Below are 576,716 nucleotides of genomic sequence, written 5' to 3'. Positions count from 1 at the left end.
GCACTGCCTCTTTTACATCACAGAATTGAAAGGGAAGGCTTAGATAGCAGGAGGAAGGGAATACGGAGGAGGAAAAGGTAGTTTAGAAGAAGCTGACCGTGAGGAAGAGGAGCAAACGGTGAAGGTTGGGTGTGTGATAGTTCTTCAATTCTGATTCTTTCTCATCAGTACCCACGGTTCTGGGTTCTTCCCTGCTGGTCTCTCACCATGGCTGTCCAACGTCTCTCCTGGTCTCTGCCTACTTGTATCCATCCTAAACTCTATTGCTCCGTGAATCTTCCTAAATCAACGCTTTTCCTATTTTAGCAATTCACAGGTGCATGTAGAGCCCGTGACAATTTGGCCTCAGCCTCCTGTTGTAGCTTATGTCCCTCTTTTCATTCATTCATTGATTGACCAAACATCCAGTGAAATGCACAACATGAATTTCCTGGTCTCATTAGGCCACTCTGCTCTCTGTACCTTCTGAAATGTTCTCTTAAATATTCTTTGTCTACTGCTTACCTCCATGACTTGCTAATCCATGCCTCTTTTTCTAATCTACCACGTTTACACCTACAATACTTGAGTACATTCTATTTTTTTTTTCTCCACATTTCCTAGAGCAGCTCCTTACACACAACAAACCCTCAATAAGCATGTGTTAATTAAATGACTTGCTAATTAAAGAAATGAGCAATTATACAATAAACTGCTTGGTGAAATACAGGTTCTTGAAGCAGAGGGGAAGGAAACTACTAAGTTTAACATTAAAAAAACTCATTTCTATGAATTATCTGGTGCATGAAATATTCTGCTTTTTACCCGAAGTCTGTATTGACTGTCTCTCTCTCTCTCTCTCTGCATATCAACCATCACAATCGAATGATGGATGTATTAGAAGATTATATGTATTTTTATTCTTTTCACACATTTTGGACATTCAAAAGTAACGTCAGATTAGTTTTTAGGGGAGAAAAGAAGGGCCTATTTATCAAAGGCAGTATTAACCTTAGTCATTAAAATACACTTATCTCGTATGAAGGTCATTTCTTTTCCACGGCATCATTTATTGAATGTCTGCAGTGAGTAGGATTTGTGGAGGTGCTATGGGACACCAAGCCTAAGGTCCAGTGGTCAAAGAGGAACTTAAAGGGTAGATGTGACCAAGACTTTCGTATGCACGTTAAAAGCGCAGTAAGTGATGCAGTAAATCCTCGAGGCCAGAAAGGTCAGGGGAGATGGAGATGAGGCTTGAGCTGGGCCAGGAAAGACGAGCAGGATGCAGATGAGTGAAGGAAAAGGCAAAGACTGAGGGAAGGCAGTCATGTCCTTGTGCTGTGTTTAGAATTTTTTAATAGGATTACCTTACTGCAGAGCGAGAGACTGAAACGTGTGTGTTCCGTGTATTTGTACTTTCGTAAGCCATGATGGTCCCTAGGATAATCATCAGTTAAAATAATCATTGAACTAACCAAGGTGCCCCGTCCCCTAATGCCCCTGAGTACACGGGGCTTTGCCATCATTACCCTGAGGCCACAAGAATAACAATTCTAAAGAGTTGTAATTGTTTTTCAGACATTCGTAAATGAATTCGCCCAAACTCTCAATGAAGCAGGTGGCAAATGGAAGATGTGCTGGCAACACGCTGTCCCTGAGACAGAAAAAGTTACCGTCTTTGGGATCGTTCAGGTCCAGGCAGAACACTCCCTTAACTTGATGGTTAGCATCTCTCCCACTTTACCAAAATCACTGGGTGCCTGAGATCTCCTTGAGGACAATGTCTTAGTGATCTCGGGGTCCCCACTGCCTAGCCCCAGTGTGTGGCAAATACCAGGGGCTCAATCAATGTTTGGAGAATTACCAGGTGAGTGAATGGATGGATGAAAGGAGGAAATAATAGTTTGCTTATTAATGTTTCCAAAATCTGGGGAAAGTTTAACTGCCAGGACAAGTGTTGGAACAGATGAGACTCTGCCTCAGCTTAGGAGGTTGAGTTAAAAGGGACCGGTGTTGATGAGAGTCTCTACATGTGGCCACATGGCCGTTGCTTGAGAGCAGCTTGTCCTTCTTCTCTGGTCTCTGTTTTACCCTCCATTGTGCTGTTGAACAATTAACGTTTGAAAAGGAAAGTTGCAGATTTCAGAGTATTTTTAAGAATTTTCCTTAGATTGGAATAGATTGGGAGTTTGGGATTGACATGTACACACTGCTGTATTCAAAACAGATAATCAACAAGGACTGTATAGCACAGGGAACTCTGTTCAATATTCTGTAATTACCTAAATGGGAAAAGAATTTGAAAAAGAATAGACACATGTATACGTATAACTGGATCACCTTGCTGTATACCTGAAACTAACACAACACTGTTAATCAACTATAACCCAATGTAAAATAAAAATTTTTTTAAATAAAATATTTTGTATTTCTAAAAAAAAGAATTTTCCTTAGAAACTAAATTGGGAGTTATGGGAGCAGAAGAAAATGAGTTTCCATTGTTTGGGAACAGGGAAGAGAGTCATGAAACTGGAGTGAAGCTTGTACACAATGAAGGTTGGGCGTGTGGCCTGGAGGTAGACATCATTTCATCAATGACTTTTGCAGTTTTCTGTCTGATAGTAGAGAAGCAAATGAAAGTAGAGAAAAAAATAGAGATGAGAAAAAATGCTTTTAATGAATCAAATTGTGTTTTCTTCTTCAATAATTGGGTGTTCTTCAACCCTATTTTCTTTTTACTATTATTCTAGCTTTCTATTTTGACTGCTTTGCAAGATTGAGACAAACAAATAAAACATACATGAGAATACGTCTGACTAAAGCAATACCCAAATGCTCTTAGGCACTTGGTTCCAGAACCACAAGATGGGACAACTTTGTACTTCATCAATATGAATGTCGCACTTGTCCATTTTTGTGTCTTGATGTCAGAGTTAGTTTTCGTTACAAATGGACCTCTGACCTATTTGGCTAGTAGAACTTGCAGACATTTGGGGCTTATTTTACTCATGTAAACAGCACTGTACAACTTAGCTAGTCTTTGTTAAATGCAGTGTTACATTGAATAAAGTTAAATTTGAAACCAAGATCATTTTAAAGTGTAAGCCAGTTTCAGTTAGATTTGAGACCATGTGGATTCCAACCCAAAGAAAGCACAGGGAACACTATGGCCAATTAATTTCCCCAAGTGAGAACAAAGCCTCTCAGATTCCAGCAGCAAGTTCCAGTTAACCCTTTATGTCACAAACTGTTGTAATTCCCAGCCCTAAAATCCTCCAGCTCTTATGATTATTTGAAAAATCTGGATTGTGTCTAAATTTGAGACACATAAATGGGGTTGAGTCTTATCAATTGATAGTCATCATCTTTTTTGTTTAAATCCTCTTTTTTGTGTTTTCCGTTTTGTCCAATTAACAAGGGAACTTACAGATTTCCCATTTGTGATCTTATTTGAGCATTCAAAAATCTGTCTGATTTAAATTATTCTGTCCTGATGTGTTTGTCATCCTTAACCCACCTAAGTTACATTATAGCCATCATCATCATCACTGTGTCTGTATATTTATTATGTAACTGTTTTGTGAAATAAAAATCAGTCTCTGCCTGTAGAATTGAAATGTGAACAAGTTTCAACATAGGACCAAAGCAGGATTAATAATGTCATGTCATATAATATTCAACCATGGTAATATCCACTCTGAGAAAAACTTTATTGTCAACATTTCCTTGTGGAACCCAGAAATATGTCAGTCATTTTCTGCTTTCCCTACTGACCTTTTGGGAAATTTTCTTCCGCTGATGGAATTGTCATTCTGTCACAGGGAAAGACAACAGAGTAATGTAAAATGGTGATTGGCAAAAGCAAGGGCTCAGGCTGGCCTTTCTGTGGTGGTTTCAGTACATTCCTCCTCTTGATTTAAAGGGAAGCAAGTGTTACTTAAGATTTTGAATTTTCTTTAGCACATTTCAAAACTGGCTAGACATTCAAAATAACTCAATACAGTAAATGTATTGTTTTAAATATTATAGTTCATCAATTCCTTTTTAAAAGCAGCATGAAAAAGAGTGTACCCTTAAATACTTTTTTTTTGCCATTGCTTTTACTAGCTATACATTTTTTCTTAGTTCCAGTTTAGGTTGTCAAGGGAAGACTGGTCTTCTTTTCAGAACTTTTCAGGACCGTTTTTGTCTGCCCAGGGGCACCCTGAGTGTCACTCCTGGTGATAAAGATGGGGCGGGCAGCCCATTCCATTGGCAGCTGCTCAAATGATGAGAAAGATTTTCCTTACTTGGAATCAATGTTTGCTTTCCTCTAATGCCTACTGCTGTGTCTTTTTTTTTTTGTTTTTAAACATCTTTATTGGAGTATAATTGCTTGGCATTGTTGTGTTAGTTTCTGCTGTATAACAAAGTGAATCAGCTATACGTACACATATATCCCCATATCCCCTCCCTCTTTCGTCTCCCTCTCACCCTCCCTATCCCACCCCTCTAGGTGCTCACAAAGCATGGAGCTGATCTCCCTGTGCTATGTGGCTGCTTCCCACTAGCTATCTATTTTACATTTGGTAGTGTATATATGTCCATGCCACTCTCTCACTTCTTCCCAGCTTACCCTTCCCCCTCCCCGTGTCCTCAAGTCCATTCTCTACGTCTGCATCTTTATTCCTGTCCTGCCCCTAGGTTCTTCAGAACCATTTTTTTTTTTTAGATTCCATATATATGTGTTAGCATAATGAGGTATCACCTCACACCAGTCAGAATGGCCATCATCAAAAAATCTACAAACAATAAATGCTGGAGAGGGTGTGGAGAAAAGGGAACCTTCCTTCACTGTTGGTGGGAATGTAAATTGATACAGCCACTATGGAGAACAGTATGGAGGTTCCTTAAAAAACTAAAAATAGAACTACCATATGGCCCAGCAGTCCCACTACTGGGCATATACCCTGAGAAAACTATAATTCAAAAAGACTCATGTACCACAATGTTCACTGCAGCTCTATTTACAATAGCCAGGACATGGAAGCAACCTAAGTGTCCATTGACAGATGAATGGTTAAAGAAAATGTGGCACATATATACAATGGAATATTACTCAGCCATAAAAAGAAACGAAATTGAGTTATTTGTAGTGAGGTGGATGGACCTAGAGTCTGTCATACAGAGTGAAGTAAGTCAGAAAGAGAAAAACAAATACCTTATGCTAACACATATATACTGCTGTGTCTTTATCTGTCGACTTTTCCAAATCTCTTCTGGCCTCTTCACACCTCTCTTTCCCTTTTGAGCCAGTGGTGCCCTGATCTTCACCTGATCATTCTGAAGCTAACCATTTATAAAATGTATCTCTTCTCAATGTTCCAATAAATGCCATTAGATGAGATGAGACCCGTGATTATAATAACCACAACACCTGACAATTAATAGGCATTCAATAAACATTAGTTACATTTTTGTTTTTAAAATATCAATATGGTGCCCAGGAAAGCACAAAAGCTTTGAAATCAAATAGGCCTAAATTTTATTGCATCAAGTATTAATTTGCTCTAGGATCTTGGGCTGTATTTTTCACCTTTCTCAGTCTCTGTGTTCTCAGCTTTTTTTAAAAAAAAGTCATGATAAAACCCATTTTACAAAGTTATGTTGAAGGTTGTCTGTGCCAGTATCCATAAAGTACCTAGCCCAGTTTCTAGCACACAGTAAGTGCTAAGTTAATATTAGTCTCCACACACAACACATCCTTCCCCTACCCCACCCACCTCTTAACCCAGAACACCCCTGTGAACAGGAAAGATTAAGGAGGCTTGGCTTCCAGCTTTGCTCTTTCTAGTCACATGACTTTGGGTAAATCATTCTAACCCCCTTGCACTGTTTCCCTATCAAATAGTCCCCCGTGTCTACTACAAAAGTTCCTCTTAAGGATCAAATAAAATATCAGATGGGTGATAACGTTCAATAAACATGGCGTGTTCTCTTAATGGAAGGTATTGTTATTGCTGGTAGTGATTGAACAGTGAATGGTTGCTGAATGAATTATTGCTGATCGATCCCCCCAACCCCACCCCTCCCCACCCTGGAGCAGAAAGAAAAAACCCAGCAAATAGTACTGAAAACCGACTCATGCGTGTTTATATTACAGAAACACGCACATAGGGGAACATGGCCCGACAGGTGCAAATCCAGGCAGATATTCTCCCGTGACCATCTGGCAGAAAAACCCATTGAGTCAATGCTGATACAGACGCTACAGAGGCGCGGGATCCCAGGGTTATAGTTACGGCGGACTGACGCTCTTCGTCTGATCTCTTCCAGGAATTTCTATTACATCACCATGTTGCGGGATCCGGTGTCCCGGTACCTGAGCGAGTGGAAACACGTCCAGAGAGGGGCCACGTGGAAAACCTCCCTCCACATGTGCGATGGGAGGAGCCCCACCCCCAACGAGCTGCCTACCTGCTACCCCGGGGACGACTGGTCTGGGGTCAGCCTACGGGAATTCATGGACTGCACCTACAACCTGGCTAACAACCGCCAGGTGCGCATGCTGGCCGACCTCAGCCTGGTGGGCTGCTACAACTTGACTTTCATGAACGAGAGCGAGCGGAACGCCATCCTGCTGCAGAGCGCCAAGGGCAACCTGAAGAACATGGCCTTCTTCGGGCTCACGGAGTTCCAGCGGAAGACGCAGTTTCTCTTCGAGAGGACATTCAACCTCAAGTTCATCTCCCCCTTCACGCAGTTCAACGTCACGCGGGCTTCCAACGTGGAGATCCACGAGGGCGCCCGCCGGCGCATCGAGGAGCTCAACTTCTTGGACGTGCAGCTCTACGCGTACGCGAAGGATCTCTTCCAGCAGCGCTACCACCGTACCAAGCAGCTGGAGCGCCGCAGGGACCGGCAAAAGCGGCGCGAGAAGCGGCGGCTGCAGCGGGAGCGCGGGGGCCACCGTCCTGTCCACAGACAGGACGGGAGCCCAGAGCGGGCAGTCACGGAGGACTACACCAGCCAGGTGGTGAGATGGTGACCCCCTGCCCTCCCCTCCTCTCCGCGGGAGGGGGAGGATGAACGGGCGCCCTGCCCGACCTTGGAGAATGTGGGACCATGCCGAGGACGGCTGGCTGGCTGTAGGCGGCTTGCTTGGGATCCCTGCTTCCGCTTTGTCTTCACCTTTATCCAGCTGGAGATGATCCGTCTTGTTCTTTTTCGATCTGCGATATGAAGTAGGGTAGGAATGCATCCAGTAATAGACCACTTTGGAAGGTCAAGGGGAGAAGCACCGAAAAGGAAGGAGTCCTTGGGATCTTTTATTTGCAGCAGCAGCATAGGTTATCGTTTGGGCAACTGGAACCCACCAGGGCACACATGAAAAGCCAAATCATGGCTTGGATGTTCTGCTGAAACTGATCTGTTCATACTGCCTCTTTAATGGAAATACTGCTGTTTAAAGAGAGAGGAAGAGAAGGCTTTTTCAGCCTTTAGATGAGGTTTAACACCAACTCTCTCTTGGCTGTTGGCTGTCATCTGTGAACTCTATTTGAATGTGGGTTCAATCAGAAGTAGTGTAAACATGTTTTGTTGTTACGGTTGTTTTTCAACAAGATTACCCTGCTACTGACCATCACTGGAGACTCACATCCCCTGCATCTTAGCCCTGAGCCATGCTTCCTTCCCCATCTTTTAAGGAAAGGCTAGTAGATTCAGGACAGGCATGCCTGTGGCCCCAGAGAAATGAACATTGATAGGGGCATTCGGGAGAAAACGTGCTTATTAACGAATGCCTACGGAGATCACCATTTACCAGTTTTTATTTTCAGCGTGAGGAATGAATGATAAATTAAGGCGGGGCGGGGAAAGCAGGAGGATTACTACATGTCTAGCATTTCCAATCTGGCTACAGAACTTTAGTTTTTTAAGGACTCTTTCAGAGTTTTACCTCTGTGGAGCAGTCATCTTCTTTGGTACAGTACCACCAAGTTTGAAACACTGCTGTCACAGAGGAAAAGACGTTTACAAAGAATTTGGCCTGAAGACTAGGAACTCAGCTAGCATGTATACAAAATATGGTCAAGGTCACTAAATTAAAAAATAACTGATTTAGGCCATGAGACATGGAACACAGTGGGGCGGTTATCCCAGGAGTTTAGAAAGACTCTACCTCCCGATATCTCGAATATCTCTGGCCTGATAACACTTCCTCCTCACATGATCTCTATCTGTTGTGACAGCGTGGCTACAACAGGACCGAAAAATGTGCTGCATTGCTAAGTGCTTCTTATTCTCACCTTTTCCCAATCGCAACTACAATAACACAAAATTTTTGAGTAATAAGGGGAGACGTATGGCAGAGGGAATAGAAAATCCTTGCCTAGCATTTAGTAGGAGATCGCAGTGAGCAGAAAGTTTCACAACAGATTGATCTGATCAGTCCCTTCAAGGAGCTGAAGGCAAAATGAGTGAACCCACTAAATCAGATGGAAAAGCCTATTTCATTGATATCCAACATGTTTGATGTTTAAGCCAGCTTTACATAAGCCTTGTCTCAGCCTCCAGAGTACTCTCTCTGGGGTTGAGAGTTAATCAACTCACTACTCGCCTGCACAGAGGGGAACCCAGTGTCTCCATCAAAGAGAGATCTGGAGAAGAGGCTTAGATACTTCTTACACTACCCTTGGCTTCATCCGTCATGGGGGGGGAAGGCATCACTGGGGCCTCCCTTGTGCCAGAAACTTTGGGAGACCCTTTTTATACGTCAGATCTAGTCACAAGAAGGTAGATAGTATTAGTCCCAATTAGATGAGGAAAGTGAGACCACAGACAATAAATAGCTTCCTCAAGAGTTGTGAGCTAGGTCTGGCTGACTGCAAAGGGCAAGCCCTTTTTTTCTCCATCATGTTTTCTATATGGGATAAAAGCTTCCTGCAGTCATGCTAGAAGCCGCCTGTTATTGCCCAGAAGGGTTTGTCTCTAACCCATGTGGGTGTGACAGCACTAAGCCAGCAGGGACCCAGAGCCATGTTGCCTTGGGTGAGTCCAGCCCCTTCCAAATCACTGACCCATCAAGGAGCTGAGACACTGATGACGTTATAGGCAATTGTACTTTTTGAGCCATAGATGGGGTGAGTTAAAGGGACCGAGTAACTATCGCTTGTTAGTTGGTAGAGATTAGGCTCACAAAATATTAGCGTTTCCCTTCCTGATGATTTGTTCCTAAGGTAGCGGGGGAAGGAGGATTGCAGCTGGGATTCGTGAGCAGCTTTTTCTCTGTCTTCCCATTTCGATGCTAGGATCTAATGCTGCTTAGAATGGCAGGGCTGCAAATTATTGTTCTGACTGCCACTGTGAAACAGACACACGAATACACACACGCATACATACATGCACAATAACAATCCAGTGTTTTGTCATGTGGAAAATCAAAACAAGTTAGAAAGCGTTCAGATTGTTTCCTTTAAACTCACTTTACATTTTTGGCAGGGAATTCACGCCTAGCTGAGACTTGGCGGCAGCCTCTGCTAACTTCACGCTGTTCCTTAGGCACCTCGGGATTTATATCAAAAGGCTTTCCTCGGCCTTGCTGCTGAAGGCGTGATGTATGGGGCTCCACTGGAGACCCGCTATCAGGATGTTCAGAGGAGAAACCAGCTCTTTGTATTGGCCCGAGGCCAGTGCTGAGCAAATTAAAAAGACCGACACGAGCTTCCTGCCTCGTATCATTTCATTCTAAAGCAGTGCACTCACCCTCTCCCTGGGGTCCTATGTTGATAGAAATGAAGAGGGGGGGACACAGTTTGTTCTCTGAAAATCAGCTGCATACCTACATGCCAAGTGATGCTCAGCTCGGGGAAGGGATGTCAGTCAGCAGAAGGCCTCTGGGCCTAAGGATCCATGGGAAGCCAGCAGCCTTAAGACCCAAAAGCAAAACAATTCCAGATACGTTAGTGTTAAAACCCAAGAAGAGGCAATAAATAAATAAATAAATAAATAAATAAATAAATAAATAAATCCCTAAGTTCCATGTCCTATCAACTCCTACAATTCCCAGATAGACCTTCCTTTCCTTCTCTGGCAATGGCAACTCCAGTAACCACGCTGGGATAAGATGTCTGTGTGTGTGTGTGTTTAAATGATTAATAAGGACTAAGATACATACTATATATTCTGTCTCCTTTGAACTTTTTGGCAACCTACTTCTGACAAATAGAGAAAACCTGCCCTGAGAATTATTTGAATACTCTTTCTAATAATTGCTAACATTAGCAATCAGTGTTAGGCAACAGTTAAGGTTATCACGTATGTTATTAAAAATTATAAAAATCTGGTCCTTATCCTCTAAAGGAGGTAACTTTGTCAGAGATGGTTTGATCAAGGGTTTGAAATATAAGGACTTGTTCAAAAGTCTGACTAGAGATCATATGAATATGGGGGAGAAGGTCTACCAGATAGACCTAGCAAGGAGGTGAGCAAAGATCATTAAAAAATAAATACAAGTCCATTAAGTAGGATTCCTATTTGGCTGCTTTAACAGAGAAACTCAAAATAATAGTGACTTCAAAAGATTGAAGCAATTGCTTGCTCAGTTAAAAGACAAACTGGTCTGGTGTGTGATCTTACCAGAATCCCAGGCCCTCTCATGGCTCTTTTTTTTTTTTTTTTTTTTAATTTTAATTTTTTTTTTATATTTATTTTTGGCTGTGTTGGGTCTTCGTTTCTGTGCGAGGGCTTTCTCTAGTTGTGGCAAGCGGGGGCCACTCTTCATTGCGGTGCGCAGGCCTCTCACTATCGCGGCCTCTCTCGTTGCGGAGCACAGGCTCCAGATGCGCAGGCTCAGTAGTTGTGGCTCACGGGCCTAGTTGCTCCGCGGCATGTGGGATCTTCCCAGACCAGGGCTCGAACCCGTGTCCCCTGCATTGGCAGGCAGACTCCCAACCACTGCGCCACCAGGGAAGCCCTCATTGCTCTTTCATACTAATGTGCAGCTTCCAACTCAAGGTCCGACATGGCTACTGCAGTTCCTGCCATCTCAATTTTATTTAAGACAGCCGAGAGGAAGTGGAGAGAAGTTGTACCTATCAGTTCCAGTCACATCTCATTGGCTAGGATCTAGCCATTAGATACATCTAGCTACAAAGAAGGCCAGGAAATGTCATCATTATTGGTTGTGATGTGCCTTGATAAATATAAGGGTTCTATTATTAAAGAAACAATGTGAAAATGAATACTGATCAAAACTATCGGTCTCTGACACAAAAGGAAATTGAAAAATATTTCAAGTGCTTTTCAATGTCATCTATTTCGTCATCTATTTTGCAGAGGCTAAGATTGAAATTTGTAACTTTGTATAGTATTTAATGCTTTTCAAAACATTTCTACATCTAGTATCTCATTTGATCTTTACTACATTCTTGCATGTAAAATAAGACCTCTATTCATTAATCCCATTCAGTAGTTTGATGTGGAGATTCAGGGATGTTGAACGATTTCCTAGAGTCTAGCTTATTAACAAGACAGGTGCTCAGAGCCCCAGTCTTTTGACTTCATATTTTCTACTACTTTATGCTGCTCATCATCAGTATTGGGATCGAGAATAGCAAGAATATGAAATCTAAATCTTTATTGATTTATATCTTCTCTTACCTTCTCATGGAACTGCAGTGACTTAGAAAGTGCTACGGAGGTGGGTAGAGTTGGCTCTCAACCCCCTGCCTCCAGGGAGAGACCCTCTTATTAGGAGTGAAATGTCCAAGAGATGGATAGTGTTGCAGGGAGGTCTCGAAGCACGACCACTCAAACACCTCTAGTTGGAGGTCCACCCCATCCAATCCAAAAACTATTCAGGATGAAGCCTAAGGGAATGTGCCCACAACTCCTTAGGGAAGCTCAGTGTAGAAGTATTTAGAATCAGTAGCAGCCTGAATAGAGAAGCTTCATGGGAGATCAATAGAACTCCTGCTCAAAAAATCTCCCTTCTTCTCTACTTCTTCCCCAGGTCCGTGGAACTTTATCAGCAACATACTGTTTTGGTTCTTGATTTTATTTGGCGTTAAATGAGTCCCTTTGCACATTTGCCGGGGAAAGGAAATGCTTTAAGTTGTCATGAGCTAACATCTTCGCACAGAGGTTTCATCTGATTCCTCTCCATCCCTGACCTCTAGCTGAGAAGCAGCGCCTGTAGGATGGGATCATGCAGAGGTGGGGTTTGGGAGAGTAGGGGTAACTGTGGAGGGAAGTAGGGCTTCTAAAAGGGGGCAGGTCTTTCAAAGGTGGAAAGATGAGGAATTAAATAAGTGCCAGGGAATATGGAAACACAGAAAAGTAAATGTAGTTTCTATCCTCAAGGTCAAGGGCAGTCTGGAGCCATGTGGGCTGTGATTCTTTTGGCCACTGGAAAGAGCAGGAAAACGCATGAGGCTCGTGAGACAGGACCAGAGCATTGGGATGGTTTTAGGGACTGAACTGGAGTTGGAGCAAAGAGAAAGCTGGGTCAGACTTAAGCAGAGTACTGTGATCTGATCACAGCTGTGTCTCTAAGGTTTTTCTTTTCCATAGTTACTATACGTCCACTGGTCAGCAGAGCTCCAGCTGAAAGTCTGCAGGTGGGTCCTGGGGTTGGCTGAGTCTGATGACTCTACCCAATAATGCCACCTCTGGGAAGCATGCAACGGTTCTTTCTCCAAAGCACTTCCGGCTTTTCTTCTAACCCCCTCCCTCCATCGCTACTGGACGTAAGCCTGCTTTCCCTCACCACATTCAGCTGGATGCATCAGAACGAACTCCCTAAAACTTTGAATTAGCCCTTCTGGGCAAGTGGGCGGGTTCTGAGACCTGTGTGTTCTGTAGCCAGAATGCGCATGGACCCATCTTCACAACACAGCTACAGAACCAACCTACCCGGGAGAGGTGCTGAGATTTCCTGAGGACTGGCCTGGCTATGAACACCAGCAACATCTGCAAGACAAAAGCCCCTGAACTTCCAAGCCAGGACTCGAGGTCACCTAACAAAACCATGGATCTGAGAACACAGAAGCACAGATGTTTCTTGAGCCTGTGTTCTAAGTCGTTTATGGATGAGACTGCGACTGTCATCCTTTGGCACATTAAGTGGAACCTCTGTGGGTTACCCGTACTGTTGCACTGTGGGAATTCATCAAAGGGCCAGATGTCAGTGCTGAAAAGCTTCAGTTCTTGCTGGGGAAAACTGTCTGAGGGAGCAGAATGTGTATGATTTAGTCATTGTCACATTTGTCTTCCACCAACTTGTCTTTTTTTTTTTTATCATGTGGCCATCTTTTCTTTTCCTTCCTTCTCCCCACCTCCCTCCCTAGAAGTACTTTCTGGGTTTTGCTTGCATTATTTTTCATTTAACATATCCAAAATGAAAAATGTTGGAAAGAAGCATCTGGACTTTTATCTGGTGCCCCATTTTAGATGTAAAGATAGTTATCCAATAGATAGTAAATGATTTCTCCTAAGAGATATTTCTTTTTGTTTTTGTGCCATAATATGTATGAACTTGGGTACTCAGAGATTGTATTGTGAGATTATCAACCTTTATTGCTGTTTAAAAATGATAGTTTGTAGAACTGAAGATTCCCATTGATGTGAAGCACAATTTAATGAATAAGTTAACGTATTAAACTGTTGTGATGTCGAGAACAACTGTTTTCCCCTGTGATTTTGTTAGACATTTTTACAAAAGGAGAAGAGCTGGTTAAATACTTTAAGGGATTTATGGAAATTGCATACAGGGGATCAGCTTTGTCAAATTCTCAAAATCCATGCTTTGGATAAAAATGTGAAACTTTAAAAGCATATTGGATGTGAAACTTTAAAAGCATAAAAGACAGAGAAAATAGAGATTGAAGCAATTTCAAATCTCTGAGGCCAGGGAGGATTTTACAGGCTCTCAAACACATGAACTTCTAAAACCATGGTTCTCAGTGAGTCTCCCTGGTCACTGCCCACCCGGCACAAGGAAATTCACTGTGAAATGCAGAAAACAACCTGGAGATGAGGAGGAGGAAAAGATTTGAGAAAGAGTGATGGAAGAGAACAACAGGAATTAGAGGAAAGGAGTTTGGAATTCAAGGTAAAAGAAATGAGAAAAGAGGAAGGGAGGAAAGGCAGAGAGAGAGAGACAGAGAGGAAGAAAACACAAGCAATAATGAAATCTAATATGGGTCTCTCCACAGTTTCAGTGTGTATGGTTTGCAGATTTTTTTAATGACTAGCTCCTGTAATACAAACAAAGAAACAAAATTAACTTCTAGGAGAGAAGTTCGTTCATTCAAAAATCCCTTGAATGAAACAATTTATCATTTTCTCTTTGTTCTGTAAAAGTGGGAACTGCGGATTCCTTCTAGCTTGTGGGTTAGTGAGATTTGGAGCCTTAGAAAAATGTCATTCTGCCATGTTCCACTATCTAGTGAGAATCATACGCAAAGGGAACTTGACTTTAGAGCAATTGGAGTCATCTTAGGAAAGGCTCCAGAAGACAGCAGAAGTTAAATACACACACACACACCACACACACACACACACACACACACACACACACACACACACACGGAGACATTTGGGGGACTTTTCCAAGAAAATCCTCAGACAAGTTAAGAGTAGGACTGAGGAACACTCAAGATTTACTTCTTTCTCTCATTCACCTTGAAAATAGTGTCGAAAATAAGATTGAAAAAAATGTCAAAAATATTATTGAAAATCTGCTCTCAGTATAGTACTGTTTCACTCTCAGAGATCAATTTTCCTATCAAATATATATTTGCAAATTAATGGAGTCTAATTCAGCATAATTATTTCTTTATTTTATAAACAACTTGTTTTTTATGATTATAAAGTAATATACGATCTTAGATAATTTGGGAAATACAAGGCATTGAAATGTCCATAAATTATAGAGCCGAACTCTGACATTATTTCGATCTATTTTCTTTCCTATTTTGTATGCATTAGCAATTAGAGTAACATTTAAAATAACAAATGTTTTAGAAAATGAGAGTCATACAGTCTGTGCAATGTAAATACATAGGTTAACATCTTAGTACCCGTTCTTTGAAAACACAATTTTAATAGCTGCATATAATTTTATCATTCCCATATTTGGGGGCATTCTGCTCATTTTCAATTTTTCCACTAATGTAAATAACACTGAAGTGAATATATTTGTACATAAGTAGCATCTATTTAAGTGTCATTGTACACCCGTTGGAGAGAGGACAGTGGACCACTTGATTGTATCTTCCCAACAACTCGGAAAGAAAAATTATTCAAGATTGTCAAAATTATATAGATGGAGCTAAGCGAATGGTTAATAAAAGAAATAAAAATTATCCATAGCATCAAAGAAAATTATATGCATGTCTCCAAAACCACCCTCCTGGCCCTGGACTGAAGCTTTCATTCCCCAAGATGCTGGGGGTGCTGGCTACAGGCTGACAGCTCCCAGCTGAGTCTCTCAAGGGCCTGCCCTCCCCCAAGGTCATGCCACCTTTTGGGAACAGGTCATATAGAATGACTCTGCTGTGGAGCTAAAGGTCAGGTCTTTTGACTGGCGACATCTCAGCTCCAAAGCGCCCTGTAGGCTCAGCTGAGGACAGCACTGCAAAGCATCTCAGTTCACGGGCTGCTTCCAACGCATCCTGTGGCCCTTTCTCCCCACAGGTGTGACCCCAGTCAGCTTTTGACACACATCTTACCATGGACTCTGCTCTCCGGGGCCCTAGACTTGCCACGGACCCCCGAGTTTTAGCCTCCACAGCCTTCTGGTGTGTTTCTTCTTTGTTCTACCACCTGCAGACTTCCCTTCCTATCTTTTGAGCTCAGCTATGTTTTGGAAGGTTATTTTGGCATATTTTGTCCAACGTTTCTACTTGTTTGTAGATGTAAGAGGAATCTGTGCTGGCTCAGTCTGTCAAGCTTCTAGAAACGAGTCTGCTTTTAAATGTTGAAATCTCCTTTGAGTCTGTGCTTCTATTGCTTCTCCATTATTCGGCCCTTCATCACATTTTCTATTTTGAGCCTCCAGATTTTCACAATTAGCTTTCACTCGTTTTCTATTCTGAGGGACTTTTCCCTCTGTTTGCTTATCTCTTCCAAAACCTGTTTGTATTCATTCCCTTCAATCATATTTTTATTTTCCGACTTACACATGTATTTTATATATTTTATTTTACCTTTCCACTTTTTAATTTTTGTTTTCAGCTATTAATCTTAATTTATGCTTGAATTTTTCATCTTAATTTTCTGTACTTTTTTTTTAAACATCTTTATTGGCGTATACTTGCTTTACAATGGTGTGTTAGTTTCTGCTTTATAACAAAGTGAATCAGTTATACATATACATATATCCCCATATCTCTTCCCTCTTGCATCTCCCTCCCTCCCACCCTCCCTATCCCACCCCTCTAGGTGGTCACAAAGCAACGAGCTGATCTCCCTGTGCTAGGCGGCTGATTCCCACTAGCTACCTATTTTACGTTTGGTAGTGTATATATGTCCATGCCACTCTCTCACTTTGTCCCAGCTTACCCTTCCCCCTCCCCATATCCTCAAATCCATTCTCTAGTAGGTCTGCATCTTTATTCCCGTCTTGACCCTAGGTTCTTCATGACCTTTTTTTTTTTTTTTTTTAGATTCCATATATATATGTGTTGGCATACGGTATTTGTTTTTCTCTTTCTGACTTACTTCACTCTGTATTATAGACTCTAGGTCCATCCACCTCACTACAAATAACTCAATTTCGTTTCTTTTTATGGCTGAGCAATATTCCATTGTATATATGTGCCACATCTTCTTTATTCATTCATCTGTCAATGGACAGGTTGCTTCCATGTCCTGGCTATTGTAAATAGAGCTGCAATGAACATTGTGGTACATGACTCTTTTTGAATTATGGTTTTCTCAGGGTATATGCCCAGTAGTGGGATTGCTGGCTCGTATGGTAGTTCTATTTTTAGTCTTTTAAGGAACCTCCATACTGTTCTCCATAGTGGCTGTATCAATTTACATTCCTACCAACAGTGCAAGAGGGTTCCCTTTTCTCCACACCCTCTCCAGCATTTATTGTTTGTACATTTTTTGATGATGGCCATTCTGACTGGTGTGAGGTTATACCTCACTGTAGTTTTGATTTGCATTTCTCTAATGATTAGTGATGTTGAGCATCCTTTCATGTGTTTGTTGGCAATCTGTATATCTTCTTTGGAGAAATGTTGATTTAAGTCTCCTGCCCATTTTTGGATTGGGTTGTTCGTGTTTTTGATATTGAGCTGCATGAGCTGCTTGTAAATTTTGGAGATTAATCCTTTGTCACTTGCTTCATTTGCAAATATTTTCTCCCATTCTGAGAGCTGTCTTTTCTTCTTGTTTATGGTTTCCTTTGCTGTACAAAAGCTTTTACGTTTCATTAAGTCCCATTTGTTTATTTTTGCTTTTATTTCCATTTCTATAGGAGGTGGGTCAAAAAGAATCTTGCTGTGATTTATGTCATAGAATGTTCTGCCTATGTTTTCCTCTAAGAGATTTATAGTGTCTGGCCTTACATTTAGGTCTTTAATCCATTTTGAGTTTATTTTTGTGTATGGTGTTACGGAGTGTTCTAATTTCATTCTTTTACATGTAGCTGTCCAGTTTTCCTAGCACCATTTATTGAGGAGGCTGTCTTTTCTCCATTGTATATTCTTGCCTCCTTTATCAAAGATAAGGTGACCATATCTGTGTGGGTTTACCTCTGGGCTTTCTATCCTGTTCCATTGATCTATATTTCTGTTTTTGTACCAGTATCATACTGTCTTGATTACTGTAGCTTTGCAGTATAGCCTGAAGTCAGGGAGCCTGATTCCTCCAGCTACGTTTTTCTTTCCCAACGTTGCTTTGGCTATGCGGGGTCTTTTGTGTTTCCATACAAATTGTGCAATTTTTTGTTCTAGTTCTGTGAAAAATGCCATTGGTAGTTTCATAGGGATTGCATTGAATCTGTAGGTTGCTTTGGGTAGTATAGTCATTTTCACAATGTTGATTCTTCCAATCCAAGAACATGGTATATCTCTCCATCTATTTGTATCATCTTTAATTTCTTTCATCAGGGTATTATAGTTTTCTGCATACAGTTCTTTTGTCTCCTTAAGTAGGTTTATTCCTAGGTATTTTATTCTTTTTGTTGCAGTGGTAAATGGGAGTGTTTCCTTAATTTCTCTTTCAGATTTTTCATCATTAGTGTATAAGAATGCAACAGATTTCTGTACATTAATTTTGTACCCTGCTACTTTACCAAATTCATGGATTAGCTCTATTAGTTTTCTGGTAGCCTCTTTAGGATTCTCTATGTATAGTATCAAGTCATCTGCAAACAGTGGAGTTTTACTTCTTCTTTTCCAATCTGGATTCCTTTTATTTCTTTTCCTACTCTGATTGCTGTGGCTAAAACTTCCTAAACTATGTTGAATAATAGTGGTGAGAGTGGGCAACTTGGTCTTGTTCCTGATCTTAGTGGAAACGGTTTCAGGTTTTCACCATTGAGAATGATGCTGGCTGTTTGTTGGTCAAATATGGCCTTTATTATGTTGAGGCAAGTTCCCTCTATGCTTACTTTCTGGAGGATTTTTATCATACATGGGTGTTGAATTTTGTCAAAAGATTTTTCTGCATCTATTGAGATTATCATATGGTTTTTATCCTTCAGTTTGTTAATATGCTGTATCACATTGATTGATTTGTGTATATTGAAGAATCCTTGCGTTCCTGGGATAAACCCCACTTGAGCAGGGTGTATGATCCTTTTAATGTGCTGTTGGATTCTGTTTGCTAGTATTTTGCTGAGGATTTTTGCATCTATGTTCATCAGTGATATTGGCCTGTAGTTTGCTTTTTGTGACATCTTTGTCTGGTTTCGGAATGAGGGTGATGGTGGCCTTGTAGAATGAGTTTGGGAGTGTTCCTCCCTCTGCTATATTTTGGAAGAGTTTGAGAAAATAGGTGTTAGCTCTTCTCTAAATGTTTGATAGAATTTGCCTGTGAAGCCATCTGGTCCTGGGCTTTCATTTGTTGGAAGATTTTTAATCACAGTTTTAATTTCAGTGCTTGTGATTTGTCTGTTGATATTTTCTATTTCTTCCTGGTTCAGTCTCAGAAGGTTGTGCTTTTCTAAGAATTTGTCCATTTCTTCCACTTCGTCCATTTTATTGGCATACAGTTGCTTATAGTAATCTCTCATGATCCCTTGTATTTCTGCAGTGTCAGTTGTCACTTCTCCTTTTTCATTTCTATTTCTGTTGATTTGAGTCTTCTCCCTTTTTTTCTTGATGAGTCTGGCTAATGGTTTATCAATTTTGTTTATCTTCTCAAAGAACAAACTTTTAGTTTTATTGATCTTTGCTATCGTTTCCTTCATTTCTTTTTCATTTATTTCTGTTCTGATCTTTATGATTCCTTTCCTTCTGCTAACTTTGGGGTTTCTTTAATTCTTCTTTCTCTAATTGCTTTAGGTGTAAGGTTAGGTTGTTTAGTTGAGATTTTTCTTGTTTCTTGAGGTAGGGCTGTATTGCTATAAACTTCCCTCTTAGAACTGCTTTTGTTGCATCCCATAGGTTTTGGGTTGTCGTGTTTCACTGTCATTTGTTTCTAGGTATTTTTTGATTTCCTCTTTGATTTCTTCAGTGATCTCTTGGTTATTTAGTAGTGTATTGTTTAGCTTCCCTGTGTATGTATTTTTTACAGTTTTTTTTCCTGTAATTGGTATCTAGCCTCATAGCGTTGTGGTCGGAAAAGATACTTGATATGATTTCAATTTTCTTAAATTTCCCAAGGCTTGATTTGTGACCCAGGATATGATCTATCCTGGAGAATGTTCCATGAGCACTTGAGAAGAAAGTTTATTCTGTTGTTTTTGGATGGAACATCTTATAAATATCAATTAAGTCCATCTTGTTTAATGTGTCCTTTAAAGCTTGTGTTTCCTTATTTATTTTCATTGTGGATGATCTGTCCATTGGTGAAGGTGGGGTGTTAAAGTCCCATACTATTATTGTGTTACTGTCGATTTCCCCTTTTATGGTTGTTAGCATTTGCCCTATGAATTGAGGTGCTCTTATGTTGGGTGCATAAATATTTACAATTGTTATATATTCTTCTTGGATTGATCCCTTGATCATTATGTAGTGTCCTTCTTTGTCTCTTGTAATAGTCTTTATTTTAAAGTCTTTTTTGTCTGATATGAGAATTGCTACTCCAGCTTCCTTTTGATTTCCATTTGCATGGAATATCTTTTTCCATCCCCTCACTTTTAGTCTGTATGTGTCCCTAGGTCTGAAGTGGGTCTCTTGTAGACAGCATATATATGGGTCATGTTTTTGTATCCATTCAGCCAGTCTATGTCTTTTGGTAGGAGCATTTAATCCATTTACATTTTAGGTAATTATCAATATGTATGTTCCTATTACGATTTTGTTAATTGTTTGGGGTTTGTTTTTGTAGGTGTTTTCCTTCTCTTGTGTTTCCTGCCTAGAGAAGTTCCTTTAGCATTTGTTGTAAAGCTGGTTTGGTGGTGCTGAATTCTCTTAGGTTTTGCTTGTCAGTAAAGGTTTTAATTTCTCTGTCGAATCTGAATGAGATCCTTGCTGGGTAGAGTAATCTTGTTTGTAGGTTTTTCCCTTTCATCATTTTAAGTACGTCCTGCCACTCCCTTCTGTCTTGCAGAGTTTCTGCTGAAAGATCAGCTGTTAACCTTATGGGGATTTCCTTGTATGTTATTTGTTGCTTTTCCCTTGCTGCTTTTTTTTTCTTTGTATTTAATTTTTGATAGTTTGATTAATATGTGTCTTGGCATGTTTCTCTTTGGATTTATCCTGTATGCGACTCTCTGCACTTCTTGGACTTGACTGATTATTTCCTTTCCCATATTAGGGAAGTTTTCAACTATAATCCCTTCAAATATTTTCTCAGTCCCTTTCTTTTTCTCTTCTTCTTCTGGGACCCCTATAATTCAAATGTTGGTACATTTAATGTTGTCCCAGAAGTCTCTGAACCTGTCCTCAATTCTTTTCATTCCTTTTTCTTTATTCTGCTCTGTGGTAGTTATTTCCACTATTTTATGTTCCAGGTCACTTATCTATTCTTCTGCCTCTGTTATTCTGCTATTGATTCCTTCTAGAGAATTTTTAATTTCATTTATTGTGTTGTTCATCATTGTTTGTTTGCTCTTTAGTTCTTTTAGGTCCTTGTTAAATGTTTCTTGTATTTTCTCCATTCTATTTCCGAGATTTTGGGTCATGTCTAGTATCATTACTCTGAATTCTTTTTCAGGTAGACTGCTTATTTCCTCTTCATTTGTTTGGTCTGGTGGGTTTTTACCTTGCTCCTTCATCTGCTGCATATTTCTCTGTCTTCTCATTTTGTTTAACTTACTGTGTTTGGGGTCTCCTTTCCGCAGGCTGCATGTTCATAGTTCCCGTGGTTTTTGGTGTCTGCCCCCAGTGGATAAGGTTGGTTCAGTGGGTTGTGTAGGCTTCCTGATGGAAGGGACTGGTGCCTGTGTTCTGGCGGATGAGGCTGGATCTTGTCTTTCTGATGGGCAGGACCACATCCGGTGGTGTGTTTTGGGGTTTCTGTGAACTTTGTATGATTTTAGGCAGCCTCTCTACTAATGGATGGGGTTGTGTTCCTGTCTTGCTCGTTGTTTGGCATGGGGTGTCCAGCACTGGAGCTTGTTGGTGGTTGAGCAGAGCTGGGTCTTAGCGTTGAGACAGATCTCTGGGAGAGCTCTCACCAATTGATATTACGTGGGGCCGGGAGGTCTCTGGTGGTCCAATGTCCTGATCTTGGCTCTCCCACCTCAGAGGCTCACGCCTGATACCCAGCTGGAGCACTAAGACCCTGTCAACCACGCGGTCGATTTTGGAGGCTGAGAAGTCCCTCTGCAAGCTGGAGTCCCAGGAAAGCTGGTGGTGTAGTTCCAGTCCAAGACCCAAATCTGAAGGCCTGCGAACAGTTCTGGAGGAAAGAAAGGATGGATGTCCTGGAGAAACAGCCCACAAGCGCACTTCCAGGGCAAAGAGGTGGGTACTGGTTCTATTCCTGTTATTTTTAATCAACATGTGGTCAGGTAATTCTGCCTGCACAATTTCTACTTTCTGAACTGTACTGAGGTTCTTTGGGGGCTTTGTATGTACATAATTTTTGTAAAAATACCTGAAAAGAATATGTACTGCATTATGAAACTATATAGCTATATAAATATCTCTCTATATAATATAAAAATATATGTAAGGTATACTGTAGCTATATATTGCATATATATCCTTGTATATAATCATTTAAATTATGATATATGTGTATATACACATATATATAAATATTTAATTTATCGAAGACAGAGTGCCTGCTAAAATCTCCCACTATAACTGTGCTTGTATCCTTTCATAAGTTTTTAGTTTATATATTTTTGTGACTTGCTATTTAGTGTTTACGACTTCCATATTTTTATTGATGGGGCTACCATTTCCCATATAAAATGACCCCTTTGTATCATGTAATACTTTTTGTTTTAAATTTTCCTTTCATTTTAACATTATTTTCAAATTTTTGTAATTTGCAGTTAACGTGTAGCTTCATTTTTCTTCACATGGTCTGAGTCTTTGTCTTTTAGTTTGAGAATTGTTATGACTTTTAGACTGCTATCCTCTGATGTTCTCGTTTTATGATTTCTACTACTTATGCTTCTTTTCTGTTTTATGTTCTATTGTCCTGATAAGCTATGATTTCCTTGGAACCAATATTAAGAATCCAACCATATTTATTTGACTTTCCTTTGTGTGATTTGAAGACGTTTACATTTAAATGCTTCCCTCTTCCTACTTCCAGTTGTTGGCTTTCATTACCTGAAGTGAGAACCCTGGATTAGAGGTAATCTGGGGCTTGAGATTTACATTGTCATTTCTGCTGTTAAACCATTACTACAGTTACCATTATAACTATATCAAAAAGAGATAAGAAAATGTAAATTAGGCACACTGTTATTCTTATCCTAGTCTGGAAATACTGAGCTATTTCAAACTCAAAGTCCTCACACTTCTGGGTGATACTTGCATATCTGATCATTTAAATTATTCAAACAGTTGTTGAATGTGGAAAAAGAAGATATGACGATGAAGAGGAAATCGGGACCTCCCATATTGGTGTTTGAAAGCCATGGGGACATCTAGCTTTCAGTATGTCATCTGTTCCTGTGAATAATATGTTTGTTCAATGAGAAAAAAAAAAAATTAAAGGAGTGAAAATTTTATCAGAACTCTAGAAGTACAATTGTTTTCAAGTTTAATTTATGACTAAACAAACCCATCATAATATACACAAAAGAGGGGAGAGGGAAGAAAATGATCTTCTGTAGTACATAGCAGGAGTATTGAAATTGAAGAATAGAATTTTTAAATATTTCTGAGTAAGAACACTGAATGTTAATATCAAAGTAACAGTTATTGAATAAATATAGCATAAAGAATTCTTTTCTGGAAAGGCAAGACAGTGCCTTCACAAATCCATGGTGCTCACTCTCTCTGGGGACACAGGCATGTACAAATACCCTCCCCTCTTGTCTCTGTACCTTCAGGTATTAAATGACAAGTCATTAAGTTCTTGCAAATCAGGGCATCACTCCCAGAGGCTCTGCCAGGAAGCCTGCCAGTTAAGTCTTAAACATAAGCATATGTATGACTGTTCTTCTAAGAAGCCACTGCTGAAGGTTTGCATTCACACGTGCAGCTGCAGGCCACAGACAGTAACCCCCCAGCCACCGCCTCACTACTCCCCACGTGAAGGTGGAAGCCACTGAGGACGATGTATTAGCTCAGTCACTGCTGAAGAGTCATGATCTTCTGCTAATGTCATTTTCTTTGCTCTCTAGGAGACAAAGCCACCCCTAGGTGAGATTCTGAAATTTAGAAAAGGTACACAATTAACATAGTATTCTGATGTTGCCCATCACAGAGTTACTAATGACCAGTTTTACTCAAAGTCATTGGAGTATGGTTTCATTAATTTTCAGCAGTCCCCAAACTCAGATTATCAAGTTTTTACCCCCGTAATAATTTCTATGACTCGGTATAGTGTCAGTAGAGATTCTACAATATCTTTATTACCTTCTAACTCTATAGCTCATAATTTAACTCTTTCCAATGTTTCCTTCCTTTCTTTCATTTTATTATTCCTTTTTCTTTTCATTCTATAAAACATTCGCTAAGCATGTTCTACCAGGCACAGTGCTAGGTACTTAAAAGAATAAGGTCCTTCTGATCCAAAATACTAATTTCCGGTTGTTTTCAGCAATCACTTTAGCACCTATAGCTAAGTGATGGGTTCCCCGGAAAAGACTGTTGCCTCCCCTCACCGGAAGTGCATCAGGGAATCTCTTCACCCTCAACCATCTCAACCTGCACATTCCACCTTTCTGGTCCTGTGTTGTACCTAGTTTATTTCAGATCCACATTTTGCTCTGTTCTCAGACACTCTTGCCAAGACTGTCTTCCCTCCTCCTTGTGCCATGACTCACAACCACACACAAGCGATACTCCACTCTGTGCCCCACTCAGCATCCTGGCCCAGTCCACACACAGGCTTGGGGTCCTGGCCACCCAGGACTGAAGGGCTGGGGCATCTGTGGCCGTCTCAGATCCTCTACCCTAGGATAGGATAAGTTTCTGAGGGTCAGGGACAACTTCTGCCTGTTCACCATTGTTTAACATCACTGAGCATGGCTTATAAGAGATGCTCAGCGTATGTTTGATGAATTAGTAGGTGAAAGAATCAATGAGAGAATGAATCTAACTTGTTCTCTTGGGCCAGCCAAGCAAATGCCATAGTGACCATAAGGACCTACATTCTGATGAGTCCCGAATAGACAGTGCTCTCTAGATATCCCTGTTTTTAGTGAACTAATCACCACCCGCACCTAAATGTCTTCCACTCACTCTCTCAATTTAACTATCCAAAATGAAACTCATTATCTGCCCTTTTTCCATCTGAAAAAAATCTGTTCTTCTTTTGTCCTTCCTTAACCCCCACTCAGCCATGAGGTGTACAGTTTATTGGGTCACTCAAGATGGAACACCTAGCCACCCTCGATTCCTCTTACCCATCCCGGTGACGCTGTCTCCAAAGCCCATCTGCTCCTCTCCATGCCCACCACCACTGCCCTGGTTTAGACCTGCCTCCTGTCTCATCCTGTTTGCCGGCAGGAGCTCCTTATACCTATTTAATCTTCACAGCAATACTGCGAGGCATTATGACTTTTTCCAATTAGGAAATAGAGGATCAGAGAAAGTGAATAACAAGCACCTAATGGATACATAGTTGATAAATATTGGAAATAGGATTTTTAAAAATAAATTTATTTATTTATTTTGGCTGCATTGGGTCTTCATTGCTGTGCGCGGGCTTTCTCTAGTTGCAGCGAGCGGGGGTGCAGTGCGCGGGCTTCTCATCGCGGTGTCTTCTCTTGTTGCAGAGCACGGGCTCTAGGCACGTGAGCTTCAGTAGTTGTGATGTGCAGGCTCAGTAGTTGTGGCACATGGGCTTAGTTGCTTCACGACATGTGGCATCTTCCCGGACCAGGGCTCGAACCCATGTCCCCTGCTTTGGCAGGCGGATTCTTAACCACTGCACCACCACGGAAGTCCCTGGAAGTAGGATTTGAAGTCAGCTTTACTTCAACACAAAGTCCAAGTTCTGCATGCAAGAATTCTCCCCCCACCTCTAAAACCTTCCCTGTTGGCCTGACTCTGCCTTTTCAAACACCTGGTCATGTCCCTTACTCATTCAATCTTGTGAATAGTGATCTGTTGACCTTAGGATCAAAGTACATGCTCTGTAGCAGGGCATTTAGAGTCCATCATCCCCACCACATACACTCTTTGCTGTCATCTTGCTCTCTATCAAATCTGTCCTATATTCTACAGTCATGTAGATTCCTGGAGAAATCTCTCAAATGGTCTGGGGGAAAAATGCCTAAGGGGATTATCATGTGGATAAGGATGGAGTTAACCAAGAAAATAAAGGAAGAAATTAAATGACAACAGGGATTTGGACATTCTTTAGGCGGAGGACCACATATAGCAAGATGGTCATTTGGGCTAAGTAGGCAACTATTGTTCTTCCCCCAGTGCAGAAGGGAGAGTGGAGAAGACTGAATTCTCTAATTAAAGGGAATTCTCTGGTGAGTGCCACTCTCTCTGATGACAACAGTTGAGACGAGTCCTATCTAATATTGAGGCATCACCACAGCAGTCAAGCCATAAACTTTATACAGGAGGCCATGACTGTAGGGACATTGCTGATTGTCCCTAAGGAAAAGTTCTTGTGGGTCTGTCTTTGGTCATAACAAGGACGGGACAACTGGGACCCTCTTGTTCTACTTCTACTTCCTAGCCAATCTTTGGAGGAGAGACCCTAAATACATATTGGCAATTTTTAAAAAAAGGGAAAAAAGAAAAGAAAGTTGGAGGTATGGTGGGAGGTGGGGAAGGCAATCTGTCAAAATTACTGACTCAGTGACAAAAAGAGGGATGTATTATGTATAATTTTAATGTTGTCCTAGTTAATTCTGTGAGGACAGATAATTCTAACTTAACATTCAGTTAACCAGAATATTTGTATTTTCCCTGATACTGCTATCCTTGGATTCTTTAGCCTGAACAAGTGGGAGTTTATCATGAAGCAATATCTTTTAGTTTGAGTTTGGCTTTTTAGTTCGTTTTCCTGCTTTAGGACTCACTATCTTGTTAGCATGTGGTTCCTGGACTGTCTACGGATTTCTTTGATGAAAGCCTCAAGGTAAATTGGTTTGCTTTACCTCCTGAGATAGTAATTTAGATAGACAAGAAGAATCAGGCTCTTGAACACTTTCACTGGCCGTTCATGATCAAATCTTCCCGTAAACAATCAGAAATAGGTAACAGTCGTGGATTAACCCCTTGCTGGCAGAAAGAAACCCATTCTAGATTTGGGATCTGCTGACATCTAACCTTTGCTCTACCGTCGCCTCCCAGATTGCCCAATCACGAGGCCGTCCCCGCGTTTTCAGGACCAGGACAAGCATTCTAATTGAGGCCCTGCCCTGCTGACCAGCCCACTCCACCTCCCACCCCTTGTTCCATCCCACACTGAGAAGGGGATGGTCTCAAGCCTGTGGACAGCTCAGGCCAAAAGTCCAAGCCGTGGCCATCTCTCCCCCAACGTTCACCCCTTGGATGGATGCATACCAGACCTGGTGGGACTTTGGGGAGGGGCTTGCATAGGCCCCGGATGCTGTTTTGGGTTGTTTGGGCAAGGAATCTGGGGTGCTGGGTCCCCAGAACATGGAGTAGAAGGACGGAAGTTCACGAGCTTCAGCTGGCACATCCCTCCTGGGCCTGCAGAATCCTTCCTCCCAGGGAGGGGCAGGGCTGGAGGAGGAACAGAGTGGGCCCTCTAAGCCTGGGAGCCCTGGTGGCCTGGGCCCGAGGGTTTTCATGCTCAGACCCTCTGTCCTCTTCATCTCTGTACTTCCTGACTCTGATAGCTAGTCAATAAATTGATTTTAGATAAATGTAATGGAACAAAAATCCCTGGATCAAGTCATATCTTAAGGTCTTCTCAGCCAACATCCGAACACAGAGGTGGATCAGACTCTTTTTCTTCCCGAGAAAGGTAGCTGGGAGGGAAGGCAGGGCCAGAGTGGAGAGAGGGCTGTGGACACTGCTGGTGGGTAGGCTGGCACTAAGATTTCACGGCACACCTATCCTAGTCATAAACCAGCCTTGCCTAGGCCTCCAGACAGGGGACCGATAGTCTCATGCAGCAAAGCAGGAGAGGACAGCGCTCAAAGTGGCACTTCACCTGCATAATCACCTGGGCTGTCAGAGGCACGACCCTTCCGAGGAGGCCGATGTGGTCCTTTGGAGCCTCGGCGCCCAGAACTTACGGAGGCGAGTCAGTGCTTGACAGGTCGCTAGCTATTCTGGGATGTGGAAACCTCTACTTGCTCTGCTCCCACCTCGCAGTCTCTGCTCTGGTTTCAGTTCTGGCTGTCCTATTTCACACAAAGTTTAAAGCTGACCCTGCCACAAACCCTCCCGGAAGTAGGTGAAAAAGGAAGTCTCAGTCAGTAAGGAAATGTATTTGATGTTTATCCATACAGAACAGGCTGCATGAACCAGAAGGAGAATCTGTGGGTTCTTATTTTTTGTTTTTTTGCAAACAAGCCATATTTATAGGATGAAGACGAGCTGTGCACTGCAAATACAAGTGGAGAGGCTGTGTGGCCTGTCCTGGGAGAGCTCCAGCCCTGGAGAGCCCAGTCACTGGGTCCTTTGCTTGAGGCCCCTGACCATGTTCTGTGTGGCAATACTGAACATCCCGGAAAGGCTATTTCTACTGTTCTTAGGGGGGAAGTGTGGCCTTTGTCACTAGCAAGTTACTTTGTTCTCTTTCTTTTCAGCAAACAAACAAAAATGTGGGACATTTTAGAGAAAACCGTAAACCTTTGCCTGAGGCTTTGAACCACGCTCACACCTGTTTGACTCCCTGTGGTGAGAGGCCCGAGGTGGGTACACAGGGCATACAGCCTCTCCTTTTGCAATTGCTAAGATATTAACTTTTCGTCCAGGATTTAAACATGTTATTGATGGTCAAGCTTAAACATTACCTTCTAAATTATCTCCTCCAAAGTAAACACTATTGTAGATATCTTTCCCGGGTCTCTGCTTCCAAAAAAGGGCAGGAAGAGGGGTCCACAATCCTCCGTCTAGTATCCAGTGACTATCCAGGCTGAGTAGATCCCCCCAGCCACCCCTCATTCCAACAGCACTCAGGAGTTGAGACAAAGCACAATGGGGTGGATGGGAGACTGTGTTGCCGCTCAGAAGTGTCCAGCCCTCACTCAGCAGCAGTTCCTGCCCTGCTGAACTCAGGCCTGGTCACTGAGACTGAGTGCAGTGAAGGGTGTCACCTCCCAGGCTGATGCTTGAGGAACAAGCATGTGCTTAAGCCCTCCTGACTTTCCCTCTGCCCCCGCCGTCAGCAATGCTCCGAGGCTGCTCCGTCAGCCTGGCCCTCAGAGCGCAGACGATTACAGGGGGTGACTGAGCGAGGAGGACCCCAAGTGACCTGGGATGGACACGTACCCTGGGAGAGAAATAAACCTGGGTTGTCTAAGGCCACTGAGATTTTCCTAACCTATCCTGAGTGATACAGAGTCCAATCAATGTTGGTTATTTCCTGAAGAATGGAAAGTATATTCCAGCTTTTCCTCAGAATATCTGGCTTTTAGTTCTGCTTCTTCCTAAAAGTTAGATTTTTTGCCAAGTCAATTAAACTTTGGGAGTCTCTGCCCAGCCCATCAATTTCACAGGGTCATTGGAAAGAACAAAATCGATATAGCAAGACGATTCTGCTCTACAAATGTAGGTGTTAGCACCAGGGAGGGTTTCCCTCAACCTGAAAAAGCGAGATTTCGGGTTCTTTAGCTCCCTGAGTCCCTCCAAGGTCCCTCCCTTGTTAGGGGCAGTGTGGGGAGGGGGAGATGTCCAACTCATATGCCACCACTGGGGTCTGCTGAGCACTGATGGTGGGAAGATGACAAAGACAGAGAGGGAACAGGGCCTGTTCTTAGAAGGCTGACTTCTGGAAGGAACAACACATAATGCCCAAGAAAGGTCTTTAGGACAACCTTCCAGGTAACACTGAATGGGGCAAAGTGTAGCCCACGATAAACAGGTCCTATCAACCGTGAAGGGCAAAAGAGATGGCAGAGAGGGATGAGGTCCGTCGGGGCAGGTGTGTTGGGCCATGGGAAGGTGGGAAGGGAGGCTGCCAGTTTTCACCTGTGTGATCTGGGTGCTCTGCACCCTTTCCCCGCCTCTCTCCCACACATACACACATAATCTCATACAACACTCGACGGGGAAAACAGGCTTTGAGTGGTGGAGTAACATCCCTAGAACCAGGATTCCAACTCAGGCCTGTGTGACTTCAAAACCCCTGTCTCTCCCTCCTGCCACGCGTCTGCCTTTTCAGGAACTATTTCAAGTGGCAGTCCCAGCAGCTGTGAGCCTGGAAGTGCCAGTGGCATATTCCATTAAAGCCCGTGCCCTCCCTCCTTCCCTCCCAAATTAGGTGGTTCAATTTTCTCTTCACAGGGCCTTTGGCAGCTTCCCCTGCCTGCAGGGCCTAATTGAGCACGAGTCTCCTGGGGGCTCCACTCTGCTATTTCCTGATGAGCAAGGGAGACGGGAGCGGAGAATGCAACCACGCTCATTAATGAGGGACCCCTGTTTGTCATTCTTCTTATCAGCATCATCACTATTTTAATTAACCATCCTTGCCATTGGGCCTGCAGATAATTGTTCTCTGCATTGTTCAAATTGCTAGGATGGATACCTTTAAAGGTGCAGGCTCCCCCCTCCATGGCCATCGCTAATTAGAGCAGGAGATGCTTTAACTTCTGCAGAAGGCCAGCAAGTCAGGTAGGAGGTGACCCTCATTAGCACAGGGAAGATTACAAGCCCTGCTGTTATTATCCAGGCCCCGGTTCCCCTTCTGAAAGTCACTGCTTGCTAAGAGGGAGTGTTGATTGGATGTAGTTTTGCCCGACAGTGAAAAGTTACAAGATAATTTTTTATTCTAACAACAGGAGAAGAGAGCATTTACCTTCCTATGTGGAGGGTAATTTTCTGGTTAAACAGCAGGTAAAAAGGCAAAGCAAAAAGAAGAAAAGAAAAAAAAAAAAACCGTCTCCGAAGTCTGACTGTGAAAAAAGATTTTATTAAAAGGAGTTCAGCAGAGAAAGCTATGCTGTAACTCAGGATCATGGAAGTAAAGACTCTCCGGGGGGGCTGGTTCTAAAAAAAAACCTGGAATGTAAGAGTCTACTTTAATGCTGGCTGTATGGAGGGAAGCGTGACAGAGAGCAAAGCAAACTATATAAAAGACTATAAATCGTACCGTAGAAATGGCTTTGCAAACCTGCTTTCAGATCCAGGTAATGAAAGGAAAAACAGGTGTGGCTTAAACACGGTCACAAGGAACTTGAACTGGACCAGTGACTTGTCATGGGTCCACATTTCTGAAGCATGTTATGGACGAACCTTTCTCTGTGGTGTTCATCATGGATTTATCTATAAGTCTGTGAAAAAACAGCAGGATGCCCCTGATACTTTTCCCTTCTGTGACTAGGGATATCTGAAGTCCATTTCTGGAATCCCCTCAATTTAGTTCAAGCACCCCATTTCTTCATAACTACCCTTCCTTCTGAGAGATTGAATATACAAATGGACAATGGCTAGACCATATATAAAAATAGAGCCCTGAGCCAGTCTGCAGCGACCAGCCCATTATCCAGGCTAAGCAGCCCCAGAGGCCGGCCAGCTCTAAGTCAGACTTGTAGAAAGTCAGGCTACTACCTCTAGCAACAGTCCAGGAAGCTAAACAATAACCCTTCTAGCAATTGGGCAAAAATGGCCGGGACTTGCTTAATAACTGCCAGCTTCCCTAATTTTCATCCTCACTTCCAACTTGGGGCCAATCAGAGAAAGCCAAACATGCCCCCCAACCAATCACATAGGAGCCCCTCTCCTAGTTGGCCCGCCCCCAGCTTCCGCAGGCCAATAGCCTCCAATCAGGGCCCAGGTGGAGCCTTCCCTTTTCTCCTCTCTGAAGCTCTCCCCGTGCCCTGCCTGCCCTTGAGTCTCTGCCAAACACAAGTGACGGTGGCTGACTCCCTGCTACAGCAGGCGCTGAATCAATAGCCTCTGCTGCTCTCATTTGGTTGCTCTTTGTTTATTTCTACCTTTCCCTCTCTCTCTCCTCTCTGCCCCGGTTCTTCCTGGAGCATTTTTTTCCCCTTTTCTTCCATGTCAGGGTCACATGTTTAACAACTTCGCAGGTTCATTATGTCAGACCTTTTGTTTCTCTTCCTCCAGAACCATTCCAGGTAATCCTAGGTTAACTGGTAAATTACTTACCTATCGTGTAAAAAATTATCCCACGTTTTAGCAGCTTAACACAGTACTCACTTATTATCTTACCATTTCTGCAGGTCAGGAATCTGGGCATGGCTGATCTGGGTGCCTCTGCCCCCAGTCTCTCACAAGAGACTCTTGTCTCTGCCATCAACGTCTCTCCTGGGTGGTGGAGTTATCTCCAGGCTCAACTGGGCAGGATCTGCTTCCAAGCTCATTCAACAGTGGTAGGCAGGCTTCAGTTTCTTACGAGCTGTTGGACTCCAGGCCTCAGCTCCTCCTGAGCTGTTGGCCAGAGGCCACCCCAGTTCTTGCTACATGAGCATCTCCGAAGGGCAGCTGGCTTCATCAGCCTAAGCAGGTAGGGTGAGAAAGTGCCGGCAAGATGGAAGTCACAGTGTTTTATAGCCTTTATAGTGACGTCCCATCACTTTGGCCATCTTTTGTCATTAGAAGCAAGTCACCATCCAGTCAACAATCAAGGGCATGAAAACCAGAAGGCAGGGACCATGGGAAGGCATTGTAGATGGCCGCATGTCACATTTAGCCAGGCCTGCCCTTTCTTTGAGTCTATCTGTATTTCCCTCTGGGCACAAAACTTCCCCTATTCTGCAGCTAGTTCCACCCTCCCTTCCCTCCCTAATATTATCAGCAAAATCTTCTTCTTTCCCCCTTTGAGAAAACATCAAAGGATACTATTCCTTTTCAAATGATTTTGGATATGCTTTCTTACCTTGCCCTTCCTCTAATCCTGTGAGTGAGATAGAGTAGCCCTATTGCTTACAGACCCCACTGAGATTATTTTCCTTGAGGCCCCTGGTGACAGAGCCAGGACTGAAGCCCGTGTTCCCTTTTCTTCCTCAGGATCCTCAGGTCACCAGAACACATTGCAGTCCTGCCCACTGTTCTGCTTCAGGATCCTGGAGGGGAATCTCATGGGCCAGTGATGTGAAAGCTTCCAAATGAGTGGAGATGACTGTTTTAGGGCTGCCGAAATTAAGGATGTCTCTCCTTTCCGGGCTAGAGTGGCTTTGATTCTTTTAATTATACTATGACGGAAATTTCACTCTTTAGATATGACGTACAGTTTTCAGCTCTCTAACAAAGGTCAAATTCTTGGCGACTCTGAACTGATCTGGACTCCAGAGCGGGTGTAGCTAAGTGATGGCACGGACACAAAGGGGTTTTATCTCCAACCATCACATCACTGGAACGATGGGGAATTCTTCCCACAAGCCGGGGGCATGTCCTGATCTTTTCTAATAACCTTTCCTGGGGCAAAGATTGCTGCCCACAATGAACTCTGTTAATAACCTCCCCCATGGCTTAATCCTATAAGGCTCATAGCAACTTTCCATTAGATGTTTCTTCTGGTTCATTTGGGAAACAAGGGACAAGTCTGTGTGCAAATTAAGGGGACAAGCTTCCCAAACAAAGTAACTTCAAAGGAAGAATTTGTATATATTATTCATTTATCTCCAGTGTAAACCCACAGATATTTTATAGGAAAAGGGGCACTGACTTTTGGCCTATCTTGACCAAAAAAACATTTATAATATTAATAGCCTCTGATCTTATCAGCACAATGGGAAAAAATAATGCCATATGGCTCATAGGACTTCAAGGCCCATTTGGAGATTTCTCTGAGGATCCCCATTTCATGCTTTAAAAATGCAAAGATAAAGAAATAATACAAATGAACTTATTTACAAAACAGAAACAGACTCACAGACTTAGAACGAACTTACGGTTACCGGGGGGAAAGATGGGGCGAAGGGATAGTTAGGGAGTTCGGGACTGGCACATACACACTGCTATATTTAAGATGGATAACCAACAGGGACCTACTGTATAGCACAGGGAACTCTGCTCAATATTATATAACAACCTAAATGGGAACTAAGGCTTTCAGTAGAATAGATGTGCAATAAACACTTGTTGCATTCTCCATTACATTGAGTAAGGGGAAGAAAGGAGCTTTTAAGGTTGTTTCTTATACTCTGAGTCTATCTGACAGAACCTAACACAGTGCCAGGCATGCAAATTATAGGCTTGCAAAGTACTTACAGGATGGTTAATCCAGCATTTCCCACACTTGCCTGCTTATAAAAAGTTACCTGGAAACTTCTAAAAAATTTAGATTCCTAGGATCCATCCCAGACCGACCAAATCAGAATCTCTAAGAAAGAATCCAGAAAACCTAGATCATTAACAAATACCATGAGAGAATCCTATGACCAAGCATGTTTGCAGAAATCCTGGATAAATCCACTGCAACTAACATAATGGCTTAAAGCACATATGAACTGATTTTCATTCTGTTGCCTCAGTTGCTTTAGATATTTTGATGGATAAATGTGGGTGAAAAGTTTTCCTAACAACATGTAATCTTGATTCCTTCCTTAAAAATTCTGGACCACTGCTCTGGGCTGGTTGGAGCTGAAGCACAGTGGAGCAGAGAACCATGGGGTTTCCTTAATGTTTTCTTACAAATTCCTGAGTTAACTTTCAGAGACTTGTCTTCTGTTGGCCTCAGTTCACCCATCTGTAAAATGAATATGATGCCGCCTCCTCACAAGGGTATTGGAAGGTTTAATTACATTTTGAAATCCTTTGCATCTGTCAAAGAGTAAAGACGCGCCAGGTCTAATTACGAGCAATGTGTTAGTATTCCTGGGTTATCATGCTGTAAATGTCATGTCTGCATTTAAATTCAGAGAATAACGAGCCCTTAATTTTCATTTTAAATAACTCCTTTCTCCTCTTGCTTCCCGTTGTGCATAGAGCCTGACCATGGAGTCCCTTTCAGTTCCAAGGTGCCTCAGTTGTAACATTTCTCCATCATTTCTGGAATCTCTTGTGGGTCAGCTCAAGTACCAGCCCTCAGCCAAGCTGGGCTCGAATCTGCCCTCTGACACTTGGGAAAGCTCTTTCAGCCTCAGTTGCCTCCTTTGCAAAATGGAGCAACATTTACACCAAAGGGCTATAAATGAGGATAAGAGAATAGGAACTGAATCAATGGTGATTATTTTTAAAGAGAAGAAGAATATTAAGAGACCAAAGGTTGAGTAGGGAGAGGAAAAGTTTTACTGCCAAGCAAAGGACCGACTGCAGTATAGGGTCTAGGTTCACAGGGATGAGATCTGGGGGAGGAGAAATTGTTGAGTTGAAAGATTCTGAGCTGCCTTTTCCCACATCAAGAAAGCAAAGTCCTTGGGCGTGGCTGACAGGGTGGGGTTATCCGGCTCCTTGCTCAGGTGAGCAGTGGGGGCCGGAAGGGTCAGGGATGTGGGCCTTCACTTCGCCATTTTCAGGAGTCAATATTATGTCTCTCTTTCCAGGGTCCAATGCCCAGCTAGCTAATCTGAGCAATTTGCCAAGCTAATGGCCTAATGGTAAGGAAAATTCTATGGCCTTCTATAGGTAATGTTGTCCCTCTCGGTGACTTTCCAAAACGAATTTGCAGGCTGACTGGTAGACTTGGGGGTAAAGAGAGGAGGGGGGATGTTTGGGGATGAGCCATCTTATGGCAGCCCTTCAATCACAACTCCTGGGGACCAGCATGTCCCCCTTTTGCTATAAGAGTGAGATGCTGGTATTAGTAAGCGAAGAGTTCTCCCTGCTACCCTGCAGATTTTGGACTTGAAACTGTAACATCAACTCTTATTTATATATCATCTCCTATCAGTTCTGTTTCTCTGGAGAACACTGACTAATACTAGCATCTCACTCTTACAGCAAAAGGGGGACATGCTGGTCCCTAGGAGGTGTGATTTATAGTAAGAAATACATATTTGGTCTTCAACCCCTTCCTGGCACAGAGCTGCTATAAACCTTGGGATTTCTGTAAGTGAGGAGAACAATAAAGGTATCTTTTGTTATGTTGATGAGGTGGCTTTTTGAATGCCACCTAACGGTGGTGGGGGCTTGTCATGGGGGCTTGTCACCCCGGAGGAAGCAACTGTGTGATTAAAGTGTTGGAACTTTCAGTCCCACCCCCTGACCTCTGGTGGAGGGAGAAGGGCTAGAGATTGAGTTCAACCATCAATGGCCAATGGTTTAATCAAGTTTGCCTGTGTAATGAAGCCTCCACAAACACCCAAAAGGGTGTGGTTCTGAGAGTTTCTGGGTTGGTGAACTCGTGGAGATTTGGGTAGAGTGGTGCGCCAGGAGAGGTCACAGAAGCTCCACACCCTTTCCCCTTACCTTTTCCTAAACATCTCTTCCCCATCTGGCTGTTCCTGAATTATATTCTTTTATAATAAACTGGTAATCTAGTAAGTAAAATGTTTCTCTGAGTTCTATGAGCCATTCTAGCAAATGTATTAAAGAAGGGTGTCGTGGGAACTTCCAATCTATAAGTGGGTCGTCAGAAGCACAGGTAACAACCTGAACTTGCAATTGGCATCTGGGGAGGTGCGGGGAGCCATCCTGTGGGACTAAGCCCTTAACCTGTGGGATCTGCTGCTATCTCCTGGTAGATAGTATCAGAATTGAGTTGAGTTGTAGGACACCCAGCTGGTGTTGGAGAATTGCTTGGTGGTGCTGGAAAACCCACACATTGGAACTGGTGTCAGAATTGTATCTACTGATTTAAATGCTAATCACATCTAAAAAAATATCTTCACAGCAACATCCAGGTTGGTTTTAGAACAAACAAATGGCCACCACACCCTAGTCAAGTTGACACAAAATTGCCCATCACAATGCTCAATTCCATTCTTATGCCACCATCCTACAGAGGTGAAAACCAATTGCTTCCTCTTTTTCCTCTTAGTTTTCCAGACACTGCTTCTATTAAGGCAGAATACGGCTGCAAGAGCAAGCATACAAACAGACCAAGGAGGGGATGCAGAGCATTATAGCATTTATGCAAAGCTACTGTGATTTCCAAAGTGTTTCCAAGTCACTTTTTAAAATATAGGCATTTTTTTTTTTTATTCTCAAATTTGGCTAATTCCATGTCTGTTCCCACCCCCACCTCCACTCCTTTACACTTAGAACAAATTGTCTTAGAAGAGCTGGAGAAATTGTGGTTCCTTCCTCCAGGGAAGATCTAAAATAATTTTTAAAACGTGGCAAAGGATAAAAATTGGAATCCAGATGAAACGCGGGCAGACTTTGGCACACGGTGAAAGCACCGCTCCCTAAGCATCTTGCCCAACTCCTTGTTAGGTAATGGCACCACCCAGGCTGGAGAAGAACAGTTCCCTTATCTTCTCGGGCCAGCTGGCTCATGGTGCTCTCTAGGCAATAGATCAGAGAAAATTATTTCCAGCTTTCAGCTTCCAACAAGCAACCCAAGGGCCTTCCTACTTCCCTGCTGCCTGCCTTGCTAAATTTGCTTACTCCACAGCCAGTTTCCAAGATGGGCAGTGCTGAAATGCTTGCTGGGGTGAGTGGAGGTGGGTTCTCATCCCCATTTTGCAGATGAAAATATGAAGCACGGGGATGACTTGCTCTTCAAAAACAGAACCAGAAACAGCCTTTATAATAGCTAGTCTCTCCTACTGAGTAATGTCTCAGGCCAGGCCGCTAAACTAACTCAGCTAGAACGAAGCTAAATTCAAGTTCTCTGCCATCCAGACTGCAACCAGCCGTAACTGCTGGTTCATTGGGTTCACAGGACTTGGCTACTTTCTGGCTGTTTGGATGCAAATGGTGATGATTGATGATGATGATGATGATGATGAAGAAGCTGGTACCACTCACTGAGCTTCTAATCTGTGGGGCACATACACTAACTAATTAAAGCATCAAGCTAGGAAATTTAATCTCTTTTTTACAAATGAGGAAACTGAGGCTCATGGTCACTCCCTAAACAAGAGTAGCAGACATGGGTTCAGACTCTGGCTTGACTCCCCCGCTCTCCTAAGAGGCTAAGACCATTGCGGACCATGTGGCTCCCTCAGGCACTCTGACTCAATCGCTTTAGAATCTACGTGTACAAATTGTACAAGTTGAGCCATTAGGAAAATTGAGGTTGATTTACCTGATTTTGAATTTACCAAATTAGAAATTTCTCTCATACAACCCTTAACTTCAAACTTGAGGGATTTTAAAGCTCGAATGTGACATCATTATTGATACAGGTGAAGCATGCTGTTACAGCCCAGCTTCATTATATATGGAAAATACCCAAACCCAAAGAGGAGATAGAGAAGCCAGAATTTCACAGAAATGTGTTCCCTGATTGGGTATAGAGAATGCTGAGTCTGGGAAACCTATGCAAACAAATAATAAACAAGGTGAAACTGACAGCAGCCAGAAGGTCTACTCTAGTATGTCTTGAAGCTGACTGCCCGCCATCTTGTACCTTTTCGCACTAGAAGACTTTTCTTAACTCTCATTTATTGCAGGACTTTTTCCTGTAAAAACACCTGTCAACTTCTTCTTAGAATTCTGATAGGAAAATGGATTTCCTTTTACCAAAGAAATTGCTTTAGAGTTGTCTTTATTGGAATGTATGTATTCTGTTAAATGATAGATACTGAGATATCTTGGTGGGCTCAGAAATTAATTTCCTTTATGTTTCATGGCCTTGCACACTGGTTCCCACTCTTGATTGTTCCTCATATATCACTCTCTCCAATCATGAACCCTGCTTGAGAAAAAATGGCTGGAGGAAACATAAAAGTAGATCAATCATAATACTTATACCTCCTGGGAAGTAACCCATTCTATTTTCCAGGCCCACAAATACAGTATTAAATGAACTTTCTTTTAATTTATCAGATGCAAGGTATTTTTTTCATTCATGCATTCAACAAATATTTATTGAGTGCCTACTACATATTGGACACTATTGAAGCAGCCAGAGACAGGAGAAGCAAATCATCAGTCAAAAATCCCTGTCTTCATGGAACTTACATTCTAGCAATGCACACACACATATACATGCTCAGTTCAATTTAGAGGTAAACAGCTTATAACCAAATGTTAAGACCTGAAGGGTTAAATTTGTTGTTTAGCACATTTATTTGTTAGAATTCCATAGCCTTAATAATTTCAAGTAAAATTTCTTTAATGAAGTATAACATATGTAAAAGAAGTACACAAAACCTAAGTGTATAGTTCAATGAATTTTCTCAAGAACACATCATTGAAACCATCACTGAATAAATAAATAAAACACTACTAGCCTCTCAGTACTGCCCCACTCTTTGTCTCCTCTGATAACTAACCCTTCTCCCTAAAGATATCCACACTCCTAACTTTTAGCATCATAATTTAGGGGTTTTTTACACTTTATATCAATTGAACCATACAACAAGTGCTACTATTTTGTATGTCTGGCTTATTTCATTCAAGTTTGTTTTTTTGAGATTTCTCCCCATTTTTGTATACAACAATAGTTTGTTCATTTTTGTTGCTATTTTGTATTATTTCATTTTAGGACTATGCCATAATTTATTCATACTTTCTACTGTTGGAATTTGAGTTATTTCTAGTTTGAGGCTATTAATAATAATAATGATATAAACATTTTTATACATACATTTTGGGGCATATACCTGTGACTAAAAATCTAGACGTGAAATTTCTGTGTCATAGGATATACACAGGGTCAGTTTTAGTAGATACTGCTGAAGAGTTTCCCAAAATGGTTGTTCCCATGTACACTCCTACCAGTAGTGTGTAAGAGTCCCAGTTGCTTTACATCCTCACCAGCACTTAGTGTTTTGCATTTTTTTTTTAGCCATTCTGGTTAGGTATATAAAGGATTTTAATGTGGTTAACATTTAAATTTGTCTAGTGACTAGTGATATTGAACATCTTTTTATCTGGGGCATTTGGATATTATGTTTTGTAAGGTGTCTCTTCAAGTCTTTTGTCCAATTTTCTATTGTATTGTCTGATATTTTCTTGTTGAATTGTAGGAGTTCTTTGTATATTCTGGATATGACTCTTTGTAACTGTCTTTGCATCTTTCTTTTCTCACTCTGCAGCTTGTATTTTCCTCTTTCAATATATTTTTTGACCAACAGAAGTTCTTCATTTTAAAGTAGTCTAATTTTCTGGTGTTTTTTTTTTTTATAGTTAGTGTTTTTATGTCCTGCTTAAAATTGTTCTTGCCTTACCACAGTCCTGAAGATTTTATTTTTCAACTTCCTTTAGAAGAGATTTATGTGGAAACTTTAGCATTTATATTTACAATTTACCTGGAATTAATTTTTGTATATAATATTAATATGACTCAAAATTCATTTTTTTCCCACATGGATACTTTGTGTTGATGATTTTTGAGGAAAATTACATAGATAACTAAAAGAGGCGGCAGAAAATATTATTAACACTTAATACCAAAAAGAAAACACTTTATATAGGACTTATTATGTTCAAATATTGCCTTAGGCCACTTACATATGTCAGTCATTTTATGCACTATGACATAGATACTATTAGTATGATTCCCATTTTACAGATGAACAAACTGGGGCTCAGAGAGGTCAAGCAATTTGCCTGAAATCACACAGCTAGGAAGCGGTAAAGCCAACACTCAAACTCAGGCATTCTGGCTTTAGCACCAGCTCCCCTAATCACAAGGCAATGTCACCTCTCAATAAATCTTACATTGTTTGCAGTCAATTACGTAAGTGGGGTTATAATGTCTAAATTTGGATATCCTATTTAGGCAGTGCAAAGTATATGACTTTAGAGAAATCAAATACTAAAGAGTAATGTGGAGTTATAAAATTCAAGCTGTGCTTTTCTTCCCACGACCCTCCCACTTTGCCCTGATTTTAGTGCCTCTTGCTTACATTTCAGGCAGACAGAACTACTCTGGGAGAAGTTTTTAATTTCAAAGAATGCGTCACTGCCTTAGTCTTCAGGACACTGGCCGTGCTAAAAATGAAGCATTTTTGTCCACGTCCTCATTACAGACTTCTCCTCAGCAGTGGCTGCGATTTGACCAAGAGCACAGTTTCCACCTCAACTCTCTTTGTTTCTGTGGCTGGAAGCCAGCTCTTTAAAATCAGTTTCACTTGCCCTTGACTCCCGTGGTTGCATTTCTATTTGATTTCTTTTTCCTATTCTTTCTTTCTTTTATTTAAATCCTGGCTTCCATCCAAAATGGGAGGAGGAATGGGCCTTAACCTTGAAGACTGTTAGCACCAGCAGGCAGTATGGTTATCAGAGCCCGGCGTGGTGACCGGGGACCTTCCCAAAGCCCATCTCGAGTCACTGATGGCTGCTGGCTGGCGTGTGGGAGCTGTCGTCACCAACCTGGATCACAACACACACTTTGACCATTAAGCAAAGAGAAATGGCCTCAGAGTGGTGTGTGGCTTGGGGCTTTTGGAGGAAATGCATCCCAAGATGGAATCAACAGACAAACCCAGAGAGGCAAGTGCAGCCGGCAGTTCACAAGCAATGAATTAACCTGCCTCCTAGGAAAGCGATGCCAACATTTGGGGCCACCAAGCCATGATACACAGCTCTAATTAGGTTCCAAATCCAGTGGCCCATATGACTAAATGGTTTATAAATAGAACCTCAGTTGTAGAAAACAGAAGCACGAAAAGCATGTCACCGCTGACTGAGTTCGGTTTAATTAAAAGTCATTTGAGGTGGTGTTGTGACGGGGCTTGCCTCAGCTCAGGCACCTGGGGAGACAACTGTTAGTACTAACTTTGAAGCAGGAACGTCAAAGTGCAATTGTGCTGCTGGAGAAATCTCCCTATACTAAGTGTTGGGAATGGGAGGACCCGTTGCCAGGTTCCGGGAAATATCTGTATACTAAGGGGGAAAGCAAAACCCAGAACACATTTTTCATTAAGAATATCAAGAGTTTTAAACTTTTTTTGTTGGGTCAAAGTTGGAAGGTGTTTCAAGGCCCTGCCGTTTCTGTGGTTCTACTTTCTCTAAACCCCTCAAAGAAGGAAGGTCATTTGAAAATATCATGATCCTGCTTTGACTCAGCCTTTCAGCATTCAGGTGACCTTGAGAAAGTCATGAACTGCTCTTTCTCTGATGTACAAGCTTCTCAAGGGCAGCGGCAGGTCTTAGTAAACATGATCTCTACCTGTGGACATAATAATGAAAGAAGGTAATGAAAGAAGAATAAAAGAATACCTAAGCTGCCTTTTGGTCTTAATACTCTATGTTTCTACATTCAAAAATATTTTACAGTGAGGAGTTCAGGAACACGCTAAACGTGGTCATACACCCAAGCCAATTGTTTGGTTTGCCCTGGCAGGAAGGAGTATTATCACACTGACATGGTTGAGAATTGCAGCTACATGGTGGTAATAAATAGACTTTGTGTTGATTTTACTATAGTTTTAAAATTGTGTAGCAACAATGTACCCACTTTCTGGCAGCTCCCACCACCCTGTGTTGCCCATGCCCCAGACACCAACTTCTTCTCATCTTTTCTTATCAAAATCACAAACTTGAGTCAAGTTTTTTCATAGTAGCTTTCCTCAGAAGAGTCACCTAGATGAGGTAAGAGGAAGCTACAGAGGGGTGGGATAGGGAGGGTGGGAGGGAGACGCAAGAGGGAGGAGCTATGGGGATGTATGTATATGTATAGCTGATTCACTTTGTTATACAGCAGAAACTAACACACCATTGTAAAGCAATTATACTCCAATAAAGATGTTAAAAAAAAAAAAGAAATGATTTCCAGTGGTCTGAGCTGGTAAGGTCCATCACAAGAATTGAGTGAAAACAATTGCAAATGTATTAGCAAAACACACACACAAAGATAGATGACTCCTCCCCTGAGGGTTTAGTGGAAGAGATAAACTACAAGGTTTTTGGAAGCTGTTAGAGCCAAGGTGTGCTGCGGGCAGTAGCAGCGGCAGTAACGTTCGGTGAAATAGGAATGTATCACATCTGGAATTTTCGGTTAAATAAATTAGCCCTTGCTCTGCCCTGTGGGGCACGGTGTCTGGGTGCGGGAGACGCACGCTCCAATGGCCCAGCTCATTCCCAGACCCTTCCAGTCCCATCACCACCAGCTACCTTCCTCACAAGCTTCTGAATTCACCTTCAGAACAGACATTTTTCAGAGAGAGTTGATATGATGAAAAAATTGAAGTAACTTGGTTGACTCTGGATCTGGGCAGGAAAAGATATTTCTGCTTTAGTGATTGCATTTCCTCTCTTGCATTTCCCCACTCCCTCTCTCTGTTCCCCTTCTCCAAAGGATGCTGCCAGAGACTGATGGCTCCCAAGCCTCCCCCGTAGCCTGTCTGGGGTGACAGAATCACAGCCGGGTGCACAGCGGTAGGTGGATTTCTTTGCCTCCTGGTCACCACAGTCCTCCAGAAACCAGTGACTAGCTGTTTGTCAAGCACCTTTCTCCAGTCCCTCCCCATCTCCATCTCGGAGAGCCAGCCTCAGGTGAGGCAGCTCCCCATTTATTTCAAAGGCAGAATGAGGTTAAATTCATTGGTTTCTGAATGATACATTTACTCTTTGAAGGACAGAAATTCTGTGGCAGCAAGACTGATATGCCCACAGGCATTGACAGGAGGTCCTCTGGTGAGATGACTTGACCCGTGTTCATGAAGAGGCTTCCACAAGCAAATATTGGCTTGGCCAAAAAGTTTGTTCGGGTTTTCCCACAAGATGCTACAAAAAACCCGGACGAACTTTTTGGCCAACCCAATATATTCTGCCCAACACACACCTACACAGACACACATGCACACACACATATGCACACACTCACACTGATGGATATATTACTACAGAACAAGTGCATTTGTACTGAGTTTGAGACCTGTTATTACCTGACAGGGATAGTTCCATCTAAGTGCATTGCATTGATATGCCTTGTATATCAGGCACTTGGCTAGACACTGAGCTTTGACAGGTGGCCTAGAGCAGTGAGACTAATGGCATGAACAAGCTGAGCTAGTTCAGAGAAGGAGGAATTCTGCCCAAGGACACTGGAGAGGCTTCCCAGAAGGGTAACAGAGCCTTGAAGAAAGGGTCTGAATAAACTCCTTGAAGAAGCACATGGCTATAGTGGGAATGCATTTACTGGTTTACTTGATGAGCCCTTTACTATCCGCTGTCACTCCGTGGAATCCCAAGTTAAAAGCAAGGAAGATGCGTGAGATTTCCTGAGGGGACGAAACTGAGGGGAAGACTGTCCTCGAAACCACGCATAGCCTCTGTGGGACGGAACGAAGAGGAAAAAGTCTCAAAAGCTACTTCACATATTTCCTTGGGCCAAGCTTTATGAGAACATGTTTCTTTACATTGCAAGGCTTGAATGCTTCCTGAAAGAGAAAGCCCAAGTCGTTCTGTATAGAATTCATGACTTCAATTTTATGAACCATACCTCTCTATTAAAAAAAATTTTTTGAGGTGAAATACACACAAAATAAAATGAACTATTTAAAGTGAACAACTCAGTGGCATTTAGTACATTCACAACATGGGGCAACCACGACCTCTGTGTAGTTCCAAAGTATTGTCATCACCCAGAAGGAAGCCTCGTACTTAGTAAACAGTTACTCTCCAATCGCCCCTCCTCCAAGCCCCGGGCAACTACTGAACTATTTTCTGCATCTATGGATTCATCTATTCTGAATATTTTATATAAACAGAATCATACAATATGTAACTTTTTGTGCCCAACTTCTTTCATTTAGCATAATGTTTTCAAGGTTCATCCATGTTGTAGCCTGTGTTCATACTTCATTCCTTTTTATGGCTGAATGATATTCCATTATATGTATACACCACAGTTTGTTTATCCACTCATCCGTTGATGGACATTTGGGTTGTTTCCCAAATTTTGGGCTACTTTTGGCTACTGTCAATAGTGCTGCTATGAATGTGCTTGTACATGTATTTGTTTGGGTATCTGTTTTTAATTCTTTGGGATATATATCAATACCTAGGAGTAAAATTGCTGAGTCATATGATAATTCTATGCTTAACTTTTTTTAAAAAATTAATTAATTAATTTATTTATTTTTGGCTGCGTTGGGTCTTCGTTGCTGCGCGCAGGCTTTCTCTAGTTGTGGCCAGCCAGGGCTACTCTTCGTTGCGGTGCGAGGGCTTCTCATTGCAGTGGCTTCTCTTGTTGCGGAGCACGGGCTCTAGGTGCGCGGGCTTCAGTAGCTGTGGCTCGAAGGCTCTAGAGCGCAGGCTCAGTAGTTGTGGCACACGGGCTTAGTTGCTCCGCGGCATGTGGGATCTTCCCAGACCAGGGCTCGAACCCGTGTCCCCTGCATTGGCAGGCGGATTCTTAACCACTGTGCCACCAGAGAAGCCCCTATGCTTAACTTTTTGAGGAGGCACTAAACTGCTTTCCACAGCAGCTGTACCACTTTACATTTCCAGCAGCAATGTACAAGGATTTCTATGTCTCCACATCCTCATCAACAGTTGTTATTTTCTTGTTTCTGATTATAGCCATCCTAGTGAATGAAAAGTGGTATCTCGCTGTGGTTTTGATTTGAATTTACCTGATGTCTAATGTTGTTGAGCAGTTTTTCACATGCTTACTGGCCATTTGGATCGCTTCTTTTGAGAAATATCTATTCAAGTCCTTTGGCCATTTACAAAATTGTGTTGTTTATCTTACTCTTGAGCTGTAAAGTTTCTTTACATACTCTGCATAACTAGACCCTTATCAAATATATGATTTGCAAATATTTTCTCCCATGTGTAAGTTGTCTTTTCACTTTCTTGATAATGTCCTTTGTTGTGAACATTTTCAATTTTGGTGAAGTCCAATCTACCTATTTTTTCTTCTTTTTTTTCTGTGCTTTTAGTATCATATCTAAGAATCCATTACCAAATCCAAGGTTATGAAGATTTACCCCTATGGTTTTTTTGTTTGTTTGTTTTTTAAAAGTTATTTATTTATTTATTTTTGGCTGCATTGGGTCTTCGCTGCTGTGCGTGGGCTTTCTCTAGTTGTGGCAAGCAGGGGCTACTCTTTGTTGCAGTGTGCAGGCTTCTCATTGAAGTGGCTTCTCTTTTGCAGAGCACGGGCTCTAGGCACATAGGCTTCAGTAGTTGTGGCACACGGGCTCAGTAGTTGTGGCTCATGGGCTCTAGAGCGCAGGCTCAGTAGTTGTGGCACATGGGCTTAGTTGCTCCACGGCATGTGGGATCTTCCCGGACCAGGGCTCGAACCCGTGTCCCCTGCATTGGCAGGCGGATTCTTAACCACTGCGCCACCAGGGAAGTACTACCCCTATGGTTTTTTTAAAAGTGTTTTAGCTCTTCTATTTAGGTCATCGATCCATTTGAAGTTAACTTTTGTATATGATGCGAGGTGAGTGTTCAACTTCATTATTTTCCATGTGGGTGTTCAGCTGTCCCAGCACCATTTCTTGAAGAGACGGTTTTTTCTTTATTGAATGGTCTTGGCACCCTTGTTGAAATCAGGTGGCCATGGATGTATGGGTATATTTTTCACTCTCTATTCTCATACCTGTCTATATTTGTAGAACTTTCACGATGGAGATTTCAGCTACAATCAGTTCCAGTTTGTTTATTTCTCTTGGATACTAGAGTTTTGAGGGATTTTCAAGCCACATGATTATGACTTTATTTTTCCTTTCTCATCCACTAAAGCATTTCTTGGCCTGTTTTCTATGGGTGCTACTGAACAATCCAATAAGACTGAAAAAAATTTTTTGAGTAATTTTTAAATAATAAATTTGACCCTTGTGATGATGTAGCACTTATAGTGCAAAGTCCAGGATGAATGGAGGCCCTCACACATTCTTGCATTCATCCTTCTGAGTTCCCTTGAAAACAGTCATTTATTGGATCTTAGATTATTCTACTTCAAAGCTCCTCTTCTGACAAAGTTGTATTCTCATGAAATGTCATTTCTGTAGCTTTCCTGTTACATTTACTCTACCTGTGACATCCCGTGTCTTGCTCCTCATTTGTAGTTTTTTGGCCCAAGCTCTCTGATTGATTATTTACCTATTGAAATATTTACCTTGACTCTTTGAGGCCAGAGCTGCTCCTGGCAGAATTACCTGAGTCCCAATCAGCCAGTCTCTGAACTTTTCCAGTTGAAAAGGTCAGGCAGTTATGAGTACTGACAATTTTTTTTTTTAACATCTTTATTGGAGTATAATTGCTTTACATTGTTGTGTTCGTTTCTGCTGTATAACAAAGTGAATCAGCTATACATATACGTATATCCCCATATCTCCTCCCTCTTGCGTCTCCCTCCCACCCTCCCGATCCCACCCTTCTGGGTGGTCACAAAGCACCGAGAGCTGATCTCCCTGTGCTATGCAGCTGCTTCCCACTAGCTGTCTATTTTACATTTGGTAGTGTATATATGTCCATGCCACTCTCTCACTTCGTACCAGCTTACCCTTCCCCCTCCCCGTGTCCTCAAGTCCATTCTCTACGTCTGCGTCTTTATTCCTGTCCTGGCCCTAGGTTCTTCAGAACCATTTAATTTTGTAGCCTCTGTGGAAAACTGAAGGGGGCAGACTTGAACAAATAAATTAGTGTGAGCTGGCCACAAAACTCACTGAAAACTGCCATGGGAGGAAAGAAGAGGCAATTTGAAGCCAATGAACAAAAAGGGTTGCTGGGTGTTCCTATGACAGCATCAAGCTGTGTCATCCTGTGGACGGGAGGAAGGTTGAGTTATTGATCCCTTAAACCTCCTGCAGGCCTGGTCCAAGTAAGAACTCTCAGCTGAGGTTCACTCACTTTACTATGATCCAAAGAAGATTATTTACTGATTTCTGATGCCTCAGAAATACTGATGTTGAAATGTCCAAGGGCCCCTGTTTTCTGTAGGATGTTCAAGAGCTCTGCAGTCAAAAAGCCTCTAGACGTCTTGACCACAAAGGAGCCTTTATTGGAATATTGTCTTTCATCTGAAGCCACGTCCTTGTACTGCTATGAAAGAGGAAACACATCCATGCCATGTCCTAAGATGCTGGGACCGCAGTTCTCAAATCCTTTCTGTGGACAGTGGGGAAGGGATTCAGGCTCAGCTCAGTGAGAGCAAGCCCTCTCTCAAACATTCCCTGCTGGCCTTGGGAAGAAGTTCGATTCTTTTGCATCCCCTACATTTAGTCTCTTGGGGTTCATGGGGCAAATTATAGAAGAGGAACTTTGCCAAATAAGTGTCACAGAGTAAGTCACAGAACACCTAAAATCTACTCTTTCTAACACACCTAGACTCAAGTTAAGAAATACAGAGATCGTGAATGCCTTATAGTACTTCTTCACCTCCCATTTATTTTGCTCCTTTTATACAATCAGGCATCCCCGCTGCCCCTTTCTCCTCTAACGAAGCTACGTCCTCAGGGCTTCTATCCTGGCTCGACCTTCTCTTGAGCTGCCTTGAGCTCCCTCCTATACTTACCTCTACTCATCCCTTCCTGAAACACTTGCCTCCTCTGAGCTCCAAAGCATCCATCTCTCCTGCTTCTCCTGTTACTTCTTTGATTACTCTTTCTCAGTCCTTCATTAATTTCTTGGTTTTTGATGCTAAAGGTATATTTCCTCCAAAGTTCTGAGTTTCACTTTCTCTTCTTCTCACCCTACATATTCTTTCTGGATGACTCTACTCTAATGGTTTTCATTATCACCTGTATTCTGATGTCTCTCAGCTCTGTAGTTCTCACCTGTCTCCCAAACTCCGGGCACATTTAGGCCACAACAGCCCCACAGTATTCTAACCCATAACCCTTAAACTCTGTGAGGGCAGGAATTTTTGTCCATTTTGTTCCCCATCTATTTCAGCACTTAGCACAGTACCTGGCAGACTGTAGGCAATTTATAAATATTTGTTGAATTACTGAAAACACTATTTTCCTAGATTCTCTCCCCTTTAATTCATTCTACAAAACCATCAGAATTAAGCAAAACAAAGACACAATCATATCATCAGTTGTCCAGAAACTTTTCATGGTCACCTCCCATTTGCTACAGAATGAAAGCCACCGTGTCAAATTGAAATACTCAAGATCTTTCACCAGGTGTCCCTAATGTACTTCTGAGAACTCATTTCCTACCACTATCCGCCAGGACCCCACTCACTGCAGAGACTAGACTATTTCCATGCCTTTAATGTACCGTGTACATTCCCATCTCTTCGTCTTTGCCATGTCTATTCTCTCTGCCAAAAAACCTTTCTCTCCTTTCTATCTGAGCTGGGATGGTCTTTTGTCTGTGGTCCTTTGAGCTGTCAAGTTTGGAAAAAAGTCAAGAACTAATAACAGACAAATAAAGATAACACAACTTGGGGTGTAATTAAAGGTTAGGGAAAGACAAAAAGGGTGCCATTCAGAATCCCTTTCTTTAAAAATGACCCATCTAACTTCCTGCATTCTTAGGACCCAATGTTCCCTCACAACTACCTCCACCAAACCAACAGCAGAAACAAAGGGCAAAGGGAAGAGAGTGACTCACAGCTCACTCTAAGCTTTCTGAGACCAAGGAGGAACAGTGAGGGAGGGCCAGCCCGAGAATGCTGGAGGTCAAGACTGCAAGGGATAAGGGGATTTAAAGGAAGAAGCAAACAAGTTTTAGGGGCGGGGTCATGAAGGGGAAGGAGAGAGGGAGAAAGAGAGAGAGGGGAGGAGAGAGAGAGAGTCTGATAGTTACTCCCTGGAGCCTGTAAGTGAGAGAAAGTCCACATACTGGCCTGTTGGTGCAAGCAGCGGGGTAGTGGGGGGCAGGGAGGCTCTGGGTTAGGACACGCACAGACCTGAGTGTGCATGAGGCTCTCCCTGCTAGCCTCCTACTTTTCTCATGCTCTGTACAATGCCATTCTTCTACTGAGAACTGAGAGCAAAGCACGTCACCTTTTCTGGAGTGTGTGTGTACGTGCGTGTGCACATGCGCGAGTGTATGCCACCCTGGAATGCACCAAGAATGGAGAATAGACCTTCCCCTCTCCCGTCCCTTGTAAATCACCTACAGGCACTTGAGATCATTCAACATAGACAATGAGAACTAAAGAGAGCAAAGCGGGGGTTCACCCAAACAGCTAACCAGAAAAACCGATTTCACTGACTGCTTCTGGGAACCCTCACCCCGAGCCCCAAAGAAACAAAGGCTGGTGACTCAGTTACATGCCTATCAATTTCCTTCTCACACTTCATCAAGTGTTGCCTCCCCAGACAGAATTGATGGTCTGTCCTCTGGCTCCCGGCAGCTTTCATGGGTGTTTCTGTTCTGCTCAACTAGATCCTGTCTTTTCAACTAGATCCTGAGTTCGCCGGGAGCAGAGCTGTTGACGCTGCCTCTGCATCCTTCAGACCTTCACTCGGGGTCTTGAGCCTTGTGGCCACTCAATAAATATTATCGACTTGGCTTTTACAGATGCCGTCGCTGGGGCCCAAAGCGGCTAAATGGCTTTGCCTGTGCTCCACGACTTGTCAGTGACTAAGCCAGGACAGGACAGCAGCTTTTTCATTCAGAGGGGAAGCTCATTGTTTTCAGTCTAAAATTTTCAGTTATTTGCATATATTTGCTTAAAATAAAACTATAGAATGTGCACAGAGCTTATTTTCTTCAACCATATTATAGTCTAAACTAGTTTTCAGATGAGAGGCAGTGTCATGCAGTGATTATCGGCACAAGCTTCCGAATCAGCGGGAACTGGATGCAAGTCCCTTCATCTCCCGAGCTCACTTTCCTCATCAGTGAAAAAGGATACTGGTACCCACGGCCCAAGGATGCTGCAGGATTAAACAAGACGGAGGGAGGTTGAACAGTTAGCTAGTCCTCAAGTATATCATATGGGCAACAACTATATCAGCTACTCATTGGCTCTATCTAGGTTTTTTTTTTAACAATATTAAAATTTATTCAAAATGAGAAATCACAACAAACTACAAAATATAAAAGCTAAAATTTACCTCAAACATCACAAAAACCAGGAAAAAATAACACAATATTGATATCAACTCTGTGACACAACTTCGTAACACCCTTTTCTACATATTTTGTCTACAGACTTAAAAAAAAATTTTGTATTGTCTTAAAATATACATAACACAAAATTTGCCATTTAAACCATTTTGAGTGTGCCATTTAGTGACATTAATTATATTCAAAATGTACAGTCATCACCACTGTCTGTTTCTACAACTTGGCATGCTCATGGATAGTTTGGATAGCACCAAATATCAAGGACCTTTTGGCATGGACCAAATGTCTTATGGATGTTTTGGACAGGACTAAATGTCCTGCAAGGCTTGTCTTGCCGTACTCCCACGACTATTTTCCAAATCATCACCAAACTGAGACCTGAAAAGCTCTAGCTCATTTAGCTTTAAATTGTTCACTAGTGACCCTTGGATCTATTTACTGTAAATTAGAGACTAGCATTTCTTCTTTTGCAAATTATCTGTCTGCATTCTTTGTCCAGCTTCTCTAAACTACTTGTGTTATATAGTTGATTCACAAGAGTTTATATAAATAGTATTTATATTATATTGGTTTCCTTATCTCTGGCATATTGGTGATAATTCTAATACTGGGAAAGATGGCAGTTGTTTGGGGCTTGTCTTCTGTGAGTGCTGAAGAACATTGGATTTTGAGAATACTGCTGGACATCTGCAAGAGTATAGCTGTAAGCAGGGGAGGAGCGTCAGAGAATGCTTTTGCATTGGAGCCACAGAACTCTGCAGGCTGGTTGCCATGTCTCCCCCCCCCCCCCGAAAGACTGACTATCTCCTCTCAGCAGGGAAGCCCAGAGAATTCCCTCTGTTCTGCATCTCAGCTCATTTCTCCATCTTACCTCTGCCTGTGTTTGACGCCCATTAACTACAGAACATAGGAGACTCATTGACTACAGAAGGCCCAGGGCCTCAGAGGTAGAGCTGGGATAATAAGGATTGGATATATTTGACCTTCAGGACAAAGCCTATAGGCAAATGCAATGTTTTCTTAATATCTGTTTTTAATGCGAGTTACAGATCATTCCATTCTATGTAGTTTCCAAATCAGATCTTCTCTACCATAAACCTATTTGTGATTATCAGGTATTTAATAACACAACACCTTGTTCTGTGCTGTGTCCGATCTTGCTGAAAGCCAGTGCATTAACCTCCAGAAAACTATTGAAAATTGGTGGCCGGTGCTCTTGTTTGCACTTAAGGCACATGGACACATGTAAGGCTAATCATAGACTCATGTAACCATCATGTTTCAAAAATCCTACCTGTCTCCTTTTACTTCAGGGACACCTTACCCTTTCTCCTACGAGAGGACGGTAATCATTTAGCCAATACTTGTAGACTAAATGGCTGCAGAATATATATCTCATCTAAGAAGTGCTTGGCACTTAATTTTTCATCAAATCCTCAGCTGGGCAAGTGTCTGCCCAGCCCCAAGCCCTTCTTTCTTGGATACAAAGTGTAGAACCTATACATAAGAACCCCTAGAAACTTTAAAAATGTCAGTGTTTCCCGTTGGGCAATAATTAGTAATCTTCACAACTTGTGTGCATTTTCTTATACGTACCAGAGGGAAGATGTTCACATATCTAGACAGGATAATCATCTATCTGATTTCTATGAACCTGATTCACACTCGTCATGTTCCTCTTATGCCATGGCTTCAAGTTCATGATCTTATGACTTCCCATCCTCATTGATGGGGGGAGGGGGCATTTCTTTAAAAATATTTTTAAATTATAGAGGTATACAAAAGGTACACAACAAAATGCACAGCTTTTAAATGTAGTTTTGTCATCAAACCCAAGCTTGTGTGCCTGATGCATGGTGAGGCCAAGCTGAAATGTCAGAGTTTACAGCAGAGAATGGTTATTGCAAGGGCTAAGCAAGGAGAATGGGAGGCTCATGCTCAAAAGACTTGAACACTCCAATGGGTTTCAGGGAAGAAGTTTTTATAGGCAAAATTTGGGAGGAGGGCTTCAGGGTGTGTAACCCTCCTCTGATTGGTTGAGGAAGTTGCAGGGTGGTATTCCAGTAATCTCAATCATTAGCTTTCAGCCTGAAATAAGCTACTGCCAGAAGCAGAACTGGAGAATCCAAAAGGTAACAAAAGAGAATCTAAAGAATAGGTGTGGTTGGATGTGGTGTGTGGGAAAGAAAAAAGTAAAGAAGAATCCAAGGTTTCTGGCTTAGACACTGGGAAAAATTGCAGGACCATGGATTGAGATATTGGGCTTAGATAGAAAAATAGATCTGAATAATCAGTGATGAATTCAATTTGGAACAACCTGAGTTTGAGCTGGCTGCGGATATCCACCTGAAGATGACCATAGATAATTAGATATGTAGGTCTGGAGCTCAGGAGAGCCATCCAAGCTTGAACTATATTTGAGAGTCACAGCATACAGATGGTCACTGGAGTTTGGAGGAGTTTGAGTCTAGAGTATTGAGGATGGGACTCTGAGAAATGCTGACATTTTAAGGGATTGACAAAGAAAGATGAGGCAGCAAGGAAGACTGTGATGTAGCAGCCCATGATGTAGGAAGAAAACCAAGACAACACGGTCTCAGGAGAATGGGGAGCTGTGGAGGCTGAAATAGGTGACCACTTCCAGGGTCAGTGTAGGTCACTGATATTAAGTCATGATGAAGAGTCAGGTGAGATGAAGCCTGTTGAGGCCATTGTATGGAGCAAAAAGGAAGTCATTCACAGTTCTTAGCAAGAACAGTTTCAGTGAAGGGGTGAGAATGATGGCCAGGTTGGAGTGAGTTGAATAAATAGGAGCTAGCAATGGAGAGAGCTGAAGTAGGCTGCAGGGAGAAGAGTGCAGGGCCAAAGCTGACGTGGGATGCAAGACCATGGGGAGCTTGTGTTGTTGCACTTGTTTCTTGAACTGGGAGAGCAGTGAACTTGTTTGTATGTTGATTGGGAAGAGCTGGTATAGACGGAGCAATTGTAGCTATTGGAAATAGAAATGATACCTCCTTGGGCCATGTTTCTAAAAAGACAAGAATGGTTGGACGTCATAATAGCTGTGGAAGGAGTAGCCACACAGAAGAGGAACAGAACTTCTGAAATGATGAGGCAGGGTACCTGTTATGAGTTAAACTGCATCTCCCTAAAATTCATATATTGAAGTCCTAACACCTAGGTCATTGCAGATGTAATTAGTTAAGATGAGGTCATACTGGAGTATGGTGGGCCCCAATCCAATATGTCTGACGTCCTTATAAAAAAGGGGCATTTGGACACAGACACGCATGTACAAGGAGTACACCATGTGAAGATGAAGGCAGAGATCAAGGTGATGCAGTAGAAGCCATCAAAGATTTCCAGCAAACCACCAGGAGTCAGGAGAGAAGCCTGGAACAGGTCCTTCACTAACAACTTCAGAAGGAAGCAAGCCTTGATCTTGGACTTCTGGCCTCCAGCACTGCGAGGCAATACGTTTCTGCCGCTGAAGCCACTCAGTTTGTGGCGCGTTTTTACAGCAGCCCTAGCTGGCTAATAGGGTACCAGTGGCAGTAAATTTGAATGTGACAGGCAAGAAGTCAAGGGAGTTGTGACATGATGGTTGTTACCTTTTACTATGAACTTGGACCCAATGTCATCTTTGGGGCATCTGTGGAGGAGGTGGCATGGGGTGCTTGGAGATAAGTAGAGAAACCTTGAAATAACCACTCTGAACAATGGAAGACAGCAGTCTAAAAAAACATAGAAGGCTGCTGGGCAGTACTGAGACCCCAGTTGAGTCTGGATCTCAGTATTTTACAAGTTTTAAAAAAATAGTCCCTTCCAGTGTCACGCCAACACCCAGTGCAATTATTTTGGGAATATATTTTCCACCAAGGAAGTCACAGCTATCTCTCTTTCTCTGCCCTACCTGCCTTTTCATAGGCCCCTGTCCTTAGCAAAGGTACAAAGTAATAAAACTCTTTTATTCATAGGAAAGGTCATTAAAATTGCTCATCACTCTGTTTGCCCATGTGCTTCTCACAGTCTTCCAGCACCAAGGACTAATCCCCAGGCTTTAACTTATAAAATCCATGACTAAAAAAATGTTTTTGTCTTTCATCATCAGCTTTCTCATAGATTTGGTGCCTCTGAGCTGTACTCTGGTGCTGAAATGTCTCCCCAAGGTATTTTTCTTCACTCTTAAGTTCAAGGATGTCTTAAGAGGCTTGTTTTCTCTTTCCATGAATATGAGTCAGGCCTCAGCAGGATCTGTAACTCGCTAGTCCTGAGGAAGTGCAGTAACATGGTTGATATAGGAAAAGCTGACATTGAAAACTTTGTGAAAGCACGGTTTTTTTATTCCCCACATGAAGCATCAATTTCTTTGGGTAAAATATGGCAACTCATGTGAATCACATGAAACTCATGTGAAATACAACAGAGAAAATGGGACTTTGATTTTTATGAAATTTGTATTATTCTCACTGCTAAGTAAGCCAGTTTTATTTTAGATCCCATCCTCTGAGTAAGCAGCAAAGTTCAAAGCCTGCCAGAAAAAGGTGATGAATTTCTCAGAGATATTGCAGGAGAATTGCAACTTCTGGACAATACTCATTAGAGACATGGAGGAGAAGGTTGGAGCTGGGAACACCTCCAGGAGGCGAAAGAGCTGGAGTAATGGACAGAGCAGGACAAAAGCAGCAGTGGGCTAACAGTTTGTGCTGACCACAGAATATCCCATCAGATGCCTGTGACAACATCCCCGTGGGTATCACGCCCCCCATTGAAGAAGTCAACATCTCAAGTCCTGATAGTCGGGCCTGGCTGCTAAGCGCCAGTGGATCTTTAGGGAGGAAGCCATCCAATTAGATGGTACTTAATGATAGATTTGGAGTCTAACCCCAGGGAAAGTAGATCCAAGCCTGGGTCAGGATTTACATCCTACTGCCGTATGTAAAATACCTTCTTGTAGGGGCAGAAGGTGAGCTGATATTCTGGATTCATTCTTTATCAGTGACCCTGTGTGCTTATACATACGACTCAAACTCTCGCATCCCATCTTATTCACACCACTTTCTCTAAACTCTAGTTTGACCGTAATAATGAAACCTCAAAGCACACATATCATAGAATCATAGAATCACAGAATAATAAAGCTACAGCATAACTTAGAGCTAATCTAGTCAACTTCTTCCTATCCCACTCTCTCCCTCCAAATATACCATCAGCAACCCTATCACCATCACTACTTTATAGGAAAGAAAATAAAAACTGAAGTCCAGGGTTTAAGTAACTTGATCACATGGTTTATTGCTGGAAAAACAAGTATCAAACCTGAATATTTTGCCTTTGTATTCACAGATCTTCCTTCTGCATCACTCATAGGGGTCCAGAGCGTAGAGATCAGATGGTCAGAAAGAAAGATCCCCTGGAATAGACTCAGTAAACACTGATGTCATGAAAACAGCTCTGATCTGCATGCTAAGAGGGATGAAAGCAATGAATGATAGTCTCTTCTTATCTAATCAGTTCCCATTAACAAGTATTTAATAAGATGGATTTCATTTTATCTATACTTCATAATGTATTTCAAACCCTTTCCTACACTAAATTTCATTTAATTCTTACAACAAATCTGTGAGAGAGGAAGAAAAGTTTAGTAGTATTTGGTATCATTATCTCCACTTTAGAGATGAGGAAAGTGAAGATCAGAGAAAAGTGATAGACCCAAGTTCACAAGGCTAATACTTATTATAACTGAGATTGGATCCCAGCATTTTACTGACTTCTAGCCCAATATTTTCTCCCTATTCAGCAGACAATTATTAAACTCCCATTGTATATCAGGACTATACCAGAGCCTGGGGCATTTGAGATCTAAATAGAAGATGTCTGATTTCAAGGACCTGGGAGCCTGGTAGGAACTTAAATAAATAAATAATTGAATTATGTTCAGTGAAAAGAAAATTATTCACTTGTGTAGACCAAAGAAGTCATTTAACTTCTCTGAGCCTCTCTTTCCTCATCTGCAATAATAATGCCTTTACAGGGTTCTGTGGAATATATGCAATGCTCTTTTAACTTTCATTTATATACATACAATATTATAAAGGAGCTCAGAGAGCAGGAACAAGATGCTAACATTTGGGTGTGGGGAGTGAGCGTTCTGGCACAATTGCTCTGACAAAACAGAAATTTGTTTCACTGAACTTAGGAGAACCAAGTTCCCACTGATTCACACAATGCCCTCTAAGGCCCTGTAATCTTTAGGGGTAGGGACGAAAGCCTGCAGGATGCCCCCTCATAGTATACTAGATCTTGGAGAGATCTATTCTAAATTGAAACTGGTTCACATGCTGAATGAATAAGAATAAATTGCGTACTCTCTCTGATTCTGGGCCCCTGAGGGGTAGAAAAGCATAATTATCCCAATAAATAATATGGCATTATAAGTCAATAATGGGATGGCATCTTCCTGGCAGCTAGACTGTAATCGCCTGAATTCAGACCATGAGTTTGCCAAGGCGCTTGTTACTGCAGGGTTACTATGGGCTTATTATATTCCTTTGGTCTTGAAAATGGCTGTCTCTGCAGCTGAGTTCGTTAGGTAAACAGCTGGGGTAATTGATAGTGTGAGTACCATTTCATTTCCTGCTGCTCTAAAAGAATTTGCTCTGAGGTAGAAGAAAATGACCGGTTCTGCCACTGTGAATTCTGGCCAGTTTTCCTTGAGGAAAATGCTGCCGGCTGAGTGTCTGCAAATTGTCTTCTACCCTGTAAGGCGAAGACCGTAGGAGGGGCCTATTAGTTCTCTGTCTTTCTCATGGCAGGGCTGGAGTTCCAAGTTCAGATCTCATTTGGCTGTGAAGACTTTTCCAGGGAGCCCCCAGTCTCCACTGGAAGGCCTTGGCAATGCCAGAAGGATCATTGGGTCATCCAGGAAGAAGAAAGATGAGCCTTTTCACTACTGTCAGCCCCAGGCATGAGATTTCCAAATGTCAGAGGAAGGGGTGTCCAGGTTTTGTGGGGCTTAAAATGGGGGATGGTGCTCTTGGAGAAAAAAAAAAGGGATATGCAATTCTATTGGATGGGAAGAAATATTTTTCCCCAAGTTAATTCATAAATTTAAAGCAATTTCAATAAAAATCTCAGAAGAACTTGTGGGACAAAAATAACCCACAAAGTATCCCAGAAAATGATAAAATAGTCAAATTTTACATAATCAAAATAATAAGAGGTGACTTGCACTTGCAGAAAATACAATACACTACCAAGTAGTGGTTATTAAACATTGTGTTTCTGGGACTAGAGCAGACGCACATATCATTGGAAACGAATGATCCAAATGAAAAGAAACCCAAATCCATATGGGAAATGCAGTGCAAAATAACATTATTTACATCAGAAATGGTTGTCAACAACTTACCCCTTCACGGGTAAGGAGATTGGGAGAGACAGCAGCAGAGCTGGTATAATTCATACCAGTGGGTAACTAAATATCTCTTTAAAAGCACAGAATACCTGGAAGAGACTTTGGAATTTCCTTTTTTTTCCTTCTGTTTTTTCCCTTTACTGGAGTGAAGGAGACATTTTTAAGAATGGTATTAAAGGCAAGTTATATAAACGGAAAGGTTGTTTGGTCTACAAAAAAAAAAAAAGAAAAATCTGAATTTCAATTAAAAATCATTAAAAAGTACATGTTAAACTGCGAAATATATTTCTAACATATATTATAAAGAAGTAATATCCCTAGGATAGAAAGTGCCCAACAGAACAATCAGGAACATAAATACTCCAGTTTTTACAGCGGGCAAGTGACCTAAAGAGGTAGTTTACCAAAAAAGATATAAAAGCACCAATATTCACATAAAAATGTGTGTTAACTTCATGGAACGGTACCAAGGAAACAATGACCATGTTTTTGCTTATCAAATTGGCAAGCTTAAAATATATTTTTAATAATCATCATTGAGGAAGCAGCAAAATGCATATCTGATAGAAACATAAATTGATACACATTTGTGGATGGCAAAATGGTGGAAATTTGGAAAATGTTCATGTCTTTTAACCCAGCAAGTTCTTTGCTTGGCATTTATCCTGTGGAAATCATTATAGATGGTCACAAAGATTTATAGTAAGTATTTTAAACACAGTGTTCATAATTTAGAAACAATAAAAAGGTCTAACAATATGAGACTTGTTGAATAATGTAAAAATACAATGGAAAACTATGCAACTATTGAAAAGCACAGTGTAGAAGTACATTTAATGATATGGAAAATACTCTTTAGTAAATTACTTGGAAAAAAGTTTACACACTTACATGATTACAATGATTTTCTCTTGGTGGTGAGATTATTGTGATTTTTTTCTCCCTATTTTATGCTTTCCTGCACTTTCTAAAATTTCAACAATGAACACTTAGTGAATTAAAAATTTAGAAACCATGATATCCTATTATATTTGCTTTCTAAAAGCCTAATACAAAAAAATCCAAAGTGTTTTACAGCACAGACCTGAAGTAGCTATCTATTAGTTTCCGTACAGTAGTGGTGGTTATTTGTGCCTGCCTATAGCTATTCCCTATTCTCCCTGCAAAGAACTGCCTTGTGCCATACTGGTACTCAATCCCCAAGACTGTAAGGTACTTCAGGTGGCGATATTCCAACTGCAGCTGCTAGGGTGGCCCGATGCCTATGACCTAGACCTGGACCATCAGAGCATCCCTTCTCCTGGCCAAGTGGATGAGTCATGTGTAAGCAGGGGACACAAGCCCATCCATCTTGTCCCATGTCCCATCAGGCTAATCTCAGAATCGTTGCCCAGGTGACCAGAAAGAAGGCGTTCTCTTTGTTTGTTCCATTGGACTTAGAGCTATGAAGTCTCTCTAGCAGCCACTGAAAGAAATCCTGCCCAAAATGAGGCCAACACAGGAGGATACAGAGCAGACGGATGGAAAGAAACTCAGTCCTCATGACATCACTAAGCCCCTGGATCAAGTCACACCTGAAACCAGATTGATTCCTCCCCTAACCAAAAAAAAAAAAAAAATCAGTTAAGTGAGAAAAAGCAGTATTTTTAACCATCTTAGGCTGGTTTTGAGTCAGTTTCTATGTTTGCAAACGAAAGAGAAGGAGTCAGTACAGAACTCAAAGAACTCACAGCTGATCACTCAGAAATGCACCAGGAAAACTCATAAGAATCAAATAAGGAGGTGTCCAAAGTGGGAACTTCTCACTCCTACCTTCCACCTCTTTTGAGCTAAAACATTCAACCAAGCTGAAGGGACTTCAGTAGGTTCCCCAGGCTGCACTGTCCCCACTTAACTAATTGTAATAATGCAAATAAAGGGCACTCACACACAGTTACCAGAGACTCCAAAAGCTCCCTATATCACTGCTTGAAAAGCACATAATTCGTTCAGATAAACCCTCTAAGGAATAGGGCCAGTGGGCTTGCTTAAAATGGATAACTTGCAGTGTTCCTTGTTAATCATATATGCAACCTAGACCAGGGCTTCCCAAACTTTAATGTATCGTTAATGAGGGTGCCACCAGGGAAGCAGGACCACCATGAATAATACGGAGCAAGGGGTCTAGTCTAGGAATTGAACCTATTATAATCATGAGATGATCTGGGAAGTAAGTCCAGTAAGTGGAATTGAAGAATCAAAGGAAAGTCACTAAGGAAACTTCCTGAAGCTTTGGTCTGTGTGGACAAGTCAGAGCTTTCAGGAAAATCTCAGAAGCCAGCGGGAAGGAGAAGGGCTGCTGGTGAATCTATGGGAGGCTGTTGCCTCCGTGTTGGGATGTGGGCTTGGAGTTCCTTTGGTTAGCAGGGCTGACAGTCAGAAAGGAGAGCTGGGTGTGGAATGGGAGAGAGTGAGGAAAACCTGGACCCAGCGACATGCATTTGTGTGTCTCACGGCGGCTACAGGATTCTCAGAGAGCAAGGGATATGCTTCACTTCCATCTTGTCAAGCTCCTGCAAATTTCTCTCTGGCCAACTCCAAGTGGGGACCCTCCAGGAGCAATGTCTTTCGAGCTTATCCAAATTGACACCGTCGTAAAACCACCACAGATGTGCATACAACCCACCTGTGGATGCTGTTAAAATTAACATATACACACTACCATACATAAAATTGATAATCAACAGGGACCTGCTGTAGAGCACAGGGAACTCTATTCAATACTCTGTAATAACCTATATGGGAAAAGAATCTGAAAAAGAATAGATACATGTATATGTATATCTAAATCACTTTGCTGTACACCTGAAACTAACACAACATTGTAAATCAACTATACTCCAATATAAAATTTAAAAAAAATTTAAATGTAGACCCTGATGCAGTAGCTCTGGGTGGGGCCTGAGATTCTGCATCTTGAATATAGTCTGTGTGATGCCATGGCTGTGGGTCCACAGACTGCGCTTTGAGTAGCAGGCCTTGGTTCCTCTAATGAAAGTGAAAAAAAAATGCACAGTAATGAGGGTTAGAATAAGGGAGACTGCTCTTGCCAGCTTCATTTAATTTTATTTTTAAAGTAATAAATACCACCTCGGCAGCCCTCACGAGAAACTAGAAAACTGGCTCACTTGTGATGAACAAAGGGTAATTTAAAAAATTTTTTCTTAATCTTTTCTTAGTACTACATTAAAGGAGCCTATGGAGACCACTGGTCTCTACTTGAGATTGGATACTTGGGCTTATCTTTCATCCCAACGGCTCTTTACCACCTGGCATCACATCAATCCTCTGTAGGGGGCTGATCGCCATCTTTCCTCCTCTGCTCGAGACCAACAAAGCCAAACGCAGAAACCTCCTGTTAGTGGACAAAGAGATATTTTTGTGCATTTCATCAACTTGCTTCTTTATGAGACGCTGCACCACATTTTGATTTGTGGAGCCCATGACCAAGTGACAAATGAGGGCACAGAGATCGGATTATATAAGAGACGAGTTATGAGCGTAATAAGCATGTGTTAATAGCATTTACATATTTAATGATCATTTTATTCTATGGCAATTTTGCATTAAATATTCAGAAATTACGTTCTCTTTACTCATGTAAAGGCTTTTTGTCAAATGCATTATTATTATTAGTGCTGACTCTGCTGTTTTGGATTTTTCCTAAAAGCAGCCAATACTGCCTCCCTAACGCCCTCATCCTAGTTTAACTTCACTGGTAGGAATACTTCAGGAATTCCTGTAAATCTCTTGTGCCACCCTAGTTCATTTTATTCCAAAATGTTTCACATAAAATAGTTTCAGCAATCTTTAGTTCCACTTCTATTTCTGACAGTCCTGTTGTATTTCCCTCTGCAATGATCTCTCTGATATGAATATACAACAGTGGATTTTTTCTCCTTACTTTTGGTCATAGAGTCAAAGTTTGCATGTACACAACCTATTAATCAAAATTAATGCAACAATGATGAACTTAATACTCAAGTTTTGATTTTATTTAAATTTTATTTTATTTTATTTTTTTTAATGGAAGTATGGTTGATTTACAATGTTTTGCCAATCTCTGCTGTACAGCAAAGTGACTCAGTTATATACATATAGACATTCTTTTTCAAGTTTTAAATAAAGGAAGAATCAGTATTACCGATTTTTCCTTTTGTCTCAAGTTCTGGTATGGTTAAAGTGTTGATTTTTTTTTATCATAGATTATTTTGGTTTTCACTTCAGTTTTTTTTAAAAATATTGCATTAAAATAGTATTTATCTTGATAACTGATTTTTTTTTTTTTTTTTTTGGCCCCTGAGGTGAGTACCACATTCACCTTGCCCTAATCCAAGCTCTGATCTGTCTTCCTTTTGGGTAGTAATTGGAGGGCCAGCCCAGGCCCTGGCCTGTTGAACTGCAGAATATTTGGCAAAAGTAGCCGTTCCTTAAGGTTGAGAGCAACAGTGAGGTATGGGACTGAAGCAAAACAGAAAACTCAATAATCTTGGTAGGCACCAGAGGACTTGTCACTCTTCCTTGTGTCCCACAAGCTGACCTTTCGTGTTCTTTTTCCCCTCATCTTGTGGATGCTTTGGTAGCCATCTTTCCATCACCAAAATGGCAGATGAAGGACTCTAGCTCACTAGGAGGAATTAGACAATCAGTGCTTAAGCAAGCATAACAAACATTTCTTTTTTCTCTCGATGGCATTTAGCAAAAGTCTGTGCCCGCCCACTAATGACAGGCACTAGTAATACAGCAATAAGTAAAACTTGCACGTGGCCTTGAGGAGCTGACGCGCTCTCTCTGGTCACCAAACAGACCTTGCCGAGGTCTCACCCCAGACCCAGTGAAACTGAAACTCTGAGAACAGTATTGTGGGCATCTGTATTGTGTTAAGGTTCCCAGTTGATTCTGAGGCACAAATGAGGACGGAAAGTCACTCTTCTAGCTGAAGAGCGGACACAAAGAATTGTCCAAGAGGACAGTGCCTTCTAACAAAAGGCAACGTGGAAAGGGAACAAAGTAGAAGTAGGATTAGTTGTGCCTGGAGGGGTTGGGAAGGTTTTCACAGAGGATGCGACACTTAAGAGAGACCTCAAAAGATGAAAAGAAATTGCTAGGCTACCACAGTACACTATGAACACTGCAGCAGTGTTTGCTTCGTTCTGTCAAAGCAGAGACAACACAAGTCAGAACCAGAAATTACCCACAGCTTTCTCGACAGGACCCGGGTCATACAGGACACCTCTGCGTGTACATTGTGGAGGGGTGGGGGGAATGTCATCTGTGGCCTGAGGTGTCTTGAAAAAGTTGCATATTTATTTCCCTTCTGCGAGATTCATTCTATATTAGCATATCAAAGGCTCTAAGGAGCCCTATGGTGACAGTTTCGAGAGCAAATAGATTTAACATGCATTTGGTCAAAAACCTTTTTTATTTTGCTTTGTGTTGTTTTCATGGAATGCCTTAACATCCCAGACCGAACTAGTGTACCATGAAACACACCTAGGAAGCACTGTTAGAGGCCAGAGACTCTCAGTTGCTTCTCTATGGAGCAGCTGCTCCAGAATTAGACTACACGGTAAGCACACAGCACAAATAAAAATCAAAGATAAAGGTCAACCAAACATTCAACAACAACTGCTGATAAATAGTTTTGTTTTGGCTTTTTTTTTTCTCATCTTGGTCCATATTAATACATTTTAAAATTTGCAGTTATAATATAGGTGATATTTTGTATTCTTGTTTTCTTACTAAAATTTAACTGTAAATCATTTTCTTACTGTTACATGAGTTTCATAATTATTACTGTCAATGATCCATCAGGGAAGTAGCACAGTTTCCATATCATTTCTCTTGTATGATACTACGGTTGAGCCCAATGGTCCTGCAATTATAAATAATTTTCTATAAAGAACAGGTAACATTATATTTTCTTGCCTAGAATTATTTCCTTAAATTCCAGAAGTGGGATAACACAGTTATGGGATCTGGAGATTATTATCCTGATGGAAATACTTAATCTTGATGGAATTGATAAGTTTGTATCTCTGGGGTAAAGTTAAAGAATGGATGAGAAAGAGTTGTCAAGACACCTCCTACTCGATTTATCTGCTAAAATCAGATTTCCCAGTGGACAGAGTCATGATACATAAAGAGTCCTCCCACTCAGAGAGAATGAGGCCTTTCCAACACTTCTTTTACCATTGCATCTAAGAGGACAGAAAGGTGCATATTTAAAACTCCATAAATCTCAGCCAAACTGCCAATCTCTGTCCTTGATATCTCCTGGTCTCCTTGACCCAAGGAACCCTTTGCTTTCAGCAGGGAGGCACTTACATGCTGCTACCCACTCCCCAACTCTGGAACTGGAGATAAATGCGAATTAGGAATATATCTTTTAATATATCTTTTATATTAGGGAACAGCCTGTGCTAAAAAAAGCTTTAGCATTGTCTTCTCTGTTACTATGGAATTTCAGATCTTCACACCCAACAGGAAAACAAAAACCAGAAAAAAATTTTCCTTGTGAAAATTAATCTCAACAGAGTATAGGTACAGAGATATGGGTACAATTAGACTTTGACCTTGAGTTGCCAGAAAGTTTTCGATAGCAAGGATAATTCTAAATGGCCTTTCTGGTCCTCTGGAGTTGGTGAAAGTGAAGCATCCTGGCTTATAATTCTGGAACTGAGCAGAAGAGTCATGGTGGTATACTTTCCCACTCTGGAATGCTGATTTTCTACAGTCTGAGTCTAGATTTTGAAGGTGCTACTATAAGGCTTTGCTCATTGATTTGGCTACAAGGATTGTGTACTCCTTCTATTTAAGGATTCAGTGACAACTCAGTTCTTTCCTGAAACTTCTGGTTGAATCAGAATCTTAGAGGTAGGATAAAACCTTGAACATGGGCCACTAGAGCCACAAGAATACCTCAACCCATGTGGCCACAGAGGGGGGACTGAAGAAGAAGAGTGTCATCTTTATTTCAACAGTTTTAAGACACTTTTGTAGTCTTGTGGGTTTTGTCTGCTTGGTTAGTTTGTTTATCCTCCTGAAGACTCTTTTGATTGAAATGATGCTACTGAAAAGAAAAATGCAGAGACTAAGGTAGAAAAGTGAGGAGTAAACTCTAAAATGAGGTATTTTGAGGGGAATAAAAACATAACTTAATAAAAATTTTTGAAAACTTACTCTTGACAAAACGCCAAATAGAACAACAAAACAAAGTTGGAAAAATGGAAGAAAAAAAATATAAGCAAATTAGATAATCAAGCTAGGACATAAGCACATCCAACTAAAAATGCCTTTTAGAAAGGGAGGATAGAGAAAATGGAGAAGTTATCAATGAAATATAATAAATTTCCAAGCAATGAAGAAAATGAGTATCCAGCATAATTCAAACAAGAACACCAGCGTATATCTTTGTCAAATTTCAAAACATCAGTGTAATTCAACACCCCTAAATGCTCCAGGGACCAAAAGCAAAGGGTGAGGAGGCAGAACGGCTTTAGACTCTCAACACTACCATTACAAGCCAGCAGATAGTGGCACGTCCCCTTGAAAATTCTAACAGAAAACGATTTTCAATCCAGAATTCTATACCCACTAGGTGATCAATAAAGAGTGAGTAAGGAACATAATAGAAAACTCAGACAGGCAAAGTTTCTCATTTCCCTCCCATACTCCCTTTTTTGGAGAACTGCTGGAAGATGTTCTCAACATAAGCGATAGGCAACCGGCTGGATGATCAGTAAGAAAACAAGACAGCTGCTGCCCTCCCTGGACCGTAAGATTTTCCAGTGACTTGGGCTTCCAAGGCAGTGTCAGCCCATGCTCTCCGAGCAAGATTTGGTAATTGTGTTTGGAATGTTGCACAAGCAGTGGCAGGTCAAGAAAGACGCCATGTCAGCTTCTGTTGGAGGTGCCCAGGTGAGACAGCAAGGCTCCCCCTGAACTGCAGACAAGGGAAGAGGATCTCAACAAAAAATGGCTCTGCACGCATACTGGGTGAGGCCCAACCTGGGTGGGCCTTCCCTTTGAGTTAGCTCATAAAGTGTAGAGAGGGCAGAAGCAACAGCTTCTGGAGGGTTGGGGAAGACTTCCCTTCTGCATAGTGTTCTCTGCTCTAAAACCTAAGGACTCAAGGTCCAAGGTTCATTGGACCTGGACCCGTGAAAGGAGAGGGGACCCCTAATCAATTACATGTGCCTTTGTTATCCCTCCTTTCCTGATTTTTCCTTCTCACTTGCCAAACACCTGTGAATTTTGGATGTCCAGGCTTTGACTAATCACCACTCCTGCTCACACATGCCCTACACACTCCACAGCACACACCCCCTCCCTCATTCCCATCATGAGTTCTGTACCATAGATCAAAATGACCTCTCACTTCTTTTCCTTCTCACCTCTCCTCCCTCTCAGGGAAAAACAATCCACATTCTTGTTCCTGAACTATCAATCATCAGAAAGAAAGCAATTTAATTAAATTCATTCCCACTAAGCTGCGAATATTTGAAATTTCCCACTCTCCTCCAATAATACCATACTGAAGAGGAGGATTGTTTATCTCAATGCAGGTCCAGTTAGCTGAACTTCAAGCAGAAGGGTGAGTCTGCTTGGGATAGAATCACCTTCCTGCTGACTTGCCAGAGAAGTAGGGAAGCCTTCTTGCTTCTGCCCTGTGGGGCTCCCGGAAATGAGAGTCACAGAACTTGAGAACCTTTGAAGTTTTGCTATTCATCTTCCTTATTTTGCAGCTGAGAATAATGAAGTCCAAGAGGAAAATCCAACCACAGATAACTGGTGGCAGAACCAAAGGAAAAATCTGTTCCTCTGACTCCTTCCAGCAATCTTTTTGCTTTGAATGCCATCTCCACTTCAAGGACTCAAAGCTTCTTCTTATTCCATTTTGTAATCACTTGCCTGTTCCCCATATCCCTAGAGAAATTTCCCACAGATCCCTATATTTAGAAAGATATTTACATATTATGTAATTATCCTTCTAGAAAATGATTTCAAACTACATCTTGAATAGGTAAAAAAAAAAAAAAAGGTCATATACAACTCTTTGTGTTTTTGTTTGTTTGTTAGAGAATAGTGGCTACCAAAAATGACTCAGATAGATAAGGAATAGTTACTCACCTCACTACCAGATTCTAAAGAAGTGTGTCATAAATGCTAATCCACATGCAGGATATCCATTAAATCAACATTAGCAAGGAGGCAAAAATGATTGGCACAAAATATTCAGTAAACTCAATGAAGTGCTGACTTTCAGTCTTTTTAAGCCTTCTGGACTTACTTTGCATGAAAGTTTCTCTTGAGCCAAACGCCAGCATTGCAGAGATAGTATTCCGGGCGCTGTAGTCAGACATTCAGAAACCCTCGTAACTAATGGCTAGGCCAAGGGACATTTAGGGACCTCAGGTGCTTTGCCTACACAAGCAGGCTACAGACGTTGCTAGGTTTTATACCCTGGCCTTGTGAGAGGTAGGGAGAGTAGGTGGGGAGGGGTGTCTCTAAAATATTTCTAATATATCTTAGAAACTTTGATTTTACCAATGAGATGCCATTTCTAACAGTCCTCACACTAGTCAACAAATCAATACTTTTCACCAATAAACACCCATTTCTGACATTCAGCATGCAAATGAATACAGGGTAGCCTGATTGAGATTTGGCTGCTAGAAATACATGTAGTAGCTGCTTCCGAAAAGTGTCATTTCCCAAATAAAGCCGGCTGACCTCCTGCAGACTGTGTACTCTGTGGTAAAGCAATCACTTGCACCTGGAGTTAAAGCTATGGTTACTAGTTGACCTTGATGTATGGTTTCTTTTCCCAAGGTCAGAGCATGGGCTTCCCTTTAGAACATAGCCCTAGAGAAACCATCTCCAACTTCCTAGATAGTCTACCCACTTGGGAATGTGCTCCTAGGAACTAGCATAGGTTCTTCAGAGGTGGGATGTTAGAATTTCTGACTTTTTATCAAGCTGCTAATTAAGTTATTTTCATCATGATCCACATTGGTAGCTCTTTGCTCATAATATAGAATCGTAAGCAGGCAATGGAGCCAAAGCAGAATGTAATGGCCACAGTGGAACATATGGTCTAAAAGGAATTTTCTATATTATTAGATCCAAGTGGACCCTAACCTACTATCACATGCAGAGTAAATTGTAGCTCAATACCCTTGGACTTCAACCAGCCATGCTGAAGTAAGTACCTCCACCACAGGCTAACTGATGTAGAATTACACAACCAAGAATGTATTCCTTCAACTTAAACTCTTGTCAAGACTTGAATGCAAATACCCCCAAAGGGAAGCATTTGAAATTAGGGAATAGACCAATGGGGGAGATAGACTTTGTGGAGGCTGGGGAGTTGGACAAAGGCCATTCTCTATGCCTCTCAAATCAAACTCTGTATTTGCCTATTTGCTCTACCTGCTTGTAAGATTTGCACTGATAAGGAAACAGAACCAAATCCTCTTACTCTGACACATCCAAATAACCTCGTGAGAAGGGATCAAAAAGAGTTCAGGTGGGTTTGTACTCCATAGGTACAATATTTGCCTTGTCTGATTTGTGCAAACAGTGCCTATTACTTTTATGGCCAGTGGAAGGGCAGAAGCCAGAGCTCTGGCAGAGAGTAAATGACGTATTCCTCAGTGGCGGAAGAAGACATTAAAAGCTCGTAAGCAAGGAGTCCCTGTATGTGGAGCCCATCCTTGTGATTCACAGCATTAGTACTTGCTGTGCACAGCCCTTCCCTGGAATTAGAAGCTGGTCCTCCTTAAAATAGGAAAATTGTGGTAGTTTTGCAGGCTTTATTGGAATCTATTGTGTGTGAAAGTACACATTTGAGAGAAAGAGGCAAGGGAAAATGGTACTTCCAGTACACTATGTCCGAGAGTGTGTTTATCTGCATTTGGCCCAAGACCTCTGCCTTAGAGGCAGCCCCTTGCAGGGCCCGGGAGATTGCAAGGACCAATTCAGACTCTGCTCCCTGCATGGTCCACAGCTACTACATAACAGACCGACCCCAGGAGCTCTAACTGGGTTTGTCTAACTGTTGCAGGAAGGGGGACGCCTTCCAGGGCCCAGGAGTGGGCTCTTGTCTAACACTCGGAAATGAACTCTCCGAGGAGACACACGTGCTGACAAAGCAAGAGACTTTAAGGGGAAGGGGCGCCCGGGCAGAGAGCAGGAGGGTAAGGGAACCCAGGAAAACTGCTCTGCCACGTGGCTCGCAGTCTCGGGTTTTATGGTCATGGGGTTAGTTTGCGGGTTGTCTCTGGCCAAACATTCTGACTCAGGGTCCTTCCTGGTGGTGTGAGCATCGCTCAGCCAAGATGGATTCCAGCGAGAAGAATTCTGGGAGGTTGGTAGGACTTATGGACTGCTGTCTCCTTTCTCCTTTTGATCTTTCCTGAATTCTTCCCGGCTGGTTGGTGATAGCTCATTAGTTCCGCGTTCCTTACCAGGACCTCCTGTTACAAGATAACTTATGCAAGCGGTTACTATCGGGTCTGGCCAGGGCATGTGGTTTCAGTCAGTGGTTCTCCTAACCTAATCACTAAGTTCAGGTGTGGGATGGGTCCCTCCTCGCCATCCTGCAGGGATCCAAGGAACTATGGATGAACACCAAGTATATATGAGAAATATTTTGGTTATCTGAATGACCAAATATATATATTTCTTATAAATTGCAATATTGCAATCCGTTTCTCCTGGCAAACTTGAGTGACTACCTCTTCTTTATCAGTTAAAACTTTAACCTCACTCCATTCTTTTGCTTCTAGATAAAAGTTATTAAGATTCCCAATCATTGAATTACCCCTGTTTTCTGACAGTGACTTACCCAGAGAGTATCCTTATTTCCTTGAATCTCCCCAAATCACTTCACAGAAGCCCAAATCCTGTAACGGAGTCTTCCTAACACTCTCTTACTGAGATAGCCCATGGTTCCCCATGGTGCGTAGTCCCCCTTGCTACTCCAAGCATCCATAAACAACTTAGAATGCAGATGCATTCCAGATGAAGAGCCTTGAATTAAGAGTTTCAACAGCCACTAAAACTAAACCTCAAGTCATTCTGAATAAAAAAAATACATATGCATATGTGAGAACAAAACACCTAGTTCCCACTTCCTTTGAGGGTTGAGATGGCTCAGTGTTTAGCAATACAATTACAGAGACTCCACTTCCTAGACGGGAGGGAAAAAGTGTTTCAGATTTATCTTTTGCCCTTTGGAATGTCACCACCACCACCCTACAGCCATTCTGCTAAGAAAGGCAAATGAGTCTTAAGTGATTCGTTGGAAAAACCAAAGGAAAGCGATTGTATTTGTTTTCCACCCTGGTATAGTGACTGATTTCCCTATGGATTTTTCAAGTATCTACATTTAGATTTATCATTTGTACCTAATATTTTTAAAAGCATTTGACCAAGTCATTTGCAGGTATAAACCCAAAATGCAATGCAAGGTAATAAGTATCATGGTAAAAGTGAACTCAGACAACTAAGGAGCACAAACGGAGGGAATCTTTGTTGATACCAAGAGGTTAAGGAAGACTTCCCAGATAAGGTGATGCTTTTGCAGAGTTGAGTAATTATTAGACAGGCATGTGACCTGCAAGGTATTCCCTGTAGAGGAAGCCACATTGGTAAAGGAAAAGAGGTCAAGCTCTTTGGGAGAAATTTACATAGATCAATTTGGCTCCCTTGAGAAAACTTCCCAAAGCCCTCAGGCTGAGTTGGTCTGTTCTCACTTTTAGGAAACACATGATATATTTACATACCAGAATAATTATATACAATGTACTGGGATTATTTTCTATGTATTTCTTTCTTGCACTGGAGGGAATGTTCTGGAACATTCCTGATAGCAGTACAGCATATGAGACCGAGAATAGGGCTTTAGTGTCTGATAGAACTAGAACTGCCATTTATTCATCATGCAACTTAGGCAAGCATCCAGCAGGACAAAGCAGGTGCTCAGAAATATTTTTGAATGAACATATAAAGTCATTTCACCCCTTTGAGCTTTAGTTTCCTCATGCATAAAATAAAGATAATACCTACATGGAAGCAGGGAGAACATTAAGGGGCTAATGGAATAATCCAGAGAAGTAATGATGGTGGATTGCATTCAGAGAAGCAGATTGATTCAGGACGTCTTCTGGAGGAAGAGTCCTCAGAACCTTCTAATGGATTGGATATGAGACATAAGGGAAAGAGAGAAAACAAAAAGGACTCCATCCCCTTTTTGACCTTCAGTTCCAAGTGTCACTTACTGATATGGGAAAGACTAGAAGGTATGTTGCAAGACTTTTCATTCTATAAGTGACATTTAAACGGTAGGAACTACCGAGGGAGAGTATAGTTTGGGAGGACAAAGGGTCCCTGGACATATCCCTGGGAACAGTCCAACATTTAAGAGCCGAGCAGAAAAGCAAGAGTTAACAAGAGACTGGGAGTGATGGGTATGAGTGAGTGGCCCCAATGAAGTAAAGGGAAAATCAGGAGAAAGTGATATCACAGAAGCCAAGGAGAAAAAGTGTTTGAAGAAGGAAAGAACGTCCATCTGCCCCAAATACTACCTAGAAATCAAGTAAGGCAACAAGAGAAAGGGAATGTGACAAAGTGAGGGTCACCGGGAACTTTGATGAGCAGTGTTAGCTAGATGTCAAGGTGCAGTGAAGATAGAAACTCAGGACAACTCTTCAAGGATGTTTGCTTGGGGAGGGTAAGGAAGAGTAAGGAATTGGTAGCTATAGGGAAACTGTCAAGAGAGGTCTTTGTGGTTCTGTTTTGTATGGTATTAAAGGCCAGAGCCACTTTTGTTTCACGTTGGTATGATCTGGTACAAAGCAGAAACTAATGATGCAGGAGAGAGAAGGGGCACTTATATGAGTGAAGTTCTTCTCGAGAAAGAAAAAGAGGATGGATGATACCTGATTGATAGAAGCAGGGATAGATTATTCATCCAGCTGAAGGGAAGGTAAAGAATTTAGATTGATATCCTGTAGGTTGGTGAATTTAGTGGAGGAAAGGGGAAGGAGTTCCTATCTCGTTGTACCTAATTTCTCTTAGAACTTTAGGGCAAGGTCATCTGTTGACAGTGAAGGGGGTATAGAGGAAGCAAGGTGTTTGAGCAGAGAGGGCAATGTGTTGAAAAGTCACTTTAGGGAATGGGAAAGGGAACGCTAAGGATCTATAATGAGATTAGCAAGCAGCATTGTATGCCCATTGGAAATGTATGCATTAAAGTGAGACAAACACATGAAATTGTGTGCTTTGCTAAGCCAATATTTGTCTACTCAGCAGCAGGAATGAAATAAGTGGATATTTCGTTTCTCCAGGATTATATTGACCAGGATGGTACAGAGGAGCAAGAGAATTAAAGGTGTCTGTGCAAAACTCGGGCACATGAGGGGGAAGATGACTAGGGCTGAAGAAACGTCTGTAAATGAATGAATGACTTAGGACAGAAAAAACTTCAAAAGTGGAAACATGCATCATTATTGGGTTACTTATCAACTCTACATAAAGTTGCCTTTTCTACTGTGATTGCTATTGAATGTGGGTAGTTTACACCCTCTTGACTGAAGCTTGGAGTTCTCAAGTGCCCCTTCTCTGCACATACTTGTGAAAGAAGCACACGTCATCTGGATGGGTTGAAGTAACCAAGGAGATGGAAATGATTCTTGCAAAACCTTGAGTGACATTTTCAGGGATGCAATCTTAGCTTCTTCTTAAATGGCTTTATAAATTATAAGTTTGCAGGGTCAGAAAGCCCATCACGAAAAGGTCTCAGAGGCAGAGTGTGAGAGTGGGGAACGAGCGACCTAAGAGGACAAAATGTAGAGAAGGATCCGAATGGACCACCTCCCCCACTTCGTTTCTTCTTGCTGCCTGAACCACCAAAGGGAAATTCATCTGCTGCTCTTCCCAAGTTTTCTGTCTCCTTTCCTTGGCCCCATGGCCCAGGCACAGTGGTTTAATGACAGCTCTCTTCTCTGTTTTTTTGTTAAGTTTTTTTTTGCATGTGGACCATTTTTAAAGTCTTTATTGAAGTTGTTACAATATCGCTTCTGTTTTATGTTTTTGGTTTTTTGGCCGTGAGGCGTGTGGGATCTTAGCTCCCCGACCAGGGATCGAACCCACACCTCCTGCATTGGAAGGTGAAGTCTTAACCCACTGGACCGCCAGGGAAGTCCCCAACAATCTCTCTTTTTGATAACACCTTCTTACTTGAAATGAGTGAGACGCTAGATTCCTGTCAATTCTAAAAATCATCAGGAACTTTCATTACTCTCAACTACTAATTTTGTTTTCCTTCCCCAACAGATGTTTGTTTGTTTGTTTATTTTTTATTTTTGCCTTCATTAGAGGGGCCCCAAGGGCTCCTGAGATAGGGATACATTTTATTTTATTTTATTTTTTATAAACTTATTTATTTATTTTTGGCTGCGTCGGGTCTTCGTTGTGGTGCGTGGGCTTCTCATTACGGTGGCTTATCTTGTTGCGGAGCACGGGCTCTAGGCACGTGGGCTTCAGTAGCTGTGGCTCACGGGCTCAGTAGTTGTGGCTCATGGGCTCAGTAGTTGTGGCTCGCTGGCTCTAGAGCGCAGGCTCAGTAGCTGTGGCGCACGGGTTTAGTTGCTCCGCTGCACGTGGGATCTTCCCAAACCAGGGCTCGAACCCGTGTCCCCTGCATTGGCAGGCGGATTCTTAACCACTGCGCTACCAGGGAAGTCCCTGTTTGTTTGTTTGTAAATGCCCTTCTGCAGACAGGACTCTCGCAAATAAATAATAGCAAACACATAGGCATCGGTGTCTCTGTTTAGAAGTATCATGAGTGAGAGGAGGGTGCCGATTGCCTGGGGCCCCTTTTGCTTCCCCTTAGCCTGACTGCTAAACTGGCAAAAGCGCAGGTGACAGTTTCATCTCAGAGCCTTCAAGCACAGTGACTGCGTGATGACAGCTGTGGTTGGAGGGCCCGAAGCTGCTGCACAGATACGTCTGCTGTTCCTGAGGAAATGGTATGTGAATTGGGTTTTTTGAGTCCAAGAAAGAGAAGACTAAAAGGTGCTTGAATTTACAGTCTTCTAGCATCTGAAAGTGTTTTTTTTTTCCCTCCTAAGGAGGAGGATGGCTTTGAATGCTTACAACAAAACATGAAGTAGTAAACTTAGAGCAGGAAATCTTTCCAGTGGGCATGAGAAAGCATCTCCTAACTATTTTTCCTTGTGGAAACACCCAGACGTGCTCCTGAGCAGATCAGCCATGTCTCTGTCCCTGGGTCTATCGTATACAGGTGTTCAGTGAACCTTGCTCTTCACCGTTCTGTGTGCAGGGAGCACGGTCACGTCAGCACCTCCTTCCCAGGGCACTTGACATGTGGGGCAGCATCAAGTCACAACGTGCTTGTTTGTTCCTCCTAGAATTCACGCCCACCTCTGTCCACCCAGCATGACCTAGTTGTCCCCTCCAAGGAGAGGGAGAGGGCTGGGACCTATATGCATTAACTCCTGCCACATACAAGGCCCTACAGATGAGAAAACTGAGATTCAGAGCCAGGAAGTAATTTGCTCAAGACCTCTAGCCAGCCTGACTCCAAACACTCTGCAGCGCATTTCTGAAGCCTTTAAAATTCGCAGCCTCTCCTTTTTCAGAGACTCTTTCTGCCTGGCCCATTTGTTCCAGCTTGATGGCAGCTGTAACCCTGCTGTTTTGTGAGGGGCGAATCCAAGCCCTTATGTGGATACTATTCTTTTAGGTTGAGTGGTTTATCGCTCTGATAATAAGAGGTAGACTATTATTCGGAAAATTCAAAGTCTTCTTTTCATCCTTGCATTAGATAAAGACACTGCATTATCATTTTTAGCCTCAGAGGGAATTCCAAGCTGATATGAGCAGGCCCATCTTCCAAGTCCTTCCTTCACTGTTGGTTGAATTTGTGGAAGTCACCTGCAATTGTTGGCACTGGTTGGTTTTTAGGGGTTACAGGGCGATCAACTATCCCATTATTTTTTCCCTTGGGACTCTCCCAGTTTTAACACTGAAAAGTCCTGCATTCCAGAAAAAAACATCAGTCCTGAGCAAACCAAAAGTTTAGTAACCCTAGTTAAAACCTCAGCTGGAAGAAGTGATAGAAAGACAAAAAGGGCTGGTAACCAGGAACTCAAGCAGAAGTTTGTTAAAAATTAGTTTACTGTCCTTAGGCATTTGAAGCCACTTTTATATTTTTCCTGGTGACAGGATGGGATCTTTGGAAGGCCCAGGAAAATAACCTAGAAGTCCATTAAATGGGGGCTAGTTAAATAAAATTTGGAAACTCTATCGCTAGAATATAAGACAGACTTAAAAACTAAGGTAACAGATGTGTATATATGACTATGTTGAATAATTTCCAAGACTGGAGAAAAAAAGTATAAGTCATTTGCATATGTACACTTTGTGGGAGGGTACTGTATTAATTTTCTGTCACTGTGTAACAATGTTATCACACACTTAGTGGCTAGAACAATGCACATTTATCATCTCACAGCTTTTGTGGGTCAGGAACCAGGGCTTGGCTTTGCTAGGCTCTCTCTAAAGCTACAACCCAGGTGGCAGGCAGGACTGTGTTCTCATCTGAAGGTGTGACTGGAGAAGGATCTGCTTTCAAATTCACATGACTGTTGGCAGAATTCACGTCCTTGTGGTTGTCGGAGTGAGGGCTTTATTTCTCAATGACTATTGGGGGTTGGGGGCCACTCTCAGCTCCTAGAGGCTTCCTGCAGTTTTTTTGCCACATGGGGTTCCCTAGCATGGCTGTTTGCTTCCTCAAAGCCAGCAAGAGAGCAAGAAATTCAAGCAAGATGAGTGCTCCAATCTATATAACATAATCACACAATCAGGTGGAGATTGACTTTTCATTACTGTTCACAGTTTAATTTTTTTTTTTACCAAGTGCACAAATTACTTTTTATCTTGCTTTTCTTTCAGCATTTAAAAAATGATTCTATTGTCTTTTGTTATTGAAGTAAAGTTGACCTGCAACACCACTTTAGTTCCAGGTACATAGCAGTGATTCGATATTTCTAAACATTGCAAAATGATCACCATGATGAGTCTAGTTACCGTCTGTCCCATACAAAGTTATCACAATATTATTGACTATATTCTCCATGCTGTACATTTCATCTCTGTGACTCATTTACAAATTATTTTTTTATTAAAATAAAACACATACACACACACAGAACAACACAATTTCACTAACCAGTGAAGAGAATAAAATATTAGACGAGGGACAAAGCATTTTGTTCACTTGACAATTGTCATCATAACCTCTTACTCCAGCACTGTATGTGCTCAGTGACAGCCCAGTCCCAGTGCCTGGCCAAGGCTTACGTATAATGTACCCATACTTGAAAATCAAGGGGCATCTTGTGGCAACTTTAAGGCTGTAAAGAAACTCTATTGGATCTCTTAAAAATATTGGTTTGGTATATTCTGTGGATTGGAGAGAGTATATTGTGATAAGTGGTCCATTCAGTATTAAAGAGTAAAGGAGGCCAATTCCATTTATGGTGGAGACTACAAACTCACAGATAGACGGGCACTGGGATGTACTAAGAAGCTGCCTGGAAACAGTCCTGTAAATCCCCTAGGTGGTCCACAGACCAGGAACATTGACATCACCTTGGGACTTGCTGGAAATGCAGAATTTCTATTCCAACCCCAGACCTACTGAATCAGAATCTGCATTTGAAAAAGATTCAAGAGCACTTTAAAGGTTGAGAAGGTTTGGGCTAGACTACTCCACACTAGAGTCCAATACACACCCAGAAAAACTCACCCACATTTTCATAGGAACTATCTACACAGGAATGCTTATTGAAGTATTGTTTCTAATAGATTTAAAAATAACTGGAAAATAAAACTAACTGATCATCTGTAGGGAATTGAAAAATAAGCTACAGTGTATTCATCAAAGGAACACTATAAGAAGTTAAAATGAACAAACAACAGCTGTATGTATCATGGATATATAGGTAAACCCTAAAAAGCTAATGGTGAGCCCCCAAAAAACAAAAATAAAACGACCAAGTTCTAGGAAGGAATATACAATATAATATCATTTATATGAAGTCCAAAGACTTGGTGTATGGATACGTACATAAGTAGCAAAATAAGCCTTAGAATGACAAACACCAAATTCAAGGCGGTGGTTTCATCTGGGAAGAGGAGAAAGAGAATGAGGAGAAACATACAGGGTTTTTTCAGTGTGTATGTTTCATGCTAGGTGGTAGATACGTAGATGTTTATTATATTTTCCCTGCTTTTTATACGCTCAAATTATTTCATACTATGAAAGAAAAGGCATTCATCTTTTCTAGATGACACCAAGTTCTCCTTCAAAATACTCATGCTGTTTACTAATCTGACAGACAGTGAGTGGGGATTCCCTTTACTCCACGTCCTCACCCAGTCTCTGCTGGTCAGACTTCTAGTTTTTTGCCAATCTGTTAGGCAGGTATGCGATGGCATCACATTACTGTCTAATCCTCCTTTCTTCCCTTATAAGTGCTTATTGACCATCGGGTTTCCTGTTCTGTGAACTGTAGCTTCACATCCCTTGCACATTTTTTTCTACTTATGTGTTTTTCCTCATTGATTTGTAAGAAACACTAATTAAGAGCACTAAGAATGCAAGTTGATGTCCTTCTTTTGTTTAGGTTGCAAGTAGCTAATTCTCTTAAACCAGAGAGAGCAAAGGTTGATAGGAGATGTGAGGTTTTGGATGCAAACTGGGTCACTTCTGAGGTTTACCACCCAATGTCTTATGGTATCCCCAAGCTGGTGTCACTCTTCCTGCATTTAAAAATATAATAAAAGCAATCAATTAGCCAAACTAAATGCACAGAATTAGCAACTCTGTATATGTTTCTCCATGGTAACTTTTATTTTATCTTGCAGAGCTTCACAATTTTATTTATTTTTGCTGTCATTTTTTAGAGGAAAAAAAGAGAAACAATGGTGTCATAAGTTAGCAAAATTTGAGATTTTACCAGTTAGCTAAAATTTGTATAAGTCTTTTGTGTTTGTTTGTTTTGCCTTTAAGAAAATGACAATCTTTGTAAGTTACTTAATGGAAGAAATGTCTTTTTGTGTTTGACATTTACTTCTGTAGCTGTCACTATTTATATATTTTTTAATTAAAAGACACATTTACTTATTTAAACTTAGAGGAATCAGTTTCTTTAGAATGTGTGTAAACGATTAAGAAATTTCATTTATGTGATGGATGTTCCTGACAAAATTTTTGGTAGCAGCCCAAAGAGAGCTGTAGTTCCATTTGTAATGGGAAAGGTGGTATCACGTTGGTGAGTGAGGCCTATTGCTTTAAGTAATAATGAGCTTTCTCTTGGGCCCATAGTGTAAAAGGGATTTTTAAGCATTGCAAAACAGAAACCACATAGACATGTTATACTGCTTAAATCTGAGGTCTGACCCTGTATCCAGGGACTCACTGTATGTCTCTAAGAGTTTAGATATGGCTAAAACCTTCAAGGAACCTTGGTCACTAGGCCAGTCATTCTCATCCTCTAATACTGACCAATGATGGTTTTGTTTCATTTGTTTGCATATTGGTTTTTTTCTGGTATCATTGTGAATTCATGGATTTAAACATATTTACAGTGTGTTATGGACTGAATGTGTTTCCCCAACATTCATATGTTGAAATCCTACCCCCTAATGTGATAGTATTAAGAGGTGGAGCCTTCGGAAGGTAATTAGGACTAGATAAGGTCATGAGGGTAGAACCCTAACGAGTGAGATCTGTGCCCTTTTACGACTCACAGAAGAGCTTGCTTCCTCTCTCTGTTCTCCACCATGTTAAGGCACAAGGAGAAGTTAGCTGTCTGCAACCCTGAAGAGGCTCTCCAGACCTGCCCATGCTGGCCCCCCAATTTTGGATTTCCAGCCTCCAGGGCGGTGAGAAATTTCTGCTGTTTATAAGCTGCCCAGTCTACAGTATTTCTGCTACAGCAGCCGAGACGTACTAAGGTACCGTGTTTTAATCCTTTGTACTTATTAATGGACAAATTTTCTCACCTTTGGCTGGTAGGAGCCAATTCAGCCAGGCTCTTTTAGTGTGAAAAACATCCCCTGATCCCCTTCAGTATTTACACAACATTCTGGGTATAATTGTATCATGGCAAATGGGTTGGGTGTTGTTTCTAATCTTTTCAGTGGACACAGTAGGAAATAATATCTTTTCCATAAATAAAATATAAATAAATAAATAAATAAATACTATGTTCAGGACAAAAAAAATACAGCATAATACAGTTATAGTTCAAATCCAAGCCTATAAAGTTTTCATTTAACCTCATCAATTTTATATTTGTATATCCTTTCAGCTCTGCTGAAAATCTCACGTAATTACTTATTTGCTATTGTTCACAAAACATACAGAAAAATCTCGGAATAATCATATTAACATTTCTTCTAACAAAACAAACGCTGAAAACAGTGTAAGAATTTTTTTCCACAGCGCTTTTGCCTCCGCATCTATCCCACTAGGGCCAATCATTTTACTGTTTTTTAAAGTCACTTGGAATAACTCTTGTCGGTGTGGTTTTGTCACCAAATAGATATGCAGTTAAGGTGGTCCATTTTATTTTACTTTCAATTCTAAGTGATTACCTTTTAATTTATTTAAATGTTGTTGAAACACACTATTTACATGGCTCCAAAGTAAAAACTACAACGTGAGGTATGTTCAAAGCAGTCTCACTTCTACCCTCCCTCTCCTCTCGTTCCCCTTAAATCAGTCCGGCCCTTGTACTCAGAATGGTCTCTTGAAAATACAAATCCTGTCACCCTGCACCCCTCCCTTCCTGCTTGAGAACATTTGCTCACTGCTCCAGCCACTTCGCAAAGGTCAGCTGGCCTCTGCACGAGTGAACCTTTGCCCATCTCTCCAGTCTCATGCTCCATCCTTCCTCTTGATGCTCCAACTAAAATGGAATTCATTCAGAGTCTTGAAAGTACAAACCTCAGTAGCACTTCTGGGTCTTTGCCAATCTCATTCCCCCTGTCTGAAACACTCACATTGCCCAGAGTCTGTGTGTGGGTCTGTCTAAATCCTACTCACCCTCTGGTATCAGCCTATTCGCTACCATCTCCAGGAATCCTCTACCTGAATCAGGGTCCTCTTGTGTGTGCCCATGGCACTCCATGCACGAAACAACCAACACACTGGTATGTATGTAATTGCCTACTAATGTGTCTGCATTCTCCGCTGAAATGTAAGCTCTGTTAGGAGAGAGACTTTGTCTTTTTGGCTCACCATGTTATCCCCAGAGTTGAAAACCTTTCCGGATTCTAGCCCACATGGTTTCTTTGTGTGTATCCAGGTACTTTTGTGCAGTCTACACACTGCACTAATAGCAGCCCTGCCTGGCATAAAGTATTTGCTCATTAAACAGCTGTTGAATTAATATTAATTATCCCTGGTTTTGGCATTTACTTACTGATAGTTTTACTGCTAATCCTCTTTTTCTCTTTACATTTTCTTTTTAGTGTTTTAAAGCATCCTTTAACAATTAAATTCCCTGAAGATGGTTACACTGCAATTTTCCAAACAACAAATTCAGGCTTGCTGTATAACTTCATTTGGGAAGGCACACGGCTTACTCCACCACACCAAGATGCCCCCAATCTATCAAAAGAGGACATGTGCTTTTTATTTGAAATATGACTCCTGTTCTCAGCTCTTTGAAGGAATAAGTGGGTTGTATAGGAGAGGACACAGCTGGAACCATTACTGTTTGTTGTACCGATAGCAGGCCCTGAACTTCATCTATTCTAAAGTGTGGGGAAATTTGGAAGCATAAAGTTTACAATCACAACTGTGCAGTTTGAGCCCCACTGTTCCTTTTATTAAAGCATGTCCTTGTGGCTGATCTGCCTTGTGGAACTCAGAACTGCCTGGGAGTTGGGAGAAGACCCTCTTCACGTACAGCGAACCTTTAGAATAATTAAAGAAATAAGTCATTTAAGTACAAAGCCTCCTTTTTTCCCACATTGTTGAAAGAAGTGTCAAAATACCACTTTTATCATAATTAAGGCTCTTCAAAACCCCAAGATAATCATTTTGAATGCTTCCTCCCATGTTCCATCGCAACATAGTCTTGCACGACAATGAAAGTCGTGCCACATTGAACAGAAAGGACAGCTATTCTGTCTTCCCTGGGTAGGGTGCATTTTACGCCCTTTCTAGAAGATACTTCAAATCTGGAGATAGTTCGCTGCTGAAGTATTTTTTGGAACAATGTTTAAAGAACAAGAAGAAAGAGTTTAAGTGCCTTACAGGGAGAATCTAGACTGAAATCTATCTCCTCTTCAAGAATTCTTTCCGAGGCTCCTTGTATTGCTTCCTAAAATATTTATGTGAGCAAATATCTTGACTTATCATAAAGTCTGGGATGACATAGTCAAACAAATTCATTTCTAAAAGAAGATAAACTCCCAGTGGATACTGAGGTGGCCAGCTGCCATTCAACATTTAGATCTGTTAACAGTAGTAAGTAAATATTAGTGAAAGCAGTTTTCTCATTGACTTCAAGAACGGGCAAATACATGATCATGGAAATAATTCTCTGAAGAATAGATTTAAAGATTTGTGTTAAGAAAGACTAAAAGTGACTCTTTCACATGGTAACGAAAGCAGGAGCAAAGCTTTGAGATTCCCCAGAAAATTCATTTTTCCTTTTCTGAACTTAGAAGATTTTATTAAAAAAACAAACAAACAATTTTTAACTGTATAACTAGTATACAGTAAACTACATATTTAACGTGTGCAACTTGATGAGTCTGGATATCTGTATATACCCATGAAACCTTCACCACAATCAACGTAATAGATACAACCAACTCCTCCGAAGATTCCTCATGTACCTTTGGGGATTTTTTTGGTAAGAGCACTCACCATAAAATCTATCAACTTAACACATTGTTACATGTATTGTACCGTATTGTACCGTATTGTTGACTATGGGCACTGTGTTGTACAGAAGATCTTTAGAACTATTCATCTTGCATAATTGAAACTTTATACCAACTGAACAACTACTCCCCATTTCCCTTTCTCCCTGGCCCCTGGTAACTGCCATTCTATTCTCTGCTCCTTTGAATTTGACTTATTTAGCTACTTTATAGAAGTGGAATCGTACAGTATGTATCCGTTTGTGACTGCCTTATTTTATTCCAGGTTCATCCATGTTGTCACAACTGGCAAGATTTCCTTATTTTTAAGGCTGAGAAATATTCCATTGTGTGTATATATACCACATTTTTTTGTATCCATTCATATGTTGACGGGAATGTTGGCTATTTCCATAACTTGGCTATTGTGAACAGTACTGCAATGACACAAGAATGCAGATATTGCTTAGAGATCCTGATTTCAATTCTTTTTGGTATATATCCCAAATGGGGATGCTGGATCGTATGGTAGTTCTATTTTTAACTTTTTGAAGATAAAGATGTCCGAGAGGAAGTGAAGCTGGCAAAAAAAAAAAAAAAAAAAAAAACTTCACGTTAAAGGAATACCCAGTGATATTTCATGACACTGAAGGCACAAAGAAGACAATGTTGAAAGGTGATCCAATCTTAGAAAGGAGTATGACAATTCAACAAGGCATGGAAAAGATGCTTTCTCCATGCATGTTGTAACTTCTACAATGAGAAGAAAGTAAGCTCTGTTCAAGTTACTCTTGATACGTTTTTACAAAAAATGAAAAACTTTCATTGTCAATGTGTCTAGTGTTTTCATTTATAGTATACTAAATTCATACTACTTTACTATTCATATTTTCACTATTTCCCTTTATGTTTACAAGTGACATGAAGAGCTTTTAATGTTTCAACAAAAAGTATTAAAGATCAAGAAGCAATTATAATTTTCCCCATTGATTTTTTTTTTAACATCTTTATTGGAGTATACTTCCTTTACAATATTGTGTTAGTTTCTACTGTATAACAAAGTGAATCAGCTATACGTACACATATATCCCCATATCTCCTCCCTCCTGCGTCTCCCTTCCGTGTTCCCTATCCCACCGCTCCAGGTGGTCACAAAGCACCGAGCTGATCTCCCTGTGCTATACGGCTGCTTCCCACTAGCTATCTATTTTACATTTGGTAGTGTATATATGTCCATGCCACTCTCTCACTTCTTCCCAGCTTACCCTTCCCCCTCCCTCTGTCCTCAAGTCTATTCTCTATGTCTGTGTCTTTATTCCTGTCCTGTCCCTAGGTTATTCAAAACCATTTTTTTTTTTTTTTAGATTCCATATATATGTGTTAGCATATGGTATTTTTTTTTCTCTTTCTGGCTTACTTCACTCCGTATTACAGTCTCTAGGTCCATCCACCTCACTACAAATAATTCAATTTCATTTCTTTTTATGGCTGAGTAACATTCCATTGTATATATGTGCCACATCTTCTTTATCCATTCATCGGTCGATGGACACTTAAGTTGCTTCCATGTCCTGGCTACTGTAAATAGTGCTGCAATGAACACTGTGATACATGACTCTTTTTGAATTATGTTTTCTCAGGGTATATGTCCAGTAGTGGGATTGCTGGGTCATATGGTAGTTCTATTTTTAGTTTTTTAAGGAACATCCATACTGTTCTCCATAGTGGCTGTATCAATTTACATTCCCACCAACAGGGCAAGAGGGTTCCCTTTTCTCCACACCCTCTCCAGCATTTATTGTTTCTAGATTTTTTGATGATGGCCATTCTGACCAGTGTGAGGTGATACCTCATGGCAGGTTTGATTTGTATTCCTCTAATGATTAATGATGTTGAGCATCCTTTCATGTGCTTGTTGGCAATCTATATATCTTCTTTGGAGAAATGTCTATTTAGGTCTTCTGCCCATTTTTGGATTGGGTTTTTTGTTTTTTTGATATTGAGCTGCATGAGCTGCTTGTATATTTTGGAGATTAATCTTTTGTCAGTTGCTTCATATGCAAATATATCCTCCCATTCTGAGGGTTGTCTTTTCGTCTTGTTTATGGTTTCCTTTGCTGTGCAAAAGCTTTCAAGTTTCATTAAGTCCCATTTGTTTATTTTTGTTTTTATTTCCACTTCTCTAGGAGGTGGGTCAAAAAGGATCTTGCTGTGATTTATGTCATAGAGTGTTCTCCCTATGTTTTCTTCTAAGAGTTTGACAGTGTCTGGCCTTACATTTAGGTCTTTAATCCATTTTGAGTTTATTTTTGTGTATGGTGTTAAGGAGTGTTCTAATTTCATTCTTTTACATGTAGCTGTCCAGTTTTCCCAGCACCACTTACTGAAGAGGGTATCTTCTCTCCATTGTATATTCTTGCCTCCTTTATCAAAGATAAGGTGACCATATGTGTGTGGGTTTACCTCTGGGCTTTCTATCCTGTTCCATTGATCTATATTTCTGTTTTTGTACCAGTATCATACTGTCTTGATGACTGTAGCTTTGCAGTATAGCCCGAAGTCAGGGAGCCTGATTCCTCCAGCTCCATTTTTCTTTCTCAAGATTGCATTGGCTATTCGGGGTCTTTTGTGTTTCCATACAAATTGTGCAATTTTTTGTTCTAGTTCTGTGAAAAATGCCATTGGTAGTTTGATAGGGATTGCATTGAATCTGTAGATTGCTTTCGGTAGTATAGTCATTTTCACAATGTTGATTCTTCCAATCCAAGAACATGGTATATCTCTCCATATGTTTGTATCATCTTTAATTTCTTTCATAAGTGTCATGTAGTTTTCTGTCTAGAGGTCTTTTGTCTCCTTAGGTAGGTTTATTCCTAGGTATTCTATTCTTTTTGTTGCAGTGGTAAGTGGGAGTGTTCCCTTAATTTCTCTTTCAGAGTTTACATCATAGGTGTATAAGAATGCAAGAGATTTCTGGGCATTAATTTTGTATCCTGCTACTTTACCAAATTCATGGATTAGCTCTAGTAGTTTTCTGGTAGCCTCTTTAGGATTCTCTATGTATAGTGTCATGTCATCTGCAAACAGTGACAGTTTTACTTCTTCTGTTCTGATTTGGATTTCTTTTATTTTTTTTTCTTCTCTGATTGCTGTGACTAAAACATCCAAAACTCTGCTGAATAAGAGTGGTGAGAGTAGAGAACCTTGTCTTGCTCCTGATCTTAGTGGAAACGGTTTCAGTTTTTCACCATTGAGAATGATGTTGGCTATGGGTTTGTCATATATGGCATTTATTATGCTAAAGTAAGTTCCCTCTATGCCTACTTTCTAGAGGGTTTTTATCATAAATGGGTATTGAATTTGTTGAAAGCTTTTTCTGCATCTATTGAGATGATCATACGGTTTTTCTCCTTCAATTTGTTAAGATGGTGTATCACATTGATTGATTTGCATATATTGAAGGATCCTTGCATTCCTGGGATAAAGCCCACTTTATCATGGTGTATGATCCTTTTAACGTGCTGTTGGATTCTGTTTGCTAGTATTTTGTTGAGGATTTTTGCATCTATGTTCATCAGTGATATGGGCCTGTAGTTTTCTTTTCTTGTGACATCTTTCTCTGGTTTTGGTATCAGGGTGATGGTGGCCTCGTAGAATGAGTTTGGGAGTGTTCCTCCCTCTGCTATATTTTGGAAGAGTTTGAGAAGGATAGGTGTTAGCTCTTCTCTAAATGTTTGATAGGATTTGCCTGTGAAGCCATCTGGTCCTGGGCTTTTGTTTGTTGGAAGAGTTTTAAGCACAGTTTCAATTTCAGTGCTTGTCATTGGTCTGTTTATATTTTCTATTTCTTCCTGGTTCAGTCTTGGAAGGTTGTGCTTTTCTATGAATTTGTCCATTTCTTCCAGGTTGTCCATTTTATTCCCATATAGTTGCTTGTAGTAATCTCTCATGATCCTTTGTATTTCTGCAGTGTCAGTTGTTACTTCCCCTTTTTCATTTCTAATTATGTTGATTTGAGTCTTTTCCCTTTTTCTCTTGATGAGTCTGGCTAATGGTTTATCAATTTCGTTTATCTTCTCAAAGAACCAGCTTTTAGTTTTATTGTCCTTTGTTATTGTTTCCTTCATTTCTTTTTCATTTATTTCTGTTCTGATCTTTATGATTTCTTTCCTTCTGCTAACTTTGGGGTTTTTTAATTCTTCTTTCTCTAATTGCTTTAGGTGTAAGGTTAGGTTGTTTAGTTGAGATTTTTCTTGTTTCTTGAGGTAGGATTGATTGCTATAAACTTCCCTCTTAGAACTGCTTTTGCTGCATCCCATAGGTTTTTGGGTTGCCGTGTTTTCATTGTCATCTGTTTCTAGGTAATTTTTGATTTCCTCTTTGATTTCTTCAGTAATCTCTTGGTTATTTAGTAGTGTATTGTTTAGCCTCCATGGGTTTGTATTTTTTCCAGTTTTTTTCCTGTAATTGATATCTAGTGTCATATCGTTGTGTTCGGAAACAATACTTGATATGATTTCAATTTTCTTAAATTTACCAAGGCTTGATTTGTGACCCAAGGATACAATCTATCCTGGAGAATGTTCCATGAGCACTTGAGAAGAAAGTGTATTCTGTTGTTTTTGGATGGAATGTCCTATAAATATCAATTAAGTCCATCTTGTTTAATGTGTCATTTAAAGCTTGTGTTTCCTTATTTATTTCCATTGTGGATGATCTGTCCATTGGTGAAAGTGGGGTGTTAAAGTCCCCTACTATTATTGTGTTACTGTCGATTTCCCTTTTTATGGCTGTTAGCATTTGCCTTATGTATCGAGGTGCTCCTATGTTGGGTGCATAAATATTTACAATTGTTATATCTTCTTCTTGGATTGATCCCTCGATCATTATATAGTGTCCTCATTTGTCTCTTGTAATTGTCTTTATTTTAAAGTCTATTTTGTCTGATATAAGAATTGCTACTCTAGCTTTCTTTCGATTTCCATTTGCATGGAATATCTTTTTCCATCCCCTGACTTTTAGTCTGTATGTGTCCCTAGGTCTGAAGTGGGTCTCTTGTAGACAGCATATATACGGGTCTTGTTTTTGTAACCATTCAGCCAGTCTATGTCTTTTGATTGGAGCACGTAATCCATTTACATTTTAGGTAATTATCAATATGTATGTTCCTATTACAATTTTCTTAATTGTTTGGGGTTTGTTTTTGTAGGTGTTTTCCTTCTCTTGTGTTTCCTGCCTAGAGAAGTTCCTTTAGCATTTGTTGTAAAGCTGGTTTGGTGGTGCTGAATTCTCTTAGGTTTTGCTTGTCAGTAAAGGTTTTAATTTCTCTGTCAAATCTGAATGAGATCCTTGCTGGGTAGAGTAATCTTGGTTGTAGGTTTTTCCCTTTCATCACTTTAAATATGTCCTGCCACTCCCTCATGGCTTGCAGAGTTTCTGCTGAAAGATCAGTTGTTAACCTTATGGGGATTCCCTGTATGTTATTTGTTGCTTTTCCCTTGCTGCTTTTAATATTTTTTCTTTGTATTTAATTTTTGATAGTTTGATTAATATGTGTCTTGTCATGTTTCTCCTTGGATTTATCCTGTATGGGATTCTCTGTGCTTCCTGGACTTGGTTGACTATTTCCTTTCCCATATTAGGGAAGTTTTCAACTATCATCTCTTCAAATATTTCTCTTTTTTCCTTCTTCATCTGGGACCCCTATAATTCGAATGTTGGTGCATTTCATGTTGTCCCAGAGGTCTCTGAGACTGTCCTCCATTCTTTTCATTCTTTTTTCTTTATTCTGCTCTGCGATAGTTATTTCTACTATTTTATCTTCCAGGTCACTTATCCGTTCTTCTGCCTCAGTTATTCTGCTATTGATTCCTTCTAGAGAATTTTTAATTTCATTTATTGTGTTGTTCATCATTGTTTGTTTGCTCTTTAGTTCTTCTAGGTCCTTGTTAAATGTTTCTTGTATTTTCTCCATTCTATTTCCAAGATTTTGGATCATCTTTACTGTCATCACCCTGAACTCTTTTTCAGGTAGACTGCCTATTTCCTCTTCATTTGTTTGGTCTGGTGGGTTTTTACCTTGCTCCTTCATCTGCTGCGTATTTCTCTGCCTTCTCATTTGGCTTAACTTACTGTATTTGGGGTCTTTTTTTTGCAGGCTGCAGGTTCGTAGTTCCTGTTGTTTTTGGTGTCTGCCCCAGTGGGTAAAGTTGTTTCAGTAGGTTGTGTAGGCTTCCTGGTGGAGGGGACTGGTGCCTGTGTTCTGGTGGATGAGGTTGGATCTTGTCTTTCTGGTGGGCAGGACCACGTTCAGTGGTGTGTTTTGGGGTGTCTGTGAACTTATTAAGATTTTAGGCAGCCCTTCTGCTAATGGGTGGTGTTGTGTTCTTGTCTTGCTAGTTGTTTGGCATGGGGTGTCCAGCACTGGAACTTGCTGGTTGTTGAGTGGAGCTGGGTCTTAGTATTGAGACAGTGATCTTGTGAGAGCTCTCGCCAATTGATATTACATGGGGCTGGAAGGTCTCTGGTGGTCCAATGTCCTGAACTCGGCTCTCCCATCTCAGAGGCTCAGGCCTGACACCTGGACGGAGCACCAAGACCCTGCAGCCTCATGGCTTGCTAGGTCCTCTGGTCTGTATATTCTCCTTTTCTCCAAATCCTATCACCAATTGGACCTCTGTAAAAAACGAGTACTGAAACCAAGCAGGACCCTGTGTGTCTCCTGGGAACAGGAGCCTTTCTGTTCACCCCACTGATTATTAAAATCACTTTTCATGGTTTCAGTTTGCATCTGCAAAATGAGGACTACCTGTATTCGTAGGAATTTCAAATGCGAGTGAGTGAGTAGGAAGGGTGCTTCAACCACGAAACTGAAACTTAGATGATTCAAACTATTGGGCATCTTTTTTCAATGTATGTCAAAGAAAAGTCTTTCAGGCTCCAACTACCTTACGAGTCCCACAGGAAAACCTGACGGCATGAGAACAGGAAGGTGCAAGAGGAATGCTAGCTTTGGAGAACCAAAAAGCTGAACTAAGTGTTGGCCCTTTAGCTTATTAATTCTATAGTCCTGAGCACTCATTCAATAGCTGGGGTTATTGAAATTGAATATGAAAAATATTTTGCAGAGTACCTGGCAGAGACTAGGGACCCAAAAAAGTGTTGCTATATTTTAACACAACCACATGAGAATCACAACATAACTTGCAATAGTAAAAATCCAGTAGAGGTAGTAGAGCCCTTTCCCCACCCAATCAAGGGCAGGAAGCTACCACTTATTAGGGGCTTAGTAGATGTCAGGGTCTTTGACAGACTCACTCAATCAGTACGACAGCACAGCAAGGTATGGAGAGAACCCTTCCAAAGACAGCCTGCTGATTTCAGTGACTGTGGACCTTCTTGTATAAGACATGGTCAACTCTGGGTGATGAAGTTTAGGACAATAGTTAGGTTAATCTATGGGCCATCTTGGATTTTCTAATAAAAATTTCAGATATCCTAGAAAGAATTTTCAAACTCTAGGGTTTTTTTTTTTTGCATTTAATTATTTCCCTGATTTTGCATTCATAGAAAATGTACCTTAACATCTCTGCTTCTCATTTTGTTTGAGTACACTACAAAGAGAATCAAATTTTAATAACTACTATTATTATGTGTTTACATGTAATGAGGCTATTTCCATGTTCGCACAGATGGCCTGGAATAACTAAACATTATTACAACCCGTTCTTGTAAACATGGAGCATCTCTACTAGTTTCTTTGATCTCTATCAATACAATATTGTAATTTTGATATTTGTTTTTGTAATGAAATTTATGCTACACTGGAAATTTACTAGAATCTTTATTCATTCGTGTATTTTTCAGAGGGGCATGGGAAAAAGATTTTGGTGGTGGAATGCTCCCTCCTAGAGGTTGAATAGATAGATTTGGGTAGATCATTAGTTAGCTGGGATCTAAAAGAGAGTTGAGTAGATGCAAAGTCGACCTTGGAAATAGTCTTGGTGCCTGTTTATTTCTTCAGCTTATCTCCTATCACTCTTCCACACATTTTTACTCTGTCCTGAGTTTACAATCCATTTTCTTAATGTATCATGTTCTCACTTGTATCTGTACCTCAAAACAGTGTAATAGTCCAAGAAAAAGATAAGGCAGCCTGGACTACGGTGGTACAAGAGTGGTTGGAGAGTAAGTATGTTTAGGAAAGGGGTTAAAGAAGCAGAAGAACAGATCCTGGTACCCATCTAAATACGTTACGATGATATAAAAGACCCTGTGCTATCTGCTCCTACATCATTTTCTCGCACTGTCACAGGAAATGTGAAATCTAGGCACCCTCCATGCCCTACAGTTTTCCACTTGTTCTATATGTATTCACCTCCAGATGGCTCTATTTGCTTGGTATGCTTTCCTCCCCAGTCTTGCTTCCTTCATTTTCCAGGATAAATGTTGCCTTACCCAGCTTTCCCTAGTAGAATTAAGCACTTTCACCTAGTTATTCAAAAGGCCCGTTAAACATATTTCAGTTATGATATAACTGGGTAAAAAAAAAAATTATTATTGCTTTGCTGTTGGCACCAGAGTTTCTGTTTGGGAAAGAAGTGTTTTTATTTAGGAAAATGCACTGAAAAGCTGAAGCTAACAGAAAGTAAGGCCCCAGAGGGGACGGGTTAGCAAAAGCAACACAGAGACAGTGACCCTAAAAAGACATATAGAGCTGGGAGAGAACAGAGGGGAAAGAGGTCAAAGGTGGGCTGAAGAGATAAAGGGAGTATGGTGGGAGGTAGAGATGGACATCGCCAGAATCAGCAGAGAGACTCTTATGAAAGAGGAATCCTAGGTTCAATTTAAATTCATCTACCATGCGGTCAGGAGACGTAATCCCACCATGGCATCCTCCACTTCTCCCCAGTGAAAATCTCCTCCCTCTGGTGGTAGCATCATATGATTGGAACTTTTGGAGTATGAAGGAGACACATCTGTGACCCATGTTTCAGTTGATGCCAAGACTGAGAGAAAGGGATGGAGATCAAAGAAAACAGAAGAAAAAAGAATTCCAGAGAAACTGAGTTACCAGAATTGGCAAGGAAATTTAGAAAAAGAAATAAAAATACCGGCTTTCCCCCATTCCAGATCCTTGCCTCCCTTCCCCACTGTGAACCATATACCAGTAATTTCCCCACCTGTAAAATTAGGGGGATAAGCTAGGTGGTCCCTCAGGGCCTCTCCAGCTTTAATATTTTATGAATCTAAGCTTTTCACCAAGCTTACGGAGACTAATAAAAGTTATGTTCTATTGTGGAAGGATATTGCGTGCTATGAATGAGCTTGATTAGGCTCTGGAGACGACACAAATAATGACAGTCGTTTAACACCTAGGTGAGAAAAAAAAAGCAAATTAAGAGAAGTATGCTCATGGCACCAAACAATGGTTTGTTCCGATTCATCTGGCAGTTGTGTTGCATCTGTTCTAAAAATTATGATGTGTTTTGAAATTACTACTTGGGTGTATATACAATGCGTGCAGACATTTATGTAATTATGTTATTAAAAAAGTTTCCAGTGTCTGTGGGCACAAACACGCCAATATAAGCAAAAAATATCAACATCCCATTCTCTCTATATCTGGCAGTTTAAAGGTGGTCAACATAAGCTATCGAGTAGTAATTGACAATGAAGCCTCAGTCCAATCAATTGATTAAAATGCAATTATTTGGAAGGAAAATATTACATTGTTTCTGTTTAACTGCTAGAGGCAATTATCTGATTGCGTTTAAGAAACTCCAGTCACGAAGAGCTATCTTTTGGAAGAACAGGAGTGGGTTGGTTGTTTCGAGCCTATTTAAATGATGGTAGCTCTGCCTGTTTTGCAGTGGGGAGACTGATGCAAGGTGAGAGAGGGCACAGTTGTAACTTCTAAAATGAGCAAATAGTGATGCCTTTAAGTCAATTTGCCATTAGTCATATATTAACTGGATGCACATAGAACCAGCGGAGTCCTGGACAGAGTTCCTTAGGAGCCATCATAGAATCTTTGGCACCATGTGTAGAAGTTAAGCCCACAGACACTGGGTTCAAGCCCGGACTCCAACATTTATTGGTTGTGTGATCTCAGTTGCTATCTGCACTTCAGTTTATTAATATGAAAAATTATATATATATATATATAATATAATATGTATAGCTATATATTATAATATTATTATAGCTATATATATATATATATATATATATAATATATAACTCCTAACTCTTGGGTTTGTTGTGGGGATTACATGAATTAATACAGATGAAGTATGTAGATCCATGCCTAGCACATAGCAAGCACTACATAAATGTAAGCTATAATTTTTGTTAGAAGATTTTGTCAGGAGGAGAAATTTAGAAAGAGTATTGATTACAAAAGAGATAAGCAAGTGTTCTTTGTTACACAATTGGGAGAAAAGTAAAAGATTTAGCGACAATATGATGTAATGGTAGAATGGACACAAGGCACCTGGGTAAACAGAGAAGCTACTACATATTTCTTGCCTACTATATTCCAGACACCAGGCTAGGCACATTACCTGTGGCAACTCATATAAGCCTTCTAACAATCGGAGAAAGAGTTATTATTATCTGCAACTTACAGGTGAAGTGATGGGGGGCTCCGGGATGTTAAGTCACTTAGCTGAGAGCACAGAGCTCAGAAATGGGTGAGTCATGATGGGACCACCCTGTGGTCTTTGCACCACAGCAGGGCACCTGCCTAAGAGCAGACATGAAGGTTGTGGCCACTAAGGCCAGCTGTCCAAAGCAGAGGTCTTTAAACTCTTTGGTCTCAGGACCATTTTACACTCATAAAAAAAGTACTGAGTACTTAAAGAGCTTTGGTTAATGTGGATAATATCTATCAATATGTAGAAGATTAGAAATTAAAGCTGAAAAAATTTTTATTTATTAATTTAAAATGACAACAATAAACCCATCACATGTTGACACAGATAATGTATATTTCTGAAAAATAACTATGTTTACCAAAGCAGAAAATATTTGTGAGAAGAGTGGCATTGTTTTACAGTTTTTTTCTGGCCTCCTTAATGTCTAAAGTATTACCTGAAAGAAATGATTAAAAAATTTCAGGCTGATGCTCAGATACACTTGGTAAGCAAATGGACTGAATTCATGATTTGACTAAATATAAAACCTACATTTTAAACTATTTCACTTGTGGCAGGACGTACATAAATAGGCAAATTATGCCAGTTCAAGCAGTGCCACATGGGCACACACTCAGTATTTTCCGGTTGAGGAGTTTCTTTAGGCTTGATCAAAGTCATAGAATTCTTCATTAAAATTAATTAAATTAATGAAAACTATTAAATAAAAGTGCTAATAAAAATTCTTAATAGGAGGAAAGCTTCCCTTTAGATAAAGAGTCAACACTGCACGGTATCAGTCCTGTTACGGTTTCTGAACTTCCTGGTGAGAGCAAATTTTATACAATCTTATGTATGAGGAAAGGCCTAGAAAAGGAAGAGGAAAAAGTGGGAATGAGAGAAAGGAGGAGGTCAGCTGTTAAGCTGGGGACACCAGTGGCTGAACTTGCCTTCTTCCTATCGCTCCAAACAACTCCACCCAGGTGACCAGGAACCTGACAAATCGTGGAAGATTTCCTTTTCACATGAAGAACACTGTTCAGATTTGTTTCCTTGAAATGAACTATTTGAAGTACTACAGTATATTTTAAGATATCCAATCTGGATGAGAAGGTGTACAGATAACAAGAGCTAACATGATTGTAGCGCTCACTGTGATATGAGGCGATCTTCTTAACCAGGGATCCAAGTAGCTAGCATGGGACACCTGAATGACAAGCGTGTATAGACCACTACATTTCTACATTTCATTCATACAATAATAAGTGCTAATGGGCAATAAAGTAATATAATTGTAGAATATAATAAAATAAAATAATGGGCAATAAAAATGCTAGCAAAGCATATTTATCCATTAGAGAAGCAGTTCGACCAGTGGTTAACATTGGTAGATTCTGAGATAAATTATTTGAGTTCCACTCCATTTCCACCATTTACTACTTCTATGACCTTGGCTGAGTGTCCTAAACTCTCTGTGCTTCATTTCTATCTATAAAATGGGGACATTGATAATAATTACTAATTCACAGGGTTATTGTAAGGAATAAATGAGTTAATATATGTAAGGTGCTTACAATCAAGCATTATAAAGAATTTACTCTCACCATCACCATCATCATAATCATTGCCATCATCATTATCATATGGTTTAATGGTTTCTCTTAATTCTGATTTGAAATGTCTCCACCATAGCACATGCCAAGCCAAGTATACAGTAAATAAGTGCGAGGACTGCCTCTTAAGGAGATAACTTAATTCTCACAATTTCTGCTCACTTGGGATCCCTCTGACACCTAAGGGAATTTTGGGTGAGAGTCCACTGAATTCTTTGGTCTAGAAACTGTACCTGTTGCTAGAGATGAGAGTCTCACCCAAAAGCTCCCATTTGCCCTTCACCCACATCTCTTTTCCCAAAGACAAAAGAGAACAGCAGTCTCCATGTTGAAACGTTATCAACATATGCTCTATTACAATTAGTTATCTCATTTGGTTCATTTTTCACTCTTCCTTTTCCTTCGAATCTGCCACAAGTTCCATTTAACCAAATAACTCGCAAGATAATTTTTTACTCTTTCTTGACAATTTCTCCCTTGACTTCTTCCTGCAGGTTTAAAACTAATGACGTTCTGTTGGAATAAACAAAATTTCCTTCCGCGTCTCCTTCCAGCCCACGTACTCTTCTGCATCCTTTCCCAGGGAGGTGCGGTCCCCGGGAAGGCTCACGTCTTCCTTGTGCATCAATGTTTATTAAGAGTTAGCTGGTAGTCCCCAGTGGTTTTGGTAATATGGAGATAATTGGTACTTCAGCAGACACAGGAGGAATGTGGTTGGCAAGGGAAGTTGTAGTGTGACCTAATAATTCATTTTTATCGCAAAGCAGGACTGCAAAGCTGATATGCATTTCTTACATTCTGGAGAGAGACACACAGACAAGACAAACATCACCAACAGCCACCATCACCTATTTATCACAACGCAAACCAGGGCCAAAAACCAACCAGTGGAAGGGTTAACCAGACACATGATCATTACCTTATAGCCCAGTGAGCCCAGGGCACAGTCAAATTCCTAAAAGAGAGGATCATACTATTTCCCAAACAAAATCTCCACACACTAGACCCCATCTCTTCTGGTGCAGGACTCCTTTGGAATCTTTTCTAAGCAGAGTAAGTTAGGCAAGTGTTGGTTTTGTAAGCCAAAGATGCTGTAATCTTTAATAGCCACTACGTTACTATTTACAAAGGACCCTTCTCGATGAAATTCTTTTGAAAAAGACACTGATGTCTGCGGGTTAATCTAAATTGTAAGGTAGGTTAGAAATTGCTTCACATCAATGGGAAAATAGGTACATTTACTGATTTTGCTTATTTAATTCATATTCCAAAAGGAGAATCAGATTTTATAGGAAGAGATTGTATCTTTTAAAAAAATATTTATTTATTTATTTTTGGCTGCGCTGGGTCTTCGTTGCTGTGCGTGGGCTTTCTCTAGTTGTGGCCAGCCGGGGCTACTCTTCGTTGCGGTGCGTGGGCTTCTCACTGCGGTGGCTTCTCTTGTTGCAGAGCACGGGCTCTAGGCGCGCTGGCTTCAGTAGTTGTGGCGCACGGGCTCAGTAGTTGTGGCACACGGGCTTAGTTGCTCCACGGCATGTGGGATCTTCCCAGACCAGGGCTCAAACCCGTGTCCCCTGCATTGGCAGGCGGATTCTTAACCACTGCGCCACCAGGGAAGTCCAGAAGAGATTATTTTTTAAAAATGCATCCTCACTTTGCCTTTCCCAGCTGTACCTGGCTAAGAGAACATTTCAAGCATTTCATTTTTTCAGGTACTGATTGTTTTCTCTGAGGCACTTTTATTTCTAGTAAGGTTTTCTATGCCCTCTAGTGGTTGGTGTTTTGATTCTGGCATTGGAAGCAAGGTCATGTGCAATTAGGTAGCAAAATTTCACCTGAGGGGGATTGCTGTGCACTCACTGTAGTAATGGAAGTGGTTTCTGGGGTGTCTCCTCTGAGAGAGGGGGATTCTAGGATGATGTTACCTCCCATTCCACAAAGACAGTTTCAGACTTTGCTTTATTTTTCCAGCCTCTTTTCCTGTGCTTCCCACCATGGAGCTGTTTGAAGTTCTGTCCCATTTACAGTATGCTTGATAGTTTATTATGAGAATTGGTTATTTCTTTTGAAAGTTAACAAAGAAGAGCCTATTTCTGTCCTTAAATTCTGGATCCTAGAGAAGAAGCTTCAAAATTCACTCCTGGAGAAATGGAAAGAGTCGTGTCAGTTTTTAAAGCCACTGGGTATAGAGCCATATGGCATTTGCTGGGACCCTTCTTCCTGTCCAGTGTACACGATAGGAATCAGGCTATTCTCATGGTTGGGCTTTCAGAAAGCCAAGGTGATTTGGAAAATATGTTCTGAGAGGTAACAGCTGCGGCTGCGTGGTTCAAGGAAGATTTATTTTGGTACAGCTGCCAGGCCCTCATCGTGCCTTCTGTAAATTTTGATCCCTAGTAATTATTAGAAATGACACCAACTCTTCTTAATTAACCCCTCTGACATAAACAGAAGGTATGCTTCCTCCGTGAGTTTCCTCCAGAGGATAGCATGTAGGGATGGAAAAGATTTCATAGCTCTACCCTCACACCCCTTTATCTACCAATCCTCAAAAGATTAAAATGATGAGGTGGATTTGTTCAGATTGGCATTTCACGTTAATCTAAGAAGTAATGCTATCCACTGCTTGTACAGTGATGAAACCGAAGACCATTTCTAAATGTGTGCAGGAGGAAGAAGCAGGATAATATGTTACAGAATGTGTCCAATGCAATTAAGGTGGGACCACCAAGACCATCTTTTCCGTAATTCTTACAGTGTAATTTCAAAAGATTATTGTTTTAAATGTTTAATTGTGAAATAGATCTCTCTCTCTTTCTCTCTCTCTCTCACACACACACACACACACACACACAGTTTACTGTTGAATAATGAAAAAGCAAACACCCTTGTACCCACTACCTTTAAGAGGTAATGCCAAACTGTTTTACAAATTAGTGTGTAAATGTCCTTTCCTAACAGTACTTTAAGAGAATTCACTTCACTACATCTCCTTACTGATACTGCTTATTAACCAACTTTTAAACACTTACCCATCTGATAGAAGTAAAATGGCAACTCACTGCGGTTCAATTTTGCATTCCTCTGAGTTCTAGCGAGTTAAACAGCTTTCCGTAAATCTGTTGGCCGTTCATGCTATGTCTTCTGGAAATAGCTATCTATGCATTTTTACTTATTGTTTCTACTGAATTATCTTTTATTCACTTGTAAGAGTTTTTAATATATTTTGGATATGTAGGGTCAGCTGTTTATATAGCCAAAGTCTTTGGCAGACTGCCTTCAAAGACAGTTTGAGACTTGTCTTTTTGCTCTCTTTATGGTGTATTTTGATGAACAGAAGCTCTTAATTTTGTATGTAGTTGAATTTATCAACATTTTATTTATGGTTTGTATTTTTTGTGGCTTATTTAAAAATCCTATTCTTCCCCAAATTTTAAAGATAGGCTCCTAAATCTGCTAAGGTGTTTCTGTATTGTCTTTCATATTTGTGGCAAAGAAAGCTAACTGCCAGCCAAGATTCCATGCCCCTGCCCCTCTCCAGAGGATAGAATTGTTGTTGGGAAACAGCTGCTCAGTCAGCAATCGGTTAATCCATTTCTGCATCTAGATGGAGCCATATGGGACTTCCCTGACAGTCCAGTGGTTAAGACTCCACATTTCCACTGCAGGGGGCCTGGGTTCGATCCCTGGTTGGGGAACTAAGATCCCATGAGCTGAGCAGTATGGCCAAAGGAAAAAAAAAAGAACCAGTGATAGATGGATCCATATGACTAGTTCTTGCCAATGGATTGTGTGTAGAAGTGATGTGGTACTTACATAAGAAGTGTGTGTCTTCTCTCTTTCCTCATCCACAGAGATGCAAGAACTCTGGATTTGGTGAAGCCACAGGTGGAAGGAATATAGATGTTTGAATCACTGCACATAGGTAAATAGCCTGCCAGCCAGGATCCCCTATGTTGGGCAGTCACTTGAGCAAGAAAAGAATTCTATTGCGTGAGCCACTACATTGAGGGGCTATTTTGTTTCATCCGCTACTATTACCCTAACAGATACGGAAATTAGTATCTTGAAGTGGGAAGCTGCCTTAACAGATTCTAAAATGTGCAGCATTGGCACTGTGGATGGGTGGCAGGCAGCAAGGAAAAATAAAGCAAGACAGAAGTACAGAGTTTTTTTTTATGGCAGCATAAAAATTTGCCTGCTGTAATTTTTAAAGCAGATCAAGTGCCTAGCAGATATGTAGCTCTGCAAGAACTATCTGGAAAGAGCTAGAAATGTTAGTGCATGTGTTGGTTTCTACTCACTGCTTATAGCAAGGTGTAAAAAGGAAAAGATGAGTCCCAGCAAGAAGTGGTTGGCTTGGGAGCAGAGATGGAAAAGAATGGAAAGAGTCCAGAACTATAGAGTTTCAAGAATTGGCAAAGCTGACTGTTTCTGCACTTTAAACCAGGATTTAAAAATTAGAATGAAAAGAACTTTGAGCAACAGAAGTCCATTAGGAATTCTCAGTTACATGAAGGGATTTGATCTCGTGCCAAAGAACCGATTAAGGTTACTTTTTTCAACTCAAGGTTGGTTCTTTTATGAGATGGCCCCAAGGTACCTCCCGCTGCAGTGAAAGACACAATCATGGGAGGTGGGGAGCAGAAAGCAAACGTATGAATCAGAGTGAGAATTGTGTCTGGGAAAGCATTAACGTGGTTATCCATACATGGGATTTACTGGAAGCAAATAGATGCGAAGCCTGCTAAGTATCTGTGAGAATTGTCTTGCTAAATAAACGGCAGTCTGGCTTTAAAAAGCCTTTGACTATAAAATAGCCCTCACGTGTCCAAACCTGTCCCAGTGGGAAGCTGGTAGTGAAAATGGTGTGCCCTCAAAGAGGTCATATTCCTCCAGCCCATTTCAGATGGCGACTTAAGGCAGTGGTTCTCCCAAAGTGTGGTCCCCAAACAAGCAGCCTCACCATCACCCAGGAACTTGTTAGAAATACAAATTATGCAGAAATTCTAGGGATGGTGCCCATCAATCTGTGTTGTAACAAGCCCTCCAGGGGATTCTGATGCTTAGTAAACCTGGAAACCACTGCCTTAGAGGAGGATCAAGTAGAATCTCCAGGGCAGTGGGGAAGAGTGGAAAGGAAGTTTCTTCTAAAGAGCAGAATTGAGTTTTAATCAAGAAACGTCCACCACAGTGAAGGCACAGGGCCTTTACAATGCCTCCATGGCAGGATTTCAGAGTTCTTATGACTATTGTCTCTATCTTTTCCTTTTTCTGAAGGAGCTTTTATATTGAAGTTATCTTTAATTTGCTCTGTCTTTATGTATTAAGGTTGGGACAGTTGCCAGATAACTAGCCTTTTCATTCCTAAATAGCCAGATAATGAAGATCTACAACCAGACCATTTGGAAAGAGCTGTGATCAGTTACTGCCAATGGAATGTGAGAAAGGTGGTTAGAAAAGGGGGGTTAAGAAGAAGACCCCAAAGCCCTAGGCAGTGGAGAAGTAATGAGTTGAAAGGCATTTGGGTCCCTGAATCACTGTGTGGGCATTAGCTACTTTCTGACCAGGAACACCTACAATGATTTTTTACATGTAATGAACTTCTATTGTATTGGGACAACTTCTATTGCTTTCATTGTTACAAGTATGTTTCATTTTTTTATTCCTTTGTAAGTTAGTAAGTTGTTTTATATTGTAGATGTGTCTCTTTAAAAGAGCAGAGAGGGACGTCCCTGGTAGTCCAGTGGTTAAGGCTCTGTGCTTCCAATGCAGGGGGCACGGGTTTGATTCTCGGTCAGGGAACTAAGATCCCACATGCTGCATGGCATGGCCAAATAAATTAACTTATTAATTAAAATAAAATAAATAAAAGAGAACAGATTATACTAAAGTGTGGTCTGAAAATCTACACATTAGATTGGAATATGTAGTTTTTTCACATTTATTGTGATTATTGACATATTTGTATTTGTTTTTCCATTTTATTTTATGGCCTTATTTGTCCCACTTTTCTGTTTCTTTTTCCTTCCTCTTTCTTGATTTCATTTGGATTAATTGATATCTATCTATCATCTTTTATAACTCCCAGGTGAACAGAATTGAATTAATCATATCCTTGGTTTAGAACGATTGTCATCACTGTTCTATACAAAGCCTTCCTTTCTATAACCTATTTGTTTGCTTGTCAATTAATACAATAAACATGTGACCTCATTACCCAACTGTTTTTGTTATTTTCCCCAGCCTCCTTTTTATCACCTTCTGAAAATCTGCTCAGATACATATTGGGCCTTCTCACCTTCTCCTCAAGGCCAAACTCTTTCAAATTTTTCATTTCCTTGCTGCTTTGGGTTGCATTCCAGATAGTTTTTTTCTTATTTCATGTCCAATTTATTAATTTTCTTTTTCTGTGTCAGGTCTCCTGTTTTACCTATCCATCAAAATTTTTATTTTAATTGATTATGTTTGTTAGTTCTAGAAGTCTGGGGGGTTTTTGCTTAATAATATTCTAGTCTCACTTCCATCACTCTTCTTCTCAAGACTCAATTTTTTACAGAAAATAAACATTCCATCTTGCAATTAAGGTCTGATATTTCTCACATATGAAATCTTTGACAGTCTGCTTCTTCTGTCCTCTAATTCTGATGTATTTCGCCCATTGTGCCTTTTTGTTGACACTTCCTGTGATTTATTTTTACATGTGCTTCTCATTTTCCTTGGAAATTTTACCAATAGGAATTCTTGGAGACCTAGGTTAAAGTCGTGTTCCCTCAGAGAGTTTTTGCATATGCTTCTGCCAGTTGCCTGCAAGTCCTACCCATCTGGAAATCACTTTAAATTCAATTCTCCACTTGAACTTCAGTTTTAACATGCAGGTAACAACAAATTTACATGAGTGCTTGATGCTGACGATGATTTCTCAGGGGCAAATTCATTTTCCTTCCATCCAGTGTCAAAGTAAATGCAGACTATTTTACATGCTGTTCCTTTCTGCTTTGTAGTCTTATTTAATATTCCCCCTAACACTGATGTGCAGAATTTTGCAAAGATCTCCTATTAGAACCCCTACCTTTTTGAGTTCCATACATTATGTCCTGTCTTTTATACTTAGGATAAGCATGTATCATTCCATACCCTTTTAAGAATAAAAGTGGGTTCAATGAATGATTACACCTGAGCAGCAGACGTTAACTAGTACTGTGCTGGGTAAATCAGGAGGTCTGATCACCCTACTCTTCTCGACACAGATTTCTTAGGCTCAAAAGCTTAGCCTCAATAGCACCAGGATTTTGCAGATACTATTTGGAAAATTGCTGCTTTTGCTGCCTGCCAACTTCTAGTTTTCCATTTTTATATTTAATTTTCCCCTTTGTGGATTCTTTAGTTTCTTACCAGCTCAGTGAGCATTTTATAGGTGTTTATGAAAATATTTTATGTAGCCTTTTTCACCAGTTCCAATTGGAAGGTTGTGCAGTAGAGTTAATCTACTATGTTACCAGAAACAGAAGTCTTTTCCCTTGCCTTCAAAGGCAATCCAAAGGCTCAATTTAAGCATGAATTTCCTATATCCAGAAATTGGTTGAGTAAGAATAGGGATTAAAAAGCAGGTATTTCACATTCGAAAAGAGACTTGTGCTTGCTGTTGTTCTATATTCATGCCTTCTAGCATATTGCTAAGAGCTGGAAACACGATGTGACCTTGCGCTGGAGGAGTTAATAATCTCACTGGGGAGAAAAAGAACACACGGACACGGAAGAGTGATAATCCAAGTCCTATAAGACAAAGTGCCCAAAGGGCTTCATGAATAAGAAAAAGAATTTGTAGGACTGACTATCTTAGACTGAGTGGTTAGAGAAAAATTCACAAAAGCTGAACTTCCGCAGTCCTTTCATGAATGGTTAAAAAAATTTTTTTTTAATTGGAGTATAGTTGCTTTACAATGCTGTGTCAGTTTCTGCTGTACAACGAAACAAATTAACTATATGTATACAGATAACCCCTCCCTCTTGGACCTCCCTCCCACCCCCCCCATCCCACCCATCTAGGTCATCATAGAGCACCGAGCTGAGCTCCCTGTGCTATACAGCACGGTCCCACTAGCTATCTGTTTTACACCTGGTAGTGTATATATGTCAAACCTAATCTCCCAATTCATCCCATCCCCCCTTCCCCTCCTGTGTCCACGCGTCCATTTTCTGTGTCTGCGTCTCTATTCCTGCCCTGCAGATTGGTTCATCTGTACCATTTTTCTAGATTCCACAAATATTTAATATACAATATTTGTTTTTCTCTTTCTGACTTACTTCACTCTGTATGACAGACTCTAGGTCCATCCACATCTCTAAAAATGACCCAATTTCATTCCTTTTTATGGCTGAGTAATATTCTATTGTATATATATACACCAATGTTCATTGCAGCAGTATTTACAATAGCTAGGACATGGAAGCAACCTAAATGTCCATTGACAGATGAATGGATAAAGAAGATGTGGTATATATATACAATGAATGGTTAAAATTTGAATAGAAGCTTTAAGATTGGCCTTGTTTTAATTCTTTAATATGAATAATATTCGAATTTGCCCCGGCGTTTAGAGGAAAAACCAGCACTATTATTCAAACTGTTAGATGGGTTATGTGAATCAGAAAATGTTTTGCAAGATGGAGGTAGCTTATTGGATACCAAGGGCATCATTTGTGGTGCATATGTAGATTTTTTCTTGGCTTTGTGTGTGAGATTCACATATTTAAAATGTTGCCTCCCCCCTCCCAAAAAAATGTTGCCTCCGATAATGGGATAATATTAAGTATTTAATACCAAATACTATGGTGTTGTTCATCTCCTAGGTGGATTTAAACAGATAAATGGGGCATTTAACCATGTACAATTAGCACCCTAGGAAATTTCTGTGGATTTACCAGTTAGAACACACTTTAGGATTATTGGTGAGAGGGATTTAGATAATTATATATGTTCCTGAAATGCTCCCTTTGGGTTGAGCTCCTTAGATATAACTAGAATAATGATAAACTATAATGGTGAAAAGAACTTGATAAACATTTCATTGAGATTTGATTGCAGCACAACATAAATACTCAACCTAAAAGGCACATATGAATAACACAGTTAGTTTGCAAGATTGTAGTATCTTTGAAAGCAGAATTGTTTATTACTAAGGTTTATATCTCCAGGGTATAGCACAGCACTTTGCACATAGTAGGGCTTTAGAAGATGCTGGTGTTAGTTAACCTGAATAGAAATTAAAAATAATCCTAAACATGTAGGCTGTGCATTCCTCTGTTCTTTAAATCCCTGCGTTCAACAAGCAGAGATATAAACTGAATAAAGAATATTTTATGCATCTATATTTAGTTTTCAAATGTTTGTGGAAGGTATTGTGATTGATCCAAAAAGCATAATTTAGGAGCATTAATGTAGTGTTAGCAAGCATTTCCAAAAAGAAAAACAATATGATCAGGCTATGGGCACATTCCCAAATCATGGAGAACAAATTATATGCTATTATGTTATCCTATAACATATACTCCTATACGTATCATATAATATGCAATCATAGAGACAAAATAAGAATAAGGAAACAGAGCAACTCCAAGAAACTCAGTGGTTTAAGTGCACCTTGAAAAATCCCACTTTCCTAGACTCAAATGCACGCAAAATAATAAAAAACAGAGAATGCTTCACCTGCACTGAAATCAGGAAACAACTCTGGCATCATACTACCAGCCTCTAAGACTTTCTTCTAGATATCAAACAGTTAGGATAAATTGAAAGAAGATGCCAGGAATACTCCCAACTCCCCGTTGCAAAGGTGCAAAGGACGTATCAAGCTGTAGGCAGTTAGTGGAGGGCATTTGGAATAACCTCGCTAATCTCCTTCGGCTTAGTATACAAGAGCTCTTTTTTGTTCTTTGAACGATCATTCCTTTAGAACCTCCTGGCTTGTTTCAAGGATGTTTCTGAGAGTATTAATTATGGGTTTTTTGACGTTGTCCTCATGTCAAGAATCTTCCTGGTTCAACCTCAAAAGCTTAGCATTCTCTTGGTGTGGAAAAGGCAGGAAGCGTTCCATGTGGGTCCTGCTCCCTCAGCTGCCGTAGACTATAGTAGAACATAAGGGAGAGGTTCTCCTGCTGTTGACAAAAATACAGCTGGGCAAAGTATGTGTACTCAGTGTTTTCAGGCGTGGGACAACAGACAAAGCAAGACTGTGAGCCCCACAATCACCCCAGCTAGCCGTTTAAGCTTAATTTCCTGACCGTGGCATAGAGATCTGGAGTCTAACCAGAGCACAGTGGTCCCACTGAGCCGAGGAGGCAGAGGGCACAGTCTGACATTGCCAGCGTGTCTAAAATGTTTCAAGCAGAGCACCAGTGATAGAGAGAGAAGGGGCAGAAATATATGGAGATTCCCTGTGACTCCTGGACCAAGGGCCATGCTTGCACGGAGAACCTTCTTGAAATTAACCACAAAGAGGCTGTTATGGCATCAGAGATACTAGTGGTCAACGTTGGTGTTCATGCCCAACGAGAGAGGAAAAACCTCCTAATGCCCCATGAACTCATTTTGCAGAAACAACAGAAAACTGTACCTTAGGAATAAAGACCACACCCTAGAATAAGGTCTACTTTAGACATGCTTTGAAAAAAACTCTAAAACCAAGTCTGGACAAAACCATGGGAAAAACAGAATTTGGCAGCTGGGTCCTGCTTCTTAAAAGGGCTTGGAAAACATCTTGGGCTTTTCACAAATCTGTCCTTAAATTGTAAAACCAAGTCAACACAATTTCAAGGTGCTTAGCAAGTAATTGATGTGTTTGTTAGAGGAAAAGTCAACAGTCTTCAAAGGACAATAATAGAATATAGAGTCTCTGCAATGATTTATTCACAATATCCAGTATTCAGTAAAAAATCGATAGACACACAAAACAGAAAAATGTGTCCCACAGCCAAAGGAAGAAAAAGCAATTAGAAACTGACCTCTAGGTCACTTTATATTGTTATTATTGTTGTTTTAACTCGTTGTCCTTTAAGAAACCACTGTGATAGGCTGCATGATAACCTTTCCAAAATGTCCTCATCCTAATCCCCAGAACCTGTAAACATGTTACATGCCATAGTAAAATGGACTTTGCAGACGTGATACAATTACAAACTTTGAGATAAGGAGATTATCCTGAATTACCTGCATAATTGCAAAAGTTACAATAAAAAAGAAGTCAAGAGAATCAGAGTCAGAGAGAGAAGATATTCAGGTAAAAGCACAGGTCAGAGAGATTTGAAGATGATACGCTGTTGGCTTTGAAGACGAAAGAGGGGCCATGAGCCAAGGAATGCAGGTAGCTTATAGAAGACGGAAAACACAAGGAAATGGTTTCTGCTCTGGAGTTTCCAGAAGTAAGGCAGGACTGCCAGCTCCTTGACGTTAGCCTAGTTAAACTGGTTTCAGACTTCTGACCTCTGAAAGGGAGTAGGTTTGTGTGGCCTGAAGCCACTAAATTTGTGGTAACTGTTACAGCATTCAGAGGAAAGTAATACAAGCCAGACGCTGGACTTAATAGACAAAGATGTTAAAGCAGCTATTTAAATATGTTCAAAGAGTTAAAGGAAAAAATGATTTATTTAGTGAATAAGAGAGTAGCCGAACTTCAGAGAGCAGTGGAGATAAATAGAAATTTGACAATTGACAAGTAAAGCAACTGAAAGAAAAACCTCTCAGGGAAGCCTCTTTGATTCTTTCACATGCAATTTCTGTCATTCAGTCAAAATTAATAGATATGCAAGGAGACAGGATCATGTGACCAATAAATATGAGGAAGATGGCAGTCAATGGAAGCAGACCTGAAGGTTATCCAGATATGGAAAGATGAGGACTTTAAAATAACTATGATTATTCAGTTCTAGAAAATATTGGAAAAGGTAGACAAAATAGATTAAAAGACAAAGAAATTCACTGACATGGTAGAATTAATAAAGAGAACCAAATGTACATCCTATAAATGAAAAAAAATGCAATATCTGATACTAGGAATTCAATGGATAGGCTTAGTAGCAAACTGCATACAGTACAAGGCAGGATCCATAGAAAATTTTCAGATAAAAGCACAGAAAAGAGAATAGAATTAAAAAAAAAAAGATCAGTGCGTATTATGATTTAATTTCTTCCTGGGAACTCAGTAACACAAGGGGCTCTCACCCTTCAGGCATTTTTATGTTGTTATTCTTCTATCACTTGATATCATTTGGGCTAATCTAATATCTAATATCAGGTAGATTATATTGAGTGATGTTGCTGGGTAAAATTTAAGAATAAAATTAGAACAGTAAATGAAGTTTGACCCCAAATGTTATTTGGCCTTGTAGTTATTAATGTCTTGTTCTACTCCTTCTCAGAACCTCTGGGGGAAAACCAAAACGGCCTGCACTGGCCCAAGAGGACACACAAAGGCACTCAGGTGGGTATGGAGGAGAAGCCTGGCAGCAGCAAGCAAGCTCCTCTGAGGACCTCCTTCCCCAAGGGGGCAGCTCCAACCCTGTAGATCACAGGCATGGCTGTCAACCCCAGAGAGTTAAAGAACAAAACTTTGTCTCATATTAAAAGGAAATTCTGTCGAAATTTCTGTCAACACTTACACTCTCATGGAGGAAATAATGGAGAGGCAGCTTTCATATCTCTTTTTATCCCTTCCTTGTGTCTTCCCAAAGGTGGAGGAGTAGCTAAACCTGATCAGTGGCAGCTATGTTCAGAGTGGAAGGGGTAAAGGTAGTTGACGAGTCAAAGGTCTTTACAGAAAAGCCATGACTAACAAAAGCAGAAGAATGTTAGAACTTTCAAAGTCACCATTGTGAAAAGCCTAGTGTATCATGGCAACAATAAGCAACGACTGGAAAACTATGAAAGCAAAAAAGCCTGGAGAATCTGATGACAGAGGGAGGGAGGGAGGAACTAATCCGTATCTAATCTAACCTCTAGCTCTGCCTTCCAAGTTACAGCAAATACAAGGTGTGAAGGATCACGATAAACAACTAAATGGAATTCAAACAGCCACACCCACAATGTGGAAAACTTCACAGGACAAACAGCTTGATTTCTTCAGTAAATAAACAGTGATACATAAAGGGAGGGGTAATTCTAATGGATGAAAAGAAATTTAACAGACATATCAACCAAAGGTAATACATAGGCCTTGTTTGGATCCTGATTTCAGAAAAAAAAAAAAAAAAGCAACTGTAAAAGGCACTTCTGAGGCAACCAGTGGAAAGAAAATATGGATTAGATACTAAATAATGTGAAGGAACCATCTTTTATTTTGTTTTGGTTTCGTATGTTTTGAAAGAGATCAATGTTGAAGCATTTATTGGTGAAACTACTATGTTTTCTAGGATTTGTTTTTCAATATTCTAGAAAAAACTGTGGGAAGGGATAGAGGAAAGAAGACTGGTAAGATGTTGATTATTGATGAAATTAAGCCATGGGTATGTGAGGTCATTTGCTAATTTCTCTAATTTTGTGATTATTTGAAAACTTCCATGATATAAAGTTAAAAACAAAGTGGGGGGATTACTGTCTCCCAAGTTCAGAGCAGGTGTGTCTGGGTTCCCTGCCCGCAGGTTCAGGGAACCTGACTTGCTTCTAGTTCCTAGGCTGTGAGCAGACCAGACAGCTCCCTCTCTGGCAGACAGTCAGAGCTCTGCTCTTTTGTTCTCGTACTTTCTCTGCCTACACCTGGAAGAACTGGGCAAAGGGCATTCAGGTCCCACTCTATTCTCAGAAGTATCATCAATCTCTTTTTTGGCCTCAGTTCCAAACTGCATCCTCCAGCACAATTAGCCCAAAAGTCTTTACTTTGGAAAAGAAAACTGACCCTTTGAATCTAATTTAGCTTGGAGCTTTGTGATTGTATTCTATCAGCAGAACCCAGGAGGGCAGACAGTCACCTGCACCTGACTCATGAGTGCAGGGAACCAGTCAGATAAGAGCATGACAGAACTGCTGAGTCAGGGGAGGGTATTCTGAGGATAAAGGAAAATGATGCATGTTCCCAAGCTAAGGTCAACTATCCAGGGTAATAGAAACGTTAAAAATTTGAGAAAGTGGGATTGCGTGTTGGAGCAAGTCCCTAAGAGAGCATAATAAGGACCTAACACACGGTGGGAAGAATCACAACTCCTGAAGTCCGCGCACCTAGAGCCCGTGCTCCGCAACAAGAGGAGCCACCGCAGTGAGAAGCCCGCGCACCGCAACGAAGAGCAGCCCCCGCTCGCCACAACTAGAGAAAGCCCGTGCACAGCAACGAAGACCCAACGCAGCCAAACATAAAAAAATAAATAAATAATAAAATATATTCTTAAAAAAAAGTAAAGAAAGAGATGATTTATTGGTCTGTAAACTGGAGGGAAGAAGGAAAAGGATAAAAGAATCTATAGCGACAAGTTGAGATTGGGATGAAGGAGATTGAGGTGGCTTTTCTCTGGTGGGTGAAATCTTTGGAATAAGAAAGAGAGAGAGGGAGAGAGAGAAAGGAAAGGGCTAGAATAAAAACAGTGATATTACTATAAAGGCTATTCTGGCCACGGTTTGGTGATGACCCAGGAGCTGAGCTGCGCATCAGGGGTGTGGGTGTGGGGAGGAGAGCTACCCAGCTTCTCGGTTCCAAGTGGAATTTTGAACGCAATTCCACACCGTGCACCTGCGCAGATGGGCAAGTTGGGCCCTCTAGTGAAAGAGCTCATCCCACATGCTATAAAAAAGCCCAGGATGGGACTCTGCGCTTCTACTGTCCAGGGCCTGGGTTCAATCCCTGGTCAGGGAACGAAGATCCCACAAGCCTCGCATTGCGGCCAAAAATAAAAAAGACAAGAAAGCCCAGGAAAAGATGGCTCAGAAGGTAGTGGGTAGAGAGAACACCATCATCCAGAGAAGTTCATGTGCAGAGCCTCTGGCTTTCCTCTTTCTCCTCCACACGCCTGCAGTCTCCTGACAAGCATCCTCACTTAGGTCTAAGTCAGATGTTAAGTCCTAGAAAAGCCTGAAAATCATGGAGAGTTCCTATGGTACCCTTTTCTTTGTTTAAATCATCTATTCTGGCCTTATTCCATAACTGATTCTTAAAATTATTTTTGTTCTGTAAACATGGAGAACATAAGCTTCCAGTAAGTATAATAGCGGTAAAGCCACATTTTCAGAGAAAACTATTACCAGCCTATTCAGTGATTTTAAATTAGTTTATTAATTGTATCAACATATTTACCAGGGTTTTGAATATCCAGAGTAGGCATTTTCTCAAATATTTACATTTAATGATAATTAAATACACGCAATTCAAAAATAGCTCTAGCTGTTATAATAGAGAACATATTTTCAAGAGAGGCACAAAAGAGAAGGTATCTAAAGAGAATTAGTGTTTCCTGGAATATTTTCCCACAGAAATCAAAACAATGTTAGATTTTATTTAATACCCAATAAATACATGAAAAGTACTTCTGTTCCCCTAAAAGTGCTCCTTTCTTCCCCAGGACATGTTGATAATTACTAGTACAACTTGATCATTTTTATAAGTTCAATAACAATTTTTAAAATGATCTACAACAATAAAGACATAATTCCCCTATTTGGGAATTATGTATGGACATCGATTATGTCCATACATAACTATGTATGGACAGCTATTTCTATGGACATCTTTGAATTGTCTCAAGGGTATTGTACTGACTTGCTTTCATCTACACAACTGACTAAAGCCTAGTGAAAAACACAGTTTAATAATCTCAAAGCAAAGTTTGAAAAAAAATTAAAGATATGAAATTTTTAAAAAAGCGAATATTGAAAAATATACAAGTAATGCCTTGAGTAGTGTAGGGCCTCCATACAAATAGACCTGCGTATAAAGAAGCAAGAAACTGTCAATGAAAAGATTGGCTTTCTCTTGTCGTGGCATTAAATACTGAGAGATTTAGGGCAAGTAGGTGAATATCAATTTATATATATATATATATATATACACACTATATATAATTTTATAAATTTATATATATAAAGTTGGTGAGACTAGATTTCCTCCCAGAGGGCCTTGAGTTCCCAGAGTTCCAATTCTGCATCTGAATACTTTACTGATACGCATGTATCCCATTCTTATACCTACCCAAGGGAGGATCTCAATAGACAGGTTGCAAAGACCTCGCAGCAGCCCTGCCCTGGCTCTGGCACATCATTACCTGAGTGCACAATATGTACTAAGAGTTCCACCGACGGAGATAGTCTGGACTTCTTAGAAGTTATAGGTAAAATATCAGCATTTCTTTTTGGCTGAGTATGTGAAACGTTTCAAGGGTTGTTTGAGTGACTGACTTTCTTTCCTTGCTCTAGGTCCCCACCTGCTTTGCATCTCACCATCGAGCAGACGGCCTGCTGGAAGTTGTTGCTGACCACCACATACAGTAACAGGTTGCCAAAGGTGTTCAGGGCAGCCAGTGGTCTAGAAACGATGTACGCCTCATGGATCTGATTCTCAATGGAGCAGCTGATTGAAAGCAGGCGAGATTCAATCCGAATGACCCTCAAGATATGGAAAGGCAAAAAGCATATATAAAACACGAGGAGCAGCAAAATGGTTAGTCTTCGAGCTTTCTGCTTAAGGCAGCTGTGCGTCTGAGGTCCTTGTGTTAGGGTGTAGATGATCATCGTATAGCAAAGCGTCACGATCACCAAGGGGAGGCAGAAAGTGGTCGCGGTCAAAATTAGATTGTACCATTTGATGGTCGTGAGGTCATCTGAACTGGTGAGGTCAAGGCAGGCAGATCTGTTGGTCCTGGTGGTTGATGTGATCAGAAAGGTTATGGGAATGACGGCCACCAGTGAAATGATCCACACCACCCCACAGGCCACCACGGCCCATCGAGTTTTATGGATGGAAAAGCAGCTCATCGGGTGAATAATGACAAAGTAGCGGAAGATGCTGAAACAGGTGAGAAAGAGGATGCTGCTATACAGGTTAAAATGGAAGCCGAAGCGGATAAACTTGCACATGAAATCCCCAAAGATCCAGTTTTCTCCGCTGGCGTAGTAGTGAATGAGGAAAGGCAGGCTGGTGAGGTACAGCAGGTCCGTGCAGGCCAGGTTCAGCATGATGACGGTGCTGCTTCTCCAGGGCCGCATCTTGAAGATGTACGTGGAGATTGCTACTGCGTTCCCAGGAAAGCCCACGAGGAAGATGATGCTATAAATAACAGGGAGGTAGTGCGTCTTGAGTGGGATCTTTTCATCAGTGCAATTTCCAAGAGCAGCTGCATAATTGGAGAAATCAGAAGCATTTGCAAAATCATCTAGTGGCTCATTCATGGTTGTCTCCTTTCATTTTGCAAGAAAACAAGAGAGTGCAGTTTGGCGATACGAATCGAGAGAAAGTAACTCGCTGCTAAAGGAAAAGAGAAAACATTAATGGTAGGGGAATGAAAACAATGATCCACTTTTCAATGAAAATTGCTCTAACAGCTTAAATCTGCCACTTTTTCTCTTTAATCTCCAAAGAGACCCTGCGGAAGAAATTGAATTTCAAAGAAAATGACTGTAAGGCAAGTTACTAAAGACATCTAACGATAATATAGAAGTTAAATACTATGAGAAGTAAAATGAAGGACTGGGGTGGAAAACCCCACGTTGTAGCTGTAGAAGACGACTTGGCCAGGCTGCTGTTGAGGTATGCCCTAGAGTGTCGCCATTAGAGACTTAACGAAAGCAAGATCCACCACTAATCACGCGTGAGGCACTTCACCAATGCGTTACCTCTAAACTTGACAAAACGCTGAGAACATTTCTTATTATCTCTATTTTACAGAAGAGACTAAAACTGCGACCTGTTCCTGGTAACACATCTAGTGGCACAGCTGGGATTTGAACCTGTGTTTGTCTGACTTAGAACCCATTCTCTTTCCAAACGGCCTCGCTGCGCTGCCTCTCAATCTGGATGACCCTAAATGAGGGACGCCATGGGAAGTGCAAAGGCATGACGAGACTGAATACCAGACATTTCTAAAATGTAGATTTCATACATTCCAACATTATATGTCTGGTGGATTTCATTTTCAAATTTCAGCTCTTCCAACCCATTTTAACAGCTAACATAATTTGCTCATGTTGTGAGGGGTGTGTTTGCAGGGGGAGGTGGAACGACAGCTTCATGCAGTGTTAAGAGCTAGGGTGCTGTTGCCAGAGGCCCTGACCTTGACTCTGCTTAGCCAAAGAGTAGTTGTGTGTCCCTAAGCAAGTTGCTTACACTCTCCAGGGCTGAGAGGAGTGGGATTTTAACCTTTCTTCTTCTTGCTTATCAGTGTTTTCTAAAATTTTGACTGTGAATTTCTGCATGAAGATCATTTAAAAGAAGAATTACTTACAATTAGGTTATTATTCGGATGTAAATGCTGTTGGTAAAATGCATCCACTTACATATTTATGGAGCGGCCACTGTGTATTAATTAGGCACTCTGCCAGGTCCTACAGATACCAAATGAATAACATGCACAGATGTACAAGCCACTATCTCAGTCTACTCGGGGAGATGGACAGAGGAATTATTTTAACAAAATACAACCCTACCTCATGGAACTGTCAATATATCAAAAAAAAAAAAAAAAGACACGAAAAACACTTGGAACACTACTGGGCACATAATAAGTGCTCGATAAATGTTAGGTGTTAATCACTAAGTCCTTTGATAGATGAATAGTACAAGGCTACTGATATTACAAAGAAGGGAGGGAACAGCTACCTAGAGAATAGGAGAGGGCACTAAAGGAACATCATTTAGGAGGGAACATTTAATCTGAAACTAGCAAGAAGAGAGGAAAGGCCTTCCAGGCAAAGGGAATAACATGTGCAAAGGCACTGAGGTGTGACAGAGTTCAAGAGGTTTCAAGAGAGATCTCAGAATGCATTTAAACATTTATTACTTTTATTCTGAATGAACTGGGGAAAGAATAGTTCAGGGATAGGAAGCCTGCCAGGCACTGAGGTGTGACAGAGTCCGAGAGGGCAGCTGTCAGGATCCACACCTGAGAGGCCAGTGCTCGCTGGGACCACGTATTACCAATCAATAGCGAATGTTTCTCTCCCGGTTCAGTTAATTTACTCTCACTGGTATTGCTATTTGTAGAACTACCACAGACACCGAACTAGGGGTGACAGGAGTTAGGCACTGCTGACCAGCAAGGGTGCTGTGAAGCCAGGAAACCACAGTGGATAGCTTTTCCCTTGGCCAAAAGCCATAATGGGCTTATGCGTGGATAGAAGGCAGTCATTTAAACCCAGAAGAAAATGGTCAGGGTCAGGGAGTCACTGAAATAGCACTTTCTGAAGTCTGTTCTTAGCAAGTCAAGATCCAAGACTGCTTATCTGTCAGCTCCTTGAAAGCAGAAGCATGAAGTCACCTCGTACCCCAGGGGCTGACACACATATTTATTGTGTGGGCCTCAATAAATATCGTTGAATAAAAGAATCATGACTAACATCAGCAAAATTTATCTTGTGTCGAAAAGCTAGTAAAGCAGCAATGGTTACTTAAAAAAAAAAGTTTGATTCTTTAATGGATTTTAAAATAAGGTGCAAAATTAATTTCTGTCATTGCAAATAAACCCCTGCCATGTTATGGGGCCACGTTAAACCATAATCATACCAGGAAAAGGCAGGCTGTAGGTAGAAACAACCACCTTACTGTTTTGAAAAACAACAGTGCAGCTTGGGATTTATTGAACAATGCCTGACCAATTGTAAGGGTGCAGGGGTTGACTAAGAAGTGTCACCCCTCTCCCCCAAACCTCACTAAAAGAATGGTTTGAGTTTACAAAATACGTGTGAAGTTAAGAACAGGAGACAAAAACTGGTCAGGGCTGTGAGCGAAGTAGAATGAGGCAGTTTCTTTCTTCGACAGTTCCAGAGTCCTGTGCAATTCACTGCTGCCACCAGAGCACCGGATGGCCACAAAGGCACCATTTCCATTCAGAGGACATTGTGGAATGATGTGGTGTATTCCCTACTGTGGATCTCAGTCATAGGGCGGTTACAGACCACCGAGGACTACTGGACTCTGTATAAACTAGAAAGAATGACCTATTAAGCTTCAACATAACCAGATGGATACGTTTGAACTAAGCTAGATGCCACACAAATAAAAGCAAGCACCAAAGATTCGGGAGTTTTTTATGATGGGAAAAAACCTCCATAATTTTAGCCTCTACTTTTTTCTCTGAAATTTGGAAGAGATTGGGAGTGTTTGAGGCTAGCTGCCGGATGTCAGTGTTTTAGCAATGCACAGCTCAGGACCGTCATCCTCAGGCCAGCCTGCATATGAACCCCACAGACTGCAATTGCAAGCTTCTGCGGATAAACAAGGCAGGACAGGTCGTGGTATCTACTCTCGGTGCAGCATATGCTACTTTGTGTCCATAGAGGATTCTTGCCCCCTTGTTGGGAACAAGTCAGGTGGGATTAATGAAGCAATGTGGTTTTTCTAGGGTATCTGATAATTTTGTAATAAACTCCTTATCCAACAGCCCCCGACTCCTCTGCAGCTCCCCCTGCCACACCCTGGGTTCTTCTGGTGCTGAAAACCCAAGGCTAAGTTGACACCCATTCTCTCCTCCTTTTCCCAAATTTCCAGTGGACCAGGGAGGGATAAACTTGGAGCACTGCTCCTCTCACCCTCCCTCAGAGGTCTTGGAAACCCCGCAGCTAGGGTTGTATGTGGTTACCAAAAAGAACCTTGGATAGACCTTTCATTCACAAAGATTCATCTTGGTTTCCTCATCTACATATTTGTAAACTAATTTAATTTCGTACTTGTGGAAAGCAGACCAGTTCTCAGCCCAGACACACTTGTGAAGAGGGTGAATGTTGTCCTCCCTGGACCCTGAAGGACCCCTCTTCCCTCAGACCCAAATTTCAAATAAGAATCGCAACTCAGGTACCCCAACGACCCTTAGGACCTGACACATTGATGGGGACCAAAGGTATGATTTTAGCTATTTGATCTTTGATATTCTCCAATCAAATAAAATCTATGGAAATGCACCCACACACACACAAAAGTTTTACATCCAATTTGGAGGTTTAGAGACAATCCTAAACTTGTTCGCTTAATCTATAGCAAAGAAACAAAACAAGATATAATAAAGGCATTTCAGGGGAAAATGTTTTGTTGGTGTGCTTGCTGCGGGGTTTGTGGGGCGGCGTCTTTGGGCTTTGCTAACACCTTAAAGCCCAGAAGCATACAGTGTGATCTAAGTACGCATCCGGAGGGCGGAATCAATCGATGTCAGAGATGAACTCTCTGCCCCCAAAGTTCCCACGCTTGGTCGTGAAAAAGGTAGGAGAAATCCATAGTCTGGAACTTCTCCAGGCCTCCCTGAGACAAATCTCTGGCCATTCTAGGCTTTTATTTTGCCCACATGCGCCCCTGCCCCCTGCCAGGATGCGGGGTTGCTACTGCTGCCCCGAGATACGAAGTTGGGGGCCTGGGGCTCTGGCCTTCGCCTGGTCCTGCAGCAGAGACGTGCCGGGGGGACTCTGTTCCCGCTGGCTCAGGGCGTCCCGCAACCTGGGTCCCCGCTCCCGGATCAGCGCAGGTACCTCGTACCCGTCTCCCTCCCGCCCGCGGGGCCCGCTCCCCCGGATCGCGGCTCACCTGGCACCCCAGGCGCGGCCGCCGTGCGCCCCGAGTGGCCGTCGGAGCGCGGCTGCGCCCTGGCGGCGGGACAGTCGGAGCAGAGGCCCGCGCGCCGCCCCTGCCCCTCCCACCGCTCGGAGCCCACGCAGCAGGTGCGCCCCGGTCCCGCCCAGCAGGCAGGGGACAGCATCCTCCCTCGCCCACTTTCATGGCCAGCACAGGGACAGCAGCTTCCTCTCTCGGGGATCGCTGGACATCCTCCATGTTTGTTTTGCGCGAAACTGCCCAAAGGGAGTATTCGCAGAGGAGCAAACACAGCCTGGCAGGAGGGCTCTTGCACCAGGGCAGTTGCGGTCCTGGGTCCTGTCGTCTGGGTCCAGAACTATCACCTGCTTGCCCACAGTTCACGGCCTTTCATTTAGTATGGGGTGGAAGCAACTTAAATTCCGGCTCTCTAAATTGAAGACCTCCGCCAGAGGGTCTTTTCACTGTATGCAATTACAGGCCTGCCCTCCACCGCTCAGCAAAATGGTGTAAAAACAGTTTGTAACTGTGTGGAGAGAGCACCCGTTGGAATCTCCAGATCTAGGACGCAGCCCTCTTGCCATAACCTGAGAACAGCATTTTCCCTTCTCTGAAACTTGGCTACACCATCCAAGAGAACCCGTCTCTGAATCATTGGATCCTGAGGTCCCTGACAGCATCAGAGACAAGTTTTCTGTATTGCCTGATGGGGACGCGTGGAGAAAGCCCCCTCTCCGCTCCACCGTGAATGGGCACTGAATGCCCCTTTTGAACTATCATGTTGATGGGCATTAAAGCAACCAGTCCAACCTCTGGGCGTGCCAGCCTGCAGGAGCAAGAATGTTAAACTAGGCATCCCAGAGCCCAAGTGAGAAGATCCTCCCTTGCTGATGGTTGGGACAGCACTATATTAGGTATTTTTATTAGTGCGCTTACCATTATTTGAGTCCCAGCCTCTCCCAGGAAATATTTTGCATCAGAGAAAAATTATTCTCCAATTTTACTATTTTTAATGACTTCCTCAATTCCTCATGTGGAATTATTTGATCCTATTTATTTCCAATCCATCCACACATTCATTCAACAGACATTTGCTGCTCGATTATTCTGTATCAGGCACTGGGGAGCTAAAGAAGAATAAAACTTGATCTCTGCCTTCCAGGAGCGCGTATCCCTGAGAAAAATGAACAGTTAATTTAAAAAGTGATTAGGGTTTGACCCTGGAAAATAAGGGTGCTATGAGGGAATATAAATCAGTTGTGAGAGAGAGAGAGATCACAAGAAGCTTTCAGAGTAAAAGATGTTTGAGCATTTTCCCTTGATGATCAAGATGTCCATATAAAGAGGAAATGGCTTAGAGGGATTATTTAAAAACAGGTATTGGGTCCTAGAATTTTAGATGTGGAAAGGAAAATATCCAGTCCTGGGAATGTAAAATGGTGCAACTACTATGGAAAACAATATGATTGTTCCTCAAAAAATTAAAAATAAAATTGCTATATGATCCAGCAATTCTACTCTGGGTATATTCCCAAAAGAATCAAAATCAGAGATTCAAAGAGATATTTGTACACTCATGTTCATAGCAGCATCATTCACAAGAGCCAAAATGGGGAAGCAACTCAAATGTCCACAGGTGGATGAATGGATAAATAAAATGTAGTACGTACATACAAGGGACTCTTATTCAGGCTTTAGAGAAGAAGGAAATTCTGACACATGCTACAACATGGATGAACCTTGAGGACATTACATTCAGTAAAATAAGCCAGTCTTAAAAGGACAAATACTGTATGATTCTGTTTACATGGGGTGTTGAGAGTAGTCAAATTTATAGAGACAGAAAATAGACTGGTGGTTGTCAGAGGCTGGAAGTAGAAGGAATGGGAAGTGTTTGTTTAATGGGTACAGAGTTCAGTTTTGAAAGATGAAAACAGTTCTGTGTGAAACTCTCTGAAGATGGCATGGGTCTTCACGCCCAGAGGATGACGATAATGATGGTAGCACGACAACGTAAATGTACTTAATGCCACTCAACTGTACGTCTAAAAATGGTTAAGACGGTAACCTTTATGTCATGTGTATTTTACCACAATTTTTAAAATTCTGTTGAAAAACCCATAGTTATGGTCTCACTTTACAAAGGAGGTCACTGAGAATTAGAGACGTCCAGGTGACAAGCCTGAGCACACAGCCAGGGAGGCCTGTGTAAGACCAAGCCATCAGCCCTCTGTTCTGACTGCACCGTGCCGCTGGTAGCTGGACCACTTGATGGAAGCCATTGCTCTATCAGAAAACAATGTGCTTTAACCCAGCACTCTAAAATGGCTCCATCAACAAGGTGATTATGAGCAACTGTCTTTTTTATCTCTTAATATTTATCTATAAATATTGTTTCTTATTACAACTTGAAGTCCTCACCAATAAAGTAGTCGTTTCCAGGAAAATATAAAATAAAATAAAATACTAACTGATAGATCTTAAACGTCTCTGATTAAAGAGAATGATATAGTTTATATGTCTTTAAAACAACTTGCCTTAGAAAAATGATGTCACTAATTTAGACTATGTTTTAAACTTCAAATTTAGGATCTGGAAGTAGTCTTTTACCAACCCTAAGTCAAAGACTCGTATAAGGGTAAAATTCAACTTCCCTTTAAAATTGGTCTCTTGCCCAGATTCAGAAATGCGTTTTCTTCTTTAAAATGAGCACCCAATAGAACAGAATTGCAGCATTTAGATTCATAGCTATTTGAACAGTACAGGTGCCACCTGCAGTGCGTTGCAATTGCTCCTCTGAAGCAGGGGACGGGGTTTAGCTCCACGATCATCTGGCTACTCAGAATTTCTCTAATTAGGAAGCACTGACATCTTAAAGCATCCTGCTCCAAAAGCCCTGTGAGACTCTGCAGAGAAGGCAGATTCAAGTAGCATCCTCCAAAGGCAGGAGGAAGAAGAAGGAGTAACATATTACAGCTATCCTCTTCTTCAGAGTTGAGTGAGAAAGGAGAAAGTCATTGGTGATCATGTGGGCCCTACAATTTCTCTCTCCCCTGGTTATCATCCCCCATCATTCCTGACCGTTTGTATTAACCACCTCTATTCTTTTATTCTGATGCTTTGATATCTGGGGCTTTGCTGATGGGGAGAGACTGCCTCTCCCAGAGTTAGCCAATTCCTGGAGATAGTAAACTCATCAGAGAGTGTAATGTCAAATGCAAACCAACCAATCCAGAGCCCATAGCCCAACCACCTTCTTTATTGGGCTATCACACTCTGGCCCACCATCCACCTGCCCTAATCATCCCAGGACCAGGTACCAGACAACTAGGGTCAGCCTCTATTCCCCAGAACCTGCTGAAATTATTCAAACTAGCCAGTCCTAAGCCTGATTCCCTGCCTTGCCTTGTCCTTCCCACAGAAACCACAGTAAAGGTTCTTGCCATATTTCCCCCCCTCCTTCTGCCTCCTGACCCACACTGGTGCTTCCCTGTGTGACCTCCTGAGGTGTGGTGTGCCCCCTCCTCTTGGGATCTGCGAGTATAACAAACCACCTTTTCAATGGCAATCATCCCCTGGTATGTTGGCCTCACCACACCTGAATGATAATAAAACATATTTTGAAACACCGTTCATGGCCTTGTCAGGTTTTTTCGTAACTTTGGCCACAATATGATACGTCTTGGTAGGATAGCAGTACTCTCATGAGATGAATTGTCTTGATTTAAAAAATAAAAAAGGTTAACTTTTTTTCGAATGCTTTTAAAATGGATTGCTCAGTGAAGATGCGTCGTTTAGATAAAGCAAGGTTTTGATCTATACTAGGCAACAAATTCAGCTATTGCAATGCCTTCCAGATTCCTACACTATTTCTTCAGTGAGGAGGAAGACTTTATGGTACAGCAGAGAGAGTCCCAGAAGTTTGAGACCTGAATTGTAGTGTTTGGAAAGCAACTCAATTAGGTGGGAGAGGAAATTCCCTTTCTAGGTCTCCCTCTAGGAAAAGCAGATGTTGGGCAGGTCAGTTCCAGATTAAAGGGATCTCAGTTTTGAAAACTTAAGAGAAACTCCAAGCTTAGTTGCTTAGAAGAGTATGTATGATATTGCTGTGCTAATGTGAATCCCCTGCCACGCTTCTATGTGAACATCTTTTGATGATTTTTAAATGTTTTCACAATGATATGTTCTTTGAAAAGAGGCTTTTCTGGGGAATTTAGAGAACTATTAGGAAAGAGGTTGACTAGGTTGTCCATCCTTAGATCCAATCCCAGTATAATCTGGAAGATGGCATGGGTCTTCTAGGTGGATAAAGAGCCAGGCAGTCAGTAGAGCTAGAGTGGATGGTCACAGCTAAGCATGGGGCTCCCAGACTGCACAGGAGGAGTTTTAATGTGAAGTATGGTAACCAATGGAAGCAGGCAGAAATGGAGACTGGAGACTAAGGAAAATGTCATATAGAAAAGCCAGGGAATGGAGAAAACCATCAACAAGAAAATGAGCTCTTTGCCCTTGCTGGTGCAGGGTCCTCTGCTTTGACCATCCTTCCCATCTCATCTTTCTGGCTTGAATCTTAACAAAATACACCACTAGTCTATGATTATCTTTGCCCAGAAATATATTTTCTTCTCTGAATACTTACTGTACTTATAGTATGTACCATACAGTCTAGCATGTATTCATTTGAAACTGATTAATAGTATGATAAACTACAATGGTTTTAAAACTTGAGTCTTGCCTAATCAACAAAATTGTCTATATCTCGAGAGAGGAGTTTATATTCTCCTCTTTGGACCTTGCCGCACCATCAATCTGTGTATAGTAGACTATTACAACCGCCTACTGTTGTTAGGCAATTATTACTATAACCATGAATCTGATTCCTCATTTGACCTTGATTAATACTAAAATAGGTTTTAGTTACTAGTTGAGACTAAGCTGTCTCCCACTGGCCTCTGTCCAGTCAGTTGAGCATATGAAAAAGGACGTGGGGAAAGAGTGGCCAAGAATTTAACAGAATGAACACTAAGCTGAAAGACTGAATGGGGCAATTAGGAAATCACTGCTGGCCCGAGAACAGTTCAGTCACGTGGTAGGGGCTGAAGCTATTTTGTGCAGTGGGTAGAGCAGTAAAGTGGGAAGTTACAAGTGAACTAGGAGGGATGGGAAGAAAGAAACAAGGACGAAGCTTGAAGGCTGACATGTTTAAAGGAAAGATTTTATTTATTTATTTATTTTTAGGTTAGAGAAACCCTAAGCATTATTGTAGAGTGAGGGAAATAAAAAAGCCAATAGAGAAGAAAAGATTGAAGTGGTATAATTAATGGGCAAGGAACATGACACGATAATACTAGCTGGGAGGTATGACTCAGCAAATAATAAACATGTGTTTGAATTCTGGCTTCTACCTTTATAAGCTGTATAATTTCTTTCTTTAAACCTCATTTTGTTCATTTGTCAAACTTGTTAACACACCATACAAAGTTGAAAATGATTAGGATAAATTTTGATTCTCAAAGTTGACTATACGTTGTAAATACTTTAAAAAGTTTAAAAAATACTCATGCCAACCATGGCTGAATTTCAAAAGCATTACATTGAGAAAAAAAAAAAAAGCCAGAAACAATGAACCCACTTTGTATGATTCCATCAAGATCAGGCAAAAATAATAATCATCACCATCATCATCATCATCATCATCATCTATGAGGATAAAAATTACAGTAGTAGTTGCTTCTGGAAGGAGAGGAGGGTTGACCCAAATGGGCAAGAGAAAACTTTCCAGGTTGATGTAAATGTCCTATATCTTGATTAGGATGTTGGTTACTGAGATGAATACATTTGTTAAAACTCACTGAACTGTATACTTAAAACCCGTGTAAAAATACTGTATGTATTTATACTTTGATTAAAAAATAATTAACCCCAAAGGAAGATTTGATTTAATTGGTATGGGAAGTGGATTGGAAATTGGGATTTTTATAAGCTGCCCTGGTGATTATAATATAAAGAAAAGTTTGAGAACCACTGGGCTAAATCATCTGCTGAGATTAAGATTGAGATTGTGAAGAAGCGACCTTGAGAAATTTGAGAAAGGTTTGAAATTAGAAAGTGGGTTGAATGGGTACAACCTTTGCTCTCAGGGTATGCTCGTGGATTATCTGCATCAGAGACCCCTATGGTGCTTGAAAAAATGTTCATTCTTGGGGCCCACAACAGATGTACTGATACATACTTTGGGAGTAAGTTCCAGGGTTTTGCATATTAACAAGCTTTCTCCAGGTGATTTTTATACTCTAAAGTTACAGCACTTCCTGAATAAAGGGACCAGGATTTCAATGGAGAGAGGAGGATTGTATGGAGAGCAATTCCTAGCAGGGGAGGGCAGCCTTAACTTGCAGCAGAGAAAGTATTTGGAAAACCAATCACATGACAATCTGGACTGCCAGGCATCCACATAAATTTGAGGAGGTGATGTGCAGCTGTAATGCAAAAACAAAACAAGCCTGGAAAATCAAGAGAAAGAAAAGGAGTAATAAAATATGGATCTGTTCCAGAGTCTGAGGCTCAGCCGTTGGACCAATGATCTTCTTGGGATGTACCTTTTGGACAGCAGTCAGAGCTTCTTAAAGTTGATTCCTCTGAAATGAACCAAAAATACATGTCAGGATTGACAATTTTCATGGGAAGTATTAGCAAAGTGTTAACATTTCAAAAAGGAATACAGCACACATTTGAGAAGGACTTTGGGTAGGATTTAGACCAAGGTAGATGTCAGAGGAGTTTCCTGGTGGTCTAGTGGTAGGATTCGATGCTTTCACTGCCGTGGCCCGGGTTCAATCCCTAGTAGGGGAACTGAGACCCTACAAGCCCTGCAGTGCGGCCAAAAAAGAAGGTAGATGTTTTTAAGGAGGATTTCCAGGAAGAGAGGTCAGTCTATATAAAAATACGGAGGCTGAGGATTGAAGGAAGTGTTCAGGTAATAACACGAGGTCCAGTTCTCCTGGAATATTAAATAAAAACTACATCTAGAAGTGTAGTGGCAGGGATGGGTAAGTCCTAAAAAGTAGAATGGGAACACATTTTGGAGAGACTAAATCCCCTTTCTCCAGCCCTGGCTCTGAAGAAGCAAGCTGCCATGAATCATGAATCCTGCAGCCTCCAAGGAAACCATTTCTGCTAACAGCCCAGGGAGAATGGAAGTGGGTTCTTCCATGCTGAGCCTCTGATAAGAACTCAGCCCTGGGCAACAGCTTGATTGCAGCCTGGTGAGACCCTGAGCAGAGAACCAGCTAAACTGTGCTTGGACTCCTAACCCTGGACTCACAGAAACTATAAGCTAATAAATATGTGTTGTTCTAAGCCACTAAGATGTGGTCATTTGTTATGCAGCAACAGGTAAAGAATGTAGATTTTCGTGAGCTGTCTTTATCTAATTACACAGGCAGTGGGGAGCCATTAGAAGTGTTTGAGTTGGGAAGTGTAATAAAAGCTATCTCAGATGTGCTCAGCACCTTATCATCCACTATTTTTTCTGTTGGGTAGGTGTTCAGTTCAAATTGTTGATCAGCAACTTTCCACCAAGAAAAAAGGAAATCCCAGGAAACTGTGTGAAAAAAAGAAACAACGTTGTGTTTTTTGTCCTTGTTTTTACTTTAAAGAGTTAGTCATTCATATTTCTTATATTATTTATGTATCAAGTTATATTTATTATGTATTATATTTTGTTTATGTTTTTAGGTTTTCATCTTCTGCTGTTTACTCTTGTGGTTAAGGTTTTACTTCCTCGTTTTTTTCTTCGGAAACTTTGAAATTATAAAAAGAATGTTGGACCAGAATCACATGGTTCCTTAAGCTATCTTCTTGTTTTATGAAAGACAAGTAGATTCAGGGGTCAATGCCAAGTCTCTTGCCAGCATAAGGGAAACTTTACTATACCAGCTTGTCACACAAACATTATCTTTGTCTTTACCTCTTAAGACCATGAAGGAATGCACCCCTCCATCCCCATCATGCACACACACTGCCATTCAGCATGTAAAAATACCTCCATACCCTCTCCTTTGCTGAGGTCCCCATAATGCTACTTGTGACATTTGTGAACCCCAGTGACATAACTAAGGACAGAACGGTTACGTCTGAAGCAGATAGGAGGAAACTGTTCCAGGATTGCCCTCGACTTCTGTACCTTACCTTGTTCTATTCACCATGTGAACAGAACATTAATCCCTCTTACACGCTGATGGAAGTTCAGGGATTCAAATTCTTTGGTGCTGAAGTAATGATTGTTTGCATTTTTTGAAATTTGTTTCTCTACCCTGCTAAAGTCTCATGTCACTTTTCCCCTTCAGCAACCACATTGCACAATACTATCTTATTATATTTGTCATGCTTCTGCGTTTGAATTAAAATGCCTCAAAAAAAAAAAAAAAAAAACAGGCTCCGTAATTTCTTTATTATAGCATTTTCAATCTCTTCCTTTTGACCTTTTGGTATTGCTTTCACGATTAATTTTTTTCCAGGGCCCTGTTGACACAACAGACCACTGTACTAACCTATTAACCTTTGAAAAATCAAAGTTGAAATCTGATTTGAGTAAGGGAACCAAAATAGTTTTCAGCTAGCCTGGGCTTTATGAACAATAAGCCAGACAAGTTCATCTCCATGATGGACAGGCTCTGTGTGTGGAGGGGTTGGTATGAAGAAAAGGAGATTGAAATGCAGTGCATTTCATGGAAAGATAGCATTGGGTCTAATCTTAGAGTGGCTGGTCTTAGTGCTCACTTTCAGGGAGAAGATGAAAACATAAGTAATTTAGTTGTAACAGTTGTGTCTTCCTTCTTCCATTTTTCACAGACATTCCTCAAGAGTCCGCCCTTTCTGCTTTGTGCCTGATGTATGATCGTTAGTTAAAATCGTTAAGCTGTTTACTGTTCCTCGCTTCCTAATTATACCAAACTGATACTTCATTAAATTGGAAAATTTTTAATCCTCTTTAATGGTAAATCCTGCTTTAATCCCAATTGTGAGCTTAACTGTACCCAGACTTTCGTGAAATTCTTACGATTGTCCATTGATAACTGAAGAGACAGTGTGAGCTCCATTTGGGTAACCTATACTTGGAGAAAAAGTGACTCACTCACCTCTACCCCATCTTCAAAGGTGGTTTATTCCTGACCTTTGCAAGCTTCCCTTAGCCCTCCTCCCCATGTCAAAATATACTGATCGCTGGTTCTGTGGTTTTAGATGTCCTTTGAGCCCTTATATCTGAGCTTTCTGTTTTATTTTATTTTTAACTAGGGGCAAATAGGTTGTCCAAATCTCAAAGTGATATTCTTTGAAGAAATACATCCGCATTTGGTTATGTTGTTATGCATTTATTTGAAAAAGAAATATTGCCACTTCGTTTCCTCGTAACTGCCTTCCAACCTGATTATCTTTGGTCTCTGTGGTCATAGCACAGTGACGCCCAGGTGGGGGGGAAAGCAGGGGGTGTGAGGGGGTGTGAGAGGGATGTGAGTGCTGGTAGACTTTCCTCCTAAAGGCAACCTTGCAGACCAATCATGGTAAAGGAACAGCTCCAGGGATGCCTAGGCTTTATCACACACGTACCCGGTGATTGCAGTCACTTGCCCTTTAAAGGCTGAGCTCTTGAACAGTGTTCTTGCCTGATATTATTCCCTGGAGTGGACGCTTAATGCAGCCTCTTTTTGTACCATGGACTATGCACTTATTAGGCCTTGAGCATGGCCAGCTCTATAATTTGCAGGGCCATTGCAAAAGGAAAATGTGGGCTCCATGCTTAAAAAACAGGAGAAAAGTGCCTTTAAAGGTCTTAAAATAGAAATCTTTTTCCTTTCTTCCACAGTCTCTCTTGACGTCATGGTGTTTTTCGTTGTTGTTGCTATTTAATGTCATTCTAAGTAAAGAAAAAATTAACATGTTAAATTATTAGCATGAAATGTACCATTCGTCTTTATATGATGCAGTGTTAGTTTTAAATGCAAATATAAGAGCATTCAACTTACATGAAGCACCCTCAAAATTACACAAGCCATATTCCAAAGCTCATATGTGGATGTGTATTTTGGTTTTACCGTAACCGTGGAAGCATGACACAAAACCAACCCAGCTGTTTTACTTTATTCTTTTCCACGCACACACATTCTATGTACTCTATCCGCAGCTATTGATGAGTAAGGGAAGACTGAAAGGAAAGTAATCATGGGCTGTCCTATCTTTTCCTTTCTTCCTATGCCACCGTTTTCAGTATAATTCACTGGCTCACTCAGGGCAGTAACACAAGTAAAAGAATAACATGTTATGGTTCCTTGCTCATTAGTGTTTATTAGAGCACCAGTGCCTTCTTTCTGGGTGCAAAGCAAGTTCTGGCTCAAACAGAAAGCATAGCCTCTAGGGGCTGGCAATGCCCCCTCTTACTTAGTCATAGACGTAACACTGACCTTGCGCTTGCTTTGAATCACTGAACTCCTATGCCCCATAGGTCCCCCAGTGTTCCTTGCTTATTGAGCATCGTGAATGCTATTTCATAGGCTGCAAGGAGTGACAATGGACACGCGTCACATCTAACTCTCCTGCTCAGACATGTACTCCATTGTCTGTCATATTTCACTCACAAAGCATGAATTCAAAGATAACATTGTGGAGATTTTCAAGACAGTAAGAGCGGAACATGAAGCCCAAAGAGGGATTCTTTGGAGCATGGGCCCTGGGCTACCACACGAGTCACATGCCCATGAAGTCAGCCCTGCCGTTGAACTAGGAAATCACTAGTTTGACTAACACAGACTCAACCTTGGAAAAGTTGTTAGAAGTTTTCAGAAGTGTCAGTTGGGAAGAAACATTTAAGTTATTATTCCTCGTGTTTATAAACCATGGGAGACTTCAAAATTTGGTTTCTTTGATTGAGCTAATCAGGATGAACTGTTCCCTGTTCTATGTCACAAAATAATTTCATAAACTATGAATGCGCTGGATTATCTCTAGCTTCTAGTAGAGTTTTATGTCTGAACGACTGCACGCACCTAAGCTTCTCAACTCACTGGGTCTCAGGCTACGGGACCTCCACCTCTGATTTATGCTGGGTCATTCTAGCTCAGAGCCTTGAGTGATGCTGTCATTTGTACATGTGTGACATATCAGAGGTTTTCAGTGATGGCCTTCCATCCACAACGGGGATAATACACAGATAATAATGCCGTGAGAGGCAAAAGGGGAACTGTGGAGAAAGACCTTTACACATTTGCCCAAAAGGAGCCATGCAGCATTGAGTACACACACACACACACACACACACACACACACACGAGGAGGAGGAGGAGGAGAAAGCAGTAACATGGTTTCCCTCCTCAAGGACTGAGATGGCAAGTTGTCTGTTTGTAAGTGACATTTCTTAAGCTGGCTCTGTGCACACTTCAAGCTTTTATCTCATTAAGTTACTGGAGCCAAGGACTTTACCAATAATCTGGACTCCTCAGACATAATAGGAAAGTTGCCAACCACTCCTTATTTCTTTAACTTATTTCAGAGAGTGAACCTGCATATCAACAGCAATAACTCTGGGGCCAAATGCACCTGCTTCTCTAGCAAGCAGCATTGCAGTCGCATTTTTCTCTTTGTGTACTGTGGAGGGCTGAGGAAACAAACCCTCACCCCCCTGCCACTTCTCTAGCAGCAAGGAATGAGAGCGAGGCTGCTGCCCGCAGGGGCACAGTGTGCCGGGTTCTTAAGTGTGATCAGTAGGGACCCTCCCTCCCCTCCTTGTCCTTGGGCGCCGACCTCAGCACCACATGTGTGCCAGGGTAAACAAAGACCAGTTTGGCTCTGCCTCCGCTCTCGCTGTCAGTCCCTCTCTCTGCTGTCTTTCCTCCCTTCGGCTGGAGCAGGTGCCAGAGGCATCGTGCCTGAAGCTGAGTGAGTCCGGTGGGCAGGGTTGAGTCTAGAACATAGTAGAAAGGCACTACACCCTCAGTGTCTCGCAAATCCTCTTTGTGGGACCTCCCCAGGTGCCCAACTTTCACTATGACCCGTGACCCCATCCATCAACCAAACCAGGCCACAGATATTCACAGGGAGCCTCCTAAAAACATCCTGGTGACACGGACAGGGCAGCCACTGAGTCTGAAATAACAACAACCATAGTTCAGCGTTTGACTCTGGATATTTTTAACTGGATGAGATGGGACAAGTTACTTAATTCCGGAGGCTACTGTTTTCTCAATAATAAATTAGAGATGAAAATACCTCCTTGACTACCTCATGGTTCGTGGGGAAACTGAATAAGTTTTAAAACTGCACATATAATAATATGCCATAAAGGAAACTATTAAGGGCTATTGAAAAGTCAGGCATTACCAGCAAGTGCCTAATACCATGCCAGGCAACGTGGAATCACAGTATCTAACATGTCATGCCTATCAGAAATAAGCTCACAGTCTAGTTGGGAGGAAAGACTCTGTACATGGTACAAATATGCTCTTTTAGGTCCCCACATTATACATTGCTAATGACAAACAACACTTCACCCTATAAGGTTGGTTCTATTAATCTTCCCATTTTACGTATGAGGTAACGAAATGCAGTGATCTTGAATAATTCTGTAGGTCATGGAGCTGTAGGAAAATGGGGAAATGGCAGGTCCAAAATACGAAACCCATCTGAACAAAACTATAATTCAAAAACATACATGTACCCCTGTGTGCATAGCAGCACTATTCACAATATCCAAGACATGGAAATAACCTAAATGTCCATTGACAGATGAATGGATAAAGAAGATATGGTACATATATACAATGGAATACTACTCACCCATTAAAAAAGAATGAAATAATGTCATTTGCAGCAACATGGATGGACCTAGAGACTATCATACTAGGTGAAGTTAAGTCAGAAAGAGAAAGACAAATACCATATATCACTTATATGTGAAATATAAAAGATGACACAAATGAACCTATCTATTTAGGTCTTCCACCCATTTTTTAATTGGGTTGTTTGTTTTTTTGATATTGAGCTCCATGAGCTATTTGTATATTTTGGAGATTAATCCTTCGTCCGTTATTTCATTTGCAAATATTTTCTCCCATTCTGAGGGCTGTCTTTTCATCCTCTTTATGGTTTCCTTTGTTGTGCAAAAGCTTTTAAGTTTCATTAGGTCCCATTTGTTTATTTTTGTTTTTATTTCCAACACTCTAGGAGGTGGGTCAAAAAAGAGCTTACTGTGGTTTATGTCATAGAGTGTTTTTCCTATGTTTTCCTCTAAGAGTTTTATAGTGTCTGCTCTTACATTTAGGTCTTTAACCCATTTGGAGTTTATTTTTGTGTATGGTGTTAGGGAGTGTTCTAATTTCATTCTTTTACATGTAGCTGTCCAGTTTTCCCAGCACCACTTATTGAAGAAGACATACAGATGGCCAAGAGGCACATGAAAAGATGCTCAACATCACTAATTATTAGAGAAATGCAAATCAAAACTACAGTGAGATATCACCTCACACGTCAGAATGGCCATTATCAAAAAAACTAGAAATAATAAATGCTGAAGAGGGTGTGGAGAAAAGGGAACCCTCCTGCACTGTTGGTGGGAATGTAAATTGATACAGCCACTATGGAGAACAGTATGGAAGTTCCTTAAAATCTAAAAATAGAATTACCATATGACCCAGCAATCCCACTACTGGGCATATACCCTGAGAAAACCATAATTCAAAAAGAGTCAGGTACCACAATGTTCATTGCAGCACTATTTACAATAGCCAGGACATGGAAGCAACCTAAATGTCCATCAACAGATGAATGGATAAAGAAGCTGTGGCACATATATACAATGGAATATTACTCAGCCATAAAAAGAAATGAAATTGAGTTATTTGTAGTGAGGTGGATGGACCTAGAGTCTGTCATACAGAGTGAAGTAAGTCAGAAAGAGAAAAACAAATACCATATGCTAACACATATATATGGAATCTAAAAAAAAAAAAAATGGTACTGATGAACCTGGTGGCAGGGCAGGAATAAAGACATAGACATAGAGAATGGACTTGAGGATACAGCGGGGGGAGGGGAAGCTGGGGCGAAGTGAGAGTAGCATCGACATATGTACACTACCAAATGTAAAATAGTTAGCTAGTGGGAAGAAGCAGCATAGCACGGGAGATCAGCTCGGTGCTTTGTGACCACCTAGAGGGTGGGAGGGAGGCTCAAGGGGGAGGGGATATGGGGATATATGTATGCATATAGCTGATTCATTTTGTTGTACAACAGAAACTAACACAGTATTGTGAAGCAATTATACTCCAATAAAGATCTATTTTAAAAAATGAACCTATCTATGAAACAGAAACAGACTCACAGACATAGAGAACAGACTTGTGGTTGCCGGCGGGCAGGGGGGATGGAGTGGGAGTTTGGAGTTAGTAGATGCGAACTATTACATATAGAATGGATAAACAACAAGGTCCTACTGTATAGCACAGGGAACTATATTCAACATCCTGTGATAAACCAGAATGGAAAAGAATATAAAAAAGAATGTATACATATGTATAACTGAATCACTTTGCTGTACAGTAGAAATTAACACAACATTGTAAATCAACTATACTTCAATAAAAAAAATACAAAGAAACCCCAAAATATGAAACCCTTGAAGTCTAACTTCAGAGCCCAAACTTCACTTTGACACCATGCCATCTCCTTTTATTGGTACCAAATATTTAGTACAGAAAATAATTATGTAGAATTAGCTATGGAAGAGATCAATATAGTAATCCTTTCAAAGATCCTCTGTGAGTATCTTTCCCTCAGAGCCCTATTTTTAGCTTTATGAAAAGCCATAGTAATAGTCTAAATATAAAAACTAAGCCTTCTTAATGCTCTCCCACCTCTGAAGTTCTCAAAATCTGTCAGTCTATTTAAATTGTAGAGCTCCTTATGAAAGTCTTTATGGAACACTCAGGACAGGAGACTTGGATGCCTAGTGGAGAAGGTGTCTTTCAGGAAATCTCAAAGCATGTCCTACAGATGCCAATAGCTCTGCCCACACACGGGACTGATTCTGCCAAGGACACCATATTTGCTAGTATAGTTTATGTCTCTTTTTCCTCATGGCCCCTTGCTCTAAAGAACCGATCTTTGCATCATTCCTTTGAAACAATGCCGGTCCCATAAATAATGAAATAGAATCTAATAGCATTTCTGGCTCTTGCAGGGCCAAAAGTATATGTCAGATGATAAAGAGCAATTTGAACACACCAAGGGGCAGCACAATTGAAAAATAAAAGATGAGGTCTTAGTGAGAAGGCTGCTCTGGAGGAGAAAATGACAAACTTATTCCTTCTTCGAATCTGATAGAACTCACTGGTTCGTGAATCTTCGCTTATGTCTTTTGACACTTCTATCCAAAAATAATAGAATCTTAACGTGCCTACCCCTAATTCTGCCTCTGGTAATGACTATCTTGTATTCATTTCAGCTGACCTCCCCCCACATGGCCACATGCAACAAAGAGGCCATATTCTAAGAGTTTGAGATAGTAAGGCCGAAACCCTACAGATCTCCACTTGATATCAGAAAATGGGGTATTTGTCTCTGAATGGCTTTTTTCATGAGTTTGCTCATGAGTTTCCATTTGATGTTTAAGTGTTGAAGAGTGAGTGGACAGTTCAACCAGGCTCTCAGCGCTCCTCACTGGACACCAGTCCTGTGCAGCTGAACTTGGTGTGTTTGGGTGGCCACGTGTTGGTGGACGTTCACCAATAGACTTCTAAGAGATCCCTAAGAGATTTTTGCCTTTGGCAGAGTTCTCCTTCAGAACCCCGGGCATCACAGCCGGATGACTCAGAATCAGACGTTTGCAGAACATTTTCTCGGGTAAATTTCTAATAGATTTGGAGCAACTCAACATGTGACATCCAGCCGGGGATTTGGTCACAGAGCCCCTAGAGGCCAGCAGAAGCCAGACACTCTGCAGCATACAGCCATGCTGTGCACGCTGAGTCTTGGATGTCTGTGCTCCACAAGAATAAGTTTGGACTAAGGAAAACACTTAAAGCCTCTAACAAGTAACCAGAGACCAGTCCCAGGATGACCTGAACACAAGTGCTTTCTGGAAGTCCTAAAGAATCATCACATGTCTTCCCCACTAGGCTATAAGTCTGTGTTAACCATTGTTTTCCCTATGCCTGGTACAGGGTCTGGTGCACAGCAGCCACTGAACAAGTCAGAGTTATTATTTTGGGGGCCGGGAGGTGGGGTCTTTAGGGATCAAGCTATGGGACCTGACCAAGTGAGGCATCATCAGGACCCAGCAATTGCCCTGTAATATACATAGTACATTAGTAGACCCTAAATTTTCATGCTGTCGCTCTCCTTGGAGTCAACCCTTGTGAATTCTGAACATGGACATGCTTAAGGAAAACACAGATGAATCTGTATTTCTGTAGCCTCTTTAAAGTTGTTCCCTTGACCAAACTTGCTCCAGTTGTCTCGTAGAATAAGTCCAAATTTGTTTTCAGCTTTTTATTTTTCATTTTAAAACTTAGCTGGTTAACATAAATAGAAGAGAATGAAATGGATTCAGCAATGACCCTTAGCTTTGTAAGAAATGTGCTGTGTGACCAGGGAGCAATAAAAAATTCCAACCCAGACAAGTTAGAGGCAGCAGAAGGCACTTTCTTGAAGAACTAAAGCAGCCCAGTGTTTTTGGTATTGGCATTGTTGATGTTTGCTATATGACATTTTTTTAAAATATATTTATTTCATTTATTTTATTTTTGGTTGCATTGGGCCTTTGTTGCTGTGCGTGGGCTTTCTGTAGTTGCGAGCAGGGACTACTCTTCGTTGCGGTGCGCGGGCTTCTCATTGCGGTGGCTTCTCTTGTTGCAGAGCACAGGTTCTAGGCACGTGGGCTCAGTAGTTGTGGCACGTGGGTTCAGTAGTTGTGGCTCGCGGGCTCTAGGGCACAGGCTCAGTGGTTGTGGTGGCCAGGCTTAGTTGCTCCGTGGCATGTGGGATCTTCCCGGACCAGGGATCGAACCCGTGTCCCCTGCATTGGCAGGCAGATTCTTAACCACTGCACCACCAGGGAAGTCCCAATTCTCTCTTTTTTTAATTGACTGCTCTGTTTTCCTCCTCAGTTTCAGGTTGTTAGTAGGGATGCTGAAAGCATTAAGGATTTATGGTAATTTGGATATTTGGGAAGTTATTTCAAAGGTAGCATCTTTTGGTTGGATAGATTTTTAGGGGTTACAAATGTGTCCTCCGGCATCTCCAAATGCAAGGGTTTTACATTGTCATGAGACTTGAAATTTTATCATGCTGTTATTTCCACAAAAGAAGGGTGGGCATAACATAAACCTCTTCAGGAAATAAAGCACTTTTTCCTTCCGTTTCAACTCATGTTGAAAATGTTCAGTATATTAAGAAGTATCTTATTAAGTGCTTTCTTTTTTGCAGGTACTAAACTAAGTCAGCTATATGCATTTTTGCATTTATTTTCAGGACATCCTTATGAGGTCCCATAGTATTATTCTCCCTAGCTTATATGTGGGGAAACTGAGCATCACAGAAAATTTTCAACTTACCCAAGGTCTCAGAGGCTGTACCAGTTATTATTTTAGTGTTTCTTAGCTCACACTTTTTTTTATCCTACTTTGTGAGCTGGGGTCTCCACAAACCTCATTTCCCCTTTGCCTTCCAACAGGTAGCCCTGGAGGGGAGCAGCAAGGCTGGAAGAGGCAGAAGGGACTTGTATTAGTTACGCAGGACTGTCTTAATAAGTCCCACAAACTGGGTAGCTTAACACAACAGAAAAGTAGTCTCTTGCATAGAAGTCTGAACTCAAGGTGTCGGCAGGGCCCACCCTCAGTGAAGGGTCTAGAAGACAGTCTGTCCCATGCCTTTCTCTTGGCTCCTGGTATTGCCGGCAGTCCTTGGCATGTCTTGGTTTGTACATGCGTCACCCAGTCTCTGTCTCCATCACTGCATGGCCATCTTCACATGGCATTCTCTTTGTGTGCGTCTGACTCTGTGTCCTTTCTCTTCTCTAGGGACACCAGTCCTATTGGAGTAAGGGGCCACCCTACGCCGGTAGGACCTCATCTAATCTCACACCTTAATTAATCTGCAGAAACCCTATTTCCAAATAAGATCACATTCACAGGGCTTCCCTCGTGGCGCAGTGGTTGGGAATCTGCCTGCCAGTGCAGGGGACCCAGGTTCGAGCCCTGGTCTGGGAAGATCCCACATGCCGCGGAGCAACTAAGCCCGTGAGCCACAACTACTGAGCCTGTGCGTCTGGAGCCCGTGCTCCACAACAAGAGAAGCCACGACAATGAGAGGCCCGCACACCGCGATGAGAAGTGGCCCCCACTTGCCACAACTGGAGAAAGCCTGCACACATAAGCGAAGACCCAACACAGCCAAAAATAAATACATAGATAAATGATTTTATTAAAAAAAAAAAAATCACATTCACAGGAACCGGGGGTTATGACTTTAATGCATCTTTTGGGGGGATACAGTTAGTTCTACCCACAACAGGACTAGTCTTTTTCCTCTGCTTTTGTTTTCCTCGTAGGATTCATTTACGAGGCAGGTGGTAGTCCTAGCAGAGCCGCAGAGTTCACTGCAGTGGCCGTGGCTCTAAAGACTCCAAAGCACGTAGTCTCCAGACCCTTCTTTTGTCTCTCAGGATCGGGCAGCATGTTCCTCTACCCGCCACTCCTTCAGCCCTGCCGGGCCCTCCTCAATGCTTCCAAATCCCTTCCTTGGTCACTTTTCCTCAGCCCTCGTGGTCATAACTGCCGTCTTCAGGTGCTAGCCCTGTTAAACCTTAAAGTTCTATTTTACATCTTCTTGTAGTTAATCATCTTGTACCCAGTCAACAATTCTTCCTATTAAATTCTCTCTGTTCAGACATTGGTTTCCTTACTGGACCTTGACATGGGTGATGGACGGGGAACTCACACTTAAGCCAGTGTACTGTTGCATCTGAGTTATGTCTTAGGAGAAAGCACTGGAATCTTTCCCCAATCCTCAATTTTCTACTGTCATTGTGAAATGACATGGATGAAAGTCACCTATCCTAGTTAGTTTTGAAGCCAGTGAAAGGGCAAATCAATCTTAGAACCATCTTTAAAATCTGCTCTGATCTCTAAATGTCCACGAGTGGTGGACACCATCACTACCGAACTACTCCTACTTAGTACCAGCAAGCCACGGCATGGGAATCATTAGGGCTGTTTATAGGTACCCCATTTTCATCTCCTCTGGGCACACGATGACATTGCCTTTGCTTACCTCTTTTGAAGTTAGCCGTGGCCATGTCTTCCTTTGGCCAGTGAAATGTGAAGGGGAGTGGCCTGTGTCATTTCCAAGCCGAGCTTTAAGGGCCAATGTGTGAGCACCATGTCCCTATCCCCTGCCCTGTCAGTCATGGAACCATATCTCAGAACAACTTCTACAAGCCCATGTCCCTGGGTGACCACATGAACAAAGCACCCAGCCAACCTGAGCTGCACATGCAGCATGAGAGAGAAATAAAGGTTTGTTGGACCATTCGCTCCTGCAGCATGCCAGAGCCTGTCCTGTTTAGTCCACACAGATTCCTGTGTCTAGGGGCAATCTCTCAAGCTCATACATTTTTGATAGTTTATTCATTTGTCTCCCGGGACTTTGTGCTTGCCTGGTATTCCTTCACCCCCATTGGTGTCTCCTTTGTTGCAGCTTTGCTGGATCCTTCTGCCATGCTGTTCTGGAAATGCTGAAATGCATCAGAGCTGCATCTTCCGTCCTCTTTTCTCTTCTATTTATACTCTCGCCCTAGAAAATCTCATTCCATCCCATGGAATAAATTTATATCTGCCCAGAAATTGGCCCTAATTACCAAACACATATCATGAACTACCTTGTAATCGTCTCCCTCTTGATGTCTCATGGACCACTTTAAATTTCAGATACCTAACAGGAAGTTCAATTCTGCTCCACACCTGCAGAAAATCTTCTCCACCTCAAATAGTCATACCAGCATTCATCCAATTGCTCCAACTTCAAACCTGGAAGTCATTTCTCATTCTGTTCTCTCTATCAGCTCTCCCAGGTCCCCATGCAATCCACCACTAGGTCCTACTGGCTCCGGTCCCAAAACTTTTACCAAATCTGACTGCTTATCACCACTTCTGCCCCATAGTCAGAGCCACCAATCTGAGAACTAGTAAACTGCAACCTCTTAACTGATCTTTCTGCTTTCACCCTTAGACTGCTCACATCCGTTTTCCACACAGCAGCTATAGTATTCTTGTTAAAGTATGAATTACATCCTATTGCCCTTCTACTTTGGTAACCTCCAAAGGCTTTCTTGTTACCCTTAGAATACAATCAAACTCCTGTAGAAAAGGTAAATTATAAACCCCATAGCTGTTCATTTAGAAAATGTAACTTAAGTTAGAAGCCACAGGCCTCCTTTCAGAGTTTAATAAGAAATCTTGCAAGAATGGGAGACTGTTGATTTGGGCGCTTGAGAAGACAAATTGTTCAACTCTCATTACTTGTTGTCAGGTAAGTAAGAGGAAACTGTAGCTAGTATATATACATATTAGTTACCTACAGACTCATGGGTGAATTTGCATTTGTCTTTTTACTGAGGAGGTCAAAGAACTTTCCTGTAATCTTGAAAGGAGTCTTAAAAGTTCCAAGACTGTTGGCGTGTGTCCTTAAAAGATTAAAAATGTCTACTATAAGATGTTACACTTATAAGATTGTTTTGTCGTTAAAAAAAAAAAAATGTTTGTTCACCTCAGGTTGTTAACTAGTTTTGTCATGGGCAATTGATTTTTACCTACAACCTTGAGATAATCATTTCACTCTGACCTCCCTCATCCATCTCTAATAAAACCAACTCATATAAAAGGACTATTGCAGATTCTTTTCAACCTAGGAAGAAATTTAAGAAGTATTTCTTCCTTGTAATAATTTGTAAGTAATAATAGTTTTCAAATAAATGTTCATTAAAAAGCATTACTTAGTTTCTCTTTCACAGTATTTCTTACCTTGGCTTCCAAGGCCCTATGTGATTGGACCACCATCTACCTCTCTGTCCTTTTTGCCTGTTTCCTCATCCACTATCTCCAGGTACTTTGGCCTTGTTGTTTCTAGAACACTGCAAGCTCATTCCAATCTTAGGCCCTTTAGGCTTGGTGGTTTTTTGGTTTTTGGTTTTTGTTTTCCGGGATATTTTAGCATCTTTTAACAACTGGCTTAAATTTGTTAACTAATCACCACAAACTTATAAGCATCCCTCATAAATATTTGGCCTTTTCAGATTTATTGAATATGTTGATAATTTCGACCTTATTCTTTTTTTAATGTTTGCTAAACTTCTTTTTAAACTTTTTATTTTATATTGGAGTATAGTTGATTTACAACGTTGTGTTAGTTTCAGGTGTACAGCAAAGTGATTCAGTTACACAAATACACATGCATCCATTCTTTTTCAGATTCTTTTCCGGTATAGGTTATTACAGAATATTGAGTAGAGTTCCCTGTCTATATAGTAGGTCTTGTTCTGCCTGAAATGTGTTTTCCCTGATCGTCCCATGACTCAAGTACTACACATTCTTTTTTTGGGGGGGAGGGGCATCTTTTTTTTTTCTTTTTAATTTTTGAATTTTATTTTATTTATTTTTTTATACAGCAGGTTCTTATTAGTTATCCATTTTATACATATTAGTGTATAATGTCAATCCCAATCTCCCAGTTCATCTACATACTCTGTTTGGTTCAAGTGCCTCCTCCAAGAAGTCTTCCCATATCACTCTACTAAACTTCCCCCCAAGCCCAATAAATCTCATTACCCTGCTTCTTTTCTACATTTTATTTGTTATATGAAACTGTGTTATTTGCTACTTGTTTTTCTTCTTCCATTAGAATACAAATTCCATAAAGGCAAGGACCTTGTCTGTCTTGTTCATCAGTTTCTCCCTGGCATCTTGAACTCCATCTAGTCTATAGCTGGTCAAATAAAGGACTGTGGAATGAGTGAGTAAATGTTTATAACTTCAAAAGCATTTTAATGGCTAGTAATAGCACAGTACTATCTTACGTATCTAGATGAATTAGGGCCAAGGGCAGTTCTGCAAAAAGAAAATTGCCTGGTTCAGGCAATATTTTAGCACACATCTTTTGTGGGCCACAGCTGTAAGTGGTTTAGATAATGTGTTTTATATCAAAGACCAGTTGAAAATTGTCTGTATTGATCCACCTATGAATTAGCAAGAACTCAGCCCACAGTTCCAAGGTTTCACAAGTGTATTGTGAAAGTTAGGCTGAGCTGGTATAGTACATAAGTGCAGTTTACTGAAATAATTAGGATTCCACAAAATCCTCCTGCTAAGAAACTTCTCAGCATGTCTGTCTTCAGATCAATAACTGTGCCTGAATAAAACCTGATAGATGCAGAAGGTTGTGGTCTCATCTAATTGGCTTTAGTTGGGTCAGCAGCTCAGTTCAGGGAGTGGCCAAGGACTCAGTCCTTCAAATGGACCAGGGCTGAGTAAAGGAGACATAAGCCCAGGCTGGTGGTCGGCACTCAGATATGGTACATCAGTCAGACATTAAGAGACCAGTTGTCGAGAAAATCGGGATAATCCTTCAATATGTTATAATTTATTTTGTTTGTTATGTCTATTTGAGATTCAAAGATGGCTGCATGGCACAGTGAAAACACCACCGTAGAAGACGGTGACTCTCTGCCTCTTAAAAGCTTGGTGGGATGTACCTGTACAACCTTTTTGGCCTGGTGCTTTTTTTAGTTACTACAGCATCAATATACAACATGGTTTTTAGTCCATTTGTATTTTCTATTTCTTCTTATGCCAATTAAAAAAGAATCATTTTTGCTAGAAATTTATCTTTTTCATCTTGATTTTCAAGATTATAGTGATTTCATCTCTCTTATAGATATGTATATATCTAGAGAGAGATTCTGTAATATTTTAGTTTACTTCACTCTTTGATTCTGCATTTTGTGTAGCTGTATCTTCTATCAATCTCCCATCTCTCTTTTGGCATCTTCAGGGCTGGGCTGAATGTGCAGGAGAACTTACAGCCTTAGTTGAACATCTCATCCAGAGATATTTTTAGTCGCTTTCAAAACGTTTTATGAATTTTTCTGTTTTTACTAGCCATTGAATTTACCAAAAAAAATCAAGAGAGACATTTTCTGATGGAGAAATCAGTGACAGGTAGACTGTTTTGATGCAAGGTAGCCCCATCTGTAAATCGCTCTTACCTTTTTCTCATTTGAAAATGAGTTTAATTAGAAACAGGCAACCAACTCACATATTTTGGTATTTTACCATGAAATTCCCTGCAAATGGATCAAAACTGCTTCATATGTAAAACAAAAATCAGAAGAGCACTTAGTACTTCATTCCCCTGCTTTCATCCAAATATTGTAAAAATTGAATTAACCTCAGTTTAGCAGTCAGATGTTCAAGCATGTCCTTGCAGCACATTAAAATTTAAGTTATTTTATAGGACAAGTTTTTTTTTTTTTTTTTGATAGGCTGCCTCTTTTTGACCTGAAACAGATTTGAAGGCACTTTAGTACAAACTTTCGTCAATGTTTGCTCTATTAGTTTGTCTTTCAAAGTAATTCTGAAACTGACCTGAATTACTCCATTAGACAACGTGTAGATGTGGAATTCTGCTAATTTTACTTGTGCATATGTTTGATAAAAACTTATACACTGATGTGTATAAAATTGATGACTAATAAGAACTTGCTGTATTAAAAAAATGTGATGTATTCTATTGGAAAGAAGCAAAAATAGACCATATTTACTGTCTAAATTATATGATAATTTAATGATAAAAAAAAATACAAAAAAAATTTTCTCCAAATTGTTGATGTCGCTTTGTTTTCCTGTGAGTCTGTGTCCCTCCAACATAGTTCTGGCCCTAGAAGATGTGCAAACCTCTGTTTTATTTTTTTTTATTTTTTAAATTAATTTAATTAATTTATTTATTTTTGGCTGTGTTGGGTCTTCGTTGCTGCGCGCGGGCTTTCTCTAGTTGCGGCGAGCGGGGGCTACTCTTCATTGTGGTGTGCAGGCTTCTCATTGCTGTGGCTTCTCTTGTTGCAGAGTGCACTTCTCTTGTTCTCTCTAGGGCGTGTGGGCTTCAGTAGTTGTGGCGCATGGGATTAGTTGCTTTGCGGCATGCGGGATCTTCCAGGACCAGGGCTCGAACCCCTGTCTCCTGTATTGGCAGGCAGATTCTTAACCATTGTGCCACCAGGGAAGCCCCAAATCTCTGTTTTAAAACAGTAAAAAGGTATAGGCTGAATCTGTACTGACCACAGGGCAACTGTTTGTATTATTATCATTGTTATTTTTTTTATTTTTATTTTTTGCCTCTTAATATAGGGAACAAAATATTCTTAATCAAGAAACACTCTTGTAGTAGTTGTTAGTATTAGGTAAAGTTTCAATTAATGCTATTTAAATAATGCCATGTAATATGCTAGTCTTGGGGATCTGCTCATATTTATTTATGTATTTATTTTTCTGGAGAAGTAGACAATTGTAATTCAGGATCTGCATCCATGTGAGCCACATGTGAGTCCTTGCGCAGGATCTGCTTATATTTAATTTAGGATTTAATATCCATGAATACTTAAAACATAAAGCTATTTTTAACTATAAAATAAAACCATTCATTTGGAATTCTAAAAGAAAGAGAACTCTATCTTAATGCAAAGGTGACTTTCTATTTTTTCTCTTGATTTTTTTTTTCAGTATATTCAATGGCTAGTGAAAATAAAACAATTGGTAAAACTTTTAAAACAGCAAAAAATTTCTTGCTTTAAATTTGCAGGAAGGTTTGTAAATTTTAGGATTACCTGACGGATTCATTTTGCTTTCATGTTGATTATGATGAAATATCTGACATGTTTGAAGTTCTTTGTTTTATTTCTTTCACTCCCGACTCTTCTCCAGATAATCATTCAGGATTAATATGAAGCATTTCATAACACTACTTAAATAGCATAATAATCCTTATAACTCAGAGTGTTTACTAAATTCCAGGGACCATATTTGCTCATATTGGCACATACTAGCTCATGACTACGTCTTATGAGATAGGTTTTATTATCTTTATTCCCACTTTATAGAAAAGAAAACTGAGCCACAGAGAAATTCAGTTACTTGCCCAAGGTTATAGCTGCTAGTGGCAGAGCTGCGATTCGAACCCACGCTCCATAGCTCTAAAGGTCCCATGTCGAATCATGATTCTATATCACCGTGGTTCAGTGTGATACAGGTTTGTTGCCCATTTGTTTATTTTGTGCCTTTGTAGAACTGGAGGTGGAAATTTGCTCTCCAGAGTACCAGAACAGCTGGTAAATTAATATTTCTCCATGTTAAAAAATCCTAGAAATGAGAGGTCTTCTAGACCATTCCCTGACCTGCTCACCCACTTAGGTTAGAATCTCCTAAAGTTACTTAAATAGTAAATATCATATACTCAGCATTGAAAATACACAGATCACGGGACTTGCCTGGCGGTCTAGTGGTTAAGACTTCGCCTACCAGTGCAGGGGGCGTGGGTTTGATCCCTGGTCAGGGAGCTAAGATCCCACAGGCCTCACAGCCAAAAAAGCAAAACATAAAACAGAAGCAATATTGTAACAAATTCAATAAAGACTTTAAAAAGGTCCACATCAAAAACAAATCTTAAAAAAAAAAAGAAAATATACAGAACAACACTTTAAAAATAAAATATTTCTGGCCAATCAGAGATTAGAACTGTTCGTATTTGTCAGGGTTGTCTTGATCAGAGTACAAAGTGTCATAAACGCTGAAAAAGGAAAAAAAAAAAAAAATTAGATGTGGCTGAAAATGTTTCCCTTCACCAGCAGGTGTCACTGTTGCCTCTTAGCACGGAACGTTTACCAACCACTGGCGATAAACTTGATGGAGAGGACGAGAGCTATTTTACCAAAATCTCCGTAAGTCTTTGGATACAAGCCAATATTGCTTTGGCATGAAGACAAAGAATTATACAAAAGATGGAGGGAATGTGTTTCCATGCTTGTAGAGAGAGCCCAGTGGATTTCAGACAACCTGGTCCCCCTCTGCTACCTCAGGCAGCAGCACCTGGAGGGAGGCTGGGGATACGGGGAAGGAATTCCTGTGCAGTCAGCACAGAGCCATTCTCATTCCACGAGACCAGTAGGACTCAAGCGAAGCACGAGTTCTAGGAAACAGAAAGCCAGAGTCACAAGGCGGTGGTAAACAGAACTTGTTGGTGAGCACATGCTAAGGCACTCTCTAGCAATGCCTAGAAATAATTGGCAGAGAATTTGAAGAGGCTGAAGGTACTGTATCGGCGGGGGGCGGGTGTGTGTGTGTGTGTGTGTGTGTGTGTGTGTGTGCAAAATCAGTGGAAATGAGGCTGACAAAGAGGCTCACATAAAGACATTCTGAGCACCTCTGCTGGGTCTGGGGATGCAGAAGTAACCAAAAACTGCTCTGCACCCTGCCTTCACCCTGAAGGTAGCAGGAAAGCACGAACAATCCTGGCAAACCACAAAGTATGGCTGTGACCTTTGTACATTCCCCTGTGCCCCAAAAAATATCCTACTACTCTGAAAAATTGCCAGGATCATTGTTTTCAGTAACATTAGGATAAAATCATTAACCATTTGAATGATTCCATAATCAAGTAATATGATACCTTTTAAATTATAATTGTCTACAGATGTATCAATTATTTGGGGTGCTAAAAATATCTGCTCCTCAAAAAGGTTTACTTATACAGGTGACCCTTGAACAAACTTGGGGGTTAGAGATACCGACCTCCCATGCAGTCCAAAATCCAGGTACTGCCTTCTCTGTGTCAAAAATCCAAGGGCAGGAAGCTAAAACAGTTTGGATACAATCAGGACTCAAACCCTAGTTCTTTTGATTCCACATATTGCAATCTCTAATCAAACACAAACTTTTCCCTATACCTAGTTAATATAAAGATCGTAAAATGAAAATACATGTACCATATTTATTGAAAAATACCCGTGTGTAAGTAGACCTGTGCAATTCAAACCCGTATTGTTCAAGGGTCAGCTGTACTCTAGTAAATTCTCTTGCCTGTGGTAGCCAGGAAATATATTCTAGCTAAATTTTAAGATTTTGTTTTGGAGTTCATTATGTAAAACTTTTCTATGATCAATCAGCACATTTTTCTAACTTGGTCCGATGATTTCGGAAGCTCATTGACAAAAAGGATATGATGTCAGCCTTTGCTTCTGGATGTGGGCTATGCTTTGGTCAATCTGGTTGGTAATGAGAAGAGAGCTAAAGGCTGACCCTCAGTGCTATGAGGGAAGCCAAAGGACCCCTTCAACTCAAGCTGATATTCACAATTATATCTCCTAAGGAACACTAATTCCTAGGTCACAAATAGTTTGAAACGAGATGGTGATGCCTACTTTGTGGAATGATTTTCTAGTAAAATTTTAAAATTCACTGTGACTGCCCTGCCTTGGTCTTTAGAATACAGAATGCCCAGTTAAAATTGGATTTCAGATAACAAAGAAAATTTTTTAGTATAAGCATATATACTTCATAAGTATTCCTTTTTTATACTGTTGGATTCAATTTGCTAACATTATGTTAAGGATTTTCACTTGTATGTTCTTGGGGGATTTTGGCCTGTAATTTCTTTTTCTTGCAAGCTCTTTTTTTTTAAGGTTTTGATATCTAGGTGATGGTGGCCTCATAAAATGAGTTAGGAAGTGTTCCTTCTACTTTCTAAAAGAGCGTGTAAGATTGGCACAATTTCATCTTTAAATGTTTAATAGAATTCACCAGTGAAATTATCTGGACCTGAAGTTTTCTTTGTAAGAAAGTTTTTGATAGCAAATCCAATATCCTTAATAAAATTTTCTATTTCTTTTGTACCAGGTTTGGGAGATTTTATTTTAATTTATATATTAATTTATTAATAATTTATATTATTATTATAATCTGAGTTTTTAAAACTTATTGGCATAAAGTTATTCATATTGTTCCCTTTCTATCCTTTTAATTATTGTAGGATCTGTAGTAACATGCGCTTTCATTCTCGATGTTTACAATTTTTGTTTTCTCTTTTTTTTCCTGAGTATTACGATTTCTCAACTTTGTTAATCTGTTCAGAGAACCATTTTCTGGCTTTAATTTTCTCTATTGTTGCCCTTTTCTTTTTCCTGTGATTTCTGCTCTTATCTTTACTATTTCATTTCTTATGCTTTAGGTTTCAGATGCTATTCTGTTTCTAGTCTTGTAAGATGCATTTACATCACTGGTTTTAAATTTACTTCATTATCTAATATAAGCATTTCCCACTTAACGTTACTATAGTTGCATCCCTCAATTTTTTTATATACTGTACTTTTATCATTATTCAGTTTGAAATATTCTGATTTCCCTTGAGATTTCTTCTTTGACCAATAGGGTCCAAATATTTGGGGCTTTTTAACATATATTATTGTCACTGATTTTTCATTTAGTTGTGCTGTGGTCAGAGAACATACTCTGCAATCTTTTGAAATTTATTAAAATGTATTTAATAAACCAGCATGCAGTCTATTTTGGGGAACATTTTATGTTGTCTTGAAAAGATTGAATATTCTGCCATTGTGAGTATAAGGCAAGGTTAGTAATGTTGTTAAAATCTTCAACATCCTTACCAATTTTTTTTGTCTGGTTTCATCAATTTCTGAGAGAGTGTGTTAAGTCCTGAAATTTGGTTGTATGGTCTCTATTCTGCTTTTAATTCTGTCACTTTTTGTTTCGTGTACTTTGAAGCTCTGTTATTGAGGCATATACGCATATGATTTTTATGTTCTGATGAAATGACTCTTTCATCTTCATGACATTTCCTTGCATACCTCTGACATTACTCCTTGTCTCCAAGTCTTCTTTGTCTGGCATTAACATAGTCACACCAGCTTTCCTATTCTTAGCATTTTTCTTTTTTTTTTGGCCACGCTGCACGGCATGCAAGATCTTAGTTCCCCAACCAGGGATCAAACCCATGTCCCTTGCAGTGGAAGCATACAGTCTTAACCACTGGACCGCCAGGGAAGTCCCTTAGCATTTTCATGGTATAACTTTCCCCATATCTTTTCTTTCAACCTACCTGTGTCCACTCCCATTACACATTTGGGACTGAGGAAATTGTCGCTGTGTGGTCCATGGGCCCACTGAGAGCTGGCCCTGTACCAGGACTCCATTTAAGTCACCCTATCTGTTCTCACTCCAGCAGGGGCTGTGATAATGCTTCCTGTCAGTATCAATATCACCCTGTCCTTTCCCAAAGGAGCCTACTGCCATTTACAAAGGTAACAATACAGCGGGAAAGGGGAATACCTGGACATTGCAGGGACTGTTAGTCACATTGGATTACAAGATCTCGCAAGGCAACTACCTCTCCAGCCTCATGTGGCTGCTCACCCCAACACACTGTCTTCCAACAGTGTCCTCAGTGCCCTGCTGCCTGACTCTTTCACCTCGCTCATGCTATACAGTTGGCCCTTTGTATCTGCAGGTTCCACATCCTTGGATTCAACCAACCATGGATCAAAAATGTTCAGAAGGGCTTCCCTGGTGGCGCAGTGGTTGGGAGTCTGCCTGCCGGTGCGGGGGACACGGGTTCGATCCCTGGTCTGGGGGGATCCCGCATGCCGCGGAGCGGCTAGGCCCGTGGGCCACTGTTACTGAGCCTGTGCGTCTGGAGCCTGTGCTCCGCAACAGGAGAGGCCGCGATGGTGAGAGGCCCGCGAACCGCAATGAAGAGTGGCCTCCGCTTGCCGCAGCTGGGGGGAGCCCTCGCGCAGAAATGAAGACCCAACACAGCCATAAATAAAAATAAATAAATAAATAAATAAAATTAAAAAAAAAAAAAGTTCAGAAAAAAAAAAAATCCAGAAAGTTCCAAAGAGCAAAACTTGAATTTGCTGCTGCATACTGGCAACTATTTACATGATATTTACAATTATCTACATTTACATTGTATTAGATATTATAAGTAATTGAGAGATGATTAAAAGTATGCAGGAGGATGTGCATAGGTTATATGCAAATACTACCACATTTTATATAAGGGACTTGCACATCCTTGAATTTTGGTATGCACAGGGGTCCTAGAACCAACCCCCTGGGGTGTCCTGGGATCTCCACTCTTAGACACTATTTCACTAGTGTGTTTTGCTCTTAAGCATACACGTAAAAATGCATAGCTGTCAGTGTTTTTAATTGAATTGAGTAAAAATATACAGCACAGCTTTCCTTTGTTTATTTATTTTTTATTTTAATAAATTACCAAAGGACCTTCAAGATGGTGGAGGAGTAAGATGTGGAGATCACCTTCCTCACCATAAATACATCAAAAGTACATCTACATGTGGAACAACTCCTACAGAACACCTACTGAACGCTGGCAGAAGACCTCAGACTTCCCAAAAGGCAAGAAAATCCCCACATACCTGGCCGTGTGGTTGACAGGGTCTTGGTGCTCCGTCTGGGTGTCAGGCCTGAGCCTCTAAGGTGGGAGAGCCGAGTTCAGGACATTGGACCACCAGAGACCTCCCGGCCCCACGTAATATCAATCAGTGAGAGCTCTCCCAGCGATCTCCATCTCAACGCTAAGACCCAGCTCCACTCAACGACCAGCAAGCTACAGTGCTGGACGCCCCATGCCAAATGACTAGCAAGACAGTAACACAAACACACGCATTAGCAGAGAGGCTGCCTAAAATCATAATAAGTTCACAGTCACCCCAAAACACACCACCAAACGTGGTCCTGCCCACCAGAAAGACAAGATCCAGCCTCAGCCACCAGAACACAGGCACCAGTCCCCTCCACCAGGAAGTCTACACAACCCACTGAACCAACTTTACCCACTGGGGGCAGACACCAAAAACAACGGAAACTACAAACCTGCAGCCTGAGAAAAAAAGACCCCAAAGACAGTAAGTTAAGCGAAATGAGAAGACAGACAAATACACAGCAGATGAAGGAGCAAGGTAAAAACCTACCAGACCAAACAAATGAAGAGGAAATAGGCAGTCTACCTGAAAAAATAATTCAGAGTAATGATAGTAAAGATGATCCAAAATCTTGGAAATAGAATGGAGAAAATACAAGAAACGTTTAACAAGGACCTAGAAGAACTAAAGAGCAAACAAACAATGATGAACAACACAATAAATGAAAGTAAAAATTCTCTAGAAGGAATCAATAGCAGAATAACTGAGGCAGAAGAACGGATAAGTGACCTGGAAGATAAAATAGTAGAAATAACTACCACAAGCAGAATAAAGAAAAAAGAATGGAAAGAAATGAGGACAGGCTCAGAGACCTCTGGGACAACATTAAATGCACCAACATTCGAATTATAGGGGTCCAGGAGGAAGAAGAAAAGAAGAAAGGGACTGAGAAATATTTGAAGAGATTATAGTTGAAAAATTCCCTAACATGGGAAAGGAAATAGTCAGCCAAGTCCAGGAAGCGCAGAGAATCCCATACAGGATAAATCCAAGGAGAAACATGACAAGACACATATTAATCAAACTATTAAAAATTAAATACAAAAAAAAAATATTAAAAGCAGCAAGGGAAAAACAACAAATAACATACAAGGGAATCCCCGTAAGGTTAACAGCTGATCTTTCAGCAGAAACTCTGCAAGCCAGAAGGGAGTGGCAGGACACATTTAAAGTGATGAAAGGGAAAAACCTACAACCAAGATTACTCTACCCAGCAAGGATCTCATTCAGATTCAGTGGAGAAATTAAAACCTTTACAGACAAGCAAAAGCTAAGTGAATTCAGCACCACCAAACCAGCTTTACAGCAAATGCTACAGGACCTTCTCTAGGCAGGAAACACAAGAGAAGGAAAAGACCTACAATAACAAACCCAATACAATTAAGAAAATGGTAATAGGAACATACATATCGATAATTACCTTAAATGAAAATGGATTAAATGCTCCAACCAAAAGACTTGGACTGAATGAACAGATACAAAAACAAGACCCATATATATGCTGTCTACAAGAGACCCACTTCAGACTTAGGGGCACATACAGACTGAAAGTCAGGGGATGGAAAAAGATATTCCATGCAAACGGAAATCAAAAGAAAGGTGGAGTAGCAATTCTCATATCAGACAAAATAGACTTTAAAATAAAGACTATTACAAGAGATAAAGAAGGACACTATATAATGATCAAGGGATCAACCCAAGAAGAAGATATAACAATTCTAAATATTTATGCACCCAACATAGGAGCACCTCAATACATATGGCAAATGCTAACAGCCATAAGAGGGGAAATTGACACTAACACAATAATAGTAGGGGACTTTAACACCCCACTTTCACCAATGGACAGGTCATCCACAATGAAAATAAACAAGGGAACACAAGCTTTAAAGGGCACATTAAACAAGATGGACTTAATAGATATTTATAGGACATTCCATCCAAAAACAACAGAATACACTTTCTTCTCAAGTGCTCATGGAACATTCTCCAGGATAGATCATATCTTGGGTCACAAATCAAGCATTGGTAAATTTTAAAAAATTGAAATATTATCAAGTATCTTTTCTGACCACAATGCTATGAGACTAGAAATCAATTACAGGAAAAAAACTGTAAAAAATACAAACACATGGAAGCTAAACAAGACACTACTAAATAACCAAAAGATCACTAAAGAAATCAAAGAGGAAATCAAAAAATACCTAGAAACAAATGACAATGAAAACACGACAACCCAAAACCTATGGGATGCAGCAAAAGCAGTTCTAAGACGGAAGTTTACAGCAATACAATCCTAACTCAAGAAACAAGAAACATCTCAAATAAACAACCTAACCTTACACCTAAATCAATTAGAGAAAGAAGAACAAAAAACCCCCAAATTTAGCAGAAGGAAAGAAATCATAAATATCAGATCAGAAAAAAATGAAAAAGAAATGAAGGAAATGATAGCAAAAATCAATAAAACTAAAAGCTGGTTCTTTGAGAAGATAAACAAAATTGATAAACCATTAGCCAGACTCATCAAGAAAAAAGGGAAAAGACTCAAATCAACAGAATTAGAAATGAAAAAGGAGAAGTAACAACTGACACTTCAGAAATACAAAGGATCATGAGAGATTACTACAAGCAACCATATGCCATTAAAATGCACAACCTGGAAGAAATGGACAAATTCTTAGAAAAACACAACCTTCTGAGACTGAACCAGGAAGAAATAGAAAATATGAACAGACCAATCACAAGCACTGAAATTGAAACTGTGATTAAAAATCTTCCAAGAAACAAAAACCCAGGACCAGATGGCTTCACAGGAAAATTCTATCAAACATTTACAGAAGAGCTAACACCTATCCTTCTCAAACTCTTCCAAAATATAGCAGAGGGAGGAACACTCCCAAACTCATTCCACAAGGCCACCATCACCCTGATTCCATAACCAGACAAAGATGTCACAAAAAAAGCAAACTACAGGCCAATATCACTGATGAACATAGATGCAAAAATCCTCAACAAAATACTAGCAAACAGAATCCAACACCACATTAAAAGGATCATACACCCTGATCAAGTGGGGTTATCCCAGGAATGCAAGGATTCTTCAATATACACAAATCAATCAATGTGATACACCATATTAACAAATGGAAGGATAAAAACCGTATGATCATCTCAATAGATGCAGAAAAAGGTTTCAACAACACTCAACACCCATTTATGATAAAATCTCTCCTGAAAGTAGGCACAGGGTACTTACCTCAACATAATAAATGCCATATATGATGAACTCACAGCCAACACTGTTCTCAATGGTGAAAAACTGAAACCATTTCCACTAAGATCAGGAACAAGACAAGGTTGCTCACTCTCACCACTATTATTCAACATCGTTTTGGAAGTTTTAGTCATAGCAATCAGAGAAGAAAAAGAAATAAAAAGAATCCAAGTCGGAAAAGAAGTAAAACTGTCACTGTTTGCAGATGACATGATACTATACATAGAGAAACCTAAAGATGCTGCCAGAAAACTACTAGAGGTAATCCATGAATTTGGTAAAATAGCAGGATACCAAATTAATGCACAGAAATCTCTTGCATTCCTATACGCTAATGATGAAAAATCTAAAAAAGAAATTAAGGAAACACTCCCATTTACCACTGCAACAAAAAGAATAAAATACCTAGGAATAAACCTACCTAAGGAGACAAAAGAACTGTATGCAGAAAACTATAAGACACTGATGAAAGAAATTAAAAATGATACAAACAGAGAGATATACTATGTTCTTGGATTGGAAGAATCAACATTGTGAAAATGACTCTGCTACCCAAAGCAATCTACAGATTCAATGCAATCCCTACCAAACTACCAATGGCATTTTTCACAGAACTAGGACAAAAAATTTCACAATTTGTGTGGAAACACAAAAGACCCTGAATAGCCAAAGCAATCTTGAGAAAGAAAAATGGAGCTGGAGGAATCAGGCTCCCTGACTGCAGACTATACTACAAAGCTACAGTAATCAAGACACTATGGTACTGGCACAAAAACAGAAATATAGATCAATGGAACAGAATAGAAATCCCAGAGATAAACCCACGCACATATGGTCACCTTATCTTTGATAAAGGAGGGAAGAGTATACAATGGAGAAAAGACAGCCTCTTCAATAAGTGGTGCTGGGAAAATTGGACAGCTACATGTAAAAGAATGAAATTAGAACACTCCCTAACACCATACACAAAAATAAACTCAAAATGGATTAAAGACCTAAATGTAAGGCCAGACACTATAAAACTCTTAGAGGAAAACACAGGCAGAACACTCTCTGACATAAATCACAGCAACATCCTTTCTGACCCACCTCCTGGAGAAATGGAAATAAAAACAAAAATAAATAAATGGGACTTAATGAAACTTGAAAGCTTTTGCACTGCAAAGGAAACCATAAACAAGACGAAAAGACAACCCTCAGAATGGGAGGAAATATTTGCAAATGAAGCAAGTGACAAAGGATTAATCTCCAAAATATACAAGCAGCTCATGCAGCTCAATATCAAAAAAACAAACAACCCAATCCAAAAATGGGCAGAGGACCTAAATAGACATTTCTCCAAAGAAGATATACAGATAGCCAACAAACACATGAAAGGATGCTCAACATCACTAACCATTAGAGAAATGCAAATCAAAACTACAATGAAGTATCACCTCACACCAGTCAGAATGGCCATCATCAAAAAATCTACAAACAATAAATGCTGGAGAGGGCGTGGAGAAAAGGGAACCCTCTTTCACTGTTGGTGGGAATCTAAATTGATACAGCCACTATGGAGAACAGTATGGAGGTTCCTTAAAAAACTAAAACTAGAACTACCGAATGACCCAGCATTCCCACTACTGGGCATATACCCTGAGAAAACCATAATTCAAAAAGAGTCATGTACCGCAATGTTCATTGCAGCTCTATTTACAATAGTCAGGACATGGAAGCAACCTAAGTGTCCATCGACAGATGAATGGATAAAGAAGATGTGGCACATATATATACAATGGAATATTACTCAGCCATAAAAAGAAACGAAATTTTGAGTTTTTTGCAGTGAGGTGGATGGACATAGAGTCTGTCATACAGAGTGAAGTAAGTCAGAAAGAGAAAAACAATTACCGTATGCTAACACATATATATGGAATCTAAAAAAAAAAAAAATAGTTCTGAAGAACCTAGGGGCAGTACAGGAATAAAGATGCAGACATAGTGAATGGACTTGGGGACACGGGGAGGGGGAAGGGTAAGCTGGGACGAAGTGAGAGAGTGGCATGGACATATATACACTACCAAATGTAAAATAGATAGCTAGTGGAAAGCAGCTGCATAGCACAGGGAGACCAGCTCGGTGCTTTGTGACCACCTAGAGGGGTGGGATGGGGGGGTGGGAGGGAGACGTAAGAAGGAGGGGATATGGGAATATATGTATATGTATAGCTGATTCAGTTTGTTATATAGCAGAAACTAACACAGCAATGTAAAGCGATTATACTCCAATAAAGATGTTAAAAAAAAAGGGGGTAGGGAGGACTGACTAAACTGACATATTTAACAACTATTGTAAAATATATGTGCTATTTTCCTTGTAGTAAAGTTTTCATACTTAAGAAATATTAAAAAAATTAAAATAAATTAAAAAAATAAATAAATTGACAAGGTCTTTTGGTTTGCTTTTCACATTTTTTTTTTTTCCCTGACTCTCAGTTCTGCAAAAAATTATTTGAAGCCTCAATCCCATTTCTGGAAGACTCAATCACAAAAGTAGTCTTCTCTGCCCCCTAGTGGCAGGCCTTGTGAATATTTGTACACTGGCTTTCTGATGGAGTTGCCACAAAACCGTCCTGTCGGAGTGTGAAACTCCTGGGTGTTTTAATCACCAGGCCCTCAGCCTCATTGCATGGCTCATCTTCACCCTACATAAAGAGGACATTCACTTTCCTCTTTATGAATGTTTGAATTTATTTGTTTATACTAAGTACTTATTACCTTCATTGTGAAAAAATGAAATGGAAAATATTTTTTTAAATAACTTTTTATAACAGCTTTGGTCTTAAGGAGGTCTGTCCCACAAAACCTTTGCCATAGAGGAGTTTTAAGACTTAAAATAAGACATGTCATAACACAGAGGAAGCCATGTAAACATTAAATTATTTCTTGTGCAGTTTGGAAATATGAATAAGAGATCATTTTTAGTGTCCAATAACTCTTTTTGAACCTGGCACCAACCCACTTTCTAATATCTATCCAATCTAATGAAGGTTTTAAATAGGGAACCTAAAGTAAGGAGCGGGTTCCCCATGCTTAGACAAGTGTTTCATTATAGTTTTAATCCTTGGCTCAATTTGATAAACATAAACTTCTCAAAATCTATAGTCCTTCCTAGAGATTCACAGCTGCCATCCAGAAAGAGTTTCCTTTCAAGCTCTGCTTTGACAAAACAATAATTTCCTTTTTCTTTTTTAAATACAAAACTGTACTGATTATTGTCTTACCTACCCCTGACCCTCCCCACTTCCACACAACCCAAAGCATATCACTCAGATTGATTTAAAATTATGGTTTCATTAGCTATAGATCTCTCTGCTCTTGCTGATCTCAGAAGGTGCTATGAACAATTCTAAGCAAAATAATCTGCACATTCTTGGGTATCATGAACGATATGCACCTCCAAATCTCTGACATCTCTCTCAAAGAAACACAGTCTATGCTATGTTTATTTTTATTCAGTATATTGATCAATGGGCTTGGTAGGTACATGACTACAGCCTTTATGATTTGTCTGCCAGATGGTGCCCGACCCTCTGTTTTTTCCATTCCCATCCTGGTGATGGTGGGAGGCTCAGGGATGACAAAGTGAGGGTTTCCCGATTTGCACAGTAGTTGATCAACGCTGAAGAGAGGAGGATTTAAATTTATGTTATCCTGTGATAGCTGCCTATTAAGTCGGAGATTGAACTTTTGAGAAGGTGAAAGTTTCAAACGCTCCAAAACTCAACTGGTTAAATCCTAAGCTTTCAAAAATAGGAGATTGGGGGTGGGGAGAGGGATGGAGAAAAGCTTGTGGAAAAGAGGAGTTTCTTAAGGTAACCTTTTGAATTTTATATTCCAAATTGCAATCTGCTTGAAGTATAAATATTAGCCCACTGAAAATCGGAAAAGCTATAAATAGGTGAGGTCATTAACAAGAATTAAGGCTGTTTGTGTGTGTGTATGAGTGTGGTGTAGTGTATGCCAGATGAGGGGTCTGGTGAAGGGGGATGATTTGGATGACACATTTTAGATTAAGTCAATGGAAAAAATATATATCTCCAACATGGATTTTAGCTCTTTATGCCTCATGGTACATATTATAGCCACAAGGTGGGGATACAACATAATCTTCCTCTCTCATGCTGCTTACAAGTAGAAAACTTGAAAAAGAGCTGGTTTTAACGTGAGGTGACTATCTCCAGGCTCATAAGAGGTTTCCTCCCTGTTTTCCCTTAGAATTTAACGGTAACTTTGACTACATATCCAGTCAGAAAATATGTTTGTCAAAGAAAGCATATATTTTTGAAAATCACTATTTACAATAACCAAGACACAGAAGCAACCTAAATGTCCATCAACAAATAAAAGAAGACTTGATACACACACACACACACACGCGCGCACACACACACACACACACACACACACACACACACACCACACTGGAGTACTATGCAGCCATAAAAAAGAATGAAATAATGACATTTGCAGCAACATGGATGGACTAGAGAATATCATACTAAGTGAACTGAGCCACACAGAAAAACACAAATATGATATTGCTTAGATGTGGAATTTTTAAAAATGACACAAATGAACTTATATACAAAACAGAAATAGACCCACAGACATAGAAAACAAACTTATGGTTACCGAAGGGGTAAGGGGGGTGAATTAGGAGTTTAGGATGAACATACACACACTACAACATTTAAAATAGATAAACAACACAGACCTACTGTATAGCACAGGGAACTGTACTGAATATTTTGTAATAACCTATAAAGGAAAAGGATCTGAAAAAGAATAGATACATATATATGTATAACTGAATCACTTTGCTGTGCACCTGAAATGAACACAACATTGTAAATCAACTACACTTCAACGAAAAAAAACAAACAACATGAGGTAAATTCCTGAAAAAAATGGCTATACGATTTCTAAATGAAGGGGAAAAAATGGACAGAAAAGCTGTTTTCTCTCAATGGAAATTTTAACTTTTAAAAGCATGTGTGTGTTTTATTTTGGTAACAATTAAACTAAAATACATATTTATCCATAAAAAATTGAGGAAAGCATTAAGATAGACCCTCTCTAGCTGCAATAAAGGAATTCTAAAGCAAAAATGACTATTTAGTGAATATTTTTTTCTATTTTCTATTTGCTTGTTTCCATGGTTTCTGAGAAAATATTTCTGTACAGTTTGAAATGAGCCTGTTAAAACCCACTACAAAAACTAGGTGTTTTGAAACATGAGAGAGGTTTCTGACAGGAGAATTTAAGCACCGTAAGAGAAGAATTTGCTGGAAAAACCTTTAAAAAATCTAGCAATCTGTACAGTAAGCTTTCAGTCATCTAATGTACCTTCCTTCTCTGGAATACAAAATTATAACTTCTCAATGAAAGAAAAACTTTCAACTAAGGGATGATCTCCACTCTTGTATAGCTCTTTAATGATTGGACAATAATAATTCTACAAATCTCATGAGCCCTCATAATGAAATACCATTTTTCTGAGGGAAAGGCTCGTCATGGAAATTTATGTATGGTATTGGAATATAATGATCATTTTTTACAATACTATAATATTGAAATTATGAGGTTATGATAGATCTATGGTCATATTTCAAAATAAAATAATATTTTTAAAAAGGGATTGAGTATGTATGTATGAATGTGTGTGTATGTTGGGGTGGTGGTAGATAAGGATGAATATACATGTGAACAAGCAAAATAATTTCTAAAGCTGCTCTTTCAATTTTCGTGAAATGAAAGACCCCCTAGATAAAGATACCAGGGTAAGGTTCTGACATAATGAAAAGTCAGAACTTTTCTTGTAGAAAGTTTTTGTTTTGAATCAATTTATATATACTCCCTCCCTCCCTTCCCCTGCTTCTTCTCTTTTTTCCTCCCTTTTATCCCCATGCAAAGTCAAATGTTAACTCTGAAGAGAGGGTATGTCTGATAATAGGATCATACAGATAGCAACTATATTAATTATCTCAGTTAATCACCTTAATAAAGAGTGTTTGATAATCCTGGTTGTATCTCTCTTGGAGAAGCAATTCCTGGTTCAAAAAAACTCTTATTAGGATACATCCCAATCAACCAGATTCCCCCTAAGCATAGTCCTATTTAAGAACTTTGTATTTTTGCATGACTTGTCTCCTTGTCTGGGACAGTTTTCTTCCTAGTCTAGCAAATCTTAATCATCTTTTAAATTGGGCTGTGGCAGCAACTCAACTGACATTAGATGGTCTCTCTAAACTTCTCCACTCCCTAGCTTTTCATACTAACTAGCATGTCCCTTGCTCTGTGAAATGCCCACAGCACACACAGGGCGGCCTTCTTTCCGGACGCTCTTCGATGCTCCAGCTGGTTTCTCCCATCATCTCAGCGTGTGCTCACCAAGAGTCACTTCAAACCACTTGTACCAGTTGTGCACATTATTGTAATCATGTAATTTAATTAAAGCTTACACAGGCCAAGAAAATGTGTATGGGGAAAGATGTATCTCTCTGAAAAACAATTTGAATGCCCCGTTGAGAAGACTCGTTGAGGGTAAGTCTTCAAAAATACAAAAGGTATGCAAAAACTAATAGATAAAAGAAGTGTGAAAAAGTGTATCTGTGGAAAACAATAAAAAATCTAGAGGGATAGGGAACTTGGATGCTTCATGAGTCATTTCGGGTTCACTGGTCTGTAAATACACTGAAACTTGGAATCATCGAAGATTCATTAGAAACATGGTTTAACACAAGAAGGAAACCTCAGTTTTCTAAACTGTGGGCTTAGGCACGCAAAAAGGCTTGACCCTTTCTCAGAGGATTGACAAAAAAAAAAAAAAAAACCCAAAATGATGTCTTATTTCAAATAAAATGCTTAAGTTTCGTTAGGTATTCTTTTCTTTAAGTACTCACTTTGTCCAAACTTTTTGATTAGCCAACTGTCTTTGATAACATCTGATTAAAAAAAGAGAGCTTTTATCATAATCACTTTCTCTTCTGTAGTACTTTTGCTCATTAATAAATAAGACATTCATTCAGTATATTCAATGCTTTAAGCATTAAGATAAGTTCTGAAAATATAGCTGTGAAAAAGGAAAAGGTGGTCCTTATGGGGCTTAAAAGTCTTCACAGTTATCTTTTAGCATCTCATTGAACTATAACTATATGTTTACATACCTGTTTTCCTTACTATTTGACAACCAGTATAAAGTAGGGAATGTAATTTTCATTTTTGCATTTTCAGTGCCTTACACAGTATCTGAGACTCAGTAAACACTACATAAAAATTGGCTGAACTGAATTAGTAAATCAAGTCCAAAGCTTTATTTTATCTAAAATTTCTAAGATCTATGAGCTCATAGAGAACAATATTGTGACTTATAATTTGTAGATTTGTCTGCCTTAAACCAATGGATGGAATTGGAACATAAGTACCTCGGATATTTTTAATGGAAAAAAATTTCACGATTGAACAAATACTTATTAATTGGGGCATTATTTACCAAAGGAAGTACTTAGCAAGCACCTACTTTCAGAAATCTTCACCGTAGTCAGTACTTAGCAGGTCTCCAGCTCAAAAGTTCAGCAAGGAAATAACCTCACAGTCATGCAAGTGCCTTTGAATGCATTTGTCTGCACAAAGATGAGTCAGAGAAACAATTCATTTCTAGTGGAGGGGGGTTGGTGGGCTTAAGCTGTGATTCTTCAAATGGTGCTGGGTTCCTCCCCACACTTAACACTTTAATCCTGTAATAACAGACTGGAATAGACATAAGGATTCCTTGGAACAGTTTGCACTTTTAACAAGTTTAATTCCACTAAAAAAAAGCTCTTCAGTCCCACCCAGCCGGAAAATTAATGAAAAGTCATAAATGAAACCTTAATCAATATCATTGATAATTTCATCTTGAAGATCTAAATGCTCCTTTCCGGCTCTGTGATGGAATCTGATTTTTGTTTCCAGGATTTGTTGCCCAGATGGTTACAGTTGTCTAAATGTCCTCAATTATATCTGCTCTGTTATCTGGCTTAAACGTCAGCCTTTGACGTTTCCGTGCTTTTCATGGATGTCAAGCTTTCTTTAACAGATGGTGGTGTTTCACACTTCCAGTTTCTCAATATAACTGGAGCAGATATCTGGGTAACATGCAGCCATAATTTACTAAAAGTACAGCCACCTTATTGTGTTGTTTTTCTTGAGAAATTTAAAAATACAGAAAGGTACAAATAACACATATCAAGTATCCATGAACCTACCACCCAATATTGAAACTTGTTAACATTTTTGACACATTTGATTCAAATCTTTTTTTAAAAAAGTAAATATAATAAAGTATTATGGATAAAATTGAAGTCCCTTTGCTCTCTATTCACAGCCTGAATTCTCTCCTTTCCTCTCCAAAGGTAGCTGTTGTCATGAGTTTACTATATATCTGCTCATCCATCAAAAAAATGATTTTAAGCTTCCAGGAGCATAAAAGAGCGTTGATTTGTGTGGGATTTTTTATTAATATAAATGACATTGTATTCTTTTTATATTCAAAATTCCACACTTTGAGACCTATTCATATATAAGTATGTATTAAATTCCTTCAGTAACTATATGGTATTTAATTGAATCAATATTCCACAATTTATTTATTCATTCACTATTGATTATTAGATGGTTTCTAGTTTTTCACTACTATAACTGCTGTAATTGTTTGTAATATTTCTTTGTGCACATGAGCAAGTTTCTCCAGACTGGTGCTGCTTAAAGTGTGTCCACACACTGGCCATTCACCCACAAATTATTATAGTCCTTGGCAAGATAGGGAGTCTGTGACAGAAAAGGTCAACTATGTCACAAAGCACACTTTTTAGTTCATTTGACATTTCACAACAAGACTTTTGAGAGAACGGAAGTGATGCATTGATTTGTATTCTGGTGCAAGCCCTTTATCTAAACACAGATTGAGTAGGGCTGCTCCAGATCACACACATAAAAGTGGAGTTTCTGGGTCATAGAGTATGTGATTTTTCATTTTACTATGTGCTTTCCCATAGTGATTGTCCCAATTTACACATCCATAGCATCTGAAGTGTCTCATTTTTTTCCACATTCTTACCCACTCTTCTTTTGATATTTGTTTATTACATCTTTACTGAGATATAATTCACATACCATACAATTCACCCATTTAAACTGTACAAGTCAGTGGTTTTTACTATGTTCACAGAGTTATGCAACTATCACCGCAATCAATTTTAGAATATTTTCATCACCACCCCCCCAAAAACCCATACCTTTTAGCTACCACGCCCACCCCAACCATCTCATTCCCCCAATCCCTAATCAACCACTAATTTACTTTCTGTCTCTACAGATTTGCCTGTTCTGGACATTTCATATACATAGACTCATACAGTACGTCGTCTTTCATGACTGCTTTCTTTCACTTAGCGTAACATCTACAAGAGTCATCCATGTTGTAGTAAGTGTCATTACTTCACTCCTTTTTATGGTCAAATAATATTCCACTGGGAGCCGAGCTTCCCCTGCCTGCCCACCCCTGGGGTCGCCTTCCCGCTGCACCTGCTGGTCTGGGGGAACCAGCACTGTGGGCTGGAGGCAGCGCTGCCCAGCTGCCAGCGTGACATTTAACTAGAGGGCCCCGGGGGGCCTACCTTCCTGGGCTGGCCGTGTCCTGGGGAGCCTGGAGTCCCTGAGAGTCCTCCTTCCATTACGGAGCCGGGTTGGTCTGCTTGACCCGCAGCAAGCCCAGCGCTGAGACTCCTGAGGTAGAGAAGACATTTGTTCACGAGTCAGCCAAGCGAGGACACTGAATAGCGAAAGGGTATGAGTCTTTAGGGGAGGGGGGCGGTGATGAAAATGGCCCCGTTTGCTGAGGGTGGAGTTTGGGGCCCTCTGATGTCAAAAGGTCACTGGACACTCACACGTGCCCAGTTGGAGGGTGGGTGGTCCTAACCAGTCCTAAGGGGCCCCAGCTCGAACTGGACACAGAAAACTCCAAGTTCCTAGGAAACAACTCAGGCAAACATTGTCTAGGCTGCACGAGGCTTGGAGAACTTGCAAGTCTTTTGTAGCTACAGTTAAAGCGACCTTGATCAGGGAAGGCAGGTTAAAGTCTAATTGTTACCTACCCTGCAGAGTCAGGCCCCAACAAGTGTACTTCTGCCGGTTTCGCTGGCGCCAGTAGAATGAGACCCAGTTCGCTTCAGAAGCAAAGGAAAGCTTTAGTCTTTGATCAAAGAATGGAGGTAGGAGCTCCCGCTCTAGAGCGCACACTCTCCGCCTCAGGCCAGCGCAGGGCTGCGTTACATACGGTTCTCATCAGCCGGGGAGGGGCGGAGATCTTGCGGGCTGGGCGGGGCTGGGCGGAGCTGCGCTGCTCAAGCTTCACATCGCAGCGTCGTGCGCAGCATCTCTGCACACGGTCTGCCGCTGCCACCATCTTGAATTGAGGTGCCATGCTCAGCGCTCTTGTACACGGCCCGCTGGGCCGAGGTGATGCGTGCAGCGGTTCTGTTTTGGGGACTCTAATCTGACAGGTTAGGTGCAAGGCCCCTGCACCCAGCCCCCTAGAAGCAAGTGAAACTAGGCTTAGCACAAAAGAAGAAGTTAGACCTATCTTATTTGTTTACCACCCTCCCTCCCCATCCTTAGTGGGCTTTGGCGGTGACATGATGGATTTAACTGAGAATTACCCTCAGTTTCACCTGGACACGGTGGCAATGTGGCCGGGCGTTCCTGCAGGAGGTGGTCAGCCCTGGGGACCCTGAGATGCTGCATCTGGTGCTCCAGTAATGGGACTCAGAGGACCGCGCAGAGGCTGGCTGGAATTCTAGAATTGCTCAACGGACTCCGCCAGACCCCAGGTTTCTAGGAGGAGATGAAGTGCAATTCACCAGCTGGGTGCCCCTCCTGTCCAAGATGTGCCCGGTGATGTGGACCACGTGTGGATGTGACCATGTACGAACGTGGGGTGAGAGCCCAGCCTCCTGGGCTCCGAGCACGAGACCTGGCAGCTCAGGCTGAGAAGCTTCTTCCTAAAGGACCAGGAGGCAGGAGCCTGGGGGATGGATATGACCACGACCCGCAGGCGGTGCCCACGGAGATGCTTGGGCTGCCCGCCTCCCCCGCAAGTGCTGGAAGCACTGCTCGCTGCCCTGCGGCCCAGAGAGGAGCACGTGGCCAGTAGCCTCACCGTCCATCGTCTCCACCCAACTGGACACTCGCAGTGTGGCCTTCCAGAGGTCAGTTGGGGCCCGGCCACACCGTGGGAGGTGCCCTTGAGGCTCCTGGTTCCGGCTTCTGGGAGGTTGCCCAGTGGGAGAGGGGGGCACCGCAGGCCCAGAATCTCACCCAGGCCGCCTCCTCGGGCACCTCTGAGCCCCCAGTGCCCATCTATACAGGCAGCTGTCGTCCCGGGAAGGAGTCTAGGTCAGGGTGTCCCCAGCTTCTTGACTTCTGACCTCACATGATTTCTCATAAAAACAAGGATTTAGGCTGCAGTTGAGGGTACAATGTTGGCTTCTCAGGGGCGCAGCTGTTTCTTGGCCAGAGTCCTTTGCAGGTGGTGTAGGAACCTGACACTTGCAGGTAGAGTGTTATTTCTCTGACAACACATGCCCCAGTTCCAATAACAGACTTCAGAAAACAGACTTTTAAAAAACAGCTTTACTGAGATATAATTTCATATAACATACAGTTCACCTCTTTGTACAATTCAGTAGTTTTTAGTATATTCACAGATATGCAACCATCGCCACAGTCAGTTTTAGAACATTTTCATCACCTCAGAAAGAAACCCCATACCCTTTAGCTATCACCCCACTAACCCACCATCCCCTCATTCCCTCCCTGAGCCCTAAGCAATGACTAAGCCACCTTCTCTAAAGATTTCCCTGTTCTGGACTTTCATATGAACAGAATCATACGATGTGTTGCCTTTTGTGACTGGCATCATTTTTTCAGGGTTCTTCCAAGTGGTGGCATATAACTACTTAGTTCCTTTTCTTGGCCAAATCCATTGTATGAATATACTACATTTTGTTTATTCATTCATTCATTGATGGATGTTTGGATTGTTTCCAGTTTTTGACTGTTATGAATAAATGCTGCTATAAACATGAGTGTACCCTCCAAAATTCAACTGTATAGGTATACCATATTTGGTTTACCTTATTCATTAGTTGATGGACATTTGGGTGTTTCTGCCTCCTTGGATATTATGAATAATGCTGCTATACAAGATTCCTTGTATACAAATCCTGTATACAAGATTTTTTGTGAACATATGCATTCATTTCTCTTGGGCATATACCTAGAAATGGAACTGCTGGGTCAAATGATAGGCTGTCTTTAACCTTTTGGGGAACTGCCAGACTGTTTTTCAAAGTGTCTGCAGCATTTTACATTCCCACAGCAGGATATAAAGTATAAGTGTATAAGTTTTGTTCTGATTTCTCCACATCCTCACCAACACTTGTTATTATTTAACTTTTTAATTATATCCATCCTAGAGGGTGTGAAGTGGTATCTCAATGTGGTTTTGATTTTCTTTTTCCTAGTGACTAATAATGCTGAACATTTTCCATGTGCTTATTGGTTATTTGCATTTTTTTCTTTGGAGAAATGGCTATTCAGATCCTTTGCTCATTCTTTAGTTGAGTTGTCTTTTTATTATTGAGTCGTTAGTTATTTATGTAAACTAGATACAAATCCCTTAACAGATATAGAATTTGCAATTTTTTCCAATTAATTTGTTCTATTTATATTTTATAATTTTAAATGAGGCATCATATACATCAATATAGCTCAATTAATCTATAAAAATTTAATATATAAAATTGGTGTGTGAGTTATATATATGCATTATATATACATATATGTATATGTGTGTATATATATATAATATAATGCATACATATTCTGCTAATATAATTTATTGCTGGATTTGCTTTTCTATTATTTTCTTAAGGCCTTTGTTACTATTTTCATGAGGAATATCAGTCTGCAGTTTTCTTATAAGCTCTTTTGGGTTTGTGCCAGTATGCCTCATAAAGTGCATCTTTTTTCTGAAGAGTCTATGAAATTTTGGTATTATTTTTTTCCTTAAACGATTGATAGAATTCAACAGTGAAGCCATTTTCTATGGGAAGAATTTAATTACAAAGTACTTTTGTATTGGATGCTGGGCATAGTGGACTCTATGTTGCTGAGTTCTGGGTTTTGCTATCTGCCTGTAAAGAATTTTGCACTTTGCTTAAGTTACTTGTGGACCAACTGATAGTTTTGAGGCGTACTTTTGTGTTTTGATAGGGTGCATTTAAAGCAGTCTTTTCTCTTGGTCCAGCTAAGTCCCACCACTAAGGCTTGACTCTTCTGGTGTCTTTATTGAATGCCCAGGTGTGCAGCTTTCCACCCTAGCTGGTTGACACCGGAAGTTCTCTCACTCTGTGAGCTCTGAGACTTCTTCAGATTAAAGCTCCCTGGTAGTTCTTTGGTCAATTCATAGCATTTTCGACGCATCCAAAACTTCATATTCATCCTCAGACACTGGGGAAAACCTCTGCATGGGCTTTTTTTCTATGTAGCACTTTCCTCTCCGTACTTTCCCCACAAATTCCAGATGCTTCTTCTTTCCCAAACTCCCATCTCTGTTGCCTCACCTCAGAGGGACCCCTGCGCTCTTGTTTAGAACCACCCTCCCAGTCCTCGCTCTCTGCATCGTTATTCGGAAAGTCTTTCCAAGAAGAAAGCTGAGGCTCACATCATTTGTTTCCCTAATTGCAGGAATCACAGTTCTGCATTGCCTGTTGTCTGGTCTCCGAACATAGTTGCCTTACTCATTTTGTCTGGTTTTCTACTTGGTTATAGTGGGAAAGCAAGTTCATTTCTAGTTACTGTATTATGGCTGAAGCAGAAGCCTTCACAGAAAATCCAGTTAACAAGAACACCAGCCTCTATCCAACTAATCAAGAGAAATTCATTCTTTTTTCCCTGGGATCCCCTTCTTATAATAATCTGGGGCTCTTATTCAGTCCAGAGGGCTCAATACTAACTTCTGTCACCTGAGATATGAAGAACAAGAAATGTGCTCCATGCCTTGAAGACTTTTCTTCTCCCCTCTCTTCCCCTGCTGTTGCTGTAATTTCTCCGTCATGTCACCATTGTTAACAGGGGTTTCAGTATCAGGCAAGTGTTTCACACTGAGAGAGATTCCTTTTTATCACCCCATCTCTGTACTAGCAAATTATCTTTAGTAATAATCATGAAGAAAAATGCATTTATTTCAGGTGTGAATTAAAATGTTCACTTACCAAAGATATTACACCTTTCAATGAGTTCTCTGTTTCACACAGTTTTAAATCCAAAACAAAAAGAAGATCCAAGAGATCACATGATTGATAGAATTGAAATAGCATTTTGTTTCTTTGTCTTCATAATCATTGTATATCATTATTTATTTATAATTTGCTGTTTAAACATAGGGATATATATCACTACTGGGGTTGTTGAGACAGCTTATTCCTGAAACAAGCTCAAAATTTCCAGACCATTACAAACTTACTCTGAAAAAGTCCTAGGTAGCTAATTCTGCATGTTTATGGCTGACTTGGAGATCTCTGACTTAAATTCCATGTAAAATGCCATGTTTATTAAATGAAGGATAATTAAAATGTACATATGTATAAAATTAGTTCCGAAAGGAACTGATTTTTTCACAAACGAGCATTTGATCACTGACATTGTGTAGAACTGGAAACACATGGTGATAATAAAAAGCAGACTAACCTGTAGCTGAAGCTGTTTTTATTACAGTTTTTCAAACAGTCTGCAGAAGGCACTCTCTTATTTGCCTGCACTCTGGGTGGGCTACTCCCACCCCCTCTCCTTGATTCACCATCTTCAGGAACGCAGGACAGTAGCCCCTCTCTGAAGAAGCATTGTGATAATTAAGACTCCACAGTTTGAACCCAATCTAGGCTCTGCCCATCTCTGAGGCTTCTTTGTTGCTCATGACTCTCCATGTCCCTCAGTCCAACAGCGGTTCTTCAGTGTGTCCGGGTGGGTGCAGAGAACACCTCCATCACATCACTTCCAGGCAACAGGAGGCTTCGGTCTCAACATCCAACTTAGCGGCATAGCTCTCAGTTACACACAACCACACATGCACACACAGATCAGAAGGGGTCCAGCCTGCTGGAAGTATTTTATTTAGCATTATTATATTCATTTATATTCCAAGCAATCTATATTTATATTCAAAATGATTGCAGTTTTTTGTAATAAATTGTCTTGTTTTGGTGTCAGTGATATACTGTAGAATGAGTTGGAAATTTTCTAGCTCTCTGTGCTTTAAAACAACCTAAATATAGCAACTCTGTTTCTTGAAGTTTTAGACCTTACCAAGAAAATCCTCTGGCCTGGAGATTGTTGGGAGAATATTTGACTAAATTTTTTAAATAAAATAAAAATAAATTTAGCTTTTGTTTACACATGCCACTTACAAAGAATTCAATTATTGCAGAAAAGGCAAAGATGAAAGTTAAATACTCAGATCCCATCATCTATGAATAATCATTAACACTTGGACCTTCATAAAACAGTCATATTTTTCAATAAACAATATTAAATGTAATTTATCTGAATTTAATAGAAGAAAAACAAACTGAATAAAACCAGGGAGATCCCTTAAGCCTTACATAAACGTTTCTTCATTCCATGAGATATTTCCCAACAAAAGATCCCTCTAAAATTAAGAAAAGGTACTAAATAAAACCTTGAGAGTGTGGAGTCATTATGTCTCATTAAATACATAATACAATTTTAGGCAGTATCAGCTGATTACCTGCAGGGCTAGATAAGTGCATTAGCAATTTCCTCCTTCCTCTAATTGTCAAATATTTATATTCTGTAACCATAATTCCCAAAGTTGTTTAGTATTTGTTTTACATAGAGATAAATTCAGTGCTCACCACCAGTGCAGTCTCTTCATTTCTAACTTCTTTGTTTTACTTCACTCTGGAATTTGCTGAAGAGGGTTCACACTGTACTTTGTATGTAGGCCTGAGTGTTTCCTTTATACTGGAAAACAGGACCTGTAAGGGTCCCGCACTGAGAAGGACCCCGTGCTTGGCTTAACGCTGTGCCGTCACAGTCTTGAAGTTCTTAATATTCTTTTAAATAAGGGACCCCACATTTTCACTTTGCTTTGGGACCCCTCAAATTATGTAGCTGTTGGCTTGAAAGACAAGGTATTTGGTGATGCTAGTTCATTTTTTTTTTATTATTAATTTTTGATTGGAGTAGAGTTGATTTACAATGTTGTGTTAGTTTCAGGTGTACAGCAAAGTGAATCAGTTATACATATACATATATCCACTCTTTTTTAGATTCTATTCCCATATAGGTCATTACAGAGTACTGAGTAGAGTTCCCTGTGGTGTACAGTAGGTTCTTATTAGTTATCTATTCTATGTATAGGTAGTAGTTTGTATATGTCAATCCCAATCTCCCAATTTATCCCCCCCCCCACTTTCCCTCTTGGTAACCATAAGTTTGTTTTCCACATCTGTGACTCTATTTCTGTTTTGTAAATAGGTTCATTTGTACCATTTTTTAAGATTCCACGTATAAGAGATATCATACGATATTTGTCTTTCTCTGTCTGACTTACTTCGCTCAGTGTGACAATCTCTAGGTCCATCCATGTTGCGATGCTTGTTCTTAGTTACTCTTTCCTTGAGAACACAGCACCGACGTCTTCTGGCATTCGGCATCATCACGGAGAGCTGGAGGCCAGCCTGACAGCCTTCTCTATTTTGGTGGTATGATACTGTTGTCTGGATGCCTGAAGAAATCCTTCATCTTTGAAGTTCAGCCACTTCACCAGGATGTGCCTCTGTGTTAAGCTTTCTGCGTTACAGTTTTTTTGGAACACGGTATGTTGCTGCTTCAGTCTGCAGATTCGTTTCAGAGAATGATCCTTATATATTTAGGTTTTTGGTTTTTTTTTTAGAAAGTAAAGAAGCAGACTTGGACCACCATGTGCTCTTTATTAAGTTGCTCTCTCCTTGGACCTCAGCCTCCAGCAGCTGTGAAGGGGAGCCTTAAAACCTCTTCCTCCAGGGGCAAGGGGAGAGATCCCTTAAAAAAGCAACAGCAGACCAAACCCTGACCCCAAATCCTTCTCCAGATAATTATGGTAAAGCTGCCTGAGCAAGCTGTGCATTATTACTGATCCCAGCTTTGGCGTGGTGGTGGCTTCCTGCTAGGCTCATCTCTTGGCTCAACTACACGCATCTGTCACTGCAACTCTTCCATCACATATGTTACCAATTTCTTGCACAAAATCCCCTCACCCCTGTTTGAAAGACTTAATGTGGCTTCTCTTTTCTTGATTGGCTCCTGACTGACAGATACGTGGGTGAGTATTTTAGTAATATCACAATATCTGTTAGGTTGCATTTATTCGTTGTGCTGTTTAAATCCTGTGTGTCTTTTCCGATGTTTTGTTTTGCTTTGTTTTTTGGTCTGCGGTCTATCAATTATTTGAGGTGAAAAGTTTTCCATTGTTTTGGCAGGTTTGTCAGTCTCTCCTTATACTTCTGTCACTTTTATTAGTATTTATTTATTTTACTATTATTAGTTCTGTAAATTTTATTAATGTATATTATTCAATGCATACAGGATTAAAATTGTTGCATTTTTCAGGTTGGAACTCAAAGTCAAATTTTGCTCTCTGAATTGCACGAGCCCTTCCAAATTTAAGTGGCCTGAGGGCTTCAAGGGGGGAAAGTGTGGTTTTAGTCTATACATTTCTTTTCCGTGTGTGATATTTTTCTTTCTCTGGTTTCCATGCCCTTCCGATCCAGTCTGCTTTTTCTTCCAGACGTTGTTCAATGTTTCTGGCTCTCTAGTTTCACACTTCTTTCCCAGCAAGGTGATAGATGCATTCTTTTTTATAATGTGTGTGTGTGTTTGACACACACACATATGTATTCCTATTTCAGTGGAATGAATAAAGTAGTTTTATAGGTTTTTCCTTCCCTCGACTGTTTTGATGGTATTGAAATCATGTGTTTAAAAGCATTGGCTGCTAAAATCATCCGAGCCTAGTCCTTTTGGAGAAGTAATTCTTTGATAAGTTTTTCATTTTTTAAGTTATTATTTTTCCAGGTTTTCTATTTTTTCTCAAGTCATTTTGATCATTTATATTTTCTATAAAACCAAACTTTTACCAAGATTTGCAAATCTATTAGCATTATTTTAGTCTAATTCTAATTTAATTTAAACCATTAGAAACCTCTCGTTAGTAGTCACAGATATAATGCCTCCTCAGATTAATTTATGGTTTCTTCTGCCTAACTAAAGAGAGCCAGCGGTTTATTAATTTTATTAACACTCTTATTCTTTATAAACAAATAAATAAATAAATAAATTGGAATTAAATTTTATAAAACACATTTTAATTTATTTTAAACACATTAGTAAAACATGCTTATTTTATGTTTCATGTAAAACATATAAGATGCCTAAAGAAGAAGTTAATACTCTTCTCCCCATTCCCCCCCTTTACCGCCCTAAGATAATGCTAACAGCCTGGTGCTATTATATTTCAACTCTGTTCTGCATGCTTGTGTAAACACAAACACACACATACATACACATTATTTTGTTTGCTTTTTGTTTCTACAAGAAAAGGATGCACTAAACACATTATTCTTTAACTTCCAGTTTTCAGTATTTGGGTATATTGGACACCCCTTCAAGTTAGTAATCTTCGTTCAGGCATGCGTGATAGTGCTATTGGCTAAGTTCAATGTTAATGAATCAGTAATATATATTAAAATAATATGTCTTTAAACAGAAACACACATAAAACACAGTTATATATTAATCAGTTGACAAAAATGTTACCAGAGGCTTAATATAGCTTTCTTTAATAAAATCTGGTTAGTCTTCAGCAATACGTATTAAGCTACCCTGTCTATATGACTTTGGGCTATCTGCTAAAGGCACAAAGGAGACGTACACCTTAGCCCATAAAGCTTAACTTATATATGAAGAGAAAAAATAAAATGGAAACTATTAAAAAAAAAATGTTACCAGAGGCTCAAAGGAACCTAACCCTGAATTTCTCCTAGGAGCAATGATTCAATATTCACTAATTCAGTATTCACAGAGACTTTGTAAATCATAACTACCATGAAACAAGAACTGATTGTGTTTCAGACAGGTGCAGATTTTGAGAACAATTATAATACTTGATGGTCAACCATTTTTAGCTGTATTCATACAAAATAGATAAAATAAGGTCTGGGTAGTTACTTTCTTCAAAATCACACACACACACACACACACACACCTCTCTGCAACTGGTAACCAAATTAGTGCTTTAATATTAGCTAAGAACCCTCTTTGCCTCTTTTCTGGACCAGTTCTGGAAGGAGAGTACTGGGCTATTGGAAACATATTTCCAATTGAAACTGAGGATGTTGTCTTAGAATTTGGATATTATTAAAGATATCTTTTTAAATTCCTTTGCTTTCTGCAAATAGCCAGCCAAAGTAGAATCTATTTCATGAATTATTCTTTCTATGATATTGATGTTGAATGTAAAGCACAAATAATCAAAAAGGATATTTTGAGATCTATTTTCTATTGAGCAGGCAATATATTTTTAAAAAGGCAAATAATCCAGCACATTTTAACACAGAACAAAATGCTTACTTTTGGAGTAGAAAGGGGATTGTTATCTGTGGTATCATGAACGTTGCAGTAATAGTCATAATTAAGAACCCGAACCCAGCTATCCAAAGTCCTGTGCTTTCTTTTGAAAGTATTATCTATGCCTTCCGTTACTTTAGAAGGTATTTAGTGAAATATTGGGGGGGAAAAATGAGAGGGTTTCATTATTTCTTCAGATTGTAAATACAACAATCACTGTATATTAACTCTGAAGTGTCCCCAGATCAGTTCAAGATGTGGGTGCTCTCATCTAAATAATACTGATAACTTAAAAGATGCAATATATAACTTTTCAAACGATAAAACACAAGTTAGGTTTTGTTTTCATCCTCGACTTTTTGTCTCTACTGTTATACGAATGAAATTCTCAGTTTAGATATATCAGATGTATAGTCTACATTTACTATTAGTTACAGAAGATGATAATTTAATGATGACTGCATTGATGGTCCTCAGCAGCCTGGGCCCAGCCTTGACTCTCTTCACCACCCTTCTAATCGCTTACAGTTCCTTGCACCTCTCACCCCCTTTTTCGCTCTGCCTGCCACCCCTACCCATTACCCAAGTGCTCTCTGGGCTTCACCTTGTCATCACCTTACCTGGACTGCCTTCCTCCTATATTGCCCTTCTAAATCCCATCTACTTCCGAAAGCCTTTCAGCAGCCAACTAAAAATATTTCCTCCCTTTCTTGACTACCAGACTGTACCTGTAATGTAGCCTATACATTTTATTTTTAAAAATAATGTTTCACTTTATGTGCATATGTTTAATATACCTATATTTATTTCACCTTTGTAAGTTCTGTCTGCCCAGTAAGATTTTTTGAGAACAGGCTTCTTGTCATATTTTTTTCTTCTGTTTTCCTAAGCATTCAAGCACATAAGTTTTCAACTATCTCCTATGAGTCAAATTGTCTTTCTTAACGGATGTAACTACAAATCAAGCATGGGAAAATTAAACTAAGGTTGCAGGGAGATTTTCCAGGAGGATTTTGAGAATGAGACAAGGAATTAAAGACAAAGAAGAATTTTACTTAAATTATTAAAAAAAAATAATACTCTGATTCCTTTTTATAATCATCTCTCCCAACTTTCCTACTTATCCCCTGCACTACAGCCAAAATGAACATTGCCCCAAACACTGTTTCCTCCCTCTGTGCCTTTTCATGATCTCGGGCATTTACACAGTCAAACTGAGCTGGGTTCAGTTCTTATTGCACTACCAAAGAGCTGCATGATCTTCAACATGTTACTTAATCTCTCCAAATCCCAGTTTCCTCATTAGGGATGATAATGGTACCCAGCATAGGATTTCTGAAAATATCAATTGATATTAATCATGCAAAGTATCCCCCCCTCTATCCATTAAGGCAGTGTTTATCAAATTGTTGACAACAGTTGGGTTGTGAAATAAACTTCATGGGTTCCAATCATGACTTTTGGCTAAACGAAAATAAGTGGAGAACAGTAGAATAGAGGAGAATAGGACATAACAGAGTATACCGACCCACAATAAGAGAAAATATCTCTTTGTGAAATTTTTATTTCAGATAGATATATGACTATGTGTGCTACATTGTGATATGAAATGTATTTCTCACTGAAGGTTCAGGATAAAATAGTTTGAAAACAACTTTTAACATCAGTTTAAATTGCATGTCATTTATGAAGCCTTCCCAGCTTATGTCATCCAGAAATGCACCTCCCCCTTTGATCTTCTTGGATTCCTGTCTTGTAGCCACATTCTATGTAGTATCAGAGTTGCTTTTGAAAGTATCTCATTTCTAAAGCATTTTCAGATTCTCTTTGAGCATCTAGAACATGCCTTGTTTATCTCTACATATTTGGCAGGGCTCTTAGCATATTTGTTTGAATATTATAAATGCTAAATACGTATTTTGTTAATAGATGTCTAAGTTTTACCCATATTTAATTATGAAAGTGACAAATTGACAAGGGAAGCCTGGAAGAGAAACTAAAAACAAATATTCAGGAATTTAACTTCAGAGATTAAAAACTCATATTTACCTATTTGTTTTAATGAGGAATACTCACTCCACCCCCCCCTTAATTAAATATTTTTTAACTTTCTGAAAAGGGGAATTTTGTTCTTAGAGCATTTCCCTCATACTCTATATAAGGCAGAATTTCCTAAACTGGGCTTAATGGGTAAGCTTAGGAGCACAAAAATTCTCTGAAATTGTATGTCACATCTGATGTGTGTATATGTACACATATGCACATACCTTGGAGTGTGAGAGAGTCCAAAACTTTATGTTTTGCAAGGAGGTGTTCCATGATTCAAGAAACCACAAATATAAATCAGTGATGCATCCGTATCAGTAGAAAAGAATTTCCCAACTATCTGAAGTTCCCCATAGCTTCCATCCTCTTTCCTCTTAAAAGTCATCTAACTAGGGAAAAAAAATGTCATCCAGCTAGGGTTAATGATCCAGATTCTCTCCCCGGTCCAAAGGGCATCCCTGCTATTATGTTAGGTACGGAGGAAGGCACTGTCTCAGGTCGTTAGGAAATCATTTAGTCACTGATCTCCCGGGTCCTTCTCCCTTTAGTCATCTCTTCTTGGCTTTCTGCAGGAGTAAATCACCTGCTCACTCAGCATCTGGCCAGTTCTCAGAACATGTGTTCATCATGCCCACTTGCCCTCCTCCAGCACTATAGAAACCTGATGGGTGGTGCATAGCATCACTAATGTTCAGTTTGCTTTTGGCCTTTCACCTTGATAAGGGATGAGCCCAAGGAAAGCCACTACAATCAGTGGTTCTTTGGGACCTTCCACAAAATGAGCTCCCCAGACAAGGGAGCAGGGGTAGCTGTGCCCAGAACAATTTGGAGACTAATGCATCCAGTGTTTAAGTGGAATTTAATATCTGCACTCTTGTGTGCAGCGGTGTCTTCCAATTCCCCCCACCGGTGGGACTATTTCCAGCCCACTCCCCAGAATAAACAGGAATGCCTGGGAAACCATCAGGGGAAGGTAAACATTGTAGATATTTAAACAGCTACTTCCTGTCACCTTGAAGCACATCCTCTCTCCTTCATTCTAATTTCCACCATTAAAACTGACCTTGCTTTCTAGAGATGAGATGCCAGGACCCTGGGGAACCTGACCTATGGTTTAAAAACCAAGTAGACATTTCCAGCCAGCCAAGAAGTATTATAGACAAATTACCCTCTGATTTTTCTGGGGCAAAGTGTGCCTTCCGTGTAAGGCAACACTGTGAATCCATTTCAGGCAGTAATCAGCTTTAAGGAAAGTGGTCCAGGTTGAATGCTAATGCAGGAAGGCTGGACTCTCCCAGCAGCAATTACTTGGAGGCAAGGAAGCATCATTCTGGCAGGTAAAAGAAACAGTTGATTCCTAATTTTTTTCTTTTCTGCATGGGATCTAAAAGCCTGAAACATTAATCTCTTCAAATGCAACTCCCTCTCTGCCTTAATTGACCACTTATCTTATGGGCAAACAATTTAGTGGTGAAATCAAATCACTTAAAAGGTGACTCTGTTTGGAGGAGAGCATCTTAGGACAGTAGTGGTCTCCATTATCCATTATCCACTTAAAGTGCAGTTTTCTATTCTTGGCTGAGTTTCCATTTTTCACCACTTCCCATTATGCTTCAAACTGTTTTACTTTCCATAACAGCAGCCATGGGCACACCTGAATTTGGTGTCCTTTCTTCTTCGCCATCCATAAGAACTCCCTTGCTTCTGGATAAGCAGGATATTTATTCTCCACATGTCTTGTGATGTGTTGAAAACACCACAGTTGGATCCATTTGCCAATGGGCGCCCCTTAACCAATGGTCAGTGTCCAAAGTCCTATTCACCAGTGCCCTGATTTTTCATACAAACAGGACAGGTTTAAAATTCCCATCCCTATTCTCAGCCCCCAGCAGAAAGGAGTCTTGTCTCTTTTATTGCCTGATGGCCATTCTGGTCAGTGACGACATGGGCTTAGTGTGCTGCGAGCTGATTAAACTTCCACCTGATCTAGAAATGTTAGTGACAGTGGTAGAGTTTGGGGCAGATACCTGCTCTTCCTCTTTCTCAGCTCTTAACACTTCTTTCAAAAACTTAGTAGGCCTATTTTTACTTCTCTGTAGAGGAAGGGATAATCAATAATCCATTCCTCTAACTCCACTGCTCCGTTAGCCTGCATCCCTGCCCCGGGCAGAGTGAAGAGGAGCCCAGAGCCTTCTAACTCGATGCCCCCTCTCAAGCCCTCAGCCTCACCAAAGAGGGGCAGAGCCTCAGGACCAATCCCACTGTGTCCTGAGCCCCAAGGTCACATGTCCTTCTTCAACACCTGGACCCCCATTCCTATGGGGCCCCCCTAACCTGACCCTGTCACAGACCCCTGCCCTCCACTATGCCCTCTGAACAGGCGACTCAGTAGCAAAAGCCACTGTGTTCTCAATCTGTCGTTCTAAGGAGATGCGACAGTCTCTCCTGAGGATGGTGTATTGCCCACAGCCCCTCTGGTGGTTTCCTCTTCCTCTGTCCTCTCAGCCCTGGGCCTGGGCTCCTCACTGCTGCTTTCAGACCATCCTCCCCCTTCATCCTGAATGCCCATGTAGCAGAGCCCCCACCAAGTCCTCCACCTGGATGAAGTTTCCTTATACGTTGACCTGGGCCCTCCTCTCTGATAGGAAACTGTAATTTGTGACCCACTACTGGTCCTGCAGTAGCTCCTGATAGGTCAACATAATGACCTTCCCGGCCCCCTGTGGTCGCAGCTCTTTGGCTTCCTCATCTCCAGTGACTGGGTCCTCTGCCCTCTCCTTGCCCTCTCCTCCCAGAGTGTACTCTAGCCCTTTGCTAAGTGCTGTGTCCCTTCCTGACCTCAAGTTCACCACCCTACTTTGAGATCACCCCCTTATCCTGTGCCAGCTCACTCCCTCATATACCCCAACGCAAAAACTTAACCACCCCCTGGGATTTATAATCCATTGACCCTCTGACCTTTCCACCCCCCTCCACCCCTCATAGAGTCACCGTCCTTACCCAGCTTAGCTTCCATGGTCCATCATGTACGCTTTGCACATACCCTCAGCTCCCTTCTCTCTCTCTCCCTTTGCTGTAGTCATTTGGGAAAGGCCAGTCCCTGGGTAAATCCAGCTCCCTGCCTTCTCCTCACCTTCACCGAAGCATCTGGCAGTGGCTGGAGAAAAACACAAAACCACGTTGTTATGTCCCTTCCTATTCAAGACCATAACCTTGAGGGTGCCTTTAGGACTACAGCCATCCTTAGTTCACTCTCCTGCTCTCATAGACTATTTTATACTTTTTCTCTCCCCAAATCCTATGTATCTTTGCCCCATCCTAACTCTTAGCAGATAACCCTTCTTCCTATTTTACTGAAAGTTAGAAGCAAGCAGGAGAGAACTTTGACCTGTCCTCAATCAACCTGCTTGCAGCTGTCTTAAAACTCTGCCTGTCCTGCTATTCCTATTCCAGGACCCGCTCTCTCTTGGCTCTCCTGCTACCTCTCTGGTCCCTTCTTTGTTTCCTTTGCTTCGTTACTCCTCATCATCCAGATGCCTAAACTTTGGACCCCCAAGGTTCACTCCAAAGTCCTTTTCTCTGCCCATATATACCTGCATGATGATCTCATCCAGTCCTTTAAAACTACCTATGTCTGTATCTTCAGGCTGGACCTCTTCCTAAGTTTGAGGCTCGTATATGTACCTGCTTGATCAGTATCACCACAATGGATGTCTAAGGAGCATTTTCAACGTAATGAGTCCAAATGGGAGCTTCAAATTTCTCAACCTATGTCTGATCTTCCCACATTTTTCTACCATCTTGGTAAACTGCAGCACCATTCTTCTAACTTCGTAGGAGAAAACCCCAGGATCACTTGATCCATGTCTCTCCTCCTAGCCAGCTCTTTTCAATCCATTAGAAAATCATCCTCTACCATCAAAATATATCCAAACTGTATCCACTCACTTCTTACGCATTGACTCCTGCCACCCAGCGTTTGAACAGTGCCTGCCACGTTGGAAGAATTCTGTCTGTTGAGTACTGAATGACTTGAGACCACACAGAAAGGGTAACATAATTTTATAAATTAAAAACAATTTGAGTGACATGACATGCTCAGACATTTCACGGAAGTTATTGTGGTTGCAGAGAGGTGAGGGATCTGCGTGGTTTTTACTCTCATCAGCCACTTGTCTCCACAAAAATCTCATAGCCTGCTTAGTTCATGTTTATTTCTCAGCAAAGCAAGGAGTTCACATTTTTCCCTGCCCCCTTATCAAGTACCATTTTTTACTGGTATATCATTCATTCAGATATACAAGCAGATGGCCCAGAAAGAATTGTAGAAAATTTGGAATGTGAATCCGTGTTTACAAAATTTCAACTTTATTTTTGACTACCTATGATAGTTCCAAATATTAAAATATTTATGTCTTCAGTCTTCACTGCCTTTCATACAGTCCTTCAACATGATCAATCAAATGCTTAATAGCACTGATACCCACAAAGGATAGCTCAGGATGCTTTCAGTGTCTTACTGGAGCATATTTCAGTCTGATAGAGCTGATAATCATAAAGGTTAGTTTTATTATCCTGTTGGACATTGAGTGATTTGTCTGTAACTCAGAAAATTATTTCAGCATGTCTTTCCTGGTGGATTTTATAATCCTGTTCTTCTAATTGTTATTTGAGCCAGCTTTACCTTTTAGCTGGTTCCCTCATTAATGAGTTATAGATCTAAGTAATACATTTGTTCTGTATTTATATGAGTCATGCTTTTTAAGTGGTTTGTATTGAGACCAAGCCTATAACATACCTGGGCATATTGCTTGTGTTTGTTTGTTTGTAAATATTGCTTATTGATGTATAATGTAGAATTGAACTTTATATAAATGGAACCATACTGTATTTTTGTGTGTGTTTCGTTTATTTTCTCAACATCTTTGTGAGATTTATCCAGACACTGTGTGTATAGCTGTCATTTATTCATTCATTGCCTTGTAGTATTCCATTATATGAATATGCCACAATTCATCTATCCATTTTACTACTCCTGGACATTTGTATTATTTCCAGTTGATGGTTATTATGAATATTGTTGTTATGGTGATTTTTGTAAGTGTCTTTTTTTGGTATATGTGTCAGCATATATAGGAGTGGAATTGCTGGGTTATAGGGTGTACCGATATTCAGCTTTACTAAGTGTTGCTAAAAAGCACTGTATCAATTTACCTCCCTCACCATGCACAGTGTGCCTGAATTCCTGTTGTTCCACATTCTTACCAACACTTGGTAATGTCAGGTCATCCAATTATTATAGCCAGTCTGCTACATATATGATGCTACCGTGTTTTAGTTTTTAACTTGCATTTTTCTGATGATTAATGATGCTGAATAACTTTTCATGTTTATTGGCCTTTTGGATATCCTTCTTTGTGAGGTATCTGTTCAAATCTTTTGTCCATATTTTGTTCAAGTCATCTATTCATTTCTTATTCATACGTAGAAGTGATTTAAATATGTTGGATAGGAGCTCTCTGTCACTGAAAATAATTGTCTTATCCTTGTTGTGGTTTGCCTTTTCACTCTAAATGATGCCTTTAGATGAGAAATTTTCAATTTATTCATCTTTACCTTCTGATTAGTGCTTTTTTGTGTACTGTTGAGAACTCTTTGCCTATCTCAGGGTCATGAAAATATTCCCCCATATTATCTTTTGGAAGCTTTACTATTTTATCTCTTACAGTTAAGTCAGTCTTCAATCTATCTGAAATTGACTAATTGATTTTTGAGTGGGGTATCTATATGAGTTAAAACTGACCTGGATAATACTTTGGAGCGTAGGCCATCTGAAGGAGAAAGTCCTAAATATTCATGTAGAAAGACTATGCCAGTAGATACCAAAACATGTTCAATTTAGGGCAAACAAATCTCTTAATGTGATGGTTTGGTATCATGTTGACCAACGAAATGAATGATATTTTGACATTTTGACTGAAATGGTTCAGTTGTCAGTTTGGCATTGCAAAAGCATAGCGAGGGACTGAACGTGAAACTCTACTTAGAAGAAGAGAGTAATCTTGAAATGGGCTTCTGGCCCGGACATAATTATTCCCAAGATACACCTGTTAATAAAATTGGGCTTGATTTCCTTAGTCACCTCTTGTTAATGATTATAAATTCATCATTTTCCTGGCAGGGGCCTGAATTGAGGCTATTAAGTTTCCTCTGGCTCTAATATCCAATGACTCCCTGCTTCTCTGCAAGTCCCAGCAAACCAGCTGATTAATATAAAAATTAAAATATAAATAGGTTTAAAATGACCACAGGCCACAACAGATAATTTTAGATTTTGTGAAGGAAGCAGGATTATTTTTTAAGGTCCTTCTAGCTCTAAGACTTGGTATGTATATATGTATGCATATATAAGCACAAATATATCAATATATACACTTGCAGACATACACATACTCACATACATATAACACATTTTTGTGTGTATATGCATATATAAAAATATAATCTTAAGAATTCATTTATTAACAATTATAAAACTTTCTGTGAAAGAACCGGGTTGCTTTCTTATTTATTCAAACTTACCATTACTAAAGTAATCTAACATTTAATAAAATCTGGGGTAACCATCTGTAATTTTATCAGTCAGATATTACCAATTTTATCATGTTAGGGGGTATTTCTTTTTAGTCTTTTCAAAATGTTTAATGGAGAAACATGTTTAATGGGAAAATTCTCTGTAAATACAATTTTCTACCTGATACTAAATTTTATAAAAATTGGGAGATAGCAGTGGGATGATTTAACTTAAAATACAGTCTTGAATATGCTCAAAATTCACATTATTAGAGTTTGGGGGTGGGGTGGAGCATATCAGAGAGATTTGTGGCTGTTCCCCAGAGTGATTGATGTGAGGCCAAAAGCAAGTGATGTGACTACCAACTGGCCAAGTCAGGCCAGGGTAATTAGAGAGGCCATGGATCAGGCAAACAACAGCGTCTTCAGACACAGGCCCCAAATCAAGGTCGCTGGTGGAGGTGACCACACTTGGAACTGAGCAGCTTCTTGTGGGCAACTCATGTAACAGCTCAGAAGCAAAGGGGATTTATTTAGTCAACGGCTATCAAGGCTTCTCCTGAGTGTCTCTAGGTTACACAAGGGACTGCTTTGTGCAGAATCACCAGGTTTATTAAAATATTACCAACAGTCCTTTTTTAAAATATTTGTTTATTTTTGGCTGCGTTGGGTCTTTGTTGCTGCGCATGGGCTTTCTCTAGTTGCGGCGAGCAGGGGCTACTTTTCGTTGCGGTGCACGGGCTTCTCATTGCAGTGGCTTCTCTTGTTGTGAAGCATGGTCTCTAGGCACGCAGGCTTCAGTAGTTGCAGCACGCGGGCTCAGTAGCTGCGGCACGTGGGCCCAAGAGCACGCAGGCTTCGGTAGTTGCGGCGTGTGGGTTCAGTAGTTGTGGCTTGCGGGCTCTAGAGGGCAGGCTCAGTAGTTGTGGCTCACGGGCTTATTGCTCTGCGGTATGTGGGATCTTCCCGGACCAGGGATCGAACCCGTGTCCCCTGAATTGTCAGGCAGATTCTTAACCACGGTGCCAACAGGGAAGTCCCCAATAGTCCATATTTTAATACTTACGAGTTTCCTCTCGTGACTGAATTACCCTGGTAGCACTCTTAATACAGTTATTTATCAAATGAAGGGTCCTAACTATTATGGAATAGACTTGGTATCACTCTCTCCATCCCTGACCCCAACCTTCTATTCTTGCTCCCAAAGTAGCCAACTTTGTCACGGCTTCCTAGGATGGAAGTTACATGGGCCTTCCCTGACTTCTCTTCCTTCGGCTATGGCTAAGCCCCATCTTGTCCATTGTTTGGCTTGAAATTTCTGTGGGGCATCTTTGCAACCATCTCGGGCTGGTAACATCATGGGAATAAACAAGATATGCATAGTTTATTAGGGTTCTTGTGAAACAGAACGAATAGGACATATGTGCGTGTGTTCATGTGTATATAATGAGAATTATTATCAAGTATTGACTCATGCAATCATGGAAGGTGAAAAGTCCCACAGTCTGCCATCTGCAAGCCAGAGACCCAGGAAAACCAGTGGTGTAGTTCAAAGGAAGGCCTACAAGCCAGAGAGCTGAGGGCACAGATTCCAGTCCAAGTCTGAAGATCTGAGAACCAAAAGTACCAAGAGCAAAAGATGACGCCTCAGCTCAGTCAGGTGGAGAGAAGGTGAATTCAATTGCCCTCCACGCTTTTGTTCTCTTCAGGCCCTCAATGAATTGGATGATGCTGACCCACTTTGGGGAGGGCCATCTGCTTCGCTTAGTCCGCAAATTCAATTGCTGATCTCTTCCAGAAACACCTAGAAATCATGTTTAATCAGATATCTGGGTGTCCCTTGGCCCACTCAAGTTGATACATAAATTAATGACCACACTTAGAAAAGCTGAAGCAACCATTTCGTCTCATCAGGGCATGGTGATCTAGCAGTACTTTGCGCCTTAGCCCTATGCCTTTAGCCTCCCTGACCTCTTTAACATCACTTTTGTCAATTAGAAACAGACCTGCTTCACACTGTTCTGTTTTTAGGGACTTACATCTTAAAACATATTTCCTCCTGAGATTGATTTAGAGGAGTGCTTTGTAGGGTCTAATGTAGTGTGGGGCTGAGGACACCAGGATTGACACAAACCACCACATCTGCAATCCTCACTGCCGCTGGGACAGGCTGAGATCATGGGCAAGTGACTGCATCTCTCTGTTCTTCCATCTCCTCTGGAAACTGGAGATAACAGTAGTATCCATCTCACAAGGTGATTGTGAGCATTAAATGATTTAGTAGATGTGCCGGGCTCATAGTAATTGTTAGATAAATATTAGCTATTCTTGATTTTGACTCAACTACTACTTCTTACTTGGGGATATAGTTATCGACTAACAGTCAGTAGCAGTCTGTCCTGCTGATCAATAAGAAGTTACTTCTGATCCACTGAGATTTTTAATGTAAACATACATATTATTTGAACTTTAAGTAGTTAATATGACCTTTACATCTATTTGGTTAGAAAAATCCTAGTACAGCACTGAACACCGGTATTGTTTTTAACCCCAAGTCTGCAAGGGAAGATCACTCAAAGGGTTTTTTTGTTTTAAAATAATAGTAATAGCTAAGGAAAAGAAAAATGAAAATTCACTCAAAATCAATCATAATTAATATTTTAGTGCATAGGAGTACAGGCTTCTTTCTATATATATGGGTATTAGTCATGATAATTAAGGTTTGCTGCTACAACAGACAAACCCTTAAATCTCAGAGGCTTAAAATAGTAATGGTTCATGTCTTAATCCCTCAGTGTTCAATGTGAATTAGGCAGCCCTTTGCCATTTCATACCACCTTCTGGAACATGTGGCCTCCAGTGTAAAACTTGAGAATGAAGAAGTAGGGATGGAGGAGCTTATACTGAAGGGTGTATTTGAAGCTAATTTTCTGAGGTAACCAGTTATCTTGAAAACTAATTTCCTTGGGTATCCAGTTATCTTGAGCTGTGTGTTACATTGCATGTGAAAAATTATTTATAGGAATTATTTGAGGAATACAGTAAAGGGGTGTCCCTCCAGAAAGAAGTAAATTTACTTTTTTTTTTTTTACATCTTTATTGGAGTATAATTGCTTTACAATGGTGTGTTAGTTTCTGCTTTATAACAAAGTGAATCAGTTATACATATACATATGTTCCCATATCTCTTCCCTCTTGCATCTCCCTCCCTCCCACCCTCCCTATCCCACCCCTCTAGGTGGTCACAAAGCACCGAGCTGATCTCCCTGTGCTATTACTTCTTCAAGTTGCCTGGGGTCACTATAATTCCATGACATCCTTAAACGAAATTCAAGACTTTATATTACCCATATAACCAAAGGATTTGAAACCAATGCGAAATTCCCCCATGAACTTTGCCATTTTGATTTGCCATCACCCTTGCATGTATGGCCATTGGGAGTCTTAGGGGTTATTTTGGGGGGAGAGTAGAGGAAGTTGGTTGCAGAGAGTTTCCTATAGCATGCCCCATTTTGTACAGACCCTGGGATGTCTTTTCCATCTCTTCCAACTTAGAATCCCATCAAAAATAAGATTCTAATATATTGGGATTGCCAAATCCTCAAGGCAAGAGACTTCCATGCTTCCTTAACTTTGGAGGTACTTATTAGTTTATTCTTTATTTAGAACTTTCAATAATATACTTTAAAAGTTCATCCAATTTTTTTAGTTCTTTTCAGCAGCCAATACAAGTAGCAGAAAGGGCTAAGAAACATTTCTTTTTCCCCTCATGATGTTACATAAACAAAATTTAATATATTGGGGAATAAAAGTTAAATTTGCAATAATTATAAAGGTAAAGTAAAAAACTTAAAATACATGTTATGCTCACTGTGGATCACGTGATATTCCACCCCTGGTCAGAACCTCTCCTTCCTCATTTTCCACCCACCTGTCTACTCCCCACTACAGATGTGTACAAATATGTTTATTTTCTGGTGCTGTTTCTCTGTGGGAAAATGTATGAAAAGCACTGTCTTATTTTATTTTTATTACATCTCCTGGATCTATTCTCTTTGCCTTTTATATTTTTCTTATGGTCATTACTCGTGGGTTTTGTTTTTTGCTCTAGGAGGATTTTTTGAGCTATTTATCTAATTTCTTGATTTACTATTCATTCTGTCCTTTAGGGCATCTTCTATATTTGTCACTTTTAGTATAACAATTTCCCTCCGAAAGTAGTCTTCCCTGCTCTCAATTTTTTTTTTTTTGTTTTTCATTTATATAATATCTTAGGGAATCATATTAAGAATGTAAATTAGATTTAAAAAACAGTTTTCTCCTGGATTTTGCTTGGTGCATAATCTGTTTCATCATAGACTGTTTCCTCTGATAACTCAGATGCATGCCTTCTTTTGAACTACAGGATTTTTTTTTTTCTGTGTAATATTTTCTTTGTTTTCCTATCCTTTCAGATGCTTATATACATCAAGTATGTGGAGCTTAAATAAGTTGTCTTGAAAATGAATACGTATTGAATATATTGAATATGTATTTATATATTCAAATCTTTTTATCCTTAAAGAAGGGGGAAAATCTGCCTATCTATCTATCTATCTATCTATCTTATCTATCTATCATCTATCATCTATCTTTTTGCCTAGGTAGGGTTTCGTCTGCCTGTGAAGAGAGCTGTTCAGAAGAGAATTCCACTGCTTGTTGAGGAGTTTCTTGTCTGTGTTTGCCACTGCCCTGCTCTCATTAGGGACCCCTGCGACTCAGTGAGGACTTGCTCCATCCTAATCATCTCTGGGGCTATGAAAACCAGTTTTCTCACAGCGAGATCAGCTCGGTGCTTTATGACCACCTAGAGGGGTAGGATAGGGAGGGTGGGAGGGAGACGCAAGAGGGAGGATATATGGGGATATATGAATATATATAGCTGATTCACTTTGTTATAAAGCAGAAACTAACACACCATTGTAAAGCAATTATACTTCAATAAAGATGTTAAAAAAGAAAAAGAAAGAAAGAAAACCAGTCTTCTTCCCTAACTGCCAACCCAGTTTTGCCCACACTAAACATTTCTGATAATGTCTCACAAAGCCCATTGCTAAAGAATATTTCCCCTGTTCAGCTCGCCCATGTTCTCTCTTAAGTACTGCATTTCCTCCAGTTCCCTCTGGGAAGCCCAATATAATCTCTTCTGTGTGTTTAGGTTTTCACGCAGTGCAGGAAGAGCTGAGGGCTTTTGCTTTCAGCTCTTCAAAAATTCCTTAGGCAAGAAAATATTAAGTGCTTTGCTATGTGCTTGAAGTTGGAGAATTAAAATATACAGAGAGCAAAATACAACTCAGCTCAATAAAGATATTTTGCTTTAAGGTATGTGATTATCAAAATATAGCCAATAGAGGTCGTGTTTAAGTACATATTGCTTGAAAGAAAAAAGAAAATAAGAAAAGAATCATAAAGAAAGAAAGTCACTTATGCCTTCCTTTCAGAAAGCTCTTAGACCAATATTGGGCCTGGTAACTGTTTTATTTACCCTGTTAAAAGAAATCAAAGCAAATGAGCACATAGTTATTTTTCAACTATGGGTGCTAAGTATGGTGAAGAAAATACTTTCACCAAATGTATCGAGTTTATCACTATGATGACATAAGCTTGATGTCACCAGCCACTCTTAAATGGTCAAGAATATGAGTTTTGCTCACTGCAGGGTTGTCTAAATTGTGATAAAATAATAAGAACAGATGATTGTATTGGAAGTCCGGGATCACCTCTATATTTTTGGACATTTCAGTGGGAACTTGGGAAGATTCGAAGTGCAATAGTGAATCAAAATTTTAATGTGGCTGTGTCATCACCATTAAGAGCTGTAGGAGATAAAGAGATTATTGGGGAAAGACAATACTGGGCAATACCAGCAAATGCCTACCTGCTCCGTAAGTACTGGGTTAGAACCCTCAAGTGCATATGATGGCATCATGTTTTCCCCATATTGAAGTTAATAAGAGAAATCTTCCTAAAGAATCATTTGAACATTTGTGGAGATAGTTTAGGATGCTCCTATAGAAGTACAAAAGGCAACAGATGCTTCAATCTTAATATCTAGTGTGACCCATTCATGAGACAGAATGGGAAAGGTAAAGCTAATTTGAAGCTGAATGCCTCCACTCAGCTATGGCGAGCCACCTTAGATAGCCTTACCAAGTAGGGACAAATCATTGAGATGGTAAGCCACTACGTTCTTTTCAATGGTAGCATGCCACTTTTGGCTTCTTATATATAGCTGAAAAGCAGAAGAAGCTCAGTTTACCACATGGGTAATTGGTAACTGCCAATTCAACCTTGTAGATCTGAAAAATTGTGAACATTCAGCACAACTGCTGGTACCCAATGCATGATGGATGCATATATGTCTGAAATACAGGGCCCCCCATCCAAATTTTGAACAATTAAAAGTGTGAATAATCATTGGCATTTAAGTAGCTATTGTGATCATCAACTTCATGATTAGAAAACATAAGGGTGTGGGATGAACATTTCAGTATTCATAACACTAATAGCTATCATTTACTGAGTGCTTTGTAAGAGCTGAACACTGGGGTACTTCACATCATTTTTTTCCTCATTTAAGCTGCGTAACAATCTCATGATCAACTTTACAGAATAGGAGAATGAGACTTTAAAATGGTTAGAAATTTTACTTTAGATCACATTGTGAGCACATATCAAAGCAGGGATTTGAACCTACTTTTTTCTGATTCTAATGGTATCCTTTTCAATATAACCATGTTGCCTCATGCATAGACCTTCAGTGTAAGGATCTCTTTTGCTGTAGTGAATTTACATTTGAGTTTTTGATTTCCTCACCTCGAGGTGGATGTATAAAAAGGGTAAAAGGCTGTGCATAAGGATTTTTCTTGCAATGTCATAATCTATCGTATCTACCCTTTTAAGTAAAGATAGGTTCAAGTGACACTGTGTTTAAGGAAAACATTGAGCATGTTTTGGTTTAAAATGTGCAACGAATCTGTAATAATTTTGAAGATGTGAGTAAGAACTGATGGGTGCTTTGAGTTTTAAGTGTTGACAAGGTTATCTTTTGAGCAGGATAACTGTTTCAATAATATTTACTTGCCAACAACTCTAACTGTGCCTCAGGAGAAAATAAATCAGTGGGAGATATGCCCCTACTCTGATCCAGCAACCATGGAGAAGAGAAACTGTTCAGGATCAACTGCTGTGTTGGAAACATTTCATACTGTCTTGTGAGATCTGATTAATAAATATTCAGGAATTTTGTAAGCGAGTTGTTAAATGCAGCCATTATTAAAAATCAAATTACATAGTCTTACAGTTTAATTGCATTAAAAACAAAGGTGATAAATACCCAGTGTCACTTCCTAATTATTTTATTACACTCCAGTATTACTGATGGTCTTGTAGTTATCTCTACCGTAACTGTTTGGTGGAAATATCCCACAGTGTTCTGCTACCGTGCCTCTCTTCACAACTCTGCATTCAGTGACGTCACAGCAGCAGTCTGAAATTGACCATGGTGGGAGTACTTACTCCAAACAAACTGGCAAAGGCTACATATCAAGCCTTGATTTAGTGTTTTGTTGATGACCTGGACAGAGTTTGGCAAACTACAGCCAGTGGGACAAATTCAGCCTATGGTCTGTTTTTGTAAAGTTTTATTGGAAAACAGCCATGCCCTGTTGTTTACGTGTTGTCTACAACTACTTTTGTACAGTGGCAGAGTTGAGTAGTGGTGAGAGTGACCATCTGGCCCACAAATCCTAAAATTTTAACAATCTGGCCCTTTACAGAAAATTTTTGCCAACCCTTAATCTAGATTTAAGAAACTAATGGAGACAATAATACAGGTCAAACATACAGCCATTACATTGTGACTAGCCTAAAAACTTGTAAAAATATTCTCCTTGGAGTCAAAAACTATTAACCAATTCAGCAAAAAAATATTGCTCAGTAATTGACAAATGAGTGAAGTTCCCATCTAGGTAGTGCTGAAGTTGAAAGAAGTTTCATTTTAGTGAATGTAATTTGTTTGAGGCTGAGAAATAGTAGACTATGTATCAGATTTAATAACAATAAATGTATCAGGAAAAGAATTAGCAGATTGGTATGTAACTTTGTCAAATCATGATTGAATTGCAATAATAGGTTGCCATGGATGCAAGAGTTTGGCAAAAATCAATGAAAGCATTCCATGAGAATCAATTGGCTGTATAAAATGTACACTAAAAAGTATTGTACATTTTATTTTTTGTAAATTGCGTGCTACAAATTATTATCAGTAAAATTAATAATAGACTAGTGTATATATATATGGTGTGTGTATATATATAGTTTGTATATATATATATAGTGTGTGTATATATATATATAGTTTGTATATATATATATATATATATATATATATATATAGTGTGTGTATATATATATATATATATATATATATATATATATATATATATATGCCTGTGATTTTTTCCAGAGAGCCAGTTGTTAAACATTGACAGCTCACCACCAATCAGGCTCCAACAAGTGTGTAACTGCTGTTTACCCCGGTGATGTTAGGAGACCCAACTTGCCACTAGTGATTTCCCCTGGAGACCAAACCAAGTAAACAAAATTTGAACAGTAGACAGTAGTAAATTGAACAGTAGTAAAATTGGATAGGGCAGTAGACAAGCCCTGGTCCCCGAAGAGTCATAAACATCATAGCCTTCATAGCTACATCCCAGTGAAGGAGCACCTGGCATGATGAGCCTATCTTGAGACCAGAGGTGAGGGCAGCTGGGAGTCAGGTGTTTGGTAACTGTAGGAAATGAAAGACGCTGTTACAAACAACTCCAGAAGCTCAGTGACTCAGAGTTTTATTTCTTGCCCGTCTCACAGTCCAGTGTGGTTTGAGGACTAGAGGTAGAGGCTCTGCTCAAGCAAAAATCCAGGCTCCTTCCACTGAATGGCTCCACCATCTCCAGGGGCCTCGGAGACTCCATGGATGTCTCGTATCTGGCCGGCCCACAAGGAGAGTGCATGCAGGTTTGGTAGTTGGTTTTCTGGGCTAGGTCTGGATGGGGCATGTGTCACTTGCAGTCCACATGTCCTAGCCAGAATTCAGTTGTCAGGGCAGACTGGGAAAAGGTGGCCTTCCCACATACCCAGGAGGAAAATGAAATGGGAATCTGTGAACACATAGTCTTTCTTCCCTCTGCCACTACTTCCCTCTTTTTCTTCTTTGTCTACAAAGTCCCAGTGACCATAGGACATTCCCCCTTTTTAAGTACATGCCAAAGAGGATACTTGACTTTGCTGAACTGCATGGTAAACCTGAAATGACTTGGATAAACTGATAGCCATCCACTGAACACAAGCAGGCTTTCAGACGGTCCCCACGTTTTCCAGTATAAGCATGTTACTGGAAGATTGTGGAAGGGATGAGATATGAGGTTAAAAGGATTTTTTGGTTCTGATAGAAATGCTTTCCTACTTAAATTTTACAGGATAATTACTCAAAGAACTTAGCCAATTAATGCATATATATTTAGGTCAGTGCCTTCCTTTATGTCATTGCCATCTCTTGATTTTTTTTCAAAACTTTATGTTTATATGAGGAAGGGTGGGTGCAATCTCTTGATTTTTTTTTTTCAAAACTTTATGTGAGGGAGGGTGGGAGATAAAAAGAAGTAATAGGAGAAGTATATAAAATATGGATAATACTAAGGAGCTGTCCAAGAGTAGATACCCTAAGAACCATAATTGCATTGTTACAATTGCAAATTGCAAAGATAAATGTTCAACCATGTGAACTATGGTAATGTGCTTGCATGTGTGTATTGTGTGTCTGTGTGTGTTTGTGGGTGTGTGAGTGGCTTGCAGAACTCAATTTCTGTAGCATGATTCTAAGGACGGCACCGTAGGCATGTGCTCCTGGAACGACATCAAGCCAGCAGGCAACGTTCCCCTTCCCAACCTGGGTGCCAATGGTGACATACATATGAGGGAGGTACTCCCACATGCCTCTTCCCATCTGCTTCCTGGGCTTTGTGAACAGAATGGACTGCTGAGAGGCATGGCAAAGCCAGGACCACTGCTGTCAGTTGGCCCAAGGTTACCTGCTCTCATGGTGTCTGGCACAACCCAGGTCATCTACGCTTTGATGAGAGCAGCAGCCCAGGCCTGTCCACTACAGGAGCTGCACCTGCACTAAAGGGCTATTTTTCATGAGTTTCTCTCCTTAATCAAGCAAAGAGGCCATGGAAAGATGGAGACAGCTGAGAATCCATAAACTGGAGTGTCAGGAATATCTAGCTGGCAATGGGGGTCTCCCCTGACCTGTGGAGGGCTTGCCTGGGTTCCTCTTCTGGGTCTCTCCTGGAGTAATCTGTCATCCGTCATGCAGAGTATTCTGGGAGAGACCTTCCTATTCCAGTAACCTGTAGAGGAATGACAGATGAAGGTGGGGGAAGGGAGCACACATGACCCCCGGTCTGAGTAGGCTCCTGTGACTACAAGTAAAGCAGGGCTTACTGCACTTTGAGCAATGCCCAGGGTAGTGGGGTTCTATCTTCTCTACTGTGTTTCTGTTTCCCCTCTATTTTTTCTTCCATATATACATACATATAGTTGTTGTTGGTAATAAGGGGAAATCTTACTCCTAAAAAAAAAAAAAAGAAAAGAAAAAATTGGAAGTAAAGGTGGGGGAGAAACTGACTACAAAAGAACAGCACAAGGGAATTATTGGGGTAAGAAAACTGTTCTGTATATGACTGTGGGGATGGTCACATGCCTCCACGGGTTTATCAAAATTCACAGAACTCTATGCCAAAAAAGTGACACCTGGTGTTTACAAAGTAAATTTATAAAAATTTTCAGATACATCACTAGCCCTTGTAGCTTCCTCTATGAAAAGGATAATAATGTAAATTAAAGGGACAAATAAACATTTATTTAAATTGACTGAATTGTCCTGATCCATCCAATGTGGTAGCCCGTAGTCACATGTGGCCATAGAGCACTTGAAATAGACAATCAAATTGTGTGCTGTAAGTGTAAAGTACACACCACATCTCAAAGACTTCATACAAAAAAATGCAAAGTAGCTCATTAATAGTTTTTACATATTGATTACATGTTGACGTAGTAATATTCTGGACATACATAAATAAATGAAATTACTAATTATTAAAATTAATTTCATCGGTTTATTTTTCACTTTTTAAAATAGAACTACTAAGCAATTTAAAATTACATTTGTGGCTCACGTATTTCTATTGGACAGTGCTGGCTGACACTGAGTACAAGGTATAGGTAGATGTATCATGGAATTAGCAATTTGTTTGGAAACCCCCTTACAAGCCCCCAACCCTAATTTCATACTCATTACAAAGCTTTGTTCTTAGCCACCAGCCATTTCTTCTCAATGTTCCATTTCTTACTGGAACCAAGACTCAAAGCATAATCTTTAATCAAATGACTCCTAAATTGATATATGTAATCCAGCATCTATCTCAACCAGTGGTTCTCCAACCAGGGCCAATGTCACCCCCCAGGGGACAACATTTATCAATGTCTGGATACATTTTTAATTGTCAGAGCCTGGGGAGTGAGGCTATGATTGGCATCTAGAGGACAGGAGCTAGAGATGGTGCTAAACGACCTACAATACACAGGTCAGCACCACAACAAAGAACTAACCAGCCCAAAATGTTAGTACAGCTGAGGTCAAGAAACCCTGATAAACATTTGTCAATCTACTCATTCATAGAACTAATGTTTATTGATAATCTATCATGTACAATTCACTATGCTAAGTATTTTGAGGAAGATAAAGTAGTACTTTATTTACAAAGGTAAACTAGATATGGATCCTGCATTCACCATATTTACAGAGATAAAACGTTTGTTTGAAACAGAATAGGTAATCAATAATGTCATAATAGGATGATGTCATAAGAAGAGACAGTGATAAGTAAAAATATAGATGATTTCTCACTTATATTCTTTGTTTCCAAAAGCTGACGTGATATTTCTACATATCATATTTCTACACATATCAACACAGCTAAAACATAACTCATCAACTTTCCCTACAACAAACCATTTTCTAAGTATATCATTGTTATTTTAATCTCCTAGGTTAGAAAATTGGGAGATAACCTTTGACCATCTCCCCTGACTTATCTTTTATTAAGATTTTAAAAAATTCTTCTGATTTAGTCAACATAAATGATTTTTGATTTTCTTCTTTACCAACTGTGGGTAAACCATTTTAGGGGAATATCAGTGCATTAAAAAGTATAAATATATAATACGGTCCCCATATGTAATCTAGCAGAAGAGGCATGTGATCTCTTGAAATGCCAAAAGAGATGACTATCACACAGGTAGTACATAAGGCGCACATAAATAGTAGGGATAAATGTGATAGAAATTCTGAGGAAAATAGGATAAATATAACAATATGGGAACTATGAGCAATTTGCTTATTCTAGTCTAGACTTCTCATACCTGTATTACTAAAATAGATTCCTCCACTTCTTGCTCTAAACCTCTAGATATCATTTTTAGTTTAATTTTCTGAAAACATTTCTTTTATCCTGATATTTCTCCTGCTCCAATGTCTATAATGACTTTTTCTTCCCTAAGGTATTAAATACGCAACTCCTCTTCCCACCTATAAAGGCGTTTTACAATTCGACCCAATCCTACCTTCATTTCTCACTATCCCCCAGTGTGCAAAGGCCACACCAGCAGGTGGGCCTATTCATAAGCCCTCCCACCTCCACAATTTTGTGGGGCTGTCCTCCGCCATCCCCTTGCTGATATCAACTCAAGCCATCTTTCCAGGTCCATCTCAATCTCCTTGAAGCTTTCCTTACCCCTCTTTCCCTTCTTTGAAATCCTTTGCACTCAGACACCATCCAACACTGAACATTTTTATTCTCTGGAAAGAAAGAAGCCATGCTGAAGTGGCCTTTCAATACCTGAATTCACCTAAAACAGTCCCTAGAAGATACTCAACGGCTGTGTGCTTCTCAAAGAAAGAATCGCTGATGTTGTGTCTTTGGAGAGATAGAACTGATTCTTCTATTAAAAAAAAAAAAAAGTTATGTAACTGATACCTTTAAGCAAGCAGATCAAATATCCCTTCCACATAAATGTTACATTTCAAAGCAATTAACTTGAAGATTGCACACATATTCTAATTTTAAAACTTTTCTAATACTCCTTTTTGAGAATTTCTTTGAGAGCCTATGGCGCATTCTTTTAATATATTCAAAGCTTACAGATCTTAATTCTGTGAAGGTGAACATGGCTTTTTAAACTGGCATTTGGAGCCATGTCAGAGGATTAAGATGGCTGAAGCTGGGTAGTCTCATAAATGGTTTTAAAAAGAGGTGCAAGTAGAATCAGGAGACTCAATTTTCCTATTGATTTTAAACTATTTCTGAAGGTAGTTTTAAATAAATGCTACAGTTCTGATTCCTGGTGGGAAGAGCCCCCTCCTGCACAGGCAGAGCTCATGGATACGTATTAATTGGCAAGATTAATCGCAAGATTTCTATGGGAATCTTCATCCAGCTCGTTTGCTGCTTTGTGCCACTCTTCACTTTACTCCAACTGTCCTTTGCCAATAAAGCACACCCTCGGGCAAGAAAAATGTGTGATTTACAACACCCATGAAGCCTTGCTAATTCCAGGGCAGCTATGATAATTGACTGAATGAGTGAAGTTGACCGCTGGTATAGCCCTGTTCAGGTTTTTATTGACAAGTTTTAGGATGCTGTGACCTCTTGGTGAAGCTAAAAGATGATAAAAGATGGTAATCAAGACTTCAGAGGTAGAATGAACACTACTGCAAAAGTGGAATGACTTTGCTGGGGAGAATGAGACCAAAGCCCTCTCCCTCTCTCTCCTTTCTCCCCCCGCGTGTTTGTGTGTGTGTGCGTGTGTGTGTCTGTGTGTCTGTGGGTGTTGAAAGGTAGAGCAGGAGGACCGAGTTGGACTAGATGGACTGAATATGACTTCAAGTACCAACATTTAGACCTTTAGCACTACATATATTCAGTACCCCTCTGTCAAGCTCGCATGACAGTTAGCTATGATGTGTAATAATAAGTTGGATTTGAGCTACTACATGGCTTCCCAGTCCTTTTTGAGCCTTGCCCAATTCTATGCTCTGGTACATAGTCTCAAGCAGAGGGAAACAGGTGCTGTATTGTGTAGATGTTTCTTATCACACATTATTTCTTTTAATCCTCATAGCAACTGTCTCAGGTAAAAACAATTGTCCTCATTGCCACAAAAGGGGGAAGTCATATTAGAGAATTTAAGGATCTTGTCAAGGTCAGACATGTAGTAATTTTCTGAGTGGAACTGAAGATAGTAAGTGGCCAGGCCAGGCCCCCAAGCCTTCTAGAAGATTCTAAATCCAAATATGTGAGTCTTCCTGGAAAAATCTGCTGTGGTACTCTTAGCAAGTTTACATATTTCCGCTGAGTCTTCTGCAGAATGATGACCTTCCACTTTGACAGACGGCAAGGATTCAAAACTTCTTTCAATTGGGGGCTCCTTTCATGCTGTTGAATATCAGCAGTCAGTCTTTTGTGACCCTTCCTTGTTTTCGAAGGTTTAAATGAGAGAGAACAATGCAGAGTCACATCCTGATATTCTGTAGCTTGCTCTGCTTAGTCATGCCTCTAAACACCTTGTCTTGTGAGAGGCAACATATAAGCTATTTGCTGAGTGCATGAAAATAGGCTAATTTTCCCGTTTACAATTTATAAAGCATTTTCACATGCAGCATCTAATTTTATTTTACCTTGGCAAAAAAGATGGTGCTGAGGCCAAACATTTCCACAGCAGTGGTTAATCAAGGTTACTTCTTTTAAATCATTATTACTTATCTCTGCAGTAAAGGACAGACATGAAAGAGAAATGCCTTTAATAACTTACTGACAGGCAAGCAAGGAAGCCTAAGAATGCTGTTCTAAACCATGGCTTCTCACCCTGCTTTGGAGCACCTTGAGGGGCTTGTTATGTATTCTGGGCTCCCATCCCAGACATACTAATCTGAAGCTCTCAAGGTGAAGCCTGGAAATCTGCATTGTTTTAAAAAGCTGTCCCGTGAATCTTTCATATACTATTTTTATTAGGATTAACATGGAGGCTGCAGTACAAAACAATGTCTTAAAGTCTTTCTGGTGCTATTTTCCATGGTCTGCAGTATTCAACTCACTGAGACCCAGGTGAATATTCTACCAGACCCCCTAAAAGAGTTAATTAAAATAAAAGAATTGATTTTAGGCTACATAGAGTATAACTATCTTTCTGAAGCTGCTGTGGTCTCTGATTAGTTTACTTATAGCCTGAGAACTAACACTCACATGGATTTTGGGTTATTTTTAATTAGAATATTTTCCATGCATTATCCAAAATTAACACAACTAGATTGCTTCGGGAAATGGAAATGTTTAGATTTTGAAGGAAAAAGGAGAAATCCTTAATCACTGAGACATTGATACACACTAGGTCTTTGAATTAAATTTCATCAGTGATATAAAATGAAACACATTTAGCTCTATGACTCCTAGAGAGTTAATGCAGCTAAATTTGGTTACCCAGCTAAGACAACAGGTGAAGTAGTGTAGGACAAAAGGAAAAGTTCTCAAATAAGGTGTTCTATTAGGTAAAGAGATATTTTGATTGTTGAGAAACATAGTCTTGACCCACTTGGCTAACCACAACCACAACAAAAGGTCTGTTATGTAGAAGGGAACCGTAAAAGCATAAAACAGACTCTAATATTCAAAACAAACCAAAAGGGACGCTGGAAGGGCTCACGCCAAGGAGTAATTCCCAGAAATTCTGTTGCCAGTGTCCTTGTCACCATGGTGAGCCACAGCCACCTCTGCCTCTGCAGGAGACCCTCCAATACTAGCAGCCATGTGGTCGACATGGTCTTGGTGCTCTGGCTGGGTGTCAGGCCTGAGCTTCTGAGGTGGGAGAGCCAGGTTCAGGACATTGGACCACCAGAGACCTCCCGGCCCCATGTAATATCAATAAGTGAGAGCTCTCCCAGAGATCTCCGTCTCAACGCTAAGACCCAGCTCCACTTAACAACCAGCAAGCTCCAGTGCTGGACACCCCATGCCAAACAACTAGCAAGACAGGAGCACAACCCCACCCATTAGCAGAGATGCTGCCTAAAATCATAATAAGTTCACAGACACCCCAAAACACACCACCAGACACGGTCCTGCCCACCAGAAAGACAGGATCCAGCCTCATCCACCAGAATACAGGCACCAGTCCCCTCCACCAGAAAGCCTACACAGCCCACTGAACGAAGCTTAGCCACTGGGGGCGACACCAAAAACAACAAGAACTATGAACCTGCAGCCTGTGAAAAGGAGACCCCAAACACAGTAAGTTAAGCAAAATGAGAAGACACACAAATATGCAGCAGATGAAAGAGCAAAGTAAAAACCCACCAGACCAAACTAATGAAGAGGAAACAGGCAGTCTACCTGAAAAATAATTCAGAGTAATGATAGTAAAGATGATCCAAAATCTTGGAAATATAATGGAGAAAATACAAGAAACGTTTAACAAAGACCTAGAAGAAATAAAGACCAAACAAGCAATGATGAACAACATAATAAGTGAAATTAAAAATTCTCTAGAAGGAATCAATAGCAGAAAACTGAGGCAGAAGAACGGATAAGTGACCTGGAAGATAAAATAGTAGAAATAACTACCGCAGAGCAGAATAAAGAAAAAAGAATGAAAAGAATTGAGGAGAGTCTCAGAGACCTCTGGGACAACATTAAATGCACCAACATTCGAATTATAGGGGTCACAGAAGAAGAAGAGAAAAAGAAAGGGACTGAGAAAATATTTGAAGAGATTATAGTTGAAAACTTCCCTAACGTGGAAAGGGAAATAGTCAACCAAGTCCAGGAAATGCAGAGAGTCACATACAAGGTAAATCCAAGGAGAAACATGCTAAGACACATATTAATCAAACTATCAAAAATTAAATACAAAGAAAAAAATTAAAAGCAGCAAGGGAAAAGCAACAAATAACATACAAGGGAATCCCTATAAGGTTAACAGCTGATCTTTCAGCAGAAACTCTGCAAGCCAGAAGGGAGTGGCAGGACATATTTAAAGTGATAAAAGGGGAAAAACTACAACTAAGATAACTCTACCCAGCAGGATCTCATTCAGATTCCATGGAGAAATTAAAAACTTTACAGACAAGCAAAAGCTAAGAGAATTCAGCACCACAAAACCAGCTTTACAACAAATGCTGAAGGAACTTCTCTAGGCAGGAAACACAAGAGAAGGAAATGACCCACAATAACAAACCCAAAACAATTTAAAAAATGGTAATAGGAACATACATATTGATAATTACCTTAAATGTAAAAGGATTAAATGCTCCAACTAAAAAACATAAACTCGCTGAATGGATACAAAAACAAGACCCGTATATACGCTGTCTCTAAGAAACCCACTTCAGACCTAGGGGCACATACAGACTGAAAGTGAGAGAATGGAAAAAGGTATTCCATGGAAATGGAAATCAAATGAAAGCTGGAGTAGCAATTCTCATATAAGGCAAAAGGCAAAATAGACTTTAAAATAAAGACTATTACAAGACAAAGAAGGACACTACATAATGATCAAGGGATCAATCCAAGAAGAAGATATAACAGTTGTAAATATTTATGCACCCAACATAAGAGCACCCAATACATAAGGCAAATGCTAACAGCCATAAAAGGGGAAACCAACAGTAACAAAATAATAGTAGGGGACTTTAACACCCCACTTTCACCAATGGACAGATCATCCACAATGAAAATAAATAAGGAAAAACAAGCTTTAAATGACACATTAAACAACATGGACTTAATTGATATTTATAGGGCATTCCATCCAAAAACAACAGAATACACTTTCTTCTCAAGTGCTTATGGAAGATTCTCCAGGATAGATCATATCTTGGGTTACAAATCAAGCCTTGGTAAATTTAAGAAAATTGAAATCGTATCAAGTATTGTTTCCAAACACAACTCTATGACACTAGATATCAATTACAGGAAAAAAAAACTGTAAAAATTACAAACACATGGAGGCTAAACAATACACTACTAAATAACCAAGAGATCACTGAAGAAATCAAGGAGGAAATCAAAAAATACCTAGAAATAAATGACAATGAAAGCATGATGACCCAAAACCTATGAGATGCAGCAAAAGCAGTTCTAAGAGGGAAGTTATTAGCAATACAATCCTACGTCAAGAAACAAGAAAAATCTCAAATAAACAACCTAACCTTACACCTAAAGCAATTAGAGAAAGAAGAACAAAATAACCCAAAGTTAGTAGAAAGAAAGAAATTTAAAAATCAGATCAGAAATAAATGAAAAAGAAGTGAAGGATGCAATGGCAAAAATCAATAAAACTAGAAGCTGGTTCTTTGAGAAGATAAACAAAATTGATAAATCATTAACAAGACTCATGAAGAAAAAAAGGGAAAAGACTCAAATCAACAGAATTAGAAATGAAAAAGGAGAAGTAACAACTGACACTGCAGAAATACGAAGGATCATGAGAGAATACTACAAGCAACTCTATGCCAATGAAATGGACAACCTGGAAGAAACGGACAAATTCTTAGAAAAACACAACCTTCTGAGACTGAACCAGGAAGAAATAGAAAATATAAACAGACCAATGACAAGCACTGAAATTGAAACTGTGATTAAAAATCTTCCAAGAAACAAAAACCCAGGACCAGATGGCTTCACAGGCAAATTCTATCACACATTTAGAGAAGAGCTAACACCTATCCTTTGCAAACTCTTCCAAAATATAGCAGAGGGAGGAACACTCCCAAACTCATTAAATGAGGCCACCATCATCCTGATACCAAAACCAGACAAAGATATCACAAAAAAAGGAAACAACAGGCCAATATCACTGATCAACATAGATGCAAAAACCCTCAATAAAATACTAGCAAACAGAATCCAACAGCACATTAAATGGATCATACACCATGATCAAGTGTGATTTATCCCAGCAATGCAAGGATTCCTCATTATATGCAAATCAATCAATGTGATACACCATATTAACAAATGGAAGGATAAAAACCATATGATCATCTCAATAGATGCAGAAAAAGCTTTCAACAAAATTCAACACCCATTTATGATAAAAACTCTCCAGAACATAGGCATAGAGGGAACTTACCTCAATATAATAAAGGCCATATATGACAAACCCACAGCAAACATCATTCTCAGTGGTGAAAACATGAAACCATTTCCACTAAGATCAGGAACAAGACAAGGTTGCCCACTCTCACCACTATTTTTCAACATAGTTTTGGAAGTTTTAGCCACAGCAATCAGAGAAGAAAAAGAAATAAAAGGAATCCAAAATGGAAAAGAAGAAGTAAAATTGTCACTGTTAGCAGATGACATGATACTATACATAGAGAAACCTAAAGATGCTACCAGAAAACTACTAGAGGTAATCCATGAATTTGGTAAAGTAGCAGGATACAAAATTAATGCACAGAAATCTCTTGCATTCCTATACACTAATGATTAAAAATCTGAAAGAGAAATTAAGAAAACACTACCATTTACCACTGCAGCAAAAAGAATAAAATATCTAAGAATAAACCTACCTAAGGAGACAAAAAACCTGTATGCAGAAAATTATAAGACACTGATGAAAGAAATAAAAGATGATACGAATAGATGGAGGGATATACCATGTTCTTGGATTGGAAGAATCAACATTGTGAAAATGACTCTACTACCCAAAGCAATCTACAGATTCAATGCAATCCCTATCAAACTACCACTGGCATTTCCCACAGAACAGGAACAAAAAATTTCACAATTTGTATGGAAACACAAAGACCCCGTATAGCCAAAACAATCTTGAGAAAGAAAAACGGAGCTGGAGGAATCAGGCTCCCAGACTTCAGACTATACTACAAAGCTACAGTAATCAAGACAGTATGGTACTGGCACAGAAACAGAAATATAGATCAATGGAACAGGATAGACAGCCCAGAGATAAACCCACACACATATGGTCACCTTATCTTTGATAAAGGAGGCAAGAACATACAGTGGAGAAAAGACAGCCTGTTCAATAAGTGGTGCTGGGGAAACTGGACAGCTACATGTAAAAGAATGACATTAGAACACTTCCTAACACCATACACAAAAATAAACTCAAAATGGATTAAAGACCTAAATATAAGGCCAGACACCATCAAACTCTTAGAGGAAAACATAGGCAGAACACTCTATGACATAAATCACAGCAAGATCCTTTTTGACCCACCTCCTAAAGAAGTGGAAATAAAAACAAAAATAAACAAATGGGACCTAATGAAACTTAAAAGCTTTTGCACAGCAAAGGAAACCATAAACAAGATGAAAAGACTACCCTCAAAATGGGAGAAAATTTTTGCAAATGAAACAACTGACAAAGGATTAATCTCCAAAATTTACAAGCAGCTCATGCAGCTCAATGTCAAAAAAACAAACAACCCAATCCAAAAATGGGCAGAAGACCTAAATAGACATTTCTCCAAAGAAGATATACAGATTGCCAACAAACACATGAAAGAATGCTCAACATCATTAATCATTAGAGAAATGCAAATCAAAACTACAATGAGATATCATCTCACACCGGTCAGAATGGCCATCATCAAAAAATCTAGAAACAATAAATGCTGGAGAGGGTGTGGAGAAAAGGGAACTCTCTTGCCCTGTTGGTGAGAATGTAAATGGATACAGCCACTATGGAGAACAGTATGGAGGTTCCTTAAGAAACTAAAAATAGAACTACCATATGACCCAGCAATCCCACTACTGGGCATATACCCTGAGAAAACCATAATTCAAAAAGAGTCATGTACCACAATGTTCATTGCAGCTCTATTTACAATAGCCAGGACATGGAAGCAAGTTAAGTGTCCATTGACAGATGAATGGATAAAGAAGATGTGGCACATATATACAATGGAATATATTACTCAGCCATATAAAGAAACGAAATTGAGTTATGTGTAGTGAGGTGGATGGACCTAGAGTCTGTCATACAGAGTGAAGTAAGTCAGAAAGGGAAAAACAAATACCATATGCTAACACATATATATGAAATCTAAAAAAAAAAGGGTTATGAAGAACCTAGGGGCAGGATGGGAATAAAGACACAGACCCACTAGAGAATGGACTTGAGGACACGGGGAGGGGAAGGGTAAGCTGGGACAAAGTGAAAGAGTGGCATGGACATATATATACCACCAAATGTAAAACAGATAGCTAGTGGGAATCAGTCGCATAGCACAGGGAGATCAGCTCGGTGCTTTGTGACCACTTAAAGGGGTAGGATAGGGAGCGTGGGAGGGAGATGCTAGAGGGAGGGGATATGGGGATATGGGGATATATGTATATGTATAACTGATTCACTTTGTTATACAGAAGAAACTAACACAACATTGTAAAGCAATTATACTCCAATAAAGGTGTTTAAAAAAATGGGTCTTTTACAAACAATAAAAACCAGAAGATAAAAAAAAAAAAAAACAAACCCCCAAAAAACTCATGCACACCAATCAGCTCTATGAAGACCAGAGATTCTCAGGGAATTCCCTGGTTGTCCAGTGGTTAGGGCTCCACTCCTTCACTGTCGAGGGCTCAGGTGCAATCCCTGGTCAGGGAACTAAAGATCTTGCAAGTTGTGTGGTGCAGCCAAAAAAACAAAAAAAAAACCCAGCTATTCTCAACATCTATCCTACTGATATTTGCGGCTGGAATATTCTTTGTTGCAAGGACCCGTTCTGTGCATTATTGGATGTTTAGCAGCATCTCTGGCTTTTACCCACTAGATGCCAGTAGCACTCCTTCCCCAGTGGGGACCACCAAAATTGTCTCCAGACATTACCAGTGGTCCCTGGGGAGCATGTTCACTCCCAATTGCGAACCCCTAATCTACACACACACATTTCCTTAATACTTTAACTTCTGCAATAATAAAAAATGGTTTTTTTTAATTAAAGGCATTCCTTAAGATGTGCTTAAAATAATAACTAAAAATAAATGTATTTAAATATCTGAAAAACACTCCAAAACTATATCAAGATCAAAGATACAGAAGGGTGAAGCGTTCCCATTTCTTACATAATGAAACAACTTTCATTATGAGCTGATGTGGATTTATATCAGTGCTAAGTAAAGAATCAAACTGTTAGGTTTCAAGGCAAGATTGGTTTAAGCTTCCTAGAGTTCCTGCCTCTGAAGCAACAGGACAAGCTTCTGATATGCAAAACAGACCCTGATAGAACCAGAAAAAATGGAAAGTGTAGTTGGAAGAACAAGCAGTGTCCCCATTTTCAAAGTGTTCTCTTGTGATTCAGATGCATGAGTTTCAGGAACCACTGGGGTCCTCTTGATCTTAACCTCTGAGTGTATCCATGTTTCTGTGCCAGGAAACGATCTCCTTGTTCATTCCTACAACATTCCCCAAATCATAGGAACGAGTGACTTCACATGTCTTTTCTCACTGCCTCTCAGTTAAGTCCTGTGTAAACTGAGATTTTTCCAAGATCCTAAAGCCTCGCATAGAGGCCAAAAGAAAGAAAGTTCACGGAGGGTAAGAGGTCTTAGTATGGCGTCCAGGGTCAGGGGCAGAAGAGGGGCCCTGAGAAATGGAACAGCAGAAGGACCAAGTCCTCCTACTAGTGACACCTCTGGAGGAATATTCATCAAACATTTTTTTTTCTTATTGTATAGGTAATGAATGCCCATTTTAGGACCTCCAAGGGGGGAAAAGAGTAAAAAGAGGATCCAATTATCCTGTTTTTCTGTATCACCATCTATGTTGCATAAATTCTTTAGGTTTGCCTATTTTTGACCTTTATATAAATTGAATCGACTGCATATATTTCTTTATTATTTGGTGTTGGAAATCAACATTAAGTTTTAAGATTCATTTATGTTGATGCATATAGCTATAATTTTTCACTGCTGTCTAATATTCTACTGTAAGAATACATCACACTTCTTTACTCATTCAACCATTGGTTTTGGTGTTTCTAGTGTTAACCTATTACAGAAAAGGCTTCTATGACTATTTTTATGTGTCCTTGATGCAGATATTCAAGAATTTTTCTTACCTCTCACATATAAGGGTGAAAAGGCTGGATTTTAGGGGATATATGTCTCCAAATGCCTAGATAATGTCAAATTGTTTCCCAGATCGTTTGTACCATGAACTCTTTCCAGCTCACCATCTTCACCAACACTTGGAATTGATCAGGCATTTGAATATTTACCAATCTGATAGCAGGAAAATGTAGTTCATTGTGGTTTTAATTTACATTTCCATTATTATTAAAAAGCTTGTAATTTTTTTCAGATTTTAATTGGCTATTTATGTTTCCCCTTGGGTCAAAACTTTGTGTCCATTTTCCTTCATTATTTGTCGTTTTCGTATTGATTCATGTGTGTTTTTTGTATATTCTGGATACCAAGTCTTTCTCCAGTTATAGGTAGGTTTGTGTGTGAGTGTGTGTGTATGTGTGCCAGCTAGTGATTTGTCTTGGTCTCTGTAGAGTTTTTTGGTGAACAATAGTTCTTCATTCTAATGTAGTCAAACTTACGCCTGCCAGATCCCTTCCACAGCAGCTGCACCATTGAACATCCCCACCAGCAACGTATGAGGTGGTCTCCAGCTGCCAACATAGTATCTGGTGCATAGGATGTTCTCAAAAAATATTTATGGAAGACCAGAAGAAAAGGGAAACGGGCATTCATGAATAAGTTCGTGTTGGCTGTGAAAAAGTTGAATTTAGAGGAGAGTGTGACTGTGGCTCCCCCAGCATCAGGCAGGGGCCAGGCTATGGCACCCAGAGTCTACCGATGTCTGGATGGCTTTGTGAATGCAGCCTCTCCAGTTCAAGCTGGATTTTCTCTATTTAGCCTTCAGGCTTCTGTTTTGGTTTCATGGAGTCAAATCTGAATATACAGGAGCAGGGGTGTTCAGACTTCTTGAGACTCTGGTCCCAGTACTTCCCAACACTGGAAGGCCACGTCACATAAATGTACACACACACGCACACACACACACACACACGCACACACACACACGCATGTATCCACTTTGTGATAAAGTTTTTGAGATCATGAAGATCTAGAAATACGTTTCAGAAAGCAAAAACGGGAGCTCCATAGCCCTATCCACGTGCATTGCTTCTCTGGAGGCGTGTTTCTGCTTGGATAACACACCCTCCCCTCCCCTTGGTCTAGCCTGGGTGACAACCTGGAGTCCTGGGCCTCACCTGGATGGCTGGCTTGGGGGGAAAGTGGCCAACATTAATCCAGCTACCGGTAGACATATTTACTCACATGAAGTCTCCTACTCCCACCAGCTGGGACTGTATCTGTAGAGCAGCCCCTAGTTAAATTAAGTGATGGCGGCGAGGTGGGCCTGGCCTATCCAGCCAAGAACAGTGAGGATGGACCCTGCTGCTCTGGGCTGGGATGACACTGATGATGCAGATTCTGGTTCCCACCCTTGCCAGAACCCCGGTCTTTACCTCCTTCCGCTGTCTTCCTGATCTTCCACCCTTAGCATCCCCAGTGGTTTCCAGCCCCTGCCATCTGTGCCTGCAACCTTCTCACCACCAAGCTCATCTAACTTGCCTGATTCCGCCAGCTCTTAGCTTGGGCACGGCACTTCCTTCCAGAAGTCTTTCCTGATTCCCAAAGTCAGGCCTCCACTCTGTTTTCATGTGCCACGTATCACTCTTTATTTCTTCTACTTCAAATTGCTTGTGTATCCGTGTCCTTCTCTAAGTGAAAAGCTCCATGGAGGGAGGAAACATGTCCTGGTTGTTCACTCACGTGGGGGGAATTCAATAAGTGTCTGTTGAATGAGTGAACAAATGACGTTCTTTTCCAGTTAAGAGCAGACCCAGCCTCAGCTCTTTGGGAAACACCAGCAAGTGGCATCTCAGAACCCAGAAGAGAAAACAATAGACTTCTGTGTGATCGCTGTCACATGCAGACTTCTCCCAATGAAAGCTCCTTCACATCTGTGATTAATCAGTCCAAAGAGAAGTCTTCTGTTTTCTTAACTGAAAAACTGTTAAAATTGTTTGCTGCCACGAGGAGGCTAAATTAGATCATGCTCTGGTGTGCCACAGATGGGTTACAGGTGTGACGTCGGCCCCTTCAGTCCAGCGTGAGAAGCCCTGGGGCAGCTGGACCCCTGCCCAAGGCTGCTGGCCATGCACAGCCTCATCTACTTACCCCAGTGTGTCACGCAAACATTAACATGGGACGTCTATGGTGGGTTTGAACAAGCTTGCAAGCACTCATGGTCTCTATGTTGGCAGATGGGCCTGTATTACTAATTATTATTTTTAGCCATTATTAGTTCTTATGTAGACGTGTCTTTAGGAGGGAAGTCTAAGGAAGCATCGTATTTTCAGGCTCTACAGAACTTAGCAGCAGTCCTATCCTCTGGGGGACCTGGGATTTCTCCAAATTTTAAAAAAGAAGAAAATGGGCATGCATGAGCTGCCGTAATAGTAGAAGTAGTAGTTGTAGTAACAGTAAGACTAGTAGGTAGTAGAAGTAGTCCTGGTAGCAGTAGTAATAAGCATATTTCCAAGGCAAAAATTGTAGATGGAACGAAATGTCTAATCTTATATTTTTCGTATGCGGACCCCCAAGAGCTCAGGGGTCAAGAGCTAGAAGCCATCAGCTACAAACAAGGAATTTCCTTAAAATCTTGGGCTTTGTCTTAAAAAACCCATGTAAAATGTACTTGCTACTCCGTAATTCATCAGTGTCATCTCTTTCTCCTTCCCCCACAAAAAATAAAAGCTGTGAGTTGTAAATATGTTCCTGGAACGTGGGCCAAGTTCATCCTGGGGCTTCAAGAACGCCCCTGCCCCGCCCCCTCACTTCCAAGCACCCTGCAGGGGCTGTGCATTCCTGTATAGTTTTATTTCTCCACCTGGTATGAAATAAAAGACAAGCCACAGAAATTCAGTGTTAATAGGGAAAATAGTGCATGGGACAAAAAAAAAACACGCAATAAACAAACAGAAAACCAGAATGGAGTGGTTATTTATTTATTTATTTTTAAGGGAATAGGAGGAGGAGTTTTCTCTAAGCTGGGATGACAGCATTTGGGGCATGCAGTTGGACCTCCCAGCATCTCACCGTAACTCCAGAACGGCTGGGAACATTGTCCCGACAGCATAGCAGTCTGTCAGAGGCCCATCATTGCTTATCATACTCACGTTCAATTACGCTTGGCATGTGCTCTCAGTGTGGAAACTCTGCCAGATACCATCTCTGACTGCAACTTGGCGGCCTCTGACTAAGTGGGTTTGATTAGTGTTTGATTGGTATTTTATCATCAGTTCAAGAGTGGACATCATTTGGGCCTTCTCAGATAATGTGAGGTACAGTGTTTTCATGAAACTAGAGTAGTCCTCCAGGTGCCATGTTCAGAGGGAGAGCTCTGGGAAAGATGCTAATTTATTTTTGGCCCTAGATCTGACTTTCTTAGCTGGTGAATATAATAATCAGGCTGAATCCTAACTTTCTGATGGCTGCCCTGATTCTGTATTGACTCAGCTTTCCTGGTTTCTTCCTCCCACTATATACAAGGTGCCATCCGAAATCCTGGAAAAGATGCTTGGTCCATCTCCTTTTATTGTTTCTAGAGAACTATCCTTATTTGGACAAATAGCTCAGACTGTCATCCATAAAATAAGAGAATGGGATCATATAATCTCTAAGGTGTCTTCCAGTTTGTTTGTTTTGGAATTTTGAAATTTTCCATTAAATTGTCTGAGAGGCAGAGATGCTTCACAGCCCCATGTCAATAAAGCGATCCTTAAAATATTTTATGAGCTGAAGATCACAGTGAACTAGAAGAATGTCATAAGTCAATATCCAAACTAGTCAGGACTGAAATGTCCACCCACTTCATACCAGTAAAGAACCAAACTAAAACTCCTTGAGGACTGATTCAGACTGAAAGCAAGTATGCCTGAAGAAAATGGTGAATGATAAAAAAACAAAACGAAACAAAACACAAAAACAGAGGGGGAGGAAATTTTTGGAGGTGATGGATAAGTTTATGGCATTGATTATAATGATTCTTTTGCATATACTTACCTCCAGATACATCAAGTTGTATACATTAAATATCTACAGCTTTTTGGATGTCGATCTTACCTCAATAAAGCAGATAAAAAGAATTTTAAAGGTACCCCCAGCTCATTAAGTGGGACCTCAGGAACTCAAACCAGAGAATATAAAAATGTTCACGTCTCCTGGACCCTGACAGGCGTGGGATGAACCAGCTCAGTTTGTAGTGTTCCTTTCTCAGCAACATAAACCGTGCGTCTTGGGAGGGCAAGGCTGACTCTTTGGTAAATTTCACCAATGGTCAGATTTTTAAAACTTGAAGGCCTGTTTTGAGAACACAGCTCTAAGCCTTTGACATAATCTGGAGGAGGATAGAAGCCAGGTAGCTTCTGGAGAATATGTCCGGGGACCTGGCATGCTGAGGGCTACAGGGTAGCAGTTGGGAGCTAGTCTCTAGTAGCTTTGCTTGATGAGAAATGCATGGTGCCCTGAGGGGGAGATGGTCCCATAGTCTACTCCTACTTAACAAGAGCAAATAGTAACAAAGGCTTGTACTCAGAATGTGAGAGCTGAGAGGGAACTCAAAGTTCACCTCAGTCACCCCTCATTTGGAAAATAAAGAACACCAAGACCCAACACGACTGAGTATGTGGTCCAACCCCACAGCTAAGGAATGAAAGAGACAGGTGTATCCTGAAGTCAGACAGGCCCTCATTGCAAACCTGGCTGGGGCTCTCCTAGCTATGCTGCCTTCAGTAATGTCCCCGGTCTCCCCTGAGCCTCAGGTTCCTCATCTACAAAACAGGAGTGGTCCCCCTGCTTCTAAGTGTTCCTGAACAGACTACATTCAAGTACATTGCTCGGTGGTGCTGGGAAGGCACTTGCTATTTTCTTGCCCTCTCCTTCTCTTATCATTTCGATTTAATCGAAGCGCCAAGAGGTCAGTGATTTCCTTTTGTCAGTCGTGCTCTGGTTGCCGTCTGGTGTTGCATAACCTGCTGGCTGAGGATACAGGTCCCCTGGGAGCCGTGGTGATGCGACCAGACACGCCGGCGCGGGCGGGCGTTCCGCCCAGCAGAGGGCAGCAGAGCGCGGCCCGGGCTCCTCGCAGCCTTGTTTGCGCACTGCCAGCCGTGCTGTTTCCCTTGGGGAGAGGCCTAACGAGCTATCAGTCCTTGCAGCGTCTTCTTTTCAGTGGAGCATGTTTCCTGTCTCATTTCAGTGAGGACACGATGTTTTGGCAATTTTTTTTTTTTAAAGTTTCTGCTTCCTTTGGTTCGGTTTTGTCTGAGGGGTAATCACTGCGTTTATTAGGCATCTTCCCGCCGCCCGTGCACCAGGCACCGTGCAAGGCACCTGATAGCCATTATCGCAGTTATTGCCGATTTAGAGACGATGACTGTGTCATTCGGAGGAGTTTAGTAACGCGGAAGAGGCAAAGGCTCTTTCTAAACCAAGGATGGGGCTGGGATGACGAAGGGGGAGGTATTTGATTTTACGGTGTCTGCCTCCCTTCTGTCCAAACATATTGGACATTTATTAAGTGCTCGATGTAAGTTAGGAGCTTTTATAAATGCAGGGGAACAGGAAACAAGAATATGCAAAGCCTTTTTCTTAATTTTATAAGATTTTTTTCTGCTTTGAGCAACTGATTTGGGAGGCGGTGGAGCTTGTTAAGAATGGGGATCTCAGACCCCAACCTAGATCTGCTGCATTAGAACCTGATGCTTCACAAGCTCCCCAGGTAAATTCTGTGCACTTTCAAACGAGAGAAGCAAGGCCCTGGAGGGCAGCCAGCAGCTGACTTCAAATATCTGGAGGGCCAGTATTTGAAAAAGAGAACGTATTTGTTTTGCTTTGCTCTGAAAAGCAGGTTTAGGTTTAATTAACATAAGCCACAAGAGAAGGAGTTTTCCAAATCCTTAAGGAGCAGAGGATTTGGAGTTGGACCTTATCCCAAACCTTACTAGCTTTCTACTAGTCACCCGGCTGAGTTGACACTGGAGGAGTCCAGCTAAACCCCTTCTCTCTGATTCTTACCATCTATACAATGGGAATGTTGCTATCTAAACAACTAAAGCTGTTTTTCTATAAATGAGACAATGAATTTGAAAATGATTTGTATATTTGAAAATACCATACAAATGTCGGTTGTAACTTGTCACCATTTGCAGTGTCCAAGATGGAATGTGTGGCACCCTGTGTGGGAGGGCTGAGCATGGATTGATGGGCAGTATGAATGGATTCAGGGAAGTATGTTCGGGGCTGTTAAGAAACTCAGTAGGGGGGCGGGGATGATGAAAAGCTGGATGGGGAAGCCAATGGCAAAATTAGACGAGAACCCAGAAGTTGACTCATTCCATATTTCTTGTGTCATGAGGAAGGCCAGTCCCGCCCCTCTAATCCCACACCCTTCAAACACCTGGCCCTTTAGAACTGATCCTTGGTGGCATATGGTTGGTTAGGGGCCTTACGAATCACCTAGACCCTTTGGGTTACCACGAGGACGGGAGAAAGCAGTCCGTTTACTATTTCTTGTTGCCTCTGCATCCATTCAATTAAGAGCAAGTGGAAACAATGCCTAGAAGAGCCAGCATGTAGCTTGGTTGTGACCGCTGGAACCCAAAACAGCACTTGTCTTGTCAGCAGGGTGTTATTAAGCAGGAAGGAAACGGTGGCCTCTTCTGGGAGGCCCGAGGCCCTCGGAGCTGTGGGTCCTCCCCTCCCAGGGCAGCTGAGGTCACGAGAGTGAGGGGAACAGGCGAGGGGCCGCGCTGGGGCCCAGCACACGGCAGGCCTCCAGAAATGCTCGTGGAGGAACCAGTGACAAGCAGGAAACTCAGCCAGCAGCTTGTTTCATCCCCTCACCCCCCATCTACACGGCCCACAGAGCGCCCCAAACGAGGGCAAACCTTCCGCCAGCGAGGTCCTGATTCAGCCCTTCAGTCTTGAGGGGCATCTCTAACCCCTGGGATATTAAGGAAAGGGCGTAATATACAAAAACTCGTTCTGCCAGGTTCTGCCTTAGAGAACGCTCATGAGACCGACCGATTGTTTTCTCATTGCTGTCCTTGTCACTGGACACTGAGATCAAGCTGAACACCACAATCACCCCACGTTGGAGGCCTGTTTGGTTTTTAAACCATCTAGTATTTTGTTTCCCAGAGTGGAGGGCTGGCGTGACAGAGGAGCTGTGAGCTGTAGTGTTGGTCAATGAGGACGGGGTAGGTGCTTGAACCCTCTCTGGTTACATGGTCCTGGTCGAAACAACGTGATCATCTATTTTCAAGCCTGTTTTGCTACTTGGACAGTCTCTTCCTAAGTCAGAGCAAGTCTTCCCCCTCCTCTCCTCCCTTTCCCCTCCCTTCCTCTCCACCTTCTCTGCCTTGAATCCTTGCAATGTCCAGGAATCCCTCCAGATGCTCTAGTTTCCAGAAGCAAGCAAACTCCAGTTCATTCAAGGGACGCCACAATTCAACACTGTCTGCTGGTCACCACTTTGTGCCCCAAATAAGCAAGTAAATAAATAAATGGCACCTCTTAGTTTGAACTGAATTCTCTGAATATATTTAAATGTATTTTTGTCCTTTTTGTTGAGCTTCTACCTGAAAAACAGTTACCTGTCTCTTTTCACATTGTTGACAGTTTCATGGGGTTTTATTTATTTATTTTTTCCTCTTCTCAGATCATCTGAATCTTTTTTTTTAAAAACCTGGTGTGATAAAGAGTGTGCAATTTGGAGAATCAGGCCTGTCTGCACGTTAGTACCAGCCTTGCCCCTAACTAACTAGCTGACCCCCTAGGATGCCGCTCACCCCTGTGAGCCTCAGTTTCCCTATCAGTGGACAGAGACCCTGCCAGGCTCCCAGGATTTCTGTGAGGATGCACGTGAAAGAGCTCTGAGAAGGTGTCGTGCAGATGTCTCTCTCTCTCTCTCTTTTTTTTTTGTTTAACTCCTCTCCTGTTTCATTACCATTTGCTTTCTCTAATGTTCTTCTCTGTTCTCGCCTCAAAACTGGCATTTTAAAAACTGTTGCTGTTAAAATGAGTACTTGCCTTTTAAAAATCTTCAAGTTGCTAAGCAGCACCTACCTCCCCCCTCCCTTTTATGCAGCCTGGTTGCCATAGTATCATCTGAGCATGGTAACAAGAAGTAAAGAGCAATCATTTTTCACTAAATGGGGCTGGGCAGACAGACAAACACGCTGCAATGTTTCCTTACAACCCGTCTCAAAGAAAGGGGGGAATTTGCTTCACAGTACACAGCTCGGTTCCTGTAATCCATTCCTGCCTGGATTTCCCTATAGCTGTTCTGCACACCTGTAGCTCCCTGGATGTCATACCACCCCTGGCATGACACTTCCTACAAAGGTTTTTGAAGGGCTGCTACTCCCTTATTTGTAGCTATTTAGGGCTAAATGCAGACTTAGCTCTTCTGAGATAGTTGCTAAATATAGAACGTTAAGCATGGATCAGTATTGTGACTAAAGGTACGAGTGTCGTAGCAGGTTTGGAGAAGATAATAAATAAATGTCATCCAAGTGACATTCAAAGGGTGCTCTTAAAAAATAGAAAAGTTTAAGAGAGAGATGAAAATTAAGAACCTACTTGAAATTTAACATGTATGTGAGAAATATAAATCCCGGACTCCTGCTTTCCAACTCAAGGCTCACAAGGTCAGGCACTTGCTTACCAATGATATAAACTGAAACACAACCGGAAGCGACTTTTCCCCTTTGACCCTGGATGGTCAGATTTTTCATAGCCAGATATACAGGAGCAGCTTGACAGGTTGTTAAGACAGTGCAGTATTTCTCTAGTGCTTGGTGTTTCCCCTTCCTCCCAGGGTGTCCTCCTGCTGCCCAGCTCCAGGACCCTCCAGACCTCCTCACAATCCAGCACCTAAGGGGTTAAGGCTGGCCCGCAGGTCTCCAGGAGCCCACACTGAGGTTAGCATCTGTGCTGATTGGTCCGTGTCCATATCATACTTGTTAACTATTTTGAATATCGGCTCTTAAAGCTGTCCTCATGTACTCTGATCCTTTTTATAATTAAGTCAGTGTTTTCTTTTTTATTTAATACACTTATTTATTTTTATTTTTAATTTATTTTTGGCTGCATTGGGTCTTTGTTGCTGTGCGCGGGCTTTCTCTAGTTGCGGCGAGCGGGGGGCTACTCTTCGTTGCGGTACGCAGGCTTCTCCTTGCGGTGGCTTCTCTTGCGGGCTCTAGGCACACAGGCTTCAGTAGTTGTGGCACGCAGGTTCAGTAGTTGTGGCTCACGGGCTCTAGAGCTCAGGCTCAGTAGTTGTGGTGCACGGGCTTAGTTGCTCTGCGGGATGTGAGATCTTTCCGGACCAGGGCTTGAACCCATGTCCCCTGCATTGGCAGGCGGATGCTTAGCCACTGCGCCACCAGGGAAGCCCCAAGTCAGTGTTTTCTTGAGGAAGCAAAGTTTACTCTTCCAGATTAAGCCATCAGGGAAGTGTGGCACCCTCTGAGAAAAACGTGCCTGCGCTCAGCCTTCTTGGGGAGACATTGCCTTTGAACTTGGGTCACAGGATTGAGATGAACAAGCACTGTTGCCTGCATTCTCAGGCTGCCCAGTGACAATGACACACCACTGCCAGGCAGCTGGTTCGAATAGGAAGCTTACTCCACGGCCCTACGGTGCTGCATGTGCTGATGGCCTGAGCCGATTGATCCCTGCATCTTCGACACATACGGCTCAGAAGGACTCAACAGAGGGCTGGCTTTTCAGGCAAAGGCCAGCTTGTCCCAGACTCGTTCAAACAAATCGACTTCTCCTTCAAAGTGGAAGGAAGCTTCCCTGCACTGGTCTTCCAGGGCCTTTCTTCTTCTGCCTTAGACAGCTTCTACTCTTCCTCCAGCCTGTCAGAAGCCACTTCAGGGCTAATAACACATCCTGCCAGATGAGTCTTAGGGCCCACGAAGAGAGCAGAAGAGATTTCCTTACCTTTGTTTCAGCCAGCGGGAACGGCAGACTCACAGACAGGTGGAATGCACCCAGCACCTCTCAGAGAGAGCTTCTGCCACGTCACTCAGAACTCAGCCAAGGGCTTGCTGACCCTTCTCTAGGAACATTCTCTGTGGTGTCTGAGCCTTGTGTTGTCGGAGCCCATTTTTCTTCCGTTTGGACTCCAGCGGAAGCAGACATTAGCTGTCAGAACGCCATGTCCGCTAGTTCTCCTGAGCCCCGGCTTCCTGGGCCTTCCCAACCGGTTTCTCTCTCTGGAGTCCTTGGTCAAGTGAGAAATGTTCCCCACTCCACTCCTGAGCAGTGCCTTCCACACGGCCTTTTGCATATCGACTGTCAGATCCCTGGTCTACGGCCATGTCTATGATTGCATGACAAAGGTGTATTTTCCCAGAAGAACTCCTTCCCTCTTCCCAGATTCTACAAACTTCCACGTAGCCCCTAACTTGACCGTACGCAGAAGGCCATTGGTCAGAGGTTCACAGGCTTGTGGCTGTTTTGCTAGCCAAATTACCTTTGGATTAAGTTCCAGTGGTCTGCTGATAAGTATTTTCTAGCTGGCTCTCTGGGGAGAAAAAGACTGATTTGTGCCATTTGCCAATTTCAATGGTGTAAATACTTCCCCCGTGGCCAATTTCAAGCTGCTAAGGTGAAGTCACTGAATGCAGAGTTGGGAAGACATATATGGGCATGATTGTTTCTTGTGAGCTGGTACACACTAGCTGGCTCCAGCACATCCTTGACGTAAACCCTCTTCAGGGGAATATGACCGCTGATCTTTTCTCACGCGACTTTCTGTATCTTGTTTCCATCTAACATCTAATTCTGTCAGACATACCAATCCTTTAAGCCAGTGGTTTCCAAACTGGTTTTTGGCCAAAGGTCTTCCTGTAAAAGCAATGCCAGCCTGATTGAGGGACTGGGGAAAGTTCTAGGCCCCCTACCATCCTATAGCTATGGAAAGCACTAGGAATCACTACTTTCCGTTTCTTCCCACCTTTTAATGATTTGAAACAATCAGAATCCCATAGAACATATGACATAGTTCTTGACATGTGATTGTTTTCTTGAACTTTTTGGAATAAATTGAAATGAACAACATTTGGGGTCTACCTGAAACCATTTGTAAAACCCTTGGCTTTTGGCTGGGAGGAGCTCTTGGGAGCTCTAACAATTAACATATGAATAATGACCTCATATGAGCTTCAGGACAGGCCTTTGCAGTGGGAGCCCTTGCTCTACCAGGACACCTAATTTAAGTGTTTGCCTGCAGCTCCGAATGTTCTCTGGCTTCAGCTGTCTACCGAAAACTGGGAGCTATGAGTCACACCACTTAACAGGCTTGCGGGTTTTCAGTTCTGCTTTTCTCAGTCAATACCTTTCTCTGTCTCTTATTTTCTTTCTCTCTGGGTTTTCTCACGATATTATTTCATGTAATTTCGATAGCCCTGAAAGATTCTTTTATATATTTTCCTCCCAACAGAGTGCTTCCATTTTTATTCATCTGTTTTACAATGTAAATCATGGTTTAATGGAGATGCACCATTCAATCTTTATGGACTCGTGATCCTATCTGATGAGTTCCTCTCGTTTTGATGGGAGAAATAGGCATGGAATTTCCTGAGATTTCAGCATTCAAGTTATTAATAAAGGAATAAAAATTCTAAAGCAGGAAAGGAGCCTATGAAGACAGAAGAGAAATTGCAGGGATGTTCTATCTACGAAAACTCCATGTCTCTCTGACTATCACTGCGTTGTGTAGGATTGGAAAGTCTCCCTATTTCTAGTTTTTTCTGGCCACACTCTTAGATCTGAAAACAGTAGTAACTGGGACATATAAATGCTCAGGACCATCTTCAGGCTAAGTGGTGATGAAGGTGGCAATCCCAGTCTCCCATGCTGCATGGGGCACACAAGCGCAGAAGTTTAAAGGGTTTTAACTTTAAGCTAATGGTGTGAAGTGCTGATAGTCGGATTTCAGACATCAAACTGGGTTAGGGAATAGGACAAGTGAATTTCCAAAATTACACATGTAGGTTATTGCTACTCGCATCTGCACGTAAGACCTATCTTGTCGGTCCACTAGGACCACGTTCCCATCTTCAGTCAATTACTGGACCTCTCCATTGACATTCTAACATGCTTCACACTAAGCAGACCCAAAACAAAACTACTCAAATCCAATTTTTAGTCTGTGCTCTGTACCTCAGTTAGTAGTGCCATTCACAAGGTTACCCAGACCACAAACCAGGGAGTCTTCTTTGGCCTCTTTCCTCTCCCTGCTCTCCACGGAGTTGTCAGGTCTTATCAACTTCCTTTTCAAGGTCTCACATTTCTGCCTTTTTCCTTCCAGTTGCAACACCATTGCCCTAATTTGGGCCATTGCAACTTTTGCTTCATTTGGAATCATGTTTTATTCATAAAACATTTTCAGTAACTATCACTTGAATGGCTGGGTTACTCTAGAATCTTCCTCCTAACTTGGCTGCTCCCAGTCAATTGTGCTGTCTGTTTCCCATTTACGCTCCATCCTCCAGTGAAAGTTCTCAAGCGGAATGTGGATGGTGCCGCTCCTGGAAGTCCTGACATTGGACCTGCCATGTTCCCCCGACCTGCCGTGTTCCCCTTATGGTTCCACACCCTCTTCAGGCCATCCTTCCAAGCTCTTCCGCAACACTCGGCTACCTCTACAGAATCTGCTGGACCTTGCTGCCCAGCATCAATTCCGCCCAGACTCAGCCCTACCAAGTTCATTGGTCAGTCTGACCCCGTTTCAGGGACTCCTTTCAGGATCACACCCCCATTAGCAAGCGGGATGTTGTTAGTGCCCTCACTTAAGCCTTGTGCCAGATCATCTCTTTCCCCCTTCTCTGTTCTCCCAAATAGCATGGGCCATAACATTTGGAAACTGTATTTCCCAGAAGCCTTTCCAGAGGTTTCCCACATAGATTGTTCCAAGAAGAAAATCTCAAGCAAGATTCAAAGATAGGAGAGAATTTGACCTCAACAGTTCCTGGAGCGGCTACAGGCAGGTTTAGAGGCTTCCCCAGAAGACCTAGGTGAGGCTTCCAGGACTGCTTCTGCAGGTCACCTGTAGTGCTGAGCACCTGGGTGCAGGGACCTGAGATCATTAATCAACGTTTCCTGAAATTCCTGCATTTCCTCATTCCCTAAATTCTAAAAGCAGTTTTCATTATCTTTTGTTCCATTAGCCTCCCAAAAGTTTTGCAAGCCCTTAACACCCTGCATTTAATCTTTTCTTCTGGAAATATCTGGAGTAGGTTCTATTTTCCTGATCAAACCTTGACGAACACAAATCAGGTGGCCAATGATTTGGAAATGAGTCTAAGCCAAGCCTCAGCTTCGGGCTCACTGAGATACAAGCTTCTGTCCCACCTGTGGTTGCATAAATCTATAGATTCCACTTCTGCTGCAGTTCCTGAGTTTTATTCTGAATCCTCTGCAAGAATTAAGCCCACTTGGGCTTCCCTGGTGGTGCTGTGGTTAAGAATCCGCCTGCCAATGCAGGGGACACGGGTTCGAGCCCTGGTCCGGGAAGATCCCACATGCCGTGGAGCAACTAAGCCCGTGCACCACAACTACTGAGCCTGAGTGCCACAACTACTGAAGCCTGCACGCCTAGAGCCCGTACTCCGCAACAAGAGAAGCCACTGCAGTGAGAAGCCTGTGCACCGCAACGAAGAGTAGCCCCCGCTCGCCGCAACTAGAGAAAGCCTGCGTGCAGCAACGAAGACCCAACTCAGCCAAAAAAATAACAATAATAAATAAATTAATTAATTAAAGAAAAGAATTATGCCCACTTGGCTGGTATTTTCTAAATGCTGCTGGAAATAAATTAAGTTCGTATCAGGGAACTTAACTCTGGGCCCTTATCTACTCTACCTCTTGAACTTGTGCTCCAAATTAGACAACCCATCTGGAACGAAAGGACTGACATCACCTGACTTTGATATTCATTACTGCCTGGAAACTTCTGCTCTCATTCTTTACTCACTTTTTGGCTCCAGTCAATGTTGGTGAATGGTTGAATGTTTGCCCCATCTCTCCAGGTGACAAATCATGCAATCAAGTTTGCTTGCATGGCCTGGGTCCTACATTATCCCTGTTTTGTCCTAGTTTCTTTCTTTCTACTGCTAGTCTATTCTTGAAGTCCCAGCATGTCCTTCAATCAAGCCTGTCATGGGTATAGTATTATAATAACGTATCAGTTGCTTAAAAGTATAGCATTTTTCTACCCCTATAGTTGCACTTCAAGTCCTTGTTTTCCCCAACTTCAAGTTAGGATATAACTCACAAATGCAAAAGGAAGTCACTGAGGTCAAAATGAAAGGGCTTGATATTATTTAACATAAAAGCATAGACCAGTTAGCCTGGTCAGAACTACTCATGACAGATCTTCATTATACTGAAGTCGCCTGCCCTTTTTTCCCTAAATATGACATTATGACTACTTGTTTTACTTCTTCTTCATACATACAATTTGCTGTCCTGAATAATCTCTTATTCCATTTTTAGGTACGAAAACATACACATATACCCTGCTTTTGAATCAGCCTTCTGTAGTTGCTGTGTGTTGCTGAAAGAGTTCTTTCTTTTCTCTGGCACCCTCTCTGCTTTTCCTCTCTGGAAAATTTTTGTAACCACATGTGTGCATTTAGTACTACAGACTCTTCTTTAAGAGGTAATTTATGGAAAACCAATCCATGTGCATTACGAGTGCCAATGTTATAAGTCCATGTAATCATATAATTTCAGATTTCGTTTCAGCCAGAAAACAGAGAAATCAATCTTTGGTATGCCTGTACAACCCTCACGTCGGTATTCAAAAGAGAATACTTAGTCCAGGAAACCATAGCAGCAATTGTTTTACCTGCCTCTACTCAATATCTGAGTGGAGAAATAGTTTTTGCTAAACATTAGATATGGACACACCACCTATTCTTCTTGGAAATCATGTAAAAGAGATTCCACCCACCTATCACATTGTTCTGCAGGATGAGTCATGAGCACTGTAACGCCACAAACGGAAGATTCTAACACGTTTACTCATAGACCTCCTGGCTGGGCAGATTGGCCTTTCAGGTCCGTCATCCTCCAGTCTCGTAACAGGGATGTGTGATTTCACGGGCACGCTGGCAGCATGAGGACCCCATTCCTCTTCAGTGTCTGACTTCATTCTGGGGCTTCAGACTTTCCCCCTCTCTCTTGCCATCAAGTCTTGCTTTATCCAGTTTCCAAAATCCAACTGCCTGCTTTCCAACGGGGTTTCCATGACAACTTCTGTTTGTGGTGGCGTTGACTCCAGTGCTCCGTTTCATCTCTCCTTTGTGGCACTGAGCTCTTCTTTCCTAAACATCCCTGGTTCCTCTCTGTTCTTATATTGTGCTTGACTTTGACCCTAGCCTCTCTGAGCTCAGTTCACATATTGATGAGTTTGATTCGGTTTATCTAAGAACAAAACTCCCATCACAGAGAACTGAGTGAGATCAAGAGTCTCCTGCCTTGTAGAAGGCCATTAATTTTCTGCCCTGGAAAACAAGGATTAGATAAGAAAGAATCCAGGGAACAGTGCCCACAAAAGATATATGTTTTCAAGGTTACCTTTCAAAATAATTCCACATGTTGAACCAATTGAAAACTCATTTACGATCACGTGTCGTTTTTTTTTTTTTTTTCAGATGCCTTCCTCAGTACGGAATGTCTATCAGTCATCCACTCCATAGTATAAAGTGACTTTATCGCTCAATGACAAATTGGCAGTCCTGGATAAAGGTGGGAGATTGAGGAGAAGCAGGGTCATTTTAAAATGTGGAATACTGAGAGGCAAGAAGGAAGATGATTCTGTAGGGAGATGGGTCCCAGGGCCTGAGCAAATGAGACGGCACTTTGTATGAGCTGGTGGCTCTGTTTATGAAGGGAAGTTAGGGGGGCAAAATCATCACGTATTTTGCAGATTTCCTCAGCACATCAGTGGCAGCTCCTGCAACAGACCACTGTGAAGCCTCTACTCTTTGCCCTTGGCGTGTGGCTATGGGTTACTGATGCCTGTGTGTGTGTTATTTCACCAGGTGCAATTCAAATCCTCTTTCTGTAGTGTTCTTAGAGGAATAGCAGACACACAAATGCAGATGCATCGCACTCTACTTAGAACATGGGCTCTGCTCCTTCCTCATCCTCATTCTCATCCTCCCTTATTCCTCTCTACTTTAATCTCTGCTTTAAAAAGGGCAGCTCATAAGGAATCGCTTCCATGAAGCTATGTTGGTTGCCTTCCCATCCAAACGTATATAGTCAATGATGGATATAAAAGGAGGCATAGACACACAGTCTACATAGTCACAATAGGATGAATAATTCTTCGGGGATCTTTGAAATACCAAGCATCTTTCTATACTGGAGAGAGTAAAGGTTCTGGACTTACGAAGTCTGAGTGTGGGTCCTTTCCTGTCTCTTTTCTAACCAGATGCCCTTGAGGAAGTTATTTAACCTCTTGGAGCCTGAGTTTACCCAGGGAAGGGTGAATAAAAATATCTCCCTCTTAGGATTATGAAGATTTTGAGATAAAATTTGTAGTGTGTCTAGCAGAAGGTTAAGCCAAATTAAATTTCAATAAAGGGGATCATATATATATGTATATATACATGTTTTATATATACATATATATATATGTCTTCAAAATGAAAGCATTTTTAGTTTTCTAGGGCTTTTTGCTAGAAAATTTTCTATCAACATTCATCCAGAAATTTATCCGACAAAATAATTTTTGAATGACTAATCCATGCCAGCCAGTGTAATATTCGATATAATTTCTTTTTACGGATTGTAGTTGAGGATGTTACTTAGACTTATTTTGAAGCCAAATCTCTGGAACAGTGTCACCTTTGTTAGACTCATGATATCTGTGCTCTTGTTGCTTTTTCTGGTTTGGAATTCTATGCTTGTTTACTGTATTTGAAAACCCGCCATGATTCATCTTATGTCCAAATTCTCCTGAGAGCCCTCAACCCCATTCATTTCAATGCAATCAGTATTTATGTGCTACTTCCTGTGTGCAGAGGGCAGTGCTAGAAGCTGGGAGTAGTTAAGGAAGAATAAACCGCTGTTCTGTTTCAAGGAACAGTAAATATGGCTGAGAGCCAAAGCATCGGGCAAATGACTAACAGAAAACAATGAAGTGAATGCAATGAGCCATGATATAAGAAATGTGGGGAGAGAGGTTCCTTCTGGCTGGGGAACCAATTCGTGGATGAGGTAGCATTTGTACATGGCCTTAAAGAGTAAGCAGCATCTGACCTGGGAAGATGGGAAGAAAGAGAGACTTATGTAGGCAAAGAAGTTTGAGCATCTAGGGTGCCATATTCAGGGAGACAATGAACTTGGCTAAAGTTATAGCTTTGGAAGCATAGAACCACGAAGTTTTATAGCTGGAAGGGACCCTAGAATCCAAAGCATTCATTTTAGCAGCAGGTGTTAAAGGGAATTATGGGAGAGACGTTTAGAATGTCATGTTGGATTAATTCATGGAGAATTTGGCGTATCATTTGAAAAGTCTGTACTTTCCACCACAGATAATGGATATTTCTGGGGGGGGTTTGAGTAGTAGAGTCGAATATATTTGCAGCTCTTATTCCCGTTTTGGATCCTTCTACAGCAGTGGTTCTGGATAAATATTTGGAGAGTTTGTTAAAACACTGATTGTTGGCTCCCACCCCCAAAGTTTCTGATTCAGTAGGTCTGGGTGGGGCCCAAGAGTCTGCATTTCTAACAGGTTCCCAGGTGATGCTGATGCTGCTGGTCTGGAGACTCACTTTGAGAACCTTTGTTCTACTCTGGAACTGTGGGTTCTCAACTCTGATGCCCATTCAAATCATCTGAGGAGCTTTTAAAAACTACTGAGACCTGTGCCCTACCGCAGACGAGCTGACCCAGGATCTCGGGGATGCCGAATTGCTGTTGGAGATTTTTTAAAGCTCAAGTGATATCTCAGGTCAGCACTTCTCACATTCTCTTGTCACGTGAATCAGCAGGAATGTTCAGGTGCAGATTCCTTTGTACTAGATCAGGGTTGAAACTTGAGATTATGCGTTTCTAATAAGCTCCTGGCAGATGTTCATGCCGCTGGCCAATGGACCACACTTTGAATAGTAAGGCTCTAGAAATGTTCAATATTCATTCTTTCTGCCTTTCTTTTTCCTTTTCACTTCCATTCAGTGGTTGATTCACTCTCTCTTTTCCTACCCCCAGTGCAACTTAATAACATACCATTCCCAAACCCCTATTTGAATTGTGCCTGAGAAAAAAACCATAGCGGGCCAGGGTGAAGAACTTTGGGTTTGGGTTTGGAAAGCAGCTGAGTCGACCTGGAGATTGTACTCCAGGCAAACTCCTGCTTGGCAGCACGAAGCCTGACGCGGTGCAGGTAAGTGCGTGTCCGCAGCCCGGACCTGGACGTGTCCATCTGAAGCCTTCTGTTCCCACCAGCTGCCAGGCTTGGCCGGACACCGGCCTGTGCCGTGCCACCTGCCTGTGCCATGCCACCTCCCAGCTCCTCCTTCCCTGCTAAGCCTCTCTCAGCAACTTGCTTTTTTTTGCACAAATTAGCCTTTGTTATAAGCATAATTCCCAAAGAGAGAATAAGAAGCTTTCTGGCGTATCTATTAATCATGAAGGAGATTGAAAGCTGGGAATAAGGAACAAGAGAAAGAAATGTATAAACTAAATGGAAAATGCCCATTTGAAATGAAGCTTCTCTGACAGGCCCCCCGGGCAGCACCTGCACTTCTGTCCCTTACCTTAAATAGCTCCGCCCCTTTCTTTGTGTGTCCGGAGGGTGGGAGAAGGAGTGGCGGGGAGACCGAGGGGCAGGGGGACTTTTTCCCTTTTATTTTCTTCAGTAAATTCTGATGACAACTTGAAGTGCTCTTGGCTAGAAAACTAGACTTGGAGGAATAAAAATGAAAACATTCCAAGATTATAAGGCAAATCTCCTACCCTTACAACCTTGGGTAGATCAACGCTAGGACGTCCAAATTATTTCCGTTGAAGGAAGATATCTGAGCACAGGCTGCACTGTGCCGTGACTGAACAAAGAAAGAAAACAGTAATTGTTTTGCTACGCTGTGTTTATATTAACAAAAGCCTCTGGCCAAGTTGAGCCCTTGAAATTCTTCTTGGGACCTTGCGACATCACCACTTAGGAGCGGGAACTAACAATTTATTTACTGACAATTTATATGGGGGTGACGGATTGCTTGCAACAGCTCCAAGAGCGACTTCCAAACGGACATGACTGTAGATCCAAGCACAGGGTGCAGAATTCAGGCCAAGTGTGAGATCTGTGATACTCACAAATTTGGGTCACTCTCTCAATTAGCTTAGCTCCTCATCTGTGTGAGCACAGAAACAAAAGCTACTTGGAGGCCTCGTGGATTGGCAGAGCATCTTAAAATACCCTCCTAAAGAGGCAGTGCTGTAAATTCAAAACAGACTTCCAAAATAAACTCAGCAGGGCCGCACTCCGGGACTCCCCGAGCCAGGCCCCGTTCCCAGTTCTAGATGTTTGAAACCTCAGTCTCATTGGCTGTTACAATCTTCCTCTATGAGCTGCTTCTCCTGGGAGGAATCAGTTATTCCTAAACACAGTCAAGTTTTCTGCCATTCCAGATGCAAGCTTTCAGGAACCCTGCCTCCTCCCCCTCTCCCTCCCTTAGTCATCATCGATCTTTTCCTGGCGGTGCAGGGCTTAAGGTGCACTCAGCTTGCTTGCGAATCCCCTGCACGCGTGAAGGGCCAGCATTTGACATAGGAAGCTGGGTCAGGACTCGCACCTCAGGTGTTGCCCGGGAACAGGGGGTGACGTACAGTAACAAGCACGATTCTCTTAGAACTGAAACCAAATCCCATCCTGTTTGTCTCCGCCGTTTCTGCCACCAGAGCAAATTTTTCTGTTTTGGAGCATAAGTACAAATCATCTGTTGTGCTTTAAAGTGGGTGTTTTTTTTTTTAAAGGAGCTAATTTGGTTGTGCAATGCCATCAAGAGGAGCCACTTGTAAAGTATATTTAGGTGTGTGTATGTTCTTCCACTTGAGGCAGTGATGAATCATATCCATCTTCATTTTATTATGTAACTCGGCACTTGCAGAAGGGCTCCAAGACCCCGCCATCTATGCTCCAGCCAGCAGAAGGGTCTCTGCTCTTCCCTCCACCTGGTCTGGCCTTTCTGCCGAGAGTAGAGTAACCAACTCATCCAGGTTTGCCTGGGAGCTTCCTGGTTTTAACCCAGAGTCCTGTGTTCCAGGAACTCCCCAGCCCCCCTTAGTCCCAGGCAAACTGGGACAGACTGTCACCCCAACAGGTCTGGCTCTTTGCCCGTTTCTGGCCTCAGGCGATGAGTGTGTGGACATTAGCACTGGGTCCCGATGGCTCTGGGTTCTACCCAGCCTTTCCTGTTCCAGCAGGAAAGCAAGAAAATTCCATGACCTGCAATCAGGAATCAGGAGACAGGTTTGGGGGCACAACCAGGTCTGCTCTGGTCATGGAGAGGAGGACAGCTGGCCCCCTCCCTGTGGAGCCATGGACAGGTGTGAAGGAGTCCCCTGTGCCCAGCCAGGGAGGTGATGGCCCCGCAGGTGAAAGACTTCTAACACAAAACCAACTCTTCCTTTTTCCTTTCCCTCTCCTTCCCATGCCCCTCTCTTTCTCTCTCTCTTCCTCCCTCCCTCAGCTTACCTCTTGCAAGTCTAATGTGCTTTGGCATTCAAGCAATTGTTACTCTCTGTGTACTCATTAAAGTAAAAACAACTGTCATAGCAAATCAACCCCTAAACTTCAATGGCTTAATGTCATAGAAGTGTGTTTCTCCCTTTCAGAACAGTTTGATGGAGGAGGGGTACGGTCGGGAACCCAGGAACTCTGTCATCTTCAGCACGGAAGTTTCTTAAAGAGAGCGGAAAAGGTGCAGCCACTTGTCTTGGGAGGGACACTTATCACCAGAGTTCATATTCAGTTGGGGAAAACTAGTCATATGACTCCACTTAAATTCGAGAGAGACTGGGAAATGTCATCCTGGCCTATGCAACCAATTCCCAGCCACAGTTCTAACTAGGAATCATCCTTCCGCATGCTCACTTTTGCAGACTTCTAGAATGTATGGGACACTGTGCTGGGCATTCAGCAAAAAGATGATTAAGACATGGTCTTTACCCTCAAGGTCTTACCTTATATATCGGTAACCTCTTATCCTTCCTATACTGCTTTTTGCTGGCCTGGAGCAGTAAGATTCAGCCTTTTGGCTTGTCTATATTGACAGAAGGGATAATGAATACAGAATGCAGGGGTAAAGAAAGCTGAGAGGCATCTTGGAAGTCATTGTACAAGACTTCTGCCCCGGGATGAGAAAACATGAGACCCAGAGAACTGAAATAACTCTCCCCAAATTCTCCTAGGTAATTAACGCCAGAACCAAGTTAAAATCCTACTCTTTCCATCTTCCAGTCCTAAATACTTTCCAATATATCAGGATCTTTCTGATGACTATGCAACATACAATAGTTTGTGAGCTCAGCCCTTTTAAAATATGTGTTTAGGCAGCTGGGGCCAATGGTTAGTAGAATCTCCCAATGTGGTGCTGTCTGCAGATGGCCCAGTCAGTGTTTGCCACTATACCTGTAGAACATACAGGCATCCGTGCTTCATTGGGAGATTATGGTGTCTCTTTGGAGGATTATCTTTACATCTACCTGGGTTCTCCCTGCGTTCAATAACACCACAGCTCCCAGGCTCCAAAACTGTCAACTTTATCTCAGGTAATAACATCAACCAGGTTTAATTTGTCCAACCAGCAGTCTGATGCTTGATGCAGTCAGAAGTTTGAACAATGTTTTATTTCAGCACAGAGTATTCACTACCATGTACCCAAAGTCACTGACCATATCTGTCAATTACTTTAGCTTGTATTTAATAGCATAATTATTTTGACCTCTCCCCCAAAGACCCAGCTACTTTAGCTTAAATGGCCACGTCAGTATGATCTGTCAGCTGTGGTTGTATTGGCACTGTCAGCTTTTACAAAGAGATATAAAGGGGCTTGAGGATTTCTGAGAGTTAATCCTGACCTGTGAATCCCTGGGCAAGGGGCATACTCAGTGTGTAATGTAATATTTTCCTTAAAAGAGATTTCCTTTAATGGAGATGCTCCTGACCTGAAAACCCTCAACTCCAGAAATTCTCAGCCTAGTGTATGCTTCTCAGATACACACTGACCTGTGAGGCTGGAACTCAGGCTATCCTTGAAGATTCCAAATCCCCATCCTGGAGATTTGTCAGAATATGTCAGAATAAAGTGGGGAAAACAGTTTGCCAATATTTATGGTAAGCTTCTTGAGAATAAAGACCATGTCTTAATTGTCTTTAAATTCCTAATGACCCAGACTGGAGCTATACTGTGAATTCTGTTTCTTTTTTCTGAGTCTGACAACTGAGACATTGGAGAAGCTTTGTCTTGGGTTCTGAAATGAAGGAGAAGCCATATATCCTGTTCAGTTATGAAGTTCTACCCAGACAGTAGGTCTACTTTGAACCCGAGCACATGGTAGTAGAATTTCTAGACCAGAACAGCTCTGAGGCGTTGGAATGAACATACACACGCACCCCCCCAAAGTGACCCATAAATAACTGGGAAAGGCTAGAACACTATCATCAATTTCCCAATTTGTTGCTGTCTGTGCTGCTGGTTACGTGGCTGAGTTAAAATCCCTGGAGAGTCTCAGACTCCACTGCAGTCTAAAACCATGCACCCGGCTGTTCAGCTAGAAGAAACAGAGTGGGATGGGAACCCTCATTTCTTAATGTGTAAATAAAATGAAGTTTTCCTACAGTCCTAGATTTGGATATTTTAGCTACTACTAAATATTTACCTACATTTCCCCAGAAAGCTACTAAGACACCAATTTACCTTCCACAGACACATTTTAAATTGTGCCAAAATGGCCAATTTTCTAAGTTGACAAAAAAAAAAAAAAATCCATTCCATGTGGCTGGAATCAGGCCCACTGAAACTTTTCATCAAGAGCAAAATTAGCTTGTGTGCATATCAAAAACAGTTGGAAAGAACTGGCTATATTTTTCTGCACCAATATAGTCAGACTGATGGCATTCCAGTCAATTGGCTGGCATTGTTCTTTTTGGTGGGTATAGCCAGAAGGGCTCAACTTAAGCTGGCCCAAGAAACCTGTTCCTTCTTTTGAATTCTGAATTTGAATGTCTAGTTTAAGTTCTTGTCCTTTTAGATGCTGACATTGAAAGACTTTATCCAACCGTCCAGTCATCCAGCAAAGATGTATTGAAAGCTTGCAATGTGTGGGACATTGTATTGGGCATTAGGAATTCAAAAATGAGTAAGACATGGCCCTTACATTTTAAGAGCTTACCTTAATGTCTGGAGGAGGAAACAAATATGGTATCAGACCTATTCCTACTGGGAGGGTGATCGAGTTCCCTTAGGGCAGCATGTGGCTGCTCTACTGCGCATTTCCAGGAGGATCATGTACAAGATTTTCTCTGTGAATGGCAGCCCTTGGGTACCCTGTAGGTAATACCTGGAGTTGTGCCACATGGCTGCTCTGGGAGAAGCCACAAAAAGGCTGCATAGAGGATGAGACACTTGAGTTGAGCCTTGAAATGATGAGTAGGTAGACAAAACATACAAGGACATTGCAGGGATTGACCCAGACAGGGGGTAAACTATAGATATGGTAAGACTAGAGTTCAGTGCACAGAGGAGGAATGGTAGGAGATGAGGTGGAAGATGGAGGCAGAGCCAGAAATAAGTGTCTTGGGCGCCATAGCAAGAGTCGAAATGCATCCAATTAGTACTGGAGAGACTTTATAAGACTTTAGATATGGCAGTGACTTGCATTTTTGAAAGTTCACCTTGAAAGTAATGCAGAAGATGGACTTATGTAGGGAAAGGGTAGAGGGGTGGCCAGGAGAACAGGGAGCTAAGTTAGGAGGCTATTGAAATAGCCCAGCAGAGAAGTGATGGAAATTTGAGTTAGGGCAATGAGAGGAACAACGATTCAAGACTCTTAGGAGGTGAAATCCATAGGTCTAGGTGACCACCCAGAAGTAAGGAATAGACAAAGGGAGCTGCTGGGGAAGAAAGCCATATGGGTAAATTGTAAATCATTGAACCACAGTTGTGGACCCAGAATGAAGGTGACAATGGGCACAAGGATGACTGCGGTTTTGAGGCATGTTGAGTTGGAAATTGAGACAACCAGAAGGGTTGCAGAGATAAGTCTGGAGTCAAAGAGAGATGTCGGGGCCACAGAGAGCAATTTAGAGCCATCAGTGTTTAGTGTATGTTGGAAGATATCTCCCTACATTCCTAATTTCTCCCTTCTCTCCACTCTAAAATGACCTCTGATGAACTTTCCTGATGATTTAACTTTTTCAAGGCCATCACTTGGAATCTATTCAGTCTTAGCTGTCAGACTGAATTACCACTTACATGGCCCCCTACTTGATTATTAAACTCCAAGTCCCTTCCTAAGGCTTCCCTGCTCTTCTGTTTCCCTGACTGCTTCCAGTTAAATCGTTGAATAGACTTTCTCTTGGGCTCTGGTCCAGCAAAATGCAGTGAAAAGATCATAAGTCTGATTCCCTGCTCTACCACATTCAAGCCATGTGGTCTTGTGCAAATTATTAAACTTCTCTGAGCCTCAGTTTACTTACCTTTGCAAGCAATTGTAATAATAACCCGAGCGTGATTCTTTTGTGAAATTTAAATGAGATGAATCTTAACAATATTTAGCACACCACACCAACAGATGCTCAACAAACATGAAACGCATTCATTCATCAATCCTGTAAATCAGAATCTATTAAAGTTGGGAGAAAACGTCAAGACTCTCTCAGCCGATCCTATCAAATGAAAGAGGAGAGAACTGGGCCCCAGAGAATGAAAATGACTTGACAAGATCACACAGCCAGTTAACGCCACCTCCTCCTGTTTAACTCTGTACCGTGCTCCTTCCTTCCAGCTTGTTTTAGAAGAGTCTGGCTCCCCATGTATCACCATGGCTCTCTCAGGAGATAGGAAAACGAAGGCTGGATTAGCTATCCTTCGCTGCATAACGAATTACCACAAACTTAATGGCCTAAAACAATGCATATCTATCAGCTCACAAATTCTGTGAGTCAGAGGTCCTGGCACAGCATGGCTGAGTCCTCTGCTCAGGGTCTCAGAAGGCTACAGTTAAGGTGTCAGCCAGGCTGTGTGCTCATATGGAGGCTCAAAGAGGGCAGAATTTGCTTGCAGGCTCACTCAAGTTGCTGGCAGAATTTATCTCCTCACTGTTAGAGGACTGAAGTGCCCATTTTCTCACTGGCTGTCAGCTGGGGGCCATCAAGGTTGATACCATCTGGCCCCCCCACCGGTCCTTCACAGCACAGCATCTCACTCTGCAAAGCCAGCCAGAGACAGTCTCTGCCTGTCTGCGAGCAAGTCGTGTGTATACAGTTATGGGACATAATTACAGGAGCGATGTCCCATTACTTTGCTGTATTCCATTGATTACAAGCACGTCCAGGTCCCGCTCACACCTGAGGGGAGGGGATTACATAGGGTGTGATACCAGGGCTCGGAGATCTGGGGCCGTCTCAGAATTCTGCTCTCTGCGGAAACCGTGGCGGGGTTCGTGGTGAGAGCGTCGTAGGGCACTGTCTGGTTGGCCATCAGCCTCCTCTAATCACAGTTCAACACACGGCACTGATGGACCTGCAAGGGCTCTGGGGTGACTGCGGGAACCAGACCCCAGGTGTCCTCGAGACACTCTATCAGGCCCCTAGTGGCACCAACGGACAAGGGTGGTGCAGTTGGGAGGAGAAAATATGTGCGTGTGCACAGGTAAGTATGTGTATCTCTGCGTGTATGTGTGTGAGACAGAGGGGGTCCTTCCTGAGAGCACATCCAGAGACACTGCCTGCCATTTGGCATTGTCTGAAGTGGCTTTTTCCTGAATTGTCGGTACACTCTGTGACATGAGTCATGCGGCCTCTTTATTAAAAACCCATCTTCTCCAGCTGAGACAAAGCAAATATTTACCCATCTCTAACTCTGGTCCCAGCCCTGGCAAATGCCTGTGCCTTCTCCATGGAGCTGTCCACAACCACTGGGAATGGCTAAAAGAAGGAAGACATTGTATTTTCCCTCAGTCCTTCTGGGGACTGAAACACTGGAAGGTTCTTTCTTCATCTCCACACCCCCGTCTGGAGTGAAGTCTGCCCAGCACCTCTGGACAAGCCTTCTTGAAGCACTGGCCTCACCATGCTACTTGCTTGCTTTGGCTGCCTAAGAAATGCCTCATCTTACCCTTTAAGATCTACCAAGCTTTGCAGCCCCTCCACTCACCACCTTTTCCCTTGCCTACTGTTTCCTACTGCTACTCCGCACCCAGGGCACATCACACCTGAGTGAGGCCAGCTGCCATCTATCTGCTAGTGTGGTTCTACTGCCTCTTTCTCATCCCACCAAAGTCCCCTCCTTATCCCACCAACTGTTGAGAGCCTCGCCGTCTTCCAAATCCCACCTCAAATCCCACTGCCGCAACAGCCATCCCACAAGCGTCAATCTGCACCAACTCTGACCCCTCCTGGCATTTGCTAACTGAACCTAAGGGCCTATTTTAGGCAATTTATTGTGCTCTGTGTTGCATTGTTATTTAATTATTCCATGGGGATGTATCTCGTCCCTCTAGTGAGATTATAAATCTCTTGAAGGCAAGAGTGACATTCTCCTAATTTTTCTTTCTTTCTTTCTCCCTCCTCCTTTCCTTTTCTTTTCATTGTGTTTAAAATTTGAGCTTTGGGGCTAGATGGACCTGTATTTAAATCTCAGCTCCACCACTTTCTACCTGTATGAAACCTCTGCGATACTCATTTCTTCTCATGTTTAAATGAGGATGGTAACTACCTCTTTGTTATTGAGAGAAGTCAGTGACATAACGTCTGAAGAAATTAATGTACATATATGTGCTGGCACACAATAAGTAGTCAATGAACAAAGGGTATTATAGAATCTTTAACTGCTTATTAATGACTATTTCTGTTCAATCCAGCAAGAAATATTTGAGCCCCTTCCATGAGCCCAGTACTATGCTTAGGTGATGGAGAGTTGACAGAAAGCCAAATGAGCATACTCTTATGCCCTGTAAGACCTCTTAAGGCTTCCAGGAGGCTCTAGAACATGACCCAAACCCTAAAAGAGACAAGAATAGATAGTAATTGTTTTTAAAAATTGACAAGCATTCCCTGACAATGATTTCAGTGGGAACAGCCTTTTCAGTGCACAGCGCACACCCACTTACTTGCATTCACGAGGAGAACAGCACAGGGCTCCCGGCTGTGGGATGCTGTCCGTTGCTCCACGCGACCCCTGGTGGCACTGGTGTGGTGAGCTGTTAGTGAGGTGACAGGTGGGTCCTTCCCCTTCTGCTGTAGGTGCGGAGGGGAAGGCGGGGACAAGTTCATGGCTTGCGGCATCCTCCTGTCTCTCCTCTGAGCTCGTCCTTCTCCCCGCTCGTTGGGGAGCCTGGGGCAATATCTCGTGATGCCGCTGCCTTGCAGAGCTCCTGGAGTCCCTTGTGTAGGATGGGCACAAAGGCTGCGGTGGAGTCAGCGCCCAGTAAGTGTGGGCTGAGTGAGCGACTCCTTCCTCTGGGAGCTGACGCCTAAACCCTATAGAACCTGCCCCAACCGAAGGGGATCAGGGCCCTGACAAGATGTCCCTGCACTAAAAGTTAAAAATGGAACTTGGGGGAAATGATCTTCAAGCCGAGGTGTGTTTATCTGGGTTGTTTTGCTTGCACATGAGCCTTAGAGGAATTCAGGCTTTCTCCGCTCCCTTTTGTGGGTGGCTCAATAAAATGGGAAACTTCCACATTAATTCCTGTCAGGGTAAATCTGCAAGTGGAAGAATTCATCGCTTTTCCCTTTTACGGAATGCAGAGTGCCTTGATTATTGTAATGAAACCGCGCATTATGAAAGTCCCAAAGGAGCACGAGATTTCTTCTCTGAGAGGTGCCCACTGAGCCAGTGGTTGCAGATGAGAAAGCGCACGCTCCAGAGGATGGGAAAGCCTTCTGCCTTGTGCCTGATCCGCCGAGCACACCACGCTGGATGCACTGATGCGTCCCCCTGGCATCTGGTGATGTTCTGTTTTCCTGCCCCTATCTTGGCTGATTCCTAGGTCGGTTGATGTCAGTTTGCACCATAAACTACCCATTAAACCATATCGCCCTTACACCTGCTGAATTCAGATCATGTCCCCTAAGGAACTTGGAGGTACAGAATGAGCTTCTGGCCCCTTAAATCTCTTCAACTCTGTGGCCAGGTGGTGGAGAAGAGTAGGAGGAACTTCTGCATCTGAGGAGACGCCAGCCCTGTGGCACTGAGGGGAAAGACAGTTTCCATCTTAGCTGCTCTCTACCCCCATCCCTAACCCATCCTTGGGTCAGGTTGGGCTTGAGGAATTTTCAACCAATGTTCCTGACTCTCATACAACTACAGCTTCTGATGGCTTTCCCTCACCCTTCTCCTGTGAGAGTCTAATGGAAAAATAAAGGACAAGCAAATGGTTCCTAAACTCATTACAGGATTTAGTAATAGTAGCTACCTCTACACATTGATCTCCTCCTACTGTGTGCCTGGTACTGTGTGCTTGGTACACAATGATTTGCCCAGAAACCCTACCAGGGAAGTGCCCTTATTACCGGTAGTTATTGATGAGGAAACAGGGCCCAGTGATGTTTAATTAGGTACCCAAGAGCACAGAGCCAGACAGTAGGAGAGCTGGAGTATGAATGCCAGTCTCCTGATTTAGGTCTAAATGCTCAGGTACCAGGCTATATCACTCTATGAGTTTAAAGAAGAAGTTGCCCCCAAATTCCTATTTTTATTTTGTCTCTTCATCTCTTCACTTCCCATAAAATTTCCACTCCTTTGTGTTCTCTTTCCTGCTTCCCGTCCTCCCTCCTCCCATCCAACCAAAGATTAGCTGATATTAGTTAGTTTATTCTTAAATATAACTGTCTGGGCAGATGAGGTGCTTTAAATCTATGAATGCTTGTATCTATCACTTATTCCTGACGATCACACGGCAAGCACAGGAAACAGAGAGTAAGTCTCAGGGTCTAGCCCAATGGGTCAGGTCCAAGAAAGGGAAGAACAGTGAGGCTTGGAAAGGACTTGCTGAGGGAGACTTCAGCCTAGGCTTAGGTGTGGTGCAAGCACAGAAAAGCCTGCTGGGGGCGATTCATCCAGCAGGTTTGGCTGTTAAAGAGTGGGCTTTTGCCAGAGCTCAGATTTTACCATACCTTAACCTAGTGAGCCATCTTCACATCACAAAAAGGGGGACAACATGTGGATCCTGCTGGAATATGCTCTGAAGCAGGCAGCATCATCAATGAAGTCATTTTTGCCACAAATGTTTGAACTGGGTTTTATCTAACTTCCAGCTTACAGAAAACATAGGGGTTAGAAACCAGGGTAGGGCTTCCCTGGTGGCACAGTGGTTGAGAATCTGCCTGCCAATGCAGGGGACATGGGTTCGAGCCCTGGTCTGGGAGGATCCCACATGCCGCGGAGCAACTAGGCCCGTGAGCCACAACTACTGAGCCTGCGCGACTGGAGCCTGTGCTCCGCAACAAGAGAGGCCGCGATAGTGAGAGGCCCCCGCTCTGCGATGAAGAGTGGCCCCCGCTCGCCACAACTAGAGAAAGCCCTCGCACAGAAACGAAGACCCAACACAGCCATAAATAAATAAATAAATAAATAAAAATTAAAAAGAAATGGAACAGCCAAACACAATTTGTGGACCTTGATTGGATGCTGCTTTGAATAAATGAGTCATAAAACACATTTGGGAGACAATGAGAGAAATTTGAATAAGGAACAAGGACTGCATAACATGCAGGTATTATTGTTAATTTTGGTAGGTGTAGCAAAGGGATGGTGATTATATAGGAAAACGTCTTTAGTTTTTAGAGATGCTGCGGACGTCTTCAGGAGTGAAATGTTACCATGTCTGAAATTTACTTTAAATAGGACATCAAAAAATAATAAAGTACATGTGGCAGAATGTTAATAATTGTTCAGTCTTGGTGATGGGTGTATGGCTTCACTACACTATCGTGACTATGATAAATCTAATGAAATGGAAAATTACCACCTTGGTTTGGCAGTGTAAAAGCAACGTAGTGATTTATAAGACCTATTTATGGGATAATTGCCACATGTACAATGGCTATTAGGCAGGCATATTGTGAATATGTCAGATTCATTTTGGTGAGTCTTTTTGAGTCCCAAACCACTGTGCTCAAGTGCCCTCAGACGGCTATTGGAGCGGGAAGAGCCTTCTTGTGTGGTGTGGTCCAGCTTACGAAGCACGTAGAGGGAACCTTGTCTGAGTCCCTGAGGACACCCACAGCCAGAGGGCTGCATGGCCCTCCACTGGGCAGATATGGGACAATGCCAATGGTCAGCCCCTTCAGAGCAAGGAGTAGCAGCCTCTACGGCTCGGAGGGAGATGCTGTTTCCCGTTCTGCCCTCTGTCATCTCCTCCTCTTCCCCTCTTACCTCTCCTGTCTTCACAAGAGGTGTTACATTCATCAATTTTCTTACATAGAGACTGGACCCATTCTCTTGCTCTTCTTGTGGTAGAAGAGAAATCTGTTGTTTAGCACTTTTCCTGCTTAATTTTTCCAAGTTGGTGCCACTTCCTGATGCCTTCCACAATTTCACCTGTCCTTTCTGAAGCTTTTCTTGTTGAATTTTTGCAACTCATCCTGTTTTTACTCTGCTTAAGGATTTTATCATGATTTATACTGCGGGTCTCTGTTTGACAATTTTTTTTTTTTTTTTACTGGTACCATCTGCCTCTTTGTAGAGAGTTGGTGATAAACCTACAGATTCATACACAAACGCATACACGTACACCTTTGGTGAATGTCAAATTTGCAATTGTTCATGTACTAAGTGACACTCAGGAAGACGCTTGCAAAAGGTGAATCGCTTGTCAAAGCCACACCATCTGCCTAGCATTTGGGTCAATTGGTGAGTTTCATTTCTGTTTGCTGTCACAGTATTTTCCTCCCAGTGGTAAGAGCATCTCACCTTCCCCTATTGCCGGATTCTTCATCCACTTCATTTATGTCCAGCCCTGGTTTGTTTGGGGTAATTTAGGTTTTGAGGATTCTTCTCTTGTTAGAGTCTATAATGCCTTTCCTCAATTGAAATTCTTCCTTCAGGGAGCCAAGAGCTCTGATGCTTCTAAATTTACATCTGGGTAACAGATTTGCTACAAAGTTGGAATACAGGGGAACAAATTCATTGTTTCAGAAATTTTATAATGAGTTACATTCCTCAAGGTCTCATCCAGTGAGTTCTGTCATCAAGGACAGATGGTCTACTTTAAGGATGATCAGGAAGTTTCAGAAACATGACATAATGTTTATCTCTCTTAAGATTTTTCTTTTTGGTTTGGCTTCTGAGAAACACTCCCTGTGTCCACCTCATTCTTTTTCTCTTTGGCGGATTCTTATAAAAATAATGTCTGGAAAGGCTTTTGCCTTGTCTCTTATAAAGAGAATATATTTACTTCTGATATACTGGCTATGCTTTACCATCTTTAGATCATAAAAACCCAGTTTTTTTCTCTTATGAAAAATAATATGCTTTATTTAGAGCAAACAGATGAACCATAAGCTCTCTGAAAAAGGACTATTATAGGAAAAGAACCCAAAGGTAATCATTTTGACCCCAAGTCATGATCAAAATTGTCCTTTATACCTGTCCTACATCTGACATTTAGATTCAATTTCCAGCTGCAGTCTCATGGCTGCATACTCGCATGAGCTTGCTCCTAAGATGACATTTAATAGAATGGGTCTGATGACATGATGTATGTTCAGTGATTTTAAAAGATCTGAAATGCAAAACCATCTTCATATGAGTAGGAAAATGCCCTCAAACCCAACTGTGTCCGTTCCTTTGAGGAAATAGTGTTTATTTAGAGGCAATCATACATATTAGAATTCTTTCAATTACCTTCTATGCTGATATCCTTCATTTAAAAGTAACACACGTATTCTTGTATTATTTTCTCCTGTCTTAAAATGTAAATATATTATGCTTACAATTCGTTTGAAGCTTCTGTGCCCACTGCAATTTACACACACGGTGTCACTCCTCCCTTACATTCTATAGATCATTTAACGTACTTCAAAGTCCTCAGAGCTTTGATGGGGGTGGGGATGGAGCACAGGGAAAGCGATGATTAGGCTAAGTACAGAATGACTCAGGTTCCCCGTGACATGAGGCACTCTGGTGCAGAACTGGAGTCCTTAGCTACTACATCAGCTGGGGCTGTTTGTCTGTCCTGGAGGCAGATGGAAAGCAGCCTTGTGCAGAGGCCGAGGAGCTCTGACTTAGGAACCACTGGGCCTCCGCTCCAACGGAGGCAGCCAGCGCTTGGTCACCTTTTCGCGGAGCTTTTATGTCTCAGAATATCCGGTTCCCTAAAATAAGGCGCTGCCAATGTTTTTCACCTAAGGAACTGAGCCAGAGAAGTTAATTTACAAAACAAAGAAAAAATGAAGTAACAATTCTAGATGGAACATTGACAAAGGGGAAAAGAGGAAGCAGAACAAGAGACGTAAAAGCCCAAGGGATGTTATCTTTCTCATTGAATGAAAACTAATGCATATTATTACTTTACTATTTATTATTAATTGTAAACAAAACAGTAGAAAGTGGTTGATTTGATAGAAAAGTTTAGTAAAGGTAAGGTATTAATAATTGTGCATTTTTTCATTCATTAATTAGTAGTCCTTGATTTCCTACCAAGAATGGAACTTGGCTTGTCTTATTGAAATAATATATTCATCTCTGATTTTTAACTGTATACAGAATCATCAAATGCTGAATGCAAGGGCTTTGTCTCTAGCCCCTTAAAAACAATTTCCACCGCAGTTACGTCTTTGAAAGTGTTTGGAACTTCTATGAAAACTCAACTGTTCTCAGGTCTCAGTTCCTCAGGACCTAGAGATGAGCAAGCCAGACACACCTCCCTACACACCCCATGGACTTGAAATAGTCAATGGCTGGCTCAGTGTGGGTCGTGCCCGCCCGTAGCTTCCCTCTGAGCTTCTCGTCCCAGCCTAACCCCACATCAGCTTCCCGTCCTCCATCTTAAAACCAACAACTTGAAGGCACACTCCCTGGAGAACTGACTTACCCTAAAGGGAAATCTGGGATATATCTAGTGGCCCAAGGAATAGGACTAACACACAGCTTTGGAAAACTTAGCTTTGTTTCTGTATCATAGAAAATTTTCTAGTTTGCCTTGAGAAAAATCAGAGCTGTTCCTCAGGAAAAATGAGACGGTGGTCAATCTTGTCTTTGGTCCTTCTGGTTTCCCAAGAAGCACCAACCACCTCTGCTCAGGACCAAGGACGACTCATGTCCCAATTCCCAGGTAGCTACCTGGTCCAGATTCATGCTGCCAATTAGCTTTGCAATATAGTGTTAGTCAACAATGGCTTAAAAATTAGTGTTTTTCCTCCGAGGTATGTTGTTGTTTTATTGGTTCTTCTGAAAACTAAAAAAACCAAAAAAAACCTTTGTTCTCAAAGGAATAATCCTCTAGTTGTAAAATTGTGTCAACATAGTAAACATTGAGGGAGACACTTGAGAGGCTTTCCTAATGTGTGTCCTTTATCTCCTCATAGAAGCATCCATTTACATGTAAACACTCCCGGTGTTAGACCAATTTGTGTCTCATCATACCACACAGCCTTTAGCTGATTTGAGTCACAGCCTGAAGGTAACACAATAGAATTTGTTGAAGGACCTTCCTTCCACCTCACAAATTCCTCAATGGCCCTATGCTACCCAGGAAGGAAGTCTAAGATGCAAAACTACACATGACTCTTCAGCAGGTTGGGGATAGTAGGCATATTGGCTTCTGGTTTTCTGGTCCCCAGAGCTATCTGACTAAGCAGTATAAATGCATAACATTTATACCCAAATAAAGCGTACTTGCCTTTCTTCAACTCCCAGGTAATGTTTTATGGATAACTAAGATTTGGCTTTACCCTAGAGATTTCCTTGTAATTTTACAATGCAGTTGTTTCCTAGGAGTCATGCTTACTACAATTGATACTAAGTAAACCCTCCCCCCTGTATTTTTTTTTTTAATTTTATTTATTTATTTATGGCTGTGTTGGGTCTTCGTTTCTGTGCGAGGGCTTTCTCTAGTTGCGGCGAGCGGGGGCCACTCTTCATCGCGCTGCGCGGGCCTCTCACTGTCGCGGCCTCTCTTGTTGCGGAGCACAGGCTCCAGACGCGCAGGCTCAGTAATTGTGGCTCATGGGCCTACTTACTCCGCGGCATGTGGGATCTTCCCAGACCAGGGCTCGAACCCGTGTCCCCTGCATTGGCAGGCAGATTCTCAACCACTGCGCCACCAGGGAAGCCCCCCCACCCCCTGTATTTTTGCTTTGATTCTTTACTGTATATTTGTAAAGTATAGTGGTTATACTCTGACTTATTTGGGGGGCTGCTAAATGATGGCTATGGAGGAAGAGAGTTTGTTTAAGTGATATTATTATGGAGTCATGCAGAATGGGGAAAGGGAGAGTGTGCTCCAAGTGAGCTCTAAGCAGCATGACTTTAGCACCAACCGCTGGGAAAGACCAGTGTCCCCTAGGACTGCATCTTTTAGTGAAGGAGGAACCTGAACTAGGGTCCCACAGCTGTAGGGTCCTGACACAGCCTTCTCTTCTGCTTACAGGACTATCATTGTGTTATACCAGAGATTATGCATTTAAAACCACGACACTCCTCTCTTTGCCTCTAAGGGACATTTTCTATGACAATCCTTGCTGCTGCCACCACTTGATGGGCTGAGGATAAGGAGGAAATTGAGAAGGATCTCAAAGGGGGACAAATGAGGAGGGCAAAGGACAAGCCTGGAAGGAAGGGAAATTGGAAGCAGAGGATAGGGAGGATTCTGATACAGAACTGCAGAATTGACGTAATGACTGTGGTACCCATTAGGGGCATTTCTTTATGTTTGGACTTAATCTTACAGGCACATGACCCAAGTCCACTTTTCCCATCAACTTGAAGTGTGTCCATGTAACTTACTTTGACAATGAAATATGAGGGAGGTGATACATATTCCATGTCCAGGTAGAAGCTTCTGGAGACAGTGTGTGTTTCCCCACATTCTTTCTTTGCTCCAGCAAAATTTGAGAAAACCGCTGCTCCATCAGCCTGAATCCCTGGGTGACTACAATAAGCAGAGCACCCTGCCAAACGGTGATGGACTTGTGGAATGGTGAGAAATGAACTCTGTTGTTTTAAGTATCTGAGGCTTGGGGGATGTTTGTTACTGCATTGTGACTTAGTCTAGCCTGACTGATGCTGAAGGAGCAGATAGCAGCTGAGAAAATGCCAAACACAAACATAATAAGAAAAAAAAAGTGAAAGCCTTATTAAAGATGAACAAAAAAGAGGGAAAAAAAGAGAGATCGAGGAAGATATGGAGAAAAGAAGGGAGCAAAAGGGAGTATAAAAGAGAAAAGAAAGAGCTAAGGATTTTGAGAATAAAGAAAAGGAGAAAAGTGATAAAGGAAAAAGAACCAGGGTAACTGAGGGTGTGGTTACCCAGTATATCTGGAGTGATACTTGCCATATGAAGTAAGTGTATGTACCTTGATATTAACTATGTATTTTGCTTCATTTCATAAATTATTGTTGGCTAATACCCTCTCGGTTATCCTTCAGCCTGTATATTTGAGGCCAGCATTATTTTTACATGGAAACAAACTAAAACATATGGACATTGGATGGTGTTTGAAACTGGACAGTCCAGCCTTATCATGAAATAATAGTTTGTTGCAAAAAAGAGCCTGCCAAATCATCTACTTCTGAGCTCTTGAGGCCACACCCTGAGGTGCTCTAAGGCCTCCGCATGGCTATCTCAGGGGCTGCTCCCTGAAGCAAGGCAAAGCGGATCAAGCAATTGACGAGTAGGTGCACTTTTATCTGGTGTGTATAGCTGGCTTCTACCTAAGATTTTATTTGAAGAAGGTGTTCTCATTTCAAAAGAAAAAAAGTTTTCTAACAACAGATCCAGTCTATCATGGACCAAATATCAGACACTTCTCGTATTCCACCCAACATCCTGTATAAAATTAACACTTCATTCAGAATGAAATGAGGTTTGCAGTTTAAAAATATGACTTCTTAATGGAAGAGTGCTGTTGGCTAGAGATCTCACTTAATCGGGGGTGGGGGAGGGGGACTTAAGAATGGCCAGTGGGTAATGAACGACCTACAGGGAGGGTCCTGTAGAGGGAGTACCCTTTATGTTTAGGGAGTGACTGGAGCAGGAAATTGCCTGAAACTCTGACTTTACGGAAAGCCTTTTCCCTGTTCAGAATCCCAAGCCATATTCCAGCATTTTCATTAGCATGCATGGCTAATCTCCCCTCCTACCCAAAGCCAGGAAGAGTGGCCAGGGATGCCTAGGATATATTTTGTTCCCAGGGCACCTTGGCCGGTTCCCCAACAATCAGAGGGGTTATTGACTTCTGGGGATGAAGTGCATGAGACCAAAATGAAGCCTTCGAGGCCACTTCTGGTTTGGATAGGAAGGCCACACTGACCAGCTCTCAGTGGAAAGGTCACTCCTGGGTCTGCAGCAGGACTGAGGGGGATTCCTGCTGTTCTGTGCACCACAGTAGACCCCTACTTGTTTTGGATAATTTGGTAAAAAGGAGGTAGAAAGCAGCAGCGTCTGGAGGAGAGTGTTGGACACTAGATTCTATTGGAAACGGAACATAATGGCAGTTGTCCAAACAGGAGCAGAGACAAGAACAACATCTGGAAATTTGAAAAGTTACATGAACTACTATGGTTGGCTCTCCTGCTTCTTTGGTTGCTTGCAAAGTAGGCAAGTTGCATGAAGCATGAGAAATGCCTAATGCTACTCCTAGTGCTGATGGCACTGTCCATTCGCTTTTTATTATTCCAGACTTTGATCCTTGCAGGAATATTCTTCACCTGTGGATTGGTGAGATTTCTAAATTCAGACTGTATGAAAGTAATTTGAGCTGTGTTTATATAATACATGTTCACGTTGGCAGTTGTCCCCAGCTCTGTTTCCATAACCATGCCTCCCTGTCCAGTTCTGAAACTTTGGCTGAGTATAAAGCAATAGCCCACCAGCAGCTAGGAATGGTCCCACATGGACAATCTAGAATGATTTTTTTCCCCCACTAACTAAATAAAGAAAGGCTCATAGGTACCTGATTTTTTTAGCTTGCAAATGAAATAGGCCATTTCTCACGTTGGCTATAGTTCAGGAGCTGCTTGGTACTGTAAAAATATAACGGAGCCAATGAAAACTAGAGCTTTGTCTGCCCTCAAGATCTAGAGAGAAAAGAAACAGCATTAAAATCAGCATCTATTTGGGTACCCAAGGAAGGATGGCAGAGATTGTTTCATCTGATGTCCAGGGCACGTTTCTGATGAGAAACGAGAAGAAATCATAGTTTGAAGACATCTTTGTAGACTCGTGAGAGTGAGTGAGGAGGTGACTGAGCAGACTGCAGAATTCAGAGGCAGTGACACAAGATGCACCGTGCGGGGAGCAGGAGGGGAGGGGGAGGGAACACTGGAGACACCCTGGCTCTGGGCAGCTACAGGAGGGAACTAGAAAAGGGAAAGAAATGACTGCAAGTCAGGCGTGGGTCAAGGCTCCAGTCAGCCTAAACTGCCGCTGTGTGAGCTTGACCTTGGACAGAATAGGAGTCGGCGTGGCTGAGGATAAATGGTTGAGAAGCAGAGATGCTGAACCACCTTAGTTACAGGGAAAAGAATAACCGTGCGGGCTCTGTCCCTGAAAACATATTCATTTATTGACAATGTTCATTTGAGAATTCTGTGAAGAAAACAACACATTTTTTAAGTTGGAGCCTTGCTATATCATTAGAAAACGTTCTTAGCTGAGACAATTCTGTCCGTGGAACCTGGGAAGGAAAATCTCTGTATTCATGTCCTATTCTTTCAATCTGGTAAAGCCCAAAGGACTATTAAAATAAACCCTGGACACAAGTCATTATACATCTGTCAAAACATATGGACTGTACAACAAACAGCAAGAGTGAACCCTAAGATGAACTATGGACTTTGGGTGATGATGATGTGTCGGGGTAGGTTCATCAGTTGTAACAAATGTCCACTCTGGTGGGGATGTTGATAATGGGGGAGGCTGTACATATGTGGGGCAGGGGGTCTACGGAAAATCTCTGCGTCTTTCGTTCAGTATTGCTGTGAACTTAAAACAGCTCTAAAATAAAGTCTATTTTCAAAAGAAGAAGAAAAATCTATGGTCCTACAGAGAGGCAGCATCATACAAGATATAGATCAATATTACTTTATTACCTACTGTCTTCCATGGAAAATTTCCAGATTTTTATGCTAATGTATATGCCTTATACCTGATATGTTCAGAGTTAGTGAGTGTCTTCCATAGGATGTGATGAAATCCAAAGTGATTTCCTGTAGTGATAATCGCTATTATTAAAAGTAAAAGTGAACTAATTAGGTCCGTTCTTAGTAGAAATATACACGCACTCGTGTGCACCAGCACACACACACTTGTACACACACTTGTGCACACACACAGGAAGTTTCATGATTCAAAACAAATGAAAAATGCCTAGAGAGGAGCAAAGACTCAAACCCAGCTTCAGACTTGGGAACTTTCCACAAAATGCGTTTGCTGTGTGTATGGAGTTGACGAAACCTGTCTGTGCTCAAGCCAAGACACACTGTTGCTGAGGTGGTTTATCTTGGAGATGCAGGGCCTGGCCTTTGAATTGTGTGGGTGTAAAACAGAGGGGAGAGAAAGTAATGGGGCAAGATGCAGCCCTGGCAGGCAGGAGAGAGTGTAATATTCTGCTTCCTATGGTACCTTCTCGTTAGCGATTAAATGAGGACATGTTCAGGCTTCCGATGGATGTTTAATGCCTTGTCTTAAAGTGACACATTCCTGGAGATAAATCTGTCTGCTTTGGGGTACGCTCTGGATGCTCAGTAAATATTTAATGTCAACTCTGTGTCTTCCTCAGGTTCAACTCAGTCATTCTCTGCTTTCTCCGGGAGCAGCCTGGCTCTTCCCCAGAGACCAGAACCTGCCCCTTGGTCCATACCTTCGAAAGCAGCCACCTCGAAGCACTCTGAGCTGCTGGGGGCAGACATGCTACCCACAGGAACAACCCCACAGCAGCAAACACTTAGGGAGTTTATGAGCCAGCCTGCAGGCTACTGCTTTTCACCTACTCCTCCCAGTAGCTTCCCCAGCTAGTTCTTTTTATTACTTCAGTTTCCAGAAGATGAAGTTTAGAAAAGGACAGTTGCCCAAATACAAACGGCTAGAGACCGGTGGAGCAGAAGTTAGAATCCACATATTTCTAACTCCACATGCGTATGCAAATCATTTATCAACTCTGTTCCCACACTTGAAAGGTAGATCTTCTTTTAAGATATTTATTTATTTATTTGGCTGTACCAGGTCTTAGTTGCAGCATGTGGGATCCTTTGTTGTGGCATCGCAGGATCTAGGTCCCTTACCAGGGATCGAACCCAGGCCCCCTGCATTGGGAGTACGAAGTCTTAACCACTGGACCACCAGGGAAGTCCCTGAAAGATAAATCTTGAGGGGATGGATCCCTTTCCCTCTCGTCTCAGCAGGGAAGTTGTTCTCTCAGATGTGAAATCAGGAAGTGCATGGAAATAACCGGCCTGAGGTGCTCCCACCATATTGCACACCAGTCACCGGACGCAAGGTCTCCCAGGAGTCTGGGCCAACACTTTGGAGCATGTTTCCGATTGTACTTTGGCGCTACATGGTTGCCTGCTGTCACAGGAGTGTTTGTCTCCGAAATTGTTGCCAATCTTGTAACCAAAAGTGGAAAAGTTTTTCAATCCACAATAATCGGCCATCCAACACTCACCACTTGCTAGGTCCACCAGGAACAGAATGAAAGGAATCAGCAAGGCTTTATCCTTGTCCAGGACACGTTTTTGTTAAGTAATCTGCCCAGAAATGCCATTTGTTCTCCAGAGTTATTCGTGTTGAGATGCCTCCTTACCTCTTGGAGCTGAAAAACTGAATTTAACAAGATGAATGGTGTGAACCTTCAGGCTGCATGGAACAGGAGTAAGATTAGTTATTTCTCAAATGCCAAATAAATCCCAACCAATTTGTAGACCGACAGGTAATGGCTCAAATCCACAGGATCTCTTCAGGTTGCCCTGGTACTTGGAAACTTTTCCAAGAGAAAATATGTATGTGTTTTACAAAGACCAGTAAGACGGAGTTTTCAGAAAGTCAGAGTTACCAAGTTTGTAACAGTTGGCAAAGCCCTGAATAGCATCAAGCAAGTACTTAACAAACACATGGTAACTCCATCCTCACTTAATGTAGGTCTGCTCTGCCCCAAACAATCCTGACCTGCGTATTATTCACTGGAGGCCAAGAAAGGCCACCTTGGCTGTGGGGCTGCCCATGGTCCTGAGAGGTACTTCTGGGTGGGCCCAGTGTAGGAGGAGTGTTTCAGGACCACTCTGACTCTTGGCCTGCCCCTAAAACACCATAAACTCTTCAGTTTGACTTTGAAATAAAAAAAGGCAGATTGAGTTTGCGTTTACTTTGCTCCTCCCTCAAACCACTAAATGGACTATAAAAGGTTAAAAGAAAAAAACAAAAAACACACAATGGTATAAACCCTAAACAAAGAGGAGACAACAAAAACCTAATTTTGCACACTGGAAAACAGATGCATGAATGGCCTCTGACTTGGCCGATCCCAGAAAGCCGAAACCTCAGCCAGCAGCAGGTAAAGACAAGAAGTAACCTGATTGTGCTTCAGAAACTCAGGCCTGGGGGTGCCGGGTGCTTTTCAAAGAGCGGGTGAAGAGAGGGTGGAAAACAGGAGAGTGGTTTGAAAATCTGAGAGGCAGTTAGATACTAGATTCCCGCTCGCTCTCCTACTCTGCACAGCCTCATGAACATGTTTCCTTCCCCCAACCCCGGCAGGAGACTTAAAGTGTATTTTTAGAGGGGTGAACCGGAGGAGTTCTGGCATGGGGAAAGACCAGACACAGCTGGGGGCAGGCTTAGTGTGCTCCATGGAGCACTGGTTATGTTAACAATCCACTCAGGTTCGGGGGCACGGAGGCGGAGACGATGTGTAGTCTTTGCCAACTTCAGAGGCAGAAATACTCCCACCAAAGCTCATTTCAAGCTAACAACATAACGTCTCTGATTGTGGAACTGGGAAGAGATGCGTATAATCAGCTTTTTGTGAATCGGGGCAAGCTGGCTACAGGACCACTAAGAATGCTCAAAATAGAGAAATAAGTGGAATTTTACACACATAGTTATGAAATAACCTCTACCTTCATCCCCTTCACTATTTGATGCCTATATTCAGGCAATCAGGATAATACGTTATAGATAGTATATTGCAATTGGAGAATCTGACTAGTTTGTAAGAGATAAGAGGGACCTGGAAATTCTTACGGCCATCTGTGCCCATAAAATGACCAACAAGATTGCTCTATGATGAGTTTCACCTGAGAGCAAACCCTCCCTGCAAAGAGCTATCAATGGCACTTTATCAACCCACTCATATGTGAGCAGATAGTGAAAGATGAACAGTTGCAATAGGAAACATGCCAACTTGAAAGTCAGAAGTGAAAAAAAAATAAAGAAAGAGTAAAAAAGGAATTTGGAATAAAAAAAGACAATGTAGAAAGAAGAACACTTCAAAAAGATTGAGGTGGATTATTACATTCATGAAACAAGAAAAGGAAGCCTTTATAAAGAAACATTCTGGAACATTTAAGAAAGGAATCTTAAAATTTTTTTCAAGTATGATAGGAAAGCAGGAAAATCTCAACAGAGGAGTTGAAAGATAAAGTTTGGGAAACCCTCTAGAAAGGAGAAAAGACAAGTAAGTGAACAATGAGAGAAAAATATTTTAAAATAGATAATTAATCCAAGAGGCCCAAAACCAAATGACAAGAGTTTCATAAAGAAAGAAAGTGAAAACAGAGAGGAGAAAATAATCTAAGAAAGGTTACAAATAAAATTTCCAGAATGTAGGTATGTGAGTTTCCACATTAAAGGGATTACCAAGTGTGAGCAAAATGAAGAGAAAAGGCCCAAGCGCACGCACATCGTCACTAAATTTCAGAACGTTAGATGCAAAGAAACATTTTCATAAAGCTTTCAGAAAGTAAAAACAAATGATCAAGATTCAGAATAGCATTGAACTTCTCAATACCATACGGGAAAGTAGAGATAAACGATCAACACAAGCCTTCAAAATTTTGAGGGGCATGATTTCCAATCTAGTATTCTATACCCAGCCCACCATCAATTGAGAGGATAAAATAAAGACACTGTCAGACATTCAAGGTCCAAAAAGTTTCCTCCCTTGTACCTTTTCTCAGGAAGCTACTGGAAGAGAGAATCTTCTAAAACAAAGGAGTATGTCGATAAAAAGGCATTGGATCCAGGAAACAAATAATCAAACACAAAGAGTAGCCAAGGAAATAGCCAAGATGATGGTGAAGAGAGATCCCAGGAAGGCATCTCAACAGTAAATAAAGAGAACATTAACTCTGGATTGGAGCAGGAAGTCAGAAGGCTCTGGAGGGATGCCTCAAAAAAGAAGAACCAATGACTTACCAAATGTGTGTGGCTAAGAGGAGATTTACATTTACGGTAAAGAGTTTGGGGATTAATTAGTAATAGGTACCTAGAAAATTAAGCAATCTCCCCCAATCAATCAATCAATCAATCAGAACAGTTACTAACTCTGCAGACATAAAAATGAATAAAAGAAAGGAAATGTAATAGTTTATCACGACTTAGATGTGAATAGTGTTCTCCAACCTTACAGTAACAAAAAAGGCAATATACAGATCCAAATCAACATTGCAATCTAATTGTATAAGAAGAATATTGGGAGGGGAATGTGTGTGTGTGTGTGTGTGTGCGCGTGTGCGTGTGTGTGTGCGCACTCTGAGGATGGGGAGCTGAAAAACCTAAATTCTAGTCTTCTGCAGAGAACTAAAAAAAAGTAACAGAAACAGTATGAGCACATTATTTAGATAAATATAAGTATAATCAAAAGAAATAATCAAATAGACGTAGTTAAAAGTTAAAGTAGTTGGGAGGCAGGTGAAAAGAGGCTGCTGGAAAAAAAGGCAGATGAAAAGAGCCTTGTAGAAAAAAAATTTTATTTTAATCCCATGAGCACAGATAATTTTGATCAAACAGTAAATATAAAGCAAGAAAGAAAATGATTATATTCAGAGAAAATAAAACCTTTAGTAAAACTAGAACTATCTATGACTACCTGAATATTCTCTGAATGATCAGAACAAAGGATAGCGTATACTCCTGGCAGAAGCAAACCGTGAAGTATTACGCCCAACCCCAGAAGTCTGGTGTCCTTTCACAAAGGACTGACAACAAAGTGGCCAATGACTTGACCATGTCCACCTTACCATGAAGTTTCCTAATGCCTGGAAAACTTGCCAATATGCTAGATTTCAGGTAAACTGTACCTATAAATTTCTCCCGTACGCTACGACTACCCCTTGACATACTTCTATGTAGAAGAGACTTAACCAAACTCTAATGATTAATTTCTATGTCTGCTTCATTCACTGGATGTTGACTCTGTGATTTCAGTTTCACATAGTAAATATTTCTGGAGGACAAATACTCTGTGCCAGACTATACAGTGTGCTCAGGAATCAAAGGCATTCCTTCCTTCTTTCATTCATTCAATGTTTGTGCCTAATATGTCTCGAAGCTGGAGAAACTTGATTAGTGAAATAGGCAGAATTTCCTCCTCCTGGACCCACAGTCATAAAAGAAAAAAAAAAAAATAGACTGGAGATGGACTGACCTTCTCATTCTCATAAGAAAATTAGATAAGTTTTCACAAGAGGATTTTAACCCTATTTTTCACCCAGTTGAGTTTTTAAGCATATGGATTAGCATCAGCAGTGCAAAAGAGGGAGTGACTAAATCTGTCTGGAAGTAACAGAGAAGGCAGAATAGAAGTGTGTCTTATTCTGCTTTTACCCCTAATGCTTAGCACAGTACTTGCCACATGATTGGTACTGCATAACTGTTTCTTGAATGAATAAATGGTGGAAGGAAGGAAGGAAGGAAAGAAGGAAGGAAGGAACGAAGGAATAAGCTGATTCATCTGAAATTTACCTTGGCTTATTACAAAGGTGATTCTAAGAGTAGAGGGACCATACATTGCAGACTGTGTAAATAGGTTGCATTGATTCCAAAAAAGAAATCCTTTGGGTAGATCTGATTCTATGGCTTCTCTTACAGTCAGGACATGAATATTCCAGCCCTTTCAGCTTCCATAAGTACAAATTTGAGATGAGCCTAGACTCCCAGGGGCCATACTTTTTAAAAGGGCTCATTTTTAGAGTTCCTTGTTTCCTTGGTTTAGATTTCAGGGAACCATGGGACTAATTACACCCATGGACTTCGGGATATTTTTTAGCTATTTTTATTTGACTTGGAAACACATTTTCCATGCTCTCATTCGAAGTTGTTCTCTTTAGCAATGGCTAATATATGTATTTTTAGATCCAGATTTTAAATAACTTTTCTCTTTTTTTTTTGAATTTTTGAATTTTATTTTATTTATTTTTTTATACAGCAGGTTATTAGTTATCTATTTTATACATATTAGTGTAATAACTTTTCTGTCTAAAATCAAGTTCTGTTCCTCTCATTCTCACCCTTGTCTAAATCCAAAGACATTATATTTGCTGGAAAGGAAGTTATTTTCTTATGTTTAAAAGGCAGTATAGCTGTTTGGGAACAAATCTCTGTAACATTAACTCTGGGGTGAAAGAGCCTTCTGGAATTAAACTGTTGTCTCTCAATCGGATTGTGTGATTTAAGCTGAGTTGTAAGGAAATTCCAAATTGCATTTAGCTCACCTTGCTGAGCTAGCTACTTCCATGCTTGCTGCCAAAGGCAAAAAGAAACCCCCTAATAAATCTCAGATTGTTTTCATTGAAAGGAATCATTGCTTCAAGGTAAGAATAAGTGTAGGTCCACCACAACAGGATGACTTCCACTTACTAGAAGTAAAGGGCAGTCATATCTTTGTTTCTGTCTAACTGCATTTAGTTTGCACTTAATAGGTCTTTGAAAACTGTGTGGAAAATGAGGCAGCACTAACTTCAGTTACTTGATTGTCAGGCACCTAAAAACACACAGAGAGACAGACTAAGTTAGGCAGGTGAGCCTATAAATATGCTTAAAAGGTCTATGGCCAACTATAAAGGCATCTTTTGAAAATTAAAAATATTGGCTCCATCAATTCTCTTTTGGATCCCTGCACTAAGCTCTCTTGGCTTTGTAGGGGAGTAACTCAAGGCAGCGTTTGGACCATTTTATTTATGGAATGTAATTTCTGAGGCAATAATAAACCATTTAAGCCAGTTCTCAGCTCCCATTTATTCTCTGAGCAGGGAAGTGCTTCCCCACTTGCTCTCAGGGCACGCATCAGATGGGTACCGGTAAGCTGTGCAGCCCTGGTTGGCCAACATCCACTGCCTGCAGTGTTGACGCTCCCTCCGCAGCCTGGGTGGCTGCCCCTCTGCTTCATTAGAGCCGAGCTAACCATAGTTATTGGCATTGGCTTTTCATTCTCAAGGATAAACACTTTGGAATGAGAATCAGGAATCTCGGCTTTCCAAACTTGCTCTTATTAGCATGGATGTAGCCAGAGATCGGCTTTACAGCTTGCTGAAGAGGGACTTATTTCATTTCACTCAACAATTGTTTACTTCTTTAAAACCTATTTTATTCTGACACCACTGTTTAGGCAAAAGTGAAAAGAAGGAATTCACACTTAATTTTTCAATGGAGTTGGAGAATGCCATGCAAAGTTTTGTCTGAGATTGAAGGTGGGATTTTCTGTGGTTTGTGGGAAGATGCTGGTTAGTCCTTAATGATCAAATTGTGGTCTATAGATAACATCACCTGGAAGATTTTAGAAATAAGGAATCTCAAGCCCTCCATCTTCTTTTTAACACAATCCCCAGGTGAATCATACACACAGTAAAGTTTGAGAAGCACTGGTTAGGATGTTGTCTTTCACTGAAGCCAATGCTGATTAATTCCAGTGGCATTGGGCATCAAAACGAAAATTAATCCAGTTGGACTTCATACTCTTTGGTTTTTAAGAACCCAGCATCTTCTTTTGCCCACCCACCTCTAGAGACGTTTTCATATTTAGCTCTGTTCTCATGGCTTGTTCATTATACTCATCATCTTGACTCCTTTTGCAGCTAAGCTGGACCTCACCATAGACGGTGAAGGTAGTCTCTGGGTGGGTTCCATGCCAGTCTTGGACTTAAGGTCAGAAATTCCCAGAGGATGTTGGAACGTTCAGCTACTCTAGTAACATCCTGGATTCTAAAAGTTTCAGGCAAAACTTGAATAAATAATTATGAGTTTTCATTATAATTAAGATCGTAGCCATAATATTTTTATGAATGAACAAGTAAGCTTAAGAATCACCTTGGAAATATCTAAAATACGTATTTATAGCAGAATAGCATATTTGAGATGACCGTGGATTCTATCATTACGCTGACGGAATATTAACATGCCTGATAGAACTGGGAACTTAATAGCAGTTAACCAACAAGTGCTTGCCATGTCTTCAGTTGCCCCAAGCTGCGAAAATTACTTGGAACCGGTAGATATATTTGCATTGTTTGGGATCCATTTTAAAAAATATACTGAGTGATATTTTAAAAGATAAAAGCTCTGTATTTTAACACAGGGACACAGGGTCTGAGGAGTACATCCAGTTGAAATCTACATGAAGCCACCTCTAAGAATGAAAAGTATGGTGGGAGAACAAGAAACAGAATTCTTACTGGGCTCCAACCTTGGATAAGTGGAAATGTTCCGGACGTAAGCAGTGGCTCATATACGTGAATTCTTGCATAGAGAATGCTCCTGTGTGGCGAGATGAGTGTATTTCCCACTTAACACCTGTTACTTTTGATACGTGTGCATTCGTATGCATGGGTTTCTTTGTCTTACAACCGCAGTTCCTGCTGCATGTGGCTTAGGGAAATTGTGAAACTGTGAAGGGCAGGTCCTAAAACCCTCCCATAGCTGGGTGTCTGGCGCTCCTCACTGTTCTTTCACCATCCTCAGGAGGAAGTCAGGACAGTCATTAAGGAAGGGAAAGGAAATTGTGCTGCAGCCCAGCCTCTCCCCACCGGCTCAGACTGGCTGCAGTGAATTTACTCATCTTTGCAGATTGCTCACAAGAGTGTAAACCTGTGCAAGGTTATATTTTTATTATTTTTAAGGGCTAACATAAAACAGGTTTATTCTCCATACCTAGCCAGGATGTGGGTGACCAGAGAAGACTTTAGTCTGGATGGGGAGATTGGAAAGTCAGGGCATTTGGGGAAAGATGGCAAAGACCACAGGTCTTGAGAAGTTCGGGCTTCCTAGGTGGGAGATTTAGATGTTCAGGGGAAGAGGAAGTGACAACACAGAATATCATTTCCTTTGCCAGCCTGAGCATGAGCCCACTGTCCACTGCAGAATAATTAGGTTTGTAGACCACCACCACGAACGACCACCCAATGGCAACGAACCACAGCAAAGAACGAGCTCTGTCTTTACAGTTTTTTGTTTTTTTTTTTAATTTATTTTATTTTTGGCTGTGTTGGGTCCTCGTTGCTGCGCGCAGGCTTTCTCTAGTTGTGGTGAGCGGGGGCTACTCTTCATTGCGGTGCGCGGGCTTCTCATTGCAGTGGCTTCTCTTGTTGCGGAGCACGGGCTCTAGGCGCGGGGGCTTCAGTAGTCGTGGCTCGCGGGCTCTAGAGCTCAGGCTCAGTAGTTGTGGTGCACGGGCTTAGCTGCTCCGCGGCATGTGGGATCTTCCCGGACCAGGGCTTGAACCTGTGTCTCCTGCATTGGCAAGCGGCTTCTTAACCACTGCGCCACCAGGGAAGCCCCTGTCCTTACAAGTTTGAGGAGGAACAAGGCACCAAGCAGAAAGAGCACCATCGCACAACAGGGCAAGTGCCAGCCTACAGCTTTCCTGAGCTGGCTCCACCCTCCCTTTTAGCCTCCAGGCTGTAACCTCTGTGGGCTGGGATGAGAGGACAAATGGAGGTCCTGTCCAGATACCAGATATTTAAATTTGTAAATTATAAAGTGCGGTCCCTGGCTGAAGGGCAGGGACTTTGAAAGGATTGCATCAATTTTTATAGTCTTCTTCTTTTAGAGAGAGCCAAATTTAGACAAATTTTTACAATTAGAAAGCAGGTGATTAATTTTCCCTGTTTCTAAATAATGCCAAGGGGAAGAATGCCTCTTAGTTCCAGGCAACCCCAGTTCTGATTTTTCACCTGATGCGATACCACCAATGACTGTGTCTCCTGGGCCACATACAAAGGTCTAGCGCAGGCCTCCAGGGGGAGAATCATTCTCATTATGTTCCTAGACTTAGAAAAAGAAAATAAACTCTGTTTCCAAAACAAACGCTAAGGGCCTATGCAAAAATATAGCCTGAGGGAAATGAGGAGAAATGAACGTTTTTTATAATAATCCCTTAAAAGGGGAAATGTCACTTTAATTTAATTGGGGCTTTGCTATTACATTTCTTCTCTATCTGTGACACAATTAAACTGTATTATCTAAAGCACTGACCCAAGATGAGCTACTTTTTCTCAAAAAAAAAAAAAAAAATCTTCCTGACATCATTTTTCTAATGTCTTTTGTGAGTCCTTTGGTTCTGAATTAATTATTCAGAAGAAAGGAGAGTGAATCAGAACTTCAGCTGGAAGGTTTTGGGGCGTGAGTAGTTTTGAAAAGCATATTCAACATTGTAATATAGATATATTCCTAGAAAAATTTAAAAAATGTTTTGATGATACAAACCATAGGAAGTAAAGGGTGACAAATCCTCACTAGTAGGGACACATAAAAGACAGTCATCTGAGTACCAGCAACTCACCAGCACCAAGACACTGCCCCAGGAGGGATGATCTTATAAGAATCTTGAACTTGAACACCTAGTAACACATTTATGCTTTTAAAAATATAACACCCTGTCTAATATTGTATTTTCTCTTCATATAATTCACACGGTCCATGACATTTGGAGTCTACCTTTGGGTATCAAGAGCCTTGAAGTCTGTTCCCAAACCTGGGAGCTGTAACTTATTATTTGGGGTTGAATTCCTCCATCTTTAAAAATGTGCTTTGCCCCCTCTATGGCTACTGTTTATCAATGTTTTAAGACAAGTAACTAGAAACCCTTTCTAATCCTAGTGGATAGTTGCCAGGTAAACACAAAGTAACAGTTTGCTAAAGATCTAAGGGGAGTGGAGAAGACACAGTGTAAGACATGAATATCTTTAGAGTGTGAAAATGGTACTCCATGTTGGTTAAAGACAGGGGCAGGCATGATTTTTTTTTTTTTAACTTAGGAGATGTATTGTTTAGGATGTTTCCTCCCAAATTAAATAAGCTATCGGGCAGCACGTGAATCATACGAACTCAGAAAAGCCTTTCAGAGGGTCTTTTAATGTGTTCATATTCTTACAGTAGTGGATGCCTTTCCTCTCCATCTTAGTTTCAGGTGTGAACGATGCAGGTATATAAGGCTTAGGACATGCATGTGCCTCAATTCTTTCCTCTTCTGGGTAATTCTGACTCTGCAGCAGCAAGGGTGGGGGGACCTCAACAACCTAAGGGTCTTCTTCTACCCAGATCTACCCGTTGGACTCCGTTCCCATTACAAAGTTTAGATAAGAGAAATGCCTTGAATGCTACACAACACAAAGCAAATGCCCAACAACATTTGTTGAACCAATGAATAAATGAGTATTAAAATATAGGGGAACTACCTCCCTGTATTAAGAATAATAATTAATGGAATAAAACAACAACGAACCGTTCAATTTGAAATCCCAGGAACTGAGGTCAATAACCAAAATAACAAAACAAATCAAACAGAACATGTGTAGGGGAGTACACATGGGTGTAGGAGAGTGTTTAAAGAGATAAGCCAATTGAATTGCTCTCAGAATTGCCTCTAAATTGTAGCATTCACCTACATGCTCCACAATGTTGCCATCATAATTGTCCAAACATGGGAAGACCAGTTAATGAGTTGGGTTTTTTTTAAAGGTGGATCTTAGAAATGGGAACCAGAAAGTAGAAATTCTTATAGGAAAACCTACAAAGTAAAGGGAATAAAGCATTAAAACGAAAACAAACCAACAAACACCAAAAAGAGGGAAAAAAAAGAAAAAAAACCCAAACCAAAACAAAAACCTCTAGAGAATGAACTCTTTTTATTTATTTATGAGGCTGTATTTCACTGTTTTCAAATTAGACTCATTATATTTTATATTTTTATAAATCAGCTTATTTAACATATTTAGACAAGTTATAGACAAATTTTATACTTAATCATAAAGCTGGGTATTCAACTAAAGGTCTTCATTCTACATGGATCATAAACATGACCTTGGGAGCATCATTTTTCCTATACTTCTAGAGTTCCTTGTGTTCCTACGTGTAGAGATCATTTTGAAAATAGAACATGAGGTCTGAGGAATGAGTGCCTTCTATCATGTCCCCAAAAGTGTATGTTTTATTTGTCCCTTAACCTATATATTTGTCAAATTTTAAATTGACTAATTTCTTGCCACATTAGCATACATTGTGGCAGGGGGAGAAAGACGGCCCAAATTTTTTGTTGGTGTATACTTTAAATTAAAAAAAAAAAATGTGGTCCAGAAGTTTAAAAAGAGTAGCTTCAAAGCTCATCAAACACAAATAATCCCCCAATTAACTTTTATTTCCCCTGTGGCTTTCCAGAATTGTCAACAAATGAAGAACAACAAAGAAAGAACAGATATTATGTAAACGAAAGAGACTAGAAGTGTTATATAAATATTTCATTCCCCATCCCTATCTCCCTTTCCTACTTTATTTTTCCTCCTTTGAACTTGCCATTTTCTAATATTCTATATGATTTTTAACTTTGTTTGTTTTCCTCTGCCTCTGCAGAAAGTAAGCTCCATGAGGTCTGGAATTTTGTATGTTTTATTTTCTGATGCAGCCCCTGTGCTTAAACAGTGACTGGCACATAGTAGGCACATCATAAGTATTTTATGAATTGAATAAACCTAATGCAGGACTACAAATATCATGCCAACACATGCAGCTCAGAGCCCCAATTTTCTATAAAAGGAAATAAAAGATATGCCAATTGGGAAGAAAAATATAAAACTGGCTCTGTTCATGGATGATGTGGTTGTCTATGTGGAATATCCAAAAGCATAAATAAAATACTCCTGGAACTAATAAACAGTTACAGCAGGGTTGCAAGATACAAAGTTAAAGCTCATCACTTTCTTATATAGCAGCAAAAAACAAGTGAAATTTGAAATTAAAAACACAATACTATTTACATTAGCATCCCCCCAAGTGAAATACTTAGATGTAAACCTAGCAAAATATGTATAAAATCTATATGAGGAAAAGTATGAAACTCTGATGAGCAAAATCAAAGGACTGAATAAATTGAGAGATATTCCATGTTCATGGATAGGAAGACTCAATATTGTCAATTTTTCTCAATTTTGTCTATAGATTCAATGCAATTCCAATCAAAATTCCAGCAAGTTATTTTGTGGGTATTGACAACTGATTCTAAAGTTTATATGGAAAGGCAAAAGCCTCAGAGTAACCAAAACAATATTGAAGGAGAAGCACAAAGTCAGAAGACTGACGCTACCCAGCTTAAGACTTACTGTAAATCTACAGTATCAAAACAGGGTGATACTGGTGAAAGAGTAGACAAATAGATTAATGGAGCAGAATAGAGAGCTCAGAAATAGACACTCATAACTTACCTACAAAACAGAAATAGAGTTACAGATGTAGAAAACAAACTTATAGTTACCAAGGGGGAAGGAGGGGGATAAATTGGGAGATTGAGATTGACATATACACACTATTACATATAAAATAGATAACCAATAAGGACCTACTGTATAGCACAGGGAACTCTACTCAATACTCTGTAATGGCATATGTGGGAAAGGAATCTGAATAAGAGTGGATATATGTGTATGTATAACTGATTCACTTTGCTGTACACTTGAAACTAACACAACATTGTAAATCAACTATACTCCAATAAATTTTTTTAAAAAATAATATTTACCTAATAAAAAAAAAATAAAGCGGCCTTGGGAATTTTGTGATCCAAAGGGGAAATTGAGTTGGTGATACATTTAGTTTGGGTTTAGTGAGAAAAATTTATACAATTTAAACTCAGCTGATGTAGGGCTATCATTGCTAGCTGTTCTAGTGTAAAAATGGCTTCTATGTGTATTCTTACCACTCACTGTGACAGCCTATCATTATCGTCACGAGGCCAGAGGTAATATTGTGATATCAGCATGTCCAATGGCATCCAGCACTTGAAATATGTGGATAATGGAGGAGAAACAAGGTTTGAGAAGAGCTGGAAGCTGGTTTGAGGACGATTCTACCAGTAATTACATATATACAATTTCTAGTAGAAGATTCTCATTAATACCTACTTTAAACAGAAATTCTGGGCTTCCCTGGTGGCACAGTGGTTAAGAATCCACCTGCCAATGCAGGGGACATGGGTTCGAGCCCTGGTCCGGGAAGATCCCACATGCCACAGAGCAACTAAGCCCATGTGCCACAACTAGTGAGCCTGCACTCTAGAGCCCGGGAGCCACAACTACTGAGCCCACGTGCCACAACTACTGAAGCCCATGCACCTACAGCCAGTGCTTCACAACAAGAGAAGCCACCACAATGAGAAGCCCGCTCACCGCAATGAAGAGTAGCCCCTGCTCGCCATAGCTAGAGAAAGCCCGCACACAACACAAAGACCCAACACAGAAAAAAAACCAAAACCCGGAAATTCCCTCCTCTCAGAAATATACTTGATAATGCATTTATTTTTGACAATGAGAAATACACTATACCATCTTTTTTTTTTGCCTGGGAATTGCACAAAACAGAAATTTATGAATTTTAAGGTGTATAGGATAAAACCTGTGCATTATTACAAATAGTAAGTATATATCTTTGTAAAGTCATATGCATATATATCCCAACCAAAATAATAGAAAATAAATTCCAACCAACTATGTTAAAAGAGAGACTGGTTGTCTTTCTTTTCTCCACAGAAAGTATGACAAAATCATTGTCACATGAAGACATGATCAAAAACTATGCTGCCAACAACATTGGAATCAAAAAGTATTATAAAGTAAACTCAAAATGCATAAAAGACCTAAATGTAAGGCCAGACACTATCAAACTCTTAGAGGAAAACATAGGCAGAACATTCTATGACATAAATCACAGCAAGATCCTTTTTGACCCACCTCCTAGAGAAGTGGAAATAAAAACAAAAATAAACAAATGGGACCTAATGAAACTTAAAAGCTTTTGCACAGCAAAGGAAACCATAAACAAGATGAAAAGACAACTCTCAGAATGCGAGGAAATATTTGCAAATGAAGCAACTGACAAAGGATTAATCTCCAAAATATACAAGCAGCTCATGCAGCTCAATATCAAAAAAACAAACAACCCAATCCAAAAATGGGCAGAAGACCTAAATAGACATTTCTCCAAAGAAGATATACAGATTGCCAACAGACACATGAAAGGATGCTCAACATCACTAATCATTAGAGAAATGCAAATCAAAACTACAATCAGATATCATCTCACACTGGTCAGAATGGCCATCATCAAAACATCTACAAACAATAAATGCCGGAGAGGGTGTGGAGAAAAGGGAACCCTCTTGCACTGTTGGTGGGAATGTAAACTGATACAGCCACTATGGAGAACAGTATGGAGGTTCCTTAAAAAACTAAAAATAGAACTACCATAGGACCCAGCAATCCCACTACTGGGCATATACCCTGAGAAAACCATAATTTAAAAAGAGTCATGTACCACAATGTTCATTGCAGCTCCATTTACAATAGCCAGGACATGGAAGCAACCTCAGTGTCCATCAACAGATGAATGGATAAAGAAGATGTGGCACATATATACAATGGAATATTACTCAGCCATAAAAAGAAATGAAATTGAGTTATTTGTAGTGAGGTGGATGGACCTAGAGTCTGTCATACAGAGTGAAGTAAGTCAGAAAGAGAAAAACAAATACCGTATGCTAACACATATATATGGAATCTAAAAAACAAACAAAAAAAAAGGTCATGAAGAACCTAGGGGCAAGATGGGAATAAAGATGCAGACCTACTAGAGAATGGACTTGAGGATACGGGGAGGGGGAAGGGTAAGCTGGGACAAAGTGAGAGAGTGGCATGGACACATATACACTACCAAACGTAAAATAGATAGCTAGTGGGAAGCAGCCGCATAGCACAGGGAGATCAGCTCGATGCTTTGTGAATACCTAGAGGGGTGGGATAGGGAAGGTTGGAGGGAGGGAGATGCAAGAGGGAAGAGATATGGAGATATATGTATATGTATAACTGATTCACTTTGTTATAAAGCAGAAACACATGATTGTAAAGCAATTATACTCCAATAAAGATGTTTAAAAAAAGTATTATAGATGACTATCAAGCAGTAAATTAATAAAAATACATTGTTTTTCTGGAAAGAAAAAGAAATAGACCCTCATAAATACAGCCATCTGATATTTGACAAAGGACCAAAAGGCAATAAAATGGGGCAAAGATAGTCTTTTCAACAAATGATGCTGGAACAACTAGACATGCACATGCAAAAATATGAATGTAGACACAGACTTTAAACCCCTTACAAAAATTAACAGAATGTATCACACACCTAAATGTAAAATGAAAACCTATAAAACTCGCAGAAGGTAGCATAGGAGAAAACCTTGATGGCCTTGAGTATGGTGATGCCTTTTCAGCTACAACACCAAAAGCACAATCCATGAATGAAATAATTCATAAGTTGGACTTCAATAAAATTAAAAATTACTGTTCTGCAAAAGACTATGTCAAGAGAATGAGAAGACAAGCCATGGAATGGGAGAAAATATCTGCAAAAGCGCATCTGTTAAAGGACTGTTATCCAAAACTACAAAGAACTCTTTTTTTTTCCTATTAGAATGACCAAAATCCAGAACACTGACATGACCAGATGCTGGCAAGGATGTAGAGCAACAGAAACTTTCATACATTGCTAGTGGAGAGTACAAAATGCTGCAGACACTTTGGCAGACAATTTGGTGGTTTCTTACAAAACTAAACATACTCTTACCATAAAATCCACAATTGTACTCCTCGGTATTTACCTGAAGGAGTTGAAAACTTACGTCCACACAAAAACCTGCACGTGAATGTGCATAGCAGCTTTATTCATAATTGCAAAAACTTGCAAGCAGCCAAGATATCCTTCAATAGGTGAGTAGATGAATAATCTGTGGTACATCCAGGCAAAGGAATATTATCCAGTGCTAAAAAGAAATAAGCCATCAAGCCATTAAAAGACTTGAAAGTTCAGCGCATATTACTAAGTGAAAGTAGTCAATCTGAAAAGGCTGTATACTGTATGATTCCAACCATATGACACTCTAGAAAAGGCAAAATTATGAAGACAGTAAAAAGTTCAGTAATTGCCAAGGGTTGGTGACAGGGGAGGGATAAATAGGTGAGCACAGAGGATTTTTAGGGCAGTAAACTACCGTGTATGATACTATAATGGTGGGTACTGTCGTTATACATTTGTCAAAACCTGTCGAATACACAATACCAAGAGGGAACCCTAATGTAAACTACGTATTTTGGGGGATAATGATGTGTCAGTGTTAAGTTCATCAGTTACAACAAATGCACCGCTCTTCTGGAGGATGTTGATAATGGGGGAAGCTATACATGTTTAGGGGTAGGGAGTATATGGGAAGTCTCTGTACTTTCCCTTTAATTTTACTGTGAACCTAAAACTGCTCTGAAAAAAAATAATAGTAAAGGCTTAATGCACACACACACACACACACACACACACACACAGAGTCCGATGGTTTCATGTCTGCCTATCAATGTTTGTGTGCTTCCTCAAATGTCCTCAAGAAGAGATAGATTAGGTTGGAAATTTTGCAAAAACAAGATTTCTCTGCTTTCATAGTTTTCTGAGAAAACTCAACCTGGCCAAAGCCAAACGTTTTATTGTATTTTGAAAGCTTGTGTCCCTAAATGAAATCATGAATGCAAAATGACCCTGCAATTGTCTTTAGCATTTAAAGTTCTCCATCTTTCCTGGCTTTTATAGTTGTGTATGTGAAAAGGTCAAGTGAGAACGTCTGATAACAGGACTAATGGTCTTCCTTTCACACTACTCTTTCAGCCTGCCCTCCCTCCCAGTTACGACTGGGGCCACTCTTCCCAAACCTCGTCCAGAGCAGAGGCTTAAAAGATGCTTCCTATTGTACTGGGCACTGACTTTGAGGTGTTCTGGAAGGTTGTTTCCCTACAATGCTGCCACATTGATGTGGCCCTTCAGCGTGAGGCTCACATGGTGCATTCAGTTTCACGACTTTAATCCCAATGAGATGATTTCAATTTAGCACGTTTTGGAAAAGAAATCCGATTGCTAATATAAGAAGTGTCTGGGCTTCCCTGGTGGTGCAGTGGTTAAGAATCCGCCTGCCAATGCAGGGGACACAGGTTCGAGCCCTGGTTCGGGAGGATCCCACATGCCGTGGAGCAACTAAGCCCATGTGCCACAACTACTGAAGCCCGCACGCCTAGAGCCCGTGCTCCACAACAAGAGAAGCCACCGCAATGAGAAGCCCGCGCACCGTGACGAAGAGTAGCCCCCGCTCGCCGCAACTAGAGAAAGCCCGCGCGCAGCAACGAAGACCCAACGCAGCCAAAAATTTTAATAAATAAATTAAATAAATAAATTTTTATTAAAAAAAAAAAAAAGAAGCGTCTGATTGTTCTTTACTTACACTGCAACCACATCCTAACCACAACTACCTAAATCATTAGAACTCCAGGGCTCAAGTTCTCGTAATTTTAACAGTGGCTGTTCTGGTCGTTCTGACACTGCACATTATAGGGTTATCCCGACCCCTTTCATCTGGGATACTTTTCTGTGACTAAGATGTCAATTTCCTTATTTGCCTGAGATCAGCCTAAATCCTATGTACTAGGAGACCGTTAAGAGTTACACGTGGCTTTGTGATGATATTTAAAGCATGTGTGTGTGTGAATTATAATTATCACTCCCATTTATTGAGTACCAACCATGAACCAGTCATTATGCTAGGTGCGTTACATGTGCTATCTCATTTAAAATTCCCAGTAATAATTATAGGACATAATTATCACTGGAGGGAGAAAGGAACTTGCCCAAGGTTGCACAGTGGAGATGCTGAAATCCAAACAGGTTTGTCTGATCTCAAGCATTACATAGGACTGCCTCTTCACTCCAATTCTAGGATGTTTAAAAGGGTTCAACCACGCTCACTTAATTATAATAATAGTAAATACATAGCACTTACACTCATCATGAGGCAGGCACTAGTATTGCTTATATATTATCTCATTTAATACTCATGAATAAGGTAGGTGCCATTATTATAGTTGGGGAAACTGAAGCCTACAGTGGTTAAGGATCTTGCCCAAAGATCTTTGCACACAGCTTGCAACTTATAGAGTCAGAATTTGAAATATGACAACCTAGCACCAGAGGCCTTGCTGATAACCACTACATTATATTAGCTTCTCAGCTTAACAAATACCTTTGAAGATACTTTTGCAAAATCATTAGAAGTGTAAAAATTTTCTTTGAAGCTACATAAATGTATCCATGTGTATGTACTGTACACTACACCCATACACAATTTGTATACTTAAAACCCTTTCTTCACCATATGAATCATTTACAATTTGAAAATTTACCATGCCAAATAGATCCTGCCTACAGAGAATACATTTAAAATTGTCCTCTTTTTTCCCCACCAGACAAATCTACACAGATTTCTTGGACACCAAGCCAAACAGGACAGGAAAAAGAATCAACCTGCGGGCATTTCATTTTCATTGGTCCATTCCAGGATGAAGGAGGAGAGCTTATTTTGGTGGCATCCAGCATCACAGACAGAAACCCAAGGCGCAGGGCTCTCAGGGCACTGCCTGACACTCGGTCAGCTGTGAACTCTAAATCGTCCTGCTGTTGTTTCAGTGCCCTTCTGCCTAGCCCTGAACACAGTCCTATTCTCTGTTCTGTTCTCTACATAAAGTGTTAGCAATTTATTTAGGGCAGAGCTCTGATTTGGATGTCAAATAAAACTGATTGATTTTATGATTCTGTAAAGGTTACCTCAAAAGGTGAAACGATTTCTGCTGCAGAAGAGCACCCATAAATCCCAGCTATTTGTGACAAGACCTGTCCCACTGTGGGAAGATGGATTCTTGGATCTGCATCTAATCTAGAAGAGATGGCAAATTTTCCACCAGACGTGGCTTAGGAGCTCATGCTCCTGAGGCATCAGGGAAGGTGACATACATGAAGACAGCATGGTTAAAGGAGAATTTGTTGTCAACTTTTCCTAGGGCTGCACCATGAGAATGAGAAATGAAATCGCCATGCTATTCCATCAGCAAAATAAAACAATGATTCTCACACCTGTTAGTTACCTCACTGCCATCAGTTAAGAGCCCTGGAACATGTTGCCTCCAAATGGTTGAGAAGGTCAGTGTGTGACTAAAAGCCTTCCAACTCTCTCACCTCTTCCAAAACTCCCGAGAGGCAAGGAATTTTCTTGTTGGGTATCACAGACTAGGCACTCAAATACATTTCATGAACTCTTTGATACATCTTGAATTTCCTCATATCCTCAAAACTCTTTGGGATTCTTGGCCCAGCAAATGGAGGATGGGAGCCATGGGAGACGGTGACTATGGTAGAAAAGTGAGGGAGGAGAGGGATGCGGTGCGTGTGTGTGTGCACGCATGCGTGCACCCGTCTATAAAAGCAATGTCACGGGCTTCCCTGGTGGTGCAGTGGTTGAGAATCTGCCTGCCAATGCAGGGGACACGGGTTCGAGCCCTGGTCTGGGAAGATCCCACATGCCGCGGAGCGACTAGGCCCGTGAGCCACAGCTACTGAGCCTGTGCGTCTGGAGCCTGTGCTCCACAACAAGAGAGGCCACGATAATGAGAGGCCCGTGCACCGCGATGAAGAGTGGCCCCCGCTCGCCGCAACTAGAGAAAGCCCTCGTACAGAAACGAAGACCCATCACAGCCAAAAATAAAAATAAATAAATAAAATTTTTTTAAAAAGTTACTTTAAAAGCAGTGTCACAATGGATGGATGGGCAGGGGTGCATATTAGTTTAAAGCAAGAGGGTCCACTGACCATGTTTACTTATCATGACAATTGGCCTCAAATAGCTACCAAAAGCAAGACAGTAGGGAAAACTGGAGGTTACTTAAAAACACAGAGTGAGGAAAGGGGATGAAACCACGTTCTGTGTGCCAAGCAGCACGTCAGGTACTTCACGGGATCATCCTCTCTAGAGCTCAGAATTAACCACAGGGCAGAGCGTGGTTCTGCTCTGCAGGAATGTGGCTGAATGACATCATGTACAAATGATTGGCAGAGTAACAATTCCAGCCTGGTCTTTTGGCTGCAGTTACTGCCCTTTATTCTTCTCAATTCCTGCTCTCACCCACCTGGTTCAGGCCCTCACTGCCAATGGCTAGCGTGCCCTGCTCTCTCCTTAGTTCTTATGGCCTACTCAGATTGTGTCGATATCCAAGTCAGACCATGTTGCTCTTCTTTAATTCCTTGAAGCAGCACCAAAGGACCCCACGATCTGGCCGTTGCACTTTCTAGCATCCTCTCAGGTCACCCCTCAGCCTCTCACTTGCCCCCCTGCCTTATAGTTTCCCTACATGCAGCTGGATATTCCTCACCACCATACACTAGCTATTCCATCACCTATTTCTGGAACGTCTGCCCCTCCCATCTGTGCCTGGCTGGTCTAACATCATCTGACACTTAGCTGAGACCTCAATTCCTCCAGGGATCTTGCCTGATTTCCAAGTTGATTTAAGGGCCTTCCTGTATGTTTCCAGAGCATTCTCTATATTCCTGTGCCATAAAAATTTACCACATTATGTTAAAATTGCCTTTCTATATCATCTATCTCACTAGTTTAAAATTCTTTAAAGGCAAGGGCCAAATGCTACATGTTTTTGTACACATGGGGCTTTAGATGCAGTGCCTTTAAGAAAGTAAATTAAAAAAATTTGCTTTTCTCTATTATGTATAAAACACATAGAAAAGGGAGATTTCTCCTAGATAGAGTGGAAATGTGATTAATCTAAATTGCTCCTGGAATGATACTAGTGGGTGGGCAGCGGGCATGAGAGAAGATAGGTTTATAAGAGGAAACAAACAGGAGGGCATTCAGTGGGGAACAGCCTCATATCCCAACTCTATAGTCAAAGAGCTATCACAATCTGTACCCAGTTCTTTCGGATTTTCTTCTGGTCACATGGAAGAGTTGGCCCTTCTCTGGACTAAAATTTATCACTTCATCTCTAGATCCCATTCTCTCCTTCCTCCTGAAGGCTCTCAGGTCATTGATTATCCCTCTTTAACTCTTGAATTCTCGACTGATTGAGGCCTTCCATCAGAATTTACACATGCTCTGGTCTTAGCGCTTCTAGATAAAGAAAGTAGGTTTCACATATTCTTTACCTCCACTCTCATCCCTAAATCTATAAGAATAAAGGAACATAAATGGTGTAGACCCAATAGGACAAAGAAAAGCAGGACAGAAATCTACAGTGGATGAGAAATGTTAACCAAGTTTTGAAGCTGGAAAGAGGATGTATAAATGGTCATTGACTTAGCAAAGGAAAAATAGCTGAAAACTGTGTGTCTACATAGAGAAATGCTAACAAGAAGCAGATTGATTTGTGCTGTAAACCCCAGCACACACTGAGGGATAGGAGGTGTGAGGTATGGTACCTCAGAAGGCAGGTTTATAGGGTATGGTTGAAAACAGGATTGGTTATAGAAGAAGCAAACTCCTAAATCTCACCACCCACTTTGCAACCAATTAATCACCCTCCCCTAGCTCAGCATTAGAAGGTTTGTTTTTTGGAACACTTTCTGCAGCAGAGACTCTCCAGTCTCAGAAACACTGCAACCAGTGGAAAGAGGTAGTGAGTCATTCACCTTGAAAACAAGAAAATTCAGTAAAAGTCCGTAAACTGATAATGATATTCTCAGTCCCTTCTCCCCTCAACTCACAGATTACTGGTAACCAGATGTGGGTCTTCAGGAAGTAGACTACAGAATTCTTCTGTTGAGAAAATGACTCTCTGTAGCAGCCAAAGAAGTGCAGGTGGATAACTAGAGTTAAATCCCAACTTAACTTTGCTGGGAATGTACTGTGTCTGATAAAGGAGGAAAGAGATTACTCACTAAGAAGCTGAAAGAATTAGCTAGTATGTACTAGGAGGAACTAGCAGTGTACCCCTGGGATTAGATTTTAAGAGTAATTGATCAAGGGGGCCAGAATATAAAGGTGTATAAGCAAGAATACATTGATTTGAGGGCACTTTCTTAGAACATGGGATTAAATACTCTGGCTAGGATCCCAGGGTTTGGAGCAAACTCGTTGTTAGGCAAGCCTGTACATGCTTGCCTCACACTGAGGAAAACTGAAATGCCTGGATTTCTCTGGCAGATGGCAGAGGAAAGCATAAAAGGTGGAGAAAGGTAGGCCTTCTGGAATAGACATACTACATGAGGCCCAAAGTCCCTCTTGAGGATTCTCCTCAAGAGGGTTCAGAGGACACAACAGTCACCTAGGCCATCAGGAATGCACTGGCAAGAGAGTAACAGCATCAGTAAGATGTTCAGCTTGTGCTGCATAAGAATTTGCAAGTGTTTTGAAGGGAAAAGTCCCAAAGAATGTAAGACCCACCTCAAACTGTTCCTCTTCTCTCACAGATCTTGGTCCCTCAAGTCCTGGATGATTTGGTAGCTTTGTGATACCTGTCATCAGATGTTTTATGTATATTGTCATATGTTTTTAGTTATATTTTATAGAGGATTATTCTGCAATGAACTACTTTGCCACTACAGAAGTAGACATCCCTCCAGCTTTTTTAGGTATTTAGGTTTTTATACCTAAATATGAATATAAGCCCATAAATAATGAATATGAACCAGTGATCAATAAATAATGAAAATATACCAAAAGTCAGATCTCCAGAGACAATTGAGAAAATTGACTAACTTGAGAGGCAGATACAAAAAAATAATAAAGAAAAAACAAACTTTGAGAGATGCATGTGGAGCAGGGGGCAAAAAAAATAAAAATATGTAGTATACTTATCAGAGAAATAAGAGAAGCTATTGCAGCCATGAAAAAACAACAGGATATCATCAAAATGGAACATCTGAAGAATAAGTAGAAGCTTTTGAAACTTAGAAATCATTATTTCTAAAATACTATATTCTAAAATATAAATCAATAACTCAGAGAAGATTTGGAGGATAAAGTTCAAGATAAAGTAGAACAAAAAGGTGAAAAAGAAAAGGAAAATTGAAAAGAAAAATAGAATATCAATTCATTAGGTCCAATGTTTCAGAAATAGGAGACAAAGAAAGAAGAGAAAAAAATTATCAAAGAAATAACAGAAATATTTTTCCAAAATTAAAAAAAGTGTTTGTAGAAAATTCCTGAAAGAACACAATGACTGAAAATATAAACAAGACACATTATCATTAAACTTCAGAATACTAAGGATAAAAAGATAATCTCAAAAACTTCCATAGGGGCTTCTCTGGTGGCGCAGTGGTTAAGAATCCGCCTGCCAATGCAGGAGACATGGGTTCAAGCCCTGGTCCGGGAAGATCCCACATGCCAAAGAGCAACTAAGCCTGTGCACCACAACTATTGAGCCTGCACTCCAGAGCCCATGAGCCATAACTACTGAAGCCCATGCTCCTAGAGCCCGTGCTCCCAACAAGAGAAGCCACCACGATGAGAAACCTGCACACCACAACGAAGAGTAGCCCCCGCTCGCTGCAACCAGAGAAAAGCCCGCGTGCAGCAACGAAGACCCAATGCAGCCAAAAATAAAATAAATAAATTAAAAAAAAACTTCCATAAAGATAAAATATGTCACATATGAAGGATCAAGAATTGGAATGGCATCAGAATTCCCATTTACAATAGTGAGAGCTAGAAGAAAATGGAACAAGGTCCAAATTCTGGTGGAAAATGATTTTCCACCTAGAATTCTCCAAGACAAACTATTAATTAAGTATGAGCACAGATTACTCCCACTTCCAGACATTTGAAATCTCAAAAATTTACCTCCGGGGGCTTCCCTGGTGGCGCAGTGGTTGAGAATCTGCCTGCCAATGCAGGGGACACGGGTTCGAGCCCTGGTCTGGGACGATCCCACATGCCGCGGAGCAGTTAGGCCCGTGAGCCACAACTACTGAGCCTGTGCGTCTGGAGCCTGTGCTCCGCAACAAGAGAGGCCGCGATAATGAGAGGCCCGTGCACCGCGATGAAGAGTGGCCCCCGCTCGCCGCAACTAGAGAAAGCCCTCGCACAGAAACGAAGACCCAACACAGCCATAAATAAATAAATAAATAAATAAATAAATAAATAAATAAATAAATAAATAAATAAATAAAAATTAAAAAAGAAAAAAAAAGAATAGCCATTTAAAAAAAAAAAATTTTACCTCCTATGCATTTGTTCTTAGAAAGATACTGGAGAATTTGCACTACCAAAATGACAGAGTAAACCAAGAAAGCCAAAGACATAGAATCTAGGAAACAAGGGGCTCCAACAGAGGAAGCGGCTGTGGGAATTGATCCACAGGATTCTGGCAAAGAAAATGCCAGGATGACAGCCCTTTGGCATAAAGAGAGAGCAACTGGGGTGGATTGGAGCAGAATAACAGAGGTTGACAGTAAGAGAGGCTTCAGTAACAATAACAACTATGAAAATGGACCTGATTTATTTATGTGTTTGACTATACTAAGAGGAATATACAATTCTCTTGGAGAGGTTGGGGAAGAATTAATGATCAGCACAAAGAAATTTAATGAAAAACAAACTGTACAAGAAAGAAAAAGCAATAATAGTGTACTTTGTGGCTCAACATGAATAATAATTATATAGTAAACACTGAATATTTATTTAACTAAAAAATTGTTATATAACCATTTTGGGAAAATAAGGGAAAAAAATATGTATGTGGGTACATAGGTTTTCTCTAAGAGTACTTCCACCTCATCTTTCATAGTAGGGAGTCAACAGAAATGTCCCAAACGAGCATTACTTAGAAATACAATGGCAAATATCAACATGAACAGCTAAAAAAAAACATTAAGCATGTTTCTAGGAAGTAAGTCTTGGAGATGGAAGGTTGAGACAGGGGAATTATAGTCATTTTATTAGCCTTTGAGCCATCTGACTTTTTAAAATTTTGTACATGTATTGCTTTGATTATATATATATATAATTTAAGACCTAATCACTTACACAAAAGGAAGAGCAATCAGTGAGTCACAAACACTTAAGCATGTACCAGTCTCTCCCATCTTAAAACAAAGAACACCATAAACCTCCCTTGACATTTTGGCTTCTTCCTTTCTGCTCCATTTCCTTTTCTTCACAGACCAGCTTCTTTAGCAGTGATTGTTCTCAGTGTCTCCATGTCTCACTGGCCACTTAATCATCCCCCGGCCTTACTGATCTCTTGCTCAACCCCATACATTCATTTTCCTTGTTCGACCATGTTATCGACTTCTCTTTTGGCTTACCTACCACAATTTCTCCTACTCTCTGTGCCCCTCTGGTCACTCCTTATCTCATCCCTCCAAAGCTTCTGCTTTTTCTATTTGACATGCAAATGTGCTCAGAAAACCTCTCTCAGTCCCTGTAACTCAATTCCCAGGTTATTTCCTAGGTTCCTCTCTGGACCGACCCTTAAGCAGAATGTCTCCTCCTTGCTTCCAGATTTGCTTGTTTCCTCGCCTGCTCTCATCAGATATGAGGTCACCAGGTTCCCTTGAAGTATGCCCTGAATCTCTGAGCCTTTTGCTTACTATTCTGCCCAGCCCCATCTTCTAAGGCTGCTGCCTGGGCCGCAGAATCTGGTTCCTGCTTGTCCAGGCAAACAGTATGCATGACAGCCCTCAGGAAGGAAGGAGCAAGGTATGTCAGAGGGACAGAAAAAGAAGTCCATTACTCAGTTTTCCTTCTTTGCAATGCTGTGCATCTATTAAATGTTTTCCCTGAGTTCCTTCTCTTTCCTCTCCCTGCTCCCACTAACTGATACGGTCTTACTAGTGACATACATGCCATTTAGCTCATAGGTGGAAGACTATTGATGAGAATGATGGAACACAATGGAACAAGAGGAGGAGAGGGCATCACTCACATAATCTAGGCTTGGAGATGGTTGGAGAAACTGGCAGAACTTTGGGTTATGTTCCTTTGAGAGAAGAGAATCGCTCACTTTTGATGTGTCAGGAGAGTTAACTTATGTTAGTTTGGGGTATTTTTTGAGCTGTCAAGATGAGAATAAAGATGTGGTGGATTTTAGGCAACCGAGTGGACTATATTAGGCATATATCAGCTCTTTTTTTAAGTGCACATCACCATCACCTTTCCAAGAATATGTTGAATTCATTCTGGGGAATGACTCCCCTCCATTGTGTATTTCATCTTGGCAAAGGAAACTGGTTGATCTTGGGAAGGGGAATGCATGCTGGCAGCCAAAAACAAAACAACAAAAAGGACAAGTGTCCATTGCAAGCTCCACCAAGTATAGATATGTCTATTGCCATATTTGGAGAATAAACTCAAGATTTTTATAATGTCCATAAAAATGTCTGAATTTTCAGCACTGTACAATGGAAGTATATGCAATTTACTATACAATTACTCTACAATGGAGTCAAGCATAAATGCAGATCTACCAGAATCAAATGTTACAGAGTAGGGCCTTCTTATCAGCTCTAATCTCTTTTCAACAAAGAATTGAAGAAAGTTTAACCTAGATGTGGCTACAGGATGTGTGTCAAATTTGGTTTTCTCTTCCGCTTTGATTGTTCAGCACCAGCGATCTCTGTGTGTCTCTGTTTGTCCCAAGTATTCCTTCCATTATTATATTTAATAGAAATTGCAGCAGATTCTATCTCTCAGATTAATTACTCAAAATTCAGCAACTATGTTCTCGAGCTCTAGTTACCTCTATTCTTAGTTACACAGAACTTAAGAAGATTCTTTCTGTTTCCAGGGTACCTGTAAAATTCCTTCCCTTTATTTATTGCCTGAGACTAGCATTTTTCTATTTGGGAGATGCATTTTGGCAAATGCCTTCTCCTCACCTCACTGATCTCTCCTTCTACCTTTTTCTGAGCCCTCCTCAATCTGCCATCATACCCTGCCAAATACCCAGTCGGATTTCCTCTCTGCCCAGATACCCATTTGTGTTTCTCCTAAATACATAGTGGCAAACACCTGGTGTTTGACAATTTCACACCCGCAGTTGGGTACCTCTCAGAAAGCACCTTGGCCTGATCTGATTGGAAGGTAACTGTGTATTCTCTAGGGCATGTCTTCCTTTCCCCCTTTAATTTTCCTCTTAATGGTATTTTTTTAAGGATGTGAAAGGAAAAATATTGAAATTTTAATGGTAATTTCTGATCCTTGCCTAGGTGGATTGTGTTTACCTGCCTTCTGATGTTGGTAAGAGGGAGAATTTATTGTCTTACCCTTTCTGGCATTACCTTTTTTTCAGTTGTTGAATTGCTTGCATAAAAGTGCTTCTAGGTGACTGAACTAATTGTTTGGACTGTATAGGAATCAGACAATTTGATATGAAATCAAACCCCCAGTCTGTTTTCTTCACTATTGTGCTTTGGTCTAGTCATTCTCATAAGAGGGTGAAACTAAGGCTTTTTAAATGAGCTAGAGATTTCAGAGATGGATATAAAATATTACAGCTTAAATGATCATTAGAGACCATCTGATCCAAACCATGCATGTTAAAAATGAAGAAACCGAGGCTCATCAAATGGAAGTATCTTTCCCATAGTTAGAGAGAGAAAAGACTATTCTCATATTCATAACACTACCAGGCACTGCTTCTCTTTCCTGAAAGACATAGAGAGTGTCATCTAGGAAAATTTAAAGTACACATTCAGTATAGCCTAGCTCTTGCTACACGGCTCTGCCTGGTGCTTTGGTCAGAATTGAGAATCTCCTCTCTTCTCTTAAAAACGATGACAACAAAATCAACCACCTCACTTTCCTGGTCCCTGGCTTCCAAGAAGTTTTACTGTCATCTTTCCCTCCCTAACCAGTGATCTCCAGCTGCTGTCCTGATGGTCTCCAATATAATCCCTCACTGTCTTGTCTGCATTCCCACCTCACCTGGGAACTGCTCTCCCCCAGCCATCACCAGTGACCATCTGACTCCCCGATTCTGTAATTCCTCCATTGCCCGCATTTCACCTTTTTTCTGTATTTGGCATTAATGACTTATTCCTTCATCTCTTCCCTGAGTCAGACTGTTAAGAATTCTTTGGTATGTCACTTTTTAAAAGCAGTTTTAAGTTATTTTTTTATTGTAGAATGCTTGAGAATTAAAGGACAAAAGTACGATCTGTATTCCCATGTTTCTAATGAAACAATTACCCATTTGATATATTTCCTTTTGGTCTATTTTCACATTTCACATGTGTTATCTCAATTATTTTCTGTGTTCCTGCCTATCTTTCATGCTTTTAATCATGAAAGCAGAGATTGGGGTAATGTACTTTGAAGATGGAATGGGCCATGAACCAAGAATGTGGGCAGCTTTTAGAAGCTGGAAAAGGCAAGGAGAGAGACTTTTCCCCTGGAACCTCCAGAAGGAATACAGATCTGCCAACACCTTGATTTTAGTGTGCAAAACCCATTTTGGACTTCCAACCTCCAGAATTGTAAGATAATAAATTTGTGTTGTTTTAAGCCACTAAGTTTGTGGTAGTTTGTTACAGCAGCCATAGGAAACTAATACAATCCCCTTCCATACTCAAGGCCAGAACTCCAGGAGCTCCATACAAAACACCATGGCTTTGTTCTAGTGACTCAGGGTCTCCTTCTAAACTCTATCACCCACCTGCAAGTTCACGGCTTCTCCTCATTTTGCTACTTTTGCCCAGGCCTTGGGTTCTTCCTCTTTACCCTGCCCCTTTGGATTTGGATTAGTGAACTGGGTTGACTTTTTACCTGGATGCTCTCTCTTGATAAGTCAACTTTCATCTCTTCAGTGTCTGGTCTCAGTATCTAAAATCCTAGGCTGAGAATAGCACTCTGAGGTCAACACTTGTCTAAAAGGGGAGATTAGACAAGGGTTTTCAGATCCATAAGACATGGACAATTTATCATTATCCCAGAACTTTCCTGAGCTCTGGACTCATATGTTCAATAACTTACTGGGCATGTCTACCAGGATGTACCCAGAGATACTTAATATGTCAAAAAGTGAACTCACAATTTCCCCAAGTCCTAACCCTTCTCTCACATTCCTAGTCCTGGTTATTGGCAACACCCAATCATCTCATCCTCAAACCTCAAAGTTATTGTGGATCCCTCCTTCTCCCTATGAAGTGTATGCCACCCTATGCTCCAATGTGGAGAGCTCGTCAATTGTTTACTTTGGAATACTTATAGCTTACCATTCATCAAGGACCATAATTATAGTAGACTTTATTATTTTAGTATAATTTAGCTATCATTAGCCATTAATAAAAAATGCATATAATATTAATATATAAACAAATATAGTATTCAAGTTGGTGTGTCAATTAATGAAACAGGCCAGAGTGAATATTTCCCCATATTCAATGCATGTTCCCCTTACTAACTAGAAAACTGCACAGGGCCTTTACCAGTATAACAGCAGGCTCTTTCTTCTCCAACTATGGGTACTTCTAAATTCTTCTGGAGGTCACAGCAAATTAGGTTTGTATTATAGAAAGAGGTTATTCCTGTTTTCAGTTTACCCTGATAATAGCATTTAAAATGATCATTGTACATCATGGTACAGGCATTGATATTTTGATCATGTGCGGGAAGGGGTAGCATCCCACACTTGTCATTGCCGGTGCTCAGAAAGCGCTTCTGGGTTAAGATATAGATGTATTGGAATTGGATCCCAGGGGCTCCCCAAGCGATCTCTCAGTGACTTCATCTTGTAGGGACCCATTGACCTCCACTGCCTTATTTTCACGCTCAGTTGGAAGGGTAAGAAGTCAATCTCCTTTAAGGATTCCCTGTCCTGTGCATTTTGTCCTACTGGGGATGACAGTCTTAAAGATACTATCAAATATTTACTAACAGGTGACTGCTTAGAAAGTGCAAGTGACACGGAGATGTACAAGCCATGTGCTTTCTGGAGTGTAGACTAGAGGGTTTGTAATTTTTATGTTTCCAAATGGGCTCCAGCCTTATTGTTTTTCTGTTTATAAAAATATACGTTCTCATTGCCAAAAAGTGAAGGTAAATATAAACTAAGATATATAAAATAAGTGCCGTCTTAAATCCACCACTGAGATTTAGTTACTGTTTACATTTGGTTCATATTCTTTCAGGATTTTGTCTAAGTAGCAAGTAACTCAAAGGCTTTTGTCTGTGCCAGAGGGGAAGAAATGAAACCGAGAAGCTGAAAGGTTCAAAAATAGGAGAAGCAATCTCTTATTTGTGCTGTGACAGCAAACATAAGGAATCAGAGCCCAGAGCCACGCATAAGACTCCCTAATGTAATTAGAAAGCCAAACCTATCTGTTTCCTTCTGGCTTTAGGAACCCTCACACCATGCAGTATGCAGCTTAAAAAAAAAAAAAAAAAAGGAAACTGACACAATACCTTTCCTTAAATGCACACAGGACGAAGATATTTGTCCCTAGTCCGTGGAGAATTGATGTAGCCCTTGATTTACTAGATCTTCTGGGGAACAATTTTGTTTTTCTTCGCCACCTCTGACAGATTCATGCTTTGAGCAAGGCTGCTTTAGGTTGCAGAGGGAATATTTTCCCTAAATTCACCCACAGAGTAATTGTCCTTAAAATGAAACTACAAAAGGTGAGAGGATCCTTAGGAGGCACTTGGGCTGACAAATGGCTCCCCTGCAGCCATCATCAAAGAGACAGAGTAATTCCATCACCTCGCCAGATCCTGGCTCTCTTCCCTGCCTGGTGGGGCTGGAAATCCATGTTCAAGACTCCTCACAGGATGCTTCCCCAAATAACGTCCTGACGGTGGACATAAGGGCACTCCAAGATGACTAGAGTCAGGCACAAATATCGGGAATTATCATCACTCCTGGGGCCATAATCATACCCATCAACTCCGAGTGGTGAAATTTACTGGGGGACACACACACTTTTCTCTCCTCCTGTATTTCTGCTTAGATCACAGAATCCACATCTGCTACACACACATTGAAATGTACAATGTTTTCTCCTTAACTGGATCCACTGTTTCTTATAGCTTTCTGAATCAATTGATTGAGGGAACCAAGCATCTCTATGCAGCTGATGCACATATAATTTCCCCAGAACACGAATACATGTGAAAACCAAGCCAAAAGAAAAAGAAAAGGGAGGCAAAAATAATACATATCTTTGACGCCTTATTTTTCACTAAACCCACCCTGATTTCCTTTGGGCCGTGGACCAGGGCTTCCTTGAGCACGCATTCTAATCTCCTCATTGTGACACCCAATGTTCTCCATTGCTCGATTCCTGTCAGTCTCTCTGGCTGTCTCTCAGTGTCCCACCCCATCCCACTTCCCCCAACCCAGGCCTCACTGACTTCTTCACTCTCAGCCAACATTACCTGAAATTGCTGAAAGAGCCGTGCTGTCTCAGGCCTCCACACCATTGCCCACACAGGCTCTTCTCTCCCTCTGGGACTCTCCTATCGCCGTCTGCTAATAAATCTTGTCCTTTAAACAACTGTTGCACTCCTTGACCTAGGAAGCCATATCTTAACACTCCAAAGTAGGCAATGTGCTCCACGCCCCTTGTACTCACCCCATCAAAACCCCATCCACTGAATTCCAGGGGTCAGTTTAGTTGCCTGGGTCCCTCACTGTTGCAGGAAGGGATTGTGCTTTCTATCTTGTTTTACAGGTACTTGGTACATGATAGAACTCAGTAAATACCTATTGCAGAGAAAAAGGAAGGAAGGAGGCAAGGAAGGAAGGAAGGAAAGAAGGAAGGAAGGAAGGAAAGAAGAAAGGAAGGAAAGAAGGAGGGAGGGAGGGAGGAAGTTAGTTCAAGGTGGAATCAGAGCATTTTGGCTTTGTTAAGATGAAACTGAATATTTTGGTAGGAGAAGAAACAAAATAGTTCTTTGTTTCTGTGGGGAAGGACACACGTCTATATACATATATGTATACATGTATCAGCAGAAATGTGTATACATATGCATATATGTATACATGTATCAGCAGAAATGTGTATACATATGCATGTACATATATTTATATGTATATACGTGTGTGTATATGTGTGTCTGTATGTCTGCAAGTGTGTCTGTATGCATGCGTGCATATACACATGCATGGATGCATGCAAGCATACATACATACTTATTCTAGTCTTCCTGGATCAGCTAGCAGCATATCTACGCAACCCACAGTATGCAAAATGAAATTAAGATGATCACAACTTAAGGGGACAGATAAGGACTTTTAGCCAATTTTCAGCAAATGGTTATCGATGTTTACCTTTGAAACCACATGCACAGGATGTGCAGCTGGTGATGCTGTGTGGGCCACCTGCTACCTCGTGCTTCTTCAATCATGCTTGATTACAAAGATGACGGAGAAAATTACCAGATAGCCCAGGCTGCTATGTATTTTATCATTTAGTCTGTGTTTGGGCAAAGGAGTTCAAACCACGCATGTCAGCAGTATATACGACGGCCTGGGGCTCTGGCCACCTGCCGCAGCAGATCCCTTGCTTGGTTTCCATGTGCTCTGTTAGCATGACAGAAAGCAAATCCAACTGGCCACAGTAGGTGACAGGAGCTGAAGCTCAGCCCTTCCTGAAACTGACCTGTGGCCTCGCTGATGCTGACAATGTTCTGAATAAATTTTCCAGTTCCCTTGTCCTGTGTAAATAAATTTAAAAAAAAGAAACAATCACCAGCAGTGAAATAAAAACATTTTATGAAGACCAGCATAATTATCCTCCCTTTCCTTTGGATGGCACTTCACAGTTTGTTCATTGTTTCATATCTATCATTTTGTTTGTTCTCTAGAATAATAGAGGAAAGAAGACAGAATGTGATTTTTTTTAAAAATGAAGATAATGAAAATAGAGAAGTAAAGTTAATTTCCCGTAATTGCTCATGATAAGCCTTGAAAAGTCATGTTTATTTTGTATCACATTATTTTTTTATCCTAAAACAAAAGTTCAAAATAGTAGAAGAACAATGGGCTTAGAGGTAGAAGAGCTTTGAGTTTGTCCACATACATCTACTGGATTTGGGCGAGTCATTTGCTTTCTCTGGGACTGATATTCTCATCACTAGAAAGGAAACATCTGCCTTTTGCATGTCCAAGGAGATGGTGTGTATGAAAGGACGTTATGAGTTATGAAGGAGTAACTCCTATAGGCGCGTGACCACCAATGTGGTGAGTGCTTATCATCTGCACTGATTGTTGGTCTTCAGAGGCCCATCTGACAGAGTCTGAAGCCTGAATCTGAATTTATGGTATCACTAGAATACATCTGCTCCTAACATCCCTTTGCAAACAGGTTACGTATTCATAAATCACAGACTGGTTTCATCTTTTATTGTAACTTATCATCTCTTGGTTAAAATATCTTCTGTTGCTTTGATTATGGATAGTAACACAAAGTTTTAATGAGAGATGTGTACTTTCATTAAAAATAAGTCAAATGAAATTGAAAATTTTTTTGTTTACTTGGGAATCAAAATGCCTTAAATCAAGTCATGCTATTGTATATAGAACAATGGAATGACTAGCTCTGATAAAAGAGTTGTCACCTGAACCCTCTGTAGGAGCATTTTTCAGTTTACATGAAGACTGTGTTCTAGAAGTTCATGTATAAGTTTATACTTATTGAAATTTATAATTCAAGTCCCACAGAAAAACATGTTATCTGTGTCAGTCAGCCCACCAACGCCTATTGAATCACAGTGTGGGCAAAACGTAAGAGGAATAATTCTGCTATGTTTTGGATTAAAAGGAATTTTGTGGAGTAGCACGGTTTTAATCTATTCACCGTTCTTGTGGGAAAATTTACTCATGAATGGGAACTCAAGATGCTGTGAGTACACATTCTCATGTTCAGAACAGTTGCAAAAGGCACCCCCCTGCCAATGAGAAGAGTCCCCTGGGGAAGGGGACTCCCTTTGCAGCTGTGCTGGGCACCTGGCACAGGATGAGAAGGGACCTTCCTCGATGCATCTGCCGTGGCGTCTCAAAGGAGAAGAAGAAAATGTTCTACCCACGCTTTGGGACTCAGCACAGGATGTTCCTATATATAGAACATTCATAATTTAGGTGTTTATAGGTCAGGGAGTGGCTATGATGCATTTCCTAAGTTTTATTCCCTGCTGTAGACATGTACGATGGGCAGTCCTTAACTATAAGGTCTAAAAACCAGAAATCACCTGGCCCGTGGTTAACCTCGTTACTATGACAGCTTGGTTGGCCTTTTCAAGCTTAACATTCACATCCGCAAATGAAAGAAAACAATATGAGAAATTAACATCTTCAGTAACTGAGGCAGACCTGATATTAAAGGATATTTATTCAGGAAAAAAATCTTCATTGTTCATGCTTTCACAATGTACCAACTGCTTAATTTAGCTTTGATCTGACCCCATCCGTATTTTTCCAGCATAATTTTTGCTACTGGTATGGATATGACCCTGGGCTGGACCTGAACTGTTGCTAGAGAAAATAAGATCAGACCTGGCCCACATGGCAGATGTCAAGTGCAAACAATCAGAGGCAGAAGTGAGACTAAATAACTTGGAATTGAAGACTTGGTTTATACTAGAGCTTAAGGAAATAATTAATACTCCCAAGGTTAGGCCAGTTGGAAAACAGATGGAATTAAGCCCGTCAGCATAGACAAGGGCACCCAAGAATAGCTGAATCTGAACAGGCTCATGGGTACCTGGGCAGTTGAGCTGCCCTATTTACTGTCCATGGCTTGGCAAGCAGGAAACCCAGGATCCTGAGAAGGGGCCAGGAAGTCATTATACACCAGAGGTTGGAATTACCCAGAGGTTAGAATTACTCCACCTGCAGAGATTCTGATTCAGTTGATTTATGGCAGGCCCAGGAACCTGTGGGTCACACTTTGGAAAACACTGTACTAGGGAATACTATTAGATTTCACCCCAAAACAAGTAGGTCATCTGTGACACTGGTAAGTGAGTAAATTAAGATAAAGAGGAGGTGAAGTCAAAGTGTGTACGGATGCCTGGTATCAATCAGCAGGTTCACATGAAGCTTGACACAAGCCATGGATGAAGCCAGCAGATGAAGAATAAACACTAGAACCATTCTGGGCTTTGGTCCCAAGACAGCTTAATCAAGAGGGACTTGGTGGATATTTGGATGTGATAACTCTGCCGCCCATTTCCCATCCAAGTCTGAAGAGCCCTGACAGGTTTTCAGGTGGATGGTTACATAGAGGACAGGACCTCCTTTGAGAGAAGGCTGCAGGGAGGCACCTGGTGTGGAGGGCTGGACAGAACATAGATGGTCAGGAAGAGGTAGCAAGGGAAGGGAAACCCAGCGGGTTAAAAAGCAACAGCAGCACCATTGTCCAAGGGATGGACAAGTTCTCCTAAGTACTGTCTTCCTTAGACAAGCCAGCCCTGGAGAAAGATCTACCCAATCAGCTGGCTTTGGTTCTACCAGGTTTGGTTCACACCCTGAGGGCCCCTGGGATGCTTGAGGGCAAGATGTGGAACAGTGGGAAGGCAGGACCCTGAAACGTATGTTTGATGGACATTGAGCTGGCAGGAACACACGGACTTGTTGGTTTCTGCTGGGATTAAAGCTGACAGAGTGGGAAGGAGGCACAGTGCAGGGTTTTAAGAGGCAGCTCCTGCAGCTGAATGGAGTTTTCATCTTGGTGTTAGTGCTTTTTGGCTTCAGAAACCGTGGGCAAAAATATTTGAATTTCAACTATTTTATCAGTAAAATGTAGATAATTACAGTTTCTACCTCTTGGGTTCTTGTGAGGGTTAAATGCGATAACAAGGTAAAGTGACTAGAAATTACAGGGTAGATGCTACCCATGAGGGATGTTGCTATATTAAGAAGTTCTTGGCCTTTCTCTGTCAATCAATCCTCCTTCTTTTCATGTGCTCCCTGACCACTGGCTCATTCCTCTTAGCATATACAAACGCAGCAATTTGCTCCACGTTTTAACACTTCAACTCAAGCTGGCTTTAAAATGAGGCTGCTTGAAGGATTCAACTGTACTCTGTCATTTCCTCACCAACTGTTCACTTTTGCCTCCACCCATCCCCCTTCAGCTGCTCTTGCCAGCGTCCCTGATGAGATGATGGCCAAATCTGCAGGTACCTCTCAGAAGGTTGTGTCTAGGGCTCCTGGCCACCCCTGGCGCTCACCCACTCCTTCCCCCTTGGGCCTCCCTCCCTCCTTGCTGGCCATTCTCCCAGGCTCCACCGTTTCTCCATTTCATGAGCTATCGTCATACCTTCTCAGTGTCCCAAAGCTCTCCCTCCACTGCACCACACTTCCATGGCTTGCCCTGGCTGTCCTCACTTCTCAGCAGCCTTTGTCCCTATTGCGGTCATTTCCCCAGTGTTTTATTGCAACCTTCTTAACCTCAGAACGTAAAATCTTCCAGTGACCAGAAGTCTCCCTACCTTCCCCCAAGTCCCACACACCCCGCAAAGCTTAGTACATCCACCAGACCACAAGTAAGATTTCATTTCTACAGTGTAAATATCTTATGTTTCCTGTTCCACTTCACCCAGAGTCTCCAGAAATTAAAAGACCAGTAAGGCTGGATCCTAGCGAGAGAGGACAGTGGTCCGAGATGATGTTGGAGGGGTTACCAGGAGTCAGACCACAGAAGGCCCGAAGCCATGTACATTTCAGTAAATGGCTTCATCGGTGACATGGCTGTCCAGGCCATAAAGCTAGGAGACGTCTGTGATGAAATGCTGGCCACCATGTTGCGTGGCAATGTTGTCAGAAGACAGAGCAGTGCTACCTCCAAAGTATACCCAGTTCTTGTCTCCCCTGCCACCATCCCAAGTCCCAGCCACCATGACTTCCTTCCTGAACAACTGCCGTATGCTTGGTTTTCTTGCTTCCCTTCTTGTCTGCATGCAGCTCGCTCTCTACCTAGTAGCCAGGGCTCTGTCACGTCACCTCACTGCTCACGGCCTTTAAATGCCTTCCTAGGGCACCTTCCATGAACCTCCAGCCCTTTAGCCCTGGACTTCGGGCCTTCCGTGGTCTGACTCCTGGTAACCCCTCCAACATCATCTCGGATCACTGCCCTCTCTCGCTATGCTCCAGCCTTACTGGTCTTTTAATTTCTGGAGTAGTGCCAGTTCCTCGCCTACCTCAGGGCATAACATTACCTGAATATCCTGGCATATCCTTCTGCCTGGAACATTCACCCGACTCTGTGTGTGAATGCCTCTTTCTCAGCTTTCAGGCCTTTCCTTCCATAACAAGTCCTTAGAGAGGTCTTCTCTGAACGCCCCGCCCAAAGTCCATTCCCCTGGCCCACAAGTCTAACATGCACCTTATTTCCTCTGTAGCATTAATAACAATTTGTACCTATTTTATCCATTAAAATTGTCTTCCTTTCAATGTTCGCCCTACCATACCTCCTTTAGAATCTAAGTTCCGTGAGGATTAGGGATTCTTTCCATTTGGCTCGTGCCTATATCGTCAATGCCTAGCATCATACCCCGTATACAGGTAGGTTCCTTAAGTACTTGTTAAATGACCAGACGAATTAAACTGATTACAAATTTCAGTGATCTCCAGAGATTACACAGCACAGATCAAAGCCCTCGGCACGTGAGGCCCCTGTCCGCCCACCCACGCCCTTCTCCTGACATCTCTCTCCATTACTGGAGGGACCGCCAGAGCAATCTCTAGGCAGCCTCTAAATGGAGCATCCTATCTCAGGATGGTACTTCTACCTGGAAGATTTTCCCTTGTCCTTGTCCTCCTAGAGAACTCAGGCATTATCTCCTCTATGATTTCAGCTACCTCCCAGCCCCCCCCAAAGATGCCAGCTCGCACCTTCCACTATGCATGGCTCCCTATTTGGAATTATTTGTCTCTTCCCAACCCTGCTCTCCTTTGGACTGTGTGTGCCTCAGGGACATATTATTTGTCACTGTATTGCCAGAATCTAGCACCTTACATAGCACATAATTGGCGCTCAGAAAAAAACTGTCAAATAAATAAATGAATGAATAAATAAATATCCCTCTTGGAAGGTTCTTAGAACAACTGTATTAGACTACTCATTTATTAGTCTTACTGAAGTTGATAATTTTAGACTAGAAATTCCATATGGCATATAGGGTGAATTAGCATGATGTAGGTCATGGTACTAAAATGATATGTTATAGCATAATTATACCTGGTATCAGATAATTAGATGTGATAAGTGACTAAAAGGTTTTAGGTACATTTTCACTAATGGTTGATTCTTGGTAATCCTGGACATTTTTGATGTTGCCGATTGACATGTAGCTTGGTGACGATCCATTTTAGTTGTGAGAGCCTCATATCTGCGGCATGTTGTTTTTCTCACTAATGGTACAGCAAATGTTATTTTATAGATTCATTACACTGGGCAGCATCAGTCAAAGGTAAGTGGAGGATAATCTCCAAGGAATTCCATAGTCCCAGCAAGTCAAACGTGTACAAGTGGCTTCATTTGTTTCAGCCTAGAGAACATTAGTTTTCAAATAATTTTGACCTTAATCTTTCCCTCGCTGTGTCCTGTATCAGTCCCATAAAACAATAACAAATATAAACCACCTTTCTGTGCTTTGCAAGGTTGAAACTCTGTTCCTCCTCTGTGCATCCTCTGTGGACATGACGGGAAACCTCAAAGACTGAGAAATGACTGTCTTAAGGGGGAGGTGGATCCAATTGACATAGGATGCGAACAGCCCTGCGCAGAGCCTATAATTCATCGACAACTTCTGAACAGAAATATTAAGATTGCATTGCATTTGAAGTGCCATAGAAGGTGTTTTGGGAATTATAAGATTATACAGTCCCTACCCTTCAATTTTTTGTTGCCACTTAGAAATTACCTAGCACTCTTTTTTTTTTTTTTTTTTTTTTTTACCTAGCACTCTTGTGTTATTCAGGGGAGCAGAATCCAATTTAAATGGTTCAGAAGACTTATTAAAGAAGGGACTGTCCACAAAGGTAAAGAAGGCAGGGTAAAAGCAACCTATAAGAGATGTCGAGGCACCCAGGGATTATCAACAGTGGGAAGCCATTATCACCTTCAGGTCTGAAGCGGAGAAGCGAGGCACAGTGTTGCTGGGGCCATGGAGGAGGGGCCCACGACAGCAGCTGGTGCCATGGTGGGTCACAGTCACTTCCAGAAATGCAACTCAAAACGAGGCAGGAAGATACCTCCTCCTGTGTGTCCATAGAGGATTAATTCCAGGGCACAGAAAGGTGAGGATGGGGGGGAGACAAAAGCAGAATAACTAGCTAAATTCTACAATTCTAATTACCATGATCCCGCCCCACATATTTTCTTCTGAACCTTACCCATTTCCAAGATATTCTTTGCCACCATATGGTTCTGAAGCTCCGTCTTTGAGAACCAGCAGCCTAGAAACTTGCGATTTAAATTGAATGTCTCTCTAATGTGCCTTTTGTGATCTTTGTTATTCAGGTTGTTTACATAGACCAAGGGTCACCAATTACTTTGCCCCTAGAGCTAGATTGTGGAATGCCAGGAAATTGCTTTCAGTGATACTGCAAATTAAAAAGCAGAGTCACAGAACCTCAAAAGGCATTGATTATCCAGCCTGCTACTTGACTGGGGAGGTCAGATACCTCCCTTATTAACTCTCCCATCTGTAAGCTTGGCGAGAGGTTTTTCTCTAGTTTGAGTAACAGATATACTTTATTTCTCATGTAGATAAATTGTCTTGATATCATGCTTCTACTTTTATTTAAAAAATGACTGTTCTTTGCATGCACAATCATTCTGCCTTATACCCTACACTTTTACTAAATCAGAACAAACTGAAGAATGAATTCGTAACCTCTGCAATAGATTCATGTTTTTATAAGTGAAATTATCCATTACCCTTCCCTGGTTAAAACAATGAATTCTGGTATTCCTAGTTCTTGAGTTTCTACGTTTATTCCATGAGTGTGTCAAGCTCAGCTTTATGTTTATTCATTTTCCCAAAATAGAATTGATAATCTCTTGAAAGTTTGCTGCTACAGTGGTTTCTTTTCATTTGCCCTAGAGACAGTTTTTCATTTGTTCAGGCAATTTTTTTTGTTTTGTTTTGTTTTGCCATTTTTTCTGCAGCCCCTGTGCCCATTCTCTCTGCTTTCTCATACTCAACTCTCTTGATAAAAATCACATGAACGATATGTTTGCGTTCTTTGATCTACAAATGCACTACTACTTTATTTGAAGTATTTATAATTCCCCTAATTTTGATTTCAGTAATGTAATGTTTCCCTAGAGAATAATATTAATGGGTCTTTGGATTATATTGAGATCCAATTAAACTAGTTAAGTTTTTTTTTAACTCCATAAACATTTGCCTGATTTTTTATCCTTAATTCTTCTTCTTTCTTCCACTTTCTTCCACTTTCTTCCACTTCTTTTTTTCCCACTGTGGTTATGTATTGAGCCTCTACTTCTATCCTGGATACAAATGATAAACAAACACAGATCCTGCTGTCAGGAAGACTTAGTACAAACAAGATTCCCAAGATTGGATCTCCTGCCCAGCCCTGTCCACTGAACTTCAGACTCATGTTCAGCTGCCTTCTCTCGAATGTCTAATGGGTATCTCACATTGAGCGTGTCTCTAACCAAACCCTTCACTTCCCTTGGCTCACCTGCTTCTCCCACAGTCTTCCGTTCCTCAGTAAATGGCAACTGCATCCTTCCAGGTGCTCGGGCCCAAATCCCTGGAGCCATCCCAGGCTTCTCTTTTTCTACCACATTCCACAGCAATCCTTCAGAAAGACCCATTGGTTTTATCTTCAAAACATATGCAGACCCTCCACCCTGATCCAAGCCATCACCGTCTCTCACCTACTGCAATCAGCAATAGCTTCCTAATCAACCTCACTGCTCCCACCACTGCCCCCATCATCTGCCCTCAATGCAGGACTCAGATCACATCACTCCTCTGCTCAAAAACCTTCCAGTGGCTTCCCTTTTGACTCAGAGTAAAAGCAAAAGACCTTACAAATTGCTTGCATAAGATCCAACATGATTTGCCCTTGCTACCTCTCGGGTTTGTCGACCTCCCCTTTCCCCTTTGCTCATGCTTACTGGTCCTACTGGTCTCCCTGCTATTCCCGGAACAACATGCCAGGCCTCCTTCTGATTCAGGCCTTTGTATGCACTGGTCTCCCTTCCTAGAATACTTGTCCTCCAGAGCTCCGACAGCTGGCTTCCTTACCTCTTCCACGTCTCTACTCAAGTAGCACCTTGTCAGAAAACCCTTCCCTTCCCTTCCTATTGAAAAGAGCAACCCTCTCTGCTTGACAATTCTAATTGATCTTATTTTTCTCTGTAGAAACTATTGCCTCCTCACATATATTATATACACTCTTTAATCTGATGTCTCCCCACTAGAATATAAGTTCCATGGGGGCAAGGTGTTTGCGTATTATGCTGCATCCTAGCATGAAGATCAGCGCCTGCCCCCATATAGATACTTAAGAAATAGGAGTTGGCTGAATGAATAAGCATGGGCATGGATGACCACTGCTGAATGCAGAATGTGTAACTGCTATCCAAGACTCACGAGACAAGAGCCGTGCATGTGGAGATGAGAGATGACTTCTGATGGGAAAGACCAAAGAAGGCTCATTTCTGAGGAACCTCTGATCCACATTCGGATAGGATGGAAGGCTGATGGCACCTCGGTTAAAAGCTCAGGCTTCCTATCAGACATACCTGGATTCAAACTCCGACCTTGCTGCTTACAGCTTTGCTCGGGGAAAGGAGATGCTGAAAAATTGAGTTTGGGGTTGAGAGTCCACTGGATTATTTGTCGGAATACATCTAGCAGACATTGGATGTGGATTTGGAATTCAGAAAGGCATTATGGGGAATGTCATCCCAAAGTGGAGATTGCTAAAGCAATGCAAGTTCATGAAATTGCTAAACTCTTAATGGGTGGTTTCTGGACACTTCTCCGTGATTCTGTTTCTTTAATTGTGAGAATTTATTTATAGTTGATAAAGTGAAAATATACAGTGAAGCTCAAAAATCTACATTGTTGGATTTCATTAAATGACAAATTTATCTTCCTGTAAGTTCCGTAATGGTCAAATAATTATTTAATTCAACAATTATTTAATGAATTCAATTTTTTATTGAATTCAATTTTTTATTAGGATTATTTATGTTTGAGTATATAATTAAGTATATAATGTAATCTAGAATTATTATTTACAATTCATTTAGTTATTAAATTAACTATTATTATTTTATTAAATTAACCAATTATTATTACATAATAATTATTAGAATTATTCATTATTTAAAATTATTTAGGTTTTGATCTTTTAGTCTTAATGAACAGAATATTGATTAATAAATATCTTGGTGAATGAAGAAATATGAGTTACAATTTTACATGCAGTATTCATATGGTTTGCCAATTTGGGGGACTTCACACGAATTCTGGAGGATATTTTTTCTTTCAAGCACTGAATGAATTTTAGTTTCTGAATTGTTTTTCTACCTCATACGGTTAGTGCATCAGTCAAGGTTTGATCAAGAAGCAGAATTGCTACGCATGGTAAGACATAAGGGATTTGTTATAGGGGTTAGACCTATCTGCAAGTGTGGGAGCTGGTGGTGCAGTCCCTTACTGCTGTTGGCTCTGCACCCCATGTTAAGCCAAAAACATGGAGCCTTTGGATCAGCCAGATTGGCGAGTGGGGAAGAAAGCTGGATGTGGTTGAGAGCAGGGAGCTGACACTGATGAACTGGAGCCCTATGAAGTCAACCGTAACCTTTGAGACCAATGGGACCTGCACCTGTGTCTCAGCACCTGCGACCCCGATGCCGTGGCGGGGAGAAGCGGGTGTCTCAGCGCAGGGGTGCACGTGCACCTGCTCCACGCCTCGGAAAAGTAGAAGGAGCAGATCTCGCGGGAGCTGGAGGTGCGGTGAGTCTGGACGCGGTGCTACACCAGCCCCGCCCCCGGCTTGCGGGTCAGCAGTGATGTGCAAGGTCTACCGCGGGGCCTGGAGCCTGGCCCTGACCTTCGGAGTGTAGGGAATACGGCTGCGGCTGCACTTCCCCTTCTCACATCAAATGTCTCCGGTGACCAGCGCTAACCCAGAACCGTACAAGCCAAGGAATCTGGGAAAACACAGTTCCGGATGAGCCAAGCTGACCCACCACAGTTGTAAGAATTTCTACTCAAAACATTTGCGTTTTGTATGTTATCTCTCTGTATAGAATATTAATAGGCATTGGACAACAACAAAAAAATCCTCTTGGATTGCATTTTTTTATGATTTTGACTGTAAAGAGTTTTAAATAAATTTTGGCCAGATCGCCTTAAAATTTGCAAGTTACTTATCCCTCAAACATGACTTGTATTTGAGTATCTTGTTTAATATTCTAGCACCTGCAGACAGCACTTAAAGATGAATGAAGCAGTTGTGGAGGGTTTTAAACTAAGTAGACATATTGAATCACTGTACGCTAAAGAAGCACTTTTCTCTGCCCTCTGTTCCTAGAGACAAGTTCCAGATGCGTTAGGGAGGTGGGTTCCTTCCGGAACCTAGGCTGCCCAGCCTTCCGCCCAAGGTCCTGCAGTACTATATGCCCTTACTTGTTTCATTTAAACTCTACCTTTGTTTATGGAAGTTCATTATTCTTCACCCACCCTAGCCCTTTCCCCCTACTTTTGACCTCAGACTCTCTTCTCTCTCTGAAATTATTTCCTCTCTCTTGCTCATTAAGCTAATAGACTAGAAAGAGGGGGAAAAAAAAAGTTCTTTGAAAGCCTCTTCTTCCTTGAAGCCCTTGAGTGATGAGCTTTTAATGATCTATCACTTTCTCCTTGGTAAAGCAAGGCTGGGGGCGGTCAGAGTCATCTGCCCATTAGAAGAAAAGTGAAACTTCAAAGACCATCTTATCTTTAGAAACACATAAGCCCTCCTGTCTGAGTCTCATCTGAGTTTGCAATTATTTCTTTTTTTCCCATATTACATAACAAAGCAATCATACTTATAATGTTATAATTCACCTGCTTGCCTATGTTTTGGGTTCTGTGAAAAATAATAGTTTCATTTTACATATTATTAAAAGACTACTTTTAGACGTATGTCTTGCTAGATATATAGGTAGGCACATTGATAGATGGATGCATAAATGGATGGGTAGCTAGATAAATATACTGAGTGTCAGAGACGAAGAGGCTATTTGAAGTCATTTACCTATTATTCCTTTTTAACACCAATGACTCCACTTTTCAAGGTTAGAAAGACCGTCCACTAAGGAAATCATATTTACGAAATAAAATCCTTTTGGTATATATATATATATGTAAAATAACCTTCAGAAAGTTCTAGAATTTGAGAATTCCAAATTATAAGTCACTGATAGTTCAAATTCCTCATTTCACATATAAGAAACTGAGGCCCTAAGAGTATAAGTAGTAAACTTAAACATGGAGCCAAAACTTGAGAACTAGATTTTCTAAATCCTGTTGCTTTCTGCTATGCCACTTGGAGAAATACATGGCCTCAGCAACTTGCATGTAAAGTAGCCTCATTTGATCAAACACATTTAAGTGTCAATGCTGGAATACAAATGATGCCATTAGGGGTTTGGTAGATTTATTCCTTCATCTGTACCAAATCTTGTCATACTTATAAGATTATGGCCTTGTAGTTAAACTACAGCTTGAGACTGGGTATTTGTTGTTTTTAATGAATTATTGTTCATACTTTTAGGTGTGATAATGGTATTGTGGTTATAGTTTTTAAAAGTTCTCTCTTAGAAATACATAATGAGATGTTTATTGATGAAATGATCTGGATGTCTTGGACTTGCTTCAAAGTAAAATAGTGTTGGGGGGAAAAATAGATGAAACAAGACTAGCCTTATTTGGTAATTATCAAAACTGGGTGATGCATACCTAGGAGCTCATTATACTATCCCTTCTACTTCTGTTCATGTTTGAATGTTTTCACAACAAAAAGTTAGCTTAGGAAAAGAAAAAGCGCTGTCACTGGAGCATTGAGGTGATGAGCATAGGCTCTGGAGGGGAGTCAAATGAGGGAGATTTCAATTCCAGATCTGCCACTGACTACCTCTCCATTTATAGAATGCACGTCAAGTAGCTTCCTCACAGGGTTATAAAAATTAAATGAGATAATACATATAAAACCCTTAAAACAACCCCAGCACATTTGTAATCCCTCAAATTTTACCTAGTATATTATTGCTGTGATTGTTGTTATTTGAAAAGCTGCCTTATCTCCATGGCTTTCTGTTCTTCCACACCTACTGCAACGGTTAAAAAAGAAATGTGACATGAATAAAAGATGTGAATACTATTATCCTAGGTTCTGAGATAGAAAGAGTTACTCACTGAAGTTTTTAGATGACGAGTGGCAGAGAAGTCGAAAGGTTCAATTGCTGACTGCAGAAAGGAAAAGAAAAGAAATGTTCTTGATTATAGAGATGAATCTTTACCAAAATCAGAGCAATCTTATATCTTACACTCAGCTGAGAAGTGGGCACCACAGGTGGCTTTGGCCTGGGGCTGGATGTGTGGTCTGTCGTGGCCGGCAGATTCCATTCATTGCCAAAGGAATTGCTCGGTGTAGACTCCCTTTGGCTCATCTTCTCCTTCTGTGCTTGTCTTTCTTCCTCACTTCTTCCACCACTGATTTTCTTGTCTTTTTTTTTATGGAGAAGTGACATGCTTAGAGTGATGGGTAGACCAGAAGGATTTGTCTGCCAGGGCTGTTCTGGAGATGGGAAAGCTCTAGGAAAGGATGCCTTTAACCAGAATCAAGGAAGCCGTACTTTATTCATGATATAGACCACTTTCCATAAAAAGGTCAAGACCTATTGCTTTGCAGATGACTTTGGCGGGGGATCGGGGTTGCGGGGGTGGTCATCAGTATTTAGCCACTGCCCATTTTAAACACTGCTAAGTGTATGGATGTGGAAACAAAAACCTGGTATTTTTTCATTGTTAAGGGTAGAGGTCCTTGTTAATTCACATATACATTGTTAAATGCAAAACAGTTCAATAATTCTATGATAGAAGCCGAAGTCTTTAGAATATCACAGGAGTCTCTACGCTGTCTGGAGCGCCACTGGCTGTCACCCCCCAACCCCACATTGTAACCGGCCTCATCTCTGCTCGACGGCTTCCATTGCCAGCCCAATGTGCTCCAGGTAAGCACACCCCGACTTCAAGCTGTTTGTGCTTGTTTTTCCTCCACCTTGAAAACTGACCTCTTAGGGGTCGCTATGGCTTGCTTCCTTAGTGTCTAATCAAATGCAGCCTGCTTGGGGTGGCCTCCCCTGACAACCCATCAATACAGTAAACCACCACCTGAATCTGCATTCATTATCCCTTTTCTGTGCTTTACTGTTCTACGTAGCATTTATCATCTTTTAACACATTATGTAATTTATTTACTTATTTAGAAAATGATGGATCTCCCCCTACCCTATGAAGGCGTGTATATATTTGTGTCTGCTTTCTTCTTTTATGGATCGCCAGTGCCTAGAACACTGCCTGGCACATAGTCATTGTTTAATTGAATGAATAAATAAGGGAAAGAAATGCTGAAAAAACTGTAAAACTTGTCATTACAATGTGTTGCTCATTCATTTTTAACTGGCAAAGACCAGTTCCCTCTTCTGCCTACCTAGGTCTGTCTTCTGAGTCTCAGCTACCTGCCTGAGGATCTCATGTACCCCAGACAGTCGCAGCAGTGACGGATGTCCCCTTTCTAAGAGAAGTGCCATGTCACCACCTCCTACAGCCCACAACATGAAATCATCTCACTTCAGTAAGCCCTACTTTTCCACATGTGCAGTAGAGGCTGCAGTGAGTTACAGGGTCGCAGAGCTTAAGCAGAGAGAGTTTTAAGATCTATGCTTGGATTTAATGCCTTGACCAGTTATTAAGTATCTTAGGAAAAGGCTTATCTGAAATAATAAAACATCCATTTAAAATATTTTTCAAAATACATTCAAAAGAAGGCAATTTTGGGAATTCCCTGGTTGTCCAGTGGTTAGAACTCCTCGCTTTCACTGCCAAAGGCATGGGTTCAATCCCTGGTCGGGGGACTAAGATCCCACAAGTCACGCTACGCAGCCAAAAAAAAAAAAAATCAAAAGAATACAAGTTTGTTGTCCTAAGTACATAGAAGCAACTCAAACTGTTAACAAAGTATTACCAGCATGAGGAGCTCCTAGCTTTGTTTCTTTGAACACGTGAAGTACATTTATTATGGAAGCATTTATTTGCATAAACTGTTTAAATATACTGTTTAAGGAAGAAAAAAACTATACTTTCTTAAGAATGTTGAAAAAACTTTTAAAGTTATGTAGCAGTTGAATGATGTATCAACTTTAGGAAATCTCTTCTTCTGAAGGAGGAGGAAGGGGATTGCAGCTCAACCAACGTCAGCCTGCTCACACACGTGCCGCATGTCGACACCCCAAGTCCACGCAGTTGCCTGTACAGCAATTCAGTGGTTTCCGTAATGTTCTGCGTATAAAGTAAATGACAGAAGCACAGCGTTCCCCTTGAACTCTCCCCTTTGTCAATGTTCTTCTGTAACAATGAGTTGGCATCTATGAGTCTTGCATTTGATAACAGAGTATCCTCTTAGAAGACTCTACATCTGACATTTAGGCTGGATTACAACTTATATCAATTTCCCTCTTGTAAGAAGAAAACTCTCACTCAGAATAAGATTTGCCAGAAGGTGACAGCTGTTTTTTGTTGGATGTGGATTTAGGTAAACAGTTAAGACAGTGGAGCTTTTACTAAGATGATTTAATAAAGCTCATTAATGTGGCTGATTTACATAGCTGACCCGAATGGAATATGACATTCATCTCTCTGCTGCAGTAAAGTGTCATCAAAATATATTAATGTATTAAATGCACTGCCAATGTTAAGTTTTAATTCTAAATGTAATCAACCTTTATGATGAAGGACAACACAAAGGGAGAAATATTGGAAATATTGGAAATAGTTCACATGTATTTTCCTTTGTTTTTAACCCATATAAATTGCTCAGTCTACCTCGTCAGGAAAGTATTAATAGCATTTCCACTGGTATGAAAAAAAAAAACGGAGTTATTTTCGAGATTATAGATCAAAGCTATTAGATCAATCAATATAAAAGCCAGTGAGTAGCTAGAGAAGAGCTTTAGCTCTCAGTAAGCATCCCCTTGTCTCGCTCAGCTGTATCCACAGTCATGAGTCAGCAAGAAAGCATTTGACCCAGCAAAACTCACCCCTACGTCTGAATCGTGATCCATAACAATTCTGAGCCTCGGAGCACAAGCCACTTGGATATTTTCTATTTTCTAGTTGAACGCTCAATGCTGTCACTCTTCACCGCACAGTGACTGAGGGTATCATATAGTCCACCCGACAAGTATGCGATTTTTCACATATTAAGATCTCTTAGTCCCCCTTCAGCTTCAGGGGAGAGGAAGGAGAGAGGGACTCTATTTTACATTTGATCCCAGCAGTTCCTGGCAGTTCCTGACATAGCCTTGGCTATGAAACTTGTAAAATTTGAGAATTAAGCTGTAAATAGTAATAATAAAAACAACTGGCAACATCTATTATTTACTCAGATAGTGACGGGAAGTATTCAAAGTATTTTCTGAACACCAATTCCTTTAATCCTCTCAACAATCCTATGTGGATTACTGTTCCCTATTGCAGAGATGAGGAATCGAATCGTAGGCACAGGGGACCCCAAGGCAAAGTCACATGCCAGTTAGTGGGAGGGATGGGACTTGGACTTGAGGACTGGTTGGAGCCTGCACTCACCACTGTACCATGGTGCCTTTTCCACAGTAGCGCTATTAGCAAGCGTAAGATGATACCAAATGTAACGAAGTGGAAGAGCAAGGGGTTTGGAGTCAGCCATGTGGGTTCAGGTTAAAGCTGTTCACCGAATAAATAGCGTGAGCTAATGCAAGCTATATAACTTCTCTAAGCCTCAGTTTCCCCATATGCAAGATGGATTTAATAAAACAGGGCCAGGTAACAGGCTGATCTTCCCTGAATTCCCTTGGTCACCTGTCTGTGGTTCCTTTCCCTCTACTTTGCTGTCTCCCTAGGCCCCCAGATCCCTCCTTCTCTTTCTTGTGTGCAGGCTGTTGCGAAGCTCAACTCATTATACAGTGAAATCCTGTGAGGTGCTTGGGAGAACCTGTAAATGGTCAAGGTTGTGCTGTGCACATTATTATGGATGCTAAAACCTAGCTAGCCAATGAGGGTGAGATCAGGGAAGAGTCTTAAATCATGTTGAGAAGCAATGTTTGTAGAACTTGTTCTTCTGTAGACTAATATTTCCCAAAGTGCATTATTATTATTAATAGGAGTTACCAAAAATAAATAAGTAAACTTGGGGATAAACAAAATTAAACAGATTTATTTCTTGCAGGACTTCTCAGAGCCTTTAATATGCTAACACACTATGTGAATCTCCAAGTGGACAATGTAGCGTGCAGTGTTTCCCAAACAAATCTAAAAAGGAATCCGTTTTTATTTCCCCAGATCATCTTGCAAGACCAGTATTGAGCAGGAAAAAACTGGGGAAAGTTTTGGGCTTTGGTGGCACCAACGAATAGATGTAGAACTCAATGCTGAGGATTGTTTCTGTGACTTAGGGAGTGGAGCAATGAGACTAACCCTATACCGCTGATTCCTTTGTAGAGCTGGAACTCAAGCCTTTTGAGGAAGCTGCAGCCTGGCCCAGATTGTACAACAGAACTAGATTGTTCCTAGGACTGTAGAAGTAAAAGCTGATTCATGGATTTATTTTATCAATCTCCTGGGATTTAGAAACCCTAGTTATTAGTCCTTAGGCTATTAGGAGCAGTGTAGAGAAGTCTCAGTTGTAGATGTATATGGGTCAGGGGCTTAAGAAAGATTTGAAAAAATAATGACAAGATTTACAGAAGACTAGAAAAGAGTCAGGGGAGAAACACAAAGATTATCTAAAAGTGGTAAATCTGTGACCAGCCCCTGTTAGTGTCTACCACCCCAGTCTTAATCTGAAGATGTTAACTGGGCAGACACGTACGGTTGAGCAGGTTGTGTACTGCGTAACTCCAGGGGAGCACGTATTTTATGAATGGTGACTGCAGTATGTTGACTACAACCTGAATAATGCCCTGGAGATCTGCCACGCATAACCTCCTTGGTCATACACAGTGGCCCTGGACATTAACCTCAGGGACTAAGTAAACTAACTGAAAATGTGTTCTTACGAAATATTTATTTGGTTTGTCAAGCTGTAGCTGGTTTGTCCATTAAGCAGAGTTCTTAAAGTTGGGGGCAGTAAAATCAAACAGCTACCCAAGTAGCTAGAAACACACAAGAAATGAATTCAAAATACCATAAAGATATGACTTGAGTAATTTAATTTTGAATTTAAAAATTAAACCTCGGTATTTCCTTTAGAACATTTCAGGAAGTGCTCTATATTTTCATGTTTTCAAGACAATCCCTTTCCTTATTATTTTCCTCTTCACGAGCGAGAGAACCCACCAAAATGTCACTTGCAAACTCCCTGCTAAAACATGGCAATTGAGTATGAATCTTTGCTCAAGTTTCAGGATTAGACCATGTCTGAGTGTTTGTGCTACTGAAGGGCCTAAATTTTACACAGAATCTAGGTTCACCACCCACCTCAGCCACTAGGTTCTTTAGAGACCCAGGATGAAGCCTTCAACCTTCGGCATCTCAGTTTCTCTACTTGTAAAATGAAGGTAAAGAAAGTGACCTCCCAGATTGAGTACAAGTATGAAGTGAAAAATGATTGTAAAGTGCTTTTCAAAAGAGAGTGTACAACGAGTGCTTAATAATAATCTTTCCAATATTGAAGACATAAAGATAAATTAGGCAGCCCTTTTTTCTCCTCTGAGAACGATAGAATCCGTATTTGGGTGTCAGAATAATTAGGGCAATAAGTACTTATTAGTTGATTCGGTGTGAAAAATATGCTCTAATTGCCCATTTGGTGAAATTTACATTTTTCTTGAAGTCTGGGAATCTTTTGTTTCTCTTTTTTCAATGTTAAAAAGTCCTTTACAAGGAAAATGTTGATTTCTAACCAAAAGGCAGTTTCCTCATTATATTTAAATGTGAAATCTCGAGAATAGTTTTTTAAAGTATGGTCCAAATTATTAGCTCAGCAATGTTACGTAACTCAAAGTATATATAAAGCAAAGTTATAAATGCTTAATTATGTTAAAAATGTTTACGCTTTAAGATTAAAATAGATTAAAAATATCATCTGTGCTTCTTAGTCAGGGATCCAGCAAACTGAGAACTTTTGAAATTACTTCTGGAACGTGACGGTTAGTAGGTGATGAGAACTCATGAAGGAAGTCTTTGTTTGTAGCAGAGCTTGTGGTTTTGAAAGCTGAGCACCTGCTTTTGCCAAGGTGTTGCATGTATGTGGATAGTTTTCTACTCATTGACAGCAAATTTTTCCTGTAGATATATACAAATATTTATTACTGTAAATAAACATAGCTTAAATGATCCTACACGACGCGAATTTTTAAATGTTATTTATTTTGAGACCACAGTGAGTATTTAAACTCTAAGTGGAGGAGTCTCAGACCAGTTTCTGGTACAGGAAGGATTTCTGGCTGCTATAATTCAGCCAGTTGGGTGTATGGAATTTTTGTGTATGAAGGAGACCATGGGGAGGCGCCTGGGGCAGAGATGCAGGGAATGGGGGCCAAGTATGCACCCAGTGCATAATATGACACCCTGTAATCATCCTCACTGAAATTTTGAGGAAGTACAAACTTCCAGAGGGTTAAAATCTCTTCTGCTTTAATAAAAGCCAAGCATTGTGTTTCCTCGCCTTCAAATAAGGGGCTAGAATCTAGATGAACAGTAAGATATCTTCCAGCCTAAGGATCCATGATTGTAATCTCACCATAATCGCCTCAGGACTGGGCTCCTTTGCAAAATAAAATAATTCCATTTGTAAGTGATCAGGCTTGTTGGGGAGGCTGGCAATCCAATGGGCTGGGGGGCACAGAGAGGGAGCTTGTGGGCATCAGCACAACTCGGGAGATACAAGGGTATCTTAGGCAAAGCTGTAGCAAAAATTGGAGTGAGTCGAAAAGGAACAATTCTCATTTTGTTTGGCTGTAGACGAGAGACCTGCTAACAGAGTTCAGGATTATGACTCAGTGAATATTTAAATGTGGTTATTTCTTCCTTTCTCATTAAGCCTTTTAGGTGCAGAGATCTATAAAGCGTTGAGATTTAAAGGTCTGAGATTTTAGAGAAAGAACACAGTGACATGAGACCGGAATGATGTAAGGTGATGACATCAGCATCAGAATGCTGTTGCTAAGGTGAACCTATTTTTCTCTCTGATCCAGATGGAAGGCTAAATAATTGCCCATTTCTGGTAAAGAATCTATCCATGGCATGATCCCTTTTCTGTAGCAGATGAAACAAAGCCAGATGCTTTCTCTTTGCACAAATTATTTCTTAAAGACAAAATTTTTATTACAAAACATACCACCTGTTCTTCAAAGAAAATTCGGAACACTTTATATAAGTTTGAAATTTTGATGATCAAGAATATATACTGAGATCTAAATGGATTATCTGAATGAGATGATGATTTGATGAATCAACCTAAATTTAGTGAAAAGAAATAGGGAAACATCTAGAAGGGAAAAGAAAGATCTGTCACCTTCAGATTGTTGACAGAGGGAAGGCAGCGAGGGGAGTCCTGGGTTGGAAGACAGAGAGACAGAGACACTGTTTTAAGGCTGTGGACTGAGCCAAACTGAATAATGGATTATGCCATTAGTACGGAGAGAACAGGGCAGAGCCGAGAAAACCTATGAAGAAACAAGGGGTGGGATTCAGCGACAAGTTGGAGGCCAGAGCAGTTGAACACAGAAGTCCCTCCCACATGAAGATCTTCCAGAGTTCTCCCTGGAGTTTGCATCTTCCGCTGGAGCAGGTTTCTCCAGGGATCCATGACAGACTCCCCCAACCCTGCAAATCTTGGGTCAAGGGACACTTTCTCAAGGAGGCCTGTCCTGCCTACTTATTGTAAGATGGTCTGGTCCCCTGTACCGTGTCCTACTTTTCCTTTTCCTTTTTCTTTTTTTTTCTTTTTTTAACAACACTTGACACCTTCTAATTTACTGTATGATTTTTTTTTCTGTTGCTTTTAGAGCAGCATGCTGTAGTGGCAAAGAAAATGCACTCTGAAGCCAGCCTGCTTGGGGCAAATGGGCTCCACCGCTGACTCGCTGTGTGGCCCCGGAAAGGTTCCTTAACTGCGCAGGTGACTTTTCTCCTCTGTAAGGTAAGGCTGGGATAATAGTAGCATGTATTTCATAGTGTTGTGCTCAACATAGTAATTGCTATGTAAATATTTAACAATATTACAATATTAATATTGTTAATTAACAATATTAAATATTATATTAATATTTACTATGTAAATAAATTGTATCTACCCCCTCCAAGTCCCCGAGACTATGGGAAATCCTGAGAAGCACTTGTCATGAGTGACATTTGATGGAGGAGAGAGATGAATAACACATTTTCCAGAAACTGGTGTTTTTGTTGAAACATAGAATTTAGGTGGGGTTACGATTTGGAAGGGTAGTTCTGCCCGTAGGTCACTGGACAGCCACCAGGGGCCCTCTTCTGGCCAGAAAAACCTGGGCAAATGGTCTCCAAGATTTGACCAAGAAGGACGGTTGTGAAGGTCTGGTCCAGCCAAGATGTCCTGGAGCCACAGGGACTTCCAGGTAACTGTGGTTCCAAGAAATGAGTAGAAAGTAGCACTGGAGACGTGGTAGATGCCTCACAAGTTGTCGGCAAAGTTGAGGACCTTGATAGAGTAGGAAGATCTGGCATCAGATAAAAGACGTTGAGGTGAATGAGGTAAGCAGATATGGGCATGGCCCAAAGAACAGGACAAGAAAAATAAAAAAATATTTATCTGGGCCAACGTTCCCCAAAATGCATCACCCATATAGTTAGATGTTACACCATACTAGTTAAATGTTTTTTAATTAAAAGGGTCTGTGGTAAAATAAATTTTCAAACATGGCAAACTACATATCCTTCCTTGGAGATTCACAAAGCATATTCCTAGAATTAAACCTCTGAGAAGTCCCTTGATGAAAGCACATGCTTAACTGGTTATTCCAACAGTTCCTGAACTTACTTGGCTGTGACCCTTTTCTTCAGGAACATTTTGAGATCCGTAGATCGTGCTTTGGGGAACCTCTGTGTAATTCTTCAAGCTCCTCAGGGTCAGGTCCTACTCATCTTTATATCTTCCATATCTCAGTTGGAACCAACGTATAGCAAGTATTTCATAAATCCTAATCAGATGAGTGAAAAAGCAAATCTAGGTAGAGTGGCTATCCTGGGAGAAACTGAAAGAGATGGAGATGGGAATGAGAGCCTTGAAAAGCATTCCATCAAGGAACGTCATATTGTACTACATCAAAACCAGTTGTATTTATTTTTAAAATCAAGCTTGCAATCAAAGCTGCACTTATACACATGCCACCCTTCATTTCCCACAACTAGTTCATACTGGTGCTCCAGGACAACAGTTGTCTTCTCTAGTCAACAAGCTCACATTCTCCTGCTGTCACAGAGGCTCACCCAAGAACTCACCAAGATCTTTTTCTCAAATTCACCACCCACTTCTCAGCCTTTTGGAAATGAGGTTATTCCCATTCCATTCAAGACCCTTTCTAGGGATCTGGGCTGCTCACTGAACATAAGAAACATGACATCCCAACTCTGCCAGAGCTCATGCTGTCAGGTGGCACAAAGTTGCACCCTCAATAGCCGGTCTTGACTCGTCCCTGGTTTGCACACACGTGGCTCTAATGACCCTTGGAAGGCCCTTAGGGAGTGCCACTCCAGCTTTGATGGTTTCCTGTGTCTCAAGCACAATTTCCTACTCACCCTGTGCCACATTTCAGTCCTCTCATATTTTATTCATTTACTTAACGAATATTTATCATCAGTCCCATATGTCAAGTATGTGGTAGGCATTTGGACTATGCCAATGATCAAAACAGGAAAAGCCCCCTGCCCATGGGTGCCTCCTAGTGGAGGAAATGGACAACAAAGAATAAATATCAAGTAGATTATATATTATGATGAAAGGTGACAGGTGCTATGGAAGAGAAAGGAAAATAGAACAAAGTGAGTAGATCTCCTTCCGTCCAGTTGCTATTAGACCCCAGTCCAGCTTGACCCCTCGGTCAGAAGATGGTCAGGAGGCAATGGACAGGAAAGTCTTTCAGGTAATCCAACAAGGGGAGCATGCCAGCCCCCTCTAGCATTTCAGGTTTGGAGGATTCTCTGTCAGACACACCACTTTACTATAAGGAGGTGGAGACAGGGTCTAAGAATAGTCACCCTTTCTTATAGGTGAAGGGTCAAGTTATGGTGGCCACAACAGGAAATATGAGGGAAGCGTGGTGATCCACCAGCTAGCCTAGAAGAACAATGGAGATGAGCTGCAAAAGATGTGTGTGGTCTTAATGAAGAGGAATTACAGGAAAAAGACTCATTGTCTCTTCCTCTTTGCACTTATTTTCAGAATTCACCATTTTGAAAGGCAAATGGTCACTGGCAAGTTCTCCCTGTGAACAGCTGGCAGCATCAGAATCCTCTTTGTCCCATCACGTTCTTCTCTATTTGACCCACAAGCATCTGAAATTCTGAGGACCATAAGGTTCACCCACTACTCAGAAGCTTGTTTTCAAATGACCTCAGTTTCAGGGCTGGACATGTCCTGACCTTGTCTTTGCAACTCCAAATGCCCTTGGGCCTCAGGACAGGAAGCCTGATGCAGCTATCACACCAGAAAAAAACACCGGGACAGGTGATGTTGGCCAACCTGTCGCGACCCTTGCCTTAGTGCCATGGTTCCCAAATTGAACCATGAGTCACCCTGGGAGACTGCGGTGAACACACAGGGGTTCCATGGAATATTTTATATTTTCAGGGGAAACACAGAAATATTTAACATTTGTCAGAAACTGTGCAAACTACTAATTCAAAGTAATGCAATTCCAGTATTAGAAACACACTACATTCCTTTCAATGGTATCATATATCTTTGCAAAGTTGGACTTTCAGCAATTGCTAAGAAGAAAAGCAAGTGCAACACAAAAATCAGTGTGGAGCAGGAAATGAGAGCAGTGTTTCACTCTTATTTCAAGCTTTGAGAATTGTAGGCAGTGCCCAATAGGCACTCACACAATTCATTAATAACTAATTAAGGTTATTTAAGAATGAAATAAAAATACTGTTTTTTCTTTTAAACTTTTTGTATTAACTTTTCAATCAGCTACAAACTTGTGAAAACATAAACTCTTACTAAGTTGTTAGGATCTAGTTAATAAATAGAACAATTAGGTGTTTCTTTTGGCCTAGGAGCATGGTGAAAAAAATACTGCTACAAACCAAGAAAGTTTGGAAATCTCTACTTTAGTCCATTACCACATAGACTCCTCAGTGAAATCTTGCTAGAATTCTAGAAACTAAAAATGATGATGCCGATGATGATAACAGCAGCAGTAGTAACAGTCGTAGTTAACATATATTGAGCATTTATTATGTGCCATGTCTATGCAAAGGATTTCTCAGACAGTATTTTATTTATATGCTATATGCAATTTATTTTTTTTTAACCCAGAAATGTTAGTCTTAATTTTTCCCCAAGTCTACTGCCCCTGGACCTACAGAGAAAATTTAGGAACCAGTTGAACTTTTTGTAATAAATTTGATTGAAAACACTATAACTATTTTTCTAATGATTATAAAACAAATTTTCTATTTCCTACTGCATTTTCGACAATCCACGTATTAAACAAAAACTACCAGTCTCCTCTAAGTATGCAAATTTTCTGCAGATTCATAAATAAAAATCCACCAACCAAAATTAATTCAGCATTGCTCCATGCTAGGCAGTGTAGAGGATACAGAAGGACTTAAATGCATGATCTGTGTCCTCAGAGGACTTCCAATAGGATTTATACATAAAGTAACTACAGGAAAATAAAAAACAGTATCTACTAAAGAACTAGGTGGGGAAGTGTAGGGTAGAGATATTATATTGAGAGAGGAATGCACCCTGAGATTGAATTGTCACAGACCTGGCCCATCTGCACCTTGCCTTCCTGTCTCATTTCTCTTTTGCTGTAAACAAACTTCTCCTTTCTAGCCATCTCTTCTGGAAAGTCAACACTTCCATCTGTTCTAGGACACCTATCCATTTCCACTTGAAGGAAGGCTTTGTTTCTATGGAAATCACCTCCATTTTAAACATCATCAAAGATTAATTTTCCTCTTGCCTGTAAGCTTGCTAACTTTGGTATATCCAACAAAGGAGACGATCATACCTGCATGTGCTTTATGGCTTTTGTAGTATTTCTCCTTTCCCTTCTCTAGAGAAACATTTTTTAATATATAGACCAAATCCATTGTCTCTTTGACTTCATTATCAGTTTTTTTTCTTGAACCCTGAATTTGTCTTTGCCACTTTATTACTAGTGCTATTTTCAAGTTATCCACTAACCATTCAACAACTGTTTAATAAATGTCTATTATATCACTGCATGTTCTAGGTACTGGAATAAACTGATGGGCAAGAAAGACATGGTCTCTTCTCTTATAGAGACTAGCGAGGTACACAAACAAGTAAGACATATTTAATTGCTAATTGATATGTGATAATTGCTATAAAGAATAAAATGTCAAATTGCCAGGGAAGCTTTGGTGGTCAGGGAAGGCTTCCTGGGAGAGGTGATGTGTACATTAAATGTTGCTGGATGGAAATATGTTAGATGGATGTAAAAGGAATAAAAGATTTTTCATGCAGAAGGAATCCAGGCTCTAAATTAGAAAGGGCATAATACATTCTAGGAAATAAAATTAAAATTAGTTTAGTAATATTAGATGTGAAGTAGGAGGGAAGTGAGTTCAGGAGGAGTGGTGAGAGAATATACTCAAGTCTTAGGCAAGAGATTTATTCTGAAGGTAATAGGGAGTCACTGAGTGACTTTGTGCAGGTAATGGCACCATAAGATTTGTGTTTTTAAAAGATGAGTTTGGCTGTGGTGTTGTGAATAGAGTGAGAAGTGAGGGGCAAGATTGGAGGCAGAGAGGTGAAGAATAGACAAAAGATGATGGATGTTTGAATTAGCGACAAAGCAAAAGGGGAAGAGGAGGAGGAGAAAAAAGAAAAAAGTCCAGCTTGGATCTGCAGTACACTGTATTGATCAATTCATTAATTCAACACACATTTATTATTGAGAATCTCTTTTTATGTGCCAGGCACATCCTAGATTAGATGCTGAAGAGGCAGTGGTGACTCTGACACTGACAAGCTGGTTGAGAAGATAGATCTTAAGTAATTAACTAAAGAAATGTATCACTGTATCCTGTTAAAAAGTGCTATAAAATGAACAACATCTATAAACTCTTGCTACTCAAAGAATAGTCCATGGACCAGCAGCATCACCTGAGAGCTTGTTAGTGAAGCTCAGCATCTACCTAAGAACGACTGAGATAGAACGTGCATTTTAACAAGATCCCTGGGGAGGGGCGGATTTACATGCATATTAAATTTGAGAAGCACTGGTCTAGAGAGTACGGGGCTGTGAGAGAAAACAACAGGTGGACTGGAACTCCTCTTGGGGGTTAGGGAAGGGTTCCCTGAAGAAATGGCCTCTGGTTGGCTAGAGAGGTAGGCAGGGGCTGGGTAGCACAAGACCTTGGAGGCTATTTTGAAAACTGTCATCTCTTCCTAATAGCAACTCAAAGATGTTTAAAGGTTAGGTTCATCAGCTCAAGCAGCCATAACAAAATACCACGTAGACTGGGTGGCTTAAAAAACAGAAATTTATTTTCTTATGGTTCTAGAGGCTGGAAGTCTGAAATCACCATGCCAGCATGGTTGGGTTCTGGTGAGCGCCCTCTTCCTGGCTGCCTTCTTGCTGTGTCCTCACTTGGCTGAGAGGGAGCAAAAAGATCTCTCTCCCTGGTGTCTTTTCTTATAAGGACACTAATTCCATCATGTGGGCCCCACCCTCATGACCTAATTACCTCCCAAAGGCCTCATCGGCAACTGCCGTCACATGGGGGCTTAGGGCTTCAACATAGGAATTTGGTGGGACACAACTCAGTCCATAGCAAAAGTATGTGGAGTATTCAAAATTCTGTTTTTGAATTATTCTGGCTGATGTGCAGAAAAGGGATTGGAAGGATCAAGAATATATGCAGGACACCAGCCAGGAGGCTATTTCAATAGTCATGGTGAATGACACTGAGAGCTTGGACAAAGTTGCGCTGGTGGAGATGGAGCAGAGTGAAACATTTCAAAATATTTAGGTGCTAAACTTGACAGGCTTTGATAATAGATTTCATATGGTGGTTGGGGAGAGGAGGGTCAAGAATGACTGCCAGATTCTTGGCTGGTGCAATTGGATGGATATGATATTAATTCTTGAGATAGGAGTCATGAAATCAGCAAGTTTGTGCGTGGCATCTTGCTAAATGCAATGAACAATATAGAAATTAAGATAAGAATAGCCATCATTTAGTGAGCATTTATCACATGCCAGCCACTGTGTAGACACTTTACATACATTACCTTCTTTAATATACTATGCAAGCCTAGCCTTCTGAGATGGGAAGATCAACTCATTGCTAAGGGTTTAATGGTCTGCTAAAATGAACAGTGCAGAATGCTTTTGAAGGAGAAGATCAGAGAAGACAACGTGAACAGGGAAGCCATCTCAGAAGAAAGAGGATGCAAGCTGAGGTTTAAAGGTTGGATAAGACTTTATTCAGTGAAGCTCTTGGGAGTCAGGTCTGAAGATGGGCTGTGGGAGCCAGGTCCTGGAGACTCAGGCATGGCTCCCTCACAAAGTTCACTTAGAAAAACAGAGTAGAAAAAGTTGAGTGGAAAGGGAGGGCCGAGATTATGAAGGGCCTTGAAAGTTGGTAGTTTGGATTTTAAGAGAGAAGAATTGAATATGAAAGGAACATGACACTACATGACTTCGGAAAACCTGTCTGGCAACAGGGGAGCTTGAACATGGGGAGGCTTGAGTCCCAGAAGCCAGCTTATTAGCATTTGCATTAGCCAGGTAATAGGTTAGATTTGTGAACTAGCTAGAAGGAAAAAAATCAACCAGATTTAGTTTCACTGAATGAAAATAGAAGAATGGGCTTCCCTGGTGGCTCAGTGGTTAAGAATCCACCTGCCAACGCAGGGGACACAGGTTCGAGCCCTGGTCCGGGAAGATCCCACATGCTGCAGAGCAACTAAGCCCATGCACCACAACTACTGAGCCTGTGCGCTGCCACTACTGAAGCTTGCGCGCCTAGAGCCCGTGCTCCGCAACAAGAGAAGCCACCGTAATGAGAAGACCGTGCACTGCAACGAAGAGTAGCCCCTGCTCTCCACAAGTAGAGAAAGCCCACGCAGCAATAAAGACCCAATGCAGCCAAAAATAAATAAAATAAACAAATTTTTAAAAAAAAGCCTTTAAAAAAAAAGAAAACAGAAGAATGAGTCAAAGAAGACTAAAATTTCAGGATTTAAATCAAGGGAAAGGTAGTTTTAAAGTCTTAATCAGAGGGGGATCAGGAAGAGGATATTCATAAACCTGTGATATCCCATTTACATGCAGTATAATATTAAGAATATTTAAAAATAATTGTTTACCTGTTTGACCACAGAGATCATTTAAATTTCCAGAAAATTTATAGTAGATGAAAGACTCTAAGTTAGGTATATCTTGGATTTACACTGGGATGAAAAAAAATTGTAAGTATAAGATTCAAGGGGAATAAAGTATGGTATTCTATTAAAGAAAGAGCCTACAAATTACATGAAACATTGTGATTTTTAAATGCAATTGCCAAAATCAAAAGAAACCATTACATTCCACCCCAACTGTTACTTCATTACAGAGGCATCAAACCGTCGCTTATAAACAACAGTGCGTTGGGTTCAACCTTTCAGATGAATGGGCCTTTGTTCCCACCTTGGTCTAGCCATGTAATCATAACACAGTTTTTTTAAAATTCAAAATGTTGTGTTTAGTGGAAGGAAAATGTATGCTTTTTTGTGTTTTCTAAATGCCATTTATACTTTTTCAAAATGGAGTACCGTTGACCGGGGAAGAAGTAAATAACCCTTACTAAGCTTTCCATTCCTCTTCTGCTTTATCTCAGGGAACTTCAGCACCTCCAGACCATCCTTTGTGGAGTCGCACCTGATGGCGCTCCTTGGGTCACGTGCCCTGTGTGTTCAGCAGTAAACATCCTCCTGTGATGGTTGCTTCATTAATGACAATATGGACCAATGCACAGTATTTATCAAGTGGTACCCAAGGAACCTAAGGGTTAGGTTAAGGCACACCTAATCCTCTCAGGGGAGCTTGCCAAGAGCACAAAGGGTGAAGTACAGATATCAATTTTATTGTTCAGAATTCCTTAATTGAAGTCCCGGGGAGTCTGAAAACTTAAGAGGAAAGATATATGGGCTACAGTAATTAACCACTGCAGTAACAGATGTTCTACAGGAAAACTGTGCGAGGGATATAAGCGTGTTTTGACTTTGACTATGCACTTGGGCTAACACGTCCTTCCTCACTAATGGAAATCATATGCAAACGTTTTGTAAGGTATATTAATTTCCATGGCAGACATTGAATTGTTTTCCTTTTAAAAAAATATATGCTTTGTCCAATGGGGTAACGACTTCAGTTTCATGTACAACCTGGATTTTTCCTAAATCTGCAGAGTTTTCTATTTTTCGAAGTATTGACAATGCAGCCACAAGCTTTGGGCTGGCTGTCTTAAAGGGTGTTTTCTGGAGCTACCCCCCTCTCTGCTCTGCCAATTATGTGCCACTTTGTCTTGGTGCTCTGATTGCTTTCTTCTGAGAGGGAAATTCCTCTTTCATCAGTATGGATGCACTGTTTTCACACACTGCAAGTGCTGTGTTGCTGTGTCAGTCATCCTATTAGGGCCAGTTTCAGACGAGTAGGGCTGACGAACTGGCTGGGGATTGGCTGCTCACAGCTGGGAGGGATTTGTCGGAAGGAAGGGCTGCAGCTTACAGCAACAGAGTTTAGACTGTCTTTGCTTCATCATCTGAAGGCAAAATTTTCCAGATACGGCAGACGGCTCTCAGAGTACAATAAACAGGGAATGAGAACTATTTACATGGAAATTTCTTCCTCATGATGCAGCGGAGAAGCCTCGGCCGCTTGATTTTGCCAGATGTTCCTGGGGTTACTGTAAAAGGAAAGGAGAGGCAGAGCTAAACAAGGTAGGGAAATCATCCCCCCCCTTCTTTTTTTTTTTTTTTTTTTCCTGAATGTTTAAAGAGTTTGCTGCAGTATGCTGCATTCCGTGTATGTTGCTTAGGGAAGCCAGGGAAACCGGATTCCACTAGTTCAAATGTAATACTTGCAGGGGGGACCCTGGAGTTTTACGTAACATTTTGATTCGAGAAAGAGAAATGGCAAAGCGTGAATCTATGCTGCCTGTTTGGGGTGAGGCATAAAACGAGTTTTTATTCAAAGAATAGATCCATTGGTTACTCAACAAAAACCATTTGAATTCTTGGGAGCATTCTTCTTTTCTTGTTCTAGAAAATTTTCATACTGTCGTAGTTAGCTCCCGAATAAATAAAGTTTACGTTGATCCTATTATTTGAAAACAGACTCGTAATTAAGAAAAAGAAAAAAAACTTCATGGTAAATAATTATCGATTGGACGTTTAGCCAAAAAAATACGTCTACTTATTGGAAATTAGCGACCTACCTAGCTCTACAATGCCACGGCTTTAACTGAGTTTCAAAAGCACATTTTTAACAAGCCAGCAAGAGGTAGCTTTCTGACAAGTTTTCGATACTGTAGTTCAATGTTTACATTTCTTTTTCTGGCATGTCTGAGCCTTTGTTTCCAGCTTAAAAGTGGAACCATTATATTCAAAAGTAAAGCTGGGTTAATAATGCTTACTGCAATTATCTGATCTTTATGCATTTTTAATGAGAACACACAGCCAGCAGAATAATTTAATGAGGGCAGGCTAGCTTTTAAAGCTGTGTTTTCACTGTGCCGAACCATATCAACTTTCTTGCCGAGAAGCAGCAGTGAGAAATGATGGAGAAGATTTATTTTTAACACACTTGGCCCAAGAGAAGGAAAGGATATATTTGTTAAAGAATTCTTTCTGCCCTTTTCCGTTTTAAATTTCTGCCAGGCATGAGGAAACTGTGCTTTTTTGTTAGGCCTCAGAAGCATATGTTTACAATAAATGTGTAACATTTTTAGAATAGTTAGCAAGCACTGAAGCAAAGAAAAAAAAATCTGACTTGCCTAACCATCACCACCGTGAATGTTATTCAAGAAACATCACTGGCCTTTGAAAAGACAAAGGTTAAGTGGAAAGATATTTGTTAATTGAGTCATATGTGCATTTTGAGGATAATGAAGTAAAAAGATAAAGAGGTTCTTATAACCTGTACACAAGATGAAGTTTCTTCAGCTAGCTTGCCTGTTTTGTAAGAAGCCGTAGAAGTACTCACTTAAATAAGGGCAATGCCACGTAGATTCTTCCAGACCCACTGTTTTTACTTTCAAGGAGAAGTGCAGGACACTAGCCCAGAACTTCTGACGTCATCTCCCAACTATTTCTGCTGTGTGTTCTTTTATTCAAGCTCGTGGAGAGGAATATTTTTTTATGTCCTGGCTAGGAACGTTCTAACTCTCACTTGGCAGGTCTTGAGTTAGGTCTTCACATTCCCGTCCTTTCTAAACCCTAAACCGACCTCCAGCAGAAATAGGGCATCTTCTCCTACCTGCTTCCTCATGTCGGGCAGGTCAGGGCGGTTTTTGTGCAGGACCCTGGCTGCGCTGACTGGAAGCGGCAGGGAGTGGGGCACGGCTCTGCTTCTGGTCCCACTTCCCCTCCGTGCAGCCCAGCACTGCCCCCTGCGCGGACAGTCCCCGTGGCCCCGTTCCCAGCTCCCCCAGAGCTACTTTTTAGGGCCCAGGTTATGCCACCAAGTTCGCGGCTGGTCGTGATGGTGGGAACAGCCGCTCTGATAGAAAAAGCACCGTGTCCTCGTGCAGATGGACCCAAGGAAGGGCAGTCCAGTACTGCAGGCTGTTCAGCCTGTGTCACAAGTGGCAACCTTGGTCGTCGCGATCAGGGGATGGTTCGTTTTTAATAAGGAGCCTTTTCAGAAAGAATTTCCGTTCGAACAGCTTGGAGTTCTTGGGAGTTCCCAGTTCTAGTTTGCACCCTCTCTAGGACTGCTTGTGTTGTGTAGCCTTGAGCAAGCACCCATCTCCATTTTTCTCTCTCTTAATAGAACTGAATAATACTTGCTACACTTTCCTTCATACATCTAGCATTTTGAGAGATCTTGACCTTGCATCCAAAAGAAAAAAAAAAAGTTGTTTGTCTCTTGACACAGTGAGCTAGTTAAAGTACGAAGGGATAAAACCTCCCTATTAATGAAACTGGTAAATGCCTTAGGGTGTTAAGATATATAGTCATATATACAGAACCCTTCAATCTACTTCATGTTCATGTATATTTTCTAGGGATATTTATCCTTAGACCAACGCATACAATTTCCAAGGAAATCAGAGCATTGCTGTGTGCATTTTCTCCATTGATCTTGTGCAATATACTAGAAACTGTGCAAACCAGACCCTTCAGACACAGGCCTTGCAGTGCCCAAAGCATTTAGTGCTATTTTTGCTTTGACTTTGGTATTAAATGTGTGCAAGTGGAGTGAATGAGAGAGAAAATGAGAGGAAAGGAGAAAAATACGCTTGTGAAATCTACTGGTTGTGTAGCGTTACTGGTTAGCAGCCTGCCTTCTCCCTGCTAGTTGTTTTAATTTGCTGTTGCTATGGTAAAAAACAAATCAATATCACATGGCTACCAGCCAATCCCACTCGGGGAGTGCCACAGAGATTCAAGATCAGGTACTCACGCTTCCAAGCAAGAATTGGGAGAAGAGGATTTAGATACGGAGTTTGAGGGATTTCCTTATGGGAGACTGATAAGGCTCAGGCTTGCATGCATTTTCTCTTCCTTTCTTCCTGCACTTTCCTACGGGTAACGAGAAAAGCTGGGTATTGTATGTCAACGAGACGTCAATAAGAAAAAAAAAATGGGACGGCCTACTGATTTGTTTACATTTTCCAAGATGACAAAACATATTATCAACATAGAAGGAGGCTGGCCACGTGGCAAGTGGCAAAGGATTCAGATTAACGAAGAGGTGGGACACCTGCAGGACGCGTTGGTTGTGAAAACATAGTTTGGGGTCTTGAGTAGCTCCAGGTACAGCTGCACAGGAGAGCTGGTGGGTCAGAAACAGTTGTGACTGCCGTGTCAGGCAGAGAAAGCTGGCATCTCTGGGGAGCAGGTGCGCAGGGGGGCGAGGCGCGTTATGGAAAGATAGGGAGGTGTGAGGCATCAATGTCAGCCCGTAGCAAAGTCACGAGAAAGCTGTAGGTCCAAAGGCAGGCCAGGTGAGCACGGAAGCCCGGGGGTAGAGCCGCACAGGGGCCAGGACACTTAGCTCCTCTCATAAAACCTGCCTGAGGCCCAACCTGAAGGCCCAGCAAAGAAAGAGAGGAAGTGGCTGTGAAGAGAAGTAAAGATGTCATGTGCCCAGGCATACTTTCTGGAATGAACCAGATGGGCACAGATGTCCACTGCCGGGTGGACCAAGGAACTTGGTACTTCATGCTTTGCTTTATTTCAGAAGAATGATGCAGGAAGACTTAGCTGGGCTTTGTAAATTCGTTGCAATACTGTTTCTTTCCTCCAGATTTTTACTCAGCTCAGTTGGTTTTTGTTGTTTTGTTTTGTTTTGTTTAATGTGCACAAACCGTTAGTTGCAGCTGTGATAATATTCATAGTAAGGAGCTCAAGGTGGCGTCATGGCTGGTCTGCATCAGGCCATGCCTCCAATTGCTCAGCCTTGTCGAGCTGAAGCTGGTCCCCGCTCTGTTGCTGAGAGTGAACACAGGTGTGAAAGGCAAGGCCCTAGGGTTTCTCCTGTGAGCCGGAGCCACAGTGCTGCTGGATAAGTTTTCGGCTGGCCTGCTCCCCTCAATATGGCAGAAACGCTTGGTAATAAAAGTGGACCCACCGATTTACCTTAGCGCTCTGACAAAGATTGCATTGTCTCCGAGATCCTAGGTCGGTATATTCCATCAATCAGTCAACAAGTGTTTATTAAACACCTCTCGGCTCCCCTGGCTTTTGCCATTTGGTTAGAACAAGTCAATTACCTAATAGCTAACTTTGAGTATGTGCAAAATGTAGGACAGAAAGAAACAATGCAGAATTGTAAGTTTCAAAGACTTTAATAATAACTTTATTGGCTAACATTAATTTAACATTGTTAACCATCAGACATTAATTGTAGGTTTGAGACAGCTTTGGTGTTTGGGGGAGGAATAAGAGAAGGAATTTTGAGTTTTAACTCTGTAATTTCTTTACCTCTACTATATTTCTCAGCATAATACTGTTTAAATAACATATAATGATGTAAGATCAGCAACAGACGTATGAGAATTCTGCCTCCACAAATCCAAAATATGAGGCTCCTGAGAGCATTCCCCCTGTCTCAGCAAGCTGAGAGACAGCCCCAAAATGACTGGGGAATATGGGTGCATCGTCCAAAAAAATCTTAGCCATCAATCAACAAAAGGAAATCCCAGACCCTCTCCCACACTTCTGAGCCTCGAGGTGGCTGAGATCTCACCGTCCCCATCCCAGCAAGGAAACCTGATTCCTGACCCTGGAGGGTTAAACTCCACCCCCGCCACACACACCTGTTTTTTAAAAGCACAGTTACTTAAAAAAAAAAAATCTATTTCCCTTTTTAAACACGAAGTTTTTGTTTTGCTTTGTTTTTCACCCTAACATCAAAATTAATGTGTGTTCTCTGGGCACAGACAAGCCACAAGGGAAGGAGCCCAGTTTGGGAAGAGCTGGGAGAGGGGACTGAGGGTGTAAGGGAGCCTCAAGAATTCTTTTCAGCGATGGGTCCTGGCAGGCAGATGGGCAGGTTCTAAGGTCTAGGAGCATCGAGGCGAGCTGGTTGCCAGAGATGAGCTTTGGGGGAGTGGGCCACCTCAGAAGACAGCAGAAGGAGGCAGGAGGCATGGAAGATGCTGGCTGCAGGTCCCTGGGCCTGAGCAGTTTGCAATCCACACTAGCTGGGGAACGAGACGCCTAACAAACAAGGTAAGAGCCGCGCAGCGCATCCACACTAGCTGGGGAACGAGACGCCTAACAAACAAGGTAAGAGCCGCGCAGCGCATCCACACTAGCTGGGGAACGAGACGCCTAACAAACAAGGTAAGAGCCGCGCAGCGCACAGATGCCTTCAGAAGGATAATTAGCACATGTATAGTTCCGTACCCTCTACAGAGGGCTTTCACAGACTTTATCTCAATTAACAGTTCAAACAGAGGGTTAAAAACTGGGAGCCTCAAATTAGAGCACGCCTGTGAGGATGTACTAGGTAAAGCTTCTGGCGGAGATGAGTTATAAACTGGATTTTTAAAACTTTTATTCATTGATTTTTTTCAGTGTTGGATTTGAATTTAGAAAACCAGGAGACACAAGTGCTCCTGGTACACGTATGCGTGTCACCTTCTCCTGTCCTCAGATGCTTTCTTGGACAACTTAAAAACTAGTACAGTAGGCAGTCCGGATGCGGCAGCAGAGCAGGAGAGGTTGGTTGGCTTCGCTTTCCCAGCTCTGACTGCTCAGAAGTCATTAGGGGACAAAACCTACACTGGCTTCATGCCCCAACCCAGGCACACGGTAGCAACGTGAGTCTGGCTATGACTGGCAAGGAGGTGCTTCTAGAACATAAAATTCGTAAATGGTTGTAAATGGCTCACAGGTCAGGGAAAACCCATAGTCAACAATGAACCCAAAATTCAGAGTAGTCCATTTGCCCATTAGAGCACCTCACTGAGTTCTCTTAAGCTTGTTAAAGGGGTCGGGGCAGAAATTAATATTTTAGTGGCGTGTGTTATAAACTAGGTGCTTTACACACATATCTTGTGTATTTCGAACCTTAAAAGAACTTCATGAAGTTACTGTTATCCCCGCAAAGTTAATGCTGGCCAATAGAAGTTCTGAAAGTTTCCGGAATACACCCGTGATCCCACAGCTGGTATTTGGCAGAGCCAGGATTTAAACTCAGGCCCGATCGTACCTCCAAATCCTATAGGGAGACAGCACCATGTTTTCAGCTGAGCAAATAAAATAGAGAAAATAAAAATAATTTATTTGCAGAAAGAAAGCTCAAGGTGAAGGTAGGAGGCCGATTATTTTAGAAATCTCAGATGTACTTTATATAGTTTACATTATGATACATAAATACTGGGTGTAATAACACTAGTATCTTATTTCATATATCATTTCTGTTTTTATGCTTATCGTGTCTTTTAATGGACACAAAGTCCCCTATTTGTCCCCATCTGATAAATTAAATAAAAACCAAATTTGAGTGAGGTTAAACAATGTGTTAAAAATCTCACTAGCCAAAAAGCGGAAAAGCTGGTTCTCAAAACTGTGGGAATCTGTGCATATGATATTCAAGGAGATCAGATAGTCTTTAAATGAAATGACACTGCAGCCTGACTTGGAGTTTTCTTGCAATGGATGTTGCATAGTGGACTAGAGCAATTTTGGGAAGACAGTACGTTTTTAATTAAGATATTGAATTATTTTTTAAAAATCTATCAATTTCAGGCATCCTAGATGCAAGCTTCACCTAATCAACTAAAAAGTATTGGTGAAGTATATATTATGTCAGTGATTTACTGCTTGTAGTTTTCAATGCTCTGGGAGTTCAGGAAAGTGGAACTCCTTTTGGGTTGGAGTACTAGATAAGGCTTCGAAGAGGAAGAGATACTTCCTCTAGCTCTCTATGGATATACTTTGTCTAGATCAGTGTTTCTACAACGGGATGTTTACACCCCAAGCCTAGGGCAAGGTCATCATCTCCGTGAGGAAAGGAAATAGTTGAACTTACATCTTATATGCTATTTAACCCGTCCTTTTAAAATGTCACTTTTCACATGTTTGATAACATATGTAGCATATTAGTATTGTTATGCAAGTATAACATTTATAAATAAGTAACTAACCTTATAATGGTTGTTCCTGCACAAAAGTATTTTTCTGATGGGGATATATGATCTAAAAAGTTTGGAGAGGACAATAGTCAAAAATAGAGGAAGGAAGATTATCTCTAGAAGGGAGGAACAGCATGATGTAATGTAGGGGCCAGTGTGGAACTTTGAAGAATAGGGCTTAAATGCTGGAAAATAAGCATTTTTTCAGTGTGGAAATAAGTTTAGACAGAGTGGGGGAGTGAGAATATGGAAGAACTAAAGAGCCATGTGGAAGAGTTTAATTTGTTACCTACAGCATCATGTCTAATGCTTTATAAGGATTGAATTGAACTTGTGAGATCAGGTTAGAGGTTAGAAAATTTGTAACAAGTGATGCCACTGGCCGGAAAACTTTTGCAATATTTCAGGCATCGTGTGGGTAGGAGTTGCCTTAGAATGGCCGTGTGAGGATGGAGGAGAAAGGGCAAATCTAAAAGATGTCTTGAAGGAAAAATAATAGAGGCTAGTGAGAGCTCAGAAGAGCCAAAATGACATTGGAGTTTCTAGCAGGAGGAATATCTGTGGGACCCTAACAGAAAATGGGAGTAGATGGAAAAAGGAGCCCATCATGGGAAGGGGTTCAGGGGAGGGAGGGAGGATGAGTTTTGAGTTTTGAGTTCTGGTAATGGTGTTTTAGCTAACGATGGGACATCCAAGTGGGTCATCCGTAGACATTTGACAACATGAAATGGAGAACAGCTTAGGCACCAGGCTGCAAATGTAAACTGAGACACACCTGTGTTGAAGCCATTGTTGAGGCCAGGAGTGCTCATTGCCTCCAAGAAGAAGGTAACATAAATGGAGACAGGGAGATGACCAAGGATGAGCCTTGGGGAAGACTGCCTGGGCCCAGAAGAGACTAAGAGCTAGCAAAGAATCAGGAAAACAAATACCCACAAAGGAGCAAAACTGTCAATCAAAAACTAAGTAACCAAGACTGTTGCGCAGCATACCACAGCCTCCGTGGCTCCCGTGCTGCATTGTTCCGCCGGGGCTTACCCTCTCTGACATGAGCGCTCAGTCCGTGGTCCTCGTGGAGGCAAATACCAGCTCACTGCCATGGTGACAGCCACAGAGTATCGGCGGATAAGGAGAACCTCCTGCCTGGATCTTTCATGTAGATACAGATATAGATATTTGACTATTTAAAAAGTAAATCTTCACTAATAACCAAAAGAAGGCATTTAAAACCAACAATAATTGTTGATCAAGATGTATGCGCCTGTATCTCAAAATATACATTTTGAGGGTACAAGTGGTTAGGACAGTCATTCCAGAGTGATTGGAGATATTGCTGGACACTAGGCCACCCGTGGTCAAGGACCTAGGGTTCACTCATTGCTGGCTCTAGCAGGTCTCAGCTGAACCCAGCTGTAAGGACTACTTTGAAGGAAATGAAAAAGTACCCTCATGCCTACAGTGAGCAAGCCAGAACAGCACTCCTCAAACGTTCGTGTGTACAGCGGACCATTGGGGATCGAATTAAAACTGTAGAGTCTTGATTCGGTAGATCTGGAGCGGGGTCCAAGATTCTGCGTTCCTCCCAGAAGAAGATGATGCTTGTTGCTTGCCCTGGAGGCTTTGCTGGCGTAAACGTAGATGGCGGTGGGTCTCCGGGTCTGAGATGATTTTAAAGGAGGCTCTGTAGGGCTGAGGGCCAGGACCTGCTTCCTCCATCCAGGAGGCCTTTCCAGGCTTCCTGGGCTCAAGAGTGGAGCAGAGGTCGAGCCGACTTATCCTGCAAACCTTGCACCGAAGCTGCTGTGGTCGAGGCCACGAAGGTGGGCCTTCCAGCAGTTTCCAGCAGCTCCGTGGCCACAGCAGTGGGTCTGTGGATGGCGCTCCGTGCCCGCGATGGCCGTCTTCTCTGTGGACGCAGACTCTCACCAATTCCCAAAAAGATTTGCTCACTGCCTCCAGGGAAGGCTAGTGTGTCTGTTTCCACATCTGCTCCAGAGATATTTTTTCCTACCAAATGTATGTGCTCAAAATCAGCCATAGACTTTTCCCTCTAGACAGTGGTCGGAGCTGGAGCCTGCGAGTCTGACAGCCTCAGCGGGTTACTTCGGGGAACTCTGACAAACCCAGCGTTTCCCTTAGGATACTGCCATTCTCCCCTCATTCCCTCCAAAGAGTAGGAAGAGTGTCGAGGAAGTGTTATGTGCAATTAAAATCACATTTGTTTAAACATGCTAGTTTTAAAGTCTCGTGCTATGAGTGAAGACGTTAAGAGAAACGACAGCTGGCTCAGGTGGTAGCTTCAGTGAAACTGTGGATAGTCTTAGATCTTGTTTCATGTCCGTCTGCCTTCCCTGCCCTCGAGAGCTTCATTTTTCTGTATGTCCAGCATGTGGTCCCCTCTTTCCTAGAACCAGGAGTCCCACTAACCAGATTTAGAGAAAGTCTTCCCTGCCCAGATGCCCATTTAGCCCACACACAGACGACCGGTATTTTTATGCATTTTTAATTTACCAATAACCTTTTAGGACTGAAAGGAAACAAGTATTTATTGAGTGTCTACTATATGCCAAGCCCTCTGCCGAGAGCTTTATGTACATCAACTCAGTTAAACCTTTCTACGAAGAAAATAAAGTCCCGGGAGGCTGAGTTCCTTGCCAAGGTCACACATGAACAAGTGACACAGAGCAGGGGGTGAAACTCCAGTTGGCAGGTCTCCGAACACCCAGACCTTTTGCAACGGTGCTTACTTGGGGGTAGCAACAAAAGGGGTTTGCTTCGGGAAAACTTCTCTCTCATTTGCACGTACTGTTAGCAGAATTCACTCAACGGTTAAATACAACACAAACAAGCAATTCCTGGCAGGCTGGGCAGGCATGAGTTCAGTTTTAGCCGAGAGTTCCTCCTCACAGAGGGACCTGGGAAATCTCCAGGGACAACTAGAGCGTCATCTTCATTATTTGTTGTGATTAGTGGGCCTTTTCCTTACTCCTGAATCTCCTTTGTGTCTGTGTGCGTGTGTCTGTGTGTGTGTGTCTAGGTGCGCAGGAAGATGCTCAAAGAAAGACCTCGTCCGAGGTGTCTTCTAGATACTTTCAATTGATAACACGCTCATTATCAGCTGTGAGGCCTGTGTGAAAGCGAGACGCTTTGTGCTGCTGTGGTTTGCTACCCTCTAGGAGGACTTAGAAATCCCTTTCCTTGCCATCGACTTCCCTGTTCTCGTGCAGGGCTGTTTACGCTCACGCGTGTCACCCGTTCTCCGGCAGGGGCGCGTGGTCCTCCCCTCTGGCTGCATCTCCTGACCACCCTCGCACTGCAGGCTCTCCTTCTCCCTTGCTCTGCCGGCTCCTGAGCTGACCCATGACCTCTTTCCCCGGGTTCTCTTCTCTCTGCCAAGGCTGTACCTGGCACCCCTACTACATGGCACACAGATGCTCCCTGTCTCTGGGGTTCTAGTCACACCCGACTCTTAGCTGGTAGAAAGGACTCTTTATTTGCCCCCTTAGGAAGCCCATCATTTGAACCCTAAAGTATCAGCTTCCTGGCGGCCACCACAAAGACCATCCCCTCAGGAAACAAAACAAACCCTATCTCTAGAGTTTCCCTGTTTCTCTTCTTCAAAGTTCCCTGCTGCAGCTAAGCTGCAATTAAGAGGCAGGCTCAAAGGGATAGCTGCCTCTGGGGCTGCTGGGACCCACGCAGAGCTTTGGCCTTTTTAACTCTTTGCTTCCTCTGACCTGCTGCCCCCACCGCGTCTCTGTTCCTCTGGGTGCTCAGGTATCAGAAGGGTGAGCTGTGGGGACATCGGGGTCGGCAGAGGAGCTTTGCACCCTCCATCAGATTCCGATCGCCCCTCTGAGAGCCACCCAACTGACAAAACCCACAAAGGTACGATGGAAAGCAGAAGGGAATCCCAAGATGGAAGGAATTGGCGGGATTATCTGGCACAGTTCGCGTCTACCCTGTGCCACGGTCCTGCCAAGCAGACTATCTGCTGCTCATCCATCTCTATATGCCGGACAATCACGACCCCATGATGCACACAAACCGTAACACTTTGTTATAAAATTCTTCCCTGTGCTGAAACGAGATGTGACTCCCCATGACCTTCACTGCTCAGCCCTTGTTCAGGCCTTCGGATTGACCCTAAGCAAGTCAAATGCCCCTTCAGCAGACGAGCCCCTTCACATATTTAAAGAGAGCAAACAAGCTTCCTCTGATAGGAGCAGCTGGCACTGCCTATTATTTTCAGGAAAGAATACTTTATTTATGCAACCGAAGATACTCAGTTTTTCTGGCAGCTTTGTCACATTGCTGACCCATATTGGTATTATACTTGAACCTTGAACCAGCTGTGGTAGAGAAGGGGGTGGGCTCTCCATTTCCCCTCAGCTCTGTTCAGGCCTGAACACAGTGGGGAAAAGGTGATGGATGGAGGTGAAGGGGGGGAGGGACAGACAGCTTCCCCAACTGAACAGAAGGGTTGAAAATTGTCTTCCGTTCCAACAATAGGCTCTAGGCACCTCTGGAAATGCCTGGCAAGTTCCTGGGCATTGACTTGCAAAACCACCAATAGATAGATAGATAGATAGATAGATAGATAGATAGATAGATAGATAGATGGATAGATGGATAGATAGGTAGATAGATGGATAGATAGATAGATGGATAGATAGATGGGAGATAGATAAGAAATAGATAGACAGATAGATATAGATTAATATATATGTATCTATATAATACACTCACATAGATAGAGATTAATAAAGATACACCTATAGATAGATATAGATTTAGATTACTGTATAGATAGATGGTTATAGATACAGATTAATATTTATATATACAGATAGAGATAGGTAGATAAAGATATAGATAAATGTATACACAAATAGATAGCTATATAGATTAGTATATATACACACATGTAGATTGATTGATAGATGATAGAAAGATAGATAAATGATAATGTTCACACAATTTGAATACCACATTAAGGCAGTTTTCAGAGGTAAAGTACGTGCTTTGGGTTTTCTTTTGTTGCGTTTGTCTTATGCACGACAAAAGGGCAGTCGTTTTAGCAGTAGCTCCGAGTCTTCCAGAGCTTCTCTGCGGCTCTCAGCACAGTCCCCAGCAGCTTAGAGACACTCCGCCACCCCTAGATGCCAAGGTCACCGAAGGAACTAATTAATCCCAGCTCCCGTCAACAGCAGGCTGCACTAACCTGCCCTCCTTCCTCTGAGTGGGAGAAACCAGGAAGGATTTGCTCCCTCAGTTCTGCCCGGGCCTCCTCAGGGCCTCCCTGAGCAAACAAAGGGAGGGAGGGAAGGCTGGTAAACCATTTCCCGACTAGCTGGCCAGGTTTCATCTAGAGAAAGCCCAGAGAAAGCCTGTTCTAAGGCTTTAAAACTTGAGTTGAGATAAGCCCTCCACTTTTTCTTAGGAAAATTCCCAGGTTGATAATTAACCTGAAGGTCCCCAGGCCCCCCTACTCTATCACAACACTGCCTTTTTTTTTTCTTTACTGCTAGTTTCACGAATGTCCTCTAAACCCAGCCAGCACTCTTTGCCTTGTTGAAAATTTGCCTTTTTAATTAAACCTACAAATTTTCCAGCTGACCACTAGGGAGCAAGAAACTTTTTCCCTCTCAGGGTAAAATTGATGTCATATAACCCAGACCACACTAAATAATTGATCAGAAAAAATAATTGAGAGGAGTGATGATTTTGGGAAACACTGCCGGGCCGACAACCCGAGAGGTGAAGTTGGAGAAAGTTGCGGTTCAAACACTGTGGATCCCCGAGTTAATAATCGTCCCCTTCGCCAGATACATGCTGCGTCCTGAGTTAATTGTTCTGCGGCTGTGGATTTTTATTTGATGTTCTGATCCCTTCCTTCCAGCTTGAGGATGAGTGCGGAAAGTAACGGAGAAGCTCGGACATGGCCTGCGTGCTTTGTCAGGTCAGCAGTCCGGGGTCAGGGCCACCGCGTTTTAGCCCCTGGTCCTCAGTGGGTCCCCCCCGCCCCGACCCACCGCAGCTGCTACAGCAGGACGGGCATCGGTCTGGAGTTAGTTTTGCCTTACAGTTTGGCAGGACCAGCAAATCCTGGAGTTAGGGTTGTGACACTCTCCATCTTGCTCTCTGGTTCAAAACTGAAAAAAAAAAAAAAAGAAATCAAAACCATATGTTCAGTATGGTATCAGGCTTCCAGTGAACACTGTGCTATGAAATAATAATCAGAGACCTAGGCCCGTATCCGAAGGCTTGGGAAAGAGGAGCCGACCTGCTCCAGCCAAGCTGAGGCAGGTAGGGAAGGGCGATTCCATTTGCTTCCTTTCTCGAAATGGCATGTCGCTGGAATGCTTCCAGCTTCTAATGGGGAAAGCAGAGCGAGGCTGCGTTTACTGACTTATTTCCCTCCTTCACATCTCCCTTCTTCCCCTCACATCTTCAGGATTGAAAATTAGAAACACTTTTCTCCTACACACAAAACTACTCCCTCACACACACTTTTTTTTTTTTTTTCCCCCGCTTTGAAATGGCAATTGCTGCCAGAAAAGTCGTCTTCTCAAAGAACACACGCTGTTCTGGCCAGAACAGTCAAAGGGTTAACTTCAACTGGAGCAAGCTAGTTAGACGTAGTGGCTGGCTAAGGAGAGGGCTCACCCTTTGAGGAAAGGGAGGTTATGACCCAGAGAGACGCCGGAGGGCCAGCCAGGGTCCTGCTAAGACGTGACCTCTCAGTCTGGGTGCGGGTTACCCACTGTGTTCACTTGGTGGAATCCAGCAAGCTGAACACTTAGGATAACGTGCTACGTCTTTTAGTCTTTCCTGCCTGTAAGAAAAAAATTTTTAATGTAGCTGGCCGCCGGGTACTGCCTGTTATCAGATAAACGGAGAACTAGTCGGAAGGTACCCCTGTTTCCTTCTTTTATTTCCACTCACGTCTCCCCACCTTATCTGTTTCTCTCCTAAACTTCCGGGCTTCCGAAGTGGGGCTCCACTCCCACTAATAACAGGAACCATGAAGCCCTATAACGTCCTACCCCCAGGGCCAGTGGAAGTTAATGCTTCAAATGCAAACCTGAAAGGAAATCATCAGTGTTAAATAATAATGATGATAATGATGATGGTAATCATGATAGTAATAATAAGGCCACTTGGTCACGGTATACAAAACATCTACTTTTCTCTCCCTGTTTTTATGTTTTACAAACACACGAAAGTTTTGCTTAAAAGGTTTTGGGGTTTTTTTTTATCATATTTGCCAGTCAAGACTAGTGGGAGGAAGGGACACCCTGGAGACCACAGATGACAGTGCCCTTTGCCCTTTCGGGGGACTGCAGGTCTCAAAAGATAAATAAGGGTGGCTGAGGATGGCCAGAAGCCACAGCTTGCGGATTATTGACATGGATTTGAATCCTGGGCTCCCCTACTTAGGATGAACAAAAGTTACCAAGACACTTGGAACTTTGATCTCCTGGTTGGCACAAATCAAGATCATCATGACACGTCTCAGGATTTTTGTGACGATTTGGTGAAACAAGGTACCGGAAGTGCCCTGCACACTGTGAAAGCCCCAGTGTCCATGGGAGAGACAGAATCATTGTTGATTTTATCTTCACCTGCTTGGCCAGAGCAAATGTGTTCTACTTAGTGACGTTTTCTTGGCGACAGAAAAGTTTGCGGAGAAAAAGAATGCTGTGTGAAAGGTCAAGGTCTTCAGTTTTCCTCATTTCCTTTTTTCTCATGGAATTTATGCTCTAGAATAGCAGATAAAATGTACAAATAAATCGCCCAGGTGAAGGTAATCTGTGCCACAAGGGGGGTGTAAGGTGCCTTTGCAGAAGGTTAACTGCTGTCCGGGTGAGGCAAGGAAGGCTTCCTGGAAGAGGCAGCCTCTGACCCAGCGTGTGAAGGAAGGGCAGGACCGCGGTGCATGCACTTGGGGAGCACCCATGCAGGTGTCCGTGGAGCAGGGGGCAGAGTCTAGGGAGTACTCGCAGGGGCAGAGCTAAAATGCTTGGAGGGCCCTGAATGCCAAGCTATAGATTTTGAACTTTATTCAGAGTGCAGCAGAGAGCCACCAAATGTTTGTGAGCAGATGAGTGATGGCGTCAGACACTACCTGAGGGAGATAATTCTGTGAACGCAGTTTAGAGCCGAGAACCACAGGCACCCAGGAGTCACGGAGGCATGAGCTGGAATAGTGGCAATGCAACTCCGCGGGAGGCGATGCACTGGTACAGGGGCAGCGTCCTAAGATCGTGGGCAGGACTTGTGGAAGCCGAGGGACAAGGGGGGAGTCCATGAAGTGAGGTTGCAGGAACATTCATGATGCCAGTGACAGAAGCTCCCCAGAAGGCGTGGGGGAGGGAATCAGATTGGTTCTGGTCATCAGAAGCTTGAAGTGAAGTTGGAATGTCCTCGTGGAAGTGTAGGTCGTGGCTTCCGTGGAGTTCAGAGCTAAATGTACATTTGGGATGCATCCACAGAGGAGCGGTATCTGCACTCATAAAAGGAGCTGAGATCCCTAAGGAAGCAAGTGTGATCTAGAAAATGGTCGGTGGCACAGGCTTGGGGAAGGTTTACATTTAATGGGATTTCCTAGGCACGCTCCCGCTGGCAAAGAAATCCAACGTCAAGAGCATTTCAGAGGGCAGGTGCTCCTTGGAACAGGTGTGTGGTCCTCAGGGCATCTCCCTTTGCCTTTGGGTCTGTGAGAAGAGATCAGTCTATTCACTACAGTAAGTCCCCTACATACGAACGAGCTCCGTTCCGAGAGCACATTCGTAAGTCCAACAAAGTTAGCCTGGGTACCCAACTAACACGATTGGCTATATAGTACTGTACTGTAATAGGTTTACAATATTTTTCACACGAATAATACATAAAAAACAAACAAACACAAAAAATAAAGAAAACACTTTTAATCTTACAGTACAGTACCTTGAAAAGTACAGTAGTACAGTATAACAGCTGGCATCCAGGGGCTGGCATCGAGTGAACAGGCAAGAAGAGTTACTGACTGGAGGAGGGAGAGTTGGTGGGAGATGGTAGAGCTGAAGAATTGTCAGCAATAGGAGACGGAGGGCAAGCTGCAATTTCGCTCACGCCTGACGTTGATGGCACGCACGTTTGCATCTTTGAAAGTTCGCAACTTGAAGGTTCGTGTGTAGGGGACTTACTATGTCCTAGAAATAACACCGATCAGTGGTACAGTATGAATGTGTATTACGGTTTCCTAAAACCAGGTGATAATGGAAAATAATGCCAGAGAGTGGTGACTGGGCAGCCAGGTCCCAGGAGAGTGGAAAGCCAAAATCTTCAGGGAGGGGGTGTGGGATATTTAGAGCAATCAAAGGAGAGATGAAGTAAGTGGAGGAGAAGCGGGGTTAAGATAAGACTGTGTAGGTTTGTCAGAAGGTGGGCTGGGTTGGCTGTTGGCACCTGGTGCTGCTTGAAGCCCGAGGAGGCTGCAGGGGATAGATGGGCTGAGCCCACCAGGGAGAAATCATTTGTGAAAATCTGCAGGGAACAGGTCTGATTCTGCTGTAACAGGAAAGGGGGAAAACGTCAGACATATTTGAAGGAAGGTGTAAGTTGAGGTCTAAATGCTTCTCCAGGGAGACTCCGAGAGGCCTTTGCCTTGAAATGAATCCTGCTCTATTCAAAATAACCATCGTGGGGTGAGGCCAATATACTGCATCAATCCCCAATTATTAATTAAAGATGAGCTTTGCATCACTGCAGGCTTAACTAAAATGCAATGACTGCCACTTCTTTCTAAAGTGCTATACCAATGTTATTTGGTTGTTGCTTTGTTATTTACTCATTCTCCTTAGCTTTTTCCTTCATCTCACTGGGTTCAGCAAAAAGAGAATCCGTGGGCCTAGCACTCTGTTCTGAAATAACGATCTGTCAATAGAGATATCGCATGTGGAATATTTTTAAAGCTCCTTATTTTAGTAATCCTCGTGCAATTTAAACTTGAACCAATGTTCGGTAAGAAGTAGGTGTTCGATAAATGTTTGTGGGACACGATTGAATGATTAAAGTATTTTATAATTGAGGCAGGCCTTTCTAGAGATGATTATTAGCCACGAGTCATACTTACAGAAATACATAGTCCATCATCCACCCAAATACACCCAGAAGTTTCTATCACAGACACAGAGAGAATGCATTTCCCCCCAGAAATTGTGCACATTTGTATGAAGTTGTCGTTTAGTACTGGAGAGGGGCCAGCTAAACCTTGACCCCTTCAGCTAGGGCTCTTTTTTCACTGAAACTTCACAGAAGAAGTTTTGCTGATGAAGGCAACGGGCAGAGAGAGACGAAGGGTGAAATGCATCAACTGGGGAGTTATCCGGAGTGCCCTAACTTTGAAAATAAGTTTTAGTTGCTTAGTTGCAGTAGGACAGATACTTCTGATTATGCTTAGCTGCACAAAATGTACAACACATCTCACAAAACGGATTGGCCTATTTATTCGCGCTTGGGGGCCACTTGAAAACTAAGTAAAAAATAAACATGCCCGCAGTCCAGGCCACAGTGAGCTCTTGTAGCCACTGGGACAAAGTCGTATGTCTGTACTACATTCGCTGCCCCACCCAACTCTAACCTCAGGAGAAGAAAGAAGTTGTGTTTTCTTTCTGAACCCATTTCAAAAGCCCTTACCAGTTACTCCAAACCCTGGTTTCATTGGCTGCACAAACTCTTGGGAAGCTTGTTAAAAAAATAAAACAGATGACAGATTCCTAGGCCTCAGCCTCTGAGATTCTGACTTGGGACGTCTGGGGTAGGGCCCAGGAATCTACATTTATTGTAAAACCACAGAGTGATTTGAACACAAATGACTAACAGACCTCCTGGCACAGAGGTTAAGAGACCTGCATTCAGGTCAAATTCAAACCCTGCATTCAGATTCTGGCTGGGCCGCAGACTAGATGCACAACTTCAGGCAAATTACAAAATGTATTTGAATCTCAGTTTTCTCATCTTTAAAATGAGGATAGTAACACTCACTTCTCGGGGTGATGGTTAGGATTGCATGAGATTACCCATATAAAGAACTTTCTCTACGGCACAGAATAAACACTCAATACAGAATATTTGGGTATCTTTCTCTGGGTGAACATGAAGCTACTGAGGACTAATCCCCAATGAATGCTACATACCCTCTAAACAATTCCAGAAAGGGTAGGGGCTTCACCATGACTATTTCTGCAATTTCTTAAAGTCTTGTTAGCACTCACAGACTGCACTGTTTTCTCAGCAAAATGCAAGTTTACAAAATAATGCTATACCAGACTTCGGGGAAGGCTTATATTTGGTAAGGATGGTAAGACACTGGAGCATGTTACCCTGGACTGAAGGAATGCTGTTGCTTTTGAAAACAGGAGGACTGAGCCACTTTCAAGAAGTTTCATACAGTGTGTGTGTGAAAGTGGAGCCCGTAGCCCAGCTCTGTGATTGCCCGTGCCTTGAGCTGTTCTGGCACAGATAAAGTTGATTCTGTCCCCACTCAGGCTGCTTTTAGGTCATTGAAGCAGATGGTAACTGGCTCACGTGGAGACTAAATTCCTGAATTTAAACTTTTGGAAATGAATGAATGAATGAATGAATTTCCTCTGAGGCCCGGATACACTCCTGACATCTGCCAGTCCATTCTGGCCCTCTGGTCCCTGAGGAAAGGTTGACTCTTTGTTGCTTAGAGAATAAATAAGCAAGGACTGCTCCAAGGTGTTTCCTGCAACCACGTGCTCCTTCCTTCCTGGATGTAGTAACCCAGTTGCCTGTGTTGGAAGGCTCAATGTCACATGTCCTTTTTTTTTTTTTTCCCACTGAGAAGCCATCAACAGCAGAAGTATTTTCACAAGTTAGATGCTTGCTGGTGCTCCAGGTCATGAGATCTGGGTCACACACAAACAGGAGGAAAGAAGTGTGGTGCAGAGTCCATTTGATCAACACACAGGGAGAAATAACAGAAAAGTGAAAAAGAAATTCAAAAACAGGGGTTGGAGTGCAAAGAGAAATTTATGATACTCTGGGATAGAAAAGTCTTAGTTTCAGCTCGGTCTATCTGCAAATCTTCAAATTCATTGTGAATCATTTTCAAAAGACTCATTCCCTCCATTCAGAATGTACTGATTAAAACCCAACTGTGTGCCTGTCCGCAGATGCTATAGAAAGCAAGCAAAACGAAGAGGATTGGTAGCTAGCAATTGCACTGAGGTGTTAAGGCATACACGTGCATGCATATCTTGAAAGTACACACACACACACACACACACGCACACACACAATGGAGAACCCTAACTGTAACTGTGTTTGGATTAAGGGCCCCAGGCACTTAACTGCTTAATCTAAGGCAGGAGGGAGGGAAAGGCCATTAGAGTTAAACCAATTGGGCCTGACTCCAACTGGAGTGGCTCCTGAGTTGAGAAGGATGCCTGGATTTAGATAATTTCGAAGGAGAGCGGAACACATCCCATATCAAAGGCAACCATTTAAACAAAAGCCAATAGGAGGAAATGAGCTCTTATTGTGCACACACATGGGGCTCCACAGAAAGGAAATTGCCTGATTCAGGACGCTTCCGATGCCTGCTGAAGCTACAAGGAAAGGCCTGCGTTCCCACAACCTGGAGAAGGTGTCTTTCTCAACCCAGGGTTGGCTGCAGTGAAATGGGGAGGACTTTGGCAAAACCACCCGCTTTGCTGGACCTCCAGAGACTTCGATTACAAAAAGTATCCTTGGAAACCTAAAAGGCATTTTCGTATGCTCCTCCTTGTGCTTTGGGGTGTTTGGAGATTGGAAGAAGCAGGGAGCAGGCACATGGGTAGAGTTCCTTCATTCTTCAGGCTCCATCAGCCATCTGAGACATAGCCCGTGCCCTGCGGGGCCACCTCTCTACAGGGCCCTTGTTGGCTCCCTGCGGTGGGTCAGGCCAACGAGGATGAGGCCCCTTGATCAGCTCAGAGGGATTTTACATCCACGCCCCTCAGTTAGATAATAGTAGCATCAACAGGCTTGCTTCCTGCCGTCTTCTACCCAAAATGCAATCCTGACCATGAGCTTTTGATTTTGCAGGATACAGCCTGGTGCCTGCCTGGTGCTTGTCCCGGGCCCCGCAGGGAACATAGCAACGTATAGGACATTCCCAGTTCCCAAGGACTTTAAGGTCTAGAAGAGGATCATTCATTCCAGTAAACATAATAAGAAACAGGAGTTTCCCTGGCCCCTGGAGCCCCTGGGGTGGGGCACCTAAGAGTTGTTAAAAAAGCATGGAATGAGCAGAACTTGTTACTTTTTTTCACCTTTGTGTTATTTGATTGACGGCTTGAGTACAGTTAAGCTTGGGTCTGTGGGGATGCTACTATAAGTGGCATGTATTATGGAGTCATTTTCCACTGACATCATCCTCTGAAAGGGTGCTGGTGGAAGGGGAAATGAGAGAAGACTAAGTCTTCTTAGTCTAAGACTAAGGGCTCCACACCCAACACACGGCCTGTCCCCCTCCCCCTGCCTGAGTGGATGCGCTCCTGTGGTGGAGTCTCCATCCATTTCCGCCTCGACCCCCAGAGCTTAGGCGCAAGCTCAGAGTGTCACCACCCCGATCCTCCCCTCCTCCATCCTCCCCCACGTGACTGTCTGCAGCAGTGGCCAGTAGCAGGCGTGGACAGCGGATGTAGGAGAGAAAGTTGATCACAAGACAGTGCTCCTTGAACACATCAAGTTTCACTGCAGCTTAGGTAAATCGATTTTCAGTTCACTCTGGAGGATGGAAAATTAAGGCCCTTAAATTTGCTTAGGAACTGCTCTTGGATCATTTATTTATTTGGTCAGTCAATCTGTCAACAGAGCCTAGGTGAGTACCCAGACGCTGTTCTGGGTGCTGAGCTAGAAAGATGGGTTAGCCTGGCACCTGGGCTCAGTTGGCTCATATTCAAGCCAGACTCAACAACAACAAGGTCAACTTCAAGGACATGAGAGGGGGTCACAGTGGTCAGGGAGAGTGAGAGTGGCTCTCTGGGGCAGTGGGGATGGGGGACAGGGTAGGGAATGACTTTCCAAGAAGGGACATTTGATCGGGGACCTTGTAGGATGCACCAAATGACAGCCAGCAAAGAAAGGGGAGAAGGCTGTCCCAATCTCCTAATTAGCATGCTCCTTCTAATTAGTGGCTTCTGAGGCTTATCAAGTCTCATCTATAAACTAAAACTACTAGGCAGTTAGATTTTTTTTTTTTTTTTTTTTTTTTGCCTCTTTCCTCCTACCCTTCAAGGGAAAAACACATGAATTAAGAGTTGATATGGCAGCAGATAGCATAATGTAGATGCACGGAAACAAGACTATTTTATTCAGCATGGATAGGGCTAGATATTTAGGGAGATTTTTGTCCTCCAGCCTAGATCTTGTTTTGTTATCATTCATCAGAAACAGCAGGGGAAAAGGGTCAAAGTAAAACTTCTCTGCAGATTCCTGCTTGTTCTCTCTACACCACCGTCTCCCACACCATCAAAAAGGCAAGAAAAGGAACCGCATCCTTCTTTTTGGCCACAGCGTGGACCGTCTCCTGCCCTCCCCGCTGGCTAAAAATGACGAAAAACAAAAAAAAAATTCGTCTCACATGACATTGGATAATGGTGGTTTCAAAATTCCTCATAGTTTAAAGGCATTAGCATTACAGGGTTAGGTCATGGAAATGCTTGCAAAATTCCAATGTGATTCTTTAGTTGTGTTTAATTTATTTCAAATATTACCACATGCCCAAAGAAAAACCCGCACTCATGAAAATATTTGCAGTGAATTTGTTTGCTTGCGTTTCAAACATGTTGACTTTTTTTAGCTGTCCTGAATAAACACAGGCTATAATTTTAAGAGCAACAAATTGAGAGATACAGAGAGAAAAAGAGGCCAGTACCCAATAATACTGCTGAGTAGATCATGATCAGAAAGGGAAACGTGTCCTCTGGTAAGGAAAATATGGAAACTAAATAGAGACAAGTCAACTTAAATTCAGGATGATCCCACCAACCATTGAAGTTCACTGAGAACCGTGAAACTTTGGCTTTTTCATGTATTAACAGCGCTTTTGTGCCTTTTGTTTTACAATGTAGACCAGCTGATAATGTGCCTTGTTCCTCATTGACTTTGCAATCTCATTCTTTGCCACAGATATAATGGCCTGTTTGTTTTGCCACTAATGCACACTGGCCAAAGAATCAGACATTTGTTTCACAGTGCTTGTTTTGAAGAAATCAGCTCTCGGTACATCTTTACACTGCTCATAAAAACAGAGGCTTATCTGGGTGAAAGACACCCCAGGTCTGCGCTGGGGTAGGCTTACATTTATCCACTACTATAGAAAATGAAATTGAAATATAATAAAACTTCATTTCAGTCTAATTATGGAAGAGCCTGAATTATAGACTATTCATAAAGATGTACCCTTTTATTCATTACAGCGACATACAGCAATGTGAACTGGCCAAGACTATTTTATCTCATAATGGCTCTTAAGAAGCTCTTATTAATGAAGAGATAAGAATGATTTATAAGTAGTATTACAGGTATTTATATCTAAATGAATGGTAATGAAATGCCTGAGAAGTTTGGTCTCCTAAATAGGGTAAATATTCCCATTAGAATTATGTTAAGACAGTTAATTTATTCAGCAAGCATGCACCCTCTGCCCCCATTTTTCATAAGTAGTTCAAAGGTAACCTTTAGCCTAGTCTTGGGGTGGTTTCAGCTCACAAGGGCACTCTAATCAGTTGGTGGTGGCTGCCTGCCTAGAAACTTGTTTTGAGAAATTTTTGAGTGCCGAGTGTAGATCCACAGGGGAAGCGCACTGGGATCCATTGGTCATGCCTGCTGGGGATGGGAAAGGTGGCCAGAAGGAACCTGAGTGACATCCATTTGCTAGCCTGGCGTAGGCCCTTCCGAAGTGCTAGAAAGTTGGAATTCTCACAACAGTCAGCTCTGGAATAGACCGCAAAACGGTAGCAGCTTCCATGCTGCAGGTGACACAGTTTCTGTGTGTCTCCAAAATCCAGCCATCGAAGGTTCTTTCTGCAAGGGTGGTAGCCATTGAACTATCCTAACTCACTGAATCTCTAAGAAAATTAAGTTGCGTTTACTAAAGGTAGCTCTGTAAAATGCATTTTTATTTTTACTAAGTTTGAGGAAACAGAATTATTCTGCAACTCTTCTTTCGCTCCTTTCTCCTGAAAGTGATATTAGGGGTAGGGTGGGGAGCAGTTAACACAGGAATGAGCCCTTTGAAATGATATTCTGATATTTTGTTATAGTTTAATTTGTAGTCATTACTCTTGCAGTTTTTGAAAGAAAGTGAACAAGTGCTTATTTCCCTCCACTAAAACAAATCGGAAACTCAGGGCCGGGTCCACAGCGCAGCACAATTTTCTTTCATTTCTAGGTTAAGTAACATAATGAATGGAACAGAGGCAAGGAACTAACTCTTTTAAAGCTCCTGCTATGTTCTAGGCACTTTGACAATTACTTTCAAAACGTTACATTTTTTTTCTAATTTAATGTTCCTCACTGCCCTGAGAGCTTCATAATACTGCCTCATTTTATAGATAAGAAAAGTGAGGTTCAGAACATTTAGACTGTTAGTTCAATGTGCAGCTTAAATTGGAGCCAGCCTCTAAAGCTGGCCGAAATTTCTGTTTGGAGTTCAGAATCTAAACATAACCACCCATCCTAACTTTTAAACAGGACTTTAGCAGTGATGTTTTAATGTGTTGACTAATAAGAGTTTTATAACTTTTAGCATTTTGAGAGCCCTCAGTAAATGTTGGTTGCTATTATTTCTCTCTCCATATACATACACATATTCATATATATACATCTATATTTGTGGGCTAATGCCCTATAGGACTTCAAATGTTTATCGCAAACCACTTTGCCTTTTTATTTCAAAAAGAAAACGTGAATGCCTACTCTTTGTGTTAGAAAATTATCTAAACCTAGAAAGGGGAAATTTTTATAGGAGGATAAAGAATGTAAAGAATACAATAAAATCAGCAGCGTGTGTAAGGAACTAGAATATCATCCTGACATTTTATACAGTATGTAAATTGCAGTCCTAATCCAGAAGAAGTCTGCTGTTAGTTAAGCACTGTGAATAAACTCCTGTTTCTAAAATTCACTGTCTCTGTCTTTTGGTGGGAGGGGGCAGCGGCTTTGGTGGTAGGGAGAGAGGCTTTTTTTTTTTTTTTTCCTCTGAGAAGGCTTTTTATTAATTTCTTTTGCTGAATTTTTGACCCTGTAAAGAAAAAGAGAGCTATTGTACCGAACCACACCACAGGACAGGCTCCCCCAGACGGGATTTTTCCTTCCTGCTGAAGGACACAGATATCAACTTTATGAGCTGGTTACCGTCAGCTTTATCGCAAAGCCAGTAGATTTTCTTAATATACTTATTGCTGTTCTGTAAATAGCACAGGAGCAATCATGAATCTGAATCACTTAGGGGGCCACAATGAGATTGCTACCGGTAATCTGGGGAAGAAAGTGTTGAGTAGCCTAAATAATGAAACTAGTAATTGGAAATCTTCCTTATTGTGCAGGCTGACAATCTCCAGACCAACACTTTGAGTACCTATTGTCCACGTCTGAAATTTAATGAGATAGTGCATGCTGGAAGCACTTTATTCACTGTATAAAATTCTGTGTAAATGACAGCTGATGATATTAATGAGAATAATTATATTGAAGCTTTTAACGAAGACATGAAGAGAGCTCTAAGATTGCCCACCATGTTTCTTCAAAAAGAGGATTCATTAAAGACTGCAGTCTGCTTTACTCGTTTCTTTATGCTCAACAATATTAGGAGGAACAGGCGCCTGAATCCTGGCTATATGTTAATAATACAAAAGCCCTCAGAAGACAGGCTGAGTTTTTTTTTCTTTAAAATGGTATGCTGCCTTGATTTTTAAAATTCGAAATTGTCTTTTGATTGAATTGTCTTTTGAAAGAGGGACAAGAGAAGAGATACGTTCTAAGGTCTAGGACAGAAAACCACTAGCTTTTCATTCTAGAAAAACGTGACTATGGTTCTTCTCAGATCTCTTGGGGAAGGCGTCATCTCTCTCATATCTGTTCCTCTTGTTGATCGGTTGAAGTTAATCAATCTGGGATACTCATCTGTGGATTCAAATGTAAAATGTCGTGGTTTTTGAGGCAGTGGTGTTGCTTATATGAAAACTGTTTAGACTCTAGATGATTTCTTTAGTTCATTCATTAGTCAGATAGCTTTAAAAAAGCCAATGTCACTTACCCTATATTTTAATCACATTTTGATTCAGTTGCATTATTTTTATTTTAAATAGTTTATAAGCAGTTAATATTTGGATCTGCTGACCAATTGCTCTACTTGTAACTTTTACCCTAAAATCTAGGTGTACCCATATCTAGAACACATTTAGTCTGAATCAAAGCATATATGGCAAATCCTGCATCACACTTTCTCAACTTAAAATATTTTATCATCAGACAGTCTCATTCTAGTTTAATGTTTTTTTTTTTTTAAACATCTTTATTGAAGTATAATTGCTTTACAATGGTGTGTTAGCTTCTGCTTTATAACAAAGTGAATCAGTTATACATATACATATGTTCCCATATCTCTTCCCTCTTGCATCTTAGTTTAATGTTTTTATGTGGCACTAGAAACGATGTTTCTCGGCAAATATTCCTTCCCATATTTATTACTGCTGGATTTAACGTGTAATTATTTATTCTTTGCAGAACAATTTACTCTTCATAATATTTCATAGTCATGTTTGAGGCTCTTGTACATGGTTGAATAGCTTAGTTGATTAAAGCATGAGACAGTGATTATGGGTCCCCCGTAGCACAGACTCATGCTTCATTCCAAACCTTAGCCAACCCTTCTAAAAATATGAGCTATGAGTTCCCAAAGAGACCAAACCATAGCCTAATATCTTTAACCATTTAAAACACAAAAGGAAACCCTATGTTCATTATTGCCATTAAGAAGAATCAAATTCAGCTACCTTTCTTTTTTTCTTAGAATCCCCTCTCTTTTTTTCTAAAATCTTATAAAATCAAAGGAGGTGATGAGAAGGTGGAGCCATAGCCTAAATGTAATGTTAAAACTGTCTCATTTGGTGCCTTAGTGGTTAATTTTGCATTAGTTATGTCTTATTATTAGAAGTAATAACAAGCAGTTATAATTTAACATTTTTATTCCAAGTTCTGTGAAAAATGTTATGCAAATTTTACTATTATTAGAAAGCTACAATTTGCAAGCCACTGTCACTCTGTTCATTCTTTCATTTAATCTCTTTTCTTAAAAGTTGGCCAGCCTCCTCCACCATGACCCACTCACTGTGAGTTTGAATGATTCAAATTAACCTCAAGTTGTTTAAATATTAAACCGTATTTTACTTTGTGACTTATTTTTCAGTAACACTTATTATAATTTCTGCTGAGCAACTTGGACAACAGGCTATGACATATGATATGCTTATTATCTAACTGGGCAAAGTTCACAATCATGAAAATATGTCTAGACTTAGCAAAATAATGCGATTTCCCTATCTTGCTACTATCTTGCATTTGAGGCTATTCAGGCTGGAAAGTGTATCCACACTTTCTAAATGATTGTCCCTAGATCTTGGTAACATTTGACCTATTGTTCAGTTTTAAATGAGGAAGTGACATGTTTGCAAGCATAAAAGCCCAGGGGGCATTTTTAGAATTTTTGTCTCAGAATGTTTTTTGTTTTGTTTTCTGATAATAAAATATTTGCTTCCTAAAGAAGAAAATATAAAATATTTATATCACACGATTAAGTGTTTGGACCTGACATTCTACATTGTTAGAAAACATGTTTTTTTTTAAGAGCTGCTTAATGTCCAATAATATGAAGGTACCATAATTTATTTAGCATTTCCCATCACTTAACATTTACATTGGTTCTAATTGTTTGTTTTCATAAATCATGCTGTGATTAACATCCTGATACATAAATATTTAATCCCAGTGCCTGATTTTGTTCCTTTAGGATATATCCCTTAAAGTGGTATTCCTGGGAACTGCTGTAGTTTTTGATCCCTTGCATATTTGAGAATATTTTTCACTTTCATGCAGGAAATATAATATGATTGAGTATATTATTTGGAATAATAAATTTCTCCCTCAAAATTCAACAGAGATGTTTCTACCGACTTTTACTGTTTTGTACTGCAAAGGAGAAGTCAGAAGCCAATCAGTTCATTTGTAGGTAACTCTTTTCTGAGCAGAAAGGGTAATAATTTTAGAAATCTTCCTTTATCTTCACAATTGCCAGGATGTTCACAGACTTTTCACTGCTTTGCCTAGGACACTGAATTCTCTTTGGATCTTCTTTCTCAGTTCCTTTTTGAACCTCCCAATACTTTCTTACCTATATCTTTTAATTATTGCTTCTATTTTGTTTCCCTCCCTCCCTCTCTCTCTCCCATCCCCCCACCCCGCCCCAACCAGGGGCATTAATAATTCTTAAGCTGGATCTTTGTTTTCTGACCTCCATATCCGTCACTAGCTCTCTGATCATTTTAATCTTTTTCCTTTTTCTCTACGTTGTGTAAATGTGTCTCATGTATTCTCCACCTGGTTGATTACATTTTGTACACTGACAGTGCTCTGTACTGCATAAAATTAAGATTTGTACTCTGCTATTGAAATGTTGGTTTACTCAGATTCCTTTCTTACGTCAACCAACTACCATTTTTATTTCTGGATATCTCTCAGTCCCTTTCCAATTCAGTCTGTTGTCTTTTCTTCTCATCTTTCCTTTCCTATTTCGTAAGTCCATGAAGAGAGGATGAGCTTTACTGAACTTTACTGAAAACACAAAGCAAGATGCTGTTTTAATATTTCCCACTTTTTTATGGTAAATCTCGAGTGCTCCATCTTGATCCTCTTTTTAGTTTGCAGAATCTTTCCTTTGGTCTCATATTGGATCTGTGTTGCATATCTAGATTTTTGCTTTTTTTTTTTTTTTTAATTCATTTATTCATCTTGAATGAAAAGAAGTCTGTCCAGGCTTGGTTCTTTTTATTCAAACAGGGCAGAGGAGTCTTTGTATAGTTCCTCGCTTGCCACCTGACTGTAGATAGACTCTCTCGTCAAATATTAAGTAGAAAATTCCTTGATGTCAATTTGGTAGAGTTCAGTGGTGGCACAGCTTCAGTATAGGGCAGAGAGAGTTGTGGCCAGGGGGTGCCCGCCAGGGATATGCCACCTCTGCTCAGTTTCTTGTCATAGGGGTTACTTCTCTCTACCCAACTTTTCCGTTGCTCAGCCTGTATGACAAGTATCCAACTCAGCCAAGCCCCACTGCTGTTGCTATTTCTACTGGACAAAGGAGACAAATCAGTGAACTGTTGTTTTTTGGTTTAATATAGCTCCTGGGCATAATTTGGGGTTTTTCAGTATAACTAGTAGCAGCACAGGCTTCAAAACATGTGGCCGATACACTTTCCTTATTTCTAACTCTGCTTAAAGTTTTTTTTTTTTTTCCATATTTTTTAAATCAAACTTTAGTCATTTCACTGGGGATTTTGCGGGGGAAGTTAGATAGCTACTTGCGCTCAAGCTGACACTGAACTAAGAAGTCACAAGCTTCGAGTGATGGCCTGTTAAAGCCATAAAAGATCGACCTTTTTGTTGTTCTTCTTTGTTTTCTTTGTATACATTGTTGTTGTTTTTTTTATTCTTAGAAAGACATGCATGCCTGTTCTTGATTAAAGATTCAGCTATATTTTCTTTTGCCTTTTTGTAGATTATCTTTTTTAATCAAATCAACATGGAATTTATTTTGATGGACAGTACAAGTTGAGTTTACAAATTAATTTTTTTCTTGTTTTTTCAATTTTTCTAAACGAGTCTTATTCAATATGAATAAGGCATCTTTTCCCATGTGTATACTTATTATCTTGGATCCTAAGTTCTTAGGTATACTGGGATCTCTTTCAAGATACTTTTAGTCAATTTCATTGATTTATCTATCTATTTCTTCATCAGTAACAAACTCTTTTGATTGTTTTAGATTAATAGTGTATGTATCCATCTACTAAGGCCAATTCTATATATTATGATTCTTATTCAGAAATTTCTGTTCTGCCCTCATCTATTTCTTCTTCAAATTTCAAAATCATTTTCAAGTTCTTTCTCATACTCATAACGACCTCTTCCAGCAACAAAAAATCCTTTTAATATTTTATTAAAATTGTGTTGAATCTGTAATTTTGTAAGAACTAATATTTTTAAATGATAAGAATACTAATCTAGAAATATCTCTCAATTTTATTCAAATATTACTTTACACCTCCAGGTAAAGTTTGTTAATTTTTATGTCTGTCTAAAACATTTTCAGTTAGCATTATTTCCAGGTGTTTTATGTTTTATGTAGCTATTATAAATGATATACTTTTCTATTATATATTCTACCTGATTATCGCTATGCTAGAGGACAAGAAAACTATTGGTTCCATTTAACTCTATTTAGTTGTCTCATTTCTGGCAGTTTAACAGAACTCACTTTTTCCTTGTGAGATGTAAATTTAATTCTCTTGAATTTTCTGGGTATGTAGTCATATCATCTGAAGATGATAACATTCTCTCCTCTTTTCCAATAGTTATGCCATGTATTCCTGTTACATATTAATGTATCGGCTGCACCGTTTCTTGACTTTCTGAAAATTATGGATAGCTCATCTTCTGAAAATTCTCAAAAACAAATAGTTCGTGACAGAGGTTTCTCTTTATTTTATATCCTGCTATGAATGCAAGCTTCCCGAGAGAATTTTCAACTGATAATACAACCAGCAGTAGATATGGCATCTCGCTGACTGAAATCCAAGACCCTTACGCATCTCATAAATATTAGTTTTATGATATTAAAAAAAAAATTCAGGCTAGTACATTTAGACCGCACAAAAGTTTCCTGCTTTATAGAAAATATAACTGATATATACATTTAAAATAAGGAGAACCAAAAATTTTTGTTTTGTTTTGTCCCATTCATTCATCCCTCCACCCATCCATCCATTTATCTACTCAACAAATGTTCATTGAACCCTGTGCTTAAAGCAAAGACATGAAAGTCTCATCCCAACCCTAGAGAGTCTCAGCCTAGAATTATTAGGAATGTATAGTTCTGTTCACGTAAGTGTACCCCCAAAAGTACATGACTTGATTAAATGATGTCAAGTGGAAATGTATATAGTTATTAAGTTCTTATTACATTCTAATGATATGTTTATGAGTTAAAACTTCCTCCTTTGAGATAGAAACACCTGTGACACGTGAGTAAAAGCAAACATCACTTGTGGATCTTGTTCATTCGTTACCAGAGGCCTCTTTCCCCCTCTCCATTTTCTTGTATCCTCATCAAGGTCTGTCAGTCGGGAAAAGACTGGCACTATATGAGTAAATGCAAGGAAATTAAATGTGTTCCAAGTCTACCGATTTTCACACTCATTAAAAACAAAAATCCTTTAGCTAATCCTCCCTTTAAGAAATAATGATACACAAAAATTTTCTTTTTATAGTAACATCATACTTATTATACTTATTACAGACATTATCATATAGTGTTCTTTGGAAGTTTACATTCTAGAAAATGTGTTACCTATTTTCTTAGGAGTTTTCCAATACAGTGTTTTCAAGCGTATAGAATTTTGGCTGATAAATGTTGCTGAGTAAGAAGCATTTAGATATTTAGACTAAAATATTAGCACACGGAATCATTTCCAAATTTGTTAATATTTATGATTTCCCTTTGAAAAACAAACCACAATTCACACTTAGAAATCTACAAGAAATTAATTCCATTTGTGAAGCATGATGGGGGAGTTTGCTACATTATGATTGAGAAGGAAGACACTTAGCAATTACCAAGGAGTAAGTAGCTCGTGAAAATTTTGGTTGTAAACGTTTAAATGAAAAGAAAAACTAATATTATTAACAACTAACACTCCTACTCTAACTTATTTCCACCATAGCCTCTGAAAAACATTGGCCTCTATTTTGAAAATATTTTTTTCAGTCTAAACACTTGATTTGAACTTGCCTTTTGACTTTTATTTTTTTTCCAAGGAGGAAATTGTTTTCCTTTTCCCTTTCTTTTCTCTTTTTTTTTAAAAAAAATTATGTATTTATTTATTTATTTTTGGCTGTGTTGGGTCTTTGCTTCTGTGCGAGGGGGCTTTCTCCAGTTGCGGAGAGCCGGGGCCACTCTTCATCGTGGTGCGCGGGCCTCTCACTGTCGCGGCCTCTCCCGTTGCGGGGCACAGGCTCCAGACGCGCAGGCTCAGTAGTTGTGGCTCATGGGCCTAGCCGCTTCGCGGCATGTGGGATCTTCCCAGACCGGGGCATGAACCCGTGTCCCCTGCATTGGCAGGCGGACGCCCAACCACTGTGCCACCAGGGAAGCCCTGACTTCTTTTGACTTTAAACCTAGTCTTCCTTCCTCTAATATTTGATTCTTATACATGTAGGCATATAAAATGATCTGCAATTCCAGATCTGCTTCTTAATTACCGAATCATCCTTGGTCATAGTGCAAATCATTAAGAAAATAATTAATTGGACGGATTTCTTAAAACAAGATTGACTCTTGTCCAATGTGAGCAAATACAACTGAAATGCAATGGACACCACTTTTCAGCGACATGAACAGCCCAGGTGCTTTTGGCTGACCCTGAGGCTGTCGTAAATTAATTGGTATATTAGATTTCCCAGCCCCAAAGGTAATACTAAGTCCAGAGTACACCCCCATGCTCATTTTAGGCAAGCGAATGGCCGGAAGAAGCATTATTTTCTTTGAGGAGGGTTAGTGATTCAGATGAAATCTTTAGCTATAATGAACTTTGTGTTTCTGCTGCAGGTAACAAACCAAACCCCACTAGATCACAGGTATTTCCCTAAAGATCCCTCTCACTACTAGGTGAGAAACACAATCCCTAGATGTAAAAGGTAGAAGCGGCCCTGGAGACCCTGTCGTTCAGTATTTCTCAGGTTTTTCCACTGAGGCATCCTGATAGCAGAGGAGAGAGGAGTTGGTCTCCTGAAGCTTAGAAGGACTGACGGACCAGGTCCCCCTAACTTATCTAAAGTCTTCTAAATCTTGCCTTCTATCTGCTATAGATGTCTGCTCTAGTATAAAAAATTTAAAATTACATACCCCTTTTACCCTAAAACTTTTAAAGTAAAACTGATGCTTCCATAAACTACGCTATATGTTTACCTTTGGCCCTGTAGCTGCTCACACCCGAGTTGGAAAACCACTGCTTGGTCCTTTCTTTTTATGACTGAATAAACTCAGGCCTGCAGAGGGATTGTGACTCACCCCAAATCTCCTTGGCAAGCGTGCCACTGTGCAAAAACTAACAGCTCTTCTGACCCCCAGCCCTCCGCATTTTCTGACAATCAGGCAATTAGGCTGCCCCCAAGGGCAGTCAAGTACGTTTCAGAGGGTCTTCGCCTTTTATACTTTTCCACTTTGGAAAAAGAAATACTGGTTGCCCTTTCCTTCTGGAAACTGCTTGGAACCTGCTGAGCTAACTGTGCTTTTGGTGGGGAATGAGGAGAGCTGAGCCAGTTACCCACAACGTGTCCATAATCTACCCACGGCCTTGTGCATTCAAACACTCCATCTTCTTTCTGCTCTTGGCGACCAGAGCGCTGCTGTTTCTGAAGGCCACACCCTTGAGCAGCCTAAAGCATCACCTTAAGACAGATATGAGTGAACCCTTAAAACTGCTGCCTTGGGGACAGGGATCTTTTTTTTTTTTTTAATAAATTTATTTACTTATTTATTTATTTTTGGCTGTGTTGGGTCTTCGTTTCTGCGCGAGGGCTTTCTCTAGTTGCGGCGAGCGGGGGCCACTCTTCATCGCGGTGCGCGGGCCTCTTTCGTGGCCTCTCTTGTTGCGGAGCGCAGGCTCCAGACGCGCAGGCTCAGTAGTTGTGGCTCACGGGCCTAGTTGCTCCGCGGCTTGTGGTATCCTCCCAGACCAGGGCTCAAACCCGTGTCCCCTGCATTGGCAGGCGGATTCTCAACCACTGCGCCACCAGGGAAGCCCCTGGGGACAGGGATCTTTATTATCAGTTTTCTTTGAACATATCAGAACTATCATTTGCGAAGCTGGATGAGACCTGGGAATACCTGTTAGCAGAGGTGACGGGGAGTTGGTTATAGTGTTGGGCCCGGTGAAGCGCGCGGAGCCAGGCCTAGTAAATGTTGGCTGCTGAGTCATTCTTCCTGGGAAAAGCAATGCAACCAGGATCATCTCTGCCAAGGGCTGCAGGGTTATCACTGGCCTTCACCAAGGTTTCCACCGTCAGTTGCCATCTTCCTGCCATGGCTCCGGAAGGACCCCAGGGATGAAATCTTCACACTAGTGTTCTGTGTTAAGTCTTCCAATGCTTTCATAGACAGTTGATCAGTAGAGTCTTAGAAACAACCTACTATTGATGGGGCAAAGGAACTCTCAAGTTTAAAGGCTGGCTCAAGGGCACGTGGTTTTGTAAGCTGCATCTCTTGACTCTCAGAAGCCTGGATTTGCAAAATCATAAAAAAAAAAAAAAAACGAAGTCTGGATTTAAGTCAACCATCCATGTCTCATTTAGATGCACACTTCTGTTAAATTCTAAGAAAGTCATTCTGATTGCTGCCAAGAAGACCCATTCCAATAAGCAAAACATCATTTACATCTACACATAAAGTTTTATTGGCATCATAAAAATTATTTCCAAGTTCATCCCTGTTAAAAAGAGACTGCATTAGGAAAATCATACTTTAAGTGTAAAAGCATTACTTCATGGACAAGTTGCTTTTTCATACATAGTGTTAATGACCAAAAAAAAAAAAAAAAAAAGGTTTCAGGTACTGGAATAGGCAAAGAGCATACGTGGGTAACCATGGGATGATCTGCATACCAGAGAAGGTGTTTTTCAGACTCTACCTTTTTTCCTCTCTCTCATTTTATCTTGTCAGATTTGGTTTGATTCAAAGCTATTGGTTCTCTTAGAGAAGGAGGACAGACCAGTTTCAGGAATAAGCAGCATTAGAAGAGCAATTGAAGTATGCACATGGGAACGCAGGTGATAAAATCATTTTGAAAAATAATGAACAGGTAACTTGAGAGCTTGTCGTGAGGGTGGTATGACAGGTTATACCAGGTTATTAGTTTTCTGACTCAGCAGTACGCCTCTCAAAAAACTCTTAAAGGAAAATGGATGTTTTTGAAAGAAATGCAGTTGGCAGAGGAGAACTAAGGAGCTGAGTGAGTCCACAGGTCGGTAGACCCGGGAAAGCAATACTACTTCCATTTAAATAAGAATTGTGTGTTTGCAAAAAATGTGCAAAATATGTAGTTAAGAGAGCAGTGTTTTGTACATTAAAATAGATGTCTATGGATCTTTTGGTTCATCTACAAAATACCAAAGCACCCACCCTCTCTGTTGTTTTTCGTTTGTTTGTTGAAATGGCTGAGTGACCTCCATGGGTGTGGTCATCAGGTTTTACATTTTGCTCCTCCATTCACAGGAATGCGGGAGAGCCTGAGCCCTTCCTCAGTCTCCCCTTCCATAAAATGGGAAGAAGCACATTTGCCACCTCAGAAGTTGCTCGTGACCAGGAGCGGTTCAGCCCGTGACTATTTTTCCTTTTCTCATTTCCCTGTTGCACGCCTCAAAGTGGTGGCCCGCTGTTGCCATGGTGACACAGCACAGGGTGACGTCGCTTAGAAATAATGACAACTGGCAACAGCGGGGAAGCAGAGCCAGAGTGGTGATTAGCCTCGGAGGAGCGCCCTGTCTGGGCGGAGAGGCAACAAAAGAAGGAAGGAACGGGAGGGCGAGCTTGATTTAACAAATCGTGAGCGGATGCTACCTGCCTCCAGCAATTAGGAATCACGGGACCTGATAACGCCCGGTATCAGAGTGCCGTACATTTTTACAGAATATCCCTTTGGTTGCCAGGTTTGTCCTTCTTTATTACTCAGAGCTCCCGGTTTAAGTGCAGTAAATATTTGTTGTTGATCTCGATTCTAGCTCCATCTCCTGAAAGATAAGAGGAACTGTTGACACACCATCTTTGTAGCCTGCTTTGTACTTGCGACTTGAGTCGTGCCTTGTCAATGGCGATTTTTAAAAGTGTGGCAGGAAGTTGATTTTTTTTTTTAAACTTCTAGGGTCAGTGAAATGACAACAAAACTAAAATCCTCTTTTAATAGATTGACCTCTCCCTGATCCTGAATTCCTGGGCTCTGTTTTTCTGCTGAAGTCAAATGGTGCTCTGTAGGGAAATTTTTATTTGGTTAAATATTAATGAAATACCATCACCTGCATGCCTGACCCTGCTGGTATCTTTCCCACAGTGTTCAAACAAACAAGTAGCACTCTGCATCCTTCTGGGGTCTTCTGAACCCTGGGAGCATCCAATCCACATACCCCATATCTGGTTCTGTGACAGAATGATTGTGTTCCCCATAGTTAGTGGGGTGGGGTTGGATGTGAAAAGAAAATGGAAAGCTGGAAGGTTCTTCCCAGCAGAACCTCTCTGTGATGTATTCAACACCAGCTCACAAATCTCGAGAAGAATGGGACCTAGCAATGGCCGTTGGCTCAGGGGACCAGGGCGGAGGAAAAGCCACTCTCTCTGGTTTGCCTTCAGAGATACGTTAACCCCCCAGGGTACTCTGTGTTGAGGGTCCGTGTGGCTCACAAATTGTGCCTTAACTTGCTAGAGAATACCACGGCTGGGGCAGGGCCTCTTGGAGCCCAGTCTTATCAAGAAACAAATTGACGTCCACTTTTAGCAACCTGTTTTGGCTGACAGCCTTCAGGGGCCAGTATTGCTTCCATTCAGAAAATTCGAGAGCCTCCTGGAGGTCTGAGAGCAGAGCAGCTCCCACCACCACACCGTGAAGGCAGGGCTGGGGTGTGGCTGAGTTCTTGGTGCACAGTAGCATTCTGTGTGCTGTTCTTTTCTCAGAAGGGAAAATGTAAAGAAGAACAATTAAACCTCTGGGGTCCCAAGACCTAGATCTGTGTCCTTTTTGCAGCCTGGGGCTGAAGTATTCAACAGCTGCTCCTTGCCGGGTGTTGAGTACAGAGCCTGCCACCTCTCCACCTCGCCTGGACGCCCCCTTGGATCTGAACTCTGGAGCAGGAACACAACGAGCTCCCCAAAGGCTCCCCCCAAACCCCCGCACTGATGTTCCTGTTAGATCCCCCGGCTTGAACAGCCGGCTAACAAATCTAGGCCAAACCCAGCCGAGCTGATAAGATTTCCAGAAGAGTTCCTAAAAATACATTTCTCCTTAAACCAGCCTTGCCAATCACTGCACAATCACAGAACTTGAAGGACAGAAGTGGCCTTAGAAATTGTTGCACCCTCTCCATTTTTAAAGCTAAGTAATCAGAGTCCCAGAGAGCTAACCGCAAGAACAATGGTTGAGGAATATTACAAATCACATCATGAAGATGGAACAAAGCAAACCATAAAGGCAGTACAAACTATGAGCTGTGTAGTATATTCTTTCACTTATTTGTGCATTCAGCCACTCCCTCATTCAGCAAATATTTATTGCGTGCTTACCATGTCCTAAAGTTTTGGTGTTGCACTAGATGTCAGGGATACAGACAGACCCTGCCCTCACGGACATCACACTGTGGTTAGGGGAGAACATGAACAGATAAGTCGGTAAATATGTGAGTGTAGAATAATGATTAGGACTTTGGAGGGAAGTAAAGCAGGGTGAGCTGGAGTGAGGAGGTAGGACTGAAACAGTATCACATCAGGAATGGCCTACCCCAGGCTAATATCTGAACATCTGGGAGAGGCACATTCTCAGCAGGGGAAGAGCAGGTCAAAGCCCCAGGCAGGTCCATGTTTGGCCGCTCAAAGCCCAGCCAAAGGCAAGGGTGGTTGAGGGGGAGTGGACAAGGGGAGAGGAGGTCAGCGAAGGTGTGGGCAGATCCAGGAGGTCAGTACGGGCTATCGCAAGGCTCTTGGCTTTCACACGCAGGAGGTGGGGAGCCACTGGAGGCGTCTGAGCAGAGAACCGATGTGATCTGATTACGTTTGCAAGGGATTCGTCAGAATAATATGAGATGGGCCTGCAGGAGGCAAGGGTTAGGAGGTTACTGCATTAACTTACAGGAGAGATAATGGTGTAGTTGAAGGTGCCCGCAGGGGAGGTGGAGAGAAGGGCTTAGGTTCTGGATCTTTTAGAAAGGTAGGGCCAGTGGAACTTCCTAATGGATGGGAGGTGGGCTATCAGAGAGAAGGAGGGAGGGAGGGAGGGAAGGAGGAGGGGAGAGAGAGAGAAGGGATACACATTTGGGAGTCATCACTATCCAATGGGCTTAAAGCTCTAAACTGGAGGAGAGAATGGTGAAGCAGAGGCCTGGTGGATTTTGCAGCCAAACTGCCTGTGTTCCAGCCCTTTCCTCACCGCCACCATTCACCATTCACAGATATGCCAGCCTCCTCCTCCTCCTCCAAGAAACACTGGCCACGAGGCATAAAGTCTTTGAATGCTCTCATCGTTATTACCTTTCACCTGAAAACCATTATCTCAAATGCTTCTCCATAAATATTTGTTTTAAGTTAGTCCCTGGGTCTTATCTCGCTGTTCACCCCCAGGTTAGTGGTGTCAACCAGGGAAGCTATCAGCTGCCTCTGCCTACCGGCCTCTTCCAACACCTGCCTCTTTCTTCTTGACACGTGTGCACTTCCTATGGCACCTCCTACAGCTATTCACTCGCACCCAAGGGAAGCCACTGGCTCTTCACTCACTCGCAGATCACATGTGATTATTATGTGCTGAGCCCACGACTGATCCAGAACCTCTTGGTTGGGGATTCCAGCCATGCGCACTTCTGACATCACTCACGCCCACGTGTGCGTGCACGCACACACACACACACCCTCCCAGATACTTCATGATGCACTCAGACACAGTCACAGGATAACAGATACAATTTCCGCAAGGAGAGAAGTACGGCCCTTTCACCCACCTCCTCGGCTTCAGCCACCTCTGCATGTCCTCTTGTTAGAATTCCACCCTTTTGTGTTGCTTTAAATTGTCCCACCTCCGAGGCCTGGACCTTTGAATTCGGTAGCATCCTTTCTCTGCCCCTGCTCTCAGGTTGCCAAGGATAGATGGAGAAATCATTCATTTCAGAAGAGGTTCACGCTGTCCCACTGAGGTGGTGCCTCCTGGGCCGCTTGACACTCCTCAGCTTTCTCTCTCTTCCTGTGGGGAGCATCCCAGGTCCCACCTCAGCCTGTCTCAGCAGGTAGAGCATCTCCTCCCCGGCTGAGAGGTAGGGGCCACAAGAGTGGCCCCATTCTTCCTGCCTGCCTTCCAACGGGAAACCAGGCTGTCGCCCTCGCTCCCCTCCTTCTGTCGGCCCGGGTCTCAGAGCCTCCCCTGGAGCTAATGCCCTCGTCCCTCCCCTACCTTTGGTGCCTCCTCTGGCCCACACCCCCATCCTGGCACTTTCCCACGTTCCTGTTGTGTTTCTCTCCTTCCACTCCGAAGAGAAAGGAAAGGAGGGAGAGTGATGGAGAAGCAGGTTCTCGCCACTCTCCTGGGTCTCTTACAATTCTGTGCACAAACCTCGGGTTCACAAAGGTCGCTTCCCCAGGAGCGCACAGGTGATCAGGGGCCATCTGCCTGCAGAGCACAGGGGCTTCAAAAGTCTCCTGGCTGCTCCACGGTGTCCTTGCGACCCCAGACACTCCAGGGAGCTCCCTCCTCCCCCTGTGCAAGTGCCACAGAAACTGGCACCTGGAAAGTCAGCAGTGACCTCCTTGTTATGGCGTCTAGCCACCACCAGTTGTCCACATGCCCTTGATCTTGTGGCACTGAACATTTTTGGCTGCTCGGTCCTCCCTGAAACTCTGAATCTCTCTCCCAGCACCCTGGATGCAGCGCTATTCAGAGGCTCTTTTGTCTCTCATTATTGTTTTCCTGTGGTGTCACCTGCTCCTCTTCTTTCTGTCACCTCTAAATAACTGAACAAAGTGTCCATGACCCTGTCCAACTCTTTCTTTTTTTCTCTCCTAGATATACACACAGATGTAAATATTGATATGTGTTTCTCTCTCTCTCCCATTTCAGCCATTCTGTGGTTTTAGCTATCATTTCTATGAACATTAATTCCAACTACGTATCCATGACCACGACCTCTATGTCCCATTTCCAATTTGCCTCCGCTCCCCAACATCCTTCCTCCTGGGCAAAGCATCAGTGTTCTTCCGCCCACACAGGACCCACATTTTGAGGTCCTCTTTGACAAATCTCTTTCCTGCACTCCTCACTCCCAATCCCCCCAATTTATCTTTTTCTGATGATTTTACCCCAGCCATGATCTGGAATCACCCTCCTCCTTTTCCTTCCCACCCCTGCAGTATAACTTTGGGCCTGGATTATTCCTTTGCTCCTGGACCATTGCTGGAATCGCCAACCAATTTCACCACCCGTGAGCTCTTCTAATTCTAGTGCATCCTAAGTGATCCTCCAGTTGGGGTCTTGTCTAGAGCTCAAGTGCTCCCCAATATCTACCAGAGTAAAGATCCTGATATTTTATAACTGAGCCTACTTACTCAGACTAACTCAGCCTAAGACCCTACAGCACTATTCTCAATAGGGACAACACCACTCCCTATAGAGAACTTTGGAAATTTAAAGGAGCATTTTTCCCCCATTGTCCTAATGATCAGGCCACATCTCTGGAATGTAATGGGCTGAAGTAAAGGATTTTGACATCTTGCAATGAATATGACTCCCTGGGAGTAAAGAACTAGTCTGTATCTCATGAGTTCTGAGTGTCCTGCTGGACATTCACATAGATAAAAATCCTGTTCTGGGTGATCTGGGTCAAGATCTTAACTGTTTCATGTATTTGCATGGAGTGTTTTTTTTGATTTATTTTTTGGACAGTCAATATAACTGAATTTTTCAAGAATACAACAACAGCTGTGTAAATAGAGTCAAGATTGTTCTTTAACTTGTTAGGAACTTTAACAGGAATTGATTGGCATCTTGAAAAGCCACATCACCTGTCTCACCCATGTCAGTCTGCATTGTGCCCGTCACACAAAATAAGGTGTGAACATCCGACCACTTCATTCTGTCTTCTAACATATTTGTGCCTAAGCGTGGACATTTTAAAACACACATTATTTGTTTTATAAATAACGACTTCCTTTGATATCTTAGTTATATTTCAGTTATGACAATATATTGAGTTTTCTTCAATGTGTACATGTTGGCTAGATTATTTACGATTTTAATCTGGTGGTAATAAAAGTTATGTTACAAAAATTTTGTCAAAGAAGGGGGCATTGATCTTTGTATGTGTACAGGCAGATGAACTAGGCATTTGGCTGGTGATAATAGAGAGAGAGAGAAAAGGGAAAAGGTCAGCTGAAAAGCGGTCCTGGCCACCAGCAGCTGTGGCTGGGAAGGAAATGGAAGTTCTGAGGAAGAATTCTCTGGCATTCAGGCCTAGGTTGCAGCCTGCAGCTCGATAATTGTTCTCACTGCAGCCACCGGGTCCTGGACATCCAGGAAACCGGTAAGTGCTGTCAGTCTTAAATGGTATCTAATACAATTGCTTTTATTCTAATAAGAGCAGCTCCTAACGGAATGATAAATGTTTAGATAGAAAACACAGGCGCAGTGAAAAAACATAATTTGAATACAAATATGTGTTGAATATATTATATCTGGCTGTAGTTTCAGGAGTATGTTTAGAAATCTCTCCTCTTCTAATTGAAGAAGGGATTTCTTTTTCTGCCTGTTCCTGGAAACTACAATGAAAATGGGCTGGGAATTTTCATGCATTAAAATGATTTCTGGATTTTATGAATTTTTCACTTGTACTTTAAGAGACAAGGTCCAAGAGGAAAATTTTTAGTGGGGGAATTTCTCCTTTTATTTCTGTTATTATGAAACATTGGCTTATCTGACTTACTGTGTGACTTGGGTGCCCCAGTGTTTAATTTCCTCTATAGAAATGTATTTGAAAGTATGTTCAAAAGAACAAGTACCATGTGAAATGAAGACATGGTTGGTAGCCGTGGTTCCTTCCCTGCTTAGAATGAATGAGTGTTTGGAATTAGTTTTTGAAGAGCATCTATCAAAGGTTTGTCTAACATTCTCTGAAGGACTTCATACTTTGTACCACCATCAAAGAAAGAGACTTTCTACTTTCTTTAAGTTACACTTCATTTGCTTTACAGAAATGTATCACTCTTAGTGAGTAGGAGTCGTTTCCACCTGTGTGTGTATATGTGTATGTGTGTGTGTGTGTGTGTGTAAATGAACACAAATTTAAGGAAAGTTGATGCCTTATCTAACGCTGATAAGGGTTAGACACCAAATAGAGAGTCCTTATAATATACTACTAATTATATTTTGGTTGCAATACATCCATTTATGGTTTAGGTATTTTCAATCATCTCCATGATTCCAAACAAGGAAACTGAGACTCAGAGAGCTTAGGTGACATTTCACAGCTATTCAGGGCAGAGGAATGACTGACTGGAATCCAGGGTAGGAAACTTTGTTCTTACCCCGAACCCATGCCAAAGTTTCAAAGCACGATTTCATTTATATTTCCAATAAATTAAAAAAAAATCTTAAGGTGTCTAGAAAGAAAAATCTTTTTAAGGACAATCACTTTTGCTGCTCCCTTCACTCTTTTTCTTGGAAAAGTCAGTGAGGTTCTGTATTGCTTTGGCAGTTGGGACTGCTTTCATTTCTGTATTTTTATTGGTCCTCGGGGGTTCCATGGGAAGGCCCCAGTCGGGGCCCTCTTCTCAGTGGCTGTGACTACAGAGCAGGGTTACACCCACTCCTGGAGGTCAAGTGGCTTTTAGCCCAGGCCTCCAGCCGGTGCTGCTTTGGGTCCCTCTCCAGCCCGGGCGTTCGCATCTGACACGCAGGCTACAGGGAGTCAAGGACCAAGGGAGAGAGCATGTGGAGAGATATTTTAAATTAAGCTCCGGAAATAGAGCTGGAGACGTCAAGCCACTCACAGGAAGGAAGAATCATTTTTCAACAATGTGTTTTAAGAATTGAAAGATTAAAAATACAGTACTTGTTGGGCTTCCCTGGTGGCACAGTGGTTGAGAATCTGCCTGCCAATGCAGGGGACATGGGTTCGAGCCCTGGTCTGGGAAGATCCCACATGCCGCGGAGCAACTAGGCCCGTGAGCCACAACTACTGAGCCTGCGCGTCTGGAGCCTGTGCTCCGCAGCAAGAGAGGCCACGACAGTGAGGGGCCCGCGCACCACGATGAAGAGTGGCCCCCGCTTGCCGCAACTAGAGAAAGCCCACGCACAGAAATAAAGACCCAACACAGCCAAAAAAAAAAAAAACAAAAAAAAAACAAAAAAAAACAGTACTTGTTTTTCTCTTTCTGACTTACTTCAGTCTGTATGACAGACTCTAGGTCCATCCACCTCACTGCAAATAACTCAGTTTCGTTTCTTTCTATGGCTGAGTAATATACCATTGTATATATGTGCCACATCTTCTTTATCCATTCATCTGTCGATGGACACTTAGGTTGCTTCCATGTCCTGGCTATTGTAAATGGAGCTGCAATGAACACTGTGGTACATGACTCTTTTTGAATTATGGTTTTCTCAGGGTATATGCCCAGTAGTGGGATTGCTGGGTCGTATGGTAGTTCATTTTGAGTTTTTTAGGGAACCTCCATACTGTTCTCCATAGTGGCTATATCAATTTACATGGGTAAGCTGGGACAAAGTGAGAGAGTGGCATGGACATATATACACTACCAAATGTAAAATAGATAGCTAGTGGGAAGCAGCCACATAGCACAGGGAGATCAGCTCGGTGCTTTGTGACCACCTAGAGGGGTGGGATAGGGAAGGTGGGAGGGAGACGCAAGAGGGAGGAGCTATGGGGATGTATGTATATGTATAGCTGATTCACTTTGTTATAAAGCAGAAACTAACCTACCATTGTAAAGCAATTATACTCCAATAAAGATGTTAAAAATATATATATATATATATATATGTAAAAAGGGAAAAATTCATGAAAATGAATTACCAAAATTAAATAAATAAATAAAGGATTAAAAATAGGAAATCCAAGATTCTCCAAATTAGAAGTTAGGAAACTCAAGGAGACATAGTTTCTTTATGTAATTAGATTTATGCAAAATAAAATTAAAGGCATCCCATAAATTACTTAATGGATAATGAGTCCTTGACTGTCTGACTCAGAAATCGGTTTGTTTTGCAAGGATCCTTTAATCAGCTCTCTAGGAGGCCTTGTCTGGCAGACAGCTAAAATACCTTAGATGACCAAGAGTTGGCTGGAGGAGCTGTGTGCTGCAGAACTATTTTCCTTAAGGCGGTCTTAACGTTTTAATCAGTCTCAGTCTCAAGATTGGACATGATTGATGTGTTTCCCTTCAGAAATGTACAAACTGGCTACAAAGCGTTGGCAAGGCGAGGACACCTGGGGTCCACAGCCCGGGCTTGTCTGAGGGGCGTGGCCTGGGGCAGGTCACCAGGGTGGTAGAGTGAAGGACCGTGCTTTCCAAACTCACCCTGCGACATCACAGAGTGACTGTAAGGAACGAACGTGCACAGCGAATTCTTTCCTGCAGTCAAAAGTCACAGCTTTCTGAAAATCTAACACCTAGAAGAGTTTTCAATATGTTTTGAAAGATGAAGTGTCATGTAAGTGAAGACCCTAAAAAAAGCTTGGGATTATTTTGTACTGTTGAACAGCAAGTCCTTTGGCATTTCAGGAAATACTACAGAACCTCCTTTCCTTATCCTTGAACTTCAATCTTGCCTTTCCTTTGAAGATGAGTCCAGCAGTGAACCTCCATATTGGTCATATCTGGCGCTGGGGCTTTACACAGCAGCCCCTCTGTGGAGAGTTCTGGCATTATGCGGCCGAGGACCAAGCTGCTGGCCACCAAGGACCGCCAGCCCCCTAAGACGGTCCTCTCTCAGACAACGGCCCTAGAAACAAAGCCCTATTTACCCCCATCAAAGGCCTGCTTCATCCTGAACAAAATCTGCAAGCTGTGAGACAATCTATTTTTCAAATTCTCATAGAATCAAGTCTTAGCGGGGACAAATCTCTCAGGTGTTTCCCGTGTCATCTAGTTTTATTTTGTTTTGACTGATCAGAAACACAGCCACTGGGAGAAACCCTCAGCCAGCCCTCCTGCAACTGTTTGTGTGGGAATCGGTGACCCCAAGACCCTGTGATCGACTCAGGGCAGACATCTTGGTTCCCTCAGCAACCCAGAGGATGCCTGGCACACAGGAGGGCGGCAAGAAATGCTTACCGCAGTACTTTTCAAACTTGAGAGTGCTTCAGAGTCACCCCTGGAGGGCTTGTCAAAACACAGATTGCTGGGCCCTACCGCCAAGACTTCAGACCCAGGACCTCTGGGCTGGGGCCTGAGAACCTGCATTTTTAATAAGCTCCCGGGGGCTGCTGGGCCTGCTGGCCCACGTACACTACACTTTGAAAACCTCTGGCCTAAAGATTCAGGGTTTTGAAGCTCAAATAATTTATCTCTGGGGCAGCTCCTCACCCTCACCCCCAACTTACTTGGCAACAACAGGGTAAGCCGGTGGCACTTGCTGGAATTTTCCTACAGGATAATACTGAAACTCTCTATTCAGAGCCTTATTCCTTTAGGTTAGACTTTGGTCCATATTAAAATGCAGATGCTCTTTGGAGGAGGATCAGGAGTTTATTGGACAAATATTCGTTGAGCATATTCTAGATACCAAGCACTGAACTGAATTCTGAGGATTGGAAAATAATAACAGTCTATTAGATACACAGGAGCTTATACTGGGGGGAGACAGTTGGATAAATCAATATTCACAGCTCTCATGAATTAAGGAATAATGATGTCTACTTAAAAATAATTACCAGGCAGTGTTAAAAGACGGACTACAGAGAGGCCATCAAAAGGGGAATGAAGGGGACTTCCCCGGCGGTCCAATGGTTAAGACTCTGCGCTTCCAATGCAGGGGGCACGGGTTCCATCCCTGGTCGGGGGAAGTAGGATCCCACATGCTGCGTGGTCTGGCCAAACAATTTAAAAAATAAATAAATAAAATTAATTTAAAAAAGGGGAATGAAGGAGGTCAGGCCGGAGCCCCGCTTCAGGGTACAGGGCCGGTGAGAGCTGCCAGCCTGGTGACTCAGCAGAGCCTCAAGGGCAAGATCATGCCCTCCTCTGTGAGGGGGCTCAGAAAGGCAGGAGGGGGAGAGAACGTGGGGTGGCTGAATGCCTGGAGAGGACAGGGGAAGGGAATACCAACAAAGGCCAGAGAAATAACTGGGAACAAGTGCTTCAGAATTCTGCCCAGGTTCTGCCTGGGAAGGAGCTAATGGGATGGGACTGATTGTAAAGCTGGAAATAAAGCTGAAGCACAACTGAAAAGGAGCGAAGCAAATAGAAGCAAAAGCAAAGCCCTGGGAGAAACTTAAACAGAAAACACTGGAAAATAATGGGAGTAGGAGACCTTGCTTCCCAGAGCAGCGCAGAAACTTCCAGGAAAGGTAAATGGTGCCTGGCATCTAATGGGTCCAAAGCTGACACCCGTGGCAGCTTTTTGAGAATTAGAAAGACGTGCCCTCTCCACACAGACACATTTTAACAGGGACCCCTCTGGGCAGGTGAACTAGAAAGTGCTACCCCCTGCTCCCCCCTCACCCAGGACGCTGCGCGCTTACTCAGCAGCTGCGCTCCCACCAAGGCCTCGAGCCAAATGGACTCCCCGTCACTGCGACCGGCGTACTGGGACTCGGCATCACACCCAGGGTGACCGCTGGGCCCTAAAAGCGTTTCATCTACTTCTGGGTTGGTGGCAGTTGGAGGAAGACAGCAGGCTCAGGCCTTTGTAGTGACACCGTGGGATGTGTACTCGGAGAAACTTCTCTGTGGGTTCCCTTCGGCTGCAGAATAAGACGGTCTGAGAAATGAGGGGCGCTCCGGATAAGAGGCCCCGAGCGAGCGCCCCGTGCAGTCAGCTCTGTGATCTGCAAGGCACCGTCCTGCTCTCAGAATCTGTGGCTGGAGCAGAGCCACCCCAGGCACGACCCCAGTCATTGAGAGGGAACGACTGCAGAGAGGAAAAGCCTGGAAGTGGATTTATTCAATAAATATTTAGAGAGCGGCTCATCCTTTCATCACCTTGCTTTGGGACAGCTCTTGACTGTTCACAGAGTGTTTTTATGTTTCTTCTGTAATCAGTCCTTCGTGGCAGTAACCATGCAAAGTAGGTAGGAACTATCATTAACATTTTACAGATGAAGACACTGGATCTCAGAGAAATTGACTTACTAAGGTCATATGAAGGAGGCTTGGCAAAACAAGGGCTGGAATCTGGCTCTTAGGACAGGGTACTTTCCACCATTCCAGAAAGTGCTGTGGCTAATAGAAGAAATGCAGAAGCCCCTACAACAGTGCCATCAGCAGAAATATAATGTAAGCTACATATATAATTCTGAATTTTTTGGAGGGGAGCTAAAAAGAAGCAAGTGAGTTTAATTTTAATAATGATATTTAATCCAGTTTGTTAAAAATATTATCAATTCACCATGTGGTAAATATGAAGCAATATTAATGAGGTGTTTTCATGGGTTTTTTTTTTCATACTAAGTCTTTGAAATCAGTGTGTATTTTATACTTAGAACGCATCTCAATTAGGATGCTGGATTTTTATTAGAAATACTTGATCTGTATTTAGATTTCATAAAATTTACAACTGAAAAGTAGATTCATATACTCAAGTTGGTCCAAGCATACTTAAAAGTTTTCCGATACGTAAACCGAGGATCAGTTTTTAAGTTAAATTTACGTTAATTAAGAATAAATAAAAATTTTAAATTTAGTCCCTCAGTGACGCTAGCCGTATTTCAAGTGCTCAGTAGCCACGTGTGGCTAGTGGGCCTCCCAGGAACCTCCAGTCTGGTAGACCCAATATGTAATTTGCTCTATGTGTTAGTGTGATTTAGTCTTGTCCCTTGATAACCATGTTAAAGGTTGGTCTTCTCCAGCCTTGCCCATCATTGCCCATCTCCTTCGGTGGCCTCCCCTGACCTAAATTAAATCTATTCTCACTTCCTCATTCCCACAGCTGCTTGCTGTACCCACTCCAGAAGATGGAGGTTGTCATGGCCCAAGAGAGGTGATATCTTTGTAACAGTAGCTCGGTAACTTTTAGGATAGAAACAGAGAAGAAGCTGGGAGAAAGAGTGGATTCATGAACGGTTAGGACAGCGATATATTTAGGTGCAACCTGACGAGCCTTGTGGAACATCTTTGACTTACACAGGACTCTGACCGTCAGAAACTTGGCTCCTCTGTTTTCAAAAGCAAGTCCATCTTGATAGAGTCTGACCATCTAAATTCTGGTTGGATTTTCATAGTAGTAGAAATGGCACTCCGTTTCTCGCAGGGGGAAAAAAATGTCTTCTTATCTAAAAGTATAAGCAAAAGTGTACCCCATGCACTGGATTGAGTTAAGAGCATTGTTCCTGTGTGGTTTTTAGGAAGACTTGAGTAATTATTCATTTGCCATCTGTGCATGAATATGTGTTTGCCTGTTTCTTTTCCTACACGTGAAGCATCAGCCAAGACTGTGCTGCTTTGAGGAAGAGCATTTCCTGCATCTTTGTTGTTCTGTGACCCCATTGGACCCAGGTCCTTGGGACTCAGGGATGCTGCAAAATATTTAGCAAATATGAACTACGTGTGTCCAGCCCCTCATTTTGTCTCCACATTATTGGCGCCTCAGCTCCACTGAACACACAAGCAGAAATGTTTCCTTGTCCCTTGCTTCCCTTGCTTTGTTCTCACGGGGTTTAGAGGTAAGGGTTGAGGTAATGAGGGTGCAGGTCCAGGCTGGTCGGTGAAACCTGACCCAGAGTCAATTTGGTTATTAAAGTCATCTTCTTAAACTCTTGAAGTTAAGATAATTGATGTTAGCTGCTGGGAATGCAGTCCTGCCAAAAAGACAAGCAGGAACCTGTCTGGCCCCTCAAATATTTCACAATGGGAAGCTAGGAATGTGTCATAGCTTTCCAGGTTACCAATTTCCTTAAATGCACATACAGTTGTAACTCATTCAAACACTTCTACTAACAAGTAAGAGAAGTATTGGGATGAAGAAGCATTTCCCACTAGTCCCGGGAGATGTCCCGCTAAATAAATGATCCACAATCAGATAAGCTTGAGAGACGCCACTGCTTCTCTTCCCCTATCAGAGACTCATTCAAAGCTGAAAAAAGCCCTATTGCAAGGAAGCCTGTTCAGCTTGGTTTGCCTGGAGTTAACCAAACTTAATTCATTGTGAGACTTACTTTTTCAGGGAACACTTGTGAATCACTCAAGAATTATTGCTCTCTGAACTTCTATGGTACATGACGATTTTAAATAACCTACTTCCAGCCTCCATTAAGTTTTTAGTTATAAATTTTTTAGAAGGCCATCAAGGCTAAGCAAGTATCTAAGGTAGCCCGTGGCATAGCCAATATATAAAAATGACCAACTTCTGATATTTAGTCCTTCATTCATGCTTGACTCAGTAATGTTAAGTTTTTAATGTTTTAATAATTTCATAATCCTTGGAGATATTAAAAGAAACTAATTGTGCTGATCTTAGAAATCTGAATTGACTTGTTATATTTTTGTTGTGTTAGATATGTGATTCAGCTCCAGCATTCCACAGAACAGAACATTCTCAGATTGTGACTCTGTTAAAATCTAAACTGGACTCAGCTAAAATGAACTTGCATTCATTAGTCACTTAGTCAGTGAGTCAGTCATCAGTTAAATCAGTCGAGAAATACTTTTTGAGGACCAAATAGCCATGAACTAAGGCCCTAGGGAAACAGAAATGGAATATACAAACTGCCCTTACCCTCTGAGTGCTTACAGCCTAGAAAGGAACACTAACGTCAAGCAAGTATTAAAGGTAGAGAGAAAGTATAAGAGAGCTGAGAATAAATGTCAGGAGGCTTCTACCTTTCCCTCTCTAAGTTCAAATCTCTGTAAACTAGAAAGGATGTAAAGGGTAAGGAGCCCACACTTCATCCAGAATGACAATATCCTTATTATTTAGGAGAGTCACATCCCAAATGATTGGTTATAGCATTTCCAACAATAAAATCAATGGCCTAAATGTGAAATTAATTGGAAGTCACAGTTCTAACACACTGTTTTGGCGATTAGGCACATTAGATTGAATTGTTTCAGAATGCCTAATTATTGTGTCTGCCACACTCATCTGAGTCATTCCTAACTTTTGGACTGCTGCCTAGATCATTTCTGCAGTACGGTTGCAGTTTCGCATTCTTTTCTCTCTTTTTAAATGCATAACTTTCCTCACTATATTCAAAGCTCAAAGCTCTAAACTGCACTTACGCAAATTCTAGATAAGAGCTAAATACTTTGTTAAAGTGTTGATTCCATTGAGTTTGGGTGTAAGTTGATATTTTATTTGTGTTTTGCAGGTTCAAGATTTAAAAGTGCCTGTGTGAAGTCACTTTTGCTGGAAACCACAGCCCGGGAGCTTTCGTGTTATCGTGTTTTGCTATCAAATACACATTACCCTGACCTTACGAGTGGATGAAGATACCTCAATTGTCTGGCTTTGCCAATTGCTTGATTTCGGAATTTTAAAAAGTGAAAGGAAAGAGAAATCCTGCTAAGATCTGAACATCTAAGTGGCTCATTTTCCAGCATCGTCAATAGCTGCGAGCATCAGAACTAAATATTCTCCCAAGGAGTGCCATGATATTGAAGTCACTTTATTAAAAACAATTGTGTCTACAAAACGATCAGGCGACTCGGACGTTTGCAGCCAGAGATGACACTGAGCATGCTTTCATTGCGGCCCGCAGTCTTCGAGTGGGGCATATTGATTGATGAGTGACCGCCTGCCGATAAATTCTCTCCTCACTCTGTTTCCTGGATTGGGCTTCTTTAAGCAATTTGTCACTTACCTTCGGACTTACATGTGGGATTTTTCACAGCACTAGTTTTGGAATCATTGGAACTTGATTTGATTTCATCATTTAACAGAAACGAACAGGATCCAAATTATTTTCTCATCATGGCTTTGAATGTTGCCCCAGTCAGAGATACAAAATGGCTGACCTTGGAAGTCTGCAGACAGTTCCAGAGAGGAACGTGCTCCCGCTCTGATGAGGAATGCAAATTTGCTCACCCCCCCAAAAGTTGCCAGGTTGAAAATGGAAGAGTAATTGCCTGCTTTGATTCCCTAAAGGTAAGAGAATGCATTTTACGTGTCACATCAGTGCCACGTTGGACTTTCAAATGGAATATTTTTCATTGTACTTTTACAGACGCTTAACAATTGATTTTAGATCCTGTTTTCTTATTTGTGGTGACTATTGGGAGATTTGCACTCAAATTTTTTCATATCAGGTATATATAAATTTTTTACGGATCCATGTTTAAATTAAAAATACATGGTGTTGTACTTTTGGTCTGGCATGACATTCATGTACCCAAGAGTTTTAAATCAAAGTCTGGCTTGTGACAACTGAAGATAAATATTTTATTAACGTTTGATCTTCTGGAGGTTATACAAAGGTGAAGAAATTGAATGTGTCACTTTTATGTGCCAGTTACTCTGATTCACCTCTTGAAGCATTTTCTACTCTTGTGGCTTTCTTTCTTGACCAAGGGCCTCCTAAAATACTTTACTTAATAGGTTTTTCACTCTCTTTGACAATTTGTCATGGCTAACAGAAATTATTAAGTACACACGCAGTACTCCTTGAGAACCTACTATGTGTAAGTTAACACATAGCACATCAGAGAAGAAATGAATGTGATTCAAGATGGTATCCTTGGTGATCTCACTGTCTGGTAGGGAAAATACAGCAAATGGCTACAATGCAAGACAGAAAGGGACACGTGCCCTAAGAGAAGGATAGAGGGCAGACTTCTATGGGGATCCATAGATGGGAGAGCTGGCTTCCAGCTGATTGTTTCAAGAAATGTTTTTGGAGGCTGTGGCACCTGAGTTGTATACTGAGTTTGGTGGAGTCTGGGCTTGAAGAAATGGGAGAATTATAATGAAAGATCTAATTGAAGGAAATGGGGATGACTTAGCCCATAATGCTTTGAGGTTGATTTTGCCCTAAGATTATGGATTCTATCAATCCCTGACTGTCTAGGACAGTTCTAACATCAATGGATATAGGTAAGATACATAGCTTAGAAAAAAAAAAGATTTGGAAAATCACAGTGCTGTGAGTTTGCAAAATAGTGACCTTAGTCTTTTCTTGGGTATGAAGGGACTGGGTATGATTTTTGGAAAAAATTCATCTTAAAGTAAAAAAGACTTTTAAGTGAAAATTGAAATACAAGACTTCAAATCATATATTAAAGGGAAAATGTGTCTATATACTAAAAGCAGAAGAATGCATTTATAGCTCAACAGAATTATTTTAAGGATTAAAATTTGAAAAATTATGGATATGTGATTTACCTCAATAACTACCCCATTTTCTTTCTTTTTTATCTTTTTTGTCTAAGTTTATTCGATTAGACTTTAAAATTATAAATCATTTTGTCTACACAGAAATGAATAGATGGATAAATCACAATTCATATAAACTGTAACAGCATAAGCACATTTTTATATTAGTATTTATTTTGCTTGTAGTCAAAAAAGTAAACAAAGTATGTATTTGCGTCTATGATTATCACCAATGGAAGCATTCACTATAAAAAGCAGTGTAGATTGAAAACTAGAACATAAGAACTTTAAGATATGGAATCAGGTCAGAGATGAGAAATTCATTTTCCAGGTCATCCCCAATCTCTTCATTTTATTAATCCAACCCTTCTCTGGTTAGATATCTACTATTAAACTGAGATTTTAGCAAGTTTCTTAAAACTTTTAATTCTTGGACTTCCCTGGTGGCGCAGTGGTTAAGAATCCGCCTGCCAATGCAGGGGACATGGGTTTGAGCCCTGGTGGTCCAGGAAGATCCCACATGCCTCAGAGCAACTAAGCCCGTGCGCCACAACTACTGAGCCTTCTCTCTAGAGCCCACGAGCCGCAGCTACTGAGCCCGTGTGCCACAATTACTGAAGCCTTGTGCCACAACTACTGAAGCCTGCACGCCTAGAGCCCGTACTCCGCAACAAGAGAAGCCACCGCAATGAGAAGCCCACGCACCACAACGAAGAGTAGCCCCCGCTCGCCACAACTAGAGAAAAGCCCGCGTGCAGCAACAAAGACCCAATGCAGCCATACATAAGTTAATTAATTAATTTAAAAAATTAATCTATAGAATAGGATATCTGCATGGTTGTAATGCATCTCCCTGACAGCTTATCAGTTATGAGGAAAAAATAAAAAAAAAAACAACTTTTAATTCTTTTAACTAGTTAGGGAAATATGCCTGACCTATTAAGGCTCAGTATTTGTTGAATATCAACAGCACAACAACTCCCAGATTCTTGTAATTCATTACCTCACTGTGGATTCACCAAGACCACGATTTTTTGAGGATTCCAACTCACGGAGAAAGAATCTAGAACAGTTAATGTTTAGTATAAAAGCATAAACCAAGCCATGAGAATGTTGAACACTATTCAAAAAGGAACTTTAAAGATCATTTTCAGAAGTGTCTAGTAAAACCATTTTCAAGTGTGGAAGCAGAGTTGTGTATTGCCTCAGGTTATTAGTTCCCTTTTAGAATTGTAAATTTTGGGGTTATTTAATCTGAGTGCGATGTTATATATTTGTGACGTTGTCAAACTGTAAAGAATGTGGAAAGAGCCCATAGGCACGGGAGTAAGACAGACCTGAGTCCAAATACCTGCTCAACCACTTCCCAGCCTTGGGTGGGTCATTTATCACTTCTTAGCTTTGTTGTCTTATCAGTAAAATGAGGATATTCACCAGGGACACTGGCTAAAGAATGCGCGGTGTCCAGCAGCACGCTGGCCTGTTCACCTTGCAAGGTGGTGGTAAAGGGTACGAGTCCTTACCACAGGGACTGGTAAATAAAAGAGACGCTCAAAAATAGCAGCTAAAATGACAAATTATGAGGGTGATAATAATGAAGCTAATTTAATTTTATTTCATGTATTAAAAAAGATAGTGCCGCTCAGTGGAACCAGCCTGGGATAGAAAGAAGGGCAAGGGCTTTGAAGCAGGACAGGCTGGGGCTTGAAGAAACCCTGGCGGGGACACAGGCTAGCTATATCATTTGAGACGAGTGTTTTACCTGCTTGACTTCAGTTTCATCCTATTTAAAATTGATATAATAATTCCTGTTTCATAAGGTTACTGCAAAGACTAACTGGCCTAAGATATGCCAGATGCCCAGCACAGGCCGGATGTATTAGGGACTGGTGATGTTAGTTTTTTTCCCTTCATAATAAAGTATCATATAGTATGGACATTGATTTTGATGACTAGCTTTACAAGCAAGATGTGGCCAACTCTTAAAGAGTCCAATTTTTAATGTGTCCAAACTCTTAAAAACCTACTGTAATAATGCCTCGGTGATGCAAATTAGTCATGACATTAAAAGAAATCAAGTTTGGGGCAGACATCATTTTTGTGGTTATTTATTACAAGATATTTTCTGCAAACATGTAGGGTACTTTTATTCATAAAAATAGGTAAAAGGAATCTGTGTTGGCCTATAGAGGGACAAGTTAGTTTGTGAGCCTGAGATACTCCTTTTTTGTTTTTGTTATGAGTTATTTGTATATGTGACCAAACTTCCATAAATACATACTAAACAAATGTGTGGGTGTTTGGAAAAGAGATTTGCTGAGGTCTTTGTAAAGAATTGTACATATATAAATGTTTTTATAACAGATATTTTAGAAGATATAGCAGAGTTCTCACAATGACATTTGTACTTTATTCACAACTGTTACCTCACTGCATTTTATGTGAAACCACTGGACATTCAAGCATTTATGATTTTTTTTAAGTTACAGTATTATTATGAACAACGGAATTGCTTAAATCTTTTCCAGAAGGCCAGAACATTCAAGAACACTGTGTTCCACAAGTTAGGTTTTGTTATTTTGTTATTTTTTAAATTTAATTTTTATTTTATATTGGAGTATAGTTGATATACAATGTTGTGTTAGTTTCAGGTGTACAGCAAAGTGATTCAGTTATACATATACATATATCCATTCTTTTTCAGATTCTTTTCCCATATAGGTTATTACAGAGTATTGAGTAGTTCCCTGTTCTATACAGTAGGTCCTTGTTGATTATCTATTGATATTTTATGTACAGTAGTGTGTATATGTTAATTCCAAACTCCTAATTTATCCCTCCCCACCATGTTTCCCCTTTGGTAACCATAAGTTTGTTTTCAAAGTCTGTGAGTCTGTTTCTGTTTTGTAAATAAGTTTATTTGTATCATTTTTTTTTTTTTTAGATTCCACATACAAGACAAATAGCACATGATATTTGTCTTCCTCTATCTGAATTTCTTCACTTAGTATTGTAATCTCTAGGGCCATCCATGTTGCTGCAAATGGCATTATTTCATTCTTTTTTATGGCTGAGTAATACTCCATTGTATATATACGTACCACATCTTCTTTATCCATTCCTCTGTTGATGGACATTTAGGTTGCTTCCATGTCTTGGCTGTTGTAAATAGTGCTGCAATGAACATTGGGGTGCATGTGTCTTTTCAAATTATGGTTTTCTCCGCACACGTTAGGTTAACTTGACAAAATGCAGATTGCTTCACGAGCAACTAACTTCCCTGTGGAAAAGGCCTTGACCAAGTTAACCCCACCTCTACACCTTTATAATCCGTGAAACAGTTTCCCTCACAGTTGAGATGTTTGAGATTTTTCTTTTCAGGTTCCAGTCTAACCACCCTGCCTGTTTGTTGTCCCCTGAATGTGCCCATCAGCCTTCCACCGCAGGGTGTTTGCACTCGCTTTTTGCTCTGCCTGGAATAGTCTTGCCTCAGTGATATGAATAGCTTGTTCCCTCATTCCCTTCAGGCTTATGATAAAAAATGCCAACAGTTAAGCCTTTTTGCCAATCTCATTTCAAGTAATTCCCTCATTGCTTGGATCCCATTTCCCCATCACCTTGCCTTACTGTTCTTTCTAGTGCTTATCACCATCTGATAAACTTTATTTTCACTTGGTTTTGTTCGTTACTTGTTTCCCTCCTCCACTCTACTAGAATGTAAGCTCCATGTAGTTGGAGATCATGTCTTTTTTGATCACTGCTATATCCCCAGAGCCTAGAACAGTGTTTCACACACAGTAAATACTCACTAAGAATTCGCTGAATGGTAGAGCGTGTTCATCAGCAAAGTACTCAAGCCTCTCAGATAGGACTGCTGTATATGTTTGCACAGGGGTGCACCGCACAACACGGGTACATTTCTCATCTAGTCTATATGATGGGCACCCCCTGGAGCTGTGCAGTGCACAACCTGTGCAACCATGTGCTATGGTCCTGTTTTCAATATCCCAGTAGATTTCAAAATCAGGGAGCTCTGTTCAAGAACTGGAGACACAGGTTGACTCTGGAAGTACAATACAACACTGGAAAATTGACAAGTAAATTATTTCACTTTCTCTGAAGCTGCATATGATGCAGAAACTAATTTTTATTATTACTCTCCCATTCTTTCTAAATTTCAAAAATGTAAAAAAGTAGATCTGCTCATTTACCTACGGGATGTTGGCTGTAAGTCGGCTGATGACAGAATTTTAGTCTCCGGATTTATGAATGAAAAATTAAAAATTAGAAGTGGTAGATATGAGACCATTTTGGACAGTTTTTTAACACATACCAAAAAAGATATCAGAATATGTCACTGGCCTTGACCTTAACTTCACATTTTTGAATTGCCACTGGGCTCTTAAATAGAGGCTAATTTTTGTAGAAACTGCTTGAGAGTCTTCTAAGTTATATGCCTAATTTTGGCCTGATTTGGAAATATAATCTCAGGCAATTATTTCATTATCAATAGAAATCACTGTGGTCATATAGAGCCTACTATCTGCCAGGCATTTTTCATGCAATTATCTATTCCTTCCAACAACTCTGTAAGGTAAATATTATTCAGTCAACCATTATAGATGTGGATACAGATTCAAAAATACAAGTAACTCTCATGTAACTTATAAATGGCATAGAAGGGACCTGATCCCAGGTAAGTGTGACTTCAAAGCTGGCATCATCCCTTCCCTCCTCCTAACTCCCCTTCCAGAATAATCATCAATGTAATTAATCCTAAAACTCCTAATAGCTTAGTAATATTTGTTTAACAGGTTTAGCGTATTGAAGTGTAAAAAAACATTCCAAAATAGAAGGCCCAGGAATGAACCTATTTAGGTGCTTGAATATTAAATATTTTTTAAAAGAGAGAAACTGCAAGAGAATGCAAGGCACACGTTGTATCTATTTTTGTATCTGCATACAAATATTTTATCATCCCTTACGAGGTCTCAGTAACAAAAAAGGTTCGGGGGCCTTCCCTGGTGGCACAGTGGTTAAGAATCCGTCTGCCAATGCAGGGGACACAGGTTCGAGCCCTGGTCCAGGAAGATCCCACATGCCACAGAGCAACTAAGCCCGTGCGCCACAACTACTGAGCCTGCGTTCTAGAGCCTGTGAGCCACAACTACTGAGCCCATGCGCCACAACTACTGAAGCCCGCGAGCCACAACTACTGAAGCCCGTGCGCCTAGAGCCCATGCTCTGCAATAAGAGAAGCCACCGCAATGAGAAGCCCACGCACCGCAACAAAGAGTAGCCCCCGCTCACCGCAACTAGAGAAAGCCCGCGCACAGCAACAAAGACCAACACAGCCAAAAATAAATAAATAATAAAATTAACTTTTTTTAAAAAATGGTTTTGGTTCAAGGTGTTGGAGTGTGTGTGTGCCCACGTGATTCTGAAATGCATGATTTCAGATATTATGATGTGATAATGTGCAGGACAGCTTCACACTTTAAGAATTCTTGGACCCACCGATTATACTTCCTGCATAAGAGATCCATTTCCCTATCATGACTTCTACTCTCCCTTGTAAATCAACTGCTTCCCCTTTGTAGCCTCCCTTGACACTATTCAGACCTCCATATACAGTTTATTCCTCTAAGTATGTGTCCTTGTACAAGCAGGTAAGCTTCCCAAAGGCAGGATTGTGTCTTATTCATCTTTGTGCCCCAGCACCTAACGTGGTACCTGGCACATAGCAGAGATGCAATCATAACCATTCAAAGTATGCATAAACTAAGAAAGAATCCCCACAATTTTTCAAAAGGGATTATTGATGATCATTGGTGAACTTCAGACCCAGAACCTCTCTGCATGAGTGTTCACCATTTTCTTTAAATATTTCATTTCACAAGCCTGGCCGGCCTCTCCTTTGAAGTCTCTCCTGCTCTTTTCCCCCAGGGTATGCTCCTCGTTCTTTTACCACTCTAAACTGCCTGCCTATTTTACCTCTAATGCCACCTTCTCCTCCCCTTGCTCCCTAATGTAGATGCTCTCTGAGACTCAGTGTTGGTCCTTCCTAGTTCAGGTTCAGTGATCAGTTCTGAAAGCGGACCTGCACTCAGATATTCAGTTCCCACCTCTGTGCTGCCCAATCCCAATTCTGCGTGTGTGCCCTTTCCTTGCCAACTTTGTGGCTCCGAATGCCTACTGAACACCCCATGTGAATGGTCCATTGTCCCCTGCAGTTCAACATATCTAAATCCACATTCTTCATCCTGTCTCCACCCTGAGCCATCACCCCACTCCATCCCTATGCCTTGTTCCCCAGGCACAAAATCTTAGGTTGATCCTGACCATCATGCCAAGCACCCTTAGTTTTTTTTTTTTTTTTCTTGATGTTCTGGTTGTAGGGAAGTATACATATTTAAGAATTAATCAAAACTATGGAATCTTTACCCAGAAAAGTGGTCATACCCTCAGACTACTGCAAACAATCTCAAGATCTCAAAGGTTTCATGCTGGCCTCTAAGAGCTATCTCTGGACTGTGAGTTAAGGAACTCTCATTCACGGAGAAGTCTGACACATTAAGGTGGGCACAAGAAGACCAGAGGGTCATTAAAGATACTTTTTGATTATTTTCCAAGTTTTCCTAGAGCCAAGATTAGCGCTAAATTCTTCCTAATGCTCAAGATATTCTCTGCTAAGGAATGATATACCTTTAGCTTCCAGGACAAAAGGAGGGCCATTACTCCCTGTCTAAGAGCAGGTGGAATCAGCTTCAGTGCCTTCAGTAAGCAAAGGAATGAGGATTCTCAAGCAATGCAGCATCTGCCTAAATGTCTTACTTAGGGATAGCACATCTGTGGCATTTATGGCTGATGCCACTTTCCTAGGGACACAGCTTCCGCCAGTGAGATACCTACGTTCTAACACAGTTTAAAATGAAGAGTCAGGGACTTTTCTGGTGGCGCAGTGGTTAAGAATCCGCCTGCCAATGCAGGGGACACGGGTTCAAGTCCTGGGCCAGGAAGATCCCACATGCCGCAGGAAAACTAAGCCAGTGCACGACAACTACTGAGCCTTCGCTCTAGAGACCACGAGCCACAACTACTGAGCCCACGTGCCACAACTACTGAAGCCTGCACTCCTAAAGCCCGTGCTCCCCAACAAGAGAAGCCACCGCAATGAGAAGCCCGCACACCACAGTGAAGAGCAGCCCCTGCTCGCCACAACTAGAGAAAGCCTGCGCGCAGCAACGAAGACCCAACGCAGCCAAACATAAATAAATAAAATAAATAAATTTTTAAAAAATATTTTAAAAAACTAAAAAATAAATAAAATGAAGAGTCAGACAAGATAATTTCTATGTTAGTTTCCTAGGGCTGTCGTAACAAATTACCACAGACTGGGTGGCTTAAAACAACAGGAATTTATTATCTCCCAGTGATGGGGCTGCAAGTTTGATCAAGGTGTCCTCAGGATCTCGCTCCCTCTGCAGCTCCTACAGGAGGATCCTTCCTTGCCTCTTCTGGTTTCTTGTCGTGCATGTGTTCCTTGACTTATGGCAGCATTACTCTGATCTCTGCCTCCAGCTGTAGGTGTCTGTCTTTCTGTGTGTCTCTTTTTGCCTCATCTTCCCTCTGGGTCTGTGTCCAAATTTCCCCTTCTTACAAGGACACCAGTTATATTAGGTTAGGGCCCCCCGCTTCTCCAATATGACCTCATCTTAGCTAATTACATCTGCAATGACCCTATTTTCAAATCAAGTCACATTCTGAGGGACAGGGATAATTCTATTTAAGATTTCAATATATCTTTTGGCAGGGGTGGAGGCGTGGAGGGGGACAACACAATTCAATGCATAACAATAATGTCTGAACATCAGAAATCAAGCACTGTGGTCTCATTCAATGAGCCCAAATTGGGTTTCAGAATCCATCTCCACACACTGCCCTGAATAGCCACTAGCCATCACCGGAGCTGGCAAAAGAGAGGAGGCTTAAAAAACTCCAGTTTTTGATAGTGAGTAAAAGAAGGGATGATGATAAACTGTCATTCTATGATTATAATAGTCTGTGTTTAAAACACGTAAGAATAGATAAAAATAATTCACAGAGAAAAATGGCATAACTTACTTCTCCATAAAAAAACTAATGGAGTAAAATACTAATTTTAACCTTAATTATATTGTTTAATAATTACATTTGTTTGTTATTCACTTTGCCTTGGGCAGTGATGTTAACTTCTGCTAGTCTGTGTAGCAGTTCTTAGGAAACCATTTCTTTACATTTATCATAATAAAACGATTTGTTTAATATTCTATTTTTTCCAAACATGGAAATAGCATTTTGTCAGTACACTTCTTTCATTCAAACTCTTGTTTTTATTTTAGGATGTTTTTAACACAATGACATTGGAAGCAAAGATTTTAGGTAAAAGCCCTGGCCTGAGAATCTACAGCTGAGCCCTGGCATTTCTGCATGTAAGCTTCCATCATTTCACCTCTCCCAGCTCCAGATGAACTCGTCAATAAACATTCATTCATTTGTTTGTTTATTCATTCATTCCCTCTTTAACTAAACAAGAGGTACAAACTCAAAATCTGCAGGAACCAGCAAGTAATATGAATGAGTGACTCAGCACTCACGGCTGGGGAGACCCAGGGCTCGCTGGAGACGGCAGGAATTTAGCTGACGGGCACATAACCCCTCTAAAGATGGCAGCTGCCACGCAGCCACAAACAACTGTTGCCTGCCTTGTGAGAATCCTGGAGATTTTTTTAAAAAGAACCAGAGATACAAGTTTTGATGTGAAGTTTCCCAATTTCTAAATCTTGGCAACCAATTAAAATATCTTTAAACCCCAAAGTTCAAATAAAACACACCTACAGGATGCATTCAGCCTGAAGACTGCCACATTTAACGTCTGAAATAAACAAACAGATATTGATCCTGTGACAGGTGCCACTAAACACTGGGAATAGAACAGCATATACAGCTTCTTCCATCAATAGAGCTAATTGAGGGCAGAGTGAATTTATAAACTGCTCTTAATCATTCTTGAAAGACTTGATTCACACTGCTTTGGTGATTCACTCTCTGGTTTTCCCCTTACCTCATTGGCCACTCCGTCTCTGTCTCCCTTCCTGAATCTTCTTCCTCCTCCCGACCTCTAAATGCTGGCGTTTCTCCAGGCTTGATCCTTGAGCATCTTCTCTGCATTTGCTCACATCCACAGTGGACACCTGACTCTTCTGGTAACTCACCAAGCATGTTCTTGCCTCAGGAGCTTTGTACTTTCTGCCCAGAAAACCGGACTTCCCTAGATGACCTTATCCAACCCAAAGGCTGTAAACATTTTCTATATACTGAATTTTTAAAAAATTTCTAGCTCTAGGCTTGATTTCTCCCCTGAACTCTAGACTCATGTATCCAATTGCCAACCTGACATCTCTACCTGGATATTCAAGTGACATCTCAAATTTAATATATCCACTAATAAGTTCTTGATTCCCCCTTCAACCTGCTGTTCCCATGGTACCTATTCTCAGTAGATGGTACCATTTATTCAGTTGATCAAATAAAACATCTTGAAACCCAGCCTGAATCTTCTCTTACCATTACCACCATATCCAATCTCTCGGTCTATTCTATCAGTAAGTCCTATTCTCTCTGCCTTCAAAAGATATCCTAAATCTGAGCATTTTGCAGCACTTCTATGATGACTGCCTTGGCCCAAACTACCATCGTGTTTCAAATGGATTGTTATAATAGTCTACTGTAGCTTTCACTTTTGCCACTCCCTACTCTAGTGACCCATAAGTCATGTCACTCTCTTGCTCAAAACCTTCCAATAGCTGTCCATTTCATTTATGAAACCTAAAGTCCCTAAGGCCGCATGTGGTCTGCCCCCCTGCTGCATTCCTGGTCCCACTGTGCTCCCACCACACTGGCCTCTTTGCTCCTCAGGGCCTTTGCATCGGATGTTCCCTCTACCTGGAATGCTCTTTCCCCAGGTTACTATGAGCCTCAGTTCTTCACTTTAGCCTGGACTTCGCTTAAATATCACACATCCATCCACAAAAGCAACCTCAGAACTTGTCCTTAAGAGATGTTATCTGCCTACGTATCTCCTGCTTGCCCGTGTCCACTGCTAGAAGGTAGGGCTGTAAGGCAGGGGTCTCATTGCTCTTTCCTTGTACCTGGCAGCTGCTGGGTGTGCAATCATATTTACCAGTGAATAAGTATATCCTTAAATCCTACACTTTAAAGTATCACTGTTCCAACAAAATTCAGATCACTTTTTTGGCTACCTATTATTCATTTTTTCTGTTAATCTACAAACAGAAAACCCCTCAAAGTTAAAGGCTTTGTACAAACAAGTTCTTTGATTTACAACCCAGAAGGTGTTTCTGGATCATGTTCATGGTTTTGACTGCACTGATAGGCAGGTCATATGGAGACTTGACCACAAGTGTCAGCTATTTAAATTCCTGGACTGGCTTGTTGGGCCACTGTGGGCACCCAACTCAGCCCTCCCCAAAGCCTGGCCATAGACTGATGCTGGTATTGGACAACATTTTCACTAGTCTTCTATAAAATTAGGACATTGAAATACATTTGTGTATCTTTTTTTGGTTTGGTTTTGTTTTTATTGTGATGAGAACACAACAGGAGATCTACCCTCTCAACACATTTTTAAGTGCACAATACAGTATTGCTGTCTACAGGCATGACGTTGTACAGCATCTAGCATAACTGAAACTGTATGAAGTACACTTTTTCATAAAGGTAAATTCTTTAAAGGTTGCTTTTTTATTCTGAGATTGTTTGCTTCTTGTTTCTTTCTGATTATCATAATATTCCTTTCTTTTCTAAAATGATTGTCAATGGATGTGTTTTGTTGTTCTTTTTTCCGTAATGTCCTTACTCAGCAAAAAGAAAGTGGGCAACTCTATGTCAGTTCCCCTCTCTTCTTATGAAATATTACTGCTCCATAAACTTCATAAAAATCTATATCATTTGGTCTGAAATTCCCACCATCAGACTCACTTCTTTGAGTCACACAGGAAAGTCTTCGTCATTAGAAAGTCACTGTTGAGTCCACATTACCTGAGAGGACTCTCGAACTTTTTTCTGTTAGCAAATGAGGACAGACAGCTTGATCTATCAAATAAGCTAATTTTCATTTTTGGTGGGGAAAAGAGCCTGACCAGAGACTATGAGACCTAGAACATACTTGTTTCATTGCACAAGAGCAAGTCTCTAGGAAGCCAAAGACAGCTGGCATTCAGTGTCAAGGTCTAAACCATGGCGGGGGCTCACCCCTGGCGCTGGGGAGACCAGGGTTGTTCTAGGGGAGCTTCACCAATAATGAACTTCACCTGTTTTACAATTTCCCCATGAGCTGACCTGCTAATGCTAAATAGAATATTCTTTCCACTTGGTTTGGTTCAATTTCCTCTGGCTCAAAGATTATAGTCTAGTATGTATTACTCTTTCTCAGTTCTGTTTTGACCAAGAAGGATAAAACTGATAGAGGACAAATACTCCCCTGAGGACCCACCCTTGGGATTCAGGGAGTAAGTGGACGCTGACATGTTTATTTGTGATCAACCTTACCTAGCCATCCTGCCTGACCAACCAGCATTTTGGGGATATGACTGATAAGACCGTTTTCTTATGACTGAGGTCATGTACCCATAATGAATATTAAGCCCTGTAGAAGATGAGATACTGCCAGGAGAAAGAGGAAAAGAAAGTGACTCAGAGGCTTTAACCTGGTTAAAGCAAAACAAAATGACTAGAGTCAACTTCAGGCATGTTTATGTATTTCATTTAGATTGCTATCACCTTACTGGAGTATTTCATATTCTTTTAAAAATCATTGCTTATAATTTTTGATTGAATATGATATGGACACTAAGGTACATTTGTAATCAATCTTAATATGAAAACTTATTTGCTGAAAAGTAGAATACAGTTAATATAGCCTTCTTAAAAATGCCCATCTGGTCCACTTCTCAAATCTCATTCGGAAGAATATTTCAAGTGTTCCCAGCCCTTAGTAAAATCATTAATAATGACACTGAAGATATCATTTCCACACCTGCTATGAAACTAAGCACTGACCCAGATGTTCAGGATCTAAAATTAACCAGCAGCAGCCTCATTTGAGTGATTTAATTCACATTGCTTCTCTTCCATTCCCGTTGGGTGCCTGAGTTGTGAACAGAAACAGTGATACTGGAAAATATTGGGATAGCAGAATTCTTAATGAAGGATTCTAGTAGATCCAGACGTTCTGAGTGTTGTATAAAGCTGAGGCGAAAGAAATTTCATATCCTAGAGAACTTCAATATCTTTATTCATTTACTTATTCTACAAATAGCCACTGAGCTACCCCTAAGTGCCAAGCACGACGTTTGGTGCCTGAAAAGACACAGGCACCTTGTTCCCGTGGAACTCACGGTCAAGTGCAGGAAACAACAACAAGAGAAAAGTAAACAAACTAATCAATTCATCACAATTTATCAAGACTGTTATTCCTTCATGAAATGCTGAGTGCCCACAAAGTGCAGGCATTCGGCCAGGCACTTGCAATACAGCACCATGTAAAAGCCCACAGCGTTCTTGACCCCATGGGGTTTTCAGTCTAATGGGAGTGACAGAAAACAAATGGGTAGAAACACTGCCCCTGCAAAAAGTAATTATTTTTAAGTTGTGAGAAGTGCTAAAAAGGAACTACAAGGTATGTGGATAGAAAACAATGCGACTGAGGAAGAATTTAAACAGAAAGGATGGCCTGGGATGCTTTCCCCAAGGAGGTGCTTTCTGAGCAGAGACCTGAAGGGTGAGAAGGAAGCAGCCATGTGAGGAGAGAAGAGCTTCCCCCGGCACAGGGAAAAGAGAGCCCTAAAGCCTGGAGAGAAAAGCACTTAGCCAACTTCTGGAAACAAGAGGAGAGGGTGACTAGAGCATGACCCATCGGTCAGGGGGAGACGCACCTGAGACAAGGAATAAGAGAGAGACTGTGTAGGCGTTTGGATTTTATGCTCCGTACTAAGATTTGAGTGAGAGGATGTTTTGCCTTGTGAGAAGGTCCTCTGCCTGGACAAGGAATTGCAGGAGGAGGCTGGGCCGGGAGCTCAGTGCACGAAGCTTTGCATTGTCCCGATCACTGCCAATGCCACCCGGGTGGCTGATAGAGAAGAGTAAACTTAAAATAAATTTCGGAGGTAGATATTATTAGGAAAGATGCATCCTGACGGCGTATTAAAAGGGCCAATGAATATGCATCGTAGCCTCGTTTGTTCCTTCCTTTATGGCACGTGGAACTGATGGTTTGGAGAGGGAAGTTACCATTCCCTCTGGAGAGTTCATTTCTCCTGGTCCTGTTTGCCCTGCTGGCTATTTTATTCTTAATGTTCTCTAAGGATGTTCTCTATGTGGTCACTCAGGAGCTGGGTAGGAACCAGAGCTCCCGGGAGAAGCTGGTTTGTTATCTGAGTAGTGGTGCTGCTATGCAAAATCAGGCTGCTTATCCAGAAAACCCTTCTAAATGTGCCTTGTATGATTGAAGTTCCTATTACTTTTGGTTTTCTTTTGGTCAAGTCTTGAGATTGGCTTGAATCTCATGAACTTTTTCCTAGACGTTTTACACAGAAAGTTCTATTGGATCATTTGTTTTTCAGAATTATTTTTTATTACCAATTTCAATCCTAAATTTAAAAACTTAGGTTATTTTTACATGGCGTTTAAACCCAGTTCTTTAACTACATTGTAGAAAGTGTTCCTTTCTCAGAGAGCCCTATGTCCCCCAAATTTCTAAAATCTCTAATTGAAGTAAAAGTAACTTTTTGATAAGTGGTTCAATTTCGTCTTTGTTTATAGATTTTCTTCTCATTAAGTTCATCTTAATTTACATTTTTCTCAATTATTTATTTTACTCAAGTTTTCAATTTAATCACTAATTTATTTTACTCTGTTATAAGCCTTAATCTTCTCTCTATTATTAAATAGTTTAAATAAATTTGTTTATAAATGTTATTATATTTTTTCTTTCTAGTTTTTTCTTTGATTAAATTTGCCCGATTTGCCAGAGATTTGTCTGTTTTATTTGAAGGACATGTTCTTGGTTTTAGCTATCAATCCTACAAAAGATAGGCTTATTTTTTTCTCATTATTATGTTTCATTTATTTTTTTATTTCTACTTTACTATTTTCTTTCTCACTAGCTTTCTTTAATTTCTTTTATCTTTTTTTTTTTTCCTAAATTCCCATGTAGACTGTTTAGGTGTCTTCTCATAATTCTTTTCTTCAAAAAGCATTTAGAGCTGTAAATCACTACATAAAATAGCTTTGCCTCTATCTCATAGGTTTTTGTTCAATAATGTTCTCACATTTGTTTTTTCTAGTTTGCTTATTAACTCGTTTATTATTTATGTGAGTATTTCTAAAATGTCCAAGTAATTTGAGTTTTTTTTCCTTTAAAGTTCTGATATTAATTTCTAGTAATATTTTATTATTAAGATAATGGAGTTGTGCAATTTTTACTTTAAAAATGCACTGAAATATCTTATGGTCCAGATCATGATCAGTGTTTGTAAGATTCATTTTCTGTTCTTAGGTGCAAAGTTATACCAGTGTACAGATATTTATACAAACATTAAATAATTCATGTGCTTTATGTCCTTAATTGCTTATTTTTGTCTCCTTGACCTACCAGAGAGTTATGTAATTTTGAAATTTTAATACAACTCATGTGATTCCTTATATTTCTAGCAACTTTTGCTTTTCATGGCCTGACACTATGTTATTCTGCGCCTAGTGTTTCATGACTCATGGCTTTTTTATGGTTTTACTTGTATCAATATGCAGTTGACCTTCTGTCAAATTTACTCTTTAATACAAATGTACCACCCCTGCTTTTTTTCTTCATGCTTTCCAAATATAGCTTGTCATTCTTTTATTTTTAATTGTATTATGTATTTATCTCATGTAAGCATCATTTCTTCGAATTTGATTTTTAATTTGAATGAATTTTGAAGTCTTACATGTCTTTGATATTTAACAAAGAAAAAAAAAGCCTATGTAACTCTCTAAGGAACCCCTTCATCTTTATTTTGAAACTTTTATCAGGACCTACAGTACCCTCACTATGGACTTTGTCAGATGATAGAATTGCACCAAAAGAGATAGAACTCATTTATGTCTGGTGTTCCAGATGGAGTAGAAGCGCTGGAAATAATAGGCCTTCTGGCCGTATTTATATAATGTAGTCTCGTGGGTTACTGTCTGACATCTCCAAAGGTCAGGTCTGCTGGAGGTGGAGACATCAAGCAACGTCTGTGTACTCTATCACTTATACCTGGGAGCAGGCCACAGCACAGTGCAGAAGAGACTTCTTTCAAAAGAGAAAGACTTTAATCTCCCTAATCTTAAACTTTTCCAGCTAGACTCCTGCAGTATCTGTCTCCCTTTTGTGTCTAACTTCTTCTGCTACCTCCAAAACCCCTCACCAATCAATCAATGACTCTGTTCAATATTGTGCCATATTCCTTGGGAGTTCTTGCCCTGAGGGATTTTATAAAATAACTGAGACAAAAAGCCATGTAAAATTAACAATTAAACACCAAACTATTTGGTACCAACTATTAGAAGAAGAGGCTCTTTTAGAAAAGAGAGAGAGTAATTGGCTGTAATAGGCAGCGAAAACATGTCACAGAAGACAGCTTTATAGGGTAGGTAGAATTAGCTCAAAGGAAGGACTGATCTTCATGTTGCGTACCCTACATCCATGGCTTCCAAATGCTTTTCCCTTGGGAACTTTTGGAGGCACCTGTTCGGTAGGTCTGGGTACAGATCCCAAGAATCCGTATTTTTAGAAGCTCTCCAATGATTCATATGCACGGCCAAATTTAGAAAATATTACTTTAAATGATCTCATCCCACACTCTGAAACTGTTCTTATGCTGCATAAATCTATTAGGCATCCCTGAAGGTCTTACTTAAAGTTTCCATTTGTCTTCCAAGGTTCCAATAAGGCACAAATGCTGTGATTTCTCACTGGTAGCATTTTCCAAGTCAGGATTTAAAAAAAAATAAAAACAGGCACCTGTTCTATACCCTTGATGTCTTATTCCTGTGCCAATTTTAATTGCAATGTTCAACCACACAACAGCCTATAAATCATTAGTCATAGCTGTAAACTATAAAACAACAACCAATCCTAGTTAGTCCCAGTTTAAAATATTATGGTGCCATTGAGAGGGGAGAACAGCCAGCATGTGAGATAATGGGGAATTCTGAATAAGGGAATGAATCGGATATATTTACTCTGCAGAAAGAGAGATTCAGAGAAGACATGATAGCCTTCTCCAAATATTAGAGCTGGCATATTGAAGAGGAAGTAAACTTGCTCTAGGTAAAGAGTGGAGCCAATGTACAAGGTCTGTAGAGAGACAGGTATATTTTTAGTATGAGGAAAAAATTAATAAACCTGCCTGGTAGGATAAAAGTTCCCATCTCAGAACTGCTCAAATAATGCAAGCCTGGGATTTGTATTAAATGTCCTTTAAAAAGTTCTTTTATATGCCAGAGATACTATGAGACAATCCCATGCTGAACTAATTACTAAAATGGCCAAGCCCAGCAAGAGAAGTTTTCCCCGGTGTCAGTGTTGGAATATTTGGTTGCCTAACAACCAGTAAATATCTATGATGCAATGGAAAATCAATAGTTTGTGTCTGAGTTGATTGTATAGTTCCTAACACCACACTTGGTTCATTTCACTGATGATAAATATTCCCATTACAATTTGTTATGTACCAAAATGGTGTAGAGCTGCAACCTGCCCAGTCCTAATGTTTATCAAACACTAGCCGGCCATAATGCACACAATGGAAATAGATGTTGCTTTCAGACAGGAGGTGACACGGTAAGATGGTGAGAACAGAAGAGTTTGGGGATCTGTAAAACTGTTAAAGTTAAATCTAGTAGTGTCCTTAGAGTGATGGTAGAAGTTTAATCATGAACTCTTCAACTTTGGAATTCCGTGGATTTTTCATAAGTGACTGATACCATCATTTAAGGTATAGAACAAATTTTAAATATATAACATGCTTTAATCATTTAATCATAACTTTCCATTCACAGTCTCCTAGGAAACCGACAAAATATATCTGGATAGTTTAAAAGTTTGATCTCATTTTATAAAGGGTTGCTTTAAGTTATAAGAACCCAAGAACTGTTATTTGTCAAACTTCCACATTAAACATCTGCCAAGATATCTTATTAGGTTTTCTGAGCAATAATGACTTGGTACAAAATAAACAATGGAACCCTGTCAGGTTCTATCCACACTAAATAACTAAGACACTCCTTTGTTTGATCTCTCAAGCCCAAAACATAACTTTAAAAAGTGATTGATATGGATTAATTTCTCTTTCTCCCTGTAAGGTTCAGAATCGCTTTAGGTAACTTTTTATTAGCCAGTCCAGGACATTTGTACAAAAATATAATTAATAGCATTTTTAATGAAAATTATGGCATATTAATTGGTAATTTTTGGATGACTGTGCTCCTTAATTACTTATTAACCTTTAAATCAGATATACACAAGGGAACGGAGCAAGATTCATGTCTTTGAGTATCTGAAAGCTTTTCTCAAGGTGCTGTTTATGAAAAGAATCCAAAAGAACTGTTTTTTCCTCCAGAGGAAACTCAAAATTATATCAGCAGCTAAGTGTGGTATGACACTTAACACATTAATATGCTAGAGAAGTTTTCAGTGTATCTATTCTTGACACTTCAGTGAATCATCATTAATAGAAGCCTGGTTTAATAAGATAGTAGAGATGATGCCATCAGTTTTTCTCTATCATTTAAATTTGGAGGTAGTTGCAAAAGGTGCTGAAAAGAGGAAAAAAGACTATTATTAGTTGAGATGGCCTGTTTGAATATTTCAATATATATACTAGAAAATGAGGAAGGCTAGACCTACAGAAGATTTCCAGGTCTTTTGCCCCAAACATCAAGTCTGACTTCATGGAGCCAAAATAGGCTTTTGGATAAGGCATGGTGTGAACCTGACTCACTGCCATTTAAACAGTAGGTCCATTGAAACAGTTAAACATAAACTAGATGAGGAGACAACTGGATCTCAGAGGCCAAGAGTCCAATTTCATTTTCTCTGGTAGGAAAGGGCATCTCACTCTGGGGATCTTCTCTGTAGACCTGCTTTCTTTGAGCTTCTGTTTGGCCTTTCTATCTAGAACTGTTGAATGAGTGTTACTATTTGAAGGTCAAAGTTGCTTTTCATGTCTTCTAGAGATTCATTTTGTGCCTGTGCCTTACCTCTAGACCTTTGCCCTATTAACTTTTTTACCTTCTCTTTCTGTCTCTGCCTTCGTTCATTCATCAAATGTATTTATTAAAGCCTGATATGTCCCAGGCTCTGTCTTTGGCATAGAGGATCCAGCAGCGAAGATGCTATCCTGCCTTCAAGTTGCTGAGAGTTTAGTGGGGGTGGGGAGGAGTCAGAGATGAGTATCAGGCAATTTCAATACAGGATGCTAAGTACCAGGAAGGGTATCTGTGTGCTCTAGAGCATGGTAAGCTCTAGGGCATGTGCTCTGGAAGAGCACTTTAGGGTAGCCAACTCAGACTGGGGAAGATCAGGGAAACTTCTCATCAGACTTGACCAGGAGAATGGAGGTGGTGGTGGTGGATGAGAGGGCAGAACACACCATCTCTGAATCTTCCTTGTCTAACTCCATGAAGCCACCTGTTTTCTCACTCAACCCCACTCCCTGTCCTTTTGCCTCATTTCATATGTCTCCGTCTTCCATGTCTCCCTATTGGATCATTCTCTGCTTAAAGAGTAGACCCTATGAGAACCATCCATCAAACCATTATGCAACAATAAAGAATAAGACACTGCCTAAAGGCCCTGCTGCAGGTTGGAGAAGGCTGCAAGCTGAGAATTCTCCTACAGTGCCCTGCCTCCCAATTCCAAAAGATCTGGTGCAGGTGAAGTTAAAACTGGCTCTGCTTGCCATTCCAAAGAAGAGATAACTGCCAAAAACAAGATGCAAAGACAAAATACTAAACTGTAGAGAGAGCAGCAATAAATACATACATGTACTCGGAAAGAAATAAATGAATGTATAGAAAAAATAAACCAAATGTTTCTTGAAAGGAAAAAAGCAGACAAATGAAAGAAAATAGTAACAATCATAGCTGCCATTTACTGAGCATATACAATATACATCGTCGACTGTACCAGCCATTTTCAATATATTATATGTAATCCTTAAATTTACTATATGTAAATCTGGAAGGCAGATTCTTTTTTTTTTTAATTTATTTTATTTTATTTATTTTTGGCTGTGTTGGGTCTTCATTGCTGCCCGCGGGCTTTCTCTAATTGCAGCGAGCAGGGGCTACTACTCTTCGTTGCAGTGGGCAGGCTTCTCATTGTGGTGGCTTCTCTTGTTGCAGGGCACGGGCTCTAGGCATGCAGGCTTCAGTAGTTGTGGCACGTGGGCTCAGTAGTTGTGGCTCGAAGGCTCTAGAGCGCAGGCTCAGTAGTTGTGGCTCACGGGCTTAGCTGCTCTGTGGCATGTGGGATCTTCCCGGACTGGGGATCGAACCCCGGTCCCCTGCATTGGTAGGCGGATTCTTAACCACTGCACCACCAGGGAAGTCCCTGGAAGGCAGATTCTTAAAGCAAGTCCTAGAACAGTCTTTTGCCAAAGTATGGGCTTAGTAACTATTTCTTAAATAAGTGAACAGATCAGTATTTCTCTTTGCTTGATGTCTGTCTCTCTCCCCTCCCCCATCCCCAGAATGTAAATTCTTTGAGGGCAGGAACCTCGTTTTGCCTTCTTCTTTACCCCAAGCACCTAGAATGGAGGCTGGCACATGGTAGGCACTCAATAAATGTGCCTCTTCTATAACACGAGGAGGGACTTCCCTGGTGGCACAGTGGTTAAGGATCTGCCTGCCAATGCAGGGGACATGGGTTCGAGCCCTGGTCTGGGAAGATCCCACATGCCGCGGAGCAACTAAGCCCGTGCGCCACAACTACTGAGCCTGTGCTCTAGAACCCGCGAGCCACAACTACTGAGCCCATGTGACACAACTACTGAAGCCCGCACGCCTAGAGCCCGTGCTCCGCAACAAGAGAAGCCACCGCAATGAGCAGCCCGTGCACCGCAACGAAGAGTAGCCCCCGCTCGCCGCAACTAAAGAAAACCCGTGAGCAGCAATGAAGACCCAACACAGCCAAAAATAAATAAATAAATTTTAAAAAATAGAACATAAAACACGAGGAAACTGAGATTTAGCACGATTCAGTATCTTACGCAAAATCACATAAGATAAAATCATCACATAAACTGGGACGATTTGGGACTTGCTCACAGGTCAACCCATGCTTTTCTTCCCTCCACGTCACACCAATCTGGCCTTTCCTTCTGCACAATTATTCTCTAATTATCTCAGGCCTGCTTATATTCCAGAGATAGTTTTCTGTCTATAATTCACCAATAAGGTCTTGTTTAAAGGACTTAGCACAATAGCATATATTGGTAAATATTTAGCAAATACCTATTATAGTGGCAATAATCAACTTTTCTAAAAAAAGTTGGGGATTGGGGAAGAGAAATGGGAAAGTTTTATTCCTCCTGCTTGGGCTGAAAAAGCACTAGAGGAATACACAGACAGAACGGCTTGCCTGTTCCCGACAGCTGCAGTGGGGCTTCAGCTATTGCGATGATGAAGTTTAGTGTCCTCATCAGCATTTATTTATATTATTAAAATGCAAAGACAAACACACTGATGCATTGCAGCTCAGCCTCATAATTACCTACGGTCATGATAACCTAGTGTGTAGTATAAGAGCAGAGTGAAGTGTGTAACTTGTCGTGAACCTGGCTGGTTTGGGAGAAAGGCAGCAGGAAAGCAGTGGGATGTTAGGAGTTACAGGATTAGGACTGACAATTGCTGTGATCGTTGGAACAGTACAAGTGGCTCAGAATTTCACAGAGTGTGATCATTGATAGGGTTTTTTGGTAGCTTATCATACTAGATTCCAGCTACTTTCATCTTTCTGGTTCTAGATATCTTTTTATTCTTTCTGTAATAATCTTTTCTCCCTATTTTTCCCCATTAGCTGAGCAAAATTAAAGATTGCTAGCATTGACAGTGTTATAGAGAATTACGCAATCTCATATGCTATGGAAGTATAAATTAGCTTAGACTTTTAAGAGGACAATAATAAATTATATTCTTAAATGTTCATAGTACTCAACTCAATAATCCCATTTCTAGATATTTACACTAGAGAAATATTTATGTATGTGAACAGAGAAGCATGTTCAAGGGTGTTCATGTCAGTAGTAATAATAGTGAAAAGTAAAAGCAATCACAAAACTAGCCCATAGGGTAATCCAGGAAAGAAATTGGTTAAATAAACTATGGATCACTGATACTATGAAATACATCTGACACTTCAGAAGTGTGTCTGTCTATCATCTATATCAAACACATACACATCTGAATTGGAAAAATCTCCAAAACAGATTATTTAGTAGGAAAAAAGGCTAGTTGCAATATTTTATACACTATTATCTATTTGTATTTAAAATACATTCCAAGAGATATATTTCTATAAGTACCTATATAATGTACCTATTATATATAATATTATATATTACATCACATGTTATATTAATATATCATGTTATATAGTATCTACAGATTATATTTATATACAATATATATTAGAATGTATAATATATATATGCTGCAATTGGGTTGCTGCAGCTAAGCTGTAATAAGAGACCCAACAATTATATAGCTTTTAAACACATGGCATAGACCAGTGAACAAGAAACATTTCTCTCTCATACAGGATGTGATGTGTGTTCCACAGTCATTCAGGGCTGTGGTTCCTTCCATATCATGGCTCTGCAACTTTTAGGCCTTAGAGTCTTAGCATCTGCATGAGCAAGGCTGGATCACTGCTACATCCAAGTTCCAACCAGCCTTAAGGGAAAGGAGAAAATATGGAAGAAGCCCACTTACTATCTCAAGGGTCCCAACTTGGAGATAGCATGCGTCGCTTCTACGCATGATCTATTGGTGAAAACTTGGCCAAACATCTACCCCTTATAGCAAAGGAGGTTGGATGTACAGCCCTGGCTAGATGACCACACACCCAACCACAGATTATTACAGTGGAAGAAGAAGGGAATAGATTTTGGTGGACAGATAGTTGTCTCCTCCATCATATAGAGAACATGAACACAAATAGAAAACAAAGTGGAATGTGAAGTTTTGATCTAAAGTGAGGACGGGGCAGCATCTCAAAGGAAATCTTTGCGTCAGCATTCTTTGAATCATTTAATGTGAGTAGGAGAGATTATGACTGCCTGGGAGCCAGTAACGAGGTCAGCTGGCTAATCTGCTGTCTAATCCTGAGTGGGGGAGGGCTCCATGCAGCTCACTTGACCTCCCAACTGACCTCTTATAACTCTGGCAAAATTGCCTTTCTCTCCATCTTATTCTTCACCTCCGATATCTTTACCCCACTATCCCTCCACACTAACCACCACTGAAATGCTTCCAAAATGTGGATGCTCAGCACCTACTGGATTGTAATTTATTAAAAAGACAGGTCGCCACTGGCCTTTATCCTTGCCCTGAGATTTTCTCCTTCACGCTGTAACTCACACGAATATACGGAGCATTTATAACAATGCTAGACACAGTAGAAAGTTGGAGTGATGAGACAGAATTTTCATTGACACTAGCCTTCCCCTTCAGGAAAGTCTGTCTAACTGGCCAAACAAGACATCAGTGTCTGAGCAGATGAGTAACAGCAGCAGCTGATATGCCCAAGGTAGTGGTGAAGCCAGTAAAGTAAGAAGGACTTCAGAATGATGACTGGGAAAGGAAGTTTAAGTGACGATTCCTCAATGAGATGAGACTGGAATCGGGCCCACGGGCACATGTGATATTTGTCTAGACATAAAAACATTCACATGTATATTGGGTGGACAGAGTGAAACTTTCTTGACACCTGCAACATGCTGTGTACGGTGCAGGCATTTTGCATTCATTATTGCACTTATCCTTATAACGTATCGTTAAGATAGACACCCTAATTTTACAGATAAGGTAAGTGAGGCAAAGAGAGCTTCTATAAACGATTCAGGATCCCGGAGCTAGTAAGTGGAAGAGGTGGGATTTGGGTCTAGATCCCTCTATTTTCTGGATAGATTTAGGTCTCTCTGGTTTTCAATTACCTCACTGTGTGAGCATTTCAGGCATTTCAGGAGGAAAAGCAGAAGCGATGGAATGGAATGGGGCTGAGTGCGGTCTCTTGAGGTATGAGAGGGGTGCTGCCTGAGTGGCAGGATGTCAGTTCAGATGCCTTGGGGTTGAGGTCACCCTGGTGTCTGAGCGCTGTGTCTGGTGCGAGAGGATTGAGTTACTTATAGGAAGCGCTGTATCATGCTTCACTTGGCACTGAGTTCTCCCCCAGGCCTGGGGGAAGGAAGCTCTACGAGTCAGCCCAGCTCCACTGGCCAATTTAACAACGTAACCAGTTTAGAAAAGGGGCTTAGTTCGCAGAAAACACCCCCAGCCTGTACTAGTTCATCAACAGCAAATGCTGATGAGCCCTGTGCTGCTCCAGGTTACTTGTGGTCCCCTAGAAGCGAGGGCAGGTAGGGTCTTCCTATCTCTTCAGAGGCTGGAGACCGCTAAGCTGCACCTGCTCCTCTCAGATTTCTTCTGTTGGACCTTTCCCAGCTCTTCATGAGGTGACTGTAATGCAGTGTATTCTCCGAGGCGGTGCCTTAGAGACGCCACCAGATTCCTGCAGCAGTTCCCCAGCCCATCCTCAGCTTGTCTCTCCCTGGCACCGCAGCCATCTCCACTGGCTTCTTCCTCACGAAGCCCCTCTCAACTGGAAAGTCTAAGCAAAAGTCCCCTTTTAGGCCATTCCCCCTTCTTTCATTCTCTGACCCAAGCCATAGACAGCTCCCAAATGCTGTATGAAGAGCTTTCCTCCAGAAGTACCTCATTATTCTGATCAGGCAAATGAGAGGAAAAGAATCTCAATCGCTTGGATATGGCGGGGTGTCCTGTACTATGGAGGGCCTGAATGTCAAACGGACTGGTTCATACTTTTTCCTAAAGATATTTTGGTTGTGGGCTGGGATCAGGTGAGGAAAGACTTGGAGTTCCTTGAGCAGGAGACAATTGGATAGGATAAAGTTGAAGTTTACGACCTGTGATCTGGTAATAGCGCATAAGACTAATTTCAAGTGAAAAAGAGACTGTGGCTCACTGTGAGGACAGAGAATTGCTATATGCCCGGTACCATGCTGAGCTCTTTAAAAGCATTATTTCACTTAATCCTCACAACCAACCCTATGAGCTTGTGCCCATTTTGTGGATGTGGCAACTGAAGCTTCGAGAGCTTCGTTTGTCCTACGGCTCGTCCGTGGCAGAGCCGCGTGTGAGGCTGAGAACTTCAGTCCAAATACAACAGGTGCAAAAATGTCACCAGAGTGAAGACAGGGGCATTCCCAGGAAGCTGGCGTGAGTCCTGAATTTCTCAGGGTCGGGACTCTGTTGGCTTCAGGAATAGACTGGAAAGGAAGGGAGAGGGCGTCCGCAGGAAAGGCCGGCAGGCTGAGAGTAAAAAGGGGAACAAAGGCCAGAGGGATAGGACGCCGAGGGAACACCCTGCGTGCCCCGCAAATGCGCGTGGTTGTTTCAGCCAGCTCCACAATCACTTTATGAAGGAGATCTGATTTTGTCCATTTTGTGGTTGAAGAGATGGGTTCCGGGATTTGAAAGGACGGCCCCTGAGTGGCAGAGCGGGGGTTCAAACTGGACCCTGCGGGACCCCAGTCCGGCAGCTCTGCTCTGCTGTGAGAAGAGGGGCGTCCCCACCAACAGGGGCCAGGAGAGGCCCTAGGTGCCGCCAAGAGAGGTGGAAAAGGGACAGCTGGCACCAGAGGGTGCCATGATCAGACACTCAGTGTGGAGGACGTGCAGAGAAAGTTCCAGCCCAAACGCACCACAGCCAGCCTGCCGTTGGTCCACTCTAACCTGCCCAGGCCGCTGCTGTGATATTTTCAATCATGTCAAATTTGTTAAGAATATATTAAATTCCATTAAATGCTGGAACCACAAAGGACGACGCGGTATCTACTGTCTCAGCGCCACTGCTTTGGGTGGCAAAGCGCCCTGTTTGCACAGTAGCTCCCTCTAACCGGTTCTTGTTTTCTAGTAAAGTATTTGCTGAGCATTTGCCTCGCATAAACAGAGAGAAAAATAATAATAGTGTATACTGCCTCAGAACATTATAGGAACATGTAGGCTCCCACTTAATGGGGTTTGGAAACGACATAGCAATTTTGATGTCCTGTCAAGCTTGTTAAATTGCGATTCTGCCAGGATTTTACATTGAGCCAGAGCCAGCACGTCCCAGGGTATAAATTAGACATAATTGGATATGCACTGATTCTTTCAGGTCACTGGAATAGAATTTAATGCTATAATTGAATAAATGATACTGTTGTGACCTGAAAAGCCCTCTCCCAAAACTTCTAGCCCACTCTCTGGAAGTAACTGGGGAAGCTGAATCAATCCACTGTATGATCTTATCTGTGTTTTACAAACCTAACCCCACATCTGAAGAATGGCTCTAATCCGGACCTACTGATTTATATTTTCAATCAAGGGGGCAGGAATTTGCACTTTTAAAAAGTTCTCTGGGACTTCCCTGGCGGTCCAGTGGTTGAGACTCCACGCTTCCACCGCAGGGGGCACGGGTTCGAGCCCTGGTCGGGGAACTAAGATCCCACATGCCATGCTGCACGGCCAAAAAAAAAAATTTTTAAATAAATAAATAAATAAAAATCCAAAAGTTCTCTGATTAGCTCTGTTGGAAAGTCATATTTAGAAAATGCTGTTCTGTTACCCAGGGAGGAAAGCTTTGTCACATATTTTATTCACTTAACCTCTGTAGGGATTGACCTAGTGGGGCTAAGTAGGGAGGAGTTTATTTGCTCATTGCCTATACCAACTATGATTTTAAAATTTATATTAAAAAATGTATGTACCATTTTACATAGGTCCAATGTATGAAAACAGGTGTATTTACTTATTAATTTTTAATTTAATAATATTTGCTATTGTCCTTTAGTATGTTATCCAAATTCTTAAATATACCCTGACCTGGAACAGGAGTGTCATGAGATGGCAAGTGAAGGATTTCACAGTGTACCAAAGTAGAAGAGCTCTGAAGACCTGGTTTTGGATCGAAGATCTACCATCGAGAAGCTAGATGACCTTAAGCAAGTTATTTGCAAAATGGCAATAATAATGCCAGTGTCTAGTCTGCCTAGCTCATGGACTTTTCATAAAAATGAAGTGATGTGATGAAAATGGCAGTGCTTTGCAAACTATTAAATGCTTACAAATGTGATGTATTACCATACAGAATTAAAATAAAGAGCCCTATGTAGTCACCTCCAGGACAGTCCCCAAGAAGAGGAAAAGTGGGAGAGATTCCAGCTCTGCTAATTTAGAGAAACTCTATTTGATTTTTCTGCCTCATATCTGATTTATATATTGGTTTTCTACATAAGGCTTCACTGGAAATCTGCTGCTTAAAAAAGGGGGATTGAAAATCACTGTTCTGTGGTCTATTGGGCTTTCCGCCCATATTCTTGCTTCTTAAATTGCAAGCCCACCCTTAAGCAAGAAACTGATCATTATCACCCTCACAGACATTTTTAAAAGGTAAAATTCCCATTAGTTTCCTTCCCTTACTTCTTATCAGGAGTTTTGGTTAAATTCTTCAGTTGAGTTTAAAGCTAATGGTTAAAATAGGTTTTTAGATGAATTACTATTATTCCCAACTTTTCTTTCTACTGTCCCTATGCATAATTAGGAAATCACTATAATAGGAAAACTCCTTCTTAGCTCATTACAATCTACTACTTGGAAATAAGAGTGAACTCTGAGATCTACCCATGTACCAGGCAAAGTGAGCAAATCAGAAAACTGACCAGTCTCCAGCGCTCAGGTAATATTAAGTGGATATAATTTTAGGTTAACTGTTTAAAAGCCTAAATCATTACCTCAAAAATCCCAAATCATGTATTTGCAGGCTTTCTATATATTTTTGTCAGATTCTTATGGTGGATTTCTCATGAAAAGTTCAAGACATTTGACAGAAAGTTACCCAAAAGTAGTTAACATTTCTGAGAGGAACGGAGCAAGAGTGGGGGGAGAAGAAGGGACAGAAAAGGAATAGAACAAATGCATTCACACACACACACACACACACACACAGATTAAGGGAAAACAACACAAACCAAAACCAAAACAGGATTCCAGCGGGGCTTTCTCTGCCCCAAGCATGGAGGGCATTGTTAGTGCCCTGGCTGGGCATCTTCCACAGCTAGTCTGCACGTGGTCCCTTCTGTCTACTCACACAGAGGAGGGTGGAAAAATAGAGACATTTTCCATAACATTAAACATCATTTTGTCTCCTCTTCCTCCGACATCTCTGACCAGACCTAATCTACTAGGATATTTCAGTGAAAGAATTGTCCAACCTTACTTCTCACCATTTTCCAGGCCTGGTTCACTGCACTGCAATCTGACCTTTGTTCTCAAAGCCCCACCAAAACTGCCCTTGATGAGATCTCCAATAACTATGTAACTGCCATATTCAAAGATCACTTTTGCAACTCTGGATTTTACCTGACCTCTCCGTAGTACTTGACACTGCCGGGCACTCTCACTCTCTCCCCCAATACCACTCCTTTCTTTCCTTTCCCCAAGACCCATATTTATGGAGCCTTTAATTACCATCTGAGACCAAACTGATGATGGCCTCTTGCCACCACTGTAACTTACATGACACATATTACATTACATTGCCATGATTTGTTGATACTATTGAGAGGCTGGCCCTGAGCCACCAGTGTGAATGCCTGGGACATAAATGGGAAGCTCAGCCTTTGGTGATCCTCATTTAACTTGCTCCCTCTGAGCAAGGAACAAAGCAGCAAATGCTTCTAGAAAAACCTGAAGGAATTCCCAGCACCAGAAAGGAAAGAGGAAAAATAGGTGTCCTACTTCTTAGCTCACCTTCCATGTGAAAAAAAAAAACATGCACGGGAAGTAGAGAGTCTTGGACATTGGTCTCCTGGGGCTCAGTAGAGCCTGATGTCAGTTGTCAAGCAACAAGAACAAGGCTCAAGGACTATGTGTTGTTGTCTAGGTGGGAAGCAGATTTGGATGGGTTCTCAACAGGATGTCTGGACTTTGTAGGGAGACTCAACCTTGGTTAGATCTTCAATGTTCATGAGTTCCTCCAGCATTCCTAGTCCTTTAGATGTTTGATTCTTGTTATCAACATAACATCTTATTTATTTATTGTTCTCTGCATGTTCTTGTTATCTCCCTAGTTAAATTGAAAACTCTTTTGAGGGATAGAAAGGAAGCCTAAATTTTATGGGTCCCACCTCCCAGCATCCAGTGTATAATTATCTTCTATAAAACTATATTGGTTGATTACTCGACCTACCATCCTAGTTGGTTGTCAAAGCTCCTTTTTTTTATTTTTCTTAGTGGACACAAGTTTATTGACACTTGCAGAGGCGAACTTTGCCTGTCAACTTTTAACTTCCATTGATTTTTCCATGGTGTGTGCCAAAACCTTAAATTGATTCCAGTTGCTCAAAAGAGATGCATATTTTTCTTCTACACATTTTAAGGAAAAAAAAAAACTTGAATGTATTTTCCCTAGACTAAACCAAAATCAGATAGTTTTTCCAGGAATGTATGAATGAACAACAAAGTGGTTACTTTGGAAGCAGACATGCCATTATATCTGATTTCAGAGAAGTCAAGTAATCCCATATTTCACATGACTCCAGGTAAAAGAAAAAAATACTTAGTTGGCAATAGGAAAGGGGAAAATAAATCCAAAAGCTCTCTTGTGCAGATCTGTGGTACAAAAACTGAACAATCTGATGTAGAAGCAACACAGCAAATTATATTAGGGAATATGAATTGCCTCTTAGACAAAAGAATATTCATGACATTTTTGCTTTTTAAAGATAAAATAGTTCTCTTTCTTGATCATAGACTCACAGAATCTTGGATCTGTAAAAGACTTTGGAGAATTAAATTATTTTCCACACAATGCCAAGACAGTGACTCCTCTAGGGCAAGGATCATATTTTCTGCTTCCTCTTCAAAATGTCCACAGTGCTGAGTCAAGAGCTGTGCACTCAGTTCCCTTAAATACCAGTCAATGATGTGGATACTGCTGATTCACAGCTGCAGGGGGTAAAAAGAAAATCTCATCTTCACTTTCTGGATTTGTCTTTCTCTTTGATAACAGCCCATTTTGAGCCATAGAGCTATTATAATAATAGGGATTACATCTTTGGGAGTTTGCCTGTGCCACTCATTCAGATGTCATTTGAAGAGCTACACTGGTGCTTTTGTTTCCTGACAAGCACTGGCCAGCTGCCCTAATGCCTGCAGGCTCCACTTCATAGAGAACCTGCACGTTGACCTGTCCATTCAGAAACTGTTGTTAGGGCCTTACCTTTATATCCCTACAGCACAGTCACTGACAATGACTCCAGATCAATACTCCTCTCAGAGTTGTCTAGGAAGTCCCACCAGCTGTCACGTAAGGGTAATTAACACATCTCTCTCAATTATGCATGCTGGTGGAAGAATTTCAAACATTTGGCCGGATAACAAATCCATCCCCTCCGTTAGAGAAAGGTCATTGCTCTGGCCATCTGGATATTTACTTTTCTTCAGAAATGAACTTCATGGAATTTTCTGTTGGGAGGGGAAAATGATGAGGACAAAGGGAATTTCCTAGTAAAAATAATCTCCCATTCTACACCAGCCATGCCCACATACCAGCAATCTTAGATTTTACATCCAACCCTGATTTTATTTATTCCACTGTCTATTATATACATCATGCTGAGTCTGCACACTGTTACAGAGGAACTGTCTTAGAGGACCTGACATGTTACTATCGCTCTCTGTAGAAGAGTACATATATCTTTTGCCATCTATGTGTTCATCAGAGGTACCAGCAACCACTTTGGGGGAAGCTGGAAAAGAAAAGACACTGGGAAGAATGCAAGGATGGCTAAGTTCCTACGCTTAAGAGGGATACAGGTTAGCAGGAGGGAACACACAAGTGACTGTAATACAATAGTCATAATCCTTAACTGCCAACAAGATACATGAAGCAAAGCCCTGTAGGAGGAAGAGACATGTCTGAGGGGGACTAGGAAGGCTCAGCGGACAGGAGGGTGCCTGAGATGGGCCTGGGAGGTGGGGGAAGAGGGCATTTGAGGCAGAAAGAGCTGCGTGAGAGTGAGCTTGGGGGCAGGAGAGTGCGGGGTGTTTGCAATCTGAGAGTAATGCAGTTGGACTGCAGTGTAGAGGAATATGGGGCATATCGGGAGATGAAATAACAATGATATGTCAAAACTGGGTCAAGGGAGAACTGGAACGCCAAAGTGAAGAATTTAGAATTAATTTGGCAAGTCAGGACCATGAAGGATTTTGAGCAGGGAGATGAAAACTTGGGAAAAAAAGACCTTTGCGGCTGTTCCAGGTTGGATTGCACCCCGCCTCCACTCGCTCACTCCACCCCACCCCTACCCCTGCCCAAGTCCTATGTTGAAGTCCAAGCCCTCCGTGTCTCAGAATGTGGCCTTGTTTGGAGAGAAGGCCCTTACAGTGGTGATCAAGAGAAAGCAAGGTCATTAGGGTGGGCCCTAATTCAATGTGACTAGTGTTCTTATTAAAAGGGGAAATTTGGACACAGAGATATGCATACAGGGAAGACAATGCACAGAGACACAGGGAGAAGACAGGCATCTACGAACCAAGGAGAGAGGCCTGGAACAGATCCTCCCCTGGAGCCCGCAGAGGGAGCGTGGCCCTGCCAACACCTTGGCTTCGGACTTCTAGCCTCCGGAACTGTGAGACAATGGATCTGTGTGGTGTGAGCCTCCCCATCTGCACTTTGTTAAGGCAGCCCTAGCAAACTAATACGGTGACAGTGTGTGAGATGGGCCAGAGTGGGCAGAATCAGGGCTCTAGGAATGAAATAGCACGTGCCTCACAGAGGATGGTGGCGATGAGAAAGGGTGGCAGAAGGAAGAGAGAGAGATGGAAAGTGTCATGGAGAGAGGCGCTTATGACTGAGCCCCTGGCAAGAGTGTCAAGGTGTAAGGTACAGCCAATCAATAGGCAGTTCCTCGCGCTTTGCTCAGGGCTCAGACTGGGCATGAAAAGGCCTGGGTTCGCATTAACCCTGGCTCTAGCTCCAGGGAGTTCTGTGATCCCAGACCGGTCATGTTCTCTCTCTAGCCCAGTGTCTCTACTGTAAAAGGAGGGGATTGCACTAGATCATCTCACAGATTCCAGTTCCAAGAATTTGGATTTTATGATGCTAATTACATAAAGAAGTTTTGTGTTAAGGTACAATAAAGGCACGTTTGTGTGTGTGTTTGCGTGCGTACGTGAGTGAGCTTTATAACCACCTGTTTCTAAAAGGAACCTGAGGGAACTTTAAGAATTCAGCATCACTGTTTTTAAAAGGGACAACAAAGTAGAATATCAATCCAAAAGAAACCATTACAGGTCACCTGAGATGAACTCATTATTGGATTTGAACTTTAGCTCTGAGTTTCCTGGCAGTTGAGGCAAAAAGAAAAACATATGCTCATTGTCTGATAAAAATCAGTGTAATATGATTAGTTCTTGAGAAAAACATCTAGATATGCTGAGTGCTCAGATAAGATTTCACTTAAAAATACGCTGATTCAAGATATATTAAGCCATGCAAAAATCCATCCTCTTTAATCCAATAATTCCACTTAATCTGAAGAAAGAAAAACAGGGCAGGAAGGATGACTATGCGTGTGAAAATGCTGGTCACAAAAGTATTTATGGAAGTGCAAAACTGTAATCGAAAGGAGAGAAATAGTTAAGTTAATCGTGCTACCTCCTTTCAGGGTAATATAAAGCAGGCATCATAAATGAAACTCCCCATCAGCAGAGAAGAACAAACACGCAAATGATAGGCTCAGTGAGCATAATCGGGACATGAAATGATCTGGTCAGCAATATTTTAACTATATAAAAATAGGGAAAACATCAAAAGGGAGTCCTCAAACAGTAATAATTATGAGAGCATGGGGTTCTTACGAGTGATTCCCCTCCCCCATACTTCCCAAATTTTATCTTTTAATTAATTAATTTATTTATTTATTTTTGGCTGTGTTGGGTCTTTGTTTCTGTGCGAGGGCTTTCTCCAGTTGCGGCAAGCGGGGGCCCCTCTTCATCGCGGTGCGTGGGCCTCTCACTATCGCGGCCTCTCTAGTTGCGGAGCACAGGCTCCAGACGCGCAGGCTCAGTAGTTGTGGCTCACGGGCCTAATTGCTTCGCGGCATGTGGGATCCTCCCAGACCAGGGCTCGAACCCGTGTGCCCTGAATTGGCAGGCAGATTCTCAACCACTGCGCCACCAGGGAAACCCCCAAATTTTTAATAACGTTTTACAATTAAATTTAAGAGAACAAGCCAGCTCACATACTGAAGCTTTGCTTTCTAGCTATTCTTTACGGGATTTTATTTTTTAGTTCAAAGGAAAGGAAAAGTTTTCAGAAATGCAAAAATAGCAAACTGAGATTGCATTATTTGGAAAAAGCTGTTGATCAATTTCTTGAAATGGCTTTTGTGTCTTAGAAATGACTCTTTTTTAACCCTGTGCATGTTGGTGGTCACTCAGAAGCTCTCCTTGTTTGCTTCTGAGGTTCCTGAAAAGCTGGCGGAATTAAGCCGGTGCTGAGATGCTATTAGGCGGGTAGTGACGGGTTGGGATCCATCCGTCCTCTGCCCATAGTGCCTTCCTAGGCCCGCACATCTTGGTGAAGCCCCTTCCCGTGAGCTCCCAGGCACCAACAGTCCTCCTTCTGCATAACCTGCCCCATCGGTCATTACAGATCATTCTTCTCTGTGCCGATCTTGATCTTGTTACTTCTCTGAAGAGAGGATAAGAGCTTCTACCCAGTACTAATTCGAATGGAACCAACTAATTATGACCAAGAACTAGCTCTTAGTGTTGAGTTGAAACATTGAACAGTTTTTAATTTTCAAATCCCTATGGCATGTGAGGACAATCTAGAAATGGGCCATCCTAGGCAATAACTTGAAAAATTGATTCATAGAAGAGAAGCATAGGTGCACGTGTCACAGAATGGTCCAGCCTTTGGCAAAGCCCTTCCACACATAGAAAAAACAATCAGTGTAAGAAACCACATTAATAGAATGAAGGGGGAAAAAAGTGCATCACTTCAACTGACGCAAAAAAAAGCATCTGATGAAGTCCAACACCCTCATGTGAGAAAAAAGAGGTAAGTTTCTCTTGTACTTGCAGCACTTCTCCCACTTTAGCTCTTTTCTAGGTTCTTTTCCTAATTTCATGGGTTTGCTTTTTTTTTTTTTGGGCTGCTTTGGGTCTTCATTGCTGTGCACGGGCTTTCTTTAGTTGCAGCGAGCAGGGGCTACTCTTCGTTGCGTTGCGCGGGCTTCTCATTGTGGTGGCTTCTCTTGTTGCGGAGCACGGGCTCTAGGTGCGCGGACTTCAGTATATTTAAAATGGATAACACAGGGATAGCACAGGGAACTCTGCTCAATATTATGTAACAACCTAAATCGGAAAAGAATTTGAAAAAGAATAGATACATATATATGTATAATTGAATCACTTTGCTGTAAAGCTGAAACTAATACAACACTGTTAATCAACTATACTCCAGTATAAAATAAAAAGTTTAGGGGACCTGCCTAGCAGTCCAGTGGTTAAGATGCCGTGCTTCCAATGCAGGGGGAAGTGGTTCGATCCCTGGTCTGGGAACTAAGATCCCACATTCCGCAGGGTGTGGTCCAAAAGTTAAAAAAAAAAAAAAAAAAAAAAAAAAGTTTAAAAATAAATTAATTAATTAAAAAATTTTTTAAACTTACTGTGAATTCAATTAACTGTTGTGTGTTTCAATCTGTATTTTATTGGTGACAACAGCATTTTATAACCTTGGAGACTGTAATACGTACATTTACACGGTCTACAAGCAGTGTTTGGTGGCACACGCATCCGTGTCCCCCTGGCAAAAACTCCCCTCCACTGGCGCAGCAATGCTCTATACAGGGAAGCGCTGATAATTTCAGAGTAAAAGTAGTTCCAGAAAATTCTTAGAAGGAATTGCATGTATATATGCCAAAAAGAAGTAAATTCCCCAATACCTCAGGACCATGAACTTGAAAATGGAGGCTCCCAGCGGTGCATTCTAAGTTTTAAAGGTCCAATGGCTCTTAGCATCCTAACATTTTCCAGGCTAAAGGAAGGTCCAATGTGTTCACTTTAAATCCTGAAACTAGAAACTGAGCTGTCAATTTGATTATTCTGAGGCAAATTTTCAGTGGTTTTCTCTGCTTTCCTTCTTTTTCACTCATCTAGCCGCCCTCCTGCCCTCTCACCATGCGTTGTTAGGCCCAGCGCCTTCACAGAGGGCAGAGCAGGAGAAACGCATGTTCTCATCAGCCAATATTCTCTTTGTGAGATACTCCTCAAAGTAAAAATAAAAAGTCGTATTGAACTGTAGGGTGAAACTGGGGAAATAAGATTTGAGGATTACTTTATATTGTCAGGTGTAAAATGGGTTGGCAGCAGTTTGACCAGGAGTGTTCCAGGCTCTGTCATAAAGACCTTCCTCCCCTTACTGTTCTTCTTAGAGGTCCATCTGCAGGCTGCTGATGGATGGCTTTATCCCCGCAGCTCAGCTCCAAGAGCCGGGAGTGAAGACGGCCAAATCCGTTCCCAGCAGTTTGGCTGTTAAGACTGAGATGGAGGCTGCGGGGATCGCCACCCATTTCCTTTCAAGGAAGAGAGTGGGAAAGGTCTGGGGGCTGGAGATAGGTCCCCCCTCTCCACCCGCCCCATATCTGGGCCTCTTGTATTTAAGCCTTCTGTGCTCTCCCTGCCTTGCTCCTGGTCACAAGGGCAGTGCTATATGGAGCTCTGCATGAGATCAGCAATATTTAGTGATTGGAAGGCTGACATAATGCACTTTCTCATAATTTATTAAAGTTGCTAATACATTCTAAAAATATGTGAAGAACATGGAAACCTCTGGTAATATCGCCCAGTGCATTAACCCACCATTGATTTTGCACCTCAATCAGAGTAAAAGCCAAAGTCCTTCTGCGGAGCCTGGTCACCAGGCTCTGGTCACTTCACCCTCCTCACCTCTCCCATCTCAGTTACTGCTCTTACAAACTCTGCTCCAGCCACATTGCTCTGCTTGCTATTCTAGAATACTCTAGGCACACTCCTGCCTCCGGACCATTGAACTTCCTGTCTCCTCTTACCAGAATTTACCAGGCTTGTTCCCTTGCCTCTGTCAGGTCTCAACTGGCAGCTTCTCACTGAGACCTCCCGCAGTCACTCTAACAAAAACCGCCAAGTCCCCCAGCCACACACTTCCTATCTCGCTTAGGTTTCTTTTTCTGCATGGCCCTTATCCCCATCACACTCACTATAGATTTTACTTATTGATCTTGTTTAGTGTCTGTCTTCCCTCATTAAATGTAAGCTCCATTGAGGGTAGGAACTTTTGCCTGTTTTTCTCATTATTCTCTCTCCCTTGCTGAGAACAGTGGCTGACACAGAGGAGGGAGGTGCTCATGAAATATGCATTGAGTGAATGAATGTCTGGAAATGGTAGTGAATTCTGTCTAAGAACGTGATTATTGGAAGCATCATGCCATGATATTTTTCCTCTACTAAGACAATCAGCAGCTTGGACACTGAGGTCAGAAACTGTAGGTCTGAGGGCTTCTAGGTGGAGGGGAGGAGGTCAGATGACAGGACGCAAGGAATTTTGCCCTTGGCTTTCAAGACAGTTAAGTTAGAATCCTGACTCTACCACCTACTAGCTCTGTGACCACCGACAACACCAAGAGTTACTTCTCTCAATTCACTCAATATGTAACAGGAAGATAAGGATACAAAATTCCAGGGTTGTGGTGAGAATCAGGGTCAACGTATGTAAAATGTCTGACATATAGCAAACCTTTGTGAAATTTTTATATATGTAAATCATTTCTATTAATTTGTAGTTGTTTATGTTATTGGTAAAAGTAAGAATTCACATACTTGTTGGTATTTTCATTTTAGGAAACACATTCAGTCATTTTAAAACTAACTTGCAATAGTATTTTTGTCCCTGTGGAAAAAAAAAAAGCCTACTCTATACGCTTTTATTAGATTCCAGTATGTATTTGTACTATTTAAGAATCCTTAAGTGGGACGAAGTAGCCTCTAAATCAGTGAAAATCATCTTCAAGTTATACTTGCTTGTCCCCTAGATCTCATCCCGCAAGGTATACAAGGGTCTTGTCTTGCAAAATCCATGTCTCCCCAAGGTTCATTTGTTAAGCAAATGTTGATGGTGTACAAGCTCTGCCTCTGCCGGGCACTGTGCTCTACATTTTGGCTATTCTGAGGCAAATGAGAGCACTTCTGCTCAGGAGAAACTTACAATAAGACCTGAGATTGGGTCCCAAGAATCCTGATGATAGGAACAGGGATCAAGTGTGATGTACCGCCGAGCGGTGCAGGCTGCTAAAACAGCCCAGGGCAGGCAAAACCGCACAAAAGTAAAGAGGCTGGAGAATGATTCACATGGAGGAAGGTCAGTTAAACTGGGCCTTGGAGGGGAAGTGGAATTTGAACAATTTGAAAAAGGAAAGAAAAGAGAGGAGTGGACACAGCTTCAGCAAAGTCACAGAGGAGCCAAGGGAGGCATGGGGATTCAGATGTCCCAGCTCCAACTGGATGTGGCTCTAGGCTGCAAGAAAGGAGAGCAGCAGGGGTGAGACTGGAAAGGAAGCTCGCTCTCTGACAACATGGGAGGCCTTGCTCACAGATAAGGACATCTGGACGTGATTCAGGAAGGAATGGTGTTCCATGAGGTTCTCAGAGGGAGAATGATGCACCGGGGGCCATAACTGAGGAGGTGTGTTCATGGCTGCCAATACCTTTCAGATGCCCAGGTCTTCCAAATGTACATCTCCACCCCACACCTCTCTCTTGAACTTGAGATTCCTATATCCAGTTGCCTCCTTGACATGCCTACTTCGATATGCTATAAGCATCTCAAACTCAGTACGTCCAAAAACACAGCTCCTGCGGTTTCCCCAGTACTGGCTTGATCCGTGGCTTTCTGCATCTCAGATGACATCAATTCCACCTTTCCGGTAGGTCATCCCAAAACCCTACCCTGATCTCTTTCACACTCTATATCCAGCATGGCAGGAAATCCTGTTGGATCTACTTTCAAAATATCACCAGAAGCCACCACTTCTCATCACCTTCTTTGCCACCAGCCTGGTCTAAACCATCACAGTTCTTCCCCCGGACGACTGTGCAGCGTAACTGGTCTCACTGTGCCTCTGGCCCCCACTGTCTATCCTCAACACGGCAGCCGGGGCAACCCTTCTAAAATAGCAGTCAGATCATGTCACTCCTCCGCTCAAAACCCCCATTTCCTTCAAAGTAAACAGAGGCCTTAAAGTGGCCTACAGGGCCCAGCATGACCCTGTTGCATCTCTGACCTCCTTTTCAACTCTGCCCTGCCTCTGGGTGCCCAGGGCCTCTGGCCTCCTGGTACCCCTCCGGGAGCATTAGCTTCAGACACTCCAGGCACACTTCCTTCTTGGGGCATTTGCACTGGTTGTTCTCTGCACCTGAAATGAGCTGCTTCAGTCAGGCCAGGCTCAACTGTCCACCTCCTTTAAGTCTTTGCTCCAACATTACCTTCTCAGGAAGGCTGACCCTGCCTACTGAATTTAACAGGGCAATCCAACCCCCTGCAGTCCTCCTCATCCTACGTATCTCACCCTTTCTTCCCCCATAGAACTTGACACAGTCAACCCTGCGACTTCCTCATTTTTATGCTACATACTGCTCATTGCCTGTCTGCCCTAAGTAGAAGCTGAGTTCCATGAGGACAGGGTATCTGTGAGTTGTGTTACTGATACAGCTTCTGTTCCTAGAGCATCTCCTGTATAGCATCTCCTGACACAGTAGGCCAGCATTTGCCAAGTGAGCAAAGGGCAGGGCGCCGCAGGAAGGGAGGTGGGTGAGTGGTCTCGCGTCAGCGTCGGGCCACACATCCGACCCTTCACTGGCCTGACGGAGGCAGGGGGATGGAAAGGGAGGGACAATGCAGGAGATGGAGTGGATGTGTATCCAGGGCCAGGTGACTCCACGTGGGAGACGTGGGGCTTTGTGAAGAGATGAGGCACCAGCCACGGGTTCAATGCCTGCTGGTCCTGTGAGAGTCCCTGGGCTGTGTGCCTCGCCCTGCTCCCCTGTCCTTAGAATCACAGAAGTGACCAGGTGAAACTGACTAGATAAAAATGAACAAAATACCAGTCCTAGAAAAACAGCTCAAAACTGCATGCACTCCCCGTGGATCCCACAAAGTGTCAACCCTGCCCTGCTCAACTCTGCCATGCCAGGCCAGGCAGACGTTCCACGCTGGGGTCATCCAGGGAAGTGCAGAGTGTCCCAACGTCCACCAACTATTCCTGGGGAACTGCCCTCATCCGGGCTTTAGGGCTTTTCAATAAGCAAAGCACAGACATGTGCCTAAAACATACACGCATTAGTCTTGAACTATGGTTTGATGTACGCATAATCCATTTATCTCCCTGACATTCAGGTGCCTCACTTGCAGATTCTGAAAGCTTGTGCTCTCCCCAAACAGGGTAGTCGCTAGGGCTGTTAGTGGTGCCTCCTGCTGCCCAAAGACCTGCAGACGTGCTGGCAGGGGTCTACTTTGGTCGTTCCCCTCAATTATTAGTTCGATGTGTTAAAATGCAACCATATTTATTAAATGTACTCACTCACTTTAATTGGATTTGTAAGAATGCCTGATTTATGAAACACTACATGGATCCTTTCAGCTAATATTAAACCCAAATATTACTCGTTACTATGGCTTCTTCCCTTTCTTCCATTCATGTGTATATGCATTGTAGATCTATGTATCTAGAGTTTCTTAAAGTTAGGAACAATTTATTTTTCATCTTTGTATCCACTTGGGCCTAGCACAGTACCAGGCATATCGTTGGAATTAATAATTTATATTCTCGGAGCATGGCAGTTTTGGCTGAGCCAGGTTGGATCGGTTCAAATCTTGGATCTTCCCCTTACTTGCGTGTGGCCTTGGGAAGGTTACTTAACCTCTCTGAGCCTTGGTTTCCGCTTTTGCAAAATGGGGATTAAAATAAGAGTTACCCTAGAGGCTTATAATGAACACTAACTAGGTCATTCCTGTAAAGCTCTTAGCACCATACTTGGCACATGATAAGCATTCAGTAAATGTCACTTGTACAAGTATATGAACATGTGAAAGAAGCACGGGGACTAAGAACAGTGGCTCGGGAGTAACCCTGTGGAAATCCTGGTTCTGCCTTTTGCTCCTTGTATGACCTGGGACAAGGTGGTAAATCTAGCCAGGTCTCGGTTCTCTCATGTATCAGATGGAGATATTAATAGCACCTCCCCTTCTGATAGGTTTGCCCGAGACAATGCAGGTGAAACACTTAGCACAGTGCCTAGTATGTATTTAATAATAAGTAGTCAATAATAATAATAATATCAGTATTTTTTTGTACTCAATCAATGTTACCAAGTATTATTACCATATATGTAATTCTCTTAAAAAACAACAACAAAAGAAAACCACTGGACTCTCTAATAAGGGATTGATACAGTTTACAAATAAATTTGACCAGCAGTTGCTAGACTACGAGGAGCTTAAGTATCCAAACTGCAGCCACTAACGGGGAACATGGGGGTTTGCTGAGGGACAACACTTCTTCCACACACAGTCCTAAGAGCGAAAGGGAATAATGTCATATCTCAGCATTTGGTTCAATCTGACCAGAGGGGCTCCAGAGTCTGGAGCTAGTTCTGCCCCCTGGACCAAAGAGATGCTGACTGAGCCGCTGACTGTGTGTCCACCCTCCTAGGTGCATCCCGGAGAAATATTCAGCAGCAGGAAGTCTGAGAAAAATAAGCAGAGTGTCAGCTGAGGGTGGGTGACAGTGAGGGCAAATCCAGGTAGATGATCCTTGGTGGGTCTGCAGGTGGGTAGCAGCTGTCCCCCAGTGGGTCACAGGGCCCAGCCTGTGGGCAGGGTTTTCTGGATGCAGAGGCCAAGCAGAGCTCTGACCCGAGGAGGGAGCCTGGAGTGAGGCAGTTTCTCAGCCCTTGAACTTGGAGGTGAAGAGAGAAACCCTGTGGTACCCACTGGGACACCCATTAGGCAGACAAGGTGAAGAGGAAAGCAGAAAGTTGGGGCGTAACACAGAGCAGTCGTCTAGCCATCAAAACAGGGGGCCTGAGTTGGTATCAGCCAGGGGCAAACAGCCAACCTCAGTTTAGGATTTGTCCTGGGAGCCTGGGAGAGAATGAATGGGTGAGGCGGTCAGAAGGGTGGGAGTAGGGCAGACCTGGGCTGGACTCGGCAGGCTTCGTCCTTGCACCCCGTCCTCTAACATCGTCGCTTGGTGTGTCCAAGTACCTGTGAAAGTGGCCTCACTTCCCAGAAACGCATATCAACCTTTTTTAAAAGCAACTTCAAAATGCTGGCCAAATTTACACACTTTCTTTGACTTCCCTCCTGGCTTGACTGAGTGATTCCTCCCCCTTCCCCCATCTGCCTCCTCCATACAAATTTACTATCAAGGACAATCTTCATCGAGTCTTTCTCTGTAATCAGGACATAAAAATTATCCCAACATTTCTCTTTGAAAATGGGATCTTCAGAGACTCAGTAGGCCTTTATGCATTACTAATAAGTTCTTTAGTGAAACATTTTGTCTTTTACTAAAATAAATCTCTCCTATTAAATCTACCATGTGAAAAATCTAATAGTGTTTAAGCTGACAAAATTTCATTTGCAGAAAATCGTTGTACTTGTTAAGGATTTGGGAGTTGTTGTAGTTTGTTTTTGATAAGACAAGGGGATCTTGTTACTTGAGTTCGCGAAAAAAATTAGAATACCCATTCGCAGAACCAAATCTTTGTGTCAGAAGATAGCATAGCGTTTTGCTGGTTGTAGCCTCCAATCTCATGAAAAAAAATACATCATCTAGCATTTCTTGTAAGTGATTGTACTTGTTTCCAAGGCTGCTGTAACGAGTACCACAAACCAGGTGGCTTAGAACAACAGAAGTTTATTCTCTCACAGTTTTGGAAGCTCAAAGTCTGAAACCAAGGTGTCAGCAGGGCCATGCTTCCTCTAAAGGTCTAGGGAAGGAACTGTTCCAGGCCTCTCTCCCAGCTTCTGGCAGCCACAGACGTTCCTTGGGTTAGAGATAGCCATCTTTTTCCTGTGTCTCTTCACATTGTCTGTCCCTGTGTCTAAATTTTCCCTTTTTATAAGGACACCAGTCATGTTGGATTAAAGCCCTCCTAGATGACCTTATCTTAACCTAATTACCTCTATAAAAGACCCTATCTCCAAATAAGGTCACATTCCAAGGAACTGGGGCTTAAGACATCAACACGTCTCTCCAGGAAGACACAATTCAACCCAATCGTCCCGTGTCACCTCCCTAATGTTCATTATTATGCAAGGGGTCCACTCTGTTCTGAACAAATCTTTTGTATGTTACCCTGCAGCTTCCCCCCACTGACAGCAAGGGGCAAGGGAGGGCACATTTTTTAGTAATGGGGGCCCAGAATTCAGGCTGGTCGACTTTGGCAGCTTGGCCTTGGAAAGTATCTTCAGATATCTAGGAGCTTCATTTTCCTTACCTTCACACTGGAGTAATATATTACAAGAATGTTGTGAAGCTGTAATAAGATATTATGTGTGAAGAATGCTTTTTAAGGTGTAATAGGAACGTTGCATTGGATTTTCAGTTTCTTAAAAATGGCTCTTCAGAGGGTCAACAGCACAGGCTGGCATCCGGCCCGGGTCAGATGCCCAGCTCTGCCACTGACTACTTGTGTGACTCTACTACTTGTGTGTCACTTCCCCTCTCTGTGCCTCCCTTTTATCCCATAAAATGAGAATATTAACAGTTCCTCTGTTAAGCACTTGCACTGAAGATTAGAGTGTGATGTACCAAAAGCACTTAGAAACTCCTGGTACATGATACGTGCACTATTATATAAGTCTTTGCTATTTTTATTGAGGGTAAGATCACATCTCAGTACCCTGTGTGCAATTCCACCCCAGTTTCTGGCCTCGAGCAGATGCTCCACAATGTTTGCTGAATGAATAAAGGAATGGAGGCCCACAGCTCCTGCCCTCAGGAGACAGACACTAAAGCCCTCACCTCTGCTCTGTAATGCGGCTCAGCTGATCCTCCCGTAAGCGGTGCAGAACTGGCCCTGCAGTGACGCAGGGGCCACGCCCGCCCGTACCTCCCCAGGCTGTGTTTCCTGAATCAAGTGCAGCTTCCTCCTGCAGCTGCTCAGTTTGCAGGTCAGTCTCAAGGCAGCGAGTAATACACACCAGCCCGAGAGGAATGTGCTTTCCAGTGTTACTAAAACTGAATGCACCCTGAAAAGGACACTCTACCCTTCCATCTCCTTCCAGCGCTTCTTCACCTGATTGGCCCTGTTTTCCTGGTCTTTTTCCCCATCTTCCTCCCCTTCCTGCCCACCCCTTCCCAATGCCCCATCCATACCTCACCCACCCCTTCTCCCACCTCCTCCTGGAAGCCTTACCCAGCTTGACACCAACAACCAGGGCACTCTGGCCTTGTCACAAGTATATTTATAATGAGGTATGATATGCAAAATATTTTAATATAAATACCTCCCAGGGCAGTGACCAGTCAGAATGCCCCAGAGCTGGGTCAGGGAGGCCCCCCCTTGCTGTGCCAGATTTAACTCTTTGATCCCTGGGATCCAGGAGGGAGAGGTGGTAGGATCTGGGGGAAGGGGCTAGAGTGACCAGAGAAGTGGGGAAAACACATGACACTCCACAGGCTTGGGACTGTGGCTATTTTCTAAGTGGAACCGAGGTATTTATACCCACTAAATGTCAGCCTTTAAGGCTGATTGTCTGCCAGTGTCCGAATTCCAGGAAGTTCCCTATGTGGTGGGGGGGGGGGGTAGGTGATTGACCACGTGGTTTTCAAATCAGACTGAAAGAGACCATACAATAACAGAAAGTGTAAAATAAAGTTTGTGTCTTTGGCTAGATTTCACTTATTTGGAAAATGACCAGCTTCTAATCATACTGATCAGCTGATGATAAAAAAAAACAGTAGCCAATATTTCCTAAGCATTTGCTTTGTTTCAGGTGCCGTGTGAAGGCCTTTATAAGGCTTCGGGAACTTGACCCTCCCCCCAGAGTGGTCGTGAATTAGTCTGGCTCGTTTTAATTTTCCAAATCGCCAACCCTTACTCCCTACCCACCTCCCTCCGCGTACACCCAACTAGATAATCCAATAAAGATCTTAGTCCGAACGTGATATGTGCCTTCCACTAGAGTCATCCCTGGCCCCTAAGCTAGGCAGAGTTCCCTACGATGTGTTCACAAAGGGCCTTGAATTCCCCCGTATTGTGGCATTGTTCACTCCGTGTTTTGACTGCCCATTTAATATCACAGGGCTCGGCACGTGATTTGCTGGAGGAGAGAAAGGAGGACAGTCATTTGATAAAGTACACTGAGCGCCCACCATGTGAGGGTCCCTGTACTGAGAAGTATAAGACATAGACCAGAAAGGCCTGCCCTCCCCACACAGGAAACAGCCTAATGCTGTGAGATTAATATTGCATAGAGCTTCTGTTTCACCCATGGCCACAGCCACGCATACACGGATGAACGTGATGTCAGGAAACTAGACACTATGAAGTCAGGCAGCAGCTAGACCGGTTTTGTGTTATGTCGGTACATTACCACCACCCACACTACCCAGTGTTCCTCTGTGACTCAGAAGATATTAATCTTTTAGCTAAATAAAATAATTTTCAAATGAAGCATCTGATGCTTGGAAATCAGTTTCCTTAAATCTCTGGAAAATGGAGGGACTATTTTTGGTCTCACTGATTTCTCTTAACTGGCACATTTTCAGTTAACATATAAAGTTAACAAGATGGATAATCCTTACCAGTAAAGACAGGGCTTGGCTCCTCAATCAAACTGACAAACAGCTCTTTCCAATCATAAGACACAGTAGTCTGAGACACTTAAACTGCCCAGGCTCAAGGACAGAGGAAAGAAGTCGAAGAGAAAAACAGTGAAGAAGAATTCTTCACATAATTGGAGAATCAAGGGAAGGAGACACGCTCAGTACATTTTGAAGCATATATAAAAATATAAACTTGAGTCTTCATGTTAATAAATTAATTGATTGATTAATTAAACTTCTCAGGCAGCCAAATCCATTTAAAAAAAATTGAAATGTGCTTTGAAATGGCAAACTACAAGCAATTCACCCTCTTTGCCTCTCCTCCCCATTTATTAATTTTTATGTTTCATCTGTTTAAATGGTCACAAATTAGGTCTTAAGCGCACAATAGTGCTTGAAGGAATAGGGCAGTTACATTGGCATGACTATAATGAATCACAAATCTGCTCCTAGAGCACTGGTGATGGCCCCGAGGTCTTCCAGCCTCTCCGGGGATAACAGGCTGCCCTAAATGCAAACCTAGAGAGGGCAGACTCAGAAGCATTTGCAGCTCCCTGTAAGGAAGGGAAAAGCGCCAGCCTTGGGGAAGAGGGCTGGACCTCACCTGCTCAAACCAAGACCTCTGGGGTTTTTTTCCCACTTTCAAAAACCTTGAGAGATTTTGAAACTAGGGAAACTGAGGCTGTGAGCATCTGATCCCCCCAACCAGTTTAGTCACTTAGAAAACGTCTGCTAAACACTTTACATGTCACAGGGACCAAAGCAGTGGTCTATTTGACTGAATTTTCCACTGTAGGTACTTAATAAATCCTCCTAGACTTAATCGATTTTGACTTAATTTGCCACGTCTGCGGATGCACTTCATGCCCCGTCTGTCACATAGACTGCTCACAATTCTCACAACATATTGGGACTGTTGCCAACATACCTCCCAGGTGTCACCCTTCACTGTAACTGTTGGTTTATGTGGCTTTCTCCTTTTACTAGATTAGGAACATTCAAGCGGGAAATAAATAGATGTAGAATTGACAATGTATAGCAAATTATGACTTTTTCAGAGCAACTGTGGCTGTCTCTCGAGCTCTCACAAACATCGGAAGGAGTTGAGATATGGGAACATGATCACCCCCATTTGACAGATAAGAAAATTGAGGCACAGAATATTATACATTATCTGTAAAAGTTAATCTAACCGTTTAGGGATGAAGCCACAACCAGAATTCCAGGATTTTCCCACTGTAATGCATAGCTGCTTTAAACTCTAGATTAGTCATGCCATGTTAATCAGGCCTGGCAAGTTTCAGCAGGACAGATATCAAAGAAAAACAGATCTGAGGTTCTTCTGAAGAAAGAAATGGCCAAGGCTGGTGTTGATTGTGAGAACAAGAATAGTGTTAAAGAGCCTGGTAGACAGGCAGAGAGAAGCACCGTGATACAGAAACTGAACTAGTTATCAGGAAGGTTGTTTTTATTTTTATTTTATTTATTTATTTATTTGCTTGGTTTTTGGCTGCATTGGGTCTTCGTTGCTGCACGCGGGCTTTCTCTAGCTGTGGTGAGCGGGGGCTACTCTTTGTCGCAGTGCCCGGGCTTCTCATTGTGGTGGCTTATCTTGTTGCGGAGCGTGGGCTCTAGGCACGCGGGCTTCAGTAGTTGCAGCACGTGGGCTCAGTAGTTGCAGCGCACAGGCTCTAGAGTGCAGGCTCAGTAGTTGTGGTGCATGGGCTTAGCTCCTCCGTGGCACATGGGATCTTCCCAGAACAGGGATCGAACCCGTGTCCCCTGCATTGCCAGGTGGATTCTTAACCACTGCACCACCAGGGAAGTCCCAGGAAGGTTGTTTTTAATACCATGTATTTTTATCTACTCTGCGGAGAGGGTGTTGGTAATAGTAATCATGATGAGGAGGAGGACGGTATTAATAATAAAAACTTATAGAGGGCTTACTATGTGCCAGGAACTGTTCAAACACTGTATATGCATTAAATCTTAATCCTTACCAAAGTCTATGAGGGGGGAACTATTGTTATCCCCATTTTACAGATGTGGCAACTGGAGGCCACAAGGTCCCATGGCAAGAACAGCAGAGCTGGATTTTGAGCCCAAGTAGTCCAGTTCCAGAGACTGTTCCCTTTACCACTGGTTTCAACTGCTTCTCCAGGGAAGGTTCCAAGACAGAACGGGCTTCAGGAATGTGACTCCAGGACATCAGGATTTCGCTAAGTTGGTTTCACGCGTGCGGAACGCGAGGGAATCTGAGAGGTTCTTCAGTGGCTTCCATGGACTTCCCAAGCAGGCTCCTGGACTCAGAGCATCCCAGCAGGCCGCTTTGGGAATGCATACCATTTGCCCCCAGTCTTAGAGTCAGATTCTCCGTTCCACAGCCAGGCCTGCTCCCCTGAAAACACCATCACACGCTGAAAGCAGTGAGCAGCCAAGACCCAACGGGAAGAGGAGGAATTCAGTGGATCAGGCTGTGACCCTGGGCCTCAACTGGAATTATCTCCCAAAAGGGCCTTTGTAGAGTCTGCTGATCAATGGCGTGGCCCACACTAAGAAACAATTTAAATTATCCCCGAGTCGTACAGCGGGGGTCTATTGTCAGTTTGAATTGCAGATCATATAAAATCCATTGCTTTTCCCATGGAAAACTAATGGGATATAGTTGTCTGTTAGCTATTCCTATGGGCCAAACTCCTGTTGTTAATCCCTTTAATAATCTCCTAATTAATCTGTTTTCTTTTTTGCTTCCATATTTTAATTGACTTTTTCAATTAGGAGCATACTAGGAAAAGATTCTAAAAATTCCTGGTTTCAAAATAAGCAATTGGAAAACCTCATTTTCTAATTATGCTTTTCCTTTCTCACACCAACCTGATTCTGAAATCTTTTCTTAGCCAAAGCTGCATTTATTCTCTCCCACGTCGTGCAATGTAATGACCATGTAATTCCGATAGCTCCAATCTTGTGGTTCTGACAAGTACATATTACAGTTATTCAGCATCTTTCCTCATCCCGTTAAGAATCAACATGGGTATTCTGCATTAGAATCTTTCATGGTCGCTTATATTAATAAACTTAATTCAGCTTGAAATTCTTACTTGCTTCTAACCATCCTCCCTAAACTAAATTTTCCTGGAGTAGAGATTATTTTGGGAAGCAGAATGAAGTGCACAAATCCTATGTAAACTACGTCAGAATTCTGTTATTGTTTTTAAATAAGCGGATTCCAAACAATGCAAACCATAACAACATTAGAGATACAAAATCTAATAATCAGGGTAAGATTTTATACGTAGCGTAAAACATAAATCTGATCTTGCTCTTCTCCTGCTTCAAAACTTTCAGTGGCAATGAAGTTCATAGCCCTTAACTTGACTCCCAAAGTTCTTTGTTATCTGGTTCTAGTCTACTTCTTCCCGTTTTATCTCTTATCATCCCCCCACTGCAACCCACACCCCCTTCTGTATTCCAGCCTTGAGAAACTTCAAGAAGGCCCCCAGATGGTACATTCTCCTAGCACGTCCTCTTCCTTTTGTCCTCATTTTGTATTCTCCCCCTCAACACACAAATACACACACACACACACACACACACTTTAGCCCTCACTCACTCCCTTGCCAAGTTCCTTCTCATCCTTCAGGTCTCAGTTTAAATATGTCACTTCTTCAGAGCCCTCCTTTGCCACCAGTCTCAATTCTGACCCTCTCCCACCATTCTCTCTCAGCTTTCTCCTCCAGAACAGGGACCACAGTTTGCAATTATACATTTATCTGTGTCACTGTTTGGCTAATATCCGTCTTCACCACCTGATTGTAGGCTTCAGGCAGGGAGGCAGCAGATCTTGTGTTTACTCACCTTTAGTTAACTAGCACTTAGCACAAGGCCTGGCACACAGCAAGGTCTCAATAAATATTTGTTGAATGAAGGAAGGAATGAGACCCTAGCCTGGAAATAGACCAAGAACAATGGTGAGTGTGATCCAGACCACCTGTCGTTTCTAAACCTGCTGCATCCCACCCAGGGTGGGCGGAGCCCCTGAGAGCTGCAATCTCCACATTAGACCCTCGTGTGGGACCATCTGCCTAGACTCCTCCAGGGCTCCCATTTTCCAGTTCTAGAAGATTCTTCACAAAGACTCTGGAATGGTGCCCTCCCACTCCATCCCACAGAAGCTGTGCCAGTCCCCTTCTCCAGGGGCTGGACCCTACCTCTCTTATCTCTCAGAAACAGTGTTTAACCAAGGGAGGAAGAGTTAAAATAAAACAAAAAAAAACAATCCTAGCAGCCACAGGAAGACTTTCCCAAGACGTTTTCATCTTCATTTCTTGGACTAAAATTGGGAGACACTATTTTTGACACTTCTGTTTTGTTTCACAATGATATACAAAGATGCTTTACATTTCTGCTCACTGCCCTCTCCCATCGGGTTACGACAACTTGCTTTGATAATCAACAGTTTTTGTACGATGATACGTATCCTGACAAATCTTACGCCTTAACAAAAACTTCCTTACCAATTGTTTACTGTGTCAAATAGTTATATTTTGACAGTAATGTTTTCTTTAGGATTTTAGAGTCCTATAGCATCCCTTACTAAAATTCTGCTGCCTAGAGTTTCCCAGGCTTTGAATTTGTATGCCTCATACATCTGTGCTGCAACACCCCTCAAAATATTGATGCTAGACTGAACTATGTTCCAGGGCTCTCTCCTCAAATATGGATACTTGCAGAAATATCCTGTAGACTTGAAAATAATTTTAAATATAAGATATTTGAGTAAGTATAATTAAGTGCTGATTGCTTTTATCATGTTTTGAAATGAAAAGCTACTCTAGAGAAGAAACAAAAAGCCAATCAAAATATAACTAAATCTGTAATCCTGCACTTACTGTAAAGAAAATGACATACAAATATCTTTTCTTTCTTTGGTAATGCTGACAACACTTCCCCAGTGCTTACTACGTGCCAGGCATTCTCTACACCTTGTGCCTGTATTAGCTCATCTAATGCTACAACAGCCTTTAGAGGAAAACACAATAATTATTTTCATTGTATAGATGAAAACACCAATATACAAGAAATTCAAGTAATTTGCTCGAAGTTACAAAGGTAGGAAAAAGCAGAGCCAACTTACGTGCCCAGGCATCTGCCTCCAGAGCCTGTAAGCCTAACCACTCCTCTGACCCCCTTCCGATAGACAGACCCAGGCAAATGATCTTTTTCCACTCCCAAATCCTCATATATATTCTATTATATTTTAAATTGTGTTAAGTAGCCTATTATTCTATGAAGGAGAATGCTAGATTTTTATCCTCCCTGGATTTTAACTGTTGCTTATAAATAGGTTAGTACAGTGATGTAATTGAGTCAGATAAACCTAGATTTAAAATCCAGCCCTACCACTTACCAATTATATAACCTTTGGAAAGTTTCTTGATCTTTCTGAGTACATTTGCTGTTTTGTAAAATAGGGATCATTACAGCTGTTATAAGGAGAAGATGAGATAACCATGATTAAATTGTCTGGTACATGGGTCATCAATAATATACCTCACTCCAAGCGTGTAAGTAAGAACAGTCGGAAATTGTATTAATTCTCATGGAAAAGAAGGTTCCATCAATAAATTACTAATTCGATGTTGTGAATCATCTTCCATTGGCTGAAAATAGTTTATGTAGCTCCTGAAGAGTCCCAGTTGTATCAAGAGATGACAGCATTAACAAAAAAACCATATGTTTCTAGGCTAATCGAAATTTTTACCTGAAGCTACAAAGCATTACATTAGAAGACTAATGATCAAATTGACAATTATATGAACGAGCAGAATATAATAGCCAAACTGGTAGAAGTGTGGATGTTTCACAAACTCCAACTCCATTCTATGGAACTCTGCTTTCCCAAATCCCTGCATGAGGCCCTTTGCACATTTGTGCACATAGGCCCATACGTGTACCCTGTACACGTGAGCCTCTCTGGGTGTCATCTTCCGAGTGAACTGACTGTGTTTGAAGAGAGTTTGAACTGAGCTTGTCAGAGAGACGCCTGGGGAGACTTATCCTTTATACAAGAAATGTCACTCTGTTCAATTCTCCTCCACCCCTGATGATGGGCAGTAACTACGTCCCGTGACCACCTCCCACAATAGATGATAAGAATGTATTTGGACACCTGACATAAGGCAGCCAACCCAGAGACTGGTCACACTCCTGTGCTCTAGGAGCTGGCCCAATCCGAATGCTTTCTTGGAGATTTTATTTTAGAAAATCCAGAGACTTGGGCAACTGTCAAGGGAGGACAGAAAGAGAAGTAAAATAAGACATGCCTGAAGCAGGTTGGTAGGGTTGGAGGGACCCTAGGACATCACAAAACAATGAGCAAAGTAAAGTTAGGATTAAAACTTTACCTTAAAAATCTGCAGACAGAAGTAGATGGAGAGAGAAAGAGATTCCTAGACTGCTTTGACTTGGATTATTTTTTTTTTAACTTTTTATTTCGTATTGGAGTATGGTTGATTAACAATGTTGTGTTAGTTTCAAGTGTACAACAAAGTGGATTATTTTAAATTGTGGGTCCAGTTTGCCAGTATTTTAACAGTGGACCTTCCAGTACTTGACCCAAGATGTCTGTTTCCTCCCTTAGGATGCTGAATGAAACATCGACAATATGAACTTGAGCCTAAGGAGACATGCTGACCTTGCCCATTGTTACAGAATAACTTTAGCAGAAACGTGACCCATTCCTTCTGGGGTCCCCGGTGCCCGCCTCTGTGTCCTCCCTACAGAGGGCGGCACAGCCTCTCATGCTGCTAACGCGGGTTGATGAGTGCAGAGCACCAGGCTGAGCCCAGGACCCCTGTCTGCCCTTCTCCGTGGCAGTGTAGGAGGCTGACATTCGGGAGGGAGCCTGCGCCACCACAAGTGCAGCTGAAATGAGCAGGGGGCAGCGTGCGAACTCCAGATGTTTAGAATTAGGATGACTATAAACAAATTTGTTTGCCCAGATCCACCCAGCTTGCTTTTTAAAATTACTTTTATATTTGGTAAACAAACCCATATTCTCTTTTCTTGGTTGCAAATAAGACTAATTCTTTAGGGAATGACAATCCCCATACTGGTTAACACAGTTCGTTATTCTTCCTCCAGAAATTGCATAATTCACACATCAACATGATTCTCTCAGTTGGTAGTTTTGAAAACGTGGGTATTCAGCATAAACACTACCATTTGTGATTACTCTTCAAGACTGGTTTTAGGCACACCTGTCACCTCGTTAATTTTTTTTTTCACTTTGCCAACTTTAACATCCCGATGTTACTTTAGCTGTAAACACTCTTCACTACCTCATATGGTGACATTTAATTTTATACAACTGTCACGGGATTGGGGCAGGGACGTGGGCTGCAGCTTTCATGTATTATAGCAAACTGCTCCGTTGCAGGTGATTATCTGAGTTCATGCCTGGAAATTTCACCTGTGCATCAGTTACTAAGAAATGTCCGCTCCTATTCTACCACCGCCTCTTCTTCAATCATTTGATTTAGGGGTGTCTTCAGCCACCCTGGAGCACACATTTCAAGACCTTCTGATTACTTTCCCCGCTGCACAAATGTGGCGCATAATTATTCACATTTTGTCATCACTCCAGCACAAACCAACGTTTAGCAAGTTCAAAGCTTCCTTTTGATAAGTCACAATAAATATGCTCCTCTGCTGGCCTTCCACACTGCCTAGAAGGGTCCAACTTTACTCTCAGCACTCACGTTTCCTTAGGGTCTTTTGTCAGAGTTAGAATCCACTAAAAACAACAACATTTCAGGAAGCTTCTCTGTTCAACAGGTCTGAGCAAGGCTGATAATCATCTAATGCCTGATTCACCCCTTGTATGTTCCAACATACGTGTGCACGCATGTGCACACACAGAGATACACACCTTCGTATATAAGGAATGATTGTGAAATGGTTGACAACAGAGTTGAAAGCTACTTATGACAGTCCTAAAACCAAAACTCTTTCTTCCAGGGCCGTTGTTCAAGAGAGAACTGCAAGTATCTTCACCCTCCAACACATTTAAAAACTCAACTCGAAATTAACGGGAGGAACAATTTGATCCAGCAAAAAACTGCAGCAGCAATGCTTGCCCAGCAGATGCAATTTATGTTTCCAGGAACCCCACTTCATCCAGTGGTGAGTACATTGCATCTCATGATGGGCTTGATGATGAAGGTGTTGGTACAGGCAAGGCCACGTTGACCTAAAATGGTGTCCCCCTACTTTGTCTCTTTGGCTACCATTAAAGCAAATAGCTTTGAAGCTAACTAGATGCTGCAAATAGGGGTTTTTAGATTATTTAAATGGAAAAACGCATGTAGAAACTGTAGGCAAAGATAATTTCTAATCAATATCTGGGAAATCTGTGTCACTCCAACTCTTTCTCACCAGTAACCTCCATATTTGAACCATCTTAGAAGGGCAATAGTTCTACATTCTCATTTAGAGTATGAATTGATGATCTATGCAAAGAAGAGATTCTGATGCCTAAAACATTATTAGCAATGCAACAGATAGATTATTTAGTTCAATGGTATCATTTTAAGGAAGGGGAAAATGAAACCACAGAAGTTAATGGATTTACCCAATGTCCTGCAGCTAATCAGTTGTGGAGCTGAGCCTGGACCTCAGACATCTTGACCAGGGCGCTTTCTGCAGTCTGCTCCCCCTGGAGCCTGGCAGAGGCCTGAAGGAGGGCTGCCTAAGCCACCCACGCCTCACGTCTCAGAGGCCTGCAAAGGGTGCAGGAGCTGAGGCAAGGCCCACAGGATTAAACACCCAGGGAGTTCAGTCTACGAATACGTACTGTGTCATATTTTCTCCCTGATTTCACAGTGTTTGAAAGTACTTCCTTAAAGGTCTGGAAATTGCTCTAGGAATGAGGCCCTGAGGGAAAGGAGTACATTTTTTGGCTTTAGTGAATTTCGTTTACACTTGTAAATTTTTTGTCAAAAACAAGCTAATTTTTTAAAAAACAAAGCCAGTGAAGTGAGTGAAATTTGCTCTTTTTTTAAAAAAAGGTACATACACAAGAGATGATTGTTTAAAAATCAGTCCTTATTGTATGAAAATTCTATGTTATTGAAAGCTGCTAAATGAAAAGGGATAGATACCAGGGAGTTACATTTTCTTGTTGTGCGTCCATGAGATGAGATGGGGAAGGTGGGGTTGGTCCAGGAAGAGGGGAGAGAATCTGGGCAGATTTTTGGCAGTTCTGCTTGTCTCCAGGTTTCTGCCCAAGAATAGCGGCACAAAGTAGCCAGGAACCAGCTCTGCCCAGAGTAAAAATAAAAAGTGCAGGTGCAGGGGACTCCAAGATAAATCAGCTACAGTCTTGTGGGTGTAGACAGACTCAAGGAAAAGGCAACGTAAGATTCAGGCCCAGGGAATTATGATTTTGGATGAGGCAGGAAAGGCTGCTTGGAGGAAGTCCCAAATAAGTACATCCTAAAGGATGAGTAGGAGTTATCCTAGATGTAAGGACAACACAGGTAGAGTGCTGAACACATTTAACACCAAATACAGGCATTTAAGTGGATCTACTTAAAACCATTCACATGTATAATTTATGGTTCTCTTTATTGATATACACGTATAAATTATTTTATTAAATTACCTAAATGCTAAAATAATTTAATTATACATATGAAATGACGTCTATGGGAATAAATTTAGAACCACCTAGGTCAACATAGCAACAGTGCATTATATCATTTTAATCGTTCACTTCTTATTTACTTAGAATTTGTAAGGATTGACCCTGGTACCCAATAATGGCAATGTTAATAAGAAAATTCCATTCCTGTTATAAACTATTAGTTGAATTTTCTTCAAAGTTATGTTTATGTATTGTCTCATATATTAATTAGAAGACAATAATCACGATTACTCTATGAAGAAGGAATATTACATTTAAGTATTTTAATAGAGGTTTTTAAATCGCAAGAAAAATTAGAACAAAAAATGTAATAAACTTAAAAATCATTAACTCTACAAACAAATAACTTCAGAGTCTCAGGAATGAATTAGTGACCTAATACAAGGTAGTAGGCCAAATAATGGCCCTCAAAGGTACCTGGAAATGTAAAGGTCACCTTACAAGGAAATAGGGTCTTTGCAGATGTGATTAAGCTAGGCATCTTGAGATGGGGAAATTCTCCTGGAATAAATGCAATCACAAGCATCCTTATAAGAGAGGCAGAGGGAGAGTTGACACACATACGGAAGAGGAGAAAGGCAATGTGCCCGTAGAGGCAGAGACTGAAGTGATGTGGCCACTAACCAAGGGATGCCAGCAGCCACCAGAAAATGGAAGAGACAAAGAATGGATTCATCCCTAGAGCTTCCAGACGGAGTATGATCTTGACTTTGGCCCAATGAAACTGATTTCAGACTTTCGGCCTCCAGAACTATGAAAGAATAAATGCATGTTGTTTAAGCCACCAGGTTTGTGGGAATTTGTTAAACCAGCCACGGGAAACTAATACATGCAGAAATTGCTTAAGACAAAGAAATTGATAAACATAAAGTAGCCAGCACCCCTCCATTTTTAGGTTTCCTTCTTAGGTAAACTTCTCTAAAGAGCTATGCATATTTTTTCCACTCCATTTATCTCCCATCTCCCCTGAACCCATCCGCTGAAATCTCTCACCAGTGACCTCCATGTTGCTAAACCAATGGGCACTTCTGCTTTTATTGTATTCTTTTGACCTCTTAGTAACATGCAATCAATCTCTCCTTTGCGGAGCACCCCTCGCTCTCTGATCGTTCCTTCCTCCTCTGTCTCCATTGCCCATTCTTTTCCTCTATTATATGTTGAGGCTGCTATACGTTGATGTTCCCAGTGCTGGACCCCTCTCTCATTTACCCTCTCCTTCATGGTCTCATCCATTTCTGTGGCTCTGAATCATCTACAGGCTGAGAACTCCCAAATGCACGTTCCCAGTCCAAACCCCTCCTCTGAGTCCCAGGTTCAGGTATCCAGCTCCCTACTGGACTCACCTTCAAATTTCTCACAGGAACTTGACATGTTCAAGACCCATTTTTTTATTCTACTACACTTCCATCTCAGTATGTGCAACCAGCAGTTTCAAACCAAAACCAAACAGATTCTCTCACATCCAGTTCATCAGTAAATCCTGTCATATGTGCCTTCAAGCCCATCTACTTCTTCTCCCAGCACCCTCGTCTGAGCCGCCATCAAGTATTTCAAAATACTTTATAAGCTGTTCCCTCCTAATCTCTCAAGTTCCACTCTTGCTTTATTCCAATGTATCCTGCACACAGCAACCGGAGGACTCTTTTAAACACATAAAGGCATCATACAAAGGCCTTGTAAAGGCCTTTCTTACAACCCTTCAATGCTTTCCCATTTCACTGGAGACAAAGCCTAAACATGTAACCTTGACTTTATCTATAGTGTCATCTGTGATCAGGTCCCTTCCCAGCTCACCAACTCATTCTGGGCCACTCTTCCTTTATCCACTGAGACCAAACCAAACTTTCAGTTCTGTGAACACACAGAGCTCTTGTTTGCCTCAAGGCCTTTGCTTTCGCTGGAAGTTTCCTACTACTCTTCACGTTTTAACTTCATCTTATTCATAAGGACTCCAACTCTATCCCCTGCGAGCCACCACCAATCTCTGTCATTACCAGTGAGGCCTCCTCATTTCTGCTTATCCATAAAAATGAATTGTCATTTTATTTCTTTGTTCTTCCCCATTAGGGTTTAAGTTCAATAAATGTAGACACAGTGTTCTGGCACCATGTCTGTACCACCAATGAATATTTATTGAATGAATGAAAATGCAAACTATTCTTTCCTCTTCTGTCTCAAATTCATTACATTTGAAAAGTCTCATTCACCTTATTCCCCCTAGCAGTTTTTCTTTCTCCAATTCCTAACAGAGTGTAACAGCAATTCTTCCTTCCCTTCCCTTCCCTTCCCAGCACACTGCCCCCAACCTCTCACCTCCCACACAACCTTCCCACGTACACTCAAGATAAAGCAGCAGGTGGGTAGCCTTTAGTAGGACAGGGATTCAAGAGCCTATGCAATCCAGTCCTTGGGGGCAAGGTCTAGTGTTGAGTATTCTGTGCTCCAGAGATGCTTCCGGGAGTAAAGGGAGAAGGCTTAAGAGATGCCATGTTTTAGGCCTTTCAGTTTGAGTGCCAAATACCTACCGTTTGAAGTCAGAGCTTTCTAAATGTATGAGCTCTCACGCTCTTGTTTTAAAAAGTCAATTGACTACGTTTTAGAGCCATAAAATACCTCAGGCCACTTAGTCATTCCTCCCCAGCCCTGATCCTTCCTCGCCACTACAAAATATCAAAGAGCATGTGTGCACATGTGAGTGTGGGCTCTTTGAACCCGGACATACTGCTGTAAGGTACTGAGAAGGAAGAGTGGAGAGTGAGAAACACAGGCACGTGGGGTGAAGTCCAGAGCGAAGATGGCAAGACCGGCATCTCGGACACGATTTTCTTCCAGAAGACTCTCTGCAGCTCTTGTCCTCTGGCCTCTCTCACTGCAGTTCGTGCTGAGAGATGAGGAGGACCAAATGGATCTCGTCTCAGACCACCTGGCAACAGCCCTCCTGCAGGAACCGCGGGGCCGGTTCTCCCGAGCCCTAGCTCGTGGCCTTCCAGCAGCAGAGTCACCTGGAGGTGCTACCCTTCTCTTAGCCACCAACTCAGACGCAAGTTCAGACATCAGCCTCAACTCCACCTGGAGACTTTAACTTGAATCCAGGATCTGAGACCCACTTTTCCAGGCAGCTGTTCAGAGCAGCCCTAACCTCCTGCCTGCGGGAGGCCCTGGCTGACTGCGGGACGCGGCTCCCCACCAGTGCTCACTCCGTACGCTTATGTCTGTAAGGGCAACTCGTGTTTTTGTTCCCTCTTCTGTTTTAAGAAATTACCAACGAAATCTAGTAAGTGCAGAGGAGTAAAAACAGTCCCAGGCTGGGAGCCAGGGGTCCTGGGTACTTTGCCTTGACTCTCTGCCTCGGCAGCGCTGACCTTGGGGAATCCATGTAGGCTCTACTCTAAATTGCTTTCACCTGGAAGACTGTGCCGTTCTCGCTGCCACGCTTGCTTCTCGCGGGTATTGAGAAGATTAAAGAAGACACCGTGTGTGAGAATGCTTTGAAAACAGCCGAACCTTTCACAGATGTAAGGTATTACTGTCAATGATAATAATAATAATAATAATAATATAGTGCCCATCTCTGAAAATTACCATAACTGTATTTTTTTTTTACTATTCAACTTCAACAAAAAACACTCTAGATAAAAAAAAGGGAAAATATCTAATTGAATCTATCTTCATAAAGCCTATGAACTTTTAACTTTCACATGAAAGAAAACACAGACTTTCCCAACCTATATTTCAAAATAAAGAAGATATTTGCTATCATTTAGTAAGATTTTATACCTCTATTATTATATTGCTATCCTGACTACATTCCTGTTATAGAATCAATGGACAATTTGGGGGAAAAAACCTTTATTAATACTGATTTTTACACTACTAATGATAGCTGCTATTTCTTGCATTCCAACCGTGCGCAGTCTTATAAGAGAGAACTAACACCTTGCTCAGCCCAAGTCTTTAAGCTAAGTAGCTTTACTTCCCTTCTGCAGATGAGAAAACTAAAGTTCAGAGAGGTTGATTTCCTGCCCAGGGTAAAGATTAGTAACTGGCCGAGCTCAGGATTTTGAATTCTTGTCTCCCTTTGTCTAATATTTGTGTTTTTACTTTTAAATAATACTCTCTGTGACCTATATGACAGCTATCATCAATAAAACAAACTGCAACATTCATTTTCGACCATTAAATTAGATGAACAAGGAACAAAATTTGGCTAATGGCGAGAAATTTGTTGATATCCAAAAAGGTTTTGGGAAATGGGTTTTGAGGTTCTGACAGCCCATTGACAGTCAAGGTACAACCTGAATGTGTGTCCCTACACTGACCCAGGCTTCAAATTATCTAAAAGGGAGGGAGGTTGGGAATTTGCTTCAACAGAAAGTCAAAAATGGAGACGTGGGGAGGGCTCTAGTTTCTAAATGTTTACTTCGATCATTAGTCTCTAGATTAAATTACACTACTAGTACTGGTTTTTCCTAATATTTATTTTCACTCCTCATCTATGACAGTTGTCCCCAAACTGGGCTGCACATCAGATCATGTAGTAAATTTTTTTTAATGCAAATCTCAAGGACCCTGCCCAGACATATTGAGTCAGAATTTGTGATATCTCTATTTATGAAATTCCCCTCAGGCATTTCTGATATAGCTGGTTCTTTGAATCACTGATCTGTTGTGATTTATGACCTTTCAGAATTGATTTTTTTAAATCCTAACATTATAGAGCCCTTATACCATTTAAATCACTTGGCTTCTTTTCAACGGTACTAAATTATAAAAGCTACAGTTACTGAAAACCACAGCGTTCTATAATTATGACTCAAATGGGTTGAAAATGGAAAACATTCATGTATAAAACTCTGTAGAAAGTCAAGGAAGAAAAAAAATCCTAACTGCCACCAATTTCCCATGTTAAGACCTCATGAAGCAACTTTCCCCCAAAGTGAATTTTATGTCAGAGCCATAAAGATCTAAGAGCCCCTCGTGAGAGTGCAGCAGCAGCCCTCTAAGACCATTAGAATCACCTCTTCCATCCCTCCCCCGACCAGCCACTTCAGTGAAGCCTTTCAGCCTCTCCAAGAACTCCCCGCACAAACTATTAATAATTCACTGCTTTCTAACATCGTTTGTAAAAGATACTTTTCCATTATTGCTGTCAACAAAAAACTTAATACACACAGATTATTATTTTTCCCATATGTTCAACAACTCAGAGCTATAAATAGACAACAAGAATGTTACCCACAATGTACAAATAGAGAAGTAGCATGACATGGCCAACCACATAGTTCAATATGAGAAAATTGCATTAACATGTGATTGCAAATACCTAAAAATAAATAGGGTAAAAGTCATCCAATAACTAAAAACAAACAAAACCAACAAAAACTATTCAGGTCCAATTCAGTGCAAAGTTTATTCTAAGAAAAATCTTTAGCATCTTAAATTTTTAACATCAGCTCTTTGAAAGTGAAGCAAAAGTTTGTTGTTCTCTTAAATGTACATTTTTAACATTGGCTCTTTAAAAGTGAAGCCAAGTTTGTTGTTCTCTTAAATGTGCATTATTTCCTTTCTGAAAGGCATATTTTCAGGTGAAGCTTTTGAAAACAATCATCCCGTCAACCCTCTAATATATTTCTTCTTATCCCTGGACAAAGAGTATAGTGATAGAGAAATTTAGTAAGGAACTCTATGCCTTCATCACTGCTGCGTTGATTTTGTGACCTGGGAAACCAAAGCAACTTTTAATGGCCAATGGAAAAGTTCAAGCCCTTCCGTCCCACCTTTCAGGAAAGGAAGATTGGATCTAGACATAGTTGAGCTAGAGCAAGAAATAGCAGGTCTAGATGAAAGCTGCCTATGAATTTTGGGGTTATATATGCTAGTGATAGAATATGGAAACATACTGGTAAATTTGAGCAAAATAAAACACCAAATAATCCCCACTTTTTGAGAGTGTATAAACTTGGTCAGTCTGAAAATCAGTCTATAGTCAAGGGTTTTTCTTTCTTTCTCTCCCTTTGAGAGACACATAGGAGAAATCAAAGATTATGAGTCAGCATTCCCTAAGTTTGACTGCCTTCTTGTTGTAACAGTCAATAGTTTGGAATGATGAGCAATTAGAGTGAAGTTATTCTTTTCTTTTCTTGAGAACACTTTCATGGGAATAAAAGTTTAACCTGGTCCCTGTAGTTAGGTTTCTATGATGTTCTCCCATGTGTTTGTACAGTTTGGGGAAGAGAGGATCTGTATGGACTTCATTTTTATTAAGCAAAAAACAGAGAAGCTTAATGAATTTTCACAGTTCAGCATTGATCTATGCAACTAACACGAAGAGTCTTGTACGCAATGAATGAATTTTGCTCAAATGACACTTGCTGGTGATTTTGAAAAGTTTTCTTCTAAAGGAATCTTTGTCTTGTGTTATCTTCCTTTAACAGCCCACTTTTCCTGTAGGTCCCGCAATAGGGACAAATACGGCGATTAGCTTTGCTCCTTACTTAGCGCCGGTAACCCCTGGAGTTGGCTTAGTCCCAACGGAAATTCTACCCACCACCCCTGTTATTGTTCCCGGAAGTCCACCTGTCACCGTCCCGGGCTCAACTGCAACTCAGAAACTTCTCAGGACTGACAAACTGGAGGTACTTCAATTATATTTGTGGTTTGAGATACATCTGTGGTAGAACTGTGCCTCTATGTAAGTGAATGCTTGTAAGATATTAACTCAGTCTTGCAAAACAGCCATGCGCACACATTCACCTAAAAGCCATGCATTCATAATTCTATTGTTTGAATTTAAGGTCGAGTAGAAAGGAAATTAGTCTGTGGGAAAAGAATAAGTTTAATACAAACAAAAATCTGTTGTGTGGAATGTGTGTTCAGGGCCAAAATATGTAACAACCAATGGAACATTGAATCAATCACTATGCAGGCCACGAAGATGGCTCCCAAGGGCTCCAGCTGCGCCAGGCATGAACCTTTGCTGGATCCTGGAAAGGTCTGGTAACGGGCAGGTTAGGAGGCCAGCAGCCAGGACAAGGGGGACACTCAGGGACACGGGTGGGAGGACTTAGGACTATGACTACTGACTAAGTGGTATGATCATATTTCAGTATTTGAAGAACTAGTACGGCTGCTCTAGCATGTTCCAGGATATCAGCCCCAGTTATGTAGAGGTAAACAGGGGGAACTGGAGCCTGGGAAAAGCTAATTATTGATTTGAGATATTTTCTTTAACTTAAATTCAAGTGATCTACAAAAGTCAAGAAAACACAGACTTAGAGAACAAACTTGTGGTTACCAGGGGGGGAAGGGTGGGGGGAAGGGATAGTTAGGGAGTTTGGGATTGACAGGTACGCACTGCTATATTTAAAATGGATAACCAACAAGGACCTACTGTATAGCACAGGGAGCTCTGCTCAATATTATATAACAACCTAAATGGGGAAAGAATTTGAAAAAGAATAGATACATGTGTATGTATAACTGAATCACTTTGCTGTACACGTGAAACTATCACAATGTTGTTAATCAACTATACTCAAATATAAAATAAAAAGTTAAAAAATTCATATATTTATAAAACATAATTCTTAAGTCATGAGTCAAACCAACTCACCTGTACTTTACTAGGTAAAATTTCTCTTTAATCAGTTAGGGCATTCATCCATTTATCTTAACTACTGTATCCTATGACATTTAATAGAGCATTGTATATGGGTGTGTAAAGGGTCTGATAGATTTTTCAAAGAGTTCCTTTAATTCAACCACCAGTTAGTTGTTAGGTGATATATATGTATGGTTAGGATGTACACTGTGCTTTATCTTGGATCATCTGAGAATGTTCTTTCAATGTGCATTTGTTTAAACATTTACCCAATAAATATTGAAAATGATAAAATGTTGCCTAATATCAGCTTCCATCTGGAGTATATAGATCCCCAAATGAAAAGACAATAAACTCCCATCGCTACTGTTTTGATCAAGACTAACCCTGTGAATACCGAACAGACCTTTCATGGGACTGGAAAAGCGTTTGGGGCTCCACCTGGTGGACCCATGAAGGTTTCGTGTTCAGTACGTGACCGTGTGGTTTAGAAAACAAATTAAATCAGCTGAGTTGGGAACAAGTTGTCCTTCCCAACAGGATTGGTAGACAGAGACATATGTAAAACTGATTCACGAGGACTTTAGCAAAGCAGCTTGCAATTCATTTCAAACCAGGAATGAAGTCAGCTGCACACAGAGCCCCTTGGTAAATGCCTGATGGCTACTCTACACCCCAATGCAGTCTTAGCCTGGAGTCATTCCACTTACAGAGGGAGGCATACTCAGAATCTGTGGGAACAGTTTAGTAATTTTTATTTTGTACATTTTATGAGCTAAAGATGGAATGTTGGATAATATCCAAAGTAGAAGGAAACAATTAATAATTTTGTGATTTATCTGTTTACCCTTTAAACTCGCTTGGTCACTGGTCAGTGAAACTGTATTTCCCAAGTACTTTTGACTCTCACAAGGCTTGAATGTCATGTCAATGACCCTTCCTGTAATGTCACTAATGATAAAGATGTGAACCACCACTTGAGCACATCAACTTTGGATGTGGAGCCTGAGAAGAAAATAACTTACAATTTTACTAGTAATTCTTCCCTGATAATGATATTTATAAATATAAGTATTATGTATATATGTTATTTGTGTTACTTGACGCTATCGGCATTTAGGGCAAGGTTAAGAATACTCTTTAAATTCCAAAGAAAATTTTCTTTAAACAGTAAACTCCTGATCCACGAGAATTCTCAGAGGATGGAGCATTGCAGTTACTTGAGATTTCAGGATAATTAAGGATTAAGGAATAAAAAAAAGAAACAATACATCAACACTTCAAACTCTATCCTACTTCCCTCCTTTTACTTCTTTCCCTTTATCTCTTCCCATATTTCTCTCCGTTTTATTTTGTATTTTTACCTTCTTTCTGTGCTGTCAGAAATAATAATATTGTGACTTAAATGAAAGTCTTGGTGTCTTAGATATCGTAGTTCTTCTAATTTATGAGTATAAGCATATGTTATCTTTGTGGAGCAGGAGAGACCTATGGGAAAACGGGAGTATTCACATTCACTCCAGCCCCACTTCCCATCCTCAGAGAGGAGAAACAAGTTTGTCACGTCGCCTTATTCTTTTAGCAGTTGTGCAGCAATGACCTTGTGGCTTGATCTTTGGTGAAATAATCCTTCCATGTAAAAAACCTGTAAAATCCCAGAGTTCTCATGGTAGAAGATGTGGCTATATATAGATGTCCAAATTTTATATACGTGTGTGTATATATATATACACACATATATAAACTCTCCAAATTACTATATATATATATAATAAACTATTCTTTCTTTCCTTTCTTCCTTCCTTCCCTCCCTCCCTCCTTTCCTTCTCTAAATAAATAAATAAATCGCAAGAACAATGGGGGCCTTGTTGATTTAACTGCAGATTTTGACTTTCTTAATATAGATTCGCACCCCAGAAAAGAAGGCGAAGTAAAACTCAAACTATTTTGCCCGGGATTCCAGTTACTTGAGTCCTGGATAATCGAATGTTTATTGTAAATGGCACAAAAGCCACCATTAAAAGAAAGGAAAGGCATTTATTCCTTTTCTTTTTTTTTTTTTTTACATCGTGGCTGCGCTCGCAGAGGTAGTTCCCGGCGGCCCTGGGGCCTCCTTCTGCATCGTGTGCTCTTCTCCCCGTGTCCTAGGTCTGCAGGGAGTTCCAGCGAGGAAACTGTGCCCGGGGAGAGACTGACTGCCGCTTTGCACACCCCGCCGACAGCACCATGATCGACACAAACGACAACACCGTAACCGTTTGTATGGATTACATAAAGGGGCGTTGCATGAGGGAGAAATGCAAATATTTTCACCCTCCTGCACACTTGCAGGCCAAAATCAAAGCTGCGCAGCACCAAGCCAACCAGGCCGCGGTGGCCGCCCAGGCAGCCGCGGCCGCGGCCACAGTCATGGTAAGTGGGGCGCGCGCGCCGCGCACCTTCCCCGGCCCGCGAGCCCGGAGCCGCGCCTTCCGCGCGGGGACGCGCACGCTCCCCAGACCGCTGGCAGCGGGGGACGGCTGCTGTTCCCGCTGCGCCGCTGCCTACGTCCTGTCTCGGTTGCCCCCGTTTTGTTTTGTTTTGTTCTGTTCTGTTCTGTCCCTCCCTCCTTCCCTTCTGCAGCACAATAAGTAAACCCCTCAGGCGGGCGCAGGGAACGCGGGGCGGGTGCGAGCGCCCTTCCCCACGCCCAGCTCTGCTCGGAGACCTGACACGGGCGGGACCGGCCCGGGCTCCTCGCAGAGCGGGAAGGACCAGGGAGGCGGCCCAGAGCCCGAGAGAGACAGAGAGAGAGAGAGAGAGAGAGAGGGAAACAGGGCGGGAGGCCTGCGGCGGCGGCTGCGCATCACCCGCAGCGCTCCCGAGAGAGCAGCCCGGAGCCAGGAGCCCGCGGCCGGCGGCCCCCGCTGCCCGGCTCTTCCCTACCCCCATCTTTTGTCCCTCTTCTGTCACTTATCACAAAGGCCATGCTGCAAACGCTCTCTCCCTAAATGAAATTTTATGCAGAACATCAAGTCATGAAACAGCTGAAGATGGAGCTGTAGGGCTGGTGCTTGGGGAAAAAAAAAAGGCCTGGAACCCAGCCTCAGGTCCCTGAGTCGCTGTCCTGGCTGAGGCCCCACCCCAGACCTTGGGGCTCTGAATTCGAATTCTAAAATATCCCCAGGTGTTTTGTATACACAGTAACATTTGAGAAGCCCCTACCTAGAACACTTAAATTTAGCTGTATTCTGGGATTACCTGAGGGATCTTGAAAGGTTCTAACATCAGTCCCTTCCCCCAAGTTTCTTATTTAATTAGTTTGGATGTGGCCTGGGCAGGGGCTTTATTTATTTATTCTTTCTTTCTTTATTTATTTAGAAGCTCCCAGTTGATCCCAGCGTGCAGCAAAGTTTGAGAACGACCACACTGGCCTGTAGAATTAATTTGTTTTCATGTGAGATCTCTGGCTTGACAGAATCTATTTTAATATATGATAGGCACTGAGCGTCCATTCATTCAAAACATATTATATAATGAGACCTGCCGTGCATCAGGCACGTGCTGGCTGGAAAAAATAAATTAGGCAGCTTTCCTTGCCCTCGGGGAGCTTGGAGTTTAGTGCCTGCGATAATGCTCCTCCATGACACAATGGAAATGCATAATGGGGTCCGGGGTGGAGGGGGGCAGGAAAGACTCAGTGGCCAGTCATCCCTCGCGGAAGACAGATATGGCTTCAGAGATGAAAGGTATAGTTTAAAACACACTGGTCTAACTAGCGACCACCACTTCATACACTAATGCCTGATCAGAATGCAAGGGTAGCTGTTATACACCAAGTTCATATTACTCAACATTCTTTCCACAAATTTTTTTTTTTAGAGAATGATTCATTTTATTTTAATTTATTTTTTTAGAGAATGATTCGTTTTATTTTTTATTTTATTTTATTTTATTTTTGGCCACACCACACAGCTTGCAGGACCTTAGTTCCCGGACCAGGTATTGAACCTGGGCCCTCGGCATGAAAGCACAGAGTCCCAAACACCGGACCGCCAGGGAATTCCCTCCACAAATGTTTATAAGGCCTGACCCAGTGATAAGCAACAGGGACGCAGAGAGGAAGGCACAGAGCCTGCCCTTACGTCATCACTGCTTAGTGTGGCCCGTGTGCTTATTCAGACCTTTCCAATCTCAGCTTATTTCCAAGTATCTTGAGCACTGAGTCCTTCATCTCTCTCACTGTTTCTTCTCAGAGTCCTCGTCCCTTTAGTGTTTTTTTCATCACTGGACATAACAGTGATTTTTCTGTGTGTGAGTTTCTATATATGTGGGAATGTTTGCATCCACATAAGAGAGTCAGGACAATATAGATGAATTCTCCCCTTTTTGTTCTCATAAAAGAGTGGTTTTCAAAACTGATTATAATTAGGAGCAAGGGGTGAGGGACCTGTAGGGAAGATGAGAATAAATTGGTCACTGAATGCTGATGAAAAAGGAATTCTTTTAGAGAGCAAATGAGGTCTTCTATCCACTTCTGCAGTGTGGAATCCATCTTACCATCCACTTAGTGAAGATCTCATCCTACCGAGAAGTAAAGTGTTTTTCACTGTAATCATTCTTTCAGGCCAGCCCAAATTTATTCTAACTGGTGTGTTGATCGCTGGGCACAAAGAAAATGTTTTTACCTTAAGCGAATGTTATAACTCATAACTAGGTATCAAGGATACCCCCAAGGCTAATCAGAACTCTGGTTGCAAGAGACAAAAACTTTACTAGATCATTTAGTGCCCTCCAGGAGAGTAGAGGTAAAATAGGGCTCAGGGGTAGATGGATCCAAAAACTTGAAAACCAGTAGGTCTCTCTCTTTTCTTTTTTTCTGCTTCTCTTGGTATATCAGCTCCATTCTCTAAGATCAGCTTCTCCAGACAACACTGACCATGGCTTTGGACACCTGTAGGGACACATTCTTACATCTCCTGACAAGAGACAAAAATAGTATCTATACCATCTCTAATTAGGAAAAAAAAAAAAAAAAATGAGCCACCAGGGTCATTTTGGTGGTTGTCCTGTGGTGAGAGTAATAGCATGCCATGATTGGCTCAGCCTGGATCACGATGGCCATCTCTGGCCACTGGGATATGAGATGAGGTTCTGGGACTATGAAAAAATTAGTCCCTATACCTCAAATACCTGTTAAATACAAAAAAACACTGGTACTAATAGTGACCTTTACAGCTGAGCCCTGAATTTATCTGAGCCTTGATTGATTTATCCGGCTGTTACCTAGAAGTACCAATTCTAACATCTGCAGTCAATATGTTCTTCAATCACTGAAGGAACAATGCACCTAGAATATGTCAATGGTAGATGACCTGGGTTGATGGAGATAAGAGAAGAAATGGCCATTTACACAAACAGCCCGGAATCTTTAAATCAAGATTCGACTCCTCTATGTGCCTTTCTGTGCATTTTCACATCATTTTCATCAAGATGCACAGATGTTGTTGCAGTGGATGTCAGTGTATTTAGTTACCATAGTTTCCTAGATTGTTACCCTGTGCCCAGATTTGGAGTTCTGATACTTCAGGTGATCTTGCAGCACCGTCAAAGACAACCCAAAGGAATGTAGTTTCAGAACAAAAGCGTCAGCTTCTTTCTGACAATGACATGAAAATTACTGAATCTGTCATGTCTTTTTAGTTGAAGCGAGAGGCTCATTTGAAACCAGTCTAGTTGCAGCTGGATGAAGTCAAAGTATTCTTATTCTCATAGCGAGATTACTCAGTACACTGAAGAAAAACTATTATTTCCTTATTTAAAAGAACAAATGGGAGTGATGATTGCAGTCAGAAGATATTAGTATTCCATTCACCTGGGTTCCATATCTGAACACCAAGAATTTCTGTAGTGGGATTTTTATTACTGTCCGGGATTTCCCCTTCTTTGGCTTAACTGGACCCTGAAAAGGAATTGAAAGCTTTGATTCCAGAAAAAGAGACATTTCTTTCCTTTAGAGCCTTAATCTTTCGCACTGCCTCTTAAAACATGAGCATCACCCTCATCAGAATTTTTCAAATGTAAAAATAAGCCAGCCAGAGCTTCTCTTTGGTAATTTTAACACAAAGCATACCTGATCTTCAAGTCAGCAGTCTTTCTTCACGCACGCACCAAAATGGGGCTACACCAGGAGATACTTATTTTGTAAAAGGAAACAGGACCAGCTGCCATCAGCTAGATAAGTGTCAGTTGTTCAAGAAAACACGTACGGGAACTTTGAATCGCATCCTACTCGTCCACATCCTTTTCTTCCACATTCGAGTGGCAGCTCTGATTACTGTCGTCAGCATTTCCTGACTCCTCAGGTTTGGTCCTTGCCTCTAATGCCGGGCCCTTGGTTGGCTTGCCTTGACTTGAAGTTGGCTTGCTCCTTGATCCAGAAAATGAAAAGCCTGGCTGTATGTATATAAGGCTGGAGAAAGCCCAGAGGGGGCAAAGGATCAGAAATGTTGGTGAAGCCAGCAAGAATGGGTGCCCAGTGCCTGGCACACGGTAGGGGCTCAATTAAAGAGAACCTCGCTCTCTGCATAGGTGCCTAAGGAAGCTCCCAAGGTGCACCGGGCTTGGGGATCTCTCAGGTCTCTTTTAAGCCTGAAGATCTTTCAATATAGGTAAACATATGCCTGCAGCCACATAATACCTTCTAAAACAGAACATCTGTCTACTACAAAGCCACATTAGAACATGATTATTCATCCATACAGTTTTTAAAAAACATTCTACACATGTGCCTCAAAGTGTGAGGGGTGCAAGATATTAATAGGTACACTCGACCCTCCAAGACCTTAGTGTTTCCTTGAAAGGACAAGATGTTTGCATTTAGTAAAGAAAACCCCAAATAAGGAGCGGTGGAAAGGGAAATGCTGTCACTGTCCAGCTCAGTTTAGGGCTCTCAGCTTCTTTAAATTCCTAGTTTATTATAATTTCTGTCGAAATTGCATTTCATCAAACTAAGATTGGAAAAAAAGAGAACATTAACCTTTCAGGTGTCGATCCTAAGGAGAAATACTTAATATTTCTTTTTTCTACTTGGAGACTTCATTAAATGATGCTCTGTTAAATCAAAATTTTGTTCATCAATACCAGCCTGTGGAGACATAATCACTCTTCTAGTTAGCATATCAGAAAAGATCAACCCAATAGCAGATTGGTTCTATAACTCTCAAAGACTGGAAAAGTGAAGGGAAGAATTGAAACCAGAAAGTTGAGGCCAAAATGATTTTGAGTTTAACCATCCGGTTAATGTTGTTAGTGGACTCTATGAGAACAGGCTATGCAGCTTTATGTAGTTAGTACAGACTAATATAAGCAAAAAAATTTTTTTAATTTTTAAAAATTGCATTATCTAGCAGTGTAAAACTATACAGGAATGAAAGATTTTAAACAAAACTGGTGTCATGAAAGTTACATCATGGCAAACTGACATTTGAGGAAAGAATATTCAAAGAGGCTTTCTCACTGTGAAGCTTGTTGGGTTTTGAAAATGTTCACAATTCTGCCTGAAGAACAATGATTTCATGTTATGTGATGGCCTCTATCCAGACTGCCTTCCAAAGCAGCTTCTCCACGGGCCAGCCTGTCCTCTACCTGTAGTCCTTTACGCTTTATTGCTAGTCTCCACCCCGCTCCACCCTTAGCTCTTTCCTTTACCTCCTATCACCTCCATACTTTTAATCCTGAGTCTTCAAATGATGATGAACAGCTCTTTATTGGCCAAGGAAGATATCATTCATTGTTTCCCATTTTGAGGGTTAAATACTATCCCATTTCCTTTCAAATGCCATAGCTGTAACTCGGAACTTTAGAATAAAACATTTTGTCTTTATTGTGCAAACCTTAGGGATTTACCTATTGTGCTAAACATAGAAAATGGGTATTTCATTTCTTTTGTTTGCATTGGAGCTATTCCTTTGAATTTCTTTATTGTCATAGAATTCCATCATAAAATTTTTAGATTTTTTTTACAACAGTCATCAAGGAACAGGAAAATTTTTTCATCATGGTCTAAATCAATCACTATTTATTATTATTTCATCTGTTTAAACGAAACTATCTGCCCACAAGTATGGTTATAAGTTAAAGATATTATTTTACTTCTAATAGTCCAAGCAGTTCTTTGCTATCTTTTAGCTGTTTGCTATTTTTAGCTGTTGTACTTGTTCTAGCCAAGAGTTTCCCACATCTCGTTAACTGGGTTGGTCACTGATTATACTTAAAAGTACGACTAGAATTATTAAATATAAATTATTTTGATACCTGAGGACACTAAATACCCTTTAAAGGGTATTTTCTTAGTGTAATCTGGTAAGTTGTTTGCGATAAATTGAATTAAAATTTCAAATGTGGTGGAAAACAGAATGGATGATAAGTTAGTCATTAGAAACCATATGATGGAATAAAAGCAGGAAATTTGAGAAACCTACTATGCAAATTCAAAACTTGTTAAGTTTGGAGCCTTATTCCACGTTACCAGATCCACACTAGCAAAGTGAAGAGAAAAATTGAGACAATTATCCACATAATTCAGACAAAAAACTAAGATCCAAACCCAAACAGTTTTGCCTAAATAATCTTGTGTTTGAATATTTTTTTGCCTGAATTGTTTGTCTCAGTTTGCCGCTTCATTTTGTTAGGCTAGATCTTCATTAAAAATTATTTTTATAAAAGTTAAAGATATTATCTTTTTTTTCAACTTGGATCTTATAACTTGGATGTTATACGTAGTGCATTCATTATTTTATATTTGAAAACTAACTTATCAGAAGTTCTTCAATCCTGTGGCCCTTAAAAGTTTTGCATTTTTTTCTGAAGCAATGTAAAAAATGCTTATGGTATGTATGCAAGCTGCTGTTTTAATTAACTTTCCTGAATTTCAAACATCTATATTTTACTCTCTTATATGCTTTTAACTAAGGTATAGTAGATGCATTTTTGCTTCAATACTAATTTAAGGTGTAATATTCATTTCTTTAGAGAACATTTTTGTTGTTGTGCATGCCTAGTGTTTTGTACGTTGTATATTGCATTCAGAATATTTTTTTCCTTCTCACCTATCCACAATGCAATGCCGTTCCCATGATGCACCTCTGCTTGCTGTTTACCTGTATGTTAATTCGCTTGAATCCCATTGGCCCACTGCCATCATGTGCTCGCTGCCTGTTATTAAAAGACTCAGTCGACTGCCAAAGCAATGAAGCGACCTCTCGAAGCATCTGTAGACCTGGTACTTTGACCTTTCACCTTTCGCTTTGCATGTAGCTTTTCAGAGAACCATCTGAGATTTGTATTACTTGTAAAATATTGGTTGCAAACAATCATTACTATTAATTAATGAAAAAAATTCAATAAGGTGTTTAGCCATCTCATTTTCATATGTAATATGTGGAATAAATTAATCCTAACAAATTTTAATACCTTTTCCAAAAGAGTGAAGCAAATTTAAATTACTTGGCTTGGAAAAATGCTCATTATAATTCTAATTAACCCTTAAATTCAAGAAATTGCCATTTCGTTAAGGAAGAGAATAGGTATTAATAATAACACAAATGCTTCTTTCCCCCCTTAGACTAGTTTAACTCATTTTAAAAGCTGAAGTCATTTTTCGTTGTTGTTGCTTGATAGCTTTTCTTTTCCTTAGTTAAGATGCTACCGTTTTGGATTACAGAAATCATGCTTTGCTCTCGGTAACAAACTCTCACTCATTCGACTTTGCCGCTGTTTAAATTAAGGTGCATGGCAGACGCATCTCCTTAGCTGTCATTTTTTTAAAGTATGTTGCAATTGATGATCTCTGTGGACGCTGAAGGTGTGTTCACTGTGAGTTATACACATCTTATCCAATTCTTCACTCATAGGCCTTTCCTCCTGGTGCTCTTCATCCTTTACCAAAGAGACAAGCACTTGAAAAAAGCAACGGTGCCAGCACCGTCTTTAATCCCAGCGTCTTGCACTACCAGCAGGCTCTCACCAGTGCACAGCTGCAGCAACACACGGCATTCATTCCAACAGGTATGTGCCCTGACAGTTCCAAGTCCTGTGTCCGTGTGCCCTCCGGTCATGTGCTTTCTTCTCATTCCTTTAAGCTGTTTGGTGGCATCTAGTTTGCTTTTAAAGGTACGATAGATACAGCCTGAAACTCATCATTGTCCTAGCTATCTAGATAATTTACCTTGCTTGGGACAATAGCTAAAGACTGTTAGGATTCTAAAGCCAAATATTTTATAGAGTTAAGCGACAGTTTGAACCCATGAGAAGCAAACAGCTGTTAGGGCTTTTGGTTTCTTGTATTTACACAAGCTGTGTAAAAATTGTTTATGTAAATAAGACCTCTTATGTGTGACAATTGAAATTTGTCATTAACCCTGAATGACCTAAAAATAGCAATTCCAGTAAATACTAACCTTTTTTTTTTCCTATTCCTATTCAGAGCACTAAACAAAACAAAACAAAACAAACAAACAAAAAAAGAGGCTATTCAAATTAAAGCAATCCTCTACTCATATTTTTACATCCATTCTATCTCTTTTGCCATCCTTCTCAACTTCCACCAAGTTCACAAATATAGAGAACTCTTATCCTCAGTTTCTAAGCCAATGCCTGATAATATTAGGTGCTAAGGTGCTTTAACTCTGTCATCCTACTAAGAAATGAATTCTGTTAATCACAGAATCTTGAAGTTTAAAGGATTCTTAGTGATCTCCTCATCCAATTGATTGTTTTACAGATGAGAAAGCTGAGGCCCCCTAAATGTGCAGTGACTTCCCAAGGTGGCACTACTAAAGAGAAAAAGACCTAGAACCCAGTTTCCCTGTGACCAGTTCGATGTACATGACATGACACCAGCCAGCCTCCATAGGCGGAGGCCAGAGTCCTCCTTTAGAGCTTGGCATAAAACATCGGATAAAAGTGAAGAAACAAAAGTACAATGCACGCCAACCCTCCTCTGTTGTTTTACCCACCTCCCTGACCACAGACCTACATACACCATATACAAACACAAAGAGTCACCATAAATGACTGGGGTTTTGACCTTTTAGTCTGAGCTAAAAGAAGGGATAATATTTGCAAAATAAAATTTGCTGGAGTGTCAAAAATAAAAATAAAAAAAGAACCAGGGAGTGACTTAGGCTTTAGTGAGAAGGCTGTCCATTGAGTTCTTAGTCTGAAGTCAAAATTTTCAGCCCATGACAGTGGCTTGAAGGTCAATCTAGGTGAATAACAATCTTATCCAAAAAAAAAAGCGTATTGATCCCAATCCACACGGGTGGACCTTTCACGTTTATTATCCATTTTCTTAAATCCTGTAGCATATCAGGAATTAACATAGGAGGGAGCTGAATAAATATTTCTATCCTATTCTTTATATAAAATCTACACTTTGAAATGAATTATTAACCTAACAATATTTATATTGTAGTAAAAATATAAATTACATTAGTAAAGTGGTTCTTAGTATATAGTTTTCTTATTTTAGTTCTGCTCTTCTCTTAAAATAAATAGACTCATAGACCTGTAGAATGAGTCTCCAAATCAGTAATTATTGGGGCTTCAGTCTTGTCCTATGACAACCTTAATTAGTGACATTTCAGTACAGTTATAGCACAGCAGTGATTGTACTTGTAAACCACTTGATATAGCATGTTTCTAAAATAATTACTAGAAGGTAAACTTATCTGAAGGTCCTGTGTGATTTCTACAAGTGTCTTATTTGATAGACCTTGTCACTAGATATTTTAAGAGAAAAAAACTGTGGAAGGATATACTGAGGGGGAAAACAGAAAAGGACAAGGCTGTTTCTGAAGACTGGGTAGTAATGCCACTACCATTTCCTGGGAATGCCTCTGAAACCCTGGAGCTAAGCCATGCAAAAGGCTGAAGGCCTCTAACTCATATTTAACACTTCAATAATGACTGACTTGTTAAATCACTGGAAGAATTCTCATTTAAAAATATTTCACCTGGAAACCAGTTAAAGACTTCCAAAGCAAGAACGAATAGCGTCCCTTTTGCAAGGGCCTGATTATTGTTGATGAAATGCTTGTATTGAGGACCCAAAGGCTGTTCTGGGTGCTGTGGTTGTGCACTTCCGCCCCCTGCTGGACTCTTTAAGAACTGTTCAAGTGTGTCCAGCAACTCTCAACAGAGCGGGCTTTGGGAGCAGAAAAGTGGGTCCTAGCCCGCTTAATTCTGTGGATTAGAAGTATTTCCATCTGTAACATGACATAAATATCATAGTAAACAAACATGTGGATCTCATGCTCTGAATTGGTATTTTAATTTCTATGAAGTTTTCACGTTTCTCTTAAATGATGAAAGAATAATTTTATTAAAAGGAAATTAGCATAGTCCTTCCCCCCGTTAAATCCATAACAGAAAATTCAGTGTTTATTTTGGCTCTAGTTTTTATTTCAGGCACTCTTTCTCATAAGCCACATTTTCAACCTAATTTAAAATGATAATGATAATAATCATTCTTTGTTAATCATTGTTTTAAACTCTGAAAATTAAGTGATGGTGTTCAAAAATAATTTTTTTTAACTTAGTAAATGAGGGGCTCATTGCTTTTAAACTGACAGATTTTGATTTTTCTATAAATACTTTACATTAACAATTATCATAAATGTGAAACAAAAAACCATTTTATGTTCTCCTGGAAGTTACCCATTATTGAAAGGTCATTCACAGTGAAGTTTTTGATATGCTGCTAAAATTCTCCCATTGATACAATGTGACTTTGAATTTCAGGGATTCTGCCTCCAGGCTGTGGAGATATTAATTTAAAATATTACGCAAAATATGGGATTCTTCTCCAAACCCATGCTAATATAATTATCACCCTGGTTGATGCCCTAGCACATTTGCAGTGGGTGGGATTTTTCCTTTTTTGATAGGCATTATTTTAACCTAGTGGTTATACTTTTTCTTTGCTATGTTAGGAAAGTGACAAAAACCACACACACAGAAATAGCAGCATAATAATTCTTGGCATTTCTCTGACAGGTTTATTCTGAGTTCCTCTAAGTGTTCTTATCTCATTATCCTTCAAGATAGTTCCGCCAAGTGGCAGGCGTAATTATTTGCATTTTGCAGATGGGAAAACTGAGGCTGTGCCTTTGCTGTAAAGTGGAATATATGATTCATGGAATTGTCCAGATAATTCTACTCACAGATTCTAGAGTTGAAATGTTTGTGCAACTGAAGCAGAAAATATTTGAGAAGTCTTTGTTAATAGAATTAGTGCCTTAGTGAAATGCTTCTGCCAGTCAGAGCAAAGACGACCTACTGACTCTCTCCTTGATTTATTTCATTATATTGGAAATACAGAGTAAGTAGAACAGGGAGGTGCTAGCACAAATACTGCCTAATGATCAGAAACCATACTATTACATAAGTTTATCACACACCTTGGTGAAAGATTTGTCAATGTTTAGTGGAAACCCTATCTGTATAACCATAGCAAAATGTATTTATCCTATCGAATTCAGCAAGCCACTGTTGAACACATAGTCTGTTCTGGGTTCCAAAGCCAGTAGGGGCATACAACGGAGTTCAGAACAAGGCAAAAACCAAATATAATGCAAAGCGTGAAGGGCTACCTTAGGGAATGGGCAAAGCGATTTGAGAATGAGGAAGCAAGAGACAATGTATTTGGCCATCGGATGTGCAGTAGGTGGTGGCGACGAAGGATATGGAGAAAGAAAGACTTTCCAAAGGAGGAGAAATTTGCTTAGGACTTTGAAAGGAAAATTTTACCAGCGCGGGAAGAGCATCCCAGGCAGGGGGAACAGGATGGATTGGGAAGAGTGTACTTGAGGAATAACAAGTTGTCCATTGTAGCTCAGTGTAAAGTACTGAAGGGGCTGTGTTTGGGGCGGGGGTGGGGGCGGGTGGTGGGAGAGAGTGGGGTGAAAAGGCAGAGATGGGGCTTAGAAAGAAGATCAGGACCAGAATCTGCCACTGAGTAAGACAGCCACACATTGCAAAAATTACGTGTTTCCGATATTCATATCACTTTTAGGCCACATAGAGAGAGATGCTCATCAAATTACTTTGGTTAAGCATTTCAGGCACATCCTGAACTGAAGCCAAAGGACGGTTCCAGTCCTAGCCCAGTGTGGCTGTAGGAGCTGCTGTTGATGATTTGCAACCCAGTGACATTCAGGTGTGTCCAGGAAAGGAAAGTGCTCCAAGAAAGCCCATCCACATTGGAATGCGAGAGAATAACATGGAATTTTTATAGGGATAATTTTGAATCCAGCCATGGTTGACTTTGAAATCATTCACAAACTGGGTACTTTAATAAATTTTAGGAACAAATTGCTCCCAACACACTCTCACTGGTGGCCGAGAACATTCACTCAATTGACTGTTTACCATGTGCCTCATAGACGTAGACAGACATGAACCCTGCCCTCCAGAGTTTACAGTGGAAGAGGAGAAGTGGATTTCAATAAATAGCCATAGAAATATATAATTAAAAATTTTTATGAGTATAATGAATGAAAAAGTAAAGAATTCAGTAAGGTTTAAAATAGGAAACTGATTTAAGTGGCATGTGAAGGTAGGTAAAAGAACAATTGAACAGTTTTTAAAAGAAGCAACATATACCTCGAGACCTGGAAAATGAAGAGTGGGGTAATGATGATTTTAGGCAGTGGGGAGAGCTTGTGAGGAAGCCCAAAAGTAGGACAAAAGTGTGATGAGTTCATTTCAAAGAAATGAAAGGCTAATCTGTCTGGAGCTTGGTGCATGGGGGCCGGGGGAGGGGTATAGGATGAGCTGGGGAGATAGTCAGAGACTAGACCATGGGAACCTTTATCCTAAAAGCAATGAGAAGGCAATGAATCATTTCCAGCAGAGAATTGAACAGACCTGTATTGGGGAAGGTTTACTCTGCCAGCAGAATGGAGAATGGACTAAAGCGGGGGACGAGAATGGAGGCAGGAAGACCAGTTAGGATGTTACTGCATAGCCGATCCCAGATCATAAAATGGTGATCAGGCCATGAGAAGTGGCAGTGAAGATGGACCAACAGACAAACACAAGATGCATTTTAGAAGCAGAACTGCTTTGTCTTATTGGTGAGTTGGACCAGGGAATTTCACAAGGGAAAGTGGTGTCAGGGAGAACTTTCAGTTTAGGCTAGAGCTACGACATCGATGGTGATGTCCATCTAGCATTTCCTGAGGTGGAGAAACAGATGCTATGGAAAAGGTCAATGCTTGGACATGTTCAATTTGAGATGCTTGTGAGAAATCCAAGTAGGAAGGCCAGATAAGAAGTTAGATGGAAAAACCTGGAGCTCAGAGGAGCTATCTGGGCAGGATACATAAATTTGGAAGCCTTGAGCTTGTAGATAGTATTTAAATCCTAAATTGAATGATACCATGGAGTGAATGATATACCAGAAGAAAAGTATAGAGTAGATGAAAAGGAACCAGACTGAGCCCTGAAAAACTCTAGTATATAGAGGTAGAGTGTGTGTGTGTGTGTGTATGTGTGTGTCTGTGTTTGCATATGTGTCTGTGTCTGTGTTATCAGAAAATCCAAGAGAAAAGAGTGGTTTACTATGGAGAGAGTAGACAAGTGCTAAATGTTACCATGACTCAGGATGGAAGGGTTCTTACTGATTGCAGAAATACGGAGTTCTTTGATGACATGCAGTTTGAGTGGAGAGGTGAAAATGAAAGCCAAATTGGAGAGGACTGAAGAATAAATGGGGTCAAGGAAGTGCAAATTTATGTGTAGGTAACTTTCCAGAAGTTTGATTGTGAAGAAGTTTAGAAACATAGGGCTGGAGAAAGATAGGGTGTCATGAGGTGTTTGTGTGTGTGTTTTCAGTTGGATATATTAGCACATGTTTGCTGAAGAATCCAGGAGTGGCCCAGTTAAATAGCCTCTTTTCCTGACTAGTTAATGTTGGCCTGATCAAAATGCAGATCAGGCAAAAAGTCTCCCTCAGGTGTGAACAGTTCAGCAGAGAGAATAAAGACCTACACATCTCAGATTCTTCACCCAGTATCTCAGAAGGCAGTTCTAAAACCCTAAGTGGGTACACCTACCTTCATTAAAGACTACTTCTCTGGCACCCATATGACACCCAATCTTCAGTTATCTAAATTCTTACATTACCTTGATTTTCACTCTAAGGAGCTGAACCAGAAGTAGATAATTCCTTTCAATACAATTCTTTTTTCAGTATTCCACAACGTATGTTATATTCATGGTCAGTTTTCTGATTCAAGTACATTAATAAGACCACCCACAGGTAAGGCAGCTATTCCCAAGGAAGGGCTGAAATCCCCCCTCCCTCCCTCTCTCCTTCCCACCCTCTCACTTACCCACCTAGACACCAAAAACCCCTAGCCCTGGTCCTATCCCAGCCCCAGTTCTGTGCTGTTTTGCCTCTGCAGTGTTTAGATTTTATTGCTAGCCACCGCTCCTTTGTCATAATGAATCTCATAACAGAAAATAGGTCACACACACATCCGGTCATCCCGTCACGGGAACCTCAGTCTTCCTACGTTGAGGGTTTTCAAGCAGTAATCTAAAATTCACCTGACCTGCAACCCTTTGATTTAGAGGATACAGAATCTTAATTATTGTTTTTATTTTCATATTGTTATTGACACAAAACATTTTACAATCAAACAAGCAAACTTTTAATTCAATAAGGTCAGTGTGATTTAGTGAATACAAAACCTGACCTGGATTTAGGAACAGAATTCTATTTCTAGCCTTAGCCTTGACTCCCACGATGCATGACCTTGGAGTAGTTACTATGCCTCAGATTTTTCATCTGTAAAATACCCACTTCCTACCTTGGAGGATGAACTTGAGAATGTCTGTAAGATACTGTGAGGTCTTAGAGGAAGGTGACTGCTGCATTATCACATGTCATTCTTACTAGAATCATGTCAATGGAGATGAATCAAAAGTGTGAAAAGTAATGAATAATATTGGCTTAAAATAAGTCAGATATATTTGTGTCCACACTGAACATGTGAATGACTCTAAAAGACTGTGTTAACTAACCCTACTTATTTCTGGTTGTGCTTCAATCTCACTTTGAATGTTAACTCTAAACCGCTAACCTGTTTCTTTCCCTTTATTCACTTTTTTCCACCTACCATTGCATGACATGCAGGGTCAGTTTTGTGCATGACACCCGCTACCAGTATTGGTAGGTTCCAACCTTTTTTTATTTGTCTTTTATATTATGTACAATACCTTCACTTGATTGAGATTTATCTCAAAGATCGTAGAAATGCTGTAGGAACTGGTAGATCTGAAGGCTTATTTGGCTTTAGAGTTAATGTATAGGTTTCAAAATGTATTTGTATACTGAAGACAATGACCATCTTAATGTGACTAGAACAACCACTGCAAGACATAAAACCACAAGTACGAGTCTGCTTTTTAATGATCTGTATTTTGTTTCTCTTTATAGTTTATATGGTTTAGCATAAGAAAAAAAAAAGCTTACTTTATCAGAGAGGCAGGCTAATTTCATCAATGTTTTAAAGTTTCATGTGGTGTGCCTTTATCTCCTCTTTGCTGTGTGTTAGAGTTATCAGAGTTTCCCAGAAGTATTTATTTTAAAAAATTATAAACGGATGTATTTTGAAAACAAATGTCTCAACTGCCTTGCTTTATTATCCTTTTTAATTTTGTGTTGATTTATTTGTGATGAGTATTTGTACCTTACCATTCCCTTAGATGTTAACTTTTAATAGTACATACATAAGCTATCCCCACACATTCCAATGCCTTGGTACAAAAGTCTGTCTTAAGGACATATGGATTAGTTCCACTTAGAGTAAAGAAAAATAAACATTGGCAAAATTTGTCTGGCTGTTTCACAGTGACTGTGTTAGAATCTACATCAAGGCCATGATTTTTGCTCTACTGTTTATTGACCCAAATAAACCACAATCCCCAGTAATTCCAGTTCAAACAGGCAGGCCCAAATCGACCCAAAAAATTCAATTTAACTGCAATTAATTCCAAGAAAATTCTAACCCAAATTAGGCCTACATTATCGAGGCTTTGATGTTTTAGAATTATGATTAAAAGTGAATATTGCATAGTCTTACTTCATTTGGACATTACAATTTCGCGTTTTTGGGAGCACCGTTTATTACAGACACTGTAGACTCTGACTTGGGAATGGTCTAGTGCTGGAGGTAAAAGGGTTTATAAATACATCAACCAAAGTAATCTGCTTTGGCCTTTCTGGGAATCACTGATGATGTTTTAAAACTTCCTTTAATTGTACTTGTAATAAGCTATTTTCCCTTTTTTTTATTTCTCTCCCATATGCTTCCTTGCTTTGCATTGTGATTGCATGCCATCTGCTGGTTTAACCCATGATGGCTTGCTGCTCTGATATTCACCATATGCCAAAATGCCACTTCTGTTACCGTAACGCTACACCCTCCTGTTCATTGCTCCCATGGTCCCCCTCCTGAAAGTACCCATGATGCACAGCGCTACGTCAGCCACTGTCTCTGCGGCAACAGCTCCTGCAACAAGTGCCCCCTTCGCAGCAGCAGCCACAGCCAATCAGGTTTGCTCCTTTTAAAGCTTTTCTTTCACAAATCCCAAACTCTAAATGAGTGCTGATAGTTTAAAAAAAAAAAAAAAATTCTCAGGGAGAATTTTTTTTTTTCATGTTTATCCATCAGATTTTATTTTATTTTATTTTTTGATTAGTTTATGGCCAGCATTTGTGGACAGGTTGCACTTATTTAGAGTTAACATTTACTGCAAATAATGATGTAGCTGTGTTTCGTGTTGCGCTGTTCGTTTCCGTACCTAATATTGTGTGATTAACCTGACAGGCTTACATTCCTTTCAGGGCAGCATTACGCATCCAGGGCTTTGTGAATTGTCGCAGAAAAATCAGAAAAGCTCACCTGGGAGTGCTTCAGAGCTGGCTGTATTTGGATTCAGTTCATTCAGAGACCCTATTATCTGTTGTGGAGGAAAAGAAAACTCTCCTCTTAGAAAAGTCTCCCCTTTTCCCTTAGTGTCAAATTTGAGGTCTGAATGATTCTTGTTAACATTTCACCTGGGTCCTATGTGCTCCCAAACTCGCTTGGTTCCCAAGTGAGAGACAAACGGTCCTGGAAGAAGAGTACCGGGCCACCGAGTTCACAAAGGCTCGATATAACTGATTAGGGGCGTGTAATTCTTTTGGTTTAACGCATGTGCCAGTGAGACCTCGGATGGACTCTTTCTCAGGGAGGGCCAGTTGGCTGTTTCCTGTGGTCACAGGCTGACTGTAACCCTAACCCCAGCCAACCAACTTGCAAACATGTGCTTCTGGTCCCAGGAGAGGAGTAAAAGCACAAACTCTCACGTGCCCGGAAAAACACTTGATTGCGCATGCTCTCCCTTCACAGAAGAGCCATTCTGGTTTTCCTGTGAGTGTAGTGGGGGTTTTTTCGTTTTGTTTTGTTTTGATTTTTGTTTTAATAAAATCAACTGTACTGATAAAAGATGACAAGACATATAGGAGGAGGTGGAGGGAAGGTCCCAGCTAACGGGATAAATTGGAAAAAATCACGTCTGGGCATAAACAGCAGATTCCAAACTACATTCTGTAGGTGGGAAGGGCTGAGTCACACTTCTTTCCCAGTTTTAGTGAATAAGTGATTCCAGAGCTATAGGTTTCATTGCTGAAAAGATAGGTGTGAGTGCACTTGTATGAAGGAATAAAAGTAAAATCCCATGAGCTCCTCCTGTGGCCTCTGAATTGTGATAAAGCAGAAAAGAACGAGGAGGGAGGGAGGAGAGGCCAGGCGGGCCCTCAGAGGCAATACCAACTACTGACAATGCTTTAGCTTCACTCGCTACCTCAACATGCCAGCTTCCCTCTAAGGAAAGCCAGCTCAGCTTCCAAACAGATAGAACGAAGAACAGCAAATCACTTTCTTAGCTGCGAAGGTTTTTTTAAATGATGGGATGGCAGAAGGGAGAGACAGTGTGCGTCCTTCCATCATTAGGTTCAAAGCACCTCTTTTCACATGGTCATTCTTACTAGGGAAACTGGAAAGGTTTCTTTTATGTCTAAGTCCTGTCTTCCTGAACCATGTTTTTGCAATTTTTGGCAGAAGTTTTATATAAAGCCCCTTCATCAGAAAACAAGTTTCAAGTCTAATAGAGTGTTCGTTACAATGGAAGGTAACATACTTTATGGCAAGTTAAGCACTTCTAATACAGAGAGCTCTTTCCTGGGAATGGAAAGGAAGTCAAGATAAAGAACTGTTTTGGAGTTTTAGGATAAGTCCCTTTATTATGATAAATTCTTGATCATGTATCATAAATATTTTCCCAGCCTAATGATTCTTTGGCTCCATTTGGCAGAAAAAACTGAGATTGCATACGTATGCGTAGGTTTATGTATGTGTGTAGGGGAAGCATAACTATTCAGAAGCTAAAATATATCACTTTTCAGCGGAGTGTGATTGGTAAAGGAACTAACAAGTTAACTTCAATTAAATCCAAAGAAGTATAATTACAGGAGTACCTGACAGTAGCTTCAAGAATCCTAGATTCTGCATTTTGCAGTTTATCAGATGTAATCGTTGCTGGACTGCACTTCAGTGATGACTCTTGATGAAGGTCTGCTTGCACATGAACACAACAGAAAAAGAAATAGTAGTAAACATAAATTTTCAGATATGATATTCTTAATGTATTTTCAACAAGTTTCAAAGAGCAAAGCAGCTACAAAAGAACTTGGAAATTCTTTTAGTGCCCAGGAGTTCAGAATTCAGAGAGATTTCTGATGACTGTGAAATGACAAGTTTTCATCTTATTAAGATTTCGCCCTTTAAACTCACACTGAATCATGTCCATGTGAATTACATGACGTTTAAACAAAATGAATCTGTTTCCTCACTTGTAAAAGGAAGATTAGAACTAGATGGCCTCCGAGGTCCCTTCCAGCTCTAAGATTCAACAAATCTATGGTTCCTTAGCTGCTGTGCTAAGCCCAAAGCATGAGATTATAAAGGTAAACACAAACAGAGTAGGAAGTGGTGCTAATGATTTCACAGTTCAGTGCATGATACGCATCCTCTCTTCTTTCCCTTCATTGAGCCATCTGTCTTTTTTTTTTTTAATAGATAAATATATACATATATATTTATTACTTTACTAACATGGATGTATGTTTAAACACACATCAAATATATATATTGAGCCATCTGTCTTTAACACAAAATGCGGTAGGGTTTTGACAGTTTTTTAGTTCATTTGATCAATTTAGACTGTCAGTTCAAAGAGTTCAAATCTCATAAGTATTTGTAATAAGATACAAGTCATTCAGAGAAGAAAGAACATAGACCGAAACATCCCATGACTGCTCCTCTGGCCCAGGTTTCCTTCACATGTTACCCCAGGGTGAGGCAAGTTGAACCAGCAATAAGTCTATAAATTCTACCCTCGGGGCTTAATCAAGGTGCCAGCAATGAAAGTTTTAACTGAACTTAGACTTGCAGTTTGAAATTAAATGATGACAAGATCCAAATACTTTTGGGAAATAGAAAATTAGTTTTTGGTTATTTAACTCTGGGAGTAGATATATAAACAAAAATACAATAAACAAATTTACCAACAGCTATCTCCTGTTTCAATTAAGGTCTTTGGGCCTCAATATACAAGTTATACCTAATAATAATGATATTATTATTAACAAATTACTTATAGATACAAGATACTACTCTAAATGGTTTCTCTCTTATATAATACATTACATATTTTTATATATCATATCATATATATCACATGAGAAAGAATACATATGTATAGGATACACTCAATCCTTACTACAGTGTTATAAATATTACTGTCATCCCCATTTTATAGACGGTAAAACTGAAACCAAGGTTAACTATCTTAGCCAAAGTTAAACATCTAATAAATGGTCTTGCTGGAATTTAAACCCAGGCAGTTTGATCCCAGAGGCCTTGCACTTAACCACCATGCTACACTGCCTCTCTCTATAATTATAAATGAACAGAAGTCACTTCTTCCACAGGTAAAACTGTCTTTAAAGTGAAACTCAATAGCAGCAAGCTCTGTTGCTTTAGGGAAAAATGAAGGAGTTCTCAGCTCAGACTGAGGTGAATTCTAAGCTGGGGAGATGAAATGAATCTGAGCAGAGCTTCAGGCTAGTTATGTAATAGCCAGGTCACATTTAGAAACCATATACATAGTTGATATATATTAATTATGATATAGAACTATTTATTAATAGTCTATGTTATATTATACCCAGTGAGTAGACTGAAAATTATGAATAATTTCTGTACAAGTAAGATGAGAACTAAGATGAGAAGTGAAAAGGAATTAGTCATTAGTCGTGGTGAACCAGATTCATGGGCTTCTTTTGTGTGAATCATGGCCCTGGACTTTACTCCCAGCCTCTGCCACTCATCTCGCAAGTAGCATCGTAACAAGGGAAATCAGAAATGAAAACCCAGGTACTATATAAGTCAGTCAATTTCAGTCCGCTAATAGAAGGTCAGGATGTATACATCTATAGATGCCTATATTGAAGCCAATTTAATCTTAGAGTGTACAGTCAGCAGCTTAGCATGTGGATTATCTAGTTTTTTTCACATTATAAGAAATTTTATTTAATAAAATGAGAGTGCAGATTGAAATCCCTCCAACTTGAATTATTATGGTACTCTATCCTGTCATTGCTTTATTATTTTTTTACTTCAAAAATACATTCTATTTCAAAAGGGGAGAAAATAATTTCCTAGTAAATATATTTTAAATCTTAGTTTCTTCATTTATATACAGAGATTATTCAGCTTACCTGATAACATCCTTGAAGGCCCAATTGAAATACAATTTATATTCTGAGTCTTTCCCTGAACCCCTGCAGCTAGAATTTCTTTTTTCTAGCCTCTGAATTCCACAAGGACTCTATCTGCATGTTCCTTAAAGCATCATCATTAGATAGATGGAATGACAGTGCTGATATACAACAAAGGTGGGGAAGTGTAAAGCTTAGCAGAGAAAAACTAACAATCCCGTTGGCCAGAGCACCAGTTTTCGCGAGCGGCTACAACATAGGTTTGATTCCGAGTGTGTAGGACCTAAAATGCCAGGGTAAAGGGTTCGCTGGCCTTTATTTGGCCACTGAAGGTTTTCAAGCAGGAAAGTGATGGAACACAACTCTGCAAATAGCAAGCAGATGGATTCAAGGCAGGAGAGTCTGCGGAGACCGTGGAGAGGCTTTCACAAGAGCCTGAAGTGGGACAGTGGCAGCCGGCGAGTGGCCGACTTTGCCTTGCCTTTGCCGGTTACATAGGGACAGTCACGTTTAGCCAAAGAGAAACATAAAAATGGTTTCATGCTATGGCAAAACCTGTCCAAATAAATGTCATGTAGCAGAAGAAGAGATTTGGGCTGACATGAAAGGTTAACCAGAGGAAGTTGCCTCTGTAGGACCTGAATTCAAGGATGGCCTTCGGGCGGACTCCCTGGGCAAATGCCTCCAGGGTGCTTGCACCTAATATGCAGCTCCCCACTCCCTACCCGAATGAGACGTCAGAGCCACAAAAGCTCAAACACCTCCCAGGCCTCTGCCTGGAAGAAAGAGTCCCTTCAGATTTGGAGTGAATACGTGTTGTCCACGTGTCCACAGTTAGAGCTATGTGGACGTGGAGGGCAGTTATTCATCTGATTCATTCTGGGTCATGAGTCCATGCTAGGAAGGCAAATTCTTACATACTGGATATTAGGAATATTTTAATGGAGCATCCCACGCAGTGCCTTTAAAGCTGGTGAAATCAATTATATTTCTGGCAATATGTTAACAACACTAATTACATCTCCAAAAAGTGCTGATTGGTGTTTAATTATGACCTCAAGGTTTTATCATATCTTCTGAATCTTCTTCCAAAGACTAAATCCATTCAACAGAAAGCTGGCCTTAGGAAGAGTTTATTGAAAATTAGTTAATAACATATTATACATTCCTAGCCCTCCATTTATTGGGATATTTGGTAAGTCAGAAAATCCCCATTTTCCAGACATGCCTGATTAGTATATATATAATAACAATTTCAACAGTATCTTACCAGACAAAATAATTACATGCAACCAGATACCTATATTATGCTTTATCAGGCCTGCTACAAATTACTAAAGGGAGATGAGAAAAGTTTAAGAGCATCAGATTTTACTCATTTCTCACATACAAACATGAACACAACTTCAAAGCTATTTGTATATAGATTCTTGGACTTCTATATACAAAGTTACAGTAAATCACCCCATCCTAACCAAGAAGTCTAGAGAGGTAAGGTCATGTTTTCCTTAATCTCTCATCTCAAAGAGTTTTCTAAAACATCTATTATTCAAAGCCATCTGTTAGGACTATATTCAGACAAATGTAGGAGGCATTAAACCTTCCCCACTATTCACCACTTGACCCATTTGGAGCCTGTGTTTTTTCACAAGAAAAATCTGGGTTCTGCAAAGCCCCAGCGTGGGAGGAGGAGACCCCCGTTAGCTCCCTCCCCTGAAATACACAGTAGAGCGACTGGCCTCCCTGTATGGATGATCAAACTGTGAACTGCTCCTTTCTCGCAGTTTGCTGGGTCCTGAGAACAGTCGACAGAAAGCAGCTGGGCCCCAAGTATGTCGTGCTCTGAAAGGGCTGGAGAGCAACTGTCCAAATCCAGGGCCTGTAAATAGCGCTCGGGCTGAGACATCCATCACAGCATTGTAACGCTGCTGACGTTGTTCGGCCTTCTCTAACTTTGTGCTGATATTCTAACTGTAGAGGAAGGTTCCGTTTCAGTAATGGATCTGGTTGCCTCAAATGAGGCAGAATCGCCATATCAAATATTTTGTGGAGAGAGGGAGTGTGTGTGTGTGTGTGTGTGTGTGTGTGTGTGTGTGTGTAGAGAAAGAGGGGTGGAGGGACAGAGGAGGAGAGAGAGGGAGATTCACTGGAGCCTGCTGTATATCTCTTCAAATAAAAAAATCAAAACAATAAAAATGGCGGCATTTGCGTTCAGTTAACACCATTGGTTAAAGCTGCTTGGCAATTTGAGTCTAAATTCCATGGTGCCACGTGGCTGGGGCACTGGAATCCAGTCTTGCTAGTCTGGTGAAAAAAAAAAAAGATGTTTAAGGTGGAGAGGAGAGGTGGGAGGGCTGCTCCGTATGTCTTAGGTGGAGCTGGATCTGTGAGAACCATATAGAGGCAGATGATTTTCTCTCTTCAAGAAAGCAGAAAATAAGAAGAAAAAAGGCCTCTTATTTTCCTGCCTCAGAAGCAGCTGCTTTGCAGAACTACCATGAGGTTTAATTAATATATGTATTTGCAGATTCTCCAAGGAAAGGCTAAGTTATGTAAGTGTTGTAATCTAGTACATTTTCATTTTTCATGAATAATTTACACCTCGTGGTGAGAAACTTGGGTAGAATTCTTTTGTATACAGCACCTAAAGACATAATATCAGTTCCAATTTTGTGCAGCTGAAGAGAAAATGTCAAGGGTCCTTCTGTGGAACTTGACTGCCTGGTGGACCGTCCTACTTATTTTCCTTCAAATCCCATCCTCTTTTGCATTTTGATGGAATTTGAGGGAATCTTTTTAGATTGAAAAGTTATATTCCCAGTAGTACTTTGGCTTTTGTTGACTGTAATAAAATCATGCTCATTTTTCTATTTGTAGGTTTTCTCTTTTGAGAGGAATAAATATACAGTTCATCCTATATGTGTGTTTATTTCCAGCTCTAGATTTGTAAGGAAAGAGAGACTAGGCACAGTGCAGGAATTTGGATCCATTGCCAAGGGTTGAGAGATGAATGGGGTCTCATTTTTAATAAAAGTTGCTATGAACAGAGAAAATTTTTGATTTATAGGCATCTATCTCCCCAAGTTTTGCCACTGCTGCCTGCCTTCCCACACTTCTACCTGCATGTTTGGGGAAGTTGCCAGCCTTGCTGTGTGGGTGGATGGAGAGGAGAGATCCTTGCCGTCTCCTGACACAAAGCTGGCCTGACTGTCACTTCACTTACTGGATATGACGCCATGATGAGTCAAAGACAAACTGGCATGAGGTCTGGCCTCTCAGCCTCTTCCAGCATTCTCTCTGGGCCACATCGCAGGAGTCAATGGCTTCCAAGGTCAGACCTGTCTGAGTCTGCTGAACATTCTAGAGGCCACCAGTGTGGGGAGGTGCTAAGGGTACCCAGGAGTTTACTGCCTAGTCAAAGAGATGCGAAGCAATCAGACAGTGTCACAAAGTGAAGTAGTCAAGGATTCAAACATTATTGCATGGGAAGTAAGCTCCACGGCAGAGCCTCTCCCCGAAGTGGGAGGGGGGAGTAAATTAGGAGTTTGGGATTAACATATACACACTACTGTGTATGAAAGTGCGGAGGCAGGTCTTGAAGGATGTGTAGGAATTAGATAAGGAACAGGTGAGGCTGTTCCTGACCAGAGTGAAATGTAACAGGTAGAGCTGGGGGGTGGGGTAAGGGGCAAGGAGACTGGCATTATAAATGTACCAGCATCATGCTTTACATGTGTTCTCACATTTAACCCTATCAGATGGGCCCTATTCTCGCTCTTTAACGTGTGAAGACATCAAGGCTCAGATGTGGCCCTGGCTCTAATCAGTAGAAGGGCCTGCATTTGACCTCAAGACTCTGACCCTGAGGTCAATGCTTCCCCCTTATCCCACCTTCTTCCCCAATAGCCTTCGCGGCTCAGATAGGAGTTTCAGGATCAGTTTCAGACTTTATCCCACAATAGATGCAGACGGAGAGCTATTACTACGTCAGATCTAAAGGGGGGGACAGTGTAGCTCACACGCACCAAAGGCCACACCGCAGTGAGGGAGTGAAGGGAAGACACACGTGGGCAGGACTAGAAAATCTCCTTGAGCAGGTGAGGAGAGGTTAGGTTACTGAGGAGGTCAAAAGGCAGGCTGAGGGCAGGGCAGCAAAATGCGAAACGAGAGACTTGCAAACACTCACCTACCGGAAGTGAGTGGGTAGGTGTGAGCTGGGATAGGCTGAGCGCAGGTTAACTGGTGAGGAAGCTACTTTGTTGATGAAGTGATAAAATTGGGATAGAGAGAAAAGGGAAAATGTGGGGAGGGGAGGATAAATACATTCGTCCCTCAGTATCTGTGGGGCATTGGTTCCAGGACCCCGAGTGATACCAAAATCCATGGATGCTCAAGTCTCTTATATAAAATGGCGCATTTGCATATAACCTATGCACATCCTCTCTTATACTTTAAATCATCTCTTCATTACCTAAGACAATGTAAATGCTATGTAAATAGTTGCCAGCGCATGACAAATTCAAGTATTTTTTGGAACTTTCTGGAATTTTTTTTTCCAAATATTTTCTATCCATGGTTGGTTGAATCCATGAATTCAGAACCTGAGATATGAAGGAGGACAGACTGTAACTAAGAAAATCAAGAAAATTCAGGGAGGCATTTTGATCCTTTACTCTCCCAGTGGCTCTTGCCAGTTTCTATAGTATCTGTGGATTCACCAGCTCTCTGCTCCTCACCACATCAACCGCCTACAAGACATTTCGCCCGATGACTTACATAAAAAGAATGGCTCCTGTGGACATTTCTTCACTTTTATTTGTACTATAAAGGAGAAATTTGTTGACTGGTATTTTCTGACACCGGTTTATGAAAAACTACAGCTAGTCTAGCACTTAGACTCCATCATGCCTCGGCATCACGTATAATATGCTGAAACTTTTGGTCTGTCTGTTTTAACTCTCAGTGATCAAATTATAGTATTATCATCACTCTCCTTGCTCTGGAGTTTCCAAAGATCTCAGAGTTTATGTCGATGAGCTTCCTATAATCAAATACAGACACTTTTCAGTATTTACCACAATGCATTTCTGGAAGCAGCATCATTAAGCTGAATGTTGTAAAATGTCACCCATTTTCCCATAGTCACTGTTGCCTCAGGCACCGCAGGTCTGACCCAAGACCTGCATTAACTACATCAAAGTTATGAAAGGCGATAAGTCATAAGAGCAAACTGACCACAACCATGCCATACTTCTACAATAACAGAAAAGGGAAATGATGATGCAAGTTACATTATAAATTGGAACAAGACCCCAGATCAGTAAGGTGGCTTACCCAAGTCACATAAATAATAAGAGAACCAGGACTAGGACCCAATTGTCTGTGTCCTGCCTAGGGTAGTGTTTTTTCCCTTTCACCACACTGCCTTCCTGAGAAAGTGCTTTAAATGCTCATTAAAGGGACCCCAAAGTACTATAGAGCATACAGACAGCACAAAGATAACGCAAGCATCTCTCCGTTAGTAAGCTCTTACCAAGTGCCAGACATCATGCTAAGCTTTTATATGAATTATCTCATTAAGACCCAAACTGGCCCTGTAAGGAAATATTCTTCTCCCTAATATACAGATAAGGAAACTGCAGTTTTGAGAAGCTGAAAAACTTGTGCAAGGTCATCTATTAAGTGGCAAAACCAGATATACAACCTCCCCCAAGCTCCTAACCTTCCATTTTATAATGAGGAAAAGGACCTACAATGGTTAAGTGACTCATTCAAGGTTACATAAGGGATTAGAAACTGATCTCCTAACACCACGCTTAGTCCTCTTTCCCTCCCTCAAACCACAATCCAGCATGAATATGCTAGCTATACATTTTTTTGAACAGTCAATAGATTTTCTTCCTCCTTAAAATTTAGAAAGGTTTTGGAGGAATCAAAAAGATACCCAGGGATGTTAAACTCAATTCCTTCTTTTTCTCAAAATATTGTTCATAACTCTTCCATTAGTTATTCTTTCAATTCTTGTCATTGTTATCCCGAGATATTTGAAAGGGCCAGAGAACCACTTTAGTTATGAAGATCCAGGAGAAAAGGAGTTGCTTGAATCAATTCCTATTGTTCATCTTCTTTTCTTTGGTCTTCTCTGACCCCTGTAACATTAAGGATGGCCTTGAACAAGGAAAGAAGTTAAAATAGGGAAATCTAAGGTGTGTGTGAAGAATGAGAAGAAAACCCCACTGTATTCCTTTGCCTTGGAAAACTGTGTTTAAGAATTGCTTTCTTTTTTTTTTTTTTTTAACATGAACTCATAATCTAAGTCCCCTCATTTTTCCTGCTGGTTATGTGAACCTATCTGAGAAGAGGTGAAGGTTTGAAAATTGAAGTATGGATGTTTATTAGACAAGACTGGGTGTGCAGAAGAGTCCATAAATAGTGGTTTGCTCTAAGCCCAGTGATCTAAGAATTATTAGTAAATGCTATACCTTGTCAAAATATTCATATTCATGTTTTGTGGCATAGCCTAGGAAATTAAAATAGGTGAACTATTACCATAGGATAACAGTAGCATCTGCTTACTACCACCAAGCACCTGTTAATTACATTATCTAAGGCTCACAGCAACTTATGCATTAGGGACAACGTTTGATTCCCATTACAGAGAAGAGGAATACTAAGAATAAAAGATGTTAAATCACTTACCCATGGTAACACAGTTATTAGGTCTAGAAGCTGGGTTTGAACTGGATCTAAATTTAAAGAGTGGGAGATGCTGCCTCCCATGGGATGTAACTTTTTTTTTCAACTTGATTTTTTATTTATTTTTTATTTAATTAATTAATGTATCTATTTGGCCGCACCCCGTGGCATGCGGAACTTCCCGGACCAGGGATTGAACTCGTGCCCCCTGCAGTGGAAGCGTGGAGTCTTAACCACTGGACCACCAGGGATGTAACTTTCTATTGCAGTAGACATTGATCACTGTATGCTACTGGATGTTGATGCTTTTATAATAAAAGATTTTAGTTTGAAAAATGATTGATATGAATGACAGTCAAGACTTTCATGAACAATAAAGAAGTTCAGCCTATATTTATTTAGTTGTCAGTGACAGGTCAAGATATACATACACAGAAAGGGAAGTGCATTTGACATTTTAGAAAATCCTAATCTCATCAAAATCAAATTTATTATCAACACATATGGAGTGTCATACAGATCACATAATATTTAAATGCACAAAATTATTATTTGAATGCCTATTTAAGTAGAAGCTGAAACCAAATTTTATTTAGGATTATGAATTTTAAAATAAATAGACCAAGGGAAGGGAACCAACATTTATCAAAAAACACTACGACATATCAGACACTTTATATACATTATTTAATTTAATATTCAGTAGAACTCTGTGAAGTGTCTCATCCATTTTCCAGAGGAGAGCAAATTTTAAAGAATAATGTGCTTCAGATTCAAGCAGGTTGGAAGTGGCTGGACAGTTTTAGAACTCAGGTTCACTGATCTCCAAATCCTGTTCTCTTGTGTCTCCACCATATTTGAATTAGATTGGAGCTTATGGTCAATGTAGGACTGGGGTGAAGTTCTTTATATGGTTCCCTTAAAAACTGCTAACTACTGAGTTTAACTATTGGTTTACAAAGTTTTAACCATTTAAGAAGAAAGTTCCAGTAGAAGCAAACCTTTTTAAAATCCAAGTTCGATATCAGAAATGTCTGAAAATATGGTTAGTTGATGAGACCAAGAAGGAAATTCAAATTTCAGTCCAGTAAACAAGAGCTAGAAAGCAGATGAATGAGGGCACCATTTCACCCTTCCAAGGGTGGTAAACTGGCAAGAAACTTCTGTAAAAAGAGTCTACCAGGAGGAGTCCTTTCATCCAGGACTTTTTTTTTTTTTTTTCTAAACAATAATTTTAAAAGAGAGATACTGTTTTTCTCCACTGTTTTCACAGAGCCTTACCTTCACATAAATCTCAGGTTAAACGAACATCACTACTTGATTCGTTTTACTTGAGAAGGAATGTTTTGGGCAGCCTGGAGGAGGCAACTGTGAAAGGAGTGACTAGAGGTTAATTCAGTTGTAGGTAAAACCATAGAGCTCAATTCCAAAGTATCCCAAGGAATCGATGACGATTCAGGTACGCAAACAGAAAAATTCCGTTTTGAAGCCCAAAATGGGGAGGATAAAAAGAAGGACGGGAGGGAAAGAAGGAAGGAGGGGTTAAGTATTGGCAAGAAAGGAGAACAGGGAGTTATTGTTTAATGGGCACAGAATTTCAGTTTGGAATGATGAAAAGTTCTGGAGATGGATGGTGGTGACAGTTGCATAATAGTGTGAGCGTACTTAATGCCACTGAACCATACACTTAAAAATGGTTAAAATGGCCAATTTTATGCTCTGCCTATTTTACCACAATATTTTAATTGGGTGAAGGATCTGAATAGACATTTCTCCAAAGAAGAAAGAATTAGGATTGGAAAGAAAGAGGCCTAATTATACGTAGGTTTTTGTTTTTTTTAATCCATAGTATAAAATTATTCTTTTCACATTAAAAATTCTTTATTGTTGCTGTGTTTTCCTTTAAGAGTTCTGTTTTCATGAAACAGGTAACTGAGTGCAAATGCAAATTCTTCCTCAGTGAACCATGCAGGCTAGAAGCTGGGTCTATTCTGAGGCCATAACAAAAGCCCACTGTTAACCCAGTGCAATGCATCTTCATACTTTTTCTCAACAAATGTTTACAAGGAGCCCACTATGTGTCATGTGAAATTCAAAATTCTGGGAATACAGCAATGAACAAAACAGTCCCTGTTCTTGTGGCTCTTACACTGTCAAGGGGACAGGCAATAAACCAACATGTAAGTAATTACAGTCAAAGTAATTATTATATAATAAGGATCATCTCAAAAAGTAGAGAAGCTGAAAGAATGGGCCTAACCACTGAGCTTTGAGGGAGGACAGTTAGTAATAGAGAAATAAGAGAGAATGTAGGAGCTTGCTTTCTTCCTTTGGTTTCTATTTTGCCATCTCTTATACCAGGATATTTAGGGCACTTTCTGAGGAGTTATTAGGGAGGACAGATGGCAACCTGGTTAACTACCCACCACACTGCAGAGGTGCCAATGTGGTACAAGCAGAGGGAGAAACTAAGGCCCAGAAGGGTCACAAAGCTGGTTGGTGGCACAAACAAGCCTCCCGAAATTCCACTCCAGGACTCTCTTTGATTTTTCCTTTGCACCATTATTTTACACACATTGAGTGGTTTTGTTCATCTTTCTCTCGCTCTCTGACACACATACACAAACACCCAGGCAAAGAACTAGAAAGGAAGAAAACAAAACAAAACTACTTTTGCTGGAAATTTTTTAAATGGCAGTGTCATCCTATCAATTTGAGAAATGTGTAAGATGACTACAATACACAAAGACACACTTCATGTCCTGCGCATGACATTAACTTACCCTTCTTTTTACTGAATCCCAGCATTTGGTTACTTTTCTGCCTTTGGTGTCTTAAAAGCCAGTTCTTAGCGGACTGAATTATACATTCTGCTCCACCGTTAAAATGAATACTACGGCCAAAATGTGCCCAGGATTCTAAGTCTAACATAATGGTAGTGGATACAAAAGCAGGGCGCTGGGCAGGACCGGGGACTTAATGTTGAATCCAGCAGGATCTCGCTTCTGTGATTTTTCTTGGCCTGATTCTTCAATTTATTACTGGGAGCAAAACCCCATATTGAAAAGCACAGGTGTAAAGGAATGCTTTTGAAATTTCTTTTCCGTCGCTGCATAAACTGGTTTTTAAAGATATAAAAAATGTTTTCTTAGATTCTCCCTTCATGTCCAGAGGTCACCTTCCCTGAAGTAGCCTCAGATGTGGGCAGCCTGTCTAATCCCAGACAGCCTTGCTTGCTCCGTATCTCACTGCACATATTCTAAACATAATATTTTTAGAAAAATATCTTATTACCTTTTCTATACTATGTTATAGTATTTTTAAATAGTGTGGCCCAATTATTATATATTATTTCTTGATATAGTAGAGGAATTTAGCCTTCCTTCATATACATACAGTCTCTAATTTTAAAAATGTTTGTTCAAAATTCCCTTTGCCACTTGGTTTGGAACTCAAGTGATTTTCCTATGGAGACAGTGGTGGATTTAATGGTTAGGTCTCCAGGCTGGCCTATAATAGTTTATTTAACTGGTGACATTGCTCAAGGATAATATTGTGCTCACAGCATGAAAGAGGCTAAATACCATGTTCATGGATGTTTCTACATCTTTAGGATTCAAGAAAGATGCCAAAAGCATATGCTTAACCCAAAGCCCCAGACAGCGTGTGATAGGAAAGTCCTTCACCTTCTCCACCAGCTGAGGGTAGAGGAACCACAGTCTATGGTTCATTGCGTGATTGGAATGTTTGTTGGGGAAGGTGTGTGGAGTAGGGATGGGATGTACGGCGTGGAGCCAAGAATGCCAGAGGATGAATAGGAAGATAAGAGCTGGAACCTGGTCCTGGGTGGCCACCAGATGCATTCACACCACCCTCTTTCTCATTTGCCTTGGATGCTATAATTGATTTGCCAATTTCTTTTTTCCTGGCTGTCGTGTGGCCCTTCCAATCTAGCATTTTGTTTTACTTCGACCTGCTCTGGCACCTGCAGAGCAAACATGGTCTCATAGCCCCTCTCTTCCTGAATGAGCACACAACACTCCCGAAGGCGATTTTCTTTTCAACACTGCTATAGCAACAGGGGGAAGCATGAGGAATAAAAAACCTCCTCTCAAATGCCTTTCCTTTCTTCCTCATAAATATCATTTTGGAGAAAAAGTCACCCATGAATGATGTATGGATTTTTAGATGATCTGAGGTGTAGATTCCCATCTCACCATGAAAGCAACAGAAGTAAGCCTCAGAATTCCCTCAGGGGAATGGGGATTGATGGCAGCTGGGTCTGGGGTGGAGCTGGGAATCATGATCAAAGCATCACTGCAATACTCACAAGAGCCTGGATTTTTCCAGGTGACTTGGACTCATGCAAGGAGTGGAATCTTACTCAAATCAAGAAGTTCCATATATGTATTTTATCCAGATAATATAAATTGCCAGTGTGGACCCTCGTCAGTAATTTTCAATGAGGCCAGTGTTATTGCCTTTTATACAAAAAGTCAGTTAGTAGTATTTTAAATGATAATTCTTAGAAAGTATATCTGAAAAATCTTTTTGTTCAAATATCCTAGGGTGGAAAATATTAGACAGTCGTGAGTCATCAGCAAAGTGATATGTCACTGAAAATAGAAGAATTAGAGTTTTAAGTGTAAACTTTATATTAATGACAGAAGGCAAGACAATAATCTGGACTGAAGTACTCATTAAGTTCTGCTAAATATTGTGGGCCTTCCCACCAACCTCAGGTTACTCTTCCCAAGAGTGAAACTGGTTGTCACACTTGAGAATTTTCTCCCACAACCCAGTATATGCCTTTTCTGTATAAATAAAACCCCACTTGGAAAACAAGTCAAACACGGCAGAAGACCCTGCCCTGCCCTGGAACAACATACAGCTCAAATAATGAATGTGACTGGTTTTCAAAGTGCCTTTTCATGCACCTCTAATTATCTTTGAACTTTTTATACAATTAAAATTTACAAATACTGGGACTTCCTTGGCGGTCCCCCGGCTAAGACTTCGCCTTGCAATGCAGGGGGTGCAGGTTCAATCCCTGGTGGGGGAGCTAAGATCCCACAGGCCTCGCGGCTAAAAAACCAAAAACATAAAACAGAAGCAATACTGTAACAAATTCAATAAAGACTTTAAAACAGGTCCGCATCAAAAAAAAATCTTCAAAAACAAAATTTACAAATAGTCATGAAATAAGTTAAAGTTCTTGAAAGTGTTCATTGATCAACACATATCATGAGAATTACTCTGATAACCTATGTCCACCAAGAAACCATAGGCATTTGCTTTCGATGTTAATAATTCATAGTATGCTAATCTATAGTAATCCACCCTAGAATTAAGTACAGAATTCTCTGGCAGCCAAAGATGTACAAATGGCTGTCTGCTTTTGTAGAGTTTGCTTCAACCAAAATACAAGTTTCACCTCCCAGACAGAACCAGGGAATTTCAGACAGTAGAGGCTTCCATGGAGAAGACGTGTGGAGTGCTAGGGAGAAGATGCAGAGAATATTAAATAACGCAGGGCCTGGAGGACAGAGGAACGCCAGTGGAAAGTAGCAAAGAGCAACATGAGTGACGACAGAACAAGAAGAATGCCATGAATAAAGACAAAGATACTGGGATGGTGAGCAACAGGCAGGCCTCCTTAGCTTGGCCATATTTTTAGGAAATTCCATCCAGTTGTCTATTCTTAGATTAATAATAAGTTTTGTTTAAGGAGACAGTGAAACATCCCTTTCTTTAATTACCTTCTGAGGAAACAGGGCCCTGTAACCATGGGAAGAGATTTCTAAGAAATATTCTAAGTCTAGAAGTTTTCTTCAGGTGGCATTTTTGTTTATCTGCCATGTTTCCATCCTCTGAGTGATTCTGCCCCCAGCCTGGAATATTTTTCCTTTTATCTATATAGAACATGGGGTGAGAGGATGGGGATGAATGTTTCTTTTTCTTGGATATTCCTGAAGCCTTAGCTGCTCTGAAAGGGTAAGAGATGTAAACTCTCCAAGGGGTTCTTTTCCTGCCTCCATTGCAACCTCTTGCTTGTGAGAGGTCTGTTGGTCTTCTGTAGATGCCAACATTGCGGCATTATGCCTCGGTAAGTTCTTACTTATTCAGCCATCCATGCAACCAGTAATTAATAAGTGCCTCCTATATAGCCAGCCCCATCCTTTTTACTAGGGATCTAAAGAGGAATGAGACAGTGCCCCTGTCCTTACAAAATTCGGTTGTGCTGTGGACCCAGTTAATGCAACAGCGCTGCTTGGAAATGTCTGCTTGAGCTCTTATGCTAGTGGTATGCAGATCCACCGAGATTCCTTCAGATTTCAGCAAGGCCACACAGATATTTGATAAGGTATATTATATCTACCTCTTCAAACTCAACGTTACAAAAACAGTTAGTATTGAATGTTTAACTAAAACATTCATTAGCCCTCTTTTCTAACTGTTTCTCATGGTTTGGATCCCTAGAAACAGTTGGTCTTTTCACTGAAATGTTTTTTTCTATCATTTAAGCCAAGCAGTAAGAGTTCTTACTGAATTTACTACTGAACTAACATTTTAAAGGATAACTCATCTGACATCTCTGAATGTCTGCAATGAACACATTTACATAAGAAGAGCGAACATGTCTAGAAGTCATCTAGAAGCTCACAATTTCCAAAATTATTTATATGTACATTTCCTGGAGATCAGCCACAAGGTAGAAAACTCAGAAAGTATTAATACTTGATACCTGTGAAGCACTGAGGAAATTATATGTTGATTTGTCTTCTTTGAACCCTCTTGCATGAGTGCTAGTTAGTTCCGCTGTTGAGTTTGTGGTATTCATGCTTTCAAGTTCAGTGTTTCAGCCTCTGAACAGACTATTTTGCTTTCAACCGAGTGCATTTCTCACTCTGGTCAGCTCTTTTTCAAGTGCACACCAAAGGTAAGGGCACACGGATGGCTCACTCTGAATCCATCATCATCTTGGAAAAGACAAGGCAACATGTATATTTCATATCTGGTGAATCAGTCAAGGGAGGGTCAGTAATTCCTTCTTGGGTAGAAGGTACCGGTGGGTCAAGTACCCTATTCCTTTGGGTGAAAGCCAAATGTCTGAAAGTTGCAGGATGAACTCCCCATTAGACCTGCTCTCTTGATCCCGCCCACCATCACTAGCGCTGCCTCCCTGGATGATGCCTTCAGCCTTGGCTACTGCCCGGCTCAGGAAGCTAGCAATCCAGGCTTAGTGGATATCTCCTTCAAGAAAGTAAGGCTCAAGGAGAACAGAAATTGGCAGCTCATAGCTGAATTCAGCCCAAAGATATATCTGACCCATACAGAGTTGTTTTCCATAATGTGAATCAGCAGCTGAATTTCCAGCTTCTTTTGGCAAATGGAAGGGTCAGGCACTATAGAGCCCAGGCTTCTGCAGGTGACAGGTGGCTGGAGTTGAGTAGCTACTGCTCCATTCCTTCCAGGCACGGGCCCTTCCATCTGCCACACTTGCAGGCTGATCCACACACTTACGCACATTTCCTGCCTGGCCCCAGTAGGCTTAGTATTCAGGCAGTGCCTAACCCAGTCCTCTTTGCGATGAGCTTGACTGCCATTGCACTGTGAGTCAACGGTAGGCATTTCACTGGGGATGCAGGGGTTATTAAATGGCTGCTCATAACACATTTGGTGGGGAAACAACCCATTTGATGTTCTTTGGGGCCATTCATATTTTGTCTTCAGTAAATAAAAATGAGACTCATTGTGTCCTGGGCTCATATGGGAATAATTTACGGATGTGGATTAAGCAGAATCTTTACATTCTTAAATCCAACCACCTGAAGGAGATGTTCATTGCTTGGTAGACTCTGTTGCAGCCAACTGATATTTTTGCCTGCAGACACCCTTGTTAAAACTAGAGGGTCCACTGAAGATCTATGAACGCAGTCATTTTTTGAGATCAAGTGTGTCTTTGTCTTAAAAACAGAATCGCCGATTTGGTGGGCATCAGCTATTCTCATTTTTGTGTGTTCTCCTTTTAGTGGAAAAAGAAATTGAAAATAATGCTTTCAGTTCAAGATTTTGATTTACCATAAAAGGTTAGCTAGAATCTTATTTTAATAATTTAATCCCCATCTTCATCATGATTCTGTTATAGAAAATAATACTTATTTGAGGGACTAGTCTATCAGGGAGATGAACAGGAATACAACTTGTTCAATATATTCGATTTCTTTCCTATGATACAGCTTGCCAGGGCTCCTTAGAAGCTGAAGCGGTGGAACTCTGACTGGGTAGGGGTTTCTGCTGTCATAAGCAGACATGTTTGCAGCATCCGCCTGGAGGAGGCCTAGGGTAGGATGTGGTTTACCACCCAGGCAGGGATGACCTAGCGGGGAGCCTAGCAGCCCGCAGGTCCATCAGCAATTGCTATGCACTGGTTCTTGCACACAGTCATTGCTGCCTCTCATCCAGTGCTCCAGGCTCTGTTTGCTCTGGGCCCTACCCCATGGCCTCGCCTTTCCCTGATTCCCAAGCTCCCAGAGAGGTTCTGAGCACTGGCCTCCACTGGCACCATGAGAGGCACAGACCTGCTCTTCGGAATCACTGTCTCCTGGTCCCATTGCCGACGGTCACTACACCCTGGAGGGGATTCCCACGCCAGGGAGCAGACTGCGCTAACATCTCTAAGCTCATGCTGGTTTGCACAAGTACTTGGTATATTGTGCAAGCCAGCTGACACTGTTCATGCTGCCTTTTCCATGTCTGTGAAATATGACCGGCAGTACTGACATAGCTCTTAAGGCTCTGATAAAAATTTCTCAGTACCTCCTGGAAAATCAGGGGAGTATCTATTAAAATTAAAGCAGAGACAATAACGATGCTTCAGGGAGGGGACTTTTAGGGGACCTAGTGTAGTAGCTATTTCTCTGACCTCTACATATGCTGGCAGTCCCCAGGGGAGTTTTCGATTGACCTTTCCCAAAAAGCATGGGCTGTGGTGCCTGGAGGTTGAGGAAGGAATTTTGGATATCAGCCTCAGTTTTGATGAGTGCAGGGCAGGAAGGATGCCACTGACAGCCAGTCTATAGAGGTCACTTTGGTGAACTGTGGTTTAATTAACCATTTTTTTAAAATAGACCAGCTCAGGATTAGGACTTGTCAATATCAGTCTTGGAGCCCATGTTCTGGGACCACATATAAGCGTGTTCTTTTAGGAATAAATGTTTTGTATCTATATTGAAATATTCAGGTACCTCCAGAAGCTTTTGATCCTCCTGGCCATTGAAATTACAATGGAGGCTGAAGAAGTTTTCATATATAGAACATATTTTATACGTTCATATTGAATTGGTGTGGAAGAGAATCTCCAAAGAGAGGCAACAGGGAAACACAAAATTACCTATTCATCTTATTTTAAATTATGGTTTTTTGATGTGAATTAAAACTATAATCTGACTAAAGAAAAGCCATATTAAAAGCTAGACAGAAGAGCCCTCTTTCCCTCAAAACAGCTTCTCCACACCCTTCCCGCTTGACACACGCCCACTTGGCCCTCCTCTTCCCTCCAGAGGTTCCTTCCTGCTAGAAACTGTCCTCCCCTCCCCGTGGGCCCTAAGACCTGTAATATCATGTGCCTTCTAACATCAGAAGCAGCGATCAAAGGGGCAGGAGTTCAATAAGAGGCTCTCAGTTGGTAGCTGGCCCTCATCTGGATTCCTGATCTGTCTATATTTCCAAAATGTATTTCACCCCAGAGTACACTTAATTCAGACTGTACCAACAAGCTATATTTCCCAGGAAAAAATTTAATAATCAAACGGTATTTTTGAGAAAAATGCTACCACCAAAAAGCACCCATAGCTTTCCTACCATCTAAGATCAAATCTCTTAAACCTCTTGAAGCTCACAGCTGGCGGGGGTGTAATTCATTTTTTAATATCACACATACAGTCCTCAAGATAGCCCAATACATAGACCAGGGTATGGCCAGAGTTTTCTGGCCTAGATGCCAGGAAGCAGTGTGGCTGAGAGTTCAGTAGTACCAGAGGTCATTTTTATTTACGTCTTTATCCATACAATGGATGGTGTGTAGGCTGAGGCAGAGGGGAAAAGCAGTCTGGGTGAGCCCAGTTAATGCTTTTAGTTAACTTCAAGGCTGATTTACAGTTCAGTTACATCTGGGTGGTCGGACACGTCTGTTTGTCAAATTCAAGTCCAAAGCATTGTAACTAATTTCTATAATACAGATTTGCCCATTGCTGGGCTCTCTGTAGGATACTTTTTCTTTCCAGGTGGTTGGGAATTTTCATCCTATATGGCATTTTCATTTCAGTTAATAAGCAAGAATGTGAATATGTTCTAAAACATATATCATTATATATCAATTTAAGAAATTGCAAGTGTGTTTTCCATAAATATTTTAGAGAGACTTCTGCTGAAGTGAAAAGAAAGAAAAAAGAAATACATGATCTGATGTCCTAGGGCACATTCTTATTTGGAAAACTTACAGACAAGATTGAAGCTAAGGGATGAAATAGAATAATTCCTATTTAATAATCAAATATCTAAAAATGAAGCTATAATATAGCCATCTGAAGAATTTAATGTTAGCTATTTGCAATGACTGTTCAAAGATAGTATGATAATATTTACATATAAACCATTATATCTCATTATTTTTATTTGTATATCAGTACATGAGATATTTTTTCCCAATTAATTTTAAATTCCTAGAACTTTTTGAAAAACAAAAAAATGATCTGATCTTATCCAAAGTTTTGAGTTTCCATTTAGTACAAATATTTAACATACATGAATTCTTCCTCTATTTTTATCAATTCCATACATATCTGTATATTCCAATAAAATAAAGGATACTCATATTTATTTCACGGGAGAAATTAAGTATATGTACTAAAACTGTTTTATATTAACTGCAGAAATACCCACTTAATGTAAAAAATATCCACATGTATAAATTCTAACATAATGGGATAAGAAATCATACTTGTAGAAATGAGGCTTTTATTGGGAATTGGATCCCAGTGTGTAGGAATATTGGCTGACCTTGACCATAAAGAATATTTACTGGTTATTTTGTAAACAAAGACTCTTGGCTATTTAATAAATAAACATTTTGTTTATTAACTGCACAAAGTTTGGTCAAAGCATTGCACAAAGAATAAATATTTTTGTTAGAATGTGTCAAAAGCTTGGCTTTTAAGCTGGACATTTAGTTGACTGGGTCACACAGGGCAAACTCCCTGTCCTTTGCAAAGTTATGGAGTTGGAAATGAACTTATATCAAACTTGTATTTGATAGTTTAGTTTTATCTGTGCTTTTGGAATTATTAAGACTGTTTTAACAGCTTTATTAGAACGTTATTTCTGTTTTCTTTAATATGGGACATTTAAATGGTTCCTGAATTTGAAACTAATTGTTATTGTATCTTGGGAACAAAATTACTTTTGATGGGAACATATCTTTGAATTATAAATGCAAGTTAATAGATAAGTATTACTTAATTTGTTACACATTTTTAAATATCTATATTTAATCTTTACAAAGAACCTTTCACGTACAAACTAATTCTTTGATTAGACTTCCTTATCACATTAGCAAATATTAATTGAATGAGAATTGAACATATAATAAAGAGATATGAAGCCAAAACTAAAAAAAGAGATTAAGGTCTGAACACACTGCATGCCCATATATATGCAGTCACAGTTTTACAGAAAATACTGTGCATTTGAATCATCATTCTTTACAGTGGCCACATAGCAGAAGTGCTTAAGTGTAAACATTTTCAGCATGAAGGGTGGGGATTGTGCAAAATTATAATTGCATCAAAACTATGAGAAATTGCAGAAAATTCCTATTTTTAAATGTCTATCTTCAAAGAGTAAAACTTAAACTAGCTATCTTCCCTCAAGAAGGATGTCTAAATCACACTTGTCTTTTTCTTTAACAGATAATTCTGAAATAATCAGCAGAAACGGAATGGAATGCCAAGAATCTGCATTGAGAATAACTAAACATTGTTACTGTACATACTATCCTGTTTCCTCCTCAATAGAATTGCCACAAACTGCATGCTAAATAAAGATTTAGTTCTTCTGGACAGACCACAACTCTAAGAAGCTAGTGCTGCTATATCATATATGAGTATTAAATATGGTATGCTTAGTATATTCCAACCTAAGATAGTTAACTACCTGAGACCAGCTGTGATGTTTAAAGACATAAAGGATAAAGTTTACTTTTAAAGGGTTTCTAAACATAGTTTCTGTCCTAGGAATATTGTCTTATCTCCATAACTATAGCTGATGCAGAAAGTCCAACCAATTTACTCATTTTGACTCAGAATATTTCAAAGTTAGCAATAAACAATTAGCATTAGTTTAAAAAAAAAAAAAAAAAACCTATTCCAAGGGCAGGTTCGATTCTAACTTCAATTACTGTCATTTCATTTACCTACTGGATCAAAGCTATGTTTCACTTCTTGACAACACGAATGCTGCAGCAAAGATGAGAAGTGAAGTAAAACCGTTACCTGTCCTGCAGGTCTAAAATTTGAATGGAAATTCAAGCACAAGTACTGGGGACACATCAAAGTGTGGTATTTGGTTTGCCTGGAGATGCCGCATTGAATCATGTGATTCTAGAATAACATTAACTAGATTGAAAAAGAAACTTTGCACGGTATGAGCTTCATACCCCACCAAACAAAGTCTTGAAGGTATTATTTTACAAGTATATTTTTAAAATTGTTTTATAAGAGAGACTTTGTAGAAGTGCCTAGATTTTGCCAGACTTCATCCAGCTTGACAAGAATGAGAGGCCCATGCCAACAGTCTAATCAAAAGGATTAGTCTTTCAAACTCACCATCCGGTTGCCTGTTACAGAATAACTCTTCTGAACTAAAAACCTAGACAAACAAGGAAGCTGTAGGTGAGGAGATCTGTATAATATTCTAATTTAAGTAAGTTTGAGTTTAGTCACTGAAAATTTGACTGTGACTTTAATCTAAATTACTATGTAAACAAAAAGTAGATAGTTTCACTTTTTAAAAAATCCATTACTGTTTTGCATTTCAAAAGTTGGATTAAAAGGTTGTAACTGACTACAGCATGGAAAAAAATAGTTCTTTTAATTCTTTCACCTTAAAGCATATTTTATGTCTCAAAAGTATAAAAAACTTTAATACAAGTACATACATATTATATATACACATACATATATATATACTATATATGGATGAAACATATTTTAATGTTGTTTACTTTTTTAAATACTTGGTTGATCTTCAAGGTAATAGCGATACAATTAAATTTTGTTCAGAAAGTTTGTTTTAAAGTTTATTTTAAGCACTATCGTACCAAATATTTCATATTTCACATTTTATATGTTGCACATAGCCTATACAGTACCTACATAGTTTTTAAATTATTGTTTAAAAAACGAAACAGCTGTTATGAATTACTATTATGTGTAATTGTTTAAAACATCCATTTTCTTTGTGAACGTATTAGTGATTGAAGTATTTTGACTTTTGAGATTGAATGTAAAATATTTTAAATTTTGGCATCACTGCCTGTTCTGAAAACTAGATGCACCAACCATATCATTTTTGTTTGAGAAAAAAGAAATCTGCCATTTTAATTAATGTTGGTCAAAGTCTAATGACTATTTATCTTATATCGTAGATTTGATAACCCTATCAAAAAAAAAAATCACATTCTAAGTGTAATCTTACATAGTGCTTGTATTGTTGCATTTGTTTTAATTTGTGGGAAAGTATTGTATCTAACTTGTATTTCTTTGGTAGTTTCATCTTTATGTATTATTGATATTTGTAATTTTCTCAGCTATAACAATGTAGTTATGCTACAACTTGCCTAAAACATTCAAACTTATTTTCTTTTTTCTTTTTTTTCTTTGTTAATTCACTTAAACTCATTGAAAACATAGTATACATTACTAAAAGGTAAATTATGGGAATCACTGAATATTTTTGTAGACTAATTATTGTAACATTGTCTTTTTTTTTCTTTTGTTTCATGATTTTGATTTTTAAAGTTTTTAGCACACAACTATTTTCAGCCCTTTAATAATGGAGTATCAGAAACATCACCTGTACCCCACAAGCGAATATAGAAGACTGTATTTTTACTATGATATCCATTTTCCAGAATTGTGATTGTAATATGCAAGGAGTCATAAATATGCCATTTACAATAAGGAGGAGGCAAGGCAAATGCATAGATGTACAGATATATGTACAACAGATTTTGCTTTTTATTTATTTATAATGTAATTTTATAGAATAATTCTGGGATTTGAGAGGATCTAAAACTATTTTTCTGTATAAATATTATTTGCCAAAAGTTTGTTTATATTCAGAAGTCTGACTATGATGAATAAATCTTAAATGCTTTGTTTAATTACAGAACAAAATCACCAATATCCAAGACATGATGATAGCAATTCAACAAATACTGTAGTTAAGAGATGAACTCGTCACTTGTATGGGAACTACATTTCACTCTTGGTTTTCAGGATATAACAGCACTTCACCTAAATATTCTTTGAGCCATATCACTGGTAACATTTCTACTAAATCTTTCTGTAACACTTAAAGAATTCCCTCATTCATTACCTTACAGTGTAAACAGGAGTCTAATTTGTATCAATTCTATGTTTTGGTTGTAATATTCAGTTCACTCACCCAATGTACAACCAATGAAATAAAAGAAGCATTTAAAAGGACTTCTAGTCATGCTTCTTTTTTTGTTGTTGAGACAGATTGATAATTAGCCAAACCAAATGGTTTTTACATTCATACAGATAACATTTCGTAGCTTCAAAGAAGAGCAGGCTTTGGATTTTGGGGCTTTTTAACAGTAAGAAAAACAATTTACAAGGATCATTTTGGAACCACTTCTATTCTTTGAAATTAGAAATAAAAATAAATCCCACCACTCAGCCCTCATCTTCAGAATTCTGCCTGAATATGAAGAGATGTGAAGAGATCAGTAACCAAATGGGGAACAAAACGTCCGTTAATTAACAGACAAGAAAATGCCCATTAATCCATATGATAGGCTTTCAGGTAAGAGCCTGATTGAGCAACGTGTCTTAGACCTTAGGCTGCAGATAGAGGCAGAATGATGAAACCTGTTCTACGTGGACATCCTGGCTGGGTGGACCGAGGAGAGCACAGGAGCTGAGCATCACACCTGAGGGCAGGTGCTCAACCAGGTGAGGCCTCCTGAGAGGTGCAGGGCACCTTCTCAGTCTTCTCCTTCCTCTGTCCTTTGGGGCCCATGATATTTCTCAGGGAAGGTGGGAACAGTCCTTGTCAGGCAGAGGTTGGCGGAAGTCACCTCCTCTATGGGCCAAGGCAGGAACAGGGAGAGAAGAAGATTTTCTCCATGGCAGGTTTAAAGCTTCAGGCCTTCTGAGTGGTTATGAGACCCCTTATAAGGGTAGGCAACACAAACGTTCAACAGACCAGGCATATACAAATAAAGGCACTTGTATTTTTAAACACTGCCATCAGGAATTCCAAGGGTAAAAATACTTTCACACCTTTGTGGATGTTTGAAAAATTGGCTATATGTTTGGGTGAGCAATTTCTTTTACTGTAAAAGCAGAAGAAAAGTTGCTATTCCATCAGTCACTCCTGACAAGAAAACATTCTCTGTTAAGTGAGTTCAAGGTATCAAGTTTCGAGAACAAGCTGTTATTTTAAGTGAAAAATCTAAGACAAACTGTACTCAAAAATTTTCACACTTGGTTTTTGAAGTGTAATTTTCATCAGTAGACTGACTTTTTATGGTACTTACTACATCAAAATCAAAAGAGAAATTTAAACCTTAGAGGATAAAACTAATTTATCTCTTCAGCACAGAAAATATTTAAATATAAAATATCAATTATTCTATAATTATCTGCCAATAGGAAGGTGTTATTTTAATTTGGGGCAGCCCAAACTAAAAATAATGTTTCAGACTCAGAAATATACTCTGTTTATTATTAACCACAGTTCTTCCTTTCTCTGATAACTTTGCTCTTGGGTCTTTTCAGGACTTGGGCTTATATAAACAAAGGGAGAAGTTTATTTATCAATCCTCCTGTGTAAACTAAAATGATCTAAATTAGGGGAATCTAACTTTTCTTTCACTAGAGAAACTTTCTTTCAAACAGAAGGGTCACCCCACAAAAGTACAAAAGCAAAACAATAGCAAAGTGCTCTCCTTGCTGGGGCTCTCCATTCCTCTACTAAGTGCTGCAATGCACACAAAGGTGGAAACCCACTCACTTAAGTATAAAACCTGTGGCTTTACAGAGGGAGAAGAGTATACTCAAAGTAGCATGGCAGGGACTTCCCTGGCGGTCCAGTGGTTAAGACTTCGCCTTCCAATGCAGTGGGTGTGGGTTTGATCCCTGGTCGGTGAGCTAAGATCCCACAGGCCTCAAGGCCAAAAAACCAAAACATAAAACAGAAGCAATATTGTAACAAATTCAATAAAGACTTTAAAAATGGTCCACATCAAAAAAATCTTAAAAAAAAAAAGGTAGCGTGGCAGCTTAGGAAACCTGGCTCATAAGTTCTAAATACATCTGAGGAACCTGATGGCCTGTATATATGGAGGTAACAAACATACCACAGAATAAATATATATGCAACACTGTCACACACACGTTTATATGGAGAGCAATCTAAACACATTATCGTCCATAAACACAAAGCTGAGGATCTCTCAGTTCTGCAGGAAGGAATGATCAGCGTCTGCATTTCCCAATAGTCTAGTGGTTAAGAGCAAATTTTACAGTCTTACGGCCCAAGTCTGACTCTCAACTCTGCTTTTTACAGCGTCTGAGCTTCAGTGTTTTTCAGCGGTAAGCTGGGTCTAACAGGATCTCTCTCACCTAGACATTATGATGATTCAATGAAAGAATGTGCACTGACCACGGAGAACAGAGTCTGACACATAGCAAACTCTCAGTGAATATTAGTAACTCTTCTTAAAATAATATTAAAGTACGCTCCTGGGTTTCCCTATCAGTATTTATTTCCTCATTCTATCCAAAAATCTCTTGGCAACTAAGAGGCAACTCTTCTATGTCCTCGATGACAGTGTCAAAAGCTGACAGGCAAATTATAGGGGGTTTATAATAACAAATAATGAGCTGCATTATCTCTGGGGAAGCCGACAATTACTTCAATTCAACAAATGCTCACTGAGCCCCGACTAAGCACTGCTAAGCTGTTCAAGGAACACGAACACGGGCAAAGTCCAGTTCCTACCCTCAAGAAGCTTTCTGTGGGGCAGAAGAGGAAAAATAAACCTGTGAAAAAATGGAGAAAGGATAAAGAGTACTATAGTTTCCCAAGGCTGCTGGAACCAAGCCCCGCACAGAGGGTAGCTTACAGCAACAGAAATGAATTCTCTCCAGTTCTGTAGACTAACGTCTGAAATCATGGAGTTGGCAGGGCCGAGATCCCTTTGCGGCTATGGGGAGAATCCTTCCCTGCCTCTTCCTAGCTTCCGGTGCGGGCCGTCAATCTTGGCGTTCCTTAGCTCACAGCTGCGTCCCTCCACTCTCTGTCTCCATCGTCACAGGGCCTCGCCCCATGTGTCTGTCTTCACATTATCTTCTTATAAGGCCACTAGTCATCTTGGATTAGGACCCACCCTAATGACCTCATCTTAACTTGATGACATCTGCAAAGACCCTATTTCCAAATAAGGTCACGTTCACAGAGACCAGGGGTTGGGATGTCAACATGTCCTTTTGAGGGACACAGTTCGACCTGTCACAACAATGACAACCTAAATAAAGATAGGTTTCTATAGATATCAAAATATCAATGAAAGGGTTTCTGTTGTCTTTTCAATAAGAAGATCCCACCTACATGATATACGATGACCAGAGTCATGACCCCTTAGGCCTCTTCCATTTGCTTTGTTTTGGTTTTGTCTGTAGAATGAACCAGTTGGACTATAAGATCTCTAATTTCTATTCTAGATGCAACATTCTGTGATTTAATCAGCAGCTTAGCCCGCTCTTCACTGGTCTCAATATTTATTTAACTTGGTAATTTTTTTTTTTTTTTGGCTGCGTTGGGTCTTCGTTGCTGCGTGCGGGCTTTCTCTAGTTGCGGCGAGCGGGGGCTACTCTTTGTTGCGGTGTGTGGGCTTCTCATTGCGGTGGCTTCTCTTGTTGTGGAGCATGGGCTCTAGGCACACAGGCTTCAGTAGTTGTGGCACGCGGGCTCAGTAGTTGTGGCTCGCGGGCTCTAGAGCGCAGGCTCAGTAGTTGTGGCGCATGGGCTTAGTTGCTCCGCGGCACATGGGATCTTCCCGGACCTGGGCTTGAACCCATGTCCCCTGCGTTGGCAGGCGGATTCTTAACCACTGCGCCACCAGGGAAGTCCATTACTTGGTAATTTTGATTTGCAAATATATCTCATTGTTTATAAGTTTTTATTGATTGGATTAATTTTACTTAATCCATACTGCAGAGAAAGGCTTTTCCTTTCTTTCTATATGCATGAGAAAATTCGGTAATCATTCATAGGAAGTCTTAGCCAAGCTTGGCTAAGAAGACCAAGTGTTCTAACTACATCAAGAATAATCATATCAAATATTTTTGTGCCCTTATACTGTGATAGCCTCTTAGTCTGGATCATCTCATTTAATCTTTACAATAATCCTCTCTGGTTGATTCTATTATTAGCACACCCATTAATAGATAAGAACACTGAGGACTGGAAAGATTAGCTAACTTAACCAAAGTCACAAAGTTTGTAGAAAAATGGGCTTTGAAACCCAGGCCGCCTGACTCTGGATCCACAGTGCTTTACTACCTCACTACGCCAGATGTGGTCCTTGAACTTCCACAGGAGCACCTGGGGATTTGTTGGAAATGCAGAATCCCAGGCCCCACCCCAGACCAACTGAAGGAGACCCTGCATTCTAACCAGATGCTCAGGTGATTCATACACACATTAGAGTGTGAGAAGTGACACGGTGCTAACCAGTGCCACCCCCTTAAAGGCTCTGTTGACTCTAGAAAACAATGAAGGAAAACCACTGCCAACACTTGACCATTTTGATGGCCGTCTTCAATATCCAAACTCCAAAGAATTGTGATTGTTTGGATACAAATTGGAGTCTCTCTGATTTTATTCCTGTCCTTTCTCGATCCATTCTCCATACGGCAGCCAGTACGTTCATAAAATAAAAATCAGATCACAGCATCGTCCCAATCAAAGGTGGATCCACTCCAGGTTTTGTGGGGTCTGAAGGTTATAAAACTTGGGGAAGAGGGGTCTTAAAGAAAAAGAATCCAAAAAATGAATATAGAATTAAATGAGAATAAATACATAGAAAAAGAATATGAAAAACATGCCATTTTATGAATTAACCATTTGACATGCCTTATGATATGTTTTGTTTACATTTTTGACTGTATCCCCATCGTCTTATGATAACACTTTTGTGATGTCATTTCCTATATAGAGAACAGAAAGGTAATTCAATCTCACCTCTAGCATGGTTGGCAAAATTTTTTTAGCGTCTGTTTTTGTATTGATAATTGACGTGCAATTCACACACACACACATATACATACACATACTGCTTATTATACTCTTACAGATGTGTGCCCTACAAACACCTCCATCTCCTAGTTAAACACACACACACAAAACAAGACAAACACCAGTATTCACTAGTTTTCCGCTGCTCTTATGATAAAATCTGAAACCTTTTACCCTAGCCAACATCTCCAGCCTCATCCAGTGTATTCTGCTGTGCCAACTACCGTCCAATCCCTCAGACCTCTTTTTTGTTTCTTAAACACGTGGAGTCCTTTCTGCCTCCTGAATTCCTATTCCTTATGCCTTAGGAGCTTGTCTTCTCTCTCTGGCCATGGCAGAATCATTTCCTTCTGAAGACAATATCACCTCAGCCCTGATCTAATGTGGCTGATTCCATCTCACCGCTATGTTTACTGCCGTCATAACACCCGTCACACTGTGTAATTATTTTGCTCATCTGTTTCAGTTGTATTATCGGTTATCTCATTGGAATTTAAGCTCTGTGATGTCTGGCCCTTGTCTTATTCACCACCATATCCCCTCTGCTTAAAACAGTGTCTAAGAACATAACTCAGTATGTATTTGTTTGAATGAATGACTAGTAAAACCATGGTGTCAGAAGAGACAGACATAAATGAAAGTATAAAATTATGAAATTCAAATAGTTTCTCATAAACTTTGCCTATACCCGATCCACATTCTTGGCTAAGGAACTAAACAAACTGCAGATCCACTCATTTAACAAATATTTTTGTATTACAAAATGCTAGAAAACATTAAAAAAAAAAGATATCTATATTCTTATTAGATTATAAATAATCTGAAATCATCATAAACTAGTTACCATCTAGCTAGAGATACATATGGCTGAAAACAAAATACATGTATTGAGGTATTTCATGATAAATTCCAAATTATTAAATAGCCAGTGACTGCCATGGGAGATTACTGAGAGCTGGAGATGTCACAGAAGGCTCCCTGAAGGAGGAGTTTCTTGAGATGGAAGCTGAGGAGTTGTAAATATAGTATTTGGCAAAGTAAGAAGCATGAGAAGCAACAGGAATGGAAACACAGTGGCCTGTGATTAGAATGAATGCAGATTCTACACTTAAAGGGATTCTACACTTGGAGGAATGAGAGGCACACAAAACGGAAGAGGGCATTGGCTTCTACGAGACAGCCACAACTCAAAGAACGATAAGTGGCTGCTGCAGCCTGCAGTCAGCTCCCCATTCGGGATGAGGCATTCACTCCCCAGTGTCCAGGAGTGACAGCAGTCAGGTGCAGCTGTCAGCCTCCTTCTGGAATTGCACTGACTAAAGAGAACTGCCTTGTCCAAAGTCTCGCTCCCTCCCCCAGCACAGCCCTTGTCCAGTTGATTGACACAGGAGTATAAAGGCCCCCAGCTTTGCCCAACTCAGGGCAAATACTGCACCGGGCTCCCCAGCTCCCCACGGCGTGGGCTGAGGCTTTTGTTGAGACTGCATCACGGCCCAACCTCTCCCTTGGCCCAATCGTGCTTCCTTCCCTTCTCCATGGATTGGAATCTCCACCTCAGAGTCTGCCTCCCAGAAAATCCAAACTGAGACAGAAAGGCAACTCTACCATTTATTAATTCCACTGCCCAAGCTTTGAGTTCCTTTCAAACTGACGCAAGAAATATATTCAACATCGCAATTTGATTCTTTTTGATAAAGAAAATTAATTGCCTGTAAAAGTGTCTCGCCTGAGAGAGTACTCAGTTAATCATAGAAGAAAAAGAAGAGGAAGAAAGAAATCAAAACTGAAGTATTTTTTTTATTGTGGATTCCAAAAATGGCAAATTTTCACATACTTTCAGAGGAAACATAGCTTTTATTTTTTATTTTAAAGCATGCCTTTAAAAGGCATGAAAAGTCATGTTTCACTTGGTCCAAAGTTTCACTCTTAGTCTTTTATATTACTGAGCTCTTTGTCAGCCATTTCTTTGAAAAGAAACCAGAAAAATGATCAAATTGGTTCTTACAGAAGCCAAGTACCTTCATATAAGGTTAAAACAAAGAGTATTCAGTGTGCATTTGGTAAATACGATCCTGGAGCCAGTTTTGGCTATAAATAAAGCACAGGAGTATAAAAGACCGCTCCACCCATCAGAGCCATTTCAAAATAATTGAAGTGATTCCTCTCTATCAGTCACAGCGTTTACAAGTTGAAGTGGGTCGCACTTGGAAACTAGTGCAGTTCACATGCATTATTGACCAAAGCACCCATTAAGACAGCAAGGAGTAATTAAGAAACACATACACATAATTAATACTGAGATTATCTCAACTCCTCCAAGAGTCATCAATATGTTTTGAATAAAAGCCACATGTTTGGTGATTCTGCTCTGGTAAAAATCTTTACAGAAATCAATTAGCATATTTAGTGCATGAGTTGATGACTACCTGAGGACACAGGGACTATCTCCTTCATATATTCTACCCACATGAGCCGCTGTAGGAGACAGGAAATTGGGGCAGTTGGGGAGCCCTTTGCTGATCCTTGGTCTGGGCTAACCGCACCACGTCCTGTGACAAGTGAAGGCCCTACAGCATAGAGGTTAAGAACATGGCACTGGTAGCCAAGCTGGCTGTGTTCAAATCCTGACTTTCCACTTTCTGTGTGACCACAGGCAAGTGAGTGAACCTCTGGTCCTGTTTTCCTTCTCTGTAAAAAGGAGCTGATCAGTAATAGTATCTACCACATAAGGTAGTTGTGAGAATTAAGTGAGTTAACATATACCGAACTCTTAGAACTGTGCCTGGAACATAAAAGCATTAACCATCTTTGAAAAAAAAAATCAGACTTTGAAAAATTAGCCATTTAAAAGGAATTCCTCTATATGTATCATTTTTCTAGGAGGACAGCCTGTCAGCCATGCTCCTGGCAAGGTTAACTGGGATAGTCTGGTTGCCTCACAGTGGAATTAGGTAAACCAGTGGCTAGTCAGCAGACGCTGGTTGAACTCAGCAGATAGCTCATCTTTTTATATCTTGTGGTAATGAGCCTTCTAGACTTCCATTTCTGGGGGGGAGGGGGTACAATAGAATAAATACAATGAATGAGCCTCTGGAGGAAAATAACAAGACAACTGGATAAAATGTTAAGGAAAATCCTTTTAAATGCACTGTGGAGCTATCAAGAAAGTAAGAAATGCTCAGACATTTTTTTTTTTAAATGGGAATATTTTAATGTGAGCTAGCACCAAATCTACCCTTTGCCTGGTGGCATGTGCCCAACTCCAGAAAATTGGAGTCTCCACATGGCACAGGAGACCAAAAACTAGATTGGACCTTTCCCAGGCAAAGTGGGCCTGCAGCTGGAGCCCCAGGGCCTACACCGTCAGCACGGCTGGATTCGGGTTTACTCGCCCACCTCAGGCGGCCAGTAAAAGACCCAGTAATCCAGATAAAGAATATTGTTAGTGTAATATTTTAAAAATCAAAACTAATGGGGAAAAGTCCATAATGAACAAAATATCAAAATTGTGAACAAGACTGTCCGTCGCTGTTTGTTTGACATGTCACCCCGCGTCACTCTGCAGCGGGAACTGGCCTTTCCAATCGGCCCGCACGCCCTTGCCGGGTGGGTTTAGAAGGGAGACAGTGGCCTGACATCAGATTGGGCCACGTGGGGCTTTCTATATAGTCTTGTTTTTAAACTGTTGACCTTTCATTAACTTTTGTCACTTGGTCCACAATAGGAGAGGATATTTTGAAAAGTATATATATTTTGTATATGAGAACAAATCCTGAAAAGTGCACACATTTTTTCTTTTGCTTCACACTCCAATATGGTTCTACAGGGCGCTGCTGTCCGGCTATGTGAGAATGATTGAAAATAAAACCAGTGGACCAGTGCGGCTAACAGAGGCAGTAATAACAAGCCCTGTTCTAAGGGCAATATACATATATATGCAATATACATATATACGAAATACACATATATATGAAACAACATTGTCATGAAAACAACATTTTCCCTAATTAGACACTTACTATTCCATTTACCATTCTCTTCTATGTACTTTTTAAAAGTCCTGGTCAATAACCACAGAATTATTTTCACAACTCACAGTTTCAAAGACACTGTTTTAGGTTAACTACTAAAGGTAACCATGGCGAGTACAACTACCAAATGGAAAAAAAATTAACAAACAAACAAACAAAAAATCTCAACCCATCCAGAAGAAGGTGGAAAAAGGGAAATACAAAGAAAGAAACTGAAATAAACCCAAAATATTGAATACATAAAAATCACAAAATGGGATAGTAGAAATAAATGCAAATATCATTAATGACAATAAATATAAATAGACTGAACTCTCTGTTATATTATTGCCAGCCTGGATTTTTTTTAAAAAACCTAGGTATGTGATGTTTACTATAAGCATTTCTAAAACATAAATACACAGAAAGTTGGAAAGTCAGAGCATGAACGAGGAGAAACTAGGAAAACTAACCAAAAGAAAGCTGGTATAATCACATTAATACCAGACAAAATAAATTTTAAAGCCAAGAGCAATACTAGAGATTTTAAAAAGCCTTGTCAAATGATCAGTACATCAGAAAATCAATTCTGTACTGGTATGCACATAATAACATAAATGCAAAACACATAAGCAAAAATTGAATATAAGCAAAATTGATAGAACTATGAGAAATCCTCATCAAAGAAAATTTATACATCTGCTTAGTAATTGACTGACATAAGGAAATATTTGAAATATTTAAAGATCATATCAACATGCTTGACCTAATAAACATAGAACTCAAAAAACTAAGTAATATTTATTATTTTCTTGCACATAAGAAACAATTTTAAAAATTCACTCTGTGCCAGGCCATTAATGCAAGCCTCAATAATAAATTGCAAATAATGCATATCCAATCATACTTTTCTGATAAAAAATGCAATTGTTAGAAATTAATGACAAAATAACTAGAAACTCCACTTGTTTAGTAATTTTAAAACAGTCCTCTGAATGACAGAATAATGGAAATTAGAAAATATTGAACTGAACAATAATGAAATATATATAAACTTTAAAGATGTAAATAAAATGATAAAGGAAAATGTATAGCCTTAAATGTTTATATTAGTAAAGAAAGCCTCAAAATTAATAAGTCAACATCCACATTAAGAAGTTAGTAAAAAAAAAAAAAAAAGCTTTTGACGAAATTCAACACCCATTTATGATATAAACGCTCCAGAAAGTGGGCATAGAGGGAACCTACCTCAACATAATAAAGGCCATATATGACAAACCCACAGAAAACATCATTCTCAATGGTGAAAAACTGAAACCATTTCCTCTAAGATCAGGAACAAGACAAGGATGTCAACTCTCACCACTATTATTCAATATAGTTTTGGAAGTCCTAGCCATGGCAATCAGTGAAGAAAAAGAAATAAAAGGAATACAAATTGGAAAAGAAGAAGTAAAACTGTCACTGTTTGCAGATGACATGATACTATACATAGAGAATCCTAAAAATGCCACCAGAAAACTACTAGAGCTAATCAATGAATTTGGTAAAGTTGCAGGATACAAAATTAATGTACAGAAATCTCTTGCATTCCTATACACTAATGATGAAAAATCTGAAAGAGAAATTATGGAAACACTCCCAATTACCATTGCAACAAAAGAATAAAATACCTAGGAATAAACCCATCTAGGGAGACAAAAGACCTGTATGCAGAAAACTATGAGACACTGATGAAAGAAATTAAAGATGATACCAACAGATGGAGAGATATACCACGTTCTTGGATTGGAAGAATCAATATTGTGAAAATGACTATACTACCCAAAGCAATCTACAGATTCAATGCAATCCCTATCAAATTACCAGTGGCATTTTTTACAGAACTAGAACAAAAAAATCTTAAAATTTGTATGGAGACACAAAAGACCCCGAATAGCCAAAGCAGTCTTGAGGGAAAACAATGGAGCTGGAGGAATCATACTCCCTGACTTCAGACTATACTACAAAGCTACAGTAATCAAGACAATATGGTGCTGGCACAAAAACAGAAATATAGATCAATGGAACAGGATAGAAAGCCCAGAGATAAACCCACGCACCTATGGTCAACTAATCTATGACAAAGGAGGCAAGGATATACAATGGAGAAAAGACAGTCTCTTCAATAAGTGGTGCTGGGAAAATTGGACAGCTACATGGAAAAGAATGAAACTAGAACACTCCCTAACACCATACACAAAAATAAACTCAAAATGGATTAGAGACCTAAATGTAAGACCAGGCACTATAAAACTCTTAGAGGAAAACATAGGAAGAACACTCTTTGACATAAGTCACAGCAAGATATTTTTTGATCCACCTCCTAGAGTAATGGAAATAAAAACAAATGGTACCTAATGAAACTTAAAAGCTTTTGCACAGCAAAGGAAACCATAAGCAAGACATAAAGACAACCCTCAGAATGGGAGAAAATATTTGCAAACAAATCAACGGACAAAGGATTAATCTCCAAAATATATAAACAGCTCATGCAGCTCAATATTAAAAAAACAAACAACCCAATCCAAAAATGGGCAGAAGACCTAAATAGACATTTCTCCAAAGAAGATATACAGATGGCCAAGAGGCACATGAAAAGCTGCTCAACATCACTAATTGTTAGAGAAATGCAAATCAAAACTACAATGAGGTATCACCTCACACCAGTTAGAATGGGTATCATCAGAAAATCTACAAACAACAAATGCTGGAGAGGGTGTGGAGAAAAGGGAACCCTCTTGCACTGTTGGTGGGAATGTAAATTGATACAGCCACTATGGAGAACAGTATGGAGGTTCCTTAAAAAACTAAAAATAGAATTACCATATGATCCAGCAATCCCACTACTGGGCATATACCCAGAGAAAACCATAATTCAAAAAGAGTCATGTACCACGATGTTCATTGCAGCACTATTTACAATAGCCAGATCATGGAAGCAACCTAAATGCCCATCGACAGACGAATGGATAAAGAAGATGTGGTACATATATACAACGGAATATTACTCAGCCATAAAAAGGAACGAAATTGGGTCATTTGTAGGGACGTGGATGCATCTAGAGACTGTCATACAGAGTGAAGTCAGAAAGAGAAAAACAAATATCGTTTATTAACACATATATGTGGAACCTAGAAAATGGTACAGATGAACCAGTTTGCAGAGCAGAAACTGAGACACAGAAGTAGAGAAAAAACGTATGGACACCAAGGGGGGAAAGCGGCGGGGGGGTGGGGGTGGTGGTGTGATGAATTGGGCGATTGGGATTGACATGTATACACTGATGTGTATAAAATGGATGACTAATAAGAACCTGCTGTATAAAAAAATAAATTAAATTGTAAAAAAAGCAGCATAAGTCCCAAAAAAGTATAAAGAAGAGAATAATAAATGTAACAGAAATTTTCCCTAAAATAGAAACCAAATAGATAATGTAGAGAATCTTCTTCTTAAAATGGATGTTGATTTATTAATTTTGAGCCTTAGCTAAAATTATGGTGAATGTCACTCATGAAAAGAGATATAACAGCACATTATCAGTTTAATGAAGAAAAACATATGATCTTCCCAAAGATGCAAATATATCATTAAATGAAGTAACATCCATTTATGACAAAAAAAAATCTCTTGACATGTTAGTAGTAAGAAGGAATTTCCATATCCTGATAAAGGATATATACAAAATTTTACTAGGCATACAATTAATGGCAAAATGTTAAAAGAACTCCCTCGAATATCAGGAGCAAGGCAACTTGCAAACCACTGTTGCTTTGATTCAGCATTGTACAGGAGGTCTTAGCTAGTACTGTAATACAAGAAAGAGAATAAAATCTGTAAAAAATAGGAAAGAAAACAAGCAAAGTTCGTTATTTACAAATGATGTAATATTTATGTGGAAAATACTAAGGAATCAACAGGTAAATATTTAGATTAATAAATGTGCTTATTGACTTGCTGGGATTAGAATTAATATGCATTAATTAAGATAATCGTATTTGTTGTAATGGATACATCTCAGTGGCTTAACAAAATAAAAATTGTTTCTCATCATGTAAAGCTAATTTAGTTGGAGCAGATGAGAGATGAGGCTCCATGCTACCCAGTCACTTGGGGACCCAAATGATAGAGATGCCACCCTCTTCAACATGTGGCTTCCCAAGTCTTTCTGGCACCAACATCCAGCAGCTTAGAGGGAAGGGATTGGGGGCCAGAGAGGAAGTTTTTATGGGCCAGACCTCAATGTGGGGTATATCATAGCTGCCCCCTGTTCCATTTGTCAGAAGTCAGTCACATGGCCACACCTAATTGGAAGGAAGGCCAAGAAGAAAGATGTGTGTCCAGAAAGAAAGGGAAACACTATTAATGATAAGCAAGGTTGTCTCTGCCACACAATAAACAAAAATTGTATAACTGTACCTAACAGCAGTTTAAAAATAAGTTTTTAAGCAAGATACCAGTGTCAGTAGCAACAAAAGCATAAAGTACCTAGGAATTGATCTAACAAAAGATGTACAAAGACTTTTTGAGAAAAATTTTCAACTTTTTTGAAAGACTTTAATAAACAGGGATATCCCATGTACACAAATGGGAAACAATATCATTAAGATGTCACTTCTTCCCATATTAATCTATAGCTTCAACGCAATCCAATCAAAATACTAACATTGTTTATGGTAATACGGTAACTGACAAACTGATTCTAAAATGTATATGGAAAAGCAAAGGACTAAAAATACCAAAACACTCCCAAAGGAGAATAAGGTAAAGGACTTTCCCAATCCACATCAGAACTAGTTATAAAACTGTAGCAACTAAGACAAGGTGGAACTGATAAAGTATCATACAAGGTAGACCCATGGAACAAAATAGAAAGGACAGAAACAGTCCACACTTATAAGAAAGCTTGGCTCAAGACAGAGAGACAGAGGGACTTGGAAAATCAATGTGAGTAGGGAAACTGTGCAATAAATGGTACTTGGACATTTGGTTATCCAATGGATAAAAAAATTTTTTTAATTGGATCCCTACCTCCCATCATCATGAAAGTTATCAATTCCAATTAAAGACTTAAATGTAAAGGGCAAATCTATAAGTTTTTAAGAAGAAAATGCATAAGAATACCTTTACCATCTTGGGGGTAGGGCAAGATACATTAAATGTTTTTTAAAAGCTCAAAAATGATAAAGGAAAAAGATTGATCAATTTAACTCCTTTAAAATTAAGAACTTCTATTTATCAAGGGGATCAGTGAGAAGACACAAACTCAGACATCTGATACACATATAAGAGATAAAAGATTAGTATCTGGAATAGGTGAAGGACTCCTATAAATCAATATGAGAAAAAAAAGACAATATGAAAATGAGCAAAAGACATGAACAGACATTTCATAGAAGAGGAAATACAAATGGCCCAAAGACATGTGAAAAATTCTCCACTGTATCAATAATTTGGGGAAATGCAATTTAAAAACACAAGATACCATTTCACACCTAACAGGTCAGCAAAAAATTTAAATGTAGAACAAGACGTACTCTCATACAGTGTTGAGAACTTAAATTGGTATCATCATCTTAGAAAACTATTTGGTATTACCTAGCAGAATATGTGCATCAGCACAGCGCATATTACCTAGCAGAATATGTGCATCAGCACAGCGCATATTACCTAGCAGAATATGTGCATCAGCACAGCGCATATTACCTAGCAGAATATGTGCATCAGCACAGCCCCAACTTACCAGTGATAACAGCTACCGGGGTGATAACAGAAACTATGATAGAATCTTCCTAGTGTGAGATAGTAACTCACATTAATGGCCAAGTTTAATGTCTTCAAATACGGTAAGACATGTAGCATGGCAGTTAAGTGAGTAGCTTTGAAATCAGACTGCCTCAGTTTAAAGCTTGACTCTGGCCACTTATTCATTGTAGCCTTTGTTAAGACCCTTAACCTCTCTGTGCCTCAGTTTTACCATCTCTAAATGGGGACAGCAAGATTGAACAGTTAGTGAATGCTATTATGATTACTAATTATTTTAAATTTTCCACTGGAGACGAGAATGAACATGTAAGGGGGCGGGGCTGGGGGCCCAGACTGGGACAGCACCTGCTGAGAAGAGTGGTTGCTCATCTTCCAGGTTTACTGCCTCCTCAAGACCGTTCTGCAGGGGCTGTCTCAGGTGAAGACCAAGTTTGGTATGTTTCTTAGCTACAATATGGCATGTTTCTAACAATTTCACACAAGCCACAAAAAACCCCCACAAATTCCATGTCTAGCTTCCAAGCAGAAATGAAGAAAATGAAGTTCCTGCTATTTTAAAAGCTAATTACTAGTAAAATACTTTCGTATTCACATTTCCTGTGAAATAAAATTCTGCCTTTGAAATAAAGGTCTCTGGCAGAGCTATTCAGTAACACCTTTGTTCCAAACAGGGGTTTTCCTTTAGTACTGAACATGCTGTACCCTACTCAGAAAATGTCTGATTTAGTTCTAAAGAAGAGACAACTAAAGCACATAATTTTTAACACACATTTAAAAATACCTGTCCCATCTCATTAAAGAGATATGGATGTTGTTGGTGAGTTCTTTCATTTTTGAAAGGTTTACAATGAATAAATGAAACAAAATATGTAAAGATACCTAGTTTAGTGTCTGGAATTGAAACCATAAACAAAGAAATTTGACCACAAACTATCTACACTTAGAGAACAGGTTTTAAGAGACCTTCATATCATCAAATTTCAGCTTCTTTGAAAGAATGATCTTTATACATATTTTCAATGATTCAGTATTTTCAATTTTGATCATTTTTCTATATGTATACTATTGGTTCTTCTCAAAAAGTTATATTAGTTAGAGAATAAGAAATAATACAAAGAAAAAATCATTTTGAGCTTTTTGCTTTCTAATGATTTAATTCAACATAATTCCAAGTTGTGCATGATTAGACCATGGTGTGGTCCAAATAATAAAAATTACCTCACAAAGTTGAATATATTGAGTTTGAGCTCAGAATTCTGCAGTTCACATGTCAGTTTATCTACAAAATAGCATAAACTTTTGAATTCCTCCAAATCACTTGGTGTCAAGAAATAGAACACAATCTCTTTTCTTCTTTCCTTCCCAGTAAAAAAAAAAAAAAGTAGAAAGAATGGTCTTCACTTGCCATCTCCAATTCCTCACCTCTGATTTACTCTTTTCATTTTAGAAAAGCATTATGCAAAATTTAAGGCATAAAAAGCCAAAAAGAACAAAACAACAAATGACCAGGTACCTACCTCACAACCTGATAAATAATGTATTTACAACACAGGTGAAACCCCTGTGAACCCTTCTAGATCACATAACTCTCCCTCCTGAATTTGAACTATACCATTCCCATGCATCTCCATAATTTTATCACGTATGTATCCTTAACCACATGCAATATTGTTTTGAGTTTTTTAACTTTGTGTAAACGGTGTCATAGAGTATGTATTCTTCTGCAACTTGCTTTATTCATTCAGCATTATGTGTGAGAATTATCTGTGCACATACACAGTTTATGTTCACTCATTTTCACTCCTATATGATGTTCCACTGTATAAATACACCACAATTTATGTCCTGATTTAGTGAATACTGTCAGTATTCATTTATTACTGCAAATGGACATTAGCTGTCTACATTTCTATATGCCAAATCTTCTACAACTTTTAATATTGTCAATTTACATTTTTTTGACAGTCTGCTAATCCCACCGGGATTTAATCTGCATTTCTCCAATTACTAGTACAGTTCAGGCTCTTTCTTATAAGTTTCTAGCCATTTGAATTTTCTGAAAATTGTTCTACATACCAATCTTACTGGGGGTGGGGGCAGATTTGTTTTTAATTTTTAACTTAGTCAAATTTATTAAGGCCTTTTCTCTGTGGTTTAATAATTTTTCCTTACCCTGAGGCCATAAAGATATTTTCCTATATTTTCTTCTATAATAATTTTGCCTTTCAAATTACTCCACTGAGAATTGATTTTTGTATACAGAGTGAAGCAGGGACCCAATTTTATTTTGTTTTTCCCTTGAGGAGAATGGAATGCCTCAGCCCCATTTATTGAGTCAAGTATCTTTTACCCATTGGTCTGCAATGCCAACTCAGACATAGGTCAATTTTCTACATGTGAGTTTCCTACTCCTTCCTTCTGGGTTCAGCTCTTTTCAGTTAAAGTGTATCATCCCTTAGAAGTTCCTGCTAGAAGAGTTGGTAGGTGGTAATCTTCCTTAGAAATGAATAAAAATATGCGCCTTTTCTTGAATGACATTTAAGTGGTTATACAATGTAATTGCCCCAAGCATTTTGAAAATATCTCATTGTCTTCTGTTATCTATGATCACAGTGATCCTACAACTGTCGATTTGATTTGTTCCTTTACACATAATCTGTTTTGCCTCTTGTAGCTTTATATTTTTTCCTCTTTACCTTTGATGTCCTGTAATTTTAATATAATGTTTCTAGATGCAGATTTGTTGCATTTATCTTTTTTTTTTTTAATTTTATTTATTTTTATTTATTTTTATGGCTGTGTTGGGTCTTCGTTTCTGTGCGAGGGCTTTCTCTAGTTGTGGCAAGCGGGGGCCACTCTTCATTGCAGTGCGTGGGCCTCTCACTATCGCGGCTTCTCTTGTTGCGGAGCACAGGCTCCAGACGCGCAGGCTCAGTAATTGTGGCTCACGGGCCCAGTTGCTCCGCGGCATGTGGGATCTTCCCAGACCCGGGTTCGAACCCGTGTCCCCTGCATTGGCAGGCAGATTCTCAACCACTGCGCCACCAGGGAAGCCCTGTTGCATTTATCTTAACTGAGCTTGTGTGCCTTTTCAAACTCAGGCTTCTTTTTTGTTTAACTTTAAAACACCTTTAATAATTCTTCTTAATATTGCTTCTCCACAATGCTCTTAAACTCCTCCTTCTGGAACTTCTATTAGCTCTTAATTGAAGCTTCTCATTTCATTTTCTTGAAGCTTCTCATTTCATTTTCTATGTCTCTTCATTTCTCTTTCTATATTTCCCATCTCTCTATTTCTCAGTTCTGCATTCTGTGTGGTTTCATCAGGCATATTTGACAATTCACTAATTTTCTCTTCATCTGCATCTTGCCTATTCTTTAATCTATCTGTTGATTTTTATTTTAATGACAATGTCTTTCATTGCTTAAAATGTCTGCATGTTTCTTTTTTCAAATCTGGATGCTCTTTCTCCCCAGAAATGTCCAGTTCTTGAGGTAGGAACCCTGTTCCTTCTTTTAGCCTTTTGAACATTTTAAATTTTCCTAAATGGGAGCTGTCCTGGTCTTTCCTTCTATGGTCTTAAAGCTTCTGCCCTTGGCTTTCTTATTTTCATAACCCTTGGGAAATTCATTCAGTTCCTTGGTGTAAACTGTAATAGACTAATGACCATCAAATCTAGGCCAGATATATCTTCTGAGCTCCAATCCCATGTGTTTTCCTCCCACTGCTTGTATACGCACTGAAAAACTTCACAGGCATCTCAACCTCAGCATATCCACAACGAGCTCATGACTGGTCTCATAAAAGTCTTTATTTTCTCTCACATTCCCCATTCTTGTGAGTGGCACTTTCACCTAACTGCTCAGTCACTGAAGCCAGAAACCTGGGTAATATTGCAAATTTGCCCTTTTTCTCAGTTCTTACATCCAATCAACAATAACCTCTACATATTCTACCCCTTTGACAAATCTCATGTCCATCCTCTCTTCTCCATTTCTACTATGATGACCTGAGTTCGCTCCCTGATCCCTCCCCTCTGGATACTACAATAGTGGCCCAGATGATCTTCCAACTCCACTTTGGTCTTGTCAGATTTTTGAAAATAATCACAGACAAGAAATATATCAAGATTTTCTTATTATTTCTCTTATTGTTGAACCATGAAATCACCAAAAGGAACTTCAAAATATCATGCGCTCATTTCCGGTCCGACATGACTTCTGGATAGCAGTCTAAGACTTAGCCTTTCTCAACTTTACACTAATATATATAGGACACTGGGGGGAAAAAAAAGAAATGAAAACAAAGACTGTCACACATCCTATTGCCAGACTATGGGAGGAAATGCCAATAACAAAATCTACAAAGCTGAAATGAACTTCAAAATCAATGGGTGATGCTGAGTCATGCTTTGAGTCTTGAAAAAGAAGCCATGCAGGCCAGCAAGACAGTGGAAAGAGGCATTGTTCCTCCTCCATTGCCCTCCTTGAGGCTGGAGGATCCAGAGTCATTACCAACCAGGACACAGGGCAGCCAGCCTCTTTTGCAGATAATACATTTTGATGCAACCTGAGTATCATTTACCCATGCCCCCTTCCCACCAACAAAGCCCATGTACCCATCTCAGATAAATTAGAGCCAAAAACCCCTAGAGACTAACAAAAGACATAAGAAATTGGGCTGACCTGCCTGCTTATTTCTCACTACCTCACCAGAATAGAATTCCTGCTATCTTAAAACATTCTAAACTAAAACTTACTAAAACTCTGATAAAGGTAACCTTTCCGGAACAGACACTATCTATAGAGTAAAGTTGCAACTGTCTTGCATAACATTCAAAGCCTACTCTATAGATTCAATCTGCATTTATAATCTTACTACTCATTATATCGCCAAACATTGGGAACTCTAGCTCCACAGTATTATCATATATTTCTAAAGCATTCCCTATGCTCTCCTACCTTCTTGTCTAGGTTCCCCTTGTGTCCTTCTGCCTAAAAGATCCTCTTTTTTCTCTTTAAGCTCACTGAAATCTTCCCCATCATTAAAGATCCATCTTCAAGGTCCAAATTCTTCACAAAGTCTTCCAAAAATCCCTAAATTGAAATTAATCTGTCCTCCCTTATATTCCCATAGAACTTTCTTTGTACTCTTATTCTAATACTTATCACTATCTGTCTTATATTGCTACCTACAACTCTGCTTCTCCCATTGGACTGTGAATCTTTTTTTTTAATCAGCTAACACAAATCATAGTGCCTTCTGTATCATAGCTTTGCAGCAAACATGTATTGAATTAACTGAAGATGAGATGAAAAGGAAACACAAAGAGCTTCTCACTCAGATCTCAATTTTTACTCTCAACTTTATATTGATCTTTAAAACAATAGCTGAAAAAAAAATTAAAAAATAAATAAAACAATAGCTGAGTTTTGTCACTAAGCCAAGCAGCAAGCTGAAAACGAACTAAATCTTGAATTTCCTTCACAGTTTTGAAGAGGAAACCCAAAGGTAATACCTTCCCTGACAAAGGAAAGAGGAACTAAAGGCCACAAGGGGGGGTTGGGGTCATGGAACAAAAGGAAGTCCTATTTTCTAATCTCCCTAAGAAGGTAGACTTGCTGATTTCTCCTGTTGCACTAGAGCAATAAAATATGTCACGGAAGGTCAGCAGATGTTACAGTGGTGGAAAAAAGCAGGAATGATGTGACTATAATTAGCCAAGATGCCCAGTAGGTCCATCTCAATTTTCTCTTCTTTCCTTCTTCCAACCAAATGATAAAAAAATCACTGTTAATTTTAAAGCCAATTATTTATTTGTCACACAATAATGAATCAACCATCCAAACGTCTTTCATAGTTATTTCCAAATTAGCCAGACACTTTTATTGTGAAGTTCACAGTCATCCCTGAGCCAGCGTTCTATGGAGGACTTGCCCCTTCATACTGGTCACAAGAACTTCAAAACCCACAATGGTTTTGAAAGGCACAGAAGTTGTGTTTTGAGTTCCTTTTCTTACCTAATCCAAAAGCAAAATTGCTCTTGCTTTTTGGTCATTTATTCAAAACATTCATCAAGTTCTTGCTATGCTCTAAGCACTGTGATGAGAAAAAGTGATGAGATATGATGAGAAATAGCAAGCATGGCCCCTGACCTCATAGAGCTTACTTTCCCTTAGAGGAGACAGATATCAATAAAATAATTTCATGATAAATATACATTTTACTGCTGTGAAAGAAGGTCTTGTGAAAAGTGTATGAGACAAAGGAATCTGAGATAGTCTGGAGAATTACAGAGTTTCCCTAGAAAATGATTGTACACTGAAATTTGAAGGTTGAGTATGAGTTAAATAGGAAGAGAGCAGGGAGGATGAGGAAAGAGAATGTTCTAGGCAGAGTGAAGCAGTGCACACAAAGGCCTTGTTGCCTGACAAAAGACATTTATGAACACTGAGACAAAAACAGCCTTAAAGCTAACGTGGTCCATCCTCTCTCTGTTTGCAATACTACCTAGTGGTCAAGTTCATGGGATTCTACATAATGTTCTGTTTAATAAAAGTTAATTATTTAGCAGTTTGGAAAGCTTAAAATTGCAGCCTGTTTTAAAAAGTTGAGTGAAAAGCATGTCCTCAAATGAGGCAGCGGCAGGGGTGAGGGGCTACGGGGAGATGTGAATACCTGAGTGTGTCCTGAAGCTTTTGAATTGATTCTTTGTGTGTGTGACCCATTCTCCTTCCTCTTCCTCCCTGAGCTCCGATGCATAGTCACGGGGTCTAAACCTTCCCTTCCTTTATTCTGCATTTTTCCCTTCAAATGAAAGGCAGTCATACAAAAACCAACTCAGAAAGGATTTCACTATCTGTTTTTCGTGGCAGTCTGTCACTGGACTTAGTAACTAAGCTAGCATAACATTCCAATACACTTTGTTTAAGGATCCTGGGATAGAAACCAACATTATTTTTTTTAATTATCAGATAAGAGGACACGGATCGGTTTTGTACCTCTGAGAGTTCGTTTCTTAAAATTGCCAAAGTTTGTTTCACTGATTCAGAATGACGATTGAAGCCGTATTTTAATTCAGTGCTTTACCTACTAGCCAGTGTGTTCTGGTCTCTGCCTTAGCAGAGGTAGTAGATTAATCTCCTCCCACAATCCTGCCATGCAGAATCAGCACAGCATTTATCAATTCACATTTCACTTCAACTGGTTTTCTTTTTACCTTCACCACATCCAACATCTTGGACTAACCATATCTATGATTTCAGCACAGTGTAAAATGGGGTCAAACTTCTACTTCCTGAGCCGGGTTTAATAAACAAAACTAATAGCTGAGATTGATTACCCATTTAGACAGCAAACTACAGAACCTGAGATGGATTACGTAATTTGCAAAACTATGACATGTATTAAATTTCTATACATAAGATAAATAATTCATGTAAATAACCAAGAGAAGATACCCAAGAATGAAGCTGTATGGTTCTCCTTTTATAGCAGGCAAAATAAATGACAAATTTCATTAACTCTTGACTTAGGTTGTCCTGTAAATGCATTTTAACTAACTACTGCCTAATTGAAACTGGTGTATAGATTAAGGAAATTCTGTTATCTGTCCTTATCTAGAGACTCTCTTAATTAAATATCTAGACCCCCCTCAAAAAGTGATCTCTTAGCTTACAGGTTTCTTACCCTACTCTAAATTCTACCTACCACCTTGTGATTTAGGGAATTAAAGTCCCTCAGATAACTACGGGAAGAAAAAAACAAGCATAAAGGATATGAGTGCTAGATACTTCTTCTTCAGCACCAGGAGAGTAGAACCCAGTGGATAAAATGTGGCATAAGTGTTGAATTCTGTTTATATTCCCCCATGCTTAAATTAGTAAGCTTAACATGATCACTTAACCCCTAAGGTTTCATAATTTGCAAGATAAGGATAAACAGTCCATTCTATAAGGTGGTTTCATGGTTTAATTAGATTTGAGGAAGCCAAGATAATCCTCATATCCTCCCAGGGAGATATAAAAATAAGGAATGATGTGATTGTTTTTCAGAGCCTTTAATGAAGAACTGTGCCCACTGGCCCTGCCACTGGGATATTCCAGTCTGGGATGAGAGAATGCCTAGACTGCTGTCAAAAATAGGATCTGTGATTAGGCAGTGTGGATCTCCAGCCCCCAGGGATGAGAAGATGAGTACTTCCAGGTACTCAATAGCTCAGAGAGTACTTAGTGCTGGTGCTAAGTGTTCATACTGAACACTGCTTTGGTCAGTGAAGTCTTCCTTGAGTGTCTACAAGGCAGCAGAACAGGTTTTTCTGGAATATTCTAAAGATGAAGACAGTTCCTGCTTTCTAAGAGTTTAAAAGGTTTTTTTTTTTATAATGGGAGCTATAAGCAACTAACTTGACTTTTACTCTTTAGAAGAATCTTTATTATTATTATCATTCCTATTTTACAGATGAGAAAACAAAAGCACAGAGTTCAGTGATCTGTCCAGTGCAACAAAGATAATGAGGGAGACAAATGAGGTTCAACTTGAGCTCACTCTGTACCCTACTGTTCACGGAGAAGCAAAGAGGTGGGATCTGGAGTCCCCTTTTGTGTTGAACTTTGTTCTCACAGGATCCAAAGTTGGCAAAACTTCATCAAGGATGATAGTTTGAATTTTAGGAATTCCTGAGGCTTTGTTTAAAAGTACTGGCCTACTGATAGTTCTGGGTATAAATTCTCCACAGTAACCATTTTTACTTTGGATATAATTATATAGGTTGCTAGGTCTCTACAGGCATTGTATTGAGCTATGACAACCAAGGAGTCCCTCACTGCATATGGTAACAAACCAGTCTTTGAAAATTTTCTGGGAAAATTAGAAGTGAGTGAAGAGGTAACATTTTGAATACATTCAGATTAAAGCAGAGGCTTTGTACTGTCTCAGTGAGGGAGGAGTTTAGGGGAGTTGATGTTGTCTTTGACAAACTTCCAGCAGGTTTTGTAGCCATAACAATCCCAGGCACTATTCTTTTTTTATTATTATTATTATTTTTAACATCTTTATTGGAGTATAATTGCTTTACAATGGTATGTTAGTTTCTGCTTTATAGCAAAGTGAATCAGCTATACATATACATACATCCCCATATCTCCTCCCTCTTGCATCTCTCTCCCACCCTCCCTATCCCACCCCTCTAGGTGGTCACAAAGCACAGAGCTGATCTCCCTGTGCCATGCGGCTGCTTCCCACTAGCTATCTGTTTTACATTTGGTAGTGTATATATGTCCATGCCACTCTCTCACTTTGTCCCAGCTTACCCTTCCCCCTCCCCGTGTCCCCAGGTCCATTCTCTAGTAGGTCTGCGTCTTTATTCCCATCTTGCCCCTAGGTTCTTCATGACCTTTTTTTTAGATTCCATCTATATGTGTTAGCGTACGGTATTCTTTAGGCCCAGGCGCAGAGTCACCCTTTTGTCAGCTCCAACCCCACCCTACCCCTACGTTAAATTTGGCACTAGCATCTTCAATGACAAGTTGACTTTTCTTTGGGATTTTTTTTTTTTTTTGCCAGCAACTGTTGGTGTTCCCAAGCTGCTGAGTTCTCCCGCACCCAGTCTGGGATACATGAGGCAAAAAGAAAACCCACGGAACTCACAACTGTGTCATTCCTTGGATCTCAAGACCCCTAGCAGGTTACCTTTTTCTCTCTACCATTCAGAGGCTTATGGTTGATATAGCTTGTCCTTATAGCTTATATAACTACATACAGCTGTACTTAGAGAAATAGAGAAAAATACGCCTTCTACATCTTTCCCGAAGTGATGGTCCCCTTTACTTACCTCTGTCTGTATATGTGTTAAAATATACATAACATTTGTTGTGTTAACCATTTTTATGTGTACAGATCAGGGACACTAATTACTTGCACGATATTGTGCAACCATCACCACTAGCCATCTCCAAAAAATTTTCATACTCCAAACAGAATCTCTGTACCCACTGAACAACAACTCCTTATTCTCTCCTTCCCCTAAACCCTGGTAACCTCTAGTCTACTTTCCATGTCTATGTATTTGCCTACTCCAGGTATTTCATGTTAGTGGAACTGTACAATATTTGTCCTTTTGTGTCTGGCTTATTTCACGTAACATAATGTTTTAAGGTTCATCCATTTTTTAGCATGTGTCACAATTTATTCTTTTTCGTGGCTGAGTAATATTCTGTTGCATGGATTTACCGTATTCTGTTTATCCATTCATCTGTCAATGAACACTTGGGTTGTCTCCTAACTTGCCTTTTTGACAAGGTAGTGCTGAGAACTAGGGGGTAGGGGACAGTGGAAGTGTATGAAAATCTCACCTTGGTCTACCCTAGTCCCTGCTCTCAGTGTTGTTAGAGGCAGCAGGACAGAGAAAGGCCTGACTCTTAAGCCGCAAGTCCCAGCATCCGGAAACAATCTTCAGCCAGCTTTCCTCTAGGGAGCCTGTGAACTTACATGGTTGGGGCAAAGCGGTGCTCACCTCCTTTAATAACCTTCCAATATGTGTTTATTCACAATGCAATCTGACGCTTTTTGAACGCCAAAAAGAAAAGAAAAGAATATTGCTACTCTGTGTGCATCTTGCTGCCCCAGGGCCCCATCAGTCCCTGTCAGAGCACAGCCCTACTCAGACTGCCCCAGCACTGTCACCAAGCCTCAGAGAACCAGCCAACCGGAACCTGCAGGAAAACGGGAATGGGAAAACCCTGTACGAATGTGAGTGTTTGTGTTTAAGGAAACAAAATGCTTTTACACCAATTTAGGTTTTGTTGGAAGACACAATTAAGGTACCAAGCACTATAATTAAGGTAATCAAATAAAAAGCTTGCTTAAAGTCTGTAGAACCTAAGAAGTTAAGAACAGTGTGACTTACTGAAAGGAAATCTGACATGGCAAGGGGGAACATACATCTCCATCCTGACTGTGCTCCAGGGTCCAGGAAGGTTGCGCTGATGTCGGTATGACTTCTTGGGGTGACCACAGTCCTACTCAAAAGTCAACACTCCACAAGTTTCACCTTGAACTTTCCTCAAATACTACCTGACCTATTGTGCTTATTCCTGGTAAAACAAATAATCCCAGTTACTCCTCAAAGTTTAAAATTTGCAGTCTCACTGCCATCAGAGTTTAAGGTTTGTGCCTTTTATTCCAGATATTAGATATTTTAGGATAGGAGACTGTTTTGTTTTCTTTTGTTTTCTCAAATAACCTGCCATACTGTGATGGACTCTGAGATTTTAGATCCTGGCTCTAGTTTCCTCATGCCAATTCTGTTCATGATAAACATTAGACATGGCATTCTGGGAGATCTGAAAATCAGGAGAAGTCAAATCCTCTTTATACCAAAATCTGGAAACTAAGCAGATGGGTCCTTGGTCTTATTCCAAACACTTATAAATGTTGGATAAAATATATCAAATCTAATTACACCAAAGCTAAAATTGGAAGATGGAATTGGAAATCACTGGATACAGAAACAGAGAAGAAATTGAAACCCAGAGTGGAAAGTAGGAATTGATGTTTGGGCTGTCCACAGGGCAATCAGATCCTGACAGAGGTCCAGGTCCTGGGGAATGAAGGCAGGCTGGGGTTTTAACATCCACGTGGTTCCCATAGTTTCCACCTCAGGCAGGAGGAGAGCTGGGATAAACCCAAGGACCTTAAGGAACTGCCAAATCCATAAATCGAGAACCAGAAGTTGGCCAAAAATCTACTAAATCTAGATCCTTCTCCTCAAAAATAATTGTACAGCAAGCTTTAGACTCAGTTGAAAATGACCTGAGAAAAATGTTTCTTGGCACCAGAAAATTCAGAATCTTTACTAAGCAATGATAACTTTTGACCCTTGTCTAAGTCATGCATTTATTTAATCAGAATTAATTGAGACAATGAGGGTAAAATCAAGCTGTCAAGTCTGTTTCTGATGCACGTTAGGTAAATCATCATCATCATCCACGTTGCCCGTCCTCATTAATATCACAGATATAATTCTCTAAATGCGATCATCAACACTCCATACTTGATTTCTTATCAACAAATTATAGGAGTGGGTTCCTCCAAAATAGTGTTTACAAGAGGAGCAGGTAGGGCTCAGGCAATATTGGTTTATTACTCACCAGACTGTTCTGCCTCATCAATAAAATGATTAAGAGCAACTTAACACTGTTTGCAGAGTTCATCAATCCAAGCCTTTGATTTCACTGGCAGAAGCCCTGTATAGGAAAACATATCTGCAACCCTACTGTAAATCTGAATTCTTAGGAGTCATAGCATTGTGGCCAGTCCATGACAGATGGCTCAACGATGACCATGAATGAGATCTGCCTAGTGGGAACAACAGTGCTGATGAAGTGTCTGTGGGTTTGTTGTCTCAACTGCCATTCTTCACTTTTAAACACTTCCGTAGTCTACACGCACTATATAAAGTTCCTCTTACGGAAACATCTCTGTTCCCCACCTTAAATGGAGACCTTGACTTCTATTCTCCAATATTATCTTAACTATAATAATAGTAATGATAGTTCACATGATTGACTATAAACTAGGCCTTGTGCCATGTGATTTATATACATTACTCATTCATCATTTGCAGATAGAATATAGAGACTCTGTGAGCCTAAGTAACCTTTCCAAGGTCATATATTGAGAAGGTGAGAGAAGGTATTTTGGCCCAGGAATGTTTGACTCTAATAATGTATATAATTATGGATGTGCTTTTATCTAATGTAAATATGCCTCTAACAGTAAAAGCCAATATTGAGAATAGAAAGGTCCATTAGCAGTCCACATTAATGATACAGATATTCAATAATAACACTAACATTCTAATAGGAACAAGGACTGCCTTTACGGATTGTATACATCTATTTATCTGGTATATGGAGGATACTTTAACGTACTACACATCATTTGATCCTCATAGTATCACTAAAAAGTAGCTCTTCTTCTTCCCATTTTACAGTTGAAGGTATTCAGGATCCAGATGGCTAAGTACCTTTCACAGATTCACAGAGGAAATAAGTGGTTAGATTCTAGTCCAGGGGCTTGATGCTACACATGCTGTCAGTACAACTTCATAAATGCATCATTAAGATTACTTTCAGGGGCTTCCCCGGTGGTCCAGTGGTAAAGAATCCGCCTTCCAATGCAGGGGACGCCGGTTTGATCCCTGGTCGGGGAACTAAGATCCCACATGCCTCAGGGCAACTAAGCCCGCGGGCCCCAACTACAGAGCCCACGCACCCTGGAGCCCGCACGCCGCAACGAAGAGCCCACACGCTGCAAGGAAAGATCCCACATGCCTCAACAAAGATCCCACAACTAGGACCCGATGCAGCCAAAAAAAAAAAAAAATTACTTTCATACTAACTATATGTGTATAAAACATATTTACAATATTATCCATGGACATACATAGTTTCTATTTTGTATTAAGGATTGACCTGAATCAAAATAATCAAAATGTCTCCAAAAAAAGTAGAATTCTTAGATGTATATATCACTGATTATAGACTGTTAAGTGTGAATTCCCTGGCAGTCCAGTGGTTAGGGCTCCGTGCTTTCACTGCCGAGGGCCCAGGTTCGATCCCTGGTCGGGGAACTAAGATTCCACAAGCCGCATGGTGCAGCCCAAAATTAAAAAAAAAAAAAAAGTGTATTATAGACTGTTAAGAGCTGAAAGGAACTTTAGGTTTATGGAATATAATCCACTTAATCTTAAAGGTGAAGCGACTGATGCCCCAGAGATGTCTCCATTTATACAGATAGTGACCAGTGGTGGGAGTACGGGCAAGTCTCCAAAATGGCAGCTAAAATTTGATGTGTTCAAAAACCATGCCAAAAAACAAAACAAAACAAAAACAAACATACCAGTTGTGAAAATAAAAATAAATAAAACAAACAGCACTATGTCTAATGTAATAATGTTAGCTAGATGATTTTTATCATTGCTACCAACATGACTATGTTAAAATTAAGTCACTCAGAAACTTGAATACAAAGGCCAAGTGTAGGGTGACTGTATCATACAGTTTGCCTGTGGCAGCCCCAATTTATGCTTGGTGTCCTAGCTTTATTATTAACAGCACCCCATTTTACTCTCAAAAGTATTCAAATTTAGATGATGAATGGTATAGTCTGAGAGTTTCACCTCCAAATTGATTTAAAAGTTAAATATGAAGCTATTTTAGAGATGATGGTAAGTTCACAAATATGACTTAGGCTATAACCCTACATGCCTTACATGCCCTTCACCTCAGGTTAGACAATAAGGACTTCCCTGTATTCACAAGAGAAACTACAACTGTTTTCTGGGTAAGCCAGATGCTGTCTTACAGCGGAACTAGATAATTTCATATTACTTTTTAGTTTCTCCAGAAGACAAGTACATTACCTACATGAACAAATGGTAAGCTGAAGCAAAACACCTCCTCTATATGAATAACTGCAGGAAATACTCAAATCTGCCTGGCCTATCCATGTTTGGAGAGCTGGCACCCCGCCTCTATGCCTGGGTCTGTGAGATAAGCTGCATCCCAAGCCTCAAGTTGCGTGACCTGGCTATTGCCTGGAGCTTTTGTGTTGCATTTTGTTATTAATGCAAAAAATAGCATGCATGAGAGACAATATTTCCATTACAGAAAGGACATGCTATATTCTCCAGGGAATACAGCTGCAACTTCTAACTAACCAACAGGCAGCAGCTCCAAGAGTCGCTGTCACAAGCTATATGCAGTTAGGCTCTGAACAGCGCTTGGGCCATAACATATAATTAATGCTGACAAATTGACAGCAGAATGCTATTCATTTCCAATGTAAACCTAATTGAGGCTTAAGGGAACACATCCTAATGGAATAATCTTGTCTTTGTCAGGAGTCTTCGGGTTATAAGCAATAGAAACCCACTGATATTAACTAAAGGAAAAGGAAAAATTAGTATAACGTTGGAGTGGGAGAGGCATCTCACATGGCAATGGCAGGAAATGCGACTGGATTTCCTCATAAGCAGGAAACCTCTCAGAAACTGAGTGAGCTGTCACCTCTGGAACTAAGCAGGCCATCACTGCTTTTTCTCTACCTCTTTTTATGAATCTGCTTCATTCTTTGGCTTTTCTCTGTAGATTGGCATTCTCTGCTGATTTATTTGTATATAGAGCCCAAAAAAAGGCCTCCTCAGTGTAGCTTTCCATCACTTCTTAGTTCAAGTGCCCAGCTGCAGATTCCAATTCTAAAGTCCCAGGAGGAAACAAATCTGACCGCCTCTGAGTTAGACATGGTGTGCCAACGAGCTACAAGCAGAGAACTCATATGCTGTAAACATGGGTCCTCAGGAGCCTGACTTGAGTGAATATTCCCAAAGAAATATGTAAGTGGATACAAAATGGTCACTTGCATTTTTACTATATCTCTCTAGTACCAAGGAAGCCTGTTTTTGATTTTTCCCAAATACATTTGGAAATAAGCTGGGCTTGTGGGCGCACAGAAACATCCTGGGATGCCATTTTAGCACACTCAACTGTGCCTCTGAAAACTTCTGTGCAGAAGATCAGATTGTGTAATTCATGAGAGTTATGGGGCCAAGGGCCCCAACCAAGGCACCCACTGTGCACTCACAATGAGGAAACTGGCATTCATTTTTCTCTACCCTGTCTGCTGTCATCTGGCTACTCTATTTTGGGGGGATCTTAGTTCCCCGACCAGGGACTGAACCCTCGCCCTCGGCAGTGAAAGCACAGAGTCCTAACCACTGGACTGCCAGGGAACTCCCCATCTGGCTATTCTAGTCTGAGCCCCTGTGGCGTTTCTGTGCCCACCACCACCTCTAAGCTTTCGTATCCTGTCTACGCCAGACCTCAGGCTGGAAAGAAAGAGGGGGTCTTTAATAAAGGGATTAAAATCATAATAAATATTTCCTTAGGCAGCTTGTCTGAATCCTACTATTCAGACGTCCTTGATCTCTAAGCAACAATAAAAGATTCTGAAATTTTAAGGGACACAGACAAAACTATATCAAAGGCTGTTCAAGTTTTTATAAATTGTCCTAATATTATTTTAACTTTGATGACTCACATCTTTAAAACTCATTTGCCTTGCTGATTTGTTTTATAATTGCTTGCTTATTTTTTTACCTAATTAGAATTTTCTTATTGGTTATTTTTTATTAAAAAAGAATTTGATGTGATTCCTTTTAAGAATGACTTTACATGCAATGAGATAGAAAATGGGAGCTTTCCTGTATTTTCCACTACTCTGTCAGATCCAGAGTTTGTTTGTGTTTCAGTACTAGGATTTGGTTAGAAAATTAGCAAGTGATTACCTAAAGGATGTGACTCAGTTATGAGTCTTGTGAATTAAGCCTATGTTACTGCTTTTTGAAGAATTATATTGTTTAAGAATCCTTCCTGTTATGATTTTAGCTGGTTCAGAGTTTAAGTTCAAAATTTTAAAACACTATTGATTTTAAGTGCTATGACGTCTTTTAATAGAGAGGATAATATAATAATTCAATAATTTTGAACTTGATCATAATTTTAATACCACCTAATATTTCATATTTAATCCAATCCAATCAACATTTATTGAATATATACTATTGACCAGCCAAAGCAATATAAAGATTAGAAAGATAAGGAAAATAATTATAGCTTCTCCACCTTTATCTCCCCTGCCGCAAACATGCATGAGTCCACATACTAGCTGAGGGGACAGATGGAGATAAAATAAATATAATACAAGAAAAATTACAGTACGTATCAAAAGAAAAGTATGGAGTGTTTGGGGAATATAGAAAGAGAGATTAGTTCTAGTTTGAGGGACATATGGGGACGTGGAATTTAAACTAGGCTCTGGATTTGGGGTAGGTAACCTACTTATTCAATATCCTCAGTAGCAATTTGCAGGATCACCTCTTAAAGTGTGATTTTTACTTTAGAATATGCAGAACTAATATTGTTACATTGATTTTCACCGTGAGGGCATGACAGAATCATCTAGAGAATTTTGTTCAACGTATATAGTATTCCCAGTAAGCACATGCCCGCCCCTCTGTCCCCCAGATTCTTAGTTGGGGAGACCTGGGTGGGACCTGGGCACACCTCCCCCACAGACACTCACACAGGAAGCAAGACAAAGTATGACTGCCATGATGAAAGTTATTACATAGATGTATTCCAATGTGAAATACAGTTTCTATAAATACTTTTTTGGACAAATAAGGTTAAGTTTTCTCAGAAAGATCTCATTTGACTCTTGGAATTAGAAGATGTATCACTATAGTTAATTTTTGTTTAAGGTTATCTTATATGAATTTATGAAATGTACTTCAGTGCTTTCCAAAACCAAGTGAAGTGGAAAAACGAAATAGGTAGATGACCTGAATGACTTAGTGTTCTCTATTTCTACTTTTGGAGAGCCAGGGTTTGAGGAATATTACTGTATAAAGACCAGCTCCCATACACACGTGACTCACCAAGCCACGGTTAAATGTCTTACTGAGCTTCAGTCCCACCCCTAGCCCATCAGTCACAGATCCAGATAGAAAATCCCCAGGCTTAAAACAGTCTACAGTCCTGATATCCAGACAGCATTGAGCCCTTTGAAACTTTGCGCCTTTAGCATAAAAATCTTAGTAACACATGCTATTGATTGGTCTCCTTTCGCAATTCTTTTACGTGGATTTCTTTCGAGTACCATAATCATAACCTGACAACACCATAAATTGCCCACCGTAGCTCCTTTCAGTTTGTCACTGTGTAGTGCAAAACTGACTTAATTTCATTCCTAGAGCTAATTGTTGTTCATATAATCTAAGTATGTCAACAGATTAATATTTCTTAGATAATTTACATATATAAATATTTTCACTGGAAACATTAGTTTGTATGAGAAATAGTCAAAATCTTTATTTAAAAAAAGAAAACAAAAAACCCTATAAATGCCGGAGACCGGTCCCCAACAGAATGGAATCAAAGCAACCTGCATTATAGGATGGCTTAACTTTGTTCAACTACCCAGTATGCCAAGGAAAATGAAAAGGCTTAATACCCCTGAAATGTCTTCCTGAGATTCTCTCACTCAAATGTAGACTGGAATCCATTTTGCCATCAGTGCCATGGCACAGAGGTAGCAAGATTTCTTTTTCAACTAGTGCAGCCAATTGATGTGGTTAATTTTCACTGAGTGCTAATATTTTGTGAAGCTGTGTGAGAAGCATTAATTAGGGTAATAATAAAAAGAGGATATACTGTTCTGCAAAAGCAGGAAGCTGAGTTTTGAGGCGATAACCCTGGAAAGCAGGATGAATAACTCTCCTTGACAAGATAACTGGCTGGCTGCTGAGAGGAACAATTGGATGGACCTTCCACTGTGACTCTGATCTGTCTTCCCCAAGGTGCCCCAAACCATTGTTGAACACAGTAGAGTGAGAAGCAGAAGAGAAATTGATGGAATCAGATGAACGATGCAGCTCCAAAGTTTGGAAAATTCTCACATCCACTTGAAAAGAAGAGAGCATTTGAATCAAATTTAAGAATCTAGTCATTGTGAAGGCTGGCATTGTTCATGTCATACCATGTGAAGAGATTAATCTTCTCATTAAAAAAAAAAATAGCATGTGATGCAAAATATCAATACAATGGATTCCCATGGCCTGCTCATGCCCACTCTGGGCACACATTCACGCCATGACTTATGCACTGACTTCACTTATTTTCTTCTATTTTATTCTCCCTGTTTTCTCTTCCTGCCAGGCAAGCATAGCTGAATGTCCTAAAGTTTATAGGATAATGGTGCGATTTAACTGCGTATCTGCCACTTACATTATAATTGGGAAAAAAAAAAAAAAGCTTTTACATCAAAAGACCAAAACCCTAAGTGCAGAATTTCAGGCAGCAGTCAGCTGATACAAGAGGTGATTTTTCAAATTCTTCCTGGCACTTTTACATTCCAACCCACAGATCGATGCCTACCTTGCCTGTTGTGGACTTTCTCTTTTTGAGCTGGAAGTTTCTTTGGGGGATAAGGTGAGCTTTAGAGAAATATTTATATCTCCCTCTCCTTGATATTGAGAAAATCTCCATTTTTTCCCCCTGTTTTCATCTTCTCTGTATGTTAAATACAGGATTTTCAGAAGCAAAGTTAGAGTTCAATTGTGCAGTTACAGGTATTTGCAAATGTTGTATGAGTTCCCGAGATGTTTTATGCAATGTGCTGAATGCTACTAACATTCAAATGAACAAAACACTGTCCCTGTCTCAGTCAGCAGAGGAGAAACTGCAATAATGTGCTATTGATGTTAAGACAGAAGTCCGCTCAGGGTTACACTCGGGGTCACAAGCGGTGAGTGGGAAATTCTACCTCCAGTATCCATGTCTATATGAACTGACTAATCTCTGACAAAAGAATATTTCACCTACCGTGTAAAAAGATAGAATACTGTAACCCCCAGCAAGAAACTAGCAGTTGCCCTTACTTCAAATGGAAAAAGTTATTTTGGAAAATTATGTCCTAACTCAGAGCCATCAGGTTAACTACACATCTGTCACAAGTGTGATAAGAATTGTGAAACTCACAAACTAAGCATAAATCAGAAAAAAAAAAAAAGATGTCAGAGAATAGACCATACATGGAAATGTATCCTAAATAATCCTGTACCTACACTTTTATAAGTCCCTTTTCAAAGCAAAGCCTAATCTTTAACATTATGGCTAGTTTATATATACATAAGACGAGGAAGAAGTCACCTTTAATTCCCAGCACAGCACCTTGCACACAGTAGGTGGTCTTGAATGCTAATCTTAGAAACCAAACAGCATAATGCAAGTCAAGTCGTAAGAATTTGCTTTTTCTATAACACAGATATCTTCTTAACTCTCCTTTGACTTTTGGAATTTTTTAAATTCTATTTTGATCTTTATAAGTTTGTGGTAAAAAAGTAAAATTTGTTTATCTAAATTCCTTTCAGTTATTCAAGAGATATGTATTAAGCTTTGTACTAGGCACTGATCTAGGTACCGAGGATTACAATGAACAAGAGAGAAGAGCTTAGAGTCTGGTGGAGTAAACAGACAATAAACAAATAATCAAAATGGCAGTTTCAGGTAGTAACGATGAGCGTACAAAAATGAAAACAGGAATCTAAAAGCATGTTCTAGGGTTGGAGGTAACTCTAGGTTGTGTGGTTAAGAAAGGTCTTTCTAAAGAAGTGACATATGAGAAGAAACCTGGGAAATGAGAAGGAATCAGCCAAGTAAAAATCTGAAGGATCCAAAGCAAAGTCATTCCGAAAATCTGACCCAACCACACAGACCAGTATGTTCAGGCCAAGAATCTGAAAGTTCTCCTTGATTTCTTCTTCTCTCTATCACCCCATCATCCAAACCATCATGTACGCTTGTCAGCATCACCCACAAAACAATGTCTCAAATCTCTCCATTGCTCCCCTGAACAGTCCACCATCGTCTATCACCTGGAACTGTTCTGTCCAATATGGTAGCCACTAGCCACATATGGCTATTGATCATTTGAAATGTGTCTAGTCCGAATGCTCTAAGTGTAAAATACACACTGGATTTCAAAGGCTTTGTATGAAGAAAAAGTAAAACACCTTATTAATAATTTTTATCTTAATTATATATTTAAATTATAATATTTTAAATAGATTGGGTTAAGTAAAATACATGGTAAACATTAATTTTACCTGGTTATTTTGACTTATCTACTTCTTCATTGTCTTCCCCCATTGGACTGTTGCACTCTATGGGAGAAAGACATTGAATCAACTTGATTCACTGCTGTATCTCCAGCATTTAGAACAGTGCCTATTTTATAGTTTGCACTTGATAGAGATCTGTTGAATGAATACTGCCTTATGGAACTTCTTCACCCTGGCACTTGAGTGTGGTGCTGAAGATGTCAGTTGTAAAGCTCATTTTTAGGGCCCTGTTTAATGTTCCTCTTTACATGTGATATTACGGAAAGTCTCCTGACACCATTGCCTAGAAATCACTAATTATGACACTTTGGAATGGAAATCATATGGTTCCTCATTTAGGCATGTATAGATTTGACAAAAACTTCACTTTTTTTATGCCTAGGGATTACTGCATCACATGCCACACAAACTAATAAACACAATTCTTATAGTTTACAGATAAGTTGAGTCTCACAGAGGTTGAGTAACTCACCCTGTAAAGTGGAGGAGCTCAGCATGTGAAACCGGGTCTGTATGAAGTCAAAGGCCAGGGGTTTTTTTGCATTCCTCTAAGTTGCATTCCAAAGTGTAAGAGTATGAAATGAAATGAATGTGTATGTGCTAGAAGGTAAGATGGCATGAGATAGGTCAAGAGTCAGAGTCAGAAGCTCTGAGAAGATAAGAAAGGAATTCACTGGAGAGAGCAGTACATACAATACTTTGTTTTTAGAAAACTTACTAGAGGGCTTCCCTGGTGGCGCAGTGGTTGAGTATCTGCCTGCTAATGCAGGGGACACGGGTTCGAGCCCTGGTCTGGGAAGATCCCACATGCCACGGAGCAACTAGGCCCGTGAGCCACAACTACTGAGCCTGCGCTCCGCAACAAGAGAGGCCGCGATAACGAGAGGCCCGCGCACTGCGATGAAGAGCGGCCCCCGCTTGCCGCAACTAGAGAAAGCCCTCGCACAGAAACTAAGACCCAACATAGCCAAAAATAAAAATAAATTAATTAATAAAAAGGCAGTAACAATAATACTGGTTAAGAATTCATATTTTAAAAAAAAAACTTACTAGAGATATTTGGATAAATTATATATCATCTCCTCCTCCCGGCCCCTCTTCCTTTGCCCACTCCCTCCACTTTCACTCACATTGGAACAGACGCGTTGAGAATGCCAAGTTTGGGGAGCGGCAGGTTTAATAATCACAGTGAGAGAGAAAAAAGTGTACCTCACAAACCTCTCTTGCTCCTTAACCACTGTGCAGGGCGTGACCCTCCTTTATATTTCATGCTATAAGTCTTCTTTGGGACTACATGTTTGATTTCCACAACTTGCATGTAAGTTCTTTAAAGGCAAGGATATTGTTCCACGTCTTTTACTGTTCTGCTCCCAATGCTCCAACATTAAAGTATTAGAATCTCTAGAATTTGAGTCATTATATACAGTTTGTTTATAACTCTGGCATATAATATGGATTAATAATCTTTGATCCATGACACATTCTTATTATTGACTCATGCATGATCTACTTTTATTATTTCTTTAGTCATTTTAAATAATGAATTAAGTACCTGTGAACTTACCCCCCAAAATAAAAGCCCTAAGTGTTCTAAAAACTACCAGATTTTCCCCATTATCTCAACCCCTTGCCTCTCTCTACTCAATACATTCATCATTTTGCATGTGTTCATCATTTCCCTTTTTCTTGCTTTTACATAGTCTAACTGCATTTCTAAAAAGTATATTTTTAAAAATTTTAGTTGTTTAACATTGTTAAAAGGGCATGATGCTATGGGCAACCTTTGGGGCTTACTTTATTTTTAGTAAATAGTACAATGTCATCTATATTGTTGCATATTACTATCATTCATGTTTTGACCATCATATAAAATTCTCTACTGTGAACATACCATGATACATCAATTTACTCTCCAACTGATTGGCATCTAAGTTGTTTCCAGGATTTTATTTTGTTTTTTGTTTTTGTTATTATGAACAAAGCTGCTAAAAATTCTTGTACATGGCTATGGTTAAACACATGCAAGAGTTAATTTGGATATATAACTCGAGTTAGAATTGCTAGGTTATAGGGAATATGACAGTGGATTTTTCCATTTTTCCCTATGGTTATATTAGTTTTTGCTTTATATAATTTGATGCTATTTTATTAGTAAAATAATGGTAAAAATTCTTGGTGTATTGAATCTATTATCATCATATAGTAATTCTTCCCATGCCTAAGAATACTTTTGACTTAAAATGAGTTTAAATCTGATACTAATATCACTATACTGGCTTTCCTTTGCCTGTTTTAATAATTTGCCTGATAGGACTTCTAACATACTTTTCCTTCAATTTTTGTATGTCCTTATCCTTTAGGTGTACCTTCTGTAAACCGCATGTAAATGGACCTTTTTTTTTCTTTTAACTGGTGAGTTTGGCTTTTTAATAATTATTGATATCTCAGGATCTATTTTTAATGTCTTATTTCTTCAATATTTGAAAATTCTATTATTTTTAATACTTTTTAATATTATTCCTTTTTTCTTCTTGTGAATACACACACATATACATATTATACATTATATATGTATAATTACATTTATATATATATACATATGTATATATAAAACATCCCCCTTAATAAGACAGGAACACCTTTGGCATGTTCTCAAACTTCTTGGTGTACCCCCATCAGGCTGATATTATCTAGACTTTTAATTCTGAAAATTTATGGATGTATTTTCTCTTAGACATTTCTTTCATCTTAGATATTTTTAAAGACAACTGATTTTACTAAAATATTTGATCATCTTTTCTTCATCTTGTCTCGTGCAATATCATCTAGATTTTTACCACCTTTTCCTCAAGAACTCATGCACTGTTTTCAGTGTGGATCTCTGTGCTGCAACATTTCTGAGGTTTTCTACACCTAAGATTATCTGTCTCCTATTCTCATACCTGAATGGCACTTTGGCTGAATATAAAACTTCAGTCTCTAAGTCCTTTCCCTTCAATATTTTGAAAATCTTATGCTATTGTTCTTCTTGCTTCTTATGCTATTATTGAAACGTTCAATGTTAATTTGATATTAATTTTTCATTCTGTAAACTTTTAGAATTTTCTCTCTTGGATATTCCAAATTTCCCTACAACCTGTTGGTGTGGGTTTTCCATATCATTCTCCTTTGATACTGCATGGGCCCTTCCATCTGAAGTCTTTTATTTGTTCATTCATCCATACATTCATTTATTGGAAATTTAAGACTTTCCTTTCTCTAAAAAGTCATCCATTTATTTTTCCTTCTCTTTCTTTTCGGGATTATCTGTATACTGCCACTTCTACGTCTGCGCTCCATTATCCCTTTTCTACTTCTCTGCACTTCCCTTCTTCCTTTTGGGAGATGAACTCTGGTCTTCCAATGTACTCACGTGCTCCTTACTGTAAGTGTCTCTTCTGCTATCTTATCCTATCTCTCTTGTTCTTTATTTCAACTACTATATATTTCATTTGTAACATGGCCATTTGGTTCCTTTTTGTTTGTTTCTTTGTTTTCATACAGCTAACATTATCCCTTATCTTTTTTTAGTATGTTTATCAGGCTAATTTACAAATTTTGGTCCATTCTAATGTTTATGTTTCTGATGGAAACCATAATCTACTATTTTTTGTTGTTGTTGTCTTTTGAAATAACTGTACTTCTCAAAATAATCTAATTTGCACATGCATTCATTTTCCTCTGGAAATGTGTTGAGGATAGGCCGAGGATGACCCACTGGCACTTAGGGGTTTTCTGGGATGCTAGACTAAAACCAGGGCAGTCCTAGGTAAACAAGGATGGTTCATCGTTTTACTAGACCCCAGTCTGAGACATACCAAGTTGCTCAGGGGTGAGAGTAAATGAGCTCTGCAGTGAAGAACCCTAAACCCAAGAAAATCACAGACAATCACTTCTTAGATTGAGAATTCACCTTCTGTTTCCCCAGAGAGAAGCAACCTGAGGAGGAGCAGTCCTTAGGTTGTAATTCATCAGCTGCCAGGGAAGTCAGAGAAGGAGGTGTTGGTGGGCAATTGCCCTAAGTTGGTTAGGAGCCAAGGAGTTTCTTGGCTCCTCACAAGCACAGGGCTTCAGTGCAGCCCTGATTTTCTTATTGAGTCTACATGGCCCAGAGCTCAGAGTCACAATGCATGCAGGGGCAGGCACTGATTTTCCCAAGGCAGTGATGAAGGAGAAGCACGAGCAGATTTACAACAGTTCTCTTCCTACTTTATTCTCCCACAGCATGGCTGGCTGCTTATTGCCCCAGGCCCACATCCCCACTACCCTCTTCTAGCCCCAGACAATTTAAAAACAACAAAAAACCCTTATTCCTGGGTTTTCCCATAGTCTTCTTCATTGCAGGGTGTTTCACCCTCCATATTACTCCAGCGATCTAGGAGGAAGGAGCAGTAAGGCTAGTTCAGCATCTTCATATCACATATTAGTATAGTTGCTCCTAATTATTTTTAAATTTTTTATTAAAAACAAAAAGCTTCTTGGATATGTGGGAAAGTGATTTGGAAATGGCAAAACATTTTTATTATTCATAATAATGTAACTAATGTAAAAAATTAGTTATATTATTATGAATATCAAGAATTCATATGCCTACTGTAGCTTAATTTTAAAATATTCTTATATTTGTGCAGAAAATAGCATTAGAAAAATTACTACAATTATATTTAACCAAAAACCACGTAATGTCTGACAAACTTCTGATTTTTATTACAGGTTATTTATTGTTGCTATACTATTACATTTGGTACATCTATGTGTTTTTTTATTTCCAAAATGCATCACTACGCTATAATTTATTATTCCTTGCAGCTTCTTTATTGAAAAGATTTTTCTATGGCAAGGTACAAAAAGGCATTCTACAAAAAACATTTTAAGTTACATTATTTACCAAAAGACTATCTTTATATATTACTGGTCTGTTGAAATTTTTCTTTTCAATCAAATTCCATTCATTTTTACATAATGCATATCAATAACAGCTACCATGAAAAAAATAACTATAAGCAAAAATTGTTTTCCTCTTTATCTTCATTTTTTGCTACTCCTCCTTTTTCTTCCTGCTTCTATTTGTGAAAGTGTGAATCCCTCCTTCATGATGTCCTCAAGTCCATAATTACCCCTTATGACAATTTTTTCATGACACCCACATTATAAATTATTCATTATTTTGAATAATGCCTTAATTTCAAATGTACCTTTGTACTCTTCTACTTTTTCCTCTGTATTGTTTTTTCCTATAGTATGTTCATACTTTTTATAATCTTGCTTTGAGACTTCTGGCTTCTGATTTTTTCCCTGATAGTTGTCCCTAGAATGGCGTTGCTATAGGGAATTAAGGAATCAAGTGATTCTGTATTCCCCTTATTTCACTCTACCTCATTCTTGCTTTCTTCTTTAGCTCTTTCATCTTCTGCCCCACCTAGTCTATTCTTTGGCCACTTCCCTCAAAACATGGCTCCATATTAATTTTCTCAGACAGCTTTCCCTGACCAAACCCACTCCAGGTTATTATGTTTCTCTTGACCTCTAGGAATTCATGTATAAATGATACATAATATTACCGTGTACTTGGAAAAGTGTTTGTTTCTGTAATTTTATTCAGTTATTTAGTTATATATTTTGTAATATTCTATTTTTTATATTTTATTTTATTACACACCCTTGTAATCCCTGACTTTTTCCTCCTTATTAGCATTAGTTATAGCTGTTATTACATAATGGAAATGTGTAATCAGTTGCTTAATGCCTGCCTCTTCTGTTTATAACGTCTGTACCTCCTCCTAGAATTCAAGCTCTTTTGGCTAATTGTCTATTGTTGTATCCTCAGGGCCTAGAATAATATACATAGTAAGGGCTCAATAAATATTATAATGTCTTGGAAATACCATGCAGTTCATTAGTAGAATGATAGTGCTCATAAATGCTTGCTGATCTTCTTAAACACCATTTTGTCTCAAATCCCTAACACTTTGTGTAACAGTTGAGATGTATTTGCCTGCAAGATGCAGAAAACCTAGCAGACTTAAACTAACAAACATAAAACAAAGGACACTAGCTGTTTACTTAACCATAGTCCAAAGGTGGGCATTTCCAGTATAGGTTTGACATTCCAATGTTGTCATCCAGGACTAGGTTCTTCCCTTCCTTCTTAACCATCCAAAGCTTGTTGGTTTTCAAACTCAGCCATAAGGTATCACAACCCAAAGATGGTGGCCACATACTCATATTTCAATGTGCAAAGCAGGAAGCAAATGATGTCAAAAATGGGGATATTAACTCATTCTTGTCAGAATCCCAGAAATCCCCCAGCCCAGCAGCCTTCTTCCCAGACCAATGGCAAGAACTGAGTCATGTGCCTACTTCTGAACTATGTACAGAATGGAAAGCGCTACCATCAATGATCAATCCTGATTCATCCCCTTTTTTTTTTTTTTTCCCAAAAGTAAAGGGAAACTGCAGGGTATGCAAGCAACATTGTACCTGGTCTTCTATATTCAATAAATTACACTAGAGCTATTTTCCTCAGGACCTTCAAGCTCTTAAGATTCTTCAGGGTTTTTCTTTCCCTCCGCCTCCATATTTTAATCATTAAGCCTTTCCTTCATGGATTTTTTTTTTTTTTCCTGCTGAAAATTGCCTATTGAAAAATTTCTGTTCTTGGGACTTCCCTAGTGGCACAGTGGTTAAGAATCCACCTGCCAATGCAGGGAACACGGGTTCAAGCCCTGGTCCGGGGAGATCCCACATGCCGCAGAGCAATTAAGCCCATGCGCCACAACTACTGAGCCTGCACTCTAGAGCCCGTGAGCCACAACTACTGAGCCCACGTGCTGCAACTACTGAAGTCCATGCTCCTAGAGCCCATGCTCAGCAACAAGAGAAGCCACCACCATGAGAAGCCCGCGCACCAGAATGAAGTGTAGCCCCCGCTCGCCACAACTAGAGAAAGCCCGCATGCAGCAACGAAGACCCAATGCAGCCAAAAATAAATAAATTTTTTAAAAAAAGAAAAATTTCTTTTCTCTATCAAAAGGTTTTTTTCATTGATTTGTTTACATACTCAATTTCTGCATTCTAATTCTTTTTCTTTTCTAAAGTGCTGAGACATATCACATTTTCAAAAGAGACACATTTATTTTGCCCCTTCCTTTCCACTCTTCATATATACTTCTGTTTCTCAACTGTATTAGGAGCCTGAGAGGCCAGGAAAATGTTTTCTGCTCTCTTTATAATTACCAGTAGCATTTCATAGGTGCTTAATGTATTTGACTTGTCCTTCCCCTTTATGGTTAATCAGAGATATGTAGGCTTTTATAGGAAGCAAAAGGAATCAGGGTCTTATAGCCAAGAAAAGCACTGGTCATATTATGAATGCCCTCTACTAACTTGTTTACATTAAATTCCTTGCACACTTGCTTCTTGCTATTGTCAGAAAGTCCCAGAATACAGTGTATTTCCCACTTCATCCCACCTTTTCCAACATCTTTCACTGAAGCAAAGAAAGGAGCTGGGTTTCCATGGTAACACAAGTGTGACAGTTGAGGATATATGGGCATAGGTGAGATAATTCTCAGATTCAGAGGGGAGAGGAAAAATGAAGTTTTTCTCTTTTTTTTTTTTTCTTTTTTCCTCCCAGCAATGTACTTCTGAAGCTAAAGAGACCCTGAAGTGTCAGTGTACACTGTTAAGCTTTCACTATCATACAGATTTACAGCTCTTGGGGAAAATTCAATTTTATTTTATCTCATTTTTATTTTGTCTTTCCCACAAACAAATGAATGGAGACATTTTATTTCTAAAATCACTCTCAGAATAGATAGTTCATGCTAGCATAGCAATGAACACAATTAAGAGATCAGGAGATACACACCCAATTCCCACCCAAATCTTCAAAATTCTCTGCACATCCCAACATCCTTTCTTTTAGCAGCTAATTCTTCTCTTTCACATAGAGCCTCAAATCAGGTCAGTACCAAGACAGAATAGGTAGGAAAATATGCTCCTACTTACACATGTTAACATGTTTTTTTTTTTGAGTCTTATTGATTAAAAATCTACCTTTATGGCAGCACTGAGAATGAAAATTGAGGCCTGTCATTATGAGAAATATAAATGAGCTACACTACTCCAAGAGCTGCAGTCTCTACACTTCTCCTTATCAAGAAAGTTGGCACTGATGAAAGGTCAGGGAAAATAAACTGAGAAATGTCTTAAAAAACCTCTCCTCTCTCTATTATGCTAAGCGGAGTAACTGGGCACCGACTCACTATTTTTTTGTGACAACTTCTATCAGATGCACTCCAATCCAGAGCTTCTCAACTTTTGGGGACCTAAGAAATGAAAGCAGTTGCTTAGAGATTCATTCTGGACCCACAATCCCAATGCAAATTTCTTAAAAAAAAAAAAAAAAAAAAGTCACTGGACCTTTGCTCCTTGCAAAGTGAATGGTTTTTCAGTTCCACTGTAATACAAGGTACTACACAGGTTGTAATGATCCATACAAAGAGAGAAAGTTTGATGCTTCTTGGCTCTATTCAACCCCTAACAAACCTAGGGATTTCTTATGACTACAATACAAAAGTTGGATCTTAAAAGAGACAGTATGTCTTTTCCGTGAAAGCGTAGCTGCTACTAAAGAAACCACAAAAAGCATGTAAGTTTTACACAGTATATGAGACTTCTAAAAAGCTAGTTCAACACTGTATTCACCAACAAAATCCTCTTGAAACATGCCTGCCAAAAAAGCTCAGATATGAAGCTTCACTTCAAATCCATGTGAGCTCTTAATTTTAATTCACTTATTCACATTACTAGTTTAAAATGAGGTATCAGATGCTCTTTGGTTTCAATTCTCTTAAAACTTTCCTCTTGATTCTTAGTTCTTTTGCAATCTGCCTTCACTGTTGATTCTGGTGGCTCAAATATAACCCTCATATTTTGATAAGTAATCAAGAAATAATGATTGAGTTACATTTTACCACATATTTTGACAGGACACTTGCCCGCAATTATTTTAAGCAAAAACTTGGTGTGTTATACTATAGCAAGGTAATGCAAGGGTAAGTTATTCATTTTAAGATAATGGAGCGACAGGGCTGTAGGACACTGCTAAATCTGAGTACATCTTTGTAGTAGTTTGATAATTGACCCAAAAAAAGATGATAAAAGAACATCTGTTTTATTGATGAACTCAGACCAAAATCCTCTCTACATGATGACCTTGTGCGGAAGAGGAAGGCTGAAGAGGTATGCCATGATCAAACCTTAGAACTATAGAAACCTGTTATTCCCAAGAAATGTGAGATAGTACTGGATGGGTGTAGACTAGTTGGAGAAGGACATAGTTTAAGGAAGGTAAATCCAATTACCAGTTATTGCAAAATATAATCCAGGAATATTTAGGGACATAACTTCTCCTAAATTTGATGTTATGGGTGGGAGAGAGTGTGTATTTACGATCTAATGCCACAGAGAGAACAGTAAGTTACAAAACTGAGTTGTTAACGTTTTAGGAGGCACGCATGGAGGACCCATGCAACTGCTGCTGTATGTCTAAGGACCCGAAATTTTCTCACCCTAAAGAGTCCCTGTTTTGTCAGTTCACCCCACTTTTCAGCCCACATCCCTCAGCACTATTTCCGTGTCTATCATTTAGGCAAAATGCCACGGAGACGACGTTAAAAGTGAAATCCATCACTCTCGCCCGCAACACATCTTGTTCCTTTGCCCGAATAGGGTGCCGCGACCCACCCCTCAATCACTGACCCCTCCCAGACCCCACCAGCTCTGCCCCTGCCTCCATACTACCGGCCCTTAGTGGCAAGGAAACCGCGAATTCTGGTTGGCTCAGCGCAAGTCTGCGTCTTTCTTCAGCTCACCTATGATTGGTTGGCAGAGCGTGCGCAGGGGCAAACGCCCAGCCTGGCCAACAGTGGCAGATGGGATGGCTGAGCCTGCGACTAGAGTTTTCCCCCATTGGCTGATGGGTCAGTGTCACGTGGCATGAAGCGGCTCTCTATTGGTCGAGAATGATACCACGGGGTCCAAAATCGCGGGCTGGTTGGCTGGAATGAATCCCAGCTTCCTACTAGGTGCCCCGGCTGGCTGTTGCTATGAGGTGTCCCCGGGCCTTCTGGCTGCTGCTGGAGGATCCGCTCTCCCGGTTTTCCAAGCGCCCGTAGCTGACAGGGCGTGGGAAGAGCTCGACTTTTATCAGGCACTGAAGAAGGGCGGGGCTGGGGAAGGTGGGCGGGACCCCCGGCAACGTCACAGAACGTGGGCCCGGCTTCCGCGGTCTCTGGCCTTCGCCGCCTCGGGCAGTGGGCTGGATGGGGGTCTGTCACTTCTCTCTCAGTGTCCTGACGCTTAAAACAAAGCTGCATTTCGTTGTATTTATGCTCCTCCCTTAAACAAAGCTTCTTCTCATGTTTATACAAGATAAAACCAAAGCTCTCAGGAATGCTGACAGACTGGGTGGTGCCCAGCAAGGCCCTCATGCCAAGGCCTCCTTTTGGACCTTGCCAGTGTCTTCTCCTCGCCTCAGGTTAAAGCCCGGAGATTGCTCTGGCCCCTCCAACAGCTTGTCTCCGCCAAATTCTGAACGTGGCGTTCTCAGGTAGAAGCGGCTCCCGTCGCAGGAGGAAGAACTGCGCATGCTCAGTACGCAGGCCCCGGGGTTCAACGGGGCAGACGGGGTGGGGTGTTGTTGGGTAACCCAGGTGGCTGTTTATCTAAACGAGGGCCTAGGCTTCCGCGCCGCGCCGAGCTTCCTGGGAGCGCGCGCGCGGCCGGTCGCCTAGGCGACGGGGGGAGCAGGGGCGGGGCTGTGCCGCCGGGCTCCGCCCCGGGCCGCCGGGCCCCGCCCCCAGCAGCGCTGCGGCTCGGGCTCGGGCGCGCGCTTCGGCGCCGGGAAGAGCGGCGGCGGCGGGCGGGGAGCTGGGCGTGGAGGCGCGAGGGGCGGGGCCGCCGGCACTGCGGGCCCGCGGTTCGGGCGGCTCCGTCGGTTCCTTGGCTCACACTCTCTGCTCGCCCTCAGTGTCTGCCGGCGCCCGCGGTGCCGCATTGCCGCCCGGCTCGGCCCATGCCCAGGGCTGCTGCTCCCTCCGCCGGCGCCCGGGGGGCCGCGGCGGCCGTGAGGTGGGGGCGGCCGCGGGAGGCGGCGGGATCGGCCGCCGGCGCAGGGTCCGGGCGCGCAGCGCGGCGGGCGTAGGTCTATGTCGCGGGCAGCGGCGGCGGCGGCGGCCGCGGAGGGACGATGCGCGAGTACAAAGTGGTGGTGCTGGGCTCGGGCGGGGTCGGCAAATCCGCCCTGACCGTGCAGTTCGTGACCGGCACCTTCATCGAGAAATACGACCCCACCATCGAGGACTTCTACCGCAAGGAGATCGAGGTGGACTCGTCGCCGTCGGTGCTGGAGATCCTGGACACGGCGGGCACCGAGCAGTTCGCGTCCATGCGGGACCTGTACATCAAGAACGGCCAGGGCTTCATCCTCGTCTACAGCCTCGTCAACCAGCAGAGCTTCCAGGACATCAAGCCCATGCGGGACCAGATCATCCGAGTGAAGCGGTGAGAGGGCCGGGGGCGCGGGCAGGGGGCTTCGCGGTGCGGCCGGCAGCCCCTGTCCCGGGGCCAGAACTCCCTCCCGCGCGCTCTAGGGTGGCCGTGGGCAGGAGGAGCTGTCTAGGGAGACGGCTCTGCGATCTTACGCTTTATGATATATATATATTTTTTTCTTACCAGCATCCTCCTCCTCCTCATCTTGAATCTAAAATTTGCGTGCTTTGTTTCACAACTCAAATTTGGCATCCCGTGAACCCACAGCACAGCTCTTTGTCTCTTGGATATTACTAGTAGCGCTTGTGCAGAACCCCAAAGGAAACAAAGTTTAAAACTTGCAGGAGGGTGGGGGAGAGGGGCGGGTAGGTTTCTGCTGGGAAGAGGGCAGCTGTGCAAGTATAGTGGAGACATTTTCAGATTGAACAACAACAAAAAACCTACCTTTGCAGTATTTGACAGCAGAAATTGCCCACACGTACATGGTTAAAAATGTCAAGTCCAAAGAAAAGAGACCTTTCTCGTTTCATAAAAGATTGAATGGTGCCACGGCGTTTTACAAAAATGAACTCTCCAATTAAGATGAAACTTTAAAGACAGATTATCAAATTATTTGAAGACATGGCTCAGTGAGATTGAGATAGTGTATAGGAGCACAAGTATACCCTTCACATTAAAGAATGCGACTTCACTTTTTGTTTTCTTTTTAGTCTAGCTGCCTTATTCCTCTCAAAAACAAAAAAAGAAAGAAAGAAAAGGGAGGGAAAAAGGCATTCCTGGAAATAATACAAGTTTCTTCAAAGGTGTGACTCAGGTATTAGCTAATTTAAAGTTACTGCAAATAAGCTCTTTCCTGATATGAACTCTTTTTTCTAAAGTGTGCATTTAGGAAATACGGCTGGTAGCATAAATGGCTTATGATGTTTGTTTTCTCCTAAGTTGACTGAGTATATTTTTTCCTATAATTTCAAGCATCAGAAGTGTAATATCTCAGTTCAGAGTTTTAGCAAATTTTTCTAATTACTGTTTACGTGTTACTGCTTTGTCTGGTTCTTATTATTAGTTAATAATTGCTAATAATTTTGATTTAGTGTAATTTTGTTTTTCTTACCCAATTCTACCTATAACCCTAAATTTGTAGACATTTGCTGAAAACTAGTTGTAAGTGTACTGTAGACGTAGTCTCATTTTTAGTCAGTTTGAGTCTACTCACTTTGAAAGAGCAAATACCAAGTCACATATACTCAGAGGTTGCTCAAAAATTCATTAGAAGAAGCATATTTTTAATGCCACATATGAGATCAAAGGGGAGGCCCTCTCCTGAAGCTCTCCCCACTTAATTCACTGAATATGCACTTTAATAGCTAAACTAAAATTTGGTATGTTACTTCTTCCATTAAGTTTCAAACTAGAATAAAGTGGATATTTTTATAGCCTCTCATGGTGTTCTGAGATCTGTGAATCTGATAGCTTCTTACTTCTTCAGTCTCATTTTCTTGAAAGTTAATTGTTATAGTTAACATAGGAACACTTTTGGTGTTAAATTTACTAAGTATCTGATATTTAAGAGGCTACATTCAGGTGACTCAAATCTTTAATTCCCCCTCCATACTACTTTAAAAAAAAAAAAACATACAAAACAGGGCAATCTAACACATTGTCACATGTCAATCTTAGGCCATATACATACATCAAATAATAAAGTAAATGCCCCAACTCCTCCACCCTTTATATTTAAACATATACAGATAATACGTGCATTGACATGCCCAGGGTGAACTTCTTGACACAAGCCTAGGGGACAGAATATGGTAAAATGTCATTGGATAGTGTAGTCCATATGATTTTGTAGTTTCTTATGATTTAGTAGAGATTACTAATAATGAGTTAGTCTAAACGTAGTGTATTGGAACAATTTATTTGTTTGCACTGTGACCCAGGAAGAAAATAAAAGAGTAAAATTCTATTTGCCCAGATGTCATTTACTCACTAGTCTCAGTTCCTGATGTAAAAGTTGAGAAGACCAGCTGAAGTGTAGTTCGTAAACTCTTTCACTGGAATTCATCCATTGTGTCCTTAAGAACCACTTGGGCCCTTCTGTGTCCTGATATTTTTTACTTCACCCTAATCTCATCATCTGGCCTCCCAGCCTATAACATATTATAAGCAACGTTGAAAGAAAGAAGGACTCTGTGTATACTAAGTATTTTACAATACAGTATATATTATGCACATATTATGCTAAAGCAGGCATTCAGTGTGTTGGTTCTTTAACTTTTCCCACTTAAAGAGAATAAAATGTGATTTTCAAATAAGTGAATTTTCTACTCTTTTTGGGAATCAGTTTTTAAATTAATCAGTTGCTGTAGGAGGTATTCGTAGTTGTTCCCTCCCCTCTGCCAGTTACTGCTTTACATATTATATACAACAGTTGTTTGGGGATATTTAATATCACCATAATGCAGATGACATAAGTGAAGTGCAGAGAGGGTTGATATTTTGCCCAAAACTAGTCATTGGTGGAGAGGAGATTTAAACCAAGATCTGCATGAATCCACGTACTCTTCTTTTCTTCTATACCTCGCTGCCTTTGACCTTGATGTTTATTGGCAAATTCAGCAATCCAGCCTTTAGTCTAGGGTAGCGCTCTTCAATTCAAATATAGTTGTGGGCCATGTGTGTAATTTTGAAATGTCTACTAGCTGATTTCTTTTAAAAAGTGTGAAACAGGTAAAATTAATTTTAATTATTTTATTTAACCTACTCTATCTAAAATATTGTCATTTCGATGTGTAATCAGTATTCAAAAATTGAGATATTTTAATAGTTTTTCATACTAAATTTTCAAAATCTGGTGTTCAGTTTACACTTACTGCACACCTCAGTTCAGACTAGCTGTATTTCAGTTGCTCAACAGCCACGTGTGGCTCCAGGCCACCATATTGGACAGCGTAGGTCTAAGGTATATATATTTTTGGGAAATGCTTGCTTCTCTGAGCTCCATCTTCCTTGTCTGTGAATTCGAGTATAGCATGCACCTCTCAAGAGTCTTTGTTAGGATAAAATGAGATAATATATTTTAAGGTGTCCAACACAATACCTTGAACACAAAAATTGCTTCAAAATCCCAGCTGTTCTTTAACTTTGTCACCCTGTCTGCTTAAAATTTTATCCTTGATATAAATGTAATTTGAGAGGAAATAAATTTGATTGCATTTTGAAAGTCATTACCTAGTATAGACAAGATGATACTAAAAAAGCAGTGGTGACTAAAACAATCCTTGGAAAAATTTTGTTGGTATTCTCTTAAAATATTTTCTCTTATTAAAGATCTTATGGGAAAGGGCAAGAGAATGAACATTTAACTGTAGCACCAGTGCGCGGCTGACAGTGAAATGGAGCTTTTCCCTGGATTGTTCCTGTATGGAATGTTTTGCTTATAAAAAGTATAAAACAGGTCCCTACTCCCTTAAGTGTCTGTAGGTTCACGGACATCCATATACAGGTTCCCCCCTGCTATCTGAGAGTAGAGAGTTCCTATGAAACCTTTCCTAAGCCAAAATGGCATAAAGTGAAGAAGCAATTACCTTAGGACGTATCTTGCTTACAGATGCGCAAAAAAAAAAAATCTAGGTAAAGCGCAGATGCTCACAGACACAGTTCAAAGCTATGGCAGCTTGATGCTGAGGTGCTGAGTGTGGTTCCTGGGGAAGGAACTTGGAGGTGCCTCTCTCCCTGATGGGGTACGTGCTACCTCTCAACTGCTCACAGCAAACCAAGTGCTGGACGCTATTTTCACTTTTTCCCTTTTTTCATAAAAGCGAAAATCATCTTCTGATTTCTTTTGGTTATCAAAAACAGGTACTAACGTAGGTCCTTCCTAAAAGTGAAGTGTCACGAAGCAACTTTTGAAAAGCACAGGATACCTGTACGTACACAAGCTCCTGTCCAAGCCAAGCAGGCTAGCTAAAATGGTGGTTTTTATAAATTCATATGCTTTCTTTTTTTAAATTGAGTTTGGATGAGATCAGACACATAGGGAAGAGTGACAAGGATACAGAAAATGTTTTAGTTGAAATAAAACTCAAGTTCTTTCTAATTTCATAGTTGCTTCTCCCATTCCTCCCAGGGTAAGCCGTGGTCCTGACTTGAAGTACCTTGGAACATGCAACCCAATGCCTGTTCTTAGGATAAAGCCCAGAAATCTTCAACATGACCTTCCCAGGCCCAGCAATGCTCTTATCCCTCCCTGCCTTTCCACCTTCACCTCTGGCAACCTTCCTCGCCCCTTGGATTCCAGCACCCAGACCTTTTAGTTCCATGAAAGTGCCTGTCTCTGGGCTTTCCTTCTACATGCAGAAATCACCCACCTTTTGCAGAGTTAATTCCTACTTTTTGGCCCCTGCTTAGAAGATTTCCTCCTCAGGGAAGCCTTCCCCATCTTCCCAAACTGACTTTACTCCATCCTGTCTTCCCACACTGTATTAACCTCATGCCTCACCCCTTCCCTCAGCCACTCATGTTTCAGACCTCAGTGGCACCCTGTGCTTCCCCTCCTCTGGTACTGCTCATCAGAGTGTAATTATTTGGGTGATAATTTAAGTACAATCCGTCTTTCTTTTTAAACTGTAATCCCACGTGGCTAGAATGGCTCCTGGCACATAGGAATCAATCAAGAAAAATGTGTTGAAAAAAATTAGTGTTCAAAGAGAAAATTATTTTAGTGGCCTCAGTTTCCCCAAGCATTTGAATTTTACAGATGGAGGAGGTGACTCTTTAAAGCCCATTCTGCAGCTGGAGTAGACGATCTCCCTTCCACTCTAACATTCTGTGAGAGTACTTCTATCTACTAGGGGCGACCAGGGAAGAGGTAAAGTTTAATAGCAAACTTTAAGAATCAGAAGCATGGTGTCTTCCAGATGGAGGACATGGCATGGGAAATGCATAGGGTAGGTTCATTGGCTGTTAAATAGACCAGGTTGACCAAACCAGGAATTTATATAGAAGTGTGAGAAGAGGTAAAATACATAAAGCTAAATTACGGAAGGTTAAAGACTTTGGACTTGCTCTTGCAGTCAAGGACCATGATCAGAATTGTTATAAAAATAGTAATATGGTGGTGATATGATAGATGGCTTAGTGGTAATAGACCAGAGTCAGAAGAAAGAGTTGTATTGTCATAATCTCATTTCTACCTGAAGTATAAAGATTCTGAATTAGCATGGAAAGAATGGATGCAAATAATGTTGTAAAGAATGAATTAATCAAACTTAGTGGAAGAAGGAGAGGGAAAGGTCAAAAGTAACCTCGACATTTTGAACATGAGCAAATAGGATTAGAGAGGAATAGCTGGGGGAGATTATTTTGGCTTTGGAGATGGTAATCATCCAGATAGATGCACCTAATAAGCAATTAGAATACTGGACTAAAGCCTGAAAGTTCAGTTTATGTATGAATGTAAAGACTTGAAATCATCTATATAATTCACATTTGGAGAGTAGATGAACCCTGCTGGGTAGTGTATAGAGAGGTAGAAGTGAATGGCCAGGAATAGAAATTAGAAATGAATATGGCCAAGGATAGAACTTGAGATTTGTAAGGTACCTAGAAGAGACTTTACACATTGCATTAGGCTAGAAGGCATGGTGCATTTTATTTATTTTTTTTATTTTTTTATTTTTTCATTATTTCAAAGCCACCTTTTATTATTAATCACAGAGCAACAAAAGGCAAACAAGCAACAACAGCAGAAAAAACTATTTACAAAACTACTTCTAAAATACTCTTAAACACTTGTGACTTACTAATTATCTATGAAGAAGTTCTACATCAGATAAAGCATTGAAAACTTTAATACCTTAATCATTTAAAAACACCTTCATTATCCAGGCTTTAGGAGCCAATGTCCTTTAATGGATAACAGACTCTTGAATAGTCCTTTATTGGACATTTTAAGAGTTATACAACAGTAAATACTTTGGCTTCACAGAACCTGCACCATATCTGCCTCATTAGCCTACCTTTGGGTCCTTTCTGATCTGGCATTTCTTTTCCCTCAACGTTCAGAAATACTGCACTAGATGGCCTTTTCATTTCGGGATAGCCATTTCATTACTTATTTTTATGTGGCATGGTGCATTTTAAGACTGAGAAGAAAAATGGGGAAAGGGTGGTTATTTGTACTACCCAAAGTGAATAAGTTACTTTTTTTTTTTAACTATTATTATTTCATATTTCTGTATCATTTAAGTGATCACTTTTAAGAGACCCAGCTGATCGTTTGCACATTTTCTCCTCACAGTAAGTTGCCCTAAAAGCCCAATCTAAGATAGAGGTAGACTGCCAATTGCTAACACATAGATCATGACCCACAACAGATTGGCACTGTGGAGCTGAAACCAGGAAATACATCCAATGATGTTTGTCCCAATAAGTGATTTCTGGAGTCTGCCACCAATTCCTTCTTCCCCAAACACCTCCTTCCCCAGTTTGATACCTTCAGAGACCATAATTGTAATTGAAAGCTCCTCCAAGGTACAGAGCCTAATAGCTGTGAGTCACTTTTTATAGCCCAGAGTTTTTTCCTGAAAAGGAAGCTTGGTTTTGCTGCATTGTAAAATTAGAATATTACAGTAGAGTCATTTCCTTTTTACCATCCCAGGATTAGAATTTTTTAAGTTCACTTTGTAGATGGAGTAGATGATCTCCCACCAGCCCTACATTCTGAGAATACTTCTATCTCATTGGCACAATAAGGGAAAAAGTAGTTTAGTATGAACCTTAAAGAATCAGCAGCCTGTGACCTGCCAATCTTATCTATTTAGGGGTTTGTGATAATTGTATCAATAAAATCTCTAATCAGAGGAATCATTACAATGTTGTTTTTTTTCAAAAGGTAGAGGGGCAGAAAGGATTTAAATAGCCAGCCAACAATTCCACTGCACACAGACAAAAGATATCAGCTATCCCTGAATATTGATAAATCCTCTGACAAATGGAACAGATGGATGATTTGAAAGGTGATTTGACTGGCCACTGAATGAGAAGTATTCAGGCCCCAGGCAGGTGGATGACATTGACTTTCTAACTCTCCTTCAGGAAAAAGTCAGATAATTAACAGATAAACACTAAGAAGTAGGAACTAATAAAATATCTCTGGATGACACAACCAACAGGAAGAGCCAACAAAGTTGGAATCTTTTTATTTGTTAAAATTTTCCAGTAACAGTACACTTGAGTGATTTAATTCTGTATGCCATCTTTTCAGAAATTATATATGGCACATTAAAATGCATAGATTATATATTTACACGTTTCTAAGCAGTGATCTTTACATAAAACTGTACACCATACACAATCTGTGATTTTAGACATCTGCATTTCAGTAAAGTATATAAGTAAAATATAAGTATATTGATAAAGTTTAAGTTTATCAAAATATATTAAAAGAGCATATTTCTAGTTGCTAAGATTTTGACATGGTATATACTAAATACTGTTTATGTACTTCTAAAAGATTGGAACCTCTTTGGAAATGTCGGACCTAATATTTCAACTATTCACCTTTTATTCTTGTAGGAAAATTCTACTAAAAAACACATCACATTAGCCTGATTTTTTAATAAATTTCAGTTTAAATTAAAGGTCACTGCTATGAAATAAGATTTTTTTCCAGCATGTGAGTCAGAATAAGGTTATTGGGTATCCGAATCAAATGTCAGCAGCATATTATATCGAAGGCATGGTTTGGGAAATCCAATAATAAAGCAGCATTGGAATTCTTTGGAGTTTGATGCATTTTATTACTTAATGTTGGAAATGTACTTATCACACGCTAAAAGCTCTATCTGAATAAGCTATTTAAAATCGAGTACAGCATGTGAATAAAGTATACTTGTAAATTATACATTCTTTTTAATCAAACTACTGAAATATATTCACTGGTGGAATTGGATAGATTGTTGGTTTTCTTTTGTTCTTTTGTTTTGAAAACAAACCAAATTGATATTTTATGGAGAAATGTGATTAATTATTTTGTGGGTTTTTAAAGTTCATTTTTATTGAGATATAAGTGACATATAACATTGTAATAGTTCTACGGTTTTTTCACTTAGTAAAATTACACAAGACAAACATTGTAAACCTTTACTTAAAACATTTAGGAGTTATTTCCCATAAAACATAATGATTTGATATATGCATATATTGCAAAATGGTCACCACAGTAAGTTTAGTTAACGTCTGTCACCACACACATTTACAGTTGTGTGTGTGTGTGTGTGATGTCAGCGTTTATGACTTACTCCCTTGGCAGGTTTCAGACATCCAATACTGTATTGTTACCTGTAGGCGCCGTGCTGTACACCAGCCCCAGGACTTACTTATCATTTATCTTATAACTGGCAGTTTGTACCTTTTTACTGCTTTCACCCATTTCACCCCCTGCCCCATCTGTTCTCTGTATCTGTGAGTTCAGTTTTGTGGTTTGTTTGTTTTAAGATTCCGTTTATAAGTGAAATTATACAGTATTTGTCTTTTTTCTGTCTGACTTATTTCACTTAGCATAATGCCCTTAAGGTCCATCCAAATTGTCTCAAATGACAGGATTTCCTTTTTTTTTTTTTATGGTTTAATAATATTCTGATCTATATATATATAACATTTTCTTTATCAGTTCATCCATCAGTGGACACTTAGGTTGTTTCCATGTCCTGACTATTGCAAATAATGCCGCAGTGAACTTGAGGGTGCAGATATCTCTTCGAGATAGTGATTTTGTTTTCTTTGGGTAAATACAGAAGTGGCATTGCTAGATGTTCTATTTTTAATATTTTGAGGAACCTCCATACTGTTTTCCATGGTGGCTGCACCAATTTACATCCCTACCCACTGTGCACAGGGGTTTTCTTTTCTCCACATTCTCACCAACACTTGTTTATTTTTTGTCTTTTTGGTGATAGTCATTCTAACAGGTGATATCTCATTGTGATTTTGATATGCATTTCCCTGATTATCAGTGTTGAGCACCTTTTCATGTACTTTTTGGCCACCTGTATGTCTCCTTTGGAAAAATGTCTGTTCAGATCCTCTGCCCATTTTTTAATTGGATTTTTTTCTATTGAGTTGTATGAGTCCTTTTTATATTTCAGGTATTAATCCCTTATAAGATATATGATTTGCAAATATTTTCTTCCATTCTGTAGATTGCCTTTTCATTTGGTTGATGGTTTCCTTTGTTGTACAGGAGCTTTTTAGTTTGATGTAGTCCCATTTGTTTTTATTGGCTTTTGTTGCCTTTGCTCTTTGTGTCAAATCCAAAAAATTATTACCAAGACCAGTGTCAAGGAGCTTACTCCCTATGTTTTCTTCTAGGAGTTTTATGGTTTCAGGTCTTATGTTCAAAGCTTTAGATCCATTTTGAGTTGATTTTTGTGTGTGGTATAAGGTAATATTCCAGTTCCATTCTTCTACATATGGCTGTTCAGTTTTCCCAGCACCAGTTACTGAAGAAACTATCCTTTCCCCATTGCATATGCTTGGCTCCTTTGTTGTAAATTAGTTGACCATATATGTATGGGCTTATTTCTGAGTTCTCTAGTCTGTTCCATTGACCTGTGTGTCTGTTTTTATGTTAATACCATACTGTTTTGATTGGTATAGATTTGTAATATAGTTTGAAATCAGGAAGTGTGATGTCTCCAGCTTGGTTCTTCTTTCTTAAGATTCCTTTGGCTATTTGAGGTCTTTTGTGATTACGTACAATATTAGGATTGTTTGTTATATTTATGTGAAAAATGCCATTGGAATTTTGATGGGGATTGCATTGAATCTGTAGATTGCTATGGGTAGTATGGACATTTTAACAATATTCTTCTAGCCCATGAGTACGGAAGAGCCTTAGATTAATTTGTGTCTTCTTCAGTTTCTTTCATCAATGTCTTATCATTTTTTAAAATTGTTATTATCTGTCAAAAAACAAAATATTAAAAACAATAACTCTACTTTGTATTCACTCAGCAGTGGCTTTTACATTTTCTTAATCATGGCTCTCAGGAATACATTTTGCGGTGTACATACAGGCATAAATACGTATAACTGAAACCAAAATTTTGTGAAACAACAGTTACACTTGGTATGTTGCTGGTATTATCTTTTCTGTTTTATTTCATTGTTTTTAAGTGTTCCTCTTGATCCACTAAATTGATCTCATCACACACAATCTGAAAACTGCTATCCTGGAACATTTTACTCTAAGAAAAATAAATGGAACTATCTGTTTCTTAGTTTGAAACAACTTTTATCTTCTCTTCTTGCTTTTCCATTTTGCAACAATGCTATATAAATGCTCAGAAAGTGAAATGAATTTCCCAACATGAGTTAGTAAATGTTACCTCTGTCACAGAGAAAGATAACATTTAGTCAAGGAACAAAGAGATACATAAAGTGTATCTTTTGAGGAAGCATTTATTACTGTTTGTTGGGCATATTACAAATATGGGGACATATTTCTCTTGTAATTTTGTTTGTTCTGGTAAGGCAGGATAGGTCCTGCCTGTGAAATTTAGAACAGAGAAAGGGATGTTGCAGTAGGATCCCAACCAGAATGTGTTCATTACTACAGCAGGTTGCTGTGGGGACTTGGGAGACTGATCTTTATGAGAGGTTTGCCGCATCTGTCTAGGATGATGTTGATTCAGCTCTGCCTTTAAGACAGTAAAAATAGATGAAGACGACCATAATTACAGCTATCTTAAAATTACTTAGTAAAATTACCCCAGAGAAACATTATAAACCTTTACTTAAAACATTTAGGAGTGTTGTTTTTCATGCTTTTCTAGGAGCAGCCCTTAAAAATTAGTAATTCGAATGTGGAAGTCCTACACCATATTAATAATTCAGTACATCTTAATGTTTTCATCTTACCAGATGTCTTTACATCTTTCTGCAAATGAAATCTTAGAGGCTTTTTCTCTGGTTTTGGATGGAAAATTTTGTTTTGTTCTTAATTCTAAGTACATGCATCCTTAGGTTTACAATGAACATAACAAATACTGTATATATTATAATTGCTCTCAGTCAGTATTTAATTTTATTGGGCATACTGATCTTCTCTATGAAGACCATTAATTGTTAATCTGGTTAAAGCTGAGCTTCAGTACTTACTAGTCATATGATTTAGGAGCAAGTTAGCATTCTCTGCATCTCACCTTCCTCATCTGGAATATGGGCATAATATAATAACTAATGAGGTAATGAATGTAAAGTTTCTTTACATAGTAACTCTAAAATATCAACAATAAAGTTTCACCAAAAATCACAGAAATAGAAATGAGACCCAAGCATTTTCTGACTTTATAAATCAGTATACTGCCACATGATTTCTTAGGCATTAGACTCACTTGCCTTCCCATATCTAGAAGAATTATATATTAGCTAATCTAGTATTGCATTTCCATTTTTCCATTGCTTTCTTGCCCGTGTCTGAAGTGCTTGTACAGTGTGTGTATTACAGAACTTACAGAATAGACCCTGAGCACTTTGTGTCTTTGCCTTCCACAGGAGACTCTCTTGCCTATAAATGGTGACAATATGATTTTGTGACTCAGAATTGTGATTTTTTTTTTTTAGTACATGTATTTAAAATATAAAAAATATAGAAAGTGATCAGGCATATAATAAGTATTTGTTAAGTAACACTTTTCTTTTTTAAAAAGTTTATAATGGGGCTTCCCTGGTGGCGCAGTGGTTGAGAGTCTGCCTGCTAATGCAGGGGACACGGGTTCGAGCCCTAGTCTGGGAAGATCCCACATGCCACGGAACAACTAGGCCCGTGAGCCACAACTACTGAGCCTGCGCGTCTGGAGCCTGTGCTCCGCAACAAGAGAGGCCACAATAGTGAGAGGCCCGCGCACTGCAATGAAGAGTGGCCCCTGCTTGCCGCAACTAGAGAAAGCCCTAGCACAGAAACGAAGACCCAACATAGCAATCAATAAATCAATAAATCAATCAATCAATCTTTAAAAAAAAAAAGTTTATAATGATAATAGACCTTTTATGAATACCAGAACTATACATGGGGTGAAGAAAATTTTAATAGTGTTTATGGCTAATTACATATATATGTGTATATATGTGTATGGGGGCAATGGAGGGAAATGTGTTGACAGAGCTTTTTAATAAATTGATTCTAGAAGTTTTGTCTTTGTATAAAAGTCATCACTGTCAACATCAAATACTATGGTTTAAACCACTTTATTTGCATAACACTGCCCTGAGCATTATGCAGAATAAGTACAAGATATACTATCTTTGTCCATCTGGCATGCCAAAATGTACTACAAATGAATATATATTTGACAGTGTTTGAGTTTATTATATATGGAGAGAGAGACAGAATACATTTTTTGAAACAATTTGATTTCTAAGTTTTAAAGTAGTATTCCACCAAAAACATTGCTTTTGCTAGGACACTTTTTTTAAGGAATTTTTTTTTTTTTGGCACAACATTTTTTTTCTCTTCCTATTTTATTGAGATATAATTCACATACAGCACTACATAGGTTTAAGGTATACAGCATAATGATTTGACTTACATACATCATGAAATGATGACCACAGGAAGTTTAGTGACCATCCATCATCTCATACAGATAGAACATTAAAGAATAGGAAAAAAAATTTTTTTCCTTGCAATAGGACTCTTAGGATTTACTCTCTTAATTTTCATGTATAACATACAGCAGTGTTCATTGTATTTATCATGTACTTATAACTGGAAGTTTGTACATTTTGACTACCTTCATCCAATTCCTCCCCCAACCCCCAGACACCCCTGCCTTTGGTAGCCACAAATCGTTCTGTTTTGCTGTGAGTTACTTTGTTTTTGAAGCATAATTGAGCTAGGACACTATGTGAGTTCCTGGTGCACAACATAGTGATTCGGTATTTCTGTATTGGGTTGGCCAAAGAGTGCCTTCAGTTTTTAAGTAAAAATAAAAGACACATTTTTCATTTTCACCAAGAATTTTATTGAACAACATATTCACCCTTTTGTTCCACTACCTTCTGCCATTTCTCAGGCAACTCCATAATTCCATCTTCCCAAAACTTTTTATCTTTTTGAGCAAAGAACTGTTCCAGGTGCCTTTTACAGTCTTCCAGGGAACTGAAATTTTTTCCATTAAGAGAATTTTGTAAAGACCGAAATAAATGGAAATCTGAAGGTGCAATGTCTGGTGAATACGGTGGATGAATCAGAACTTCCCAGCCAAGCTGTAACAGGTTTTGCCTGGTCATCAAAGAAACATGCGGTTTTGCATTATCCTGACGGAAGATTATGTGTTTTCTGTTGACTAACTCTGGACACTTTTCATCGAGTGCTGCTTTCAGTTGGTCTAATTGGGAGCAGTACTTGTTGGAATTAGTCATTTGGTTTTCCAGAAGGAGCTCATAATAGAGGACTCCCTTCCAATCCCACCGTATACACAACATCACCTTCTTTGGATGAAGACCGGCCTTTGGTGTGGTTGGTGGTGGTTCATTTTGCTTGCCCCATGATCTCTTCCGTTCCACGTTGTTGTACAGTATCCACTTTTCATCGCCTGTCATAATTTGTTTTAAAAACAACGTTTTCTTTACATTTAAGTAGAGAATCGCATGTGAAAATGTGGTCAAGAAGGTTTTTTTCACTTAACTTCTGTGGAACCCAAACATAAAAGCGATGAACATAACCAAGCTGGTGCAAATGATTTTCAATGCTTGATTTGGATATTTTGAGTATGTCAGCTGTCTCCTGCTGACATACTCAAAATATCCTGATTGTTCTCAATTAATGTCTCAATTTGATCACTATCAACTTCAGCTGGTCTACCCAACCGTGGAGCATCATCCATCGAGAAATCTCCAGCACGAAACTTCACAAACCACTTTTGACACGTTTGATCAGTCACAGCACCTTCTCCATATACTGCACAAATCTTTTTTTGCGTTTCGGTTGCGTTTTTACCTTCCTTGAAATAATAAAGCATAATATGCCAAAAATGTTGCTTTTTTTCCTCCATCTTCAACGTCGAAATGGCTACACAAAAATTCACCAATTTTGATGTCTTTTTTAAAATGCACGCTGATATGATAGCTGTCACATACAGTCTAACAAAGTTGTTTCGAATGAAGTTAAAGACAACTAAGTGCTACTGGGCCCATCTTACGGGAAAATCTGAATGAATCTTTTGGCCAACCCAATACGTTACAGAATGATCACCATGATAAGTCTAGTTACCATCTGTCATCATGCAAAGATATTGCATTATTATTGCCTATATTCCTCTGTACAGATGTATACTGTATATTTCATAGCTCTGAATCATTTATTTTGGAACTGGAAGTTTGTACCTCTTAATCCCCCTCACCTGTTTCTCTCACCTTTTCCAAGGGTTTTTTGATGCATTCTAACTCATTATAGAAGGTCAAAATTTGTCTGTAAGACTAATGCCAACAATTGTATATTTGCTTTGTTATATTTAGTACATTTAGATCCTCCCTGGAAATGAAATCTTACTTTGTATTTGGTTGTTGAATGGTTTGAGCAGAATTGTTATCTTAGAAAGCATTAAAAAAGTAAAATGATTTATGGATAATTGAGAGAAAACAGCGTAGATTAGCTAGTACCCAGGGAAGATAGCTGGGAGATTATCTAAAGATAAAAGTTCGTTATCAGGGATAGTTTAATATAGATTAAGAAACAAAGAATAAGCTTTATCTTAATATCAGTTTTTTTGTCTTTGCATTTAGTGAAGCTGAAATATCCAAATACGGTACATATAAAACTATACTATCCAGGACTTCCCTGGTGGCAAAGTAGTTAAGAATCCGCCTGCCAATGCAGGGGACACGGGTTCGAGCCCTGGTCCGGGAAGATCCCACATGCCACGGAGCAACTAAGCCCGTGCACCACAACTACTGAGCCCGCGTGCCACAACTACTGAAGCCCACGCACCTAGAGCCCGTGCTCTGCAACAAGAGAAGCCACTGCAATGAGAAGCCTGCACACCACAACAAAGAGTAGCCCCTGCTCGCCACAACTGGAGAAAGCCTATGCACAGCAACGAAGACCCAACGCAGCCAAAAATAAATAAATTAATTTTTTAAAAAAAACTATGCTATCCAAAATATAATCCCCCCACAACCCCACCCAGATGACCCACATACACTCGGACTGTTTTCTGCTTCGTGAACCAACACTCCAAACAAACTTTGTCCATCAGTCATAGTCATGTTGGCATAGTGAGGAGGTGGGTGCTCGTTGTAAGACAAGTGCGTACATATATGAACACTAACTAGAAAGTTAAGACAATTTTAAAGTTTATTTTAGAAGAGCTGGAGATGAGAAAATAACTTTTCAATGATTAATCAGTTTACACATAATACTGATGGCATGAAACTTTTTTCAGTGGTCTTGCATTAAAGAGCTTAACGTTTGCATAAACTCTACTTGTTCTTGCTCTCAAACAGCCATCAACCAGTGTCGGCGTACTGCCCCCTTCAGGGAGGAAGGATATAAACAGAGTGTTGGGTGGTTGGAGGCCTCCCAGAGGTACAGCCATTTGAAAAGGCCACTCTTGATGACATTGTTCATTCCTCAGGCTACCCTGAGCACATCATCTGGTTTTACTGAAAGAAATACTTGGACATTTATGGAGGAAGGGACTATTTGGGGGAAGAAGATTTGTTCTGTTGCTCTCATCAGCACATCCTGTTAAAATCATAAGTACTGAAGCTTTTCTAGATCGTACTGACTAGCTTCTAACAATCCCATAAATATTTCCTTTGAATAAGTACCACTGCTTTGATCTGTTCCCTTTTCTCCAAAGGTGGCTGTACGTCTCTTTACCTGGGACAGTTCAGGTTTACACCTTTTGCCTTGGTACATTTATTTACAGTGCCCCTTTCCATCTCAAAAGTGTCTCTTGGCAAAAATTATATGGTCCCTCTAGGCGCTTACCTTAAGTTCCCTGTTTTTAGAATTATGTCAATTTCAATCCCATTTTTACTTGTATTTTTGTGACATCCAGTCTGTATAAACAGTCTCTTTGACTTGGCCAACATCCTTCTGTATTACATTTCTGAAGTTGGGGCAGCAGATCCTCATGAACTGGAAATTTTATTCAGTTTAAAAGATGACATCTTTTGGACTTCCCTGCTGGCGCAGTGGTTAAGAATCTGCCTGCCATTGCAGGGGACACAGGTTCGATCCCTGGCCCGGGAAGATGCCACATGCCACGGAGCAACTAAGCCCGTGCGCCACAACTACTGAGCCTACGCCACAGCTACTGAAGCCCGCGTGCCTAGAGCCCGTGCTCCGCAACAAGAGAAGCCACCACAATGAGAAACCCATGCACCGCAACTAGAGAAAGCCTGCGTACCGCAAGGAAGATTCAACGCAGCCAAAAATTAATTAATTAATTAATTTTTTTTTTTAAAAAGGTGACATCTTTTTTACTAAACATGCTAGACTAAAGATGGCTGTGGATTGTTTGACATGACTCCCAGAGAGAGGTGGGATCTATTTCCCCTCCCCTTGAATCTGGGCCGACCTGTAACTACTTTGACCAGGAGAGTATGGTGGAAGTGATGCTAAGCAAGTTTTGGGCCTAGTCTCTAAGAGGACAAAGCACCTTCCACCGTGGTCTTTTGGAGCCCTGAGCTGCCATGTGAGAAGTCCAGCTACCCTCCTGGAGAACACATGAAAAGGCCCTGAGACTGTGTGGAGAGAGAGACGGAGGTACCCTTCCAGCTGTGGCCACCAGCGGGCCAGGCCTGAGGTGAAGCCGGCTTTGAGACTCCTCCCAGGCCAGCCCTAGCTGAACACCACTGAGTGAGCCCAGTCGGTGCCACGTGCAGCAGAAGAATCGGCTGCCTGAGCCCTGCCCAAGTTGCTGGCGCACACCACCACGAAACAGAATCAAGTGGTTATGTTAAGCCGTTAGTTCGGGGGTAGTTTTTTGTGCAGTAATAGTTACCTGGAACAATAAAACATTTTTAGGTGAACATGTTGATATTTTAGAAATTATTTTGATAAGAGTACTATTGATCCTTTGGATCTCTCTGTTAAGATCTTTAAAGAATGTGTAATGAGGGTGAGTTACAAGTGAGTGAAAGGATGTATTTTAGCTCTTAAAAGGTGGCAGAGTGACGCAGGCATCTACCAACTGCCTTCACACTGTATCTGTCCCGTGTCATTTTACGGTTCACACCCACATGTGATTCACTGCACTTTGAAGATCGTATTTAATTTTATTAGAATATAACATATTAAAGTTTAGTTTCAGCAGAAAAATCTGCATATGTGTATACACTTTGCAACTGCTTGTAATAGTAGTCTGTACCGCCCATCCCCATTCACTCTACCCACAGTGTATATTCTTTCTAAAAGTAGTTGACATGTACCATCTAATTTATGTTAACAAAGAAAGCTTCTTCCGTGTATGTATTTGGTGGTAGTCTGCTTCAGTTTTGATATCCAGCACCTGGCATAAAGAAAGCATCCAGTAAATGTTTGTTGAATTAGGAATAAAGGTCCCTTCAGTTCATTACCTTATGGATTTTGACCATTTTCTTTCCGAATATCTGGAGACCCCTTATATTGCAAATCAATTTAAGCATTTCAGCATCTAATGGAAAGCATGATAAAGAATAAAAAATAAAGCATTCTAGATGGTGTACATCCAAAATGCTTTTTTAGCCTGGTGACCGTGGATATGTTTGCATTGTTTCTGTGACATTTTCACTATGGGCTACATACAAAAACTGTCATATTTGAAGATAATCACTTCATTGACTCATTCTATTTTGTATGGCTATAAGCGTCAAGAATTGATTCCAGCACCGGAGATACAGCTACATAAAAAAACATTCATGGTCCTTGCCTTCCTGAGGTCCCAGATCTAACTTTAAAGGTGGCACAGCTGTTTTAAAGCAGAAGCAAGACTTTATCTCAGAACACCTAATTCTCTTCCGTTTTGTTTCCATTTTCTTTTTTATTATCCCACATTGTTTTATAGGATGTCAGAGCCATGGTTCATATCTAGTAACTTGACTTAGCAGTGCTTGGAGCAAGAAGATGAATAGAGTAAGGAAAGATACTTCTGTTCAGAGAAGATGGTAAATTGTCAGCTTCTGATATCAGAGGCAATAGTATCTATCCTGTTTTTCTTACATTGTTCCCATAAGAACTAATGGTCTTTAGAGTAGAAAGTTAGGTTTGGCCATCCAGCCAGGGAATGGAAGCTGGAGATAGGAAATAAGATAACTATGTAACAGTTTTTGTTACCATGTAACAATAGTATTTTATAGTATCCATAATACTTCAATGGATAATTCATGTAAACTGCTTAGTGCAGTGTCTGGCACCTCCTAAGCCCTCTACAGATGCTAGATATTATTAGTAAAGTCATCACCGTCATCTTCCATAACATAATACCTAAGGATCAGTAATGTTTGTTTCACAGATAAGGAACATGAGGCTCAGAGAGGTCACATGACATATCTGAGGGAGCACAGCCAGACTTTTTCCAGGTCCACTAAATCGACATCCAGTTCTCTCCCCCTTGCGGTGCAGTCCGTCATGATTTTAGCCAGTGACCACATTGTGGTTGACCTTGACTGTAACGTAGAGATAGCCTTTATCAAGTGGTTGTAGAGCCATCACATATTTTTCTTAGGTAGTGGTTTGGGGGGATGGGGAGAGAACCGTGTGCAGGGCTTTAAGGTAACTACTGTGGAAGTGGCATATAGGACAGAATAGAGGGGTGAGAACTTGGAGGTGGGGCCAGTTAGGAGACTGTTGCATAGCTCAGGTATGACTTGTTTTGGAAATGAAAGGGGTTTTGTAGCGGGAATGAAAATGAAGCGACAGATTTTCTCACACCCAATAGTTCTCACCCTGCCTGTCCCCTGTAATCACTACTGTTCCAGACCTATTGTTACAGTCTCTCATCCCAAACCTGATTACTTTAGAGCCTAGTGAAGACTTTTGCTTACCACCCTTTCTCCCTCACTCTCACAGTGACTTCTTATAACTGTTTCTAACTTCTTTTAATTCTCTGTTGACTTGAATCCTGTCAAAATATCGGTACCTCATCATTCTCCATTGGCTGCTGTTGGGCACCATAATCTCTGCCAATAATGATAGTTTCCAGCTCCTTTCTTCATTGTGCATTTGTTTTGTTTTGCCTTTGCCATCTGTCACCTGTTACTTCTCCCACTTCAAATGAAAAAAACCTTTTTATTAGACATCCCCAGTCAAACTTATGCCAGTTGAACCAACCAGTTACAACCTGTCATGCATAATTGATACGCTCGTCCCCTGAGCTGCTTGTTGCTGGAGAGAAGAAAAGCTAATTCTGCTGGTCTGATAACCTGCATTTTCTAGAGATTCAGTGTGTTTTTAGTTTTGTTTGGTGCTGTTTGTATTTAGTGATTTGGAAATAAATATTTTAAGATCTTACTACAACAGTAGGAAAATACCCCAGGAAAAATACTCTTCTGTTCATAATTTAAAAGTTTCTAAGAAGTCTTAGCTCTTTCTAGCTTTGATGCATCTTTAAATCTTCTTCAGTCAGAGGTAACTTTTAAGAAGTACTTGTAACTGAACTTTAACTGTGTATCAGATATATATGAATTTTCATTCATCAACATTTTTGCCAAGAATTTGAAACGAGGGGATGCTGAGAAGATATATCCTATAATTTGATATAAATTTAGATAACAGTTCAAATAACTTGCGTTTTCCTGAGCAATTGACTCAATTTAGTCTTTTCAAGTACAATAGTTGGACCTGTTTCTTAATGCAGAGGTTTTTAGATTTTGACTCTCACTAAAGATAAAAAGCATGTTTTATGTCTGAAGACCTTTGTTCCTTAGATAGATGAAAGCTATGTGTTTTTCGAATAGGTGTCCAAACTTGAATTTTCCCTGCTATTTAAATTATGTAAGAAGATGCATACTTTGTTGACAGATTATTTGATGACTGAATATACATTAAAATGCAGATTGAAATTTAACTACACGTTAAAAGTATCAAATGTGGACCAACAACTGCTTTCCTCTGCCTTATTTTGGATATCTTGGATATTGTGCTTTAAAAAAAAAAAAAAGGGAATCAGCTGGTTTATTCAGATATTTTTGCAGTTAGTTTCTAAATAACAAGGTTTAAGGCTTCCAGTTGCAAACACTTCCTCACATATGACACATTACTGGGGCAGATTATCTTCATTTCTAATAAATAAAAAGCCAGATTGAATGTGGTCATGATTATATTTTCTGTTTCTAACATGGATATTTGAAGTTCTCTGGCATACTGTGGCATCTTGATACGCCTGAAAAGAATTGTGGTCAGATGGATGCAATTTATAGATCTGATGGTGAAGAAAATGTTCAGAGTTATTATCGTTTTTGTTTCCAAAAACATATACTTTAGTATAGTACTCCTTATGCTTTCAGTCTTTAGCCAGTTTTGAATATAAAATAAACAGCGTAGGACGTGGACAGAAATTTAAAATGGATTAGCAGTATTCAGCTGAATAATATACTAACTGATCGACTTTACAATGCACTTTGTGTGACTTGCACCCCATAACCAACATGCGTGCTCACTCAGTTTGTCTTGAAGGTTATTTTACCATTCCTATTTCAATGAGGAAATCATTTAGATAATTATCTCATTTATTGATTTTTTTTCTGTTTCAATTTAGTTTTTGATTGATGTATAACTTTTATGTAGTGAAGTACACAAATTAAGATTAGACAGCTAGATGCATACTCCAGGTAGCCAAGTCCCGGATGAAGATGTGGGACAAACATTTCAAGCAACACAGCAGGTTCCCTCATGTTTCATCCCTGTCACTTCCATGCTCAAAGACCAGCACAGATTAGTTTTGTCTGTTATTAAGCTTCTGGCCTTTATCGTTCAACATCCTCGTTGTCAGATTCATCCACGTTGCTTGTAGCAGTAGCTGATTCTTCACTGAGGTACGGTAGTCCCCTTGTATGTAGTCCTCTTGTATGATTTCATTATTTATTCTGTTGATAAGTATTTGGGTAGTTTCTAGATCAGGGCTATCATGAGTAACACTACTGTGAACATTCTAGTACATATCTTTTGGTGCATATATGTACACTGTCCCTTGGTGTATACCTCGGAGTAGAATTATTGGGTCATAAATGCATAGGCTCAGCATTAGTAAATACAGTTGACCCTTGAACAACATGGATTTGAACTGTGCAGGTTCACTTATATGCAGATATTTTTCAGAAGTAAATACTGCAGTGCTACACAGTCCATGGTTTGTTGAAGCCCTAGTTAGTTGTGGAGGAACCATGGATACGGAGGGCCAACTATAAGCTATATGCAGATTAACCCCCAAGTTGTTAAAGGGTCAACTGTACTGCCAAATGATTTTCCAAAGTAGTTGTACTGATTTACTCTTCCCCCAATAAGAGTTTCAGTTGTTCCACATCCTGGTCAACATTTGATATAGTCAGTCTTTTAAAATTTTAGCTTATCTGATAAGATTTTAGTGGTACCTCATTTTGATTTTAGTTTTTATTTCCCTGGTGTATAATGATGAACACTTCTTTGTATGCTTAATGACTATTTGCCTATCTTCTTTTAAAAAATACCTGCTCAAGTGTTTTGTCCACTAAAAAATTATATTGTCTTCTTACATTTTGTAGAAATTCTTTATACATTTTGGATAGAAGTCCTTTGTCAGATATATGTATTGCAGATACCTTTTCCCAATCTTGCCTTACCTTTTGACTTGCTTAATGGTTTCTTTTAATGAGCATAAATTCTTAATTTTAATGAAGTCTACTTTATTAATCTTTTGTGGTTCTTTTTTGTGTCCTAATTAATAATCTTTGTCCACTCTAAGGTTATGAAGATTCATCCTCCATATTCTTTCTAGAAGGTATATTGACTTTCATTCTATGATTCATCTGTAATTTGTGTTAGTGGTGTGAGATGGGGGGGTGGTTCAAGGTTTTTTTGGTTTTTATCCACATATGGCTATCCAGTTGACCTAGTGCTATTTATTTAAAAGACCGTTTCCCCAACGAATTGTAGATGCACCTTTGTCATAAATCAGGCAAATCTATATGTGTAGGTCTGTTTCTAGACCCTCTATTCTGTTCTATTTTTCTATTTCTTCTTATGTGTAAACCACACTGTCTTAATTATTATAGCTTTATAAGTCTTGATATCTGGTATCTAATGCTCAAGCTTTGTTTTAATTCTACAAATTTGCTTTGGCTATTCTAGTTATTTTGCTTTTCCATAGAATTCTTTGCATTTCCAAAAATCATCTGTCAGTTACCCCACATGCACAAAATTATCAAAAACCTGCTGTCATTTTGATTGGGTTTACATGGAATCCATAAATCAATTTGTGGAGAATTGATGTGTTAATGTTGAGTCTTCCAATCAGTGAATAGTATATTCCTCCATTTATTTAGGTCTTCTTTAATTTCTCTAAGCACTGTTTTGTAATTTTCATTGTAAAAGTCTTTTAAATCTTTGATTAGATTTATTTCTGGTATTTGATAATTTTTCAACAAAAAGCTGGAGCAGTTAGGCATGTATAACCTAAACCTCACATCTTAACAAAAACTAACTTAAAATTGATCTGGCTTAAACATAAAATGCGAAACTATAAAACTTTTAGAGAAAATCTTCATGATCTAGGGCTAGACAAAGAGTTCTTCACTTGGCACTAAAACCATATTGCATAGGATAATAATTGATAAATTGGTATTTAAATGATCTATTTCATATGAGATGAGTTGTGATAGTTTGTACTTTTCAAGGAATTGGTTGAGTCACCTTCAATTGCCTTTGGACAAATTGGGTACCATTCACCTTTTCCCTAGTTGAGGCCAGAACAATGACTGCTTTTACCAGTTCACCCTCCTCTTCCCTTTTGCCCCACCCCGTGAAACAGTAGAATTTTCCAGACTTAATTTTTTTAATGGTCTGAGGAGAGCATAATGCTGAAAAGGCCATATGGAGAAGTACAACTTTTTCTTTCTTAGGAGGGCCTAAGAAGAGGGGACAGTGTTGGAGTTTTTATTTATTTATACTGTCCCTCCAATCAAAAAAGTATTTGAAGCTTCTTGTTGATTGACGTAATATTTTTCTAAGATTTTTAAAGATTTGATTAAAGTAATAATTCGGAAAGAGCTAAAAATACATCTGTAGTGTTGGGTAATTATCATTCACAAACTTTTAGAAATAATCAGAATATCCAAGTGTATGGTAGAAGTAGAAGGCAGAAATCTTACTCTTTTTCTATTGGTAGTAATTTGAGAGTATGTAGAAAGACCTTCAACAAGGTGAAATTTGAGTGGCAAATGATTTTTACCTTACATAGTAAAAGAAAAGTTCGTATCTGGAAACAACATACATCTTTAAAAAGACTCCCAGGTAATCAGTAAAGGATAGGTAGAAATCCAGGAATAATATTAAGGTAAACATGAAGTGAGTAGGAATATTTAGAAAATTAAACTTTTATAGGAAAAGGAAGTAGCCACTTCTACAGGAAAATCATCATTGAATTTAAAGCTAAGAGGGGATTGTTTTTAATGTTTATTAAGAACTCCATGGTATACTAAAAGTTTCTTTGTAAGAAGTAGTGATTTGATAACCAAGATAATTTTAAACATGATCACAGTACAAGTGTATTAGAAACAGGGTAATACGAGGCATATGGTAGTTCCCCTTGGGGTCTTAGGTTCTTAGTCATGAGATAAAACTATACTTGTAAAAGCAATAGTTTACCTATGAATCTTACTGATTTCTTTTTTTTTTGTCAGACCACTACCTGCTGTCTTCTTCAACCAGTCCATTATCATGTCTTTGTTGGTGCGGCCTCCGAAATATATTTTAAGTTTTATTTCTTAATACTGTCATTGCCGTCATCCCAATTCAAGTCATTGTTGACTTTTGCCTGGAACAGTACAATCATCTCCTGTCTTCCTGCTACTATTGTGCCCCTAAAGAACATTTTCTGTACATTAACCACACTGATCTCTTAACACATAGACCACCTAATTTTTTTTGTTGAAAGACCTTCAGTGACTTTCTCCTATTCTTACAATAGTGGCCATAGGTCCTTCTTCAATCATCCCTCATGCTTTTCTTCCCCCTTGCTCTTTATGCTGTAATCGTTCCAGTCTCCTTTTTGTTCCCTGAATAAGCCTAGCACTCTTCTATAACCTATCCTTTATATTTTCTTCTGGCTAAAATGTTTGATTCCTGGTTTTCTCCCATGGCTGACTCAACTCTCAGTCTTCAAGTTTCTGCTTAGAATTCATCTCCCAGAGATGCCTTCTTTGATCACCTCATGTAATATTGGCCTGCCCAAGTTACTGTACATTAATCAATATTGATTTTCTTTGAAACAGCTATCACAGTCTTTAGTTACATTGGTTGTTTGTTTATAGTGTTACCTTCAACTTAAGCGTAAACTCCAAGGATCTTATTTGTCTTATATCTCCAATCCTTCACACGATGCCTAGTAGATACTCAAGAAATAAATTAATGAAAACCTATGAACCCCAAATTCTTAATGATATAAAAATATAAATAAGAGTTCAGACAAATGAGCTATTTATAAAAGGAAGATTTTAAAAGAGATGAAATTTGACCTAAATTTCGAATGGTAGTTAGAATTTTGATTGGTAGGGACTTCTGTCATTAGAGGACCATCATGAACAAGGAAACAGAATTTAGAACAGAAGATTCTCTTTGGAAAGTTGTAAGAGATAAAGTTGAATTAGATATGAAGGGCTAGAGTTTGGAAACCTGAAGAAGCTAAACAGAGGGGTTTAGGTATAATATGATCAGTAGTGGAGAGCTGTTGTCACCCCCTGAGAAGAGGAGCATGAATGACATCATATAAGTAAATTTTTTCAAGGAATTGGTGCATTTCATCTAAGTTTTTATTTCGGGAACATATTCTCTTTCATGTCTGTCAGGTGTGTAGTAAGTTTCCTCTTTCTGGTATTGTTAATTTGTGTCATCTTTTTTTCTTGATCAATCTGGCTAAAAGTTTATCAGTTTTATTGGTCTTTTCAGAGAACTAGATTTTTAATTTTTGTTGATTTTCTATATTGTTTTTCTGTTTTCAATTTCTTTTATTTTTGTTCTTTATTATTTCATCCTTCTGCTTAATTTGGATTTATTTTGTGCTTTTTCTAGTTTCTTAAGGTAGTAGCACAGATCATTGATCTAAAGACCTTTCTTCTTTTCAAATATAAACATTTAATGCTATAATTTCTCTCTGTGCAGTGCTTTAACTACATCCCACAGATTTTGATATGTTCTATTTTCATTTTCATTCAAATAAGTGTGTTCTTATTTTTTAATGATGTCTTCTTTGACCCATGGATTATTTTGAAGTATATGGTTCAGTTTCTAAATATCTGGAGATTTTTCTTGATATCTTTTTGTTACTGATTTCTAGTTTAATTCCACTATGGTCTGAGAATATATTTTGTATCATTTCAGCTCTTTTACATTTGTTACAGTTTTTATAGCCAAAAATATGATCTGTCTTAGTGAATATTGCAGGGGCACTTGACAGGAATATGTATTCTGCTTTTATGGTGTAGCGTGTTCTATAAATATTAATTAGATAAAGTTGGTTGATATCCTTCTGCATTGCTACACAGTTCTCACAGTTGGGGTCATCTTCCTAGCATAGTGGGCAGAGAAAAAAGAAGGAAAAAAACTAAAGATTTCTCTCATTCTCTTTGGACCTTAAGGAGCCCTTTTTTCAGTTCCTCTAACCAGAAATTTCTAATGAAGTCTTAGCTATTGGCATTGCCCACTACCCCAGCTCTGCTAGGGGCCCACTGTAGGTGAGTTGTGAAAGGAAAAACAAGAAAAAAGGGAGGTTTTGGCTTCCCTGGTGACTCAGTGGTTAAGAATCCGCCTGCCAATGCAGGGGACACGGGTTTGAGCCCTGGTCCAGGAAGATCCCACATGCCGTGGAGCAGCTAAGCCCGAGCACCACTACTGAGCCTGCGCTCTAGAGCCCGTGAGCCACAACTACTGAGCCTGTGAGCCACGACTACTGAGCCCGCGTGCCACAACGACTGAAGCCCGCACGCCTAGAGCCCGTGCTCTGCAACAAAGAGAAGCCACCGCAATGAGAAGCATGCACACTGCAATGAAGAGTAGCCCCCACTCGCCGCAGCTAGAGAAAGCCTGCGTGCAACAATAAAGAACCAACGCAACCAAAAATAAAATAAATTTATTAAAAAAAAAAAAACCCTTAAAAAAAAAAAGAAAAGAAAAGAAAAAAGGGAGGTTTCCCCACCCACACACATACTCCAGCTCACAGAGATCCCTTTACCCTGATCTTCTGGGTAAAAAGACAGAATTTCTCCCAGAGTTCTGGCTGTGTGCATACCACTGAGTGCCCACCCTCAGCTTAAGGCCACAAGAGAAAAGAGGAAAAACTAGGAAATTCAACCTCCGTATGGGTCTTCTCTCTAAGAATTGGCTCTCCTCCCCAATCTGCCTGCTTTTCTTTACTTTTCAGAGTTGTTTGGTAGTTGCTGTTTGTATTTTGTCCTGAGTTTTTACTTGTTATTAGTGAGATATAAAGACTTTAGTGGACTTAAGCCAACTTGGCTACCCTAGTCCTCAAGTAGCTCTTTTTAAAAGACTTTATTTCTTGGACTTCCCTGGTAACGCAGTGGTTAAGAATCCGCCTGCCAATGCAGGCGACACAGGTTCGATCCCTGCTCTGGGAAGATCCCACATGCCGTGGAGCAACTAAGCCCGTGCGCCGCAACTACTGAGCCTACGCTCTAGAGCCCGTGTGCCACAACTCCTGAGCCCACGTGCTGCAAATACTGAAGCCCGCAAGCCTAGAGCCCATGCTCCACAACAAGAGAAGCCACCGCAATGAGAAGCCCGCGAACCGCAACAAAGAGTAGCCCCCGCTCGCCGCAACCAGAGAAAAGCCCACGCACCGCAACGCAGCCAAAAAAATAAATAAAATAACAGAATAAAAAAAAAGACTATTTCTTCAGAGTAGTTTAAGGTTCACAGCAAAATCGAGGTGATGCGGAGATTTCCTGTATAGCCCCTGAGCCTACCCGTGCATAGCCTTTCCCATAAGCAATATCCCCCACGAGACTGGTACATTGGTTAAACTGATGAACCTACATTGACACATCATAATCATCCAAAGTCAGTAGTTTACCTTAGTACACTCTTGGTGTTGTACGTTATGTGGATTTGGGCAAATGTTTAATAGCATGTATTCATCATGGTGGTATCATAAAGAGTATTTTCACTGCCCTGAAGATCCTCTGTGTGCCCCCTCTTCACCCCTTCCTCCCCACCCCCACCAACTCCTGGCAACCACTGATCTTTTAACTGTCTCCATAGTTTTGCCTTTTCCAAAATGTCGTATAATTGAAACCATACAGTATGTAGCCATTTCAGATTGGTTTCCTTCCCTTAATGCACCTTTAAGTTTCCTACCTGTCTTTTCATGGCTTGATAGGTCATTTCTTGTTAACACTGAATGATATTTCATTGTCTGGATGTACCACAGTTTATCCATTCACCTACTGAAGGATATCTTGGTTGCTTCCAAGTTTTGGCAATTATGAATAAAGCTGCTATGTACATCCATATGCAGGTTTTATATATTCATAATTATTCACTTTTGGGGGTAAATACCAAGGATTGCTGGATTGTATGATAAGAGTATGTGTAGTTTTCTAAGAAACCACTAAACTGTCCTCCAAGTGGCTATACCATTTTGCATTCCCACCAGGAATGAATGAGAGTTCCTGTTGCTCCTGTCTATCATTTGGTGTTGTCAGTCTTCTAGATTTTGTCCATTCTAGTAGGTGTATAGTGGTATCTCTGTTTTAATTTGAATTTCTCTGACAGAATATGATGTGCAGCATCTTTTCACATGCTTATTTGCCATCTGTATATCTTCTTCATTGAGATGTCTATTAAGGTCTTTCGCCCATTTTTTTAATTGGGTTGTTTGTTTCTTGTTGAGTTTTAAGACTTCTTTGTATATTTTGGATAACAATCCTTTATCAGAGATGTCTTTTGCAAATATTTTCTCCCTCAAATGGTTTTTTAATACAACATTCAAAATGCCTGAGTTGCATTGTCATGATCAATTGGTCCCTCACCATCAAACTGTTCTTCTGATACAGTGTCAGCTCTTAATTTCTATTAAAACAGATTATTTTTATCTACATCGGTTTGGAGTATCCGTGATAGCTTTGAGTATCTTTTTAGTGTTATTACGCTCCTAACTTAATTTTTACATTACATTTACAAATTTCTCTCTGTTCTTCAGTATGCAGTCTGAAACCAAGAGAAAGTTGCAGCATAGAATTGTGGTTTCCTTTCATTACTCGAGCTAAATTACCAGAAGTGCTCTTTTAAGATGAAATATTTAGTCACCTCAAAACAAATCAGTTTAGAGGAAGACGGAAGCCTTACTTAGCTTATGTTTTCCATCCTTACGAGAAGTATTGATGTTTTATGCTGGCAGGCTGTGGTAAGAGCCTTCAACTCCTAGCCAAAAACCATTCTCTTTCTCCAGAACTGCCATAATACTTTACTGAAAGATTAAAAATATCAATCCCAAGGGTGGGGAAACAGGCACTCTTAAGCACTGTTGGTTGTAGTATAAATTTCTGGATGTCAGTTGAGATTGCATGTATGTGTGCACGGCAATCTGGTTATCTAATGTAGAAATGTGATTTTTCTGGTTTAAATGGTATGCCATACACACACACACACACACACACACACACACACACACATTATGCATACCTTTGAGAAAGTAGTTATACCTCTAGGTGTAGTTCATCAGATTGCTGTTTATTAGTGAAAAAAATGAGTAGAGGGGAACTCTCCATGCACAAATGGAGAAGGAGTCATTAAATTACGGTATGTTTATCGTAGAGACTCTATAAAATGGAATACTGTTTAGCCATTAATATGATGTATATCACTTATTGATATACAAAGTCCATGATAAGTGAACATCGAAGCTGGTATAATCTCCTTTCATAAAAATTTACACTTATATAGATATGTATAGGAAAATAGTGAAACGATATACAACAAAATAATTATAGCAATTATTCTCATGGAGGTGAGATTAAGAATGTTTTTCAGTTTCCTCTTTACCTATTTAAATATTGCCATGGGTTTTTTTAAATCATTATGTGTTACTTATTTGACCAGGGAGATGGAGAAGAAAAGCTATTTTCATTTTGGAGAAAAGATTTCTATGTTCTCAAGCGTAAAAGGAGGGACAAGGTGTTACAGATCACAGCTCATTAGATAGGGATAAACTTTTTAGCACTGACTTTTTAACACTAACATTTAACAGAACTGACAGGAAGGACAAAATGGGTTGCCTGAGATATGATTTCCACATCACTAAAGATGTTGAAATATAACCATTTGGTAAGGTTGTCATGGAAATGATTAAAGCATCAGGTGTTCTGACATTTTGCCTTGAGACCCTCTTGGTAGGTGAGATTTTTAACAACGGGTGGAAGGTTGAACAAGGGGACCTTGTAAGTAAAAATCTTTCCGATTCTCATTTCTGAATTTAAAGAGAATTGTATTTCAACCTGCTCTTGAAAAAGTGACTGAGAAGACAGCAGCCTGGTAAAATTCATGTGAAGCATAGCCTTCTTTTAATATGCTACAATGCAGCACCCTCAAAAGGAAGTTAAAGGAACTGAGTGTAGTGGTATCTGTCTACAACTTATCATTGGTGAATAAATGCAGGGAAGAAGGAATTGATCCTGGACTTGCCACAGTATTAAACCATGAACTATACACATACAGTATTGTTTGGGGGTCACAACGTAGTAGATCAGGTCAGTGATTCCTAAACCCTGCTGAACCTCACAATTAGTCTTCAGAACTTATAGATATAGATAGGTATTTTTTAATAGGGTCTTGAGTCCTGATCCCACAAATTCAGATTCAGTAGCTCTGGAGTTGGGCCTGGGAATCAGTATTTTTAATTCTCAAGCTATTTTGGTGATCAGCCGAGTTTAGACACAACCAGAATAAACTATACATACACATATACCCATATCAAGACAGTTACATAAAGACTGTTGACAAACATCAAATGCTTTGAACTATTCATATCTACAAAGCTGCCTTCACTGAGAAGCCATCAACATTCTACAGCTAAGTGATACTCAAGCCAGTATTTCTGATGTTTCATTCAATGCATTAAGCAGAGCTGCTCAAAAGAACTAATTTTATTTATTAATATGTTATGTAATCATGCTCATGATACAGTAAACAACACGAACATTCATGTTAATAAAACAAGAGTTCTGGGCTTCCCTGGTGGCGCAGTGGTTGAGAATCTGCCTGCCAATGCAGGGGACGCAGGTTCGAGCCCTGGTCCGGGAAGATCCCACATGCTGCAGAGCAACTGGGCCCGTGAGCCACAACTACTGAGCCTGCGCGTGTGGAGCCTGTGCTCCGCAACAAGAGAGGCCGCGACAGTGAGAGGCCCGCGCACCGCGATGAAGAGTGGCCCCCGCTTGCCACAACTAGAGAAAGCCCTCGCACAGAAACGAAGACCCAACACAGCCAAATAATAATAATAATAATAATAAATAAATAAATAAAATTTATTAAAAAAAACAAGAGTTCTCAGAATATAAACAAAAATAACAGTGAGATGCAGAAGCCACTGTATGATCCTGCTCTCAAAGGAAACATCAAGGAAGTTATGCTGAAGTTGATGAGAAACCAGCTGATGTTTAAGATGTGAACAGGGTGGTACTCTGCTCTTAATAATGTTAACAACAATACATAAATATTTTCGGAATTTTGCATCTTCACCTTTGTTCCCAAGTGATGTGTTTAGAAAAGGGAAAAAATGAAGACAACTCACGAAACTGTTATAAATATAGAACATGAAATGAAAGTACTGCCGTCACCTGCCAACCAAGTACCTAGTCTTCCTAGATAATCTAGTTGGCCCTGTCATAGATGTCACATTTGTCTTCTGAGGCCACTTTTGCCACCCAGGTTCCAAAGTTCTGTTTAGCCTGAAATGAACAGGTTTCCTATGCTGCAGGGTTTCTGGCTGCAGGAGTGGCAGGAGGCTATACAGATGGGCCCCCAGCCATCACACACACTCCCACCAGCTTTCACACTGGCTGGCCTGTGTCCTACCTGGCATGCTCTTCCCCAGATACCTGCTTGGCAAACTCCCTTACACCTTTGCTCACATGCCACCATCCCAACAAGGCCTACCCTGCTCATCTGGTTTAAAGTAGCACCTGTGCTCCCAGCCCCCTCCCTGTTCTGCAGTTTTTTTCCATTGCACTTAACACCATTTAGTAAACCAATAATTTACATATTTACTTAGGTGTATTATCGATGACCGTCTCCTCTGCTAGACTCTGGGGCAGAGCTCTTTGTTTTATTCACTGATGTATCATAAGTGCCTAGAATAGTATCCAGCGCATAGTAGGCCCTTATCAAATAAACGTGTGTTAAATGGATGAATAAATATACAACACATTGATTGTTTATCACTAGTTATTTATGCAGCGGCAGGCAGTTTTCTGTAGAGCCTTCAGTACTTGCATAGCTAAAAGCATCCCACGTTTCCGTGTTTGAACAGTGTTGTCAGTGAGAGGGAGCTGCCGGGGCCCCGAGTGCATCTCCAGCTTCCTGGGAGGCGGAGTGCACTGAGCACCCGCTCCACTCGCCAAGTCGGAAAGCTCTGCTGCCTGGGGACTTCGCCCCACTGAGTCTGACGAGGTTACCCCTGCATGTTGGGCTTACTCCTGAGGCGTCCATCCGCATCTCTTGTGAAGCTCAGCCTGTTGGGTGCTGTTCTTAGAGCAGTGCTGGGCTCTCAGCAGTCACTCAGTAAGTGATACGTGTTGTCTTGGGAGTGACCTGCTGTGTCTGTGCTGACTTTCAACTTCAGGGCTTAAGAACCCCTTAGAAATTAGCTAGTCCAGCTCATTTTATAGTCCAAGAAACCACAGAACGTAGAGATGAAGTTAATTTTCTAAATTCACAGCACTGGCGAGAGGCAGTTCTGGAACTGGAGTCCTGGTCTGGGTCTTTTTGCTTGGTTTGTTTCTTAACATACCGTATAGCCACAGTGGAGAGCAGGACCAGTTTCCTCACACCCTCACTGTATTCTGTCAGCCTCATCCTTTGCTGCTTTCCCTTTTCTTTCTCACTCATCTTCCTGAAGGAGGATCCAGGTTTCTCCAGGTCTTACCTCCACACAGAGGACCAATTCTGTCATCCCAAGCCAGCGCCTTTTCAGATTCCCTTCCCCGCAGGTACCCACATTTGGAGAAGGCTCCCGCTTGTCCTGTTCCCTGTTGTTACGATGCTCAGCCTCGGGAGGGGGCGGGGTAGAGTAGAAGAGGCTGCTATAAGGGGGCTGCTTTATCCCTGTGACTCCAGGCCTGCCTCTGCCCCTCGTCCTCACCACCCAGATTGGTGCGCCGCCCTTCCCACTCCGCGCCCCTCCCACTCCGCGCCCCCCCCACTCCGCGCCCCCCTCCATCAGTTCCCCCTCCTCCTTCACACTTCCTGAGGCCGTGGTCTCATATCAGCGGGCAGGAGGGGAAAGAACACCACCCTTCATTTATCCGGCGCTTGGTTTTTTTTTTTTTTTTTTAATATTATTTATTTATGGCTGTGTTGGGTCTTCGTTTCTGTGTGAGGGCTTTCTCTAGTTGCGGCGAGCGGGGGCCACTCTTCATCGCGGTGCGCGGGCCTCTCACTATCGCGGCCCCTCTTGTTGCGGAGCACAGGCTCCACACGCGCAGGCTCAGTAATTGTGGCTCACGGGCCCAGTTGCTCCGCGGCATGTGGGATCTTCCCAGACCAGGGCTCGAACCCGTGTCCCCTGCATTGGCAGGCAGATTCTCAACCACTGCACCACCAGGGAAGCCCCGGCACTTGGTTTTTTCTAGATTCTCTCATGTGACCGTTACAGCAACCTTGTGTGTTAAGTGGGAACAGATAGTCTTACTCCTGCTTTACTGATGAGGAAATGAAATATAGGCGAGTAGAGTAACTGATTTGCTCAGTCTTGCAGCCTCTCAGTGGCCCGACTGGAAGCTGAGCCTCCAAATCCTGTCTCATATATTCATGTTAACCGAAAGAGCCACAAAATTGATCACCGTCTGGTATTCTGAAATGTACATAGTACCGTTTTTTCTTAAACATCTTATTCAGTCTTTTAAAGTCTTCTGAGAATATTAATCTGGATTTCTCTAGCATCTTTAGCATCTTGGTTTTAGGAAAGACCACTGAATTCAGTGTGTGATATAATGGACAAGGTCTCTGATACTAAGTGCACATTTTGGTTTAACAATCATTAAATACTGTTGCATGTGGACCTATGTTTGCAGTGTTCTAGTTATTACCCTTTTGAGAATCTGTTAGATTTATTCAGATTCTTGATTCAGTGTATCATACAATGGTTAATGATTTGGTTTTTTACACGTTTTGAAAATCCACATATTTGTAGTTTTTAATTAAAAGTGTAAGAAATATTTATGTATAAAGCATGATATTATACTGTGTATTTAAACTAAAAAGTATTCCTTAAAATAGCACTTGATTAATAATAGAAAGGAATGCCTTATCACTTTCCTTTTTATTAAGTATTATAAACAGAGATTGAAATTAATTTTAACTTTAATCAATAAATTTTACTTAATTTTATTAATGTTTATGTTACTTCACTTCTAGACAAAGTGTTTTAAACACACAGTGATGTATAGCCTCTTATAAGAAAAACAAAATGCAGTTATACCTTTGCAAGTAAAACAGATTAGGAACTGACCTTGTCCTGACAGGACTGGCCGTGTCAGCTCCTTGCCAAGCTTCTCTGTACAGCAGGCCAAGAGGGCTTGTATGCAAAGCAGCTGATTTATAGTGTTTGTAATGCAGCTTCATTCTCACTGCCATTGTCCTCCCAGAGGCCAAGGGGTACACGTAATTGTTTGTATGTGAGGGTCCTAGAAGGTGTGAAAAACTCCTGTGTCATATGTTCAGAGCTCTCGGTATGATCTGAGATCAGAAAGCCTAGGCACCGCTGAAATACAGTAAATGCATGGAAAGTCCTTTGATAAAAATTGGAATTGTCCAGATCCATTTCCTGCAAAATGATAATATCCAAATCTTAGATTTACCTTTGATATTGTTATCCCCACTATCCCCACTCATTTTTAAGTTGCTTGTGTGTTTCAGATTTCTGAGGGGCGCACTGCCTGGAGTGTGCCCTCTTGTTGAGACCATTCTCAGTTTGATCTTGTGCCAAAGAAAAAAAGAGAGACTCTGTTGGGAATATAGTTTGCTTTATAAATTAGGGTGAGTAGAGATGAACCATCTTGCCAGGATGATGAAGTTGTGGAAGTACTGTCACTAACATTAGCTGCCAGCCTGTTACTCAGTTTCCTGAATGATAAAAACGCTGTACAAATCCTGCCTTAGTAAATCCTGACTATGTGTAGCTTTCTCTTCTGATTAGCTGTATCTAGTCACATTTGTTATCACTTGTGTGCAGGTTTGCAGTTTGCTTTCTTTATAAATTAGAGATGCATTCTGCTTAGGGGTAAGTACAAACACACAGACACAGGTATTGATTTATCCTAAAATCACAAAAAGCTTTTAAAATGATGTATAAAGTAAAAATGTATTAGCAACATTGCTTAGAACAAACATAAACACAAATAATAAATAAATATACACAGTAGCACCATGTATTTTTACACCATGAGTAACCATTGTAGAGAGAATCATCTTTAGTACCAAAATGATTTAGGACCTCTTTGTTGTTTTCATATTATCTGTTGTCTATTAGTTTAGCTTTTTCCAAACATCTTTACTTATAGACACCTTACCTGAGTCCATCTGACTCGTATAACAAAAATACAATAGACTGCATGGCTTAAACAACAGAAAATTATTCCTCCCAGTTCTGGAGGCTGGGGAGTCCAAGATCAAGGCTCTGGAAGATTCAGTGTCTGGTGTGGGCCCACTTCCCTAGTTCATACACTGTCATCTTTTCACTATGTCTTTACTTGGCTGTAGGGGCAAAGGAGCTCTCTGGGGTCTCTTTTATAAGGGCACAAATTCCATTCATGATCTAATCACTTCCCAAAGGCCCGACCTAAATACCATCACCATCACTTTGGGGATTAGGTTTCAACATATGAATTTTGGTGGGACACACATTTAGTCTGTAGCACACTGATTCTAGTTAGGAAGGAAAAGAAGTGGTAACATCAAATAAAGCTAATGATTGGAATGTTTAAGTCCTTGTCAGGCTGAAAAGAACCGTGATTGTCTTTCAACAGGCTAATCTATAACAGTTTGTGTAAAGGGATAGAGTGTAGTTGTGTTTGGTGGGTTTCATCCTAATGAGTTCTACTAGCTTTTTTCTTATTTAGGAACTATTAGAACATGTCAGTTTTGTATACTTCTAGAACATAGTAAAATGCTGAAATTATATAAAATTATAAATTATTCGTTTAGTCACAAGAGCTATTACCTCATCATCTGAATTTTTGTAAGCATCTCTTATAATGAAAAAAGTTTAATCCATATAAAGGGATTTATTCTGAGATTCTGAGAATAATTTTCCAAGTATATCTGGAAAGGTACATTGATTTTAAAAGATGTATAATTGATTAATTTAAAACATCATTTTGAAAAACCCATTTATGACCTACTATGAGAGCTGCTTCTAAATGCCTTCTGGCAAATGTCAGACCAACTGGAGCAAATAATTTTTCAGGTAACTAAAAAGAGCATTTGTAGTAGAATATAGTGAAAAAAGAGAAAATACACTTTACCTGTTTAACTTCGTGCTAACTTCTCCAACATCTGTGTGTTTTGTTTATTCTCTCGTAGGTATGAGAAAGTGCCAGTCATCTTGGTCGGGAACAAAGTAGACCTGGAAAGTGAGAGAGAAGTGTCCTCCAATGAAGGCAGAGCCCTTGCAGAAGAGTGGGGCTGCCCCTTCATGGAGACGTCTGCCAAGAGTAAAACAATGGTGGACGAACTCTTTGCAGAAATTGTGAGGCAAATGAACTATGCCGCACAGCCCGACAAGGATGACCCGTGCTGTTCCGCGTGTAACATCCAGTAGCGCTCACACGTGGCTGCCCTGAATCGTAGGCGATACCAGCCTCGTCTGCTCGACAGTGGAGCTTGCAGGATGTGTGGTGTGACTCTCCAGTGAAATAGCAGTCCTTGTTCAGAGTGGAGCAGTGATGGTCAGTTGATGTCTCTGAGTAACATGTGGGTTCAGTAACTCCAGTCTTCACCGTTGTCCTCAGTCTTCTCTAGGCACCTGCAGCTTCAGGCATAGCCAAGTCGATCTACAGGGTGTTCTCCTTTGAAAGCTATCATGGCATTGTCACTGAGTTGACAGAAGCAACTATGGTATATGTTAAAAATAATCATGGGCAAGAAACCAGAAGAATTCCTGTGACCACTTACAATTAAAATATTTTGTCTTCTGTTAAAAAAAAAAAAAATTAAGTAAAGGAGAAATATTTTCCTACAAGAGTACTGAATTTCAGGAACTGAGATAGTGCTTCTAACCAATGTATCACGTCAAGTAAGATAACAACAGCTGACCTGCCAACAGCATTACAGGGAGAGATTCTTTGCTCAGCTGACATATTTGTTTTTCAATATTGATGCTTAATTGTAGATGTTATCCTAATTTGTGACACGGAACTAACTCACACATCAGTCCTTGATAGAGCAAAAGTCACAACAGGTTGTGTAAAAATACAGCCTAGTGTTAGAATGTGTCATCACCTGCTTTGCCCAGAAAGTGGAGACTCTTACAAGGGTTTGAGCCGAATTAAAACCCCAAACCCACCCTCTGTTAACTAAGCAGGGATGGTCTTTATTACTTTACTGAACAAGAAGGAAGCAACTGTGACGGAAAGAGATTGTGTAGCCTTACTAACGAGAAGTGTTCTAGTAGATTAACTAGTACCATCATGTAAGGAAAACGAAGCCATGTTGCATCCACATGTTCCCGTTTGCAGAAACCTCACAGGACAGTACAGATATCTTGCATTTTTACGTTCATTAAAGCAGCAAATTCCTTCTTGCCTTTAAGGGCTATGGTTGTGGTGTGATTCTTGGCTAACCTGCTTTTGAAATCAAGTTTTCTATAGCAGAGCTTTATCGCAGGCATTTAAAAAATTGAATAAACATGTGAAATAATTTGGGCTTAAAAGTAGAACATAAATTATAGAGTGGAAGGTAAGAGACAAAAAAAAAAAAAACCCTTTAATTTTCCTGGAGAATTATATAAAGATTTTCTTATAACAATTTTGCCCTGATTACTGAAGTGGCAAATAAAGCTAGAGTGAATATTTTGTTTTGAAAAGGTGCTCAAGTTCTGACATTTTTGGTTTTCATAGCCGTAAAGTATTTATCATTTGCATGACTAAAGGCACATGAAAAACCTATTCATAAGTTTTACAATCAAGTGCAGAAGGGTTTTCAACTAACTTCAGAGTTATAAATGCTGAAGAGAGTATCTTGAGCTGATCCTCTGGAGATAAATTTGGCCTTCAGAACTGCAGTATCACTGAGCCTGTGATCTACATACCGCCCGACATTTTGTTGGTTTCACGCTCTTGTGCAAGTAAGCTTGGGTCTTATGCGTGTAACTGAGCGAAGAGTGTATGTTTGCGTGTGCATGTGTGTTTATTGTTCCTACGAATTTGGCACAAGTCAGAGATAATTGCCTATAATGAGAATCTGTACTGCAGAATATAGTGTATCAAAACCATTTTTTTCTTTTAAATTATTTGTTTTTATACATTATTGAAATCATTGGTAGCCCCCCAAGTGTTTAGTAACCTGACATTAAGGTTAGAGGAGAGAAAAAAGGTGGATAGTCCTTTTCATAGATGAGAAAACAGAGATCTGTGGGTAAAACCAGACCGTAGTTGTCAGAAGTCTTTGAATTGTGAATATTCGCATTCTTCAATATAGTTTTTTTTTTATGATCCCCAATTATGAAGCACCTTGTTGATAGGACAGAAAGTTCTAACCAGTTTTATTGAAATAAATTTCATCACGTAAAAGGTGATTTGACTCAATCACGTAGAGAAATCAAAGATTCAAGAAGTATGATTTTATCAACTGAATTAGAAATATTTGTTAGTGCACTGTTTGAGTTTTGAAGCCTGTAACTTCTAAGAATGATTCTGTTTTTTAGAATTCCATATTTGGTAGCAATTTATGGCAACAGATTACATATTAAAAACATCTATAAAGATTCTACAGTTTTACATTGTGGATTGCTATGCAGACAAGAAAAATAAGTTAAATAATATGAAAGGTATGGCAAGATATAAGGTGGAAAAGGTTATCTAAAAATTTGGGTTTTAGTTAGACGTGTTTTTCAGACAATAAGGTGGTTTTTTACTGTAAAGTTGTTAATAACTGATTTGGCTGCCTGATCAGTGTTTCCACACAGCCCTGAATATTTAGTGACAAAGCATCAAAGATATGCAGAAATGTGGAAATGCTTGTGTGCTCTTGCTGTTGGTATTTCATCTGGTATGGATATAACTCAGCTTGAATGAATGTGTTTGTTGAGATATTAATACAAAGCTTAAGAACAGGAAGATGAAATTTGTTGGCACATGAAATAATAGTGGCTAAAAGTTGGTGACCTTGGGTCACTATTTATTTTATGCCCTGATCAGACTAGCAACTAGGTAAGTGAAAGTTTTTCTAACATGCCTTAAAAATGTTATGGTTTGATCCAAAGACCCACTTTTTCTTTAGCTACTATGATAAGGTTTTCTTTTTTTTCTGTTTCATCTCGTTTTACTTTCATACAAAGGCAGCATTTTTTAAGTTTTTTCGGTCTATATTGCAACTTTTTTTTTTTTGGTTCTTTTAAGCTGTGATAGTGATGGTAACTGATGCCTTTCATTTTGTTCAACTTATACAAAACAAGCCAGCATCTGATCAAAAGTATTACATAAAATCTTCCTTAAACTATTGAAAGGTGCTTTGATGATTTTCTCCTTTGGTTTGTAGAATTAGGACTGAAATTTTGACTCTGATCGCTACAGTTGCCATCACTTTTCTGTGGTAAAACTACTGATATTTGCTCTTCTGTATAAAGAAATGTTGCCTAAGGGTGTCTGCTGTTTGTTTTCAGGAGTTGCCCACTGCGGGTATTGTCTATATGTATGAATATGAAAGTGCTTATTTTGCTTGTTGCCATTGGTTTTTTGTTTTGTAGTTTTTTGTTCTCAGTAGCCTTGTGTTAGCACTTGGGTAAGCTTTAATTGTCTCCTTAGCCAATCAAATGTTAAAGACTATGGGGGTCTTTTTTTTTTTTTTTTTTTAACGTGTCATTGTGCATCTCTTAAATCTTGATCAGGGTTTCAAGAATGACTGCAGTGGGTTTTGGAAACAGACTTATCCTTATTGATTTGGGATTTCCCAGAGATAAATATAGTTCACAGTTAATTGTTGAGCTCTAATACAACTGACCATTTAAAATTGAACCACAGTTTATTGTTTTGTAACAATGTCAGTTGTTAAACCTTGACATTTCAATTAAAACATGAATTGCAGTTATAACTCAATGCAAATTCAACAGTTGTATTTGGAGTTAAATTATTTTAACAAATAAATTTATTTAATGAAATTTCCTCTGGGTTTGGGTTTTTTTTGGTTCTTGTTGTTTTGTACATGTTCATGAGTGAAACGTATTTAATGTATTTTTTTCAAAAAAAAAAACCCTAAAAATTGCCATAGAATGAATTTAATACTCTTCTTACAGAAATAGTCAAGCTGAATTAAATTGAATTAAATTCATCATGTAAAAAGGGAGGTTAGTAGATCATTTTCACACCATTTGAAAATTAAAATAACATGAGAAAGCTTTTTAAATCAGTAATTTCAAATATAAAGTTATCTTCATAAATGGTATTTTATATTTTTTGATGATAGCTGGCTAATTTGAAATCTCAATGCTCTTGTTCACAGAATTGTTCTAGATAATTAACATTAATTAGCTGTTGCTTTGTAGCCCTGCTAGTATCACTAAAATGTATCAGTGTCCTTCTAGTCATGGCTTGGGGCTGTCTTTTTGTTTAGGTCTTGTGGATTTTAAGGTACCAGAATCTGGAGGTTGCTGTTTAGTAGGGCTGTAGGGCCTGCTTATTCTATATATGGCCCTGTTAACGTTGACAGATGCTGTTAATTATATACAGCCTTCAGCTGCTCTGATAAGGAGCCCATTCATTCCCTAAGCCAATTTAAACTGTGCCTTTTGGTCATGTTGCCTTCAAACTCTGTTGAAATTTCCTGGCAACATTCCACCAGTTTAGAAGCCTCATTGTTTTGGAATATAAGAATAATTTGAATGAATATAACAGAGGCACTGTAGACAGAATCTCAAATATTTAAAGGAAAACATGCCTATATTTTAGTAAAATAAATAAATATCTACTGGTTGGCTTCATAATCTCATTTGAAGCATTTGTAAAGTATTTAAGCCTATCAAATTCTGATTTCAATTTGGAGAATTTCTTTGCGGCTGGAAAATAGTATTTTGAAATTCTCACAAGTTGTACCATTTATTGATTGTTAGAGGTTCATGAATAAAAGTATAAATAGCTGAAGGAATAAACTGCCACCAATTGGGAACCCATCTGACCTCTGGGACCTGTGAAGCAGAGAAAATTGTCACAAACTCCCTTAAAAAGCTGCTAACCTCTTATTTGTTTTTTAATTCAAAATATCTATGTTTCCATGTAACTAGGAATAAAACATAGTGGCACTTCATTTGTTAAATGGATAATTTAAACTGGTTTTACATTTTTCCATATTAACTTTTTTCCCCTGCTTTTTGTTTTTGTTTTTCCCTTTGAAGTATTAGGCTTTAAAAGATCTGCTGCTCTTCCAGGTAAGGTGGTTTGTTATTTCTTTCAATATTTTCTTAAAACAGTAGTCTTCATATTACCTTCTAAAGATTCCTCCAAGATTAATGGAGAAAAAGGTAGAAGACTGTCTGCTGGAAAGATTAAATATGAAGACCTATTTATACACACAAGTTAGGAAAAAAGAAACTGAAGGAATGATACTTGGTTGGATTTATGGGAATTTTTATAAGACTCTCCCATTTCAAAAACTCAAAGATATGAAAGATTTCATTTTATCATATGATTACAATTTTACATTGACAGTATTTGGGGTATGCTTTACACTTTTACCTTAAAAAAGATCAAATATTAGTGAAAAGCACAAAATATAAAGGGAAAAGCCACCCAATTTCCAAATTCCCTAAACAACCATGTTAACATTTGATGTAAACCATTCTAGACATATTTCTCTGCATATACAGATACACATACACAGGTAGTGAGAAGGATAAATAATTCTACGTTGCTTATAAAAAAACTGGCTCTAAGTACTAAAAATGAATCACCCATGGTCACTCAACTGATAAAAGTGGCAGAGTTGAGATGCAGACTCTTCTAACTTTAAATCACCTTTTCCCCACCGTTATGTCTTTTTATAAATGGTATCCACTCGTTCCAGGCTCATTCACCTATTACTCCTTGAGGATTACTCACATCTGGCATGGTGCAGCCATACAGATAGGCACATACACATAATCCCTGATAAAAAAGACAATTTAATTGTCTTGCTTCCTTCAAGCTGCTATGACAAAATACCATCGACTGGGTGGCATATACAACAAACAACTATTTCTCACACTTCTGGAGACCTCAGAGTCCAAGACCAAGGCTCTGGCAGAGCCTTGGTGTCTGGAGCAGGCCCTCTTCCGGGTTGCAGACAGCTGACTTCTCCGTGTCCTCACTTGGCAGAAGGGAGAAGGCATCCCTCTGAGGTCTCATTCATCAGGGCACTAACCCTGTTCATGAGCAGCCCACCCTTATGACCTAATCACCTCCCAAAGGCCTCCCCACCTAATACCATCATGTTGAGGATTAGGTTTCAACATAATGAACTTTGAGGGGACATAAACATTCAGTCTCTAGCAATAGTCCTCTCCTTGCCTTTCTGTTTACCTCAAGGCAGATAAGAATTAGCCTACTGGCAAGAATTAAGTAATCTATACCTTTCCTACTCTTACATGCCCGTGCTCAGTAAGCCAAGAGGAGCCAGAGTCCTGGGCACACAGCCCACAGAAACCGCAGCTGGCGCTGTTCTTTGTTTCTAAAGCCAGTGCAACAGACCTTAGCTGTTTCATCCTGGGAATTTGAGGAGTCTCTGTGGTGGGTGGGGATGGATGGCAGTACAGCAGGGCTCTGGGACTCTGCTATTAGAGCAAGTGTCTACTTCCCAAGGAAGCGTTCAGGCTAACTACAGGGTCTGCAAGAGCCATGCCCCTGGAGGGTGGGAAGTGGGGGCACTGAGCTAATTCAGGGCCATCACAAAACTAAGGGGGGCAGAGGGATGTATAGATCAGACACTACACAGAAGAGTCAATGCTAGGTCTATGGCTACAGTTAAATATTAGACATTTTTAGGTTTTAGTGACATTTATGATTAAAAACGTCAGGATTAGAAAGTTATTTTCTAAGACGCTTCAACAAAATGAGTGATTCACATATAATTAGAGCGATTGAAAGAAATCATTGTTTAGTGGGAAACTACTAACACCAAGAAATGCTGTCCTATTAGTGAAAAGGCAATAGCATTTCTGTGAAGATAGTCACAAAATCTGAGTTAGGAAATAAAAAAGTGTGAAAGCAACCAGGGGCTTCATTTATTTAGTCCTTCGTCACATCTGTGTGGTAAGAAAGTGAGAAAGTCATAGCCTAGACTCTGAGTCCAGGTTCCAGGGGGAGATCTGCCAATGAGATGTTATGGCACAATGGGCATCACTTATTTCTTTGGGTACTTTTTACCCAAGAGCTCTGAGGCAGTCTTATACCATGAGATATTTTGTAGGAAATGATTCTAGAATCAAGTAAGTTTGGAAAACTCTGCATAATAGATCTCACTTCTTGAAAAAGGCTCAGAAAAATTCTGCTGGTGTTTCTAAATCTAACCTGACTGCAGGATACTTTCTTCATATAATATCTGGAGCAAAATTTGGGAAATACTACTATTAGATATTTGCCTTACCAACCCTGCTGTGGGGACTCCGTCCAGGTGAGGGGCCTGGATCAGTTGTGAAGCTGGCAAGTCTAGTCTTCAGAGAGAGAAGAGGCACTGTGGTCTCTGTGTATTTTGCTTAGACCCATAGTTAACCTTGGCCCTCAGAGCTTACCTTTTTGAGAGAGCTAAGAAGAAGGCAGAAAGATAAAACCAAAGAAAAATGTCTAAACTAGTGACAGTTTTCTCCTTAAAGCCTCTGCTGGCCAGTGTATATGTCTACTCCCAGGCTGACTCACAGCAGCCTGGACCCTGCTCCCCACATCATAGTACCCACCCCATTGCATTGTGACGCACAGTCTCCTTGACTTGGGTCCATATCAGAAAATGATGAGTTGGAGTACCATTAAGAAAGCATTGGCCAAAACATCCAGGAATCCCTGAATCCATGTCATCCCTGAGGGAGGTATAAGCTCATGTGTACCCACCCTCACACAATCTCTCTCTCACACACACACACACACACACAGACACACACACACCCTAAAATACCAGAGCGAGAGAATGGCAATTACTTGCCGGAGCTTTCATTTTAAAGCTGCAGTGCAAAACACTAGTGTACTGACTGGACCCCCCCCCAGACTCAGGTTGCCAGAGGAGCCTAGAATGAGAAGCAATCCAAAGACCTCTGTCTACTTCTGTCTTGGAGCCTGAATCCAGATCCTGAATCTTGCCTCTGCAATGCAAAGAAAGGCCAGAGCACCTCAGCTGGTGTGAAGAACCAAAAGAGAAGAAGCAAGTTTGATCTGGAGTCTGGCAAGGTGCTCCCCTAGGCCATCTCCCCAGTCCTGGTAGCAGAATGGGGGAAGGCTCACAGGCAGAGGACCCTCCTGGGGGAGCTGCCTCCAGTCTCATCTCATTTCACAAGGGAGAAGAAAGAAGGGCAGGGAGACCCTGGCCTTTCTCCTGCAGGGGGCCATCTGGGAAGCCAGCTATTGTGGCCAAAGTGAGCTTAATCCGCCCATCCTCCAGCAGCTGGCCTCGTCCTGGGAGAGGAATGGAGATGGAAGTGAGTACAAATACAGGTGGGAGGACAGCCTTTCCTCCACCAGAGTCCACAGCACCTTTCTTTCTTTTTTTTTTTTTTTTTAATTTATTTATTTGGTTGCACTGGGTCTTAGTTGTGGCAGGTGGGCTCCTTAGTTGCGGCTCACGTGTCCGTTTGTTGTGGCTCGCTGGCTCCTTAGTTGTGGCATATGTGCTCCTTAGTTGCAGCCAGCAGTCTCCTTTGTTGCAACTTGCTGCCTCCTTAGTTGCGGTATGTGTGCTCCTTAGTTGAAGCCAGCAGGCTCCCTAGTTGCAGCACATGAATTCTTAGTTGCTTCACGCATGTGGGATCTAGTTCCCTGACCAGGGATCAAACCCAGGCCGCCTGCATTGGGAGTGTGGAGTCTTAACCACTGTGCCACCAGGGAAGTCCCCCAACACCTTTCTGTAAGTAGAGTTTGAATACCTTTTCCCTCAGTTTATTTTGTTTGCATCATCACTCACTACCTTTCAGTTCATTTACACACTCTGTATTAGTTATCTATTGCTTGTAACAAATGATCGCAAAAGTTAGAGGCTTAAAGCAGCAAATATTTATTATCTCACAGTTTCTGTGGGTCAAGAATCCAAGCATGACTCTGGTCACTCACTAGGCTGCAATCAAGCTGTGGGACTGGGCTTTCAGTCATCTTAAGGGTGGACTCGAGGTAGATTCACTCCCAAGCTCCCTCAGTAGCTGTTGGCAGGATTCAGTTTCTCTAGGGCTATCAGACTGAGGACCTCGCTTCCTTGCTGGCTGGGCCGAAGGCTGCACATGTGGGCCTTGGCATAGAGCAGCTCACAATGTGGCAACTGACTTCATCCTAGCAGGCAAGTGAGAAAGCAAGAGTGGAGTGTAAGCAAGACGGAAGTTACAGACCTGTATTTTAATCTCAGAAGTGATACATCACCACTTTTGCCTTGTTCTTAGTTAAAAGCAAGTCACTAGGTTCAGCCTACGCTCAAGAGGAAGAAATTAACCAAGAGTTATGTGTCGACTTGACTGGGCCATGGGTGCCCAGATATTTGGTCAAACATTATTCTGGGTGTTTCTGTGAGTGTATTTTTGGATGAGATCAACATTTACATGGAAAGATTGAATAAAGCAAGATTGCCCTCCCTAATGTGGGTGGGCCTCCTCTAATCCATTGAAGACCTGAATAGTACAAAAAAGCTGACCTTTCTCCAAGTAAGAGTGAATTCTCGCCTAACAGCCCTTGAACTAGAACATTAGCCTTTTCCGGCATTCAGACTCAGACTGAGACATCAGCTCTTCCTGGACCTGGAGTCTGCCAGCCTTCAGACTGGAACTCGAGCACTGGCACGCCTGGTTCTCGAGCCTCACACTGGCCCTACATTATTGGCTCTTCTGGGTCTCCAGCTTGCTGACTCACCCTGCAGGTCTTGGGACTTGCCAGCCTCCATAATCTCATGAGCCAATTCCATATAATAAATCTCCCTCCATATATAAATAGGTGATAGAAAGAGAGATAGGTGGATAGGTAGGTAGGTAGATAGATAGATAGAGGGATAGATAGATAGATAGATCCCATTGGTCTGTTTCTCTGGAGAACCCTGACTAATACAGGGTTGAATACCAGCAAGCAGGGATCATTGGGTGCCATCTTAGAAGCCTGCCTCCCACACAATATTGTGGATTTTATTACATACTATCTCCCTACTTAGAGAATTATAATTTACAGTCTAAGGATTTCACTATATACCCTTTTTTCCCCATTTATCTTGACTTTAATCCCTCCCTGACAATCATGTATACCACTATATCTAGAAAAAAATGTCCAGTGTGCCACAGACATGTAGGAAGTCCTTATTAACTACAGTGTTAACTAAGAAGGCAAGGGCTAATTATGTTTAAGTATTAAACATTAAATAGGCATAAGTTAAATTCAGTTTTCCTGATCAAAGCAAATATCCATCTAGCACCAGTACAGTATTCAAAGGAAATTGATTGGCCTTCATTAAATGATAAACTAGCATTTCAACAGAATATGCTTCCATTGGTGGATCCTGGAAGTTACTCTGCTGTTTGCAGTGAGAGGTGGGAAGGTTACATCTTTAAGTTGCCTCTTTTTTAAAAAAATTTATTTATTTATTTATTTTTGGCTGAGTTGGCTCTTCGTTGCTGTGCGCGGGCTTTCTCTAGTTGTGGCGAGTGGGGGCTACTCTTCGTCGCGGTGCGCAGGCTTCTCATTGTGGTGGCTTGTCTTGTTGCTGAGCACGAGCTCTAGGTGCGCGGGCTTCAGTAGTTGTGGCTCACGGGCTCTAGAGCACAGGCTCAGTAGTTGTGGCGCACGGGCTTAGTTGCTCCGCGGCATGTGGGATCTTCCCGGACCAGGGCTCGAACCTGTGTCCCCTGCATTGGCAGGCGGACTGTTAACCACTGCGCCACCAGGGAAGTCCTTTAAGTTACCTCTTTAACCTCTCTTGGTCAAGGCTAATGAAGACATATTAATGAAATTAATTTAAAAATAGCAAATATCTGATTCCTTTTTTCTTCTTTGTAAAATTGGTTCAATAACAAAGCAGTTTAAATGTCCAGTGATGGTTGATTTACTGTCAATTACTGGATTTACCTGGCTGCAGGTTAACTGGTTTGGTTTGCAGACTATCCTAACAGCCCATGAAAAGAGATTATTTTCCTCCCTAGAGAGATCTTCTCCCAGAGAGCCTTGGTGATTAAGAGACAGCTGATAAGATCTGGTGGTAGATATCTGAGTGGGAGGAGCTGTCGATTAAATCAGGAGCATGAAACCTGGAGCGTTCCTCTCCTCCCCCATCAGATCACCAAGCCCTAAAGCTTGGTTCTTTCTGCTGCAGAAGAGTCAATGCACTAATCAGGACGACCTTATTACTAAACCCACTCCAGCCAACCTTCCCTAGAAAGCGACAATATCACAGGTGACTGTAGCACCTTAACCAGATTTAGTCTACAAACCGGTTAATCTACATTGGATTAATAAAGAATTTACTACAGTTTGAGGTTGCTCTTTTTTTTTAACTGACCTATAACACACATATAGTAAAATGCCCAAAACTAAGTGTTTCATACCTCAGGGAACTTTTACATATGTAGCCACCAACCACATCAAGATATAGACCTTTTCTGTCGCTCCAGAGGGCTGCTTCATGCTCCTTCTCAATACCCACACCCCACAAGGAACCCCACAAGGAACCACCGTTCTCACATCGGTCACCATGGGTTAGTGTCGTCAGTTCCTGAGCTTCATATAAATTAAATCGTACAGTATGCACTCTTTTGTGTCTAGATGCTTTTGGTCAGCATTATGTCTGTGAGATTCAGCCATGCTGTTACGTATAACGGTAGCTTGTTCTTTCTTATCACTATACAGCATTCCTGTGTATGAACATACTTCAATTATTTATACAATCTACAGTTGATGGACATTTGCATGGTTCCCACTTTGAATCTATTATGAAAAAAAGCTGCTATGGACATTCCCGTCGATGGCTTTTGGTCGTGGACAGACACAAGGCTCATTTCTCCCAGGTAAATATCTAGAAGTAGGATTGCGAGGTCACAGTAGACAGTTTTCTCAAGTGGTTGTACCAGTTCACACCAGGACCAGCAAGTTGCACACGTCACAGGATGGGCTACTTGGTCAGCAGACTCTGCAACAGAGCTTAGTGCAGGATGTTTATTACAGGCTGCCCTTGGGATCAACTCCTGCGGAAGGGAGCAGTAGGAAGTAAGATTGGACAAAGGGAGAGTGAAATTGAGCTGCAGTGCAGGGCCAATAACAACCTGGGGTCGGGGGTGTTAGAATGGCCCCTCAGAATGATCCTGAGTTGGGCAAGTGGGCTAGCCCTTTGTGCCTTCCATCAGTCACGGTGACTTTGGATGAGATGCCGTTGAGGCAATCGCAGAAGGATTGGAGATGGAGGCTGTCAGCACTCTTAAGCATCCGGGGCGAGAATCATCTCATTGAAAGGAGATCCGGGCAGTGCCTCACGGTGTCTACCTACTCCACACACCCACGTGCATACCTAGTGCTGTCAGCGTTTTTCATTTTAGTCATTCTGGTGGGTGTGTGGTGGTATGCCATTGTGGATTTTACTTTGCATTTCTCTAAGGTCAATAACATTCATATGCTTATTGGCCATTGGTTATCCTCTTCTGTGATGTACCTGTTCATGTCTTTTGCCCATTGTTTAAACGGGTTGTTTGTCTTTTTCTTGTATATAAATATTAGTGCTTTATATTTTCTGGATGTATATTTGTAAATATACTATCCCAGTACAAGGTTGGCCTTTTCACACTCGTTGGAGTCTTTCGATAAACAGAAAGCTTTAATTTTAATGAAGTCAATGTACCAATCTTCTCTTTTATGATTAATTTTTTTTGTATTCTTTTAAAGAAATCTTTCCTTACTTCAGGGTTGTTCTTGACCACCAGGCCCGCAATGGTATGCTGATTTGACCTTAACGTAGAATAGTTACTTTAAGCATACAGAAATTGTTGAGCCAGGAGAAATACAGCTACTGTTATTAGTTAGTCTTTGTTTCACATAAGTATTGAAACATTTAATTGACAAGTTTGGCTCTTGGCCAGTGTTTCCCTAAATGTATGTCACCAAGCACTATGTCTGTGTTGAAAAAATAAAAAGGGATTCCGTGATCAAATAAGTTTGAGAAACACCTGGTTAAACAAAGTTAAGCAGGTTCTTTACTGTAGAACTCCTTGTGTTCTTCAATATCCTAATATACATTAGATAACTTCAAGAGAGATGGCGGATACTTTCTATCCCCAAATTATTTGACCATAGAATGCTTTATCCCCAGAGCATTTCACAGGACTGGTGTTCCACAGGTGACTGGTTTAGTAAATATCTCTCAAGACAAAAGGTATGACGTCCAACAAAAAAGAAGTCAAAAAAATCTGAATCCAGGAGTCCATAGTGATATTTTAAAATACCTCTAAAAATCAGGGGGGAAGGGGACTAGCCATTTTTTATAGAAGGATACTAGTTAATGAATGTAGAAAGACATAGAATCAGGAAATCATTTTGCAATCCCCCGCGTAAAAGTAGATTCAGGCAAAGATCATCAATCAATGCTAAGACCATTGGGTAAAAAGCTTATGGGGAAATGAAACATTCTCATGGTCTCAATACAGCATTCCACCAATTACTTCTTAATTGCTAAGTGGAAGACGTAGCTTTTCAGTGGAAAGATCTGGCTGACACCAACTGAACCAGGTGATCAAACTTAGTACCACCCACAATGAGACTCAAGTCCATAATGGTTCTCTGCTGTGACACAGGAGAAGCACCCCATATGCTTCACCTATGTGGTATCCATGCCAGAAACATCTACCCTGCCTCTAATCATGGGGAAGAAATCAGACAAATCCACATCACAGGCATTCCACAAAAATAACTTTGAATGCTGCAAAAAGGTTTGTCTCAAACGACAGAAATGGGGAGAGGGGGGTTTTCTAGATTTAAGGAAACTAAAGAGACATTTTTAAGAGTGGAAACATTTTTTCCACTCTTTGTACGTGGGAAAGCCTCCTCGTCTTTCCCATGTGCAATGTGGTTCCACAGACAAAATTGTATTGCCTATGGAACGCCTCAGAAGAAGGAAAATGGGGTCCCACCCGTAAGGGAGTACATCAAAATCGATGTTTTGGGCTCTGTAGAAAAAGCCAGTCTTTCCCCTGATCTGGAAGTTCAGGAACCTCCTTCCACTGTGGATCGTACTCCACTCCTTTCCTGCTGAGAATCAGTGAATTAGTTAAGGTTTTTCCATTAACATAAGTGATACTCTTAAGACTTGCTGCCCAAAGAGCTGGACTTCTGGGGGGTTTTTTGGGGTTTTTTTCCCACCTTTATGGCTGAACAATACAAACTAAAGAAAACCCAGGGTACTGTTGCCCTGTGGCCAAACGAGAGCATGTAAGTAATTTTGGAGTTTACCTGGGAAACCGGAGTGGAAGATTTAGGATAGACGTCAGTTGTCCCCTTTAAACCAGCTCAGAGCTTCATCACATGCTTCCTTCCTTCCTTCATTCTTTCCTTTGGCCTCATTTGTCACCATATCTTCCATGCCCTGTGTGGCTGGATTTTCTCCACATCCTAAACACAGTTGCTATTTAAAGCATTCACATTATTTCCTTTTGAGAATGATTTTGGTCTGGTGGTTGCTCTTGTTGTTTTTTCTAGCAATAAATTATCTCACTTCAGCAGTTTCCGGGTGTTTTCATTCCCCAATCAGGGACCTGTAATTTGTAACTAAAACAAAACAAAGATACAAGAAACTCTTCTCATTCACTCATACCTCTAGTATTCATTGTGTAATTTTTTTTTTAATTACAAACTTTTTTTTCCCCTCAATCATACATAACAAAACTGATTTCTCAACATTTACTTTAAAGCAGGACAATAGTGATTGTGACCTCTAGGACCTCCCAAAGCCACCCATGGCCATGGCCTGGGGCCACGTGGGAAGGACAGGAAAGAAGCCCCAGGGCCAGGGGCAGGATTGGCTGGGATACTGGAACCAGCGGGGGATCAAGGACAGATGCTTCTTGGGACTCAAGGGAGAGTCTTTTCAAGGGTAAGTCCTGGCAGGAGTCCGAGATGGAGAAATATGATAGTAAGAAGTGGAAAACCCTAAAATAATGGCTGGCCCTCTCATTCTTACTTGAAGGAATTCCAAAGAGGAGCAAAAGAACACATCTTTTCTTTTTGTTTTATTCTATCTGCAGAGTTCCTTCAGGATGACTGCGTCCTCTTTTTTTCTTCCTACAAAGCTTTGTCAGCCTCAGTCCTGAACAAATATCGTCTGACATATTAGCACATCAGTAGCTTAGAAAAATATAATTAAAGGTAAAATGTACTAGAACTGAATGATACAGATACCCTAGTCATTCACTTTTAATTACATTTGGATAGATTTTTCGTTGCCATGGAAACTCTCTATCCTTAGGAAATTTGAGAGGCAGGGATCTCCTCCAAATTTCACAGTTCTGTATCTTAAAGAAATTTCTTGTTCTATTTATGAGTTTAGAAGATATTCTGCAACTTTCCATTAGGATAACAGGCAAACTTACCTGTTGTCAGTTGCTCAGAGCAGTTAACATAAAAGGCATTGTTTGCTTTTCATTGTTACAAATTGTTACAAATTTCATTGCTACAAAAATTGCTATAAATTCTATATGGAACTATTTTCTTTATTGTCTGTAGGTTGGTTTATTCATTAAACTTGTATGTCCAAAATGACAGCCACTAGCCACATTCACATGTAGCTATTTAAATTTATGTTAGATAAAATTAAATATTCAATAAAATTGAAATATAATTCTTCAGTGGTATTACTAGAATTTCAAGTCCCACTAGCCACATTTTAAGTGCTCAATAGCCTTAGGTAGTTAGTGGCTATGTATTAGCATAGATATAGACCATTTCAATCATCACAGAAATTTCTATTCAATAGCACTACATTAGAATAAAAATTGCTTGCATTAGATCTATTCAATTTTCTTTGCTCAGAAACAACAAGAGACTTAAAACATATGCAAAGCTAGTTTATGGGTGTGCAAACTGTGTCATCATAAACAGCCTTGCACTTAAGGAGGACCCCATGTATGGCTTAATGCTCTGTTCTCACAATCTTGAAGTTAATAATTTTAATAACTTTGACTGAGGGACTTCACATTTAGGCACTGGACTCCTCTCAAATTATATAGCCAGTCCTGCACATAAGAGATGGCGCTTGGATTTTGAGTTCTTGGTTTCCCTTCCCTTGTAACAGGTTTTTCTCAACCTCCTTTCCTATAATCTTTAGAGACTAAGGAAAAACATTTGGCACATGGGATAAAATTTAGGTGCCTGGAATCCTTTAGGCCATCTCATCAGAGACCCTCATCAGGGATTCACTTTAAATAATGTCTGTTCCCAGGAATTCCAGAAGCCTACAGCTGTGTCCTGGCACCTTCACTATTAAGGGAAAATTGAGTTCTCTTTTGAACAGGTGTTTTCTAACAAGGATTCTGAGTTGCCCACAGTGGAATTCCTTTCCATTCAACAGCCTTGCCAGGGCTTATGTTTAAGCTTTAGCCTGATTGGTTTTATTCACCATTCTTTCATTCCTTTATTCTCACTGTCATTCATTCAGCAAACACGAAGCATCTATTATATACAGGACACCGTTACAGGTCTGAATAAAAAAATTATATGGCACAAACCTACTGTTACCATCTGGTAAATTAAGTGCTGCAATTAACCCAACATTAATGATAGATTCAGGAGGACAGTAAAATCAAAAGCAGCCTGAGTATCATCAAGGGTTTATTAGCTACTATCCATGTTTCCATGGTCACATTAAAACAAGAACAATAAAAAGAGTAATGTAGCAACAATTCTGACTGATTCGTGTATTGTGTTATGAAGGGGAAAGTTTTCTTCCAAACCAAATTTTGGTTAAATTTTTTTTCAAAATAGGTACAGTGTACCTGCCAAAAAAAGAAAAAAATAGCACAGATAAAAGCAGTGTTAGTAATAACAATACAGTAAATACTAAAGTCATTTTCACTTACTTTGGGAATTCATTGCATGAGGTGCTTTTCTGAAAATTTTGGTTGCTTATTATGTTTGAATTAAGCTAACATTCACATTGATGTTGCATTCTGTGAGCTTATGTGATTCAAGTGTGTACCAAATGGCAGAGAGAAGGCAGTTATGTGATTAAACTAGCCAACAAAAATTTGCAAAGCCAGAAACACTCATACTGAGAATTGAACTGTCATTAGAAGTATTTTTCTCTCCTTTCTATACCTTGGAAAATCGTACCTCAAAATTGACTAGGAAATAAGGGAAAACAGAATACAAAGTAGAAAAATTAGAAAAAAAAGGAGGGGGGGTGAAGTTATTATTCACAATGTATGCCAGATGGTCCTGTACTTCTGAAAGCTGAGCTCTTCCTACCTGATTCTGAGTTCAGGATATGAGAACAGCCAGAACCAAGTGCTTTTGGTCCTCAGCAGAAATCACTGGGTTCTAGGGCACTGAAGTGGGATGGATGGTAGACTTTCATCTCAAGGGATTTTTCCTTATTGACTCCAAGTTTGACTTTCTCTAGTCCTAGTCTGGAAAACTGTACATTCTAGTGGGAGGTGAAAAGAACACGTGTAATGGAAAATAATGGCGTGTGGGATAAATCTTATTAGGAAAAGCTGATTATAATCTTACCTCAGAAGACTGAGATGCTTAAGGAAATGAATCAAATTTTAAAGTTAATTAGGGGGGCTTCCCTGGTGGCGCAGTTGTTAAGAATCCGCCTGCCAATACACGGGACGCGGGTTCGAGCCCTGGTGGTCCGGGAAGATTCCACATGCCGCAGAGCAACTAAGCCCATGCGCCACAACTACTGAGCCCGCTCTCTAGGGCCCGCAAGCCACAACTACTGAGCCTGTGTACCACAACTACTGAAGCCCACGTGCCTAGAGCCCGTGCTCTGCAACAAGAGAAGCCACCACAATGAGAAGCCTGCACACCACAACGAAGAGTAGCCCCCACTCACCACAATTAGAGAAAGCCCACACTCAGCAACGAAGACCCAACGCAGCCAAAAATATTAATAAATAAATAAATAAATTTATTTATTAAAAAAATAAAGTTAATTAGGCATTAATATATTGCATCATTTGTTGAAAATCCTCCTAAAAAGTATGTGTTCAATTTCAGAGTTAAAGTAGCAGCAAGGTTTGGAGTCCATGTACCTGTTTCCAAGTCCCCATTAAATAGCCCATGAAAATACTGAAAACTGAAAATTGACAAAATGCCAAAGTCAAGGTACGATTTCTACTAACTGCATTATTCCTATATTTTACTACAGTTTAAAACATACAAACACACTCTCACACACACACCTACATTAACTTAAAGGCAAAATACTAGAAATAATTTCAGTATTGTAAAGGACAAAAGTGATGTTCCTTATAATTACCATGTCATCAATATTTAACACTGTTCTAGAAGTTTTGCCTAATTCGTTGAAACAAGGAAAAGATAGAGATAAGAAATAGAAATTAAGAAATTAAGAGAAGAAAATATTGCAGATACACAATTGTTTATTTGGAAAACCTTAGAAAATCAAATAGAAAACTATTATAACTAAAAAGGAACACAAATAAATGTACACAAATCAGTGCTAACTACACTCAATTAAAATATAGTAAAGAAAAGTTGCTGTTCATTTTGGAAATAAAAAAAGCAAACAAGCAAATAAAAACACCTTAACAAGAGAGGTGAAGAAGCTACATTGGAGGGAACCACAAAATTAAATAAGACACCTAAGGACATGATGCTACTGGAAGATCCAGTACTATTAAGATGCTATTTTTCTTGAATTTACTGTATACCCTTAATTCAACATCAGTCAAACTGCCAATTTTGAGGGAACTGATAAAATGATTGTATATAGTTCATCTGAAAAATAAATGGAAAGGAAGAGATCAGAACATTTTAATAATGTAGAGAAATGTTGGTGGGGTGGATCTTGGGTGCCTGATCTTAAAGTGTGTGATGAAAAATAAATAAATAAAATTTTATATACGCTTCAGAGTCAGACCTGATTGAAGCTGTACAAACTACTACTAGCTGGGTTATCTTAGGCAAGGGGCTAAACTTTTCTTTTCTTTTCTTTTCTTTTCTTCCTGACTGCCCACTTGGCATGTGGGATCTTAGTTCCCCAACCAGGGATCGAACCCATGCCCCCTGCAGTGGAAGTGCAGAGTCTTAACCCCTAGACCACCAGGGAAGTCCCAAGGGGCTAAACTTTTCTAAGACGCAATTTCTTCATCTAGAAAATCATTATAGTTATATATATAATTTATGTATAAATATATAGTCATTATATAATATATTATATATTACATTATATAGTCTATATTTATATATAATTTATATTTAATATAAATATATATTATTATATGAAGTGTGATTAGAATTAAGAGATAATTTTACCTCTTAGCACAATACCTGCTACATTTTTACTGTTATTATATAGACAACAGAACCTTTAGGGAAATGTGTTCCATGAATCAAAAGAGGGTCATTTTTCAAACCTGATAAAGCAAATAATTAGAATGAAACCATATTGCGAATCTTTACGGGCTATAGTAATACCCACTGCTGATACTGGCGTGATAAGGTGGATCCTGGAGTGAAAAATGGTGTGAAGTTACTGGAGAGTAATCTAACAATACTTCTCAAGAGCTTCAAACATGTTTCTACCCTTTGACCCAATAATTGTATTTCTAGGAATCTAACACAAATATATTAATTACCTCATCACAAATAACAATTCAAATATTCAACAGAGAAACTATAAAGTAATATAGGATATACTCATATGAGAATATTTTAGGTTATGTATATTTATGCAAGTAAAGATTACAAATGACACGGTAAAATGCTCACAGCAGAATAAAGAATGCATATGTTGAATTTGTTTATGTTTTTCTGTGTTTTCTAAATATTCTACAATAAGCACTTAGAAATACGTGTCACTTTTAAACAATTTTTATTTTATATTGGAGTATAGTTGATTAACAATGTTGTGTTAGTTTCAGGTGTACAGCAAAGTGATTCAGTTACACATACATATGTATCTATTCATTTTCAAGTTCTTTTCCCATTTAGGTTACTACAGAATATTGAGCAGAGTTCAATATACAGTAGGTCCTTGTTATCTATTTTAAATATAGCAGTGTGTATATGTCAATCCCCAAAAAAGCATATCTAAGAGAACAGTTAAGCTGCTGTAAATCAAGAAATTAAAGTATAAGATTTAAACTTTCTTTAAATGGAATAAAATGTGCAAGTCTACTTCCCTGTGTTAGTATTGTTTAATTAACAATATTTTGGCATTGATTTGAGTTATTTAAAAGCCTTGGAGTTATCTCTGAAAACATTAATCATTCTATAATATTTATAATATTAAAGAGTAGAATATTAGACCTCATATTTTTTTTGTTTTGTTTGGTTTTTTTAATATATTTTTTTTATTTTGGCTGCATCAAGTCTTAGCTGCAGCACGTGGGATCTTCGCTGCGGCATGTGAGATTTTTTTTTTTTAGTTGCAGCATGCACACTTCTTAGTTGCAGCATGCAGACTTCTTAGTTGCAGCATGCAGACCCTTAGTTGCAGCATGCATGCAGGATCTAGTTCCCCAACCAGGGATCGAACCCAGGTCCCCTGCATTGGGAGCATGGAGTCTTACACATTGGACCACCAGGGAAGTCCCTAGACACCTCATATGTTTTAGGAGAAGTACAGAATACTCCCTGGAATTGTATATATATATATGCTTATATTTTAATTGCTATTAATAGAGTTACCCTTCTTGTAATTTTTCTCTTTCTCTTAAAAAAGAAATTCAATTTAAAAAATGAGGATCACAGGTATTTGGATTCTTGTTAATGGAGATTCTCTATATAATGAAAATTACAGAGTACCTATATTCTGTACAACTAAGGAAATGAACACGGCCCTTGGGACATGGCAAATCTTGGTGAAAATTCTAATTTACTCACTTGCTATCTGTAGGTCTTGACTTTGTCCAAATTATTTCACCTCTACCAACTTCAGTAATCGAAACTAAACAATGGGGACAATTTTAAGAGTTGTCTTGAGATAATTCCTGGCACACCTGTGGCTAGGATTAAAAATCCAGGCTCTGCCCCAGAGAACTAAAGTTAGGGGACAAAATTTTAAATAAAAAATAGAAAACAATGTGCAATTTTAAAATGTGTTGTATTTAGAAGATAAGAACATACTCTTATAGCAGCACAGAAAAAACTAAGTTTAGGACAGAGTTAGCAGAAACAAATGGCTAAAACTGGAATAACAGACCAGAGGGTGTGTTTGAAGCTAGATTCGCTAGTTTGGTTTCTTGGGGGGACTGCCCCACCCCACCTTGCTCCTCCCCTTTTCTCCTTTATATCAAGGAGAGTTAGAAATAGTTTTTTGGTTTTTGTGTTTTTTTGAATTTTATTTTATTTATATTTTTATACAGCAGGTTCTTATTAGTTATCCATTTTATACATATTAGTGTATATATGTCAATCCCAATCTCCCAATTCATCACACCACCACCACCCTCCCCCCGCCACTTTCCCCCCCTTGGTGTCCATATGTTTGTTCTCTAAGAAATTGAATTTTCTGGTAATTTGAATATTCTGAATCACTGATATTACAATAAGTATCAAAGACAGCTTACACATTCCCTAATAACTACAACATTTTAATAAAACATACTTCATCTGGAACTGCTCTGAACATAATCATAGACTGGGAATCATAGATGTATCTGAATCTCTGTAGATTCAAACCTTAGCTCAAGATCTTACAGTGCCTCAGGTTGTCCATTTAAACATCATTTATATAGACAGTAAATAAAAGCCTGATTATTTTCACTTTACGGCTTTCTGTCTACTTTTTACGTACTCTTTGAATAGGAGTTTGTGACAACAAGTGTTATAATTATAGCTATGGAAAAAGATAAATTACAATACATTGGGAGTCTCTTGTATTGGACCAGGAGCAAATTGGGGCAGATTTTGTGTGGATATACATAGAGGACTTAGATATTAAAAATAGCTACGTTTAGAGAGTTGGCTTGGAAAGCGAATAAAGATTAAATACTGTGGTATTTCTATTTTGGTTATTAGTATTGTAAATGTACACATTGACCTTTTGAAAGTCAGAAATTACCAGGGCCTAGACAAATAAATGGAACATAGCAGAACATATTTTAAATCCAACCCCATTGTCTTTAAAGTACTTGAAAAACATAAAAAGCAGCGAGAGAGAGAACTCAAGAGGAAAAAAATGAAAATAAGTAATACAAATAAAATATTCAAAAGTCTATAAAGAAAGTAATTTTAAGCAGGAGATTCAATATGAAAAGCACATTTTGGGGTTTCCCTGGTGGTGCAGTGGCTAAGAACCCGCCTGCCAACACAGGGGACACAGGTTCAAGCCCTGGTCCGGGAAGATCCCACATGCCGTGGAGCAACTAAGCCCATGTGCCACAACTACTGAGGCTGCGCTCTAGAGCCCGCGAGCCACGACTACTGAGCCCGCATGCTACAACAACTGAAGCCCGTGTGCCTAGAGCCTGTGCTCTGAAACAAGAGAAGTCACTGCAATGAGAAGCCTGCGCACCGCAAGGAAGAGTAGTGCCCACTTGCTGCAACTAGAGAAAGCCCTTGTGCAGCAATGAAGACCCAACACAGCCAAAAATAAATAAATAAAATTTTTTTTAAAAAATTAAAAATTAAAAAAAATTTAAAAAGAAAAGAAAGAAAAGCACATTTCTGTTTGGCACTCATCTTTCTGACTTTTTTGGCCCTGGGCAGAGGGACAATGTTGATAGAAGAGAAACTAAAACATTGACTGCTGGCATGTAGATGTATGTTTTTGTCCAAGGTTGTGTGAGTTAATCATATTGGGAGAAGAAAAGAGATAGCATTTGGTTCTGTCAGAAAGAGCTGTAGAGTTTGCAAAATAGTGGGCCTGGACAATGAAAACATTGGCTCAGTGGTAGAAGGTGGAGACCATAAAACCAAAAAATCCAAGTGTTGAATGAGATTTGAGAGACCTTGTTTATTAGAGTGAAACTGAGCAGGACTCTGCGGGGCTTTCCCAATGAAAGATGCCTTGATGTCCCCTGCTTATTGTTGATTGGGAAAAGAGGCTATGGAAATAAACTGTAGCCACCTAGGTCTTCCCTGAGTTCCAAAGAGCACGTTTAATCAGAGAAGTGAGAAAATGTAGAAACAAAGGAAAGTAGTCAAGCAAGACAAAATAATAATAGTTTAGCTATAAAACAAGGTCAAGGAATTTAGTTCCTCCTCAAGGGCTATAGATAATATCCTGAGCCATATCCTTGCATTATTTTTCAGATACTAAAGCCCACACCAGGTGGAAGAAGTTAACTACATGCAGACCACTGGCATGTAGACCCCAGACAGGTTGGACCCAGAAGGTAGATGATTGAGATTCCCAGCACATCACCCTGTTACCTCACCATCAGCCAATCAAAGAATTGCACACAAGCTGATCAGGTACCCTGCAACCCACACCCCTAATCTTGCCCTTAAAACCCCTTCCCTGAAAGCCATCAGGGAGTTCATGTCTTTTGAGCATGAAGCTGCCCATTCTCCTTGCTTGGCACCCTGCAATAAATTCTACACTTTCCTTCACCACAACTGGATGTCAATAGATCGGCTTTGCTGAGCATCAGGTAAGCAGATCCAAGTTCAATTCAGTAAAAAAGGTAGTTGCTAATTAATCAACCCACCGTTGTTCCCTGCCCTAGCTGAATGATTTCTCAGAAGCCATTTCCAGCCTCTCTTAGAGTTCAGCTCCAAACATTAAAAGAATAACTTCCAGCCTAATTTTTGCAACATGCTGGACAAATATCTCAAGAATCATCTGCTAAAAATAAATCAATCTGAATTCACTTTATTTTTAAACAGAAATGGTATATATCACTTTAAAGAGTGGAAGAATGTATCAGAAAATGAAACATTTTAAAAAAACACATCACCCAGTTGCCCTCTTGCTGATGACAGAGCATTCTCACATTTTTAAGGCATTGTTAAACCTTGGTAAATTCTACTTTTCTTTGTCCTTAAGCATTATACTTAGTATCATACTTAGTTACCTTAAGACTTGAAGGTAACCTAGAGATCAGCTCCTCCAAACCCTCAGTTTTATCCATGAGAATACTGAAGCCAGAAGTTTACAACTGCCTAAGACCCATAGATGTTTCACAGGGCCAAAAATGGTACAGCAAACTTCTTCCTTTTCCTATACCCTCTCTATTTCAAATAATAGAGGAAGCATTCTCTTAGTAACCTTAACTCTTTTACTTATCCCCAAATTATATCACCCCCATCCATCCATCCATCCATTCATCCATCCACCTATTTATCCATCAAATGTTGATTTGGCATTGACTATGTAAAGATACTAAGTTAGGCCCTTTGGATATAAAGATTAAGTAGAATACAGTCTCTGCTCCCCAGACCTTGGACAAGAGGGAGAAGAGTAGTCCCGGAGTTCCAGGTAAGCCAAGCATGACCCACTATCAGTCCCTTTGGTAGAAGCAGGAACTTTCACTTCTGCTAGAAAACAAGGGTGGAAGGGAAATGGATCAAGGTTAGTTAGATTACAAGTGTTGACTTCAACTTTTCTACAAGGTGTTCCCAAACCAAGCAAGTGAGAAATGTTGTCATACAATTTTAACTGTATTTTCTGCATGTCTTATGACTTGATTTATAAACAAATTATTTTTGCTGACATCCTTTCACTTTCTTAGAGATATTCTTACTTCTTATATGTACCTACCTATATGGCCTTCAACAGTCTACCCCTTCATCCTGGGGCTCCCAATTCTCAACTTAAAGTTGAAGAAGAAGCATAAACACTTGAGAATTTTCTTACTTGTTTTAGACACTATTTGAACATGATTAGTGTTAACTTGTGTGTCTAATTTATGATGTGCTTCACAAGGATACTCTCTATTGCAACGGTACTTTTTAAAAATTAAAACATCTTTAGTTCTCATTACAAAAACAGGACAGGTTCATTGTAGAAAAAGCAGTCAGAAGCCCTTTTCTCCTGATTTCAAACCCTGTATATTGAAAATCTATTTGTGCTGCCAGAAGACTCTTCTGGAACAGAGGTGCTAAGGACATGTGATTTTTTTTTGAATTTTATTTATTTTTTTATACAGCAGGTTCTTATTAGTTATCTGTTTTATACATATTAGTGTATATATGTCAATCCCAATCTCCCAATTCATCCCACCACCACCACCCCACTGCCCCACCACTTTCCCCCCTTGGCGTAAGGACATGTGATTTTCTATTTACTCTCATGTCAAGGGAATCTACAGAAAGAACTTAAAGGTCTTGATGGGAAAAGCCTGAGTAACTCACAGCTTGACTGCAGCTCGCTGCCTTGTGCTCAGGGAGATGAGAGAAAGCCAAGCTTACAGCTGAATTTTCTCAAGTGGCTTGATTTTCAATTAAATGTAGTTGTGAGGACATCTGACTCCCAGCCTGAGCTATAGATTTCTGTAGCACTTTTATGAAGGTGGGGACTGGGTTTTTCTGGTTCAGAGCTGCAGTCTCTCATAGCTAGCATGATGCGAGACACACGGAGAAGATGGGCACATTCTACTCTCGCTGACTGAGAGTTGAATTAAACTAGGATATTATGGCCCAATACAAAAATCTCTGCAAAGCATAGCAGGTCATTGTGCCTTATAATGGGTCCTTTTATTTTTTTTTTTTAAAGGTGCATCTGGGGTGAGGGGTCTTCCAAGCGTAACCAAGCAGATTCAAACACAAAAGATAGCAAGGAGAATGTCTCCTTCAATAGCCATAATAGCTAATGCCTATCATACTTTACTACGTACCAGGCACTGTTCTAAACATTTTACAAATGTTAGCCAATGGAATTCTCACAGCAGCCCCTATGTTAGAGATGAGGAAACAGAGACCCACAATGCTTAAGCCATGTTGCTTATGATCACATCACTGGTGTGTTCTGAAGGTCACATCATACAGAGCTAAGTCCAGAGTCTGTCCTTAATCACCTTAATTACCACACGGGCTACCTCTTTAAAGGGTACTTGGTGCTAAGTTCTTCCCAGTAAACTGAACTCTAAGTTGTTTTCAGAAACTGTTCTAGGATCTACCTTCTCCACTGACTGGGGTCTACAAAACTGCTTCAGAACGGTTTGGCTCTAAAATTCAGTGGCGTTGAGTTGCTGAGACTCATAAACTTGGCCTCATGAGTAGAAGCTCCTGGGGCTGTTTGATACATGGTCACGTTCACAGCCCTGTAGACTGGCTAACCATGAGTCAACCCTACAGATCTCCATGACGTCTTGTTTGAGGCTTGTGCTTGACTTCTCTTGCTGGAAAAAACTGCATTCAAGAGGATCCAATGTTCGGATGATTTAATAATTAGGGATGTGTCGACTGAAGGAAAAATATACAACCTAAAGTTTAAGAATTATGTTTTTGGTTTCTTTTTGGCCGCGGCTTGCAGAATCTTAGTTCCTCCACCAGGGATTGAACCCAGGCCCCAGCAGTGAAAGCATAGCGTCCTAACCACTGGACCACCACAGAATGCCTGAGAATTATGGTTTACTGGGTTGGCCAAAAAGTTCATTTGGGTTTTTCCGAAAGTTGTTATGGAAAAACCCGAACGAAATTTTTGGCCAGTCCAATATTGGGCAGACTTTCTGAGGACTTCAAGCCCAGGACACAGACTCTCAGACAGCTCGGAGGGACTTATCCGAAGAGGTAAGGGAGGAACCAGGATATACAGGAGTTTTGCAACAAAGACAACGTAGTTGGAACATCAAAAGATTACTGTTAATTAAAGAAAACCAGACATCTCAAGTGCGTGAATTTAGCGCTTATCTATGTATGGGGAGATGCATGAGTCTGGGCTCATTGAAATCATTCCTTTGATATGCACCTTCGCTATCTAGGGTCAGTACCCTGTTCTTTCCCATCCTGAGTTCCCTCAGGCTCACCATCGGGGGCAGCATAGTGGCTGGTGGCTTGATGGCCACAGCATCCTTTGTTTGCTGATATGGCAAGCAACATTTTTTATCCACAGATGCTTATTGGAGGGAGGTTTTCTAAGAAACTTCTAGAAGTTCCTCCACAGCCTTTCTGCTCCCTGACAGAGGGTACAGTAATGGTGCAGCCAAGAGCCCAAATCTGTTGCGTCAATCAGGGTCCCCACAGGAACAGATGGCACCATCAAATTAGGATAATCCAGGAAGGGCTTATTTGTAAAGTGACTGTGGTACAAAGGTGAAGGTGGGACGTGGGGAAGCACAGGGATAGTGCAGGAACCTGATAGACCAGCAGCAGTGGCGCTGGGCCCTGCCCTAGACCCAGGGAACAAGGGGAGGGAGTGGCTACAGCATCTAGAAGGCTCTAGGCGGTTGTTTGCTTCGAGAGGAGCACAGGCCTTCAATTAAGGGATGCAGCCAGCCTGAGGTGAGCTTACAGGAAGAGAATCAGGGGAGTAGATACTCCATCTTCACTCTCTTCCCTCCTTCAGATCTCTCGCCAGGAATCCTCCTTGGCTGGACCCAAAAGGAAGCAAGGGGGATGGAGAGTCCTTTGATAAAGTCCATACAAGGCAGGCTTCTAGGGCAGAGGACAGGGAATGGAGAAGAGGGAGGGTGGATCTGGAGAGGGAAACAGCAAACATCCGATACGGGGCTCAACTAGATGCTTACTAGACTGAAGCTGAGGCAGAGCCCCCCCCAGTGATAGAAGGTGAGGAAGAGACCCAGCACAGGAGATAGGCATGGCAGGACAAACGACCCAGGAACAGACAGCCATGACAAAATGGCCTTGTTCTCTCTTTGCCATAATAACAAGCTGAGAGTCATAAAATAACCATGGCATCTCAGCCTGTGGCTAGGGGTCAGAGGGTCATTTTGTTCTGGTCTCTGTTTATTACTCTAAATGATATGTAGGAAACATCTGGAAACAGAACAAAGTCATCTCCATTGGGACCCAGGGATAACCAGACAGATCTGACAGTTATCATCACAGAGGCAAAGCTATGGTATAACCTGTATCCTTTATCCCGACAGAAGTGCTCGCTGAAAAGCTGTAGATGAACAGCAAGTACTTTTATAAACTCATATTTTCTTTTCTTTTTAAAAATGTTTCGGTGGCTTTTATTAGACTAAACTTCCCACAGACGACAATTATAAACTCTGAAAACTGAAAGAAAATTTTTAATTTAATTTTTTCCAGCTTTGTTGCGATATAATTGACATATAACATTGTGTAAGTTTAAGATATACAACGTGTTGATTTGATACATTTATATATTACAAAATGATTACCACTTTAGCATTAGCTAACACCTTCATCACATCACATACCTGCCATTTCTTTTCTATGGTGAGGACATTTAAAATCTACTCTCTCAGCAATTTTCAAGTATACACTACAGTATTATTAACTAGAATCACCATGCCGTACATTAGATCCCCAGAACTTACTCATCTTAAAACTGAAAGTCTGTACTCTTTGACCAACCTGTATTTTTATAAATCTCTGTATACAAACTCTATGGAAACTTGAGACCAAGACCATAGTTTTATTTGAATCACATCTCTAGAATCTGACTATAATGCAACAAAGCAATGAGAGCAGGATCCAGCAAACAATACCCTAAGGGCCACATCCAGCTTGTGTCTGTTTTTATAAATAAAGTTTTATTGGGACACTGCCATGGTCATTCATTAACGCATTGTCAGTTTCTGTGCTCAACAGCAGAGCTGAGTGGTTGTGACAGAGACTGTATGGTCCACAAATCTTAAAATATTGATTTACTATTTGGCCCTTGACAATAACATTTGTGAGCCCCGAGTTAGAGTCAGTTTTAAGAGTAGAATGTGATGTATGGTAACATCACCAGCGGGTTTGAGGTGACTGCCCGTTAATAGTTACCACTGGACTCAAACTGGGAAAAGGCAGCAAATACATCTGTTTTTCGTATCCAGTTCTTAGCTGCATCCTGTTCGTAGCACAGGACTTAGGAGAGAATGGGGTCCAACAAATGTGTGCAGAGTACATACGCATTTAGGGAGGAAGTTAGACCCAACACCATCATTCTGCAAAGAAACTTCCCCTTAAAGAGACAGGGAACATTTACTTACTGTGGAATTTTATAGTATTTGTCCATAACTGGCTTTGTTTGGGATTTTTTTCTTTATCTGTCCCCCTCGCTTCATTTGAAAAGTCTGATTTGAACTGTGTGAGGAAGAGGAGGAATGGGGCACTTGGCAATTGTGTACAGAGTGAACTCATTTCTCATCCAGTCTCTGTTCTCCAGGCATGTTTCCTGTATATGAAGAAGACTGACCCCAGAGCTGACCAAAAGTCTCTCAACGGTTGCAACTTTCAGGCTGTACTGTGCCCCTGAGCTATTTGCTGGGTCTTTCTCGGATCTTGCTGTTAAAACGGTGAGACCTCACTGCAAGTCAATTGATCTAGCTTCCAAGTGTGTGGGTTGGGAAAGAAGGTCAACAGCTTCATTTCAGAGGAAACACTGTCTTCTAAGGCATTCATTCATTCATTCTTTCATGTGTGTGTGTAAGAGAGAAGGAGAGAGGCAAAAATGTTTGTTTACAACAACAAAACAAACAGTATGTCAAATGGTGATAAGTTCTATGGAGAAGAATAAAACAAGGAAAGGTGATAGAGAGTGCTAGGCTGCAGATGGGGAAATGTCAAGTAGACTATCTTTTGATGTGTTTGAAATATCTATCGATAATCTGAAATTCGATATACCCTTTGCCTCATGTGGTGGGTAAATTCCTTTCTTAACATTCAACCTTATAAGAAGAAGCATCATCATTGCACTAGGAAAAGTAGTTGGCTATCTGATCCTCACTTCAGGGAGGAAAGGGGAAAAAGTCATTTATTGAAGACTCAGCTTTGCTAGGGTTTGAAATTGTTAGCGCTGTTACAGTGGCAATTTATCCCGGCCATGAACTACTTTATGTGCACCTTTGATATAACACACTGGGCCAAGTGAAAGTAATACCTTGGTTCACCCAGAAAATCAGGAAACAGAACACGGAAGTTGACTGATGTTGGCTATTTGGAGATAGACCAGCCACACTGACGCAGACATTTTCTTATCAGGTCCAGAAACCCATGTGAGCCAGGAAACTATCCTTTCACACTCCCTTCACTCTATTAGGTTTCTTCCAGTGCCAGACAGAAGGACCCAGTGCTTCAGAAATTCCGATCAGAGTGCTCAGATGGCCACAATGAAAATACTCCTGTGTGCTTGCCAAGGCCCACCCAGCAGTGCTAAGTTCTGCAAGGAAGCAGGACCCGGGGACAGGCTGTGAGTTCGACGCAGACTCTGAAGACACTGAAAATCATGAGAAATGATCTTCTAAAACTTACTGGATTTTGCCAATTAGATTGGATTGTTCACAAAACCACTTTGAGGAACATTGTGCAGAGGCGGGGACACACCATAAACCTCTAACCACCATCTGGCCGGCCCCGGGCTATGAGAGGAGCTCTCCGTGTCAGCTGAAACAAAACCCAAATTCCATCTCTCAGAGGGTGGGAAGATGCTCTACGACCTACCCTCCCATCCAAGAACCCCAGGTGATGTGCTGAATGGGGGTGGAGGTGGGATTGGAGAAGGGCTGCAGAAACCTCCACGATGTTCCTGGGGGCACTTTTCAGCAGGATGGAGAAGAACTGGTTCTTACAGTCTATAGGGGGCTGGTTGAAGATTTGGTTCCTAAGTCCCTTCCCTGCAACTGCATGGGCCTCTTGCCCACCTCCTCTGTCAGCCTTGGAGCCGACATGTCTCCAGAGTGGGAGGGCAGGAGCACGGGTTTCCCAGGCCTGGGACGCAGTCCAGAAGTTAACACCAGTAAGGTCAGGATTTCCTGCAGCCTCTGCCATCAAGTTTCCTCAGGTCAGCTGGTCCCACAGAGCAGCCTCCGGAGCCCTCCAAGTAACATCATGGGCCCTGCTGTTCTCCTACAAGTTGCTGCCCTTTCCCACACTCCAGGCAGGAAAGAATCTTTTTATACCTAGCTTCGCGCCAGTCCTCATTTCTCCTCGTCTTCACTCCACATTTGAATACAAGTTACCTAAAACTGTTCTCAAGATTTTGAAAGATGGAGATCAACAAAATCACCCCTTCAGTCCACCCATTAAACAGTTGGGATGTGACCTGGTGCCTGTGTTGACCGTTTGGGCTACATTTGCCCTGCTTGGGAGCAGTACTAACTGCAGTCCTCTTCTTGTACTTGTGCCAAGACATACTGTATTTAAGAAGAGTGGAAATTCCCCATGGCATTTTCTTTCTGATGTTTTAAATATTTGCTTATTTTTCCCACAGGAAACTTTATACTTGGTGTGCATTCCTAAATCGATTGTTTTTTATTTGTTTTCCTCCCTGCGTTTCCCTCTTTAGCAAATCGTTGGGCAGCTCAACATGGACGTTTCTGCCAATGTGACACCTCACAGCAGCACGAGACATTTTCCTTTGTGCTGCGTGCTTTGATCCATGGCAGCCAGTTTTCTTATTTGCTCGGTAAATCTCAGCCATTGCCTTGTTCAGGACTGCTCTTCACGTGTAAGAAGCATCTCCGAAAGCCAATCAGGCCCCATTATTTTTTCATTTCTCCTAGGCTCAAACGCATGGTTTGCTCCTGAAAACAGCTCCAAGGGCTCCCTGTGGGGCTGGCCATGGGATGCAAGCCCCATCAAACTCTCCAAGTCAGTTAACAGTTTGCTTCCTGGTTGTATATAAAGCACCCCAGCAAAAGGAAATAGAGATTCGATAAAGTTAAACTAGAAGTGGCTGATGGTCACAGAGAAAAATTTCCAGTTAGAACACTCTGGGGGATGGATCATTTTACAGGATTTATTCTTTATTTTGAGGGGATGAAAAGACCAGTCAAAAAATATAATCAACTCGGGACTTCCCTGGTGGTCCAGTGGTTAAGACTCCACATACCCAATGCAGGAGGCACGGGTTCAATCCCTGATTGGGGAACTAAGATCCCAATATATATATAATCAACTAATTTATATCTGGCCTGTCAGCCATCAGAATATGCCAGGGAAACGTATGCTGAAATTCTTGGCTTCACATTGTAGTTAGGGGCAGCCCTGTGAGGGAGAAAATGGTGCAAAATATCTGCAGGACCGATAACCAGTACAAAGGGTGGTGTCAGGGAAGCCCTCTGTTTTGAGGAGCCTAAGCCTGGGGGGGTGGGGAGGGAGGTGGAGAGACATCCTCCAATCTTGGAGACTTTGTCACCAGACTTGGCTGCAGATCCGGGAGCTTGCTGGACCAGGTGGAGATGTTGTGGTCAGCATCTCTTTCCTTCCCAGGCTTGTCTGTTTCTAGGTAAGATCAGAGTGGGACTCCAGGTTAGAAGGTGGGAGATTTCA

General features: G+C 40.7%; 4 protein-coding genes and 1 long non-coding RNA gene across 9 annotated transcripts in view; 3 read left to right on the top strand and 2 right to left on the bottom strand.

Annotated features, from left to right (window-relative positions):
• The window catches only part of HS6ST3 (heparan sulfate 6-O-sulfotransferase 3), a 649,716-nt gene extending 642,710 nt beyond the window's left edge, over nt 1-7,006 (top strand). Inside the window, exon 2 of the mRNA XM_061170746.1 lies at nt 6,295-7,006. Coding sequence (XP_061026729.1) covers nt 6,295-7,006 — 712 coding nt within the window. The remainder of the gene's footprint in view (nt 1-6,294) is intronic.
• A 103,844-nt stretch (nt 7,007-110,850) lies between these two features.
• On the bottom strand, nt 110,851-111,872 carry OXGR1 (oxoglutarate receptor 1). Its single transcript, XM_061171094.1, has one exon. It carries the CDS (start codon nt 111,870-111,872, stop codon nt 110,859-110,861), a length of 1,014 nt encoding a protein of 337 aa, XP_061027077.1. The 3' UTR covers nt 110,851-110,858.
• Nucleotides 111,873-303,711: 191,839 nt separating this feature from the next.
• MBNL2 (muscleblind like splicing regulator 2) lies at nt 303,712-461,334 on the top strand. Of its 5 annotated transcripts, XM_061171062.1 has the most exons (9): nt 303,713-303,930; nt 353,412-354,187; nt 407,743-407,907; nt 415,864-416,064; nt 419,178-419,441; nt 426,238-426,291; nt 426,923-427,076; nt 435,542-435,636; nt 458,571-458,667. In XM_061171062.1, exons 2-9 carry the CDS (start codon nt 354,014-354,016, stop codon nt 458,583-458,585), a joined length of 1,122 nt encoding a protein of 373 aa, XP_061027045.1. In that variant the 5' UTR covers nt 303,713-303,930; nt 353,412-354,013; the 3' UTR covers nt 458,586-458,667. The 5 variants fall into 5 exon arrangements, with proteins under 5 accessions (XP_061027044.1, XP_061027045.1, XP_061027048.1 ...); XM_061171061.1 differs by lacking the exon at nt 435,542-435,636 and having other exon boundaries at nt 303,712-303,930; nt 458,571-461,334; XM_061171065.1 differs by lacking the exons at nt 435,542-435,636; nt 458,571-458,667 and adding an exon at nt 427,792-428,502.
• On the bottom strand, nt 437,651-506,801 carry LOC133076532 (uncharacterized). Its single transcript, XR_009697548.1, has 3 exons — nt 506,690-506,801; nt 505,079-505,141; nt 437,651-437,698 (listed from the first exon to the last, which is right to left on the bottom strand). It is a non-coding gene; the product is annotated as an uncharacterized LOC133076532 (long non-coding RNA).
• Nucleotides 506,802-508,001: 1,200 nt separating this feature from the next.
• Nucleotides 508,002-545,701, top strand: RAP2A (RAP2A, member of RAS oncogene family). Its single transcript, XM_061171066.1, has 2 exons — nt 508,002-508,379; nt 544,366-545,701. Exons 1-2 carry the CDS (start codon nt 508,066-508,068, stop codon nt 544,601-544,603), a joined length of 552 nt encoding a protein of 183 aa, XP_061027049.1. The 5' UTR covers nt 508,002-508,065; the 3' UTR covers nt 544,604-545,701.
• Nucleotides 545,702-576,716: the final 31,015 nt, after the last annotated feature.

This window comes from Eubalaena glacialis, chromosome 16 (assembly GCF_028564815.1).
Source record: "Eubalaena glacialis isolate mEubGla1 chromosome 16, mEubGla1.1.hap2.+ XY, whole genome shotgun sequence".
Classification (NCBI taxonomy): Eukaryota; Metazoa; Chordata; class Mammalia; order Artiodactyla; family Balaenidae; genus Eubalaena; species Eubalaena glacialis.
The sequence above is the reverse complement of the archived record's forward strand: the minus strand, read 5'-3'. Positions and strand labels throughout refer to the sequence as shown.

Coding starts and splice junctions, on each gene's coding strand:
- OXGR1 (XM_061171094.1), bottom strand. CDS start 111,872: ATGAATGAGCCACTAGATGATTTTGCAAATGCTTCTGATTTCTCCAAT.
- MBNL2 (XM_061171061.1), top strand. CDS start 354,014: ATGGCTTTGAATGTTGCCCCAGTCAGAGATACAAAATGGCTGACCTTG. Junction 416,065..419,177: donor TCAGGACTGACAAACTGGAG/GTACTTCAATTA, acceptor CCCGTGTCCTAG/GTCTGCAGGGAGTTCCAGCG. Junction 419,442..426,237: donor CGGCCGCGGCCACAGTCATG/GTAAGTGGGGCG, acceptor TGTTATTAAAAG/ACTCAGTCGACTGCCAAAGC.
- RAP2A (XM_061171066.1), top strand. CDS start 508,066: ATGCGCGAGTACAAAGTGGTGGTGCTGGGCTCGGGCGGGGTCGGCAAA. Junction 508,380..544,365: donor CAGATCATCCGAGTGAAGCG/GTGAGAGGGCCG, acceptor ATTCTCTCGTAG/GTATGAGAAAGTGCCAGTCA.